Source organism: Rhea pennata, chromosome 1 (genome assembly GCF_028389875.1).
Source record: "Rhea pennata isolate bPtePen1 chromosome 1, bPtePen1.pri, whole genome shotgun sequence".
NCBI classification, from domain to species: Eukaryota; Metazoa; Chordata; class Aves; order Rheiformes; family Rheidae; genus Rhea; species Rhea pennata.
This window is the reverse complement of record NC_084663.1, coordinates 71,755,466-72,280,661: the sequence shown is the minus strand read 5'-3', so window position 1 is coordinate 72,280,661 and position 525,196 is coordinate 71,755,466. Positions and strand designations below refer to the sequence as shown.

Below are 525,196 nucleotides of genomic sequence, written 5' to 3'. Positions count from 1 at the left end.
TACCAATACTGCAGCTAGAGCAGAGAATAATTAAAGAAAAATCCTAAATCCATAAATCCCAAGAATTTTACTCTAGGAAAGTTAAGGTGTCTTTCTCCACCTTCTGACAATGTTATTACTGCCAAAAATACTGGCAGTTCTAGAAATCTGATCTGCACGAGGTATATAGGAAGAGATCTAGGCAGGTGACATATTAATATCATCTCCTTTTTACTTCTGTTGTTTAGATATTTCTATATGTTCATTTTTATATAATACACTTTTTAATGAGAGCATCTTTTGCATCTAATTGCTTGAGTTTCCCAATAGGTAATATTTTATCAAGGGTTTTTCAGTAATTGATATAAGACTGGAACTGAGGTTCTGATCAGATCTGATGATTGATGTCCAAATATTTACCCCACTTGCAACTTGATGTAGCAAACTTTTTCAAATAAATATGATAACATAATTCTTCATAACAATCATAAAATCAGTAATAGCACAAACACTAGCATGGGTAGTATTAGAAAGAAAGAAGATAGTTTTGAAGCTGTTAAGAAGAATGTACAATTGATATTTGTCATTCAAATGTAGTAGCTTTTACCAGTGCTTCTTCAGATTCACATAGCAGAGAAGCAGGAATGTGCCAGTTAAAGTGTGTGACAGAAACATTAACCAAAAGGCCTAACAAAGCAGAGAGAGAAATCTAGTTCCCCACAGTATCATGTAGTATCTCTGTGCCAAACTGCTAAACTCAAGTGAGGAAAACCTCATAGGAGGCAAGTGGATAAAACTGGGAAACTCTAAGCATGAGACAGCTTTGAAAAATGGTCTAGAGCAGGGATGAAGAAACAGAAAAAGGGACAGCAGCAGCAGCAATCAACAGAAGTGAAAGAAACTCCAGCTTAAACTAACTGGCAGAGATTTCAGCATCACTGGAGTGCACTGGATACTGAGCAGCAAGATTATCTTTATTGCTATGTAGAAACTACATTATAGATTAAAAAAAAATTACTAAATCCCATTATTGCAGATTCATGTTTTTAAAGCAAGCATTATTTTCTCCCTTATTCTCATCTAGAGCTTTAATTTGCTACCTAACAATTTAAGGTTGCATAGACCCTTAGAACTGGTGTGCTGGAATGCTAACAAGTGTTCTGATTTCCAGGGCGTTGCTCCAGGGCGTTTAAAGGGTAGTGTACTGGTTTCTGTAGTCACTTGCTCCATCCTCAGATTCATCCCGTCACTGAATAAGACTGTTTGACCCACATCTTGACAGAGTGGGCACCCCCTTCACAGCAGTTTCTGTTGGTTTATTCCTGCTTTCATAGTCTACAAAAATATCTCAAAGTTGCACTTTCTAGTGTAAAAGAACTTTCTATTCTTTATTAATCTCTTAGATCTGTTTCCATTTTTGAATGATGCCAGGTGTCATTGCCTGAAATGGTACCAATTTCAGACTGATTTGCTCAACTGCACAAGGGTAGTGGTTATACAGTGGTTACAAAGATTGCACTTTCTGGAGATGACCCAATAAAAACACTTAACACGTAAACATATGAATAATCCCGTTCAATTTACTCTAGCCTTTCCAATAGGATCATAGCAACAAAAGCCGGTTAGCTTCCTGGTTTAGCACTTGTTGTCACTTGCTGTAAGCCTCAGCCTTGAACTGAACATTTCATGGCTTAAACACCTTAAATGGTTTTATGGAAAATTCAGCACACAAAGCAAGGAACTTCATCACCCATTCAATAGGAAATGCTAAGGAAATGGGCAGGGCTGAAGTTTGCTTTTTGAAGTTTAGCTTTTAGAGTATGACCCCCTTTGAACATGTCCAAGATGTTTGAAGGAGGTGTTACAGACATGACCATTAGCTGCTGAAGGTCTCAAAGCTGGGTGGACATGCCGTTGAGGAGCTGTGGTCTGGCTCCTCTCCTTGCAGCAGAGTGCCCTTTAGCATCTCACATGGTGAAGCTGCATGTTGTCAGATGTGGTTTCCTTCCATATATGTCTCTTCTGAGTCAGTGACTTAGCTAAAGACCAGTTGGTGGCTGTACAAGTTAATCTCTTTGCTGATATGTTCTTCTTGCTGTCTCTGGGAGAAAGAGGAACCGGCTATATTTTAAAGTTTAACCGGAGGACTTGTTAAAAAGGAAAGCTATAAGACATCTTTATATTTTCAACTACACCAAGACAAACATACGTGAGGGTAACTTGAGATCACAAACCAGGCAGTTTAGGGATCATTGCTGACATTATGGTGGACCAAAGCTGCAGATGATTTAAATTGTAATAGTTCCACCCAAATCAACAAGGAAATGGCTGAACTGCTGGGTTTTTTTTTTTTTTTTCATATTGTAGAGGGTTTAAGGACATGACTTTTGTGTTTACCAGCTGTGAGTCTATCATATAGGCCCTTTACTGGTGTTATAAAAATCCTTCTGTGAGAATAATTATATAAGACAGAACTCTATTTGGGAGTTGTTATTTGGCATTTGCTGACTTTTAAATATATAATCAAGCAGACATAATGACCTATGACTACCTGTTTTTATGATATGTTCTAGTTGTTTATCACAGAGGAAAAAAAAAACCCTAGCAGTCCTAAACCCAGAGTTTTCTGTATGCATTAGGATCATGAATCCTACAGAGATGCAGCCTTCCTACAAGTTTTATGTCCCCATTTTCAGCAAATCTTGTCTATCCTGGCACAAAAATAAATTGGGAATGGAATAGTAGCTGTCATTGAATTAACAGAAAATATTTCAGACTGTCAAATTTAAATTTAAAAGGGCATTTCATACATTTTAACAAAAATAGCAGAAAGGCAACATTAGACTAGATTTAGTCTACTAGTTTTTCGCTGTGGAATATATTGTCATTTTACCTACTTCTGGTCTGGAATATGGCTGTAGCTCTTTCTAAATGAAGTTGTTACTAAGAGGTCTGACTCACAGAGGTTTGCACTGCAGCCTAGATGGGTCCTTCAGCCTGATTTCCTGCCTCATTTGCCAGCAATGTGCCACAGGGTGCAGAGGCTCTCAGCTCAGGTCCGGAAACCCTATGGTGGTCTCTGGTTAAGAGACCCAAGACATGATTCCTCCCTCGTGAAGGCAGGACTGTTTTACGGATCAAGCAAAACCCAGGCAGAGCACCTCCTTGCAGTCATTGGCGTGAAACCATCATGCACACTGGGAGGCTGCTCTGGGCCGAGCCCTAGCTCAAGCTCATGCCAAAAATGCTTTTTATGTGTCTCTGGCAAGTAGCCAGAACTGGAAGTAGAAAGCCTGCAGTTTATTTCTTACGGGACCAAAGTGGTGTTTTTTCACTGAACTCTTCTATTGATGCTGCAATGTGATTACTGTATTTAGTGAAGAACTAAGTAATAATCACTAAAGACTCCAAGGAAACAACAGGTCAGCAGATTTTGGTAAATCAATAGAATAAACTGAGAGAGAGAATATATGCAAATTATTATAAGAGAAATGCAGCTGGAGACAGACTATTCTAATGGCATCCTAAAGATTTGCTCAGAATAAAACATGATGCAAGAAATCTGACTCTGAAAAGTGTTCCTAAAACTATTGTTATAGATTTGCATCTTAAACCAGAGATATTCTGAGTCAGTGACTGTCATACCTAAGTAATTCATCTCCTCAGCTGAGTTACACTATGAGGTTATTAATATGAAAAGGTAGTGTTTTCTTCTCCACTAAAATCATCATGTGAGAAATCATCGGAAGAGCTTTATGTTTCTCAGTAGGACATACTGCTCCATAGATGAACAAGCGCTCTTTGTATTACATGCGAAATAATAAATGACTTCATCTCATTTGAAAGTATGTTAATTTTATTATCATCTCATCAATGGGACACTGATGCTACTATTAGCTCGTTTACGTACCATGTTTTATTCATATTTCTCTAAAATCAGTATTATGGTAACACCTAAATGTGGACTTCTTGTACATCTACTGAGTTCTGCTGCCACTCCCACAGCTCAGACTGTTTTTTTCTGTTGTTGTTCTTATGAGTTGTCTCTAGCTTTGTTGTTTTAGGAAGCATTTCTATAGCAAATGTCTCTACCATTCCAGTGGTAGCAACTGCTTGTTTTAGCTGTTGCAGACATGGTGAAATGGACAAACCCAGTGAGATGCTGAGAGAAACATAACAACTGTGTGAGTGTGAGCAACATACTCGATTTTAGCTCTGGTTGCTATGACCAGATGGGATTTCCACAGCAGAGGGATTAATGAAGCCTCCGTCAAGGCCAGAATGTGCCCACCAAGGCTGACCTGCTTTTAGGTGCCTTGACGTACTGTCAGGTGTGCTGTGCAGAGGGCTTGTGTGCAGCCACATGGGAGACTCCACTGCTTGTCCCCAGAGATCCCTGGTTGCCTGACTCCTTGTGTCCCTCAGGATGTTTCCCTGATAACAAAAAGCCTGGGTGTTATTTTTGCTCACTTAAGCAAGGACATTGCTGCCTGATGTGATGCTGCGAGGTGGAATGATGTGCTCTGCTGATTCGTATCGATAACCAGGAGAGTGCAGCTCTGTCTGGCCTGCTGCAGTCCGTGCTGGTGGTGGCGGCTCCTTATCCTTCCCCCCGGTTCCCCACGGGCAGAGCTGCAGGAGGAAAAAGTCATCTCCCAGATGCAACAAATAGACATCTATATAGAATTTTATTCTGCATATCCAGCAGAAGATATGAATCATGAAGGATTACAATGAGCAATTATAATACTACATTAGCTGGAGGTAGCTCTTTGGAATACCTAGCTTGGAAAGAGGAACATGTCAGTACATGAGTAAAACAGCAAGTGAGGTGATGAAATGATTCAGAATGCCAGCCTTTGGGAAACTGAAAAGTTTCCTATCAATGCCTAAAAATACTGGTCTGCATGTTCAAATAGACACTAGTGAGTTTAGAGTTTAGAGGCAGAGTTCCATTTTTGGATGTCGTATATTAAGTAATTTAAATAATTTTGAGTTTAAAAGCATTAGTACTCAGCATTTTCTAAAAATGCTAGCCCCCCTGAATAATGCATTTCTCTCTAAAATAATAATAATAATAATAATAAAAAAAGTCAGGACAGATCAAAAACATTTGAACTGTATTTTTTTAGGATTTTTTTAAGTGTCCTTTTGGTGCCAGTGCATAAATAGGTTCAATCCATCTGAAAACAGTGGATGTTTATCAAGCCTGGGCTGGCCTTAGGCTGCAAATATATGACGTTATTTTGGTCAGTAAAGTGGTTACTGAACATATTGTTTCCCCACTGTCACCCCCCAGCAGTGGTAGAAGACTTTTTTGCACAGGTTTCCATGTGGGCTATGCAAACCCACTACAGTTTCTGGCAAGGTGTTTTGGCTGGCAACCTATAATGAAAGCTGAAAGGCTAAGATGTGCCCATAATTGCTGTTCAGGACCAAATGGATTAGAAGCCGAACCTCCGGTGGCAAAGCTGATATCCCCAGGCAAAAAATATTCTTGGAGCAAGAAATGCAAACTTGGGGACTATAGAAAGAAAATTCATGTTTTCAAAACACTGAATAACTTACAAGTTACAATTTCTTTTCCAGTCTTTCAATGATAGAGCAACTCAATAATGACCTGGCAGAGGAACTAATAATGAGGAACATAACCTTCTAGTTTTTGTGGCCACATGTTCTCAAAATAGGCAATCTCTCCTAAAGCACTTTCTTATATGTATATTATGATCTAGAAGAGTCATTGAGATGAAATTCCTCAAAATGCTTATATGGCAGAAGTCCTTTTTCATTTCTGAAAGTGAAGTAGGCTTTTTGGAGACTGCTTTTCTAAAGCACTCTGAAAGATAAGATTTTGACTCACAAAGTATTCAGTACTTTGGAAAATGCCATTTTGTTGATAGTTCCCAAGCTTGCTTTTTTTCACCCCCAAAGTCTGTGATGGAACAGTGTACTGAATGCAGATATCCCATATCCCAAGGCAGCTTGCTCAGTTTCAAGGTAGCAAAAAATAGCTACCTTGATTTTGGTGTGCAAGCATAACAGCTATTTCTTCTACTGAAGTTTTGGAAGATAAAGGCATTCCTTCTCGTATCAGATCATTCCAATGCTTATCTGTAATATAACAATTACTTTCAGCTCCGTTTTTCTCCATTCTGTATTGACTATACAGCGTTAAAGAAGATTGATTTAAGAGCTGCAGAGGTTAATGGAAACTGTAGTGGAAATACAGGAATTTCTATTGGTTTCTGCTGAGAGCTGGGAGGTCACCATCTGAGAGAAAAATTGGAGAGCAGAAAAGGAGCAAAATTACCTAATGCTGGTCATTGATTTCTCAATGTAAAAGATATTTTACAGCCACTTTGTAAGAAGGGTAATTGCATGTGAGAAAGCAACTCCTTTAACACGTGATTTTCTCCTCCTTTTCAACTAGAAATTGCACAGTTCGGTAATTTGCTGCTGTGCCACACAAATGATTGCCATCCTACAGGCAAAGCCTACTGAGAGCTTGCCGTTTTGGATCAACTGGCCTGAATTGTTTGCAGATTTTCTTTGAAATTGTCAAAAATTGGCTCTGATAATTTAGTCTGGCTATTGTAATAGATCGTTTTTCCTTGTATTCCCATCTATTTTCTCTTTTCCACCTAATTCAAATTTTAAAAAGAACAGTTTACAGCTGCTGACTTGCAAAGGCTTCTCAGCTCTACTCTCTGCACTATAGAAAGATAACTGCACCAAATGCAGCTGTTCTAGGGTATAATATAATCTAGGTAGTACACTGATTTGAATTTAACAATTCAAACAAATTGAATTTAACAGTGTACTACCTAAATTGTATTATTTGTTAAAATCACATTCTGGTATTGAATTTTTGCCCATCCACCCATTCTTTTTTAAAAATATTTTACTTTGATGAAACCTTCTCAGAGTGAGACTTTTTAGGAATGACAGGAATCTACTTGTTCTATGTGTTCACTGCTGTTCTTTCCAACGAAATGTATGTTGTCCTTTATATAACCAGTTCTGGCATTTTATTACAAGTCCAATTTGATTGCAAGCTAGCAAAGTGCATCTCTCATTGAGCAGTGTTATTAACAGAAAGATATAATCACATTTCACCCAATACCAGGTCTTTTAGACCTCTAAATGTCTGGAGAATATTAAGAACATGATGAAATGTGATGGTGCCATCATCAAATCATCTGTATTGAGGGACAGATGTTGAACTTCTTACAGCAGTGGGGGAATTGTTACGCAGGGCTGGAAAAATGATAGTTGTGAGACCTGGACTGCAAAAGCATTTCTTACGTTCCACACTGTTTCTAATCCAACTCAAAGCCTTCATAAAGTCTATGAAAACAACAAACAGCTTTAAATCCTATGCATTAAAATGAGGATTAAAATACGACTAGTGGGTTGAAATTAATTATGATTCAGAAATGAGTCAGCTATTGAACTTTCTTTCAAAATCTGTTTTGAAGAAGAAAAAAATAAAAAAATAGGATGAATAGTTGGAGACTAGGAGCTTTTGCAAGTGAATATCAGCAAATACTTAGTGTATGGAAGTAAAGAATTCCACAAAACATGAAAAGGAAGGTACACTAAGAAAACTAGTGCTACTACTGACCACTATTACGTATCTTTGAAAAGTAACTGATAACTGCTCAGATGCCAGCTGAATGTAGCAAGTTGAACTGAATAGCCACTTTTGGAAAGCGTCAAGAGAGAGCCTGCTAAATTTGAGATGTTTGCCCTTGGGGTAGGTAGAGCACATCACAGGTATATCTTTTGTCAGGATGATGACCCTAATCCAACCGGGCGCTCGCTGCAGTCATGACTATTCCCACAGCCTGTCTCTGGGCTTTTCACATTTAGCCAGAATACTTCACACTGCCGCATACAATTAATGGATTTGTTAAAAGTTCAATAATTTTATTAGAGAAGAAAATTTATATACTTTGGATTAAAGTCACCTTCTGATAGTATGCTGCTATGGATAAAATATGTGACAGATGGTCACTTTGCCAAGAAACATGTTTTACGAATCTTTAAAAAAAAAGAAGGAAAAGGACTAATCTGTAACACTTTCAATGGAGCGCTAACAGTGTTTCAGCGGTGCACTAATGAGCCCATTTGTCGACTTGGACAGATCATCGAAGAAGTCATTTACAATGCACCGATTTGCACCAGCTGATAATCTGTCACCAGATAAAATTGACAGATTAAGTCGTTGTCTTTGTTTTGTGCCATGTGTCTCTGCAGTGCATCTTGTTGCTTGTGGATCTAATTCAGGGTAAGAAAGACTAGGATTACCTCCATGAGGTAGTATACACCCCATAAAAGCTGCGTGTGCCTTTCTCATTTTGTATTGGTTTTGTGTTGGTTCAGTCATAAGTTCATGTCACCTCAGACAGCTTTGGACAAATCACTTGTTTTATGGGGTTTTAGCTGTGCCTTAAAATGTAGATGCACACCTAAAAGCATCTTAATCAAAGCATGCACAGCTCTAGAAGTATTTTTTTCTTTCCTTTCCTTTCCTTTCCTTTCCTTTCCTTTCCTTTCCTTTCCTTTCCTTTCCTTTCCTTTCCTTTCCTTTCCTTTCCTTTCCTTTTTTTGGAAATCAACTTTTTTTTATTAAGTGGGAGAGATACAATCTAGCTTCTTTCCTGTGCAGTAATAGGAAAGACAAACCCTGTTTTCCCACACTATTTTCAGAGAAAACCCAACCCAACCCAACCCAAACCAACAACAAAATCCCCAAACAAACAAATGAAACAATCAAACAATTACGGCAACAGCTCTCAGCTTTGTTAATCCTAAAGGACCCCTCTGGATTTAGAGGCGTTGCTGCTAACTTCAAAACTTCAGTGCCTACAGGAAGGCACCTGAATAAAACTGCCCTGCCTCTCCCAAGAGATAAGTAAGGGAACTCTGTGTACATTTACAGTGATGAACACAAGAGTAGACCTGGGTATTTCATTTCACATCCTCAATGTGTAAAAGCGGTGGCTGCTGTGATAGACTGCTACTGAAATGCATTCACGCACATCTTCTCTCAGAGTAATTCCTCTCCTCTCAAAAGCAGCAGAGAGAAAAGCTCCAGGCTTTCCTCCTAGAACTGCAAAGATGCTCAAAAATAATCTCTAACCTGCAAAACCCTCTTGAGCATACTGAGCAGCAGGTGATATCATTTCTTGCAGGGTTCCTGCTTCGCCCTGCCTCTCTTGCGCTAGACCACAGCTGCAAGCTCCTTGGAGCAGAGGTTGTTGTTTTGCGTGCACACGTGTATGGGTTTGCAGTGCTCCTCGTGTGCCGAGTGCTCTCAGGGCACAGCACAGAAATTAATTTCAGAGTTGCAGTGTGAGACAAAATACAACCAGAGTGTCCTGTATGCTCTGCCTCCACCATGATCTCCACAAGCCCTACCAGTGCAGTTTCTAATGACAGATGGAAGAATACTATTTTTTTCAAAGCTAGTACCGATTCAAAGTGTTACTCTGTACTGTAGCTGCTAAACTGCTACAGCACCCAAAGCTGGTTTTGCACTCTGACTCCAACTGGAACAATTTTTCCACAAAAAAGGGGAAAAGCCCATAAACGGGTTATGACCTTCTTGTACCAATCTGCCTGTCTGTACCCAAAGAGGCCCATTTATTTATACTTTGTTGACCTCATGAGCCTGGAGAAATAGCTTCCTAAATCTGCTGCAGGCAGATAACCTTTTCTTTTAGTGGCATTGATTCCTCATGCATAATTTGCATAATTTCTCATCCAGAATTTGCTCTTGTTTTTGGTTAAAACTGGTATATTTTGACATGTAAAATATGTGTTTTCAAAGGTTGCAGATCTTAGGTTCAAGTACCTCACCCAAACTCCTGCTTTGGAGTCACCATAGGAAATCATATATGCACCCAGGCATATGAATAAAGCGTCATCTGGACAAAGTGGAGGACATCACGCAGAACTAAACAGCTGCATTTTCTTTTTCTACCAAAACTCATTCCAGGGTCTGATAACTAGGTGAGGTGGTTCGTTCATTCAGGCCATTCCTAGGGCTCTATCTGGGTATGTCAAAAGGTTTGCAAGTGCAAGTCTTAGATAATCCCATGCAAAAACTCATAGCAGTCTTGATAAATAGAGACACACTGCCTCCAGTAAGCATCACTTCACTTAGAAAAAGGTCTCACTCTTTTCCTTTTAGCTGTTGTAGTCACTACTATATGAACTACTATGATGACCCACACTGTTATTTCGTAACAGCTCAGCTTAGCATTTTGTTCAATGTGCTTTTGTGTATTATCTATTTTCCATATCCCACTGTAGCTTGAGCATCGGTTTTGAGGTATCAACCAGAGAACTCAGTTACTGCTGTGAAATGATACTCAAGTATATATCTTTTTATTTAAAGTAGTAACAGTTGTCCAGGGCTAATTGCTACAAACATATTGAACTCAAACCAACAAATATACAAAGCGACTCTAAAAATACGAACTAAAGGCTTGAGCTAAAAGTTTTAAGGTGCAAGACAACCCAGATGAATGCTGTTAATAAAGGGAGGGACCTTGTGTATGACAAGTATTTCAAACCTTTGCAGTTGCTGAAAAGGTAATACTATTCTTTGAGTGTCCTCTGCTGGTTACTACATGGCATAGCAATAAAAGCCACTTTGGATAAAGTGCCGTTCACTGGATAGATTTTCCTTAGAAAATAATTTCACTACAAAATTCAGAATATTTCTTACGTTTTATAGTCACAACTAAAAAAATTAACTTTCAATACAATGCTACAACTTTGAGACTTTTAAAACAATTATTTCATTTATAGCAACCTATTTGTGGTTATAGCTACACATAATGTTTTCAGCTGAACTAAGATAAAATGTTGTCTGGGAAAATATTGCTTTTGCCAAATTTTGCCAATTTTGCAATGGAAAATAGTTGAGATACTTTATTTCACTGAGGTTGGAATGCTTCACTTACAGGTTTTGCTTTTATTTTGAGTTCTGCGTTGAATTTAAAGAAATCGAGCCCTGCAGCTGGACGCCAGTCTGCCGCTCCCCGGTGGGACTCTGGCCACAGGATCCAAGCGGCAGGTTTTGTGGGGCCATGGGGAGGTGGCTGTTCCACCAGCAGGCATCTCCAACACCCTTAACTGCAGATCGGCTCTATCAGTCATACTAGGTGGGATTTCCCTTCCTTGTCAACCGAGAACTTGACTCTGCTCATGTAACTTGTTATACCTGTTATTGGTAACCTGGAACATATACTCATACTTGAAAGAGAAACGTGCCTGTGTGCAAGCTTTTCTTGCTGTTGATTACAAGTCTTTTACCGCTTTCACTTTCCAAAGAAGTATTATCCTATATTGTTTAGTTACTCATGGCATTGTGAGAGCTGTTTCTAGAAGCAGGTGCCCTGATTCAAGTGACATTGGTTTAAATGGCCCCTTAAATACAGGATTCTTTTTCTGCTTCAGGAGAACCTGTCAGAGGTTCATTGCTCTTGAAATTATCTTCTTTATTCATAGGAGCATCTTCTCTTCCTCCATTTTCTGTGGATCTGGATTTCTTAGCTTGATAGTGCTTCTTTAACTGTATGAAGAAAAGGATTGCTAACAAGTAGGAAGGAGCTCTTAGCAACGCTGATAAGCCAAGGTAGGAATATCTGTGAAGAGCATAAAAGACAGTGCTAGTCTTTAATTTCTAAAAAAAAAAAAAAAAAAAACAGCAGCTTAGGAAAAAAAAATCTAAAACTCACTTTCTCTGAATAGTGCCATAAACTGCTATTACAAACACCTGCTAAAAAATTTATACAATGAAAACAGTTGGAGAGTGAAACTTCCATCCTGTTCTCTTTGCTCTTAAAGATTTTGAGATCAATTTAAGGTCTGAGATTTTTTTCAGGGCTAGAAATAGATGGAGAGCCCCATGTTGGGCTATTTTATATAAAAATAAAAAACACATCACAAGCAGTCAAGGGTTGAGTGAAAAAGAAGAAACCTAGAGAATGTTCCTCCTGGAGACAGTTTTTGTTTGTATTTAACCAATGCTCTCAGTTGCCTAATGTGATTTTTTTTTCATTTGTTTTTCTTTCAAGTGTGGCCATACACAAAGTTACCATTCTTGCCAGCATGAACAAACTACCTGCAAATAAAGTAAATTTGGGTATCTATCTTTCCTCTCTTACTGGCAAATCATACAACCCTAGATCTTTTAAAACAACTCAAGGGATATTTTACACATATGTGTGTGTATATATATATATATATGTATTTCATTCCATAAAGGTCTTGTCATTGACATGCCTTGTCATCCTAAGACTTCTCAATTTTGGAGTTCTGTGTTGATGTAAATCTAAGTCCAGCGTTAGCATTTGGCTAGTGTTTAATCAGTGGTGCCATATGTTATAATATAATAAAACAAGAAGTGTCTATCATCTGCAGTGAGGATAGGCATGGGACTCACTCTTTGTGCTCTAATTTACCTTACCTGTAAGCATTGGAGTCATATATTCTGCAAGCCCCTTGCTGCCCACAGCTTTTGCTTCCCCATTTCAAGCACGTCCTGTCAATCAATGCACCAAAGTAAACTGGAGCCGGAATCCCAGCTGCAATGAAACAAACAGAAATGTCTCAAGACACTCAAGACACCTTTTTTTTTCTTTTTCTTTTTCTTTTCTTTTTTTTTTTTTTCCGGCAGGTCCCATCGTGAACCCTAATAGCGGCATCGGTGGAGGATGAGACTGTGTGGAGATGTTCCTTTCCTTTATAAGTACTTCGTGCGGACGTTCAGAATAACTGGGACACCCTCTCTATGCCATGTGAATTGTCAGTTCCTGGGAAACTGCTCTCAGGGTGGAGGTTTGGCCAGGCTTGTAATCTCACACATTGCTTGCTCCAGCACACTGGTTTCTCCAACACAGTGCTTGGAGCCGCTGCTGGCTTTCAGGACAAATGTTAAGCTCTTACAGGAGAGAGCTGGTCTGTCTGTGTATGTAGCACTGAACCGACAGTGCGTTCTACTCACAGCCTAAACTAACCCTATATTTCTATCCAAAAGCAGTTGATATGAAGAGGCAGATCCAAGTATACATATTGGAATCGTATTTTATGTTAACTTTCTTCCTACACAGACACCCTGCATTCTTACATAGGGAATGATTTATTTTGTAAAACCAGGCTTATAATCTTGCACATTGCTTCATGCACAGGGTTCTTGTGAGTGTGAACTCAATAATCTGTCTATAGAGGTCTATGTGATGATCATGATGTCCTGCAGCCAGGGCATAAGAGGAATGTTCATTTTGGATGTCCCCAGAGAGGGATAGGGGAGTACAGAAGATTTGCACTCCAAGGCACCAGAAATTTTCACAAATTGATGGCCGTGACTTCTACAAGGAAAGCCGCTTGCTGTCCTGGTATGCTCAAGCAGAAGTCTGTAAGAGGGGCTAGGTCTTTTTTCATAAGACTTTTTTCCCCTTCCCATGGCCAGCAAAGCTCCAATGCCAATGGGATTCCATTGGCATAGTGTCAGAAAATTTTCTGGGTCAGATAATCTGCCCCGCTTATTGTGTGACAAGGAGAATACAAGAGGACAAAATGTAGGTACAACTTTCGGTCTCAAAATGTCTCATCTAAATCCCCAGTACTGACTACAGCCCTAATCAACCTCTGACTGTAGACATTTGTAAGCTGCTGGTGACATCTTAGGCTTCACAGCAAATCCATCTGGCTTGACTCTTCACACTTACGTTTCTCGACATTTCTAAAATGCTGGTTTTCCTATTCCATTGACAAAGAAAACATAAAAGGAATCAAACAGATAAATGATTTCCTGTCTGTCTAGGCATCTTAATTAACCATCTCATTAGCAATGCATCTCATTAGCAATCCTTAGATTAAAAGGAAAAAAGCACATTGCAGCATGCTAAAAAGGAAAGAGAATCTAAGCACTTGTGTATCATGAAACCAAAGTTTCAGCAGGGACAGCACTTTCTGCTGTGAGATCTCTTATTTTGTCGAATAAAGTCCTATTACAGCTTTTCCCTTTATTCTTAGTTGCAGCAGTATGCCTCAGTGAGAAAAGCTATCAGTTGAGTGGTAATTAAGATAATATTTTAGTTTTGCTTAGAAACTCATTTCCATTTTGGAACACAGTGCTCCCAAGTGCAACAATATTTAATAAGCAGACCAAAACATTTCAAAATTGTGTCAGTTGTTTTCACAGTGAACTCTCGATGGTATGTTGGACTTCAGGAATAACTCAGGATTTAAAAGCAATTTCAAGCATATATATGGTTTACAAATGGTGGCTGCACTGGTGTCATTTAAAGCTAGAGAAGCAAACATCTTAATTAGAGTAATTTCTCTTACCTAGCATTCTCACAATGAGTGTGTACAGACCAACTGCAAGAGATTTCAGCTCTGGTTGGACACATCTGAAAGAAAGAGGGATAAATAAGATGTATTTGCCTACTTAGTGCTTAGATATGCCTGTTAAACTGATGCTGTTTCCCCTGGATTTAACACTCCTAATCATAGAACGCTGAGCTGAAGCTCTCAGGAGGAGAGTGCTTCTGACATCTGCTGAAAGAGATGAATGGTGAATCAATTTATTGTTTTCCATCACATATCTCTTAGAAAGTCCATTTACTAATCATTCACTGAAGTGATGAAATTTTAAAGGCATAATTACACTCTCTGTCCTAGGGTTACTGAAATATGGCCCCCAGCTATCTTAAGTCACCGGCACAAATTTTCTCACTTGATGAGAAGTATTTTACTTGTGTGATGGAAAATATCTTACTGCTCTGAGGCAGAAGTGCTACATATAGATGCATTATTGCAGCATCGTTTTATTCTCAAATGACATTTGTCAAAGCAGACTGTTCAACTGCCACATCTTGAACTACGTCAAACTGTCTGGCAGTATGTCCATCAGTTTCGTGGGGAACCACATTCCAAGCATCTGAATTGAGCACTGATCTTGAATCCATTATACATCCAGTCTGTCATCTTACAAATATTAACATGGACAACATTCAAAAAGTTGTCTTGCAATGAGTAGGAAGGAGGGAGGGGGGAGTTTGCATTCTGATTTCCACACTCATTTAGGATGACATAGTGCCTTTGGGGCTCTCATTAAATTTTCCACTAATGTATTTTTCTACATTAAATAGAAAAGTAAGCTCTCTGAGAGAGCTTACTCTTCAGTTTACTGATAAGTATATGCTAGTTTATGTATGTTTTCTGATTGCATCCTGGTATCCCTGAACCTGTATACCACAAAAGGTATGTGCATAGGTGCCTCATATGTCCTGAATTTACAGACAGCCAGTGAGCATGATCTGTTAGGTCTACTCCACATCCAGGAATCTTGACAAATGTACAGTGTTTTCAAAATCCATGTGACCAAAATATCCAAACAGAGAAAGAAGACATGTTCTGGAAAACCTAGGAGTATGATACCTATAAGAGACACCATTATGGACGAGTTGGAAGCAACACACTTAAACAGCAGCAAAGTAAGGTTTAATACTACCAGCTGCAAACAAGTAGGAAATGAGAAAACTCATTAAAGAAAATATATTATACTGCGAGAGAGTTTTTGTTTCTAAAAAAAAAAAAAAAAAAAAAAAAAATGAGTCCTCCTGCTGGAAGGACTCTACCATTGGTGTATACTCACTTTTTTACTTACCTAAACATCAGCATGTAAGCTGGGATGCCTCCCAAGGCATAACAAAAGCCGCTTATGACTTGTATTACTGTATAATAAATAAAGTTCCTTGAACAGGTATCACTTTTTGGACATTGCCCCAAAGTGGCAGAGTTATTTCCCCACTGTGATCTGCTGGCTTCCAGGCAGCTACAGTTATGGAAGAGCTGAAAGACACAAGAGGGATTTGGTGGGACATTGCCAGTGTGGTGACACATCCCACCACCTGGCACAGGCGGAGGCTGCAGCCTCTAAGCGCCCTGCTTTTATCGCGTTTACATTAGAGGAGCAGCAGCAGCTTCTTTTCTTTCCTACAAACAGTGCTCAGAGGAGGAAGGGATGTTCCCTGGCACTGTGCTTTTATCAATGGACTTACCACCACTTTTTGGGAGGTGCTTGGAGCACCTGCAGGGCTGGCCTCAGCCTTTGCATCCCTGTAGGGGAGTCGAAAACGAACAGCAGGCTCAGGAATCGGTGTCTTTTGCAGCTGGGTTACACTACCTATTAGCAGACTTATCTCTGTGAAAAGCGCCCAAGTCATAGGTTTCTCCTGCTAAAGCTGGTGCATCAGCTACAGAGGTACCTTGCAGCTGTAAGCATCAGCTACCTGCCAAGTCATAGCTCATGCAGTGCTCTGAGGTCAGCAGCAGTTGTATTGAGAGTTTGAGAGCAACAACCCCCCTTTTAATCAGGAACTGAGAGGCATGGAGGTCTGCTGAGGTGAGGGGAGCTGTGCACCATGAACCTCAGTCTCTACAGACACAGGCTGGCTTCTGTGAGAGGCAACAGTCCCAGTCTCACAGATCCTGCTGAGCCCTACTTCTGTCCCTCCTTCAACTTGTAAGAGTTTAAGCAGAGAATCTCTTGGAAAAGATCACTGTAGGCACCAATAATAATCTATCTGGAAACAAAAAATCATTTGGAGAAAAAAATATCTCTGAATGGAAGAGAATGCCCTAGACCATGTATTTTCTAGGATGATCATCTGGCATCAGAAGACACGAGAATTACAGTGCGATGAAGCCGTATATCCATGCACTGGAACTGTTTTGCTCTCTGCCAAGCAGAGCTCAGCCATCTGGGAAAATAAGCCATATCCCACCGTGCCAGACAGAGTCTCACATAGAAACAAGCTGCCTCCCCTCAAATCATTGTTCATATTTATGCAAAAGTTACATTAATGCTCTGTACCAGGGAAGAGGGCAGCTATGTTAGTATACTTCCACTCTTGGCTGAAAACCTCAGAGCAGCCAAGATCAGGTCTATGAAAGCCAAATTATGGGCAACGGACGCAGACAAGATATAAGCACTTTGAATTATTTTTTTTCCATCTCTATGTTCAGTCCACAGAAGATGAAAGTTAGCATCTACAACAAAGGGCTTGTTTTTTTTAGCCTAATGTGTAATAACTCAGGGAAATATCTATGGCCTCCATGACATTTGTGGCCAGAGATCATAAACGTTTTACTTACTGTTCCTCAGTACCTTCGGTTTCCTCTAAATGTATGACACTACTAAATCTCTGATGTTATATAGAAAGTAAGCTAGTAAAAAATGCCCACAAACTGGAGGAAGTTCTTACCATGTTCTTTCCATGTCCCTCTGAAGTCGTGCACCCAGCAAGACATGCTGAAACATATGTAATTCCATTGTCTCCACACACGGGATCCCACACGTTGGTGGCACATTTGCAGTCAGAGTTGCAGGTAGAAAATAAGGCATTTTCATGGTGCTGAATGGGTTTGCTTAGAAGTTAAGTTTAGACAGGTGTAAGAACAACTTTCAATTCAATGCTAAGGTCAGTTTAATCCCTTTGACTTTCCCTTCTATCTGACAGTGTCAGTACTCTGATATTCAGGTCACATGCCAAGGACACAGGTTTTAATAATAGAGTTTCTACAGTATCAATCTCTTTGCTTGAGATTCTATCTGACTTCCACTGATATTAAGATTACTACATTATAAAGAATTTTACAATAAATAATGCTCCTACTGATTTTATCTTCCAGGTACAGATAGAAAAGAGTAAGAAAATAAAGCTGAAAGGCATTGACAGGTTAGCTAAGCTATCCCTTAATCGTAGATATGGCTAGCAACAGTTAAGAGAGCCTTGTCAAATGTTTGTTTAACTGTTGGTAAAAAGCATCGACAATGGAAACTATATTTCCTGGTCTTCACCATTAGAAATATTCCCCTCTTATAGTTTAGCCTAACTCCTCCTGGAGGACTGGAGTATTCCCTTTTACTTTCAGCCATCTTTTGGGTAGTGAGATCTGTAACACAGGTGTCTTCCTTCATCTCCTGCCTTCTGGAGTAAGGTTCATACTGAGTATGGCTCATATGTTTGCCACCTCTTTCATTTTAGGGCTTACTGAGTATATTCCATGTTCCACCATTTGCGTTCTTAGTGAAGACACTGTTAGGTACAGGGCACGTGGCAGACAGTTCATCCTCAGCTTCCAACAAATGTCAAAATTCCTTGCATCCTGCATATCTGGTTCCACATTTTATGCTTTGAACCAGTATGGTTTGATAAATGAGTTGTGGTGACAGATTATTCAGTTGAGGGTAAACCTTCAGGAAGCTGCCCACAAATTCATATCAGCTATGAGGGAATCTGAGCTGGCTGGACATGAGGCAGTGCTAACCCAGAAGTTGTACAGCCATGCTAGAGTGCCTCTGGGCCCCTCTGAGAGCCTTATCCTAGGACACATTCCCTGGATTGATGGCTTTATTCTCCCACCCCCCCCCCAAAAAAAAAAAAAAAAAAAAAAAAAAAAGCAGCCAGTAACTTCTGAATCCAGGTTCTAGTGAACATCATTAGTGGGCACAAAAGCTTCATTTTGCATTATAGCAGACTGAGAATCTAGCATATCCCAATCTTTCCATCTCTGTGCAAGATATGCTATGAATGTTCTCTGTTACATGTATTTCACCTTTTTACCAAGTTTTGACACACTTTGCTAGAAAATCCTTTCTGGTATAAAGTACGAGAAATAGCCAAACAACCCCTGTAGCAGCCAGATGACCTACATTGGTAACAATGTACTTTCACTAATATGTTTGTAATTGAACTTTTGCCAGTGCTGTACTCTGGCAAGCTCACACTCCTCTCTTTGATAAAACTACAACAATAACACTTGGTGGAGTTCACTTCCTCTAAGCAATGCAAAAGTGCTTTCCTATTTTAGCCTTGATACCATAATGTATAATTTGGACTATTTCCTTACTCCTATTAAGAAAAATGTGTTGTCTATTTTACACTCACCCATCATAGGACACTGTCAGTCCTGCCACTACATGGTTTTCACAACCCACAAAGAAGTGCAACTGTGTAAGCAGGAAGCCCAAAAATGACATGGTAAATGCAAACTTGGCTGCTCCAATGATGTTCATTTTATACTTCTTCATTATGAACCCTCCTAGGAAAATCCCAATACCTATAGGAGGTAAAGATGTCAAACCTGAAAGAGATTATAGAAGAGGAACGTTAAAATAAGAGACTTGCACCATAATAAAGGGCCGATTTTTGTCCTTGGGGCAATGTCCAAGACAGCTGTATGTTGTATCTGATGACTCTAAGTGGCTGCCTGCTCAGCCTGTTCCCTATATCTGGCATGATATTTTGAAGTGTCTAATTCTTTTAAATCTACTGCACACCCAGCTACCTCATACAGGCTTTGGCTCCCACTTCCACCCCAAGCACCCACCGTCAGACATTGCAACATTTGAAACTCCCACACCGCATCCATTCCACATTTTGAGTGCAGGGACACTCTTCCTTTATTCTGGTCCCACAGACACCAAAGGGGTAGTTTGTACGCTGCCTTCATACAATTCAGCTTCAGGAGAGACATCAGTCTATTCTACAAGGAATTCAGTCCCAGAAAAAGCGTGCCTGAACTCCTCCCCATGCACACACAGAGTCATTGCGCAGTGTCACTCACCTATGAGAAAGTTAGATTTAGATGTAGATTGTCCATACTGCTGTTCCATGTACTTTGGTTTGTAAGTCAAGAAACCGATAAAGCTACTGAACTGTAACAGTGAGCTGCACAAGAGCGTAAAGTACAATCGATTACTCAAGACTTTTTTCAGGGAAGTATAAAAATCTGAAAGGAAGGGATACATGAGTTGGCTTTGAAAGATGCATGCCATAATTGCTAGTGAGTAATCAATGAAATTTAGGGAAATTTTTTTTCCTCAGATGTCCAAGTGCAAAGCATACGGATCTTCATTTGCATAATATCTAAAAGCAACATCTGGTTCTCAAATGAAATACCAGAGATCAAGATAAGAGAAGAGAATCCCACAAAATGGCAAACTTAAAAGCAGACAGAACTGCTGATTAAGGCCTCGGTCCTGTAGTGAGATCCACACATGACACGAGTTTTCACACAGCAAAGAGTTAAGTTCACATGAATATCATCACAGGTTCAAGGCTAAGGGTTGAGATGCCCAATGGCATGTTTTCCAGTGAGATCTGAGCAAAGACAGAAGAATTTTCTTGATGACACAAAACCATCTCTTCCTTATACTCTATGTCTGCACTTTCCTAGCCTAAGGACTGCTCAGCCAGCACTGAAATTCAAACCTGCTGTATTTTCTTCAAAAAGCAAGGTGCTTCAGAGTCTCTGTGAGCTCTGTGATGATCAAAAAATAATCTGGCTTTCCTTATTGCCAAAGGAACCTTCTTATGTTTTCTTTAGGTTCTAATAAAAAAAAAATTCCCACAATCCTAATCTATTTTAGTGCAAAATTTTAGAGGTAGTTGTCATTCATGCAATGAATGCATGATCCTCACAGTTCTGAAGGTGCTCTTTGTCTTCAATTGCTAGCAGACACGTCCTTTCTTCAGAATAGCTACCTGGTTTAGTTTGAAGTGCTGGGGAGGCAAAGTATTTGGCAGAACACATTCCTGGTGTACACTGTACCAATTGTTTTCCATATTTATACAACGTGTAAAACACTTGCCTTTCAATATTGCTGTCCACTTTTTTGTCTTAGGTTTTACAGAAGTATGTGTCTTCCTCATAGCTCCCATCCCTTCCAGGAGACCAGATGAAGTTTTGTCATTATTGGCTTCCTCTGGCTTTTCCAGACTCTTTGGCAGGAAGCAGAAAGGAATAGCAGCTAGGAGACTGATTGTTCCAGCTATTATAAAACCAAGCCACCACGCACCCACCCAGCGGGAATCCTGTGGGGTTATAGTGATGCTTTCTAGAATTGAGTAAGACAGAAATGAGTTACTTAAAAGAATAAATTGAAAGTATCCACTCTTTACTTGCAAACATAACTACATTTGACAGTGTCTGGCTCTCAATGCTAAAGATAGTCATCTAATAAGAGACATTTCATTCAATGAAGGCATCAGGAATCACACCCTGGGTGGTGTTATGGTTCAGCTGCCTTCCTCTGGCACATGCTGACTGCTGTTTTGACTGGTATAAAGTCCAAGACAGAAGTCCTTAATACTTAAGAATACTTAATACTTAAGAATCCAAAATGGGTGGCAGACAAGCCCCAAACATTGGATCCTTTTTTTAAGATGTGACATTTCTAATGAAACTGTCCTTTGCTTACCCGAATTGTGTAGGTCAGTATTAAGTAAGTAGATTCTTTTTGACTTCAGTGAGATTAGCCATGAAATTACACTTGATTATGTATTACAAGAAAGATGAGAGTAGTTTGTTGTATTTTTGACTGTTATGTGCCTTCAGGCTTGTTGGTGGACCAACATTATAAGAATTTTCACTGTGTGATCAGAACTGGCTCAATGTCCTTATGCTTAGGTAAAATATAATGTTGGCTTAACACAGGACAGACATAAAATAATCCATCTATCCAAGTATAGGATCCTGAAGAGCTCACGTTCTTCCTCCTACCAGTAAAATGGGATCACCTGCTGCTGGTGATTGGATGCATTAGCTCCTGAAAATTTTCTGCTCGTCCACCCTGCCCAATCATCCCTGGCTTGCCAGGTGAAATGGAAGATGGACTGGCCAGGAAATATGGTCTCATGAATTGTTCCTGCCTCTCCCAAGTGTAAGTGTAAGTGTAAGAACAGGATAAGGGGCCATGATCACTACTTGTGGAGGTTGCGCTGCCTTCTCTGGCATTTTGCAGAAGTGATCGCATGCATTTTCTTCTCATTCAAGCAAGAAAGAAATATAAATATATTGCAAACATTAAAAGAATTCTAAATATTGTAAAATGCCCAGCTGAAAGGGGAGGTAGTTCACCAAAACTGAAAAGTATCTATGCCAACAAAACCCTTTCATTAAGACCTGCATTTAGTAAAACATCTTTGTTTAGTGAGAGTTCTTGTTACTAATATTTGAAATTAAGCATGTATTTAATCCTTTAATCCTAAAGCAGATAACTAAAATACATCCCCTGTCTAATTACATCTTTCTTCTCAAAACAAACTTCCAACAATATCTTGGAATATAGTAAAAACTTGCACAGATATATAGAGGAATCTGTTACCAACGGTGGTGCAAATTGATTATTATGTACTAGCTTACTTTACCTCTGATTTGCTTACCTAAATCCACAAATCCAATATCCACGTACAATTTTGCACATAGTGATCCCAACAGGAAACCAAATATTGGGCCGAACATGGCTATTGTGTGCAAACTTGCTGAAAACATATGAAGCAAATGCAAGTATGCTTTAATAGCTGAACAATTTCTTCTGCAGAAGATCATTTATCTCTTATGCCAAGAACCTCTCAGGTTGTTTTATGTTGAGATTACCTATATATACAGGTGCATTTTCTTCCTTAGCGAAATCATCAAGGTAAGAAATGCCCAGTGGTGTTATTGGTGTCTCGCCAATTCCTCGTAGCATGTTTCCCAGTAAGATATATATCCATATATATGATGAAGTTTCCTTTTCACAGCCTGCACATAATGAGGGTTATATCTTCAAAACAGAATAGTTGAACGGGAAATGGTGACAAATCTCATGAAATTAAACACATAAAGTGATTATCATTATGTAAGGAATTAACAACATTCTCCTTAGGGAATATTAAGACAAGGCTGTCAATCCCATTATATCTTTTAGTAACACTTACCTTAACCTTCATCATGTTTGATTTCTAAAGATAGAGGTATCATCCCCCCCCCCCCCCACCTCCAAAAAACCCCCCCAATTAAAAAACAATGCCAGATTGATATTGTCCTAAATATATTATCTGGCATATAACTTACATCTTTAAGTTGAGAAGCTAGAGATCATCACTGGCGCAGAACTTAGCAAAGCAAAATGAATGGCAGCTATACTCCATATTTATAAGTGAAATCATAGAAACCTCTATTCATTTATGGTTAATGCTGTGCAGCTTCAGCTCCCTTCATGCCATTCTTTTTGTTTTGCTTTGTTTTTGTTTGTTTTTTCCCTGGGTCTTGAGTCCCTAAATCTCTTTGGAGGTTAATTCTCTTTGCATGCATTTCCAGCAGTCCTTTGTACTTACACTTCCTTACCTGGTTGTGAGACTTCCAACAAAGTTTTGTTGGCATCTTGTTGTAGTAAACAAGGATTTACATCTGAAGTTAAGTTGACAGAAGATGTTGTACGTGGTGCCCTCTCATACTTATAACTGGAAACACACAACAGCACATTTAGAAGCAGTGTTTACTACGGAAATATTAGTAAAGTATGTAGCAATCACCTGACTGCTATTTATGTAAAGGGATTTTCTTTTTTTTAATATCAGACCAAAGTGTTAATGAAAGAGTAAAAGAAAGGGTTATTTTTAAAATATGGAAAACTGAAGTACTAAAATAAAGAGCAAACCAGAGTTAGAAGACATCTAAACAACCATCTAGAAGACACAGCTGTTTAAACTGGAAATTTCAAGAGGGATTTTGAAAATAGTTGAGATGATAGGATTGAACTTTTGGTGTCAAAATATAGGGTCTTGCCCAAGCCAGCTCCCTACACTGACCCCACAGACAAGGAGCAAAGGAGAACCTCTGGAGTGAGAGTCCCCCTTTTTATCTTAGATACTAGTCTTGGGGAGTGGGAAAGGGAGAAATCATCCTCCGGAGGTACCTGTTGGCCTGTTAACTGGCATTGGCCTTAGAAGGAGCCATTGTATAGCAGAGGGTGGATTAAGTTAATCTCCAAAAGGCACTGTTTGAGTGTATTTACAAGGTGCAGGTAATGCTATGGGGAGATGGCTGAGCTGCTCAGGTGCTAGAAGCAGTCCAGTTGTTTTAGCACAGTGATCTTCCCACATACTAGCCCTTGAGGTGCAAAGTACAGTTAGTTCAGGCAAAGCAATATGATAAAATATACTTTCTACCTCTAGAAACTAGACTGCTAGACCATGCAGTCTTATTTTCAGGTCGAAACAAAGAGTGTTCATCTCAGGAGATACTACACACCAATTTCCTCAGAAAAATTCAGTCCCTAGCTCATGAGAAACTTCATGAGTTCCCCAGTTTAGACAACACACACAGCTTGACTTAAGCAGTGGGAAACTAAAAATCTAATGGTGCACAATCCACCACTGTGATGAAATGTACCCTTTAGTTTTCTTTTTATAAAAGTACACCTAAAACTGATATACTACACCTAATAAAGCAACAGAAATATGTCTCACTGTATAGTTCCACTGTATCAGAGCTATGGCTAGAAACATTATTATATATAAGCAGAACACAGTAATTCTCTGAATCTGGAGAAGAAGCACAAAAATTATTTTAACCGAACACAGAAAATCAGTTTAACCAGCCATGACCATGTGGAACAGGAAAGAAAACCTGGGACCAGCTCTATGAGCATTGGTTCGTCTGTAAACTCTCGCTGAAGCTGAAAGGCTTCTTTGTGTGAGGGACTGCTATTTGCCCTGGGAGAGCACAGAACTGGTTTCATAAATAGGCTGCCCGAGGCTGCAACCAGGCTCTGGGTGCCTCTTTCAGGGAGCTGGATTTCTTCTAATGAGCACCTTTGTAGGTTGTTTTCTTCAATGATTTAGCTCTGAAGCCATGGTTTTGCATGAGAGTTGCCTGTTACTATAAATAAACTCATATCTCAGGTAGGGTTGTCACCCAGTACGAAGCTACCAGCTCAAAGCTTTGAGATCCTATTCAGAACAGCACCAATTGCAACTTAGTCTGGAAATCATGTAGGTGGGTTATATAGTAGGTGTATCTTAATACTTTTACTGTGATTGATAATGGTTTACTTTCCTGCCCACATAAACCTGACATCTTTATCAATACTTAGTGATACAACATTCCTAGACTACCACTGATTTTCCCCAATAAGGTGTTTGCAGAGTAAGCCATTCAGGATGATTATATAATTTTTTAAAGCAATAGCACTAGTATGGTAGGATGGCTGAAGACTTTCAAAGAAAGAACAGTATTTTTTTGTTTGAAAGTTGATTTTTCCAAAGATTTTCATCAGGATCTGTTTCCTGCCATATATATATGTGTGTGTGTGTGTGTGTGTGTGTGTGTGTATGCGTGTATATATATCTATATATATGTATATGCATATATGCATATATTGCATATATATATATATTCTGCATATATATATTTATATATATTATATAAATATTATTTTTATATATTGTAATATTTATTATATTATATTATAACATTTATTATTATAATATAATATTATATTATATTGTGTTATATTATATATAAATAGTATATAAAATGTATATATGTGTGTGTATATATATAATGATTTCCTAAAATAATTTCCTTTTCTGTCTCTACTCCAGAACAAATCTGACTGAAAATTAAAGCATTTTGATTTTCATATTTTTGCCTAAAGTTGAATTTTTACCTTGGAGGAACCTTATTTTTCCAACTAGATACAAAAAGTACAGTAATATATGTGTCACATGATTAATTATGTTTTCATTTGATGTATGTTGAGATAGCTGGGTCTTATTCAAGATGGGATTCCATAGATCTTTGGAAATCTAGGACTTAATATATACCAGCTTTTGCTCAAAAACCAGAAAGCAGTATCTAACTCCAAAATTCTGTTACCCAAATTAATCTTGTTTAGTACTTACTATCCCATGAAGAAATGAGGCATCGCTGTTAAAAGACATCCCAAAGCCATAATAAAGCATCCTAAGGCTATTACTTTAGGCCTATGAAATTTAGCTCCAAAGTAACTTACGAATGCTATCACGAGCAAATTACCTAAAAAAGAAAGAACAAAAATTAGTATCAGATGCTGTGTCTCGTATTGCTCTGAAAATTTTGCTCTGTGTAATGGGATATCCATTACCCATCTCAAAACTTCCATCAACGAGACCAACTGTAGAAGACGTAAGGTCAAACCTTCTTTCAATCTGAGTGATGGAACTTTTCATGACTGTACCAGACAACGTTTTACAGAAGTAGCTGAACGACAAAGCAGCGAGAAACACCTGAGGAAAGATGAAGATGGAAAATGAGAGGTAAGAATAGGGAAGCAGATCATAGAGAGATGAAATAAGTTTAAACTTGAGCGGAACAATTATTACAGTATATATTTTACTCGGGTTGACTTTGTTAATCCAATGCCAGCGACAACATTATGTGTGAATTTTCACATGTTTTAATGCCACGGAGAGTCCTGACAGTCTTTCAGTAAGGTTTGCTCCCGGCTCTGGTTTCCCCTGCTGAGGAGGGCTGACCTTAGGCTGAGAGCAGCCACCTGCTTTACCTGTGTTCAGGGTTGCCCTGGCCATCCTGATGGCCAGAAAGCTTGATCTTTCCTGAGTTGTTGGTCAAAGGTTTTCCAAGGCAGAAATCCTATGGACTGTGGAACTAAAATGTGGCAAACAACTCCCTGGGGACTGCTTACCTTGCTGATGTTCAGTGATGAAGTTTGTTAGAGTGCTGAGGCCCAGGGTTGGGTAGCTGAAATGGTGGGATTTCTAGATGTCACAGAAATGTTAAATGTGCCCCTGCTAAAATTCCCCATCAACAGGGATTTACTGAAATTAATCTAATCTCACACGAACCTTAGCCACAACTACCTTCTGCGCTGGCCATGTGTTACGTACTTTAGGCTTGTTCGTTCGGATGTATGTCTGTTTAGATATATTTTAAATATATACATCATAGCTATGTTGCTTGTGTACTGCATGCCTCATAAAGGAAAGCTTAATATTCTTTGTAATTTCAAAGTTGCTTCCACTAACACATATTGTGGCTTTTGCAAATAGATATATTTGATAACAAGTTAAACTAAGTCTGTTTAAATATTATCCAACTATTTCAACAGCGACTAAAAACAAATAGACTTATTGCTCCCTGGGTAAAAGTTACAATACAATACAACATTGAGTAAGGAAAAGAAATACATGTTTAGACCTTAGACTGTAAGAAATAATGCCAATCCTGACAGTAAATGCTTGAAAATAGTTATATTTATTCTCTTTTGGTCTAGGAATGAAGGGAAAAAAATTGCAAGTACAGGTCTTGGTCCTGATATGTGTTATATTTGCTGAGTCAGCCTGGCAGAAAAGACAGTGAGAACCACCTTTCTTGCCTGGTTCCAGCAAGGATCTCTCTCGAGTTCTGGCTGAAATCACAAACTGCAGATAAGCATGAAAACACAAACAGAAATGACCTAGGTGTTTTGGGTTTGAAAACACAGTGCCAATGTAAACCATAAAACCCTTTGATAGGAAGGTGAAGTAGAAAGGAATTTACCTTTTTTACCCTTAAAGATACTGTGTCTATTAAACTCCAATTCTATAAAGGGAGTCTCAGGACACGCAGTTACAGGTTCACTGCCTTGCAGCATTGCCTGTGTGCGTGGTGATAAAGTTAGTCCCACAATTCTCCCAGAGAGATCAGATTCTACTTTTGCAGGTGTATATGGATAGCAAAAGTGAGTCATAAAATAGAAAATGTGACAACCTTTGCCCAGTACCATAGCTAAACAATGCCGAATGTTTGAGCAATTTACAATTTCCTATTTTTTCTGTTAATCTTTCTTTTGCAGACTGCGTCCTCGCTTACAGCTCCACTGAGCCTACAGAATTAACCTGAGATGAAGCTGGCTCAGGAACTAGCCAAGATGCAGACCCAAACACATCACTGTCACAGGAATCCTGCCCTTGTAGTATTTACAGCTCAGCCAGAAACGATAAATCCTAAGGCTCTAATATGAAAGCAAAATTCTCATTAGTCTACCAGCTTTGTTCAGTCAATGAATTAAACTCTTCCGGTGTGTTTCTGAAAGCTCAGGTACTCATGTGAATCAGTGGACTGCTTGGCCTAAAGACCTTAGTATTTGCTAAAAACCCTGGAATAGGAGTCGTGTCACCCCATTTTGGCCCTACAAAAAAGGGGGGACAATTGCAGCCTCCAGACATCAATGTGTCTTTGCCACCTATTTTAGGATGGATGAAATCTTCCACTGGAGATTGCTACCTCTCTTGAGTGACTAAGGAGGAGGCTTAAGTATGGCTAACCTGAGAGTAAATATGTTAGCTCAGGAATTTCTATTTTCTTTAGGACAAAGTTTGATAAGATCCAACCCTTCTCCAGTGTGTGCTCATTTTCAGAAAAGATTGGGGGAACAAGAATGAAGTAATCTGCCACATCATATCTTGAACAACATTTCTAAACATATGACAGCAGTAATTTGTGGTGATATTGATAAGGCACCAAACCTTCAGGCCTGTACAACAAGAAGTCTTCTTTTTGACTGGCAGTTGTTTATTTGCTTCATCATCCAAAAGCTGGGCAGGTTCTGCTTCCTTGTTTGAGTCATCAGCATGGTTGGATTCAGTTTCCACTGTCATGGTTGATTTCTTTAATGAATTATCTAAACCCAAGAGAAAACGATAATAAATGCAGGAACACATATGTCAAGGTAAAGTTGGGTAAGAATCTGTCTGATGAAACAGCAGTTATGGGAAAATGATGAGATGTTGAAATTGAATCTTTTCATTGGAAAGGATTTGGTTCAATGACTTGGGTGTTTCAAAGTGTATATTTGCTTAAGTTCTGAAGTATCTTGTTTTGACTTCTCTTTTTTTTAAATAAAATAGTTCTTCCCCCTTCTCTCTCCATTTTTTTTGTGTTTGTGTTTTTAAGAGAGAGCACTTCTGTCCAAAAACAACTTAAAGAGAGATCAGTGCTGAAGAACAGGGAGTCTGAGGGAAGTTTTGCATTCTTTGGCCGAGTAGATTAGGGGTCAGTCAGCACTGTGGGAGGATCTGTGATGCCACCATGCCATCTATGTTCATCCTGCTTATTCTTTTGCACTGTCTGGCACAAACAATTCTTAACGACAAAAAGAAGTAATTAATTCAGCTACCTAAGGTCCTGTAAGGAGCTCAGAGGTTCTTTCTTCTTGCAATGGCATGCAAGGTATCCTTAGTATCTTTCTGTCTGCAGAATGCAATCTATATCTATATCTATGCATGAGACCCACTACTATTCAGCAGTTCAGTAGAATTGCTCCAGTTCCCCTGTGAAGAGCACATACTGCAGCCACAGAAGACTAATCTTTTCCCTCTTTCAAAATAACAGAACTTTTTATTGTTGAAAGATTAGTTGCATGATTAAGTCGAATTTGATTTTATTGCAACAAAAATTGCAAACTTCACATTTGTCTTTACTGACTGTTTAGAATTCTATACTGGAGGGATGGATAAGTAATCTAAAAGGAGACTACTTCTGTGAAATGCTGTAAGGGAAGTTTACGTATCTAATTGCAAAGTTTATTTAAAGAATGAAAACACTTGCCCGTTTGTGCAACTCCAACTACAAACAGAACAGATTTCTGAAGGAAGATCCAAAAGCCACTGCAGAGCCCCTCTGGGAAAATAGATCACTTGAAACAAACCATTCTTCAGATCTGCAGATCTTGACACACAGAGGAAATGAGAATATTGGAACTAATGAACCCAAGTCAGAGCCCAGGAATCAGAGCTCACAGGAACTGATTTATTTCACCTTTCACAGTAGTCTCTTCCTTTGAGAAAAGAGCAAGGAAGAAGTAGAGAGAGGAAAAAAGCATACAAAGAGATGTTTTCCATGGTTGAATGGAGCTGAAAAAAAGTTGGACCAACTTTTCCAATGCTGGAAGAAGTCCAGCTGCATTTGCAAATTGCTCTGCTACAGGTCATATGGCAGAGTAACATTTTTCAGAGCAGTTGAAGGGCAGGCATTGCTCTAATACACAGTGGGGAAGAACAATTTTGTTTACTCAAATGGGGCAAGCCTCAATGTTGTTAAAACAAATAAGCAATGATTTAAACAGTTTAAAAGTTTCTGAGGCTTAAGTTCACCAGCCTGTCCTTAGGTGCTATTGCTGCCATAAATAACTCATTTCCTTTCCCACTGCTCATATCTGCTTCCCACACTCTTCACTCAAGCAAGTGCCACTCTTTCTGTGACTGTACTGTAAGTCTGGGTCAAAAATTGATCTAAATGAAAAATAATTCCCCCCCCCAACACACACACCCTGATTCCCCAGACAGATGGGAACAAGAAATAGAGGAAGGATTAGCTCAAGCCTGCGTGGCTACTAAAAGAAATGTTCACAAAATAAGATTCTCTGTGTGTCTGACTCAGGCAGTGAGTACTCAAAATACCTCTGAGCATCTGGTCCTCTGAAACCTGGGCACACCCACCTAATCTGGAGATTAGTTTCTCCCTCTTATAAGGATACATTAAGGGCTTCAGTAAGATGCTGGGTTAGCAGGTCATCACTAGTGACAGGGCTTTAGAAGTAGCTTTTTTTAGAGAGTTTGAAGATACCACAAAACTTTGACACTAGTTGTAATGAAAGAAAGAGTGAATGCAGAAAAACATGAAGATAGAAATGAGAAGTAGAAGAGAGAAAACATAAAGGCAGTTAAGTATCCATAACTAACACAGGAAGTTAAGATACTAACAGGCCATGGAGGAAAATGTTTTGGAGAGGGACTGTGAAGGCATAAGAAGGGGGGACAGTCCTTGAGAGTGACAGCAGTATGAAACAACAGGCTAAGAAGAAAGTGGCAAACAGCGAAACAAGTGTTGACAGGCAGAGGTTAGGGTGTCAGGCAAAACAAAGGATGAAAAAGAAGAAAAATGGAGTAAAATTCATCTTCTGGGGGCAAAAACTGCCTGATGCAGACAGAAAAGTGTGAAGCCAGCCAGCAGGTGGTAGCCTGCTGGCTCAGGAGTATTGCTCTTCCAGCGATCCATGGGAAGGACTCCCAGTGGAGGGCAAAATGACTAGCTCCTGCCAGGGGTGAATAGCACATGTACTGTCGTGGCTTTGCACAGGTGTTACTGGAGGGACTGTTGCTGGGGAAAGAGAAGAGACAAGAGAAAAAGTCATGCAACCACTTCGGGAGAAATGTTAGAGTGGGCTATATGTAAGGACCAACAGCTGAAGTTGTTGGCAGCCTCTCCTGCTGCCCTATGCTGCCCCTGACCTACATGGAGATCTTTCAGAGAAAGGAAAAGATCAGAGTTAGGGAGCTGTCATGCCACAAGAAAATTAGGAAAAAAGGTAAATTTATAATAATTATTAACCTATATTAACTGTTGACCCTGATCATCTCAAGGCTAAAAATTATTGATGAAGTTGCTGTTTTAGAACTATTGCACTAGAATTTGTTTCTATCTTTCATAAATAAAGGATCTAGGTATCAGCAAAGGAAAAGAATGAAGTTCTCCGCAGCACATTTGTCCATTCAGTCATACTCCTTCTTTCCAACTATTACTCTTTGCTGGTACAAGTCATTCTGCTATAGTAGTGACCTAAATCATTGCATTTGCAGAAAGAAGAGATCTACCGGGTAACTTAGTGGAATGTGCAAACACATAGTTGAGCATATAACATGCCTGTTCATGTAATTACTTAGCCTAAACAGAAAAATATCACCCTGTCTCATTTCCCAGGAAAAATAAACAATTCTTCCCCCCAAAAGCAAGCATAAGGAAAAAAAGGCCCAAAGCCCGCCGTAATGTGAGAATGGAAGTTAACACTCTTTCATGTTGTTCCTCCTTCTAGCTCACTTTCCCATGATACCCAGGGAACATCTGACAAATACCTACTATACTTGTGATGGTAGTAAGTTGGCATAGAAGAGGAAACAAGGTACTGAGTTTATTCTTGTGTCAATACAGTATCTTCAGAGAAATGCTTAGGGTGAGAGGAAATCAAGGTTCTTAATTAGTAATCAGTGTGGATCATTTATTCTAGTGGGAGCTGAGAGCTTTCACAACATCACAGGAAGCACAAAGCGCCTTGCAAGTCTCTTGCAAAGACCAGCAGCTTACCTTGCACAGTCCAGCCACGGGCTTATTCAGTGCTTCAGAGTAGGTGACCTTACAGGGGCCACTACATTTGGGGTGCAAAATGCTAATCTATCCCTTACTGAACATTTAAAAAAATTCCAGCTTGGTTTCCCACTCCCTAAATCTATACAAATTTTAACAAGTACACAGCATGAATAACAGGTAACCAGTTTACAAAGGTGAAGACTTTTTTTTGCTGCAGATTGTACAGAATGGTATGAAAGAAAATACGATTCAGGAGTTTTCAGAATCCAGCAAGGAAACTGTAAATCGCTTGGCTGTTTCTCACTGCAGTTGCATTCTGGAAAGCTGTATCACCATCGAATAGACCGCAGTATCACAAGTCAAGAGCCAGATTTCTTCCAGGAATTTATGTAACTATCTTGACTCTCACCAACTGCAGTGCTAATCCAAGAATCTTATTGATCTCTAGAAACATTAAGGAATCATAATAAGACCTCTTAAATTAATCTGAGAAATTAATATCACAAGGAGCCGTGCAGGCCTAAACGCCACTTGCATTGTTCATGAGATATGATGTTTACTGTTCAGAGAGACCTACACAATTGTAGGATGCCATCATTGCAACAGGAACATTATCACTATTACTGGTCACAGGAGATGTGACTAGTACTACATCGGTAATGCTCATTAACTGTAAACACTAAATGTTAACATTTTAAAGTTAAGATAAATAAATAGAATATTAAAAAAGTGCCTACCTAGGTTTTGTATCCGCAACAACACCAGTTATACTACCACTCAAGTAATTAAAAGACAGAGTAGTCTTTCCTTAAGCAAGGCAGCGCTGGTACTTGGTAGAAGAATCATTAACTTCTACCATAAGCAAATATAAACTATGGTTGAGGCAGTTTTAATCTTGTCTCCTCCCAGTTCTGCCCTCTGTTAAAGGTCCCCCAAATACATGTTTATCTACAGGGGTCAAAAACTAATGAGGCAGCAAATGTGCAAGTGGGCTTCATTTGCACACTCTTTTATGGAACATATGTTCTCTTGAGCTTGTCAAGTTTATAATTTCATATAGTTCATACCTTCCTTGCTCTTAAAAACTCGATGACCCAACTTTAGAAGTGTTCCTGATCTTGGTATGATGTTTTATTTTCTTAATCTATGGCTAAAATCTATTCAGATTAAAACTTGTTAGACCCAGCCAGGGATTTGTAGGAAGAGAAAATACAATGCACTGGGCATATTGAACAACCTGCATGTTCAAGAAATATTCATGCTTAGAATAATGATGGTATTTATATTCAGTGCTATTAACAGCATAGGCAAACTCAACAGGAAAATATACTGGGGCTATATGTACTTTGGAACAGGTCTTTATCTACTTACAGCTCTAATTCAAGGAAAACTGAACTGGTTTCCTGAGAGGTATTTTATTTAATTGCTCTCATTGTATACGTGAGTGCTAAGAGTAATTTTAGTTAAAACAGAAATTGGTTTTAGAGCATGTAAACTATGACTACAGTCTGCCTAGATTTTTCACCAAAATGTGCTGTTCTGTGTAATTTATGCAACCCTAAATATGGTCACCATACCTATTCTTCTACCTAGTACGAACAATTACAGCCTACTCAACAATGTTCACCTCTGCATTATCTTAATTATTCAGCCTTCAATGCTATTATGAGATAAGCAGTGATATCTGCTACAGCTCATGGCTTTTATTTCTGACACTCAACAAGACAGCTCCCTTTAGCTTCCACAGAACAAAAGACACCATCATCATCATCATCATTAAGAAGAGGATAGTCATCCCAAAGTTGTATATCAGGGCAATTCAAATGCAAGCATTAATAAAATTAGAAATTAAAAATGCAGGCAGAATCCCAGATCACAAATCCCGTTGGCAATCTCAAAAACCATCTTTTGTGATATGGAAAAGCCCTACCCTGAAATGAGTAAGAATTAGGTCTGCCTCCTGCCTCCCACCTGCTTGTAAGGATACTGCAAAACATCACTCCTATAATGCCTAGTAATTTGCTTTTGATTGCCAGCCTATGAGAATTCATGATCAAGTACGTTCTGGTTTTGCACAGATATGGCCCTTCAGCTTAAAAAGCTCTTCCTTTCAAATTGATACTTAGCACTTGACCCTGATCGTAAATGAAGAGAGCAATCACACTTTTTAGTCTGTTTTGCTAGATAAGCAACCCAGTTGTGTTTAATCACCTCTTGAAAAACAGACTCTCTTGACTTTGCAGCTCATCTTCAGAGCCCTTGGCTACAGTGCTCTCCAACTGGATTCATATTTCCACAAAGAACATGGCTAAAAATGTATACAATATAGCAGGTGTAATCTCACTAGCACCACATCTTGAAATATTAACTATTCCTTATCTCTAGCCTTGTCTGATATATTCCAAAATTCCACATAGCATCTCTGTCAGGATGATGCATAATTATTTGCAGTTAAGAAGACTCAGGATCTGCAGGTACACTGAGGATCTTCTCACACATTTGCAGCTAAGGATGGAAAACCTTAGCTGTTCTATTGTTCTTTAGAGTGGAAATTCTTGCCATTGGCCTTCAACTGCACAACCTTTTATTTTACAATGTAATCCAGTCCTATTTTGCCATTCTCATAATCATTCCTCTTTTTTCCCCCCTCTGTGATATCCAGACCATCCCCTGTTTAACAGCACCATCCACCTTTGTGTCTTTACTGTTATTTCAAAAATGAAGCTGGAATGTTGCACATAATGTATTTATAAATCTGATAGCAGTAAAGAAAATTAAAGAGATTGTCTGGTGCCTAGCTTAGAAACCTATAATAGATGAGTTGATGAGTCTTAACTGCTTGCCTCATCAATGTTTTTGATGTCTCAAAGCAGGGCTAACCTCAAAGTGCTGTACAGTTTCCTGGATCTTCTCAAGTCAATTTTTGGATGAAACTCTTCAAAAATGGAAGTTCCACTGCTTCTCTTGGCACCTGGGCTAGTGTTTGACCTTCCTCGCAATGAATAACTTTATGTGGAGAAGGTAATGTTACTTCACATATATAATGTGCATATATACACATACACACATATGTGCATGTATGTAGAACTGGAATATCCCTTTATGTAGCCTGTGACTATTGCCTCTCATCATTTTGCTGTGCACCTCTGAGGAAATCTAGTGCTATCATCTTCTCTATAAATATTCATTTAGGTAGTTATAGGAAACAATAAGATTCCCCCTCCACCCCAGTGAGCCTTTACTTCTCCCAGCTGAACAAACCCAGCTCCCTCAGCCTGACAATCTTGGTGCCCCTCCATTCAGCTTGATTCAGTTTGTCAGTGTCTTTCCTGTGCTGGAGTGCCCCAAACCAGACACAGTACTCCAAATACAGACTGATTAGTGCTGAACAGAAGGAAAGAATCACTTTTCCAGACCTTCTGATCTTTCACAAATGTAGCCCAACATGCAGTTAACCTAGCAGCATCAAAGGTGCACTGCTGCCTCTTGCTTGGCTTACTGTCTACCAGGACAAATAAATCATTTTCTGCAAAGCTGCTTTTTATCTAATTGTCTTCCTCAGCATATTATACTATGTAGGCTCATTTTATCTGAAGTGCAGGTCTATTTTCGTTTGTTGAAGTTCATGAGGTTTCTTTCAGCCCATTTCTCTAGGCTCAGTGAGGGCCCTCTTGATAGCAGTCCTGCTCTCTAACATAAACCTCTGAGAGTGCTTTCAGCCCTGTTGTCTGAATGTTTAATGAAGATGTTAAACAGTATTAGCACTAGTATTGAACCCTGAGGAACATCACTAGCAACAGGCCAGCAGCTGGACTTTGAACTGCTGATCACAACTTTGAGTCTTCCAGTTTGCCTCCCACCTTATAGTACTTTTTTTCCAGTTCACATTTCATCAGTTTGGCTACTAGGATGCTAAGGACAGTTATATCAAATGTCTTAGTAAACAAAATCCATGATATCCCCTTGTCCACTCATTGTAGAAGGCAACCAGGTTGGTCAGGAATGATTTGCCATAAAACAGTGAGCATATATCCATGCTCACTGTTTTCTGTCACTGTTTCATTGTGCACTTGATGATGGCTTCAAGAGGAACTTGTTCTGTAATATTGTATAATCTTCTCTTGGTATTTTGTTGGTTTCTTTTGCTTGTAGCTTTTTGTGCAAAGCTATAACTGGTTTTCCATGAGTAGTGATCAGTAACAGTAAAGGGAGGGTTCTGTTCACTGTTGCAGAGGAAAAGCATAGTGTTATTATGACTGTATCTATCAGATTTGGGTCTGAATTAAGAAAAAAAATAGGCCATTTTATTGAAAAAAAGAGTAGAGCATATCTTCCTGGTCAACTGATCATGTGCTTAGAATTAACTATATGCGAGAAGTCCAAATTCATGGCTCTTCTGCAGAAGTCCTACAACAGATATGGGCCTCTTTTCTTCTCAGAGGTAGTGATTCTTTACATTTTGTTGTGAGATAAAGCATCAGCCCTCCTCTGCTAACAGTTTTCTCACAACGTTGTTGATGTTTTCAGCAAGTCTACAAGATAGGCTGCCTTGGCACTAGTTTACTGTTATTTATTACAGGATGGTATACCATACTTGTGCTTCTCAGTGCAGTTACTGGTGTTTTGTGTAGGGCACATGCACACACAAAAAGCTGTCTCCTTCTTCTTCTTCTTCTTCTTCTTCTTCTTCTTCTTCTTCTTCGATGTGTCACAAGCTCCATTATTATGCTATATTATTATTAATATTATTATTATTATTATTATTATATTATTATTATTATTATTATTATTATATATATTATTATTATGTCAGGATAAGCATTGCCTCTTGTTTTACGATATTCCATAATGAAAAGAATCTTGCCTTTCCCATGGTTTCATTGTCAGGTTGCATTCAGATGTATTGAAAGACCTACCCAAGATATTTTTGTCTTATGGCTCTAAATCCAAAAAAAGCTAAATGCACTCTGTAGAAAAAAGTGATAATTTTTCATATGGCAAAAAGGGAAAACAATATCTCTTTGGCTTCCTTATTCTAGTACATGAATACACAGCAATTTCTCCCCAGTTTTTTTCTAGTTGCCTATATATCATAAATCTATAACTTGTTTTGGAGTGAAAATATCTTTTATCTTTAGGTTCTATACAGCTGAAAATTTTTCATTATTCAAACTGCTATTGCCCAAGCCATGCGTGGAAGCATTCACACTCAAAGTAGCCTTCATGAACCAGAGCATTTGATGTTGACCAAAAGAACTAGAATGGGAAATAGGAAAGTCTTGCAGTCAAACGAAAGACCATGATATCAAAACTGAGAAAAAAAGACATCTCATTCTTTTTTTTTGTTTTTCCTCATCAAACTCCTTCCATATGACTCTAATTTACACTCAAGGGAAATAACTGGATTATGAGAGCAAGATCCTCATAACAATAATAAAAAATTACTGACATCTCTGAGATATCAGTAATTGCTGATTACTCTTGAGAATAAAAACAATTCTTACAAAAGCCACACGGAGCGACACCTTTACAGCAGGAGATGGTTGCAGACTCCTCCAAGCAGAGGGTGGCAGCAGACTCCCACTAGAAGACTTCCAAGGCACTAGTTTGCAAGGGGTGAGCAGCAGTAGCTGTTGGCCAGGCAGAGGCCAAGTGCAGTGAGCAGCTTTGATTAGAGCTCTTTTATTCTTGGCTACTTATCCCTAAATAAAGGAAATCAATGGAGTTTAGAATTTAACTCTTGGTTAACAAACTAAGAAAAAGAAGAGAGATGCTAAAACTGAGACTGAAAACCTTCAAAGTATGTTTATAGCTACTTCAAGAGAAGGAAAAATTTCTGCTATTGCTCTTTCAGCACATCTAACATCAGTTTGTTGCTGTAGAGCTACAAAGAAAGAAAAGCATACTTACAAGCTGATTTGGTGTCCCCCAAAACTGTTACCATCTTAGCTATTGTCTTGGACCCATTCCTTCCGCTGCTCAGTGGAGCTTTTGTCATTCATAACAACCCACTAATAATTTTGCTATTGATTTGTATAATGTACCTAATCTAGGAAGAAAAAAGAAGGAGGCATGCTGTTTTAATGGCATTTATATTTTTTTCCATTAAAAATACAAGTAGCTTGTAATGACGATTGTCCAGCTTCTCCCTACATCAAATATTAATCAGCAGCCTGATTCAAGGCTGTTATCATAGATGTAGAGCTGAGGGTATGCAAGTCATTGGGAGGTGAGAGTACTTAGACCTCTGTAGGAACTAGACCAAACGTGTGCTCTCTGTGTGTATGTGTCCAGGGCCAAAATCCCCACCACCTTCAAATGGTCCAGAATATTATCCTGAGAGTTAAGGCCTGGAAAAACTATTAAGCCCAACTAATTGAATGCCTGGCATAATACACAACAGAACTTCACTAAGCTGTTCCTCTACCTTGTTGCACTACAGCAGATCTTTTACAAGAAGGGTCAAATCTTGGTTTAAAGACTGCAAATGAAGGAAAAATTGGTAAGATCCCAAACAAAGATGTTCTTGGGGAAAAATGTATGTTATTTCTAAGCCAATTCTATCGTGTTCAAGTTCCAGGTGCTGGAATGTATTCTACCTTTGTCTGCAAGATTAAATAGCCCTCTCCAGTCAGAAATCTTCCCACATGTAAAGGTGATTTGAACATGATCCATATTTTCTCTACATGCTCTCAGTCTCTTACTCCATGACAGATTTTTCCTGAGTGAATAGCATTTCCACAGCTTTTTTTTTTTTTTTTTCTAAGCCAAATCCCATTTCTCCACATCTTTGTTAGACACATCAACAGCACAGGATCAAGGAGAGGATTCTAGTAACATCCCATGTACAACAACCATTCAGTCAAACTTACCCTGCTTCACCGCCACGAGAGCAAGTTTCCTGACCTAGTCACTGTCATGCTGTGAGAACACGCTCCATTTGCTCTCCACTAAATCCTTTCCTCATATATTCCTTTTCAGGATTCAATGAACTGTCTTAATCTCCAATGAGCTATTGGTTAACCAACCTCCTGGTAATATTAACCACATATTGCTTAAGTGAGGTCATTTTAACAAGCATTTTTTAAATGGCCTCCACCTTCATAATTACTCTCTCATAATTTTTTATCGCAGCTATGAGTTTGCTTTCTTCTGGAGGTTGATTAGCACCAGGTGAAGATCTGCTTCATGCCTAACTCCATTAGAGGTGCTCCAGGGAGTAAAAACGATCATTAGATGGAGTCAGATCTACCGTCCCTCTAGCCCTATGGGCTACCCTACAAGTGGGGATGAGCCAGGGGGTGAGGCAACCCCAGTGTGTGCCATGCCCTCACCAACAGGATGCAGCCCCCAGCACCCAATGAGGGTGAGCAGAGACAGAGTAGTCAGAGCTGCAGGTCCCAGCAGCAGTCTAGTGAACATCAGCCAAAGGCAGGCCCAAGTACAACCCAGGAAATCCAAGCAGAAATTCAGAAACAGTCCAGGCTAAGCACAGGACACCTTCAACATGGCTCAGCCAGGAGCAAGTGCTCAGGGCTGAGCTGGAATGGGACACCCAAGCCTCAGGGCAAAGGTGGGGGTCCGAGGTGAGGCTAGTCAGGACCATTAAGGTCCATTAGTGCCATAATGGCCAATAACCAAGGGAAGATGCTTAGGGAGAGTAAGGGTCAGCAAGTGTATCATACGCACTTGCATATGATACACTTCTATTATTCTCCCACAATTCAATTAGTTTCAAAATAAAAGGGAACTCTTGGGCAGCACCAGTAGGAGAAGGCAGGCACATAGTGATCCACACAAAGTTTTCTTTTGTGTAAGTACCATATTTCTGTTTGAACTCTTGTATACCACATTTTTTGCATGATTTCGCAAGTCTTAAATCTACTGTGTGAAAAGCTAACTCCATTTGTTTGTTCTGAACCTTTCTCCTATGATCCTTCTTGCTCCCTAGTACTAGTAATGGAAGAGATGGTGAGCAGCTAATCCCTGGCCACACTCTCCTTCCACTTACAATTTGTTAGACTTCTTTTTTCTTCTTCTTTATATTGTCTTTTTTTTTCCAAACTGAATAGGCATAATCTCTGTTGTGATTGGCCATCCTTATAGCAATGTATATAATCATGCTTTCTCATATGTTCTTTCAGCCTCCAGGGATATATATATATATATTTTTTTGCTTTTGCTTGAGACTTTCAGAGATGGCCTCTACGCTTTTTAAAGAGCCTTCCAAAAATTTTTGTCCCTTTCATCTAGTCACTCTTTAAACCCATATAAACTTCTACCACCACAATTCTACTATTCATCAGCTGACGCAGTACCTCTGTTCATTTATCCTGAACTTGCCAGTTGTTAATGGTGTCCTCAGACGCTCTTCTTATATTATACAATGAAAATGTTCTCTGTTCTTCATGTCACTCAGGATTCTCCCTGACTCTATTTACAAATACTTTTTAACCAGCCTTGTGAATTAGCTACTTGTGATTCTATGTACTATACACTTTATAGCTTCTATACGTGATTTTCTTAATTTTAATGTAATGCAGAATTAAATAGCATATCTTAGAAAAGTTAAACTGTACTGTGTCGTCAACAGTCAAACAAATCAAAATGGTAAAAACACAAAAATGGTCAAAGTTTTCTCTCAGATGAAAATAACCATACTGACATTTTAAAATATTTCACTAATTGTTTCATACATCAACTCTATTCATTATTTTGAGCATATCAAGGGAGTAAACTATCATTACTCATCTTATATATTGTTTGATATTTTCACAACATTTACCTTCTGTCTTCTGGAAATTCCCTTATATTCTAGAATTTGATGTTGCAATTTAATAATGGCACAAGGACAGAGTAGCTGTTCTACCGCCTATCGAGCTGAAGACGCTTCATTTTGTATTGTTGCTTTTTTGCACTCAAATGCTGGGCAGACAAGATCTGTAGTTAAATGCATTGATCTCACACTACTTTGATTCCCACATTTTGCCTCCTTCATTTGTTAGAGTTGTTTTATTATCCCTGCTGGCCTGACCAGGAATGACTGGCTTTAAAGGAGGCTGTTTTATGCCGTGGGAAAGGTACATTTTGCTTTTGGTGGAAGAGAAACCTTGTAGACTCACATGCCCCAGACATGGTTGCACTTCCTGACATGTGATATGGCCTGGCACCCACACACTAACTAATGTGTGCCAATTCAGGCACTTGTTACAGAATGAAGATGCATGTATATTATTTTTTACATGACATACAACGCATGGATACTTCTTGACAACACTGCATGTCCCAGTCAACCTCAAGTGCTGACATGCATGGTCTGGAAATCTCCTCAGCCAATTCTTTTAAAAGCCTCACCTTTGAAAAAGAAAACTGTGTGTTGTTCTGCAGTCTCTCAATTACTGTTTAATATCTGTAATATTAAAAAGGAAAAAATCTACATTTATTACCCTTTGGGTTACACTGCCAGTAGCAGATTTAGTTTGAGATATGTTTAGTTTAAGAGAAAGAATTCTGATAGGAAGAACTTGATGGGTCCAAATTCTTTAGTATTGTGTCCATTTGGTCATTTATTATAACCAGTCCAGGGCTTGTATCTCTAGTCAGACACCCATCCATGCATCCACTTGAATACCTGTAGTAATAAAATACAGCAGTAGACCTGAGAATATTTCAAAATGAAAAAGGAATGTATCTGCTTGGTAGCTTAAAGCGTTAATCATTGCTGAAAGGTGAGAGGAAAAGACTGCTCCTTTTTGAACCATAATGAAAATATGCCTTGCTAAAGCAGACTCTTTTATAGTATTTCTCTTCTTTTCATATGTATTGGAAACAAGGCATGGAAGTAAAAGCCATGCTTTAAAAGAAATATCCACAAAGTACAGGCATGTGTACAGAGGTTTAGGTAATAACCTGAAAAAAAAATTCATGTTTCTTTCTGATATAGAAGAACAGGAGATATTTCTCTTAGTTTCTCTTTTGTCCTGTTCAATAGAATTTGAGTTTTTCAATTTTTTTTTGTTGTTGTTGTTTTTCTCTTAACTTCTGGGAATATTCTATTTTCTCTTTGGCATGAAATTATGTAAGTCTCTGACATGAGCCAAAGCTTACGTTGCCTGAGACTGAGAATAAACAGAGATTAAGTCTGGAATATCTTGAGACCTGTTGATGTCAAAGCCAGTAATCTGCAACAGACCGTAGGTTTGCAGAACCTGGCAATTTAACTTGATTCAGTTTGACTGTAGTGGTCACCACTGTAGTGGTTTGACTGTACTTTTTTTTTTCCTAGCTTCTGTTAATACTTAGACTTTAGCTTGTTGGTGTAAAACATAGATCTACAACAGCTGCAACAGTAAATGAGTAAATTTTCCCTGGCATCTTGCTGCAAGGCATGTGCAGATGTTCACATGTTCACAATTCAGCATTGCTGAGTAGCAGTGTCCCTGCCCTAAACCTCAACTTGTGATTGAGTCACAAATTAGGAAACGTCCCCATTTATCTGACATACATACAAGGTCAGGCATTGAGTGAAGCCTCTTTTAAACTAGCATGTCCTTAATTAAGCTCCTTCTTTTTCTCACATGGTAGGAGAGCTCACGTCTACCAAAAGCGTGCTCCCAAGCAGGCTGTGGAAGGCTCTAACCAGCTCCCATTCCTGGATGCTGATGTTGTTTGGCATTTTTTTGTTATTTTTATGGCAATACAGTATGAATGGGACCCGAGACTGGACCGCTAGCTTTTGTGATCACCCTAACCAGAATGCCTTAGCCAGTCTCATTTCACAAACTTCTTGAATTTTCAATATTTCATTTGTTTAGTTCTATACCCAGCTATGTAAGGCAGAATTAAGAGAATGGACACCAGCCTCTGGTATCCATCACCTATTGCCTCTGACAGTCACCTGGGAGGACAAAGGGCAAGGACAGGGGTCTGGGTCTCCCATGTTCCCAGTGACTGTCTAAACACAGAATCACAGAATGGTTGAGGTTGGAAGGGACCTCTGGAGATCATCTAGGCCAGACCCCCTTCTAAGTACAGTCACCTAGAACACATTGCATAGGATCGTGCCCAGGCAGGTTTTGAATATCTCCAGAGAACTCCACAACCTATATTCCAGGACAACCTGTTCCAGTGCTCTGTCACCCTCACAGTAAAGAAGTTTTTCCTCATATTCAGGTAGAACTTCCTGTGGTTCAGTTTGTGCCTGTTGCCTCTTGTCCTGTCACTTGGCACCACTGAAAAGAGTTCAGCCCCATCTTCTTGACACTCTTTGTTAAGATACTTGTAGACATTGGTAAGATCCCCTCTCAGTCTTCTCTTCTCCAGGCTAAACAGGACCTGTTCTCACAGTCATTCCTCATAGGGGAGATGGGATTCAGGGAGTCCCCCTGAATCATCTTCATAGCCCTATGCTGCACTCTCTCCAGTAGCTCCATGTCTCTCTTGTACTGGGGAGCCCAGAACTGGACACAGTACTCAAGATGAGGCCTCATCAGGGATGAGCAGAAGGGCAGGATCACCTTCCTCTGCCTGCTGGCAACACTCTTCCTAATGCACCCCAGGATACCATTGGCCTTCTTGGCCACTAGGGCACCTTAGTGGCTCCTTCCTGGTTAACTTGTTGTCCACCAGGTCCTTCTCTGCAGAGTTGCTTTCCAGTAGGTCAGCCCCTGGCCTGTACTGGTACATAGGGTTATTCCTCCCTAGATGCAGGACCTTTCACCTGCCTTTACTGAAATTGATGAGGATCCTCTCCACCCAAATCTCCATCATCTCTATATCACTCTGAATGGCAGCAGAGCCCTCAGGTGTATCAGCCACTCCTCCCAGCTTGGTAGCATCAGCAAACTTGCTGAGGAGGCACTCTGTCCCTTTGTCCAGGTCATTGATGAATAAGTTGAACAGGATGGGACTCAGTACTGAACCCTGGGGGACTTCACCAGTCACAGGCCTCCACCTAGACTCTGTGCCACTGATAACAACCCTATGAGCTCTGCCATTCAGCTAGTTCTCAATGGACCTCACAGTCCACTCATCTAACCCACACTTCCTGACCTTACCTATGAGAACGTTATGGGAGACAGTGTCAAAAGCCTTGATGAAGTCCAGGTAGACAGTATCCACTGCTCTGCCCTCATCTACCCAGCCAGTCATTGCATCCTAGAAGGCTATCAGATTGGTTAAGCAGGATTTCCCCTTGGTGAATCCATGCTGACTACTCCTGATCACCTTCTTATCCTACACATACTTAGAGATGATGTACCAGATGAGCTGCTCCATCACCTTTGCAGGGGTGGAGGTGAGGCTGTCTGACCTGCAGTTTCCTGGGCCTTCCTTCTTGCCCTTTTTGAAGACTGGAGAGACATGGGATTTCCTTCAGTCTCAGACCCCTCTCCTGTTCTTCAAGACCTTTCAGAGATGATGGAGAGTGGCCTAGCAGATGGAGAGTGGCCTTGCAACTCGCCTATGTGATGAGCTGTGGAGACAATTAGCCCTTCCTCAGAGAACTGCATTTTGTTTAAATCCTTCCCTTCTGCAGGGTTTTGGTGCTTAAGCAGCATCCCTGTCCTTGAGGAGGAACCTGTTCTACTGAATAGATTAGGTAGTTCCCTAGTGATCCACTGTAATCATTTACCATTGATAAAGCTCAGTAAACCCTATTCTTACATGTCTATCCCTTCCTATGCGTCCCACAGGAGTGACTTGGCATCTAGGCTCAGTCTACAAGATCAAGTAGGCAACAGGGAACCTACAGTCACTTCTAAGATTCAAGCGATGTGGTATGAGGTTTTTTTGCCAATATTATGAGGAATGGTGAAACTTGCCTCTCATCAGACACTCTGCAATACTAATTGCTTTATAGGATGTTATCTGTACTGGTACTATCTTTGTCTCAGCATAAGCATCCTTGTCCCATGCTAAGCACTTCTCTGTTGAACTCCTGTCCCTCAAATTCATCAAACACCAAGTATTACTGAACTGCAAAAATTACCTGTAGAAGCATGCTATCATACAGTCTTTGTTCCAACTAATTAAATAATACAAATTAAAATAAATGTCCCAAATCATTCAGTCTTTGAATTTATTTTATTATTCCAAGAAGCCTTGTCATAGCTTTTTTAAAAATAAATCATGTGTATTTTGTATCATAGTGTTATTACACTGCATAAAATGCATGGAATTATTCGGTACACTGAGTGTTAGCAAGTAGGAAGAAACTACTGGAAGCCTAAAAAAGCTCTATTTTTCATTCCATTTTTCTTTCGAAGATATTCTCATGGAATCTTTGACTGTTGTAATGATAACTTTCGTTAATGTTGTGCTGTAACAGAGCTGGAGTATACTTGAAAAGAAATCCCGAACCACATTTGATGGCCCAAGTGTTATGGGTAGAACAGATGGGATGCCCAACGCCTGCAGCTGGTTTGTCATTCCACCTTTCTCCCACCCCATGCTGGGCTGCTTGCAAGGGGGAGTTTTGTGTGAAAATCAGTGCAGAATATTCTCCACTCCTTTCATTTACAAGGTAGTTTTTGTGCACTAGCTGCCTGTAGGGCTGATGTTAGTAAGGCTGAGAGCACTATAGCTAGGTTCTGCAGCCTGTGCACCACTTCTCATGTGCAGAAGGGAAGGGGCAGCAGTGGTTGTTGTGGCTAGACCTGGAGAAATGGAGCTGAGGGGCAGCCATAAAACCTGTTTTTCAGCAAGGGAGCAAGCTGCCCCCCTTAGCCCCAGCAAATTCCCTCTGTCGAGTTTCACTTACTTGGTAGGACAAATGCTGAGCAGTGTTTTCAGAGCTATACATATTCTAAAATGTTTGTCCTTTGTTTTTTGCATTTACAATAAAAATTACATAAATATGAACATTTTCAGAGAGGATACTAAACTCACTTCAAGATCTTCAATGATGATAAATTTTTGCCTGGAACACCACTCACTAGATAAAGTCACTGTCAAAATCTCAATCTTCTTAAAGTCTAGTCTCCTTTTCTGGCCAGTAAGTTGTCTGAATTAAATGGTCACTATTGACAAAGTTATCTTTCCTCTTCTTTGTTAAACCAGCGCCTCTCCTGTTGGCTGGCACAGTCTCATCTTGTGGAGCAGACCTTTTCCTTAGGACCCAAAGGACTGCGATGCTGAAGAAAATGGACATGGTGCCCAACACCAAAGTCAGTCCCAGATATACGTATCTGTGAGAGAAAAGATCTATCAGACCTGTCTTGAAGGAAATGTGCAATTAGAAGGAAGCCTGGCAGTAAGGACACATTTATATTTCTGTGAGGTGAAGCTGAGTGAGGAAGGAGTTCAAGCAAGATAGCAAGGTGATGAAGCTGGCAGCAAGAGATGCACAGTTCATTCAGGTCAAGTATTGTGTGGACAGTGGCAAAGAAAGTATGTCAGCCATTGACTGTCGTCTTCCACTCCAATGTACTCGGTGAGAAAAATGCTAATATTTCTAGGGCGATGATTAATTTATTTTTGGTTGCCTCATCAGCAGTAGCAGCGATACCAATGGCATTTTTGATTTGCAGGCAGATAATAATGGTGACAATAACAACAACAACAATAATAGTATCTCATTATGCTTTATTAGTAATGGGTCTGAAATGACGAAATTTTCAAAAGAAACTGTATCTCTCTTCTCATGTTTTATTTTTGTGGGGGAGGAGGGGAAGAGGTGACAACTTACCAGCAGCCCTGTTCTCTTATTTTCCTTTTACCATTGTTACTGTGTTCTCCATGGCAGGGTAATGCCATTCATGAATACAGTTCATGTAATTACTCTTCTCTAGCAATGAATCAATAAAGACAGCACAGAGTTTAAGCCTTTCGATAAGCCAGGCGTGTTTCAGGGCATCTTCCCTTTCTTCTTGTGATCCAGCTCCAATAAGGAACAATGACGGCACACAACAGCTCCCTCCAACCCTCCCCCTAGCAGAGCTGCTGAGAAAATGGGAGGAGTTTTAGTAGAAAATTGAGGGTTAAATTGAATTTTTGGGGGCTAAAAATGAAAATCTGTAAATATTTTCAAATTGAAATAACATCCACCAGAAAAGACTAAACAAAAAGAACACTCTAAAAACTGATTATTATTATTATTATTATCATCATCATCATCATCATTATAATTGCTTTTCAGACCTTTCATTCAAGGTGAAATTTTTCACCCAACTTACTTGATGCAAATTCTCCTATGAATGCTAGTTCATTGTGTGTAGATGTATTTAAGGAATGAATTGACAAGAGTTGTTACCTGAGTGCCCTGGAATCATACAGTCTACATGCTCCTCTTCCTCCACATCTTTTGCTTCCCCATTTCAGGCAAGTGGTGTCTATTGCCACTCCAAAATACACTGGGGCTGGAATTCCAGCTGGATGTATTTAACAAAGAAATGAAATAGAGGCAATAACATTACTTTCCAGCATAATCAGTTCTGATTAAGAGTCATGCTAACATACACTATAAAATAATAATTACACTTCCACCCTATTGGCTGACTTATGAAGTTGCATCTTGCATCCCCCCCCACACCTTTATGCCCTGTGTGAAATTAGGATGAGGCATCAAATGCAGAAGAACATCAAAATGCCTATTGAAGCTTACCATGGCTTGGTTGCTTTGCTTTGTAGGAACTCTGTGGAAAAGGGGGAGATATTTCTCCTTCCATAAGCACAATGGAGCCTGTTCATCTTGGGGTGGTGGTGGTTGTGTCTTGCGTGCTTGCATGGATGAGTTGCGAAGGGAGAGAGACACTGGGGCTGGGAGCCTGCAACATGGGTGTAAGTATACTAATAGGAGCAGGGTCCTCCTGCAGCAGGGGCATGGCTATGCTTATCAGTGATGGAAAGGAAAAGCGTTTGCTGGGGTGTGAAAGGACAAAATGTGGACCCTGTGCAACCTAGGGAGCCACTGATGGTTGCTGCAAAAGCAAGTAAGCCTGGAGGAAAGAGCCTAGCTAGCAAAGATGTTGTAAGAAAACAACTGACACCTTATTTTGTTTTCTTTCCATCTGCCTCACCCAGCTCATCTAAATTTTCTCTATTTAAATAAGTGCCCTGCTTCATGCTGATTGTTTTCTTTTCTAATCAGACCTAGAAGATTTCAGAGCTCTCAGTTCATTGGCCCCCTTGCTTTAAGAGAAAGCTTGCACATAGCTTTACCACAGGGCTGCAGTCAACTCTGACCTCAGGAATTCCCCTAAAACTTAAAGAAAACGTGCCTGAATAATGATCACAAAATATTCTAGTCCTGACCATTAGGCTTGTTATTGGATAAGAGGAAGCAAAAGGTAATTTTGATGTTAGCTTCATAGTACTAAGCCAGATCCCTTATCACCTCTAGATACTTTGTCAGTCTACATTTTTATTATGATACAGCTATAGGGTTTACAAAGTATACAATTGCTCTCCTTTTCCCAAGTCTTTTCCTTTTTTTATTTTTTAGTCATATAATACTGACCTGACAGCTAGAAATAATTCTTTTCAACAGTTGAAGGTTAAATCTGGGATAAGTGACTAATAAAGATTAAACTGGACTAAATTAAAGTATACCCAAACAGACTTACCAAGCACTCTTATTGCCAGGGTATAGATCCCAAGTGCAAATGATTTCAAATGTGGTTTAATGCATCTAAAAATAAAGAAATTAGTGTTAAGTATCGACTAAGAATTGACTGTGCATAATTTGAACACAAATAGAAAGCATGAGGGAGGAAAAAGATATTACTTTTCCCTCCTTAATGCAGCTGACTTTAGTAGAATTATAGAAATATGTAAATAATGTGATAAAATTAAAATTGCATCTAAGAGTTATGAATATCTGCACTGAATACCAAATTTTAAGATGGTGATGCATTTTCAGATAAGAACAGAATATAGGAGTTAGGAACAGATGACAAGAATAGGCTCATGAAATCAAACAATCATCTCATTCAATTAAGCACTTGATAAAATTGTGGATAATGACCTAGATTAATACACGGCATTTAGGCACACTATGTTAATTTCCCTGTATCTGGGACCAGGATCACACCCCCTGTGAAGAAAAATCTCTGGCAGAACAGATCGTTTGCATTTGAACTCCCTGTGTGAGCTCCTGAACACAAACCTAAGCCCTTCTGGCTCAAGTTAAATTTAAACATGTGAGTAGTCCCAGTCACACGGTTAAGCTGGGACATGCTTGATACATGTTGAGACTAGTGCATGTATTTCATTATGGTAATGTATAAAGCTCCCTGTTGTGTTAGTCCTTCTATTCAATATAAAAAAAATAGGCTGATATTCAGTTACTATCAATTAAAAACAGTGTTTTGGAAGTGCACTCTACGTGCTCTGAACTGGGATGGACTCAGCTTGCACAAAAATTCATGTAACTGGAAATACTTTTTACAAATTTATTAAGACATTTCAGAACTAGCTATTTGGTTCCCCAACAGACCTGATTTATTATTTTCCAATGTATCTGCCAGGATAGCATTAAGTGCTTATTCTGAACATTCAGATCATCTTCCCTTGATTTAGTGAAAATGTAAAAGGACACAAAGGGCATGTATGGAAAACAATACCAAAGTACTGACACAGTCAAAAAAATCTTTGTATGCATATCATTTTGAAATCTGAGGGCTTCATTCGCTAATGAAGATCATGGATTTTTGCCATAAAATCTGTTATAATTGTGGCTTACCCAGACATTGTCATCTCTGCAAAAATGGATGTAATACAATAGCAAGCCAGAAGAACAATGTTTTACTGTTCCTATAGGATCCATACTACACAAGCGTCTGCCTGGAAATTAGTTTAACCAAATGTGAGGACATAGAAAGCAAAGAGTGGAAAATAAAACCAAAAACTCGATATGTATTATCTGTTCTGTAAAGTTTATATCCTGCTAAGATTTCTTCATATATAATATAACAGAGACATCTTCTCTTTCAGATAGAAAAGAAATTGTTTGAACATTTGTGTTATCTTTCCACAAAAACTTCAAGACCCTAAAAAGCTAAACCTTTTTTGGGAGACCTGAGACTTCCTTTTCACTACCTGCTGACCTCCTGTTAATTGCTTATTCTTAAACAAGAGCAATCCAAATTGCAATTTTTTCCTCATGAACTTCAGGACTTCTCCAAGTTCCTCAGCATTTGTCAGTAGCCTAAAACCACTGAAAGATATTTCAGCAAATGACTCAGTCACTAGCTTTAAACATACTTCAATGATTTAACCCTTGTAAACCCTTGAAATGTCACTAAATCTTCTAGGCTTTGGGAGATTTGGCTCTATTCATGCCCCACAGCAGATGCAAGGATATCCCATACTCATCCCAAAACAGTGTACCCGAATCTTTTCAGAGCTGGCTGAACACTGTCAATGTTTTAAAAAAAGGTAAGGGCAAAAAGATACTTAAAAGAAGTCTGAAATTTGGCTTTGGGAGTACTTGTTTACTTGTTGAGCATTTTTTCCCTTCTGGGAAAAAAAGCATACTTTCTGTTCAGACAGATTTTCAGGGAAAGTCAGTTGCTGATGGAGTTCAGAAAAATAAGTATGAGCTTAAAATGGAATTGTGCCCTCAAGTCATTTACAAAGAAAAAAAAAGAATTTAACATATTGAAACATGTCTGTGGAACAGATTCTGATGCCTTTATTCCAGCTGAGGAACACGTAACTTCTCAATTTCAGTTAGACCACTCTCAAAGTAAAGTGATTTTCAACGGGAATGAAAGATACTGGAACCGAATCAATAAAGCCATCTCTCCAGTTTCATGTAACAAAATGCTTTAGGATCTTTACTGAAAACCTCTCTAATATTCTCCAAATAAATCTGTTAAGCAGCAAGGCTCTCAAGAGCAAGCATTCTCCAGGGAAGCTCCATATGATTTAAGCGTTTAGGTGTCCAGCTAAGAGTGTCTCCTCCCAAACATTTCTCCGGTGGAGACAGGACGGATAACAAGTAGTTGAGCACAGCAGCAGGGTGCCCGTGTAGTACCAGACGTGTGCATTTCCTACCCCATGTTTTGTGGACAAAAAAGGGCATAACACGGAAGTAAAACAGGAGATTGCAGCCCAGCCTAGCCTTAAGCCCATTTTGATACAGCAGAAAAACCTGTGGCAGAAGCAACCTCAGCAGGTAATCTGACAGAAATGTTAATGGCTTTGCTATGGTGCAAGCTCTCAGCTTGTGAATCATCCTCCTCTTGGTGTATGGGCAGTTTCATGGTGAATGGTTTCACCTTTCAGTGAAAAGTGGTCTTAAATGGGTTAGAGTATGATTGGTCTTCCTGCAGTTACTCCTTGGAGAAAAAGACACTGCATCTTTTCGCAGTTCTTGATGATAACACTGCCAAGGCTATAGTGTGGGTCGGTAAAGTGATACAGCTCACATGGTTTAAGGCATGTATTTTGCTGGCAGTGTTTGTGGATGGCAACGAGGAAGGATCATTACCCCAACCGTTTTTATAAGTCTCTACGAACATTATTTCTGATTCAAGGATTGGGCTGGAACCACAGCTGGAGTTACATTTTTTAATTTAGGTTTTTCCATATAGCACATATTCAGCAGTTCTAGCACTGGCTTTTTCTGTGTAGTATAAGGACACTGGCAATGAGACAGAGCCTGTTCCAGAGAATTTCATTCGAAAGCAAAGAGAATTTTAGGGTAAAAAAACACAGCAATAATAAAGCTTAATTACATGTTTGCTATTGTTTCATTTGAGAAGCAGCATGTACCCATGCGGAAATAATTTGGAAAAAGGTACTGAAAAAGAAAGCTTTTCAAGACAGAGTGGAGCAGCACTTAGAACCCAAAAGTTGACAAAAGTCCAAGTTATGCACTGCAAGTATTATATTCTACTTGTATTTTCTAAAACTATCTTAAAAGCTTACACTTGGTGGTGGACAAATACTTCCAGCAGTTAAATAAGTAATGGAACAATCATGTGGGACACACAGGATAAACTCACAATTGTTATGATAACAAAAACCGTCTCATGACAAATCTATCCATAGTTTGAAGAGAGAAATCTTTAAAGTAGCAAAAGAATATAAAAATATAATGGACCGAAGAAGAAGAGCTGAGCTGAGCTGAGGAGAGCTGGGTTTGTGTTAGGTCACCTGCATATTGGTATCCACCGCAAGTGAGGAGAACTACAAGTACATACATGTGCACTCAGGCACATGTAGGGCTAATTTCCATTCACATGAAGGCCATTTCACATCATTCTGGTAAGGTAAAATGGATTAAGGTGAGTGGGATTTGATATAAATGATAATCAGGCCTGCTATATTATGTTTACAGCCAGAAACATATGGAAGGTAGGATAATCAGAAGCATGTGTTTCAGGGGTAAGAAAACTCATTGCCAAATTCTGAGGATGTCTTTTAGTACTGACAGAGTATTTTAAAATCCTCCTTGCATAGTTGAAAATACATCACAGACTATTAGGAATGGAGGAAGACCTGGTTACAGGTGTCAAAGTACCTTGAAAACATTTGGCAATGGTAAAAGAAATGATTGCTTACCTTAGAAGTAGTATGTATCCAGGTGTGCCACCTATTGACAAAGTATATGAAGTGATAACTGATATTACCAGAAAATACAGAAACATTTTTGGACATTCATTTCCTTTTTGGCATGGTCCCACCACGGCTGAGAGGCTTCTTGAAGGAGATTCTAAAATTCCCACGCAGCTGCAGTTATAAAATACCTGAAAGACAGTAGGTGAAAGAATATGATAACCAGAACAGAAGGGAAAGGAAGTTCATAGTCATTCCTCATCATGTTTTTCTGGGTAGACAGAAATTTAATTCTAAAATGGAAGAGCTTTTACAGCAGGAAAAAGTCTTTTTCTTGTTGAAGAAGAATTAGCTAAAAGAAATATCTACTTTTGATGACAGTAATTTGTGTGTGTGTGTGTGTGCGTGTGTGTTTGTGTCTTTAGTTGTATTGGTAGCCAACAGCTAAAAAAAATCTACAATTTTCATTTGGGATTTCTACTGGAAGCAGCACTTGAGAAAGTTTTAAACGTGGGTGGCAGATTGCTATAAGCTTCAGGAGTTTATGGTTGGGGAGGATTTACGTTACTCAATTTTAATTCAGTTACTCTGACAGAACTAGTTATATTAGGAAAACTACAGCATCATATACAGAAATAGAAGACTCTCTTACAATGTTTTTTCCACTTCCATTGGATGCCTGACAGCCAGCAAGACAAGCAGAAATGTAGGTAATTCCATTTTCCCCACATATAGGATCCCAGTCGTTTTTGGAACATAAGCAGCCTGAGTTACACTCTGAAAACAGAGCTTGCTCATAATGAGTTATCTGTTTGGTTCTGTAGAAAAAGAGAAACTGGAATGATGCTTTCTAGCAGATGTGAAAGAAATCATTATCAAATCATGGGTTATCTTTTCTGCCAGATGCACCTGAGGTTGGCCTTTGTATTTTTAGTCCATTAAGGTGTTGTCTCTTTTCACTTTCACACAGGAGTGTTAATTCTTTTTTCTCTTTTATCAGAAGCATTTTACTATTTCATAAGCTTACTATGAGATAGCAGTTACTTTCTTCAGCGGGACAGCTAGCAATTTCTGCTCATGCATTTTCTAAGATTTTAATTATTGGAAGCTTGGTACAGTTAAATCAAACCTGGACAAAAGTTTGATTACTCCAGTTGCAAAGAGGGGAGTGAGCTACTTGTGGGAAATCATTGCTGGAGAAGTTGGTAGGGAAATGACCAGAATGAGATTCACCCAAACTGAAAGGCCACTAACTGCATCCTGTCTGCTGGCTCCTGCTGAAGTCGACACCTGAGCTACTCCTGAGGCTGCTGTGCAATCAGAGAGGCAGAAGGTCCTTCCATAGAAAGAGCTTTGTAGAGTAATAGTAGGGGCAAAAATGACCCAAAAGTGCCAGTGTACCTCTGTGCTCATGGTTAAATGGTTAATCTTTGCTTCGTTAAGTTTTGGATTCAGAAGCTGTTACATGCCATGGATTGTTTAGCAGCACACAGGGGCAAGGAGCAATTAATTGAATATTACCCCCCTACTGAGCTCCTCAGATTTCCAGGAATTTGTAGGTTCAAAGGATGGGTCCCATGGCAATAGTAATTAAAAAGTAATCAGAAAAATAATCTGCACTTGTGGCATAAAGCCCTCAGAGCTGAAGACAATCACAAAAGGATTTTGACACAATGCCCACTGGAATAAATGGAATGGTTTCGACTGCTTTGAATCAAATTTATGAGAAGTATATTTAGGTCAGTAATTCTCCATTCAAAAATATATTCCTTGTGGAATACAATGAGGAAGGAGTTTGCTTTGAAATAGAAGTTTATGCTGAAGTTTGCACTTCCCAACATACCCATGATAAGACACGGTCAGCCCGGCCACATCTGAGTTCTCACAGCCCATAGCGAATAATGAAAGAAGCAAAAGGTAACCAAAGAAAGATGATCCCAGGGAAAGTTTTGCAGCTCCTAAGACATTGATTCTGAATTTTTTCATGATCAGCCCCCCTGAGAATATGCCAAAGGCCACAGCAGGAATGTTGATAAGACCTGAAATCAAACAGAGAAATCTGTATCAATGAAAACTTCAGTTCAATGAATTATTCTCTACAGTCACAAAAACAGCAGCAGCATTAGCATGAAGTAGCAAAATATGAATATCTTCAGTCTGGAGATTTTATTTGTCCAGATTTCGAATATTTCTATGATGGTGGTAAGACTGTTTTCGAAAATCTATTTCTAGAGAAAAATGTCACCACTAGTTCTTTGACAGATGCATAACTATCAGTGAGATTGTATAGAGGGTCTAGATAGTGATCAGCCAATTTTTTAAGCTTTGTGGTTTTTTCCACTATTAGTTTGTTGGTGAAGAGATTGTTCAAATTCCATTATTGTTGTGATATTCTGCAGTCGTAGTCATAATGTCACAGTAGTGCTCGTGAGAACTGCCATGGGCACAGAGAAGTGGGCCGTCATCTAGCGCATCATACTGCTGAGGGTAGCCGAGAGGGCCACAGTCCTGCTGCACAGTTTGGCACTCTGGGTTTTTGGTACAGACACTGCCACTGCCCCATTTCTGTCCTGCACCCATATAACGGCAGCGGGAGCAGCACAGGCCACTCTCTGGGGCTGTGCTACTCTGCCAGCTTCTCTCCTTCCCCTTTCTGCTGGCAGGAGTAGCCTGAACTACTCATTCCTAGAGGGCAAATCCAGTTTTGGCCTACAAGGTTAAGAAATCTCAGGTGAGACCTGCTGCTTCTTCTGTTTCGATACAGTCAGGAACCACTGGCTGAATGATCCTCCTGATGACCCCCTAGGGAAGTCTGCAGTGAGGACAGAGCTAGCTATACGCCATTGCCTCCGCACACAGAAGTATGAGGGCATAACAGGAAGATCTCTGGTTCTGGCTGCTGAAATGCTCCCTCAGGTGAGTGTTTGGAGAGATGTATACCCCAAAGGCCACTCTTCTCTACCAGGCTCAAAGAGCAGTGAAGACAGCACATAAGGTTGGGTGACTAGTAATCCTGACCTGAACGGCTCTGCTCAAAGCAACGTCCGTATTGATAGACACGGACATCGAGACCAAAAAAAAATCCTGTTCAATACAAGCAAAAAAGATGTAAAGAGAGACCACTGTAAAAGATACTGCATAAGCAAGCATGGTGCTCTTTGCTGGATCTCAGTGAGACTGCAAATGATTTTCCCAGCTTTACCATCAGGTTCTAGTATATGAAATTCCCCATTTTTACAGGACTATGCATTCTGCAGCTTTTAATTAATGCTGACACCTAGTGGTACTGAGCTGGGTGTATAAAACAAAAGCAAGTACAAAAGCATATATACGTTCAGATAATAGATGATATTTAGGAACTTTATTCAGGAGTGTGGTGATATTAGAATATGATCTCAAATTACTTAATTTCAAATGTGAGTTCACAACATTGGAATTTAATCTTCCTGCTGAGAAATAAACCCTTAAGGGTTCCCTTAAACTGAGTCAAAGTGTATCCACCTCTATGTAGGAAAGAGAGTAGTGATTATATGAGATGACAGAAGGTATTTATTTTTTAAAAAAATAGCCTTATTCCATCCAGTAGAAACAGAGTGAAATGTATTTTTCAGGAAATATTTTATAAAAATCCAGATTACGCAGAGGTTTTCTGTATAGACACAGACCAGTGCCTTCACCTTCATTTCAATACCATACCTTGCTTAAATGAATGCTAACTTAAGGATTGCCATGAGATACTTCATTTACATTTGTCTATTACTTTCTATGATTAGGAGGCTCTATAGCAAGTAATTTGTTTGAGAAGAAACATGTAATGACAAAACTATAAAGCATAGCTTATTCTGAGCAAAACAGTGTAAAACAAGATAATCTAATTTTTGCCACCAGTACATCAAGGGAGAGTTTATTAAACGCAGTTGTAACTGCCTAGTCCTGTTACTGCTGGGGTGGCATTTGGTCATCCTAAGCACACGTGAATACCACACTTCAGGGGATTTCAGAAGCAGTATCCAAAATGCAGCACGTGTAAGCAGAGAGGCCTTACACAATCTCCTGTGAGTGCCCTGCTCAAACACTTTCAACTTGCACATTTGCCTGTTTTCTTCTGCCTGTCAGATGAGCCTGGAGTAGAAACTGCGAGCTGTGGGATACCCCAGTGCCGCTTACCCATTCATAAGTACTTCTGTGGCTCATCTGTACTTCTCTTACAGCTATCTTTAGTACTTGACACTGGCGTTGTAGGAAAATATATTCTATGTATATTTAAAATAAAGTCCATACAAACACAGCAGCAACCATTTCCTTTCTTGTATATTCCTGGCTTGTGACTACAAAAAATACCCTTTTACAGGCTCAGCTGTTTTTGGTTACAGTGCTTCAAATTGCCCTGACAATTCTGATATCTATCAAAGAGATTGAGACAGACTGTTAAAAAAAAAAAAGAAGAAGAAAAAGGAGAAAGGAAAGGGAGACAGATGTTGTTAGTTCTGCTGAGCCCTCAGTTTCTTAGTGGAGAAAAGGAGACAGCAGATTGAGAGAGAAAGGAAAGGCACAAAGGGAAACCCCTTACTGCAGGGATGGCTGCTCAGCCAGAGTCCTTTCATAGCCCTACCATCACACACCCTCTCTTGAATACAGTTGCCTTCTCAAATCAGATGGATCTTAATCCTCCATCAGTTCACACATATCTGAAAGCTTAGCTCCAGAAAATCTGTGAATACAATGAAAAGTACTGTACTGAACGTGGGGATTATTTTCTGGACTTTCCTTGGTCATCGACTGCAGTTGAAGATTTCTCCTTTCTTAAAGGAGTTTCGTGCCAGGAAATTCCAGCCTCTATCTTTAAGGAATTAACATAGCACAATGGATCACTACAGCTTTTCTGCACCTATATACCTCTGTTGCTGCGCAACTAATGCTGTCTTGAGAGCTGTAAAACAAGGCAGCTCCCTCTGTATTACACAGACATAAACCTCTTTTTGCTGTCTAATGCTATTGAATCACTGGACCTCAAAAACTGAATTCAAGTCTCTCGTTTCAATAGCTGGGCAGCGAAGTTCACCATCCCGACGATGTCTCCAAAAATGACCGCCTCCACAGCTTCGGATTTTAGGTGCGGGAAGAGAGGAGGCCAGACTCCCAAAGCTGTCCCTGCGATTAGTAGAGAAAGACAGTTTCTCCCTCTGGGCCTGGAAGAGGAGAAGCTCAGTAGCAGCGGCAAAAGAAGCCTCTTTATTGTGTTATACCTGGGGCTAGGGAGACTAACTAACTTCATAACTGAGAAAAGCTCTTAAGTAAGGGGCAGAGCTAAGGCCAAAATACCTGATTTTCTCTGTGTGTATTATACAATCACTGATATGCCTTTGACTTCCTTTTATTTAACACCAACTTCTTCAAGAAAAGTAAGAAATCACTGGCAATATCACACCTAATTTATGGTCAGTCCTCTAGCGCTCGCTTAGATGGTATCCTTTGTTGAAATAAATGGGAAGACAGCAAGGGAATAGATCTGTCTGACGACAATTTATGTAAAGTATTTTAAATTTAATTCTCTTTTCAATTATTCTCTTGTGATGTACATACACTGTTTTTCAAATTCCCAGTAGAACTGGAAATAAGGCATCAAACTGTGCAACCTTTTGCAGTATCATCTGCATAGATAAACTCAGAAGTGACTACTGCTAAAGCCAAAATGAAATAACTTACCTTCTACAAGATACTATTTTAAAGCCATGCAAAGAAGGAGAAGAAATAAGCAGAGCCTAAGAAACAATTTTCCTCAGAGGTATATGCCACTCCTAAAACACCCATTTATAAGGTATCAAGAAGCAGATATAGCATTACCTATAACAAAATTAGTTTTTGAAGATGTTTGCCCATACTGTTGTTCAATATATTTTGGCTTATATGTCACCATGCCAATTAAAGAATTGAACTGAATGATACTTGCACACAAATACAGAAAGTAAACTGGATTTCCAAAAAGATTCTTCAGTGATGGCAAGAAATCTGCAAAACAAAATAGTGGAAACGACAACCAGGTCAGAGAGAATAACTTCTGTGAATAATGTTTTTTAATATGATTGCCTGTTCCAAAGGAAAACTGCAGCATACCTCAGAAGGAATAAATGAAGTCTCAAGATGCTCTTAGGAGCTGCATTTCTGGATGGGGTAATGGTGAAACAAATTACTAAGCAACAATTTTCTAGAAGAGACATCTTGTTTTAGGTACCTTTCTTTGATCGTAAAACAGATCTGAGTTGGTTTCTGTGTGTCCTCAACAGCCACAGCTCCTTTTAACTGTATTGGGAATTGGAGGGTGCTCAGCATTGCTGAAGGTAAGCCACAAGCATGTTGAGTTGCAGACTCAAATTTTGAGGAAAAAAAATCCACCTGAATATGAGGAGGAATTTCTTTACTGTGAGAGTGACAGAGCACTGGACCAGGCTGCCCAGAGAGATTGTGGAGTCTCCTTCTCTGGATATCTTCAAAACCCACCTGGATGCAACCCTGTCTAACGTGCGCTAGGTGACCCTGCCTGAGCAGGGAGGTTGGACTAGGTGATCTCCAGAGGTCCTTTCCAACCTTACCCATTCTGTGAAAAACACTTTTGGCAAGGTAGAGCCAAGGAAACTGGATTGTGCAAAACAGATGGTGTTGAAATCCAGATAGCTAGTTAACATACTGTATGTGGTCTGTGCCCATCGTTATTCTGGTCAGCTTTTGTATGTATTTTATTAATGGGTGGCCTTAAAGGAAAAAGAAGCTTAGAGCACACAAAGAAGAGGTTTGGAAACTGCCATCACAGCTTATCACTATTTGACTTCCACTCCTGCAACAGCCAAGACCTGCAAAGGAAACAGTTTTGCAGAGTTTCATGATACTTTTGGGGCCACTAGCATAATTTTACAAATCTCAGATGAAGAAATTTTACCTACAAGAGCAGGTCTAGGGAAAAATGAAGTTGTTGCCTAGAATTGCACATACTAGCTAGCTGGAAAATTACATTGAAGGAAAAAAAAAAGGAGGCTATAAAATGGTATAAGAGCTTGTGAGAGAGGGACTCAACAGTGAGGAAACAAACTAGTGACTTGCCTTTTGCCATCTCAGCAATCTTCACGTGCTGCTGATAAGATTTCTGTCGCTCCTTGTTATCTTCAGTGATGAACTTTGACTGCTCAGAAGAGGTACTGGAGTCCTTTCGGCTTTCGGGTTTTGGTAGGTGCTTGGGCAGGAACCAAAACGGGATGCCAGCCAGAACACTAATCACACCTGCTATTAAGTAACCCAGCCACCAAGCTCCCACCCACTGCACATCCTTGTGAGTTATTGCTATGCTGTCTGGAGAAAGTCAAAAAGGAGACACAAACAAATGCTTTTAGGGAATGTTTGCTGATAACAACATAGGTGATTTTTGCAGGGACTTTCTCCAGGAGAGTCCTCCCACACCCCAGGTTTGTCTGTGCCATATGTCTCTCTACTGGTGTTACAAGAGTGACTCAGGGGAGGTGATAAGGGCTTGTTGACCCCTGGGGAAAGCAGTGGCCTTTCCCTAACACCTCGGGGGCCCACAGCATGCTGTGTGCACATCCCCAGACAAGGTGTAACCAAGGGCGTTACTGCAGATGGTCACAGCTTGCTCCCAGCTGGGCTGTTCTGCACAGAAGCTGTGGAGCCAGCAAGAAACAAGGGCAGAAGATGTTTTCCAGAGAAGAAGGAAACCAGGAGCTCTGCTACAAGCTTCAGGACTGATTTTCTATCCAATGGCAGTGTAATCCAAAATTCACATGTTTGGCTCTTATCAGGATCCTGCGCCTTGGGTCTACCTCCTCCTGGTACCTGCTGCCTCCCTAGTGATCTCCTGCAAGGCAGGATCTGCTTGGACTGAGGAAGGGTCAAGCCTCTTACTTCCTCCAGAGGTGTTCTTGTTGTTAGGCTTTTTCGCATGAGGCGCTGCATTGCTGTCATCATTTTATCGCCTAAGGTGCCAGCTCTGCTCTGTTAGCCCCTTATTCTTAGAAGAGATACTAGAAATATAAAGTTCTTGCCCTAAAATACATGTCTAGAACAGGCATATTAGAGCCTGACTAAATTTTTAAACCTGAGTTTTCTGACTTACCCAGATCTACAAAGCCAATGTCAACATAAAGCTTGGCGCACAGGGATCCTAGAAGAAAGCCAAATATTGGGCCTATAATTGCAACTGTCTGTACGCAGCCTGCAACAGAAAACAGGCGACTGTTATGTTTCTAAGTGAAAATAAGCATTGGTTCTTGCTATACATAAGAACAAAGTATGACACTGGGTAGGTAACAAGTGATACAGTCTTAAAATACTGAGTCAACCTTTGTTCTCTGACACATTAGTTACTCAAGTTAGCACTTCTACAAGAAGAAACCAACAATAAAATTTGGCCCAGTACATCAATACTTCTTTTTTTTCAGTTATCATAAAATTAAAAAATGAAATTCAGCCTAGAAAAAAGAAATTCAAAGAACTTAATGGCCTAAGCTCAATAATAACACCACTCTATAATTGATATAAACTGTTTAACTGACTAGATTAAAGTAACTGGAGAACACATATCAATTACTGAAATTGTTTCAGTAATTTAAATTATAGTGGATCTCAAATAGGCTGAAAAATCACTGTGATATGGTACCCAATATTTACTTCAGTAGACTCTAAGTCAAACTTTCTCCATATTTTGAGTTTTCAGAATTGTTCTGAAAAATCTGGCAAGAAAAGTTTTTTACACAGGGAATCAGTTTTTTGCCAGGCTGAAAACACAGGAAGAAAAGATGCTGACAGGGCAGGACTTTTTGTAGTATTTCAGATGAATGTGCAGAGCTCTTCACACAATGAACACAAGAAAACAGTGATCCCCGCTTTTCAAACCTCTGCACTATTTGTTACAATTCTACATGAATCTGGAGTTTTGTTTCCTGAAATTCTATTTTAAGTGTTTAAAAAATATACATGTTTTTATAATTTTCCAGAGAGCTGATGGTGCACAGAGGCTCAGTAGTCCACATCGAAAAGATTTAGGAAGATTAAGGTAACAGCAGGAACCTAAGGTCAAATTTTGTTCTCAAATTAAGATAGTGGAACTGGACTGGTATAATTAAAGGGGAACTTGGTCCTTGGAGTGTACATGATTGTTAAATAAAATTTTAGTATTGGAAATGATGCAAACAAAACAGTCAGGGCAGGTTAGTTCAATAACACTCATTCTGTTATTCAGAATGACTCAGGTTCCACCAGGGAAAAATCCGTTAGGAGAAAATAAGTTATTTATTTTACCAATATATAACGCAGCATTCTCTTCAATGGCGTAATCATCAATGTATGTAATGCCCAAAGGCTGGATAGGGGTTTCACCTATTCCACGCAAGAGATTTCCCAGTAAAATATAGATCCACATGGATGAGCCAGCTTCTTTTTCACATCCTGCATACATCAGAACAGAGACAGCAACATGTTTTTCATAACATTTTGCTACTAAATGCACAGGACTAAAAGAAGGTGAATAAAGTACTTTTGAAGTGAATAAGTAGTGTACCCTGAACTGTGAAAAAAAGATTAGGTGGGGATGAGAGTGGAAATTTTAACCCAATCAGCTTGAGGCAGACACATTTAGTGTGACAAGGTTCAGCCAAAGATATTAAATGTTGACTAAATTTATGAATTTGCTGCTATCTCCAGATAGAAACTGCTTTCACTTGCTTCTAGCCAAAATTGGGATCTCCTACTGGAAAGATTTGGGAAACACATTTCCCAGCAGAAGGAAGACAGTGACTATCCAAGGTCCTAGGGGAGACCACCTGGCTTTTCTGCAAGCCATGCAGCTGCAGAAAGCATATATAGGATACAGCAAGGCTGGTGGAAAGGTCCCAACCTGAGAAGACATATTGGCAGTTTGCAGAAGGGCTTTCAAATCTTTCTTGATAAATCTGTCTCACCCAGTAGATTTGGCTTTTCTCTTGGAAAGATTTACCTGATTCCCAATTATTGTTTTAACATCCAAATAAAATAGTGCAGTAGAGTTTGGGAGCCTTTTGATGTATTTTAGTGTGCTTATCACGGCATTTAAAAGGGATTGTTCTTACCTGCATTTATTTTGGCTTGAGATTTTTCCAAGGCTGAGTGTGGAATTTGGCTTTTTTCCTGCAGACATGGGGAGAGCCTACCAGTTGAATTCATGGTGGAAGGAAATCTTTCATACCTATATCTGTTTAAAAACAAAATTTTCTTTACTCTTCCAAATAAAAAAAAAGAAAAGAAAAGTAAAAGAATGGAAGACATGCCCATAGCACTAAAATGCAGATTTCAACTGCATCCCATTATAATGTTGTCAGTGATCTGTGCAGTTTGCAGGAATAAATGAAGCTCAGTTTATACTGTGATGCTACATGAAAATGGTTCCCTCAGATCTCTCCGTGTCCCAGTGATGCAATTCCATTTAACAAGCATTTTCCTTTTCTACAATACATAAATCTACATGAGCGTACGTTGATTATCAGACAGCCAGTGTACCCTCTAGGTTGTGCTTTAAACTCAGATTGTCTTCCTTGCTCTGTTCATCACTTCACCGCTGAGGCTTTTATGATGCTTCAACCATGTCAAAAAGTCGCTGATCAAGATCACAGATTAATGAGTTGATAAGCTGATTACAACTGTGAATGGGGTATATGTTAAATTACTTGCTTTCCTGTAATAAAAGAAGCCCTTTCATAATAAATACTAAGTTGAGTAACCACATCAACATATGCCCATTTCTACTGGCCCAGTCACAGTCAATGCCTAAATATTTTAATGAGCTAACACCCGGTGTGCCCAGCCCAGCTGGAGAACGTCGACCACTGTGCGCTTACCGTCCCATGAAGAACTGGGGCATCGCAATTAGGAATGTTCCAGCTGACATAATTAAGCAGCCTGCACCAATTATCCTTGGCCTGTGAAGCTTTGCTCCAAAATAGCTCACAAGAATTATGATTAGGAGGTTCCCTTTGAAAGTACAAAAAGAAAACTGAGATTTACGACATGGTGATAAGAGACCTAGGCTCTAAAATTAAAATCCCTAGCATGGAGTATGCACAGCAGTTTCAGGAGGAGATGATTGATCACATGGGGTTGGTTCTTTTCCCCATTTCCAGGCATTCTTAGGGGAGCCCAATACCTTCTCTGATAAGAAAAACTTAAGCTTTTAGAAAAGCAGTAGAAAAGAGGAGAAGGACTATGCCGGATGATAGCCAGTAGCAGAAGTTGAGAAATATCCAGGAAAGTGAGAAAAGAAGGAATCAAACAAAGCTTTATGTACTTAAACCAAGATTTCATTCCCATGAATATCACTGTCCACTGAACACCTAAGAGAAAAATTCAGTAATTTGAAATAGCCAGAGGTGATGTCACGCTGGAAAGCTTAGTGTAAGAGAGACCTGGATGGACTGGAAAATGGAGAGGGATTATAATTAGAGATTTGTACTCTTGCTGCTTACCAAAGCATGAAAATACATTGGTGGGATTGGACAAATACTTATGGATGAAAAGGACTGCTAACAAAAGGAGAGAAAAGTCTGAAATCTGTCCAGCTAAATTGTCATTCTAAAGGTAAAATTTGCATTATTAAACTTCATGACATGAAGTTCTGGTTGGGCTAGCCAACAGCTGAGCTTATCAAAACATGTAGTTACCTGAATGGGTGAAATGACCCTTCACTCCACATCGTATGTTAAAATTTTTACTTATTGGGGAGTAAAACGGGAATAATGTATTCTGTGGCCATTACTGTTTTTGTAGTGGAATTTCTGTCTTTACAGGTTCTGAGAATCAATGCGAACCAGAACCATACATAAATGTGTTGGCCACTACTATCATCTTTATCATAATATATTTAGGAATATGTTGAATTGTTTGTGTTAGCAGCCCAATCTTAGCCAGTATAAATACATTAAGTCATGGTGACCACTGCTCGGTGAATCTCACTCAGTGTTAACGGGCTAGAGGGATATAGTTTTCAAAACAAATTACATCACTTTTTTTTCTGAAAACAAAAATGAGTTTCCACAGCACGTACCAATTTCAAAACTGCCATCAATAACGCCAACCAAAGAGGAAGGGATATCAAATCTTCTTTCTATTTGTGTGATAGTACTTTTTAGATAACTTCCTGACAGTGCTTTTGCAAAATAAACAAAAGATAATGCACCAAGAAATATCTGTGAAAGAAAATGATAGTGATTATAATCAAGCAATACAGAGAGCTTTACTCTTAACTATTTTAAAATAATTCTTACATTCTCATCTCTTCTTTTCCCAAATAATCATGTAATATTTCTCCTACTCTTTGTGAAATACACTAGTTTGTCAATGTGTGCATTTCCTATGAGCAATAACAATCCAAACTGAATTTACTAGTGGCCAGTACAGCTGCTAATTTCTTGTAGATGCCAAGTCAATTGATGACTTGAAGAACGGAGAAATACAGCAGCCTCCTGATCCCTCTGTGGAGAGCATCTTACAACGACAGTATGGATAAATTTTAAGTGTTAGTAGAGGAGTATTTTTTTAACATAGACTTCTGCCTCGTAAGAACCTGACTAAAAACATGTATTTACACCCATTTTACCAGGGCATCTAAGAAACAGCTGGATTTTAGAGTCTTGCTCTAGAGGATGTTCTCTTGAAGCCCAGGGTGGTAGTAAGGTGTCCATACAGCAGTATCTTCAGCTGCATGAACTTCAGAGTAGAATTGGTTGTTAAACAACGAGGAGGTAGATGTAGCTCTTCGTAACTACCCTCTTCCCACCAAAGCTCTTTTCAGCTATAACAACATCTGCATTTTCTTATGAGTACCTAGTGCATCTCGCAGGTGGGAAACCTTCTCATGTCCTTCTGTTTTGCAGAGGCGGTTATCTTCACAGAGGTATTTTCACGTTGTCTTTTGTGTGTTAGGCTGAATCAGGAGTGTGCTTTGGAAGTGAAATTCCTGTCTTCTTCACTGCTCTTTGGTTCACATTACAAACGTGCACACTGCAGATCTTGCAAATGAAATTAAACTGGAAGACGTGCTGCAGAAGGGCAGCTAAGTCACTTTAACAGATAACGGAGGTTCAGTCTCTGGGGCAAGGCTAGAGCTAGTGTGAAGTAACACCTTGCCCTGAGATGCGTAAAGACTGACTGCTGGGTCCTCAGCACCAACTGTTTCACTCCTACAGAGCTATTTCCTAATGTAAATGCAGTCTTACTGTGTTTACTAACTGCAGAAATGCTCAGACACACTGCAATCTGTATTAGGAACCACAACACTGCTTTCTATTTTCAAGTACAGGCTGTGTTTACTGAATATATATTGCTCTTTATGAAAAATGTAAAAAGACAAAACAACAACAACAAAAAAAAGCACCTAACAAATAACCAAAACCAGAAATAAAAAGACACAGTAACATTTGGTACACGAAGAGGTCTAGACCTCTGCCCTACCCTTCAGGACTGCTCTCTAGGCAATCATGCTTGCAACAAGCAGGTGCTCTGAACAGTCTGCTCCATGTCCAAGCACAACATCCTTAAAACATCACATTTGACAAGGCATATTGGTACCAAAAATCAATGTTTACCAAAAATTAATGTTTAATACAATCAATGTTTAATGCAAATTCCTATGCCAAGCTTCAAAAATGTCTGTGTCACATTCAACATACTTTTCTTTTTTAGTACTGTTGTTAAGAAATATCTCTTTCACAAATGCTCGTAGGTAAATAAACAATACCTCATTCTGTTTTCCCACTATGAGGTTTCTCAAAAAGCTCTCTGGTTAAAAGGTTGATATAATCTTTTGCATTTGCTATGTGTTTATGCCTTTGAGTTTTAAACAGTAATGGTAAAACAGGTATTTTTTTCCACAAGAAAATTATAGAGTGAAACTAGAACTTCAGACGTCTCTTACTTTGGCACTGATTTTTACTCTTGATTTGGAACTATCCCAGGAGGGAGATGGAGACCATATACTGTGATGGAAGAAATGTTCCTGATTTATAGCTGTGGCAGAAAAGTGCACATGATTTCATATTCTTCCGTGATTTGTCACGGCCTGTACATATGCAAGTATTTCACCATATCTTTTTGGTCAATAAAGGCAATTTTAATGCATGGGAAGGCTGATAATTAATGAAAAAACAACCCACCAAATCTCTCCTTTTTTTTTTTTTTTTTTTTTGGGGGGGGTATTCTAAAGGTTAATCTTGTCAGTCCTAGTTTCCAGAAGCCACAGTTTTCTTGAACCCAAAAAACTGTGCTGTAATATTATTGTTCTTCTATTTTTGGAGCTATTAAGCTGATTCCTGACTGGCTAATCTGTGACTGAAGTTTTATTCAATGAGGGAATCTGATTATTGTTGAGGCAAACGGAGGAACAAAGATAGAATTGCTATTATATTATGAATTTAATTAATACAACTCATTTTTTGGTTCAAAACAGGACTCTGATTCTTGACCTTTGCAGAGCAAAACCACAGAGAATATTCAGCAATCCAAAACTTTTTACCACAGTTATCTTACTCAATCCAAGAAGATCTTAACTGCTCTGCATAATTTATAGAGTTCGGTTCTACTACCACTGAAATCAATGACTTTATTGGGCTCTATGTCTGAAAGGGATCTGTCTTCTGAAAGATTTGTTTGATTTTGGTTTGGAAAACTAACAGAAATAAAGAATGTGCAAGATGAAAAGAATCTTTGGCAAGACCAAAGATTCAATTTCCATATGCCTCAGATGAACACAGCTCACATTTGCCTGGGGATTTATTGAGCCCTTTTGCAAGAGCCACATCTGTAGAACACTGATAGAGGCTGTAGGTAAAGCACCGTGCTGGTGTCCATCCCGCTGTGTCCCTGAAAAGCTTTCCCAGAAGGATTGCTCCTCCCAGGCACGATGCTCCTACCATCAGACAGGTAAAGCCTCCGGTAGGAGGCTCGAAGCAGAGTGCTTCCTCTGCTCAGAGGAATTTTTTTACCGTTTTTTTCACCTCTGCTCAGATTTTTTTTTTTTTTTTTTTTGCAATTTAGAAACATCTTGAATAATTTCATACTGCCTCAACAACACAAAACTAGAACTGAAAAAGGTTAGCTCACCAAGAAAGAGGTCTTCTAAGTGCCTAGCAGAATATTCAAAACTCTTACTATACCTTTATGCCTCCACAACATGATTGTTTTTCCTTGGAAGCAGAAGATTCAGATTTGAAGGAAGATCGGTCAACTGGCAGGACTATGTTGTTCGAGAAAAACTGCGTATTTTCTTTTGACGAAATCTCCATGATATCCCCTGCCTCTAAACCAGAAAACATGAAGAATATTTTAAAAGGGCATCCTATTAGCTCAGCCTGAAAAGCTCGTCATGTGACAACAACACCCTGCTGTACAGCTTTCCCTACAACAGCAATTATCAAACTTTACAGCAGAATCTGAACAGTGCATTGCATGTTTAATTATGGAAATTTGCAATCCAGTTGCCTATCATAATGGAGATAAACATCAGTAAGCAGTCTTCATCTTCATTCTCTAGCTATCGTCAACATGATTTCATTGAATATTTGACCAAGCATTACCAGCTGACTAAATGAGGCTTGTTAATGTTAAATAATGTTTCTGGAGTTTATATGTAAGTTCATGTTTCTAGACGTGACTGTGTCTGCAGAGATTTCTCAGAGCTGATCTCTGAATTTCCCATATATCTGGGACATCAAGTAATTAGATCAAAGGAAATCTAGCCCTGTTAATGAGGGACTTGAATTGTTTTATGTTGAAACATTAGCTCTAATCGTCTGATGCTAGTTAATGAGTTACACAAGAATAAAGAGGTTTAGTTCCTTTTACCATTTTAGATAGGGCCTTAGGGCTCAATGGTTTTGTCAATTGTTACAGGAAAATGTTAATTTGCTTCTTTGCAGGTAAATACAAAGAAGTAAAGAAAAACCTAAATACTGAAGTTTAAAAACAAAAAATATCAGTAATTCTTAAATCTCTACTTATATGCTACAGTACCTTGTTCTTAATTTCAATCTCTAAATCAGATCTGGAAATATTTATTAAATAAGCTTTTGTGTTCACTTTTAAGCAGCACTACAGAACTTCTGACTGAAACCAGAAATAGGTGAAGTTCTTATTCTTTTATAAGTATGTATAAAGACACAGGCCTCATACAAATAAAAGATATATTTGTGTGCATGTTCATAAATATATATGTGCATGAATGTATGCATATCTCTACATATCTATGTGTTCATGGGTTGCCAAGGGTTTGTGCAGTAGGTACTTGTGTTTCCAGAATGTAAAATGTGATGTAATCCATTAAATTTAACAAAAGTTTATCTAGATGTTCATGCAAATACTTGCCTAGCCCCTGTTCAGAATGGACAAAGTAAAAAGAGAAAAATATTTGCATACAACACTGCTGTGTCAGGAACGATAATGAATTTCCATACTAGCGCTATTGAGTGTAAAGATGTTTGCAAGAATGGTAACAATGAAAGAAGGATGGCTTGTGCATGCTGCAGAAAACTTATAACCTATTCCTACCCTGCAGATGACTTTTTGTAATCTTGAGAAAAGCCATCTCATCTCTCTATGCTCTCCACTTCCGAATCTGCTCAGTGGAGAACGGCAGCATGTGGCTCCGAGAGCAGAGTGAGGTTAAATTCATTCAAATTTGAGCGCATGGACATGAAGCTCATATAAGGTATGATGATATGTAAACACATGAGATGATAGCCTTTAGCTTAAAGTTTGAAATGCTGAGCGTATTTTTACTATACGAATTTAAGGCTGAAAAAAAATCCAAACGGATAATGAAAATTTTGCAACAAAAACAGCCTGACCCTGCCTGTGGTGCGTTGTCCTTATGTCTGCGTAACCAACACTCAACTTGGGAAAGTCCAGCAGGGGAGCAGAGGGGCTGCGCAGTCTTTTCCTCTGCACCTCACACAGAGGTTTGACACCAACCCCCTCCAAAATGCCACAGAGACATGGAGCCGGAGTATGCAACACCAGGACCAGAGAGCGACACATAAATCCATGCCACACGAAGCTTGGGCAGTTCTCATACAGACAGAGAATGGGTAGCAGTGTTCAAACAAGTCTTATACTCTACAAGCTAAACATAGTGTAGGAAATAATACCATTTAAAATCCAATTCCAGATGTCAAACAGAGGCAAGAGGTGATCCCCCGGTATGGCTATGCAAAGGACACAGGTTTTCCAGCCCAGAGCAACCTGAAGCCATGTATCTCTGGGCCTCAGTTCAGTTGCCCCAATAACGCCTCAGCAGGAAACTCAGCCCAAGCCAGAGGGCAGAGAAGTGCGCTTGGTGGTATCACAGGCCGATGCAGCACTAGCTCTAATCTCTCCTCTTTTGTGCAATGAGTGTTGTGCTTTGATCACAAACATGCCCAATGCCTCTCAAGCACTTTTTGGTGCCATTGGCATTATTTTGGGAGTATTCGTAATATGCTCCCAATGGCTCAAGGAGCTCAGAGAGCTCTGCTGTGACACTGGGAGATACCTGACTGTCACAGATGGCCTGTTACTGACTTCACTACAGAGACAGCCTCAGCTTTTTGCCATATCTTGGATATCGCATTTCTCCAGCATGCTGCGAAACATGCGGCCGGGAATCTAGGGTTGCCTCTTCCTCCCCAGGTGTGGCGGGAACACTGAAGAAACATGAGGTTAACTACTGGCATAAACATCATTTCACAGAGATCAGGTTACTGGTCCAATCTGGCCAACAAGAGCAAAGAATCAGAGGTCGGTGTGCAGCGCTCCGCACGTTTGAGAAAGATCCATGTTACAGTGTTAAATTCAAGCCTTCCATATCTAGCCCTCGTTACGCATTTCTCCCTCAGTATACATATGTGCACACACACGCACCCCGCTGAAATGCTTATAGTCATGAAATCTTTATGTAATTTGTTAACACGTGCATGACTGCAGCAATGGCTATGCATGGATACTTACACACACACACACACTTAAGCTAAATCCATGAAAAGACACATGCCTGATTGAAAGATTGTAATCATACGGATTTAGTGCATTCTGCCTACTCACGAAGAGTTTGAAAATAATATCTGTGCAGCAGTTATCTCTGCACAAACTTTAAATGTACTTGTTATTTTATGTGTATATCTTTATCATATATTATTTGTATAATAAAAATATACTAACTGGTTTTATCAGTCTTTATTATTAAACCAGCACATGATCTCCAAGATCATCCAAAATGCAAGTTTTGTGGCAGAAGAAATATTCAGCTCTTATACAAGCAGATAATGATGTGGTGAGAATAAAACCTAGTATAACAAGGCAGAAACAATAAAACTTGAAGGCACAAACACTGTTTTCCCTTCTTGCAACCATACACTATCTAAACAGTGCTTCCTAGTTACAAGTAGCATCTTCTGAAGCTCATATAGCACTTTGAAATCTTCAAAGATCTCTGAGGATATTGGGTTGCCAGTGGAGTGCCATGGATTTAGTTGTTCTAAATCCATTTGGTAACTTTTACTAGGAATTAAGAGAGTAAGGCATTCAAGAAAGCTTGGGTAAGGTTTTTTGCTCTTTTAGGAAAACCTTTTCTTGTTGATAGTTGCACCACTCCATAATATTCATGGGAAATGTAGGTATATAATTGAAAATAGAGTCTAATTCTGTTAGTGTAACCTATACTAGCAATTTTCTTTACAGTAGTAGTGATTCTCTCAGGTAGGGTTAAAGCAAGAACCACCAAAAATGGAGACATTTTAACCTCTGCAAAGATAAGGGACAGAAAAACACTGTGTTTTACCACACTTACGAAGAATCAGATCACACCAACTGAATTCCTTCTTAAAACCGCCTTTAGTGGGAGTACTGAAATAAATAAATAAAATGGGTAGAATTTGGCCACTGATTATTCTGACAGAAAAACAAGATACTAAACTCAATACCCCAAAGTGAGGGGATTCTTACAAACTTTGTCACACTCGCTGCAAATGCTTAAATCCAGGCTGCAGATGTGCTGGCTGCCGGCCGGCAGCACACCTCCCACCCCCCTTCATCCCCACGCCGGGGTGCGCTGGCCCCCTCCTTGCACGTCTGCATCCACCAAAAGCCTCGGCCGTGCCACAGCTCCTGTGTCATCTTCACAGCGCTGGTGGGGGTGCAGGGCTGCAGCTCAGAGTCTGGTCTGGAGAAGGTCTCCGAGCACGCGAGAGGCAAACAGGCAATTCCCTAAGTGCCCCTAAACTCGTGCAAGCTCCAGACATTGAGAAAAGTCCTTCCAGCCGCTGGAAGCAGGTCTGTTTCGCAATAAGCCTCCTTAGAGGTGCCTTTACCGTGTGTCAGCCTGCAGACACAGAGCAGCATTTGCTAGGTGGGGGGAGGGGGGAGAACCGGGAGGCCCGTACAGAGAAAGTGGACCAGATGAGCTAAAGCATATCATCTCCAAAAGGGCCATCAAGAAAGAGAAGAAGAAAAACTGAGTCTTACCTGGCAGCTGCAATCCCCAGGGATGGTGCTTACCAATTTGCGTGGGTAAGCTCCCTCTACCGCTTATACCCATACATGCCTGCACGCGCAGTGGTCCCAACTTAGCGGTGGGAAAAGCTAGAGGGGGAAAACCACCTCTTAGAAAATACTCAGTCTAGGAAGGCACATCTTATACCGGAGGCAGAGAAAGAAACACAGGGGTGGGAGAATCGCTGTCTCCTGTTTCGCCTCAGCGCTCTGCGCTTGTGCCCCCCCATCCTCCTCCTCCACTTCGTCACTTTTTCCCTTCCTTTCTCCCCTCCTCTAGATTGCGGGACACTGGGCACACGGGCAAAGCAAAGACACCTGGTGCTGAACTTTGAAACCCTGAAGAGTAGCTAAACCCCCTCCCCTCCACCCTCACTCCCACTCTGGGGATATTTTTCTTTGCAACTTGCTGCAAGTTTCATTGGGCACGTGACAAAGATTTGTAAAGAAAAAAAACATATATAATCCTCATCTTCTTAAATGCTCATTCTCAGGAAATAAAAGAGTGGACCAAAAGAAAAAAGACAAAGACAAAAAAAAAAAAAAAAAAAAGAAAAAAAAAGAAAGAAAGAAAAAAAAAGAGGAAGAAGAAGAGTTGTGGGGAGAGGGAAGAGGCTAGGATGTAGAGAGAGCAAGTTATTCACAAAGCTTTCCCACCCAGATGCAAGTATTTCCTAGTATTCCCAGTGCAGCCTGTTCCCCAGAGGCCCCAAAGCAAAGTCCCTGTCAACACGGTGCAAAGCCAGACTGAAAAGGTCTGTTAAAGGACAGGACAGAATTGCTTTGGAGAGTCAGTCACGTTCTTGGCCAAAATGAAAGGGAAACGTTGCAAACTTCCTCTTCATTCTAGCCCAGTGTTTCTCCTGTCACGAGGTTATGGCAATTGAAAAGGCAACATTAATTTGCAGGTTCACATTATGGTAAAGCCTGTGAATAATGTGACTAGTTCTGAGTGCATTTGTTTAAAATTAGAGTGGCCAGAAATCCTGCATGGTCTGTGAACTTGGGTGATTTAATTACACAGACTGAGAAAGTATTAACTATAAATACTTCTTTTCCCCTTGCTCTCGCCTACCCTCTCCAGTAGGGTATGTTGCCATAGCAGCTAAAACTTCCCTGACACTCAAAATGTTGCGGTGACAAACACAGTGCCTTGGAGCAAGTTTCTACTTTCTGAGATTTAACACAAATTGTTATCCATTCCTCCATTATATCTCCATTTTAACTACTTAATGCAGCTGGAATTTTATTACACTGCACGCAAATCACATTTTGTGCTGCAGCGGGTCTTATATGCCTGCCTGGCAATTTAGAAATTTGGAAATCTCTTTTTCCCCCCTTTTCTAAGAGATGTCAGGGTCCCTAACAGCCCACGGGAATTAGTGTTTGCGAGAACTAAAAGTTCTTTCAGCCTCTTTCTGAGAACAGCTTCCAGCCTGTTTCCTTCAATTATTAGGGAAACTGAGTTTACACAATACAGGATCTGTACTAGTTTTGCCAGATCTTTAATCTTTGATGCTGACCTTGTCTCCTCCAACGATTTCTGACAGAAACTCCAGGTCTTTTGCCACTGGTAGCTTTCTGCACACAGTCCCTTAAAAGATCTGAGGCTTATACTCATAAAGACTTTTTATGATCCCCTTTCCTGTAATTCCTTCATTATGCCCCAAGTCCTCAGTGGTATCAAACACCAGGACAGTCTTCTACTGTTACAGAAAAAAACCCTGAAGAATGGTATTCTGCGGCGTAAGATGAAGCAGTGCTTTGAAAAATGAGGCCTGCCAGACTGAGTGCAATCTTCCCTCCTTCCCTGGGTTTTTGGTTCACTAGCAATTCTAACGGCAGCATTGTAAAACCTCAGCATCAGCTTTCTGTCACTGTTGGCCCTTTCCTGGAATTTGTTCATAGAAGCTTCTCTGTCTCCTTTGTAGGTGGATATAATATCTTCACTGGAACTCTATCAAAACCACCCTGGAGGAGATACTCTCCATCATGGAAAGTTTTCTAACAACACCTTCCAAAAGAGCATCATCCTTCCTTTATGAGTGTGTTATGGCCATTCCTCCAAAACAGCCCTATTTATGTCCACTCTGTCTCTCTTCCAGATGGCTGTATGGAGTAAATGAATGCAAGTTCCTCATTAAAACCCAGTGAGTTCATCTGCCAGAGAAGACAGTCTCATCCAGGTAGGACTTTCTCTGTCTCTCAGAGACAGACGCGCTGCAGATACTGCAGAAAAAGGTGATGGCATAACTCAGCTACTAAGGTTTACTAACTTGGGAAACAGATTTGCTGCAGCACGTGACACCTCTTGTGTCAATGCCCAACTCGATTTTTTTCTTCAGTGTCTCTCAGAGCAGAGCACTGCCCAAGCAAGACACAAAACTCACGTAGAAGCTCACAAAACAATCAATCACACAAGAAAAGGTCTTGCTTTCCCCTAATCCCCAAAGGAATTACTTACTTATATTTCAGCTATAACGGAAACAAAGCCTTTAAGGCAGCTGCAGGACAAAGAATCAGAAGCAAGTTTATTCGTCGAGGTCTGTTTCCATTTTCTTTGCATTCCTACTTTGTATTAGTTACAGGAAATTAGAAGCCAGACCACCTTCATTTCTAAAGCACAGGGTTAAATTAATTACATTTTTAAAGCCTAGTGTAGCCTTAGTGAATAGCTGTCACCAGAGTAATCACCAGAGATGTATCACTACACTAATGACACAACAGTTTTGTGGGTCAGTCTCTAAACTGTCCGACAATAACAGATCTCTGAGGCGTAGCTCCAGGGAAGCGGCTGTTCCTTCTTCAATCACGTTTAATGAGAGAATACTGAACTTGTAAACTTGTGAAGTCTCCAAAAAAGAGTGCTCAGAAGCATGAGTCTTTTCCCTTTATAAAAGACAATTTATTAAAACAGATCCTGACAGAGTTATGGAAATCACGAAGGCTTGCATGGAAAGATAAACTTAACACTGGCATCTGAATGCACACATAAAAGCCGCATAAAAGCTTTTGGTTTTATCTGGTAGAAGGAAAGATCTTGGTTAAAAAAGAAATAAATGAAAATGCATAAATGGGATTTTGATAGACTCTATTGGCTTAAAATTTGAACTTCTTGTAATTTGTATGGTCTGACAGAGAACACGTTCCCAAAGCTTGCATTGCATTGGAAAGCAAAGCTGCATAAAAACTTTCAGTGGGACAAAACCTTAGTAGAAAGAGTCAAACACTTAGACTGACACTTGGCTAAATGCTACCTTATTACTTTTTTTATGTGAGCATGTAGGTAGTCTACCTCCCAGCAACTCCCACTTGTGCCTGGAATGACTCACACCACAGGAGAAACAGTCCCCGTAGCAATTACTTGTGGCACATGGTCCTCAAGCTGCGCTGATTTCCTGACCCTCCTGAGAGCTCAGTGCGAGAGCTAACTTCAGCAGACAAGACAGAGAGCTAGCATAAAATTATTATTTACATTACAAGGAGAGGAGACCCATTGCTGAAGGTCATTGCACAAAGTCTGTGCAGAGCTGAAGTCAAATAGATCCACATCTCTTGAATCCTTGTCCAGAGAGCCGTTAGAACAAGGTCTCCCCAGCACTGGTGAGTCTGGAAATGCAGAATAAAAGCAACTTTCTTGCAATCCTAAGTACATCCTTGCCATGAATATAAACGAATAGGAAAACCACTGTCAGAACAACCCTCACACATCCATTCCACATAAAAGAAACAGAAACGAGTAATTCATGCCAGCTTTTAGAGACATGGAAATACTCAGTTTACAGTGTAAATTTCAGTCTTGAGGGTAATACTTCCTTCCCTAAGAAAGGACTTCCAGATCTAGTCTCAAAGAAAAAATCTTATTATCAAAAGATGGCAGAAGCAAGACAAAATCATCCTAATTATTTTAGTGTGTCAACTGACTTGACATTGGAATATCTACAGGTCTTTCTGAGAAGTCTCGTTATCCTGTGATGCTCATCAAATTATTCACGACATTCAGATTTAAAGCCCCTATCACAAGACTTCAGGAAGACAAATTTTCAAAGATTGCAGCTGAAGTAAATGCAGTATTTATTGCACCCCTAGGATAGGCCTTTTATAAATATGTTCTCCATGCACAGGGCCTGGGACAGTGTACAGGAGCATGCTCAATAGCTGTAAGTTATCCTGCAAGCAGCTGCAGAAGGTAACTTGTCAGGTAAAAGAGGTTTTCCCTCCCTCCTGAAGAGTAAAAAACAAGAATTATGGATCCAGGCAGGTTTTGACTAGAGTTCTCAAGAGAAGGAAGAAATAACACGTGAGAGGAAGGAAGAGGAAGGCAAGAAGGGAAGTCACATGTATATTCAAATAGCACCACACTTTGCAAAGCTCCTGATGGGCCCTGAGGAAACTAGCTCCTAGTGGGTGTAACAAGAGTGATGAATGAGACCCAGCAATACGACACAGCACTTCATGGCAAGAAGCACACTTTACCTACTGGAGCTTTGGAGAGAATTTTAATTTAGAGGACTGGACTGTAATAAGATAAACTGAAATTTGGCCAACCACTAGGGATTAAAAGCTGGTAATCTTAATAAAATCCCATAGCTCTTTCTGTAATGCAGATAAATTCTTTGAACTTGGTTTAAACCCAAGATTTTGGCTAAAAATGTAGAAAGAGAAGGTATAAAGAATTTAACAGAAGAATTTATTACACAGAAGGGGTTGAACTTGCAGAATGTGATGCTTTTGGCAAGCACAGTGATAAACAACTGCCATGTACAAAAGATCATAGAGGGAAGTAATTTAACAGCAACAACAAAAAAAGTCGCAGTAAATGCGACCATCATGCAAATCAAACAGGACCCTTCTGCTTTGTGTTTCCTGGCAGCAGATAAGCAGATGTTGCAGCAACCCTTTATGCAGCAACTCTGTAGGCATATCAAACTTCCAAACCGTTGTGACTGGGTTTGTTCCAGGTTATTTAGCAAATTTAACTACCAGTCTGGGTTAGGTGGGACATCGATCATGAAAATCTTAGGTAAAAGTTTAAGCTTGCCTGTTTTCTCTCATGGCTCAAGAACTGAGGTAATGCTAAAAAAATATCAGGCTTTGGCTGTGAAGTAGTTCAACCAAGTTGCTGTCTTTGATAGTTTTCTTCTCATCATGCTAGTTTTTTGGGATCGCACTGTGGAGTGGTTAAAAACCTCTGTACTATTTTGGACAGTGTGAGACACTTGTCTCAGAGCTACAGGTCCCATCGGTCAGCTGGCATCAGGTCCTTGACTGCCAATGTCCTTTGCCTTTCTACTCCTTGCTGATGTCCATCCAGGGAGCCTGTGGTGGCCTGAGGGACAATGTCTATTTCCGTATGATTCTGGTGAGATAACTGAGGAAAAATAAAATATTAAAGAAAGTGTTGCTAAAGAGAGTGCCATGAGTTCTCTGAGCTTTCTTTATTATTTAGTGAAATATTTTCAAGTGGTTTTAGGCAAGTGGATTTGTCCGAGCAATTGAGAGCAATTTGAACACCTGAAAAATGCGACGTTTAATTGAGCTGCTACTGACTGTGTGCCATGGTCTCATTTATTTTTTACCAGATTACTAGAAGAAGCGTGTTCATGTGTGGTCTCATTAGTAGATTGACTGCCTCAACTCTCTGTTTTATTGCTCATCTCTTCCCATGGGAACCTCTTGCTATCATCTGAAGAGCTCCACGGAGAGTTTGCGATTTTTAAAGACAAGTGCATTCTTACCTTGCTAGCCTAATCTTTGTGATGAGGAGTGCTGAATCAAAAGAGTTTTTCTTTGTTACTCTGGTTGTATGCCTTTGTTTGGGCACCTGTGAATCTCTGTGAATAATTCAATGCTATGGAGTGATTAAATGGTGGGACAGACCAGCTGGAGGCTTGTGAGCTGTTTTTCCGTTAGAATAGGTATAAACATATTTTACTTTCAAACTGGGAATAATCCCAATTAATACCTCCCTAATCACTGCCTAGTGCAAGTTTCCTTAAACTTCTGACATTCAGAATTTAAGCTAGTGGGCAGATAAACTGGTGGGACTTCAAAACCAATATTCAGATTTCATGGCTGATGTCTTTCATATTTTGAAATCTGTAATTTTTAAGTTACTGAGGAAAAGAGGATTTGAGTACACAGTTTATCCAGATAATTTGTATGCATCCGTTTCAGACAAGTTGGCTGAAGAGCTCTTCAGCCACTTTACTTACTTTCATGCAAGTAGATAATAAAACTTAAAAAAAATGGAGAAAATTGCAGAAGGTTGAAAGATACTATTTTTTGCAAGTATAAATAGCAATCAAAGAAATTACCTAGACATCAGTCCTAGCCCACATAATGAAGCAGCAAAATCTTTCAGTGAAGAATGACAGAATACTAATCAATATAATTGCAAGAAAAATGATTTCACTTACTTGATTTCCCTCTTTAACATATTACATGTGTGATTAATAAGGGAAACGCTGTTAAGGAAACACATTTAATTTGCTCTGGAAGCATTAGTCACTCTGCATTACTATGGCTAAATTGTGCCATGTAATACAGTCCATGTTCAGTCAAAGTGGTCCATTTTTAACTGGATTGAAAAATAGGCATAAGACGGATTTTGAAATATTGGTCACCATTAAGCAGGGACATTTATAATGATATCTTCCACAGACTGGTTCCAAGTCATATAGCATTTAACATGGGATTTATTATTCCTCTGAAATATATTGCAGAATACCGCCTGGTAAAACTGCGGATAATCAGGTGATCAATGAATGTAAGCATGGGCCACTAATGTATGCTAAGCAGGGTTGACAGATAAGCCAATAATCCAATAAATACCTACTTTATAGTACAGTCAAACTTTTCAGAAGAAAGAATATATGATACATACGCACCTACCCAGTGAGCCATCAGTGTCCAATCAGGAGAAAAATTACGCTGGAGAAAGGGTAAAACCTTCCTTGTGTTGGCAAGATGCACAACAGCAAAATGGGACCAGTTCTAATACTTCCTTTCTAGAATAACTGCGGATCAGCCGGGGAGACTTCAGGAGAGAGCTGCAGGAATCCTATGAGGATGGGTGACGGAAAGGCACGCACTGACCTGAGCGGAGGATAACCCGTCCACCACTGCCCGCCTGCGCGGGCTCCTCTTCCCCCTGGGCCAAGTGCCCCCTTAGCGCTCAGAGATTGGCAACGCAGGTCCTGCAAGGGGGAGGACCACACCAGGAGCATACCTGCCTCATTTTTAATGTGGATTTCTCTGCTGATTAGAGGGGGAAATGATATTTTCAGATAAACATCTTAAATTAGAAACCTTCCCGATCAATGCTAAATGCTCTATACTACAAGTAAAGTTCAGAAGAAACCCTCCTTCAGTGCCTAGTATTGCCATTTACCTTTCCAACTTTGTACTTGCATGTTTTATACACCCTCACTGACTGCTCCGAGAGGGTATTTAATACTGGACCGGATATAAAACATGTTCTTGTCCTCCCCCTGACTTCACTGGATGTGAATCAGAGATCAAAGAGGCTTCAGGTCATTTGCGGTCTGGCTCTTAAATAGAAAGCCGGGCACTGGAAAATAAAGGAAAAGGAAACGCAGCAAACAGGATACCACAGAATTATATTTATGTTGTACATTTGTCTTCACATTGCAACATCCACATTGTTCATTTTGTGACAAGTATTTCTAGTAATTTTGAATACATATTTACCATATAATACATTTTACCAAGAGGCACTTCCAGTAATTCTGGCAAAAAGGAGCTTCATTATAGTGTCTAACTTACAAAACAGTAAAAATAAATAATGTTTATCTAAAAGATTTTTTCCTGTACAGAATCTATTTTGTACAAAACATTTATCAGCCATTAACTAAATCACTTAACAAATACTTGTGAAGAGAATATATTAAGTATTGCTACATGTATTGAGTGCAAGATACAAGTGAAAGGAAAAGAATTATTCTGTTTATGAAAATCACCTAAAAATACAAGGCCTTGTTCCTGAAGTGTTTAAAAAGGAGAAGCTTGGTTACAACAATATTGACAATATATAAATATAAATTAACGTATGTTGTACTTAGTGAAAAGAACACTGTGTTAAAAATTGGCGTGTACAAATCCTGAACAACATGGCACTTCCTTGCATTGCCACTTTGGTTGGCAGTTATTTTTTAAAATATTGCTTCAAAGGAATTATAAAGCTACCCAAAAGCCTTTTCAAACGCAGCCATATAAAATTACATTGCCCCCTCGCCCAGCATTTACAAGTGAAAAAATCGAGGGGGGGATTAATTTTGACCTATCCCTGTGATTTGTGAAAACCTGGTACTAGAACTGAACCCAGACGAGCTTCTCGTCAGATAAATCTGTATGAAGCAGAGTGCCCTGAGGTCCCAGGACAGCCCTGGGAGCTGACAGGAGTCAAGCCTCATAGGATAGGATCTAAGATGACCACATTCTTCCGTATTTCCTAAAGTAAAAAAACTTTCATTGACCTTTGTGGGAATTTGAAAATACAAAATGTGTTTAATTTGGCCTCAAAATTTGGTGAGGATTTAGGGCTGCAATGGTATCAACACATCCAGAATCCTCGCTCAGGAAAGGTTCCGACCTTGCTGCATTGGTTTCTTTATTACTTTCATCAAAACGGGATTTTTTGTGTATGTGGTATACGTACTTGCATATTGTTTTCCAGATGGCAAAACCCTACTGGAAACCAATTACTTTTGAAAGATACTATTTCTCTGGAGCTGTTGAGGCAAAGGTTAAAAAATATGTTTCTGTTGGAAAATGTTGTCCTAGTTCTTCTATCAATCAAAAGCACTAAAAAAAAAAAGAACTGCCACCCATCAGTGAAAATGTTATCTGTTAAGCAAACACAACCTACAATATGAATCATGTTTTTTTAAAAAAGGTGAACTTAAATTACTTTCCATCATGCAAACATCTTATATTGATTACTCAAGAAAAAAAGACTTAGCTTTAGAAAAGTAATGACCAAATGTATGCTGACACAGTCAAAATATTAAAAATATCATCAACACCACATAGCAGGTATAAACGCTGTCTTTGATCTTTTAAGATACCATCTGCAGTACTGCATTAAGGTTCATAAACGTCTAAAATGAAAATTTTGCATTCAAATACAGATTTTCATTGTGTGTCAGAATCAGGCAGCAGTTTTGAAAAGGAGAGGAAAGATAGCTTTAACAGACAACGGGTTTTCTACCTAAAATAGTAGGTACACGCATGGCAAACTCTTAACAGTTTCTCTCTGTTCGTATTGCAGACTTTTTTTGTTGTTGTTGTTAATAAAAGCACAGAGGCAAAATGACTGAGGTCAGGGGAAAAAAAAAAACCAGCGACTTCCTTTAAATAAATATTCAAAAGCAAAGCACAACTGTTAGTTCACATTAATTGTTTGCAAGTGTTCATTGTGGTAAAGGAAGACAGTGTTGAAAAAAGGGAATATCTAATGCCATGGCCCTCAGGGCTATAAGCGAGGAAACCACCTTAAGGTTGGTCCAGACCCGGCTTGCTTAGATATTTCTCCAGCGACTTGGAGAACAGCACTCGGAAACGGGGCGTTTGTTCTCGACCTGCGCTCTCCCGCTCCGCGGCTCGTCCCTTCCCTTCGGCCGCGATCCCGGGCTGCTTGCAGCCTCCTCCGCTCGCTTGGCGCGCGCCTGCCCTGCTGCGGCCGCCCGCCGCGGGCGTTTCTGCTTACTCGATCCGAGCGCGATGCTTTTCGAACCAGGGAAGGGGACACATAGTCCACAGCTGTGGCCGAGTCCTCTTAGGCTCCTCGTCCTTCCGTCTAGACAGCAAACAGAACCCGCTCGGGTTTCCCCATCTGATTTACTGCTGCAACACAAGACTTTCCGTGCTTGCAATTGCAGCGTGCCCCCCAATGCACGCCCATCTCATATGCCGCCAGCAGTAAAACAGGTATTATCTGTTGTCCAAGTTTTTGCACCTCGGACATACCACAAACACATCTTACGAAGTGAGAAATAAATCACACAGACCTGAAAATCTCAACTGAAATAAATACTGCAATTTTTTCCTCCTCTAGCACCATGCAAAGTTTTGTTTGCTGATACATTTGGAGGATTAAAATGCTTCAGTCAAAAAAATTTCTTGGTTTACATTATATTTCAGCTTGACAGACCAAGGACAAGGCCAGTTGGTCGCAACTAAATCAATCATCTTTAAGAAGGAACAGATTTAAATGGGACATTTCTGCAATACGTCTCAAGTGACACTGGCAGGCTTTCAAACTGCACAATGCTTCTTGCTAAGTTAATTTTTATCAAAGTAGTATTATGAAGTAGCTCAAGGTTTTGCCCCCCTTCCTGGTTTGGCATTGCGAAAATGGGCCCTGCAGGAGCACCGCAGCACTGCTCTGCCTGCAGGTTCCCAAGGAGTTTCCATCACCCTAAGATTTCAAGCAGGCAGTCAAGTGGGCAATGTTTGCATCCTACCGAGGAGGTTTTTTTTTTTTTTTTTTTTAACTAGATGCTATAGTGAGGACCCACCTATGAGGAAAATCCCTCTGAATAAACCATAGCTAGGAAGTAAATGGAGGGTCCCCCTTGCACTGCTCCCTCTGACCCTGGGATTCACTGACCACAGCAGGAACTAAAACCATGTTTCGATTTACTTCCAGAGGAAAGTTGTCTTGCTAACAGAAAGCAATGAAATGCAAAGAAAGATTTATTGTCTGAAGTTATTCTCAAATGTGCTGATGCTATTTTGCTCCACTTCAATGGAAGTTTGCCTCCAATAATCAGTGTCTTTTCTAGCTCTTCCAACAGTTGCTTAAGATAGCTATCACCTTAATCTTAACTACTCCCTGGCCTCATCAACAATACTTAACATGTACATTTTCTTCAGGAGGCCTGAAATGAAGATGTGACATAGACATATTTTCTTTCCTCTTTTCTCTCAAATTTTCTGCCTCCTCCTCTTGCTATCATCAAGCACAAAAAAGTCCTTCAATTGTCAGAGGGCTTTCTTATTTGTTGAATCACTTAAAAATATAAAAGAAAGATTCCTCTGCCCTAGTTTAGGACAATTCTCTTTAATGCTGCCACCATTTTAAATAATGCTTCAACATCAAGTAGTGATTAAAAACCCCAAAACTCCATGCGTACTTCTATCCAGGGGGATTGATTACTTTTGGTTAGAAAGAAAAGAAAAACTAAGCATTTTGCATAAAGTCTGCTTCCTACTGGACACCATTTTTCTTTTTCTAAGAATTGCCAGTTTGACCCTCTCCATCTCTGTTTAAAACCTGATCAACTTGAGGACTAACTACATCCATGCTGCGCGGCCAGTGGAGCGATATCCCATTTTTAAGGCCAATGTACCAGTCTGAGACAGGAAAGAGCAAATGAGCATCAGTGCCTGACTCCAGGGGCCACATCTGTGCAGGTCTGTAGCAGAACAGGGAGAGGCACCTTCTTGGCTCTATGCCCATCCTCAGATTTCATCTTCCACCCATATGGCAGACGGATGTTCAGGAGATGACCATTTAATACTAATACTGCTCATGCCTAAACTGAAACCTTTCTGCTTTAAACACATAATGTTGGAACATCTCCACCATAACAGCACCTGAAAAAGTGATAGGAAAGATTTATACTTTTTTTTCCCCGCATCACAGGTTTTCAAAATCATTTTTCCAACAGTTAAAACAATTTATTGTCAAAAGGCTCTTCTTTTTGAGAAAGAAAAGTCACCAACTCTCGTTATCCCCCTCCTCCCACCAACCTATTGAAAAGTATTTCTCCTAGTTGGTTCATCTCTAGAACGAGCTGCCACAAAGTTCATTGCCTCTCCCACACTTTAACCAGTTGGGGCATCTCCCTGTCATATTTGCTGGCAAAGCAGCTTGTCCTTACCTGGATCCCAGCTCTAAAACACAGCCAGGTTTGCTGGGCTGCTCAGGCTGGCACTGACTAGTGCTTCTTGTGGCACCCATGGAAGTCAGTGAGATGGGAGATTCAAACCTGCACCCATGTATTTTACCAGCAAAGCCTCCACCATCACCTCAAACACAGGATCACACCACATGGACCAAGCACGGTGTACCTGGTACTAACGAGACTTTGCACAAGCACTTCGTTAACATTTGGGACAAAACACAAAACCTTTTGCTGAATTATAGAAAAAAAATCAAAAGTGCAAAAAGTTCATTTTAAAGACAGACAAAATTCTCCAAGACCCTAAGTCCCATTGAAAGACAGTGAGATGCAGGCTCCCGAGCACCAAGCCTCCTCGAGTTCACAGCTCAGTAGCATGGACACAGCACTACATGCATCTGGGTGGCCTTGAACTTTTAATAAGCTAGTAGCCTCAAATGCATCCACTGAAAAGTCCTAAGTAATTGCAGGCTTGGATTTTAACTTGCAGATGATTCAGAGTGATGTTCAAATGCTGCATCATGGTAAAAAGCTGATGAACGACTCCCCTTCCATGCTAACAAATACATTCTCAAATCGCAGACGCATTCTCAGATCTGCCCCAGGAATGATTTGCTCCCAGAACACGAGAGGCATTTGCAACGAGAGCCAGCATCTCGCACACAGCCATAAAGCAGGCTGCTGGTGACACATGGCCATTTGTCTAGGTTTCTCTAAAGAATTTCATTCAGAGAATGTAAATTTGAAATGCTGCCATGAGCACAGTACAATCCCTTTTTCCTAGTAGATTCCCACAGTTCACTTCTACTGCCCGATGCACGGCCCACAGCATCGCTGTTGAGCAAACTGGGAAAATGGCAATGTATGTAATTGCTCGATGCACTGGTAACTGTGAGCACTGTCAAAAGCTGCCTATTTAATGGAAGAGCAGAACTCTTCTAGGCTAGAAGGGAACAGGATCAGCCCACAAGTGACACTACAGTAGAGAAAAAGAAGCATCAAACCTCAAAATCATGATCTAATCCTCCCTTCTCTCTCTTTTTAAAGAATTGAACATGAAAATACACAGTATTTTTATTACTGAAGAATCTGCTTCAAAGGCTTTTGCTTTCATTACTATTTAGCAAAACTTCCTGCATACTGTACATACCAGAAACTTGTATCAACGTTTTAAATGCACTAACTGAAATCTGAACACTTTGCTGGAAGAATACAAGTCTTTTTCTTTGTTCTCTCTCCTTCCCCAAAATATTGCACAGGTTGTAGTTTATTCGGGCTTCATAACACCAAAGGACTGCCAAAAGTGGGAAGCCATCGAGGCCTACCCTCAGAAAGGCTGCTGCAGCTGCAGGCCAAAAGTTTTGCCTCCTTTGGACTGGACACCAGTATAAAAAACCCTAAACAATTACCTGCTTTATTTTCTACAAAAGCAAAAAGCAAAAAACTGTGTTCACACGTTTGATATATAATCGCTCAGGTATTTTCTCTTCTGTCATAGTCAAAACAACCTGGGAAATATTCTGAATATTCCGACCACTTTCTAGCAGAAATGAATTGCAAAGTTGCAAAATCAGGTTTATAAGGAGTGAACACAGGCTAAAATTGGATTCTATTAGCAGCTATGTGGAGTGCAAAAGGGTAGCTTCTTATCAAGCTAACCAGTCCCAGACCCTTTTGTTTCTCCACTAGTACTGCTTCCAGTTTGGATAAAGTTGAAGATCATTCTGATTTTAAGCCTGTCAGCAATTTCTTTCCTGCAAAAGACCTGAGTTTATCAACCTTACCCACAAACAGGCTGCATAACAATGCAGAAATGTGTAACAGCTGCTTTGGCACTACAGAAAGGTCAACAAATTAGAAGCAGACATTGATTTTACTTAATGGCAACCAAAAATGATGACTAAGAAACTATAATAATTCCCTTTTTTATTTTTAGGATACTGTTTTTGGTTCAACCCTGTATGCTTGCTTAGATGACTATGTGGACTTTAACTGGCTTGCAGGATTTGGCCTCTTTCTGGAATGCCTCCTCTTAACTTTACCAAGTGGGCTCCTACTAGCACTTTGTGCCATAGTTTTTTTTTTTTTTTTTTTTTTTTTTTTTTTTTTTTTTCCTTCTTTCAGCAAGGGCAATATAAAAATCAATATAAAGAATCCATTTCCAGTGATCATGCACTCAAAATCCTGCAAGAAGTGTTTGGAAATGTGGTGTTCTAAAGCATCTTTGCAAGTTTAATTTTTAAAGGGCAGAATGAGGCACATATTAAATAATTCTGGTACTGTAAGGAATGCAAGTCACTTATGCAAGAAAACCCCAATTTAAATGATTAATCAAAGTAACTGAAGAGGAGTGAAAACTGTGCAAGCTGGAATTGGTGGAATTGCTGAGATCTTGGAGAAAACTTGAGATATGTTTTTTTCCTTTGAGTGAATTCTGCTATATCCTTTTCCTTTAAAATAATAGCGCAATTGGGATCTTTTGTTGTTGCCGTTCTATTCAAAAATACCAGTAAATGTTTCCAGTGATGAGAGCACCCATGTCCATGCTCCAGGGCCATTCTGTGGAAAGGCACATGCCTTTCTCGGGGCAGGAGCAGGAAGGGACAATATCAGGGAGATGGGACCTTTAAGAAACGAAGATCTGCTTTGGAGCAAAAGTTAACTCTGTAAGAAATATGAAGCAAAGAGAAACCCTGAAGCGGTAACACATACACTAACTGGCTTCGATAGAGAACATTTTCCAACATTTCTTGGGAGGTATCAGCAGGACCACGAAATATTGCAAATGTGTTAGAATGGCAAAGAAGTGATGGACACATAAATTCAATACAGACAGGACTTCTCCTACAAACTCTTCCTTTCACAAGCACTGTTATTCACACCCTTTCTTGAGAAAGGGCTGTAGGATCAGACTATAAAATAGCATACATAATCAATTCATGCTGGAGAGAGAATGAACTTTACACAAAAAATTTTTTTCTTTTTTTGGTGGGAATAAAACAATGTAACTGGTGTGGTACTGTTTGGTGCTGCCAGTACCAGAGAGCCTTAATATGTCAAAGCCTTGATCTTGTAGATCAGTGGCTTCCCAGAAGGGTCTATACAAATTACTCAAAACCTTATGTGTTGGGCTTGGAAATGGCTACACTCTATAAAAATCTTTTTGTATTTATTTTTTAAAAAATTAGCTTTACAAAAAACTTATTCCTTTTTTTCTTTTCATTTTTTTTTCTTAAAGATATCATTATCTACAGGAACCCATAAAAATTTCTCCATATTTACATCTAGATAGCTAATCACTGACAAATATAATATTGTGAAATAAAATATTGAAAGTGAATATTCAACCTTTTAAATAGACATTTGGCTCACAGCATAAACAACAGAAAACAAACAAACAGAACAAAAAAAAAAAAAAGATCTGCTCTTTTACAAGCCCGATCTTTTCCTTTCTCTTAAAAAAAAAAAAGAAAAATGAAAAAAAGTAAGTATATCTGTGGGATCAAATATGCTGCTTCTAAGCAGAATGCCAGTAACAAACTGCTCCCATCCAGCACCTCACACTGAAAATCAAGTTCTCTGAAGCTCATGTGAGTGGTTGCTGAGACAAACGAGTGCCCGGCCAGCACAGGACTGGCACCTCTCCCCCTGCCTTTTTGCTAATGCATCATTTGCCTTTCATCCTAAGGAAGTGCATGGCCCCCAAACCCTCCTTCTTTTGCTCACTCTTTAATGATAGCTAAGTTTAGCTTCACTCTTAAATGATGTATTTGGCCACTGATGCACGGAGGCAAAAGGGCAGGCTGGAAGGACGGCAGTGTGCCTCTAGCTCCTGAGCGCGCACGCGCTCGCATTTGCTCTCTTTTCTTCCCCGCGCGAACACACGCAGCGCCCCACACGCGCGCGAGGGCGTGCAGAAGGATCTCCTTCCTTTAAAGAGGAACAGCTCGGCGTGCCCCACGCTCTCTCCCAAACCCCTCCGGAGAATAAACTTCGTGGCCCGTCCCTCTTGCCAACAGCCTGGAGGAGGAAGAGGAGGAGGAAGAGGAGCTCCTGCAGCCAGCCGGGACCCCACCAGCAGCCCACGCCACTGCGGCCCCTGCCGAAAGCCCGCTGCCTGCAGCTGGAGCGCAGACCAGGGCTCGGAGGGCTCCCGGGAACGCAGGGCTCCTCACAGAAGGCTCCGATTTCCTTGTGGGCACCGACTTTCTAAAATTCAGGCCTTCTGCTTGTCGCCGTGTATCAGGACGTGCGCTACAGCTAGTCCAAACTCAAAGCACGCTGTCGTTAGAGCACCTCCACATGCAAATACCCCCCTCCCGGCGCACGCACGCCTGTATCTTGGCAGGATGCATCAGCATTCATGTACAGCTTTGCAACTTTTATCCCTCAGTGTTAAGAGCCAAAGCTACTTAACCGGTACCTTCCCGGTAACTGCAATTTAGAAGCAGCATTTCCTTAGATAACTTCCTTCTGTAAATATCACAGTGACCGTAATATATCACTAAATGTATTTTGCTGAAGTGCGCAGCCAATAATCCCTGGCTATATATATTTATATAATTCCACCCCCCACCCTCCCCAAACTTTTTAAAGAAAGTCTGTAAAAGCCGGTGTCGCAGTGTGAAAGCTTCCTCGAGCATAGGAGTTTAAACAATGTACCTCACCATAAAAAGGAAAGAGAAACAAATCAAACAGCTGTAGGCGCATTATCCCATACTTCTACAGTGTTGTGTCTAAATGCTGTGCTGGCTTGAGAAAGAGTCTGTGCACGAGTCAATATCTGTCTTAAAATACTGCTGTGAATATTGTCATTGGTTTGGTTCTAGAGTTGTGTTTTTCTCTTCCTGTTTGGGCTTCCCTTTCTCCTCCTCCTCCTCCCTGATGGCCTGGATTTGTTCTGAAGACGGGTGCAGTGTGGTTTGCTCTGTGCCTGGCTTCTCTGTCCCAGCTAACCTTTCCTCATCTTCTATCACTTTCTTCCACATTTTGTGGTTCTGAAGCAGGTGCTGCGTGATCTGACAGTAGATTTTCCTCCTCTTGAACTTCTTCTTTCCTGGAAGATACCGTGAGAAATTAATGTACTCTTTTCTCTGAGGGAAGAAAGAAAAGGGACTGAAGGTGTGGGAAGCACAGAGGGTGCATTCGGACGTAGAGCAACTGCTCCAACAGACTTTTAAAACCACAGACTTAAACAACCTTAAAGAAAAATTCCGGAAACCACATCCCTCCAGCCTCTGGGGAAGTCGACCAGTTTCCCGCACAGTCTGACTCCCAGGTTTGTCCCATGATAGCTTGTGCGCTGCTCATGACCGCTTAGCTTACAAAGACATTGAGTGCTTGAACAGTTACACACAAAAACATGTTGCTGAGTCATTTCTGCCCTCTCTCTTGCCATCAAGTATTTAAAGACTTTGATCAGCCCACTCCATAACACACACACTAAGCCCTACCCTCAAATGGATCCTTGCTCCCTGCTCTAGAAAGCAAATTAAGTTAAAAAAAAATGCTGTTTTGTTTTCTCCACACTTCTCTGATCTGACCAGTACTGTTGGATAACAAATGAGCAGGGATTAATAAGGAGGGAACCTGTTCCTACGTCCGCTTCTCAAAGCCCAGGATTTACCACTCCACCACCACACTGGAGATGACCTTAAGGCCTTTGCATAACATTTTCCAAACAGCTGAGCTGGATAACTGCTGAAGTGAAGTCGTATAGCCAAATATGATCAGGAAGCTCGCTCGTCTCTGGTTTCAAAGCATCAGTCCCCTGCTATTACTCTAAGAAATGCTTTCGCTACTGGTCCTTCACATGGCTCCTCATGCAGCGGTGCTGTAAATGTTTTGCTCTCTGAAGTGTCTGTTTTTGCGTCTGTCTACTCTGTCCAACTCTCTATTGCTACAAAGCTTGAAAATTTTCCTTGGTCATTAAGGCACTTACAGAACTGAAATAATAACCTTTCAAAGACCACTGCCGATGTCTTTAAGAAAGAAGGTGACGTAGAGGAATGTTTTGTACTCAATAAATGTGCGTGGATTAGTATTTGCAGGTTGTCTAAAGTATGCCTGTGTCAGGATCCAAAGCGTTTAGCCCTCGAAGCTCTTGAACTGGGAACAAAGAGCTTTTCACTGAGCACAGACCAAATCCAGCTCAATCCTTCATTAGCAAGCCCTTGCTTCCCTGCAGGCACCCTTCAAGTTTAGCACTAATAAGTGACCCCCGTGCTGCCAGTCCACAGCGGGACGCTGTCTCCCGGGCTTCCTGGGCGACCTCGCACCTTGCTGTGGTGCTACACTTTGGCCAAGTCGCTCAAAACCCAGCCTGTTTAACTCTTATCTCTTCAGCAGAGCTTTGGGGAAACTACGTGCTCCTGTTTAATGGCAAATGATTATGATAAGGTTTGATCTGAAGCTACCTTGAGTGTTCTCGTGGCAGGTAATGTGATGAGATTTTCCAAATTCTGTTTTTCTAACTCTAAATTTAATCTCAGTTGCTCTAGTGAATTATGAGGATCTATGCAAAGTGCTTTCTGCAGTAACTATATTTGTATCTGCCTGAAAGGTGTTTCCACCAAGAAAAAGATCTTCACCCACATCTAGACAACTTTTAATATCTGCAGGTCTTGGAAAAAATGGATACTAACCTGCTCCAGGCGGCAGAAGATATCTTAAGCTTCTGGTTTTTTTGTGTTTTTCATGGAGAAAGTTTAGAACATCCAAAATTGGGCTGATCATAGGTATAAAATTCTAGCAAACTCGAAGACCCTTATGTTCACACAAAAGGTGCCATACCTACCTCATTCAGATCCACATACCAGTCACAGAGAATGTAGAGGGTCAAAAGAAAATGTTTTAACGTATTGGTATGATGGGCTCACACTTGAGCACACAGAGATGAACACCCCATATTGGGTAAGGAAGTTAAATTGAAGGTTTAAACCTTTTTTTGCTAAGTTTCACTAACACCAACTATAAAAAGAGAGAAGGAAAAGGAAGGAAGTAAACAAATACTCATCTTTCTTTCTCTCCAATTTAAAAATAGTACAAGTAACCCAAGGTCTTTTTACAGTTTAAGTAGAAAAGGTTTATTTGACAATTAAAAATACAGCAAATATAAAATCCCCAGATGAATGCAGCATAATGTCATGAAGGAAAATTTTGCATCTCCAGAAAATCCTTTGAGCATTTCAGAAATTTAGAAAGTAAAAAGGTACAATAGTTGAAAGAATTAGCTTGGAAGTTTCAAGACTTTTGATATAATCACTCCCAAGGTTTCGAAAAAAAATGTCTGAGAGCAATAGACTGATCAGTGAAATACTGTCATGGATTAGAAAGTGATGCAGAAAAGAGGAAGAGACTAGAAAATGGGCTGTTTTCAGAGTGGCAAAGGTTAATAGCACTCTGTGCTCTGAACTTGAGAGAAGAATTTTTTGACTTGACTGCTAGTGATACAGAAAATAACTGAATATAGAATGGGGGTGGGTGTTTATGAACAAGAAGAATGATTTCTTAAATACAAAATATATAACCCTGGATCTTACTAGAGATAAAAGAACAGCCCTGCAAATTGGGAGACCTAGTTTTTTATTCCAAGCCCTAATCTGATTTATTGCCTATGTTTAGTGCATCTTTTCACTTCTCAGCTTCCCCAACAGAAAATGGGGACGATGATACTCAGTGGGCCATGGGAAGGTGCCCATTCAGAGGAAGGAGCAAAAAAAAGAAATGGAATGGTAATACAAGGAGGATTCAACTAGTAAAAGAAACAGGCCTACAACTGCAGCCTTTTCACTTAAAAATAATTTCCAACAAGCTCCTGAGATGTCCTTGCAAGGTACAAAGTCTTCCTCTCAGCATGGCAAACACTGACACTGTTGGTCTCCTGAAGGACAGGCAAGGAGATTATCAGCTGGGATGTGGCTCACAACACACAGTACGGTGAGGCACAATACCTTCCTCTGCTCTCCCTTCCCTGAACACAAACTGGGAAAGATCTGCATTAAAATACTTCTGCTGCTAAAAAAAATGTCATTTCCCCAAGCCTAATTGTACTTCGCAGCATGCTAACTCATGGAAATGATGAGTCCTTTCCTTGAAAATTCTTCTCCCATCCTTACTTTCTTCAAATGGAAAAAAATACATTCAGTCTACGAACATCAGCGATGAAACAATCTAAAATGCTCTTATGCACAAAAAGGCAATTCACCACCAGAAACCTCAGACGAAAGTATAAATATTAGATATGCAGCACAAATGTGTATTGGTCATGAACCACAGAGCTTCTCCATTGCCAAGGTGACCAGCCACATGCCGACCTCACTGAGGACAGCACTGAGCCACCCTAATTCTGGAGAGGCCCATGTTGCACCTGATCAGTTCACAAGCTCTAATAAGATTGTTTCATTTTTCATCAGAATATGACATTTATTCTGTTGAAAAAGAGAATACAAGCAACTTACTGGATTCAGCATTTTCACAAGTTTCCATTTCTGCTGTTTCTTCCTCTTCATGCTCATCAGTGTCTCCTGATTCATCACTATCTTCTACCCATTTTCCTGGCATCAGCCCCGCTGAGTCATAGGAATTACATAGTGGTCCCACAATGTGAGTAATGAAAGATTCCTGGAGGTGTGCCAACTGAGGAGCGGAGCGATCCATGAAAGGACTGATAGGCAGACCAAGGCTAGCCTCTTCATCACCCTGGAGATGAAAAATAACAGTAATCTCTCTGAAGTAAATGAAGCAAAGCCATGTCACTAAAAGGAGTAATTACTACATCAAACCAATTAAAAACAATGTAAGGAAAATGATTTAACTATAATGCCACTTCTATAGCATGCCAGCATGACATTGCTACAGTGTCATTTCAGCCATCACATTAAATGATTAATTGAAGTTACAGCTCTTTTCTTCTAAGAGGACCCTCCACCAATATCAAGAATTTAATACAAAATGATGCCTACCTCCCTGGCCTGTGTTTTACATTGTAATTGTGGAAGTCTGAAAACAAACGTTTTCTTTTGCCATATTGTTTACAAGAGCAACTTCAGATTTAGTGACTGTTAGCTCACTCTCCTTGTAATCTGACATCTATTTGCAGAGGACAAAACAAAACTGTCCTGAGCAAGATCTATCTCACTAAAGTAGTTTTCTTATGAATTTTGTCCTGACAGTACATAATAACAAGAAGAACTCTCCTTGGCTTTGGGTCATATCTACTTATCTATTTCCTGGGAAAACTGCAATAATCCATCAAAGCAGAGGTAATTCAGAAGCAGAAAATCTTCTCACAAACCTCTTTGCTACGTTTTCTTGGAGGTATAAGGGAGGTATGGGAAGACTCTCTCTCCCTCCTCTCACGACAAAAAGAAGGTTAAGCTTTCATGCAGAATAAATTCTCATGTTCTTATTCACCCCTATCAGAGCAAAGGTCTGATGATTTCAGATGATTAGACATATAAAGACTGGATGCCCTGTTCCCCAACTAAAAAACCCAGGTCGGTTATGAAAATGAAATGTTAATGCCACATAGAGAACAGTATTTGAGAACATAGATTAGAATTTGTACAGTCATTCTCAGTTTCCATGAAGTTACAAATTGCCTGAATTTATTTCCTAGTAATCTAGATGTTCCAAAAATCATGCATAATATATCTGACTCAATATCCTGCTGATACCTACAAAGCACAAAAAAAAATGAGAGAAATTTTGAAGCATGTACCACAAGTGTTTCATTTCCTTGTGTTTTCTTATTTTTCTAGTAATCTATCCAAAAATTTATTGCTCAATCATCAAACATGAATATCAGTGTTAACAAGATACTGAAACATGCCATCCATTCTTGAGATAGCAAGCAAATTAAGAAAAGATGGCAGCTCTCTCTTCTTCACACTAACATATCTGAGGTCTCACGGTTGCGAGCTGTCAGTAGAGGGAAGAAAGTTGACTATTGAAATGTTTACAAGTTCTTTTTTCATGTTCAGTTAAAAATGATTTATTATGTGAAACATTTTGCAGTACATTTTTTGATTCTTTTAAAATTATGTTTAATAGCCTGTCTTCAAATAAGGATGCTGAGCATGTGGAGGAAAAAAGGAAACATACTGTAACAATATGTCACAGGATTTTGAATGTTAATATGCTATATGTTTTTAATAAGGAGTGTTATTTATATGGGAGTTAAATCCTTCAAAGGAATAGGTGTTTATTAAAGGAAATTCAAGAAAGATATTTTCACAGCATATACTGAACATCTATATATATGCTATTTTGATAACAAAAATTCTGGGGAAATCCATACTTCCCATAAAATTTTCCTCTTTTAGAAATGAGAAAGGAGTATCTTTCTCCACTCAGAAAATAATTCTATGATCAAAAGCATGGTGAAGATGATCTGATAAACCTCTCATAGCATTTTATATTATGGAAAAACACGATTTTCTTTTAGGTTTAATCAGTTAAGAATATAGCTTATTGTCCTTAAAGCTGGAATTCCTAGAAAGAAAATATTCTGTTTCATATCCTGCCAGTATGGCGACACATGTCACACAAAAAACAAAACAGGAAACCCATGAGGACATACTGATTCCTCAATACAGTGAACATATGTCTTGCATTGAAAGAAATCCCTAATATGTTATATTGACTACCCAATCTCACGGAAGTTGCAAGCCAAGAGTTCAAACACATTTATTCATAATTCCCATGCCAAAAGGAAATCCATAGCAAATGTAGTATTCTGAATCAGAATTTGGAGAGAAGATAAATATCAATTTTTTTTTTCTTTTTAATTACAGGATTATGAGAAAGATCATCCCCCAAAAGCTGCCCTTCACAGCAGCTTCCAATAGCATGAAAAAATTTAACAGCACACCTCTCTGACTGATGGAGAATAATGCTCCCCTCAACCAGATTCTCACTGTGGAATAGATAACACCATTATTTTCCTCTCAAGCTTGATTCAGAGTTCACTGTCAGGTACTTTGATGACATCAATGCACTGGAGCACATACTGTCCTCTGATATTAGTTATGATGGACCCAAGGACAGTCATACCATATTCCTGATTAGCAGATTTTGTCTGCATGCATTGGCACCCATATAAGCTATGACCATCATGAAAACTTACAGGGACTAGCTTGGAACTTCAAGGTAGTGTCTAGCCTTCCCAAGCAGACTGCGGGGGTTCTGGCCTAGTGATTTAGCCTGCTAACTTCCTCTTGAAAAAACAGGACATGGAGTTCAAAGACCTTTCCCACTCAAGAAACAGAGGAATAGTGTAGGAATGGCCCTGTTCCTTACACTTGGCAGTGTTAAATAGGTTCTAACGAGAAAGATTTAATTAACGGTTCCTTTATACGAGGCAAGAGAGCACCAGGGCTGGCCATATTCCCAGGTCTTTGCAAATCAATCCGTGGCTGTTCTCTTCCCTTGTGCTACCATTGTGCTACCAGCAGCTGAATCTTGCACAATTACTGCAGCCCTACTAACAAACCTTCTGAAAGCTGAAGTAGAGTCTTAAAAAGTGAAGTATAGTTAGATCAAGGAGTAAGGAAGAGATCATTTTGTGATAAACTGCGGTGCTCAGTACATAAGGGTTTTGTGTGCTAAATGGGAGCATGGCCCATAGGGAAGCTAAAACAATTCTAGCCTGCTCTAATGATCTCAAAGAGGATGTTCTGTCCAGTTTTGGAGACCACATGTCAATAAAACTGTGAGCCACCTAGGTCACTGCAGAGGGGAGCAATGAGAATTATCAGATCTCTAGAAAACATGACATACAGGAAGGATAAAAAGATTGAAGATTGAAAGGCAGACATGATAACATACCAACCAGAAAAATGAGGAGAGGAACAACCTGTTCTCCACATCCATGGTAAAGAGAGCACCAGACTGGAACACAGCCTGCAGAAGGCTGTAGGAATCACATCATGGTAGGTCTTTACAGACACATCATAAGCTTCAGTCCAACATGGCCATGGTGCAGCTGATCCAGTAAAAGGATGGACTAGCTGAACTCTAGTTCCGTTCTCTGTGATTTTCACTCATGACTAGCACTAGCACACTCAAGAATTGTTTTGCACAGGCAAGCCAGGAACCAATAAATATCACGTAGGACATATATTTATTTACCTGCTCATAAAACTCGTTGACAATGCCTTCTGTCCACTGAAGATGCAAATCTTTGCATTTTGCAGGCCCATTGATGTCAGCCAGTTTGATGCACATTTGGCAAACCAGCAAGCGATCGTTCTCGTTAGTCCAGTCAATTCCGACATCATCGTTCACCTAGCAGAAAGAAGGAGGAAAACCGTGACAGCTATCCTGGATAAAAGAATGAATCCACAGAGGAAATTCTGTCCTAGGATATCTTATGGTATATTTAAGCACTTAAAAAAAACAGAGATGTAAGCAGGTGAGCTATCTCAGCGTTGAAATTTACAATCATCTGTAAATCAATCTAGAATAAGAAAAATAAGTGAAAAACAATAAACTTTGAGGTAAATTATGAGAAATTTATATTTAGAAATACTGTACCTGTTTGAAAGCATTATCAGGAAAACAAACAAATGCAAGCTTTCTATAACATTTTCCAAGAAGTTACGACCTTATTTGTCCGAGAAGATAAATTATCAGCAAATGTCATGCTGATTTAATTACAGAGCATGAAGATGCATGTTAACAAGCTTATTTTCCCACTTAAGCACAGTATAGCTGAAAGGACTCTACTTTTTTTCCTTCTCTCTGTTCTTCCCATACTTCCCATTAGTGAAGTATGTACTCCCCCATACAGGGAGTGTCCCAGTGCTACCCGCCTCTGCTTCCTCCTGCTGCTGCTGTGTGGCTGAGGCTGAGCCAGCATGGATAATTTGTCTGATGGGAGCTTCCAGCCTCTCATCTGCTGCCAACGCACTGAACCGGCTCTGTAGGTACAGATCTACACGTGGAGCATAAGCCATCCTCCTGGTGCTAGAAGTTACAAGTTTCCAGTCTTCATCATCATGGGAGTCTCCATTCCTCAATCCCATAAGCATGGACTTTGCTGCTCCTTCTTCAGTACAGCTGGAGGTTGAGACTCCTCTTGTACTTGCAGGGTCTCTGAGAAGATCCAGTCAATCCCCTTTTCATCATCTTTGATGCTGTGCAGTCTGCTGCCCTCCTCCTGCTGCTCCTACACTTAGTGACACAGATCCTCCACCAGCACATATCTCCTGCAGGCAAGGAGGCCATCCTCCTCTGCCCCAGCATCACCGAAAGGCACCAGCCTCTCCCTACAGCCCCAGAACTGCACGGCTGTGTCCTCCCTCAGGAGCTCACTCTCGTTTGAAGCTCCTGGTGTTACAGGGACAGTTGCTCTTGTGGGTGCTGGGGATTGTGCCCTGTGGTGGGTCCACTGCCATTGCTGACCATGGGGACACTGTCATCTCTAGCCTCCCCTTGTGCCAAGTATTGCATCTGTTGGCCACCTCTATTGCTGCACTCAGCAATTATATAGGTCTATCCTTAGTACCTGCTGAAAGGGTGCTTGGCCCTCCCTAATCAGGAGTCAGCTGGAACAAAAGCTCAAAGCACCCTTTGATCAGGACTAGCTCATCAACAGAGCTCATCAGAAGCTGCCAAACTTACTAGAAGTCAAAGCCTCCTATAACTAGCCTTCCCCAGCAGCAGCAGACACCACTCTCCTCAGAGAGTTTCCAGGAGTCCTCCAACAGTCCCAGAAGATCTAGAAGTAGAGCTTATGATCTACTAAGTCCACAGATAAGCAGCAACAGGTGAACAACATCCCAGTTTTAAAAGGCCACTTTTTAAATTCTGCAATTCTTAATTTTGCAGATTGAACATTTCTACCAGGTTGCTATTGCCTTCACAGGGTAGTGCCAGGATTCAACGACTTTACTTCCAAGTGGCCAGTGATACCAGTCTTTACTGCTGTTAGTCACACTACCCATTCTCAGTCTTTTCTTCTAAACATCCCTTAGTGTAAGAGCGGCTGTCTTTCACTGTCTAATTAAGTTTTGAAATCCAAATCCCTCCTTGGACCACAGCCTTGATCATCAATTATGCAAAAGTTGAAAAAAATTGTTGTGCTATGACTAGATAAAACTTCCTTTTTTATTCCTTGGCGGTACTTTTCAGACTACAAGCTTTTCTGGTGGATGATGCTTACATGACATGTATTTGCACTGTCTGCTCTAGAGAAGGATCTCCCTGACTGTTGCCTCAATACACTGAACTACAAGTCAGCAACTCAGTCAACAACATGATCCTTTACTGCTAATTTTATCTGTGTTGCAGCACCTCCATCCAGAAACAAATGTGTTAGGTTTGCTCTCTAAGATCTCTCCAAAAGCAGTTTTGCTAAGCAAACATAAATAATTTTCTTTTAAGATGGTGATTTCACAAGGAAAGCCAGGCTCAGCAACAAACACAGGTTAATATTTTCACCTTCTCTTCTGCTTTTTATTTGGTATATGAGTATTCAAGCAATCAGGAGAGAAAAAGAAGTTAACAGCAGTCATTACAAATCTATAGTGAGCTAGGAGGATGTGATAACTCAGACTGTACTCCTAATTATTTGCAGTGTATCAGATATCACCTTGCAATGGTTACACCTACCATCTTCCAGTCTGATAGATTTAAGCCAAATTTAATTTGCAATATCCTCAATTTATGCCTAATACTTTGTATATACAACTGGTCCAGCTTGTCCATTTCCACAGTTAAGACAGTTTGTCTCTGTGACAAAGCTACAGCAACCACTGGTTTAGCTTGTCTTTTTTCATTGCTTACTAAAACTCACAGACGGGAAGGTTTTGATCAAAGCTGTCAGATCCAAAGGCTTCAAACAACCTAAATTCACTGTGTTTTACTGTGATTGTAGCCCTGATGGGTGAGAATCTGCCAATACGCTTAATGCTTTGAGAGGAAATTAGGTGGGATGAGTGGTCTCAGTGTCTCAAATTAAGACGTAAAGCAACTACTCTGACATCACCAGGGGGGGTCGGAGACACGACTAGCGGGGGTGCTCAGATCTTTACAGATCCACAGGATAATGCTCTGTCTACTCTGGACCATAATTTAAGGCCTTTCTTTACAGCTTCTTAGAGCCTGACAAAGAGAGATATGTTACAGAAAATGAAAAAAGAAACCAGTCATACATTCTGAGACTTCAAAATTTCAGGATGCAGGTCCATTCTAAGCTATACCACAGGAAAATATTTTTCTATATCACTAAAACAGCTACAAGGTCTCAGTCCAGGACTGGAAACAAACTGCGCTTGGTGTTATACAAAACCCAAGAAGGCGGTGCCAGCTCCAAACAAGGGATCATCTAGGTAACATATCTACAGCTTTGAGGGATGATTGTTTCACATTATATTGAAATGATACAAAAATTTTTCAGAATAGGCTCCCAGTGCTGTCATTTTATATTCACTGAATGGAGTGTGCAGGTAAGATATCTTCAGTGACTTTGCCCATTTGAAACCAAGTGGGACAGAAAGATCATCTTTCCATTGCATTGGAAATTTGAATTTCAAAATTTTTATGATTTCTGTGCTTTTCTAATACAACAGTAGGATTAAACTGATAAAATAAACAGTGAATAATCAGACATTATAGAAGCTTGGTAACACAGCTTCCTATGTGTGCCTGGGTGTGCCAGGTAAAAAAGGCAGCTGGCTACTAAAATCACCATGAAAGCTGCAATTTTCACACAACAGGGTTTTTAGTCTGATCACCTTCTGAAAGTACAAGCAGAGTAAATTTGTCTGTCCAGTTCCTCTTCCCAGTAACATCAGCTTTTCCCTCCTCAGTCCCTTCTGTACTGATGCTGCTGAGCTCATGGGTAGCAGGCAAGAGAAGTTCTACAGCCTGAACGATTGTGCCTGTCTGCTCCCACATCTACCTCATTTTCTGTTATCAATGGGACGACAGATCCTGTCTTAAACCATGCCTGAAAAAAAACTAAGTATATATATGTTTCACTAAGTTTAAAAAATACTTTTGGCAAAAAGAGCAACACAAACAGCTTCTTCAGTCTTTTCTCTGTGATGCTACTAAGTCCTGCAAACTTTTCTGACCGTACACCAGAAACGCAAACTGATCTTGTTACCTTGGCATTGAATCTGGCAACGAAATCAAAGTGTTTCTTCAGGTCAGTAGCCAAAATTGCCTCAATGACAAGGAAGCGGAAATGCTTGAATTCCACGTGGTCGAGGTTGACTAAGAAGTTGTACTCTGGCCGGGACATGAACAGGTTCCAGGCAGCAGCTGCATGGTGGTTCTCCAAAACAGAGCGGTCATTGTACAGCACAGCCTGCAACAACAACATATGCAATTAAAAGCTTAGAAACCTCTTAGCAAAGGAAATACTGCAACACAGAAATAAGAATGGGAATAATGGATGAGAGAGGTTCAGTAGATTTTTTTTTTTTTTTTTTTTTTAATATTCACCCAAGAAGTGATTTCGGCAGGACTAATAGCAAAAATCTGTATCATATGACTGAACTGCATTATATGACAATAAATGAATCTGTTTCTGCCTGCGAATAATGATGAATGGCTAAGACAATACAGGTGCGTTTTATGTATATGTGTAATACAATCACTACTACAAAATGTAGTACCTCACTGTTTCTTAGAACTAATCTCATTACTAACAGGGACTGTGTTATGTAACATATGCTCAACCCGACAGATTTCTCAATACTAAAATCCAAAATTGGTTAAATCTTTAACAAGCCAGGAGGAATAACTCTGATAACTCTTTCTTCTTTGACAAACTACATTAAGGAAATACTGAGAAAATGGAATATGAGGGGACAACAATAATCCATAAAATCTTTCCACACAAGCACCATTCAGTGCACTATTTGACTGATGGAAAGAAATGTTTTTGGAAATATGTTTCTATGTAAAACAGATATAAATTTCTTAAGTTTTTATACAAATATATACATAATGTTCAAGTAGTAAGACTTTCTTCATTACTTTTCTCTTCAATTAACTTTCTTTCTTTTTGATCACCCAGAGACATCAGTATTTTTTATCTCAGAGGCTAGGTTGCTGAAGCAGCTCAGGTTTACAGTTCATCTTGCCTAACTGCACAGTAAACATTTGAGATAGATATATTCTGCTACCTGGGCCCCGTTCCTGAAGGCAGGCTTTTCGTTCAGCAGCACTTTACCATTACTGAAAGCTGATACTACTTGTGGTGAAAAAGTATCAAAGAAATCAGATGCTGAAAACAAGTTTTGCAAACTTCAGGTGATAACAAATTAAAAGGAATCACAAGAAAAGTGTGAAGACTGTCCATCAATTAACTGTCAAAGTAGCTAATCACCTAACTTCTCTTGATTTTTGCAACTGCAAGGCCATAGTACTTTTTTTTCTTAAAATAGATTTAAGGACAGAATATTTCTTCTTTCTCTCTATTTACCCAGCCAGAGTATCTGGGTTCTCAATCACACAAAGATGTTGCAAGGTGTAGAAGTATTGCTATCGCTTCACAGATAGAAACTGAGGCAGAGCAAGGTCAGGTTACTTCTCCTGGAGAGAAAGGAAGTCTGGGTCCAAGCTGGGGGTGTGGGGGGGTGAATCTGGGTATTCCGCATCCCTACCCAACTTTTCCCTGTTAAACCATGTTTTTTCTTTCCTTGTACAAAGAAATGTTTTTCCATACAGTATGCTGAAGGCAGGCAGGTCAGCTATGTAAGATAAGGAAAGATGATCTCATAATTAAGCCAATAAACAGTGACTCAGAATTGCTAAATTCAACTGCCAGCATTGGCAGCAATTTCTATGTAGGTAAGCATCAGCTGTACATTTATAAAACTGAGATGATTTTTTTCCCTATGGAGGCATATGTAAAGATATATTCATAAAAGACTGCAGCTGCTCAGGAACAACAGAAAATATGTTAGGACCACGTACAAACTCATTTGCATGGTGCATTGACAACTATACAGGTGTTCTTTTTATTTTTAACTTTCTGAGCCTTGCTGGGTAGAACAATTCTTCCCTTATTTCACAAACAACTAGTTAAGGATTCCAGATCAGCCAGCAAAACATTGGTCTTTTTATTCACTGCAATATTTCATCAACATCTTTCTTAATACCTCAAATGACTGAGAATGGTGAGGGTGTGTAAGGAAACTCTTAACCAGTAATTTCCAAGTTAAGTGATTATTTTCTGTCACTTTAATATGCTACTTCACAACACTTGGTAGAACACGGCTTAGCTGTGCCTCAGGCAAGCCACAGTAAACACTGGCAATGAGAAGCTATCAAAGACCTTGCAAACTTAACAGGAACATAGCTCAAGATTTATTTACCTGAGGAGCACTTGTTGCTACTAAAAAGGCATTGGTCCTTCCTGGATGATCATAATCATGCATGGCTGCAGCAACATAAAGAGCCATCAACTCAAGGGCAGGGATGTTGCCAGCTAGGCATCCGTAGCTGTCATCTGTAGGCGTGTATGTCTTCGAAAACACATAGCCCATATGGCCATGAGTGATCCCACTGTCAGAATCTGAGCAGAGATAATTAAATAAACAGAAAAATTCCTTACCACTTTTTCAGTGACTTACCAAAGCAGGTAGGAGCAGTGAAGCAGTAGGAGGTGGGGTGAATTTACAATATACAACCAAATAGCAAACACACCTTGACCTGAATGAATGCTTTCTGATACTGTGCGCATATTCCAGTACAATACTGCATGTAACTGGAAAGAAACAACCTCAGATCCTACTGGGAATCTTCTACCCATCCAGCAGTGTTCTCAAACTACTTAAGTTTTATCAGCTACTGACAATAAGCCATGAATCAATGGCCATGCTGGAGCTTTGTGGGTCACTCAGTCTTCCCACTCCTTCACTTAATTGCTCCACCATATAGATTAGTCTTTGAGATACTAACAGTCAGCTTTATGGATTAGCATTTATTAACTCAATTGGTACAGGTACATGCTTTCCAAGCCAAAGGTCTCGGATTTGCATCTTTGCTGGTAATCCTCTTAACTGCCTCTTTTTGAATCAACTTGAACTTGCCCTTGTCAGAGGCAGACACAGAGATGTGTTGCAAGTTTAATCTGCTTGAACAGATCTTGCATGTAAGTAAACAAGCATCTTCCAAATAACATACCAAAATAAACCAAAACTCAACCTCCTTTATGCAGCCCATCTCACCTCACCTCCTGAGCTTCCAATGAACCTTGCTACGATCATTGACAAAATTTCCCAACAATAAAATCCTTTTTGCACCAAAACATCCCCAAGTGTTTCACAAATGATAAGCACATGCCACACAAACACCACTGAAAAAGCAGAAGAGAAATGTTCTCTATGGAACAAAATCCTGCTTTCAAAAGCTCCCTCAGACTGCCTACAAAATACAAATTAGAGATAGGTCCTCTAATTGCTACAGCTTACCCTTGGGGGAGTAAATAGCAAGGTACAACAAGAAGAGTTTCCTGCATGGAACAATCATAAAACAGTGGACAAGTTGGTCTATCAAACCACTTGCAAGCTGCAAGGTGATAAGCCTCTCAGTTTAGAGACAGGAAGGAATGGCAAAGGAAGTCTTCACAGCACAGCCAAGCGCCTGGATGTGCAGGTCACTCTCTGCATGTCCCAGGTGGTTTTGTAATAGTAAAACAACGCAGAGTTTGAAAATCTGAGATTCCACACTGCTTCTGGAGCAGTGTAACAAAGCACCACTAACACAGTTTCTCAGAAGAAAAGGCATAAAAAGCAAATGATAGTAAACATCAGGATCAATTCCATTCTCTTTAAAGTTATACCCTCCATTATTTGCTTTCATCCAGCAAATTTAATGACAAAAGGTTTAAAAATATAACACAGGGATTTGCACATTTAAATATACCTGAATCGCTTGCTGACCCATGATCATTAACCACAGTTGGGAGTCCTGGGATGGGCTGAGTAGTAAGGTACCAAACAGCATGTAGAACATCAGTTGCATGGATTCTGTTGTGATCTGCGGTACAAAGCAAATGACCAAACATTGAGGATATTTCTGACAGAGGGAAATCAGCACCATCTAGTGGGTGCTGCTCAAGTGACTACATGGCAGTCACTTGAGCAGCTATAAATCAAACGCCATCACAGCCATGAAAAACAGTGATATTTTCATGTTTTCTGTAAACGCTCATCTTTCCATTCGTTAATGAGATGAAAGTAAGTTCAGCAAAGAAATAAGGAATCTGATCAATCCTGCCAACTTCATTCCCTCACTCTAGTGCTTATCTTTTGCTTATTGAATGCCATGGGATAAACATCCACCGATAAACTCTGGTTTATCCACTTCAGCAGCCACATTTTACCCAACTTCTAAAAACAAGGCAGGCAACACCTGACCCTATGTGAGCAAATTTAGCTGCTGAGCTAGTGGCCCCATTGCAAAATCAAACGCAGGATATGTGCACCCTGCACAGTTAAACCAGGTTCTTTCTGGAGCCTTCTGGCCAGAGATAAAAGTTTAGATCCTGGCTGCTGTAATCTGGTTTACTATAAGCTCTCTGCAGAAATGAGAGATAAAAAACCCTTCGAGGGTCTTCCCACCAAATCCCTCAAGGCCAGACAAGTTATCCCACAATCAACACAACTGACTGGACAGGAATCCCAAACTAGTTCAGCACAAAGCATCATCCAGACATACACTGGCAAGAGCAAGCACGATGCTGAAAGAGGGACATCGCTTTGCTGCACCAGGACGGATGCTTACATCTTGGGTAAAACCACTGAAGGACACAGATTTAAGCCTGTGATTCTGGCTGATTTGGGGCAGAGCGCTAGTATCTTCTGCAGTGACTGCTGAAACAAAAGTCTGCTAATCTGAAGAGGTGGGATGCAGAAAGCAGCCGAGAGAGCCAGATTTGCACGCTTGCCACTGCATAGGGATGGGTGAGCACTGCATCTCCTGAGAACAGCCACTTGCCCCCTCTGGAGCAGTGTTGGAGATCCCTTGTTTCGAAGTCCCCCTGTCACTGTGGTAGCAGCAGCCAGCCCGGATATCCAAAGCCCTGGCACAGAGGGTCTAGGTCACCTAACTGACCCCGCAGTCTACTTCCTGTAATACTTGTTAGTGACCATTAGCTTAACGGCAGAACTACAAGCAGCATAGGAGTGGATTTTTTTTGAAAGAAGAGAGTAAAATAAGCATGGAAACTTCTCTCTCTCCCCCTTTCTCTAAGTACTGAAAACCTGCCGAGAAAGTAACCTCCTCATGCGAAACCTAGAGGATGGCTACGAATAAGGGTCTGATGCTTTTTGCTGGGGTAAGGACTGGATGAGCCTCCTATGAAATCTGTACTAATTCAGTCCAGCTGGAATAGTCACAATTAGTTTGGTGTGAAGAATTGATTTTTCAGTGCAGCAACTAGAAGACAAAACTGGTGCAGTCCCAACAATTTGTTTTGGTTATTTACCCCTTCACAGAAATGAAAAACTGGAAGGAAATTTAATTTTGTATTAGACAAAATATTCCACTTGACTGAAATGAAACATTTGTAAGAAAAGCCAAGGAAATGAAGGGCTAGATTCACAAAAATTCCTGAGACTCTATGAATAGTTAAGTGTTAAACAAAGTGGAACAGCTCTAGCAGGACAGACTGTGTGGGACATCCACCTATATCCCCTCTGGCTATAATCTGATGCTACAAACCCCTGCTCAGATTCACACACAAGGGAGGATTTGAAATTGGGTTTCTTATTTTCCCAGAAGAGAGTCCAAACCACCTGGCTGGAGGGCATTTTGAGGTAGTTTTCCTTCAATCCCATTCACTGTAGTTGTGCCAATTTGTATTTAACTATTTTCAGAGAGAAAGAAACAGAGATAATATGACTTATTATGCCAGTATTTCAGAATATTTTCTGTGAAATGGAAGACCAATGAAAGAGGGTGTCCCACATTCCTCAACATATGGATTATATGCCAGTTAAAAGGGAGAATATCCCCCTCCCTTCTCCTGAAAGAAAAAAAAAAATGAAGTCCTTCGCAGTTAAAGCAGTTTGGTAAATTTGCTTTAAATTAGTAAATACTTCTGGGATGTTTGAAACCAAGTTTTTTGGTGAATAAATGATTCACACTGAAAAATACCAGTCTAACTGCAGTCACAGAAGTCTAACAGGATGCACTCATCTCCGTGGCATTTTCATCCTGCTTTACGAAGCCTGTCTCTTTCGGAAGCACAGCACGGCTAGTGTGTACCAAATCCAAGTCTCTCAAAAGGAAAATGTTTCAACAAATCCCAGCTGGGGCACTGGGGTATACTCACATCATCAGGAATAGGTACATAATCAGGAAGCTGCCCTTTCTACCTCTAGTAGCTTTACAAGTTTCCAGGTTTGCATAGGATTTGCCCTGGATTATTATTAAACAGCATAAAACATTAAATGCAATCATAAAAAGCCATGTGAGGCTGGGATGCAACAGCAGCCTCTGACTACAGTACCATCTATGTGATGTGGAAAACACAGGAGAAATATTCTTCTCACAAAGCACAAGAAAGCATGTATAAGCATGTATGGTTTCATGCACAGAGTACAGTGAGCTATTGCTTTTGAGCATTTCAGCCACCATTTTTTGGTATTTTATTTAGACTTTGCACCACTGTCTTCTGAAACAGTTTGGCATGTTAACTGTGAGCAATGTGTCCTCAGAAGTTGAGGATATACTATTCAAGACAGAGGGTGTGTTAAGAAAAAAAAGATAGCTCTTGAAAGAGAAAGTAGCTGCTGCAACTAGAGAGAACATAAAAATGTGTGTGGATAACACCCAAACTTTGAGGCAACATCATTATCTGTTGGGAATTTTTACTTACACGGTATCTCTCGGTATCCACATTCCAAGGCATGAAAGTAGTTCATAAACTCCCTCACTGGAATTTTAAAGGTTTCAAAAAGCCCCATGTCTTCAAAAAGCCTGTATGACACCTGCAAAAAAAAAAGCAAAACCATCATCTTGGTAAACAGACCAAAAAGAATAAAGATACGAAGAATATTCTGCCAAACCATCGTGTGAAAACCTGCTTTCCTGGAAGTATTTTTCTCAAAAACATCATCTGATCCTGCAGTTGCAACAGCAATTTTCATTTCCCTGGAGATGCAGTTACACAGGGAACATACAGGCTATTAACACCAAAAAAATTATTCTCATTCCTTCATTACCCCCTTCCAGATGTTCTCTTCTTCCTTTTAGACATACAGGTCCCCCATAATTTGCAAGCACCTCATAAGCAGCACATAAAGAAAGATATCCAGAGGTCCTTAGCATCCCCTGTGGGGAAAAAACCCACAGACTTCTCCAGGGAGCATCCATGAGTCAATTCAGTTCCCATAAAAAGCCAGGAACAGGTAGAGGAAGGATGAAATAGCTTAGAAAAGGAGGAAAAACATGTGAATCCTACACATTTTCTCCTTTCGCTCCCCTCATTTTGGAAGTGAAAGCCAAAAGCTATTTTTCTGCTAGGATTTTGTAGAGCAAGTAGCTTCAGAAACAGAGCTGGTCAAAGTGTTTTTTCATGAAAAGGGGATTGTGGCTATTCAGGAGAGGGTGCATTGAAGGGAGGATGTGAAGGATTAGCGGGGGAGACATCAGGGCTCACAAATGTAGGCAGCAGCCACTGTAAAACGGAAGAAGTTGAAAACATACTTGAACATTACTACCGAAACAATGGGACACAGTAAAATTACTGTATGATCTTTTCACTTCTTTCACAAATTGAAGCCTGGAGCCTTTTAGCTTTTTTTATTCAGTTACTACTGTTTCTGTCCTTTTGACGCCAGCTATCTGGTAATGATCTGTCTGGAGCCAAACAATTTAAAGTATACTCGAAAAGAAAGTGTTATGAATTCTGTTTCTTGATTTCACACCTCAGTAAAAATCAAATGTCTATCTCGAGCCTTTTCTTGCTCTGTACTACATAGATAGACTGGCACCTGTTAGCTGCACACACATTTAATGAACTGACACTTCAAATGTCCTGCCACTGTGGATTCTTAAAGTAATTCTTAAAAGAAAAAAAAAAAAGTGAATTTTCAGCCAGAATCACCTTTGTTTTCTTCTCCCTCATGGACGTTTCTTCCAGGAAGAACATGCATGTGAACCAACTCAAGCAAAGCTCTACAACAGGCAATGACGCTGCAGACAGGTTGATTGTGGTTTCTGACAACATCCAAGATTCCCCTCAAATAATGTATCTGCCAGTTTTAACCCCACTGGTTGCCCCAGCTCAGTAAAAGTGCTGCTGGCAATGTGCTCAGAAAAATCACTGTTGATGGCACTTTCTCTTTGTGGCCACTACTGTTGGCCATAAAAGAAAAGCTCTTTATAGCAAAGGAACTATTGAATTACAGTGCTCTGAAGACATGAATCTGGAAAAAAACTATTCCAGAAAAGAAATTGATGCTGTACACATACGAACATCTGTCTTTGAGATAGAATTCGAGTAAGACAAGCTATATAATATTTTTTGAGAATAAGAGAAGTCTCTCCTTTCTATCTGTAATATGTTATTTGCAAGCTTCAAGACAGCAGAGGTGAGCTAGTGTATGCTTAGGAAGCTCTTAGTAGGCTTTCCAGCTAGCTGGTATTTTTTTTTGATGGCCATCATAAAGCTGCATAAAATACCTCTAGGTATTTAAAGCTAATTACTAGCAGGGGGTGGGACATGAAGTGGTCATGGCAACTGTTAAATTACCAGGTAATGTCAGGCTTAAACAGGACAGAAAACACCTTCCTGAAGGAGCTGGGAGGAGACACATTGTTCTTAAGTGAGACCTGACCCACCACTTCTTTTTTCCCTGCAAACTGACAATGAAAGACTGAAGAAAAGCATATGGGGTTGTTCCTAACAGGGAAAAACTTCTCACTGCCTCAAAGGTCTCTTTACCTGTTATTCTAGCTCTCTCAATTTTTGCATTCTACTGTTCTCCACTTTCTTTGCCCAACAGTCCCTCCCTAATTTTCTTCCATATATGTCTCAATTACTTCTCTTTACTTTTATTCCCCATGTTGTATTTCTTTTCTGCACAAAAAATCACTGGAGAGAAAATGGAAATGGAGAGAGAGCATCACATTTTATATGTATTACCAGGATTTTTATTTATTTATTTATTTATTTTTATGGTCAAATGACTCAGGAATATAATTTCCATTTTGCAAAGAGAACTGATGTGCAACAGGACTCTGGCACTTTTGAAAAACATACTTACAGAAAGCAAAGGACTTCACAAGAATTATAACCCTGGGAAAGAACAAAGTCATCTTTAAAACACTCAGCCACAGAGGAAAAAAAAACAAAACAAACAAACAAGCAAAAAAAAAAAAAAAAAAAACTCAAGACTCTCCTGCTCTCCATACGTCCAGAGACTCTCACTGTAACTAGTACAAGTAACCAGGTCTCCACAGAGAACAGAATTATGCTGGACCAGGAGGAGGCAGTGAAACTCTGTGTTGCACTAAAAGGGCTGAGGCCAAACCTTCGTAGCAGAAAATCCACTGCGATCGTCTTTATGCCCCACAGCAACAACTGTAGTTGAACTAGGCAGGTCGCCTGCTCAGACGGGGCCTCAGCTTTCATAAAGAGCATCCCCATGCAGAGCACATGCTCCTGTGCACTGACTGCACTGCAGAGACGCAGCCTGCAAGGCAGGAAGGAGACAATCCAAGGGAGAAACAGTGCTTGGCACTTCATAGATGGGGTGGGGGGGAAAAATGCCAGGGCCTGTGCAAGGCAAAGCTTTGCACTGTGAAAATGCCATGGGATCCTCCTGGACTGAGGCAGAGCCAAGAGACTGACTTTACGCATAATCTGGATTAGGAACTGCACAAAATTCTGTTTAACTATCTGGAACCACAGCTAAATTAAATCCTCTGGGATTCAGACTACGGTTAAAGAAAGACAAGCTATTTCACACTCTAGTCTAAGATCTCTGAATGGTAAGCTTCATATTTCTAGCAAAATGTCCCTGTAGGCAAAAACAGGCAAAAAACAGTTATTATTCTGCAGGACTCAAACTTAATGATCTACACTACCAATACCAGACAGACATTTTAAAGAATTAATATCATAAAAGCTTGTTTTTATTCCCCTTCAAATTTTCAACACATTCAGATGGGTAGGATCCACAGGAGTGGAAAAGAAGTGGACCTGACTGTGATGGAAACAAATGAAAGCTCTTCCCCATGACTTGGAGTAAAATGGCATTATTCTCCATGGCCATGAGAAAGGATAAACAGCCAAGCAAGTCATTTAGACATTTGTGTAAAGTTTTCTTTCTTTTGCTCTTTCTTAACAATGATAAGGAGGAAAGAGGTAATAGAAGGTCAGAAAAAAGAAAAAAAATGGACATTCATGTCTTCCAGGAAGCCAACTAACTGAATTCTTTGATTAAAAAAAAAAAAAGTAGTTTTGTTTTGTTTTTTTTAAAAAAGTAGTTTTGGTACTCGTTGCTTTGAATTAATCATTTTTAAATGTTGTCCTTTAAAATTCTTCTTCCTCAAACTGCATGTCTGCATGTTGCTTCACCAGCTCCTCGGCAGTATCATCCGGTGTGCTTCTGCCTGTGCTGCCTGAGCAAGGACAAATGCTCCTCCTGAATGATTTCTACGGGCAGCTTTTTAAAAAATGGGGATTGTTATTCTCATGTAACTCATCACTTGAGTATTACAGGCACACATAAATGGCTCTTTTCAGAGGACACATGCACAACAGTTTAGGTTAGTAGTTCCCAACGCATTGTTTGCAGCCGATCATCTTGCACTCCTTTTGGCTCTTGTATGTTTTTTCTACTCTGTGTGGCTTCCTCAGGCTTACTAACTCGCAGGACAAGGAAGGTTAAGGTCCAATAGCTGAATACGTCCCAGCTCTAGGCAAAATAGCTTTTCCACTTTAAAAGCATATAGTCCTCAGCCAGGCCCAGGCAACTAGGATATGAAGGAAACACTTGCGGCAGAAGATAAGGGAGACTGAACAAACAGAAAATTTGGCAAGCGTGGCAGCTTCTACAGCACTCTGTAAACATGGCCATGCTCAAATTGCATGACTTTCTGGCAATAATGAGGTCCACAGATAAGGGTCTGCCACTTAAAGTGCCCAGGTTCCACCTCTAACAAATGCCACTACTCACACGGGTCGCTGTGACTATCACAGGAATATAGTGATATAGCCCAAAGACAGTGTCCCCAGGGCTCTCTCCTTTTTCTGGGGTTTTTCTTTGCAGAAGTCAACACATGATAACAAGATGACCAAATACTCCCCTCGACACCAACCAGGGACGTGTGCACATGCACAGCTACGATGCCCTGCCTCAACGTTGCTCATGTACCAAGAGCGTAGGAGCACCATCAGCATGTGGTCCCTCTGTAAGCCCAGCAATAAAAGGCAAGATAAAAGGCCTATTCTTTTATGCTCTCATTTTTCACTGCTTCCTTTCCAAACCAAATGAGTTTCTATTTTGCAGGTTTTATTTTATAGGAGATGTAAGAATAGTACTAAAGTGCAAATGAAGACATAATCTAACTTCATGGTCTCTTGTGAAGCATCAGCCTCTGCTGGAGAGCTTTGCTGCTCCTTTCTGAAATGAGACTGATATGTAAATTCCTCTCTAGCCCCTATTATACATATTTGTTAGCGCCACATTTAGAGTGCTTTCCACTGTAGCTTGCACAAACGCTTTTATGGCTACTGACTTGTTTGAGGTCTTTTTACATGTCTAAATCAATTTAACTTTCCAAAAGGCAGAAACAGACATCTCAAACAGCTTTAAAGACACTAAACCAGCATTTGCTTTCTAAACTGAATGTTTCCCTAGAGGCACACGTCAACTCCTCTTTTTTCCACCTCATAAACTTAACCTAGCAAGGCATACATAGTTAATTCAGCTTGTTAATTTACTTATTTTTTAATGGATGAGTCCATTTAATGGCAACGGATAAATCACTAGGGCTTTAGTTTTCCTTTGTTGAGAATATCCCAGGATATAAAAATTACATAACAAAAAGACAATACTTGTGTTGAAGAAAAAGATTTATTTATTTCAGTTCTCTTACTTCTGAAAACAATTTTACTAGGAACATCTGAGTAGGTGGGGGAAAGAACTAATGGAATGATCTTTATTTTACAAACAAAGTTGAACTTGTTAACATTCTACTCTTGGGGAGTGAGGGTTATTACAAACAGCTGTTACAGAAAACCGAATTTTGATCACAAATAGTATTTAATAAAAACTCTCCATTTATTTCGTAGGTCTCATTTTGTGGCACAGCAAAATTGATAGAGGGCTCAGAATGTGTGTAAAAAACAGATGTAAGGAAACAAACTGTGGACTTTACTGCTAACTGAGGGCAGCACAGAAGAACTGTCCAGAGAGGTTTAGCATTCCATGCACCATGTAAAATGATTAAAACTTATGGAGGTATTCATGTAAAACCAGAAGAAAATTTGGGCCATCTAAAGTGTTGGTTATGCTATAGGAAACATGCCTATGTGTTACTTCCATTTCTCCTTATGTTTCATTTATGATTTTATAATGTGCTTGCTGTTAGGAACAACATGACGAAGAAGATCTAGAAGAACATTTTTATCTCATGCTCATATCTCCTGCAAAACTATCTAAATGATCATTTATATCCCTACTCGTACCCAGCAGTAATTGGTCTATTTCTCTAGAATTAATCTAGAGAGCTGGAGGACTAGGTAAACATAGATGTCACTTGCCGATCTCCAGAATGATAAAAAGACAAACCACAGAATAAATCTGAATTCATGCAGTGGTTTTCCTGGTTGACCACTGGATAATTGAATGTAGCTGAATAATGGTTAACCACCAAGGGACCAAGATTTGATATGTCATTTTCTGGAGCTTGTGGCATTGAGAACTGCCTGACAGAGAGAGGTTAGTGTAACTGTCCCACCTGATACCAATTAACATATTCACTTCTTTCCAGCACTCATCACTGCATATTGCTCTGTAAAAATCAGCCAGACTCTTGTGTGTTTTTTCCTCCCATCCCTAAATATAATTACTTGCTTTTTCTGTTTTATAGGCTTTTATTTTTCTACAAGAAAAAATGGTTGATTTGTCAGTGTGCCAGGAAGAGGGGAACAACAGAGCAGAAAGTTCAGCCAAGAAAGTGATTATGAAAGCGACATCAATCATGCCGGGTAAATAAGGGCTGTGTCAGCATCTGCATTCAACACATATGAGTGAATGAAAAGAAGGCAGCTGATAAAGAAAGAATCATAAAATTGGCAAGGTTGGAAGGGACCTCTGGAGATCATCTAGTCCAACTCTCGAGCAAGTGGCCCATACGGGGATCAAACCTGCGACCTTAGCATTAGCAGCACCAAGCTCTAACCAACTGAACTAAACCTGAACCCCATAGTTGGTTCTCACACCCCGATTGATAGTAAATTGGGTATTCCCAATCTAATACAGGTCTGAATTTACTATCAAAATGCTGCCTTTTCAAAGGTGAGGGAATGTAGAAAGGGTATTTTTTTTTCTTCCTTCCAGAAACCTTAGTTTCTTGCACAGCCTGACTGAATTGTCTAGGATAAAAAAGGACAAAATGTATTTTCTGTATCAAAATATATTTTCTCTATTTTCTGCATCAACTGAATATTTTCACCGTTTAGCCCTCATACCCATGAGAAATCCTGTCACAGTGTTTGGTAAAGGGTAACAGCAGCTCCTGCAGGAAGGGGAGAATATTTAGAAAGGTTTACCTAAACTCACTGGTGGAGATACAGAAGACCAAATAGATGTGCGTTTTCTCTCTCACATTTTTAAATAAAAAAAGAAGAAAAAGGAGTAAAGAGTTTAATGAGAAAGAGTTCACATTGCCAGTTTTGAACTGGGTGACAGGGTTCATAATTCATCAGATGACCAGTTTATGAGGACAATGAGCCTAACCTTGCTTTGTCTAAATGTGTCAATAATATATCCTGTCATCTCAGACAATACATCCTTCTTACCTGACTGAGAATTCGACCACATTTCTTTCCAATTTTTTCCACCAGATCAAAGATTGGGAAATTCCAACTGTTTAGTTGCTCCATCAGGGGGTCCAAGTTGTCCATAACCAGGGGCTCAGGAGCAAGTACAGGCTTGTCCTATGCCAGAAATCAGAATAAAGAGAAATTTTAGTTCTATGAAGCATCTCATACAAAAATTCAGGCTCTTAGAAACTCAGGCCAGATTACATTAGCTGTAAACTGATGGTAGTTTACACAGCTCAGTGGAGATGTCCCCATTTCTACCAGCCCTGAAGTTAGTCTCTCTCCTTTATAATTTGTTTCACTCGAGTGAATAGGAAATTCCGTATATGAAACATTAGTCTCTGAATTTATCCATGAGAGTCATTCATTCATGGGAATCATTCATTCACTTCCAAGGGAGGCATTCTGCTTCATTGTAAAATTTGCTGCAGTACAGAGGGGAAAATGTTCAGTTGCTGCTTCACCATCAGGAACCATTCATTATAGTTTAACATGGCTAACCAGGCATGCTCCAAGGGAAAACCTGCCCTTCTTATACAGAAACATACCTATTTTTCAAGGTCTTCAAATAAAAGATAGGGGGCATTCCCCTCTTTTCTTAAGTCTCCCTGTATACTTCTGCACATTTCATCATTACTAAGAAACAGCAATTGAATAAAATCCAAAATATCTCGAGAAAAATGACTTCTCTCATCATGTTCAACTCCAATTCAGCAGATGACAAGAAATTTTACAAGAGCATGGCAGCATAAATTTATTAGTTGTTATACAGGAGGGTGTGGAAAATTGTACAGCTTTCTTTCTACACCAGAGTCAAACCCTACAGTTGACTGCAGGAATCACAAAAAGACCAGCACGTGTCAATGTTCAACACACTGCTATGTGCTTATGTTCAAGACAGATGATGACAATGATGTCATGTGGTACCCTCTGAAAAGCGTTAATTTGTTTTAAAATATGGACCACCATATATAATAACCAAGATTACAAGGCCATTGAGAAGCTGAAGTGGTGGAACAGAAAGGCTATATATAACACTGGTAATACTTTTCCTTCCAGTCTATTCCCTTTAAAGGCAACGTTAACACAGAAGCCAAACATTTCGTAAGTGCCTAATGCCAGATCCATAAGCTTGTATTTAATCATCAAAATAGATGGTTAGTGTCTCACAAGTGGTCAGTGCTTAGCATCTCCCACATGTTTCAATGGGTCCTTTAAATTCTGCAAACTCAGACCTCCTATCATGAGGTAGCAGCCTACTTACTGGCGCTTAAAGCAGCAGGTGCTGCTTAAAACCTGGGGTGCTTATTTTTTTCTTTCTTTTTTTTCCCTGCAGTGCTTCGGTACACACAGACTGCATGGTGAGAGTAGAGCTTAAACAAGCTACCTCAGGAGGTATCAATGGGTGCAGGATGATAGTCTCAGGTGCGTATGTCCTACAGACGGATCCCTTCCGTGTCTGTTCTTTGGAGCAATCTGTCTCGTCATCGTTTTGTACAATGTCGCTGCTGTCACTATTGTTGGTCTCGTAGTCAGAAGTGGCTTGTGCAGGATCATCTACAACACAAATCACAAAGCTAGTTGTGAGAACAGCGAGGACTGCATGAAAGTCATCCTGTGACCTTCTGAGTATAGCAACAGGATCTCTGACTCATAATACATATGTGCTGCTTGGCTGGGTCAATAGCTGGACAATCTGTCCAAAGGTATTAAATTATATGTCCTGCAGAGTGTAAAAACCGGGATCAGGGATTGAAGTGTGAAAAAATTTTTGTGAACTATTATTTGACATGGCTGGGTTAGATGAGGGAGAGACCACTTTATATTTCAACTCTATTCTTCCACAGTATTTTGCATGTGTTGTAAAAGCACAAGGGAAAGGAGCCTCAAAGGCAGTTTCTGTGGTCTCATCTACATAAATTCTCCTTTTACATGGGACAGGCAAAGCTACCCTTTCAACAAATGATTACTAAATTTCAAAGAATGAAGAGATCTGTGATTAACAAAGAGTTACCTGTTCTATTCAGGGTGTGTGTGGTACCATTGCCTCTGTCTAGAGTCCCATCACTAGCTTCTATTTGGTTATAGGGTCTGCCACAGCTGAAACACAACATCAAGAAACATACACAATATAAGGACACATGCATATTAGACAGTCTTACATTAAACTATTTCCTGCTGGCAGTACAAGATTATGTCATATGATGTAAGTTATGTTGTAGTTATGCATATTCTCAAGATAAAATTACAAGAATGCGCTGAAGTTTTATCAGAAATTAGGAATATAAGAAGATAGTTTCATACCTTGGCTTAACTGTCCATCTCCATTAGGTTTGTGTTGTCAACAGTAAATCTATACCAGGTTATTTTTTTAAAAAAATATATTTAATATTTTCTAAGTTTACCAGTACAAAAGCCAAAACATCTCTGTGCAACAACTGTGCTATAAATATAAACTGAAGAAGATGAGGAAAATTTACTAGAGTGCCACAGAATCTTATCTAACTCAAGTTGAATACGGCCATGCAGTGGATTTATTCTTCTTGCCTGAATCTTGCATATGTTCCTCTTTAATAATGCAAAAAGGTAAGTTGTTGCTACTTCAGTGACAACACAGCAGCTACAGCAGAACCAACGGGGTGTTTTGGACAGAGAATGAAGTGAGTGATTTGGCATCCAGACATTTAGCAATGGAACAGTATGACAAGCAGTTTGCTTCACCATTCCCAAAACAGAAAGACATTGTGGGAAGCATAACCCCACCGAGGCCTTTCCAGATGACTGGCTCTTCCTTTCCATTACGATGCTTTATGCCTTCTGTGTGATTCCCTTTCAGCCCTGAACAGAAATTCAGTACCAGCTGGAACATCTCAAATTACAATGTCCCAACATGATTGAATCCAGGGCCTGAAGGAACAATGATATAGCATGAAAACATTAAGAGAATTTAACAATTCTGAGGCACCATTTAGCAGACTTTTAGCAAACCTTTCCATGAAAAACAGGCATTCTTAAATCTCTTACTCTGGCTGCATTCAGTATTTTGTGCCATATCTTACCTATAACAGTCCTCGCAGGGCAACTATTAGAAAATTATTTAGAGTAGTGTGACTTTATATTATGAACTTAAGAGCAATGTACGTGCACCATATAAGAACGGCTGAAATCCTGAGCTTGATGGTTGTGCAAAGGTCAGCCAAAATATATTCTGGAGTTTGGTATGCCCTGCAAAAGTAATCAATTCCTGAAAAGAATTTGAAACAAAAACACAAATCTGTATATAATGATACATGTGGTACATTTCCAAACAAACGAATCTCAAAAAAAAAAAATATCTATTAATTTCTCTCTTCCACAATCCTTGTGGTTTCCACAGTGTCGATGCTAGCACGTTAAAAAAGTAAAGGTTTTAAGAAGAGGAGAGTCTTTCACTGGTTGTGATGCTACACAGCTTTCCTGTTATTATGAACACCAGAATATATACAAATTCATACTGATTTAGTATGTTCGATACACATAAAATACCATATCTAAAAATAATTACTGAACTACCTAACAGAACACTTGATATTGACCCTCCATCAGAAGTAAACTTACCTATGCAGCTTTAAATCAATTCCCTTCATGCATTGTAATACAGTTTTTAACCACAAGACTCTGTAATATTTTTTCACAGGATCTCTGCCTCATTCATGGAGCAGAATCAATAGTGATTATTTAAAATGTATTTTAACTGTGTTGCCTGGTATATATCCTTGTTACTACACTTTCTTCAAACTCTGCTATCCCATCACATCTCACTTCGTGTGAAGATCCTGGGTGGATATGATTCAAAGCACTGAATCCATCAAAAGGTTATTCCTTTTTACTTATTTATTTATTTTTGCTTAGTTGAGGTTTGCTGACTTCGTATTTTTTCATAGCAAGGCAGCTTTTTGCCAATAAATGTAGAGGACTGCATATTATGAAGACTAGCATTCTACATAGTGAATGCCCAAGTCTGAAAGATTTATTCCCAGTGTCTGTTAATTCAATTATCTTAGTATGTCTGAGAGAATTTCATATTTCTATGTATTTCATTGTTTTTTTTATACTATGCTTATATTGGTAAAGAGGGGGGCATTATTTATGTGCTATTGGTTCAGCTTCTATGGGGGATACAATATCTCTATACATTAATGGCTAGAAATGTGATAATGCTTATGGATTTTAAGTGAGGGGTAAAGGGATGGTGGCTTTATTAGTATTAGCGGATGCCACTTCTATTAGCAGTAATTACATCATAACATTTTAAATAATGTGCTTCTTTAAAATAATCAACAACGAAGTCTATGCCAACATTGTAATTATTTGCACTGCTTACAAAATATAAGCATTTAGGAACAAGGAAATTAAGAACTTAACTATGCTATACAGCCCACATAGACCAAACAGGTAGTAGCCACATTAATGTTAATAAGCATTTAATCATAGAATCATAGAATCGGTAAGGTTGGAAGGGACCTCTGGAGATCATCTAGTCCAACCTCCCTGCTCAAGCTGGGTCACCTAGAGCATGTTAGACAGGGTTGCATCCAGGCGGGCCTTGAAGATCTCCAGAGAAGGAGACTCCACAACCTGTCTGGGCAACCTGGCCCAGTGCTCTGTCACTCTCACAGTGAAGAAATTCCCCCTCACGGTCAGGCGGAACTTCCTGTGCTTCAGTTTCTGCCCATTGCCTCTAGTCCTGTCACATGGGACAACTGGAAAGAGTTTGTCCCCGTCCCCTTGACACCCTCCCTTCAGGTACTTGTACACATCGATAAGATCCCCCCTCAGTCTTCTCTTCCCCAGGCTGAAGAGGCCCAGCTCTTGCAGCCGTTCCTCATAGGGCAGATGCTCCAGCCCTCTGATCATCTTTGTAGCCCTACGCTGGACTCTCTCCAGTAGCTCCATGTCTCTCTTGTACTGGGGAGCCCAGAACTGGACACAGGACTCGAGATGAGGCCTCCCCAGGGCTGAGTAGAGGGGCAGGATCACCTCCCTCGACCTGCTGGCAACAGTCTTCCTAATGCAACCCAGGAGACCATTGGCCTTCTTGGTCTACACATATGCAGAAAATGTTTTTCATTACTATCTACAACAACCTTAACACTGACAGGGGCTTTTTATTCGTTATTATTTTAGTCATTTTAATGTAACTGTTATATAACTACTCTCTTTTAATGTGGTACTGCCAGTGATAACTGTTAATAGCTAAAGTAATGATCAGTATTTTGTTGAAACACTAATCTACACACAGTTTAAGAGGACAGTACCACTTCTATGGTACATTTCTTATAGGTAACGCAGGTTTCATTTCAGATGAATCAGTGCAAATCTCAGTTTTGCAATATCTTTGAAAACTTTGAAAAGCATTTTATTTCTATTTAGACACCTACCCTTGGCTTTAGAAGCCTGTCAGCATCCCAACCTGAACTCATGTCAGTATGATTTTCTTAAGCAAATTTGCAGCCTCTGTTTTGAGTTTCTCACTCCCACTTCCTAATCTGCACATAGCATATGGAGCCACAGCCAAAGTCACATGACTCTGAGGCAAGAAATTAAGTACTATTTCCAAAGATAGTCAAACGTGATAGCATTAAACCCAACACATTGCCTCAGGTGACATGCTGTCCACTGGCTATGGAACAGGCTTCTAAATACTGACGTTTACCACTATCTGAACTGGACATATATTACAAGCTCCTGTAATCTAATTTAACAGCAGATGAGTCCTGTTTGAGAAGTTAAGCAGAACAGCCTTTTTTCTAAATGCTGATTTTGCAGGGTAGGTCTATATACTCTAATAACAAGACACCTCAAAATGTGCAATTAAACTGTTTTACCGTAACTTTCAGCAGCAGGAAGAACTCAAATGCAGCTGGCTTCCAAAAAGAAATCCCAATTTTACATAACCTGATTATCCTAGAGAGGACATAATCCACCCATTCTGAGACAGTGCCCACAGTAACACAACCTTCAGGTATTACTGGAACATGTTGTCAGACACTTATCAGCGGACTATAGGCCAGCAGCTTTCAAATCTTAATAATCACATTTTTGCATCAGATACTGCCCATTTTGAAAGCCCTAGCAGGTGACCTTAAAGCGACTGTTCATGTTTAGAGCATGGCTTGAGATACAGTAGGCGATAACATGAAATCAAACTCAGGGATCTGCAACTAACAGACAAAGAATTCAAGAATTAGACTATGTTTCTAACATAAGTAAAAGATGTGAATGTAGTTAACTTGTCTTGTACTTTAAAAGCACTGTGTAGCATCAAACTACACAATTACTCACACACTAAGAGCTGCTCAAATATGGTGAAATACTGATACATAATGCTGCAGCAAATTAAAGGATCTTGTATGCGGGTCAGTTGTTTGCAAGGACAATGTGAAATGATTTCAGTCCGTATCAAATTACTGTCTTACCTGCTGCAAATAACAGAGGAGCTGATAATGGGGTCTGACACGCTCGGTGCACTTTGAGTAGAAGTTAAGACTTTATGTGGCTTTAAGCCTTGCTTAGTGTCAGTATCTGTAGAGTCTGGAAATGACATGGAAGATGTTTTTCCTGTAGGACTTGCAGCAGGGGTCCCCTGAACTGGTGAATGGCATGGAGAGGTGAGAGGTGAAATATTTGGAGGGATACCTGGGAAGAGAAAAGAAGAGTCTGCTCAATTAATAGAAGTAGCATGTGGACGTATGAATTCACTGTGCAGAAATACTCCACTGGAGATGCAGAGGTAACAGCAGAGCTTCCAAACTGAAAAATAACGAAAAACTCTCCCTATAATTTGAGCCGAGCTCCTGGCTGTCACAGAGAGATGAAGCTCCATTAATATCAGTGGCTTCCACCTGCTGAAGATCTGGCTGAAAACACGAAGCGTATTCTGCCTGCTGAGAAGAATGCACAAACTGACGAGGCATGAAATCAAAGTTATGAATTAGTGGCATCACAACTGGTATCAGCATGTTCTAGGTACAGAAGCACCAAACTCCATCCAATTCCCAGTCTCACCCTCAGTTTCTCTTTGCTTGACTCTCTCCATCTGTAAACCAGGAATAAGAAAGGCTTGCCCGCTTTCCCACCAAATTTGATTTTTTACACATGAAAAGTAGCAACAAACCAAAAGCCCCAATATTTAGCAGTAGCAAGTTATAGTAAAACAAAATATTGCACTTACAATGTTGCCATTTCCACATTCCTCCTAGATGGTGCAGCTTGAGACTACTCTTAAATATCTGTTGTTCACTGTGGGGGGACTTGTGACCATTACCTGTATGGTTTGGTACTGTACACCTGAGCTAATGCATGAGAAACTACACACGTTCACACGTGCACCCAATAGCAGGGTGCAGTTCTCTCTGTCCCCACCTCTACCTGAGTACCACTACCAAGATAAAATACTGCAGCCTGTCCAGGGTTTGAGATAAAGAGTTATACACTCTTTGAATCCCCTTGAGATTTTTTTTTAGTTCTCAGACAAAAAAAAAGGTCCCATTCACAATGAAGTGCAAGGGAGTAAACACTATCTATCTTAAAAGGAAATATATGTAAATTGACATTCCTCCTGAGCTTTGTTCCAAAGTCCATAAGAGACCAGCCCTGGTTCATTTACTATGTTCATCTGCAGAGCCAAATGATATAAAGACCTCAGGAGCTTTAACTATTTCTATGTTTGAATTGTGCCCATTACCCAAATGCGTACCAGACACAGATGCAGCAATTAGCTTTGAACAAGGCAATATGTTGACCTAAGTTTATGAACTATTAACCTCACAGGATACACGCATATTGCTCCAGTGTTTTTCCTGATAACAACTTATTGCGATCTGAGGTTGAAATATGACTTACTGTTGACAATCTGAGACTTCAAAATAAATATCTGACAATTATCACACTGTTATTTTGGGATATCCAGCATCTCCAAAGTTTTGATTAGGCAAATACTTCAGCAAGCATATGGTATGTATTACTGACTTAATTCAACCACTGCAACTATGCAATCCTGAGATCAGAAACCTATGGCCTATAGAAAAATTTTAAAAAAGTCATCAGATGGCCATGACATCTGATTAAATTACATTAAAATACAGAAAGCTGTTTCATATTTACTAATCATTTGAGATACCTGCTTTCCATCCAACAAAAATATGTATTTAAAAATATTTCACAGTCTGTCATTTGCACAGACAATCTAAATCAATTTATAATCTTTCTTACCAGGTAATCTTCATGACTGTTAGAGAATACAATATATAAATTATCTTTATCAATTTCTAGCTAACCTTGGGAACTGAAACAGCAACTTTTGCAATAACATCTCTAACCATAGCTGTCTTTCTGGGTTCCTGTCCCCTGAAATGTTTTTTTAAGCGTAATTTGCCAGAGTAGGCAGCCAAAAATAAGTAAATCTACCAGAAAAGTACAAATCTACCTTCAATAATCCAATATTTAACTGTCCATCGCCAAAGTGAGAGAAAACCTCTTGCCACGGCAACCAGTTTTGAACAATCAAAGTAAGAGAAGAGGATAAATACTAGGGAAATCTTTTAATATATCCATCTGTTTTGGTACTCCAGAACTTGCACATGTGTGCAGTGTTTAAGAAATAAAACAGTTAATTGGATATTGAAATTTCATATGTGAAATTACATATGAAAACACTTGAACTTACCTTAGAGCTTTGCCAAAATAGGTGTAACTATCACTACTTTAAAATACTAATATTTTAGAGCATAATTAAAGTTGCATTCCATAGATTAACATTTATTAACATGTTTATTAACATAACCTAGATTTACAGATTTATCTAGATAAACTCTTAGCAAGAATTATTACATATTGCCAATGAAGCTAAAATATAAAAGTTTAATTGATAATAATCAGGAAAAAAAAATCTTTAGATGGAACATGAAAACAAATAATAATTAAAAATGTATGATTTTAAAAAGTCATTTTGACAGTTGTGAACTGTCAAAATATGACTCTTCTGCACAAAGACTTGAGCCAAAACATTACACAGTCCTCTGGGAACTGCTTGTGACAGACCGGAGCTCTCCATTCATCACTGGGGAGCTCACTTCTCTGTGCAGCAGAGATGACTACTTACACTTTCTGGAAGAAGAACAGACAAAAGATAAACTGACTCATTTTCCAAGTGCAAAATATTAACGCCTCCTTTTTGGGTTATTTGTTTTATCCCTGAAAATCCAATACAAGTCTAAGTTGTGTTTGTTTTATTTTAAAACAAATTCCTGGATTCTTGGCACTATATCCCATTATATTCAAGTTTAATTTTATTCATTTGCTTATGACCACTACTCTTTTAAGATGATATTATATAATTTAATCTTCACTGCAGTATAACAAAGCAGCTTTGGTACCAGAAGACATTAGACTCTCCAGATGATTGAAGAAGAGATGTGATGTGATGTGACAATGCAGAATAATTGTGCAGCCATATTAATCTCTAAATTTGGATTCTCTGACTTTTTGGATATCAGGCTTCAGGCATCTATCAAGTTCCATCTGATGTGTGGGTGGTCACTATTTCTGAATGCCATTATTGCAAATTAGTAAGAAACACGGGCTGATTAAAAAAAAAAAAAAAAAAAAAAAAAAAGTGGTCTTGTGATCATTTTCATTTGCAAGTTAAAGCATGGCTAAATATCATCGTACCCTGGATTCATATGGGGAAAAGAACCACATTACTATGGACTATGGCTGCTTCATGATGGTCTTACTGCATATTTCACTGTCAATTAGAAAGTCACCTTCTCCAATTCTTTCCCTCAGTTAAAATACAAGTCACTTCTTTAACATCCTAAATGATGAGTAAAAAAATCACAGTTTCTCATCTTTAAACATCAGTAAGAGCTACCTCTATTTTCGCAATAATGAATATGCAGAGACAAATCTATGAGTTATAACAGTTTCATCTCAGATGTGTTTGTGCAAAATAGGGTCAGTTGCTGCCTACAAGTCCAAATGGTATATGTGGGTTGTGCTTCAGGAAACTGCAGTCAGACAATATACAGAGACAGTTAATTTAACAAACGTTATAGAAAACATTTGGTTCTTAACCTTAGTGTAGTCAAGGGAATTGCATGAATATAAATCACAGCACAATTTAGTGTAGCACCCACTGCATCATTTCATGACTAACCTCCATAAAGCATAAAAGTCAAAACATTTACACTGGCATTAGCATGAGCTATAGTATTTTAAGCTACACTGTTTTTAAATAAAGGAAATAACTTTATTCATACTGATGGGAAAATGAGAAAAGATACAGATTGGACAGGGACCAAAAGCAGCTGCATGTGTTAGTCACCAAGTTTCCCAGGCAATGAGGCTAAAAGGGCTTCACAGAACCCAGGGCATCGACTCACCTTGCCGACTCTGCCTTTTGGCATTCAGGTGGTTTGTAGAAGACATGGCATAGGACGCGGAGAAGGACCTGCTTTTCGTGATTGTCATCAGAATCGAGCTGTTCCAAGAGTCAGTGCTGGAAAACGAGAGGGCAAATAACCGTGGTTCAGATCGGTGCAGACTGTGAAAGGCTGCATGGTGGAACTGAAGTTTGGAGCAACAGCAAGAATGACGTGATACCCAGATAGCACAAACTCTCTAATGAGGAAAACAGTATTTATCTGCTTGTTGAATTAATATTTGTGAAGAGCTCAGCATTGCATTCAGCAGAAATATTTACAATGCAGGCACTCCAAAGTTGGACTTCCTTCAGTGTCCAGGCCTATTCACTTTATTTATACAAAGATGTCTTCTTTATATTGTTCTGACAGTACAAAGAGGCTTAAAAGTAGACTTGAAATAAGTTACATTTATACCCTCTTTTAATGCCTCCTTACAAGAACCAGAAGTGCCAGAAGTTCTCAATGTAAATGAAAAAATCAGTCTCCTTGACTTCTCTGGTGCGACTGCCAGCACAGATACTGTTAACCCTTTTGGCCCCAAAGGAGCTCCTCAGGAGGCATGATTCGCCTCAGAAGACCCTGCTAGTGGTGTGCCTCTTCTCTGGGTAAAGCACTTCATGCTCCAGCCAGCTTAAATTCATGTTGCATCTCAAAAAAATTCCTATTGATGTGCTCTGAAGAGGACTGGCTGCTGATGTAAGAGAAACTCATTAAAGAAAAAAAAAGGTGTATGTGTGTGTGTGCGCGTTTGTGGAAAAAACAAATGGTGGTGCCTTATAACAGGATGGGTGCATAGTTTTAGCTTTCAGGCTATCACTATATATCAGATGATGCTAAACAGCTCTGTGAAGTAGGAGAACTGCATTTATCATCGTTTTCTTGAATGACAGTCATCAGACGTCAGCTCCACGCAATGATGTAGCACAGCCTTTCGTCTTGAGGCCAGTGACTTCTCCAAACAGACACACCAGGCCTCTCCGGCTCCTTATTTTTCCTCATTATCTCAAATCCACATCCCTCCTGTATCGAGTGATGAGAGGTGACACAAGGCAGAAGATAGCCTTTTAAAGCAGTGTAACTTAAAAAAAAATATTGTCCTGAAAGAAAAAATAGCATAACATTTTAACTCTACTGACACTTCATTGTTCTGGAAGAGCAAGCATTGCCTATTGAATTACAAAATTATTTGCTGGCCAGCTTCAAAGTGCAGATGCCAGAATTCCTGTTATCTATGATGAAGTAGGAAGAAGAAAGAGTTCAGCTGTTTAGGATTTTTTGTTTTGTTTTGTTTTCCAGATCACAGGAAGAATATAAAACACTAGCTCTCAGAAAAAAAAATCTTATTAAGGAAGACCCATTGTATGTAGAATTGACTGAGGACAGAATGAGGAAGCTAGTATTTTTACCAAATCATTTGAAACTATGAGCAGACCATATTTACCAGTTAAACCACAGTTACTAGTTTAGTCAAATGGAGTTGCAAGAATGCAGGATTCCTAATCTTAAACAGAGATTTAAGGGAGATATTTGCAGATCCATGACTACAGAAATCTGGAGGTGATGTCCTAGGTTGCAGGGCATATATGCTGCAGATTCTGTAATTGCAGAAACTGCCATGGGCTGAATCCACGGGCATTCCTCCTCTTCTCCCCTTTGAGCCATGAAATGCTCCTTTCTCTGTGCCCTGTGGCATGCTTGAATTTGGTGCTGGGGAAGTGGCAGGTAACAAAGGAGATTTTTTCCCTTCAATTCAGAATTCTTTTCCTTGAAAGCATATCTGTATTGATCTGCCAAAACTTTTAAGGATAGACTTACAGGTGTCATTTTTCCTCTTTCTAGAATATACATTGTTTCTCCTACTGTAAAAGAAGATCTGCGGACAGTAGGCTGGGAGGCTTGACAGAGGTATAATCATACAACTGGCGACATTAAATGTAGGAAGAATTGATAGATGGCCTGCTTAGCCGGCGCTTCATGCAGAGTTATATAACAACTGTAGGAAAGGACCAACAATAATATTTAATTGCTCCCCTTCTTCTCCCTCGGATTCCCATCTTAGGATGCTTACATACTACGTGAGAGCCTGGGATCAACAGTATAAATCAAATGCGCCCTGGGAACCACAGAGGAGCAGTGACTGAAGAGTATTTCCATTTGGTTATAGCTCCTTTATATTTACTTTTACTGTGATACATGGGACTCCTCACAAAGGGAATTTTGGCTAACCACTTATTTTTCTTGCACTAGACATTCAGTGTACTCTGTAGGCAGCCTTAAACACCTAGCCCCCCTAGACAGGCGATACCTGTATGGGAAAGTAACATATCTGTAAGAGAGACTGAAAAGTCTGACAAAAGCCAGCACTCTGGGACTATATTCACCCCAGCAACAACATGTGCTGTGGATGTTATGTTGGGCTTTCTCAAGTCCTGTCTTTTCCTCCTCTATAGGCACCAAATTTTGAATTGCAGATAAGCACACATATTTTCTGAGATCACAAGCCTAAATTCTCTGCTTGAATTTAGTGTCTTTCCTCTGCTCTTCCGTTGCCCCCAGCAAAACATGTCTCCATGCTCTTTCCTTATTCAATAGCTCTGAGATTATAGCACTTGCTCAGGTATGAAGAGGATATGAAGATTATTCTCCCAGGACAGCACTGTAAATATCCAGCTCTTCTGCTCCATTCTGACTAGAATAGAAAAATGTTCATGGAGCCAGAAAGGATGAAGGGGAGCACAGGAACTGTATACCAGTATTCAGAGTACCCTCCCTGATGAAACAGCTATGCGATATACGCGATACAACATACTTAACAGCACCAGGGACCCAAGCCTCTCTTTTCTGAGCAAGACAAACAGGTAATGTACAATTCCTCCAGATACTTTGCTGCAATCGATGTTGAGGCTTTACTAATTATCCTGCTTTGTAGCTGTGATTCTTCCAGTATCAGCCCTTGCTTACAGGATCCCTGAAAATAAGGTGCATCTTAGATATATAAATATTTAAATGCATCATAAGTAAAAGTCAACAGTCAGAACAGCTGCGTTTATTCCCTCTTAGTGGGAAATTAGGAAAATACTTTTAACTAGATGAGATGACTCGGATCAAGGATATTTTAAGCATCAGCTATTGGTGGTACTAACCACCACAAGTTTTGAAGCCCTATGCATATTGACAGAAAAACAGATTTCAGCTTTAGCTTTTGAGTTTTTTTCTGTGTCAAAGGTACAATGCAGCATCAAAATCTTAGTCTGAATCCCAGAATCTAAACTCTGCTGTTGACAGGAAGGAAATGCTCCACTGCAGTGCTTAAAACCAGGGAAATTATGGTACCTAACCTGCAGTTCAACCCTACACTGCCCATCTCATTTACACCTTGCTTTTCAAACTCTATTGGTAACTCTTCCTTTGTAATTTTACTCTAAGATAAAACTTTTTTTAAAAAAAAAACAATCATAGCAAATCTGCCTAGAAACTAAACTTTCTCCTCTCTGCTAAACCATGCTGTAGTGCTGTAGATTGTGCTGTAGGATCTTTTGATATGCCATTTGTAAGGAGGAAAAAACTACAGAATAGCTTCTTTGGGGATAGTTTATATTCTGCAAGGTAGTATCTTGAGGCTAGAGAAGTGCTTTAAGAATTTGTTTAATGAATGGAATGTATCACCAGGTGTGTTCTGAAAAGTGATGTTCAGCGGCTCAGTTACCTGTTGGAATTGTCCCTCGGCTGCGTGATACCCAGGGAAGAAACCTTTGCATATCAAGGGTGTTATCGCATAATCTTGCCTTGTTTCCAGTTTTATTGTATAATTATTCATGCTGCTAGCCTAAATTGATTTTTTCCTACTTTCTTTCCCTGTAATAGGAATAGTTCCAGCAGAATTCAGCCAATCTGCATTCCTTTGGTAACCCCGTTTAGAGAGATGTGAAAAAATCATTCTAACATGCTTTGCAGCCAGAACTTTTAAAGATGGACTTTAGTGCAGAGAACCAGAGAAATTTGCCCAGAGACACACACAAAAGAGAGAGGAGGTAATTTGCTAACCTAGATGAAGATGATTCATGTGGTTTGATGCTGGCACTGCGATCCCTTCTCACTGGGGCTGGCTCCAGCGTAGGTAATCCTGTGGCTGAAGTTGTTGTGGTCCAAGTTGAGGACACTCGTCTCAGCAGTCCTGGAGGCAAACTTCTCCGTAAGCGCTAGAGAGAAATCAATTTCTTACAGTTATACCAGCTTACAAGAGCTTTAAACAGGTAGAAGAAAAACATTATCTATTGTTTGATTAATTTTTCCTGACAACACCTGGTGAAGTACTTTTAAGTTTTGATTTTCCCAGGTATTAAGTTGCCTAACTCCCATGGAAATCAACACAGCCAGGTGCTTTAAATGTTTGGAGGATTTGGAATTTCCTCCATGTTTTGAGATGGTAAAGTTAAGAAAAAGCTATCTATCCATAGCCCAATAATCATAGACATTCAATGCTTGGCACTCTCACTGAGCCAGCATTGAGCAATTGAGAAATACTGGTCTTATGTGACTTGGTCAATGTTACTTAGCAAGTCCTTTAGAGCCACTAAGATGACTAAGAGATTGCAGTATTTGTCATACGAGAAGAGAATGAGAGAGCTGGGACTGTTTGGCCTCAAGAGGAGAAGGCTTGCGGGGCGATCCTATCAATGTACATAAATACCTGATGGTCTAAAGAAGATGGAGCCAGACTCTGCTCAATAGTGTCCAGTGATGGGCACCAATTAAAATACAAGAAATTCCATTTAAACATAAGAAAAAAACTTTTTTACTGTGAGAGTGGTCAAACACTGGAACAAGATTCCCAGAGAGGTTGTGGAGTTTCCATCGCTGAAGATATTCAAAACACCACTGGAAACAGTTCTAAGCAACCTGTTCTAGCTGGCCCTGCTTTAAGCAGGAAGATTGGAGCAGCTGGTCTCCAGAGGTCCCTTCCAACCTCAACCCTTGTATGATTCTGTGATTTAAGCTGCCCTGAGTGCTCTGTCATGAGAGGCGCAAGGCAAGAAAGGCTGGAGGAAAAATAAGGCAGGGGAAGCATCAACACATCTACCCGATTTGAAGATTTCCCACTAAAATAAAACTTCCATGCTATAAGTTATGTTGTCCTCCAAAAAGCTTAAAGAGAGAGTATGACTGTTTACAGCAGATTTTTTCTGACTACCTTGCATTTTTCTCTCTCCTCATTCTATTCCTTTTTTTCTTGCTAATAATACTGTCATTTTTCCAAAGCAGGAAGGCAGACAGAGGCAATAAGGGATGATGATATGGACAGTCTTTGTGGAGCCAGATTTGCTGTTGTAGATGCTACCATTTTGTAAGATGTTTTTCTTATCTTGTGAAGTATTTACAGTTAAGAACTACAATAAATATTTCTCTATGATGAAGAGCTTTAACCTTGCCAGGGGCTTAAGAGATAGGAGATGGAAGACACTTGTGGCTCAGAAGGATCAAGTAAATAAATAAATGTATTAATTCCTTACCCTAAATACTCAGATGCTTATGGTAACATCCCTAAATCTATATTTAGGCACGTAAATAAATGATTGTAAACGTGTTACATTTTTGTCAACCACAATGTGCTTAGGTCAGTGAATTCTTCAGTCACAAATTATTCCTCTGTAGCATTTAACTCATTTCTTTGCCCTTCCCTTCTGTTCTCCTCACTAGGTATTACACAATAGCAAACGGGTATCTGTTCACTGTGTTTGCTCATGTGATGGCAGTGTTCTTCCATATAATTTTTCCCCTCAGTACCTAAAGCCCAGTCATTATGCATGTGCACACTAAAATTAACTGGAACATACTTTTCACAACCTGTGACCACTCATTTCATTTTTTTGTATGCAGCAGCTACACAGGCTAATAGGGTATTAATAATCATCACACTAAAATAAACAAAAAAAGGATCACTAACGTTGCAATTCAGATGCCAGGAAATGCTCGAATGAATGCTGGCTGTGCAATTTGAACAGCTAAAAGTGGAAAATATTTGCCTATGCAACAGTAGTCTGCCTACATTTAATTTTATAGGGGAAATCACAGGATAGAAGTATCTTGGTTTGGTTCCAAAAGAGAAATGTACGCCTTGCAGGGCAGCTAATTAGCAATGAACCTACAATTCAAACTACTTCGAAGCTGAGTTTTTTTTTTTTTTTTTTTTTTTTTTTTTTTTTTCTGGTTGGTCATTCACTGAATGTGAATAACACTGGCCATTTCTCTATCTTTTAGAATTCTGAGCATCCATACTGCCAAGGCAGTAATATATATACACCTTGATTCTTTTTTTTTCCTCTCAAGATTGTCTCATGAGCCTACAATACTTTGTTTTGGTTTGTTTTTTTGTATGGAACATTTGCAACTTGATTCAAAGCTCCTCAAGGTTGTCAACACAGAGTTTTCCATTAACTTCTATAGGTTTTACATTTTCAGCTCAGGGAAGTAAGAAGAGACTGAAAATTTTATGGAATTTCAAGTTCCAACCTTCAAAGCAGGGAGTAAGATCCCTCACATTACCACTCCTACTGCTTATCAGCTAGGAAGGTCACTGCACATACAGCAGCTCAAATATTTTGAGTGGGAGAGGAATTGCTGTGTGAGAAGCAGCGGAGCAAATGTCTGAGTATGGACGCTGAAATGCTTTTGCTTGCTCTGCTCCCTGACGTTTCCTCATTTAAGCTCCTACCTCACCTGCCAAGAAAATGGCACTACTTCTGTGTGAATTTTTCTGGCTCAAATATCCCATTACAAAAATGCCTGGACCAAATTTAAGCTGGTCTCAAGGCCAGAAAGTGTCTTATTATGAAACCAACAGTCAAGTTTTAATATGATGGGCAGGACCATCAAGTACTCACCTTGGGAATAGCTAGTTTTTCTCCCTTTTCCTGACATTCCTCTGAGTCAGAACAGGTGTAGTTCTCACTGAAGGACACCAAAGGGTTCACCCTTGGCTTGTGAATCGCCTGGAAGGTTAATTGCGTATTAAGCAGGTTGCTCACTGTCCTCAGTGATGTGCACACATTGGGGGGCAGTGAAGGATCTGCCAGGAGGTCTGTAATGAGCCCATGTGCTTCTCCCATGACAGCGATATCCACTGTAATACTGGTACCAGAAGACTGCAGAAGACAAAAATAATATATGTAAGGCAACAGAAGTGTGCAAACCTGCTAAGCAGTATCTAAATATAGAGTGAAATTTCTTAGCAACTTTTGCTGAAGGGCTTATGTACAGAGTGGAAAAATAATACAACGAAATAATTATTTAAACAAAGAGAAATATGCTGAATAGATTGAGCATCAGACATAATGGTCACATTCCACAAAAAGTTTAAAATTTCATCTTATTGATCCATCTTATCAATTTCATCTTATCTAATTTTATAGATTTCATACCTACAGCTTACCTGCCCTATCTGAAGGAGCTGTTCAGGCTTACTATAAAAACACAGTCAATGATCAGGGCTATTTGTACAATTCATTTTGGAGACCTAGCTTAGGACAGAAAGGAGTTCCTCCTCAGAGATGCCTTTTTACTAACTACAGAAGAATCTTACATTCAGTGCTTATGCTTCAATGAATGAAGTCAATCCCAAGCACGAGATTCTTAAAATACCTCCACACTGTTGAAATTTAGCATTCTGGTGTGGTGGCAACAGCAATCTTTGACAAGCAACTGTGTATTGGGCAGCTATCCTGAAACTGAAACAGAGCAAAAATTGAATTATCCAATCCTCGTTTTATTCAGACAAAGGTGACAGGAAGAATTACTCTGCAAACTTGTATGACCAATTCAGATGGTTCTTACTTCCTGCTGGCTTTGAAATACATTCCTACTTTACGTATGTCCTTTAAAAAGGATCATTAACTAAAGTGGTGTGGAAACAGACATAACTCTGAGGAACAGTTCTTTCTATTGGCAGGTCTCACACATCCTTCCCGGTACACACATATAATCAACCTGTACATTTTGCACTACAAACCAACCGTGATGAGAGCAAACTGCCCTTATACGCACAGTCGACTCATCACATCTGCAAGGAATCTCATGCTCCAGGAACACCTTGGACTTACAGTGCCTGCACAAGACGCTTGATCTATACGTGCACCTTGAGTTTGTCCACAATTTCCAAATATCCAGCAGCTCCAACTACTACCAGTCTCAAAACACAGTAGTGCAACATATTGCCCCTGAAAGAAACAATCTATTGCCAAAATCAGGAAAGTTACCAACTCTGCGAACTGACAACTGATGAGACAACTGCAAAGGACTGAGGATCTTCAAAATCTGCTAGAAGAACAGGGAGATTGGATGTATACTGCAGCAGAATAAATAGAAAGGCAGGAAGAACACCTTTCATCACTTCTGAACTTTCAATACAGCCGTGACATTTCAGCCTCGCCAACTGACACACTATAAATCACCATAAATTCTACCAGGAATCACTAATTCAAGGTACTCCAAGACTGACCATTATTTCTTTGGTGCACTTCAGAGATGTAAGCGCAGTCCAGCTGTTAATGCTTGGGACTCTTCAGTAAGCGCAGTATGCCTGGGACACCCTCCCAGAAGAATTTGTGCTAATTTGTTTTCATATCTTTCTTAGAAAAATCTAAGATACACAGTTTTCCAAATGGAGGAATTATGCTTGTGAGAAGAGCATAAAGGTTTCTTGAAGCAGGAAGTACATAGGATGGAGAATTGGGCAGACTCTGTTTAACTGGAGAAAGACCAGAACCCTGGCTGGGAGCGACCCACCAGGAACAGCATTTAAGGGCCTCCCAGTACATCAATGAAGAGCATTCATCACCAGAGCCTGGAACTGCTTCAGCCTCACAAAAGGCTTTACTACAAGGAAGAGCAAAATAAAAGCTTTCTGAGGAAAGCGATACATTAACTAAATTTTAGCCACATGTAAGCTGAGGTAAGAAGTAAAATTGTTTTGATTAAGGCGATACATACATAGTGGGTACACACTGGTATTTCACTTTAGATCAGAGGTATGCTTTCGAAGTGAGCGTTCCTGTTGTCCTCAGATGCCATAAAGACTTCTGTCTTTAGCCCACATCGCAGAGTACTCCGGCTGCATAAAAACTGCTTTCCTTCAGATGAAACCGAACGGTGAGGTGTGCTCCAGGAGTGCATCTCATGCACTCCAACTACTAACAGGCTTTCAGCCTGAAATAACCTCTCCCCACCATGGTCCCAAACACATGGTGTGGACATCAGGTCCTTGGCAGTAGCCATTTCACTCCACTAACCCACTTTGATTGTGCCCTACATCTTGCTAATGTAGATATGAGCCTCAGGACCAGGACACAGGGCCCTCTTGCTCTCCATCCTACCATACAACCAGAAAGTCAGCCTCTTCTTTCTGCATTTCTGGTTTATTTTCTTTGGTATAAAAACAAAAGACAAGAAATTAGTTCATATACTAAAGAGCTGTCTTATCCTACTGAAAAAAACAAATGGTTGAAGTTCATTTAATGGTTCTCTTTATTGCTTAACCTCTCAGGAGTCCATGCAGAAGATTCTGGCAGATGCTAACGAAAATTCTTAAATTAAAAGACAGAGCTTGGGATGGGAGGAATTAATTATCTGTCTTAACCTCAGCCTTGAAAAACAGACCAAAGGGGAGTGAGGGAGAATACATCATTCAAAGTGCGATAGAAGCCGCATATTTTCAGCAAAACTGCATAATCTACAGTTTGAAATTCTATTAAGCCTGGAGCCTGAAGTTGTTGACTGCTGATCAGAGACAGAGATTAATACACCAATGAAGTAAACAAGTCTGACTCAGCGGGCCATACGCAGCGGCCCAGATTTTGTAGAGCAGCGCTGATGTTTTGCAAAGCAGCCAACATTGTTCTCCGTGATCAGTACCAAGCGAGGGGCAGGGGACAGGGGAGAGGGAAACAGCCCTTCTCTCTCCAACGGCACGGGTACTGCCGCGTGCTGCCTGATGTGCGGAGTGGCCTCGTCGTGGTGTGGGGAACCTTGCCTCGAGTCTGCTAGCCGGCAAATTTATCTGACCCAAACTGCGGGCTGCCCGGGGTTACGTGAGGGGCTGGTGCAGACATGTAGCCCAGGAGCAGGGACGTGGTACCACGCGCAGGGTTTGTATCCTCCCTCCTGAGCTGCACCAAGGACAGCCTGCACCCGACCCGACAAGGCAGGTACTTACCTACACAATGCCGTAACGCAGCTGAAGCTGAAGCCCACACCAGAATAAATAAGTGGGAATGAAGCACGACTTTGGAAGCATGCACTGCAACTGGGAAAGGCTCCAGAGCTAGTAATATCACAGATGATACCACCTTGCCCTGAGCATTGTAAGCTCTTGATGTAGCAAGCGGCAAGACCTTTAGGATTTTTGACCAAAAGGGTACTGCCTGCAGAGCAGAAGCTTTCAGCTGACACCTCACACCAAAGCCGTGCCGGCGCTCAGCTCACCTGGGCGAGGTGTGCCCAAGAGGTCAGTCCCACATGCGCAAGGACTCGGAGGCAAAAGCTTAGCGCCCTTCGCCAGGGCTGTGACGACTCTTATATCCTGTCAGTGTATCCTGACAGCCAAAGCAACCATTAAAACATCACCAGATTTCAATGTGTGCCGCATGACATCCTGCATTGCACAATCCTGCCAAGTGAAAACACTTTACACGGTACTTCAAAGACACCACTGCACTGTAAGAGGGAGATGTTTTAAGCAGCAGTCACCGCATGTCATAATTACAATATTGCTTAAACGGACCGTAAAGCTACATCATTCAGTCCTTAGAAATCAAGAGGGTATCTAAAATGAGAAATGATCAAGCATAAATTCAACCTGAAGAAAGAGAAGAGGGTAAACACTGCTCTAATTCACTGATTTCAGTACATTAATGGCACATTCTAAATGCACACAGTTTGCATGTTGTAATTTAATTGCATAGAACTCATATATAGGGAAATAGTTTCTTTTTTTCAAGTGGCTTGAATATTTTATCTACTTCAGGATGAATCTGGAATCCTATCAATGGTCTGACTAGATAAAAAGGCAGATATTTAAATTACTGTTTTCACAAAACAGTTGCTTACACACTGGATGGAAGAAAAAATTGAAAAGTACTGGATCTTTTAGATTCCTTAATTTAAAACAGTAATACCAGTGTCTATCTGCTTTTAAAGCCATTATTCAAATTGTAAACTAAAGTATGTTTTCTAAAAGGACAAGTAATCCTGGAATTTTTGATAACATACATATGGTAATGTGAAGTAATAAAGATTCATGCAGGACTGCAAATTCCTTAAAACTGTAGATTGATGTCATTATATATACATATTCATTCACACATATATACCAACACAACCATTTTTTAGGGTTAAAATGCATTAAAAAATCCATGCTCAAATTTTGTACATAGTTTTCTACTAATGTGAATAGCCTCTGCATGAACTGATCTGGATTCTTTCCAAACCACTTACTCGTATAAACCCAAAGGCCGGATACTTGGGAATACAGGCATGAAATAACATGTTTACAATCAACAATAACACAAACAGCTCTAACTTGATTAAAAAAGAAAAAGCCAGCTATACTAAGGTGAATTTTTGTTTTAGAGTATTCATTTACCAATCTATACTTATAACTGTGAATGCAGTTTCGCTGCATGAATTTTGGAGAAGGTTGGCTTGCTGTTCACTTTGTGACTTCACCCCCACTTGGATTTAAGCAATGTCATGCAGAGACTAGAAGTGATGTTCTAGGGCATGTGCACAAGAAACAAACAGGCTAGAAACCAAAGAAAAATCAGACCGACTAAACATGCTTTCTGATAAATAAGGTAATAAGTAAACTAAATTGCTTGCTATGTTGAAAACCAGCCAGTTTTGTGCTTTTTTTCTCTTTTAAACTGACTTTCAGATTGGTATCTTAGGCTGTGGTACCACCTGGAACTCCTGACTGGGTCTCAATGCATTTGGTGTGTGTCTGTGGGTTTCTTTTTATGTATAGAAATAGGAGAAAAAAAAATCTTTTTTGTTTTTTTTTTTGTTTTTTTTCTCCCCAAAGATCAAAAATGAAAAAAGGTGGCCAGATGATGGTAGGAAGTATTATAGACTGGGGACTGACATGCACATTTCATAGCACTAACTGTGTAATCACTTAAGTGTGATTAAACTTAGTAGGGCAGTTGCTGTGAATTTGCAAGAAAACTTTCACGTACCAAGAAGTGCATCCACTGCTGCAATCGTAGGATCAGATCACCAGGGCACAGAACTCTTATCTCCTAGGAAGATTCAAATTACAGTCTTCAATGCAATTGAAGACAATGTTCTGCTAAATTTTAATGGTCATTTGAATTTTTAGTGTTGGATAACTTGGTTTGGATTCTGTAGCATGGCTGAAACAAAATATTTCAGAATTTGTATTATCTTCTGTAGGTTTTTATATTACATTTTATAAAAATTCCATTTTATTTTATTAAGTTATATTATTCAGAAAAATCTGAGAATAGCTTTTTACTGACTAGGGGGAAAAACAGATAAAACTGTGTAGGAACAATACCTTTAAGGAAAATGAGAATAAAACATTCCTTTATCTGTAAGTCCTTCTAGGTAAATTTAGTTATGAATTTTTCCTGGTTAAGAAACAGTTGACCCACCTGGGAAGCAGATTTGGTATCCTTATACTTAACAGATGCCTTACTGCAAATAAAATTCTGCCCCCCTCCTCTGCTCAGTTGATGTTCTGCATCTGATTCTCATAAAACTAAACTCATCCAGCTTAACTAACAAATACTACTCTCTCTCCACCCAACAAGAAAAGATGATTAACATCACAAAACAGTCAAAAGTTAAGCATAATAGAAAAAGAGAAGAAAGAAAAAAAAACCCGTCATCAAATACAATACACAATTCATTTCACATGGCCCTATGTTAAAAAAAAATCTTCATTTGCTACGGCTAATACACTAAGAAGAAGCACTAAAAGCAGAGATGTTGGCCTTTCACCACATTACACTCAAGTACATTCTGCAAGCAAAAGAAAGGGGGGGTAGTAAGGGGAAAAAGGAAAAGAGCTGCATCCAGCATATCTTCAATCTTCACACAATTACGAGGAACAATAAATCACAATTTGATATAGTTTCCAAGTCACATCATGAACACTCAGGCCAAGCTGTCTGGAAACAAAATTAAAAGCAAATATAATTCTCCATTATTTTAATGTCCACAGAGCGATTTGAAGGATAAACATGAATTGGCTTCTATGGAAATAATGAATCATTTTAAAGGCGCCTCAAACTCAACTACTCCACCCTCCCCTGAATGACTAAGGAGAAAGAAAAGCGTGCACACAATTCTTTGACGTTTCACTTTCCTGCATTTAAAGCTGCAGAACTGGAGTCTTGCACAGATTTATTATTTTTTAATTTATTATTATTTGTACTAATGCAAGACTTTTAGGGTTTTCTCCCTTTCTCTAAATGAACAGGACATTTCTGAGAATCTTTGTCTTCATCTCAGTGAAGCACAGCATTTTCACTTCTCTTTAAAGGTGGACCACTTGCAGAGCTGTCCATAGTCACCCAACCGTAAGAAAAACATTGAAGCACAAAAGATAAGTCCGTAATGAGGGAATACTCAAGATGTTGAGTGAGCCATAACAACTTCGGGTTTGACTCTGGTTACATGGCATTTGGGATGGTATCAGTGTGAAAACATGTATTAACCGTAAATATATATACAGTCCTTTCTGGTAACAGTCAGGTTGAACTCCTGATCTGGGAAGGGATCTGGGCTCAGGGAACTGAAGCATGACCAGTACAAGTATGCATAAGCCGTTCTGGGAAGGCAGGAGCTAACAGAATCGGGGCTCACTGAAGAGGTGTATTCTTAGTCTACTCAGCCTTCGCTTTATTGCAACAAGCCTGTTCTGCAGCACTGACCCTGCAGGCATATGGTCAGCAGGAGCAGCTGTGCTTGGAGCTCCACGTACGCTGATGGGCTACTCTGGATAGTATTCCCACCATAATTCACGTGCTGAACAGCCCAGCATCTACTACCAAACAAGGCCACTAATTTGGATCTTCCTCTGGTACCCCATAACTGGTTGTCACAAAATTTCTAGGAAGATAGGTTATCTGAGAGGCTCCTTCCCACTGTCAAATTTGCTTGAAACTATCAGACAGCATGATCACACAAGCCTGTTCTCTAGAGGGAACCAGAATAAAAACAATACCATTTTTAAATGGCTCTAACATTTAATCTTTTCAGAGTAATCACAACTTTGTAAATATTGAATTTGGAATCTTTCAGAAAGAGGCACGGGTTTGAGGAGGAAATAATTTGTTTTTCTTATAAGATCTACGGAATGCATCACCATTTATAGCAAACTCTGCTCTGGGGCTGCAGTCGCCATCTCTGCTTCCTGTATCTCTACCTTAAGTGACACCATTCATAGAACTCACAGTTAAAGCTGACTAAACTTTTTCCATTACAGGACCTTTCAGTTCTGATAACTTTGTCAGCCAAGGAGTTCAGACTGAAGCGGCCCATGTCAGGTATTTGCCTAGGGCAAATTATTTCAGCATTTGAGAAGAATTGTTCAGACATTTAGAAGAACACTATTTTAGAGTGTTTTATTCATGGTAACAACTCTTAGCAAACTGGTATCATTTAATCTGTGGCAGGCACTGAAGTTGCAGTAAAGGGCATCTTTTGCTTTCCCTAACCTGATATGCCCAGATTTAGTTATATGGTTCCTGGGGAAAACAAAACCAAAGCTAGTCTCGCATCATTTCTGTGTTTGGCAGAAACTAGTCACCAAAATTCCTAAAGATGCTGCAGGTCCTAACTGCTCATACCTCCACACGCTCCTCTCGTGTCTTGTAAATTAAGTATGGCATCCCAAAGGTTGAGACACATCTAAAGGAATGCATTTAATCCCAAACTGCAGTTTTCAGCTGAGACTTACACCTCAGTCATTCTTCTCTCTTGCTGCATGATGATGACATGATAACTGTTAGCCCTGATAACAGGACGATTTCTCCCCTGTTCAGTGCAGAGGCTTGGGTGAGTGTCTCCCTGGGTGAACTACAGCTGCTCAGAGTTTTAACAGAGACATCTGCTTTAAATAATAATACATAGGAAAATCTTTCGCATCTCATAAGCAATAGACAAACAGACATTTCCTCAGGAAAGCATGGCTTCAAGGGTTTCACAGATAAGCATTGCGAATGCTCAGGGGAGGGGAAAAGAAAAAGAGAGAGAAAGAGAGAGAATACATTTCCATCCTAAGCAGTTTTGGTGCCATCTATAACTTGCAAGGAAAACTCTCAGTTCTTGCTTTCAGATCACATGGCAAGTTTTCCCAGGTTTGTAACATGAGGCAGAAGAAACTAACTCCACAGCTGATGTTATCCAAGCAATGAAAAAAAAATGATACACACACAAATATTCCCTAAGGAGATGGACTACTAGATTTAGTAAGATTTGCACCCAAGTGGATTTGAGTACTGAAGTTAACCCAAAGCAACAGAAGAATTTCCCAGGATTTGGTATCTGTCAGAAATCACTGGCACTGACACAAAGTAGTACCTGATTTTCCACATTGCCTCCTCCCATGGTATGGGTCAAATACCTCAGCTGCTACTGGAAAACACTGGAAAACATATGGAAAGTAGGAAGAGGGGGGTCGCCCAGAGCACATGGGTAGTACCGTTGTGGCACAAGCGCTGCACGATGCAAGCGGGAACCAGTAGTATGCTAGATTTCCCTTTGGTTCCTGGGGAAAGCCCAGGTCAAATGAAGATGCTGCAAGGAGTTTGTATTACTTTCTCCAAAAGGTATCTCAAGAGAAGGATCCTGGGAAATAACTCACAGAATGATGCAAAAGCACAGGCTAAGAGCCTCTGGCGATAGCTTGGAAATCTTGTAGAAATGCCAACACTTAGAATCATAGAATCAGTAAGGTTGGAAGGGACCTCTGGAGATCCTCTAGTCCAACCTCCCTGCTCAAGCTGGGTCACCTAGAGCACGTTAGGCAGGATTGCATCCAGGTGGGCCTTGAATATCTCCAGAGAAGGAGACTCCACAACCTCCCTGGGCAACCTGTTCCAGAGCTCCGTCACTCTCACAGGGAAGAAATCCCCCCTCTCGGTCAGGCGGAACTGCCTGTGCTTCAGTTTCTGCCCATTGCCTCCAAGGTAAACCACTTAGGTTTGATGTTCTCAGCAGTGCCTCAGGGATGCAGCCACACAGTTCCCAGGGACTTTCTATACAGTTTGGCTGTCTAGTACCCATAAACTATCAGGACTATCACAGGCTGAAGAACTATTTGATGACATACAGCAGATCGGAGTTAGTGGTACACAGTCAGGGTTTATTATTTAAAAAGGAATCATTGCTCCAGTTCAATTCAGAACTTTTAAAATAAACACTTTTCTTTAAAACACAGCAAAAAAATAAATTCTAAATAGGACTCAAATCTGCTTTGAATAACACAGGCCAAGGAATACAAATCTGTACTTCAGTGACTGTCCTCCATCATTTTCTATTGTTATTCTTCATTTTGTACATCAGATGGCCACAAACTGGTAGCTTGAAGCTGATAGTTCATGCAAAGAAAGAAGCAACAACTGTCTTCAGCCTCAACTTGCGATGCAGTAATACCAGGTGGGATGCAGCAGGAACAATATGCTGGGTGCACACATTGCTGAGGACACGCCATCTATTACTACTTGGTGATTTTACCCATTGGAGTTTTCAGCTCCAATTCCCCCAACTGCCCGCTTAGCACAGGAAGCTATTTTAATTTTACTGCATTCTAAAAAAGAGCAGCCAAATACACAGCATGAGTTAAAAAAAGATCCATTGAAAGCAATAATCACCAATCTCCCTCCTGCATTCTAACATATCGTCCCATATTTGCAAGTTGACAGTCTCAGCCACATGAGAACAAAGCCAAAAGGAGCAAAACACCCTATAATTTTCCACCTTTCAAAATATCTCATCCTCTTTTAGGATGCACCTTGAAAAGTGACATTGCACTTTGCAGGAAGTTGCAGAAATAAGCATGAAAAATCATTATCCCATCTAAAAGTTCACATTCACCGCAGTCCTTTACTATGAACTGTTTGACAGTATAGCATTATCAAATATCATCAGAAACATAATGCAAATAAATGCAGCCCCTAAATTATGATAAAAGATTATGTTCTGGATAAAGAATTGCTACAGAGAGCACCGGATGTATTTTTAAATACTAAAGGAAAATTGCCATAAGGGGAAAAAGTAGAAAAAAGCTAACTTTGTCTTCAAAACCAGAATAAAAGAAAATTAGAACCTAGGAAACAATCATTGATGAAGTCGTAGATACAACGTTTTTAAACTTCTTGCTGAAAATATGACAAGGATTTGCAAATGACAATAGGAGCCGACTCTACATCTTGGGCCGCATTTTGCATATTAAGCCAAAAGCAAGGACAAATATTCTACACTTTTTGAAAATATATAAGAGTAAATTTCATGAAAATCAACAGCCTCACTGCCACCAAACGGGTCAAATTTCAATACTTTTTCTCTCTCCACCAGACCTTGCAGTTCACTCTATTTTACTTCTCCTGAGGTAGAATGCTCTTGCTATTAACAGTTAATAATCACCCGGTGTCCTATAGATGCCTCCTCCTCTTTCTCATGACTATGTCACTAATGAACTCTTGTGTGAAATGAATTAATCATTCTTCTTTAAGACTTGATCTTGGATTCTTACTTTATGACTCATATAAGAAAAGCGACTGTAGCCCCCAGACCTTCGTCATCAGCTCTGCAGAGCTGCGGTTTCTCTGAAGTACACTTCGCTAAGCTTTACTTGAACACGTAAACCTAGGACCTGCAAGAGGTACACAAAGCATGTACTATATGTGAAAACCTGCCAGCTCTCCCTGGTCACAGATAGGCAGATACATCAGTGAAGATCAGATCACAGACAGTAATTCATGTACAAGAAAAATAAAACACTATCCTCTACGGCTCTTCTATGATGTTAAAATGATTTTTTTCACTTAGTACAGATCTAACCTGACAGACTGGTAAGCCCCGAGGACTAAAAGGCATATCCCAACCTACTTTATCCTTGACCTGCAAGGAACAACTTAAAAACACATTGAGTTCATTTGTATTATAGGCTTATTTTGTCCTTGTCACAACTGACCCAAAATATTTGCCTGCTGAGATACAAGGTATATAGCTGCTCACAGCAACATGCAGTTGAAGGCTGCACAGGACGGCCATTTTCAACCACTGTTGTTCTGGTTTGTAGTCTATGAACTGGCCAAAAAAAGGATCTGTATCTTTCTAAGCAACCTCAGCTACCACCAGCTTCTTTCATCAAGCTGGTGACTGATTCGTCATGTGCATCTTTACGGTTTTCATCTAAGACAAGTCCTACTTTCAGCGTGTGGCATAAGGTTGTGAGTAGTTCGTGACTTGCATTTCGGGGAGGCTGGGGTGGGAGGGAGGAGAATAAAGGCAGGCAATGTCCATAATTGTGATATGCTGATGAATTCTAACTAGAGATTGATCTAGTCTGTACTTCTGCATCGTGACCATCTCACAATACCAAGCAGTGTTACCTGTGTCGAGATTTGCACATTTTGTTGAGGGCCAAGCACTTCAATGCTTTGGGGAAGCTCAGATTCGAAGTCACATCTAAATTTAGCAGCTTTAACTTCTCATTTACAAGAGGCAACAGAGCCATAGAGACCAACAAACAGACACAGACCATGAAGCACTGGTGCTTACGCTGGCAATCCATCTAGACAACGATTTCTATTCCTACAGTGAATTATTTCTCTGCTTGGATGTAAGCATTAAGAAAATCAACTGTGGGTTACACGTTAAATCCTTTTGTGAACTGGAACTTCAGTGGTTCTTCTGAACCTCCTCCAGTGAGGAACGAGTGATGATGAACTCGAGAGTGCAAAAGCAGCACTGGCTACAATGAATGGAGTCAATAGGTTGATTTTAGAGGGACAACATGACCCACAATCTCCAGCATATCAGTACAAAGCCTTGATACTTTGACTCAAAAGGACATATTAATTGATGGAGATATTATTGACCTACTTGCTGATGACACTCCACTTTTAATGACACAAGTTTGCCTCACAGCCATCTTCTACAGAGAAAACAGTGTCCTCACAAACAAAACCAGACTTTCAAACTCGGCAAGGCAAGGATTTTCATTTTACTGACAATTTTAGGCAAACACCAAAAATACTTTATTCCATAACAGAAAAATGACTGTTTTGGAAATTTTTTGGCAACAGAAATAGCTTGTTTGCGCTTTGTTTCAGCAACTTGAAAGCATTTTTATTAAAAAAATAGGAATAAGATGTCATTTCAACTTTCTAAAACTTAAAATATTTCCTTTGAAAATGTGCAAAGTTACTGATTTTTTTCCGAAAAGGTTATGATTCTGGGTCCTGCAAAACCGTCTGTTGCCCACATTGGCACTTTTTGCTGCCTCAGCCTGCTGCGCAGCCTTGGCATGTCTCTTGCAGCCTGAAGTGCTCTCTGTCCGCTTAAATGTGACTGATCCATATTGGATTAGACCCCAGCGATGACTCTGATACTCAGACTTTCTAACACTGGTGACCTAGTGCAGAGTTTTTAAGCTAAAAGTCTCCCTCTATAGTCAGTGTGACTCAGGGCAACTAAAATAAAAGACCACTTTAATCAGAAAGAAGCACTTGACTTTGTACCACTGACTCTGATGAAGAATTATGCACATCTCTCTCATTGCAATGCTTTGTGTAAACACAATTGTTAACAAACTGAAAGAGACCACAAGCAAAATTATTTGCCGTGCAGTGCTCGGCCAAGTCAGCTGATGAACTACATGGATTCAGTCTTCCTACTTCTGTATTAGCTCTCTGGTCACTTCAATTTGAGTTTTACAAGTGGACCTCAACACCCTCCCTTCATCCTATTAAAGGAAGAAAAAAAAAATCTACTAACCAACAACCTCTATACACCTCTCTCCTGCTCCTAATGCATTTGGTGAGATTTTTGGCAATAGTATGAGGAAGTAAGCTTCTCCAGAAAGGAGAAATATTTCAGTTAAATTATATATATTTTTAATTACTGCAATTCCTAGCAAAATGCTAATACAGATCAGAAAATGTATACCATTCATACCCCACACTGTGCAACAGACTGGCATTTTGCCAGTAATGTGAAGACTGCTCTTAATCTGAGCAGTCACATTTATTTGGGCTCATTTCATCTCTTATGAAATGCAAGGCGAAATACCCCACCAAATTAAACATGCACAAAACTTTATTCATTTGCACCGGTTTCTTCACTGTCAGATCAAAGGAACGTGTGTGATTTCCTGCTGATAAAATCAAGGTGGCACGGGAAGGTAGCCTGACAGGATTCCACTTTGCTGTGCTTTTTAGGAAAGACGGCTTCAGTTCAGATGGGTTTTCCCTGACATGATACCAATACACCTTTGGACCATAACTAACTATATAGCGATCCAATTCTATACCGAGCCATCGTAGCACACTTCATGCTTAAACGCGCTAACAGCTCAGTTGAAACATGGGGCAGGAGAAAAATAATTGGAAAGAAGGGAATTAACATTGAGTTGGCCTTTTTTAAACAGACGAGAAAGAGAAAACTCAAAAGCTGCCTCTGAAGGCTCCCTAATCCTCCGTGCACGAAGAGACCACAGGAGCCTGCGCCAGCTAAAAACAAACAGGACCTCATATTTAACTCTGATTTGTGTGGATTTAGTTGTGCTTGGTAACCAGACAGAAAGGATAAAAACATCACCTTCAGACTCTACACACTGTTTTTGCTTTCCCAGCACCGAGCCGCCAGCTGCCCTCCTCCGCTTCGCCGCCGTCCCCGGCACGAGCCCATCCTCACCGACGGGGCCGTAACGAGCAAGGGGCCGAGCGCCCGGTGTCGTCCGGCTCCAAGGGGGTTACCCGGCCTCGCCGGGAAACGGGAGCATCCCGGGGGGTGATGGAGCCAGAAGCCCCAGCAGGTCCCTCAGCCCTTGCGTGACCGCCGCATCCCAGAGGGAGAAGGGGACGAGAGCTCCGGGGAGAAGACCCGAGGAGCAGCCGGTCCACGCGCGCGGGTCTAAGGCTGCGGCGCCGCTGCTTGCACAGACGAGCAGGCCACTCAGGCGCCTCAAAGGAGGCGGCAGCTTAGGGCGAGTCGGCGCTGGAGACGCCGCGGCAGAGGGTCCCGCAGCGGAGCAGCGGTGCCGTCGAGCGCAGCTGGTGGCGGAGCTCGTTCCGGCGCGGGCAGAGCTCCGCAGCGCGCGGTGTATCCGCCGTGGGAAAGCCTTGTCGAGGGGACGCCAGGTGGCACTCTTCCTCCTCCAAAGCGGAGCTGTAACTCCGCGGGGCGCGGAGTAACATGCTACCAGCAATTTGAAAAGGGGAAAGGAAAAAAAAAAAAAAAAAAAAAAAAAAACAACCCAAATCTGTTTTTATACATTAGCCCCATAGCTGCTCACTGCTTGCATTCCTTCAAATGATCTTGAAGATCTTAAGCAAACAAAGAAATTATTGTATCTGGGGGAGGCGGGAGGAATCTTGTAACATTTTGCACTGACCCTCAAATATTCCGTATTAGAAGGATTACGGGCATTTCGGTAGGAACACAGAACTCCCTAGTACTACCTAAGCAGTGCTTGACAACTGTATTAAGAAAGCAGAACCCTCTTATTTAAGAGAAATTAGAGAAATACTTAAGGATAACATACATATGCATCCCCCCCCCCCCCGCCGCTTTTTTGTACTATCTTCTGTCAGAGTTATTGAAGAGGTTAAACTCCATCTACAATAGTCCGGTGTCTAGTATGAAGTCATTCTCTAACTTTGAGGATTTTTTTTTTTTTTTTTTTGTAAAATAAAACTGCTGAGAGTATCCACATAAAAATAATAATGGAAGTGAGAGAATGAAGAAAGTGTTACAACAAATGCTAATAATGAAACAGCAAAACAAAGGAAAAAGCCAGTGTTTGCATGCGCATGTTGGTGTAAGCGTGGTTTATTTCAGTTTATCCCATGAGTATTACTGCTTCCAAGGGAACGTAATGGATGTGGTTTGCAAAGGATGTAAGGTATTTAGCAACATGTTTGCTATTAGGTACAGGCTACCGTGGCTGTGGAAGTGACTCTAAAACCCAGAACTAGTTTGGAATGGATGTATGGAAGGAGTACATTAAAATTAAAGTATCTCTTTCTCTTGCCCCCCCCCCCCCAATCCACCAAAGGACCCATCTCCATTTAAGATGACACAAACTATCAACTTCAGGGGCAAATTTATCTGCTGAGTGACTCCTCTACCTACAGCTGGAGTCACAGCAGAACCGAAGTTGGCCTGCTGTGCTCGAGAGCTGAATTCCCTCACAAAACATATTTTTGTTTTTCCTCTGAGCAGCTCTCCTCCCTCTCCGCTCCCTAGAAGTTGACAGGCTGCTTCCTGTTCCATGATCTGTGAATCACGATGCGAACGCCAGTCACTACTCCCCTGTGAAATTAAATTAGGTATCAGAGCACAGCGTGAGCAATAAGTTTCCCTACCAGGCCAGCCCTAAAGAAACTGTATTCTTCCTTCCCCCCAGCTGAAGAACGGAGTTATGAAAGCAGGGTCAAGTTGGTTATTACTATTTGTACTCTGCAACAGCAGCCAGTCTGCTCTGCGCCAGCTTAAAATAATTTCTTCACTTCCTAGTCATGAATATAACGGTACCAAATTTAAAGAGAGTCTAATAATTCATTATATTTATTCACGTGTTTCTCTGTAACCACTTAACACCATGTGAGTTGCAGCAATGCTTAAGATACACAGAATACCATGATAAATCACCAGAACTTAGTGCATGTCATACAGCTGGAAAATTGGTAAGACAAGGGTAAGCAATATTAACACATGGTTTATCAAGCAGGAAAGGGAAGTATGTGATGCTGCTTGTTTCATGCCTTTCAATAACACTTTGTTACGCCATAAAGTATTCACACTTGGAAAGATCATAGGGCTATGCTGCCCCATATTTTTTTTCATACAGATGGCCCTTGCTACATTACACCCGTCTCTGTCACCGCAGTGTACTCTGTGCGAGGAAGCACCAAGAACCTATTTGGAAGCTGATACCGTTATAAAATAAAATGGTAACCTATTAAAAGCTGGTTTGTGAGCAGAGATTAATTATTGCTTATGCTGGAGCATTAATGGTAATCTCACATTCGTTTAAGGGAATTTTAGCTTTAATCTGTAACGTGCGAGATGAAACCAGACTACTTAGCTCGCTTTTTGCACCATCATGGAGTCCATGCTCTCCAGCTAAGGTTTCTCAAGATTGCTTCAGGGAAAAACAGAAAGCGCTCCCACCTCTCCTTCTAAGAAAGAAATGCCTTCCTCCTCCCTTTGGCCTGAGGAACTAGTCTGTGGACCAGCTTCATCATCTCCAAGAAAGTGGTTGCAAGGCTCATCTTTCCCAAGAAAAACAGGGAGGGGAGAAGGGCTTGACATTACCTTAGGCAAAAGATTCTTAGTTGATGAATAAAAAGGGGAATTTACATTTTAAAGCCCAACATTTGTACCAGGAAGGATAACAAAAGACAGCTGTAGTAATGAATCACTTGTCTGCTCAGTGCTATTTGTTCCACAGCTCAACGTTTTGATTTCTTTCCTGTGTAGTTGAGACCCACACTGCCCTTAGCCCAGGAGGCAGCACAGCTCCTTTTCTGTTCTCCACCGCTGACCAACAGCACCACTTGGCAACTCATGCATCCAACTAGCATTCACACTGGAAACAGGTCCAAGCCTGGAAAGAGCCACTGAAGAGTCCTGGTCACAAACGCAGAGAAGAGGTGACAGGACGGCGCGTGCATCCACTGCTTCGTGCCCCGCCGAAACAACAACTGAGCAGGCTTTTCCTTCCTTCCCCATCATGAACGCGGCTTCCGGCAGTCTTTGCAAATTTATCCAAGATCATTCCTCCAAGGTCTCAGTCCACTGGAAATAAAATCACGTGCTCCTTCTCGCCTGGTTTAGCCGCCCAACTAGGACTACAGCTGGAGTCACCACATCAGTAACGGACTGCTGTAGCCTTCATGCGCTGCCGGCTTCCCTGCCCAGCTGCTGCAGTGGTGGCTCAAGCGCAGCAGAGTAAATTGGTTTAATCTTGTTCACCTGGTACTGAGTTCTCAGTCATCTGCTTAGGAGCATAAAGGGGCTAAGTTCCATTTTCACAATTTGGTTATGGCATAGTCCCACTCTAGTGTCAGAGCCCTTACTTGCTAATATTTTTCACAACATTGGACTTGCATGTTTGCTCCACAAGCTACTGAGTCACCTGGATCTGAGCAACTAAATAACCTTCTCGGAGCTAAGTCATAGGTCTGTTCATTGCCATAAGCTTTCAAAAGTATTATTTTGTCGTCAGAAGAAAGGGAGAAAAAAAATCCCTGCAAATCACAATTGCCTGGATGCTTTCAATATTTGGTAGCGAAATGAATGTGAAACAAAACCTTCATCTCTGCATGCCTCTTATCAGATCCACTTAAGGTAACAATATCCCAGAGAAGGCCCTGCGGGTCTCTGGAAGGTGCAGCACACTCACTGTCTGTACAGTTAGGAAAAGCTTTAGACCACTTCTGGGAATGCAAATGAATGGGATCCACATGACTCCCACTAATAAAAGGCTCCTGTCTCTTTGCAAAGCATTGAAATGCCATCTGGCGATTCTGTTGACGTCAGCAAGCACAGAAAAACAACAACCACCTCCCCCAAAAAAGCAAAAGCCTTGGGCAGGAGGGGGGAATGCCGCCTTTTGTGGTGCGCGTGCACTTAAGGCTGGTGCTACTGAAAACCTGCAGCAGCGCTGTCAGCCAAGAGACTTTAAATTCGGCAAGAAGCAGTGCAGGAAAACCGTTTCTCCTGCTCTTACCTCTGCAGACCCCCGCAGAACAAAGGAGTCTCTTTTGTACTCTTTAACTTACGGAAGGCTTTCAAACTAAGTCTCTCCAGCAGAAGCTGTCTCTCTTAGGGAGAGAACTGCTGTGAACACAAGGGGTAACGAACACTGTGCACCTGATCTCTGGTTTTGGCGCAGATCAGAAGTCTGTTATCTCATTGTACTCTAGCTCCATCGATACGTCCCCAAACAAGCACAGAAGTCAGCTGTAAACTCTATGCTACATCATCCAGCTGCCACACGTTCCCTTGCACACAGCTTAAAAGACTGTTGCAAAGCATTGTGAGATGCGCTACGTCTTCTTCATGATTTTGCCTTGTAACTCTATCATATTGCTGCAAGTTTGTACGCAAGGAACAAGCCTCTTCACGTAGACAGGGAAGGATACAAGACTTCCGGTAATGCACACAGGCAGAGTGTGGAAAATGAACCACTTATTTTGGCTACTTTGACTGGATTTCTTGCACATTCATCTGGAGCACAGTGAAATAAATTCTGCACTATTTTAGATCCCATACAAACATTTCACCAGGACAAGTAATAAATGACCCAAAGACACTGTACAGTGGTGTTCCCAAATCCTGCAGGATAATATTATAAGCTGCAGATACTAATTTTATATTATATTTCATATGCAAGGCACAATATCATCCCTAAGCTTTACATGTTACTGGATAAAGGAAACAACAAAATATTCATGTAAAAATGCCTTAGTGTGAACTATCTTTTCTGTGCTAAGCTAAAATAGTACTATCATCATGCTCACATGCAGACTAAACCAGGCATCTTTTTGTATTAAAAAAGATTTTGCTGTTAGCAAAGTCTTCCTATGTTATTTCTGATCTCCACTAACAATTCATTCTAAAACGCAGAGAAGGGCGAGAGTACACTGCAATAAAACAGATATCCAAATAATGGATTTGTCCCCATAAGTGGGTAGGTCTGTAGCCTATGAGAAACGGCTTTACAAACAAAAGAAAAGGTAAAAAGGGAACACGACCACCGAGTTACAGCTCTTCCTAGATTTACAACCTGCAAACCTATCCAAACATAATCATGGACAAATATTGCCATTTCATTATTTACTGTAGCTTTATCTGCAGCCTGACTATCTTCTAGATTAATGCTAGAGGAAGACAGCAACATATCTCACATATATCAGGGTTCCCAAATTGCTATGCTTGACTACCATGACAAATTAACAGTATTGATTCCCTGTGGACCCATGCCACATTTAAACCCTGAAGTGAGGAGTTTTAACAAGGGATGCACAGTTTTATAGTAGCTTTGAGAAAGAAACTCAATCCCCTCAAGACTATTTCTCAGAAACATAGGGGTCAGGAGCACCCAAGGCATGGCAGCGATGCAGAGGGGGAGATGCAGGAAGAGGTTGCCCTGCCGTCCAGGCCCACGCACTTCACACGCTCTAGGTTGTCTCAGTGAAGACGTGTTAACATTGAACATATTTCTAAGGCCTTACAGGACTGAGGTCTTGCTGAATGATACATGCAAAACTGCCTGAAGCCTTCTTTTTCTTGCTCCGGTTCACTCTCCCTTTCTCCTTCCTTGACCACATCTCTTTCTGTTACTAACGAACCTGAGAAGCTATTGCTTACAAAACCACTCTTTAAATTCTTGATCTCTGCCTTAGCATAATTTTTTAAGAGCAAGTCACAGCAGCACTATGTAAATAACTGCAACTAGGCTGCTCTGCCTGGAAACTGGAAAGTTTTCTAGCTCATATCTTAAGCTTGAAAGCTTGAACTCAGTTCAGTTAAGAAAATTTAGGGCTTTTCCACAATTTCTCTCTGAATCCTTATGCTTTCAAGCAGTCGTGCGTACTATGCACCCAACCCAGAGATTAACAAAACCTCCAACAACTGCCTGTTTCATGGCGATCACTAGGAAAGTGTGTGTTTAACTGGATTAGTCATAAATCCTGATACAGGAACATATCAGAGGATGGAGAAAAGATACAGCTTTTTCCACACTGCCATTTTAGGTACAATGACTTCCGCTTAACATTTCTTTATTGACTTAAAATATAAATAACAAAATGATCCATTCAGTTTATTTTGGCATTAAGCCTCCTCTTGAAACTGTAGGAGAATAAACTTAAATCTACAAAGGTGACAGATTTTCCAAATTCTCCTCCTATCTCTCATGTCAGTGTCACTTCATTTCTGTTTTAATCATAAAAAAATTTCAAACCACAAAATTAAATCCCAGACAGTGATTCTGCTTACAGCAATCTGCAGTAGAACTTATGATCACCAATAAATACAGAATTTTCATGCCTTTTCCAGCGGTTCCAGGATAATACTTCATTGAACTCATGAGAAATACAATCTCAGCACTTAAGTGCTTGTTCAGATGATTGCATTATCTTCAAAAGATGCAAGATGCTTCTGTATGCATCCTAATCTTCCACTCAAAAGCAGCCCAGCCTCCCTGTGTCACTATGATAAATGTGCAAATTGCACCTTTCCAAGCTCTTACAGACTCTGGAGCATCTGGCCTAAGACAAAAAATGCCTGTTCTTATGGCACTTCTGGGGAGACTCTTAGAAGCTCCCCTGTAATGAACTTTCTGCTCCTAATTAACACAGAGTTCAAATGGATAAACAAAATTCTGGATTCTGAATCTCATTTTCAAGGTTTGTGAGGATTATTCAGACATTGACATTCACTGTAACAGGCATCCATTAAATGTAGCTTATTCAAAGGGACCCCTTCATTTGGGATACAGGAAGTAGTGTGGGAGGAAATTTATGCAACTTGTAGACACTTCTCCACAAATATTTGTTTATCCTTGTATGGACAGCATTTCCTAATTTTTGTAACTTCTTGTTGGGCATTTTCAAAGTTCACTTCCCCTCTCAAACAGCTGAAGAGAAATCTACTGCTTGTAACAGAGCAGTTAGTGAGAGCACCCAAGATTTCTACTAGTTCTTACACTGCCTCGCTACAGTTTCACAAGTCATTAGAGGATGCATATATTATAAAAACAGCTCAGTTTGCTTACTGACATCTGGATGCCTAATTCCAGGTAGATAAAACTTGATGTGTTACAAGTTTGGTGCGCTGTATGGATCTATGGCATCAGCCTTAGAGGACTCTGACCGATGCAGGTAACTGCCCCAGAAGTCCTCAGCTGTCCTTCACCTGGTTACTGAACAGGCATATTGCACCGTACGGCACCAACCCAGCTGCCTTGAGAACCTCACTTTTTCAGGAGGGAGAGCAGGGAGAGGTGGGCTGAGGGGGTTGTTAAATGCTGGAAAGAAGATGAGGAAATCCAAAAATAAAAGCACGCAGTGATTACATGCCGACCTGAAACACTGACATGCTGCAGCAGTATTTTGGGTTTTCCTCATGTCTGCTGATAACCGAAGTAACTAATAGCATGTTCAGTGTTTGGGATGACAATTTTGCATCAGTAGTATTTTATAATAGGCTAGATGTAAAGAGCAGGAAAGGATACTCATTTTGGTTTAGTCCCAAAAGAGAACATTTTCAGATTCTCGGAGATATATTACGGATTTTGATAGAATCAATTTCTCTCTTTGTTTCCTTCTAGAGGATTAAGCCTATCCTAAATAATGTAAGCTATAGCCATTTGCTATTTCCTGTTCTCCAGTTTTATAGTTCTGCCTGTGAAGCGGCTCATCTCTCTTTATAATCAACTGCATATCGTCTTCCTACTAGGCACACTCGAAACTTTCTTTGGGTCAACTCAGCAGTGGCTGCGCTTCCGCAACATGCAAAAGCAGTGGTCTCCCCCTGTAATGTAAATACTCAAGCCTCAAGCCATGCATTTGTCTCCTCGCTGCTCTTCAGCAGAGATTGCTCTCCCTTTCAGAGTTCTCTGCACAAATACACTCCAGTTCGGCAAGCAGAGCTCAGCGAGTTAAAATCCACCTGGGCCTAGCCTGAGCTGGGAAGTCTCAATCCTACAATTATTGGAACAAATCCAGCACCGCCAATTGACAGGCGATCGACTCACCTGAAGGATTTCTGGAAGCTCCTAAGCCTTGCAGGAATTCATTCCTTTGTTCTTCTGATACCAGCAAGCAAAACATAGACCCAATTTTACATTAAGTGCTTTCATTACTTTGCACGTAATCCGTACTGTGAAATATTCACCTTACCCTCGATTACCACAGCTACAACAAGCTTGGCATAGCCATACACGGATGAAAAGGCAACGGGAATTAAAACGCGCAGCCTGCTGCTTTTCACAGAACGGTGAGGGCTGAGGCAGCGAGCCCTCACCCCGTGCCGCAGGTCGGCACCGCGGCAAGCCGTGAATGGCTCCCTCTGTTCTCTGCCTCCGGCTCCCAGCCAGCCTATCTCCCGGCACCTTTCCCCAGCGTTTCCTCAGCACGCCCCTAATACCTTGAGCCTGGAAGCTGAAGAGAAGGCTACAGACTTTCAGACTTCCCTTACGTAGCCTCTGCTGACTCACAAACTTCCCTTGCGGGTGAGCACTGCAGCCAAGTATCAGCCTTTCTATAGGCGCCTGGCAAGATGGGCCAGGCACCAATTTCACCTTTCTCATTCACTACCTAAGTGCTCTGGAATCAAAAAAAGTGCTGAAACAGCAGCAAACATATGCGTGTGCCGGTGGGGAATTAGTGTTTTCTTTTTTCTTTTTTTAATGACCTCCATTAATCTGATCCTTGCAAACTCAGACTCCTTTGAGATAAACTGAAACCCTTTTAAAAATATTTTTAAACTCCTGCATTTAATATTGGGTTGTTAATGAAGAAATTAATATCAAACTGAGGAAATCCAAATAGCCACGCCATTTAAGAGTATTTCTCCACTTGCATGCCAAAACATTTGCTGAGCGCTTGCCATTTCCCAGTTTACAATTGATAGTGTCATAAACACCTCTGGCAGTGCAAAGAACGCAGCCTTGACACAATCCGGGCCGCTGCCATAAAATCAGCGATAGAAAGCAAAATATGGAAATCCTGGCCTCAGGCATTGGCAGGTAAAATGCTAGCAAGTTCCGCTTTTATAACTTTCATTGAGCAGAAAACGTCATTCTTATCATGCGTATATAATAGCATCCCACAGAACCGTCACCTGCTTCCTCCAAAGGTTGTGCACACTCATCTGAAACGAGCTTCAAGGAGTTTTATAATGCTGCTATAAATCACAGTCAGAAACTCAATCAGAGATTTACGATGCAGGTGCTATGCTCCTAGTTTACAGGCCATTAGCAAACAAACTCACTAAACTTTCCCCTACACCAAAAGTGCAAAAACCTTGTTATCCTAAGAAGAAGAAAACTGGCCAAGGTTCTTCACAGACTCTTTGCATGAGGACCAACCAATTGCACCACCAATAAGACAATACAGGTCATCTGATTAAGTTACTGATACAACAACCATGCAGAAGATGTGGATCATTTAGAGACTATCAACCTACCCTCTCCAAAACCAGGCAACAGACAGGAAAAAAAAAAAATTAACAGAGGTTCCGACCCAGCAAGTTTTTTGAAGTAGGTGCTTAATTTCATTAATGAGTTTACTCTCAATGTTGTTACCAAATTTGGTTCTCACTTATGCTAAGTTCCCTTAGCACCCTTACCGCAGCCTTCAGAAAACTGAGCAAAGGTGCATAAAATAGTAATTTTTCAGGGGAACATACTTTCAGTTTGACTACTGTCACAGAACTTCAGTAAGTAAGACACTCCATTTTCACTAAGAAAGAAAGGACTTGAAATGAGAAACGACCTGCAGACTTCAGACTACAACTGTGCTTACAGTTAAAACATCATACCAAATTAGGACCACTGCAAATAAGTTTATCAGCGAGCCCAGCGTTAGCCTACGCAGAAGCGTTCTGTGCTTCTAGCTGAGTTCTGCTATTGCCATCACAACTTTCCAAGTTTAAAAAGACAAAATTATTCCAGACAAAAGGTAGATTATTCACATTTATGAGGGTGTCTTTTTGCTAACCCTGCACTCTCCACTGTGCTAGCTAATGTAGCACATATATCACTTTGAAGAGTTTTAAATTTAACTTACCACTGTGTTGAAACCCTTAGCTTAGGACAATGAGACAGATTTTACCAACACTTGTTAAAAATAAAGCCATAAATAAAATAATGCACCGTCAAAGACTGGAATGCAATGAACACATCCGCACTTAAGCAGTGGCCTAACTACGGTGCTTTATCGCACAAAAGTAGCTTGAAATACCTTTCCAGTGTATTCGACATATCCGATATTGCTTTTACAAAACCAAGACGAGAGCAAGTTTTGGAACTTCAAAGAGCAGCTATTTCCTGTCAGAGGTTTATTTTGTTGAGAACTTGACCCACTGCAGCGGTGACATTAACCAGGCTTGATGTGTCACCAGGGTGCAGGAAGTTCATCCACGCCGTAACGGCAGCGGAGTACATGTGATACGATGCCGAAAAAGTCGCAGCTGGGCACGGGGAGCGGGTGCTTCCAAAGTTTAATTTCCCAAATAATTTACGATTACAGGCTACACCCCCTTACTCAAATCTCAGTGCAGGACGAGGAGCAAAGTGAATGTTTGAATTTCTTTATGTCTAGTGTATAATAAATCTAATTCATGTAAGGCAGTTTTGGCAGCAAGCTATGTATTTGCACATTTCTGTTGGCTTAAGTCACACTTTCTGTTAGGAAAGCTCTTCAGAAAAGGTTTATTTCCTCCACTCTTATAAATTGTTGGCATAAACAACCATTCAAAAACGTAACCTCAGTTATTTGGCATTCTAGTAATTCACATCGAAGCCCTCAGGCTTGGGTTTCCTGTTAAAATCAAAGTGTGAATTTAAGTGCATTAGCCTTCAAAATATTTAAATTCAAGTTAAGAGAAAAAGTAGGCGGTGAAACACATCCAACAGCTACACCTTTCCCCTCCTTCACCGTTTCACCGGACAGTGCCATGGGATAACCCCTAGAGATGAAACCTGAACTGGCAAGAAGACAAGACAGGACGGTGTTATTGCTCTTTCTCCTTTTCAGTTTCTAGGCTCCTCTGCAAAACAGTGCTTCCTATCTCAGCTCTGTCTCGTCTCGGTGGCCTTTTACTCCATCCACTTTGGGAGGCAAGGGAGGCAGAAGGGGCAGGCCCACAAATACTGTACGCATTTAAAAAAACATGCCACTGAGCAATTTAAAACGGGAGTACCGTCAGCGGACACAAATGGTTTGGTATTAAACACTAGAGTACTTCAACGGTTGCAGAGATTCACCTGAGTCATGCCTGCAGGGTGCCGCAATACAGCTTGAAAACTGCTTTATAAATAAAACATACATTCATTCACTGATTCATACACATGCAAAGGCACACATTGTCTTTGAAATCTTCTCCTCCACTGAAATAATGCAAAATAAAAATAAAAAAAAACAATACGAGGAAAATTATTTTGTGCTTCAGAAATTCTCTTACGGATTTGTATACAAGAAAAGTATTTGTGCATGCAGCTGGAACCGAGCTTTTTGAGAAAAGTACTGATGCACTCACTGATCAAGTCCTTTGTATCCCCATTAACCTAAAGCTTGATTAGCACATTGGCAAGCACACATGGACATTTCCCAAAGAGGATTACAACACAGCTACCACTGGGAAAGGAACAGTGCTAAAACAACATCACACCTTTTGTATTTCGCTATAACTTCGGCAACTCTGGCCAGTTTACTGTGCCCTAAATGATTTTCCTGACATCTTTCCTATCCCATCTGAGACCAGTATATCAAAAGCAGTTTCCTTCCCTCTCCCATTGCTTAGTCGTGGTAAAAAGTTTGCAGTCAGCTACGGAGCCAGCGCTGGGAATAGGTCACAGGCAGGATTAAATCCAGCTCCCTCTTCCAAAGTCCTCCTGCTCTTCCAGACCAAGTGAGAACTACTTGCTGCTTGCAGGCAGGACAGCAGGAACAAGCACTTTGTGAGGAGCAGTTGCTCTTCTGATCCCAGCTGCACGTGTGGCTGGTGCTGAGGCAGGAGCTGACATCGCTGGAGAGCAGCAGAAGCGACCTGTCCAGTGCAATGTTCTGGATGGGCAGCGTAGAGATGGGGCCTTTGCTCTTACCCTGCCAAACCACGCTCTTTTTTTTGTTGTGGTGGTTTTTGTTGCCACAGTGCATTAGGAATCGGAGATGAAATTTGCTCTATCGCTCTCTGAGTTATATCCACTGCACCTGGTGACTCCATAGTATAAAAATAGTTGGGGTTAGTCATCTTTTTCCAACTACCTCAGATACAAAGAAAAAAAACCACAAACCAAGAAAGGCAAGTAAATACTTTAGCAATTACAGGTAGTCAAGGCCACTGATGATGGCTGTAAAACATAGACACTGGGTGGTTTTGGGCCAGTGCCTGCAGACCAATGGACAGAGATGCACCAATGCTACCCAGGAAAAATCTCACTTACTAGAAGCAGACAAAGTGGGTGAATTGAGAAATAGCATATATCCATGAGGATACTGGCCTGATTCGATACAAACTGTACTCGTGCTGATCCCAGAGCTCATTTAAGTATAGCTACGCATCAGCCCACTGCCAAAATCAACAATCTTCCCAAAACACGTTGCTTTTGAGGAGACAATGAGGAAACAAAGAAGACAAACCAGAAAAACGCATTCCTCTTACAACTGCTAGGCTGCCAGCTCAACTTAAAGATGTTTATTTCATATCTTCACCCCTATATACTCTTAAATCAATTCATCATGAAGATTTATACAGTTTTGAAGCCTTTAAAAAAACAAAAAAACTCAAGGAGTGAATAAGCACTCCTGTGTGTAGGCAGGCTAAGCAAACGGCAGGTGGGAAGGATCAAAATTGAGGTAGAAGAAAAGAGTTGCGTTATGAAAGAATGCATCACGCTGTACCGTGTATCTATTCTGTGTAAGTAACCTCTTCCCCTCTGACAAAAAACACCCCATACCCATCCCATAACAACAGAAAATTTCAGCTTAACCATCTGAGCACCCAGAACATTTGCGAGACTATAACTTCTATTTGAAAAATGGTTAAGAAAGATTTCACCCCAATTTCCAGTAAAAAATTTTAGATATGAAGTCTTATATTTTATCTTGGAGATCCAAATATAACTCTGAGTTCATATGGAGTTCACCACCATTAAAGCAGCACAAAAGATAGTATCTGCTTTGAAATCTGTTTTGCCAGTATGTCCACTTGCTGTGGTCATATGTGCCCTTTGTTCTTTCTAATGTTGATATAATTGTATTAATTTTATCAGAAAACACAGGGAAGAAAAGTGATCTAATTTCAGTGGAACTGTCAAAGGAAATCTGTATCTCCTGTGGCAGCAGCTAATGATTGCATGTCTGTACCAGGAAAAAATAAAAAAAAAGTGTATTCTTTCAATTCTCCTCCTACCAGGAAGCACAAAACCTGTTCTGAAAAAACTAGGAACCTGTTCCCTCATTTGTGCATTTTACACAAATGCTACTCAGTTCATTATTCATTTTACACTCAATCAGGGAAGTAACCACGACAATAATTACTGATACCTGCTAACCCACAGTTGAGGAGAACTTTCAGAGGAATTATACATTCTGTGCAAGTCAACAATCTCCAATGTACAGCAGTTGAAAAAAAAATACCTGAACAGATAAGAAATGCTGCAGTCTTAATGAAGTACTCTGGGTTGGAAATCTTATCAGTTACTTATAACAATCGAATAGATACAAAATGTCTGGCATATTACCTTCCTTTTATATACAAAGGCAGTATTTCATAGAAATAAATCTAATGTGGCTGATTTCTCTCCATCCCTCAGCAGGCTTCTACTGAAACAGCTGAAACCTTGTGGCCAGTCTCAACCAAATGTGAAATAAAAGCCAAGGCTCCTTCATGGGGCCATCAGCTTTCATGAGAGGTAACACCCCAAAAGGCTTCCCAAGCAGAAGGAGAAAGGTTTCAGCATGAGGTCAGGAGCGACCTGTTCCAGCCAGCCAGCCCCTACCTCCCTTGCCTAGCTGATTCCTAACAGATTTATGGCAGTGATAGAGATTAGGGAATTGGGGTGTATAAGGGACATGAAACATAAATCACTGATAAATCAGGCTGAATTAGATCTTCTGCATGTAGAACAACCCATCCAGGTTAAGCTGCAACTGCAAGCCATCTAAACCTAAATGATCACATTTACACCAGGAGTTACTGCCTTTTTGTTCTCCTTCATCAACTCAATGCCCCAAATGGAAACGGTTGTTTTTCCTGATACTAGTACTTTCTGCCTTGCCTTCTAACAGATAATAAAATGATAATTATTGCTGAATTTGCTAATTAGATGGTGTCGTCCATCAAAGGAAATTGAAACATTGTTAACACACACACACATACACAGATACTACTCGTCAGAAAACTCCCACAACGAGGAAAGTAGTCATGAGAGTACTAGCAGGAAATCCAGAAGACCTAGAGCTGTCAGATCTATCTCAATACCATGCTAGCTAAGCCTACTTTAAACATCTTATTTAGCTTGAGTGAAACTTTTTGATGGGATTGCCATTAGGAAACAAACAATAAATAAGAACTTGTTTTAAAAATCCTGTAGTACAGAAATGCTCCATGATCAGGAAGTAATTTCCAGAGCTACAGTTCCAGGCTCTGCACAGATGCTGCTTCTGCTTTCTTCATGCCCAGCCCTGGAACCAAACAGTCTAGGAGAACACACACAAAACCTGTAATTAGTTCTGCAGAGCAAATTTGTCTGATATATCAGCTCCAAATAATAAACAACAGAAATAACATTTTTGTAATAACAACTTGAAACATTTCTTATGTTTTAAAATCCTTTTTGTATTATATAAGATAGCTTTGCAAATGCAATGTACACGTACATCCCTCCCACACACTAATCTATATGGGTTATACATATGCCTATGGAAAGTATATTATTTAAACATTCATAAAACCTGTAAACCAGAAGAAACTTCAGCATGACAGCACAGAAGACAAAAAAGGCATTGAACCTATACAGATCTGTCCCACAACACCTGGCATCCCACATGTCTGAGAAACGGATGGTGTCAAGCCCTCTTTCTGAGATACATGAACTATATGTTATAGACTGCAACAACTTGAGGTCAACTGATGTCCCAGGCTTAAAGTGCTGCCACACTGTTGCTGAACCTCTACCAGAAATACCTTGGATAAAGTCTGCCAAAAGAAGGACTTTGCATCACCAGCTCTCAAATCAACTCACACAACTTCGTGGGAATTACTTCCTAAGTCTGATTCCTAAACTTGCCCCAGGTTACAAGGCACTATGATTATTTTTCTGCAGTCATGTTCTGTGCCATTTATCAGCTGAGAATTGAAAGTGCCCCAGTCTTCTCAGCCACCTGCATTCATTTTAAATACTAGGCAGAAAAAAAGGTGCATCTTAGCAAAACAACAAGGTTACGTTCCTGATTACAGAACTGACACCAAAGTTGTACAAACAAACAAACAAAAGACAAATAAAAACAAATAAATTTAATTCTTGATTGTATTTAAGCAGTAGATTCCTCTGGAGCTGAACTAGTATATCAGGTAATCCAGGGGACAGAAACAGAAGATGGGCAATTTAAGTCCAGCTCTTATGGCTACTATCCCTGGAGAAGACTTCTGTTTTTCCGTCACTTTGTTCAAGCTGGAATATTCCTCCTGCCTTCCTCTTTAATAATTTTTCACATAGCTAAATGAAATGCAACTTTAGAGGGGAAAAAAGGCTGTGAAAACTCAATTCTTGTTCACCAGCACTGGATTCTTCCTGCTCCCTTGTTCTCTGGAGTCAAATCACAAAACACAAACATGGCAGGCATAACATTTCTGTCTTTTGGAATGTCATCAACTTTACACCCCTGGTCTATTTGTTAATTATGATATATACAGCATCATTTCAAAAATCCTATTCTCAAAATTTTCAATAATTCCCACTCTTTACCATTTGTATATTATAAAAAAAACCCTAAATATATTTCACTAAACCTCTATCTTGCTCTTTACTCTTCATACAGACCATATATAGCACATTAATCGGTCAGTCTGGACTGAACATTTCTCTTACTAGTCCCTAGAGAACTTAACATTTATACAATTGAATGACATGCATTTCTACCACTGCAGTCCTCTAGACCGCAGAGACAAACTCAGTGTCAGAGGCCCCTCATCTTGGTCCCTGCCACCAGTGCACACACAGAGCTTTTCACAGTTGTGGTACTTCTGTTACCTGTATCAGATGGGAAACTATTTGCCTGGCTGCTGTTCATAAGGAAATTAGCGAGAAATCAGCTAATGAGGAAATGTCAGTGTGGACTGCAGAGAGATTATTCTTTGCATTTCTCAAAGGTCAGTCCTAGGAAAGATCAAATTTAATACTCTTACAGAGACCGTTCACAAGAAGTACGGTCAGCAAATGACATTTTGCTACTGACAGCATGAGAAGACATTGCCCACACAACAGAGAACTTTGACATTATGGCAGAAAAAAGAAAAATCGATGAGGGTTAGAGTGACAGAAATGGATGAAATTCAGTAATGCAGTGAGAGGTTATACACCTGGAGACTACCTAGGTGATGAATGTTTAGTCCAGAATTGGAGATTCTCCACTGCAGATGACCAAGATCTGTGTACACTGTTTAAATGCAAGGACAAATACAAGGCATTGACGCAATGCAGCTGCTACTAGAAAACATAATGCTTAGATAAATCACCAAGAGCCTTTCCAATAGCACAGCAAAGTATGATGCCATTGTAGAAGGCACAGGTAAGTCCTCGTTTGGCGTATTACATAGAGAGAGTACATACTACATTCTCTGAAGTTCAGCTGAACGCTTTGTCCTTTACAAGAGGATTAAAAAAAGATTTATACTTGATTTATCACCCTTCCTTTAAACAGGTGCCTAGATGGACTATAACTTATCTCCAGTTTATGAGAAAAGTTGATTTCTACCTAACCACGATAGATGCAGAAAAGACCTTTGCAAGGAAGAAGAAAATATCCTGTGGGTAGATGGCAAAAAGCAAACCTTATTTAATGCAGCAGAATGAAGGCTGAGAGGGGAATATGATTGCTCTTTAAAATACCTCAGAGAGGGTGTTTGGCTACACTACAGGATAATGTAGTAACTTGAACTGTCACAAGGGGTTTAACACGGACATATATGCAGGTAGAGCATTAGAAGACTATTCCTTACCACTACAGGAGAATTTGGGGAGGGGAGAAAAAGGTGAAGCAACATTAACATAGAGCTTGATTAGTTGAAGGAAAGGATTACCTAGAGCTGTCTATGCTGACAAGAGGAAGCATCGGAAGAATTCTCCTTGCTGGGAAAGTCCAATGTAAACATTGCTAATTCCTTCCTGCTTCTTCCTTCTAAACTGCATCAAACATGAAGCGCAGAAAAAATCCTGTCTGCAGCAGGGGGAAAGCTGGCCGAGAAGAAAACCAGCAGTTTTGCATGTGACCTCAAAACTTGGCCCACAGAGTCACGAACGGAGCCCCCCGAGGCACAAGCTGACGTCAAGCCCGCGCTGCTCGCTCATCGGCATCTCCGCTGGCCTTGAACGCGTAACCGAGAAGCCTTGCGACAGCTACGGAGCCCCGAAGGCAAACCTGCGCGCAGCGGCAGCGGCAGCTGAAGAAGATGATTTCACTGACACAGGATGGGGGCAGTTTTCTGCCAAGTTTCATTTTGGAAAGCGAGTACCCCGCGGGCGCTCCGGCAGAAAGCCACGAAGTGGGCCGCGGACCCTCCCCGCCTCACCACATACCAACTGCGCAAAAGAAATCTGGATGCGTTGGGTACTGACCGTATTCTAGGTGCTGGCAAAAAGCAGGGAGTCATTTTCTCGCCCTTTGGCAAAAATCTCATTTGAACTTAATATAACATACTCAAACCAACATAAAAATTAAGGCATCACCTGGATGGCAATTCTCGCTGAGCAATGTTTCCAGCTGCCAGGAATTTAGAAACTAGGTTACACCCTGCAGAGGCATCCAGAGTACATTATACACAGGGCAGCCTACTACATCCCCCTAGACATAGTCACAACCCTATCTTGGATTTTCAGAGTTTTTCACCACCTACTCCTACTTACAATGGCTTCCCCTCAGTATGTTTAAGCTGTTCATTCTTCTTCACAAATAATCACAGAATTGCAATTAAAAAAAATCCTCACAGAATTGGGACTAAAAAAACTATCAGCTGCTTAGTGATTTTTTAACAAAAAAAAGTCTAACCACATGAAACAGATAAATAATGTATTATCAACTGAAATAGCAATGCCAAATTCACTTTGTTCTCTCAGTGACAAGCCAAAAAGCATTGCAGAAAACACTAAAAACATGGTTGCATCCTCTGTCATGATGTTTCTGTGAAAGTACTGTTGCAAATAGGGGTATTTTTCTGCTACCTGAGTTTAAAAAAAGGTTATACCACCATGAGAGCCATCTATCCATACTTCCACTAAATATAGTAAGTGTTAAAGTCTAATAAAGATCATATGATTTGGCTTATCAAGTATAAGAGCAACAAAACCAAAAAAATGTTTCTCAATAGAAAAAAAATGAAGAAGGGCTGCAGAAACAAAAGTCATGAGAGTCATCTTTTGGTTTCTTGCGTTAGAGACATTCACCAACTTGGCTGCATGACGCAGTCATTTGGCACAACAGAAGGGTTAAGTTTAGATACAGAATCAAAACTCAAAGGTATAGATGGGCTCTGCTGAGAGTAAATTAAATTATCAGAATTATTAGACAGGAGTTATGAGCACTATTTTAGAATTTTGTCCTTAGCCGAAAAGGGCATCTTTAAGATCGAAGAAATAGATGTTTCAGTGATTAAAGTATGTGATACTGAGAACCCAGACCTCATTTTGTGGATGGGAAAGTTCTATATTAGAAATATTGCACAAGCAAAAAAAGGTTGGCAAGGCTCATGCAACTTAGCTTGGATTCAAGGTCCTACACAGAGCCAAAAATGATGCAAAGGAGGCCTACAAGAGATTTAGGAGGGTAGCAGGAGAAAATATTTAGATCTGCGGTCTCTAGGTTTTCAGTGAATGAGAAAGTAATGTTTAGATGCATTAGACAAAAAAAAAAAAAAAAAAAAGGAAGCTCTGAAATAGTAAAATTAAGAGTTCAGAAGAATATCAAATTTGGTGTTGAAGAAAAATTACTAAGTGCAGACATGCACTCTGGTGAGATGAAAACTTCTGTCTGGGATGCCAGTAATATACAGTTATTTTCATAAAGGACTGAACAGGCATTGGAACTGGATGGGAGAAGGGGTCAAGCTGGGGTCCCTAAAGCAGTATATGGAAAAATAACCATCCTCTATCACTGAGCTACAAACTTACACTTAAAACAGTTCCAGGGCTAGTATGTATATATGACCACACCAATGTGAGAAACATAAAGACAAGACTAAGTTAAATCCTAATTTTATGATAACAGTGTGCCAGAAAGATCCTTTGGTGTAACCCATGTTAGTCAAACATAGCATGGGACATGAGTGTGAGAGGTTCTGACTACTTAAGTTCGTACTGGGGCGGGGGGGGGGAGGAAGATCATGCAAGTGAGGTGAAAAAAACAGAAAAGCACTCTCACTCCAAATGATACCAAGTACCACAACAGGAAAAAACATAAGAATTAAAATAATACTGCTTATTTATCTCCTTGGCAAAGACAACTGAGATCACGAGACACTGATTCTAATAAAGCAGAAATAGGAGGAGCACCTCCAACTACCACCAGAAGAAAAATCTGACAAAGAAATGTTGCTACGCCTTTACATGACTGCTACCTCAAACGGCTCCTTCTGGAGTACACAAGAGAGATGTTTACAAAGGAAGGTTCATCTACCCTACTCCAACGACTCTGAAAAGCTTGCCTTGAAGAAACAACTGGAGAAGTGAGAGAAGGTTCATCTACCCTACTCCAACGACTCTGAAAAGCCTGCCTTGAAGAAACAACTGGAGAAGTGAGAGAAGAGTGCAGATTACATATCTGTTATGTAATAATACCTCTCGAGCACTGAAAGATTGAGGTGGAGTTTTCTGTGAAAGACAGCTGACCATTAGAAATTGGACTGGGACCAATTTATTTCTCTCAGATCAGCTGTTACTAACGCTGTCTGACATTTAAGCAGAGCACTTCCCTTTGGCAACAGCAAAACTATGTATGCCATATTAAAATATCTTGGATTTGTTTCTTTCTGCTCCCATGGTGAGGACTTGCTAAAAATTCCTGGACTTCAGAACTCCAGCAATAATTCCAAAACAAAATGTTGGAAGTACATTTTTTTAAATGTCTGCAGCAATAAAAATAGAACATCCCTAGGACCTTGAGCATCTCAAGAATCCACAACCCAGTTACATAAACTTCCAACTTTCTTCTTCCCAACTCTAAGACTTGGCATTGGGGCACTGAGGGGAAGGACCATAGGAGGACATGACAATCTTGAAAGAAAGGTGCTGCCTATACAGTCACAAAGCCGATGGGAAAATCCATGCCAAGAAATTATAAAATTTACTCTGGAAAACGAGCCTGGCACAGGACAAAGTAATTGCATTACTGTTTCACACCCTATTTTAAGGCATTTCAATTTTGGTTTCTACTTCTCCTCCCCTCCCATGCTCTATTTGTTCTACAGTAAACAGCTCGCACTATGTAGTGTGCCCTTTGCTGCCACAGCCTGAATGTGCCAGAGGTTCATCAGTCATCACAGCCAAGGTGCTGAAGTTCCACTGTCCATCTGCATCATGTCCTTCGATAGGACTTTGTGCTGCTTCTCCATCAACATCAAGCTACCTCCACCATTGATGCTAGTATTAATAATAGCTCAGAAAACAAAGGTAGTATTTGTTTATGAGGTAGGAGGTGGCAAATACAGACAGAAACCACTCTTACAATCATATATATATATATATATATATATATATATATATTTTTACCAATTCCTATTTGAACAAAAATGAGCAAAAATTTTCACAGGAATGCTATTCAGAGCCTCTTTATCTGATGAGAATACAACCACATTAAAATGCTGGCCTCCAATCTGAGATAGCACTTTCTCAAAGAAATTTTGATCCTTCAAGATGCCCATCATGGTCTTCAAGATGTTTATCACTTTCATTTCCCCCAGAGTTGTAAGGAATAGAAAGCACTACAGCAGCTTCTCCTGTCATCTTTCCCCTTTCTAATCTCTGCCTCTTAAAGAAGAACTAAATATTAAAAAATTCTTTGCAGGTTGTTCACTCAACTCCAACTGTTAATTAAAAAAAAAAAAAAAAAAAAAAAAAAAAAACAAGACAAGCACATAAAACCCTTTAGGAGTCCTAAAACACAGTATCTATACACAGACAGTTATTATTTTTAGATATCTATAAAATTTGTCTGTGATAATAGGACCCACACAAAGCCCATCGTTATTGCACATTTCTGTCACATCTGTCACCTAACTTCGAAGGTTTAGGTCTTCCTCTCCTATATGTCAAAACCAAAAATGTCAGATGTGTGAGGCTTCCTCAGAAGCTGAGGGCATATATTTGAGAACAGCATATGAACTTTCAAAAATGTACTTGAAAGAAAACTTCAAATTATTTTGCTGTCAGATACCAGAAGAAGAATTGAAGATAGTAATAAAAGAAATTCATGCAAGCTCATTTTTGGAGTAGTAGGCGCCCATGTTCCAGAAGCAAAGCTGTTGGAAACAGAAAGAAAGGTTATCTGGGTTTCTACCAAAATCCTATCTTTGTAGCCTGAAGAGGGATTACATGTTTTAAATCACTGTCTTGGTAGCTAGTTTTTAATAAACCTCCAGCTCTGGTCGGAAAGATTTTTTCTGGCTCCTTTTCTCCATCTACTCCCACTGTGAGCTGCAAAAAAGGATTAATAGAGGAAGCCTACATTCCCCTTCTGTCTCAGATTTTCTTAGTCTCTTTTACCAGTATCATCCAAAGGCAAGAAGGCCATTAGTTTGATGCATCATGATTTGCAAGGGTAACAGAATGATGCACTGTGGTATCATACTTTCAGCAGGGGCCTCTTTGTGATTCTGCTTACTAGAAAATATGTGAATATTAGTAGAGACAAGTATCAGGTAGGACCAAGGCTCCTCATCATGGATTTGAGCAGCTAAAGCTACTGAGCAAAAACTTCCTGTGGTTCAGGGCAAAAAAGCCTCTGCCTCATGAAATCTCACTTGCACAACCACAGGTTATACAACCACACAGTAGCTGAGGTTGGAAGGTGCCTCTGGAATTTGCCCAGCCCATCTCCCATCCTTAAAGCAGGGTCACCAAAAGGAGGTTGCTCAGGATTGTATTTAGTTAGCTTTTGAGTATCTCCAAGGTTGGATCCTTGGAGTATCTCCACAAGCTCTCTGGCCACCTGCTCTAGTGTTCAACCAACAATTAAGTAAAAAAGCTGTTTCTTACGTTAAATGGAATTTCTTGTATTTCCATTTGTGCCTGTTACATCTTGTCCTGTCACTGGATATCATCGGGCTTCTTTACATCAAGTATTTATAATACCCCTCCCTCCCCCCGCCTAAGCCTTCCCTAGGCTAAATAGTCCCAGCTCTCTCAACTTTTCTTCCAGTCCCTTAATCGTCTTTGTAGCCCTACACTGGACTCTCTCCAGCAGCTCCATCTCTCTCTTGTGCTGGGGAGCCCAGAACTGGATGCAGTACTCCAGATGTGGCCTCACCACAGCTGAACAGAGGGGAATGATCACCTCCCTCCACCTGCTGACAACATTCTGCCTCACACAGCCCAGGAAGTCATTGGCCACCTTTGCAGCAAAGGTGCGTTGCTGGCTCGAGGTCAACTTGTTGCCGACCAGGAGCCTCAGGTCTTTCTCAGTTACGCTGTTTTTCAGGCTGAACTGGTGCATGGGGTTATTCCTTCCCAGATGCAAGAATTGGCATTTTCTCCTGCTGAATTTCATAAGGGTCTTCTCAGCCCATATCTCCAGCCTCTTAGGGTCCCTCTGAATGGCAGCACAACCATCCAGTGTTTCAGCCACTCCTCCCAGTTTTTTATCATCTGTAAGCTTGCTGAGGGTCCACTCTGTTCATATCATTAATGAAGATACCTTTTTATGTTGAAAAAAATTTACTTTTTGCAATAAAATAACTGTTCTCTCTACCTCTAGAGACTTTCTGCTCACTATAACAATTAGTTTTTTTTAAGCTGTGCATAAAGCCCAATAACTCAACAATTATGAACTCTAGATTCAGGCCTGATAATCTCCAGATTTCCTTTATGGACTGCAAGAATTCATACTGCTCTTGTAACATTCAAGGTTATTCAGGAATTGAAAATTGAGCAATGCAGACCTATTACACAATGAACCTTTGATCTGTAAAATACAACCCAACATGAAATTTTCTTTTTTATGACTTGACTTTAAGATTTACTCCACTGCTGGCTTATTCAAATATCTCAGGAGGCAGCTCCAATAATTCATTTTGAAATTTTGAACACTGATCCATCAGACACAGAAAAAAATTATGGCTCACTACTAAAGTCAAGCAGAAAATGAACATCTGGTGTTGAGAATAGAGCTGATCAGCTGTGAGCTTTTCCACTGGGAAACTCATAAAATGAGCTACTACAGAGTTCAGTATGTGTTCCTGTAAGGCAGGAACAATAGAAAACACTTTCACTTATTCTTCTTTAAAATTATCCCAGAGAGCAGCAATTACTGCATAAATGTCTTCCCCAATATGGACACAAAACAGAGAAAAAAATTAAAACACTTTTAATAAAAATGCTTTTAACTCAAGTTTCCATTATAGAGTGAAGTCAGGCAGTTCATTGCTTCCTTGTTATTGAAGACATCTTCCGACAGCTAAGAGACTGCTACATTGTGGAAACTCTGTAAGGAAGGTTGGAGCAACCCACATCCTCTAGCAGTGCTATTATTAACATACCAGTGGAAACGTTCTGGCTGAAGACTGAGTATAATCACTGTTCAGAAAAGAATCAAGTACATTAATCATATTCATTCTGCAATTGGGTTCATCTCTGTAAACAGAAAGCCAGACAAATTGTAAAGACTGTGCTCAATGCTTTGCTTGGAAAGGCCACAAATACCTGAAATACATAGAAGCAGTAAGTGAAATCTAAGGTATTATTGGAAATGAACACCTTGTGGCACCTCCTTCAGCTTTTAGTAGTTGGGAGGAGCTGAAGTTTGACTTTTCATCATCTCAAAACCCACAAATCTACATAATTTTATATTATGAGTTTTGTTTAATACCAGGAAGCTCTCTGTATCACCCATTATTAAGTTGGCCATTACCTCCCTTCCTAAGACTCTGTTTTAAGTTGCTTATACTTTTTGCCAAGCTTTAAACATTTGCACTGGAGTTTCCTTGCAAGTGTTTGCCTGAATTTGGAAAATTTTATCCAGTACAGTCATTTCCAGAAGACTGAGACACTGTTTTGCTCATCATTAACTACTAACCTCTTTGAGAGGAACCATTGTGGACTCAGAACATTCTCAGTGTTGTTTTTCTTTCAGAGATTAGCATATGGATGCCCAAATTTTGGCAACTGGAAGAATTTGCTAGTCTTTGAAAATCTGCAGATTGGTTGGGCTAAAGCAGAGGACTCAGATTTCAGCAGATTAAATTCTCTGAAAATCTACATGCACTTAGCATCCCCCAGTCACAGGATTTTGCCCACAATTGCATTTCTGTAGTGCTAGGGACCAGGCCAAGACTGTGTATGGATACTTAAAGGTAGCCAGCAACCTTAGCTGTCAGATGTCAATACATTTCAAAGCTCTAAAACAAACAGGCAAATAGAAGTGATGCACCAGACAATTTTTATAACAGTTTACAAATGGAAAACTGAAAATGGGAAATCACACACAAAAAGACCCTCTTGGCCAATGCCTAATTACGATGGGTTTTAACCAGAAGATCATACCCAGTTATAGCCTCTGAACTACTTCCGAGGGATCTACAAAGAAGCAACTGAGATACACAAGCTGCTGCCTGCAAGCTTAAGCTGCATAAAAGATAGGAATCTGAAAACAAAAACATGCCAAAAAATCCCTGAATCAGAGAGATGTGTTGTGGTGATGAGGGAAATGCAGGCAGATAAAGGAATCTTCAGGAGCATCACAGAGAGAAAAAGATCCACTCTTTATGCCGCAGCTGAAGACAGTCCATAGTCTCATCCTCTCAATTTAATTGCCATAATCAATCTATATCTTCATCACAGAAGTGGATATAGGCTCTCCACTGTAAAGCAACACTTGGGGAAAAAAAAAAAAAAAAAAAAAAAAAGGAGAGACAGCCTGTCAGCTTGTCCCGCTATCTTTCGCTTTCAGAATACTGAGTCAAATGTCACACTTCTTAACTGCTTCATTTCTGAACTGCACTGAACAGCTGCATGAACTGCTGCATAGCAACAATCCTTTAAACTGCAGCCTCTGTCAAGTGGGAACATGCTTTCTTGCTCACCTTTAACCCAATAAAATAAAATACAACTTAAGTGGAGTATCATCAGCAAGCTGCTCTTCCAGAGGACTGCATTTGCTGATGGGTAGCAAGGGTCTGCCCTGCAAACACACGAGGATTAGACAGAGAGAGAGAGATTTTTCAAGAAAGGCAGTATTTACGGGAATTTGTGTTGAGCTCCTGCTTAGCTATGAAGAACACAGCCATAAGGATGCTACTGGGTCTTAAGAAGAGGTATGCCACAACTGAGCTGCCAGTCTACTTCTCCTGTCCCACTGCAGTCATTCTGGAAGGGAGAAGTTGACCACGAAAGTGATTCAGAGAGTGACTGACACCATTTGGAAGGTTCTTCTCCAAGCTACAAGCCATAGATACAGGAGGTTACAGGTTTGCTTTCATCATCCATGCCACAACTGTCAGCAAGACGTATCCTGTCCTGTTTCCAGCATCTCCCAGCTCTACATCAGCACGAACAGGAATTTCTCTGTCACACTCCAGGCTCCTGTGAATCATTATGGACATTTTAATGCCATTTGTCAGCAGGGAAGGATGTACAGTGCTGAGATTCGACCAGGCAAAAGCTATGCACTAAAACAAGTACATTTCTGGAGCTGATCCCATTGAAATCAGGTGTTCCTGTATTTCGGGTACACTGGCTCTCTGGCTTAAAGGTGCAACCACAGCCCTGACCATCTGCAGAACCTCTCTGATCATCATCAATTACCTGCTGGATGATGAAGGTGACATATCAAAAAGCAAGAGCTGTCCCTCACGTGCCAAGCTCATTACCACCCACTTCCCTTCTGCCTCTTCATTAGAGCAGCAAGGTAAAATCCTGGGGGACAAACAGAAATGGACCCACAGTGCCTGTGCCTCAACTGCTCATCTCTAAGAAAAAGCAAGAACAAATCCAAGGCGGATTATTTCTCTGAGATAGCTTTCTGCATTATATCATTCATTTGTTGCATTAGAAAGCAAGGAAGCATTTTATAGATTGCTTCTTAATCACAGTGTTAGCTTTCTGCACCTTGCCTGCTGCACAAGAGCAACTCTCCTCGCCCAGCAGCAGCTCCACCTTCCCATCACCCCACAGCCCTCCCATGAGGTCTCGTTCTCATAACATCCTAAACTCCACAAGTCTTTGCTCTGCCATAAAAGCTAATGAAAACTTGTCTGCTGAATGAAAGGAAAATGTAAGGCTTTATTGACAATGAACAGCTGTGGACAACCACAAAAACATGCTTACAGGAAACAAATGTTTTGAATTGTTTTCAGGTATGGTAAGAGGAATGGGGTTAGACATAAGGATTACTGTTGTGATGTATCCTAGCAGGAGCTCTGCTTCAGGCATGCCATCAGTGGCCTGCTATGGTATTCTCAAAAGGCATTTGGGGAAGGAAAGGGGAAGGAGAGATGAGCTGTGAATAAAAAGGCTATAAAACCCGGGTGCTTGGAGTCTCAACAAGCTGCAGCCACAAGGGGAGCTAGGGGCTTTTGCTGCACTTTGTAGTCACTTGCACGGTTATTTCTTCTGACTAGATGGACTGCTGGCATGTTCTTCTTCTAACTAGATGCAATGATATGAGGTAATGCACCCTCTCTACCTCAGCTTGTGTTGCTCCTCTGTGTGTATGTGTGTGTGCGTGCATGTGTGTGTGCGTACATGTGTATTCTTGTGTTCCCACTGCAACCTTCTGAAAGGGCCACATGCTGTGGCCATGATGGTGCCCTGGCTAGCATTCTTCCAAGCATATGGCTTTGCCTGCCTTGGAGATAGGTTGTGCAAAAGCAATAATCAGGCATAAACGACCAAGCACTTGCAAGGAGAAGATGCTTCTCAGCTCCAGCTGACCTTTTCTAGATCCTTGGGGAACCTGCGAGCCAAGGAGACCTACAGAGGCCCACATGTGCTGCTCCATGGCCTCCTCACTCATAACAATTGTTTCATCTCCTTCTCTGTGAAGAAGTTTATAAACCTTGCATAGAAAGGAGGCACATACAAAAGAATCCTCATTTAAAAAAAAAATTAAATTTTTATCTGGGTTCCAAAAGAAGACAGCAGGTACAGGAAATGCTAGTGCCCTGCCATCTGGTACTGTCCTGAGCCTGCCTGTAAGCAAACCTCAGCCATTTCTCTCTCCTAATGTAAGCACCTGTACTGATGCATTTGTATACACTGTCATTTCTTGGGCTCCCAAAAAGTGCTGCCTTGCAGAGGTACAGGACATCTCCCCAGCTTCAGCTGGGATCCCAACAAATGGTGCTCCAGGCACTTCCTCAGCACAAGTTTCCTGGTGAAGCTGGTTCTGGCCCAAGACAATCAGCAGTGCCATGCTACTGCTGACCTGCCAGACGTAGAGGCAGTTGGACAGAAAGCAAAGAAAGGTCTAAATCTAACAGGCATCTGAGCAAAAGATAACATACAGGGGCTCCAGCCTTCTCATAACCATAGTGTATATGATATATCCATCCCCAGGGATGCCTATAGCTTATGAGTGAGGGACATTCAGAGCAAAATGGGGGCAAGACACGGCTAGCAAAAAGGTCTTTGGCTGAGTGAGCTATTAATCCTACAGCAAAGTGAATATATAGTTCCCAATACAGACAAAATGAACCTCTTCCATTTTCTTTTAAAACAGCTTTTATCTAGCAGAATGACTTCATACATGTCATCACGTAGCCACCACATCTCCAATCTCGTATCAAGCACATTCTCTTTCTCTCTCATTCTCTCTCTCTCACAAATAAAATAACTGTGAAAAAACTTATCACTTCATGGAGTTATGATCCAAGTCATATTCAGATCAATTCATATGCTGTTTAACACTCTGTATGGGTTGTAGGTTATGGGAATTTCTCCTGTCTACCGGATCAGTGGTAAGAACTGGATATTAAGCCTTACATGCAAACTGCCTTAGGCATAACTGTGCTGTAAATCACTGGCAGTCAAGAGCCAGGCTTCACTTCCTGGGATTTATACAAATCAGTCAAAATCTAAACCGTGACTTAAGAGTACAGAAAGTATTACTATTATTTATATTGCTGTAAGCATGCATTTTATAGTGCAGTTCAGTGTATCACTGATGGTGTTGCTTACCTGCACAGTAGATTCCTTTGAACTATTTACCGCTATATAAACCTATATATCAATTACTGGTTTCATAGTGCCATGCAAACTCAGTTTCTGCTTTTAAATTCATACAACAATGACAGACAATTTCATTAAAAGTTTACATCATGGGCTAATGTGTGAAGAATTCCTGTTCTTCTCTTCTTAGGACAGGTATATAATCCAGCTTTTGCTCAAAGATTATGGCTCACAAAGTCTACAGGGAATTTCAGGGAGGGGGAAATACTCAACTTCCTTACAGCAAATATTTAACACCTCATCACCTTTGGCTCATTCTGTTACCACAGCATTTTAAATGCATATCCGTTCAGTGAAATCATTCTGTGTTGCAGTTAGCAGGAATAAAAAAATTAAGATTGATCCAAAAAACAAGATCCTCAGACACATACACCAAATAAAACCGTCAGAACATTTCTCCCAAAACCCTTACTGAAACTTCAAGCGTAGCAGCTTTTAGAATTATTTTCCAATGCCGAAAACTTTCAGGCAATCCTAACTGCTGGATAGGCAAGAAATAAAAAACATTCCTAAGTTCTTTCCTTAGCTCTATAAAGGTAGTTCCCTACTGAAATTAATGAGAGATGTACAGTTAGGCAAGATTCAAGTGCTAAGAGATGCTACTATTGTTTGTTGAACAAAGTCTAATGCATAAAAAATAATTCATCATAATTTTGCTTAAATTTACCCATGAAAAATGCCCACAAGATCAGGTTGTCCCACATATAAAAATGTATAGCTAAGTATGACATTTCTCATCAGCTGAAACTCCAAAAGTCTAATTCAGGGTTCCAACTCAAACCCACTTTCTTCATGCTTACGCACAAAAAAAACACCAAAACAACCAACCAAAAATTCATTTGAATATCAGACCCTGAAAACCACAGAAACTTCTGTGATGCAATATCTATAGCATCTTAAAAGGTATGCAAAAAAATCAATCAAAAAAAATACTCCCCCCTCCCCCAAACCCAGTATTGTCTACATTTGCCACAACTATTCATGGCTTTTCTCTTACTCCTCAGCCTGCTCATTCTTGCCTTTCCTAAATGGTTCTGGGTTTCATTTGATTTGATGTAAGATATATAGGATGAAGAATAAAAATCACTGGATGCCTTTTAGAAGATAACCAGTATATTCAAATACGACATCAGACTTCTCAGTGAAGTTATGGGCCCCATATCTTTAAAAGTCAGACATGCCATACTATTTTAAACTGGAAATGAGAGCAAGCCAGAAAATACATTTTCAGAATTCTGTCTATATTTTCCTCCCTTGTTCTTTTACAAAAAGTGATAATACAGGTAGACCATTTGGGAGGGTTTTTGGTATCAGTTAATATAAATATCTCTTATCTCATCTGAACAGAGAAAAAATCTACAATGTTATTAGCTACTTACCTATCAAAATATATCTTCATTTCTTCAAGCTTAGCCTAGACCATAATAATAATAAGCTAGTGCATCCCTCTAAGGACCGGATAATTAATTTGCCTGAAAAGGCAGAGCTATTATTTTTGTATGATGAAGTTGCCTCTCCCTTCACAGTCCTGACCTTGTGCAGTAATTACATTTTCCTACAGCCAAAGCCCTGCTGACCAAGGGGAGGCTCCTGCCCTGCATGAGAACAAGCCCCCTTCAAACTCTACCACCCAGCCATACATACGGAGTGACAAGAACTGCCAGAAACACCGGCGGATTTGAAGCTGAACATCATCTTCCTCCTTCAGGATACCTTCAGTAAATCTTTACAGATATACACACTACACTCAAGCCAACACCATCAAGGGGCATCATTTACCCAGTCTCACTTGCCCCAGAGTGGTAGGTGAGTCATGGAAATTTCCCGTTCTCTTTTAACACTGTTCAAGGGTTGAGACAACAGGACGATGGAAAGGACACGTACACAGCTCAGTGAGATCACACACACCTCACATCTCGGTAGAGGATATTAATTTTTTCCAGATACAACATACCAGAGCATAGTATGATGCAATGCAAGTATCAGGGTTGGAGTAATTAAAAGAAAAAAGCAACACAGGAAAAGTGAAATGGTTAACAATCAAAATATAATGCGATGGATCACTTGCTGGTCAAATATTTGTTTGCAATGAGTAGAGAATCTGCATTTGTGTCAGAGTAAGAAGGAAGCCACGAGGTTGAAATGACACTTGCCTCCCTACATCTTAGCAGAAACAAAACGACAGATGACTCATTCAATAACAGAGCATTTATTTACCCCTCTTCTACCATGAGATTTGATAATGCCTGATCGAACTGGATCAATTAAAATCCAAAATGATGTCTTATTATTTTTATTCTGCATTACCAGAAACATCGATTCCTTTGTAATCTTTGTAGTTTAGTACTTCAGATAGTTCAAGTGATAGCAAAGCAGAAGCATAATCGAGGTGTCTGTGCAGCCAAAAAAAAAAAAACAAAAAAACAAAAAAACCACACACCCTCAGAGGAGGTGTTTAAAATCTGGCATTCAAAGATAGAGCAAATTGTATCTAGATTAGGCAAAGTCAAAGAAGAAAAGAAGAAGGCATTATATTAAAAAGAGAGAATGATTAACAGCTGGAACAACTTTTCCAGAGCATATGGTAGACTATCAATCACTTGAAGCCTTTAAATTAGGACTGGATATATTTCTAAAAGCAGTATCCTTATTTAATCAAAAAACACAGGTCTGCTGCAGAGATTACAGCATGACTAGTGTTATGTCTGAGAGCTCTAGATGACCACAGTGGTCCAATTTGGCTTTAAAATCTACAGCTGTATAGACTAGGGCATGTAATTTGCCAACAATATTTCCTCCTCCCTCCCCCCCCCCCCCCAAAAAAAAGGGTACAGGAGGACCATGAACCCTGTACTACATCTTTCTTTGTTCTTAAGAAACAGAATTTTCTCACAAATTGCTGGCTTTCCATTGTAAAGACGTCCCAAGATGTACTTCATAGTCAGCCTCTCAATAGATACAAAACTGAGTTGGAACATGTAACAAGCTACTACCTCCACCTCCTTCTCTACAGTTCTTTCTTGTACTGTCTTTACATCCTGAGCAAGATAATGAAAAAATTTCAGAGAATCTTGGAGTGTCTGGAACAAGGAATGTACTAACTGTATTCCCATTCATGACATTTTAGTCTGACTTACTTACAGTGACAATACTTGCTCCGAACAGCATGCCATAATTTTTACATTACATCTGGTCTGCATTGCTTAGGTTTGCTGTACTCTTTTCCTTGTTAACGTACTTGAAATGAAGCATCAACCAAGATGAAGCTGAAAAAGCTGAGGTTCTGCCAAAGCTATTTGTAATCAGTGATTTCATACATACGACAGACAAAATGCAACAAAGACATGCACTGAGGAATCCATCAGCCGACTACTTTTCCTTAGCTGATCAGTTTAAAATACACCTAATATTCATCTATCTTGTAAGCAAGCCTTTAACAAAAGTCTCATTTCTGACAGAAACAGATTCTGTCTGTTGCTTAACTCTACCTTAAAGGACTGCAATGGTACCTCCACACTCATAAGCACATGCTCTTGCCAAATCACCTTCACATGCATTTTTGGCACTATTCTTCATGGAAACTACAGGTCATGGTCAACTGGCTTTCACTGTATTAAAAGAATCCAAGCAATCACAATTAAATCACTGCAAACGTGTTCACCATGGCATCGCAGTTACACAACAGCTTCACCAGAGCACCGTACCTGGTCAGTAACGGGAATTGACTCCCATCTACGCTTCAGCAAGTAAAGAGATTTCCGGCTCATGGTTTTGAATCTGCTCGAGAGGCTTCTCCCGCTCAAGCAAAAGGGTCTGTTTTTGTATTTTTCCTCCCCAAACCAGTGACAAGAGCCTTATTTCTGATTCTTTTGTTTCATTGCTGGAAACAGCAGAGCTCCCAGGCGTACGGAAGTTTTGCACGCTGCAAGGTTGAGGCCGGTCTTGCCCAAGCTCCTTTGGCTATGTGAAAGCGTCCGTCTCCTCAGAGTGCCACGGCAGGTGGAGCCGGGAGAGACGGCGAAAAGCCTGGCGTTCGCTGACGAATTACCTCCCAGAAGCACGAAGTAGGTAGACAACACCAGACGCACTCACTCTGAAAATAGCTGTTGCTTAGGAACTGGAGGGGTAAAGCGCAGCACCTCAGATACATATATAATTGAAAGCTTTTATATTCAAAGAGAATTAAGAGCATCGGACTCATCTGTTTCTCTCCCGACTATCATCGTTTTGTAACGTTGAAAGATCGCTCGATTCCACAGCATCCTGGTGTTACGCCTACATCTTCAACAAGCCAAACAAGGCTTGATGACAGCAGCAGGGTCAGAGCAGCAAATAATTCCCACGCATTCAATGTGCCCCGTAAAAATGCGTGCACATAAAGAGTATTGTGGCTCTCACCTGAAATACTTCAGCAGTAACAAGTATTATGCTTTCTTAGAATAATTAAAATAGTTTGCATATTTTGGATAATATGTCAGGGGTTAATTCTACCAGTCACATTGTCTTACAATATATTAGAAGTAAGTATGGCTATTTTCCTCTCATGTGAGTGAGATAATGTTGTCTAATGGACTGCAGGTGTGCATCTGAGAGAGTGATTTCTCTAGGTCGGTTAAACATCCAGGAATTTCTTGAACTTAGAACCCTAATTTTGAAGTTTCATGCCTAAAATCTTAATTTGTATTAACTTGAAATGTTAGGCATGGAACACAACAAAATCCAGTTCATGCTCTCTGCATGATATCCAAACCAGAGAGTAAGTTCTGGGCACTAACACTTTCAGCAGAAAGATTATCTTCAGAGATCAAAAAAAAAAATATATATATATATGTAAAAAATCAAGACATAGGTAGCCAGGAACCCATCTATTTTTTTCAAGGCAACTTAGGGTTCCCTTTAATTACAGCATCTTTAATAGTAAAATTATTCTAAAGGAAGAGGAATTCTAAAAAATATATACACACATACATATATATGTGTGTGTGTATTCCCACAAGGCGAGGTGTATTTTATTTGACATCCAGCACTACCTGTAACTACTTCAGCTTGCAATTAGCTCCCACAAGTAGAAAAGGAACACATTTTCCAAGTAGGTCATTAAGAAGTATGACATGCACAATAATAGTCTCCTCTCCTGTTTCAAACATGAACCATAGAAAATCTACCAATTCTTTAAAGAAATCTGGCAGAATTAGTGTGTTGTTTAATAAGACTCAGTAAAATAATTTTACGAGTTTAAATGTGGATTTTAGTTTTAAATCATGGCAAGCCAGTGGTTCCACTTCCTTTGCTTTCAAATGACATTGCTAAGATTCACATACAGGTGCAGAAAGGTGACTTCCTAAAATCCAACTTCACATTTTTTTTTCTTTTTATTCCATAAGAATTAAAAGACCACAGAAGATTAATAAGTCTTCTCGAGAAAACAAACACTCTAAACCCCATTATTCTATCTTGCTACGTGCCTGAGCAGCGCAAGCCACCACTGGCCAGGAGATACTTCTCTATCCACCTCCCCGTTCCTCTCCTGGAGAAAAACCCCACAGGCCCAGGGAAATACCTTAAACAACAGCATGGCAGAGCCCACAGGCATTGGCCAGTACATCTCTGAACTACTGCTACATCATATTTGAAGGAGCGATGTATCTAAGAAATTACTCTTTGCTGTTCTTCGATAATCTTTATTATCTAATAACCTTTATATTAAACGTGATTTTGTAATAAAGGGTACATTCATTAAGGACACAAACTGGTGATAACACAACTGAATAAGGATAAAATCTTTCTTTTGTATTATATGCCAAAATAGGATCCTTCCAAACCTCTTCTAACCTTTCAAATGAATAGTGAAGTTAGGTTTAACACCCTTCCTATTAAAAGGCGATTCTCATGGCCACGTAGAAGAGAGTCTGAGGACTCAGTCCTTTGCCAGGCTACACTGGGATAGGCCAGGCCTGTTCTCTTACCCCATATGAGACTTGTCTTCCTTGTTTCTTGTGACTGGGCACTAGGATAGCCCAAAGTACTCTGAGAGTTTGTGTCATTTTCTTTTCTGACCCTATTCAAGATCCCTTAACATTTCTGTGGTATACACTGATTGTTAATTTTACAAGGGTCTTCCAAAATTTATGTTTTACTTCCTAGAAGCTGTGCAGAGCATCTAACACATGGTATAAATGAAATAGAGGAGTGCCCAGAGGATGATCTTGATTGAAGCTATACAACCTTCTTTTAGATGGATTCAGGAGGAAACACCATAGTGCTCTATCAAGGAGACCATTCTATGTATGCAGGTTTTCTCCTGTTTTGATGGAATGGACTCAATAAACTGAACACTTCCCTCACGCTGGGGGTGAAGCACTATTGCTTACCTTTGTTAAAATAAAAATAAAATAAAATAAAAAGAGAGTCTGCCTAAGGAAAAAAAAAATTATCAGCAGCAGTTTTCTACCTGAAAATCTGATACAGTGTTATCTAGAGTAATGCCTGTAAAAATACATTATTCTTCAGGAACAGTTCATAAAAACTACTACAGGTGATCTGCAGAGATTTCTAAAGAACCTCATGCTTTATCCACTTGCCCCCTCCTTTTTTATTTTTTAACAAAAAGAGGTGGAGGAGTATTTATCACAGAGAATAGGAACAAAGCTGTTTTCAACATGAAAGGGGAAATTTTCAAACTTACACAAAACTTTCTGCTGATAAATATCTTCTTTTTCATCCCCACTGAAACCTAGAGAATTCCATCTATATTTGCTTAGCAACCATTTATCTCATTTTTCCTCCGTACAGCATTCCCTAATAGTACTCAACAGATGATTTCACTTGGACTCCATATAGATGGCATTTGCAGGAACTGACTGAATGCCCAGGTGACCTCTTCTTTTGAAATTATGCCATGCCATACAAATCCTCTTTATTCTCAGTACTGTGCCAAAGAGAGAACCTAGGCAATATAGTAAGTTCTTTAGACTCCTCTTTGGAAGAAACCATAGCCTCAATAGAAACAAAATATTAAAAGATTCTTCGGCAACAGTTTCATCCTGCACATTCATCCCTCACTTTTTCAGAGAACTCAAAAGGGATCTACTAAACAGCACAACTCCAATTTCCTGCAGCAAGATATCTTTTTTTCATAGTCGACCCACTTTACCTTTAAATTTAAAATCTATTTGGATGAGATTCATACTGCTTAAGTTACACCTAAATCTCTTTCTCTAATGTTTCTTATTGGCTGGCTCTAAACCTTCAAATGTACCTAGCCAACAAGAAAACCCCTTGAAGCATGGAGGCATACAGCCAACAGGAAGCATTAGGCATGAGGACCTAGGCCTCAGTCTCTGATGCAACACCACTGCAGAAATTCATATGCACTCAACTGATCAAGCTCTAAATACTTCTCTGCCATAGGCAAAGCATTAGGACTGTGGGGCATGGTTCACAGCACACAAAAACATACCTATATTTTCATATTCATACAAAAATCAGATGAAGATTTGCAGTAATGTTAGCATGATTTTTAAAATTTAGTCACCTGGAGAGTCACTGAAGTGACTACTTCTCCTCAACAGTAGTAGTAGTTTGGAGGAGTTCAATTTACCTGCCACACTTCAGACCAGAAGAACATAATGCAATCAATCATTGCATCAGATGAGAAGAGATTACGCATTAAGCAATTCTCACTGATTTCTGAAATTCTTCAGTTTTCATCAAAAACTAGCTTCCTTTCTCTCTCTCATTTTTTTGAAAACACAGATACTGTCACCTGAAAAATCAGACCTGCAACCAAAGGGATTTTAAAATAAGATGCAAGCAAAAGCTTGGAAAACTTTGAAAAATTTGTAGAATTCTGCAATGATAAGGACAAAGAAGCAATCAAAAAGGACAACTTAGAAAACCGGTCCAGATTAAAATTAATGAATCTTAGATATACAAACTAGCAGCCTTCTGTTTAACATATGCTATTTTCTCATTTAAAAGGCTGATATTCCAGTGATTTTGCAGATGGAGTATGAAAGATAGGCTAAGAACACTACATCACTTACCTCGCTTAAACCAGATAGCAGAAGAACCTGTTTGCTACCAGGTTAGATTTAGTTGCTCATATTTGTACAAAAATCCTTTTTAGCTGAAGGAGACATAAATCTAAAATACAAGGGCCCTAGTAATTTATTCATATAATTTCAACACCTGATGGGAGAGACTGCTTTACCCAAGCAAGAAAATTTCTGAGCATCACATTCGTAGCAATGTCTCCTTAGCAGCAACTCAAGTTCTACAGACACATTTTAAAACCATCAGCATGATGGCATTAATACCTTAATACGGGTGTAACTTCTTTCCAGCAATAAGTCAAGAGCAAACCAATAGCTACATATAGTTTCCCTCAACTCCCCGTACATACAATTCTATCACCACTGATCCCTTTATTATTGAAAAAGATGTGAGGGTCGGTTTTTGTACATTTACAAAGTTTTGAAAAAGCATATACATATTGTTTGAAATGACAGTCTTTTGATATTCTGATGGAGACAGCAGAGGTAAGAAATGTTTTCTTAGTACGTCTTATCCATCTTTATGCTAATGAAATTTCAATTGTTTGGGTTATAGCTCAAAAAATTATATTAACCAAAGTTGTCATCGCTTTCTGCTGTTTCCCTTTGGTTCTAGCCCACATATAGAAGAACAATTTTGACATCTTCAAATGGGATGCTTGCTTGAATACCACAAACTTATGAAGAGCCAGAAAGAAAGAAAAATTCAGAGCGACTGACCTGTGATCCCCTGGGTCCTCGCTTGTGGTCCCATTCAGAATGCCCCATGAGCTGAGAAAAAAAAGAAAAAAGCAAAAGTAAGTGATAAATTGCATTGACTAGCTTTAAATGAAAGACGAACGCTGGTTTAAATGCATTACAGGTTTTCTTTGAGAAACCAAGTTTGCTTTTACACATTTTTTCACACATTTTTTTTAGCTTTAGAATGAGGGGCAGAAGACTTTGGGATTATTACTTCCATTTTTTTACCTCTACAGTCAGAGTCAAATCATACCTATCATTCCAATGAGTGTAACACTGTGCTCATGCCAATAAAATTCCCATTGCCGTAGATTCAAGTTTAGCCAAATGTTTAAAGCTGATCCGGCAAAAGGAGAGCTGATAGATCTACAAGGCGATTACCAAAACCAGTGATCACTTGATTAAATGGCCATACACAGTTTTACACCAGACATGAAAGCTAGTGACTGCCTTAATTCTGTTGCACCACTGAATTATTCTAGAACAACTCAAAGTAATATAAAAGTAGATGTATATTTTCTAAAAGAAAACAGGTAAAGGTTTAGATTACAGGTGGTACAGAGGAAAATCGATAGTTTAGAGATGGTGAATTCTAGTGGAAATTAAGATTTGCGATGGCATACAGCTCCATCAAGCTAAACAGAAGTTAAGCATTAATTACAGCCCAAGTTGAAGTTTCAAATGCTCTACAAAACTCTTCAGGAGGCTGTGTTGTAAGGACAGCGATCAGACGTGTGTGGGATTATGAAAAATCCCCCAAAAGCCCTTTCCCCATCTTTTTTTTTCCACTGCACTTCATAGCTGTATGCTAACAGTTTGAACAGGCGCTCACTTTCCTTCCGTAAGCAACACACAGCAGTTTCCACCTATGTTACGGTGGAGAAAAAATAAAGAGGCGAGATAATACCCAGTAGGTTTCATCACTGCTTTATGTACGTGCAGATCATGGGCAAAGGTGAACTGCTGACGCTGAAGCTGCTCTCAGACCTGCCCGGCACGCTGCCAAACCCCCCGGAAAACGGCACCGAGGCCCTGGGCACGGCCAGAGCAGGGCGGGAGCCGCGCCGTACGCAGGGCTGGGGCTGCAATCCGGCCTCCGGATTGCTGACACGTGCTCCCCTCTAGGAGTTAATGTTTGTACAGCTTCTCAGGGATTCTCTGCTGCGTAATGCTTTTTCTTATTCATACAAGCACAGATTAATGCAAATGTAAGAATTTGATACTGAAACATGGGAGGATGAGTATGACATGTAATGACTTACAGTCATAATCATCTTTTTTCCTTCTTTTCGTCAGTGTTCTTTCCTTGAGGAAATGCCTTCTCCCAGGTCGGAGGCAGGCAAGGAGATTTACAATTCAGCCTTATTGTGGTTATTGGGGCATCGCTCTAGAAACTCATTCCAGGACAAAACAGATGAAAGCTACTTCGGAAAAGAAGCAGCAAAGCCACACACATCTCATACGAAATCTTATCTTCTCCATCAGCTCTTCCTACACATCCCTTTCTTCTCTACGAGGCCCTTCATTTCTATAAGTTATTACTTACACGTTACTTGCACTTCCCCCACAAATGGAGACGAATTGCGCATGTAGATCAGTACTCCAATATCAGAAATGTCACCTAGTGACATTTAGTGTTTACCTAGTGTTTACCGCTACTTTTACTGAAGTTATTTTTCCTTTCCAGATACTGCTAGTGGAAATACTGGCTGTGCCCGGCTTCCCCACTTGTTTCTCCATACTGCATTGCTCGTTACTATATTAAACGGAGCTTTGATGTTTATCAAAGCTGGTCTTTCAGTAAATAAAAAAGCTACAAAGAGATACGTCCACCACAGGCTGTGCGCTTCACATAACTGTGGCCAAAAGCCTTACGTCTCTGCCTTCTCCTCATGTCCTGCAACTCTGCACTAAGAAAACTTTAATTTTACCTCCCCAGCGTGGACCACGCGTGGGAGGCAGTGCCCACTTTCTTAATGTGCTTGGTTGAAGAAAAAATAATTTAGCACGAGCCCCACCACCTGTCATTCCCAGCATGATCAAGGGTATCTATCCCTCCCAGCCAGGAGGGACACCCTGCTCACCCGTACTGTTCCCACTTCGCCCCTGCTTGCCCGGTGCTTCGCACCTCCTCTCCAAGCTTTCCGTCCTCGGGAGCTTTCTCCGCAGGTGCCGAGTCTCGTGGCCGGCTCTGCTCCCGTGCCGGGGGCCGACACAGCTGGGACGGCACAGCGCACAGGAGAGCCCAAAGCTATAATAACTAGTCCTTTCTCCACCTCTCGGTATTTAACTATTACGATCGCGTGCTGAGGACGGGCCAAAGTCACCGGTGAAGCAAGCAGTCATAAACGCATCGAGACCGACGGAGTAACCCTTGCTTATTCTGGCAGTGAATCTGGCACAGTTTTACGAGCAAACTGCTAGCTCCTCATAGCGAATTACACAATCCGCATTTCATTTAATCTCTCTACAAACATGCCCTTGTGGAATCGGACGTGTTTGCATTTTTGCTGCCAGATCCCTTGCCCCTAGTGTAGAACAATTTCACCAACATATTGGTCGTTCTTTGTGCCATACCTGTAGGCTCTACTGAACTAACCCTCTGGTTGTTACCTGCCAAAATGGTGAATGAAAGAAGGCAAAAGAAGAGTGCTAGGACAAAAAGAGACCTTGTAAATTCTAGCCAGTTTTCAAGCATTGCGATAAAATGCCCTACCTGTAATGGTGCACAGTAAGAAAGGGGGGCAGGAGAAGAAATAAATAAAATAAATCATATTTGTACAAGGGCATCAAGCTTTAAGACACAAACCAACACTACTATACAAATAGGGCAGTTGTAGCAAATACTCTGCCAGGGCAACAGCAGCAGGACAGGGAACAGCAGAGGGATGATTACCTCCATAGGACGTTGTTTACGTGAACAAGCCATGCTGTGCAAGGTAACTTCTGAACTGGGGAAAGATCTTCTCTGAACAGAGAAGTGCTGGACTACAACATGCAGGAAAGAAGCAAAGCAAGTATGCCTGATCATCTGACTACTCAGAAATCACAACACCCACAAGTCTTAGAGAAATCAAGAGATGAAGACAGTATTTTTTAAAAAGGATCAGAAGCGTACAGAATCTGCGTGAATCTACTCCCAACCTTCTGAAAGCATTACAATGGAAAGAAATATTATTTAGTTGACACACGTGTGCAAACGGAGATACAGACACAAGAATGCACTTGAAAGTACATGGATTTATGTTTATTGCTAATAGAAGGGTTTGTTCCAGACCCCAGCACTCCTCCTAAAAACTACTAGGAATTGATTTGGTCCAGAGTCCTTTGAAAAGGCTACATACCATCCAATTACTTCTTGTTTTTACTCTCATTGGTGAGAGTGCTGGGGCTAAGTGTATGAACAACAGAAAAGGAGGGATAAAAACAAACCCATGCTCCCATATAACTTGCATGCATAGAGTCTATCTTGCTCAGAAGGAAAGGATCTACTTCACATGTCATCTAAAGCTGTCCTGGAAATGCAGCTCTGACAGTTTCAACACTTACAGATGAAGGCAGCTTTCAGCAACCAGAACAACTCTTGCACGTTCAAGAATGCATAAAAACACTGGCCTTGCTGACGCCAACTGGCTCGCTCTCCCCTACAAATTGACTAAGAGGTCTCGAGGGAAAGCAGCCTCTCTTCCTCCCCTGGCCCTGCCAAATATGAAGTGGGGGGCGGAGAGCACGGAGAAGACCCTGACACCAAAAACACCGTCTCCTTCTGAGCAAGCGCTGATTAGGGCAGCTTAAACATCTTCCCCAAACCAAACAACGAAGCAGGGAGTGTAGAAGAGGAGGTAATTTAAAAGGGGAGACAAAAAAGTGAAGTGAAACAGAGCTAGCTCACACTCGACATGTAGGGTGGTATCTTGTGCTTTAAAACTCAAGCTTTCACTATAAACACTATAAAGTCCCAAGGCCTCACGGTTGTAAAAACCACATCTGAAATGTAAACCAGATGTACACTAATGCAATGATACCTGCTAACATCCGCAAAGCAATAAGGAACATTATTAGGGACTGTCTACATTCATCTAAAATACCACGCTAAAGTAGAACAAAGACATTTAAAAATTAGTGTCTTCAGTTCTCACCACTCTAAATGCAGTTCTTCCCCTATCTGGTGATTCAATTAAAGCCATGGGATATGATTACACAAAAATCTCAACTTTCATCAACCTTCATGAATCATAATTTTAAGCCTTCTTAGTATTAGAGAACTGCAGGAAAATGTGGCCCACTCATACTGTAAAAACTCTAAATAAGTAAGAGGACAGAAAGCAAAGAAGGAGAATTCAAACTTTTTTTTTTTTAATGACTTATTTTTCTCTTAGGTAATCTTTTCTGGCTTAGGTTTTGATTTCTGAACTCTTGAATTGGCAATACTACTAATTATGCCATGGTTGCTTAAACCCCCCCCCAAAAAACACACACAAATAAAAAAGACATTTTCTTATTATGAAGATCTACACAATTCGGCAAAATTGATAAAAAGCACTCACACTATGAGCAGTGACACATTTATTCTTAGGAAGAGGAAGGAGTCCTAAGTGACAGAATGCAATAGCATTTTGAAACCATTTTTTTTAAAAAGCAAATATAACACCACAGAGTTTTATTAGAGGGAATGAGCAAATCCTTTCATGATAAGTACTTCTGAGGACCAATAAAATAGTGATATTTAATTTTATTAAAAGTCTTTAAACCCATTTGCACATATTTTAGTTCTATTCAGATTACAGAGTCTGCAACTCTAGATTTTTATTTAGTTATATATTTACATATACACAATGTATATAGAAATATATTTCTATGTTTATAACACAGGTTACAAAAATAATTAGACAGTGATGACAAGGTGAGCTAAGTCAACCATAACTCACCAAAACTAGCAAAAGGATGCCAGTCTATTTAATGGGATTTAAATAAAGGTCAAAAAGCACAAGGAGAACAAGTGGGACCAAGCAATCTAAATGCATCTGTCGGGACCTTCCCCGCAATGCACCAGCTTCTTCCCTTGGACTTTGAAGATTTTAGATTGCAGTTGGAGTACTGAGTTTCCATTACAGAGAACATTAGACAGAGCCCTGCTCTGCCCTAGTGAATAAATGAAAATTAAGGACAAAGAAAAACACAGGAGCACTAGAGAAAAAGTTCCTCTGCACTCTCTGTGATGGGGAGCCAAATACTCGGTATCCGATATTCTCTCGTGAACTGGCTGCAATACATGAATAAGATGTCCTGAGCTCCCCAAACCAACTGAGAACCTTCAAAAAAAGCCTTTTTACCACTCCTGCAAGGAATCAGAGCACTTAGTAGTAGCAAAATTAATTACCAACGAGGTTCTTAAAGAGTTTTGGCTGGGTGACAGCCAGCAGTTTTAAGTTGCTCACACTTTGGGAATCAGTGTCCAGTAAAGCTAGATAGAAGCATCCAATCATTTTCCTGTAAAGAAGCTGGTGTTGACCTTTGCCAAATAACATAGCCTGTATGTAAACATGAGCATAACATCTTCTCTCTTACGAAGAGATTTTGTTGAATGAACACGTTGAAGATGTGAAACAGTGTCTCACTGTCGAGTTCCCTGACACTGCCTCCTCACAGCTTGCCCTGAATGGTGCACAGTATGATGCATATTCTTTGACTGAATGGGTATTAACTATGCTTCAGTCTGGATCATATTTCCACTGGTAAAAAGAAACTGCTTGTTACCACCGTGTAGGCACAAAATGTCCCTGATAAATTTCTTTTTCGGCAACAAAAAAGTACAAATTATTTCCTTGATTACACTCAAGAAGAAACATTTATTTTTACAAATATGCAAAAGTCAGGTCACACAGAAACTAGCAGTATATTTTGTACATGCTATTTTGAGTAGGATTCCTTCTATTTGATGCACTGCTCCCTGCACTTTCCTAGTAATCGAGACAAATGAGGTGATTTACTGACTTGACTAACTTTGGGAATGCTCTTTTGGGGTGGACACCATCGGCAGAGGGAAGCTAAGCGGGTAATAGCTGCTGAGATCCAGCGTTGCCGGATCCTGATAACATGGTGGGAGAACAACTGCCTGGCTGTGCGGACCACCTCCTCCATCAAACAGCACAGCCGTAGCTCGCCCTGCGGCTACTCAAAGTGAGGAGGCTTCTTCCCAGCCGCGTGGTGAGCACGACCGTACCGTGATCACGTGTAGGCATGTGCAGGCTATAATGCACAGACAGTGAAATGCTCCAGTATTTGGAAAAACAATCCCTTTTCCACAGCCACTCGCCAACTCCCAGGGTCAGCGTAAAGCATGAGACGCCAGACCTGTGCTGCTCAGCCAGATGCGTGAGCTGCACGCTTGCCTGCTCATGTCCTTCAGCTGTGGAGTTCGGGGGAAGGCAACCCTCCACCCGGCCTCTCCTGATGCTTTGGAGACCTGCGAAACAGCAAGGTCAGCCTCTGTTCGGAGGGTGATCACCAAAGGTGGGGGGGAGGAGGGAGGAGAAGAAAACAAAAAAAGGAAAAAACTCCAAAGCCTCAACAACAAAACCACACACACACAAGCTCCCTGAAAAAAATAAATAGATAGAAGTGCTTTTAGCGGCTTCCTAGTCAAGTAGGTTGTGTCAAAGTTTTGAGGGCTGCTGGAGAACAGCTGGAAGCAGAGAGGTGATTTTAAACCTGAGGCGCAGCCAGCCAAAGGAGGGCTAAACCCTCGTTTGGACACTTGGCGTTGTTCTGCGCTGGAGGCAGGGGCAGCGAGGTAAAAGGATGGGTCTGGAGCACAGCTACGGGGAACAGCGTCCCCGCGGCAGCAGCCCAGCGCGGAGATGGAGTTAAGCACTCTGAAGCTGGTGACACTGGCAGCCACTGAGCCAGCTGTGTCCTCGCCTCTCGCAGCCTGGCAGAGCAAGCAAGGAATCACAGCACCACGAGAGACTGCACCAAACGGAGGAAAAACGTACGTATACTGGACAGATAGATGGGACCATGGCACTGAGCCGCGGGGCTGGAAGGGCACAGGGACAGTAAAGCGCTCGGTGAGGATGGGAGGTGGCTGGTCCTGCAGTACAGGGCCTGAGCGGGGACAGGAACAACCATCCTGCAGGCACGATGCAGAAACTGTCCCCAGCGCTCAACCGCAGACTCGGCTCCAAAGGAATAACAGGCATGAGATCATATCTGGCACTGGGAGAGACAGCAAGAGAGAGACTACATTTTTGAGGACTTTTCTCATGGCAGCGTATGACCTTTGAGAATATTTCCAGACAATAAACTGCATCTGACTTCTTCAGGAATCCTAGCGTCATTACGCGGGGTAGGAGGCACGGAGACGCGTGATGCGGCAAACTGGAACTGGCAGCAGCGTCGTTTATGGTCGACTGATGTGCTCGCCACTCCGCGGAGTTTCTTAAAATGAGCAGGTCTAACTGTCTGTAGTGTGGAGGTACTGTTAAATAAAATGTGTAGGTGGGAAGAAGAAAAGGAAGGGGAATAGCCACCTCCACACCCTATATCTGGGTTTATATAAATTTTTGTCAACCACTTAAACAGACGACAGCAGTGAAAGAAAACCCTACATATTGCTATTATTTTCAGTCGTATCATTGAATTTCTCAAGTCCCTATTAATCTTTCATATATGAGATGGGATTTTAAAACAAGGTTTTTTTGGCAAAGCTGTAGTAACATACAGAAGAGGAACTGCATTCTTTTTTTTAATAAAGAAAAGCAACTCTTACTCCTCTGTGACCCCCAATGATACAAATGAATGTCACAAAAAGAGCTACATGCAGACGTAGAACAGATTTCTTGTAGTAAAAGCTTCCTAAGTTAAGCTTATCATCTTTATATGATAGTAAAAATATTTCATCAACAAATGAACAAAACAAGTAAAATCATCATAAATGGATTTCCAAAATCCTTAAATTGTTCAATTGTTCTGGTGGATACTAGGATAGTGGGATATGTAGGATTAGTGTATGTTCTGATGGAGTTTAGGCATGTTGATCTGGTGGAGAAGTACTTAACAAGTCAAAGTGTTTACCCAATTTTCCATAAACTCACTTTCCCATTTTGGGCATGTCCATGAAAATCAACACCCTAAAAATATATATATATATATATATCCATGCTAGTAAGATAAAAACTGAGGGCACAGATTCTCTCCTTTCCCCACATTTGGCCATAATTCATTGGCAGCAATCCCCAGAGAAGACTCCTATGCAGCGGGGGGGGGGGGGGGGGGGGGGCAGGGCAACACAGCAATATCAAGACTCCTACATAACAACAAGCTGGCAAAAAGAGCAAAAAAAAAAAAAAAAAGAGAGAATATTAGAAATAAGAAAATTGCTCACTATTCAAAGTAGACACATTAAGTCAATGGATTTTAAAGCTACACAGTCAAGTCCATTCGGGTGTAATTATGTTCCTAGAAAAAGTCAGCAAGCTTATGTGCTCTTTTTCCATTGGGAATCATTAACTATGTATTAAGAACCCCAGTCACAATAGCAAACCTGGCACCGGCTTGATAAAACTAGCTATCTATTGTAGCAAAGTTAGCATACAGCCTGAAAGCATTTTTTTAAGGTATCTAATGCCTATTAATTATTTTTGAAAGGAATCTAAATACTTTTATTATACAAGAACTCAGCTCTGTATTTTATGTTGCAAATGTTGTTCTTTCTGCAGTGCATAGTTTTTCTCTCCCTACCCATCTCTGTAGAGATCCCAGCGTAACACACAGAGTTTCCTTGGTCTTTTTAACACAGGCCTCAAAAATGACACACTTTTTTCAGCTGGTTATCAGCACACAGGAGGGTTTCCATTTCCAAAGAAATCAGTTCCTTGAAGATACAGGGGATGTCTTTTTGCATTGCAATTGAAAACCTGCTGAAACAGCAGGAAGGCTTTTAAGGTATTTTCAGTCAAGCTCTGACAATTTTAGGTAAATCACCCACAATACTAAAGATGGAAGGCCACACTGAAGGCAACTTAGCCTCGATTAGGTTAATAAGTGTATTAAACTAACAGCTGAGCACTCTGGCAGCCTGTACAAACAAAAATGGGAATTTCCCAATTCGACTCCCAGTGGGTAAGTGTATACCACTCCAAGTCATCCTTGTCTCAACCCCATCCCCTAAAATGGAAATCCTACAAGGAACACGATTCAGGTGAAAAACAAAAAAGCCAAAAACGTCATTTCTTGCAGTTTCAACAGACAGCTTTCCTGAAATGCATAAACATAAACGTCAGCAAAGCTTTAATAATGAAATTTGAAGGTAGAGAGAGTTTGACCTCTCCCAAGCCACCGCGCTGCGGCGATGGCCCAGAAGCGCCGTCTCCCACTGCGCCTGCTTGGGGGAAGCCTCGGCTCCCGGGGCTGGCCCGGGAAGGAGAGCGCTTCCCCTCGCCAAAGCCCACTGCAGCACAACACCCAGACAAACAAGCTAATGCTTTTGCCAGCACCCCGCTTTCCTAGCTTTGAGGTTTCGCCACACAGAAGAACAAGCCTTGACATTTCAACAGCTAGGTCTCAGCTAACAAATGTCCTAAAATCACGCTGTACAGCCTGCTAGCTCACCAAAAAAACTCAATGTCAAAACTCAAAGCACATTCAGTTTAAACACACCCCTGGGGGGATTTTATACTAACTACTTTCTATTTCAGACCATTCACTTTAAGCTCGACCAGCAACACTTCATCACTCATCCAGGGAAACTTCCCTCTCTGCCACCCAATCTCAATCAATCTGCCAAATTAATTATCACCCAGCATTTGTCTATTGCTAGGAGGGAGGGGGGGAAAAGCCAATAGATAAATGTAGCGGTGACCCGAGCAAAAATGGATCCTCTGAAACAGAACTAATTAAATCAGTTCAGTGAGATCTTCCAGCACGACACGTGTCCCCCAGCCCTTGCCCAAGCAGCCCAGTTCCTGCATCTCCTCCAACGGTGCTAGGAAGGGCGCTTGCGTCAGGCTCGGATGCCCGTCCAGCAGCAAACTGGGGAGCTTGGCTAGTCGTCCTTGCAAATGCATGCTTCAGAGGCATGGAGGCAGGGCTCTGAGCAATCCCCAGGTAGGCAGGCGTCTGCGCTGGCAAGCGCTCGCTGCTCGCGCCCTCCTGCTGCTCCGGATCGCGCGCGCCCGCTGCTGTGCACATCTCCCCCCCCCCCCCCCAAGTGGAAAAAGAAAAGAAAAAAAAAATCTACCCTGGTTGCCATATCTCCACGATTTTAAATCCTGCCTTTCCCCACCAAGTATGACTCTCTAGAAGCTTTATTTCCAAGATTTTATTTTTAAAGTAATAGCCCCACGCTTATCGTCTTAGAGGGATACCCTAAAACACCTTCCCCTGCCTGCCAGTATTCTGGTCCGCGTTGCCCCCTGAGCGGTATTTCCATAGCGTCGCAGCACCAGCAATAACAGCAAAGCCAGAACCTGGGAGCAGCACAGTCTCTGTCACAGTCTCCGTGCACGGGACACACGGGGCACGCGCTGCTGGCGGGGTGTCACGGCGCGAATGAATATCCCGGGCAGCACTGGGGAGCGAGTGTGAAGAGGATCGGGTTGGATGGCATCAGCTCTAGCAGGGCTGAGTTTGACGGTGGAAGATAGGAGTGGGTTTGAGAGGCTCGTGGCTGCTCCATCCCCCGCTTCTTGGAAGCCCGATTTTAGGTCTGCTGAACCGAGTCACACAAAAGCTGCCGCAATATTCTTAGTTGGAAGAATTTTCAATGGAAAAGGCCATTTCAACAAAACTATCTTTCGGGAAACTGGCTTCCACAAAATTAAACAGCACGCTTGTGGCTAAACATTCGTGTGACCAAAAGGCCCGTCTCTTCAATATGGAAAGTTAGCCTTCCTTTTCTAAGTGCCTTGCTCTGGAATTTGCTTTCGTTTATATGAGCAGCTACTCTCTTTCTACCACCGGCCTTTTTTCCAGAATTTTATTTCTCACATAACCTAATTTTGAGTGTTGCTGAACTGTACTTCTTAAACAAATTTGATCAACCCTCCCTCCCCCCCGCCCCTAAAAAAAAGTATTTCCTCTTTCTATGACAAGCTCTTCAGCACTCAGTCAGAAATAGTCTTCCTTACTATTAAATCCCATTACAATGTCTTCAGCCTCATCCTTTTCTGCTGAAAAAGTAATTTAAGCCTCTTCTTCCTGTGTCACAAATATCTTTCTTTCATCTTCTTACATCCGGCTTGTGTAAAAATGTTATTTTTCTTCAGTGGAAGCGTTATTTCAGTAGACACTACGATACATTACTTTGCTCTAACTACGACAGCCCAGATGGAAAGGTATTTATATTTCTAACTACCAAAAAAAAAACAAACAAAAAAAACCAACGCCATTAAGTGCTAAACAGCTGTACACACCTCATCCTATGACTAAGAGATATCCAGATCTTCATTGATTAATGATATAATCCTGATCCACTAATGCAAATATCTATATTTTCATCAATTCACTGTGGCCTGGATGTTGTTCTTTGCTTTTCCTCCTATGTATGGGAGCCAGATGGATCTTCTGGGAGACTGAGTTAAACACAATTAGTCTGACTCTCTCTAAGACAGCTTTGAGTCTCTCCCTCCTGAAAAACACTGAAAATCAGAGAAATCTTAGTAGCAACCACTTCTAAAACACTTATTTCCATAGCACTGTACAAACATGTTAAATCATACAGGACCTTCATGAGAAAAATTTTGATTTATCTCTATTTCACAAATGGAGAATCAAGGCATTTATCCAGCAGAATCCTGCAAAACTAGGAATAGAAACGAAATATTTTAAGTTCATGGGATCAGACCATAGGATTATTTTTGATCAACTATTTATATATCCAAGTTCTTTTTTGGGGGAGTCAGGAGCATTCACCAGGGAACAGAATTATTCTCGTTTTCAGCTGCTAGGAGATCTTATCAGTCTTTCTGAAAATTTACTGTTCAGCCTTCTAAATATCAAAAAGAGGACAGGCTCCAAATATCAACAGCCTGCCGTTTTAAGACAGCACTAAAGCGATACAAGAGAGGTGGAAAACTTAAAGGACCTTCACAGTCAACAAAAACAATGGAAGTTTCTCTCCACTACCTGTGGATGAACATCAAGGCATCCTGCAATCCTCTATACTCAATTAGAAGGACTTTAGTTAGAGAAAACTACTTGGAAAAGGTAAAAATCCAGTTGCTATACCCCAGATCCAAACTGAACCTTCCTCAACACTTAAAGCCATTCAGCCCATTTCCGCTCTGAACCAGGAGACAGCGATGAAAAGTGAACAGAAGGGAAGAAGAGCCAAAATGCCAGAAGAAAAAAAGTGTTCTCATGAAGCTTCCGGGTTATTCACCAAAAGCAAATGATTGAGGTGCGTGAGTCATCTCTGTCATGAAAATGTTTACTGCAACAGCTCCATAAATTGCACAGTATTTTCTTCTCCTAATTTTCTGCAAAATTCCATTTTCTAAAAGAAAAATCTTAGATAATTTCAGTTCACTTAGTTGAGCAGTATCAATATACCCATATTCCATAAATATGTTGTCAGGTGATACACAGTGGGTTAACAAGCTATATGCTTGGTGCTCGTGCTGGTCTGTCTTTGGCAAGTTCAATGGGTCCTTTATTGGAACAAAGCCTCCTTGAAGAGGAACCAGGGCCACCAACAACCTCAGTTTAGGTAACAGCGACAGAGGCTGAGAAACTGATGCTTTATGAGCTTGAGAGAACTGCAGGAGCTAAAAAAAATAACTTCCCTTCTCATATCTAAATATAGAACGTAAATAAGAATGTATATATCCTAAATATTTTTCCTAACCTAATGCTTTTCTTCCCACATATCCGTGTGCCCCACCACACACATGCTCTGTGATCCTGGAACTGATGTTTTCATTTGTTTTCAGTGAAAGACAGTTCATGCTAAAACACCAACACTGGTTAAAGAGAAATTCATGAAGGTCAGTGTGGATTGGGAAGCTGCCTACATGAAGCAAGTTTGATGGGAGGAAATTCAGTTCTCACCATCTAACTATAGAACAGTCTGTCACAGTGGACAGAAAACTCCTTTCTCACTGGCAAACTGGAGTGCAAAATCAAGGAAGAGATGGTCACAGGCATCAATGTCACAGCTCATACTCTTGGCTTTATGACTAAAAAGTGGCGTTCTGTCTCCATAGGTGTAACACTACCAGCACTTTCCACAATTTTAAGTATACAGGTCAAGAAATAAGGGATTGAATACATAAGTAGTGGCCACACATGTAAAAGAAGATAAGCTCAAAGTATTTTGAACGTGTTAAGATGGTATTACTAAGTACTGTTATTGTAATCTTAAGATGATATTACTAAGTACTGTTATTGCAAGTTATGGAGGTGAACACGCATCCGTTTTCTGCAATTGCACAGATGGTACCTGCAGTGACAACACTCTCACAGCATTTCAAGTTTTCTTAGAAATTTCAGTTCCTGGAATCTGAATTGCAGGAAAAAAGGGGAAAAAAAAAAAAGAAAGAAAGAAAAGAATAAAACTTGCTCTAAGACAGAAAGGAAGGTTTTTTTTAACCCCCAGACTGCAAAGGGGGAAAAAAAATAAATACTAGGATCAAAAACTGAGGATTTTTAACTGATGTGTGACCTCCAGAAGGCTGAGGGTTGCCAATACACTGGTGGGAAAGCCTCTGAAGGGCTAACCTCAGCTCTGCCTAGTATCAAAAGCCAGGACAGCAGATACGGTAAAACATAATAAACAAGCTACATCCCTTCACTTTAGCAGGAGGATGGGCAGGACAGAACAAAATGCCAGAACTAAAGGAAGAGAACACTAAAAATAACGGTATCTCTCTTCATTTATCTCAAGGGCCAAATTATCTCAGTTGCTACTTGAGAAGACTGGGCAATGCCAGCATCAGAAAGGTCAGAAAGCATGTGAAAATTTACCCAGTAGCTTACCCACTGCCTAGATATCTGCTCTTGCAACAGTACAGATCGGCATGAGAATTCCTCTCACTTCACTTACTGCCTTGTTGCACAAATATATGTTAAGTGTTTATTTTGAGAGCATGAGAGAGAGTTAAAAATGCACTACACAGACACCATTGCTCATAAAACCTTCACACGCTTACACACGTGAAGTCTTCTTGTTTTGTTTTGTTCATGAAACAGACTTCTGAGGAATTATAATCAACAACAAAAGCGGTTTCAGGCAGATGCGAAGCAGCTCGTAGAGAAGCCATAACCAGCATGCAAAGAGCACCTGCATATAAGCCAAAAACACAACTGGTAGAGTTGACTAGAGGAATTAAAAACAGGTTTCTTCAAAACTGAATTCGCTAAGGATTTTGTTTTGGATGCAAAGACTGGGAGTTAGAAAGAAGGCATTTCTAAGACACCACAACATCCTGATTCAATATCTAGGGACAACAGCATTTCATTTTTGTTTCACTGCATCATTTTGGAATTAAAAATCTGGAAAAAAAAATTTAAAGTCTTTAACCTCTAAAGGGTTTACTGACCCAAATCAAGTTTGCTGCCGTTGCAGTAAAAGAAATTTCATTTACTGAGCATTTCCAAATATTCAGGCGGCTTCTGCTTGGGGAAAAAAAAAAAAAAAAAAAAAAAAAAAAGCGCGAGCTGCATTTGGAAAAATCTTTCCTGAAATGCCTCCACAGCCCTCCTTGCAACTCCTTGCAGTTGTGGGAGTAGCTCTCGATGCAGAAAATGCGGCCAAATTTTCCTGACCTTACGGACCGTCGATCTTCCTAAGGTCGAGAGCCGCAAGACGCACGCGCGGGGGAGCAGCGGGCGACGGAGGGAGGGAGGGAGGGAGGGAGCGAGCGCCGGCAGCGTTTCGCCCGCGAGGGCTGACGGCGGTTCCCGGGGCAGCCTCACCTCCGCGGGGAGCAGCCTGCACCGAGCCTCCAGGAAACCTCCTCTAAAGGTCTGGAGAGCCCACAGGCCCTCAGTTAGGGTCGCAGGGACGGGGCAGGGATGCGGCAGAGGCCCTGCCGCCGGAGCGCCCCCAGCTCCTCGGCGTCGCCGCCAACGCACAGCCGAGCGGCCCGTCACGCGCAGAGGGGCGGGAGGCTCGGGAAGAGCGAAGCCGCGAGGACGGAGGGCCCAGCGGGCTTCGCGGGAGGCCGACGTCGGAGAGCAAAGACGGAACGAGGGCAGCGGCCTGGTCTCCAGCCCGGGGGCACAGCGAGCCCCGTCCAGGCCAACCGCTCGCTCTGCTCTCGCTGCTCCGCGGGAGGCGAGGGGAGAAGGGGGGAGCATCCTTGGAGCTCGTACAGCAGAGCAGCAAGGTATACGCTGGAAAGCGGGCTAGGTCTGGGCTACAAACTTCAGCTAGGCGGTCGCTTCAGCTAGCTAGCTGGCGCTGCCTGTCGCGTAGCAACCGAGCGGCGCACAACGCCTCTGGGATCCCGGCTGCATCGCCTCCTGTTTGCGGTTCACACCTCGCCAGCCATCTCCCGCCAGCGCCGGCTCAGCCGCGCGCCTGCCCGGGGGCTGACTCACCGCGGCCGGCCCGTTATCGTCCCCACGGCTGGGACCAGACGCAGCACAGCAGCAGCCATTCCTGGAGGGACCTTTTTAATTGCAATTACCATCTAGAGTTAATTTTGTAAGAGGAGGAAGAGGTTGGGAGCGGGATGTCAACTTTCTTGGAAGAAGGGGGGGGGGGAAACAAAAAACAAAAAAATAAACCCCAATGAACCCAACAAACCCCAAACAGAAATGTACTAAGAACATGGCAAGCAGATGGCTGTTTTTGTTTTGCTGCATGTGGGGGAGTCAGAGGTCTAGGATTTCATAGCAGGGAGGAATTTCACTTGTACAGATATCAGCAAAATGCTGCTCACACACTGACTTGGAGCCAAACATACCCTGTGCACATCGCAGCGATGGCCGTGCTGCTCACCGGTTGCCCACCCGGTTTAGCTGCTTGCTCTTTGCCTGGCTGGACGCATTAGCAGCTCCGAACTAACATAAACAGGCTGGCAAGAGCACGTAGGAGGCAAAAAAAATAAAGATAAATAAATAAAAGAGGGGGGGGAGAGGCTTGGCTACTAGAAAGGCACTACCCCCCCCCCCAATGATTAGGTAGGCAGGAGGGATGAAGCCTTTGGATAGGGAGGTTGACCTACCAGGGAGAAAACACATTTCCTGCCCAATTCTTAAACAAGAGAGTGGTATTAAAGTCTTTTGAGTCTCAAACTATTACTTTAATATATTATATCTTATAAATACCAGCCTGCATTTAACCACAACGGATGGCACCTCTGCAGAAAGAAAATTTTACTGAATAATAGCCATGGAAAGTCTCAGGACCACCTGAATTATCACAACCTACCAGAGACAACCTGAGTGCGCTAGGCCATGAGTGGCCTTTTGTTTTTACTCCAAAGAAGTCAGAAAAAGACAAGGAGAGACAGGGCATATGGCTCGCCCTTTTGTCCAGTTGATATACCCAACTGCTCTGTGAAGAGCAAAATGTTCTCTGGTTTATTTAAGAGGCAATGCTGCAACCTAGGGCGTGCAAAATCCATCCTTAAATTAAGCAAGCTAGCAAGAGACAAAGATTACTTGGCCAGTTTATGTGCTTTATTCTTCTTCATAAATCTCCTCCTGTTGCCACCAAGTCCCAGTGAAAACAGGAGTAAGCAGTAGCTTTGCTTTATAGAAGGACAGACCCACAGGACTAGCTACATCAGGGTGAAGTTAATTCATGATTTTTGTCAGCTCCTGGTTGACACCCATAGAAAAAGCCTGTCCCACAGACATGGTAGAAACTAACTTGAAAACAGTAATGGCTCCTTACTTAGCTAGATAAAAATGCCTGTAAATAGCCCAAGGAGCAATGATTCAGTTTTACAGAGGATCCCTCCTGGTTCATGAGGTGTATGAAACATATCCTATGCTTTGCAAACCTAGCTCTTCTGGCTTTTGCTTTGGGTTCTCCATTCTTGTGTGGACTATTAGCCAAGATTTTATAGAAATAAAGACAAAAAGCAATCTGCACCAGGATTTGAAATAGTACCCCCAATAACCCAGGAATCTCATCAGCAAGTACAGAGGAACCAAGGGGTTTTAATGCATCTTGAAAACTGTTTAGCCCTTTATCACTATGCAGACTGTTTCCACCACAGGGAAGATAAAGCTAAGGAAACTGAAACATGATAATTCAAAACCCAGTATTTTGCTGCCAAGGATTTTTCAGAATACAGATATTTTGTGCATGTATTTCAGATAGCTGTAGATTTAATTAAAGGAAATTTAGTGCCAACCCAAAATATGGAGGAAGTAAAGAAGAAGAGGCTAATTTGTATCCCAAAAAGAGTCAGTAAAGAAAGAAAGAAAGAGCTCAGATTTCTTTTTAGCTCTTACTGCTTTTTCTTAATCTGTGAGTATTTATTTTCAGGTTCTTCCTCACACAGTGCATTATCCATCAAACTGGCTGCTACAGATTTGCACCAAAGTGAGTATTACATGCTGTTAGAGAATTTTGATAGCTCTAAGAGGACACAGTCTCTACAGCACTAACAGCTCGGCCTTGAGCAGCCAAAGAGCTGCCTCAGCGCAGTTGCAAAAAGCCATAAAAACTGCTCACTTCATTTTGGACTATGGAGCTCTGCATGGGAAGACTGTACTCCTATAGCTGCACTTCTATACTCTGCATATCATATAGGAAGGGGGCTTTGCTGAACCAGTTCAATTTGAAACTTGCCTCAAAGTTAAGACTGTTTGGTTGCACGTTCCTCGGGGCAGCAGAAAGCATCCTTCGCTTCTGCTTTTATGCAGCTTTGAGAACAGCAGGTCCCAACCTACAACTGGGACCTTAAGGGCTGTCCCTTGTTACGTACTGTCCCATACATAACAAAACCCCAAAGCAGCAGATACACTAGACTAAAAATCTCTCTGGCTACTAATGTAAATATGGATTTAACTAATCAATCAGTCTGAATCACTGCTAAAGGTCAAGTAGGACCATTTAAAATACCAGTTAGCCATGTTACTCATAGAAGATCAGTGTGATTGTGCAGGTCGTAAACCAGAGCCCAGATGCCTAGGCCTAGGAAAAGTTTAAACTGACTGTTAGTGAGATTTTTGGGTTGCAAGTAAAAGAGGTTTTAAAAATACACTCAAATAGTAGTCCTCCTTGAAAACAACCATGACTATACTACCCTGTAATAATAAACTAACATTGAGAAAAATAAGCAAGCAATCATGCCTGAATATCTTTAAAAAATCCAGGTGACATTTTGCCTTTTTTGAGAAAGTTCTCAAAAATAAAACTTCCTTCTCATAACAGAAACAATTGTTCCTGACAAACTGATTTCATTTATATATGAAATGTATCTGAATGTAGGCAGTTATAACAGGATAATTCCAGTGTGAGAAATCTAAGAAAAAAATAATATAGATATCAAGTTTCTGCTTCTCAGACTCCTCAACCTAAGAGCTGATTAGGTTTAAAAAAAGTTAAACAACAATATGATGAAAAAAGAGGCCATGCCCCTGGCATACACTATTATAAACACAGGAAAGTGCCAGTATAAACCTTTATCGGGAGACTGGGTTCTTTGTCAAGCAGTGCCGTTCTTCCAAAACATCCTTGCTGCCATATGTCTGCATCCAGCCAGCTGCAGCCCTAATAAGAGAGTTCTTATTCATGCTGTATAATGTTTTACAGGTTTGCCACGGGGGTCACTTGCTGTGAGTCATTTACGTCACAGCCCGAACAGACTCGTAGCTGAACGGAGCCAAGAAATGTAGGTTGGCTGAGGGGAGAGGAGGGGGGCAAAAGGAAACAGCGCATCAGGCTCTGCTGTTTCTTCTCCTTACCATCGCTCGAAAAGCTGGGCTATTTAACTCGCTTCTCTGCTTGCAAAGGCCTTTTTGCTGCTTTTACACTTGGGAGAAGGAGAATATACTTATTTACATGAAGACCACCAAGTATTTGCTTTCCTCAGTCTGGTTCTCTACCTAATTACTAGCAGTAATTCTGCAATTCTAACAGGCCAATCATCAGTTTTTGCAAGGCAATGTCTTTTGAGTGTTTCATGCACTGTTTACAAAATGGAAAGGAAATGCACACTATGCATGCAATACAGTGGGTGTAAGCATTTATCGGAGTAGAAATGGAACTAGCTGTCTGATGAAGTCAGTTTTTTAAAAGGAAAATGGTTACCGCACCCTCACAATTTACCATCCCAATCTGGCTTTGTACAGTGTTTTTGTTTGTTTATTTGTTTTAATTTGTATCCACTAATTGTGAGGAAAATGGCTTCTCAAATCTGTGTGCTGTTGCAGTGCTGGAATCACAGAGAAGGCAGAAACACTCGTGACAGTGACATCTTAAATGGTCCAGGATCAAATTTGGAGCTGTAACTGGAATGACCAGCACATCTCCTCCATCTGCCTGAGAGTTTGGAGGCAAGGAGAAGTTTGCCTGTCCTCCTTACTCCCTCACCCATAATCACAGAATGACAGAGATGGGAGGGAAAATGAGGGTAAGGTAGAAATTCACTCTGTGAGCTACTGGAGTAATCTGCTAATTTAACGGCCAATTGAGTGAGCTTTGAACAACCAATTCCTGCACATTCAGTTTAGCTCTGCTCTACAGACAGAACAGCTACTATATACAACCTCCCAAGAAAGAATGAACAGCAAAGAGCTAGATCTTTGTTCATTTTCAGGTAAGTCAATATTTCAAGGATTTTTCAGTGTAGATTTTCTGTAAAAGAACTGTAAAACTGAAAGGGGAGGAGGCACCCTTGAAACATTTTCAATTCTTCCTCCACTTGATGAAATTGGGGCTTTTTCTTTTCTGTCTTTTTGGGGAGTAGGAGGGGAATAAGATGATTTTTTTGCTTCAGCATTACCCTATCTTTTTAAAGGATTCAAACTGCGTAGAAGTGTGAAGTCCACAGGAAGGGGAACCTTGCTCAGATGCTCACTGATTTCTTTGTTTTAGATGCTAGTAAGTCACTAACACGGCACACATTTTATTTAGCAAGGAAGCAGCTGTAATGGAAAGTGACTTGGAAAATAGCAGGCAGGTATTTCCATGGAAAATGTAATAGCTACCAGAGTTAGTCTGTTAAAATTTTGAGCATTTAATTTTTTTTCCCCCAGATAAAAGACAACAAGTTTCTATGCTCCTATCTCTCACAGGATCCCTGCAGCAATGATTTGAAAAGTACCAGTACTTTAAGAACACCAGCTCTTGGAGTCATACAGTTATACAAGGATTTCAATTTACGCTTTTGAAACACTAGCCATCCAGTCTAAGTATGTACCGTCAAAGCAAACAAAACTCAGAAAACCAGTACAGAAAGCAGGTCATGACAAAAGCCAAAAAAGTGAGAAATTCAGAAAGACTCTTTTTAATCCTTTTCTTTGAAATTATGTGAGTCTAAAATGTGCAACACGAGGCTTGCAGGTTGGAGGCGCACTATCTGAATAAGTGTGCAACCAAACCTTGTGCTGCTCCCCTCAGTCTCCAGCTTCTGTAGAAGGGGATAGGGGGGACAGAGTAAAGCCCTCTCAGCAAACCTAGAAATTAATTCAAAAAAGTCTCTCATTAAAGAAATACAGATCTTTCATGACAGTAATCCCTAAGAAGGTTACACCTTCAGAACTGTGACACATTTTGTAACAGCATGCTAAAATTGGTATTATGATCACTCAAGCTACAATAGCTCTGCCCCGGGTCCTGTTAATGAGTGTACAGGAAGTGTAGTACTAAAGTACTGTGGCACATACACATGTACACACTCCTGTCAGCTAACCTATAAACATTATGCACACTAAATCCAAAGTCACGGTCCTGGTCTATTTTTTGCCATTCTTCCCATAAGAGAAACTAAAAATAGGCTCATGAGAACCATGCATGCAACTCTACTTTTCAAATGTTTAACTCTTACAGTAAAAGTTGCCTAGCAATGGTTTTGAAGAGATTCTTCAAGAGGTTTACTTACTTTACATACATACACATGGAAAAAATGACATCCATGAGAAACTGTGGGTGCCCGCCATTGACTACTTGCATACATTGCCAAAGTATATTTACATATTATTTATCAAGATAAAAATAGACACAATGAAAGATAGGGGCATGAATCCATGCACCTCTGAACTGCTACTCAGATGCACAGGAAGAAGAAACTCTCTGAAGAATCACTGCTAGGAAGTCAAGTGAGGTTTTATACCAGAGGTCAGAGCATCTTCCTTATGCATTGCAAAAAGAAAGAAGTATAAAATTTAGAATAAAATATCTACCAGTAAGAAAAAAAAATCATCCTGCATACACAGCACCTGCTGTCTCCACAGCAAGGTCTTTCTCATGCAGTAACTGCAGCAGCCAAATTGCAGGAAGACTACCTTCACACACTACAAATGGCAAACATGTATAGGAGTGTGCAAGAACTGGCAAACCTCCACTTTCCTCCCCACTCCTCCAAAGAAATTTTATTCTGATATTAAGACTGATAATCTTCCTATTGGTATGCATAACTCCATGGAAAGGGCATCGACAGTTTCTGGCTGTGGCAAGCAGAAGGAAACATATGGCAGCTTACACAGATGGCAGCACGCATCGGCTCTGCAGAGCTCAGAACACACAGTACTGAGTTTCACAATGAAGAAAACAAATGTTGGGAGACATCAAATCGAGCCTGAATTGCCTTCCCCTGTGATCATTCTTAAGGGCCAACACTGCAAAGAAAAGCATTGCTAGATTTCTGGAGTAATGTTCTGCCCTAAAACAACCTGAAAGCCTCCCTGCACCGTTGTGGAAGACTGCTTGAGTGTTGGCTCTAGCCCACCACTATTAACTCCATTTCGGTTTTATCCCCTTCTGTTCATTAACAGCAGTACTTACTGCTTACGGACCACAGAACTGCTCCTTCACAAATTTGAAAATACCATTGAGAAGGTGACTAAACACCTTATCTCCTCATTAAAATAAGGAAATCGAGGCGGGGGGAAAAATGCCAATTGTCTTCTCTTCCTGACAGCCAAGCCACTGCTGATGCGCCAGGGTAACCCAACTCCAAAGTCATGCTACGTCTGCTGTGAGCCTGGGGACGTGGTAGGGAAATGGGGAACTGGAGGCACAGGGGGGAGGATCTAGAGGAAGAAATTGGTAGTATCAAAGGACAGAGGGAAGGGGGAGTCTGAAATCCATGGCGGGACTTCACAAGGAGCTGGGATTAGCCACGCTGGGGTGGGAACCATGGAGTGACAGAGACTAGGGGGAGCATGACGGGCTAGGGTGCGTCGTGCACACCAGGACCTCCGAAAAAACACATTACGGATGAGATCCCTAACAATGAGAACAGGCCTGGGACCACCACCAAGGAAGAAAAAACTGAGCTGGGGAAAAGACTGGCAAGACGTGTCAGGAGCAGGGAGGCTTGGGAAAAAACACGCTGAAGCAGTGCTGCCATCCAGCAGAGCTCATGCCGTTTTCAAACTTGGCCTGGGAAATATGGATTTCTCACGGCTGGAAGACAGGCAGAAATTTCATCCCTCTGAGTTACAGCTTCACCTACATAACAAAAACCTTAAGAACCAAAAAAATAAGGAGCTGCAAAATGAAGGAAAATCCACAAGGAAATTTTTACCTCGCAAGTCCACCTTTACTTCACCATTTCTTCACTTGCACAGCATAGGGCTTAATGAAGTGAGCGCACAGTATTTCACTGCAGGGTCCTTTCTCCTTTAGCACATACAATAGGCGCCACTTAGAAATGCTTTTGAATGAGCAGCTGCACAGCATTTTGTTCAGGATGTACAATACCAAAACTTCTGAACTCCAAGCTATTGAAATTCTCCTATCTATTCTTTTCTTTGTGAGCTTTTAACATTAATCACCACAGTATCTGAAAGCTATGGAAATATGTATTTGAATAAAACTTCCTTAAGGAAGAGAGCAAGACAAAGAGCGTAGAGTCAAATACATCTACTAATTTGAAAGGTACAGTATGAGAAAACTAAGACGTATTTCTGAGAATTTTTCGTATTATATAATAGTTTCTGTATTCAAAACACAGTTCCCATTCATCTCTGGAAGCATTCAGTAAATAAGATAAGGAGCCAGGCAGCCATAAAAACAGGAACTCACTTATAAGAAGCCTGGACTGTAAATGCACTGCCCAGTACTGCGCAAAAAGTCAGTACTCTAGGGCATCATTCACCTATCTTAACCCTGAATTTTTCCTTCTGCAATCTCCTGACTCATTCTCTAAACACATTCTGACATCCTCAAAAATGTGATCCAAGGAAATACCACTTCCCTCAGTAGAGTACACAGATTTACACCCAACAAAGAATTATTCTGTGCAACAGTAGATCAAGGAACCTATAGGAAAATAGTAGCAGACACACATACGAGATACACGCAGTGTAAAAGCTTATGATATGGGAGAACATGAAGGCGATAATGGGACATAGGACTGGTTAACGATCATAAGGGCTGCTGTAATACTAGCCTTCTCCTAATTTCTGCGAGCTCAATAAATCCCTTTATAATGTTTTTTCAGTGTAGCTTTACGAGGTATACAGTCGGAAAAATGAGACCAGTCCTTGTTTCTGGTTCAAGTTTCGTGAATGTTTAAAAGAAGCAGCAAGTGAAACCATCCAATGCGAATGGACTCAGAAACTGTGTCTGGTTAAAATATTACTAAAAATCATTTTAGGCTCAGATTTTTTTTTCAGTTACACAAGAAGAGCTTCCATTTACCCGATTTAGTAGAAATATTAGTCTCTTGACTGAAGGAAGAAATCATAAGCTTTTTGTGGCTACCTTTAAGAAGAAAAAGAGGTTAAACACCTCTCCTAGCTTCTAAATGTATTACTTCGTTTGAGACCAATATTGTTTTGCTAACAATCTAGTCTCCTGGGACCTTGTTCTTTAAGCTAATAATTTGTAAACTTCAGCTTTCAAGAGTGTTCTCCCAGAGGGTTTTCTGACACGCACTGTTATTTTGTTATTGGTACTTCTATGTAATTTACTTCACCTTGGAGGAAGAAAAAAAATGTGAGAAACATAATGTTACAATGAAGCCTGGCTACGGGTGAATAGGCACTTTTATTTCAGCCTGCTTTTTTATCAGATGTCTAATTTAATGGACTATGTTGATGTTTGCACTCAGCTCAGGAGAAACGAGAGGGAGAGAATGAAGACTGGAGTGTGCAATAGGCACCAGTAAGCTGAGCTTTAAAGGACTGTAAAAGCATGAAAAGGGTTTTCAAAGATTTAAAATTCCATTTGCTTTTTTTTAAGCCTGCAATCAACTTTTTCCCTTCTTATGCACAGAATTAAGATATTTATGGTTTTTACAGCTCATCTTACACAGGGTGTGCTAAAGTCACTGCTTCCCAGTCTGCCAAAGTTGGCAGGTCCAGAAAAGTCAGGAGTGGACAAAACTTCAAGTAATATCAACAGTTAGAGAGGCCAGATTTAAAATCAGAAAATGCATATGAGAAAGACAGCTGTAATCACAAAAACAATCATTGCTTTTTGGATCACAAGGCAACATATCACACTCACGGTTCTGTAATAATAATCACCTGTATGTACAGAAATATTTGTTTAAGGGAGACTTAAAAAGGCCAAAACATCATAGCCTTCTTTTATGTGTATGAAGGATCTATGTTTAAACCGCACTTCTTCTTCCACTTCTTTTCTCCCAGAGAAATAAAGAAAAGAGGAGAAAAGTCAGAGCTGGAAGGAAGACAGTTTCTATGGAGTCCCTCTCTCTATGAGGAGCCATCTAGCAAGAAGCAAAGAATCAGAGCAGCCAATGAACATATCAGGATTTGCTACAACATTATTTGTAATTTGCGTTTTCCCTGCTTTGGACAGTTTGAAGTAGTAAAAATAAATTAAATAGTATCTTTTGATTACCACCATAGGCCTAGTGATGCCGCAGAAGTCGCATCTGGGTTGCCACAGTCAGCTTGCACATGTTAACGTAAGTTGCTGAAGATTCTCTAATTGGCTCAGGAGAGGCCACCCAAAATTATTTCCTTATATGGTGCAATGACAAGACTACCTAAAGGTACAAAAGGACAGGTCTCCTGATATTTAAGAGTTGTCTGGAGAAACATGGAAATTCTTAAGACAAGGGAGCCTCTCCACCTGCAAACAACTCCTCTTCAACAAAATGCTGTTTTTTTGCCACAGCCACTCCACAACTTTCACGGTGAAGACAATGAACGTTTTATTTCCCTGCATCAGGCCCAAAGTAAAGGCTTTAGTAGGTAGGTATATAACGCAAGGCTGTTACTGTAGTAAACTTTTAAAAAGAAAACTGTTCTAAGTTTTTCCCAATAAATTGCCTTGTGCTGGTGGGGAAAGAAAATGAAAAAACAGAAAAGAATCTAAAGCAGCCAACCATGCATCAGTACCTCTCCTATGAGGAGACACTATAGTTTCCAAAGTCAACATTTTCCTTCCCTCTCTCTGGTTTAGGGGAGCAAGAGAATTTATCAAGAGGGTACAAAACAAACCAAGATAAGACTGAATGCTTTGGCTTTCATCTATGCATTGACAAATACGGGCTATAAGCAGTCCTTCATATCTTTTGTCCAAGACTGGAACAGGTCAAGAGTGAGCTTTGAAAGACGCCACTTCCACATTTTTTTCATTACATCACTAAATTCGACTCTACAAGCTAAGGAGGCTACATGATGCAAGCTAAACCTCTTTGGAGGGGAAGATTGTTTCTGTTGGACTTCCTTACAAGTTTCTGTGGCCAATAGGTTTAAACAGCACCATTGAAATTCATGTGTTGGAAAATCCAAACAGGGCATTTTCTTATTCAAATGCTCTATCTAGTGCACCAGTCCCCTGAGGGGCAGTGCAAAGAAAGACTTCTCCCAGCCCTCTCTTGTGGTCATTTTTTCTTTTCTTTCATTTTTTTTTCCTCCTCAAAAGAACAGGAGAAATCTCCTGCCTTTGCTCCTTTTTTGTGGGAAGGGATTGGGAAATAGGAACCTGAAGCAGTTTCCCCATCCCTGCTAAACATGTGGGTAGCCTGTTAACTTCTCCAGCTCTCTAGCTGGCTCTTTTCCACAATGAGCTCAGAAAACACAGAGCCATCCCCAAGTATTACAAGCACCAGACTGTTCTGCTTCTGCAGACTCCATCAGTGAAAATGATGAAGCAAGACAGGAAAATATCCCTCCTTCCCCTACCTTTCATTTATAATTGACCTCTTTGATCCTCTCCCTGGAAGGGTCTGAGTTTTTCCTTGAGGTAGGCCAGGGCTAATGACAGGAAACACAAAAACTCGATATTCATTTCAAGAAATGTCAGTGGCAAAAGAATGAAGGCCCTGAGAAAGAGTGAAGGGGAGCAGGTAGGTCTCCTGCACTCCTAAAGAGGACAAATCCATGACAAAGTTGTATTTCCCTTTCTTGCAAGCAAACAAGTATCTCTGCATATTTCAAGATAATTCAAATAGTGTTTCTTAATTCTACCTGCTAAGGAAGCAAGTAACAAGAGCAACAAAAACACAAAGAAATGCATGAAAATTTTTGGCTCCTGTTTCTTTTTAATGGTTTGTCTATATTTTTGTCAGAAGAAACAAGATGAAGCATCCATGTAGTACTTACTCGTATAACTATGCTACAAGGAGCTTGAAACATTTTATAATAAATACATTTTATCTGTATTATTGCCATAACAAAAAACCCTAGAGACAAAGAGATATTTCCTTGCTATGCTGGCCTTCCAGAGAGCACATCTTCGCCACTGCAAAAAAGCTACAGTCACAAAGGCCATATTACTAGCTATAAATTTGAGGTTACCACACATGACAACAAGGACAAAAAGAGAAGCTGGTGCGTGACCATCCCAGTCTAGCACAGAAGATACACAGTTACAAAAGAACAAAAGATTTAGTGTTCAATCACACTCCAAAGACAAAAACATAAACCTACATGATTCGCCCTTCTGGAATCTCACTTCCAACAAATTAAATCTATAGTTCCTATGAATACAAAGAAAAATCCTGCCCTCCAGCACTAGAGAAGGCATCAAACTCAGTAAGCTTTGAGTTCTTTCAGAAGCCATTAAAATTAAAACATTATGACAAAATCTCAATTTGGATGAATTAGCAAGCTACTACACCCTGATTGAGCAATCTACTTACACATGTAATTTATTGAATCACAAATAATTTAGGTTGAAAGGGATCACTGGAGGTCAGCTAGCCCAAGTCCCTGCTCAAAGCAGGGATCATTTCAGTGTTAGATAAAGTTGCCCATGGTGTCATCCAGATGTCTTTTTCTGTATCTCCAAGGCAGAACATTATAGCCTCTCTGGCTACTCATTCCCATATTCTTACCATGAAAAAATTCTTCTATCTAATCAGATTCTCTCTTGCTCTCACTGATGCCCCCAGACTTTGCAATGTGCATCTCCAAGGTAAAACTGCCTCCGTCTTCCCTATAATCCCCTTTTAGGTAGGCTGAAGTCAGCAATAAGCTCTCTCTGAGTCCTTTCTTCTGCTGGCTGAACACACCCAGCTCCCTCAGCTTCTCCTCGCCACTTCACTCCAGCCTTGGTGGCCCTCCACTGGACATGCTCCTTTCTGGCAAGGTTTCTCATACACACAGCTCTCCACGTGCAACCCTACGAGCCCTGGATAGATGGGAATCATCACCTCCCTTGGTCTGCTGGCTATGCTCTTGCAAAGGCAGCGGGTTCACCCCCTTGGCAGCGCAGGCGCCCTGACTCATGGTCTGGAGCCGACTCACTGCTGACTCACTTCCCTGGAACTATCGGTGTGTTTCAAGCCAATCAGTCAAAAGTGCTAATGGGCTGCTGAAAAGGGTAAGTTGCTACTTTTGTCCTCATTAATGTATCATGATTAACGGTATTCTCCCTACTGCTAATACCAGAGTACTTTGACTGAGTGCACCATAACTGACCGATGCCTTATTTGCAACAATTGCCAAAGAATATATTTTCTTAAAAGAGGGAAAAAAGAAAAAAAAGTTGTCAGTAGTGGACATAACAACGTCACATACACAACAACAAAAACTTTGGATAGGAGATCAGGGAGCCATCAGGCTGACTATTAGTGTCTACGGCAGTTAACTAATACCATAGTCCTATGGAAATGTGTCCTTTTTAATTAAAGGGTCCGTTAGTGCTATAAAGAAAACCAGCACCCCAGAACTAATCTCCTTCCACTCTCCCCTCAATATGCAACAGAAGGAAAAAAAAAGAAAATGAGGCTCTTCATCAAACAAAACATTTGGTTCATATGTATCTCCTGCCTTCAGCTCCACACTCACACTTCTAATTTGTCATACCGTGAATCAGGAGGAAACGCTTTAATTTTAAAGGCGAACACAATTCTAGTCGAAAAATAAAGCAAGTGCTCAATCTGCTGGCTTCACAGCTCCATCTACCTTCCTGCCATACCAGCATGACCAGCTTGCTTAGAAAACTCTCACATATTTATGCTCCCAGATGTTTCCTCCTAGACTGCAGCCATGCTGCTCCTTGCAACATCCCAGGCAAATACCATTTTGCACTATGTAAAGAATGCACACCTAAAGCTACAACATTGCCTCAAAGAATGTCTCTCAAGACAGGTACAGTATAACACTATCTTAATTGTTTGAGTCCTTCTCTCCAGCATGCCAAAAATCTTTTGAGGTTCTGCCAAGAATATTTAACTAAACACTCCCTTATAAAGGAGGTAAAGGAAAAAACAGAAGGTTTTTCCTTTTTTCCTTCTTTTATGTTTATATAAATCTCTGTCTGACACAGGAAAAAAAGAATGCCACCTAAGAGGAGAAGTGCTGATTTTCTTTATCAGCAAAGACTTGAAAGAAAATCCATTGCTCGTGCCTTTTGCCATATGGTTTTCTATGCAGAGAGGATTTGTAGGATGAAAATAGTCTACTATTTCCTTTTTGATACAATCCAGGTAAAGCTTTCTTTATGTTTTCAAATTACTGTCAGTATCTTCCACTGAGGAAATCTACTCCAGTTCCATTTCATCCAGCATTTCATCTCTCATAGTAGCTGAGATCCACTGTGGGTAATACATGCTTCAAGTTCAACTTACCAGTAGGAATAAAAAAATCTCCCTGTATCCCTCATTCACAAAGCCCAGGCCAAGCGACTACTGGTGGCTCTCTCAGCACAGACTACCTTCCAAGACTCAATCAGATGGATAAAATAAGAGTTAATAAAACCACTAGCCAATCATGAAATAAGATATTAAACTACAGAAAGTTTACATGGGATTTTGCAGACAGATACAAGGTCACTTTACCTCATACCTCAAGGCAAACACAAGTGCAGTTTCTCTTAGTGTAATGTCAAACTCAGGCTAAAAAGATGTCTTCCTTTGCCTTAAAATGAAATAGGAGCTCTCTGACACTCAGTGTCTCAGATGAGGGAGAAATAAGGAACAGTTGAGTGCTGGGAACTTTTTAAACTGATACTACTGATTTTTGAATTAATATATCCCAACCTTAAAAAAAACCCTCTGAATAGCTCACCACATTTGGTGTTCAGGTTAGTAAAGAAGAGTACACAGTGGACATCACTGAACTGCATGCTTTTGTTGCAAAGCAGCTTCTCAAAACTGTGGAAATCACATGGGTCCGATTCAACTTGATTAACTTTGAGACTTCCTAGAGTTAAGTATGCAGCCTATTAGTCTGATGGATTTCTTCTGCAAGAGACAGACGAAGCTGGGCACCCAGCAACAACTCAAGAAGTGCATACATCTCCAAGATGACATGGTTCTTCCTCAGAAGATGACCTTTCTCTTTCCATAGACTACAACAGGAGAGTAATCCCATCCTTGAATTTTTATTGGAACATTCAAAGTGTTCTTCTAAACTATGCTTAACTTTTATGATAGAAATGATATTTTTGATCTGAACTGTAACAAAAACTCACAGATGTAAAAGCCAGAATATTATTATTCCCTAGACTTTCTCCATAAAACTGTCAACATCCTTCATTTTACCCAGAAAAATGTCTGGCTGAATCTTAAAATCAAGAGTTGATGATCTTTTTAAAATAGCAATGGCAATACAGGAGAGAACCTATTATGTCCTCTGAACCATGTTGGATCAACATTTATTTCTTTTACACTTTATCCCTAAGCTCAAATTCCACATACTAGATCCTATTTTTTTCTCCCTGAATCTTCCACACAGAACAGCCATTTTTATGTGTGATGTAGCAATAGAACCTAACAAATTCTTCTTTTCTCAATGCAGAACAAAATGGATCTTCTGAAGTCTCTCACATGCCTGTAACTAAAAACTTCAAGTAATGCTTAAAAATGTTTTATTTTTTCCCGTCATACCACTCTAGTTTTTAAATCCAATGCTTGACACTAGAGGAGTGGTATATACATTGTTTTATTATAGTTTTTTTTTGTATTATATATATAAATTGCATACATCTCAACACATTGAAAATAGCATGGACAATGTAGTAGACTCTCCACTTCAGGCAAAGGAGAGCGATATCACTGATACAACCATCTAGAAATTTATTTTACTGCCAGTCTTTATGCCAGGAGAAACTTGTTCTCAGGCAGAGGTTCACAATACCTTTGGTGCAGAAAGATTCAAGGGGCCAGCAGTGACTCTCAGCTCAGAATCTGGGGTATTTTAGGCACTCTGAGCCCAACTGGTTATCATGTCAGTCACTCCTCCAGAGAAGGCTTTAGTCTTTTCAGCGCATTATTTAGATGGCTGCTACCATCCCTTCCTTACAGCATCCAAAACTGACAGGTTGATATACATAACAGAAGTAACCAGGTAGTTACTGTATGGCTATTAAAACAGTAGGTCTATTGTTCTGAATAGCATATAGTTCTTAAGTGACAAGGTAAAGATTGTTCTGTAAATGATGGGGCCACTTTAGACATCTAACACGCAGCTGCAGAAAGCTCTATCTTACAGACAGTAATAAGGACTCAGCATCTTTGACTTCCAGGATTGACGTTTTAGCAAGTACAGAAATTCTTCTAAACGAAATAAGGCCAATAAAGAAACCAACTTTTTTTCAAGTCTGGCCTTTAAGGGGGGATGGGGAAGCCTCCAGAAAAATGAGTAATTTTTTAATCTGACTGGATGACACTTTATTACTGGTCTGTGGTGCCAACAAACTGGAGCATCTAAGATCTGCTGGATGAATAAAGTGTATTACATCACAGAGAAAATAAAGAAGTGTTTAAACAAAATAGTCCATCAGGATTTTACTGATCTTCTTGTACACAGCTAGATGATTAGAGGGCTCAAACTGTGTGTGCACATTCATGGACAAGCACATACCAACTAGCAGAGGCTTAGGAACAGACAAGCACTCATACCTATATATGGCTCTGTTATATGGTACTGCAAATAAGTGCAAAAACAAATATATGGAAGGACTCATAAACTGAGCAACATAAAAAGCACAGACAAATTGGAACTTTTCCCACTAAAATAGAATTTGCTCCTGAGGTATTCATTTCAATGGAAATATGCTTTTTCTCTTACTGAATTTAATAAGGAGATCTGCCAGTTATTACAAATGCAGAAGAAACAGTTACCATGAAATACCAAACCAGGCAAGAACATTAAAGCCGACGAGTCTCAGAAGGTTCGTCACTTTTAATAAAGGGCTCAGACACCGTCTCGGCAATCAAAGCACTCCGTAACGACCCTTACATCAAAGAACGCTCATTCGCAGCTAGCGATCCCCACCGGCCCCACGCGGGGAGGGCTCCAGACCGCTAAAAGCCGTCGCTGCGCTCGCGCTGCCTCGAATCGGCGGCCCGGACGCGAGCAGAGATGCCGAGGCGGGGAGCGGATGGGAGTCCAACCCGAAACGCTTCCCAGAAGCGCCCTCCGCGCAAGCCCAAGCTGAACAGGTTCGCTCCGACTGCCCCGATCTCAGAGCAAGCGGGTCTCTGCGGCTATCGAACCAGCCCTTTCACGGTGCCAAGATGTTCTCCGAGACCCGGTCCTGCTAACTTTCGCCCTGGAAGTTTTAGAGGATGTTACTATTCAGCTTTATGTCATAACAGAAAGGAAATAGTTGGTGATATTCTGGATATTCAGGAGTGCCGCAGGAACTTTCAATTAACGTAGGCATTGCAATACCCACAGGAGAAAAACAGTGCATCAATTTAGCAGCAGAGCCATTAAGAAACCAAACATTTTGGTAGCTATTGGTAGCAGAGCGCTCTGGCTATCCTCCACTCTAGCCGATTTATTATATGCTAGTTTCCACGGCAAATAGCAATTTTCTCTCTACTATCTGCTGGTAAAGCAAATGCAGTAATGAATACAGTACTAACCATTTCAAGCAACGAGCCCTAAAAACTGCAGAAGTGCAGAAACAATTGCTTGCTCTACTGAGCTGTGAAGTAAAGCAACAGATGACAACCTTCTGCCTCAGTGTCTTGTGGCACTTTTCTTAATAGCAAGCATCAAGAAGCAACTCAAAGAGATTTCAAAAGACAACTAGAGCAAGAGTTAAGGCAGGTGATATAATTTTTGCTTAATAATAGAAACAATTTCAGTGTTTCAAAATTTCAGCCTAAAATCGATACATATTGTAGCCATATTTTAATAATTGCTCTGTAAGAGAAATTTACAAATATTTAAAGATGTACTATGATTTTAATGTATTGAGCTATCATTTTAAACCCGTATTATGGCTTCTAGACCCAACTAAATAACCAGTCTTCACATTCAGTTTCAGAATTTTAGCTAAATTAAAATGCACTTGCAGTTAATTGTCAATGTGATTAAAATAAAGCAGCTAAAGGCAGCACACATACAAAAAAAGAATGACCAGTTTGGTAGTGACTACTGTTTTAGAAGTTTTAATCAAAAATCTTAGTTATATTTTCTCCTTCCAATATTCCTACATTATTTTTCTCTATTTGTTTCTTGAACAGCTGCTCCTAAAGTTTTACCTGCTTTTTGAACAGCTTGCATTCTTCTTCACGGTTAAAAACACTGCAGAAACAATGTTTCCTGCATCAAATTCTAATTAAAATGGGACCACTGATCTCTGAAAGAAACTAATCTTGAGGTCAGAATAATGTACTTCAAGGAACTGCTATGGCAAGCTTCATCCTAAAGAAAACTTCAGAGAGTCAAACTACAAATAATTCACAAAGATGCAGTCAAAACAAAGGACAAAAAGTAATGAAACATTGTCATGAATTTAATGAGTTGCATGTGTGCATATGAATCTATTCTTCTCGGGGTCAGTAATGGGTCCAGTCTTCTTCAACTTATTCATCAATGACCTGGATGAGGGGACAGAGTGCCTCCTCAGCAAGTTTGCTGATGCTACCAAGCTGGGAGGAGTGGCTGACACACCTGAGGGCTGTGCTGCCATTCAGAGAGACCTGGACAGGCTGGAGAGTTGGACAGAGAGGAACCTCATGAGGGTCAACAAGGGCAAGTGCAGAGTCCTGCACCTAGGGAGAACTAATCCCACACACCAGTGCAGGCTGGGGGCTGACCTGCCAGAAAGCAGCTGTGCAGAGAAGGATCTGGGGCTCCTGGTGGACAAGTTGACCATGCACCAGCAATGTGCTCTTGTGGCCAGGAAGGCCACAAGGCCTGGGGTGCATTAGGAAGAGTGTTGCCAGCAGGTTGAGAGAGGTGATCCTGCCCCTCTATTCAGTCCTGGTGAGGCCTCATCTCGAGTATTGTGTCCAGTTCTGCCTCTCTCCCCTCTCTCCCCTCCCCCCCCCCCCCCCCGCCACAGTACAAGAGAGACATGGAGCTACTGGAAAGAGTCCTGCGTAGGTCTATGAAGATGATTCAGGAGGACTAGAGCATTCGCTATGAAGATGATCCAGGGGGACGAGAGCATTCGCCCTAGGAGGAACGGCTGTGAGAACTCGGCTGGGAACTGTTTAGCCTGGAGAAGAGAAGACTGAGAGGGGATCTTATCAATGTCTACAAATATCTTAAGGGAGGGTGCCAAGAGCATGGAGTCAGACTCTTTTCAGTGGTGCCCAGTGATAGAATGAGAGGCAATGGGCACAAACTGAAACACAGGAAATTCCATCTGAATGAGGTGACTCTGCTTGAGCAGGGAGATTGAACTAGATGATCTCCAAAGGTGCCTTCCAACCTCAAGCATTCTATAATTCCTAAATCAGCTTTGATCTGGCTAGCAAAATCCCAGTATAAATGAATTTAGAGATTGGTCAACAACACATTAGGCTGTGTAATTGTTGCAAGGGATGAAAATAAGCTACAAAATGCCAGTCTACATACAAGTGGAGAGCAGCAGGTTCATCTCCAACACAAGGCTGTGACCGTTCTTTTCTCAAACCTCCCTCCCCAGCTATCCTCTGTAACAAAACTTAAGATGAACTTGAATTGAGAAGAGAAAAAACAAACCACAATCTATAGTCTGGCATCAGACTCAGCAGTCATGATTGCCAAAAGGCTTGTTATTATGCTGGTGGTCAAAATATGGTCACTACTGAACCAAGCGAAGACTGGAGAGAATCTCTTAAGACACCTAATGCCATACCCCTGCCCTGAATCACCATTGCTTATAGTAGTGGCATCCCTGACAGCTATCCCATACCCTTGCTTGGCAGCATTCTGTGATTGAAGTTCGTGGCTGCTGCAAGGAAGCAGTCTTGTACTCTGCTAATCTACTCTAATAGAAAACCTTTTCTGACGCACAGGCTGAACCTTCCTCCTTGTTGCCCATCACTTTTTGATCTATTTGAATGGACCTAGAGAAGAGTTTACTACCTCTTCATGTGAGCCTTTAAAGTTACTCCTCTAGCTTTTTGACACAACTCAAATTTTGTCACTCTTTCCTCACAGGTCTTGTTTTCTACACCTGCAGTCATTTTAAGCACCCTCATCTGGATTTGGGTTTATATCTTCCCTGAAATATGGGGCCCAAAATTAGACATTGCCCATTTGAAGCCAGAGAATTCCCAAGTAAAGCAGAAAGGCTATTCCATTTGTTTTACTGACACAAGAGTTTAGTTTAGGTATTATGGCACTAACCCTTTTCACAACCATGTAACACTGTTTTTCCAAATGCAGACTGAGGTCCACAACAACCTTAAATCCTTTTCTACATAGCTGTTCTGAGCAAGTTGTTCCCTGTCCTCATTACTGTTTTCTAGCTGCAGTAACTTGCATTTATCCAACTGAACTGCAGTTTATTTTCTGTGCAGTAACTCCAATTTGTCCAGATCAATCTTGAAATTGTAACCTATTCTGCAATGCAGCGACAGTCGCTCTTAGCTCCATGTTGTCTTCAGACTTAATAAACATTCCCTCTAGTCCATCACCCAGATTGTTAGTGAAAATAATGAACATTAACATCAACTGTTACTCTCTTCCTTCTGTTCTTCTAGATACTTACAAGTAATCTGTTTGTTGTATATTTTTGAGAATTGAAGGTCTAAAATTCCCCAGCTCATCTACTTTCCATCTTTCCAAAAAGAGAGTCAAACCCTAAGCTACAGGTATCTATCTCACCAGTGCTCTCAAATCTAGTAACTAAAAGCCCTAAGATGCTAAACACCAGCTCTTTATATATCCTATTATGAAACTCATTAGATCAAGGTTATTTCAAAATATCTGAATGCCTTCCTTATTATGCTGTCTACCCTTTATCACATTAATTGTGTTAACCATCCTCCAAACAACCCATCTTTTTCATACAGACAGTTGCTAGAAAATAAGAAAAAAATTCAGACATCTCAGTAGCATCTATCATCAACTTTCCCATTCCACCAAGAATGGGATTGACCCTTTATTCTCTTTTTGAACACTTACATATGATAGTGCCTTGTTATCTGAGGTGTATCTTGCTAGTTTCCTCTTACCTTTTGGCTTAGTTTTTCTACTTTTGTCCATATATACTTGTAGCACATTTCCCTATTTGTTCTTACCATCTTGACTTAGTTTCCAAGTCCTGTATATGTGCATACATTATATATATGTACATATGTATGTGTACATATGCAATCAAATATATTTAATTTGCTAGCATTCCTTCTACTCTTGTTTCTTTCCCACTTGGATGTTCTCAACCAATTTCTTCCTGTTGGTTAGAGTCAAATCTGGGAAAGCTTCCCTCCTAATTTTGTTCTCTAGCTCCCAAAACAAAAGTGCCTTCAACCACTTGTGTGTCACCTCATGTGCCCAGGTAGAACATAGCTGTATTTTACCAAAGGAGTCAGCTAGTTTTTCACAAAAATCTAATCCATTCGATCCTTTTGGCAGTGGTCAGTAACAGACATTCATCATAACACAATCTGTATTCTTTTCTTCTTTAATTGTTACATAAAGACTTCAGGTAAAGTTTCTCTGCCTATATATGAGATACCAGAATAAGTATGTACTTCTTGACATACAAGGAAATAACCTTCATCCTCACCTGCCTCTCCTTCTTGAGCAAAATTGAGCACTTTAATATAAAGATTCTGTTGCAATACTAGGTTTCTATCACCAATTCAGTACAATTTGGGCCATGCATTAAGGCTACCAGCGTCTCTTGCTCATTTTTCCTACTGCTTGCAAATATCTGTTGGAGCATTTAAGCTGCTCTGTAGATGACCTTTCCTCCCTGTCTCTCCACTTTCCCCCTAATGTTAATATTTTCAGGTGCTTGTCCAGGGCAACAATACTTTTACTTACCCATGGCTTCTCTTATGCTATCCCCTCTCACCAGGAAATACCATCAGAGGCATCCTCTCATTAATAGGTTCATGCACAAAGGAGCCTCTTTTGTCGTTATTTTAATACTGAAAGATGGAAAGATGCACTCCATCTTTGCCTAACAGCTCACAGATTGCTTGAGAGCTTTGGTTAAAGTCATTCCCTTTCCCTGTTTTTATGAGAAAATTGTTCCTTTATAATGATCAGTGTGTACCACTTGCACTGTTACCATACCAATTATTTCAAAATTATAAAGGAACCGTTGGGTGTCACAGGCAGTGTGCAGTGGAGAACTAAATTCATGAGGCTATAAAGAATGAGGCAATGACAGAAGAGAAGAACAAGCCAGGTGAGAAGTCAGGCACTCAGACAAACGTTCATCACAGTACTGACGCTCTTGTTCTATTCTCCATGGCAATGAGAAGCACTCCTTACATTGTCAATAGGATTACAAACCAAATGTCCAATCTGATAACTGCAGCAGTGCAGTAAGGCCTGATATCACACCTTTGAGACTTCACTGCAATGTGTCACTTTTGAAAAGGCCAATTTAAGTTGGGAACAATTGAATCTTCTGAATTATCCATGTTAACCATTTTTCTCAATATATCACTTATGACTGTTCTTCCCATAGTATCTAGTTTGTATTACATCATACTACATCAAAGCCTGCAAGAAACACTAGGCAAAATGGAGTGTAATTTAAATCACCACATAGATATCAGCACAGTGTCTATGACCTGAAAGATAATTCCAAACCGAGAAAGTATCATCATTTGCTGTTAGGTCCCAAACATGGATGTAATATGTAGCTTTGCTCCTGAGATATTACACTGCAAATGGTCCCTTTTCTGCAGTACAAGTCAGGCAGCAGTCCCATGCCATCAGAATAATTAGCCATAGCTTTTTGTTCTTTGATGAAGACATACAGGCTAACAGCTTGATTTTAATTCCCCACTGAGGCAAGTAACTAATTACAACCTCCATTAAAAGTTAGCAGTGATAATTTAATAGGGTAATTTTAGAGATCCGACAGACCTCCAAATTGTGTGTAAATAGATTGTTATGAATGCTTGAGAAATTAGATTATAAATTTTAAAACCTCCCTACAGAGCAAGATGAAGACCTACTATGTACACAACTCCCTTATCACAGAAATTTCGGAGATCCCTATCACTGAGTTCAATAACGCTAATGGTTCCGTGTACCTTCCAGTCCAAATAAATCAGCAGCTGTTCAGATACAAATGACACTCTTGAATGGAAGAGTGTTACTCAAGAAAAAAGAATTAGAAGAATAGGAAATGCAGCTCTTAAAGTCTCAGGGAAAAAGAAAAATTAATAAGGCATTAGTTTCTTTTACCAATAGACCTTTTTCCTACTGGGAGTGGGAAGATTAAGAATCTTCAGGTTTTGTACCAGAAAGCTGATGGCCAGCTAACATAACAAATATCAGATGAGTTGCATGGACTGGTTGCATCTGAAATTTATCAGTACTATTGCTTAAAAGAAATAAAGGTGCAAACAGTGCCTGTTCTTTGGTGGCCCCTTTCCAGGTCTTTCAGCCTCTTTTCCTAGAGGGTAAGCAGTGAATATCACAAAAGGTGAGTAGAAAGGAGAGGCAGATCCTCTTATTTAATATTATTTTGAGCAAGAAAATTGGGGGGTGTTATCTGGAGAATCTGTGAGAGTAAATACATAACCTGCAAACTTCCTGGCTCAGCAGAAACTATCTTATTTTAGTTAACATCAGTCACACTATCATACACATAGTTAACACATAGTCACTTAATCATACATAGTGAACTTATCAAAGTTGACAGAATAATAAAAATCACTTCAGAATTCAGCCTGAAGATGCAAGAAGGCTTTGTGATCACAAGTGCTTGAGAACACTGTCCACAAAATGCAAAAAATGAGTTGCAGGTCAATTTTGAGCTCCTAAGATCCTTAAACATGGTTCTCCTTTCAAGTATGTGGTTACATGACAGCAGCATGGTCAAGGCAATATTGCTGTGCTTTTCCTCTAAACTCAAGGGATAAATTTTTATTTTGCCAAGTGAAATGTAGAGAATATGTCATATTGCCTCAATTTTACCCCAGAAACCGTTCTATTTCTTTTCAGTCTTCTTTTTTGCACTTCTCTTTCGCACCTTTTGAACATAGTTTTCCCAACCTCAATATTTCAAAGACTATTGTGTAAGCTGTGGAGGATGCATTTGAGAATTCTTGGGTCCCAAAGGCACAGCTACTACAAGTCATTCTTTTAAACAGCTGAGCAAATAGCATTTACTGGACTCTAAGGATTCCCTAACTGTGATCCTGACGATCCTAATTCCGATGAAGAATAGCCTAGGATTCCTCTGTCATTATCAAAAGGTAAAGGCCAATTAATCAGCTTGAACAACTTAATCCAAGAGTGGCAAAATTAACAGCATCACACAATAAATTCAATATCATAAAGGGCACTGACACGGCTACTTTATCACCACATAAGACTGCTAACATTATAGGTATTTATTTTATAGCACTGGCATTATTAGCTGTTCACACATTCAGTACTTCTTCACAGCAGAACATAATCTGAAATAACAGACTATCAGTTATTTCCATGATGTGATCCTGTCATGGTTAGGTTTTTCCCCTGTACTGTTTGCCTAAAGTATACATTCCTAAACAGAGCATCTTTTCATTTGTGGCAGAATAATCCTACTCTCTTAAGCCCCAAATATCAATTTGAAAATCCAGTGACATATGTTATAATACAGTTGGATAATATACATTTTAGACAACATAACTCCAATGTGAACAAATACTTAAAGGAAAAATAAGAAACAAACTGAAGTGAAGCAAAAAAAAAAAAAATCACTCTCAGTGCCCCTAGCACTGAGCAATTCAGGAGTGGTCCACTTCCTTAAAGCTTTCCCATACTGTAATACTTGCACGTTCACATGCACCGAGTAGGGATATTTAAAACTACTTTTGTGAAGAGCTACAGGGATTTGGTGAATATAGCTTAAAAAGGCAAGCAACCTTCCCAAAGAGTGTTTTCTTGGTCCACAGAAAACTAGAAAAAGACATAAAAGTATTTGAAAAACATCACACATTAGACAATATAATTCTCTCACAGAGTTCAATTATGGTAACTCATACCTAAATCAAACCAAATTTGCGTCAAAAGGAACTGTAACACCCGTTCCCACCCAGGCAAAAAACATGAAACAAAGGCTCTGGAGAAGGCAACCATGCTTTCTCCTATCCCCAAGCCAGAGGCTGGCAGCTGGTACCAGGCAGTCAGAGCACAACTTGCTTGTGGAAGATGCTTTAAAGAAACTCAAAATGGCTTTGGACAGTACAAGTCAAGGAAACTCATTTAAAATGATTCCTGACCAAGTATAAAGTTAACAAATCTACAGGGAGAAGGAAGCTGCTGCCCATACGCTGGCCTTTATCTCCTACGCACGTGAACTCTTCTGCTGCAGAAAGGCTTTACACAACCTTATATGAGGAGGACAAGCTTTGCATAAGATATATACCCAGACAAAACCTTCTGTTCTCAAACTCAATTTTTCTAGATATTGGGCTTAAACTATAAGGCAGTCTGGTTATGATAACCATCACTGGTCGCAGACTCCCTAGAAGGCTACAACTAGAAATACTAAACTCCATTGGACTTACTGGTGTAAGTCCACACATGGTAAGGTTATCTGTGCTTCTCCTGATACTACTGCCAAAACCAAAGAACCCAACACCTGAAACATGACAAATGTGTTCCTGACACTACAGAAGTATCAGAAACCTGGTTTCTTTTGTAACTGTTGAAAAGTTGCATTCTAAAAATTAGGTATAAATTATCTTCCTTCATCAAAATTACAGTTAGAAACTAGAATTTAGAAACTGTTCAAAAACATAGCTCAAGGCTGATTGCAAGACCTATGATTGAAAAAAAGAAATTTCAAGTTTCTTTCAACTTCTTGAAAAGATTTTAAGAATCCTTAGATTATTTAGAAGACAATGGATTTCTCAAAATTTCACCCTAGAGCTCTCTTTTCTGCTCAGAAATCAGTTTTTAATCAAAAACTGTATGATTAGATTGAAACAGATTACTTTGTTCAAAAAAAATCCGTATTTAATTAAGTGTATTATCTGATTCATGAGAAAAAAAATTTGTTCCCTGAAGAGACAGCTCTCATTGAGGCCTAAGTTATCAGCTTTTAGCCAGGAGTTATTGAGCCATACACTTATTTCATTCCATGTGTTTTTCTGTCTCAGTGGCTGTTGCTGAATTGTCAAAACATATCATGACACATGATGTATCACAGTTTCTGTATCTTTGTACGTCAGCTCCTTCACTCTTTCCAGGACACATGTAGATGTGGACTCCATATACAGTAAAATCAATGAGACTGTTCTCCCAAAGTTTCAGTCTTCATTTTTCACACATCAAAGCATCCTTCTATGCTGTGGTCTTGCATGTTCTAGTTTTGGGATCAGTCTCATAATCTACAGGAAATTCCCTTTTTGCATGGTTTCACCTCATACACATAACAGCTAACAGTGGCAGAAGTTATTCCCTTTAGGATTTATGACTCAAGTAATCCCAACAGAATGTGGAAGAGGCAGATGTACCTACCACCAGAGCATTCTCAGCAGAGTTAGGAAATCGGTGCTGGCCATTCCAGTAACTTCCCAACAAAAGGGCCCATGGAAATCCCCACAGATCATGAATTTGTCTCCAGTTTTGCTTTTCCAAGCTGAAAGGTACCTTTGTTCAATTTTGCTGGAATGCAGTTATTCCAGGATATCTTGCCTCACTCATATGCAGGCCAAGTCATCCACTGTCATCCCAGACTCAGATAGCAGACTCCAAACAAATTCCACCTTATCACTTTCCCAAGCTCAAGTTACTTTTTGAATTATTTTTAATTCTTTAATTCAAATTGAAAAAAATACCCTTTGGAAGGTTTTTAGCATTGGTCTCTAGAGAGGCAGCTTCCTTACGTGTGGTTTCCCTTTGCTGTCTCTTTCTATTTGCACGAAGCAAACCTTAACCCTCAAACTCTGCTTCTTCCAAGTGGTGACCTTGGCATGCTCAAGCAACCTAAATGAAAGGAGAAAGCTTTTCCTTCAGATATGCAAAAAGCTGCTGCATAAAAGAAGGGCTAAAAAAGGTACTTTTCCTGCAATCAGTAACACTAAAGAGATAAGGACATCGTCAGACCGAATCCACATACTGCAACCGATAAACCAAATATCCACTGTAGTTATCAGATACTACATGAATTCAGTCTTTTAGCCTCTGAGGAAAATATGCAGACTCTACTTGCCAGATTTAACACACTCCAGAAACTGTTCAGTCTTATGTTTCTTTATAAATACCTGAAAGACCACCAAATTTTGGACAATAATTTGCTACCATTAGGTTATCAGCAAATGCTCTGCCATCGTTCTTTTTTCAAGATGACTGTTAAAGTCTCTGTAGCCCCGTATTTTTGAGCAGGTTATACATGAAATATGTATTGTCCCTGAAGGAATAAAACCATCAACAGATTAGTATATCCATTAATACCGATCGACTACGATCATCATCCAACTCAGCAGATAGAAAACTCCTGGGAAGGAACTACTAATAAGTAGCAATATAATATTTTATTTTATCAAAACCATAAACTATCCCATCAAACATCTAATAATAATACCGTTCGCAAGAGACCTGTGACATGAAACCATATTCACTGAATTAAAGTATAATATCAAGCTCTGAGATAATTCAGGAAAATACGTTTGTTTCATCACTGTCTGCATGGCCATTAACATTCCTGTGTGAGGAATTTTTTTTAATGAAGTTTTGTCTTGCCTTCTTCAGTTTCCCTGTAACTAATGTTTTTGAAAAAAACAGTTGAAACACATGTACCTCAACTTTAGCCTCCATCCCCTAAACTGAGCCTGTAACCCACTCACAAACTCGCCTGTCTCAGCCCATCCTTTCACATCACCCCCCTCTCCCAGCAAAAGGAACTCAACTAGTTGACCACAAAAATCATAATGAAAAAACTTTCAACCCATAGAAAAAAAAATGCTAAGCACCATTAAGCCCATTTGGTCAGGGCTAAATTATAACATCAAGCACAATCCTGTCTACGACGTTAAGGCAAAAAAGCTTAGTGCAGAGGGGGAAGCTTAACACAAAACTCTAGTTCAGTCATGCTTTTCTTTCTCAAGTTGACAGGAGTTTGCTTTGATTTGCCCTGACGAAGGAGCCCCCACACCTTACTCATGAGTTTCAGGAATAGAACTGATTCACCCCCAATCCCCACCCCATCCCACACCCTGCTCGCTTGCTGGAGGGCAAACCAAAGGCAAAGGGGGTCAGTTGAGCAATTTGCTACACACGAGCCCTAGGACTTGGTGCTTTTCATACACTGCGTGAGGCGGAAGTTTCTGTATTCGCAAATAAGCCTGTGGTCAGTTCACAGATTATAGCAAAGACCTCATGTCAATGGCCAAAAAGGGAACAAAAAGCATACCATTAAAATAAAAGCTGAGACCCACAAGTAGCTTCCACTTCTTGAGCTTGCTCCAGGTATCTTACAGCACCAAAACCACACTCAGGCTCCAGTGTCTTCTAAGGCTGCATCTCTCACCTCTGCTGCAGGTCAAGGGCACAGTTAATGCCACGCTTTCTGTCTTGCCTCGGAAATAAATTAAAAAAGAAAAAAAAGCCTCGAGAACAGCAATAAAAAACAGCCTAGTGCACAAAAGCTCCTGGCGCTGCTTTCACCACACTGAGCCGTACCAACAGTAAGTAGCAGGAGGTCTGCTGAAAGGCCACTGTGTGCAGAAAGCTGAGGAACAGAAATAGTATCACGAGAACCCAAGCTCAGGTTGGTTCAAAGGACGGTGAAAGAAAGTGATTCACAGAGCTGGGCTTCAAGCATTTGCACATTTCAAGCCAAGCACGTAACCACTTACTGGTGCAGGTCTCTTCATCAACATAAACAAAATCACGTATCACACACGCACATATGGAATAGTTTGTGTGTTTAAGATAATTTTTGGTTTCTCTTTAAGGGAATTCAATCACAGCTGCCGCTTCAGAAGTGCAAGTAGGTGACCTTACATAGCATTTACGTTGCAATGGCTAGATGTGTTGCTAGGGTGAGCTAAGGATAGGATTTAAGCCTCAGCTCTGAATTTCCTGGCTTTCTTCAAGTCATGTCAGCCCTTATTGTTATTTCCACATAGGCAGAGGAAGGTGTTATTACGCGAAAGAATACTGTTGCTCTGTTTGGCTATTTCTTGGCAGTTAGTGGATTTTGCTAAAACCTTGTCAGAATAAATCCCTTTCTTGTTTCCGTGGCATGTAGAGGCAGTATTTGCACCCATAGACAAAGATAAGCAGTTGCTGAATAATTCCCCACCCCAAAATTACAGGTAACTTCGCTATCAGCACATGCTGGATCCCTGTAACCTGCACATGGGAAAGGAAGACAGGATTTGAATCTCTCTGAAGCAGTCCTTAAGTTCGAGTCCACTGTGGGAAACAAAAGCTATCGCCCTCGGGATGACAGGCAATTCACTGCTACCTTGGCTGCTACCTCCTTTTGCCTACCCTGGAAACACAACCTCCCCAGGAATTTTTTCTTCTTTCTCTCTTCTCAAAAGTACAGCTTATACTTACTCAACTTTATATGTAGTCATCCCCTCCAAAACAAAGAGAGTTAAAGATGCCTGAGGAACAATTTAAACATCTACAGATGACACTTGTTATTCCCAGCAGACAATAAGGAAGGCCAATCATTAAACACTGTCCACTATCCGCTCTTAAAAAGTGCCAGTTATTGATAAATACGTCCCCACTTGAAGCGCACGCTTGGAGCTGTGGCTGCTGAGAAGCCTGGACTACCGGTCCAATAGCTTCTTAGGCCAGCGCACGAAACAGCGAGAGCACCGACTGAGAGGGTGACGTCACCGGGCTGATTTATGAAAGGCGCTGCTGATGTTTAGATTAGCAAAATTTACTCGAGGTGGCCAAAGTAAACTTCATGGCCTTTGTTTTGGATACTTCAGTTTATGAAGCCGCCATTTAAAAGAGCCATTAGAAATAAACAGATACGTGCTGATATAATCTATTGTGGAGGCCGGGCTGGGGGCTGATATTGTTTTGGTTTTAACCTCCCCCCGCCCCAACGCAAGTGCCACAGCTGCGCTTCCTCCAGGATCCCGCTCTCATCCCCTCAAAAGCGAAATTTTTAAAATACAGCTTTCGACTTAAAACACCATTCGTGTATATAGCATGTATGCATTACATAGCAACAGAGCGTATGTTGCTTACGATATGGGTCCATTTTGTGTCTTTAAGTACTAAAAAGCAGGGAATATTCTATACTGCACATGGGGAGAATATTTTCAGACTATTTCTAAGTTACAAATATTCCCTAACCCATATAGCATAGGTACATTCCACAGATTTCAAGCTTACCAGCAGCTAAAACAATTTGTAACCAGACTAATGAATTAAAACATTTGTGATGCTTGCAATTATTATTGATTTAGACAACGTAATAACAAGTTGCTCTTCGTAGCAATTTTATTTTTTGATTATTAAATATATTTGACATTTACTACGTTGGCTTGGCTTGCAGGTAGACAACAAGAACCTTTTAAGGCATCTTGCCCCCAAAACCTTGGAGGCTTCTTTGTGCCCTGCTGCGACAGCAATGCACCTGCCGCCCTCCCCATACTGCAAAACAGACTGCACCGGATCGGCGCCAAGAACAGAAGCAACCAAAGCATAGAAACCTTTGTCGCTGCAAGAAAGCACAGAAATCAATCTGGCATCTAAATGCCAGACAGTGGTGTGCAAATATGAAGACTGACGCAATGAACTGCAATCTTTCCGCATTTACACAGATTAACCAGTTCACACGCGTACACAGAGCTGCGGTGCAGAAACTGGTGACCAACTGAATGGAAGGTGCTATAATCTACAGGTAAATTGTCTCTACTGTAAGATGTGATGTCAATAGATCAAAAAATACTGTAAAGAACAGACAAGGTATCAGGTTTGGCTGTCTAATACAAAGCAAGAGTAACAAACATTAAAAAGCTGCCTGACTGCTCACACTGAGCACTCACTTCAGGTTTTATCATCTCTGAAGATGAGATGGGAAATAATTACACAAAGTTTGGAGGAGACTAGGCCAAAAGAAGAAATACTGAGAAGCACAAATTTAAGTTTAAACAGAAAATGGCAAATACCACAGTGGCTCTGTGATTAAAGAAAGGAGGAAAAAAAAAGGGCAGCTGAAGAAGGACATACGTTTCAGTCATTTCACAGGGTAGCAGAAAGAGAAATGATCTAAATACTGTTTTGGGACCCAGAAACTGTTGCACACTGTGAGATCCAAGACCCCTGGAGTCACGGCCAAAGTAACAAGGATAGGAACCAGAAATCTGGTAAGAATTACATTTTAATCAGGCTAGAATAATCTATAAGTACTACAATGATGAAACCAAAGCATTGCTCCAAAAGGTTGGTTTTTATAAAATAATCATGTTACATACTACTCCATTGGGTTAAGGAAGAGTTTCAGATCTACTAAACTTCCTCCCTGCCTAAAAATATTAGATATATACTGATTTTAAGAGATCCCTAATATCCAGAGGACTATAAACCAATAAATGTTGTACAGCTGCTTCCCTCTGTATTTTCTACAATAAGATTGCCACAGCAGCAGGCATGAGCTCTATTTATGCTACCGAAATGTCTGTGTCCGTAGGCTATACATTTACATGTGTATCTCAACACTGCAGTAGCCTGAAGTGGAAGTCTAGGTTGTATTCATTCATTTACCCACACTGTTGTGCATTGCCAATATGCTGAATATTCCACCTCAAGATGTTATAGGGATCTTCCCAGTTTAAATAAGGTTAGGGAAAAAAAAAAGAAAGAAAAAGGACTTAATGTAAACACCAACAACCTACAGTCACACAGGGATGTATGTTCATGCAAGTGTGAAGAGTACACACCCTTGATAGGCACCGCAAATCATTTTAAAGGCTCTGCCTTCCAGATGTTGCACTTCACTTTAAAGTACCATGAAACAGCGTCATTCATGAGGCATATTTATAGATTCACTGTTGGTCACAAAAACATTGAGTATTTTTGGAAATTGGTTGCTAAAGAAGTCTTTTGGAAAGCCTTCACCTGTCACTGGAGCACAGAGGGATCTCTCCAGGCGTGAAGGAGAAAGAGGACTTGTGTCTCCTGCAAGAACAGGAGGGGGAGCAGGAAAGGAGAAAGGAAACTCAAGTAGCTGGCCTTGCAATGACAGCAGACACGTACCAAATACACTGCAAAAAGCTCTGCATATACTGCTCTGTGCTAGCCGCAACAGCAAAAAAGGAAATGTTTCCACCTTGTTATACATGAACAAAAGCAAACAGACCTCAATATTTCCATCCTCAGGAGAATTTAAATTACCGAACAAGTAATTCCTGGGAATTTCAGATAAGTTAAGCCTTAAATGCTGAAAGGCAGATAGCCTCTTCTGGAGAGGTGTGCTGTGTTTTCTACCCAGTGAACCATAGTGGTGTGGACGCTCTTTTGGAAGAAATGAAAGTAATTCCACTTGACTTCAGAAGTTTACTCTGGGACTAAATCTGTATCACACATCCGTCCATATTAACTGATCAGTGAACAGCTTGCCAAGTTCTAGTACAGTACAGAGCAATTTCATATATCTTATTCCAAATAGGAATTAAATAAAAGGAAAAAATTTAAAGGTGAATGATACATACATATACATATATATATATACACATATACATATACATATACATATATATATATATATAAAAGGCAAGCTTCCCAAAGAGAGGCCAGAAAGAACTGTGAGAAATGATGGAATGATGGAAAACTTCAAGAATCAGTCAGCAGGAGATGAAATACTCTGAATGCTCGCTTTTTCTTTTTTTTCAGTACTAATATCTGTGAGGCTTGGATGGTAAATGTTACCAGACCCAAGATGATCTGTCACTACTGCAAGCACTGGCCAGGTTATTCCTCTGGTAGTTGCTATGCAGTGAGATCTCAAAAGTGTCTCTCAGGGCCACAACAGACTCCAGCGATAGCCTGTTTTGGCATCTGTGAGTAAGCAACAGTACCGACAACAAACCCAGGGCGCAGTTAAATTTTCTCCTTTAAGAATATTTACTGTAGTCAAAATCTGCGAGAATGAATACAGTAAGGAAGTCTAGGATTTGCTTCACACTTTCACTTAGCACAGAGTCAAAAACCTAAATCTAACCTATACTGAAGTTGGACACAAGCCCAATAGCAAACAAACAAAAAAAACAAAAACAAACCGAGCAGCTGTAGCATATCCTGAACTCTTATGATTAAAGCAACATGTCAAAGCACCTGAGAAACTCAGAATGACAGAACGGTCAAAGTTGAAGGGACCTCTGGAGATCATCTAGTCCAAGACCCTTGCTCAAGCAGGCTCCCCACAACTCAATTCTGTTGTAAAATTATTGGCTCAGATACATATATATACACACACACACATATATACATACACACACACATACCTCTCTCTCTCTTTCTTTTTTTTAAGAGAAAGTCTGATGTATCACTAAGCGCATTCCCTACTAAGTCAGATATGGGAGGCAAGCGGCAGCTTTTGGGGCACAAGGTAGGTGAGCTCGGATGCCCAGAGCAGCAACCTAAGCACTTACTGAACTTCTCCAAATGCGGCTGTTTAAAATGCTGCTTACCTATGGACTCTCTGCTGTCTAATCCTCTCCCAATGCATATTTTTGTCCACTTTCTGAATGTGTATTTCCACTCCTCATGAACCTGTAAAACTTACAGAACTTTAAGAGCATTCCCACTTTCTCAGTAGCTATTAAAATTGCCTGAGAGATTAAAAGACAGGCTTTTGGTTGCTTTCTGAATGTGTCAAGGGAAAATATTTGGACATCTCTATCTAAGGAAGATGGTGCAATGCTGTGGCTTTATTTGAAGGGGTGTGACATGCATTATTTACTGAGAAAATTAGAGTTTTAAAAATAGCACACAAAATAACCAACGTGCAAAATTAGAAAAGTTACTTATCTATTAGAGTTTGTAGCTATTTGTTAAAAAAAAAAAAGCAACAAAGCCGTCCCCCAACCAAAAAAAATCCAGATATTTCACCTGAAATCTGACAGAAATTGCGTAGCAGCAACATCTTCCTGAATTTATAAAAATTAGGATTTAAAGCTCCAGTATTAACCTACAAAAAATTACGCTGAAATATCTTAGCAATTTTTTAGATGTTTTGTAGATGTTAAATAATTTATCTTTACAATGGGAAGGCAGAATGGCTTTTCCAAGGCTATTCAGCAAATCACTAGCAAAGCCAAGATTAAAACCTTCTTTGTCTTAATGTTGGGAATTTAGGAAATTCAATTTTAGGATGGGATAGTTAAAAACAAATCTCCTTCCATACATATCTGCACACTCATTCCTGTCAAAAAGTGCTAAACAGCATTCCATTAAACTCTCCAAAAACCCTTTTCGAAGTGAGAACAAGAAAAAAAATTCAACTCCAAATTGCCTGTAAGTTAGCAGCTCCTGTTTTCACATACTTTTAACAAAAAAAAAAAAAAAAAAAAAAGCCCTTTGTTACGTAACCACAGTATTGTTTTTGCCATCGGAAATCTTTCAGAGTGCTTCCACGTTGCACGGGCAGGTCGTGCCCTCACTGGAATAAACACCGACAGCTCCAGCCAGTCTGTCCCCGTTAACGGCGCACACCACTGTCTACCTCCGTATCCCTCAAAAGCTTCAGAGCGACGTCCCAGATACGCCACTGTCGCGCCTGCGCCAGCGTAACGAACCTCCGCCCTCTCTTTCACACGATTTGCCTCTAGGAAGAGACGTTCTACTTGGTCGACTACGCTTGCACCCTGCAACCAACACACTCAATCATTAAGCAACTGGTGGCAACGGACCCTTTGGTACAGCTGCAGCCATTTAAAAGAACAGCTGTTCAAGACAGAAAAGAACATTCTTTTCATCAAGCCACAAAACTTATAGAAACATGAGTGACAAATCTGACTAAATTGATATTTATTAACAGCACTAAGGGCTCCTCCTTAGATTCCCCGCGTTCTGTTCCAGGCCCAAATCTTCTCTAAGCATAAAATTGCTCATTTTTGTGACTGCCCCAGCTCCCATGAGTAGCTGCTTTTGCCAAATGTTAATAATAATTATTTGTATTCTGGTACCATTCATCCCACACGAAATACTGACCATATATCAGCAAAGTACATGTGAATTTGCAATATATGGTCCCTATATGGCAGCTGTCCTTACGTCAACACCGAGCCCACCTAACCCGGGCCTGCAACGACACAGTTTGAAAGCACAGCTTTCATGCAAGCATCTGGGTTTGTGGCAAACGAGGAGCTCTTACTTTTTCCCATGGCCTCTGTGTCATATCCTGTCTCTCAGAGTCCTCCCAATTTCCTAAACATGACTTATCTCTCTAGCACTTCTCTTTCTCAGACTCCGAGCTGACTCTTGTGCTTCACGGCGATGCAGCGCGAAAGCCAGTTTTGCATGTAATTAGATAAAGACTTCAAACATGCTCCGCTGTTTCCTGGCGAGTTGCTCTAGATTCGAACAAATAAAAACTTGAGGGACTGAGGTTTGTAGAGTGCTTTGCTATCGTAAGATAGAAAGCGTTATGCAGAAGTACTGTTTATGTTTATTTGTTGTAATATAACTTAGGCCAAATAAACCTTGTAAGTGATGGAAGTGAAAAAGTATTTGTTTGGAAGACTACACACTCTAAAATGATTAAAATATGTGTTGCCAGATTGAAAGTTAGAGATGCACAAGCAAAAGCCAAGGCCAAATTCTGCTATCCTTAGCCAGGCAAACTGACACTAAAGCAACAGCAAGTCTAAAGAGGCTTGCAAGAGGAAGAAACTGAGCTTTGCCATGGCAGGGAGTCATTTCTAAGCAGTCACTCCATATAAAGGTAATTACATATGAGTCTGAGAACAGATGCTAAGTACTAAACAGTACTAAAGTTGGGGTGAGATTTGGTGGGTTTTGTTTTTTTTTTTTTTGGTTTTGGTGGTTTCTTTTCTCTCCTGGAAACAATCCAGGGACAGCATATGGAAAATAGAACAGAGATTACAAAAAGGAAGAATTGTTCCTGAGAAAAACAGTATTCTCAACAGAGCTATGCATGGCTCAGGAAATGGACAACTGACCTCTGCTCAGGAAAGATTTTATCAATGAATAGCTTTTTGGTTTTATAATCAACATTATTGCAGAAGAGTGGAGGAAAGCTATGCAGATTATGGTATCTGCTGCATTATTTCTCAACTTTACACAAGAGATTTAAAATATCACTATCTAAATGTTGACCATTAGTATGCAAAAAGATTTTAAACAGGAACACCGAGCAGGGGTGAGTATCTGCTAAGCAGTTCCATCTGCTGAAGCCAGTGGTCCAAGCAGCCTCTGTGTAATCTGAATCCTTTTCCAAACACACACTTTGCCCTGCTAGCCAAAAATAAATACAAGATGTGCTCACATTTGGATTCAAATTAAAGAATAGAAATTATTTAGAATTATGAGGAATAGCAGTAAATAGAATCCTTTTTTTTTTTAATAATCCTCCCCCAAACACCTTCCAGGGGAAAAAGCTGAGAGCAGAAAATGCCTCTGTGTTTACTCAGAACCATGAAAAAAAAATGTATATAAACCAATCAAGAGTAGATGATCAAGTAGTCCCAGAAGAGGGGAACCCAAGAGCACCACTGGGTGCTTGTAAGGAGAGAGAAGATGAAGGAGAAAAGCATGCGACTAAAATCAGGGCTTGCTTCCAAGCCTGAGCTCAATTCTGTTCTCCAGTATGTAGGCACACATCATTACTCTGCAAGATGGACTACTGCATTTACCCATCAGAGCAACAGTAGCTGACTTCAGAAGACTCATTAATAATACGCCAGAAGTTAAATTCAAATTCAGTGTTACATGAAGTCCTTTCTGGACTCAAGGATGAAGCGAACCACTAAAGGCTCACATTATTGGGCTCAATTCAAATATTCCCCTGGTTCAATCCAGAGCTCATTTTTCTCTTCCTTATTTTTGACACAGCAGCCAAGTCAGACATGCAAATGCAGAAACTAGTTAACTTCTTAAAGGATACTTCATATGGATAATGTATCACAAATGGTTTGGAAACCACTATGTTTCCAAAACATAGCATTATCAAGTTTTATAAGTGTACTGTTTCCACAGCGGTTCAGCTACAGAGATAGGAGACATTGTACACTTTAATTGGATAATCTGATGTGGAAAAGGGAGGTGTTAAGGAAAAAAAAAAAAACACAAAAAAGACACACAAGTCTTTTCACATCCTTAGATTACCACATCTCCAATCACTTTGGGATCTCTTTCAACTCACAAATCCACTCCAAGCACACTTGCTATCCTTTGCAAATTCCGGGAAGAAGCTAAAAGCAACAATATACAATGGAAATGCTGAGAATGGAGAATGGATAAATACATGGATAACATGTACACTCTGGACAAACTGCTCATACGATCAGTAAGTCCAGCCTTCAGAGGGAATGTGAGTTTGTTCAAGGACAAAAAACAGAAGCCTATCAGTTAAATTGCAACTCTCCATATACTACAGAAAACAGACATTTCAGTGGAATTGTGAGAAAAGAACTGAAGTTTTCAAACACTGATGAAATTCCCTTTGTGAAGAAATATGAAGAAATGGTATGAAGAAATAGTCTCTGCTTTGAAGAGGGATCTGAAAGGAATCTAAAACCAGGCAGAACTGACGACACAGTTAGGTAGTGAGCAGTGAGAGGTTTATTATGTCCAACCGTACCCGTCTGAGCCACTGAACAGACGCAAACCATTACTGGCACCTTACATGTGAATTTTTTTGTCATCTTTGTCTATGAACTCTAGGAGAAAATACCCTCTTAAACACATTCCCCATTTAAAAACGCATGTTTCTCCACTGCAGCCCCACACAACCAGAAGCATTCCCGGTAGGGCACAAGGGCTGTGAACCTGAATCCTCAGCTGGTAGCTATCCAGCACGTGCATGCTTCACAGGCAGTGGCAGCGATCCCCAAAAGTCTAAAATTCCCAATCCTAAAAAAACTGCATCAGTAGCACATTCGGACCAGCACATGAGCCACCTGAAAACTCCGTGGGAAGATTTTCAAGCCCTCTAACATTTAATGGGTTGGTGTTGGTTAAATGCAGGGCTGCGCAGGGGTTGCTGCTGCGAAGTGCCGCCAGCGGCTCGGCTCGAGAGCCGTGGAGGAGAGCACTTGCGTCGTCTGGGGAGAGGCGGGCTGCCAAAACGCACCGGCCCCGTCGCGCGATTGCAGGGCAACCTGGTCAGCTTCCATTTTTTGGTTGTCATTTTAGAACGGCACTGACCTTTTCACAGTTCTACCAAAATAAAAGCAAAAAGCTGTTAGTCGTGTTTGAGACCACCAGTGTCACACACTGAGGATTTGTGCTCTGTTATTTCTGCTATTTGACATGTTTTCCCTTTGGCCTGAGACATTCTTTCCATTGAATTTGCAATGGAATGAACATAAAATAGATTTTTTTTTAAGCTAATTACTCTGAAATAATAACAAACGGACAAATACATAGTGATTTAAGTTGGCATAATACAAATTAGTGAAATTTAGCACATAGCCTGGTAAGTACTTCCCACCAGAGAATTAACCATATACAGACGAAAAGATAAGGACTAACAATAGCCAGACAAAAATGATTATTGAAGTTAAAAAAAAAATTCAAGGAAAGTCTCAAAGCTGACAGTAAAAGCATTGCAATGCCTTCTGAATTCCACATTTTTTTCAGTAGGGCAAGAATTAGAAACTTGTTTGGTTTATGAAGGGGAATGCGTAACATGCTTTGACCATGATAGGGAAGAATTGGAACAGATCATGCCATATGTCCTTTCCAGACCTATGATTTTATGATGACTGGATATGAAAAGCAAGACGATCCAGATGGCTATTTGTTAGCCCACAGTCCAGTCCTAGTGAGTCCTCTTTTCCTTCCCAATTTAATGCATTTCCTCCCACTTTCTATCGTTTTCTCCATCTTAAACAAAACATGGTCTCAGGAAACAGTACAGTATTACAGAGCTCTATAAGGTCAGTATAATTTGTTGGTGGAACAGGATAATATTTTTAATGATCAATTAATCTGCTTAGCATTCTGAAATATCTAATTATGCAGTTAACATAAGCATATTAAGAGCTTGAAAGTAGAGCTAAATGCGTAATCGAATTCAATGGCTTGGCAGCTGAGTAAAAAGGAAGAAAGGAAGGGGGAGCAGAGATTACATTAGGTCAAACCAAAACTACTGCAAAAAGGGCAAGGCATATCAAGAAACATCAACTTTTCAAACTAACCCAAGGAGCACGTTCAACTCAGAAATAAGTTCTTTGCATCATTTCCATTAGTATAATTTTGTTTTGTTTTGTTTTTTTTATCAATCTTAGCTTTTTATTATTATTATCAAAAAGTGAAGCCTAATTTACCATTTTGGCATATCAAATTTTGCTCCAAAATAAGAAATAATAAATTCTTGAACTAGCATTCTTTGATATTTCTCAAATTCCTTCCATCATCAACTTTTTTTTTTTTTTTTTTTTTTGGCTGAAACTGTTTCAATCATGAAAGAATGATTCAAGAATTAAGAATCAAGAAAGTCCTCTGACCCTTCCTGAATCTTTGCACATACATTAAGTGGGTGCTTTCATAATGAACCTGCCACTTTTTGATAACGAGTGCTTCTGTTTCACAAGACTATGATACAAAATACTGAACTTAGCCATGCTGAAGCAAGATTTAGTAAATTTCTGTGAATTTACTACTTCGAGTTACAAATACATTTTACGGGACAAACAAATGGCTGAGGGGGGCAGAAGGGACATGCTCCTCCACTGACCATATTTTCCGTGGCACAAGTCAGCAAACACTACTAAGATGTCACAGGAGCTTCATTCCCAGATCGGTGCACACACAACAGATGATGGCGATATACAAAAACAAGGGGAACACGAAAAGATATCTTTTCTTGTGTTCCAAAATGGTTTGGTGTAAAAATGTTGCATGAAGAAACTAAAGAGAGGGAAGCTCAAAAGACAACAAGAACCTATTATTAAAACATTTTTGAATCACAGAGTAACTTAGGCTAGAAGGGACCTCTGGAGTCATCTGGTCCAATTTCACTGAAAGCAGAGCCAACCTCATAACTTCATGTTTTTCTGATACCTTTCTTTCAAAGAGAAAACAAGAGCAAGTACAATTATTTACACAGGGACATCAGAAGTGTTCCCGACGCACATAACATAGCGGGCAAACCAGCCAAAAATCAAACCAGAGTAAAACTTAACCCCTTTGAAGTACCTTAGAAGCCACTTGTTATTAATTTAATACTCTCCCTTTACAAAACACCTTTACAGTCTAAGAGGAATCAGGAATGCAGCCAGGAATATTCTTAATCAACAACATGGTAGCAGGTGTACCTCAATTTTAACTTCATTACCTTTCTCTTTTTTTCTTTCAAACTCATTTGCTACCCAAAAGGTATATATTTTATCCCATCCTTCAGCAACTGATAAAGTAAATTAGAAAAAGGAACATCCATAAATGCTAACTGTCCCACGCTGGGAGCTCCTGAAAGCCACGCTGCTGGCATGGGCAAGACAGGGAATAGCTTATTGCCGGTTCGACATTCCACTAGCCCAGTGTCTCCCATGTAGCCAGTATCAGGCATTCAGAAGGACGGTGTAAGAACTCCCCGACAGGCAGTTATGGGAATCTCTAGCCTCTAGGAAGGTCTTTTCCTAACTTTTCCTTTCTTAGAGTTTGGATATTGTTCTCAAGAATGCTGTTTTGTGCTCTTTTCAAAATCTGTCTCTTTTTTTTCCTTTTCTGTTTTTTTTTCCCTTTATTTTTAAACTAAACACTGTTTTTTTCTGTTAAACTCATACCACCAGAGTTGCGAGCAGCCAGGAAGCTCGCACATAACACAATAAATTTATTTGCATGCCATAGGGTCAGCAAAGGTACACATAGTCCAAGATAGGTGCACCTAGGCTTTCGGTGAACATTGTGCCAAGGGAAAAACAAAGACCTCTCCTGTATGACCTTTAACAGGAAACTCAGGTGGGATCCTTTTGTACCAGGTTAGCTCACTGAGCATCAGGCATTAGATTAAGCCAAACAACCAGGACTCTTCTATAACCAGTGGAGAAAGTCAGTAAACTCCAGAAAGTAATTCCCTGTAGTGTAAAATACAGAGAGAAATGAGAGTAGCCCTAAAGCATTGTAAGGCTAGATCTCAAGAACTGCTGTTTCTGAAAAACTCCCTCTGCCATATGTAGGCCTTATATTTTTTATTAAAAACAAACAAACACCCACTGTGTAATTACATATTCTGGATCATTTCAGACCGCATTGTTGCACAGTTTTTTCCAGGGTAATTAATTTTAGATAGCCCATAACACAAAACAGTATTGGAACATGAATGGCAGCAGGATATAGTTTAAACTATTCCTCTTTTTCAAACATATCTTCACACTTCACTTAAAAATGTAGAATGGGAGCATAATACCTCATTCATTGCTAACAGCACCATGAATGAAAGGCCCTCAGAACATCTGTTCAACAATATTCAATGCATGGTCTAATAAGAACTGGCATTTCCCTCTCACAGATTTGTAGGAATTACATATGGGCTACAATTCTGTTGACAGATCCTCGCTCTTCTGGAAAGACTCTCTGCCCAGTCCTCAAGGCTTTAGTTTAATTCTCTATGGACATTAACATATGCTTGCAACTCCTCTGGCTAGTTATGCTAAGCCAGACTTGATCACAGCACTGGATACACACTGTCTAAATACCATACGGCATCAAAAGCCATTTCCCAACTAAGTTTTTGCTAGGAGAAAAAGGAAGGTCAGAGAAACAGAGGAATGGGACATAAAATACAATGAACCAGTCCAATTTTGTCAAAGGAATCAGGAACAGTGGGGTTTCCTCACAGAGCAAGCATTCACGAGCCATTATCACAGAATTTATCTACTCATGTTCACAGCCTCCTCAAGGCTAAATTTCCTTTAACTCATAGCTGAGTTAAAGCAGCTGTTAGAGACAAACAGCAAGGAAATTCTGAAATCACTTTCCTAAGCCTCATCCTACAGGAGAGTATAATGAGGATCTTGATTTCACACAGCTGCACGCTTTGTTGTGCACAGGAAAGCATGCTCAGAAATCCAGTAGGTGAAGTGGGTTTTACGTTCAAGGGTTAGGGGCAGTTGGAAGAACAAGCAATAGACAAAGCTTTTTGACTTTCCTTCCTCGCGTTGGAGCATGCGCAGAGATGGAAAGAAGATCAGAAATTTGTGTGGTATTAGCCACACTGAAGAGATCCGAGATAATGATCCAGTGCAAGAGCTAACACAACATCTGCGTGGAACGAAACCTGACCCTGCATAAGCAATATCTCTCTCAGTTTGTAAAGCTCCCTATGGACTTCATCCAACATACTTTGCAGATCTGCTCTTTCTATCCCCCTGCTTCAGGCTTGCACTCCTCTCGAGCTGTCTCCCTTCTGCGCTCCCCACATAAGCTCACCGCTCCTGGTGCGTAAGCCAACTCCTCTGCCGTTCTTGCTATCGGGAATAATCTCCTTGTGTATCTACACCTGAACAGCTCTCCTCCTCTCCCCTCCACCCCCTCTCCAATTATTCAGCTTCATGAACAGTATTATACAGTCTTGTCAAGTAGTTTTGAAACACAATTCATACTAAGAAGAAAGAAAACCCCCAATGAAAATAAAACCTTTGGAAACAATGTGGTATTATGCAGCACACACAGCTGTACACAGAAATGACTGAATGGGAAAAAAACAAGGATGAAAGCGTGAGTGCGTGCAACTTTCAGAATGAGCAAAAGCCGACAAGAGAGCCAGCTGAAAGGCCTTGCCAGATGCAGAGGCTGCGGCGTTAATCCTCACTGTTCAATGCTTGTTATCCTGCTGGGCCCTGCATATCGTTTTCTGAAAACACCCTTAGAAACCTTCACTGGACAGACACGCGGTTCAAATACCAACAATCTCTTCTGTATGCTTAGCACAGGAGATTTTTGGTGGTGCCAGGCTGCCTGGACAGCCCGATACGTGACCATCTTGTTTTCTTTCTCAGGTCGGCAAACGATTCGGCTGTCACCCCACGCGCACGCCACTCGTAATTACTCCCTCCTCTCTGCCCAAAATTACACGTCTTCTCATTGACCAAATCTCACTGGCCACTTAAAGGAGGAAAAAGCGCTGGGAACTACATGGCAACGGACAGCACCCTGCTCTCTGAGCAATAGTCGCACTCTGGTTAGATAAGTTTGAAACACAGGTGAAACTTTTGCACTTCCTCTCATTCAGATCTAAGATTTTACTTGGTATCGCTTATCATTGTTTCATTCTTACCAATTTCTTGTGAAGTAGGAGAACATATTTTAGTACTGTCTAGCAAAGCTGTTCCCAAACTACCTAGTTATTGAGAGCAGTGAGATTTCTCTATATTTTCAGGGAATTCAAGATAAGCCTTTTTTTTTTTTAATTAAAGGCAGTGATTTTTTAATTAAAAATCTTAGGAGAATGCTAAGGTTGTGCAATTAAACATTAAAAAAATCTGTAGATGATATCCTTAATTACAGCCCTCAGAACCAGGCTGGTGCTTCTGTAAATATCACATACCATTCCTCCAATGATTCAGTATTGTGCATTTTTCCTATATGATCTTGTACACCTGTGCATTTGCTAAATGAAGAGATCCCACAGAAATGACGCATTGAGAAGCACACGGTAACTACTACTTCGGACAATGGCCCAGTGCCTTCCCTCCAGTCAGACCTTCCTACATTTGACACACAAATATTCATCTTGATTTATAAAGGAAAATTATAAGATATTATATTTTGTAAGAATCAAAGTATACTAGAATTTCTTTGCATTTCTAATGCTGACCATTTCAATTAACTAACTTCACATTCTATCCATCTAACACAACTCTGGAAGAAAACTGTATGTACTTTATTTTAAAATGTGTCCCAAGAGCCTTATTTCTTCTTCTTCTTCAAAAAAAGATTTAACTATCTCATTCCATGGGTACTTTTGTGGTTACAAAGAAAAGAAACCTACAATGGTGATCTGACAGTGGGGAAGCAGCAGTGAAAGTGAGGCACACAACCAGCTCAGCAGAGACCCCAGGAATCGGATGGAGGTGCCAAACCTCGCAAGCACAGCAAAAAGGAAAAGCAATGGAAGAGGACGACAAGCACTCCCTCCAGTTCTGCCTACCTGGAACAACCCTGCTCCCCTGTTGGTGAGATGCATTTCACCCGCCAGAAAAAACATGCTTTTCACAAACACCTAGATTCTGTAGCACTTCAGAGAGAGAATGGTGGATTTTTATGTATCAACTTCGAATTCTCAAAAGACACCTCAAAACGTTAAATTGCATTCTCTGGTTTATGCCAAATCACCATGTGTGAAACAGCCAAACCTTTAAATATCCAGTCATCAGGACCTGCAAATTTGGTAAGCAGCAAGGATTTCCATAAGCCTATTAACTTCTTGACAAAAGGATCATTTATAGCATGTAGGAAGCCTTTCCAATCCATTTTTTTAATTAATTTAAAAACAACCAATGAAAAATGAAAAAAAAGGAAAAATACATGATGCAGTAGTCTTTTTCCTTTACACTTAATAGTCACATGGTGATCAGGAGATAATAAAACGTGTTTTGCTTTCACAGAGGTTGAGCAACTGGATGGCTCACAGGGACAGGTAAAACATCAAGACATTCATCTCTAAAAGGGCAAAATAAATTCCACAGTTGCAGTACTAAATCTGAGAAATGGAAAAATACAAACCCTTGCTGAACATTTTGTAAAAAGGAGATGGGAAAAAAAGTATTCACATGAAAACATATTCTGAAAAGTGGATGATTATGTACAGCAGTCAAAGTACTTGATTAAATATTTTAATGTTATTCAGTCTACTCCGATTGCTATTATCATATTGAAAGATTTTTTAAAACAGCCTACAACTTCATCACAGCTAAAATGAAGTGAAACGAATTCCCTCAGTCAGCATTACAACCGACACCTCACCAGACTCTGATCCTCCCTGCAGCATGAACACACCACAAAGACCTTGATCTTGCAAGAACCTATAAACATCCTGAAGCCATAAGCTTAAGTAAATATTCCCATGATAGCCTAGAGCACTGAAGCTAACTCAATAAAGCAGATACACTGTTCTTATTACTTTGCTAGTGGGAAGCTGCTTGCATCATTCCAGTTCACGTGACTTTCGTCTCCAAAGACAATTTTTTTGCACGTGTCAGGACCCAAAGTCATGAATAAAGGAGAGAGAAATCATAACCTTCCTAAAGCCAAAGTCATGATTCTGTTAGAAAGGCAAAAGTAATTGAGAAGGTGAAGCAAAAATACCAGTTCAATGGGGAATGAGAATATGAAAGGGCCTAGCGAGGCATCAGTTAGGTTTAAACAATATTTAAATCACTGGAAAACTATAGAAACGAGTGGCATGCAAGGAGGTAGTATTCTCAAATAGAGCAGATGGAATCTCTCTCTCACTACCAGGATTAAAGACATGAATGTTACCCTGAAAACATGTAGCCCCTCACAGAAGCAGAGGGGCCACTGGCAATTTGGACTACTAAAGCAGCCTATGATGCAGCTACTGTGTGCCTTGTACCTGCTGAGGCACCTCTCCAGGATCACCATCAGCTGTTACTGACCCAACTATTGTTATTTTATAGTCATAAATCACCTATTGCAACCTAACGTGAGGAGCAGGAGAGGAGGGATGGGGGAAAAGATGCTCAGTGACAGTAAGCAGAGTGCCTACAAATTTAAGTAACTCTCAGAAATGTTCTTATCTACTGAATAAACATTCCAGTGTTTTAATTAAGTCAAACAGGCAGAGATCAGATGAACATGTATACAGCAATTTAGGAGCAACTCACAGCCGTGTCAGATGCACTTCTGTTCCTGAGGCCAAGCTGAGACTTCAAGTCTTTTTTCCCCCTTAAATTAGGGTACACGGAGGGAAAAAAAAAAAAAAAAAAAAAAAAAGGAAAGCACGCACGCTCCGTAGAGGCTCTTTAAGCTACTTTGTTACTTACAATAAAATTAATTGTTCTCAACATTTATTAGAGTAAATACATGAATAGTAGTATCACTATTATTTAAAAATAAGCTGCTAGGTAAAACAGAGCTTTCAGTAAAATATCTCTCAAAGATCTGGCTAGAATTAGCAACAACTGATCAAAATGAAGCGTCAATACACAGGAACTGAGGTCTACTCACATTGCTTCTCTCCATTACAGCGAGAGGCTGGAGACCCAGCTGAACTGCAGTGGCCTCCCCGACACGGCTCTGCACAACCACAAATTTCACAATGTCTTTGAACATGCATCATTGGGCTCTGGCAGGAAGGAGCCGCACCGATCTGTTTGCTCAGCATCTGCCACAGCTACTCATCCAGCACCAGAATTAAGGGTGGGTGCGCAGTGAAGGACTTGCATGGGCCAGCGAGTGGCTATACCAGTCAGTCTGTCCCTACAGTACGGGCAGAAGCAACGAGATCGCTCTGAAGTTTAGACCTTCTTCCCCTCAATGCCTGCGCACTTAACTAAAGACCAAGCAGTGCGGCTATAAGAGAGAGTGGGCGTAAGCTCTAGGAGAGGTGTGACAGTAAAACACAGCTCAGGCATCCCCATGCATGCTCAGCTGCTGCATGGTTGGTTGCCTGACTAGAACATGACATAGAGGGCAGGAATACCTCTTTCCGAGATAGGAGGCAAAAACCCATGAATTTGGGTCTCTTGGACTTCATTCCCAACTATACTTCCGCCTCGTGGACCAGACACTTAAACTGCACGACAATAACCCACAAGTAAATGCAACAGTCCTTGACTGCCGGAGTATTCCTAAATATTTTTGATCTTCTTCATGAATTCACTGTCTTTGGAGCTTTTATTTCTACTGACTTTTCTAAAGGAGAAAGGAGTTATTTTTAGAGAACACAGAGTAATGCACCACCAGAGCTGCAACCTGCCACAACACACAAATTCTCAAGCGAAACCGAGCTAGCTTGTACTCCTAAAGATAAGTGTGTGTTGGTGGGTGTGTCTTATAGCTACTATTTCTCCATGTTAAGGAAAAACAAATTAACAGGTGTTCTGAAACACTGACAAAGAGCTGAGCATGCAAAGTGCTTGTAACAAGCTCATGGTCACAGAGAATGGAGCAAAGTCCTCCAATGACAAAATAAGGATATGATGGAATAAGCCCAGTTACAGAAATATTTTTTGGAGCTGTTTTCAAAGTGACTTATGTAGAGGAATGGAAGAACTTATCACCTCAAAGGTTTACATCAATATACATCAGAAACTGAACTTGGCAAGAAACTAGAACAGGATAAAAAAATAAGTTATTTCTTCTATTATTTAATGGCACAGTTCCTTCAGTCCACTAAAGACTTTTGCACGACTGTTCTACTATATCACAAAACTGTTGCAGAATACTCCATTTCTTAAAAAATTGTCTGCTCACCCACATCAGCATAAGTTAAGTTGAAAACAATGGAGACAACCCATAACCAGTAAATTTATGTCTTACAGCTGTTTTTGTCTTATAGTCACATTATAATCATATAGCTATCTAGGACTCTTATTTCAAATTTTAAATACTTCACTGAAGGTCACGCACTATTTTTCTAAGAGCTCAGCAGTTGGAGTTACATGATTACATATCCCCTGTTCTTGAGAACTGAAGAAAAAAAGAGCATGAAAATAAATATTACAAGCCCTCAAAGTTACCCACATGATGTGTTCTCAAAGAACAGCCCCAAGAGATCATCTTTTAATGCTTGAAATTGAAAAGTATGTATCAGTCACGTTCCTAGTAAGTATTTAGTATTATCTTTTTAAGTAATTTGCATGTTTAACTAAAAAGAGATTGGGCAAATGAAAACAGCAGAAAAGGTCTATTTAACATCTTTAAGTGTGTAAACTTTACACACTAAACCTTCATGATGGTTTGTCTTTTGACTAGACCTGTCTGCAGTTTTAGCCTCTCATCTCTCAATCATTATCATTACAAGACAGGTTGCTACTGGGAAAAGAGTTTAATGGATGAGAACTTCAGTAGGATCCCTGCAGAAGAAAGGAGAGATCCAGGAAGAAAGAAAGCATGAAGATAAACTTGAGTGGGACAATTTTCAGAAAGTCAGAAAGAGGCAGTAGGAGAAGGACAGAAACTATTGGTAGAGCAGTTGGTAGGGGTAGAGAAAGAGGAAGGAAGCACAGCCTCCACTCCTAAGGAAAAGATAAGAGGAAGAAGATGAGGATTTCCAAGATCGAGGGTTAAGACAGCCAGCTTACAAGAAGCATGTAGAAAGTCAGAAAATAGCTACAGGAAAAAAACAGCGGCACCTGCTGCAGCAGTTCACTCTGTGTAACTCTCCAAAAGAGCGTATTAAGTGCAAAAGCATAAGTCACAAAATGACTTCAGGGAGTCCAACAGGTTCCAGTCTTCCACATTCAAAGCAGGAATTTATTGTGGAGAACAAATTTAACTATGGACAAAATACGGAGAAAATCACAAAAATCTACGATGGTGCTGAATACCTCAGCGCTGAAGAATTAGAGGCCACATCTCATCCTTAATGCCTCGCCCACCATCACACCAAGTTCTTGCCAGGACTGAAAACAAACCAGATTTCTCAGTCTCAGTTGTGTCCTCCAGAAACTAGAAGTTAAGAAACATGCCTCTCCCTGTCTCCTTCTTCCTCATCTCAGTTATCTCTCTGGGAGTGTTTACTTGTTTAAACAAATAATTTTATTCCAGAAAAATTAAAGAGCTACCACCTGTAAAAGACAGAGACCCTGGGAAAAAAGAAAGTACAGGCATTGCTGTTTTTGTAAAGGTAACACATTGCTTAAAAATCATTATGAATATTAAACTCCACAGCAAGCTTGCAATCATGCCGTAACTTTCCCCAGTTACTTCAGTCTTGATGTGGTTTTGCCTGGTCTCTCTGAAGGATGAGATGATCCAGTCCCAGGCAAACCAAACCACGATGAGCCAGAAACTCCCAATTCCTGTGCTAATCATATGTAATGATTTTATAATGTGAACTCCTAGGGTTAGAGCTCAAACTGAAACAGTTCATTTTAGAGTCCCAAGGTTAAGATGCCAGTGTATTTTCTTCCCCCAACACGCCCCTAATTCTACTGTCTTCTGATCGATATTATGTATTTTCTTTCTTAAATACACACAGCAGGACTGTAATGTGTAATGGGCAAAACACTGCTGAGGCAGGAATAACACATGCACTCTCAGTCAGAGGTAAAAATTGTCTTTTAAGTTGTTCTCATACTGATTTATCCACTACTCACAATCCAAACACCTTTATCTGGATAAATGGACCTCCAAAACTTTAAATATGAGCCACAACACCACCTTTAGATGAGGGTACAGTTCTTACCAAGTTAAAAGGCTTCTCAGACACATAATGGAAACCTACGTTACTTCACATTACGAAACGGCACTTCCTCACGCACCTTCCATTTAGCATATTTCAACTTAAAGATACTGCATCTGAAAAGGATGGAGAATCTAAAAATGAAGTCTCCATCACTTCTGGAATTTAGCTGATCAAATAAGGAAAGTGCTGCAAAGGAGAGAAAACAGTATGATTCTGTACAGAAGAGGTCAACTCAGCTCTTCAGGGGAGAGGTGCATAGGAGCTAAATAAACTGCCTTACTACAAGAAGTTCTGTAGTGAGTTGGAAGTAGAACGTAATTTCTGCGAGAGTCTCCGAGATGATCACTTCTTTCACTTCTGCTTTGGGCTGACTTTAGGCTTCCACCCAAACAAGGCTCTGGCCAAATAAATTAATTGCTGATTGTTAGGAGAGGAGACCACTAACATTCATCTGGTTTTATAGAGTAGGGGTGTTGTGGTCTTTGTTTTTACGATGTTAACTGCTGCATGCTGGTAGTTACTAACTAGCATTTCCAAATGCAATACCACTGTTGGTTCGCATTAACATTAATATGATGTGAGATGGATCACTCAATGCTTCCTAGATGTTGTACACAAATATAACAGTACAAAGTAAGAGATATTATTGACTGCTGTCAAATTTTCTCAGCTCAGATACCCAAAACAGCACAGCAACATCACTACAGCATTCACCTTGGCTAATTGATGCTGAGCAGACATAGACAAATAAGCTGTAATATCTAACTTCATATGGCATCACTGGAAACAGTAATATAAAAGTGAGAAGAGCCTTGCTTGTACCCTCCACCAAACTCAGTCAGATCATTTCCTCTTTCCTGGCTTGTGCTTTTCTTTCCTTCAGCTGTCAAATGACACTGTGGCGAAGTAGTTGGGGGGGGGCAAATAAAGGCTAAATTTAATCTTCCATGTAGGAAAAATATCATTGCACCTGTTTCACGATGCCTACCAGATTGATCATGGAAGTCTTTAATTGTCTGGGGCACCACTGACGCTCCCATATTTCTGAGCCAGAAGGTGGCTCCAGTTGGTTCATTTGGCAGGAGAAAGCAAAGTTCTGGCTGCAGAAGCCAGCAATAGCTCCCTGCTCTGGATATAAAAGGGAGTCTTCGAGGTTCACTCCATCCTTTCTTAGAGTCTCACCAAAAGGTGCTTCTCTTCCTTCCGACCCTCCCCTTACCTTCTCCCCACTGCCCATTCCCTACTGAGAATTAAATAGTTTATTCTTCCTCGGAAAAAGTAATCTCCCACTTGCACGTGGACTTGGGCTTCCCCTCATACTTGCGGTTGTGGATTCAGAGATGGGTTACAGTAGAAGCAGCCAATATACGCTGCATACATTCAGTTCCATATCTTCTACTGCTCAGCTGCACAAGGTCACTCACCAGTCCACTAGGCTCATTGCTTACCAGGAACTACCGTGCTTTGCGTTTGCTACAAGCAAAGAGAAGGTGAACAAGTCCGTTGGCACCAGGCCATTCAGCAATGGCACCTGTTCTTTAGCCTCACATTATACTTGCCAATTTCCTAGAAGTTCGGGCTCAGAAAGGAGATCTTACCCGTGCTTTCCCAACCGAAAACAAAAAAGCCAACAACAACAAGCCCCTTCACATGAATCCCCCGCGCAGCAGGCAGTTTCCAGAGGAGCCGCTTCACGAACAGCAGTAGCGCCGCGAGAAGCAGCGTCGCCCTGGCCATCGCCGTGGGCGCCTGCGAGGAGCGGCACGCCGGCCGTTTGCACCAGGTGCCTTGTGTTACCAGTGCCGGGCTCAGCGGTGTTATCCAGTCTAAACCAGAACAACTTACTGATTGCTTTTTTTTGTTGTTTGTTTGTTTTTCTCTCCCCTGAAGAGGAAGAATCTGGGACGTTAATTAGAGGTGTTACTACACTGGCTGTCCTCAAAAGGAACATCCCTTTAGATGCATCCCAGGAAGGGCCATTACAAATACATAAGCCACCAAAACCATCAGTCCTATGCAGAGAAGGGGAAAAGGGAACTTCAGCGGGTTTCCTTCTCTGTTGCAGAGTGCTGGTATTTTTCAGGCTTATGAGACCAGTCTGTGTCATCTTGAGACCTGAACACCTACATCCAATATACATTTTTCTGCTAAGCTAAACTTCAAGTTGGAGAGAAAGAGGGCATAAAGTGAGGCCACACAAGAGAGTAAAAGAGCTTTATGGTTACATTGGGAGAAAGGACATATTTTTCTCCTCCCTTCCCAACATAACCTTCATCAAGTTTTAGCCATGCTTTGTTTTTATATTACACCTTCTTCTTCCATTTTTGCTGGTATCTTTCCTTTAGATTAAAGCAACTATATGCTAGTGAGCATAAAACCAACTCTTTGTAACTTTTCTTAAAGCAAAAATTGGATTTTGAATGAAAACTCACTTTTCACAACAGTGTCTACTTTCAATTTTTCATCAAAACCACCGTACTGCCCTTCCTGTCACCCCCACAGAATACTTTTCTGATCTCTAGGCAAAGCTTGTCAATCTCCTGTTACCACCGAAGTAGAGGAACATTAGGATGGTCCCCTTCAGACAAAACAAAAAACAATAAGAAAACAGAAAGATGGCATATCTGTAAATGAAAATGATTTAAAGAAAAAAAAGGCACTTTTGAAAAATATCTTTTGTGAACAGTATGTTTTTACTTTTAGATAAGCATCTAATCCTCTGTGCCTCATCCGGAGGAAACACTACTTGTCAAAGGAAGTTATTGTTCCTAGTTAATTAATGACTATAATGCGCCTTGGGATCTTGGAATGTAACATATCATTGCTATTACACAATGCTGAGGCCTTTTCAATCAGTTAAGCATTTCTATTAACATGTATAACCCAAGTGTGCTGCACAGTTTTGAGCATATTCTTCCTAAGCAATTTCACAATCTTCCCCCAATCCTGCAAAAGTTTGCCATATCTACAGATAGCTACAAAGTTATCAACCCTTCCTGATCCCCAAATAAGATGCACGTCCTACACGTCTATTAAAAATGGCACTACTGCCTCCAGCCCTTCCACTAAAAGTGGTATTATCCGACGGCATCGAAGCACACAGCGTTTTGCAGCTGGAAAACGCTTTTGGTGATTCTCCATCCCAAGCATCGTCTGCTCCAGCTCCCAGACATGCTTTTATTTTCAGAAGATCATATATGAAAGGTACAAAGACTTCATTTCCTGCTCAGCGCTGGACAGGAACTAGCATCCTGTGTAACAGCAGTCAGTTTTGCATCACTTGTTTGATCTGACACAAAGCCAAGTACAGATTCACCCTCACCCTTCACTTCTGAAAATGAACTAAAAAACTAAACCCCAAAAGTTAATTAGCCAGAAATACCTACAAAGTTGACCCTTATTTATCCATATTACTACCCAAGGTCATGCAGCAAGACAGCAGAAAGATTAAGAACAGAGCTCAGCAGTGTCGTGTCCCATAGGTTTCCTCTGACCAACAGAGGGTCATACTCCAACCCAGGCAACTTGCTCTGAATACAAACTTTTAAAAACCTATTTTTACTTCCACCTCCAAGTTCAGAAATAGATTTTACCCCTTCCTGATATTTAGAATAAACCAAACTTTGCTTCTCTTGCAACTCCTGACTCAAGGTATGGTAAACTCAGAGAGATGTGTGGGGTGATTTCCTTTCTGTTCTACAAGAACTAGTGCACCTGCACACCTCTCCTTGCTGCAAGCAGTCCTGCTGACTTCAGTGTACCAACTTGCTGCATGTGAGTGTAGAAACCTTCGCAGATTTGGGACCTAAAAGGATCTCAGTCACTAAGCCAGCAAGAGTTCATTCTATCAAAAGAGATGTAGGGAAGTTCAAGTTCTACTTGAGATCAAAGGAAAATATTATGGTAGATATGTTATTTTCTGATTTGCTATGTGGACAGGACAGGAAAGGAATATGTAGTATATGCTGCAATTTAATAACTTTCCCAAATAACATGAATATACAAACAACCTTTATTTCATGGACAGGTTTGTATGACTTTGCCTTTAAAAACATAGGTAGCTTAAAGCAACAACAAAAAAGTTTTATTATTGCCAGATGATGCTAAACGTGCAAAACTGTCATAGAAAACTGTAAAAAGATCAAATGAGTCAACAAAACACAGAGTGCAAATTTGACAGATTTCAAGTCAGGAGATACGGCAAACCATCCTATAAATTTAAGAGTTAAAGAAAACAAAATACTTTTATTCATAGATACAGAAAATAATTTCTCTTGTGCCTTAAGCATTTTCCAACAAAACAAACTGAAACTGGATTGCTAGCACCACATGGCAATAAAGAACATCCCAGTCAGAACAAGCATAAAACCACAAATAAAAAATCAACACAGCGTGCCAAAAGCCTTTTGAAACTGAAGGATAGTAAAGCTTTTTATTTACGAAAAATGAAAACAGAAAAGATGTGCATGGTTGCCCGAGATGAACATGTTTCTCAGCCGCCGAGCTGTGCAAGGGCAGAGCTGCCCTTCAGGCCTGCAGAGCCCCCGGCACACAGCCTCAGCGCCGCGTCGCGGGCCTGCGCGGGAGCATCGCGTCCTGGCTTTATGGTCAGAAAATCCTGGGGTCCAAGAAAAAAAGCTGTTCTCTCCTCCACGCTTCATGATTACGGAATACAAAATGGTCACCAAGTTTAACTGCACTAGAAGTTAAGTTCAGAGATTATTTTAACTCTTGGAAGCAGCGAGTCTCTTCTGGTCCTGCAGATGCAGCCAAGTGCAGCCCAACATTGGTGGGCTTGAGGAGCTAGATGCAAACCTTATCTCTGCTAAGTCAGGAAAACTGGCAGGTAAATGGGTGCTGCTGAACACTAAGATTCATTTATGGGGTCACATACAAAGAAATCAGCATTTAGTCACCTTGCCTCTTTGCTTAATCTGCAGAGCAGAGAGCCTCATGAAAACTGCTTGGCCAACACGTGCTGCTGATGATCTGATGGGATCTCCTCGTTCAAGTTAGGAAAGCAGCTGCCAAACTGCATTTCTCATGCAGGGGCTAGAGGCTGAGAAAGAAAATAGTGAGAAGAGAGCACATTTTGAGAAAATACACTGCAGCTACAACTGTTTTCTTTTTTTTTTTTTTTTTTTTTTTTTTTTTCCTGTAACAAACCTGCAATATGCAAAGAGCAGTATTAGGACAATAGCAAAGATCTCTGCAGCCTTGCTGCAACCCAACAGGGCAAGAGTGCAGAATAGCTAAAGGTGTCACAACGCACCATCCACATTGAATGGTTCAGAAAATCATACTACTCTTGGAGGTCAACACAGTTTATGTGTTGTTTCAAAGAGCCATATATAACTAAAGTATATGTAACAATAGTACGTTTATATAAACTAATAAAAAAAATCAGCAACAGGCTAATGAGGATGGGAATGTCCAAAAGCAATGCAATAAATGTGTAATAGGCTACCATGTGTTACCAAACCCTTACTGCCTGACATAAGAGAACAACACGTTTTAAACAGATAATCCAAGCATGTATTTAACCTTCTGAAAAATACAAACTTTAGCACTGTGTTTATCTATTCCATCTAATAGTTTGTCTCTTAAATGGTTGAATTATCAGAAATATAGTATTCTGACAGTTATATATGTGTACACAAATTTTATGAATGAGCTGTAAATATTCTGTCTATATTTTATATATGTATGTATTAATACATAGTATTCAAGAATCAGCACTGAAAGAGCCATCTTATTCACTTTAATGAAGAAAATCATGGTAAAGCTCAGATGAATTCATTTATTGCTTATGGGCATAAAAATTGAGTTCTTTTAAATACCTTAAAACAAATATGCCTGTGAAAATATGAGCAAACAGGAATAACTTTAAAATATCACCCCAAAAATCTAGTTAAATTAACCTTTCTGAAGTATCATTTAGTTACACAATGAAAGATTCTTACGTAGAGGTTTTCCTTAAGGTAATATGTTACGGAAAAGTCTGTATAGTTATCAGGTATTGGCTTAAAAAAAGTTCCATCTTTTGTGGTAAAGACATAAAATGAAGTATTGAACTTTTGACCGTTAAAAACTTGTATTTTATCTGGGCTAATAAACCAAAAGATTAAACAAAGGTGTGCTGACTCCTGCTTCTCTATGTTTTTTAATATTTTTGATCTGTTCTAACACAAAATTCTTAAAAATATCCTCACCTGCCGAAAGGAACATAAAAGTATACTGTAATATTCTTTCTTATATAACGTTGTTTTAGGACACATGACCGAAGTGTGTAGCCATAAGCACGTCACTTAACGGCTACAGATATGGATCCTTCTGAAAAACAGACCCACTCACTCATCCAAATATTTTCCTAATCTGATTTCCACACAATAATGCTCAAGAGCATAAGTCACTTTTTTGATGCAATATGGAATTATTTTCCATTCCTCAGGGCAGGAAAAAAAATAGGAAAAAAATACAAAGTAGGCATGCAATATTGAAATCTGGTAAATCACAGCTCACCAAAAAATAGAACAGGTTCTAGCAAAAGCCTGCATTTCTTGGCCTTTTTGGCATAACAATCACAAAGAAGAAAATTCTACCTTGCTTAGGTATGCAGAATTTTGAAAATTAAAATTTTTTTTTTCATATAAACACATCCATCAAGCCACAGCTTAAAACAATCACAGACCCTTGATCACTGGTAAACTTAAAGCTGGCAGACTCAGATAAAAAATTCCGCTGCGGTAAATGTCTAGTCAAGCCCAAGCCAAAATAAACTTTGTTGTGTTTTATTGTGCACTTTTGTTGGTTTCATTGTTGCTACTACACCAAATACGCTGATAAAATACAAACACGGGCACCGAGTCAGATTACGGTGGCTCTCCGTTATCAAAGTTCTTCCAGGCAAACCAGAGCTCACCTCAAACTTTTCAAGTTTGTTTCTCATGAGCAAACGCTATTCTACTTTCATTTCTACATATAAATGTAGAGAATAGAATTAGCATAATTTAAAAAAATCCATAAACTAGCAGACAGGGTCTGGCAATTTAACAGATGTTGACACAGTTGACAGTGGGCCCCAGCTGTCAACACCTGTAACAGCTTTTAGCCACATTAGTTGGCTCTCCTGGTTCTCTTTAGCTGCAATGCTTAAGCTGCCATGCAAGGAGTAACCACGAAAAGGAGAGCACGTTCCCACTGAGAAGAACGTTTCCTGTTGCTCTCTGTTTCCTTCTTCTCATTTGAATGTTGCTAAATCTTGCTTGGCCATCCGCCTAGAGCTCCAGATGAGCTGCAGGTATATTTAATCACAAAATCATGACTGGCATTAATTTCCTGAGGGTCTTGCTGACAGACTGATGCTCTGAGTTCTGCTATAAATTACTTCCTGTGTCAATGTAAACATTTAGCTACCATAAAAGATGGATACTTTTTCTTTAAGCTGTGTCTTTCAGAGCATAGTAGAAGGTAAATCTGCTCATGACTGAAAGAAAATTCAGCAACGAATCTGGATGCACTGACCTACTTCAGAAGAAAAAATGAATTAAAATTAAGCAGGAAGAAGTTCCTCTATATTTGGCCCTAATTGCTGGATAAAATATTAAGTTTCACTGTTTTGAGCAAAAGATTCCATGAAGGACATTCATTGATTCTATAAAGGTTTATTTTTATTGTTTTTCCTTAAAACATTACTGTATTTTCTCAGCAAACTTCTGTTACAACAACAATCAGTGAAAGATCACACATTTGAAACTACAGTATCTTGAGCAGGCAAGAATTCATCATTGATACCCATGAGCTCCTAAATAATAGATTTTTTCCAAACCTTGCTGTAATTCATGTTATTCCACACAGTAAGGTGTGGAAAAGAAACTCGATAACATGGACAAAAGTGGAAGATGGCCTTTTTTCTTCATCTCCATCAAGAATACATCTTGTTTCACTGCCAAAATGTTAAAAAGGATGTGAAGGAGGCATTACATTTTCTTAATGAAACTGCTGCAGCCCCTTTCCCACTGCAGGCAGCATTTAAGAAAGCAAGAAGAATCCTCTGTCACGGTCAGCTCATGAATTTTTGTTGGACAATTTGCAATTTCTGATCAAACTTAGGAGAATCATGTCATCTGCATCCTGGGAAGATACACTAGTGAAGAAAAAAGTCATATAGAGGCAGACTGAGGTGGCACATTGCAGTTGCGGCTTCAGAAAGCAGAAAATGGAGCTGCTCTTCTCAGGATCACAAAAGGGGAGACTGAAGGCCACATCCTGTTTCATGTCTGCCTTTTTTCTTTACAACTTAACCTCACCTGGGTTGCATTTCAGTATCACAGAGGCTGGAAAGATTTTAGTGAAAAGCATCATCATTTGTGGGTCCGACCAGGAAAGACAGGCAGAATCTTCTGTCCCACTGAAAGGGGGAGAGTGCACAGTGCAAGCTGAGGGACAGTCATTTATGCCCCACCCTTTGCTTACTTATGAAGCCTCTTTACATTTTCAGGGAGGAATAAAAGTCATTTCCTTCCAGTAAGATGGCTGTTTCAGGGGAAAAGCTGTCTGAAGAAACAGATTTTTTTTCCCCCCTTCCCTTAAAGAAACAGAAATGGCTTGCTATTTTTTCTTGCTCCACATTAATCTGTATGGGCAGAAACTGTGGTGGGAACTCCTAAGAGCTGAGTGACTGGCAGAAGTGGCTGATCGAACGGGGCTTATTCGATGAGCACAGCTGCTCCTCTTGCTCTTTCGGCTCGGCACAGGGCTCTCCCCGGGCTGCCGACGTGGAGCCCGTGGCTCTGCCGGGAAGCCCTGCCGAAGCCGCTGCTTCCCTGGGGCAGGATTATGTTTATAATATTTATAATCCAGCCCTGGCGCGGGATTCTAAATATTCTGTACTACTAGCAAACTGGCCCAGCGAAAGTTCATCTTCCACTGGCGGCCTGTTTCTAAATGCAGCAGTGACATCTCGACGGCTCGCGGGGCCTTGCTAAAATAGAAACAAACAGGACAGGACTTCCTGCAGCCACCGGGCCAAGGTCCAGCCCAGCGACCGGCTTGCGACGTGACCGATCGGGCCTGAATGCATCAGCTCTCAAGTGCTCTCTTTAGTACAGTAAACAGAGGGGCAAAAACCATCTCATCTGTCATTGCTTAATTCACGCGCTCTCATGCCCTTTCTTAGTGTCTCTCTTGGCTATGTAGAATTCTTTGGGAGTTTCCAAGATGAAGTCTCTGCAAAACCTCTATAAAATATCATGATTGCAAGGAGTGTAGAAAACAGCCAGAGGGGACAGAAGGACATCAGGCTTGATTCAGCAACAAGCCAGACCAGTAATTCTAACCATGCTTTCCCACACTGTTCACGGTGCTACCCTCATGCTGCTTACTTTCATTTCAAACACTCCACCTGAAATTCCAGGTTCATGCAAGATTAAAACAATCATGTTGACTATGATGCTGAGGAAGTGGTAGGTTTGGAAATCTAAACATAAGCCTTTATGTGGCACTACTTGTACCAGCAGGATGTAGGATTTTACATACATACATACATACATATATATTCATTTCAGTCACAAACAAGGGTTTCACTCAAAGAAAAAAGAAATTAAAAAGAATGAGTATAAATAAATCTGGGACACTCTGAGATTCAAACATGAAACCTACAGGCTCCAGTATGACCTCTATTTGTCTAGCTCCTCTGAATGCCTGCAGTCATTGGTTAGAGAAACAAGAATGCATCACACAGCATCCAAACTCTGACCTGTTGCACATCATAGCCAAGTTTCGTTTGAGTGTCAGCAAGCCAGTTCTCATGCACGGTGAGCTCCAGTAATACAAACAAGGAAGGTGAAGAAACCAATGATGAGCACAGCCCCTTCCTCCCTCTTAGCACCAGGTGCACCAAGAGCGTGACACTTATTTTCTTCCTCTATGAAAACTTCAAGGAAGACAGGAATTACACAAAACCCAGGGCAGGAACAACACTTGAACATGAGAAACCCAGGGAGAGTCCGTGGCCTGGCACCACTGAACAACCTCGCAGTTGCCTGTGCATCACAGGCAGAGCTTGCTGAACACACCATAGTGGTAACACATCCCAAGCAAACAGAGGTGCTGTCTCATGCGTTTATAAAACCAATTAAATTTCAGAATGGTGACAAAGATCAGACTGACAAAGAAAAAAAAAATGTTTTCAGCAGGATCATTTCCAGACAGCTTACTGGGCTGATTCAATGGTAATGTTATTACAAAAGGGAGAAAGATAGGGAGGAAGCAGTACTCCACCATCAACAGCCACGTGAACATAGATTAGCTTGAAGTACCCATGAAACCACAGTCAGAGCTCACAACACTGAAAACTGTGGTTTCAATCTTTATGAAACCTCCAGGCTCAGAGAGTTTCTCTGTATTTTATCCAAGAGAGTTGCAGTGTGATTGAAGGGGGGAGGGAACAAAACAAAACAAAACAAAAAAAACCCCTCCCACCAACTAGCGAGGCAATGAGTCAGCAAGTTATAATCTTCATCTAGGAAAGAAACACATTTATCTCTATTTTGTTACAAATAATAACGCCTCACATTTCTACATAAACACAGTATCAGCTGCAAAGTTGATTCGTCTTCCCTGCCTTGCAGCATTTTATTTAATTACTCATGCTGCTTTCAAAATTATTTTCACCCTCCAGAATGAAAAGTCATACAACTTCTCCATTGCTTGTAAAAATTAAAACTTGATTAAGTAATGAAGCAGACATGCTTGTTTTTACTACGATGCTGACAAAATAATTTTATAGCTGGGTTAAGATGAACCTCTCTGCAATGTGTTCTCCAAATTGCGTTGCTTTTTTGATAATGTACTCAATGCATTAGGAAAGAATATACTTGAACATCTGGAAAATGTATCCTGTGACTGTGAAATCCAGTTTGCCAAGCAAAGAAATCCCTCTACTGGGAGAGAAAAGAAAATGGACAGCCAAAGCACTTCCAAAGGAGGCAGTAGATGGGATTTTTGCCTGTATTCATACTCGGCATGGATGAATAATAGCAGTTAAATAATCCTTCTTTGTAGTACACCTCATAAGAAAAACAAGAAAACTCCAGGACCAGGACCTCTGCTCAGTGAAAGGCAGGCCCACTTGTGTATTCCTGACAACCTGCTTTTTCCTAGATTAACAGAGGTGTGCAGAAAGATCCAGAAGTAAAATAAGACTCAATATTGAACTATGCTAGTGCTCAAGAGGAAGCACAAAACATCAGCAACCACATCTAAAAGTCAAGTGCTGCTTTTCCTAGTTTCACAGGACTCGCTGTAGCTCTCAGGCATTCCACCTCCAGCTGACCCAGAGCAACTCCATCCATGGCTTTTATCACAGCTAGAAGCAGCCACATGTGCGAACCCCCCAAAACACAGTTCCTACAAGCACTTCTGCATAGCTCACCCAGTCCAGCAAAGCCATTTGGAAAGCATCTCAAATTAGGCAGTAAGGGTCAGCCTTACTGGCTGACATGGGATATATATTTGGATATCTGCTTTGAACAAGATATTATATCACTGCAGGACAAAGCCTCAGCTTTGGATCAAGAAGATTATAAGTGATGATAAAAGAAGTAATTTAATCATTTTAAAAACAGTAGAGAGAAGACAAAAAAAAAAAAAAAAAAAATGGAAGCTGCAGCCTGAGAATCTCCACAAATGCCACTAGTATTCAAGTCCACAGAGATTAAGTAGAAAAGGAACATATTTGACCTGTGGATTTCCCAGGGAAGACAGATAGCCAAGGACCAGATAAAGATCCAGTAGACTAAAAAATATCTGCAGAAAGCAGCTTCTAACATAGACCAACACGAATGCTCAATTTGCATGCATGAAGCAGTCCAAGTGAAGTGGCTGTAGCATCACGGAAAGGAAAAAAAGGCATCCACCGTTGGTATCAGCAAATCACAGGAACTGCCTGGCTTGTGGTTTCCTTTGGGTTAGCACGAATCATAAAAGTCCTTTACTGATTGCCTTAGAGTCAGTATTTGCCAACAAATTACCACAATGGTTTCCCCTTAAGAATAAAGCATGCACTCACATCATGACCCAACACCATTGAAGTCAGAGTTTTGTTATCAACTTTAATGGTTATTGGAAAAAAACAAAAACAACCCCACCCCACTCTCCCCAAAAAAATCCTTCAAATTTTGTATCTTTTGGGCAAAGCCTTAGCAGAAGTAAAAAGGTGCACAGAGCTTTGCAGCATCGAGCTAAAGGAAGTGAAGTGTGGTAAATTTTGGCAAATGCTATCATTAAAAACAGTGACCATAGTAACAAGCAGGGTCTTTTTTTCCTCCAGACTCTGGGGAATAAATACATGCACATTTTCTCTGTGTGTACATATATTAGTCTTTGTACGTCACTGCAATATTTGTGTGTCAAGACCTTGCTTTAGAACAGCTGCTCTCTTATTCAGCCTAATGTATATTCACATTGAATTTGTGCTAAAAAAGGAAACAAGAGACATGCTCAATCTCTTCACTGCACTGGTTGCCCAAAATGGCACACCTCTAAAAGGAGATCTGAAGAAGTTTTCAGCTGACAGATGAAGGGCAGAGGAGAAAAGATGATGCTACCTTTAACTAATAAGCACATAACAAAATAGCAGCTGCCTTTTGATGTGTTATTTCTGGCTACATTTTTTTCCAAGTGTATATCTGTTTAGAAACCACAATTAAATTACTTTCCCCTGCAGCTAGCATGGGAAAAAAAGTCCAGTTACTAAAAACACCAACAGCTAGTAAATAAAAATGGCTTCTTTGGGAAAGTGAAAGATAACCTGGTAACTTCATTTATGCATTTTCAAAGAAATTGCAACTCCACAAGTACTTATTGAGTTGTAAATCACCTTTCAGGTATACTGTGGCACAGGAAAAAGGTCCATGCTGAAAAGTAGTGTCTAGATCACATATTAAAATGGTACCAGAAGCAAGACTTCCCCCTGCAAACTGATGCCTTTGAAAATTCACCCTGCTTCAATCTCCTTTCAGCTGATGGAGCAGACCAGACTGGCTCTGAGCTGGCTCTGACCTGTGAGATAAAAATGAATTCCTGTTTAGCTTCATTGGAGATGTGGCCCAAATGAATGAATATAGCTTTTACGCTTGGAGCACAGGTTTGTGCATTATTATACTTTGTGCACATATACTTAAGCAATACGTAGTGCTCCCATCCTATTTGGGTATCACTAGCTTGTCTATACAGAAGAATCACAGAATAGTTTTGGTTGGAAGGGACCACCTGAGGTCACCCAGACCAACCCCCTGCTTTAAGAAGCAGCAGATCTCAATATGAAATGCAGGAGGAAGCCTTTATACAGAAACAACTCTGTTAAGAAGTATTCAAGAAAAGAGGTCTCATACTGGTTTAAACTCTCAAAAAAAATGACAATAGATTTCACTAGAAACCTAACCATTTCCACTGGACACAAAGTGTCCAGTGCACAGGAAGGCCCAAGAAATCTGAGACCTGATTTTTGGTCAATAGGAAGATCCACTATAATACAGACAATTGGGAGGTATTACTCAGCAGATCCAGTTCTCAGCTAGATCAACTAGATCTCAGGTCAGTAGGTCCATCAATTGCACTGGAAATACATCATCAGGTTTGTCTTTTGATCATATAAAATGAACGTTAATATCATGATTTCCTCATGAAAATCCACTTTGAAGATGACTCTATAATATACATATTCTTCCTGTTTAATACTTATTACACCCTCCAGCACAACCTCATAATGAAAAGAACAGAAAACAAAATAAAACAGCACCCTCAAACTGAAAATCATCTGTCTGTGAGACATCTCTACCAAGAAATGTATTTTTACTGAAATTAGGATATCCTACAGTTCTGAATCAAATTCATGTTTTTGTGATTTTGTGCCCTGCTGCCATTCCACAGAGAGGCGCTGCTTTCAGAAGCAGAGTTCTGTGTTCTTCCTGAGCCCTGTCACTGTCCTTAACAAAAAAAAAGTGGGAGGGAAAAAAAAGAAAAAAGAAGTAAGAAAAAAGCTTTGTGACCTAGAAAAGAGATGCACCGCATGAATGATGCACGGAGCCTGGAGAGAAAGACGTCACTATTCTATTTATACCTATAGGCAGAGGAAAAAAAGGGTCCGTTAAAATGATGTTATATTTCTTGTACTGTTAGAAGTTTTATTTATATGAACAGATTAAAAAATCATGAAAAAGGCACTTCTGCCCTTGTGGTACAAAGAATAAATAATCAAATGTTGATCAGATCTCACAGTCTTGGCCAATTTATTCTCTTGAGATTGCCAGGTCTCCAAATGCTTAATATGAAGCAACAATACTTCAAGTCTATGATTTACAAGTATACTATCAAGAACATTGCTAGAAACAGTTGAACAAAATTTGTCAATATCTCATCACATACCTTAAAATATAGCTTTTTTCTTTTTATATCTTTTCTTCGACACTTATTTGCTTCCCTCTCCTATTGCAGCATACTTAAATGGGCTCATAAGCAAGAGACACTAGGACAGGTGAGATGCATTGGCTATTCTAAGTCCAGAAGGTACCTTACAAGGAACCTAAACTTGAATCGTGCTTATTTGAACACCTTACACCATTACACTGGAGTCACTAGAAAAGAAAAACAGTTTTAGAAGTTACAGCAAGCAATACAGATTTCACACCCCTGCTTTTATTTCAATGCAAAATAGACACAGGGCAAGGAGGCACGACAGGATGCCAAGAAGAGAACCCGTCACTCGCATGAAAGCAAAAGGTAGGACAGTTTTAGCACCCTTAATTCCTCCTGTTCCCTGCTAGGTGCTCTTCCTGCTGTGTTCCCCTTACCAAGCTCATCAAACGGAGTGTCAATACTCGGTGGAGGAAAAAGCCGTCAGAATTTATTTCTAGCATCCCTGGAGTCCATTTATAAGAAGTAACCACCACGATAACAAGTATCTCCCTCTTACCCTTGTTAGTCATTTAAGCCTTAATTCACACAATTGCCTCTCCTATTTTCCTAATACTCTGCACGATCACTAGCAAGTACAAAACTGCTCAGGGACCGATTCAAATACATTTAACCTACGTACAAGGAGCTAAGGGAGCTCTTTCAGGCCTGATTTCCAACAAAAATAAAAACACATGCAAAATCAATTACCAGTTCTGCCTTTCTGAGCCTCTTGATCTAATGGATGTAGCTTACAGATTCCCTTGTATCATATGTTTACACAATAGCCCTATGAATACCTATTTTACTCAAGGAAAAAACAAAACTGTAACTGCTGTCTCACTCATCATCAAAACAACTAAAACTTCACTTGCTTTCATTCTGCTTTCCCTTCCTTGCATGCACCACCACAAAGCAGTAACACTTGCAATATAGAGGAGGTGCTAACACAGAAAGCACACAGCTTTTGCATTTTTCACCCTAATGATAAATGCCAGTAAATGTTCCTATTTCCCTTTTCAAACAACCATCAAAAAGTCTTCTTAACATCTGCAAAGGTTTTATAGCTTCAAACACAGGTAATCAAAATTTCATAAGATCATATGGCAATTCAGGCTGGATGTCCTCAGGAGGACATCCAGTCCAACTTCCTAACATGTAATCATTGTAAAAAAAAAAAAAACAATCAATTAACATTCCCCAAAATAAAAATCTCCACCAGACTCATTGATCATACAGAAGCCGACTATAATCCTAAATCACGTTATATAATGAACATCATCACTCCACAATCAAATGAAGGAAGAGAAGCCTGACCAAAGGAGTTAAACACGCAATTTCATAAGCTTCCAACAGCAACAAAATCTGTTCTTCATCTCTTTTTCTCACCTTTGGTTTGCCCGTATTTTTCAGTGGAAACTATTGTTTGCCTTGCATGCCAACAGAGTCGCAACTAGAGACTGCCAGCACTGCACCCGGCCACGTGTTATGTTCAACATGTTGAAAAATGTTTGATACAGTCAGACCCATGAGTGCCAACTCATGGTTACGGAAAAATATCAAACACTTACTGAGGAGACATCTTAGATAAATTACCAATTGTTCACAAAGTGATTTAGTCTTCTTTCCCCATTTTTGTTTAGCATCTCCGTCTTATGTTTCTTATACCAATTTTTATAAATTATATATATATATATATACACACACACATGCACAGAGAAATACAGGCAGCATGATGTTCATGATGGGTTTTACTTTATGCAGGCAATGAAGTTAACAAGGCCAACTTTATTTCTTTTTTTTCAATCCATCAGGCTTTAAAGACAAATAACTTCATTTACTAAGCAGCATAGGACTACACTTAAACAGCAGCATGAAAATAGGTCAGATTTTCACAGGTCAATGAGTTATCTCACAGAAAATCTATGAGGAAATTGGAGATTTTCGGGGAAACTAAGCCACACCATATTTCCATCCTATAACTAATAATATAATTATGAAAACAGGGATGAGGTTTTAGACTGCAGCCGACTGTATTTGTTTCTTTGTCTCCCACTAAGTTTCAGTTCCTCTGGGTACTTTTGAGCCTATTTATTCCTAGAATAAGAAACTCTGTACTTCATTTTTTTAATTCATATGCACAGTGATACAAATGATGTGCTATTACAGCAAGCCATCAGACAAACGCACTATGGAAAGCCAAGTTATTTCTTTTCAATGAGCCAATTAGTACACATTATGGCAAAATAATTTATCTTTGAAGGAAAAATAAGTGGCAAAACCTGAAAGTTCCACGTCTATGTTTATAAGCAGAGAAAGCAAACATATAGTAGGCATAAGCTCACACAGAACAGGGTTGCTATCCAGAAAGATCTGGGAATGAGTAACTCCAAGCCAAGCTGCACACACAGAAACATCCCCTGACCTATGAGAAGAACTTGTTACAAAACATCTGGCGCACCTTCATTCTTCGCGGAGCTGCACAGAAGCATATCTAGGAACAAGTCTCGTCTGCAAAAACCAAACTGTTTTGCCACCCCCCCAAACTGATTTATTTGAACAAGGACATGGGGACAGTGAGGAGTCCACTTAGGATGTGCATAACAAAGCAGAGCCAAATGTCAAAAGGCAAACTGAACTAAGAGCACTTGGGCTGAGGAGAGCTTGCAGTTTCCCATCCTTCCCCACGGGCTCTACCCAAGAGGCGTCATGCTCCACAAACCATGCAAGCAGGTGCTTTACCGTAAGCACAGAAACAGACCTCACTGAAATCATTGCATTTCTTCATTTTTATACTTCTGGGCTTTACACTCAAGTTTAAGAGATTTTTCTAGTGCAAGGCCCAAGTATCCAGTGTTTTACTGAGCCATGTTTTACTTGATCATACTCATAAAAAGAAAGACCTCCCTTTGCTGAGAATGCCATGCTTTTCAGAAGCACGGCATACACACATTTTCACGTGACTTCCCCAAGCTGAGGACTCTGTGAGGACCTCAACAGGGACTGCCACAGGCTCTACAGATTTAAAGACTCAACAAGTGCCTAAAGACTGGCTCATAAAGAAATGTCAGTGGTTACACTTCTTCTGTGGCTGCTATTTACTGGAAGACCTTTAATTTACTTCGGGTTTTTTAGACTTTTCTCATGTTTATGAACCTTTTTCAGTTTGAGTAAAGCAGGATATGATTTGTTCTAAATCCCTCAATTTTCTAATCTGTTGTCATTCAAAACCAGGCAGCTTCCAACTAACACGAATACAGTCAGGTCTTGTGAAGACCTAATCCATTCCTCAGAATCGCCACCACTTCCGTGAAACTTAGGTCTGCAAATCTTTTAGTTCCAAAGGGCAACCTGACATTTTTTTAAACTTTCAAGGCTTCTACTTTTACAGCAAGTGTTCTGATAGCTGAGGTTCACTTTCAAAAATCCCCATCAATCTCATAGCTATTTTAAGATCTTCCCTTTCATTTAGAAAAAAAAAAAGAAATCGCTAGCACCGAGCCCCATGAGGAATATACATGAAGAGAGCTTAAAAAACAAACCCTGAAAATCTTTTGTTTTGTAAATACACTTATTTACTAAATAACTCCAGAATATATATTATCCCAGGATTTTTAAATTCCTCTCCCAAGTTTTCAGACACAATATATGCCTAGAGATTTTTGAGTTTTAATGTAGTTTTGCACAGTGGACTTCAGGCTTGATACATGCCTGTTTTATAGGAATATTCATGTATGAAAAGTGAAATTAATCTAACTTGCTTCCATTAGTAGCTGTTACACCAGTAGAGGGAGCATATCAAGTATGGAAGGCAAGGGCATCCTTTCCATGAACTTCCATAAACTTCCATGAGCTTTAATTGCAGGGGCAATAAATGGCAGAGTGCCAACTCACATTAACTGAAATAATAAACCAGTACAGTGATTTCGCCAGAATTTCTGTCACAAGTTTATCTCAGGTAAATGACTTATAGTTCCAGATGCTGTCAAAGCTGCTTCTCATGGAGTCAGGCCATAGACCGTGTTAATCTTTTCTTGTATAGGATGAAGCCTGTCTTATGATATTGCCACCAAAGCTATTTCTCCAAAATAAACTATGTAATTTGCACAAGCTGTCTAACAGCTTAACATGTTTATGTACATTTTCCCTTAATGATTTCTTTGCCTATAGAAACTCAGAGCAGTAAAAAACAAAACAAAACAAAACAACAAAAAAACCCTACATTATACTTGGCTATCCTCTTCTCCCCCTGCTCACTGCAGGAGTAAGGAAAGCTCAATTTCAGAGCAGAAGTAAGAGAGGTTAGGAGACGTGCCCATGCTCGTGCAGAAAGCCATTGTAAAAAGTAGCGTGAGAATCTGGATCTGAATACTGCCGCCCCCACTAATTAAAACATTCAAGTGCCTCCACTTCTCCCCCCACCCTTAATGTTCCTCGTCATTGACACTATATGTGAAGCTGCATTTAATAGCCCTTGTGGGTGGGCATAGGTCATTTTCTGCTTCTGCATGTTCTATTTTCCCCCAGAGACACTTATGCAATATCCTGATGTTCAAACAATATTGGAGTCACGGAAAATGCACCCTTGCATGAAAACTCGAGCAGGGGGATGGGAGCAGAGGGAGAGTTGTCTCATTATCCTCAAAAGTTTCAATTTAAAACAGCTGTGCCATAAATAACTTCCTGCACTTTGTGACAAACATACTGAAATGACACACTCTAAAATGCAACGTTTTGGTGTCAAATGGGTATATCATCTGTTGTCCAAAATCTGGGTTCTGTTACTTGGTGTGCAAAGCAACCAATTTTGGACAACATATCCACTCTAAGGATAACACCATGAGTGCTTCCTGCAAACTCAGCAGCAGCCATATCACCCTTAGCAGAACTTCTTCCTGAATGCCCTTCTGCTTCAGAATCAGGCCCCACTTTTCCACTTCTCATCATGCAGCTTCAACATGGATAAGCAGTCTTTCTCAAAGCTAAGAGAATATGATCTCCCATGCAAACTTGCCTGCTCTGGCCCAAGCGTTTCCCCGTGATTAGGCTACTCGTACATCTCTGGAGGACAGGTCAAAACACATATTTATATGAAGACTAAAGAAAGAGGACTTTGTGATTGTAAGAAACTCTGCCACAAATAAAGATGTCATGTCACTCGATATCATAAAGTTAACATGTTTTGGCGTACAAAGAAAGCAACCGCCAATATTTACTAGCGTGCATACATTCAAATGCATACAAATTACCTCAATTTTCTATTTATTGTCAGATCATTTAAATAGTTAGAAATAAGCACTAAATCTGCCTATTTTCTTAGATAATGAAAGTAGGATGGTTTAGGCACTGTAGTTCAGCGTGGAGCCATTCAGAGTATGACATTCACAGTCTTATCACAAGTCTCATGATACTTGCTGGTTTTCCTATAGAAGTTCCAGTGCTGCTGCAAGGTAGTTATGGGGAAGTATCTACTTTCATTTTAGAAGAAAGTGTCCAGTGACAGTAGTTCAGAAAGACCTTGAGAAATGTACATGGATTAACCAAAAAATTAAAAATCCCAATACACAGAGACGCACACTGAATACTAAAAGGGTTTGTCTCTGCCACGGCTCATTCAAGTTAATACCACACCTAATTCATAATATGCTTGTTTGGAACACTGGATACATTTCTTTTCTGTCTAAACTTTTGTATTTGAGATTTGCTGTCCAATCTTGCCAGCTGAGGATGCTGGAAAAGGCGTCTGATGAAACCACTATGCAGAATATGTGTTCCATACCTAACCTGAATCTATCTGTCAAGTCTTTGGGTTTTCAACAACTTGACCTGTGAGAGACTTATTTATTCTCAAAATCTTTTGCAACTGCTGAAGGCTTTTATAGTGCACTTACATAGAGCATCAAAGCATGAAGCTGGTCATGCCAGGGCAAATCAAAAGTCTTCAAGCAGAACATCCTGTTGTCCATAGGAGCTAGAAGCAATCAGGCATGTATGATCTCTAACAACCTGGAACAGCTTTACCTCTGACACTATTCCCTTTGGACCTCCTACCTTAATCCAAAAAACATGGCAATTTGCTGCTGATCGGGGCAGCTCAGCTGTTCAAGGCATCACGGTGGAGAAATGTACCACTAAATTGCTTTCCCTTGCACAGATTATAGGTCATGCTAGTTCATAGTGGGCTGGAAAAATAGGAGGCTTTTTATTCCTTGTAACTTATGTGCAAACAGTTTGTGAGAGTATAAGGCCAGTGCCGTATGATGGTAAGAGTGCAATGATGTTAAAATAAAAGTATCAATCCTTGCTTGCTGTCACCCACTCTGTGACCATGGAACTTCATCGCATAATAAGCCTACCTGTGAACTGAGAGGTATTTAAATCAGTTGCCCAGTATTTTTATCTTATGGAATTACAGGGGAAAAGAAATCTAGCTTCTCTTCATGCTACATGTTTGCACTGATTATCAGTGCATTTACTCTGCTTTAAAATCCAGCATATAAACCATCTTCTCAAAGGAATAAATCATGTACCATCCTGTGATCTTCCCATACAGGGAAGATCCTGCCATTATGTTTTTTTAAAAAATCCTCCACAAAATGGAAAATATGAGCAACAGCAGCTGCAGAACTTGTCCGCATGAAGAACGGAACTGTTTTAACATTACATGGTTTTTAGTAACCTAACATATGTCAACCTCTGCCCTCTAACTCAGCTCTTGTGTTCCAAAGTCACCAGACATTTGCTGCAACTTCTTTATCCTTTTTTATTTTCTTTTGAACATTCACCTCTCTCGCACTGTCATAACGATAACAGATATTGGAGACTTCCCTGTTAATTCATTCATAACTAAAACCCATCAGTTAAGACCATTTGAAATGATAAAATAAACTCCATTTGTTTTTATCAATTATCTCAGCATCCCAGCTTGGCACTTCCCTCCTGTATACAGACAGTTTATCTTTTTCTGTTCCATTAGGAGCAAAAAACAGAAATAGAAAAAAGGCTCCTGTCAGTGTGGCAGAGACTCAGGGAACAAAGACACAGAAGTCCTGGGGTTTGACTGTATATTGAAATGCAGGATCCTCAAGCCCTAGAAATAGATTTTATTGTTATATTTTCATTTTTTAATATTATTTATTTTATAATGAAGAGATGGGGTCACCTGCAAGGGATTTTGCAGGAATCAGGAATTTATCAAGAAAAAAATGGGGTCATCTCTGGTCAAGGGTCAAGGCTTGTCCCTGCCTTAGCCTCAACTTCCCAACCTTTGCTAGCACCCGAGCGCTTCTGGCCTCAGTTGTCAGCACAAGCGCACTGCCTGTACACGCAATGCTGCTTTGCTGGCTTCTCCCTGCAGCCTGCTTTTTCCATCTGAGGGAAAATTTCTAGTAGTGGAGCCATTAAAACATTAACATTTACTTAGCCTGATGAAATCCTGATGGCAAAACTGACCAGACTTGCTGGCAAAGCATGAGAAGAGAAATAGATGTAAAATAAATAGTGCTTTTCATTCCCATTTGATAAAGTTTGAAAAAAATCAACATATCGAATACTCAGCACAGCAAACACATCTGCACACAACCAGGAGGAGGAACACATGTGGCTTTTTACAGAATTTACCTTAGAGCATTGCAACAGAAGTCAAAAATATGAACAGGAATCATTTCAAAACTGGAAAGAAAAGATGATGCATACAACGTGTTGGAAATAAAAACACAATAAAAAGTTAATCCATCAAGTTTAGTATTCCCATACTTTTTAAATAGACTCTCTTGACATTTTTCCCCATTCACAGTTACAAACAACATCTTTAAAAAAGGTTCTAGTTTGAAGTTTACTTTATATATCCTTCCCTCCTGCAACTAAACGCTGGGGTCAAGTAGAAAGAGATGGTGGTTATTAATTCACTACCCCCGCACACAATAAGAAAGAAAGATCATCATCTTTGGATTGGAAGACATCACAAACACAGACATACATATGTATATATTAAATATATAGTAACAACTGGTTTTTCATTGTAAAAAGTACTTGTTTTGAGATTGGAACATTCTGATCCTAGCAAAATGACGCAACTTACTAGTGGCATGAAGTGACTCAGCGCCTTGCACTATTTTAGAAAGCCAGATGAGACAATCATTAACTCTGCTACTTCTCATTCGCACACACTTCCAAATGCAAACTTTATTATGGGAAAAAGGAGGAAAAAATAGAAGTACAACGGAAAAAAACCCTTCAAAATAAACCCATAACAAAGTGCAAGGAAGGCTACACTGCTTTTAACTTGTTCCTCATAAAAGGTGACCCAGAATGACAAAATACAAGTACCTGAGCAGCCATAACTGATTAGATCTTTGTTTTTAAAAAGATTGCCAGATGTCAAAAAGAAAGCGCAGAAGTTACTGAAGACCTCCAGGCTTGCTCCAGCTGTAGCTCCTCTAATAACAACAATTGAACGCAACTTTATGTCATAAATACAATAACGTATCTTTCCCAGACGTCCCATCTCAGCACTAATTCTAGCGCACAAGAGCGAACCACTGAATGTTCCAACTGCTACAGTAGGTCTGCAAAAACAAAAAGACGTGAAGCTTCACCTGGTCTTTAGTTCACTTTATTGTCAATCCTACTATTCCCTGTTAGCTACCCCAGAACAGCAATAGCTTCAGAGAGGAAGCCTTTTATGTAATAGGCATGCACATATTTATATATATATATGTGTGTGTGTGTGCGCGTGCGCACATGTGCGCGCATGTGTATATGAAAGCATATATATGTATATAAATGTGATCATGGCATTAGATAAAGTTAAGAGACCCGGCCTCTATTCTGAGCAACCCCATTTGCTTACACTGAAATGCAAATACATTACCTCCTGTCTCTAAGTTTCAGTCCATGCTTCCATGAAGTGGAACTCCCTCTATTTACCCTTTTGAAAACCGGGCTTGCACGTACTAGGAAAGCTCGAGTGGGATCTGACACTCCAACTGTACCAGCAAAACCTCCTGGTGCTGCTTTGAGGCACCAGATGACAGGTTTTCTTCATGCAGTTTACAACCGGTTTGTGCGGTGAAACAGGCTATGTTAAATAAAAGCAGTGTTAGCTGCAACAGCTCTAACATATGCAAAGCCTTGTAACCATTAATAAAAGAGAAAATAAGATTCCCTAACTCCAGAAGTTTGTAGCACTGATTTGAACTAAAATCTATTAAAACTTCATGCGTCTTGCTTATCCAACAACAAACTACCTAGACTTAAAGGATGACATTTATTGGAGAATATAATAATGTTATATAAAGACATCATATTGAGTCTGTGTGGGCTTCCCCCTTGCTCATACACATATGCTGGCATAACATGCAAAGACAGACATAAGAAACTCCCATGCACATGAACCTTTCCAATAATGATTCAAAAAGTGAGCAAAGCAATTCTTTGACAGCTGTTTTGAAAATTGCCACTGCTATGTGGATTTTAGAATCCTGTATGGAGATGGCTTGTATTTTTAAGCCAGATTAGGCTTTATAACCCTCTAATTGCATACGGCACAGCTTTTAAGAGCTCGTAATTGCGTCAGAGTTGTGTGTAAACTGTCCAACACCAGAGTTGCTAGTAATCATGTTTGATAACTGCGAACAGATATAAACCAAAGTGTACCTGGACAGCAAGAAAGATTAGGGTAGAGAGAAGAAGAGAGAGACAGAAAAAAAACACAGTTTGAAAAACAGAGGGAGGATAAAATGACTTGAGCAAGACTTTACTGTACTGGAAGGAGATTGCCATCAGAAATCTGCCCACTTACTCAACAAATTCGCCTGACTTTCAAAAGCATCCTCTAGCAGATGTGCACCATGAAGTAATCATTGCACCCGTTACACAAAAAGCCATTTATCACAAGATGCAGGATCAGACTCAATCAAAGAAATAAAACTGATTCACTATAAAAAAAAAACTTAATTAAAAATAGGCAATGTATTATTTCAGACAACAATAATTTAAACCTGAAGTATCATAAAGTATGAAATGCTGAGATTAATTTAAATTCAAAGACTGTAATTCAGGGATATTTACTCCAAAATCTTCTGGTTTAAGCAGGATAAAATTTAACAAAAACTGACACAGTCCCTAGAAGGGACTTGGAGCATGCTTTATTCTCCCTTCATTGCTTTATGCAGTAACACTGTACTGGGAATAAACACACAAATGTGTTACACACCGCAGAAATTTAATTTCTCAGCAGCCAGAGAGGAAGAGGAGTTTGCTCTCCAGATCTGCGGTCAGCTTTGGCACCCCCTTCGGCTCCTCAGATCTCCCCAGGGAAGGTCAAATGCCGCAGGCTGCTCAGGCCCTTCAACTGCACTCGGCGAGCCACAGTCATGTACGTACCCTGGAGCAGAATCGAACAACAGCAGGGATGAGTCTGAAATGTGAGCACAGACTCTATAAAATAAAGTTGTGGCCCATATCCAGCCTATGGACCGTAAATTCTTCTCTCCAGCTTCGCTGGACTGTAACCAGAAACAACGCTTCCTAGAAATTACCACTTACTCCTGTATTGCTCCTGTTTGCTAACAAACCTCCAGATTTGCTAGCTTGAATGCAGAATCACGCATTTGAGGGCAAAAGTTACTGTTGTTCAGTATTAAAATAGGAAAGCTTCTCATCTCATGCTCTAAAGCTCTGCTTCAGGTCATGCTCCAAAACCATCCTCCCGAAACAGGCAGGAGGATGCCTCACTTTGGGCCGATCCTGGTGCTTGGGTGTTTTAAGGCATTTAGCCTTCTGTTGCCACCTTCTTCCCTGCTCTCCAGCCCAGCAGGATATCCTGTCTTTAATCCCTAAATCTGATCGGGGGACTGAGAAGTCAACACATTGGGACCGTAGAAGTTCCCACTGTTACAGAAGAAGAAGAAAAAAACACCCACCAGGGACACATTCTCAACTGTAGCATCCCAATCCATTGCTCACCACTGCTGACTAATGGTTAAAACAAACGTCTGAAGCTGCCCCTCTCTCCCATTTCCAGTTGGGGCATCGATTCAGTGCCCAGCCCTGACCAGGTCATTTAACCACTTCAGCAGTTGTAACAAAAGGATAAAGATCTCTTCAGGTCTGAAAAAGCTTATTTAAAGCTAGAAGATGCCTTGAAAAACAAGAAAGCAGCAGGAATAGTACAAAGAATAAATGTCTGGTAACGAAGCAGCCAGTATATAATAAAATATTTATCTTGAAGAACAAGATAAGATTAGGAACCAGGTTTTCTACAGGACAGGAGAAGTAGTTTATTCAGATACTACCATGTTGTATTACATTGCTGAGATTCTCTGAAAATAAAATGCCAGAGAGTTTAAATCACAGAATCATAGAATCAGTAAGGTTGGAAGGGACCTCTGGAGATCATCTAGTCCAACCTCCCTGCTCAGCAGGGTCACCTAGACCACGTTAGAAAGGATTGCATCCAGGCGGGCCTTGAATATCTCCAGAGAAGGAGACTCAGTGCTCTGTTACTCTCACAGTGAAAATTTCCCCCTCACGTTCAGGCGGAAATTCCTGTGCTTCAATTTCTGCCCATTGCCTCTTGTCCTGTCACATGGGACAACTGAAAAGAGTTTGTCCCCGTCCCCTTGACACCCTCCCCTCAGGTACTTATACACATTGATAAGATCCCCCCTCAGTCTTCTCTTCCCCAGGCTGAAGAGGCCCAGCTCTCGCAGCCGTTCCTCATGTGGTAGATGCTCCAGCCCTCTGATCATCTTTGTAGCCCTACTCTGGACTCTCTCCAGTAGCTCCATGTCTCTCTCGTACTGGGGAGCCCAGAACTGGACTAAGTACTCCAGATGAGGCCTCCCCAGGGCTGAGTAGAGGGGCAGGATCACCTCCCTCCACCTGCTGGCAACACTCTTCCCAATGCACCCCAGGAGACCATTGGCCTTCCTGGCCACCAGGGCACATTGCTGGCTCGTGGTCAATCTGTCATCCACCAGCACTCCCAGGTTCTTCTCTGCAGAGCTGCTCTCCAGAAGGTCAGCCCCCCGCTAGTACTGGTGCCTAGGGTTATTCTTCCCTTGGTGTAGGACTCTGCACTTACCCTTGTTGAACCTCAGGAGGTTCCTCTCCGCCCAGCTCTCCAGCCTGTCCACGTCTCTCTGAATGGCAGCACAGCCCTCAGTGTGTATCAGCCACTCCGCCCAGCTTGGTAGCATCAGCAAACTTGCTGAGGAGGCACTCTGTCCCCTCATCCAGGTCATTGATGAATAAGTTGAACAGGATGGGACCCAGTACTGAGCCCTGGGGGACACCACTAGCCACCAGCCTCCATCATTCAGGAGTGCAAATTTTTATAATTTGCATTTATAAAAGTGTTTAGATCTTCTAGATTCATTCAGGTTCTAATTCTAGCTTCTTTAATACATATACTTTTCTGGTAATTTCTATTCATTCCTTGTGACTATTTGCTCAAGCATTCAGTAAATATAAGTACTCAGCATGGGAACCTCTGTACCACACAAACATGCCCTAAAAATCCCAAAAGCAAATGCATAAAACTATGAAATATGAAGCTTTTGTACATTTTACCTCATTTTGAAATAGACACCCCCTTTTTCCAGCTCGTTTCTGCTCATTTACATGAACAACACCCTGCCCTCCCAGTTTTTAGCTCTTCTGTTTAAAGAACAAAAACTAGTCATTCTCTGCTCCATCAATTCCTCCCTCCTGCTTTTTTGGAGCAGTATTCTTGAACGGAAAGATGAGTTTCAATGGGTGATTTATGCCACACTGTCATTTTGGCACTTCTAAATGCATTAAGGAACAGAGCTGTGGTTGTAGGAGCTACCATATGATTAGCCTTTTCATGAATTTCATGAAAGATAGATGGAAGAAAAGTACCTGTACTCCCTTTGTTTTATTCTTTGCACTGCTGTCTTTTTTTGTGATTTATAACACTGGTCATTCAATCAAACACAACAGACTTTCCAAGAACATTCAGCTTCTGAAATAAAGCATGAAACATCTCTATTTATTTTATTAAATCTATTATATTAAACACAACTGGAAGCATGAGAAAGCCTGCAGAAATGCAGCTAACAGCACTTTATTGTCAATTCTGAGATTAATTCATTCCAAAATTCACTAAATCCAGAGCGTATCTCAGTAATCAACACTACTCTGTAGGTGCTACAACGTGCTTGCCTGAAAGCCCTGTTTGCTAGTATTTTGCTTACTCACATATGTATTGCACCAGAATCCGTTGTATTTAAAGCATACACATCGCAGCCTGACCCAGCCAGGGAAAGGTCTTTCACCCTATACCAGCTCCATTTTGAATGCTTCAGTTTTTCAATGCCAGTTAAGGAGTCCTGAGATTGCATTCTCCCAAGGGTTTTCTTGGGTTGGCCTCTGCAACCAAATGCCCGAAGTATCACGTGACACTGTTAAAATTATTATGGCCCTTCCACCCCCATCCCCAGTCTGTACCTCCCTCCTCACACTGAAGCAGCAACCAGTCTGGACAGCAGCCCTTCCAATTTCTTTGCACCAAGCCCCTTCTCAAGGAAGAGCTAGATTTTACTATTTTTTTTTCTTTTCTTTTTTTTTTTTTTTTTTTTTTTTTTTGTCATTGACTCATTTCACAGTGCTCGTTAGCTGCCAGGCCCATGTTTCAAGCAGGCAGCTCTGGTGTTTAACCACATTCACAATCAGCTGGCCCTCTTAGCATTTATCTCGGAGGCAGGCACGGAAATTTCCGAGCGTGCGGCATCTGCGGTGCCCATTACAAGGAGCAGCGAGGCACATCAGTCTTGGCGACATCTGGTCTCACCTGCACCCCACTGAGACAGAACATCAACGGCCTCAGGGCCCTGGTGGGGAACACACAACTCCTGAAGCCATCTCGCTCCAACTCTCCACCAGTTTATCACTGCATTACAAAAAACACGTGTATTCGCTCACTTCTGCTAACTGTCAATTCAAAGGTGGCCAGCATGCAACTATGACAGGGACGGTCAATAAAACCGCCAGTGTGCCCCAGAGCTTTTTCCACGTTGACCGCTTTGTTATGTTCCAAGTGTTTGTGTTGGGTGGAAATCATCAGAAAAATAGCTGCAACCCTAACTGTGTCCTCGTCTCTCTCTCTCCCCACCCACAAGCACACATTTGGGAGCAAACATTACAGCAACTTTATTGAAGGCAATGATAACGGAAAGGCAAGCAAAGTACCTCTCATTTGGCTTTTAATGCTCTAAGTGTCCTCTTGGAAACGTTTCTTAACATTGCAAATGAAAAGAGATGCAGATGCAAGCAGAGGAACTGGTAAATAATTGGCTGTCTGGTTACAGTTGTCTGTTTGGGTGCGGAACTCGTTCAATAATTAGGAGAAACTGCAAATAAGCCATATACCTTTGTATAAACGAATTTAAATTCAACTCATGGGGGTGGGGGACAAGAAAGGTGGCTCACATTTTCCGCACCATTCCTCCTTTCTGTCAGCCCTCTTTTTTTTGAGCACAATAAGGACACTCAAGTCAGAGATGAACATTTGGCTGCTGCATTTAAGAAATGGGAAAATCTTGCAGAAATATTGTAACATGCCTCATATAAGATAGTCACTTATCAACAGTTCTTGCATGTCTTCTTTATCTTAACCTACATCTTTATAAGACCAACTTCTGCTCTTAATCATGTCCTTTCTGCCACATAGAAAGAGAAGCAGTACAACTCGTGTGGGAAGATGGCATGCGTCCAGCTGCAAAATTACTTAAAACAAGCATTTGATACCATCCCTATACAAGAAAAGTCTCCTTTGTTACTAGCAACAACTGACAGTGGTAAAGAGAAAACAAATAATTGAGGAGGAAAAGAAGTTTGGAAGGCAGAAGTTTAGGAGGTTCCTATGCTCATAAAACAGTCAATTTTCTCTCTCTTTAGAGATATGGAGCCTCATACAAAAGCCCTTTGCAGCCACACTCCTAAATATCTTCTACTGGAGTTAACAGAAATCAAATCTGGGGGCAGATCAAGGTCCCCCACATAGGTGAAAGATTGCTTAAACCTTTCTATACTTTGTCCTGAATCTTCCAAAGTAACGAAGCCCTGGCAAAGCCTCCCTGCTTTTACAAAGCTGAACCTAAAGAAATATAGAGTACTAAAGGCCTGGATTTGGGAAATGCTATGCAAATGCCCAAGATGCATGCAAGCAGTCATTTGTGCTAGCTAATATAACTTGCATTTCCAAAGAGCAACTCCTTTTCCTGCAAGTTGCAAAGATTGTCTCAATCCCCATTAAAATTAGCAGGCATTTAAGGTAAGCAGACAAAAAGATACCAACATGACACAAGAGGTATTATTTGGAGTATAAGATGTACACTTTGCTGAGTTATCACATGTAACTGTGGGCAAAAAATGCATTCAACACCCTAAACAAATCAATAATTCAGTCTGGAAAGACATTTTCTTTTCTACCAATATTTCACTGCTAACTTTTCCTAAGTTTTGTAAGTGCAGGAGGATTATAAGGACCAAGGCACAAGGAGACAGGATGCCTTGAGCAAGGTGACCCAGGCTAAGGTAGGCTAAGGGCAAAGCCGAGATAAGATTATTAAAAAGGTAACTGCTAGGTAATTGGTGGGCTGCAAGAGTGTTTCAAATAGCTTTTTCTTTTCCTCCTGCTGTTGCCACATCTACTAGAGGAGGGAATCTTACAACAAGCTCATGTTACTTTGCAATGTTCAACACCGTCACCAGACACGTCACAGAGCTGTATCTGACCACAACCTCACTGTCAAAAGGTAACATCGTCAATAATCATCCCTATATCTTCCTATATAGTCATCCCTATATTCAGTGATGTTACACTGTTAGAAGAGAAACAAGCCAAGTCTTGGCTTCCTTTTCTTTGAAATCCATAGGGAAAAGTTTTCATGTGGTTCTTCTTTAGAGGCAATGTGCACAGCAGAGAACTTGTGAGAAGAGGAAGAAGTAAGAGGGAGGCGGGAAGAAGACAGAGGAAACTTTTAGTTTCAGTAGGCCACTGGAATTTATTAAAGCCCTCATAAAATTAACACAGATCTCATTATGCATTTAAACGCATGATGTCTCAAAAAATAAAATTAAAATGTCTTTTTGTATTTGCTTAGAGCAAGCCTGAGATGCAAGCATGAGAACGTTCCCTCTACAAATCTAAAGACCTCACCTTCTCCAATAATTGACCCAGGGGATCAGATTACAGTGTTATAATCTGGATGTAGATCAAATATTTTCACAACTAGAGAACAAACTCTGATTTGTTCAAGGTTCTACTCATGTTTAGGAAAAGGCTTTGGGGCAGCATTTCGAAGTAAGTTATTTAGAAGATAAAGACCTAACTCCGAAGAGCGGCTATATCACTTAGAAAAATGTATTCCTACTGAAAATGTAGGTACACAGGTCTGCAGAACAAGGATTTCTTCCCTAAATATTGTTGCAAGACTACATGCAGAAAAAAATATTTATTCTTTGAACTCTAATAAAATGGAGATGACTTAAGCCCGTAAAGCTAAATACAAAGTAGGAGGACTAGAAATGTCTTTGGCTAGAGAACTTAGAGAAGCACTGAAGTCTCCAAAGCTTTTACTATATCTGATTTTTCCCCTAGCAAACATTTCTGGAGGTCTTAAACAGGGTTAATCCATTAATTTTATCAAGGAGCTTTACTGGTAATTTCCAAGAGCACCGCTCAGCAGATGGAAGGCTCCAGTCCAGCTGCAGTAGGCCAGCTGGGTGCTGAGGTACACCTGGTCTGCGCAGCTAGTAACTGTAGCTTTGCACTTTAGCTGCACTCCAGACACCCCAGACACAGGTAAAAAAAAAAAAACAGGGAGATCTCCCAAAAGACAAGGTGCAGATACTGATAAAAATTTATTTGTGTAGCCCTCATTTAGAATATCACACAGATGAAGCTGGAAGCTGCAAACGGGCAGTGTTACCAGAAAAACATGCAACTGTGATGGACACAGTAATAATCCAATACCCGTTCAACAAATAAAAAGCATGTATCTTGTCAAAATTCCACATTCAGTTGTGTTTAACAATGCTGACCTCAAAAAATATAACCTTAACCAGTAAGTTTGTCTGCTGACCAGTCAGTACCAACACTATGGGAAATAATACAAATAGTGGCAAGGTCTTTTTGCTGTAATTAATATATCTGTAGCTGAGAGGAATCCAGTTCAAGGGTGACTAGAAGAAGGAACTAATAAGGAAGGAGTGTCAGCATTGGACTTGGTCGGAAGCTTTAACACCTGATTACCATAACTAGAAACAGCAGAAAAAGTTGTAAAATTTATTGAAATCGGAGTAGTGATGCATGTACTCAATCTAGCAAATCTTTCCACGAAACACTCTGGCATATCAACTGCCTTAAATAAATGACTAATAAGTTTTAATATTGCCTTTGAGGCTCATATTAAAGCACTTTACAGCAGGAGTTATTAGGCTTGTTATTCATTCACCATAATAAGGTTAATGAGTATTCATTACTGTAAAGATTCAAAGACAGCAAAACTGATGAGAAACAAAGATTGGAAAACATCATTAATAAATACTTAGTGTACAGTAGATTTTGAAGCTCCATCTTCCCCTCATGAAGGAGGGTAAAGTCCTAAAAATGTTTTAACTCTAATGCTAACTCCACTTATCATCATGGTTACAAGTGAATCAAGTAGGAAGACATATTCATCCTAAACTATATCTAAGTGTAAAAATTATGCAGAAAGATAAGACTCACAGAAATGTTTTAGTATTGCAACACATCGAGCTGAGCAGCCACATACCAAAATGGGAACCTGCAGAATTCAGAAAGCCTTTTTGCGTCAGCCTGAAGAAGAGCACATTTACAGAGATGGGATCCCACAGGTAAAGATTTATGAAGCCTTAGGACTGAAGAACTGTACAAGCGTAGCTGGGTCATTTGTGGGTTACCAAGTAACATTCAGATGTCTGAAAAGCTCATAAATATTTTTGTGGATCTTGCCCCAAGTACCACTATAAAGCATTCATACTCCCCTAGCCTCCAGTCATGACAATCGAGATATAAAACCAGTTCCTAGTGAAGGAGTCAACTGGCCTCTTTATTACCAATAAAATTATTAGTAGCAAACCTATAAACACATTTCTAAACTATTTCCTTGTTTTAGGTCAAGTGCTGCAAACCAGTTAGACTGATGGTAATTGTTTAGTCCTACAACCTGTTTTTGCCTTGGCTGAAAAAATAAATAAATAAAACTGGAGCTAAAAAAAAAAAAGAAAGAAACCCTTACATCCCAGCCTTGAAGTAAATGGGTATTTTTTTCATTCTAGCACGTGGGTTTTGCTGATGCAAGTACCACCAGAAGAAGTCTTTGCTCAACTCTGTACTTGACCCGTCAGCAACTGTAGTATAGATAGGGCTAGCAGCAGCAGCTCTAAAGTGGCCCAACGCTTTCCAAGCTACAGCTTATTTTGCGTTCCTTCTGCAACAGTTGATCTTTCATTAGTTGGCCTGAGATTATGTGTACAGGTGGCTGAACGCTCACCGTGAATGCTGACAGAGAAACCCACTGTCTCACTTGCCTTAAAGAACAGAATCACACTTCCTCTTAAGTTTTGTTTTAGGTCAGGGATTCTTCAGAGGAGAAAGCAATAAGGAGGCTGCAGTTGAGGACATCCAAATTCTGTCCTCTGCTGGGCAGGTGACCTCAGACACTTCGCACCACCCTTTGCACCTCTGTTTCCTTACGGCTTCCTCCTGTAAGCCTACGGCTTCCTCTCCTGTGGAGAGTATTTTGAGGGCTATGTAAGAAAAAAAGAGCACCAGGACACTGCATGGGCTCATGTAATGCATCCAAGGACTCAAAACACATCTGAACAAGGCAGCTAAACCAGAAAGTGCCAGAATCAAAGGTTGAAGTCACTATGTAAAAATTAATCATGCTTATAAATGGATTAACTATAATATATATTTGATTGCACACAGACAGCAACTGCTGTGCCTGTCAGAAAACCTTTGAATGACAGAAAATTTACAGTCCTACATATTTTTCTTTTGCTAACTGATTATTTCTTCTGGCATTCAGGGAGTTTTATTTCCCCGTGTACTGAACATGAGGCACCTGTGTATCTCCAGTCATTTGTAATATTCAGATCCTGCTTTTGAACTTTCCTTTGCCCTAGTTTCTTGTCATCACTGCTCGGTTATCAGCACGGGGAAGCAAGCAAGCCGCTTTCTCTTTTCCCTCAGGCAATACCATTGCTGCGCTTTGATTTGCGTCACAGAGACGAAAAAAGTAGAACAGCTGCAGCCCTTAATTGCAGAAACCACGTATGCGAGGCTGCCGCTCTCTTTCACTGTCGCTCTTCTAGCTAGAGAAATTATTAAAGGCCCAGTCTTGCTTTCCCCCCTAAAATGTTTCCTGGGCCATATGCTACAACTGTATACTGCTTTCCAAGCCAGTGAAATATGGTAAAAATTAAAAGCAGCAATAGTTTTAAATAGAACAAAGGCAATTTTAATTTTATACCACGTTCATCACCTGAGCACCCCCCACAAGCGTGTTAAGGCAGAGTAACTATCATCGCTTGTTCTTGTTCTCCCGCCGTGTCCACACAGAGAGTAAGTGGGCACAGGCAATTTATTTTGTTTGGTAAAGTGGGTGACTGTAGGGTGGGAAGGGCCACGTGCCTCAGCTGTTGATTTGGTGCAGTTAACACATTTATGTTTAAAAAGGCAAGATCAAAGAAACACGTCTAGCATTTGCACCGAGACCAAAAATAGCAGGGCTGGTAATACTCCAGCTTGTTTTAATTGAGTTTGTCATGGGAAGTTTGGACAGACATGGAGGACATTTTCCACCTACGGTGAAATTTTCTGAAATTCAAGTTGCCTAGTGGTTAACTTTCCCTTTTCTGTAAATATGCATATAGCCTGCCTTTTGTTTTTGACTTGGATAATATTTGAATACATTTTTAGAGGCAACCAGTGACTAGACCAAACACTCTCCCTTTCCTCAAATAGCAGTTCTACTTACTTTATGGTCTCTGAAGCATTCTTATTTTCCTTGCTTTCTATCCTCAAAACATATCTCAGTTCTGCTGCTCTGTGGTCAGACGTCTTCCCCGTGCTCTCAGGGAAGCTTACTCCAACTGCACACCACTCCTCTCAGCCTCTGACAGCCAAGGCAATATTTTAGTATCATCTAGACACTCTACTTGCTGGTCTTACCTGGACAGCAGAGAAAATGTATGAGGATAAATCTATTCATTACAGACTTAATGGCAAGAGAGTCAGTCCCAGACCAATGAGACAATATCCAAAGGGTTTGGTTATCTACTAGCAAGGAAAGAAATGAAACAGGACAAGTTCATTCCTCCATTGGCAATGAAAAATCTCACACCAGGGATGAACCTGACTATGAAGAGGGCTGCCTGAATTACATTTCTATCTTTCCTTTCAGATGAGTACCTAATGTACCTTGATTTCATTCAAGTCTAGCAAAAGCATCATAGAGGAACAAGGCGTGCATGCTGGAAAGGTACCAAAAGGTGACATGTTTGTACTGCTGTCTGCCTAGAACAATACAGCATTTATCAAAAGTTAAACATTTACTCAAAATAGGGCTTCTGAACATTTTCTGTTGCAGTGCAAATTACTGCAATACAGCATGAAGTTCCATACAAAGGAGCACGCACAATGGAAGTGGTAAAACAATCCCACCAACTTGACCCAACCTTTTACTTTTTGTTTTCTATTTTCTTTTTTTTCTTTTTCTTTTTTTCTTTTCTTTCTTGTTTTGTTTTTTCTTTTTTTTTTTCCCTTTTTTTTTTTTTTTTTTTGAGTGAGAGGAGAGAGTGAGACAGGACTCTTCCACGTTTGCCTTGGAGAAAATAATAAATTACGACTGCATCTTTTTGTTTTCACCTTGATCTAACTTAAGTAAGGGGAAAAAAAGAACAAAGGCTGACACACAACAAAGAAACTAATTGACTTAGGCTTTGTTAACCCTCTGGCTTTGCTCCAGTTTCAGCCCTTGTGTCTAGCTGCCTAAACAGAAAGGAAGAGCCAGAAAAAAAAAATTACACAATCAAAACAATCATTTGTACAGCACGTATCAGTACAGTTTCGACCAAATCATCCCACTCCTGGATAACAAGGAGTTTGCTCTAGGGTAGGAAACTGTGACTTAGCCACCAACAACTTAAGGTCCTAGTGCAAAAATCAGTTTACTCCAACTTCTCCGCTTAGAAGGTCAACAGGTTGTCCCAAGAGAGGTTGTCAGGCAGTTCTGCCATACAAAATGCTGCTTTTTTTCCAGCATACAAATTTTTAAGACTGGTAAGTACTTCTGTATTTTTAGTTTTCTGATGCTGATTTTTGAGAGTGTAAGCACTCAAGGAGTTTATTCTTAGCTTTGTCTGAGCTCAGTCTTGACACACACAAGTTCCCAGCATCCAGATGTGAGTTGTTGGACTGAAATCCCTGAAGAAAACACTGTGACTTGCATACTCCTGTTGACCACCACTGTTCTGATGTTTATATATTTATATACAAAAACAATATACATGGGCTATTCATCTTAGACTTGTGCAGTGAGAAAACGCCTCCCCCAGCCACCCAAATGCTATAACTTGGCAGAGGGACAGTTGTAACCGAGACGAGCATAGAGCTGAGAAGTTTTTCCAAATGTACTGGCTGTCCTGCCCTACTACCAATTGTGCATTTCTCCCTTTTAATTGTCATCTGATGAAGACTAGCACGAATTAGCTCATCCATCGAACTCAAACCACACAGAAATGCATTTAGGCAGGCGCCATGGAGGCATTTACATAATTACCTAATGTGCAAGGTCACAACGTGCTGTACTCAATCTTTCACATATTGTAAACAGCCAATTTCTGCAGGACAAAAGCATGGACAACATTGTTTTGTTCATCTATTATAGTGGCCTCGTCAAGAGCATCATCACCAGAACACAGTATGTGTTTAAGAGAGGGGGGAAAAAAGAAAAAAAGAAGAATGAACAAATCAATTCTCCTCTGCCATAACTGGAGGCACATTAGTCGTCCTGTTCTTGATTAAATTTGACAGATCTGTGGCAGCTTTGGTCAAAGTTTCTGCCATAACTGCCCGTTTGCAGAAAATTTTGGAAAATACGGAGCTCTCCTTTCCGGCAGGATTCAGGACGCCCTGCTGTCTCTGCCCTCGTACAGGCCACCAGCTCTCCATCCCTCATCCCCTCTCCCTGTGAGCACCGTGGTTTCTTTTACATCGCGCTTGTGTTTCGCCCATCTGCCCACCATATTGATGGTAAAGTCTGAACGAGCCCCGAACAAAGCAGAGCCTGTCTCTCTCCGGCAGCCAACGCGAAGCCCATATTGGCACCCAGCAGGCAGCCTCTACATCAACAACCAGCCAGCAGCCTGTGGAGGCTTAAAAACAGCAAAAGATCTTCTGAGGTAAGAATTTAAACACTGAGTTGAGACTACACCAAGGGCTGGAAAAGGGCCAACTGAAAAATGCCCTCATCAACTACATCTGCGATAAACCCAAGGCAAAAAAAAAAAAAAAAAAAAAAAAAAATAAAAAAAAATCAAGACGATGTCTAGCAACCAAAGATCTATTCACTCCACTTCTGTGAAGCTCCCTGGCTTGCAGCTACTCTAGAAGCCTAACTCCAGGTATGGGCTGGATATCTGTGCTAATCATGGTGCTGGCACCACCCCACAAAGTAGGCCAAATATTTACTGATGCCCATCCACAGGGGTTTGTTGCTGCACGTGCGTCTGAATCTGCTACAGCCGATTTGAGGCAGCAACCCCCGGTTCAGAGCATAGCAGCCTGCCCTGGGAAAGCGTGAGTGCCCCCGTCACGCAGTCAGGGGCTGCAGCCTTGTCGCCTCCTGGTAAATGCGCCGTCTGATGGACTGCTGCTTCCTGGGTGCACATCTGCATCATGAAAATGCTAACGGCATCACAGTGGAAGTTTGGTCACACTCATACTTTCCTGTTACATAAGGCAGGAAGAAAAGGCAGCTACCAGGAGGAAACTGTAATTAAAAAAGGAAAAAAAAAAAAAAAAACACGCATACAAACACACACACACACACACAAATGCATTTATGTGCAGTGAGTTAACTCAGACAGAAAACTACGTAAGAGGAGGACACTGAACTTGAACATGTTTGAAAGCTTTCCCAGAACGGAAATTATTTGCTGGGGGTTTATGGGAGGGAAAGTCACACAGGCAACCTAGTATCTCCAGTTCAGTTTTAGACTGTGCAGGCAATTAGGACTGAAGATACCAGTTTCAGTTAGTCAAGTCAGTTGCTTCACACTACAGGCAGATACTGCAGTAACAATAGTTGAAGTCTGTGGTATTAGTATAAAATAAGAATCTTTGAACAGACTAGGAAATTTCCAAAACTAGACCTCATGTAAAAGAAAAACAAAAACACCACAGAGTGCTCAGTCACTCTCTCAGCTTGGAGTCTACCTTCTTCTTCCAATGAGGAGGGCCATAAAGCAATATATGTATATATAAAAAAAACAAAAAAATCTGATCCCACACTGAACTGAGCATTTCTGGATAAGTGCTAAAAATCTGGAGATGAGCCCCAGTCAGATGTTTAGTAAACAGCTGCTGGAATAAAAATCATATGCGACACTAACCAACCAGAATAACCACTTTGATCTTTGCATCTCAAGGGTATTCTCTGACTACTGCATCGCACATCTCCTTTATCAATTATCGCGGAGAGCAAAAGGAACGCTGAAGGGAGACTGGAAAGAGTTAATAGCTACAAATAAGCAAATACGAAATATTAAGAGAAGCAATGAATTGGAGAACTGAAACAAATCTTGTAATTTTCAGATTAAAACAAATTAGCAGGGTCTGAAAATTAAAAACATCCCCGATTAAAAGCTCAAGTCAGCCACACCATTAGTACATTCCTCCCAGACCAAGTGGTCTGAGGAATTTATACATTTGGCATCGTATAAAATGTGCTATTCCTGGCAGGACTTCGAAACAGGGGAAGTGAAAGGGCCAGCAGGACACGCAGAGCAACAGGGCCTGCCTCAGAGGAGGTGGGGGAAGGAGCCCTCAGGCTGCCGCGCCAGATTTTAATCACAGGCCAGCCGTTGTCTTGCACCACTAAGACCAAGTTAAAGCATGTTATGCTTAAACGCAGCATTCACTTCTCCAAGCCTTAGCCCCCTTGCTGCTCACCAGCTCCTCTGTCCTGCGAAAACCAGCCACTAAGCTTTCAGTTATTTTTAACGTGTTCATTAAGGACCCCATGACATGATGCTCAGGAGCACAGGTGCTAATAAGCTACCTGCACCGCGCAGCCCTCTGCGACACGTGCTGGCTGCAACCTCCCCTTCGGCCATCTGCTCTTGGGCAAGCCGGGCCGACAGCTGCCTGAGAGCGCGGAGCACAGCTACGGGCTCTCTGCCGGCGACACAGTTTTATTTCCCAAACCCAGGGCATCAAAGAAGGTTGACAAGATGTGCTAATCAGCCTGCCCTTTGATTAACCTACAACACGGATACGTGTTGCAATTCGTAAGAAATCCACCGCAAGTTTGATCACGTAATGTTTCCTGGTGCCTTCATAACGACTTTTCTTGTGTGTTTCATTAAAAAGTACAAAAGCCGTGAATAGGTAGAGATATTCCTAACTGGTATGGGACAAGTCATTTCCTTTTATGATACTCGATGCGGAGCTATTCTGAATTACAGAATACTAATCTTTTCCTTTTTCCATGTTAAGGCAATACTTCTGAAAAATAAAAACATTTAAAAAATTCTTTTCCCACAAGGAAAAGAAGTCTTATGTATGAGATTATCTCCCGTAGAATAAATTGTTGGTCCTCTCAGAGGGGTGGAAAGACTTGGGAGGTGCCGGTCACACAAGCTGGCAAAAAGGTAGAGGGCAAAGAGAAACTGAAAGAAACCAGAAGTAAAAGAAATCTCAGAAGGATGATGACAGACTGACAGAAGGACCCTTGCAAAGGACGGTTTCCTCCCAGAGCTTCAGGATCGATACGGGCGATGCAAAGCATTTCTTGATACAACTTGACTTTTTTGATGTCCTGAGCGTTCATTGCAAGCACACTGTTCCGCCCAGTTTTTAGGCAGAACTAAGTGAAGTCCCATAGCTTACAAAGCTAGGCAACTCACGCCCAGTGTACAAAACAGGCCCTTATTGAATTCCCAGGTAAAAGTTAAAGACAGACTGTGAAATTACTGGCATTTGTTCAAACAAGCTTCACAATAGGGGGATATTAAATGGTGCAACTGTATCGTGCAACTCCAGTAATTCAATTTATTGTCAAAGATCAATCCCTCACCAACCCAGGTGCTTAAGCCAGCTGGCATGAATTACAGCTAGGTGTCGATCTGTACCTCTGTGACAGAAAGTCATTAGATCTGTCCTCACCAAAAACCGAACAACTAAGTTTGACTCCATTTGCAATCATTCACACCAGCAAAAAAGGGAGAAGTGATCTACTGTGTTTGAACACAAATCATAAGATCAAGATTGATTTGCCGAAGACGTCATCTTTACAGAGAAAAGATCCTGTAGGTTTAGAGGCTAGGGGATTTTAGCAACAATCTTCTGTTTCCAAAAATAATGCAAGGGAAATGCAACTTTTTGAATCGGAGGTGCAATATTGCAGTAAAAGCAAAGATGCTAACGACAAGAAACAGAATGATAACAGCCAGAGGAAGAATTTCTCCATACTCCACATATCTTAATACTAACTTGATACTTACTGCTTAATATTAAACACTATGTACTCCACACAGCTTAATATTGCCCATTTACTTTACTCCCTTAATTGATTTTTTTGTCTATCTGTGAATAAACATGTGCAATGAGAACACGACCTTGCATTTCCATGAGATTACACGTTTCAGTACAAGCTTCATGTTTTGCTTAAAGCTCCAGCTGCTGGAATTATAAGACTCCATGAGAATCCAAGGGTCTCAGTTGCTGGATTTGAGGTTTGTTTGTCTGTTTGTTTGTTTTAAAGATATTTCAAGCTCTCATTGTTGGGGGTGGAGGAAAAGCTTAAAAACATGACTTGCAGGTTCCTTAAAGACTCAGAAACGGTACAGGGGGAAAAAAAAAAACTTTCAATTTTTTAAAAGCCTCATGATTCTTTAAGCTAGTTTCCATGGGTTAATTTAGACCATAGTGATGAGGAGGAGAGACAGATGGATCTGCTATCACAAGATGTTTTAGAGAAAAGAGAAGAAGGTACCCAAATGTTTGCATCACCTCAGAACACAAGGGACCAGGCCAAATTCCATCTTCAGATTGTGTGTCTAATGCCTAATCAATGTTAATGACAAATAAACACCTGAGCAGGCACAGAATTAAGCTACTTCACTCTTCATGGGCATCTCTGTGAAAATTCACTAAAATGCCTTACCCACAATACCAACACCATTAATTTCAATTAAAAAAAAAATGCCTTAGGAGCTGCTTTTTTGTTACTTTTTAACAGAGATTTTACATTCTTTCCCGACCATGCTTTACATGTTATCACCTGGCTTTATTTGGCATGGAAATGCACTTTAGAATTACAGTAGCAGCTTAAAGACGTATGTTAATGGGTAGCACTACATAGAGGCATTGCAACGATCCAGCAGCGTGCCAGCAAGGGAGCCAGTTGGATCCCCTCCACCAGAACAGTGACATTTGTTGTCAGAACTCATTTTCTCCTAGGCTGTTATGAAAGAAATTGCCATATGCTTTGTCCAGCTCTAACATGTTTATGTTTTCATTGAGAAAAAATAAAATTTTTTAACAGTTTCCAGCTTCAGGAGTCTCCAGTTACAGAATTTAAGCCAATAAGCAACACAGGATGATCAGCAAACAGAGAGAGAGAGAAAGAGAAAGAGAGAGTTAGTTATTATATTAAGCTACGCATAAGAACAGCTTGGCCAAATTAAATTTTCAGTTACACTCCCACTACTGCAACACAGATTACATGCAGTTAATTAAAAAAGTACCTTTTAATGAAGCTTGCTGAGTAAAGTACACTACATCTATAGAATAGTAACAGAAACATTCACCAAACTCGCATAGACCACTGTGCTAGCTAAATAGGTTAAATATTAGAAAAGGGAGTGGACTGGTGTACTGCCATCTCACAAGTATGCTGTGATCCCAGAAAGCCTAATTGGTTAAAGCAGATCTACCCAGTTCACAGAGCTACTTCAGAAAAAGATCTCACCTTTTTCAAACGTGCTAATGGGTATACTGTCCTCCCTCCAGTCTCTTTCCATAGATTGCAATATCACAGCATAATGCAAGAATCAATCTCCCTCTACATAAATATTTTTTAAAAAGTACGTACACACTGTTGAAGCATCCTCATTTTTTGCATGTGTCTAAGGAGTTAATAAGCAATTGCTTTCATCTTCAGGGCAGTAACTTCTTGGACCAACACAGGAAGGAAAGGAAGAACTGTTTCATTTGGCATTCTCTGGTATCAGAATATTTACCAAATGGCTTTTACGTAGAGCTTGTCATGGTGATTCATTTTATTGCATCCAAGCCCCTCACACTGCCCCAGTAGGTATTCCAGCTACAGATGAGTCATGAAGCCCCTGAACGTGGTGTTGCTTAGGGAAAAATGAATTATCCGCTGAAGAACTTTTATAGGAAAAAAGGGGGGGGGGGGAATTATATGCCACCATTATTGGGGGGGAGGGGAAACCAATCCGTTCAAGAATGAATAATGTGGAAGTAAATAAAGTCTTTGCCATGTTAAGCACAGCTGTTCTGAAACATTCATGAAATCTCTAGTTACATAGTTAGGGCCATTTCTCCAAGGAAAGAAATGCAGAGTATCGCACAAGAATATGCATCAACTTATTAGTTCCCCCTCAGGAAAAAAAAAAAAAAAAAAAAAAAAAAAGAAAAGAAAAGAAAGAAAGAAAGAAAGAAAGAAAAGAAAAAGCAGCAATCTAACACAATCCTAACAACCAACCTGATGCTGCTGCGGGGTTTGCACCGAGATGATCGCACCAGAGTCAGGATTCTCACAATGCCCACGCTCACCTTACCATGTCGGACACCTGCCTGTGCACAACGATTTTTACCTCTCTGAAGCGGTTATGTGGATTAGAGAACAAACTATCACAGCCCGCAGATAGCGAGTAAATCGTTGCCTTTGCTCAATTCTAAAATAGAGAACAAGCTGTTCTGCTTCGCTCTGGACTTCTCATCCATTTGCAGTATGTACATTGACTTCACATATGTGCAATCTGTTGACCTATTCATTCCTGGACATAGATACGAAGACAAAAAGTTAAACAACAGTTGCACTAGCATTAAAAGATGCTCGACAAAGCAAATATGTAGGAAAGGCATGAGGTGCAGCATACAGATGGAACAAAGCCATAACATGGCCATAGGGTTGTTCAGTTTAAACTACAGTAAGTCACGGAGCATAATTTTCCATTGAACTCAGTACAACCCATATGCAGTGCAGCCTTCTCTTTTCTCAGGGCAGCAAGAAACAACCAAAATAGCAGCAAACTAGGCGGGAAGTCCTCTTTTCTGGCAAGCATGAAGAGCTTTTAGCATCCATTTTCTACCTTCGAAAACAGGCATACGCTCACACACAGCTAAAGACAAAATCTTGTAATACCCGATTACCTCCCCTTGATGCCCTCCTCGGCTTGATGCCGTGCAGTACAGAGCTAGTTCAAATCCCTGAAACAACAAAGCTAGACTTGTGAGACACGGTTTGTCTGCTCAGCCAGACAGAAGTCACATTGCTTCCAGCACAGAAACCAGTGTAGGTAGTTGTTTATAGTGTTTATACAGTACTAAAGAAATGTATGTGTATTTTTTTTTATATATCTATCTATATCTATATACAAACACATATACATACATATGTATACACACATGCATTTTATATATATTTAATTTATAATATATATCATACATAACAATATAAATATATATATGTATAATAAATATACACACACAATTGCACACACACACACACCCCAAGATATGGGTAGCTCTTACTACTGTGTTTGGTTCCTTCAGATTTATTCACGTGAATCATCCTGTCTGTTGCAAGATCAGGTTTTCTGCTTAAAATTCACAGCTGATCAAGGAGTGACAATTTTATTTTTAAAGTGAGAAATACATCCTTTCCTATTCAAGAAAGCAAACTATTTGTCAGAGCAATCTCCTGGAGGTGAGAAACAGCTGATTGGGTTTTTACTCCACCCAATTCAAAGGTCAGAGAGTAGTTTTCCATCCCACATTACTCCATCCCACATGGACCAGGAAGCTGAACCAAGTCTTCCAAATCTCAAGCCAGCCCCCTAACTGCCTACCACGCTTTGCACATCTGCCTGCTCATGTGCACATACAGTCTATGTTTCTTCAGAATGCTCTCTTCCAAACATATTCCCCCCACAAAAAACATTATCAAAATTGATAAATCTTGCAAAACACTTTGGCTCCGAAAGAGAAAAGCATTTCAGCAAAATTTCAAATCCAAGTTTCTGAGTAACGCTAGCATCATCGATAATTGCCAAGATAATATCGAAGTGCACTGGCAGAGTAATACTAATAACGCAAGTTCACGAGTTAATTAGGACAGAAAATAAAATTCTGTAGTTACCATATGAATTAAAAACAAACAGACAGACAAAGAAGAAAAACAAACCTTCCTGGCTGGTTCAGTTAAGCAGAAATCTAATAAAGTATGGTATTAAGTTCATACTATTCAGTGCTTGTGAGGTTTCAGATGGCGTTGAATAGACTGTTACAGTAGCATGCATCTTGGGTCAATGCTATGGATCAATAACGTTACTCTAATATTTGCAGGAGGGCAATCAGAAGTAAATCAGCATGAGACAAAATACATTTTAATATAGTATTTTTTTTAATTGTTGAAAGAAAATCACTTCAGAAAGCATTCTGTTCAGAGGGCAATTCTACTCCCCTTGACAAGGAGAGGGAGAAAGGAAAAAACAATCAGAAGCCACATTCCTACTCCTTTGCCTTCTTGAATGAATCCATTATGAGGCTGCAAAAAGAGATTTAATTAAATCAGTTCCACTTACCAACCAAACCCTACCTGTTTCTTTGCCAGAGACACCATTCCTCCTTCTTGTACCCAAATGGGTGTTGAAAGAGGGAGAGAAGAGGAGCAAAATTGGAGTTTAAAAGCAGGAAAGCAGAGGGTGCTTTTGCTCTCTGCTACCCAACGAAAAAAACAGAAAAAAAAAAAAAAAAAAAAAAAAAAACACAGTGATACAAAGCATTCATTAGTGCCAAGGCACCACTGCTAAGACTCTTCTCGTGAGGATGCAGGATACCACATGCAGAACTCTTGGATACTAAAAATAAATAAATATTCCAAAAGGGCTTCTGCTGAATTGTACTTTCACAGCAAAGCTGGACAGGTTCCAAGGAGAATCATGAAACTGAGGCTTTCTGTATATTGCAGCCACTAAAATATGCAGTGTGTTAAACAACTGCAAGGAAATCCAGTGCTGTGGTAGCCCCTGCTAAACCTCATAACCATCTCTTTCTCCTCAACTGCTGTGTGAGGGGATAAAAATTATTACCCATTGAAAATTCAGAATCATCTTCTCTAAACAGATGAGTCTGCAGTTGTAAACTTGAGCAAAGCTAACTCTCTCCAAGCTACTGACATCAGCGCACGCGTAGAGAGACCACCTAGGAATTACTGCAGTAAATTACCGTACTTCAAATGGGGAACAGAGCAGAAAGACCTCGGTGATGGTCGCTGTTGTTTTACCATCCAAGTAAATGAGCGGGCACCTCAACCCCCTCAATTTATCCCATCCTCAATTTGGACCTCTGCAGAGGACTACAACGGCGCTCGAGCCGATCGATAGAACGAGTGGGAAGAAAACAAACCCGCAGGAGCAACGCTCTCAACATCCTCGCCGCAGACGCCCCGTTAGAGAGCAGACGGCCGCACCGTTTCCCCACGTCGCCGAAGGAAAAAAATACCGTTGTCAAAAGAACCGGAGATAAAGCACCTGGGGCGCAAACCACGGTTAACTGCATGGTTAATGACACGTGCCGTGCCAAGAGAGCGGAGCGCTGCGCGAGCCCGCGCGGGCCCCCCACCGCTGCACAGCCCCGCGCAGCGCGGCGGCACCCCAAGCTTCGCTTCAGCAGGAGCGGAGGGAAACCCGAGGTCACCCCTCTGCGAAGCTCTGCGGGCTGCCTGAACGTCACGAGAGCTCAAGGGTCGCCCAGGCCGATCGTAAATCCCGCTGCCGTCTCTGCCCCGGCGCTGCGACGCAGGTTCGCGTTCGCTCCTGGACACGTAGCGCACCGCAGCGGGATGCCAATCGTCCTGGACAAAAGATCCAGCTAGTTAAACTGCAAAATAAATCTCATCTGCTAATAGGAGAGAAGTTAATTTTCAGTCTAAACAGTTGCAATATTTCTTAAGAGTTTCTGGGTTAAGGTTAAACCAATTCAGACCTACAAGTGTCTTCTTAGGCCAAGCCATCCACGGTCAGTTTAGGTGTTTGACTTGCTAATAACAGACTGTGCGTTTTGCAGTCTACCTAGGGGTCTATATGGATAGTATCTCGCTATGGCAATGCCTATAGCTTTAACAAGTTCCCTGGAGAGCAAAAGCTTAGTACCACCTTACAGACATAGAAAACAATGTTTATAATATGGCCAATAATACAGATAAACTCATAAAAGATGTCAACAAACTGTCTTGCTTTTTCTTCTATTTCTCTAAATAAAGAAGAGAAAAAGTAGATGAAGGCGCTGCTCACTATCTGCTTTGTAGATTAAGGTGACGCTGACAAATGAGCAGTCAATTTGCCAAAAATTCAAAGAATTAACTTTGTAAAAGGAAACAGAGGTCCTAAACGTATTACAGCTTGTCTCTGAGTTTATAACGCAGAGCACTATATGTTTAACCCTGAAAATCAGAAAAGCAATCTAACCTGAAAACAGATCAACCTAGACTTTATGGCAGATGATAAAAGGAGAAAGTTTTTTATATATATGTACATATGCACACATATATACAAAATATATATAAAATATATAAAAATATATATGTACACACACACACATATCTATATTATAGTGTGTGTGTGTGTCCATGCATGTATGTATTTAAGTATGTTGTAATGGACAAGTGGGGTTTTCCTACCTGACAAACCGACTCTATGCCTTTTGATATTTATGGCTTTTATGGCAAATTTAATCACTTTCATGATGAGCATTCAGTGCCTCCCGAGTAATTTTGTAGCCAGTTTACATTTGCAGTGCCTGGGCAACACACACATTAACTGCCTGACATAAAAGCTCATCTCTGTAGTCAAATAGATCACAAATTAGAGCATGACTATTTAAGTATATAAGCAAAAGGAATCATCAGAAGATTCAGCCTATATGCTCATATTTCCTTAACAAACATCCTTTAAAACAACTTCAAGCTCTTTGGTATTTTAGGTTAGGCCAGTCATATGGGAATCTGCAAATGGAATAAAAAATGAGTAGTAAGGCAGGACTTGGCTGCACTGGCAGAGCTATGTAGACAGACTTACACTGCATTTACTTGCAGGTCACATTAACAAATGCAGTTAATCCTTTTAACTTTTCAGAAAATAAGTATGTATTAGCTTCCTCAAAATCACAGTAAACTGATAAAGTCAAATTTAAGAATAGTAGCTTCAATTTTTACTAGTATATAAAACCCTAGTCCAGTTTTTCTCGAGGTATTTTTACATACTGTCCTCCCAGGGGATTAAAAAGGGTAGTAAAACACAAAATTACCTAACCTGACTTAAAATAGAGAACCTCTGTTAGGATTTAAAAGATAGGGAGTGTTTTTAAAATGTTGCAGGCCACCACGATAGATAATCAGAGGAGCGAGGAGATCCACACTGAGTATCGGTGTCGCTTCGCGGCTGTCACACCGCATACCGCAGAGATAAACACTGCAAAGTAATTGTCAGTTACTTGAGGCTGTCAAACATTTCACTGGAACATTGTCATCTTCGCGGCAGACAGGCAAAATAACTGTCTTTATTCACGTCCACGCTCATCCGAAAGGCACCTCGTGAAATCCCAGGCTCTCAGGATGGAAAGCACCCTCCGCGTGTCCTTACCGCACGCTGAAGGTTCACGACAAAGCCCTTAACGCTGCCTTTTAGACTCACCTCCCTAACACCTGCCTAACGCTGCTAAATTAATACAAATCCCTAAGACACCGTTATGTAACGCGGCCGTGTCTTAAAAGCCTTGCTATTTCTGCTGGCAAAGACGAACCGAAACACAGAAAAATAGTGGTGTGTGCAGGGCCTCACCACCACGAGCGGCCCAGGCTGGTTTCACCTTATGGGAAGGAAACTGCTCAAAGCCTACCACAGAAATGGAGCTGGTGTCAGCACAGCAGTGCTTTGCAGCTAGGACAGATGACAGCTTGGACACCCGAATGGGTTTCTAGCACTCTGGGGATGTCAGCTGATGGCATCCCCAAGAGCAACCGTGCGGATGCACCTGCGTGTTTGGTGCCAGCTCGAGGAGCTGTTCTCGCTGCTGAGGAACATGAGCTGTCCCTTCTTGATACCCCCCTTGCCACCTCACCGAACAGAGGAGCGTGGGCTAGAGGACACCCTTACCTTTCTACCCAGGGCTGCAGGAAACTTAGCTCTGGGGCTCCATCAGGCTCAGCAGGAGCTGGCAAATGCATGACGCTGCCACAGAAAGATCAGACTTGTGAGCTCCTTCCCTGATACGCAGAGAAAGCAAGGACTCAAATTTCACCTTGCCACAACCAGCCATGGCAGCCCAGCCTCCCCCAACACCCACTTTGGTGGTAGCTTTGGCTGTAGGTTGGAGACTGTGTATCCTTAGAGAGAAAAAGGCATGTGGGCCTTAAATATTTCCCATAGAGGTAAAATTTTCCTCTTGAAAGAGTTAAATCATGACAAACACATACAGATGCATTCCCCTGGTATGAAAAGATGCTTACCACAAATACACTTCAGTCATTTTGCACAAGAAAAACAGCTTTGCTAGCACTGATATGACTGTACTCACGGTGTGTAAAGATGTTTGTAAGAGGGAAGGTGTCATTTTTTATCTATACAGGGAGAACTAAAGTGAAACAACATGTATGCATGGTCTTTATCTAAGCCCCTTCTCTATCTCCTTGCATCCTCTATGTTGTTTGTTTTCTTTCCTCCTTTTTTCATTTGCCTCTGCCTCACCCAAGGAAAAAACTTTTATTTAAAAAGTTTTAGAAAAAAGACAGAAATATCTTCCCTTCCTGCTTTACACAACATGCCCAGGCCTGGTCATCATACCGCTTCCGTGCACGTGCAGTGTCCAATACAAAATGTTGAGGCAGGGAAACCATGAAACCAGGAGATGCATTTTCCCAGAGGACAGATGCCCAGGTAAGCGGCACCTACCCAGACCGTGCAACACACGGGATGTAAGTATTGGCCCTTCTTGCATGGGCCTTGAATTGCCAAAATAAAGTTACCTAATTTTAGCTAGATACTCTCCCGTGAAAAATTGTAACTTAATAAAAAACTAATTTTGTTTGAGCAGCAATGGTAGAACTGTGGGGCCAATAAACTCTGACTTGAATATTCTCGCAGTCATTTCAGTTCCTTCTATCTAAGTCAAACCCTTCAGGCCTTTTATGAGGATCTAACTTTGAATTTGATCTCTATCAGAGATCATATAAATAATGGGAAAATTGGTCTTCCCTACACCAAAAGTACAATACAAAATAGCACACGCTATCCACAGAACTGCAGCACATAAACCTTTCCTGCTTATCATCTTTTGCTGCTGCACCACATAGTCAAGGACAAACCACCATCTCATGCGGTGCCAAAAAGCAGTGAAACAACCTACACTTAAATAGCACTATCCTTGCAAGCAACTTTCACAAGGCTTTGCAGACTCAACGAGCTGACTCAAAGAGCCCAGAAAACTCTGCAAACGCTAGAGCAACACGTTAGGGAAGACAGGGCCCAAGGAGCGACATGGCAACAAACTTCCTACAGGTTAGAAGGGGGGAATAAACAACTCTGCCTGTCCACTGGAAATTTTCAAGTAGGGAGATTTTAGTCGAACATGAGGAACACCTTTGTACAGGGAGCACCCTGCCACCTTGGAGCAGACTCCACAGCTTCCCCTGGCACTATCCATCGCTGGAGCTTCCCAAATGCGACTTAGACAACCATTGCTTAGGGACATTTCAGATGCAGTCGATCCTATTGCAGGAAAGATGATAAACAAAGCAAAATTTTAGAAGTACCTTCCAGAACTATTTTCTATGTTGAGGAAAATACTGTATTTTACTAAAAACTGCAAGGTAAAGCTTTATATTGAGAAGAATCACTCCATCAGGTACTACAGCGCAACATGGTAAAGCACAGCAAGCACAAATTAAAAATTCATAACCACTATCTAAGACCCAAAATAACAAGAAGATCCTACTCAATCTTGGTTACAGACTTTGAACACTGCTTAGAGTGGCAGATTTTGCTACAGACTTCCAAAATTAGGGATTCAAAAACCTTCAAATCTGACCTGGGATGGGGGAAAAGGGCAGGCTGCAGAGCTGGAAGTCTGTTACATGACACAGAAGCACTAATTCAGGCTAACACAGGAAGCAAAATGCACTGCACCTCCTTCAGTAAATCAATGCCTGAATTTCCTCTGATTTAAGTATCAGCAAGTCACCTGTTCGCACTATACTAGAATACATCCGTCTCTAAGAGGACATTATTTCTTCTTTCCCACCACCAGCTTATAGGAACCTGGAACAGTCCTCAAAGCAGGGAGTACCTATCAGTACAGGTCGAGCAAATCCCAACAGATATGGTCTTGACCTGAGCTGGTACCTCCAGATACTGTCTTTGTGATTGTATCAGTATCTTGTCATCTAACAAAGCGCAGCAGTACAAATAGGTTAGGAAAGATTTGATAAACACTCTACGCCACAGAAACCGAGAAGGAAATCTGAGGTTGACAGCAATGAGATCAGTCAAATGAAGGCTTTTGGAAGGGCTCACTTGTTCCAGGAAAGCTAGATTTGCAACATGACCGCAAATGGCCGAGAAATGCCTCCTCCTGATACTTGACATCTAAACCACTTGCTCTATTTAAAAAGAAATAATTTTGTGAACTAGAACACGGAAAACAAAATTATTTATGTAAAAAAATAAGTTAATCTCTGTGTGTCTGCAGGCCTGATATTCATTAATGTAATATTTCTGTTAACAGCCTTCTCTACATAAGGCATCTGTAGAAAGTTTCTATTGTTAACTTAATAGTGAAAATCTAATACAGATTCTATTTGAATTTTCCTATTAAACTGACGTCAATGACAGTCCGAGAATCAGATTGTTACAACCCAGACTAAGAAACAAACATTCAAGTCAGATGCTACAAATGCAGCTATTGCACACTGCTAAGTGTGTTTTAACATTTTTAATCAGGTCTCTGGGTAAAGCCAAGATACCCTTGGCATAGAAAAGAGAGGAAAATTTTAAAAATGTACATATTTTTACTTAGAAAGTTAATTATAATTGATTTCCAGGAAGACTGAAAAATTTTGGAACCCATACACAGAGCTGCACTTGTGCAAGCACATATACAAATACTGGAACACGGCCAGATCACCATGGTTTGATGTTTTAATCTGCATTTGTCACATAACAGTCAGAAGATGACATGTCATCTCCCCTGTAAGATTATCCCTCAGGAAAGTATGTGTGCAGCAGGGAACCTAAAAAGGAAGAAGGAAAGAGGAGATCCCACTGCAATCTTAAGAGTAGCTCAAAGGACAACATGCTGGTAAGGTACAGAAATAAGGAAAGGAAGGAGAATGTGTAGCAAGTGGAGATTTTCACTGAAGATCTAAAAAGCTGCCTGAGAACAAGATTACAAGAATCTGAAAATTCCACATGGGATTTCCATCAAAAGGAATTGGGGCTTTACACCCAATCAACCCCCCTCATTCTCTCTGGAAAAATATCACCCTGCCCAACACTTCAGATTTTTATAAGGAGACTGGAAGAAATGCAGATAAAATAAATGAACTATGAAATCATAAAGAAGAGAAATGGGCAGACAGCCTGCTCAGCTGCTGCCATTTCAGGTCTCCACATTTCTGAAGGAAATGCAATTCCTTGCACCAGAGCAACAAGTGCATTGCAAATTTTCCCACCAAAGCAGGCATGGAGTGGGTCATCAAAAATTGCAGCATTCTAGTACGTGCTGATTGCTTTTTTTGCCAGAAGCCACGATACAATCAAAGAGAGATTGGAAGAGTAAACAAAAAGTCACCACACACGTACACACAGCTGTAGTCTTTGCAACTGTTTATTGCTACCAAACAGCGCCTCAACCCTTATCAGATTTCTAACCTTTTAGATATGTGTGAAAGAAGGATGAATCAAACTAGAAAACCTCAGTTTTATGTTATTTTTCCTGTAACTGGGTATTATCCAGTTGCATTTTCAACTAAAACAAATGAAAAGAAACATTGGAGTTTTGTGTTAATTATGAAATTACTTCGAATAGGACCTAAATCAATGATTCTTCTATTCACTAGAAAATCACTTGGGCAAAGTCTTCTCCTTTTCCAAGCAACAATGTACTTGCAAGGCCTGCAGTAAAGATGTTTCAAACTGAGGAAATTTTCGAAAATTTAAAAAAAAAAAAAAAAAAGAAAGAAAGAAAAAGAAAGATAAATTTCAGTTCACCGCACTTCAGGCTATTTCTTATCTGATGCTAAAGAAACAGCATGTTACACATGGTCATTGGTAAGTTCAGTTCTGTTCTCATAAATATTTTCAAATCTCTTATCAATTCTAGATAGCTTGGGCTTTGATTTAAGACTGGGGAGAGGTGTTGCACTGAAAGTGAAGGATGAAGGTGCTGAAGTCCCCTTCACTTCTCTCTCCTATAAATCCACATCTGTAAAATGCAAAGTTCCCACATTCAAAGAAAAATTAGTTTATTGATGCAAAAACATAAATATCCAACCTCCTTCCAAGCAATGACAAGCTGAGATGCTTCAGGCACTGAACACATTACCTGTCACAGCACACCGAATTGCAGTCTTGTTCTGATTATGCCTATAGACGTTTGCTTGGTGCAGAGTACCAGGGACAGGTTTCCTGTGCAAGGCTGGAATGATCCCAAGCATGATTTATGGTATATTGTTACACCATGGTCTAGACATGACTAGCTAGCTCAGGAACCGATAACAGCAAATCCATGACAATACAAGCTCAATATAAGCTAAAATAGCCTGCCAATGCTGCAGAGTAAGCATCTCTCTCTGGAACAAAACTGCTCTTAGATTTAGGTACCTCAGCAAACTAGTCTCCTATTTCTGACCCACTCTGGGCAATGGATATGCGAAATGGAGTTTGGAAGTTGTGACAGCTTCCACAAGCTTTGCTAGAGCAAGGATGGGGATTTTGAAGCCCCTTTATGACTTTCTTTTGTCAAGTGCTGTAAGGAAAGGTTGGTTAAGTTATGGCTCCAGCTAGCAAATTATTAACAAAATAGTCCAGACTAGCGCTTGTTCTGGTACCATGTCACCACGCACTGGGGAAGCACTTGGTGTCTGCTTCAGGGTGTTGGAAAGGATTTGATGGTATACTCTCGCCATACTGGTAAACACCATTTCCTAGCCAAGACACAGCTTACATTGGCAAAAGAGCCTACAGAAGGACTAGCTACAGCATCAAAAGGACTTCCATGCTTGGAGTAACTGTTGCTACACCTGGGCTTCTGCTGGCAGAAGCACACTGGTAGTAGCGGAGAGGGGGGAAATTACTTACTGAACAACTTAAGCATGCCAACAAAATTGGTAAGCAAAGGGTCAGGCTTTAGAAGAAAGCACACCACATTTGCTGGCACTGGTTGTTATAGTGGAAATTTCAATCACAATAACCTGCAGTAATTAAATGGACCACGGAAGGACTTCTGCCCTCAGGGAAGGGATAAAAAGAATAATATTTCCTTCAACAAGCTGGAGTACATCCAGCTCTAGCACAACTGTGTAGCACTGGGCGTAGTGGTATCAACATCTCACGCGACAGCCACTGGCAAGGAAACCAGATACTGAAGTGTGGGAAATCTGAGCACTTTTTATTTTCATTTCAGTCACGTAGCTTTTCCTCGATGTCTGGAGCTCCTAATGCAAAATAAAGAAAACAAAAAAGTGCAGTTTAATTGGAAGGCAGCCTGTGTGCGCTGCTGCATGGAGAGCTAGGTGTGAAGTCAGACTACGAATTTGGAGTGCTCCTGGAGGAGCACTTTTCGATCCTTTCTTCCTCAAACTCACTTAAAACTTCACTTCTTCAACAGCAGGTCCTGGAACAAATCTGCTTAGTGAGGATGGTTCTCAGGAGGAAATGAAGGAGGAAAATGTAAGGCCTGAATAAAGAGGACAAGCTAAGTCTCCAGAAGATTCCCATCAACTTTTGCAGTCCATAGGACATGCAGCAAGCATACAACATTGTAAAAGAAGATCTTCCAGGCTTTAAGATACTAATGACCGAAGCTGCCTTCTCTGTCATTGTTTCTTCACTTTGCAGGCAGCAAGGCTGCTAGCAGCCAGATCTCCAGTGCATCCCAAAGACGTGGGGAAGCGAACGGAGCACCCTGGATGTGCAACCTCCACAGCCTGGCTGAGTGCGCAAACAGCTGGCGCACGGCACCCCCAAGCCACAGCCAGGACTCTGGCTCAGCATCAAGACGTGCATTAAGAGGGAGACAGGAACGAGATGCGTTAAATCTCATACGCTCACCTTCTACATATGGACAGATTCACCTCAGGAACACTGCACAGCCATCTAAAGCTCTGTATTTTAAATCAGTCTTTATTTTGGGCAAATGAAAATGGCTTCATCATTCAGCCTTGCACAACATCCAATTTTCAACCTGAGCCACTTATTCAACATGCAGGCTCCTAAGGCTGACAAGATGTATCGTTTTTCTGTTCTATGATTACACAGACTCTTATTGAAATTGTGTATCTAAAGTCATACTGACTAATTCTCCTTATGATATTATCCACCATATTATCTGTCGTTCACTTGCAGTCTCATTTAAAGATGTGATTTTGCATTTCATTTTCTGCTTTCTTTTTGACGTAGTAAATCTTCTCCAAATCAAATGTTAGCCACTATATAACGTCTAAAACTTAATGCTTAGTAACATCCAGTATTATAAACTCCATGGTATTCCTGTGAGTCAATTTGTCTAAATTCCTGCCTGTTAAATGTTATAAAACTCTTTCCTTTGATCAGTTGGCACTAATGTTACTATGGCTAATTTTGTGGCTCTACTCATGTATTTAGGAGGTCTACTTCACTTGTAGCCATGGTTTTTAAGTAGTTTAAAATTTAACAGAAATAAAGCTGCCACACACATTTTGTTTATTAAAGTATCATGTGCCTTTTACAATAAATTCAGCTCATTCATTTTGTAGATGTATTAAATTTCTTGTCTAATGCATTTGCAAAATTTTTTCAGAAAAACCTCATTTGTAAAACAAATCTTTTTCTTTTCTTTCTTTCTTTCCTTTTTTTTTTTTTTTTTTTTATCAGCAGTGGTTCTTTTTTCTGGACAGTAAAATTGCAATTACTTTAAATCTTGCCTCACATTAGACAGACTCGTAAAAAAAAAAGAGAGAGAGAGATCAACCCCTAGTTATAAGTTCATAAATGGAATCCAAAACACAGGATTACAAATGGAGTCAGCAGTGTTAGAAATTAGAGCTACACAGAAACCTCAAGGATGGCCAAAATGTAAGTACACGTTATATTCTTTTGCCACTTTGAACTAGTATCAAAGTCTTCTCTTTTCATTGGCAATAGGAGATGAGAAAAGTATTGTTTTAAACTAGCAAGAACTATGAGAGCTCACTGTTCTGCTAAACTGCTCACTGCATTTAAACGCACATAAAACTGGTGTCATGTAGACAAATACATAATATGGACTGCTTTATGTCTCACTATCTTAGCAGGAACATATCTGGGAACCCGCTGGTCTTCTTTGCCATCACACTTTTTCTGCCAGTACGGTTTTAACACTTCAGTGGCCTTCTTGTTTCTCAAGAGCATGGCAAGTCAGAGTCCACAGGTCAGACAGTAAAATAAAGAGTAAAAAGCAAACAAAAAGACATCTATTTACTACTTCGAATTGTATGATGAACTCATTTATTCCTCATTTCACATTTGATCAGCTACCATATGTGTGTGGGAAACTGCTCTAAAAACAGTAATTTGGCACAGGCAATAAAAATGCGCAGCCAGTACATTTGCTGAACAGAAATACGTGAAAACTCTGTGAGAGTTTGGGGGGGGTGGTTAACAAAAAGGCAGTGTGGGCAATTTTCTAAATAGCAGAAGCAGCAGCATAAACCTGCAGTAAGCAACGTAGCTAATCAATACCACATTGTCTCTTCCACCTAGCAATTCACAACATACCTTTCCTCTATGGCAGAGAGGCAGAAATAAAGACAAATCTCTCCAAGCAGCAGAAAGTTACTCTATTGCTTATTCTTCCTGTTGGCTGAAAGTTTCAAAATACATTTGACAATTTGTACTTGGGCAGCCAGAGAGAGCAGGGCCTTTCACAGAGCTAAGCCAGTAGATAAACAAGAGGCTTTAGTGTATTTAAAGTGTACTAACCAACAGCTGAAATTCATAATTGATGCAAGGACCTGCAACGCTGTTGACATCAAGGGAGTATGACCACTACCGCAGGCTTGCCTATGACCACGAGTTTTTCCTCCCATAGGACAACCTGCAGCAGCACAAACAAAAGTGAGAGGGACCCACACAGAAACCTGACAAAATGGGTACCAAAACCTTTCACCACTGTTTCCTTGGCCACTTGGGAACTCTGCGTGCCCACCAGTGTCACAGCCACAGATGCCTTATGATATATGGGTGTGCGAAATGGGATCTCTGAAGATTTCCTCCAGTGCTAGGGCATATACTCTTCCCTTTCTGCTCACAGACTTCTTTGGGGACAGTTCCTAAAACTACCCAACTATTCTTTGAAGGGCACATGCAAAGATCTCAATGTTTCATTTCAGACTCACAATAGCAATAAATCTAAGTTTCGTTCCAATTGAAATGCTGATTGTGACACAGAAACCAAAGTTGTAGGTCTGACCTTGGTTCTCCTATGGCCTCAGTAAAGCCTTCCCTTCCCACCTCCTCCAGGAGAAAGTAAAGCAATAATTTGTACTTTAGAAGAGAACATCACAGTACCAACAGCAAGGTTAACTTCCAGAAACCCAAACTTTTATCACCAAGATACATTAAATGCAACCTTAAGAAAGTATCAGTGAGCGCAAGTCCTACTGAACTGCAAAACTAAACACGATCTCCTGCAAATGTGTGTTTGACAAGGATATAAATGTCATTCACATTTACAGTACCTCTGACTCTCTTTGAGGAACTAATGTACTGGTTCAGCATGTTTAAGTCTCTCAGTTTCAACCAACCTAGTTCTCAGGACAAAAAATAAATAAAAAAAAAAAATCAGATTTTCATCAGCACTTTTTCTCTGTCTCAAGAAAAATCCTGCAAGTGTAGAACCCTACATTATAACGTTCAGACCAGAAATAAGAAGTTAGTGCTTTTCACTTAATCATGTCCTATATCACATATATCAAAAGATCGGTAGGAAGAACAGAAGAAAGTAACATTTGGTGGCCTGCATTTGAGTCCTCGTGCCCATCCCAGTTTTTACATATTAACATATTAAAATGATCCTAGATTTTTAGGAGGTGCTCAATTCCCATCCTATGGCATTTAAGGTCTTTTGAAAGGACAACAAGGAGAAAAGGTATCCAACTATCATTACAGAAATAAAGATTCAGAAGCACAGCATAATTAAATGGATTTACTGTTACCCCAGAGAATTTTTCTTTTCACTGCAGGTAGGAAGGTCAAGATGTTCACAGAACTAAAACCTCAAGTCTGCACTGATATGCAGGTGGATAGCAAGATAAAAATTAATACTTCAACAAAAAGAAATGCTAACAATAGGTTAACCATCGTACTGATGCATAGAGACATAGAGGCAGCACAAGGCAAAATACAACAGGCCACATCAGTTGTTGGTGCAAACAGTTGTGGCTTCAGAAGCGCATGAGCACGGCCCCCGGGCATGCAGCCCCTACAGATCGTACCAACGTCCACTCCCAGTCTGCGTCGGCAGGAACAGAGAAGATGAGACATTCGTAAATAATACCACAAACAGAGAAGGTTTATAAGAAAAATAATATGAAAAAAAATGCATATGACCTCAGATAAGAAGGCAACTGAACACACAGCAGCAAGTTAAAGCTGAAATCACTTTAACAGTCTACAACTACTACTAAATAGGAAAGCCTGCGCCATTTCTCTCAGCAAGGGTCACTAGAAAGGACACTGGTGACAGCGACTGCCATTAGCAGGCACTGCTGTCACTCCCAGTACAGTGCTGCTGGCTTTAGTCATCTGCAGACATTCAACAGCACCAGGGCAGAAGCAGCAAAAGAAGAGAGGGATACATTTCTTTTCACAATATACAACATACTCGATCCCCCCCGCCAACCACAGCTGCCTGTATTACAAGTATGCTTATCTCTAGGTTAGACAGTAAAGGCAATAGTGGTGTTGGCAAGTTTGACTTTGCTCATTATATCACTGTTTATTTATACTATAAAAAAAATCAGATTAGGGTACCATCTCTTCAGTATGTGTATATACACCACCAGGTACAAGGTGATCTTGATCTGCTTGGGGCCTCTAAATATTACTGTAACACCACAAACACTTAAGAAATGTTTGACTCTTGACCTGTATAGAGTTTCTTCAGAGAACAAAGTGGTAGTTAAAAAATAAATATAAAAATACCATATTCTTAATTGCAGGGATAAGCTTCTAAGGCCATAAAAACAAAGAAAACCCGTGAACTCTGCTCCCATCCAGGTAATATATTTACATACTAGCATCTTCCACTTACAGAATTAAATTTGCCGCTGGTTAAAAACAACAACAGGCAAACCACCAACCTGCTTCAAAGTCCAGGCTGCTCAGTGCATTAATGTAAGCACCTACAAATGTCCCACGAAATGGTAACAAAGATAAATACACTTGATTCACACTCAGCACTTTCATCAAAAACCTGTTTCACTGGTCAAAAATTTCCACTGGGGACAAGAAGAGGACACCTGGAAATGCCTAAGTTATCGTTCTAGAGTCATCATTTCTTGTTTTACAGAGGATAAATCCATCCTCCCAGCACAATATGGCACGTGCAAATGAAGCAACTTCAGTGTGTTCTGTCCCTCAAGTTTCTTGACCTTCTTGGACTGCTAAATCAAACTCAAGCAAAGTGAGAAAGAAGGTACCCAAATATCTAAGTACGCAAGTCTTATGCCTGGATGTACAGCTATGCAGAAGAATATTACTATACATATGGTATGAAATACACATGCATGTGCAGCACACATAGTACATCTTATGTGGGCACACATCTAAAAATTAGAAGTATTTCCAACTTTGTGTGCTTTTACATTTCATATCGCCTGTATCTTCTACACTTACAAGAAAAGCATCACAACACTCCTTCCCCCAAGGAAGGAGGAGGAAAAAAAGCCCCCTACACAGAAGTTACAGAAAACATTGTTTAGAAGGTGAAAAACTGTTTATGAAATGAGTTACTAGAATCCAAATGCCACAGTCGCGTGTATACTTGTGTTTCATGCAAAGTTTATCTGTCTTCATTTCAAAGCTTATCTATCTTGACTGAAACTCTTGCAAGGACCAAAATTAGCTTGCAATCACATAGCACTTTTGGGCAGATGTTCAAAATGTCATGTAAGATGATTGCACACAACAAACCTCAAAAGGAAAAATGAGCCCAAAGGCTACAGAATTATTTTCATGCTGATGTATGTGTAGCTTGCAGAAAGCTGTGGACAAGAATGGCAGAAACAGTCCTGCACGCATGACCCCTTCAAGCCATTTGCTCTTGCAATCAAATTTAAAACTTAGTACATCAAACTTACCAAAGCATTCAAAAGCTTTCACATATGCATTTAATTTAGATTTTTTTTTCCACTGAGAATCATTAGGGATACACATCCCACTTCTATTAACATAGATACTTCATTACACTCAACACTATGGAAAGATCATAAAACAAGAGGCCTTAGTTTTGAGTAACAGACCATCACACCATCACAATTTAAACTTTTATAACTGATGAGGTTTTTTTAAGATAAAAAGATCAGAGTCCCTTAAAACCAGTTAGCGCACGTTTTCATGGAAAAAAAGTAACTTTTTCCAGCTGTGAAGCAACCCTAAAGGCCTGAAATCCCAGGGCCAGATTTGACTTGAGAGTCTTTTCAGGATTAAAAAAAAAAAGGTGTGGGGGGGAAATGAATACAATACGCGGGAAATACAAACACTAGTCACATTAAAGAAAGCAATCCTTTCTGACAGTGGTAGCTATGACAGCGTGCTTCCCACTGCGAGCGCGCAGAGCCCTTTCGTGGCACCCCTACAGACCACCACGCTTCAGCCAAGCGGGAGGTGAAACAGCGCAACTGCAAAAATCACCCTGGGCCACGGAAAAGCGGTTCTGCTTGCCCAACATCACACAAAGCGTTTGCTTTCGCAAGTATTTCTGGCCCGTTTTTTTCAGCTCCCTCTGTTTCACAAAGCCTCTGCATCTAGCCCGGTGGGAAAAGGTGAAAACGAGAGCAGGAAGGGTGGAGCGCGGGCAGACCAAAGAAGCAGCACTGTTCCCGTGTGCAGGTAAAAGAAAGACAAGACTAAAAGATTTCCACCGAAAAAACTGACAAGTCAGTTATCTAACTCAGGGATTAAAAAAAAAAAAAAAAAAAAAAAAAAAAAAAAAAAAAGTGTTAAAAAGACATTCTTGGGACCCTGCCTCAGTCCCCAGGAGCTGTACCGCTGTGACCTCTGCCAGGTCCTGGCCTGAGCCACCAAGCCACCTTTGACTTCAGCTGCAAACCCATAAGCGAGGGGCTGCAGCTGAGTCACACTATTTGCACAACAAGCTTCTGGAAAACAGCGCAGCTGAAAGAGAGCAGCAGCCCCGCAGGGCTCTCTCCTCCCTACCGGGGACCTGGGGGCAACCCCCAGCGCAAGGGGACGGAAAAGTCAGGAATAAAGAGATCAGAGGCAGTGGTAAAACCAGCATTTATGGCCACAGCAGGCAAAAACGTTTCTTTTTTCTTTTTTCTTTGCAAAAGCAAATTTATTTATCTTTTTTGCAAAAGCAAACTGAGCAGATTTACGGCCGGCCCTTCGCATGCTGCCCTCTCTGCGGTGGTTGTTACTGCTCCTGATCACAAAGCAGCGCGAGAAACATGGCCCGTCCCCGCCACACACAGGGACTCAGACCCGTGGGAAATGAGAGTGCAGGGAAATGCAAAGCTGCCGGATCAGTATCTGGTGAAAACTGGGCAGAGGTGCTGTTTTGTACATTGCCATTTTGGTTTTCAGGGTTAAATCACAAAAATTATTATTTACGGCTTCTTCTCTTTTCAGTGGGGGCTGTCAAACTAGGATGGCTCAGTAACTGGCTTTAAAATGTGGAGAATTTGAGCCTTGCATACAACAAAACCCAGCTTTCCGCTACTACAGAGAATTTCTTTATTCTTACCAAAATTTTGACCAAATTGTCAATCTGTGCATGGCCAATTTGTTTTCCTTGATAGTGAACAACATCCTAATTGCACAATAAATCACCGCTCTACACAGCAGCACTCCCCATCATGAGAACATGTGTCATTCTTTTAAAAAACCTGGTTGTAAAGAAATACCCCCAAGCCCCACTTCCCCTGCCCAAAACACAACATCAGCATTATAAAACCAAGCAGTGACAGTTAATTAATTAATTAAAGAATTAATATTGTTCACATAAACAACATAGGCATCAGCAGCTTTATTTCAACAGCGCAAAAGAGACCGATTATACAAGACGGTGTCTGAGATAACCGGAGTTTTGTGATAACCTTATTCAGTGTATTTGAGTTCCTAGAAACAACCTGACACCCTGAGAACTATGCACATGTTGCTTCTGAGTCATTTTCTGGCAGTCATCACGTCTGCTCCTGTTGAAAAGTGTACTTTTTGTCCTCTGCATGACCATTTTGCAATGTCTAGTCTTGATAAAGTATCTTTTTCTTCTTCCTCTGATTTTTAAGTAGATGGAAAGACCAAAGATGATGAATCTCTAATGGGAGGTAAAGAAGCAGTTAGCAGTTTCTTGCGATCTCCCAGCAAAGAAGCTGCTTGGTTTTTGCATCTCAAAGAAATGAAATTAAATAAGTACTGTCCAAATTCCTATACCCACGCATTACACATCACTTGTTCTTTGAGCAACATGGTATCAGGGAATTGCTGCAAAAGCCTACAAAAACCTAGAAAAGGGTTGGTTTTATTGGGGGAGGGGGGAAAAAAGGGCAGAGGAGGACAAGTTGCTTGGACTTAAAATATTCATGATGGTTTTAGTGTATTCAAAATTGTTAAAGGCCACAAATGCTGCTATTGCTGTTACTTGGGAAGGAAATATGGGATCTAGTATAAACTTAAAGACTATAAAAAGGTTCAAAAAGTAAAAAGCTGCATAAATCTTAAGAGGCAGCGTAGGTGTGCTTGATTTCAGAATGTATTATTGCACAAGTTCCTATAGTCATTTCACTAGTTTCCTGCATTACAATTTTGTACCATTGCACAAAACAAAAAGCAGGAGGCTGCATAAAATTTATGGTATAGTGAAGGAATGAGAAAACTTTACCCCTGCCTCTAACATTCAGCTCTGCCAGTAAAAACTGACTTCCTCTGTAATTTCATGCATCGATCTTTTGGTGGCTGAAAGCTTAGGAAAAAAAAAATAAATCATGATATTTAATATGAAGGAAAGAGATGTAGAACACATTTCGTAGCAAAGGAAATCATCCCTGCTAAGCCAACAGTGCTTATCACTAAGGAAGAAAACTTAGACCCTAGGGGAGGATTGGGTCCCTCAACCAAAATCAATATTTGAATGATATCGTTACATCAGTAGGAGCAGAAGTTGGCTTGCCTGACCTCTGTCACTGTTTTCTGTAGTACCTTCTCACACTTCAGCTCTTCAAATGGACAGCAAAGGACTTCTTGCACATACAAATCTATGCCCTGGGGGTAGTAACTGGCCAATTCTTCATTCTTCGGTCATGAAGATTTAGCAAGTAAAGTGCTGACTCACTTTGCCAGTCTCCACAGTGCCCTCAGCTCTACCACAAAGTGATAACAGAACGACAAGCATGACAAAAAAAAAAAAAAAAAAAAAAAAAAAAAAATCACTAATAGCTAGGAAAAAAAGAAAAAAAACCACACACTAAACTGGAAAGTACATGTGAGCTCCATAACTTCAGGCCTTATAAAATTGAGCTACATACGTTACTACTTATTCTTTCCTACTCCTAGGCAAAGCAGTTGAAGCCCAAAGCTGCATCTCTTACCATGCAGAAGAGCTGATCTCACCTACCTCAATTGTTTCTCACTGAGAAGGATGTCAGTCAAGCCCAGATTCTTCAGAGATATTTGGCACTTGCCTGTCACAGATTCAAAGGGAGACCTAGCATACTTAAAAATCTGATCCATATTCCCTAAGTAAGCTCATCACGCCATTTTCATTGCTCATGTCAAAAGAAAAACATAGAAAGAATTTCTTTTTCTTCAGGTAATATGGGAATTTTTAGTAGCTGGAGTTCAGAAACAGGTGTTTTATTTTGAATGAAAGTCACCAAGAATCTCCACATTCTGCCTCAAAGTTCCCAAAAGAGGTCCTTTAAATACTTGTTAGGCTACATCTCCCATCTGAGCTAAGAGTGACTCTTGGCATCAGCTAAAACCATTATTCTCCATGTAGACAACCTACTTTCCCCCAACTAGAGCTGCTCCTAGATTTCTCCTCTTCTTTATCCTACATTTCAACTTTAGAAAAATCAAGTACTGTGCTTATAAAGTATTATTGAAATACATCATTTCTATCAAGCAGAATAAAATTTTACTAGCATTTACCCCAAAACAAACATTCCAAATAAATTTCAATTTTGGTCAAAAAGCTATTCATAGTTACTGTGGTTAAGTGTCATTTTTATAAATACAGACGCAATTCAAAAAATATGGAAAATAAAACACTTCTTTGTATGCAACATTTTGAGTACAAGTCCATTAGAAGCACGAGGTCAACTTGATGAAATTACAGAATGGTTAAGGTTGGAAGGGACCTCTGGAGATCATCCAGTCCAACCCCCCTACTCAAGCAAGGTCCGCTGGAGCATATTGCACAGAACTGCATCCAGGTGGGTTTTGAATATCTCCAGAAAAGACTCCACAGCCTCTCTGGACGACCTGTTCCAGTGCTCTGTCACTCTCACAGTAAAGAAGGTTTTCCTCATATTCAGGTGGAACTTCCTGTGTTTCAGTTTGTGCCTGCTGCTTCTCATCCTGCCGCTTGGCACCACTGAAAAGAGCCCAGCCCCACCTTCTTGACACTCTCCCTTAAGGTATTTGTATACATGGATAAGATCCCCTCTCAGTCTTCTGCTCTCCAGGATACACAGGCCCAGCTCTCACAGCCTTTTCTCATAGGACAGAGACTCTAGTCCCCTAATCATCTTTGTAGACATGCTTAGAGATGCCATCCAGGATGAGCTGTTCCATCACCTTTCCAGGGATGGAGGTGACGCTGACTGGCCTGTAGTTTCTCGGGTCCTCTTTCTCACCCCTTTTTGAAGACTGGAGTGACAATGACTTTCTTCGAGTTCTCAGGCATCTCTCCTGTTCTCCATGACCTGTCAAAGATGATGGAGAATGGCCTAGGAACAACATCACCAGCTCCTTCAGTACTCATGAGTGCATCCCATCAGGGTCCATGGATTTGTGGGTGTCAAGCCTGCCTAAATGATCTCTAACCCCATCCTACTCCACCAAGGGAAAGTATGCCTTTCTCCAGACTTTCTCTTTCATCTCCAGGCTCTGGGATTCCCAATGGCCGTCCTTAGCAGCAAAGGCTGAAGCAAAGGCAGCATTCAGTAACTCCGCCTTCTCCGTACCCTTCATCACCAGGGTCCCCACCCCATTCAGCAGCAGACCCACATTCTCCCCAGTCTTCCCTTCGCTACTCATGAATTTGAAGAAGTCCCGCTTGTTGTCCTTGACATCTCCTGACAGATTTAATTCCAAATGGGCCTTAGCCTTCCTCATTGCATCCCTGCATACTCTGACAGCATTTCTATATTCCTCCCAAGTGGCCTGACCCTTCTTCCACACTTTGCATATTTCCTTCTTCTGTTTGAGTTTTGCCAGGAGCTTCTTGATCATCCATGCAGGTCTCCTGCCCCTTTTGTCTGACTTCTTACTCATAGGAACACACCGATCTTGAGTTTGGACAAAGTGATGCTTGATTATTAACCAGCTCTCTTGGACCCCTCCTTCCTTCTAGGGCCCTAACCCATAGGATTCCTCCAAGTAGGTCCCTGAAGAGGCCAAAGTTTACTCTCCTGAAGTCCAGGGCTGCGATCCTACTTATTGCCCTGCTTCCTCCATGCAGGATCCTGAATCCCACCTCATGGTCACTGCAGCCAAGGCTGCTCCCGGCCTTCACATCCCCAACCAGTCCTCCTTTGTCAGTACAAAGCCCAGCAGCACACCTCCCCTCATCGGCTCCTCCAGCACCTGTATCAAAAAGTTATCATCAGTGCTCTGCAGGAGCCTCCTGGACTGTTTGAGCCTAGCTGTGTTGTCTTTCCAGTAGCTATCAGGATGGTTGAAGTCCCCCACGAGAACTCAGGATCTGTGATTGTGAGGCTACTTCCAGCTGTCTGTAGCAGGCCTCATCGACTTGTTCTTCCTGATCAGGTGGCCTGTAGTAAACACCTACAGCAGTGCCCCCCATGTTAGCCTGCCCTTTAATCCTTACCCACAAGCTCTCTACTTGTTCTTCATCCATCCCTAGGCAGAGCTCACTGCACTCCAGTTGCACTCTCACATAAAGAGCAGCTCCACCACCCCTCCTTCCTGGCCTGTCTTTCCTAAAAAGCACGTAGCCATCCATGACAGCATTCCAGTCATGTGAGCTATCCCACCACGTCTCTGTAATTGCAATGAGAGTCCAGATGGGGGTCTCCAAGTTCTTGGCCAGCAGAGAACGCCTGGAGGGAACAGCCAATCTTACGCTCTCAGCTTCCTCACAAGGAGATCCAGCCCACCCCCCATGCTGGGCAAAGACAGGCTAGGGGTATAACTGATCTAGGTGTTACCTCTGAATAGCTGATCAACAGTTAACCACTGGTGTGCAAAGCCTTATTTTTACCCATACCAGAGGATAAGAGCATCTACATGGATAGCCATGCTGCTAATACCTTCAGGAGCAATTTGAATATTGCTAGTGTCACGCAGTTTAGGAAACGGTGATGTAAGTTGCACTGTAACAGCCCTGAATACCTCTGCAGCACCACCACCTTGAGAAATCACACAAGCATTTCCATCATGTAGGAAACTGCAGGAGTATAAACAGTATGATGCCTCCACCATCATAAAGGAAAAAAGTTATGTAATTAGTGTGATGCAGTAAGAGAAGTAACACAGTATCATAAGGTTTTAAGTTTAAATCGGAAAATGAAGCACCATGGAACACATACCAGTATACCAACAGTCAAATAAACAACACTCAGCAACTACAGCAACTACAATTAATATTCAGCAGGCTGTTCCTTCAGCCTCAAGAAAGCCAGCAGCATCAAGCAACTGGTAGGTGACTTAAAAATTGCCCCATATCACTCACCACTAAGGCATTCAACTGCAGCATCTCTGGGAGCAGAAGGGAGTATCCACTACTCAAGAAACATAATTAAGAGCTATAAGCTACTAGGAAAAAAAAAAAAAGGTGTGTGTGGAGGGGAGAAAAAAAAAGAACAGATTTAAAGGTCAGCTGCAAGATTACTGCTTGGGCCTCCAGCCCCTCCAAGCAATTCTAATACCTTTATCTGTGGTGATAAATACTGAAAGCTGTATGGTGGCTTTGCTGCTGTTTAAAAAACAAGCAAAGAGAATTTTAACCACCACCTGAGAGAAGTAGGCTAGAGCAGAAGAGCATCACATCAACATTATCTTCAGGAAGGATGCTGCCTGCAGGCAACACATGAAGTAGGGCAAGCTCCTTCCTCTTGAAGGTGCATTAGGTATGCATGCCAGCCTCAACTGCCAATATCCTGGAGGTGCTGATGGATGTTGGTTTCACCCCACTGACACTGTACAGCACAATTTGCATTTTCCCCAAGTTACTAATATTTGAGTACAACAGGATTGAAGAACCAGGATTCTGGCTGTTCTTTGCAACAATGCTTGACATTGCAGAAGAAAAAGACCTCTTTCAATCTTCACTCAGAAAATACATCCCCAAACCCCCACAATGCTGCAGCTGGTTTCTTGAAGAAATGTTTTCTCCATAGTGAAGTACCAGGATTACATTTTTATAGCACTGATGGTAGTCTATAAAGGCAGTTAATAATTCTTTTTGTCTTATCTGTAAAAAAACAGGGTACTAACAAAAAGTCACTTAACTCTAGGACATACTAGTTTCTTACTCAATAAAACACTCTTCTGTGCCTTAATTGCAGCTTCTCCAGTTACAGCACAGAAAGAGTACCAGGCAGGGGTTACCAAGGTCATTCAGAGAAAATCTCCTTCAGCTGAAGTTTCTTGACTTCTTTAAGAAGCATCAGTACTTTTTGGTTTGATCGAGTTACAAACTGCCTGCGAGACCAGAGACCCCCATGGTAACCATCATCTCATGCATACAGAGCCCCCACCAAAGAGTCTCTTGAACTACGATAGATTTAAGATCTAAATTGACAACGCAAAGTATGGCAAAAATGACACGTTGATTCCATTTATAATGGAAAGCACAGACACGTAAACTACCCAAAGCAAGTGAGGAAGAGACAAGAGCTGTTGTCAAATCGAGCTCTCAAATAAAGCTCAACCCTGAGACCATGCAGGATGCTGAATAAACGCACCCTATGATTGGTTCCCAGAAGCTCTTCCATCTCCAGCTGCAATCTCCTGACCTGTTTCCACATCAAGAATAATTCCCTTTCCCTTCACTGAGTTCTTGTCTCCATTCATCTTCCTTCCACAGTGCCTCAGTAAACAACATGCTCCAAAAAGACCGGTTTCACAGTATTTTCACTAGACTTTGCCCACACGGCAAAACCCACGGCTCACCAACTACGCAAAGCACTGTGTTGCTGTAAAGAGGGTGTGCAGTATACAGGAGGAAAAGTTAGGGACACAATACTCCCACTCCCAGTTCAGCACAGGTTTCATTAGCAGGGAAAGCCCAAAGAAACGTCCTGGACTCCCAGTGAGATCAGATCACCTGCAAGGCAGCCGAAAATGCCTGTTAATGACAGACTCCCTCAGAGATCCCTTACTCCTTTGCATACTGAATCCAAAATTGTTTCAACACTGCAACAAGTTGTCCCTCATTCTTTCCCTTCTCCCCACAACTATCTTTTACAATGTATTTACAAGATAATTTGACTTTGAAAACATCAATCTCAGTATTAAAAAATAAGATGATCAAAGGTGAGAAAAAGACTCAAACATAGAAAACCCTCCAATTTGAAGCAAAGTCACTTGATTAGTCCGAATCTCTTAAAATGTACATTCTCTCATTCTAGGCTAGAAAGGAGCTTAAGGTTATGCTTCTTGCAAACGTTATTCTGACTTGCACATCAATCACTACGTTATCTACGATTTCATTCAGAAACAGAACTTGAGCAGTTTTGCAAGGGGAAGAATTTTTTAATCAAGTCTTTCCCCCCAAACACAAGTTATTCCTCAGGCCACAGATGATAGTAACCAGATTTGTTTTTATTTCTAGTCATTCTTCAAATTACTAATAGTATTCCCTGCAGATAAATGGTGTTTTTGTGTCTTGCTATACATATTAAAAGAGAAGGCCTATTAGGACAAGGCATTCAAAGGAAGCAGCAGAAACTATAGCACACCCTTCTGCAGTATTTTCCAGGATAGTTTTTTTGTTTGGTCGATTTTGTTTTCCCTTTTCACTTGTACAGGCCTTTGGGGGGCTTTCCCATACTTATTTTTGCCAGATAATTGAAACAGGAATATCATAAGGAGAGTTAGAAAAATCCTTTCTAATAGCAAAGATAATAATTGAATGTAAGAAAGAGTTAAGGACCAACAGGGTCCTAAGTAAAGTGTCTCTTTTAATTTAGCAGAAGACATCAAGATGAATCAGGAATATTTTAAGTACTAGATTCAATCTCTTGTTCTATCACACGTCTTCAGGGAGATTTTGGTCACGTCACTTATTTCCATTTCTCTGGCTATGTACCTTACCTGATAATTTTTTTCTCTGATCAGTGTTGTAAGTTAAGGTGTAAGAAACAGTTGTGATTATAAAGCGTAGAGGAAAGTTACTTTTCCCCCCTCCTTGAATCAACTGCACAAAAATCAGTGCTGTCTCCAAACAGCTGCAGCAGAGTCAAAATCAGAAGCAACTCAACAAAACTGATTGTAACATGCACCATCTCCTCCACCACTAAATGCAGCATACCAGACAAACATACCAAGTTTGCGCAGTCTAATGTTCTTAAGTGTAGGCAATATTGGAAAAAGGCTGGCAGAACATACTGAAAAAGCAGCTTGTCATCCAGACATACAAAAGCCCATAACAGCATGTGTCTCTTTCCTTCAATTTTATTACATTTTACAGTTAAATGCTGAAACAAATCCTCTTTCCTTCTCCCACCCCCTGCCCCCAGCTGAACTTTTCTAGATGCAGTTTTATACACCAGGTCAAAAATCAGTTCAGAAGCATTTAACTAGAGAAAAGAAAAATAACTCAAGCCAAAAAACATATCAACTCAGATGGGAGAGGGAAAAAAAATCGTTATTTAAAAATGACCCTTTTCCATGGGAGGGAGGGGGAAATGTCTGTCTGATTTTCTTTGGATATAGCTGGGCAGGAAATCGTTGAGGTGGGTTAAAATACCTTTCTTGTACAAGCCTTACAAAGAATTTCCTCTGATTACTAGAATAATATTTGTTTTCATGTCAATCTTGATAAATTACAGCTGTGGTGCTTTATTTCCTCTCTCCCCTCTCCTTATTTTCATCTATTAATAGACCTGCATGCACCCACACATCAATTGAAAAAAAAAAGAAACACTTGTTTTTTCTATATATAAACACTTCCATTTTTGCAATCAAATTCCACATGCAACGCAGTCCTGATCCTGAAACGTGTTATTCGCACTTGTATCGCTGAGTCCTCGGCACACTGCCTGCCCTCCCCGTTGTGAGCCCGTTGTGGTCCCCGGGACACTGTGGACAGCACAGAGCAGAGCCCCTTTTGTAGAGGGGAACCAGAGGTGCTGAGGAGGAAATTCAATTAATAGCTCTGTAATCACTTCAGTCCGCAAGTGAAAATTGCCAGAACAAGAGAATCATCATAAGCCAGAGAGACGCTACTTGTCTGGGTATTTTCTTCCTCTTCCCCAGCCCATGAGGAGGAAGGTGCAAGAGAGACAAGGGAGTGGAACTTCTCGATTTTGCCGTCTCAAAAGCTATCTGCAAGTAGTTTTAATCAGAGGCTTTAAGCCACCAATGCTCTCAGCGTAACTCTCCTAATGACATTCTCCAGTATTTCCACTACTGAATTTTGGGGTCTACGTATGAAGGTAGTAGTTTACATTTAATGTTTAATAAACTAAGAACCCATCCTCCTTTTTTTCCACTTGATTTATAGAAAAATTATGAAAAAAATGCATTCTTGTCACAGCTTATATTCCCCAACGTGTCACCTCCCCACCTAAAAATACAGCCCTGAGCTCTTTCTCAGGCCCAAGCTCAACCTTCTTTCCAAACTCAGAAGAGAAGCTGAGCCCGTTAATGCTGGACTACACTGGCGTAACCACTGAGTTTAATCAAGGGATCAAGCTGAGAAACTCTTTCTAATTTGAGTTTTTCCTTAAAACTTCCCACAGTCACAATGGCTGCTCTATTTCTATGCTAAGCAGCTGCATTAGCTAGAGAGTTATTTGTTTTCTTTAATAGGATTTAACACAAATTTAAAAGACGACTTTCATTACAGGTCCTGCTAACCAGTTACTCAGTTCCTAACAAAGCAAGTAGATGCAGCTTTGGGAACAAGTCACTGTTCCCAGAAAGTTACCTGAAGGCATCTAGTCTATTCCTAATGACAGTAAAGTATTCAAAACTCTCATCAGGGAAACATTATCTCCTGAAGTTGATGAGGCAATTCTACAGTTGGCATGCTGAGATTTTAACAGCCATTTAAGAAATATTCAGTTAGCTCAGACTGAAGTGACTTCTAAAAAAGAAAAAAAAAGAAAAGGGGGAAAAGAAAATAAAGGAAACCCACCAATAACTGAAGAGTACATTAAAAAACAAACAAACAAGAACTGCTGGGTTGGGTGGAAGGGTGTAATGCACAGAATGTGCTGTACTTCATATAAACACATCCCAGGGCCCTTCCTCATGTGAGAGCTTTCTCCGAACTCTGACACTGCTAACTCACGTGAGCAAGGATTGAAAGATCTGGCCCTTTGGTGCCGTGTCGTGTCCTACAAACTACTGTCTCTTATCTGGCTGCTAAGAAACCACCCTACACACAAATCGTAACAACTCCTGGCCACTTCATCTTAGTTATACCATGTAGCACTCTTTGGCAGCCCTAAAAAAAAGAAAAAAAAATCACGAAGCTAACAAGTAGATTTGATAAATCAACTTGCAGCTCAATCAAAAGGAAAAACAATTAGGAGACTACGGGACTCAAACCCATTAAAGGAGAGAGAAAAAAAATTACAAATCACCTTGATAATGTAAACCAAGCAGTGTAGCCCTTCAGAATTAGAGGAGAACAGCAGAAGAAGCTCAAGAAACCTGATCTGTTCTTCAGTGATAAGGGGCAGGGATCCAGATTGCAAGCTCACAACTACATAATAACATTAGCAGCATAAATTAGGCACTGAAAGGAACAAACTGGGCTTATTAGCTGGTCTCTACGCCAGTGACAGTGAAAGGAGGTAGCACTGTATGCAAATACAGCACCAGCAGCTAGAGAAAGAGCCCGCAAAGCACAGGTCCAAGCAGATGCATGCAGGAGGTGGGAACACTGGCAGCAGCAACTATGCTTACCTAAGACAAGACAGAGATCTAGACCAGCTTGGAAAAACATCTAAATGGCTATTTTAAAGGAGCCTTCCATACATACACACATAAAAATCTCCCCAGATTTCTTGTAGTGCTTTGCTGCTGTTACAGCTAGAAACATTTTCCTAATATCTCAAACAATTCTCCTTTGCTATAAAATAAGTGGGACTAAATCAGCTAAGAGCAGACACCAAGAACACCATTATTTCATAGTATCTTCCGTCACACCAGAAAAGTTATGTTTTTTTTGTTCACAGCCCTTTCTGCCCTCTCTAGCCTTCCTGAAAGTTGTTGTTAAGGGAGGAGCTGTGAAGCACGAGAAGAATTCAGAGGGAGCTCTGGACTTCCAGTCCTCATCCAGCACAGACCAGATGCAAGGCGCTTCACCTCCAAAGCAAACAATAGGAGATTAAGAAGCATCTTTCCTTCCAGTCCAATTTTTATCAAAACACCTCTGCCACATCATTTTGGACTAGCTGAACCTACCCAAGCTCAGATAAATCATAGAGCTGGAAGAAGGAAGGCTAGGTGAGACAGAGGAAATATATGAAGCTAATTCTTTACTTCATTCAGTTTAGTACTGGGATTGTCTCATGTAAGGCAAACGAGATTTAGTCCACTGAGCAGGAAGAGCTCTCAGGCTTTTCCTCACTCTCAGCTTCCTTGTAGCTTTACAGAGATGCACTGGAAGCCTTTTACTTGGAAGATAGAAGCTCATAGAAGCACACTGTTAAAACAGAACTGGAAATCTTAATATCCATCTTCTACCTATGTCCCTAGGACAGCAAGAGCTAATGCCAGTTTCCAAAGCTTTTCAGTAACAACAACTTATAACATGGAATTAACTTATAACATGGAATTAACTTATAACATGGAATACAGCATTAATCTGTCAACATACTCAGTTGATTTGTGCCAGATGCCCTTACTGCCCACTGATTTACACAGAAGTTGCATACATGAGGCACCTGAATGTCAGGCCAGAAGTCTGCAGGGTGTTCACAAGGAAAGGAGAACAAGATAAATGCCAAGTAAAATCAGCAGAGAGGCCACCAATTTGCCAATTGATATTCAAACATCAAAAGGATAACACATTTTAATACTTGCAACTCTATTTGGAAGCATCTGGCAAAGCAATTTAATAAAAATTACTGGCCTGAGGAAATGGGTTTTCTTGAAGCACTCCTGCTCTCCAAAACGACACACAAATGTAAGAACAGCAGTAGAGGATGGATGATGACAGCAGTCCTGAAATCTTACCAGGAGTTAACAAAAGACCTATGCTGTCTTAGGGATTGGAAGAGCGCAGCAAGTGCTACCATCACAAAAGTGCAGCTCAGGATTTCAAATCTGAGGTAACTCCACTTCCTGGCCAACGAGCCGTTCACAGAACATCACTCCCACCTTAAACTGCACAACGCAGGACATCTCATCCTGTTAGGCAAAGGGGCCAAAGATCAGCCTAGGGGAGCTGCTTCTCCACGTCCATAAGCAGCTGTTCACAGTGAAAGTTTTTGTCCTAGCAAATGTTGAAAGATATAAACGATTTCTTCACCCAGATAAAGATTCCTATTTTCGTCTTGTTTTTGTTGTTCTGTTTTTTTGAAAGGGTTACAATCGCAAAGCATCCTACTGCTAGTGCTCATAGCAGGACTAGAAACTACACACATTCAAGAAGAAGAAGTAAATGAATAAAGAATTACATCTTGCTCGTAAGCTAGCCCTAAAATCCACTTCATTGCTTTCTGCTTCAAATCAGTATGTCAGGAGTGAGCTTGGCATCTCCCTACTCACTAGAAAAACAGCACTTCTTCCAAATGTGTATAAGATGCTCACTGGTACAGGGATTGGTTAAAGATTTAAAATACAATGTCTCATCTACCTAGATGTCTAGCTTATTATAGTACCAATTTAAAGGAAAATAGGAGTTGTTTCAATTAGGCATTTAACGGGAACAAGGAAGAAGCAGAGCTCAGAATATTAGAGACCATTTCCACAAGAAAAAGCCCTGCCCATATGCAAAGAACACATGTAGGTATTTCATTTATAAAAGATTTTTACATGCAAACACTACACATTTTAGCAAAACAAAATATGCAAAAACCTTATTGCAGCACAGAACTGCAGTTGCACAAATAAGCACATGTGCCTTAGCGTGCACCAGGTGTCACTGGCACCTCTTCACAGGCCAATATCAAAACTGCCAGAAGAACGTTTCATCAGACTACTGGCAAGTCTTTCCTGATAGGCACTGAGCTCTCTCTCCTCTTGTTGCACTTGCATTTCTATGTTCACTACCTCTTGCGTTGAACTGAACCAAGACTCAAGGAAGTTCTCCTTCCAGCCATATGATAGAGGCACCTGCTGCCAACAGCCAATGTGAAATAAATGTGCTGGGAGTGCTAAGCAGAGCACTGCTCTTGGGAGCACTGGCATCAATGCAAAGGGATTCATCAGAGCTACAGACAGGGTAAAATTTATAAATAAATAAACAAATACACACACAGAAAGGACAAAATAAACACACTGATGCTCAATTAGTTGCAAACTTTCTGTTTCCATCAAAAAGTGACTAAACCAGAATCACTTACCATATGATTTAGAGACATAAAAAAAAGTTATGTACAGATGGACCTCTGCTCTCAATTCTTACAAAATCCTGGCAGTTTTAGATCCAAGTACCAAAAAGTTGAATTACATCTTCTTCATCTCTGATATAATAATTTCTTTCCAGTTGCCACTACAGTTGAAAAAAAAATTCCCCTTCCTTGTAAATGGCTTTGATGATGAGCACCATATAACATCTAGGGACATTTGGTGGCAGTGAAAGATCTCACAGCAAGGCTACCATTAAATCTTTGTTGAGAAGCAATGCAAGACATCTGTTTCATACTGTGTTTGAATTAATTATCTGATTTGGGCATTACCAAAGTGAAAATTAGTTTTATTCTACTGTGAGAAAGTTGGGGGAAAGTGGAAGTCTTTAGTAATCGTTAAAAAAGAAAGAAAAAAACCCCTCAAGATTAGGCCAGACAAAAGAGCCAGTTCCCACAAAAGGCATGGTGGAGCTGTGCCAAATGCTTCTAAGAACAGAGCATTTTTTGGTTGTTTATTTGGAGCCAAATTTCTTATGCCTTCATTCTCTCTTTTATGGGTATTAATAAAATTTCCACATAAATCTGTCTCTACTTAGTCATCCTCACCACTGTCAGACTTCACAGCCTTTCATTAGGAAGGGCTGCCAACAGCAATGGCTGCAATGCCACAAGAGCCACGCTATCGCGCCAGGCGTCCCACGGAGCAGGCAGCTGAGGAACGGGAAAGGCCACTATCGCACATCGAAAGCAGAGGATTAAAACGTATGTTGTTAAAATGAAAAGACTCCAAGAAGCGAGGAAGAGATGAAAGAAGGATGGTAATCAACAACATGCATTTTTGATTTGGTGTTAACAAAGGAAAAACAAACAAGTCTCTTCTCCAATTAATACAAATTTTTAAGACAAATTTCACATCCTAATTAGGAATTTTACCTGAATTTTTATCTGAAACTTCCATTCTTTGAGGGTGTTCTTCTCTGTTTACTTACAAGCCTTCATATCACATATCGCAGCCAGAGCATATCTGTCACTGATGCAGGCAAATTTCCTCCAAGGTGTCAAGGACTTGTTGCATTCAAACTTTTGAACTGGGAGCCAGGTAACTCTCTTGTCCCTTAGAGTCTGACTTAGCATTTCCTTAGATTTAGACTCAGATCTCTCTCTCTGACTCCAAATCAGACAAAAACCCCACCTCCCCTTCCCTAAACAACAAAAACAACAACAAAGAACTGGTGCTCTGGCATCTAGTTGAAGGGAAAGAAGGTGAAAAGAGTATGAGCAGAATGAAATGAAAATCAGAATGAAAGAGAGAGAGAGGCAACGTGAAATGGCTTGGCAGGAACATTAGTTCAATGAAGCACGCTCACTATGAATGAAACCAAAATTTCTGACAGGCTCCTATGAAAGACAGGAGTTTTGCCTCTGTCACTGCTTGCTTTCCTCTATGACCATCTTTACTTTCTGTTATTTTCCTTCTGCAGCAAGACTCCATGCTTGACATATTCATCTCGGTCAGTTCTCTAGTGGTTTTTCCCCAGCACTCTCTCTGTATAGGGTCTGAGGCAAAAAAATACCCTTGGAGCACTTTGATCAAATACTCAGGAGACAAGCTGAGGAAAAAAGTTGGCATCACGAGGCCAAATGGAAGCATTTCTTGGGTGTCACTGAGAGGAGGCTGAAACAAATCTAACCCACCTTTCTTGCACTTGGAGGCAGAATCAAATGTACAAAGACCATCCTTAACTTTCATGGCCTAGCTTTAACAAGAGAGGAAAGGAGTTTCATATTTCCTGAGCTAAATGATGGGGTATAAGTAGCTGACCAGAGGATCAACTCATAAAGCAATTATTCATAGGTCAAAAACCGAACATTTAGCCATCCATTGCAATCTTAGAAGAGTGACATTGACTAAGTAAACTGTTAACTCAAAGCATGCAGCTATCAATATGATGACATTTCAGATAAGTTTGCTTTTTATTAAATAAACACTTGAACTCCCCCACACACTCTGATCTATGAAGTTACATATAAAAAAGTCATTAAAAACATCTGAGCTTGTCAACTGAAGAATTCAAAATATAGCATATGACATAATTATTTTCAAGAACACTAACTTACTGTTTTAGATACCAATCCATTAAGTTAAATGATCGCAGGAAAAATGGAAAGCAACATCCTGGGCTATCAAGCTTCTGACTAAACTTCTCATCTCTTCAACCTGCTATTAAATGATTAAGATGAGCTGCTCACTACTTTTATCTCAGTTCTAAAAATCTTACCCAAATAAAAGACTCAAGAGTGTTTAGGCCAAGTTCTCAGAAGTAAATTGAATAAATATAAAGGAAGTTGTCTTGTCACAGTTCCCACTAGCTAAAGATTTGGGCTGTTTTTATAAGTACATTATGTTTTTTCTTTTAATACACTGAATTCAGTTGAGAATCTTTTTTTTTCCCTTCCTCATGCCTCCATACTCAGTTGAGAATCTTTTTTTTTCTACATCATGCCTCCACACTCAGTTGAGAACAGACAATTCATAGAGAAAACCAGAACATGAAATAAGCACGTATTTTCCAAGTTACACATTCCCTTCCATTAAGGAGCTGTACTAATTCATGGCCCAGATTTTTATCACTTTTGATCACAGATTTACTGCAGATCCCAAAAGAATGATAAAATCTGAAGATTTAAGCAAGATAGCATTTCCAGATACAAAAACAACTTAAAATTCTGGGTTTCCACAAAAGTCTGCACTAGTATCAGATCACAGCCCTAGCTCAGGAAATCTTAAGGTATCAGATCACCTCCATTGTCCATGTATAATATAAAAGCAAGAGAAAATTTTAGCTCCAAAGAGCCCAACAGATAAAATACAGAAATAAAAAAATGTTGAATCTATGTCTTGCAGGCTATTTACAAGTATATACCATCTATCAACCCAAAATAAAACCATCATACATTTTAGGGGCAGATAACACACAGTATAAGAGAAAGATGAAAAAAATGGATAGATTTAAGAGGAAGGAGCTAAACAATCTATCTTTATTGTTTCACTTATAAAATGTTCAAGAGTTCTCCAAGAAACATTCGGTTTTGCCATCTTCCTCTCTCACCACACACACCCAAAAAGCTCGGTTCAGATGTCCCGTTAAGCCCTAGTGCCCAGTGTTTCCTGTTAGCTGGCTCCAATTCCAAAGGTGCCCTGCCAAAAGGAAAAAATAGACTTGGATCCTTGAGTGGAATTTAAGTTGAATACACACTGAAGTGCTGGCACCCAGTTCATCGAACTGCTGCACCGTTACAATATGCCAAGGTATTACTCCACTTGATAGGAACATAGCAAATTTAACAAGAATTAACATTTTGTGTTCTACACCACAGACATCAGTTTTCAGTATCAGCATGGCACAGACGATGCTTCTGTTTGCCACTAAATAATTTCTCCGCTTGTGCACAGCCAGCACTACCTGATGGAAGAGTTATCGAATTATATGCACCTATTTCTGTACCAGCCTGCTTATGAGCAGTACTAACCTCTTTGCTTCTGCACCGGTCAGAAAAAATTAAAATGCCCAGCAATTCTGAGCAAAAATGTTTCCCTGTAGAGTTACCCCTTCTCCATCCCTTTTAGTTTCCAGATCCCTGGTTGACTCCTCCTCGACGTTCAGTTCCTCACAGACACAAGGGATGTATAGCATTAAATCCTTTAATAGAAAATGTTTATTCATTCGTAGTTACACATAATCAATAGACATTTAAGAATGCATTTAAGAATGCATTTAAGAATGGTGCTTGCCTATAAATTAAGCTTGTCTTAAAAGTAGCATATGAGTTATGTTGCAATATTTCATCTCCTACAGAACTTACAATCAACAGAAATGCAGTGAATCTGAGACTACAAAATCCACCCAGGTAGCATTTCTGCAACTCATTTTCAGAAGTGTCTTAATAACAAATACTAATGAGTCTGCAGCTTCCTTGAGAACAAGCACCTCACAGCAGTAAAGTATTTATAACAGTAAGCTTTACCAATTGAAGTTCATCATTTATGTCTGTAAAATTTTCAGTCACCCATTTATTTCAGCTAGTCTCATCACACTCCTAACCAGGCAAAACTCCATGCCAAAAAGCCCCGATAGCTCTCCTGATTCACATTGGTATTGTTTGTATTTTATGCCCACGAGAACAACGCTGGTTCAAACTGTGCAGGAAACCGATCAGCTCCCCGTGTCCAGCCCGCTCCGAGGTCCACGGCCTACTTAAAATTAGCAGCAAGTCCGTCTAGGTACCTGAGATACTGTGCAAAGCATCTATAAAGCTTTACATCTCCAGATCACAGTTGTAGCACCAAGCTATAGTTTTCATACTGGAATGGATGTGCTTTGAAGACATAAGCATATAGTTGTTGACCAAAATCATTACTTGAGTATGTTAGAAGAGGAAAATTTCAGCAAAATTTGACATGCATTTGCAAGTCAAAAAAAAAAAAAAAAAAAAAGGAAAAATTAAAAATGCCAAGCAATGGTTACAGGGGCTGACAACAAAAAAGAGGTCTGCCTACAGAAACTTCAACAAATAATAACAATATTGAGTTCTGCATAACCCAGAGAGTGGACTTGTACTTTTGGCATCAAACTAAGAGTCCTGTCCATCTAAGCTACCTTTCCAATTGCTGCTGGGAGACACCAGGGTGGGAAGAGATCTCTGAGTTTTTTAATTTATGCACACACACACAAAGATATGATACAAGGTCTCGGGTAACTACATGAGCAATGCAGCCAACATTAACTCTGAATTACTACTGTTAAAATAATAGAGGTCTGTCAGCTTTTCAAAAAAGCTATCTGCAGATTTGCGCATAGGAACACACCCTCCTCCTGCACTGATGATGCAACTGGAAAGATCAGCCTGTTATCCTGGGAGGTACTGGGCAATCTCAATTCCCATTTAAGTCAGTGGAGGCAGGAAGAAGATTATCAGTAACCACTAAAAACAGAAAATAAGAACATAATATTTTTAACAAACATTGGCTTGCATAATCTAAATTTTAAAATATTACTGGTGTCCATGAAAATTTAAAGGGATTCCTTGCCTCTCAAGCATAACATACACAACGACATCTTAGCACAAGTATTCATGTAATAACTCCATTTGCAGACTCAGATGAAAACTCAAGACATGTAAATATCTTACAGGTCATCTAGCAATTACAAATGCACTCAAACACACATATTCCTTATTAATGCATATATAGCAATCAGGCCATTTCTGTAACAACCTGTGGTTAAAATCACCAGTAAAACTGAATAAAAGGGCATCTTATAATTTCAACAACTGATGTTTTTTGCCTCTCACCAGGTAAGCATCAGGGCAAGGACTTTGGTATCAAAAATACAGGAATAGCACTGTCTGCATTTGGGACAGAGGAAGAAGCAGTTGAGTCCGCCGTCCAAGAGAAATCAGGTTAGACTGGCTAGAGCTTGTGAGCTCTACCAGGTTACAGTAATAAAAATAAATGAATAAATAAACAAACAAACTCATATGGAAAACCATCTCTGCAAAAATGGGAGGGAGAGTAGCACACACAACAGGATTGTGCAGCCCTTTCTGATCTGCACTTATAAATAGACCTCTGCACTTTTCTACAGCTGCCATTGCAATTGAGATTTAATAGATGAACACAAACCTTTAGGTTTCACAAGTTATATTCTGCAGGCAACTAAAAGCGTGGGCGAGGAAATCTAGATCGCTGCTCACAGATGTGAAGAAAATAACACTCATATGTAGCTTCTCAACCCCTAAATCACCCTTTCCGAGTGCCTCCTTTTATTGCTGGTCAGATTTGTGAACCAAGGTTGCTCAAGGTCCCTCTGCAGACAACCCCTCAAGCGACGTCACTGTCACCACAGGGCAAAGAGCCTGTTGCTCTGGTCTTCTCAATTGCCTCCCATTCACAATTTAAGGTAAATCTGGGGTATAGATGTGTTTCAAGGATCAACATTTGTATGTAACATAGGTAACAAAACATTAATGCTCTGCCTATACTCCATGACACTAAACACAAACAAAGGCTGGACTACTTAAAACCATATAACAAAAACAAGCACAAGGGATGAGTGGAAGTATCTGTGCCTCAAGTTGAGGAACAACTTTGGTTACTGCTGGTACCACGTTGGTTAACTCCAGTGTACATGGATACCAGCGAAGAATCATCAACTTGCTGCAACTCTGAAGGGCAATAATTTAAAAATTAGTTAACCCTTTGGCATTCAGACTCTCAAATCTTTCCTTTCCCTTTTTGGAACTCATTTCACAAAGGCAGGTATAGACAAAGATAGCCAAACATCAGTTTAGAGGGACACTGCTCAGAGTAAGTAGCATTCAGTTTTGAAGTTGAATAATAACATTCCCCTAAAACAGTACCATTTACACAAAGAAAACCTGAAGTCTCTTTCTAAAAGATCAAGTAGCTTCTTTAAAAAAAGAATAAAATAAAATAAAATAAATCCAACAGTCACCAGTGATTTGATCCTCAAAATACAGCAATACACCTTACCAACAGACATCATCATATTCTTATTTTACACGGCTCTTAACAAAGCTGGGATATATTTCTAACAAGATAAACCATTCTAAGAGGAACGATTTCTTTTTAAACTATCACTAGGGCCTGTCTCGGGAGTTCAGCAACCATCAGCAGGCATCCTCTGCATGCCTGAAAGGCCTCGCTCTAAGAGTTAGACACACACAAGTTCTGTAAAGAATTTTAATAACGCACAGGACGATGTTACTTTATTTTAAAATTCATACCAAAACATGAATTTTAAGCATAAAAGAAAGCCAAACACAGGTAACCAACAAAGTAAGAGTATGCAAGTGAGTCATTTTAATCCAGACCATTTCACTGACGGGTTTGGGGCATTAGTCAAGGAGGCCTCAGCTATAGCCTGAGCTACTTCTGATATATGAAAGTTTCATATTTTTTCAGCCATACAGAGGTTGAGAAATTGAGAGAGAGAGAGAGAGAGAGAGAGAGAGAGAGAGAGAGAGAGAGAGAGAGAGAGAGAATCACCTTTAATTATACTGATGCTCATGAAGATCTTTTCCCTAACACTTTTCAATACTTAACTGTAGTAGAGACTGGAACAGAGTCCCAGTGAACTGCAGTGCTGGCCTGCAGCGGTAGGGCTGCCCAGCAGCTCATACTGGAAGCATCGGGGAAAAACAGTAAGTACACCGAAGCGTACACTAACACAGCAACTGTCAAAAGGGCGATTTGCTTCCTAACTAGCATCAGCTTAAAAAATAAAGTCAGATTTTTGAATTCTCAACCTGCTTGGCACAAGAAACCTATAGACTTTAATAAATAATAAGCACAAGTGTCTAATGCTTTTAGAAGTGACTTCATTCATAACTTGTGGCAAAATTACTCCACACTGATTGTGGAGTATCACTATCAACACATACACACTCGGACATCTTTCTACCAGTTTAGAGTTACAGATTTCTTTTCCAAATCCCCTTTTATTCTTCCAGTGTGAGGAAGACACCATTCCATGCTCCTCAGCCAGATCTGTTCCTACTCATCTTTCCAGTCTCTTCTTAGCCCAAACCTCTGATCGTGTCATCATCATCTCTCTGTGGACCCCAACCCCGTCATTTTGGCTAACCAGAACTCAGCGCAGCACTCCAAACCAGGATTTAGCTCATCTAATCTCATCATAATACTTCACGCACACATTTTTGGTGACCATCACTGCCAGCTGAGTTGGTCAAACTGACACAAAGTGTTTTCCCTGGCAGGCTCAAAAATTATTGACGTAATTTCTCCAACCCAGCTCTTACAATCAGTCTCTTTCCTCTACTATATATTTTACCTTTTGTTCAGCCACACTAGCAGGGCCATTAGGAAACCGTGCAGCCGCCTCCTGCACCTAGCAGTAACGAACGCCCTAACCAACAATTCTGTCTCATCAGCACAATCTGCTATTTCACGCTTGATGTTGGGTCTCAGGCTCTGTTTATAAACACGACACCTCTGAGTAGAGAATCACGAGATGCCACAATACACTCAGTGACAGTGGTTTAGTCCATTTTTCTGGATTCTTGACCGATCTGGGAGCAATTTCTTCTTCTTGCCATAATTGCTGATTAACCCCGTGGCTTGTAATGGTATTTCAAAGGCCAAAAAACACTAGCGCTCTTCTTCCAATCGTTATTTTCTTAGCACATCCAAAGAACGCTACCCAACTAGAGAAGTATGATTTTATTTTACAACAGTTTTATTGATTTGTCCCTGCCATACGAAGCTTGTGCAGGTGTTTAGCTAAAGGCAAAGCATTCAAGCTGATGGTCTTCAACCACACGTGGAACTTCACCGTTGACAAACACAAGTGAAAGGTTACGAAAAGCAAAAACGTGACTATAATCACCGCGGATATTTAGGAAAACGAAACAACAACAGAAAAACAACTCAGTTAAGTACCACGGACAGATTTTGTTTATTAGGTTTTTAACTTTTTTGGCACACTTACTCGTTTAAAAGGCGAGTGCAAATGTAGAACAGGGTCTCTCATGCCCTCTAGGGGTCCAGCCCTGTAAACACGTGCACCGGTAGCTGCACCCGGGAGCGGTTCCAGCGGGGCCACTTCGGCTCGAGCAAGCGCTTGCAGGGGAGGCGTAGAGATGCACAACGTTATTAAATACAGGCTCACAACAGTTATATCCACCTACATGCAGAGGGAAGAGGATGAACTCAAGCTGTAAGGGTCAAGCTTGATTAAGGGGTATAACGATTCTTCCTCTTACACTCTCGTTTAATTCTCCAAAGACAGCTCAGCAAGGGAAACATCAATATTCCCCAAAAGTTAATGCAAACTTGGACAGATATACTTTTTTTTTCTATTTCTCAAATCATTACTCTGATCCAGAGCTCCTTATCTAGCACTGTATTTGGAACACGGCTTAAAAAACAAAACAAACAAGAACACCTGAAACTACATAGTCCGAACTAGAAGCATTTATTCCTGAATGACACCCTGACTAACACAGAACAGACCCCAATAAACTTTTTCAAATCCAAATAGAGTGGAGAAAAGAAAAAAGAAACAGCACCCAAAGAAAAATCCAACTTCCACTTTGTTATCTGCATCTTAACATCTATTTCCTTATCCATCAAGTAGTATGATACATCCTGCGCATCTCCAGTTAGATTAGCAAAGTAATTCGTAGCAACTAGCTCAAAACTTTAATTCCAGCAGCGTTCTTATTATTTTTTAACCACTTAGGACACAGTCAGCTTATGCCCATTTCAAGTCTTGTGGTCTGCAGGCATCAGAACTCAGTAACATTTCCAGGTCGAGGGTGGAATTTGTTGTTTTGTTTTTAAAGAAAAAAGCCCAAGTGATATTCCTTCAGCTTCCAAAATACAGCTGTATCTCAGGCCCTTGTAAAAAAGAGTTGCAACGCAAGTACAGTAGCAGCAGATCAGGACAAATACACACAAATGTCGCAGTTAACGTCCAAAACATCGCGTGTCACTGTTTTTCCCCTCCACCCCCCCCAACAAGCTTCTCAAAACACATTTCATACACAGAGTCACTGTTCTGACTGTTTATTTAATTAACATGACAACCCAGCATACACAGGATTTCTTTCAGGCCCACAGCTTTGCATTTTCACACTTCATACTCAGCGCAGAAAGAGCAGAAAGTCACTACTGTATTTTATTCTTTTGCCAATATGCCGTAATATTAATTTCTTGACTTAACAGATTGACAAAAACAGACTCTAAACCAATCATGACAGTTTTCTCAGGAGCATCTAGATTTTTGTGAGAATAAAGAAGAAAAACAACTCAGTAGCTTTAGTTTGTGTAAATGAAGCCATGTGCAAACATATACATATATACACGTGTGTGTGTGTGTGTGTGTGTGTGTGTGTATATATAAAAAAAATGTGGAATCCATGCATAATTTTTCTGGAGCCTTACTTAAAATATTTTACACGTTTGTGTTTTAGCAACTCAGCAGATGACATAACTCCTCAGTATTGCTCAGTTTCTAGTAACCAGAATGGTAATGCTAGTAAATCTTCTCAGAGTAATTACAGTTCAAGAATGCTTATTAGCATAATTAGGCGTATGGTGTAACACCACATGTCTAACAGAAGACTACGCAAGAAAATGTTCAATATCTAAATTTATTTGCCTAAATATTAATGTCATCTACCTCCTCCTCCCTCAAATTTAAAAAGTCTGCATGTTGTACTTAGGCTGCTCTTGTTTTCTGGGCAGACGGCAGGACACTTAGCGTTAAAAACTGGTTACGGGATAAAGGTACATTTATCCTTCCTTTTAAGTACAACATGCTGGAGAACCAGAAAACAAACACACACACAAAACTCAATGTGTTCCTAGCAGTTGCAAAGCTCTCACTCTTAAACAATGAGACGAACAGATAAAGCCCTCATTTTACCTTAAACAACAACATTTATTTTTCTAATCCGTTTCATGGATCTTATCGCTGAGGAGATATCCTTGACATGTGAACTGATGCAGCACTGTCTTTGCCACTCCGCAGACAGGCGGTGATGACGACTGTCCCAGCTCACAACTTTCCCATGCAACAGCCTAGGAATGGGCAAAGTAGCTCTCCAGGATCCCAAAAACAACAGGCAGGAATCCCTCAGCTGCCACTGGCAAGACAGCGGGGTCTGGCACCACAGTTACTTATCTGAAGAAAAATGACTTTTGAAAAGGAGAAACGAGGAAAGACGTGCCAGCACTGAACAGCCACTAAGTCTCAAACCGATTAAAATAACTGAGATGGACTCTCAGATGTGCCTCAGCAAGGCAATTAGCTTTCCTCTTCTCCATGTGCCTAGAAGCAGGTAGAGAGAAAGAAAAGATGCAAATGGCTAAGAAACCTCTCAGCCCCAAAAGGCAGAGGATGGTGGACAGGAGCTACTCATGCAGCAGCTGGAAATGCTAGAGCCGCAGGAGAAACCTCCTCGTCCTGGTGTTACCCACCAGCAAAACGGGGGATCTCAGCTTTTCAGCTTGGCAAGACTCAACATCTCACTTACGCCTTCTCCTCACGTACTGCTGTGTCACCCGCTGGTGAGCAGGCTGTTTCTGGAACTAGAAAGCATTTCCAATAGGGATGCTGTACCTGTGTTAGTCTTCTGACTGGGACTATAAAATATATATATATATATATATATATATAAAGGATAAGCAAATTGAACTTCTTAAAGCGGCTGTTCTAGCTCGCTTAACTTGCAGCTTGTAATAAATCCAAGTTTGCTGCAAGCTCCCTAACAAAGCAAAAAAGAACAGGCCAGGCTTAGGACCTACATCAGGAGGCTTCGGCATGGATTAAAGTTGCCCAATGACTACCTTCTGTGGGGCAGTTTAAACACGAAGACCACGTTGTCACTTTGGATCCTCGTATGTCCCAATTAACACACCCACGCATTCCTAGTCGCACAGATCTGAGAAACAGCCTCAAAATACACAGGCCACATAATAACTCAATGGGAAACACCAAGTAACAAAAGACATTTCTTTCCTCTCCCCCTCCTCCCCCCCAAAAAACTTCCTGTCCTCTGTTTTAGGAAAGCGTGAAGACGCTTTGCAAAGATGTGAAGAGGAAACATCAAAAGCTATCATCCTGGTGGTAAACATGCATCTGCAGCAGGAAGGGAAAAAAAAAAAAAAGTATTTGTTCATTCATTCGTTGCCACTTTCATCCATCCATTCACAATTTCTCTCCGCAGCCTCTTTCAAAACTGGGTGAGCGAGCCCTCAAGGAGCAGAGCATCCTCAGCTGGCATTGAGGAAATCACAGAAAGACAACACTCCGCTCTGAGCAGGATCAGGCTGCGACGCAGCCCGCATTTCTCAATGAGGATGACATACGTGCCAAGTTCGAAGCTTTTAAGCCAAAGAATTTGCTGAAGTTGAGACAGAGAGAGATGAAATATACACAAAAATTACCCCCCTCCCAAAACAGAGGTAATGTAAATTAAAGTAAAAACTAGTAAAGAACACTTTTAGGAATAAAAGAAGTTTATATCTGGATATATTTTTTAATAAAACAGACTTTCTTTGGGAATTCTTCTGGGAACTGATTACTAACCAAGATGAGACATTTCTACAGAAGGCCTAAGTTAGTGGTATGCACATTTTTAGCTATTCCCACTAGTAGTGTAAAGCAGAAGTATTCTTTTAATTTTAAATATGTTAATACTTCTGTTTGTGACATTATGTTACAATTCCTGATAGAGCTACAAGTCCTTTAGATCACAAGGCCAAATACATTCAATTTCTTAATTTTGTATTCTAGTAGGAATAAAAAGCAGATTATAACAGATAAGTGTGCTTAATTAAAAAAAAAGAGAGAGAAATTCCAACTTTTGTAGAATCTCATATTAATAAAAATAGATAAGAAGGGAGTCATGCTCTGGAAAAAAAAGAAAGCTGAATTGCTGACTGTTCAGAAATAGGAAAGATTACATGAGAGGCAATAGGAAATGTCTTTAAGAACTTCTAATGTTATTCACCAATTGAGAGCATATACTTCAAAGCAATAAAATAAATCCATCTCTCAAAGAAAAGTATTGGAAGCTCTCAGATATACTAAAAGGCTATCTTTTGGACCAGGAACATTCAGAGTGGGGGTTTTTTTTGTTTTTTTTTTTTTTGTTTTTTTTTGGTTTTTTTTTAATACAGAGTGAGAGAAGGATTGGTTGTATTTATAAAGTCCTCTTCTCTATATTTAACATGTTATATTTAAAAACCATCCAAAAGAGAAACATTTACCTATGGCTCCTTTATGTCTACAGGGAGGTGATTTTTGCTATAAACACAAACTTTGTTTGCTGTCAGGTAAGAGAGTCCCACTTTTCCTAGCATTTCTCCCAGGCCTTTACAGGGCTTTGTTTCAGATTTTCTGCTTTTCTTTGTTGCCAACATTTATTCGAAAGGACAGCTTGTAGCAAGGCAAGGCAGGGAAGTTCACATGCACACAGCCACGATTTGCTAAAAAGCAGACTAGAAAAATCTCCCCGAGCTAGAAAGTCATCATCCATTTCTAATCACACGGAGACGCAAGCAATACAAGATCTCGCTATTGATTAATATTAAATGAGAACAAAGGAAAGAGAATTTTGCCAAAATCCTGTAGCTGGTAAACTGAACAGTCGCCAATTCACTCTAATCCAGATCTACAGTTCGGAAGCAGGAACTGCTCAGGGCAAACAGAACCACTGTCCCTAAATAAAAGATTGGTGTGAGTGTGTGAGTGTGTGTGTGTGTGTGTGTGTGTGGGGGGGTGTTCTACCTTTTTATCCATCACCAAATAATTAATATCCCAGTATATATAGACATTTGAATTGTCTTCACAAGAAAAGAGAAGGAAGCGATTGCAAACCAGCGAGCACTACCTCCGAACAATTACATTTAAACTTGTTAACTGGAAAACTGCTTTTATTTGAAGTGCCAGAGCAAGTGGAAAAAAAGTTTAAAATGTTACAAATGATTATTGTGAGAAACCACCAGAAATGTCTAGCGTCATCAAGTAAGTATAAACAGCTTTAATTTCTTGCCTTAGATATTGTGTTTACAAATTATTCTTACACCCTTCTCAGTCTGTAGTAAAGTCAGAACTGAGTCAGCTTTCTATTTTTTCACACTGTATTTGCCTGGACACTATGGTAAATATTTATTTTATCTAAACAAAAATGTTAAATAAATAAGTGCATTTGTTGTAAAGTAAGCCTCGAGTATATAAGGTTGTCAGGCCCTCTTCTAGAAAATGTCATAACCAACCACAAAGGGATGTAATCAAACCATTTCCAGAAACAAACTAGCCACCCACACCATATGGTTAGATGCCATTACTTAGAAAATACTTAACTGCTTATCCAGCAAGTGACTTGAAAGAAAACCTTTGGTGTACTGCAATACGCTTCAGCTGACCACAGTTCACAGAGCCATTTTTAACACTAATTGAAAAAGGAAATTTAACACTCTTTGCCATTTATTTGCCCCCAGGTTTCCCTTTCCACCACTAAGCAAGTGCTGCGCGGACTTTCAGTGCTCAGTTACACGCGATCCATCAAATAACTCTTTCGTGGGGCAATCTTAAATCTCAGAAAACTCGGAGAACAACTTCAGGCGTTGCACTAAACTCCCCGGTTGGACTCCACGCAGGCAGGCAGGCAGGGAAGACAGTAATGCTTGCTTGCGTCGTTTTTCTTAGGTGCGCATTTGAAAGAAGGCAGCCCTGGTAACAAAGTAAGTTTTCACTCATCCATCGCAATCACGGCCTCTTAAAGGAAACAAAGTGGAGATAAAGCGCCTGTACCTAGTATCAACTCCCACACCAGCAGCAACGTGCAAGCTTATTGATTACACCCGCAGAAACGGCCCTGCGGAGGCAAAGTGCAAAGATGAGCGCGGCTCCGCTCCGGGCCGGCTCAGAGGACACGCTATCGCGCTGATAAGAGACTTCTCCCACCGGGGACGAGCTGCTAGGCTCCCCTCCCAAAACGCACACCTTTAAAGGAAGTTTAACAGGGTCGAGACACCTTTCCGGAAAACTACACGTTAAAACCCCAAAACAAAAGACACAGAAAACAAAAACAAACAAACAAAAAAAGCAATCAAACAAACAAACAACCCCATCAAGGCTTGCCAGCGATGCTGGGAAATCTGGAGCCTGTGCCTTGCAGGCGCGCTCCCCACCAGCTCCGCGAACCGGGCGCGCACCCTCCAACACCTCAACTTTCCGCCAGGCTTCAGAAATGCAAACCTCAGAGATGAGTATTTAAAAAGGGGGAAAAAAAAAAAAGAAAAGGAAAGAAAGGAAAAGAAAGAAGGAAAGAAACCTCGGGGGAGGTTGCCCCGCGGCGTGCACCCGGGCACCTTACGCTCGGCCGGCAGCGCGGCCGCCGCCGCCGGGGCTCCCCGCGCCGCGGGAGGCGCCCCCGGCCGGCCCGGCTCCGCGGCGGCGGGCAGCGCTGCGGCCGCCGGGGCGCCCCGTCCGCGCCCTCGGGGCGGCAAAGTTTTGGCGGCGGCGTTCGCCGTCGCCGGGCCCCTTCCTTCCCTTCCCTGCCCTCCCCACCCCCCGCTCCCGCTGCCTCCCCGCCCCGGCGGGCCCGCGCCCTACCTGCTCGCGAGGTATGCAGGGCAGCGAGGTGCGGCGGTGGCTCTTGCTGCCGCAGCCCGACATCTCGGCGGCGACCACGGAGCTGGACCGCCGCCGCCTCCTCCTCAGCGCCGGGGCTGCGTCGGCGGCCGGGGGCGCGGCGGGGGGCGCGGCGGGCGGGGCGGCCCCGCGCGGCGGCCAGAGCCCGTGGGCGCAGCCGGCCAGCAGGATGCCCAGCAGCGCCAGCAGGTACGCCAGGTAGGGCCGCCACGACGCCCGCACCCGCTCGAAGGAGACGAGCGACGTGGTCCTCACGGCGCTAGTCACGGCGATCATGAGGACGCCCTGCCTCAGCTTCAGCACCAGCCATGCCGCGGCGGCCAGGCAGCTCAGCACCACCCCCGTGGCGCTGAAGGAGAGCAAGTGATCCTCCCCCGCCGCCAGCGCCGTCTGCGCCACCGCTTCCCCCCCGCAGCAGGCGGCCAGCAGCAGCGCCGCCGTCCGCGGCCGCACGCCGCCGCGCACCAGGTAGCGGCCCATGGCGAAGAAGGCGCCGGCCAGCCCCAGCCCCAGCGGCACGGCGCCGGGGGGCAGCCAGGCCCGCAGCCCCGCGCCGGGGGGCGGCCCGCCCCGCCGCCCCGCCGCCTCGCCGCCGCCGCCGCCGCCCTCGGCCGCCAGCTCGCCGCCCGGCTCCCCCCGCACCGGCCGCACCGCCAGCAGCAGCAGCAGCAGCAGCAGCCGCCACAGCGAGCCGCCGCGCAGGGCCCGGAAAACTTTCCGGCAGCGCCAGCTTGCCCGCAGCGGCGGCGGCGGCGCGGCCCGGGAGGCCGCCCCCGGCCCCGGCGGCCGCGCCGCCCCGCCGCGCCCGGCCATGGCCCCGGCGCCCCCCCCGCCCCCCAAACCCCTCCCCGGGACGGCGCGGCGCGGCGTGGCCGGGGGCGCTCAGCCCCGAGGGCAGCGGCGGGCCGGGGGCGCTCGCCGCCGCCGCCGCGCCGGCATCGCCCCGACAGCTCCGCGCCGCGCACGGAGCGCCGCGGAGCTCCTCTGCCCCTGCTCCGCTGGGCTCGAGGGGCGAAGGGGATGGGGGATGGAGAGGAAAAAAAAAAAAAAAAAAAAAAAGGAGGGGGGGGGGGGATCCTAAACAGTGTGAAGCCGGGCTGGGAGAGGCAGATGTACCAACTCTGAAGTGCTGCTTAATTTCTAGGCCATCATTTCCCTCCGAGGCGCTGCCGGCGGCGGGCTGGGGGAGCGGGCGGCGCTGCCGCCGGAGCAGCCGCGGGGGTCCCCGCCCGCCCCCCGGCCAGGGAGTAAATGACAGAACTAGAAAAACTGAGAGTAAAAGGCCAGCGGAGCCGCGGGAGAAGTTGCTACGGGGAGAGGGGGAAGACAGGATCCGCGGGAGCGACTGGAGGGAGACTACTTGGGAAGCAGGGGAGGGAAGGAAAATAAAAAAGAAGGAAGAAAGAGAGGGAAAGCGTTTCCCTTCTGAACGTTGCTGGAAGAGTCCCCGCGTTTTACACGGAAAATTCAAGTGATGCGAGTTCTCCCCCCACATACACACACACACACTGGGGAGAGGAGGCTGCGGAAAGCCCAGAAGCAAACCCAAACCCGAACAAAACAACAAACCCGAAAAGAGCGCGGCGGGGGAAGGAGCGTGTGTGTGTGTGTGTTTGGGGGGGGGGGGGGAAATAGGAGGCGATAATTAAACAAGCCGGAGGCAGCCGCGGCGAAGGGAGCGCGGCGGGGAGGAGGGGGCAAGATCTGCAAAGCGGCCGGGGCAAAGCTGCCGCGGCTCTGGCCACCCCCGGCGCAGCGCGGAGCCGGCGCCCCGCTCCGCGCCCCGCGGCGGGGCCGCGGCCGGTCGCGCCGCGTCTTCTCCCCCCCATAACCCCCCCTCGCTGCCGCCTCGCAGGAGCCGGCGGAGCCGCCGGCTACGGGGCGCTGGCGGCCAAGACATAAATCTGCCGGGGGGGGGGGGGCAATTACGAGGCCCTAAAAAAGTCAGAAAGATGAATGTTTACCCACAGCTATGACTATTTTTGTTGTTGGTCTTTAATGGGGAGCCCAAACTGGAATCACCGGAGCCAGGGCTGCAGCCTGCCTGCGCTTTGGGGAAAGCCGGTGCTCGAGGTCCCTGTTTCACTCCTGGGGTCCTGGTCCATTGCTAGGCTGTGGCTCCATCCAAACCCCACTCTTTCCTCCTTTTAAATCTGCCTCACCCTCGCACCCGGGAGTTCCTCCGGGAGGGATGCGCAGAGCGCTAGGGGCTGCCACAGTTGGGCCTGCATCCCTGGGTTGCATAAAATTACTATTTGCACGAGTAAAATCAGGTGCAGATTAAAAGCCTGTGCAAGATCAGAGTCTGAGTTCTTAAAGCCTCCCATCCTGGTGAAGGGCATAGAGTAATGTATTTAGCACATAATAACACAAACCACAGAAAAATATAATCACCAGCTGTGAAGTTACGGAACATTAAGAGTCCGGAAATGAACAGATTAGAAAACAAGAGTTTCCCTACTCTCTTCCCCCCCAACCCCCTGCACATACACAAATCACTAATTTAAGACAGATTTATAGTCTCTACATATTTATGGTGTATCTATCTGGATATCATGCCTATCATCCAGTATCTGAGCATCTGAAATGGTAGCATGAGTGAAATATGTTTTGGATTTTTAATAGAAATGGGTCATAAAAACTGAGTGTGTTTTCAAATAAGTTTTCCAGACGGGTTATTATGGAATATAGATTTATTAGTCATTTTTATGTTTGAAACTTGGTTTGAAAACAACCTAGATATTGTTAGCAAGGTTTGGCTCTGAGGAATGGAAAGCCTCTGTGTTTTTTAAAAGGTTAAGGGTCCAGATTAAGAGCAGCTGGAGAGGTTTAGAGTTTATTCTGGTGAGACAGCAATCAGCAGGTTGCCATATACACCTAGGAAAACATAGCTGGGTTCCATCCAGCCCAAGCATCAACATCTCAAAGGCAGAATTGGGATCTAGATAGCAGTAATCATAGGATTTCTAATTCCCTTCTAGCTTTTTATAAATAAGAGATGTCTTTCAGATATTTGTAATTGTAGATGCATCAAAACAGAATGCAAATAAATTGGTATTGGAATACTGCATGACAGCACATGCAACAGTTGTGGTTTAGATATGTCGGACCTTTGACCTAATCCTTTGTGCTAAAACCTAATTTATCCCCTCTTTGTTACTTTACAGTCAGATTTACTGACATCAGACACTTTTAATACAGTCATAAAAAAGCACTAGTAGAGAAATTAATGTTACCTACCTTTATTTTTTGCTGCATATCCCCTTTAAATGTCTATCACCTAGATAGGCCAAAGTAGATATCCCTTTATTTCCTTCAGCTAAAACATGGATTATTCACCTTAAATTGCAAGCAGCAGTACTTTTTAGTTGGACACATTTTGGCTTACAGTTTAAAGGAACTTGCACTCTTTATAGTAGCCATTATGATAGAAGATTTGTTTCCAGAGTGTTTTAAACATTGTGATTGCTTGAAACACATTTCTGAGCTCTGTCTGCCTGGGACTCCAATGTTACTGTGAGCCCAGTTGGCAAATTGGGATTTATGAGCATGAGGCCACCTGAGGATCAGAGCTTGAGCCATCAGTGGCTGATCTTCCGTGATCCTGGAAGCTCGAAGCCAAAGACAGCATCTTTCCAGCCTTTCATGGAATGACCTAGATCCCAAATCACCTGTTTTCTTCACTGAAGTTTGCAGAAGACAAAGGCAAATTTTGATTACTTTTTTCTGATACCTTAACTTCCACACCTTTCAGATGAAAGTCAAGGCTCACAAGAACAACCTAAACAACTATGATGAAAGTGATAATTTCTAGATTTCCTAGAAGCACAGCTCAGAATCCTACTTATTTATTCTTCCACTGTACCAAGGTTGTATGTTGAGCAGTACATCTGCAGCTGAACTTTGCTATGCTCTGTGCTATGTAGGAGTGAAAAGTACTTCATTTGTTTCTGGTTTAGGCAAAGTAACTCTCTTTTCTATGTACTGGTTATCCAAAGGTGTTTTAATCATCTCGTTTTTGACTATCTTTGACTGAAAGGCAGCAGTAATAGTGATGAGACAACTAGTCTGGGCAACAAAGAACAAGAGGGATGTAAGTACATTTTGGACTGGCAACAATTCCCCAAGTCATAATTGTCTGTCTCAGAATCACTTCCCCCTTATCAAATCATGAACTATCCTGTCATTTCTTGATAAAAACAAGCCATCTTTTCTCCAAAGTTAAATGGTAAGTTAGTGGAGAAGATGAAATGTCATTTATCCTTAACTACATGTCCAGCCTGTTGTACTCGCATCTAATCAACCCAAGAGACAGTTTCATGAAGCACCAGTGCAGAACACGTGATTCTCCGAGTAAATGGGGGAAAATAGCTTCCCTGAACCAATTCTTAAGGAAAATAGGGAAGATTTCATAACATAACTGTTTAGCTCACCTTCATGCTTCTCCCCATCAGGTGGCCACATTTATTTCTTTTGTTCACCTATCCCTAAGGGCTCTGTTGTTCTCAGACCACTGCCGGTTTGCTCCATCACAGTTAAAGGCCTGCAGCGGGTCTGGAGGACCCCAATGAACATGCACAGCACCATACCCAATGGCAGGTAACATTAGCAAAACATTAGCTCCCAAAAGCAATACAACAAAATGAAAGGCTCAAATCACAGAGAAGATTAAGCTGAAATAATAAAGGACTTTACTGAGAGTAGAGGAGCAATAGAGGAGACCAAATAAATTCAACATATATTACATTGAAGGGAAGGAATTTATCCCACTTCCATGGGAGGAAAAAACATAGAAAAAGCCTTTATGACTTGTTATTCCAATTGCATCTATAACACTCTTGGTCTATATTTGAGAAGATTACTCACAGCTTTTGATTTTTTTTTTTCTCTTCTTTCCTTGTTGTAATTAAAGTTTTCTCACCTTCTTATGACACTGTACATTACATGGATAATTCTATTTGTATTTTTATAATTCAACTGGGTGAACTGAATAAAGTTAAGTTTGCCTAACTTTGTGAAACACTGTGATTAAAAACTATAAAATTTGATAACATTCTAGACTTTAGTGACACTGTTCTGTGTTAGGATCTCAAATCATTTTACAAACATGATTTATGCCACCTTTATTTTAGTCATCTAAATCCTCAGAAGTTTCAGTGATGACCGGTGTCATTTGTATGACAAATTTATAGATATCCCAGTCTATTGGAGCACTTAAAAATATGCTTATTTGTAAACAGGAGTATTTTTCTTACTTCAGTGGCCCTTCACAAAGAATATCACATGAAATTCAATTTAAAGTTTTGAAAATGATAAATTTGTCATGCAACTCAGTAAGCATCAAGATCGTGAGGTAGCAAAACATTTTATCATGTGAACTGTCACTGATTCAATGATGTTGATAGTGAATGTGGCACTGAAATGTAGTTACTCTATGCATTTGATTATTTTTTATACTATTTTCAGCAAGGAAACAGTTAATGATAGTTTTGGGGAAGGGGGAAGTTTTGTGCAGGCTTACAACACCTGCACTACCTCTGCTTATTGTAATTCACATTTGCAAGGTTTTCTTCCTAATAGTGATGACTGAGGTACGTAATGAACATAAATGAAGCCTGAATTGTGGAGAGCATCAATTTCATGACAAATACCTTCATCAAATTTATTCATTCATGAAAATTTCCATCAGTTTTCATTGTTACGTAGCTAGAAAGAATTATGCTTACTATATTAGGAAAACAATTAAAATATTAATGCATTTTTAAAAGTGGGCCATGATTCATATTTCAGTGACAGCTAAAAGTGAGCTTTTCAGTCTCCGCGACTCCATGACACTTTTGTAAGAGGCATTGAAGAAAGTACAGACTGTATATTTCAAAACAGGTATTATTCAGAAAGCAATAGGTTTGCTTTTAGGTTACTGGAACAGTCATTTTATAATTTAAAAGTAAGATCCTAAGTTTGGGGAGGAAAGGGTATGACTGAGTCGAACAAGGGAAACACATACATGGAATATCGTGCTCAGGGGGAACCCCAGTGATGCTAAGGCAGACCTGGCCCCAGGAGCTGCTTACAAGGTTGGGAGTGCTATATTCAGGGATTTATTCCCTATTTTAAATACAAATCTCTATCTAGTTTTAACTGCAGTGTAGTCACAGGATATTCATAGCTAACTGTAATTTTAAGAGCAATGTGGAATACAATGCATTCAGTGATGCCTATGAAGGGAAATGAGTTCTCAGAGGGCAATACCATTTTATCACAACTGACAGTTCATGTTTTGCATAGGATTTTACACTGATATTGAACATGGTGCTAGTCTACAGAAAATTAATCCCTTGTGCTTATGTGTATGTGTATAAACAGTACCTTAGAAACATATTCTTCTGGAACAAGACATATTTTATGTTTACCTTTGATGTACAAACAAATCATAGAGCGAGGAAAGCTATGAGAAAATGAGGTATACAGCACTGGATCAGGCAGAATTCCTTCAAAAACCCCGATCTCACTGTCAGGACCCTGTGTGCACCTCATACCCAAGGGCTTGGCTGCCTGCGCTCAAGGCCAGTGCTGACACAGTGCAGCTGTGACCTGGGATCCGGCTGTTGGGAGAAGAGCTGGGTAAGAAGGAGCTGCAGGAAGCCCAGCTGGGTCTCCCCTGGCTCATGCTGAAGCTTAGGCCTTCACCCTGGTCCTTGCCTGAGCTATAATAATAATAGTGCTACCTGCAGATATCCATTATTTTAAGTCAACAAACTGCTCATTCAACAAAATGAAATGAATATGCAAATATTCGCAGTATGGGGCACTGGTTCCCATAGGCTTTCATTTCACTGAATAGTATCCAACTACTTGGCCTCTGAAGTCCTAGTATTCACTTGGACTTTCTCCTCATCTGTTCTCTTTCTGATGCTTAAAAATGCTGTACATGAAGTATAAGAAGGTCACAAGTTCATCAAACAGGAATTTCAAAGCTGATGCTCAGCTTACCTCTTTAACATAACCTGTTTTGTGACAGTCCTGGGAGATGACCCTGAAAAAATCATATGACTTTTACTGACATGTGGTACCATACTCCTGCCAGTTCCATTCGATTTTATGCCCTGAAGCTCACAATACCAAAAATATTAGCAATATAAATGATTGTTTTAAATAGTTGTGTATGTACACCAGGTTTTATAATTTGTTCTCTAGCTATATGATTTATAAGTGTGTATGTAACTTCTTAACAAGGCATCCTAGGAAATGGGACAGATTTTTTTCAAAGTATCTTTTCCTAGTAAGACAAACAAAATACGTCTCTGGTTAATTAGTTGAGAAACAGAAATACAGGCTGAAAGTAGCAGTTTTAATTAGTGTATTTCAAGCTAAATGACTAAGCCTCTCAGAGTAAAGGGATGCCAAGAATGAATATCAGTCCTACTGATTAGACAGAAAAGTAACTCATTTCATTGAAATAATTCTCACTTGACATGTAATGCATACAGTCTAAGTTACAGACTCATTAATGACTTACTAATGACAGTCTCCCTCTGAGTCATGTTAGGAAACTGCTTTCAGAATGAAAACAAAATGTAAGGGCAAAGTCTTAAAATAACACACAAGAAGCACATTCAGTTCATTGCAGATCAAACTGTCGCAGTTATTTAGGTATCCATAGATCTAAATATTACTTAGTAGGATTTTCCAAACAATCATTGATTTTAAGGTCTCTGCATCCAAAACCCCAGTCTTCAGCTACCCATATCATCCTGGAGATGCCTAATGTCTATCAGTCTTCTGCTTTCACCATTAAACCAGCTGCCTAATGTTTAAATTCTGGGCACGTTTAGGCAATGGGCACTTCTGTAACACATTTGCAGAGTTAGCAGGACTGAGTGTTCAGTGTCTAACTGATGCCTGGCAGGATCCACAAGCACCTTCCTTCGCTTGTATCACCTGAAGGACTAAGTGCCAGAGGCGTGTAGTAACCACATCTAGCGGACTCCCATATCACTAGTAACCAAACATGAGGTACCGGGGGTTGTGTGTCAAGTTCTTCTCTTCTAACTTTTCAAGACAGTGGGCTATTTTGGTCACCTTTCAAACTTTACTTTTGAAACTATTTCACTTTTTAAACAATTAAAAATTAACTGTGCTAAAAAGACAGAAGGAATGGGTATGAGTACGCCTCTGCAGCCTTGCGGGAGGAATGTTCACCAAGGGGCAGAGACATCTGGCTCCCTGTCCTTGTTCCAGGGTTTATATATTTTAAGATTTATAATGTAAATGTTAAATATAAGAGAAGAACACATTTAAAATACATAAACCAACCATTGAATCAGGGACTGGGAACCAGGTGTCTCTAGTCCTTAAGAGTACCCTGCCTTTTTACATTTACCAGCTTCCTTGCCTCTATGAGCTGCATACCAAAACCTCCATACGACTGAAAGCCACCATACATGTCACGTGTTGGATGTTGAGGCGAGCAGGAGCTCTTGGTGGGGTTCACAGGCAGGAGATCATTGTGGCTCCTAGGAGTCCCATCCATTCATTCCTGGGTGCAACTGGATTAGCCAGGATGCAGTCAAGCCTTAAGTCAATGCATTATCACCTGGGCTTTCTGCCACAGATGGAAATTCAGGTTACTCCACAACCCGCTGCACCAGCTCACAGCGTCACTACTAGCCGCACAACAAATGTGCAGCATACAAACCGTCCTCAACCTGCTCGAGAGCCATATGTGGTCCAAGACTTCGTAAACCTCATCTCAGAGGAAGGGATCTCTTTTATTTTCTCTTGATATAGAATGGAATTTCCAGCCACATATCAAAGATTAAGGCAATAGAGGTTTTCAGTATACACATAGAGTATACACTAGAGTTTTATAGTATACACATCAGTGCTTTACAGGTGAGTCATGCTGTTTCTCAAAATCAAAGAATCCTTAATTATTTATTTCTTGTAAATTGGCCCCATTTTATGTGAGGGGGAGAGGTGAAGAGTCCCCTTCACAGCTTTTCCTAAAGGCTGGTGATTAAAGCAGGACCTCTGAAGGTGCAGGACAGGCCAGGAGCAGGAAGAGGAATTGAACCAAGGCCCCTGCTTCCTTCCTTCCCTGAGTCTTCCTGGAAAAAGATTGTCTCCTTTCTGCTCCCAAAGTTAGGCATGACTTTTATTCTGTGACTCTTTGAGGCAAAATGCATAAGCAGACCCCTGCAGGAAGGGTGAGACCCCAAGACATGCTTTCCCCCCTTTCCCTGCTCCCAGGCATGTTGTCTCCTTACTGGGCAGCTGCAGGGCTGTACTCTTCCTTGGTTGTTGTCTCTCAGGCTTTGTGCGTCCCTCGTGCTGTAGCTCCCTCTTGGAGATTTGGTCCCCAGTAACTAAACTGACAGATTAAGAGATCGACAATATCTGTGAAATAATTCTGGCCTTTAGGTATTTAGGACACTAAGCCTCACTGAAAGCTCTACCTTATTATGATAATTATAAGGCTTGTAAGCCATACAGGACCCTTTTCAGAATATTTTCCTAAATCCTGAAGTCTTCGTATTTTTAATTAGTTCCCTTTAAGCACAATGAACGTATACCTAAATCTAAGACAAAAATCATAAGCAGCTCCTTTCAGGCTTCAGATCTAAACGGACCTGTTTCTATATCATGTTATTTCATATGACTAAACATTATCCCTCCCAGAAGAAGCAAGTGACTTTATCAGTTCCTAAGACCATATACTCCTGCATAGTAACACATTTTAGCAGAACATTCACAGAAATAACATCAGTGCTGCAAAGTCTCACACCTGTCAGTGAGGTGATTTTAATGGAAAATCAAGAAACTCACAGGTGTTCTCAAGTGACTTGCAGGATCACCCACCACAGAGGGAAATTCAGACGCAATGCAGGTGGGTGTAACTCTGTGAAAAATCAAGGGAGCTGCAGATTCCTGCCTTGGAGCTGAATTGATGCACGCAGCTGTTCCTCTCAGCACAATAACACAAGATTTTTTTTAACAGTAACTTTGTGGAGCTTAATGAAATTCATTTCCTATTCACTCTACCTCCTTTAGTGTGTTTCCAGGATTATCCTGTGAGGTGGATGCAAGAACCGGTCAGGTGGTGAGGAAGATGTGGTAGATGAAGATAAAAAAGCCACTGAGAAATGAAAGCCTATGTTGAGACAAGAGATAAAAAGTGAATGAGGAGTGATATAGAGGTAGACGGTAAAGGGTCTGCAGCAGCATAAAATGCTGAAACACAGAAACGTGATTGAAATACAATGCTTTATATTTTTTAAGAGTTGAAGATTTTGCTCTTGGTTTCACAACCTTCTAATGTAATATTATTCCAATGGACATTTTATCAATAAGACACTTTTGCAGCATAAATTATAGAAATATTAAGGTACATTAAATCATACGGCAAGCATTTACAAAAGATTTATAGATAAACTTGTCTACTGTAGTCCTGTGTTCTCTGGGAACCTGCACTGCACCTGCAGTGAGCTGGGAACAGGAGGATAATTACGAGTATTGAGAGTCGAAGCCAGATGTTCCAGGAATGGAGAAATTTCATCTTTGGCTGGTTGGCCTCTACAGGCAGGAAAACAGAAAAAAGGAAGTGTCCGTGTTTGAGCTGGCATGTGCCATGCAATCCTTGTCTGGTAAGGGCCAGGCCTCTGCTGCTGGAAGCCGGCAGCAGTTGTGCAGTTTGCCTGGGGTTATTACCACAGAGCAGGCAAGTGCAAAGCCAAATACAAAATGTACAGGGAAGGCTGAAGTGTTAAAGGAAACATGAGTACAAAAAAGGAGTATGTGGAAGTCAAGGTAGTTCAAGCTTTATACGATATACTAACCTAATGCATTCCACAATGAGTTGCTTCAAAAAGATTAGGTGTCGTTTCCATGCCTGGATCATTTAGATTATGCATTTAGCTTTTTACCAAAAAAAAAGTGCATGTATAAGAAAATCTCCAGCAAGTATGTTTACATTTTATATCTTTGTATTTCTTATTACAGATGATTCATATTTTTCTTTTTAAGCAAAAGGAACTAAATAAAAAAGTAGTTCCTATTTATTAAATGACCAACTTACTTTAGACTTATTTTTTTCTCAGTGTTGGAAACATGCATCCCTTTTCATTTCCTCTCAGCACATTAAGCAATGCCAGCAAGACAGTCCTAGTTATGATTTAGAACAAGAATTTCTACCTCAAGACAGCAGCCTTACTTCTTAAAATTATGTATAGTATATCGAAGAATTGAATATATTTTTAATCATACATTTCAAACACCTTCTTCACTTAATTTTCCTTTCAGAATAAAATCTTGGATACATGATCAGTTTAATAATAACAAATAAATCTTTGCTAGCCCCTTCCAACTCCTTTCTCATTAATTCATGCAAAACTGTCAACATGTCAGTAGATTGCGGTGCCTGATTTCAGAAAGGTCTGAAAAAGGAACAAAAGCATTATGGCAAATGTATTATTGAAAACAGAAATCTCTCTGAACTGCATTGCACTAAGCAGCATTTTAAGGTTAGAATAAGAAATGCACCTCGGAACAGACGAGAAAGCCCAGATGAGGTAGCAATGACAGGCACAGAAATGGGACCGTTATGAAATTAATACCTGATTTGAATGTGTTCTGATAGATTTCACACTTTTCACTGTTATATGAAGAGCTCAGCCTTCTTTATTTCTATTCTCATGTGATGAAACATATTCGAAGGATAACAGTGCGAGTTCTGTCCTATATAAATATCCTGCCTTGGTGTGGAAAAAGGCTCCTTCCATCCCTGGTATGGACCTTGCCTATGGGACATCTGGTGCTGTAGCTATGTCCAGCACCTCCACAACACTGTAACCCTCTCCAGTTCTGGGACATAGCCCCCATGCCACACATTTGAAGGAAGGTTTAGAGGATAGCCTTATACCTGTTGACAGTTGTGTCTCCACCAGATTGTTCTTCCTCTGTTCAACACGGAGGCCGAGGAGCCACTTTGCAGAACTTGAGCCATTCACCAAGAGCAAGTGCCATGGCCAGCAGCTTGGCTCCCGGCGCACCAGTGCGGCTGCTATGCCCAGAAGGGAAGTCGAAGGGAACAGGCCCATGCATAACCATTGATTCATGGATAAGGAGGGAAAAAGACTGAATGACAGATTAAGAGTAGGCTTCTTTGAGATAAGAAAAAGACGGAGATGCACCATGGACTTAGGTTCTTTCTCTCAGGATCTTGTTTCATTACTTGGCACTGCTTTAATATCTTGTTTTCAACACAAATGCAGGGGGTGACCTACTTTTACTTAAAAAACTGAAAATTACCTAGATAGCTTTCCTTAAGTTTGCTTTATTACAAGCTCATCACCTCTGCAGGAGATTTCCATAAGACATCGATAGCAGTGATTACTCTGTTTCAGTTGCACATATGCAGTCTTACAGGTGAGCAGTTTTACCCAACTAGAAGCTGTTTCTCAAGAGCCCGGAATCTGGGTGGCTTTCCAAGTCTGAACAGCAAGTGCCTTGGACACAATGCAGTTAATTAGACAACGTTACATGTTTTATCTGCTACCTGGCGCCTGTGCACACGGACCAGGCTGGCTGATCGGCTGATAGTTCTTGTATGGTGACTAAGCACAAGAGTCCTTGTGGGTTGTGGTCTGCTGCTGCTGTCCCGAGCTAGCATCCTCACGGGGCAGAGGCCAGAGCAGCAGTAGCAGGAGCAACACTCCCGTGCAGACCTCGTCAGCAGGAGAAATGCTGAACTGCTCCAGTGATGCATACATCTAAACGCACCGCATGATGTTTTTGCAGACTGTAGATTTTTATGTGCAACTAAAGTGAATGCAAAATGACAGGCTCAGATTTGGGATTTAGTCTGACACATTTTTAAAAAATTTCTATGAAATTCAGAGGCTGCTGAACATTCTTAAAGCCATGTGGAAGTGCCCAGAACCAAGCAAACCAGAGCCTTGACTGTTAAAAACTCAGAACCTGAGCCAGATTTGCCAAGTTTCCCAGAGTGTTTTTCTGTTTGTTGTTTTTTTCAAATCAACATTGGCTCTTCCATATTTCTAAAAGTTTTAGTTACAGCTCCTCTAACTAGCAAAATCTCAGGCTAAGACAGAGGAAGCAATGTTTTTTTTCCCCCCATAATAACCTTTTAAAATTTTCTATATTATTTTTCTTGGTTTACTACAACTTGAGCAGCAGCTCCATGAACATTTGAGCCTTCATGCTCGGGTGAGTTTTGGAGTGAAGCCATCCCCACTCATCCTACACCTTCAGGAAAGCCCTATGTATCTTGCTAGTCTAGAAGGAAGGAAGGAGCTGGAATGCTTCTGGAGTGCTGAAGAGTGCAGAGGAGAACCAGAAGAGACAGAATTAGTCCCCATATTAAGAAATTCAAACCACAGAGAGATAAGAGAGATGAGTTTAAAATGCCTGGTTCCCTCAGGGGGAAGGCACACTAGTAGGAGAACGAGGCAGAAGAATTAGAACTTAAATCAAAGGACAACTGCTCATTCCTAAGAGAAAAAATAACAACAAAATAAAGTAACAAGATATGGCACCCATGTTTGGTGGCCATCAAAACAGATGATGCACAATATATTCTTTGTAAAATATTCAAATAATTTAGTTAATTTCTGTCTTTACAAAATAACATCAATTCTGTTAAGATTGCTAGTGAGGAATGGGTGGATTTCCTTTTCCCATATTCTTTTCATAGAAAAGTCATTTTTAGATAAAACTTTAGTCAATATCTGGCCATTTGCATTTTTTAGAATTTTTGTGAGCTTTTTTGACTGGTTAGGAAGTGTGAATTCCCATGTCACAGCAGTCAAATGCTGTCCAGCCAAAAGCTTCTTCAGTATGATATGCTTTGCAACTTCATTTTTCCACTTGTTTCTGGGACCGAGTGACCTTCGTTTATATTTTAAGTTTGTAAAATAAGTTGAGAAGCTTCAGTACGAGAGGCTCTGTAAGTTTAGTTATCACTACTGCATAAAGCTTATTCATAACGGGAGTTAAACACTGCTACTCCAAATTAAATCTGAGTGAAACACAGCCTATTCTGTAGCGCATGTGCACTTCCAAAAGCAAGCCACAGTAAAAAAAAAAAAAAAAAAAAATCTAAACTTCAGTATTTTAAACAATCATCAGACTTGCTCAGCTCTGGGCAAAAGTAAAATAGAAGAGAAGATCCATGCAAGGGCAACACAGCCAATGTCAGGAGACTGAGACCAGAGGACCCTCTCCACTACTCCACAAATTTCCTTTTCCTTCTCATAACCATAATGCAAGTACCTGAAGATGTTTCAGCCACGAGACTGAAGCTCTTAGCGCTACAGTTCCAGCATCTAGCCCAAGTACCCAAGCTGGGCACTGGCTATGCACCTATTTCAGAGATCTGAAACGTAGACCAGACAGTCTCATTTGATTTTTAAAAGTATGCTTTTAAAAATTGACAGTATGCTTAATAATATACTTTTCACATAAGTATTCACCTTTGCATCTTAAATTTCCCAGGCTAACCACAAATCTTTGTATTAACTAAAATAGAAACAGTAGAACTTGTTAAGAACCTGTATAGCTAAAAACCCTCAAGCGGACACCTTGCTTCTGCCTCTTGGAGTTTACAGGTAAAAATTCTTTCTGAAAGGAATCAGATTCTGGAGAATAAAGAGTATATCCTGTACTTCCATACTTCTTGAACTTTAAATAAGTGTGTTGGCACAAGCCAAGAACATCACCAGTACAAAAGCCTGTGGAATTATTTGCATGTTGCATCCTTTTAGAAAGTAAAAATGAAATATATCTTAGGAAAAAAAAAATCATATTTTACCTATTACTTAAAAAGAAAAATAACAGATTGCATTCTGAGTCAGAGAAAAAAAATAGCCACAATTTATTTTGCAATGAAATCTGCTTTATGCAGCTATACATTGAATGAAAGAAATTTGGATTACTCTTAAGGGAAGTGAAACAAGCGCGAAGTTGGTTCATAGAGGCTGATGCGATATAGGCTGTCTGGGATTACGTTAGCACATGACCTGGGCATTTCTGTTCCCCTCTTCCGTTTTCTCTGCATTTAGTTGTATTAGACTGTGACGTCTTTATGATGGCTACATGAATCTGTGTTCCTTTTATAGCACTGGCTACAATGATGTTCTTATTTGAAGAGAATGTTTTGACAGTACAATAATACTATGGTAATTATAAAAGAATTTATTACTTAAAACAGGGTTCTGTATAGGAGGAAGGTAACATTTTCTGCGGTATTGCTAAAAATAATAACTATGCTCCCGTGATGCATACGTCCAAAAGAAGTGAATGAATCTAACCACTTCAGCACTGAGAGTTCAGGCCTTCCTATTTGGGCACTGAATTTAAGCTTAAAGCCAAACAAACTTGTGAGATGTGTGGTGGTTTTTATTTCGTGCTATAGTCAGCAGCTGGCTCTGAAGCATAATCGTCCCAGTCTACCAGAGATGTTTTAAGACAATCTCTCGAGTTAATCTGGATCATTTCAAATTCATAATGAAATCTCAAACCAAACAAGTTTCATACAACAGCTGGCACTGGTCTAAGCAAACTAATGAAGAAACAATAGGTATTTCAATCTCAAAAGTGACAGAACTGTTACCTGCAAAGCAAGAAACATCCCGAAGGGACGCATCAGGCTAGGGCACTTATTAGCTAGTCACAGGACGTATGGCTGAGCAAGCTGAATTTGGCATCTATTGCCACATGATCATCACCTTTATTTTGAGTTTAATGTACAAAGGAAAACTGTGAAGAGATTACTGTGGATAGAAGGCCATCTTAGGTACCGCGAAGGACATGAGCAAAGGAAACACAGGCATATACTTACACTCTAGATATTATTAATATTGCATTACCTTGCTGATTGCCTGAGTAGACTTTGCTAGAGCACTCTCTGAGTGAAATTAGGTGCCATTTTACCCCTAAGTGAATATGCTTTACTGAGGGATGAAAAATGTTCTCCAGTAAAGAGTAATTCGTTCGCGTTCCCAAGCATGCTTGCAGGTATGTGTAATGGGACACAGGCTGTTAAGGCTGCAATTGCAGCAGGTGTTAATGCTGTGTTTACATCACAAAAATCTAAAATACCCCCCCCCCCCAAATCTTTTAAAGAATAACATTTGTAAAGCTAGTGAATTAATATGCTGACTGAGACTTGCTTCTGACAGGTCCAGCACGCTGGATTCAGATATGCTGGCATGATTAAGTCTGTCAGGAGTCTAAATGTCTCTGAGAACGCTCACAATGACATTTGGGAGAACAGAGAGGAATTTGGGCCAGACCTTTCATAGGCCCGTTTGCTGCTCTGTATTTTTGGCTCCAAATATGTGCCAAGATCAAATTCCCAGACTTTCTCAGTGCCCGAGCAAATATTGTTAAACCCAGATTTGGAACATTTAGAAAACTCAGACCCAGCACATTGCTGTACATATCTGTTGTCAAACAAATACGGTCAGGCAGTGGGGTCACGAACCACGTACGGCACACTCAGCTCTACACGGTTTTGAAGTGTCGTATATCATGAACAGGGAGATTGCATCTCATCGATGACATATTGTGAGATCTACGCAAAGGATAACTTTATCCTAGTGAGATTTATCTGCAGTTCCTCCTGCGAGCCTTGGGGAGGGCAAGACAGAGGCTCCTCTGGGCAGCAGATTAGTGACTAAATCAGATGCCTGCCCTGAGTCTCCTTCGAGGGGAACCTCCCTCCCTCAGGTTAAGATAGAGGAAGCCTACAAAGCTGAGCTGGGCTCAGTTAGCAAAGCTTGGCAAAAAAGCTAAGCAAAAATGAGCATTTTTAATTGCTGTTTCCTTCTTCTCCCCGTCCCTACTTGAAGCTGACTTGATCCAAGTTATTTTAGCTTATAGATGATATCGGATAAAAGAAGCTGTTGCAAGCTGTTCATAGAATCACAGAATGGCAAGGTGGGAAGGGACCTCTGGAGATCATCTAGTCCAACTCTCAGCGTAGCCCATACGGGGACTGAGCCTGTGACCTTGGCATTAGCAGCATCACGCTCTAACCTACTGAGCTAAACCTACCCCCATGTTCTTGCAATCAAGGCTAAAAATTATCTTTGAATCAAAAGAGGCACAGCTCATCTCACTACTACCTTTTCTGAAAGGAATTCAGACAAAATGTATAAATGTTTAAGGTGCCTTCTGCTATGTTGGCACCTAAGCCTCATTATCTTTCACAAGAAAGATAACTGCTAACTTCCTTTATGATGAGCACTCATATATAATTTTAAACATTCAGAGATACTACTTTCTTTCAAGGTTCATTTTCAGTCTAGTTTGATAGGGGTTCTTCTTCCACAACAAATGTGCTAATGCCTGCACTGCTCTTCAGTACACAAAATCTGGAAGCGTAAAGGTAAAAGAACATGCATGACTATTGCTCTGATGAAAAATGAAATTGAGTTCATGACTGCTGATTGCAAAAAGACAGAAAAAGTTCTACCTCACAGAGTGCTTTATATAAATCTAAAAATATTTCCATTGCCAATGCCAGCATCAGGAGAGAAAGCACAGAAGTTCTCAGGGCTCTTTATTTTCTGTTTCCTCCTATCTCTGCTAAAGGCTTGGTTCCTACTGCTAAAATTACTTGGTCCTCCTGTCTGCTTTGGTGCCTCAAAGCAAAAACTAAGTTTTACAGCACTTCATTAACTTAAGGTGAGGTCACAGGAAGTCAAAATAGAGTGGGAAAAAAAAGAGAATCTGAGTATTCACATGATGGAGAGTACTAATAAGGACACACCCATGTAAGTTCCCAGCCAATACTTAAATGTCATGGTTTGTGGACTAAAATATAGATATTCCTAGAGACCAGTAACAACTATGATAATATCCCTGCTTCTCTCCCCCCCCCCCCCCGCCTTTCAAATGCAAAAGGAAAAAAAAAAAAGAAAACTTTACAAAGCTATAAATGGATCAATAGAGGTCCAGGTTCTCCAGCAGCACTTCTTTTAGAAAAAGCTGAAGCTATACTACTGAAAAGAAGAACAAATGGGGGGGGGAACAACCCTTGTCATTTAAACTGTCAAAAATTTACTGTCAGGGTGAAAGTTGCCTTTCAAGATATAAAGGAACAAAAAAACTATAGCCATAATTGTTAATGCCAACTTTAATAAAGTCTTGTTCAGCTCATCCCTGAACAAGAAAGCTTATGTAAAGTGTCTGGAGAATGAGTCCACCTGTAAATCGAAATACTGATCAGGACGAGGAAGGGTGGCATACTAGTCCTCTGCAGCCCCATTTGCTTTTGGAGTTGTCTGTAACACATCTTGATATTCAGAAGGATTCGAATATGTCTTCCTATCTTATTTAAATAACTTGCAGAATTTGTGCGTGCATGCACCCGCAGGAGTGAGATTTTCTTCCAAATGAGTTAAAATCTATTCAGGAAATAAAAACAATTCTCACATCACAGCACATCGTGAAATATTTCTGAACTTCCCTATGACACTACATATCAACAACTCAAAAGGAAAACAAGACTTTGCCACATCCTGTATATGTGCTCAGCGGGACAGTTACCTTGTTCCATAAGAATCTCTTACTTTTGGGCTATGTCTGCAAAGGAATATTCAAAATTAGGATAAATCAGCTAAAGATATGAAGTCAACTACTCTCCTATAGACAAAACTCGAAATCTGATAGTTGTAACTGAGCAAACGCATCAATTTCTTCAATTTTCATACAGAAAAGGTTCCTAAGCACAGTATTTGGAGCATACATCCCTTACAGATGATTTCATCAAGCTAGTTACAATGCTTACCTTGCTAAATAGAGGGAAGGAGTTTTCATCCGTTGTTTGAAAGTCTTTCCCTGAATTAAAATGAGAGTTATGATCTAAAATTGCTTGATGCAGAGGAAAAATTGTCTTATTCAGGGCAAATATATCCATTTGAAAAAAGAAAACAAGCTGCATCGTGCTTTCATCATGTTGATACTGACTGCAGCAACAGATCATATATGATCAGCTATTTTTAAGTTCTGCTATTATCATTCACTGGGAAATGAAGTACAATATTAGAGCATTACTTATTTTTCATATTTAGTCAGTAACCTACTCTAAAAATAAATGCATAAGTGTCATGGACGTGATATATGAAGTATGCCTTCAACAAGCTGTTTTCAGAGCCGGTAGGTGATGGGAGACAGCAAGTCTTGTGTAGGCAAACTCCCCCATTTCGAGTAAAGATTAAGGGTGCATGCACCCAAAAAGGTAATACCTTGGTCATGGCAATAGAGAGTTGACCACCAGGACCCCTTAAACCCCCAGACTCATTCTGAGAACTTTGTGAATGACGCAGTACACCTGCTCAAACTTTCAGACAAAACTCCACCTGATGGGAGGGTCTCGGAAAAAGAGAAACTATGAAAGGTGCAAGATAAGGCAGGTAATGGCTGGCCACCATCCAGGGACCTCAGGTCAGGGACAACCTGGGACAAGATGTTGCTGGAACCTAGGGTGGTGATCTCTCTCTTTCCTATTGTCTCTCTTTCTCTTCCTTTCCTTTTCCCCTTTTCTTCAACCTTTTCCAACTCACTGATAATGTACTGTAGAGAAAGTTCCATTTTTGCTTGTGTAGTATAACATACAGTATAAAATAGTTAGGATTACACTCCTGACTGCTTAGTCATTCCTCTTGTGTAGTCAATAAACAGGTTTAATTGGATTTATCAGTCACTTTGTGTTGACTTCACCTTTATTTGTCTGTGGGGTACCACAAAACCTAGCACAATTCTTTTTGAAATCCAGGGCTGGAGATTCAGATTGTGACAACAAGAATTCATATTAATGACAACAGTAAAAAATGAGTTTATATACAACAGCAATATAAAATTGTATCTTCACTTTATAACACTTTTGACAATAGCTACTAATTATTTTGAGAAGCAGCTTTGAAAATGAAATGAGAGGAAGAAAAGTGAGAGAAGATATCCCTCCTGGCTACTTGAAGTAAAACAAGCTTTTCAGACACATGCCCAGTGTGTCATTTTGCCTCTTAATATTTTATATAATGCAGATGCTTCTTCAGGTCCTGGCCATAATCCAACCAAGTATATAGGCCATTCAATTGTTCACATATTCTTTCAACATCTAGTTCCCTGTCTTGCAAATACATGTACTGAACTTTTGTGTACAGACAGGGTCACTGAACTGCACTCGTGGCTGAGTCAAGCTAAATAGATAGATACACACACACACACGTACATACATACATATATATATATATATATACACACGCACACACATATATATAATGTCTTTGCAGATCAGATACAGAAGTCCATTGCAACAGCCCCAAGGCTAATAACTTATTCTAAATTTCAGCAAGGGTAAACTGAGTGAAAATGGAGTGGCAAGGACATCTAGTCTTTTCTACAAACAAACCAAATCACATTGATGGCCTGCATTATTGGAAATTCAGATTTAGAAACCCAGTTTTATTAGGATGAGTGAGGTAATGAATTTATGACTCCAGTGTGGCAGGCATGGCTATACCATATCTTACGCATTATTAAGGACACAGGATTGCTGTTTTCACAGTTGGCTGTATTTAACTGACTGACTGATTAGCATTAGCGTTCATTACAGTTCATGCATATTTGGAGTCTGTGAATAGATTTAGAATTGAATTGCTGCTTTTAAAAGTTTAATAAGTTGGCCGGTTGTTTTCTTCTATATTAAAACAGATTTATCCTGGGAAGTTGTCAAACTCTGCTCCTGTTTACACGTATTCAAGATGAGTAACTTGTTCGTTTAAGGTGAAATGCAAGTTGAATTCTGACTGTGAAAACTTACCTTGTGGGAAGTTGTCAAAGACCATTCTGAGATTCATCTCTTAGATCAAGAAAGATCATTTTAATTAAACTTTTTGTCCCCATGCCTACCATTTGTAATAGCTCCATATGGGAGTATGAGATCCTTTCAGCACCAACCAGAAATTCCACTATTGATTTTTAAACAATTTAGCGTTAATGTTTAAGCTTTCAGTACAGAAGGGAAGGACTATTTAATAAAAAAACACATGTAAATTCAGGGTGTTTGTAATTATTCCCAGAGAATGGACAAAAATTAAAGATAAAAGCAAGTAGGCATATAATAATTAAAAGAGCTAGGAAAGTGGTACTGTTAGTTTTATGTTTTAAAAATAAAAAGTACATACACTTACAATGAGACAGAGATATGTTAAAAACCAGACTGTCAAAAATACTTAGGCCTGCCAGATTTACTTAAGTCTTCTCTCTTCTAGACAGGTATGTACATGATTATAAAACATTTAGTTAATATGAGAATTAAACACATGAAAAAAAATGATTTTCTGGGCAGGAATAGTGCTATTAGTGTCCTTAAACTGACACATATTACATATAATTGGGACCTTACATAAGAACATTAAGAAGTATAAGAAAAAAATAATAAAAAAAATGAGCAAATGACCTAAACAAAGGAAAAGAGGAACTCTGAATCACATTTAAATGTATTTACTGAAATAATACTTCACCTTTTTAAAACTACTTATGGTAGCTGTGTCTGCTATTCTCCCTAAAGGAGGTGCAGATTTTTCCTATTATGACTCAAAGACAATTTGAACCTCTATCTTGCAATATCATTTACTGAAAAACATTAATGAACATCAAAGTAAGAGTTATTAAAAGAGAATATATACATCAAATAGAATAAGTGGCATACGAGAAAACAAGTGTTTTGCCTATATGTGATATTACCTTAAAACACTGGAAGCAGAAATGACTACTGTCTTCTACGAACTACCTGGGTGTTAGACAATGTGTCTACAGATTAGAGAGACTTTTTTTTGCTGACATATGTTTGTATGCATGTGTATATATATATAAAATACATACACACACACACACACACACATACATATATATACATATACATATGTGCACACACATACATACCTAAAGACAGAATAAAGATCTTAATCTGAAAATAGCTCCTAGATTTTATTTCTCCTGTTAACCTCCAAATATTAGTCCACACTTACAAAATGGCATTTGTTGAAGAAGCCTCAGAAGCTTTCCTAACTTCAAAAATTAAGATGCCTCCAAGGAAGGCGGAATTTGGAACAGGTTTCCTGAATTTCATGAGGGTGTCCCAGTTAAGCATGTGTAATTCTTAATGAAGTCAATAAAAGTTTCATTCATCTGCCCTGTGGCTCGATTGTGTTTTCTCCTGTTCCTAATTAGCAGCATAGAATTAAGAAATCATGAAGAACAACGATGTGTTTCCAAAAGTGAGCAAAGCTATTGTATAATTGCTAGTAAACAAACCAGCAAAGTTACAGAAATACGTCAGTCAAAGGCCAAGTTCGCTCCTGTGTGTAAATGTTAGAACACTGTTAAAATGTTAGGCCTTGTCTAAATAAAGTTCTAACTTTAATGTTCATTGGAAAGCCCTGTCACAGGCATAAGCCCTGCAAGACATCCTTTTTAAGAAATAAAGTCCATTTTGAACTTTACTGCCTTCTTTCCATCCTCCAAATGACAAAATCATTAGTCATTATAATTTTAAAGGAGGGTAGCTCTTAACAGACATATAAACAGATATTTCAATCTTATTTACTGATGACAGAGATAAGTAGCAAAAGTTTTGCTCACAGAGGCACACTTTTTTTTTTTTTTTTTTCTTTCAACATACACATTTTTAGTCTCTTTAGTTAGGCAATTGCAGAATGCATCATTAGAGAACTGGGCAGAAGATATCTAAATTTAGATCATACTTTAAAAACATTAATTTATTTATACTATTTATTACCTTTCTGATGAAAATAGTAGTTAAAATAATCCTGAAATTTAAATTACTTTGGAGCTGTTCAGAAAATAACCTTTTTCCCATGGAAATGTTTAATGAATATTAGCATTCCGGATTTCCATCATTCTTCTGATAATACTGGGGGAAGAGAAAGAGAGGAAGTTTTCAGTAAGGGAAAGCAATTAACAGAAAATGATTTTTAGCTGAAACCTAGTTTTTACCAAAAAGTTTTCTCAACAGAAAAATGATGTATCTGCTCTAATGCTAAGAAAATAGCACTAATCTTACATGAACTATCAAAAGAGAATGAAGACTAAGCTAATTACTATAAATCACCTATAAAGTGCCAAGAAGCTTCCAATCATTTAGAAATAGTTCTTACTCACATTTGGGGTTAGCATGTCCCAACTGTAATTTACCATTGAAATGATGTGCAGAGGCCAGTAATTCTAGGATTAGGCACAGCCTCTGAAGAACAACAACAGGGAATAGAATTTATTATTGCATTTGATAGCCAAAGTTTGAAAGGATTAAGGAAAAAAAATACTGGCAGTTATAGCTTCTTTAATTTAGGATATTCCCTGTGGTTGGACCATCCCTGGGAAACTCAGTAATTGCTCATTTTATATAACTATTATAATCCTTCTGCTGACAGAAACCCACTGGGCCACCTAATTCAACAAGATTGCAGCAACATTCAAGAAAACTTACCAGATGTGGTGATGAATGTGGTATACAGCTCTTCTACAGTCTCATCAAGCCCCTACTACTGGCCAACAAATTATATATTTGATATCACAGTCCCCTCGGTAAGCAAATGCAAGCCGAACGGCATCATCAAAATGACGATACTGAAGTCAGTTAGGGCCAGGGTAGAACAGGAAAGGGGACTGTGCTATGATTTTGGTTTCAAATAAACCATGGGACAAACAATAGTGAATATTTCCCCATCTTTCCTGCCCTGGTAGGACAAGGAAAGTTACATGAGTACATGACCATATCTGATCAGGAGATGATCTAGAACTCATTTGGGAATTCAGCCCAATCGCTAGGTCAAAAATAACCTAAGAAACGAAGCAGAAGGCAGCAACATTATTCCATCAGTAAGCTCCTTGCTGCAGAACTGTCTAGGCAAAGAAAAAGCTGTTAGACCTCTTCCTCTGGTGCGTTCCAGGAATTAGGGTCAATCCTTCATTTAGCAATAACAGTAACTGTACTACAAGACTATTATATATTTATATTATATATATTATATAGAGAAATATAATATGAACTGCATTATAAAATATACTTCATTTTATGTATAAATATATACACAAATGTACACAAATTTATGAAGTCTATTATAACATCTCTTGTAAGATAACTGAGTGTTTTGAAGATAGGTTGTATCATACGGAAGGAGGAAGAGAAAGCAGAGTGTCATATTTTGTGTGTTCAAACATATTTGTTTTACATTTTGATTTCCCTGCTGGCCGAGAACTCGAGCTTTGTTTCACTTCTCTTTAAAATAATCTTACTTTCTACTATTACATATGCCCTTTGTCTTTCATATAGCTGTAAAGCATTTATTTTCAATAAGTGAGCGGCATTTGAGCTAGCAGGTGTCCTGACATGGTTCCTGTCAGCGCTAACTGTGAAGGTCGTAATTATACACAGGCTCCATTTGAGCCTCTTAAAACAGGATTAGAGGCTAGAAGTCGTCTTCAGTTGTCTGGGAGGATAAAGTGGGTGAAAAGTGATTTTTTTACAGCCCTATCAGAAGGTATTTTATCTGTTAGCAGCACAGGCTCACAGGCTGCATTTACCACTTCTAAAAGCACTACATAATGCAATTTTTATTTGTTTTTAATGCTAATAACTGTCTTGGAGTCATTAGCGGGGCAAAGAGAAAGCTGCAACAGGAGTGGAAGGTAAGGCAAAGCAGGTAAACACACTCCTCCCACAAGGAAACAGTGCCAAGACACAGGGTAGGAGGAGAAAGTGCCGGAGAGGTGCAGGACAGGGCAGGGCAGAAGCAGAAGAGTAGCAGTGGGCAGCAGTGGTCTCTAAGGAGGATTAGGCCATAAGAAATTTGGGCTCAGCTACCGCAAAGTTTCCCTGCAAACAAAGTGATTGTCATCAGGAGGGATGCTATTTTTCTTATATTTTGTTTCTAGAAAACATTACCCAAATCCACATTTCCAAACAACTAGAGATGTTCCACTTCGGGTTCTTTTTGTCCAGAAATGTCGTTATGTTTTGAATGTTTGAACTAGAATTCCCAAAGTTACAGGATTTTCAAACCTGGAATTTAATTTTCATAACCATAACAATTATATTTAAGATTTGGCTTAACTGTTTGGAAGTTGCAACTCCTGCAACATGTATATTTAATATCAGACTTTGCTCCTTGGCTTTGAAAAAGGGCAGTTTGAAGAATGATTTCTTTAGAAAATAGCTGTTCTCTTGCATCATTGCCAATTGCCAAACAGACAGCCTCTGGTACCCGTTGAGTTTTGGCTATCATCAAAGTAAACAAGCAACAGGTTTGATTTGATAGAACAGTTTCCATGCCTCTGAAATGTCATCAGATTTCAATTCATCCCAGCAACCTGCCCCTCAACAATCAGGTCCCCATGATTTTAGCTTTTCACAAAGATCACCCCGTACAGATACTCACAAACACCTGATTGTTGGAATTAACGTAGCTCTGATGCCTATTGCAGTTTGCTTCTATCGTTATTCAGCAAGAGAATTTGTGCTTTTTTGTAGTTTTGGTAATAACTACTTACCCCTGGAGGCAGGCAGCTGCGTGCTGGCACTCGGAGCCCGCGTCACTCCAGCTCCTCGCTGGTGTTAGCGCACAATGTGTCAGGGTCACGGTACAAAGAGAAGTTGCCTCATTAGCATCTCTTGACTGAAAAGGGATAAAACTTAAAATGAATCCATCTGTTTTCAGGCCTGCTTTGTTTATACTTTCTAATGCTGGATTTTGGCAGTCCCAGGCACTATTTATTCATCACTGTTGTCACTTATCCATTCATCTAGCCACAGAATTTTGAATAGGAGCGTTCACTTACTTCAGCAAAGTTTTCTCTGCATATTTGCTTCTCTTCTTGGATACAAGTCCCAAATATTTTTCTGAAAGTAAAACCCTGAACAGGCAGTCATGTTGAAGAGAGGAGATTGGGAGGGAAAAGGAATTAGGTATGTGTGATGGCACTCAAACCATAATTTCTGTCAACAGATCCCAGTATTTTTCCTGTATAATGATCTTTGCATTACTGGGAACCTCTCCCTTATGGTGGAAAAGATCAAGACACCTTGGCACCTGCACACAGTTTGCTCATTTGGCAGTGCTCTTTATTCTGAGATATATATGCAAGTCTTTCCTACAAGTCTGCAAGAAGGGATCCTTTTGAGACCCAAATCAAGGAAGAAGAGAATGTCAAGGTGGATGATGACACAAAAAAATAGTGGAAGAAACATTGGAAGCATAAAAGAACTGTACATTGTGAAAGGGCAACCAAAGAGGTAGTAACTGCGATATGTACATTGCATAATCTCTCAAGGACAAAAAATAGTAGTAGCAGGAAGCATTTGCTGAAAAAAATGGACTTCCTGGGGTTACAGAGAAATTACTGAATCCATTCTCAGGGCTTGAGTGACTTCTCAGTCAGGGTACAGATGATGAACAACCATAGATGTTGGGGTAAGTGTTAGAGAAAACACAATTATCTAACAAAATTAGCCTTAATTATCTAACAAAAAGTGTTCCAACATATGATGGAACTACTGAGATGACAGCCAGAAGTTCTTCAGTGACCAACTGTATGAAGAACATTTCTTCATAAATTACTAGTCATAGAATTCAGAAGGTACAAACTAATGAGAGAAAAATGAAAATTAAATTAAAAAGTCTGTAGCTTTTAACAGTCACAATGTCCTCATGAGATGTTGTTTGATTAGAAGTCTGAAGTGTCTGAGCCTAAATATTTATTTATTTGGATATACCTGGCACTTCTTGTCAGCTCCTGGAAATTTGCTTATTTGTGTGAATACTTTAATAACTGTGGTCCAAAAATTCACTAGGACTCTAGTCCCTGTTTTTTTACTCTATTAACCCCTTAAATCTGTTTCACTGCTTATTATGGTAAATCCATTGATCATATCTACAACATATTTAGGCAAGAATCACACAAAGGAGGCTATCATTAGTAATAATTCACAGCACATTCACCAGTGGTGGTGGGAAATTTGAATGGATGAGAGAAGCCTAAAAGCCCACTTAGAAGCCTATGATAATGTCTACTTTTGTCTTTCTTCAAGAGAAGACACCTGAAAGTATCACTTCCCCTACATCTGCTCAACCCTTTTCTCAAAGTAAAGCTTTTGGTGTATTTAATTAGAAGTTCTAGAGGGCCATTTAATTCAATATTACAAAGTGTTGTGCCTGTTTTCCCAGTAGCATCTCTCCGTAGTTGCCTTTTGCTTTCTAGTCATATTAATGTCTCCGTGTATATAAAAGAACAATAATGTAATATTAAGATTGCAGTTGAACAACTCTGACAAAAGCATAGAAAAAAACAATAACCAATCCAAAAGAAAGAAAGTGCTGCTCTTCAAATTTCACCTAGGCCATTTGAGAGATTTCACATGTTCCACTGTAAATGTTAGGAAGAAAAAGCACATAGAAAAATAGTTTCTTTAGCCTGAGTGACTAGTCAAAATTTACAGCTTTGAGAGAGAGACTCTTTTTATTAAATGGGAAAGCTAGTGATTATGATACCCTTGGCAAAACGGACCCAACATTTTCTCGTAGCTTTGAGGTAGTAGCAGATAGCTAGGCCGTCCATAAGGCATGGCGACCTACCATGTAGATGACTGCCTTTGGCGCTAGATCCATCTCCCCAGCACTTTTTGTTACATCAAGGGTCCTTGGTCATCCCTCCAGTTAAGCTGTGAATGTACATTGTCCACGATTTGGCTTTCAGGCAAACACTAGTTCTCTGTGGGTCTGTTTTGCCTGTTGTCAGCCATTTCCCCATTCAGTACAGGAGTGCCGCACGTCGGTAGTCTGGCTCTTTTCAGTTACTGCTCATTTAACAGACTTTCAAAACATCTATGTTACTACAGTGATACAAATCAAAATTGTATAGAAAATGGGCGATTTAGATCTCAGCAGCATTTTATTAATGAGGGCATTCATTAATTTCGGTCTTACACTGTTAATCTATTTTCTTTTTTAAAAAGCCATTAAATTGCATCAACAAATAACTATAATGAACAATTAGATTTAGAAGTTACCCAATTCTTCATTTGCTACCCCATAAAAGTACCAAATTTCACCTTGGAAAAGGTAACCCACATGCTTGCTAGATCCCTGCAATTGTTACAGACTTTCAGATACTTAGATTCTCAGTTATTATTAGATAGCATAGGAGGAATGTATTTCAAGAGAATTTAAATCTAATCAATGTTTTTTTTTCTGCTTGTTTGTTTTTTTTTTTTTTTTTTTTTTTGAGAGGACCAACATCTTTCTTTCAGTGGCTTGGATGCCTCGGATGCCTCTATGAGGACCTACACAACTAAGTGTAAATGACGTTTAAGACCTTCTCACTCTGAGAAGAATTCTCTTCCCAGCCACCATCTTCCCCAACTTGTTTGGTCACTTTATTAAATCTTTCAAACTTAAATTAAGGAAAAACATATTTTTTTCTGCCTTAAATACTTATGCTTGCTTGTGGCATAGCTGGAGGGATTTTTTTTTTTCAAATCATATCTAGAGATGATCGCGTGAAGGATCAGTGGTCCTTTCATTCTGCCAGCATCATTTTGGCTGCACAAACAAAATTGGAAGAACACCAGCTTAAACAGGCAAAGCAGCCCTGCTTGCAAATGTATTTTTCTTTTGAGGGAAGGGAGTAGTGCACAGGCATTACAGTAAGTTTCTGCATGCTAATGTGCTCTCACTTTCACTCTTCCACATACTTTTCACACAGTCAGTTCATGTTTCTGCATAGCACCTAAAAGTCACAGAAACATCTGTGCAAGCTAATTTGTAAGGGGGGTGGGCTTAAGAAGTCGTGTCAGAAAACAGACTTCATGTCCTGCCAAATTTCTAGGTCTGCTTCCAGAGAGAGCGCAGGAGTCAGTGTTGATATTTCTTGGTATATATAATGGCTGGCAATACAAAGGATTAATCAAAAGTTATGCAGAGCTGCTCTGTGAGGGGCATGAATCAGGAGCGAAAGGTGACCCTGGCACAGGCTATGCCCTCACTGAAAGGGCACAATCCCTAGCATCTGAGCAAGGCCAGGATGGTGATGGAGACAGGTCCCATCACCCACACTGGGCAAGGCAAGGGCCTGGAGTCCACCCAGGAGGCAGATGTACCTCTGACAGAAGCCTGAGGCCTTCCCAGGAGATAGGGCCAGGCACTAGCTGCCTACCAGGACCTTGAGCCTACAACATAGGCTCAAGGTCCATCCTCAAAGTCTTACCAGTAAATCAGGGCAGTAAGAAGCAGGGCTAAGCACTGACATCCCTGCAAGGTAGCATAGTGGCAGAGGCCCAAGCTGAAATAGAGATATTGGACAGAGGTGTAGTGAGGGCATCTCAGGTGAGGCTGGTCAGAGCAATTGAGATCTATTAATGCCCTCTGAGCTCTGAGGCTATGTAACGTATGCTATGTACTTCACTGTCACAGCATCCTCTGACATAGGACAGCATCATTTTATAGTAATCTGACATACAGAGCTTATTTGGCTTATATCCAGATAAGGACTCCAGCAAATAAATAGGATTTAGACATGATTTTGACATCATTTTGGGGACTAAAGTTTTTACAACATCTGCAGTATCCTTCAAGACAGCAGATCAAACTTTTTGAGTCAAGAAACTATTATCAGCCCTCAAATCCTCTCCATTATGACTGTACCTCTCTCTAAGTTTTTTAGTCACCCTTCTTTTTTTAATCAGAAATAGTATTATGAATAATAATATGAAGAAATGAAATCTGAGTCCTAAATATATTGGTTGAGTTGCAGCCTACGTTGTGTGGGCCACAGATTACATATTAGGAATGATGCTTTAAGTGCTCGAAGGTCTGTAGATATGTGAGTTTTCACTGATTCTTAGCAGCTAGAGTTGGGCTACTGTGCCTACCAGGACTTCGTCTGTATTGGGAGGTCTCAACAGCACTTGTCCAGACAGTATGCAGCCTTGTCTCCAGCTGTGTCTCCAGCCCCATCTCCTGCTGCTCCTAGTGGGACCCCCTGGCTGGACTCTGGCCATATACTGTCCTCAGCACTGTCAACGGACCCTGCTGCCAGCACCCAGCTCTGTGTATTGGCAAGGGCATGGTCTGTGCTGGGGCCACCATTGGCTCCCAGGTCCTCACCCCGTGGTGAAGCAGTCCCACTCCTGCTGTTCCCTGACGACAAGTTAGGCATCAGCTCCAGTGAGAGTTTCAGCCCATTAAGTCCCTGGTTTACATGCACTTCAAAGCAGACTTGGGGTGGTATTACACTCCCCAGAAGAATGAGATTCACAAGGTGCCCTTTTGCTTGATACTTTCTGTTTCCTAGCTCAGACAACACTTGTTTCAAGGTACTGGTGGTTATGAATCACATGCTGTAGGAACTAGCTCCCCATACACAGTATAAGGAGATAAGTGGCTTAATTCAGGACTCTAGGTTCCCTCTGGAGGTGGGTGTCTTCCCAGGTCTAGCCTGGAGTGAGTTGCTTGGACCATGCACATCTGAGAGAGTAAAGTCTATCCACCTAAACCCCACCTTACTGAGTATAACTTGTTGCTCTATGCGTAGTGTACTTACAGATCTATCCCTTCTGGAGAAGGGCTTGAAAACAATTCTCAAAATGCTCTCAGAAAACTAAAATCTCATGTATACATTAATGTATTAGAAAAAGAAATCCAAAACACAAGTGCTCTGTATGGTGAAGAGGCCATCAGAAAGACAAAACTTTCTTGCTCTTTTTCTTCAGCATACTGTGTTTCTTGCACCTTTTGCCAACACTGAAAATGATCTCATCCCTATGTTTACCTCAAAGGTACAGAGAATTCATAGATTTTGCCCAGTTATTCTGATGCTAAGTTTAGCTGCTCAAATAGCTCGAGGATTTTGATCAGTGTAACCTGATCCAGCATCATTGATCTACTTTGTTTTTTTCACCTATTTTGATCTCTAAACTAAGTGCCAGTGACATTATTTTTCTCTACATGGGCTCAAGCGGTTATAGCTGGTCTCCAGATTCTTTCCATGTGAGTATATATTCTGACTCTGTTTGCTTTTTATATGGTACGACAGCTTTATCTTGTGGGATAAGTCTTACTCAGTTAGCTCATGGGGGAAGTCCCACTTTGAAGTCAGTGGAACTAATTGTGTGTGTAAAGTAAGTGGGATGCAATATGCATAATCCAAAGGTACTTAATGTGCAGTAAGATGTTCTACTTTTTGGTAGAATTGTCCTACTTTTCAGTAAGGGATTTTGCTTTCTTTCTTCCTTAAAATAAATTGGCCAAATATCCTACTTTTTGACAATACATCTTACCTTTCTCTTCTAAGAGGAAAATAAGAAAGAGAAAGCATACAGAGAATGTACAGTTATTTTTTTCAGGATTTTGTGTAGTGTTCCTTCTGTATTTCAAAATTTTCAGTTTGGTCAACATTCATCTCAGCACTGGAAAGTATAAAAATTAAGAGTTGACTTTACTCATGCCTATGCATTTAAATAAATTGACCAAAGCAGTTTATGGAAATTAATTAAGCCTAATTAAGCTCAGCACAGGTAGAGATATATGTAAGCTTGGTTTGATAGGGAACAGAAAAGGTTAAATGGCTTTCTTATGGTCATGAGTGGTAAAAATTAAAAGCCCAGAACAAAATTCCTGTGCTGCTCCAGAGTGCTTGCTCTAGCCACTTCTGTCTCATGAGTTTTCCTATGAAAAGCTTGAATAATGTGGTGGAACTTGTACTATGATTTCTATTGTGGTTTTGTCCATATATTTGAAGAGCAGACTTTTGTAAGTAATTATTAAAGAGAAATGAGTCAGACCATAAACAGGAAAAATTATTAGCTGATCACAGTTAACCACAAACATAGTTTAACCATCAGTAATGTTTTTTTCTATTCAAGACTAAATATGCACATACCAAGGACTAATTAAATAAATGACTCAAATTACTCGTAATTGTGATGAAAATGAGGTGTTGACAAAGTCAGCATGATCATATCATCAGGACTGAACATTTCTATAACTTCTCCATTCTCCCTGATACTCCACCCTCTACTCCTTTAATTCTGGATTACCAAAGTTTAGATTTGTTTCCAACAATAACCTTCTCTTTTAACATATCCACAAAGTTGATTTTAAAATCCATTCAACCTGGGAATTTCTTAAAAAAAATGCGTACCCACTGAGAGTGGCCTCAAATGACCTTTTAGCTGGCCAAGCCAGGCTTTCATCATTCCCTCCACTTGTATACACATATTTTCCTCCTTCTGATTCTCTCATTCCAGGAAACAGTCCTCCTTGGGTTCTTCTTCCACTCCTGTCTGAGAGACATACTGGTAACCTGCTAACCATTCAACCATATGGCCTGTCCAAAATACTGTCTTTGTTGACATCATTGATACAGAGAGAGGGCTGAATTCGTGGTAAAATTATACAAAAATTTTGCCCATGTTTGCAGCGAGCATTTTTCCTGAAATCACATCCATAACAAATGTGACCCATTGAATTCAAAGGATTCAAATGAAACTAAGGGCCATTTTGGCCCCTGTTGTTTGATATGCACAATAAATTATTGTCTCATTTCTCATCTGCATAAGGAAATTTCATCATTCCTCTGTTTCGTTATGAGATGTGTGAGGGTTCTCTTTACTGACTATTATGAACAAAGGAGAACATGTACGTGAGGGCTCACACACACACACACAGATGCTTCCCTTTAAAGTCCAGAACTGTGGATGCTGAAGTTAAAGACTTAATCATCATACTTTTACGCAATGATATCTCCTCCCAGGTCAGTATCTCCTCACATTACAAAAAGTTGCTACAAATGGAGGGAGAAAGGAGCCTGTGACATATAACAGGATGCAAAGACACAAAATGAACAATGTTTACTGAATTCTGACACTAACCTCATACAAAACCATACTGCTATGAATATAATTGTCTTAAATGTATACAACAGATTTATGAAGACAAATGAAGGTATTGAAAAATTTCAACAAAAGAACAAAAACAATGAGAGCTGGGAAATAGCTGGTTGGGATGATGCCCCCTCTCTAATTTATTTGCCTAAAAATTTACTAAGTGCCAACCTTTTTTTTTCCAGCTTTACTAAGTTACTTTTAATTCTTGAGATAGGTGCTAGATTGATATCTATTGTTTTTACAGTTTGTTTACTGTCTCTTTCTTAGAAATGAACAACAGCCAGGGACAGTGCTTTCCCATCCTAGTCTAGCACTGTATTGTAACTCTGGGAAGAAGGCTCTTTTTAAGAGATAAGTATGTGAATTCTTTTGAAAGCTGTCTTTCTTTGTAGAGGCTTATTTTGAGCAGGAACTTTAAGCAATCAGCTCTTTTCCTTCTTTGTGGGATATGCTGTTTATTACAGAATGGTTGAAACCTGGTCACATCTACAACAAAACAGGCTATCAAACCTGTTTCATAAAGGTCCAAAGCCATCATCAGACTATGGCTAACAAAACAGTGGGTTGGATGTGAACCACCGACCTGTATCACACTTTTCATGGCTTTTTCTTGTATTGCCAATTCCATTAGCCAGCCAACTTTCTGACATGCTTTCTAAGCAACTTGACTGAGTTATTTGCTGCTTAGGAGACCTCTGTCAAGATGCTTCATCAAAACTGTATCAAGCGAACTATGACCTTTCATCCATGAGCTACATTCTTTATCTTTGATAACCACTAAACTTTACACATGCATTGGAAGAACACTTCTAGAAATGTTTTAAAAATCTGAAGGCAAAAGAATAGAATAGCCTTTCGCCCTTTGTTTTGCTGTCCAGGGCCATGGACCTGCTTGTAGGTGCTATCACCTACAGGAACAGTCTTCCTCACAGAGTCTTTCCCTCCGCTGTCTTCATTTTGTTGTTCACACACCAGCTGCTGAGAGCTCATCAGCCCTCTCTGTGTGGCACCTTGTGGAAGCATTCATGCCAATTCACTGGAATCCCTGTTTCTCAACAGGACTTTATGTAGAAATTCAGCACGAAGTTCAGAACAAGGTTACATGCAGAGATGTTAATCAATTATTCACTTATGAATAATCAGCCTACTTCTTCAATAAAGAGTGAAATATATTCTAACAATGCTCTGGTCCTGTTAATTAGACTTTAGCCCTCACTGTATTCTCGGTGAATCCCATTAGAGACATTAGGTGTGTGACCAGACATGAATTAACATAGTGCCCTCTACTGCACGTGTTTACAGAAAAGGGCTACTGCAGTCAGCAGCTGGGGAGCTCAAGGCCAGCTTTTCCATTTATGTCTACAGACAGGACTTTGTTCACCACCCTGAACCCATCTAATCCATCTCCAGCCACCCACGTTTTGAGCTCAGCCCCCTCTCATCCACAGGCACATCTCATCCAGTAAAAACTCTGCTTGCAAAATGAGTTGTGAGAGCTACCCATAGCAAACACTCCTGAGGGGCCAGGTCCGTGATGGGTAGACCTAGAAGGGTTCATTCTAAAGAGATTCTGCTCCACGAATGCCAGCATTTAAGGGTGCCTAGCACAAACAGCACGACTGTGCTGTAACCTGAAAAGCGTCTGCAACAGCGCTGTCTCCCTGACACAGCAGGCCTGATTACTGTTACACCTTCTTGCATTTAGCAGAGCCCCTGCCATACATTTATCTTGACAGCGCCTATCAAATAATTGCTACATCTGAAGAAAAACACTGTAAGTGAGCCATTCTGATTCACAAAAGTGACAGCACAAGCTTGCCAAATGCTTTCAGTCCCACTAGACATTTATTTTCTATTTTGTCAGTAATCTGAGCAAGGAGGTGAGTCATGCAGGCAGCTTGCAAAATTTGACCAGCACCTTGGAGTTCTGGCACCATGTTTAAAAGAATTTATCTAGGAATGGATAACTAAAAGGAGCCAGAATAAATGTAAGTGGAAGTAGCTGCTTTTACAGACAGACTCCCTCCTTAGTCTCATGGAAGACGCACACATTCAGGCCACCAAACAGAAATCCTGCTGCACTGCCTGCTGCTTTCCCACAGATTTAGGGGATGCTATAAATGTTCCACATCTAACACCCAGAATTGAGTAGTATGGGCAATAACAGCAAAACTGACAGTTTTGTGGCAGAGTTTGTTTTTCCTCACACCTCCCAAACTTGGCTTCTAGATCAGCAGTTAAGGTCCTGTTTCCCTACCATGAGCATTTCGATAGCTGAACAGGAATCCCACAACTGATAGTTGGCATCCCACTTCTTCATGTTACACCTGATCTCAGCTAAATTTTGGGTTTGGCTAAGATCTAAATTAAAGCTTTCTTGAGCTCATTAACAGACTATGACATTTGTGGCAACATTAAGATAGTTCCTGATTTTTTGCCGCAGCTCCATGTCCACTGCTGCTTTCCTTTACTCTTCTGGTTTGGGTGACTAATCTTCTTTGCTTCCTAATGAAGGCTCCTGCCTAGCAATGCATACACTATTAAGCTACAGAGGTAGCTTACACGGTCAGCGCATATTACAAATTTGCAGCACCTCCTGAGGGTATCAAAGATTAAATGCTACTGCAGAATATACCAGGAAGTATGGTTATAGAGATACATGTCTTCCTGCCATTCGCACACTTTTAAGGCAGAAGAAATCCTGCAGGAGGTGTTAGTAAAGACCAAAAGAAGGTATGGTCCAAAAGTCAGTCCAAATCTTTCTACATACACAAAGCTCTTGGAACAGAGTTGCTTCTAGAGAGTGGGGCTAGCATATTCACTGGAAAAAGAAAAGAAATCTGCCTCCAGATTGTCTGACTATCTCTAACCATCTCTGTTTGTAGCCTAGTCAACATACTATATACTCAGATTCTGTAATTTTACCTTCTCCTTCAGCAGAAAGCCAGCTTTTAAAATCAGTTACCATTTTTAAGAGAAAACTCCAGATTTCTAAAGTACCCTGGGATCCTTGGATGAAAAAAACAAGGCACCTTATATAGGCCTTAGTGAATGCTGCAGCCTTGTATCATGCACTCAGCAGAGTTGTGTCTTTCGTGATCATGAAGTGATGAAAGCTGACTGCGAGCCTCATTCTTCCAGAAGGCCGAGAGCCAGATGCCACAGCCCACAAAGTGGTCAGAGTTGGCTGGGGAGATGGTCTCATGCAGCACATCTCTTGAACATCCCCTATCTAGAAGCACTCTAAGGGAGGCCTGGCAGCAATTTGAAACTGTTCCCCCCATGAGATCTTGAGAAACATTGCAGTGGTACTTCTGCTTGTGATTTCCTTGTTAGTGCAGTGGAAACCAGCTTGCACCCTTTGTGCAAGCCCTCTCTGAATCCAAATTGGCTAAGGTGAACACTTCCTCCGTTGTTTAACTTTTCCTTCCTCTGTCAAAACGTTAACACTAAACACGTACGACCTGTGTATCAAGCATTTGTTAGTAACGTGCTTGGAGAGACAGACCGCTATTCTTATGCTTTCAGTAGGCAATACTGTACTCTGACATCAGTGAGACTACTTGCGGATTACAAACCACTCTCCAACTGTGTTTAAGCATCTAACTACCCTTGACAGCACTATTACCTGACTGCCCTTGAAGGCCTAATTTCTGGGAATATTGGCATATAAATGTATCAGAATGTTGCTGAACAAGGGCTCCATTCTGCCATAGTTTCTCCTGTTTAATGCCTGCAAGAGCAGGCAGCCTTTTATTTCCTCATGCCCTAAATTTCATGTGGACCAGGCTTGTAGGCCATATACAAAGACCTGTGAGATAGGGAAAATCTGTTATTATGTATTTGTATAGACTCAGCTAACTAGTGATGAAACAATAAAAAGACTGCAATTAAAGAGTTGGCTTCTGCAAAAGTTATCAGTCATGCAGTGATTGATAACCACAGTTAACACCTTCTTCCCTCTACAGAAAAATGACTGTAGTATGTTTCCACAGATACCATATTTTCAATAATAAGAGATGCTTGTAGCTATTTTTACCTGCTTTTTTGCACAAGCTTCATCAAAAGCTATATTTATTTCTTGAAAGTATTTTATCCAGCTGACAAAAATAAAGTAAAATATAATAAAAATAAACCAGGACTACATTCAGGCAGCACTTTTTGAAACTGTGTAAACTATCCATCTTTTCGAAGTGTTACTGGAGCAAGGAGAGAAAAAAGATTGTGATTCACTTTGGCATATAAAGAGTACATGTTTATAACTTTGAAAATGGTTGCGTAAGTTAAATGAGAGTTAAGATAACAACACAGTAAAAATGCACCAAAAATAGCCACCAATCTATCATTTTGAACATGTGTTTAAGTAGACAAGGTAGATAATGTGATACTTTTTATTGGAACAAGAATAATTTAGAACATTCAGGCTTGAAGGTCCAACGGTTCCTCCTCTGGATGTATTATTATATAAAGATTAGATGAATTATTCTTGGTTCAATAAAAGATACCATGTTATCTGTACCGTCTTAAGTTGACAATTCTTGCTCTTTAACCAAGACAGCTACAAATATCTTTTGCATTACTGACAGTTTTTCAAACTTTCCATTATTTTGACTAAATCTCACAGTATTTAAAACACCTCTTCAAACAAACAGTGGTGAAGTATTCCTAAAACACAATTTTAAACAAAGAGGCAAGGTTGACTCTGAGTCAGTCAGTTCCATAGCAAGCAAAACACCCTACTAACATCCAAGAGAAATGAAGATCTCCGTTTGCTTTGTCAGAACCACAGAATACAGAGCAATCCATTTTCTAAACCTGTCCTTTGTTTTTCTTTTCAAAGTCAAGCTCCTTCTTTATTATTGAAAAAAATCAGGCCAGAAGGAGGGGAAAAACAAGTGCAACAAAAATTTTAGAGGTTATGAGAATGCCATGTGCCAAACTGAGGTTTTGGTTTTGATACACAAGCCTTGGAAATCTTTGAGGTTATCAGTCTACTGCTAAAACTACTCAGTAGACTACCATCTACTGCTACTGTGCTCTTAATGACCAGGTCCTGGTCTGACAATACAGGAGCTCTGGACTTTCCTGTGCAGCTTTGCTGTGGAATTCACTTCCTCTCTGGCCCCAGGACTTCATGGGCTCAAGGAAATAATTGAATCCTCATACTCTGAAGATTAAAGTGCCTGACTAACACCTACCTCAAAGGTTTTATTCAATGTAAAGGGAGAGCAAATGACTTCTTTAAAAATTCAGTCCAGCTAATTAAAAGCCTGCCAATGTTAGCAGTAGAAGAATTAGGCCATAAGAATTTGATAAGTACATTGATTTCAATGATAATCTGGCTGAAAAATCTGTGAGCTAAGACATCAGTAAGAATTATAAAATTAACTTTATGACTTTTGCTTAAAGGTAGCACTGGAAGAAGAGGCTTTCCTGTTGTATTTTGTGGCCATATTTTCGCTCAACTTTGCTCATACTAGGTTGAGTTGCACTAGGTTGTTTTATCTCTTTGTATAAATAAGTAACAACTGTACAGAATTATGTTGAATATTTCAATAAAATCCATCAATGAGGCTGCATTCAGTTCTTTACGAAGACAAAAATTACAGCTCCAGCTCTGTTGTGATGCTTCTTGCAAAGGGTTGCCTAAGTCTAGCCACGTGGCAATAAGGGATTTCTTTTTCCAAGTATGCTCTTATGAGAAATGTATGGTATGGTGTTGAAAAGTTTGACAGCATAAACACATCAAGACTCTTTCCTGACTACCCAAACCACAGAGTAATTTAGCTGTGAAGGAAGGCCAGACGCATTATGATAATGGGGTCTTAAAAGGAACACAGCCAAGCCACACTTGATTTTGATTCAGCTAAGCTAATCGAGAACTTCCTCAGTATCCCTAGCACCATGGTATAAAAGACAGCAAAATCTGAAAGGAGGGATAGGAAGGAAAAATAAAACTTCAGTCCAGAGGCACTTGGAATGATGTTTAGAAACCATTTAAGAAGACAGTAATTTCTTCTGTAATTGCTTTAAATTGACCTTATAAATCTGCATTTTGTTCTAAGTAACAGACAAAAGTAACCCAAGAGGAACTTCTGTGTGTACACACATTCACGTAATGTTTGCCTTTTGCTGGTAGATCGGGCCCTTTCAGCTGTCCTGGACAGATCTTAGTGGCAATGTGTCCACCTGCAGTAACAAATATCATCAAGCCAAGGAGGAAAAGGAGGAGGATGGTGTTCCCCAAGGTGTGAATAGAAGTCTTTAATGTCATGATAAATGAGATGTTTTTACAGATTCTTTGTATTTTCCAAATCAGAACAATGGCAGCAACCAAGCCAATAGGGAAGAGATGTGAATGGAAACTTTTAACTGTAACCTTTATTCATTTCAAAATATTCTAAAAACAATTATGTTCTGTAAGTAGTGGGAAAGTTTTATCATTGTCTTGTTTTAGCTCCAGGGGATGGATTAGAGCCTTAACCTTTGGGTTTGGAGAATATCAAGACTCCTCCCTGGAACTAGGAATCCATCTCTCACCAAAGTCAACTCAAATTCTCATTCTTAAGAATAAATGGGAAAGGTAACATGCCTGCAGGCACAAGGAAATCAGTTAACATTACTGTGCAAGTATCAGAGCAGCTGTGCCTGAAAAAGGTTGGGACTTAACTTGTTTTCCCAGTTTTTATACGCTCGACTTAGACGGATTTTCAAGTCCCTTCCACATGTAATATTCTAGGGTAGAAACGAGGAAATTGCACCCTGGGCCATTAGCTAGGCTGAATGTGTTGAACTCACTGCATCAGGCTTGTGCCAACAAAAGAGGAATGCTTCAGGGACTGATTGCAGTCCTTGCTCAGGAGAGGAGCATCCCTAGGAGGAACATGTCCCTACCACGCTCCTAAGCTGAGGGCTGCCCAGAGTGTCACTGTGCATCCTGGTTCTCTCTGGGGCTGCTGCCCTCTTTTTGGCAGTTCCGTTCTCTTCATCTGTCTGGATGGTCACTGCTAGTCAAGTTTCTCATCCTAGCCCCGTTTTCAGTGGTGACTAGGAGAGCAGGAAGTGTCCAGGAACTAGAGGAATAGCCATACTGCCAGTATCTCTAACTCTTACAACAGTGTGTATATCAGAGAGTTTCAGGTTGCACACTGAAGAATGACAAAAACACCATCGTTTTTAGAGCTAGATAGGTGGCTCTACTCAATTTAGGAGACTACAAAGAAGAGAACAAGCAGACTCTCAGTTTTTCCTCACACTCAGTATCCAATAAAATGATCCAATACCATGAGTCATTTATTAAGAACTTTTACACTACTGAACTTCTCTTAACTTCTGTGAAATTTGCACTAACACGGAAAAGTCTTCAGTCCTTCGCAGCATTGTTTTACTGGAGCTAAAAGTAGTATCAGAAATGGCTAAAAGAAGAGATGAAATTTATGTACTGGCTATAGCTTCAGGTTGATTTTATTTCTTTTTTTTTCAAATTTGAAGTTCACTGTCCTGCTTTTATCATGCTGCTTTATCAATAGGACACTGCCTTTTTCTGTGAATCTTCACAAACACACACACAAGGGTGAATTTTAACACACTTCTACTCTTTATATTCTTTGCTTCTATTAGCTTCTCTGACACTGAATTCTTGTGTTTACTGTCCTTTTGAGAAGTAGATCTTTCCCTCAAGTCCTAGCTTTTTAGCTTTTCACTTAGTCTTTATAGCATTCAGATCCATCAGTGGTGTCGAGAAAAAACATGAAAATACTCAAAGGGAAAAGGGAATTGTCCCTCCATCCCTTTCATTAATCTTTTGGGCTTCAGTTGCTCTTCTTTCTTTGGCTGGTACTCTCACTGAGGTGAAGTACACAAATAAAAAGGCATAGGAATGAAAATTTCAGAATAGTAAAAAATTTGTTTTCAACTTCTTTCAGATTTCATAACCCTTTCATAGAAACTGATTTCAAACAGTATTAATTTTGTCCCACAGATCTATGTTTCTCTATAATGATCAAGCTGTATTCAGTCTGGAGTTCTACTGCCAAGAATATGTTATTTTGAAATCCAGTATTTCAGTAGTTGGTTTTGATCTTGTATGTGACGATCAGTAGGAACACCAGCTCATTTCACTTTTGGGTACATTTCAAGTCACAGACTCTTATCAAGAGTACAGTGCTTACTGACATAGAGCCTTTTATTACAAGCCTTCCAGATGAACCAGCTGTCAAAGGTTGCTTCACTGCTATTCAAATTGTGATCATGCTAAAGTAGAAGATCGTAAAGTAGATAATTGAAGCACACTGTCATATAAAAGGATTTCTTTTTATATTTCTGCAAGTTTAATAAAAATGTAGCTGATCAAAAAGATTTCTAAACCACAGGTTCTTTGACGAGGCAAGTAATCAGAAAACATATGATGCCTGCTTATAATAAATAATATAGATGAAGACTCATTTATTAATTAATAACACCTACAATATTGCATAGTTAACAGTCTTCAACATAAAATGCAGTGAAACGTTATTTGATGCTCAATGATGCTCAAATGTAAATCACTCATTATGTGTGGAACTACTCCACTGGAAAAGGGTGTGAATCTTGCTTAAGTAATAACTGATATGCTGGATTTCTAATTGAATATCATTATTCCTCCTTTTGGCGAATACTTTCACGAAGGGACCCTCTAGCCATAGCATCAAATTTACTTTTAGTTATTGTGGATATTTAATGGATTTTTGTTTTATCACCAGAAAGGTGCTGACTGGAAGCCTACAGAAAGGGCTCAGGTCACTCACTTCTTCAGCTGTGACATCCCTTTCTCATGATCAGGGGCTGATCTTGCTGTCCACTGTGCTGTGTGGCTCCACACTATAGGTATATCTGGCATGTAAAAGTTTGCAAAAGATTTATCTCAGTAGAAATGTAGTTCTAAATATGGCAAATGGCCTGCAAAAGCAGGATGGTGCACTACATTGTTCCTTCCCAGATCATCATGAGGAGGGAAGACAAGGTCACCGACAAGGGATGGTTATTCTCCCTGCCCCACTTCAGCTTCTCATCTGCTCCAAGCAGAGGTTTTCAAGTGCATAGGAGCTGAGTAGCAGTCCTTCAAAGTCACGAGCCCTCTGGTTTTGCACTTTTTTCTGTTTCAAGAATTGCTAAAACTGTTAATTCATCAGGGCACCGGTCATCAGATTTTGAGTAGCTAGAAACAGAGCAAAGTTTTGAGATATCATCCACTGTCACATCCTCACTGTCCTGTATTACAAAATGCTGATGTTTGGTGAGCTGTAGCAGCCACTCTTACTGATCCTCAGCTCAGGAACATACACCAGTTTGTGGTGCCCTTCTACTCCAACCTTGCTACACCTCTCAGCAGGGTTATTTAGACCTGTAGGGATTCTTCTATAGTAAGTTTCTCAGGTACAAAAAGAGGATATCTTGTCTGCCCTGTCCAGCCTAGGGCCCAAGAAATATATTTGATAAGACTTCATGATGCTGCGATCCCACAGGCCACAGACAGACACAGGATTAACCTCGTTAATCTGATGAGTTAAGTAATTTTTGATGTCCCTAGATCTGATGCCTGAAAGTGCCCTCCATGATTTCCACATGCCATCACCCAGGGAGTGCCCAAGGTGCTGACCCATCATCTCTCATTCAGCCTCGTGACTCCCATCTCTTTTGTTTGCCTTTCTGATGATAACACAAATCTTTAGATGGACTTTAACCTTTTGAATTCCCTTTTGAGCAAGAGTACAGGATCCACCAGTTATATCCAAGCAATCCCTTTGATTTCAGAAAGGGCTACCCCAGTTTATGGGAAAAGACTCCTAAATTTGACCTTTAATCCAATCAGCATTGTAGAATAGCTTAATCTGAAAAGGCACAATTTAAAATACATTTGATAGTAAATTGGTAACAGTTGCTACCAGCAGGAAAAGGAGACTTTATCCTGAAAGGTAGATCTAACTACCTGCTATCAGACAAAGCACAATTCACAGTTCCTCATCACCATAACACTGTAAAGCATATCAGAGCATTAGCCTGGCATTCTTTATAGGAAGATCTGGCAGCAGTGGCAGATCTACATTATAATCAATACATGCTGCCACAATTGCTTTTTGCTAAATACATTTGCAAAGTCACAGTAAAAGTTAATGTTCAGTGAAAGTCCATTAGCCACCATTGGTTCAGCATAGGTGTCTACAGCAGGGGATTTTTTTTGTTATTTCGCAAATACGCACACTGACAAAAACACAAGATGGCTAATGGCTGCCCTGTGCTATTGCACATTTTAATCTAGGCCACCACTGTATGGTAGATGCAGCTTACTGCCTTGTTGCAATTCACCAGCAAGAAATTACAATTATCAGTCACATATAAACATTACAATGTGTGCACTGAAGCCTTTCCAGATGTGTGTCAACCTGCTGATACAGCAGCAGGGGTTGCAGCATGACAGCACCTTGCTGTGAAGTGAGTCAACTGGTGTCCCCAAGCCCAGATGCACGGGAGGGCAGTGCACCAAAAACACTGTGCACCTGGCACGACAAGCAAGTGTCACCGCAAAAGGTGCCCTCAGGTTTTGAGTGCTGAATGGGCACTCTGGATTTCCAAAGCTGAGAGCAATGATTGCTCTGAGTTGTGCTGGTTCAGCTGAACGAGCTCAGTGCCAGCTAGAACGACTTCTATGTCCATTCATTTTATGTGAGGCTATCATAGCGCTAAGAAGCTCCAAAATGTATAAAAGGCATTTGTTGGCATTTGAATGGCACAACAGATGTGTAAATAACTGTCTCCAGTAAAGAGGCTAGTGCAACTCCCACAGACTCAGCTAGAGGGAGGCTTGCTCCTTAATTACTGCTGACACAGAGCTCAGACCGCAGCTCCGTACCACTTGCTCTGTGAAGGAAGTGAGGGCATTCGCAGCCTTCAAAGTGTGACCACTTCCTCCTAGAAGGGAGGATACAGCTTTCTGCAGGCTGGAAAACAGTTTGGACTCTCTTGAGAAGCATCTTTTAACATCTTTTACCTCTTTTTTACCTGATCTCAGTTTTTCAGACACTGCCATAGAGCTCTCCATAATCAAGAGCCATGGTGCAGTGCCTGGACCTCCCCCCTTTTAACACAAGACAATCTGTCTCGTGTTAAAAATCTGTTTTCTGTTAGAAAAGCACCGGTGAGCCGCAGATTTGTCACAGACATAAACTGCAAGATGGGACATGGATTTGAGATGCAGCCATGCCTTTAGTTCAGTTGTTGCTAGGGCTCCAAAATGTTCCATGTGGTTAACCCTAAATGGAAGAAGCCACTTGAGACGAGCATTTTCTTTTTGATCTCTCTCACCAGGTCCTGCCTGTGGCTGGCTGTATATTTTCTTCCACTGAAAGACTGAATCTGTTCTGGAGGCCCTTTGCTTGCACCTTGGCTACCACAGTTCCCAGCAGTCCTGATTTTAATGCTTGCTTTCTGTACAGAAATCAATTTCATTCTGGGAAAAATATCAAGATCCATCACAGATAACTTTAAAAAAATAGAATTTAAAAATGTTTTTTTACCTCTGTCATCACATAACTTATGACCCTTCAATACACAAAGCTGAAAGGTAAAAACCTTTCCTCCACTTATTTTTTTTTCCAGAAAAATAATCTTATTCCCCTTCACACAATTCATTTTCCATTATTTAAACTTAATTTTCTAATTACTAATGAAAGAAAGATTATATCTAATTATATCCAAACTGAAAAATATTTTACTTTCTAATGCAGACAATAAACTCTTCGAATTACCATGTACGTCAATGCTACCTAGAAAGAAACAGTGATGAGGACGACTGACTCATCTTGTGGTTTGTAAAGCTTCCATGGCAATATAGTTCAGCAGCAGTAATATATGCAGAGCGTTTGCCAGAACTATGAAAAATAAATCTATGCATAACTCAATTTTATATCCTTCTAGAAATTTAAAACTCAGACCAGGTTTAAGCAAAGTAAAGATGATTTTAAATACTGTACACAGACTCCAGGTATGCTGCACCTGAAGTGAAGTTCAATTCTAGAAATGAAAGCTTTGCAATTCAGGCTCTAATTCTGAAAATCTTTGGATATAAATATTACTAACTCTTGTCAAAACCTAGTGGTATTGCATGACAATAACTAATCCTGCGCTCCATGCAGGGTAGGATGTAAGGAAACATCTTAACATAAAAAGTTTCTTCCATTTTATAGAGATTCACTCAAATGAACTTTGAAATGGTTCAAAGTAAAGAACATATAGACCAACACAGGACACTTGATGCTGTAAATTATAATTAATCGACAGCTGCACCAAAAGGTCTCATGCTCTCAATGCTTAGTTCTGACAAGTAATAAGCATGCACAACTCTGATTTCCTTGGAAGCAGAGGATGTTCAGCACCACTCAGAAATAGGCCAAGAAGCTTAAAATTAAAAGAATAATCTGTCTATTATTATGGAAGAAATTGCAACACTAGAAAAGGAATTATACAATTTATATTCACTTTAATCCCTGAAATCTGTCATCATCTAGAAGGAAGTAATATTGCAAAATGTTATTCTACATTGGTTAGGTGTTCCATCACCTTGTGATAAAAATGCTATTTTTTTTTGCAACATTAGCTTCTTTTTTTTTCTTTTCTTTTTTTTTTTTTTTTTTTTTTTTTTTGATTCATAAGCAATGGATTTCAGGACCTAACTGTGAAAAATAGACATGCCTCAACTGTCTTCCAACATATGGGAGATGTCAGCAAAACCCTCACTGCAAAATATGGCCTAAGTCAAAAAGAAAAAGCTCAGAATAAATATGTAGTAATACTAGATTTCCAGTACTACAAACAGTACACTGCAAAGATTTCATTATTGTTTATAAACTCTAAACCTCTGCAACACTTACTTGTTTGCTATGCAATGAGACATGTTATTGTGAATGTAATACTTCGCCCTCTAGACTTCAGATACTTTAACACATCTGGTAAACAACAGCGCTATCCACATTTTATAAGTGAGAGAACTGAGAAGGAAGATACCTGCCTTGATGTTCTACACTAAATCAGTGGCAGAGCCTGAAACTAAGTTCAGATCTCCTGATTTTCAGAGATGCCTCACTGACCTTGACACTTAGGAAAACAGGACAGGTTCCTGAAAATGAATTTAGAAAGCTCAGCATGTGTTAACATAATAAATTAACTGAAAAATGCCAGCCATATGAAAGTTGCCCAGAGTTGCCTTGAATGCTTTGCTTACAGCAGGCATGTCAATGGGTAGTCCCATAATATCAGTACTATACAGAAGATGAAGAAAAAAGGAAATGGTATGATGACCCTTGGGAATACTGGAAAACAAGAGAGCAAAACTGAGCAGCTGAGACAAATCATCAGCCTACAGTGTTTGGAGCTTAAACCATATTTTTTCTGATAGCTTCACAGGAGACTGAGAGTCTGCTTTTACTGATTCTCCAAATGAATAGTTTTTAAAGACTTCAGTACAGGATATGCTTCATAACCTGTCCATGCTGGAAGGAAAGACTGTGGGTGCTTAAACCAAGTTGGCTAACTCAGTTTTAAACAGAATGAAATCTGTATTTTTAAGTGAGTTTGCAGTAAGAATTCAAGCCTTTTTGAGATCTGAAGTTGAATTCAGCTGTTTATTTAGTTAAAACCCAGTAAACCTGTCTCACTGCTATTTTGATCCAGATTAGCCGTTCCATCGTTTATCTGTAGGACAAATACACAACTACTATTAAGATAAGTAAACACTTATTGGGTACCACAATACATATCCATGAGATCAAATCAGCATCAGCTTGAACTATGTGATAATAACGTCAAGATAAAAATCAGCCCCTGCTACTGCTGGCTCAGCCATGGCTTCTGTTTTTCAATTTTAATATCTGAGCCTGAGGCTGTTTTAGCTGATTCATAAACTTGTTTCAGAAGACAAAATTCATCTCAAGAGCTCCTTTATTTGAGAATTCCAGTTACACTTAAAAAAAAAGAAAATAAAAGATAGATACTGATGCCCATAGATCATAAAATCTATAGATTATACCACTGAATAATTCACAGTACTCACAAGGGCCATTTTATACTACCAGCACAAAGCTGTCTCATCAAGCTGAAAAATCTCTCTGGTACATTCATCTTTGTTAACGTCAAGTTTACAGAGACCATCATTTAAGAGAAAGGGAGCATGTGTAAAGGTGGAGAAAGAAAACTAAGTATCTAAAACTTGCTTTTATTATATGTAATCCATTATTATTTGGGGAAAATTGCAGAAAAGAAACAGGAGAAGTTTAAAGAAGCAAAGCTTAATATGAGGTTTTTATGAAATGCTGGAAGGCCAGCAGTAAGTCACAGAAAACTCATTTTTAATAACCATGATATACCTAGGAATTTCAGTTATGCTGACTGCTTTGTTGTGAACAGATTGGTAACAGTCTATTATTAAAGTTGCATAACACTTCCGATTTATAAGGGTTTGTTTGAAGTCCAGGAAAGTCATAATGAACTGAAGCCACTGAAACCAAAGTTTCCCAGCTGAGGGTATGCCTCAGGCTGAATTTATTTGTAAATTTTTTAAGAACATTTTTTTAAGAACAAAGTTAGGGAGTTACTTGACCTCCCAAACAGCTGATTAAAAAAAAAAAAAAAAAAAAAAATCAAGTGATACTGTCTTAGGTCACAGCATTAATCACATTTGAAAACATTAAACTTAACGTTTCAGAGGAAGGGGTCTTACAGCCAGACAGCACGTAGTCTCCCACCCCCCCCCCCCCCCCGAACGAAGCTCCAATTCAGACACTTCACCAGCACTTCAAAAACCAGTTTGCACGTGCTCGGCAGAGTTTTCTTCAAACGTACATGGAAATGGGCAGCCGAATGGCAAGCGTGAAGTTTCCCTCCTGCGCACTCCACAGGCCTTCTTCCAGCCCCGCGGGCGAGCGGCCGTCCAGGCGAGTGCAACACAGGCAAGAGTTTACGGGGCAGAAAAAGAGGCACCCGCGAAGGGACCAAAACAAGCGAATGCAAGGGGAAAAAAGACACTGGGGCTAGCTGAGTAGACCATGTTTTCTATGTGATTGGGTAGACCACGGAGGAGAAGGAATTTCTGGTGTTTCAACAATCCCTCCGTTTTGCTTCAGCCTGTCAGAGAGAGAGCCAAGAAACGAGCAGAGTATAATTTGCTTCTGAAACACTGAGCTGTTTGTGCTGTGGAAACAGTCTCTGCTTTCTGAAATGAAATATTACTGCATTTTGGATGGGCAAAAGATTTGGCTGTTGGGTGCAGGGGGAAAAGGTGGAGGGAAGATGTGTCAGCTTGGATTTGAATGAAAAAATTCCTGAAAGCTCAAGAAAATATTCATACATCTGGAGCACTATTTCCTGGCTAGGTCCAGTATTAAAGAGTTCTAGAGGACGAAAAGGAAATATCCCTTTCTTGTGGCAGGTGAAAACTGACCAGAAAACTGATCTTAAGTCTGTCTCTGTCAAAGGCTGAGGAATCATTAAAAATATGTAGTTGTTAATACTATTGCTTTGGTTTTACGGATGCCAAACTTAAGATTCTGGGAGAATATTTGCAGAAACCCTAGCTGCAAGTCATACTGAGAAGCAAGGCACTGAAAATATAAAACCCTAATACAACAGTCAGGAAGCTGAAAAAAATGCAGGCTTCTCATATTAAGTATCAAAAATTAGTGTATAATTTCAACTTTAGACTGCTGGGCTTCATTTTTTTTTCCAGTAAGATCAACTCTCACCTCATAGCTTTTCTATACAGATAAAAGAAAGCCTACGCAGTGCTCAGACATTCAATGATGGGCACTGCTAAAAAGCCGAAGGAGAAATAATTAATTCTCTCTTCAGACAAGGTTTTGCTAATGGGGTACAAGAAGCCTTGCACCAAACAATGAAGTTAATGCAAGATTATTAAATGAGAACCATCTATCTTGTGCATCATATGAAGCAGGGGTCCTGTCAGAAAAATGGTATGGGATCATAGCTAAAACTGGTCTTATATTAAATGTGCCAAAAGACTGAATTAAAACTATGTAGGCAGGAATATGAAGGTATGGAATTGCTCCACAGATACTTCATTTTGTCGGCTTAATAAGGTCTTTTTTTTTTTTTTTCAACCTCAGTTATTGCTTGTATTTAACAATCTAGTGTGAAGGACTGGGTAATTTCTACATGCATAGATACAGCCTCTTTCACTTGACTTAGCTCTTCTTTTAATTGACTACGTAGAGTCAAAGCTAGGTCATGCTGTGATAATGAGCACAGACTTGCACAGAATGCGTATTCCCAATTGTATACAACCTACTTACATCTATTATAGATCACTCCAAAACGACTGCCTCTCCACTGATACTTTCGTAAGGTCTATAGTCAGCTCCTCCTACTTCAGTAATGCTCTTTACTTCCATAGTTTTACTAACAAAAAAATGTCAAAGCAATTCATGTTTATTAAATCAAACTTGCCACTCTCCTTTGAAGGCCATTTTTTCAGAGATGAAAGACACAACTGACTGAAGGATGTTTACATCTTTCCCAAAAGGATGTTGAGTTTTATCACAAATACTTATGAACTACTTTAAGGTTTTCTGGGTAAAAAGCACCTCTTACAGAGCACTCACAGGAATTTACTTCACCTGTGTTGTAAATACATCCACCTCTAGTTCTGAAGAAAGCAGCTGTTTAACATTTCATATAAACATTGCAGTGAGAAACAGGGCTGAAAGAAAAGGAAATGACTGTGTCTAACTGCAGACAATTGGGAGACAGAGCACAATCAGCTCGGCTGGAATTTTCCCTGCACCCAAAGACTGCCACACCTAAAAAAAAAAAAAAAAAAAAAAAACAAAGAAGAGTGCCCAGAGATGCTTACATGTCCAAAAGCAGGCAGGACTTCAGGTTTTTCCTATCATCCAAAATATTGCAAGTCTAGCAAGAAAGTTTTCTGAGACACAAATTCAGTATGAACTTTAGAACAGCTTCTATTACAGATGCAAGAAGGAAATAACTTGTATTTTTGCTTTGACAGATTTGTTAGATCTAATCCAAGAAAGTGAGTAATAGAACACATTCCCTACTGTTTGAGAAAGCCAGAATTTTAACCAGGACCTTAACCAGACTTCAATGAATCCATTTTTCATTGTTCACCTCTCTCTAAACTAGACATATGGAGGGTTTCTGACTTCTCCTGTTCTAAAAGCAAACTTCCACTACTAAAAAAATCCTCCCTGAAGCACAAAAACAAACAGAAACCCAAACAAATAAATCTGATAATATTCACTTTCTTCCTAGAGGGAAAACAACAGCCTTTTACATTGTCTTATTTCAATCTGGTTATTAGAGACTAAATAAATATCGTGAAGTTCAAAAGATGCACATAACCCAAATAAAGACAGAGCTCATAAGCTGTTCAGTATTGAAGTGACGTGAGCTCAGCACATAACCATAGCAAGTGGCAGATTTACAGCTGCCGAGGTTGCAGGGGATGCTCTGAGCCCACCTGTTCCTCCGAAAGTATTTCGGTGTTGTGTGATTGGTAATGTGATAGCACTTTCAGAGAACATAGCTATTTATTACATCTTCATAACAGTAAGTGACATATTTATTCATTCATGTCCATTTCCTCCCAGCTGTATGTATGAAGAATTTAGAAGTGACACATGTAGTTTTCAACAGCCTTTTCAACAGTTTTCCTTAATCAGAAAAGAAGACAGGCAAAACGTTGGCCCTCTGTCTGTCGGGAAGAGCAGAGCAGCAGCAGGAGGAACTTGTTTATAAGTTGTTCAAATCTCCAATTTTCAAATACTTTCCAGCTTTTGGGCATTTTGTTGAAATACTCACAGAAGTTTTACATTCCTGTCTTGGTGGGGGGGGGGGGGGGGGAGAAAGAGGCAGGCAGAATACTCCACATCTGATGGAAAATTGAACGTGAGTTTCAGTTTTTCTTAGTTGGCCCTTTAGCACAAAATAAATCAAGCTAAAGTAATACGTAACTTTTAAAAATGATACCTTCTATATAATCAGAGCTGAACGCAACATGTTTGGATATTGCTACACCAGATTAAACTAAGGACTAATCTCTTTCAAAATGTATCTCCCAATTTAGGCTAGAAAAAGGCAACTCAGAAATAGCTACATCAAAGATGATAAAGAACACTATGAATTTACAGAATAACTGCCTTGTAAATCAATTTTTCTTCACCCTGGATTTCATAATTGGTTTCAGCTCTGCTCATCTCCTGGTTTCAATTGCACATTATGGAGGAGTACTTCATTTCTTCTTGTTTGTTCTACAGAAATGGCCTTTCTTTTACCAAAATTTAAAATTTTCTTTGTCCTCACCTTGCACTAACCTGATCCTAATAAAAGAAAGGGTGAACAGGAGCTTCAGGTTACCAGCTCCTTCCTCAGTATCACTCATTTCATGTACCTCTGTCATTTCCATGTTAGATGTTTTTTATTCAAAGATACCTAGTCCTGAGAGCAGATTTATAAGGTTATTTCATCACCCAAAGATGCTGCTAGGATTTACAGAATGGCCAGTACCTACAACTTTACTGGAAATTCTAAGTATTTGAGGTGATTAAGTACTTCTATAAATCCCCACAGGCTCCTATTTGCTTCTAAGCATCTTCCTTGATGATCTGCCACTTCTCTTAAATCTCCTCCTACAGAGGTCATTCCATATCTCTAATCAACAAACCAGACAGCATACAACAAATCCTATTAGAAGACAAAACGAATCAGAAGGATGTTCATCTTCAGACATGCTTCAGGATCATTCTTCTCTTTTAGTAGAAGTTTGAGGAAGTCATTAAGTGGCAAACCCTTGGCTGAGGACAGCTGGTTAACAGCTTGGAGGAGTCAGTTTATCTGAATTTGAGGTTTTTCTCTCAGAAGTTCTTATGTGATCAAAGCAGTAAAAAGCAGCTTCAGCTGCTTAGTGTTCAGCTAAGTATGTGACAAAGTAGGAAATGTGAGGAAGCCCTGTTAGGAAGCCATGTAGTCAATATTTGAGTCAGCTGCTGCTCTTCCTTCAGAAGATGGGCATATTTGGAAGAACACAGCTGGACACAAAATTCTGCTCTTCAGGACAACTGAAGCTGGGGAAAGTTGCCTTAATGAGCATCACTGACCCCAGACATTCCTACTTGCTGCATTCTAAGCAAGATACTTAAAGTATCTCTAGAGTAGTCTAGAGTTCATTAAAGTTCAAGAAGTTGTTCAGAAATATTTGTGTGTAATATCACTCTCTTTCGGTGTGATAACCTGTTTCATAAGCAATGAAGGGAAATTTGTCAAAGGTCAATGGCAATTAGTTTTACCACCTTTTGTTCTATATTAACTTATCAATTCCTCCCTTTTAACACGCACTGCACACCTGAAATTTCATTAAACAAGGTTGAATATGAAATGTTGGAAATTTACAGATTTTTTTCAATGCTATTCTAACATACATATGTACTTGCGTGGATTCCAGGAATAGCAAGAAAGAAAATGCTGCTCTAATTCATTTGAAGCTCTACAATCTCAAACTCTTTTTAAGACTAGACTTAATCTTTGAAAAATTGACAGAAAAAACATCCATGATGCAGAATAGACTATGGAGCAGGCCATTCTGGAGCTATTTGAAATAGTTTAGTCACCTGAATAGAATTTCGGACTAACATCTCTACTGTTTTTTTTTTTTTTTTCCACACCATTATCATACTCCAGCATATATGGCAATATGGAAGAAACCTGTCTAGAAATTAAATAATATTTTAGTGCTTGGTTTCAAGAGAAGAGGGTAGATTTTGTATACCTTAGGTAGATTATATACCACATAAGAAGTTAAAGAACATAGCTTCAGATACTTTCAGGGTATGGTATCTGGAAAGTAAAGCAATAACCGCGTTATGGACCCCACTACAAGGGCTTGTCCGTTTGCAAGCTGTAGCTCTTCAGAAGTTAATAGGCCTATCCACGTGAAGGAAATTTGTAAGACTGAACCTTTAGACCCTCAAATCTGGTAACATTTACAGCTCCGAATGACTTTACTCATGGGAATGGTCCTCTTGATCTCATGTGAAAGTTCTCAGCAGACTGCACAGGAAAATGTCTAGTGGAGTGATCCTTGAAGTCATTCAAGCACATAAGTGTATTCAAGATGAAAGTCTTGATTTGCAATTTGGGAAATGTCATCAGCTGACCTTCTATACAAACTTCCTAGGAGCTTCAATATCCCTTTGTTTATGCAATTAATCTACTAATATGCAGAATTTCTGTATTTTATGCAAGAGTAATTCCCACTGTACAGTCCCAGATGTTTGCCTGGATATAATTTTAACATTGTGTATCTTATTCCATGCTTTTGATTAAATTTGTAATGCATTTAAAATATCAGTGTGTCCAATCAAGTGTAAAGAGACATGTGAAAATGAAGTGATTTATGCGATGGGAATTAAATCTATCACTGACTTGTCACCTATACTTTTAGGGATGGTTTCATTTACAGCTTGAGCAAATACGTGCTTCTGACACACATTGCCAGCAGCTCAAACAGACTAGAAAACACACATTGTACACTCATTAAACGTAGATTTGGTTTGCAGAAATCTTATAATAAATAATTCTGAACAAATATCTTAAGTTCTGTGTTTAGAGCGTAACCATTCTTTTCTTCTTGACAAGTCCGGAAATGCATAAAACTTTGCTCCAAAGATTTTGTAGAAATACCACAATTAAAACCTGCAAAACTCCTTTATGGTGAGGATTAATTTGGCAGTAGACTAAACAATATCTCTCAGAAGTCTTTCTTTCTGAAATGTCTTGATATCAACATTCTTAGATGAATTTTAAAAAAGGAAAATCCTTTGCTAAATTCATGGCTGGGCAAATACAAAGAGTGGGCCAAATCTTAATCTGCTATAAGTTAGCAGCAACAGAACAAGGGTGATATCAGTGAAACAGTGTTAAGGTATACCAGCTAAGCACATAATTCAACACCTAAGGAAAACGAACTGGAATGACATGGACAGGAATTGTTAGAACAGCTTCCCACTGCACTCTTTGTGCTTTATTTCCCTTTCCTTTCCATCAGTGTCCCTAATTCAGTGACAAAAAAATTATTGTATTTCACTTTGTTTCTTAAGGCAGTGTGCTTGCTTTATATACACAAAAGAATTATAGTAGAATAAAACCTATTGATATTAACACCTAGCCCTCTGGTGTGACAGCAGCCTCCCTCTAAAAAAATGCATCTGAAGTTGAGCCAAAGGATGGAGGAAGGCTAGGTTGCTTTAGGGGCTGTCATGACCGTGTGCACGTTCTGCACTGTTGGACACCTGGCCTGGGTTATTCACTTCCTTTACACCACTGTTGTAGGAATGGTCAAGAAAAAAACCCACTTACTAGAGAGCTGCCAGATGAATAGCCCAATAAGCTTCAGCGTTAGCTTCTGAAATTGCTTCTCGTGCTATACGTCCCCCCGCGGCCACCGAAGGACAGCCCTGAGTCTGATCACTTCACTGGACTGGGCTTCTCTTCTGAGACCAGTAAGGAAGACTCAGACAGTGGATATGGTGGTCAAGTGATCCGGCAGCTAGGATGGCATAATCTGTCCTCTCTCTGCAGGCAAGTAATATGCAGTAATATCTCTTTCACTTTGCAGAGAAAAGAAGGGAGAATAAAGAACTGCAATGAAAGACCAGCTGGTTGATTAAGTTAAATTAATGCCGACATATGCATGCTGTCCCAGGCTCCCTCCCTTCTCAGGTTTATTTGCATTTGCCATCTTCATCACAGGTAGCATAATGGAAAGTAACACAATACTGAGCATCATAAAAGGCCTGAAAATAAACAATCAAACATCTATAAATCATCTATTTGAAATGCTAGGTTGGAGAGATGGAGCCTTTAAAATGACCCTTGCAAGTTATCTTTGATGCTACTAGTAAGATAAACTAGTAACAAGAACAACTTTAAATTACTAAAAATGCAGCACACATTTTGTATATCTTTTGAGGCTGATGGGAACTCACTTCACAAATAATTCTCATACTTTTCATCTTTCAAGGAACAGACATATTGATAATTCTCAGAAATGCCTTCTCTGACATCTGTTTCACAGAAATCCTAGATTGCACAATTCCTTTTGTACAAGCCTGTTCATTTGAACAATTTACTAAGTAAAAATCGAACACAAAGTCTACCTGAGTTTGCTAATTCTGGATTTGAGTTAAGTTTAATTATGCATTCTATCCTGAAATAAAGAGGTGGCGTTGGGCAGGCAGGGAGAAGCGAGACTCCAGAAATAATTACGTTGACAGTAACTTTCTGCTTTCCTTTGTTATTCCTGTGTCTGTATTTGCTTGATCACGAGTTTTACTCTTCTGAAACCCAAGTTGTCTTCATCTTAATAGGGTCATAAGTACATGTTTACAACCTCAGAGTCTAATGTCTTGGAAATGTTTACGTGGATCGTTGTCTCTCTTTTTTTTGTTGTTGCTCTTTAAGCAACAAACCTGTTACAAAAAAGTGCAGGGGCAGCAGAGCCCAAAGAACTATATTTACTAAATGTACACAGCAAATGGAAGATCTTTACCTTTGGAAGACTCCAAACAGACCACCAGTACTACATTCATGAGCTCTTTGAGAGGATATTATCTCATTCTTTAAACTTAGCAGGTTTAGGTAACCATTTTACGTAAGGGTAGGAATTATTCCCCGTGCCCGTGTTGCAGACTGCAGAGGGAACCCGGGAACTAGCGGACTCCATACGCTCACACCCTGCTGCTTTGTTCTGCTGCCTCATCTCTGCAGGCCTGAAAGCAGAGAAGTGACTGGGGAGTTAGGTCAGGTCATAATACAGCTGCCCTAAGGTGAATATACCGGAGCTTTGCTCTCTCTCCACCCAACACTAACAGATGTCATGTTAAAATCACCAAAAGCAAATTTAGGAAAAAAAAAATTATCGGCCCTCAAGCTATCGTGCCTGCCCATGTGTTTCTGTACAGCTTTTTTCACTGTGTTGCTAGCTTTCAGGATTTATTGTGTTATACATGACATTTGTTTTGTCTTAAAGCCTGAGCAGCTGGAATCTAGAGGACCGATGTTTCACCTTTGTACTTTTTAAGAAGTGTCTATTACTCCTTATCATAAGACAAAAAACTGGAAAAGATAGGTGTATGAGAATGACTCAAACTGGAAGGAAAAAAAAGACAAAGAAAAGGAAAAGGATCATGCCATTTATTTATTTTTTGGGGCCAATTTCAGAGTTCGAATAGGAAGGGAGATTGGAAGTCAGGCTTCAACTTGAGATGTTTTAATTCAGGGGCAAGCAAGATGCTTCTCTGCTACCATTCAGAAGAGAAACAGCTGTTCTTGCTGTTAGTAAACCTTTACAGTGAAATTCTGCCCCCAGACTTACTGCAAATTTGGGAAGTGAAGACATGCATATGTGATATTCATGTACATCACAAAAAAAGAAAGGTTAGATCTGCATGCTGGAACACTTTATGCAACTTTCAGATATTGCCCGCATATGAAAGTCATATTCAGATGGGCAAATTTACACATTTCTTTGAATGAATAATAATTTCAGACAAGTGTAAGTGAAAATTAAGTACTATAAACTGTGACTGCTGTCAAAAAGAATCTGCAATTTTTCTTTGCCTATACTGTTATAAATAATAGCTTCAGAATTCACCTAGATATAATTACTTCAATAGCTTCTGGATTAAAGAAGCAGCAAATTCATTTCTGAGGGTTATGGCTCACGTCCTCAGAAAACATGTGGCACATACTTCTGCAGTTCCACCTACCAAGGGGATACATTCAAAACTAGATGATAATGGAAGAATCATGTAGGAAAAAAACTTAACCTGGGGAAAGCGGAGGTCAAAGGAGAATAATTGGAGTAGAATTGCAACAAGTTATACTGGAAGAAAAAAAAATAATAAATACACTAATAAATACAGACAGTTAGCACACTGGCCTCTGAGAACAGCTGCTGAGACAGAGAGACACTGTGCCCTTTCTCATGTCCTAAGCAGATAAAAATATACATCACTATTTTACAGTACCGCTACCCCTATCTCAATTGGGGGTGATGGAATAAAGAAATAGAATAAAAAGCATGTGCTTAGAGTAGCCTGAGGCACTTTTGTATACAGATTTATTTATTTATTTATTTATTTTTAAATGCTGGGAGTGGTAAGGCCCCATGGTCCATACTCAAAGGAGCCCGAAAGGTACTGAAATCTGCAAGGCAGTGAAAGATGGAGGTATCGGTTACGGACTACTAAGTGTAAATGAAGTTTCCAGCCAGCCTTGAGCCTGGATCTTTTGTGATGAGACAAATGTGAAGTTCAAAAACCTCCTGAAAACGGCATCATTCACTGAAAACAGGCAGTCTACCTTGAGGAACATTAGAGCCTCAGACACCTTGGAACACGATGGTGGAGAGCTAAGCAATTATTTCTAATGCTACTTATTTTGTTGAAGCAGTTAGTTTAACTGCTGATATTAATTACCTCTGGCTCACAGCAGCTTCTTGCTTGTGCTGAGGGATGTATAAACATAGCTTCTTGTCCAGCTTGAAAGATCCCAGGCAATCTGGAGCTAGAAGAGCTCTCCTGGGGTGTACTGAAAATTTCACTCACTAGACCTACAGCAACTTATATCCTATACTTTCCTAATGCACAGGGACCAGAGTCACCCATTCTTGAAATGGAGCTCATGAACCTGGCTAGAATTAGACTAGATTCAAGAAGAGGATCAAGAGTTAATTTTGTAGATATATTCATCAGTGTACAGCCAAGAGACGATTTTCAAATATGTACTGCTAGAGCATATAAATTCACATTTTTCTCCTTAAGGAAAGAATCCATTTAACAAAGCTCAGTGAACTTAGAGAAAACTAATTATACTCCTGTTCCCGATAGTACTGGATATTTTGGACTAGGAAAGTTTAACAGAGTTGAACATAAAATGTACCAAGCAGGTGGTTTTTATTAAGATTGCTGATGTCATGTGTTACTTGGAAGCCGCACAAAGCATGCAGGGAACATTGTGAAATGAAGTTAACCAGAGGGTCACACACTCTAGCTTCTGTAAGCCGAGCTTGCAGCGCACTGCAGAGGTTTCTTGCATTCCTCCCAAGTGTCTCCTCCACACTCCCCATCTTTCATTAGCTCTGTCAGCTCAAATCGCCTTTGTCGCAAAGCCTCCCCCTTCCCCGAGGTGCTCTGTGCCCCCCACATCCTTGGGTCACCTCAGTGCTCCAGCTGGGAGGTCAAGTTTTCCCCATTCCCTGGTGCTGTCCTGCTCCACAGAGGCAAATCCCCAGGGTGCAGCACAGCTCCTCTGCATCTCCTGCGGAGCAGCGTCCTGCAAGTGTACCTGATGTGGACTCCCAGCTGGCAGAGTCACTCCCACACCTCCTTATGACTTCTTCCCTGGCCTTGGATTCTCCCATATCTTCCTTCCTTCATGGAGTCAAATGACCACATTTCTCTGCTTCACACGGGGCTTTTGTGTGGCGCATTTGTCTCAGGTAATGGGAGTTTTTCTCCCCTTGGCTCTGAACTCTCCACTCCCATTTCTCATTCTTCTTGTGCTGGTGTTTTAGCTTCTCTCTCTGTCTGTGCTGGGGTATTCTGATTCTCCTCAAACTACTTTTCTACCCCTACTGGCATCTCCCATTCTCCTCTCCATCCCCCACCATCAATACTTGCCTAGTAGGGAGTCAATCAGAGCAGCAACACCTTAAATTGCTCTGAGGAAGAGACGGCACTTCTACTCTCCTATGCCGGAACCAGTAACCGAATTTTTGATTTAATAAGACAAATGGTGACTGTGCTTGAGAGAGAGCAGAAGCTCCATATGTCTCCCATTTTCTCTTATTGCTTTACTGTTAAATCAGTAAAGCTCTGGCTATTGAAGCCTGTAACTTTCCCTGAGATTTTGAAAACAATCAGATGCGGTGATCGGAAGCTACTGTGTTACAGACGGAGAAATGCCATTGAATTGAGTCTGAGGCCTCTTGAGCTAAGCCAAGGAAACAGAATAGAGGTCCTCCTGAAATAATTCCACTCCAGCTGCAAAGTAAAATAGGACCCTACTCAGTTCCAAAACTCAGTCAGTGTGGTTCCTGAAAGCACACTTACAAAAGACTTTAAGGGGGGAGAAGAAATGTTGTTCTCTATCCCACAGTCAAACCTGACAATTAAGCCCCACTGCCTTCTGCATGCAGCTGATTTCGTGGATCCCGTTGCAGGACTTCATATTTACAACTCTGCGTAAGTCAGATCCAGACCTAGACCCAATCATCTCCTCTCAAAGCCTGGGGTGAGAGTTACGTTTAGGATTCTTTACTATCCTGTTATGTAGGGGGAGGCCAACTGCAAACTTCAAATCAGACACTGATCTCAACTCAGAAATTCTGAGATTTCCATCTCAAACTATATCTGTCTGCTTATTTTATTTGACAACACAAAGTTCATTACTGTTTTTTTCTTTTTTTTTAAATAGAAAAAAAATTATGGTATCATTTAGAATTTTGTTTCTGAACTGACAAACAAAAAGAAAAAAAAAAAAAAAAAGATGAAGTTGTGTGCTTCAAAGACACTTCGCTCCACACAGACTTTTCCAGTCTGTTCTTTATAAAGCAAAGACTGTCAAAAGCAGCAAAGTGCTGTTCTTTGAAAAGCAAAGAGGACTTATGAGATTCTATATCCTACACTGCTGAACTCAAAGACATCTATATATACTTTGTGATAGCTATATTGACTATACTCCACAATGAAGAAGAGGCTGCTGCACAGATGAGTGCTAAACACAGTTTCATTCTGTTAAACTGTGCTCCAAGAAGCATTTTAAAGCATGCTTTCAGCTGTGTGCTTTCATTCACCATTATTTATTTCTGTTTGTTGGGTTCAAGAGAACAGGCACACGTGTCTATGCTGTGCTCTGGACACATTTGACATTGCTTTTAACCCGCAGCTCCAGCAGCAAATAGGCCCCTCACATATTGCTGGTAATATGGTAAGTGAAAAAAGCCCATAAGACCAGAAGAAATTTTCTGAAGTCCACAGATGCTCATAGGCCCTCTTATGTTAAAGGAATTCCAACTTTAACATTTCTACAGAGAGCTCGTTCACAGAGCATTAGTCAATTATCAAATTATATAGGAGCTTTGAGAACAAAACCAACATCTCAGGGTCCACTCAAAATCTCAGAGTTAGCAAATCTAATGACATAATGACTGCGAAAGACTTCAGCTGATAACTAACCATCTGCTTCCAAATCCGTGCAAGACACAGACCCAAGCAGAAAGGCCTGGAATAGTCAGATTTTCAGAGGAGATAGCCATGATTCAGAACTGGAGAACTGGCAGCCACAAATAAAGGCCACGTGCCAACTCCAGCCATATTCAAATAAAAGAGAGCTGTCCTGGCCTCTGCTCAATCATTGTCACCCAAGGGCAGCTGCAAACATCGTTACATTACTGAGCTGCAGGCACATGCAAGGAAACACTCCTGATCGGAAAGGCAAAAATTTGATTTTGCTCTAATTTTCAGCCCACCAAGAACAGACAGACATTCCCTGAGAGCATGGGATGTAAACATCTGTGAGAAAGAGAGAAAGCAATAGATGAACCCTCCACAGGTGAAAAATATCTCAACTCCTTGTTCTTCATTAGCATTCTTACCAGCCTTAGCACCATCCCAGCGTGTAAATAAAAGGGAGGACAAAATGAACCCTTGGTAAAGGATCTGGTTAGACACACATAAGCAATAAAATTAAAAAAGAAAACCTCTTGAACGCTGTTCTCTAAAATCTCCCTGACAATGCACAAAGAATGAAAGCACTTCAAGCTGGCTGTTTATTCTTTCCAAAGCTGAGAGAGAAATTAATGTTCTCTCAGGGTCAGAGGTAAGAAAAATGACAGCTCTAATAATCCTATCAGGATTTTAAGAGCATATATTAAAAGAGCACTGTCTGGGTGGCACCCAGACTGCTATCCTGATTACCCAGGCCAGGAAACCAGGTAACATCCAGGCAATAGGAGGACTCAGCCGAAGCCTGTTCATGAGCTTACCCCGCAGGGAAGAGAGGCGTAAAATGGCACCTGACCTGACTGTCATCATCAGGTAACTGCTTTGTAGACACACAGCTTTATCTGTGCTCCCAGCAGAAAAGTCTGGCTTCACAAAAGGAGGAAGAAGAGGTGGCTGCTAATCACAGAATCACAGAATCAGTAAGGTTGGAAAGGACCTCTGGAGATCATCTAGTCCAACCTCCCCGCTCAGCAGGGTCACCTGGAGCATGTTAGACAGGGTTGCATCCAGGCGGGCCTTGAAGATCTCCAGAGAAGGAGACTCCACAACCTCTCTGGGTAACCTGGTCCAGTGCTCCGTCACTTAATCCATATGGCAAGTTTTTCCTATTCTCCTGTTAAAAGAGGATGCATCACACTTGAAGATCCAGAGTTTGGATCACACTCTGAGGCTCATAACTAAGCCATCCTCATCTACCTTGTATTAAACACAGCTGGCTGGTCAAATTTAACTTAAAAAAACCCTAAGTGCTCCTTCTGCCACCTTCCTAAAAAGAATAAGGTAGTGGCAAACTGGAAGGGAGGGAGTGAAGGAGAAAACAAAAACACTTCTCTCCAGAAAACATATTCAGCAACAAGACATTAATGCGTTTCACTTTTCCCTCTTGTAACTGATTTAATTCCTTTCCATATGCACCTCTCAGCCCGAGCAGCAGGAACAATCAACTGACCTGGGCTTCTTCATCTTCCCCAGTTAACTGCTAAAGCCACATCAGTGATGAAAGTCACTGGCTGCTTGAACATGTGAAAGTCAGTGCAGTGTACTGAGATGACAGACAGCAGTGTCTAAAGCTATTTTGTACATTTAGCTATCATTTACTGTTGTCTGAAATTGCTTGCCTTGCAATACATTTCTTTGCGAAAGATGTTTAGCTTTCAGACGGCACAGCTTACTCAACTGACTTAACTGCCAGTGTTTTATCTTCTGTGCGCATGCGTTATCTTTCGTGTATTTATACTCTGATAAACACCATATATGTATCATAAAATACTCTGACGATGCACCTTGCAACTGGGCTTTAGCCACATGTTCTACTGAAACCTATAAGCCTGTCACTGGGAAACAAGTTACTGTCTCCAGCAAAGTACGTGTTCAGGTTTCAGAAATAACCTAAGATGTTCCTCAAGACATGAGCATATCCGTTTAGGTTTACCTCATGGCTGAAGGTCTCATTTAATATCAACATTTATATGGATCCTAGTAGCTACTCTGGTAGTTAAAACAGTACGAGAATAGTTTTTTTTTTTTTTTTTTTTTTTTTTTTTTTTTTCTCAAGGACAGAAGTAGCTGTTCTCAGTGAAATCAAGCTTAGTCAGCCAAGGCTTGTAGTCTATATGCAAAAACATTTAAATCCACATCTGTCATACAAAGGAAAGACAGACAATAGAACACCTAATCACCCTCCCATTCCATCACGATTTGCTAGCAGATTGTAAGCCTGAAATAATGTTGGATTTGTCACATATGAAATTCACATTAGATTAAATTTGTAGAAATTGTCATTCTTGTTAGGACACATGCACCACATGAATACTATCAACTAGCTATGCTAAGACATGTCGCTAGACCTCTCACTTACCAGAGACAGAATTAATTGTCGAGTTGAATATCATTTACAGAGCTGACAGAAATATTCTGCTGAATAGCTCCTTTGACAAAAAAAAAAAAAGTTGTATCCCCAAAATTGAAATTTTCTGCAGCAAAATTGATTTCTAAAAGATCAATTTTCAGGAAAACAAAGAGGAAACTTTTTCAAACCAAAAATGAACATTATTGTTTTATTCAGTTGACCTGAAATGTTTTCTTCAGGTGCCTTTGCTCTGTGGCACCTTTAAAGCTGATTTTTGCACCTGGCTACCTTCTCCTATGCTTCTAAGAGACAACATCTACCAGAAATCGCTCCAGATGTAGCGGACCAAGTTACAAGGTGCATTAACCAGATTCACGGCATGGAGTTTATCTTGAGAGATGAAGCCTAGCCAACAACTATGCTAATACCATTGGTATTTGATTTATTCTCTCACTGTTCCTGTGGGGTTGCTCAGTCTTTAGTGTGACTGAGCAAGTTTCCTCCATACCTTGCTTCTGTCTTATACAACAATGACAAAAATGTATTTTTATTATAAATGTTTTACTGTGTTATCTTTACTATTAAAAGGGAGGGGGAGACTTACTTGGATAAAAGCAAGGATGCTAGGATTTTTGGAGATTTTATTTGAAGTATTTATTTCCCTCAAACCACGTTTGAATATTTAAAAAATGCTGGTTATGTAATTAGTTTAGCTACACATTAAGTTACATAAGCATGTAAGGTTCTTGAAGACTAGACTGTATAGAGAGAAATACATTTTTATGAAGAGAGTACTAATTTGCTGTTTTAAAGTTTTATAAACCACTATTTAAAAATCCATAGTTCTTAATAAACACCATATAAAAAGCATCTGTCCTTAGAAAGAAACAATTCCATCTGTTAGTAATGTAATTTCTATTTCTCAAAATTATGCCATGACTGTACAATTAATGAAGTGCAGCAGCAGACAGCAACACAAGGAAGAGTCCAGTCATTATCTGGGTCTCTGCTTCTCCTAGAAACTGAGCCATATATTTCCCCTAATAATCATCTTGGGATATGCTCTTAATGGCACAGCAAAATCCTTTCTCAAGCTGAGCTGAGGTGTAAAACAAGTCAGGTTTAATATTTCTTATTTCTTCTGTGTGCACCAGTGCCCTTTGCCTTTGGAATTCTGCTCTTAAGTTTTCCAAAGCTGGGTGAAAAAGGTCATATTTTCTAGGTCACATTATACAGGATCTAATTTACGAATGACCTACTCAACAATTAGTTAGTGCTCCGTTTGCTATCAGGTTGCTGACGTCTTGAATCTGTATCACGAATCCCAGATGAAATTAGCAGTCATTCCTTATTCTTAATGTTTTTCTCTATGTTTAGTTTGAGTTTCTTAATATGCACAAGGCTCATAAAAGTGGTACTGCATATCAGAATTATTGCGTATGCTATTTCATGGCGTTGTTGTCGCTTTAGTTTCAATTTATTTTAGCTGCTTAGCAACAATAAAAATATCCTGTGCTGTAGATGACAACTCCAATGGGCAATGGATACACAGCAGTCCTGCTGGCTGTACCAGATCATTGAATTACTCTGCTTCTGTCTGCTCTATGAGACAGATCCTTCAAGTAGCCTTTTAAGAAAGTGATCCCACTCAAAGAGCTTGTTGTCATGCTTCAAAAAGTGTGAGCTATAATATGCTTAGTATAGTTTTGCCATGGTGTCTTTGGATGCTATTATCTTAGTACTGTTTCTTTCCTGTTTGAACTCTAGATCATGTCTTTTCCTATACTCTATCTTACTGCCTGGTTTTCATGTCTTTAATTTCAGTACCATTAATTTAGGTTTCCAGATTATATTCCTCTGAACAAGGGTGGGGGGGAGAGAAAACATCATTAAAATTTGCTTCCTTTTGGAGTACTCTAGAAGACAGGATATCCAGCTATGCCTGTTATCCCCAGGCTATAAAAACAGAAACCTAAATTGTGTTCTGAAGTCTTTGTCATAGTGTAATTGTATTACTGTAATTCTGAAGTCTCTGGAATACTGTTGCTGCTAAGACTGTAAAGGTACTATCATATTTTGCTTGATTTAATGTTTTGTAAAGGATTCTTTAAGATTCTTGATGCCAGTATAGCCCAACACCTGCTACAGTAATCTTCACTGCATTTCACTTTGAGCATATCTTCTTTTATAAAATCACATGTCTCTGAATACATATTTAGAGTCTTCTAATGTGCCCTGACTTACCAACTCATTTCTGAAATTGCACCTGAATTCTTCCATTAAGGTTTTGGACCCCAAGGATCAGTCTTAACTCAGTTATTTGTAGGCTCATGGAGCATGAGTTTGCTGGTTTGTGTTAACAACAAGTAACATCCTAAGCAATGTCAGCTGAAGCTCTCACAAAAGCAGGGCATTTCACAAGACTCTCCTGCAGAACCACTCAGCTCACCCATGCGCTGAACCTGGGCCAGTGATGCAAGTGGACAGACGTCAGACTTGCCCAAGGTGGTAACTATTCATGCAAACAGGCTCTAGATCTTAACTCTGTGTGGTGTTTCAGACATATTCTAACATCTGTTGCAATTTAATTTTAACAGATGCCATGAAGCTTAGCGATGTCACCAGCCCAAAGCATGCAGCTGAACAGCTAAGTGGTTAAGGATTAAAATTTAACAGGCAGGAACTGAACGGCAGTGCCCTGTGCTTAAGCACTTTGATACCAAGTATGGTGCAAAAACGCCATGGGCAGATTTGTTTTCACTTCACGAAATTTGAAATAAGAAAATAAAACCAAAGGGGACATGTGATAAAAATCCTGCTCATAAAAGGTAAAGTTACAAGAACTCTGATTTTTTTTTCCAAATAAGAAGCATTTTTCTGTGAAACATTATTACATAAAAATAATATTAATTTAACAAAACAATAATTCAACTAACTGTAGTCAAATATGTCTCCAGAGAAATTTTACTGGAAAGAGTCTGTTGCAAAGTTTCTGATTGATTCTTTTAGTTATATTTTTTTTTTTTTGGCTTCCTTCTCTCTGTAGGCGGTCACCTCATTTTCTTAAGCATGAACTGGTTATTTATTTATTTTTTTTTAATTTTTCCCCAGTAAGCAATGCTGATAATAGATTAAGATATCTGTGTTCTCCATTGTACACTATGCTACTCTATACTGCCAGAAAGCTGAGCTGGAAGCCTTCCATTTGCAGAAAAATGACTCACCTGTTAAAGAAATGAGAACATCCATCTGTTCTACACCATTCTTCTGTTGCTATTTACTAACATCTTGAGATGGTAACTAAACATTTCAATCTCATATTTACCTGGTCCAATCACTTGGAAAAATTACACAGTCAGTTATATCAGCTTAAACAAAAAAAAAAAAAAAAAAAAAAAAAAAAATCAAATCTCAAGTGATGGTAAAGCTGAAGTGTATGTCTGAGACTTCCTGGCATGCACTTAAGTATAACACTACAGTTGCTGTCATCATTAGAGAGAACCTTCATTAAAGATGGACTATCTTACTGACAGTACTTAGCTAGTCATTACTATCTCCAAGCTGTAATGCACATAGGACACATTTGATTTTAAGCATTTTCAGTGCTGTAAGGATATAAACACTTTGGTTTTAAAGTTCAAGTTTGTAAAAGCACATTCTTTTAAGATCAAAAAGCTAAAGGACAGATGTTATATAAAAATGAAAGCTATTTTCTGTGAAGAGACTGAGTGCAGACTGTGCCCTGTATGTATCAGATGACATGGAAGATGCACAAGTCCTGGGATAGAGAGGGTTAAATCGCTATATACTGTTAGCATGAACAAAAGGCTGATTCACATGCCCTCCTCTTTCTTGACGTGAATGAGATAAAGAAACGTAAGTAAAATGTAGCAAAAGCTATTGTGAAACAAGCTTTTCACGACAAGCTGTGAAATACTGCTCTTCCCTGGAAAGTAACTATGTGGGGATTCATTTCTAAAGGAACTGTAAAACTGGAAGGTAAATCAAAAGGTAACCATAATCTGAACTCCACTAGGAATTACTGCAGCTCCCAGCTTGGTGCTGACCATGTCCCACGATACATGGCCTCTGTACAAAACCACAAGGTATTTCTAATCCCTAAGCAAAATCCTCAGTAGTGTCTTTTCTTGGAAAAGTTGTTCTACTCCCCCATTCTGGAAAACACATACTCTCAGTTGCGAGTTATGCTCTTGGAATTTGGCAATCACATCTGGTAAATGAAATCAGAGCCCATTAGAATAACTTATTTTACCCATTACTCATTTGGTTTTGTAATAAACATAACTGACTATTGAGTGCTGACTATTGATAATCAAATGCAACTAACATATTAAGTACCTTCAACACATGAAATTATTATTGACAACTTGTTTTACTCCATAACATTCTTCCTCATCAGTGGTTTTAAGTGAAACATTGAAATAGTGATGCTGAGCTGAGGAACATTATAAACTGGTATAATCAAATCAGAAGTATTTACTAGGATAATGTTTCTTTAATCACTGTGTAGATAATCCTACTGCTGACTATCTGAAAGTTTTGCTTACGCAGGAAGCTTGGTTCATTTGTCTTCAGTCTCACACGGTTGTTCACAGCAGTGAAACAAAAGCTGTGCTGTATAATTCGGATGAAGTTTTTAGTACAATCAGTAGTTTTCCGGTACCACCCTCACACCTCAATAAAGATCTGGTCTGCATCATGTCAAGTCCTACAGATATACGGAGTGAGATGTTGCTGGCTGAAAGACTAGAGTTTAAAGGAGAATCATGTCTTGGTAGCTCATACTGGGCCAAACTTTGCAGGCCGCCTCCCTTACTCTTAAAGTAAGGACACTATAAATTGGGTCTCAGTTCCTCCCTCAACAACACAAATGAGCAAAGGAAACCAGGGGAACATAAAGAAGGATGGGAGGACCATAAGACCATACCAGCATTAATCTGACCCTTGCTTACACAGAAGGAGGTCTCTGGTCTTTGAAGTGCTGGAAGTTGATTTTCCACAGGCCTTCAGAGTGGCTGATGTACAGGAAGAAAAGGTATATAGGACAAGACAAGAAATATTTTCCAGCAGGCTCTCCTTTTAGTTGTGCAGATGATCAAAACTCATTGATTCCCACCCCAAATTTGATCACACATCAGGGAAGAGAGCTATGTGCAAAGGGAAAGGAATCAGTAAGAGTCAGGCTGACTAAATGAGTGAAAGATGCTTAAATATTACTCTTTCCCATAAACATGTATAGACTTTGCATGTTTTTGAAGGCATATCTACTCTCAGACACATGGCTATTCACGCAAATGAAAGACAGGATGATTTTCAGCCTAGCATTTAGAAAGAAAGTTGAAACTCAAGCTCATCTTAACAAAATAGTTGATAATATATTCTTATGGTTTATATCAATGCCTGCAAGTTTTCCTAGAGTGAACTAGTTTGTTGTTTTTGGCTGCACTCTTTAACCATTAAGAAGGTAGTTATTACAGCAGTTTTGGCAATGATTTAGTAAGAGGTAGTTACTTTAAAATCTAATTTTAAGCGGTTAAAACAGTGAGATAGGCACAGGAATGTACTTCTTGCAAGTGGAAAAACGTTGCAGGAGCATCGTGTCTGTAGCTGCTAAGGCAATTGCTAATGCATAGATCTTTGTTTACAGCTCTTGCAATTTCTGACAAATGCATAGGAATATGATTATAAATAAAGGTTGAAAAGCAGGAATTACAGATTTTAAATAAGTCTCAGTAGGGTTACTGAAAATAACTTATAACTGATGTCCCACATAATTTCTAAGTACATAGAAGGAGTATTCAAAATCACTAAATAGAATAGCATCTCATCAAGCTAAATGCTATATAAATATATAGGCAAACAAGATGTGCATACATGCACTTGCTCTCTCTACATTCTATCTTTAACTCTGCATTCTATCTTTAAATACAGCTTTCAAAACACCTTTGATTTGAATGCGCACATTGAAATATAAAATGATGAAGAAATTTTCTGGAAAGCGCTAAATATTTTTTTCCACTGGCAGATTTTGGGTTGTGGCTCTGGAATAGGTGAATTATAAGAAAATGTACGCACTATAAACACTTCCATGACATTTATAGCCAAGGCTCTGAAATCACTTTAAATCAGTCAAAAATGTTGCTGTAAGATACTATGGCGATTCTTTTACACACGCACACATAAAAAAAAGGTTAAAGGAATTGTCGAGATTCCAAAATAAAGCACTCAAAAAAGACTGGTATTAAAGATCTGGAGACTTCACTAGCTGCAACTGCAGCGACAGACTTGCTCGAAAGGCTTGGATTTTATTGAGAAACCTCTGGGGAATGCAGCTGCCAAAAATCAAAGGAGTTTCAACTGAACATAGTAGCAAAAGGGTGAACACGGAAAATGTGAGCCCATTGCTAAAGGGAGTGGGTGATTTAGTGACAGGAAATACAGATAAGGCTGAGGTACTTGCTGCACTCTTTGCCACATTATCAAGCAGGTCTCCCAGGTCTCTGTGCCTACAGTTAGGGTTCAGGGAGAAGAGGGCTGAATCAGGGATTATTTGCAAGAACTTCACCCATACAGGTCCATGGGGCCAGATGGCTGCATCCAAGGATGTTGAGGGAGCTGGTCAATGACATAGCGAGGCCACTTTCTATCATTTTTGAAAGTCAGTGGAGACCAGGGGAGGTCCTGATGACTGGAGGAAAGCAAACCTTGCATCCATCTTCAAAAAAGTCCAAAAGGATGATCCAATGAATGATGGGTCAGTCAGCCTCACCTCACTCCCTGTAAAAATCATAGAATAAGTCTTCTTGGTAGTGATTTCTGGACACATGAAGGAGAGGAAGATAACTGGGAACAGTCAGCATGGATTTACAAGGGTAAATCATGCCTGACTGCCTGCTATAACAAAATGACTGGATCTGTGGGATGAGGGGAGAGCAGTGGATGTCATTTATCCAGATTTTAGCAAGGCTTTTGACACTATCTCCCACAATATTCTTGTATTGAAGTTAGGATTCTACAGTCCGTACACATTGACAACCAGATGAGTAAAAAATTGGGCTGCATGACTGGAATCAGAAAGTTGTGGCTAATGGGTTGTGCACTATCTGGATGCTACTATAAAATGAAGTACTGTTTAATGTCTTTGTTCATGTCTTGGAGGAGGTGATGAAATGCATCAAGTTTGTAGATGACATCAGTTTGGGAGGGGGAGGGGAATGATTTGATACATTCAAGGGCACGGATTACCATTCAGAGGGACCTAGAGAGGCCAGAGGAAAGAGTCAACCAGAAATCAATGAAATTCAGCAAGGATGAGCACAGAGCCCTGACTGTGGAAAGGAAGAGCCTCTGCAATTTTACAGGCTGGGGAGCAGCTCTGCAGAAAAGCCCTGAGGGGGCCATGGTGGGCAGTGAACTGAGCATAAGCCAGCAGTGGCCCTGGCAGCAGAGACAGCCAACAGCCTCCTGGGCTGTTTGAGCAGGGAGGGGCACACACAGTAGGTCACAGGAAGGGATCATCCCCCTCTGCTCAGCACTCGTTAGATCACCTCTGGAATACTGTGTCCTGTTTTGTTGCCACCTCAACATCCCCAATACAAGAAAGTCATTGATGGACTGACATGAGTTCAACAGAAGGCCACCAAGAGGATGAAGAGCTGGATCACTTGCCCTGTGAGCAGAGGCAGCTTCAGGGTGACCATCTTCATGGTAGTGCAAGGAGGGAGGATGAAAGACAATGGACAAAACTTGAAACAAGAGAGGTTGGTGTCGGTTGTTTTTCCTCTATGAAGGACAGCTGGGCAGTGGAGCAGGTGGAGCATCCAAGAGGATGTGTGGTGTCCACCCATGGAGGGTCTTATTTCTCGTCCAACCGGATAAAGCCCTGAGCAGCCTCGTCCAATCTTATCTCCTTCTTTGGGCTGAAGGTTGGACAAGATGGCCTCCTATAGTCGCTTATTCTCTGATGCTATATCTGTGCTATAATTCACGAAGACTAACATACTGATCAAACGTGTGTAGGTTTTCATAAAATCAGCAAAAGTTTCACCCAGATGTAAAGGACAGCTTCCTGCCAAACTGTGTCTGGTACAGAGCAGAATTCCAAACGGGTAAAACTACAAAACCTCTTTCCTGGACATCAGTAAGATAAAAAAATAAATAAATACATAAAAAAATAAACAACTCACCACCACCAACAGCACAGACCTCTGACACAGAAAAATTTTGACATTAGCATATTGTAAAACTGAGCACAACTGAAATACAGGTCTTTAGAAAGAGGAGCTGGGCAACGTAGTAATAGGTGGTGTTACATACATGCAGGTGTGTATGGTTTTTGCCATGCAGGCTAGAGCCAAGCACTGAAAACTCACTTCCCACATACAAGTTCTTGCTTCAGATGTCTATCAACATTTCAAAAACAAACAAAAAGACACCAAAGAAGGACTTTCTGGTAGTTATCCATTAATTATTGATTGAGAGGAGTCCAGATTGTGTCACTGAAGTTAATAGGTCCCTCTGATTTGCACTCAGCATACGAAGACTTTGCTACCTGTCTGAGCCCTCCACATTCATGACGCCTAATATAGCAAAGAAGTGACCCAAGCCAGTTTGTCAGGGCACTTTGTGTGGGCAAGGGGCTGGACCTGGCACCACTGAGATATTACGGGGCAGTACCAACGGCCCTGGGCTGGACTGGAGAGGGGGGGGGTTGGCCCGGGGGCTGCATTCATCATGCTGAACCTCCTTCTCAAATAGCACGCAACTCGTTTACAAATTTCCTAGCTGTCAGAAACTCAGAGAGCAATAAAACAAACCAGAACTGAAAAAAGACACAAAATAAATGGAATATAGAAAGCAGCAGTACAGATTGTTCCCATCTTAAGAGGGCAGTAAAATTACAATATAGGTATAACGCTGGTGACGGAAGTTTCTCAGTCTGAATCAGCTGCTCACTAGAGCAACACGCAGCGCCTACTTCGTTCTCACAGCTTCCCAAGCTTTCAACCTGATTCCACAAGTAACAAAAGCCAAACTACTTCACATTTTATATTTTTGTCAAAACACCATAAAATCAGCTCTCTGCTTTTGACAAAATGCAAATTGCTGCTTGCACCTAACCTCAGCTGCTGCGAGCTGCCCAGAGAGACAGAGGCCTCTTACTTGTCCGCCCGCTTGGCCATCTCGTCTCAGGAGAGGAGAAAGGAGTGGGAGTTCTCAGCACTAAAACCGAGCAGCTCATTCACTCATTGGCAGGGAATTCGTGTGTGGGAGCTACTCAACAGGCACTCAGGCTTTCAGCAGGTTGTATATTACATGCAGAACTGATATTAAATAACACTAAGGACGCAATGTCAAACACTTAAGAGTTAGAAAACACACCAGAGTTGGTATGATTGCCTTGGAGCAAGTTTGTCCTGATGTAATCCTTAGAAATACATATATATATAAAGGAAGTACCATTAAAAAAAACAAAACAAAAAATCTCAATGTTTTCCAGTTGCTTTTCATCTTTGGTAGCTGAGGTATTTGAGGGGGAAAGTACCATTTTCTAGGAGAAAGTATGATAAATTAGTGTTGACGAAGAATATGAATATGTATGTGTGGGGGAGGTGGTACTTAAAAATTTCTATCAGTTCAGCAAATTAGAGTGGTTTAAAATGATTCTATTCTGTGCTCATGGATAGTATTTTTCAGATCATTTTAAATAAAAAATTAACAGAAAATACATTTCAATTATATCTATTTTATGTCTATTACATAGATAAGTTGCACACACAGCAGTCTAAAATTTAGATTATACACTTTCCACCCTGTCTATTGCCTTGTTTCTTTCTAATAGGAAAGAATTTGTGGAAGAAACTCTGCTCTCCAGCAGAGAGAGAGAGAGAGAGAGAGAGAGGTAAAAGGAGAGAAAGTTCTGTTGAAAGGCTGAACGATGGGGAAAAACACTATACAAAGATCCATATCAATCACAACAAATTTTAGAAACCTGCAGTGGGATTCATCTGCACAAATCTATACGTCTGCATTTGAGATACTCTTTCCCTTAAAACATCCTGTGGAGACTGTTAGAGAGGTTTGTCCAGATCTGCACTTCTTCAGCTATCAGATACAACCACCTCCTATGAAATGCTAGGCAGCAAACAAGTGCTACCTCTTTATTTGCCCAAGTGAACATCACTATCAACTTCTTCTAAAAACTCCAGCAATCCTAGAAGGATCCACTGGGTGCCTCATCCCGCAGCTGGGAGCAAGTCTTTCCTTAGGCTTACAAGGCCAAGAACAGAAATCAGCATAGGCATGTTCAACATGCAGGGGATGCAGACTTGCCATCCCACTCTTTTTCAAGCAGTAGCAATGGCTGCTTCCACTTGCCAACCCCTCAGAATTATCAAGGGCACGATGATCAGCCCAGCACTTGAAAAGTACAAAAGATTTATTGCATCATCTGTGAGCCAACTCAAACACTCAGAAGCAATAGCCCAGAGTCCCAAGATACCTTTCAGGTTTTTCAAAATAGATTGAGCTCCATTAGCATTGCTAAATTTTGGTCTGCTTTGCATAGTTAATACATTCTCCCAGGACTAAAATCCAGAGTCCAGGATGATAATAAACCTGCAGTGTGCTTACACAGAAATTCCATTTGGAGGCTATCAAAGCTTTCTAAACTGACAAAATATTCTTATTATTTAGAAGTTGAAAAATGGAAATAAGGAAAAACAAGTAATTCTCAAAGTTGTACAGCAAGTGAAGGCTGGACCTAACATCTTCTGGCTCAAGTATCTTAGCCTACTGCTGAATAAATACTCAGATTCTCATTCCAGTGCTGAACAAATAACATTAGGCCCAGCTCACCAGAACTGAACCTGATTCTGCTGTCATGTCCAAACTAAGTTGCCGGATAGAAACGAAACCGCCATAGCCTCCAGTGAATCAGTTCAGGAAAGCCTCAGCTGAGATGTTAAGGTTGGAATTGTCATTACTTAGAACCAAGGTCACACCTCTCAGTACCAGATTTACTCCCAAGCAAGCCAGTATACTAAGAAAAAAAGGTGAGTATCCATTGATTAACATTGCCTCAGCTTAGAGTTTTGATTACTGTTTTTTTCCCCTAAAAAAAAAAAAAAAAAAAAAAAAAAAGAAAAGAAAAAAGTCAAGCCATTTGATTCTGCAGATGGGACACAGTCTTCAAAAGTGCCTTAGTCTAGCATGAAATTTAATCATCATCTTCCTAGGGGCTTAAATGAGCCTATGAGTTAGGCGGCAGGACCATAGTTAAACAGAGCCTTGAGATTACCTGCCTTTACCTTCTTCAGAAGCAAACTCCCTGCAGACAACCAAGAAGCTGTTAATGTAAAAAAGCCATGTTTTGCAAAGAAAAATCCTTCCATAGATAACTTCCAAACAGACAATCGAAGCGACTTGGTAAGGTGGGCCTGACATAAGAGCTGTATGAACAGCTCTTCATCCTGCCCGCTGCTTTCTAGCTGGCAGAGCCTCTGCAGGGCTCTGATTTTAGTCCCTCTGTGACTTTGGTTTGCAGCAAACACAACCCAATTTCTTGTGACCTTTAGGAAGTTCTTTTCCACCACCTCTGAGGCCTGGACATCAGGCAGTCTCACTGCTTGAGCCTCCCTGGTCTCCTACACACCTGCTACCCCTGGGAGCAGCTCCCTCTTAAGGAAGCTCAGTGGCTCCCTAGGGGAGAAACCTTCTCCCTCACCAAAGGGAAGGAGCCTCCTGCAGCGGACTATGTCTCACAGTCATCTTAAAAGAGCAAAACAGCTTGTTGTGAGCAAAAGTAAAAACAAACAAAGCATCAACCACAAGAAGTTTACCTGCAGACACAGACTATCACATCTGGATCACATCTCCAAGCCTAGAGATCAGACACTACTACATCATGAACATCTCTCTCAGGCCCAGTGGGAAAGGATGACACTTGGCATTTCTAAGGAGGCATCAGCATACCACAGAGTCAGGCCCAAAGCCCAGAATTCCTGCTCATTTTTTTTTTATCAAGACAACGATGTAACTAGCCCTGGTGTCCTGGGTGCCAAGTGTCTTGTGGATTCCTGCTGGCTTCAGATCCTAATGAACTATGTGAAAGTGCCTTATGTTTCTGACTAGTCAGGTTCACCACATCTTTTCCTCCTGAAGATGGGGCCAAAAAGCCTCCAAAAACAGCAAAACAAAAATCTATTTGAATCTGGCTTGTCTTCTTTGATTTTACGCGAAGTTTTTATTAGTTTTTTTAAAAAAACACAGCTGAACTACCCAGCAGATCATGCCCACTTTGCAACACACTATTCTGAGACAGCACAATGTTTGTCATGTTCACACTTCACGTGAGCTTTCACATGAGAAAGATTTCAAATCACAAAAATTTGCAGAAGGCAGATCAGTGAGGGGAGGAAGGGGAAGACAGGAGTGGTGTGAGACGGAGTGTTAGATATGAAAATGTAATGCAATGGTGTGTTAAATTAAAAAGATACAGCTTTTCTGAGTTATTGCTCAAAAGCATCTTGTTACAATCATAGGAAGAGAATATTCCTTTGGGAACAATGATGCTCTCCTCTTCTACTGAGGCAGCAAAATTGTTTTAGGTTAAATATCAGGCAAAATATCCTAGTAAGAGGTAAACAAAAAAAAAAAAAATATCTGCTCAGGGAAAATAGTGACGATTTCCAAGTGAGAAACTGAAACAATTTAAGAAGGAACAGGAAGCCCAAAACAAGGCATCTAGACCTATACTAAGAAATCTGAATAGGCATCAGAATTTTCAGAGATGTGGAGTGTCGGTGCCTCTTTGTCATGAGTGGACATATGGGATTTTAAATCCCCTCCTCCCACAGGCTGATCATTCTTATTAGCCCTGACATTGTCATATATTTACTCCACCAACCTAGAGGCACCTGCTGGAGGTAAGCTAGCTCCTATCCCAAGGTGCGGCAGTGATGTGCATGGGCTGAAAACTATACTGTCCTATACTATGACACCAGCTTAACTACATATCTCCTGGACCTGGCTTGTACACTTATAGCTCAAATTATGGGTGAAATGGATGTATGACTTTTTCTTCTCAGTACACTCTTGTTATGAAGATCTCATGCCTCGCATCCTTTTCCAGCCATGAGGTCCTACAGCATACATACCTTGAATCCCCAAACAGACGAATCCAATCCTCAACAGCCTTCCAGTCGCTCAGGTATAGACCCTTAAAGACAGACAGGCAGTGGCCTGGGACTGTAAGGCTCTGGTTTCCAGTTAGAACTTTGAAGGACAATATAACAGCTAGACAAAAAGCCTGGCAGGCCTGGCAGAGGAACTTCTTAATCAGAGATGGTTCATTCTCAAAAATCTCTAGAGAACGGCAGCACCACCAAAGCTGGCAAATTCCTGCACAAAACTTGTTCTTCCTCTGCCATGACACTTCCCATCATCCCTGTGCTTGGTTATCATATATATATATATATGATATATATATATATATATTTATATATTTTTTCCCTGCAATATTCTTTTTTTTCCTTGGTTTGCATTTAACAAGACTCCTTACTGTCATCCAAAAATTGTTGAAGCTCACTAGAAAAACTAAAAACGTAACAAGCAGCACAAAAGGTTGTAAACACTCACCATGCACAAGAATCAGTCACATACAACCAGTCCCAGGCTAGATCACTGTGCAAAAGCTACAAGTGCAGGCAATTGCCATGTGTTCAGATCCCTTCCCTATCTTCCTCCAAAGAGTTACAGTATGAGCTGTGCCTCAAGGTCTACCAGGGAAGCTGTCTACCACAGTCAAAATTTAATCAGATTCTAAGAGATCGTATAAGTTTGTAATGGGATCTTCCCCTCTCCCTTCTGTTTTGAAGGAAGCATGAAATTAGCAGGCCCTGGCCGTGGTTAGAGTGGGAGATCATCACAACAAGTTGAAAAGAGTCAAAACACCTGGAAGTACTGCTGTGACTCCTGGTACATTTTGCTTAGCAGGACACATACTAGGGCCTGAACTTGAACAAGTATTCAGAAATTTAGCATTGCTCAACACCAGCAGCAGTCTATAGATGAATATTTTTGCTAACCGCAAAACTTCATTCCTGGTAGCAAAAGTATGCTATACCCTCTATAAAGCGTGATACTTTTACATTATGTAAAATTCCAGTATTTACAGGGTTCCTATGCAGTATGGGGCTGTATAAATGATTCCTTGTTTTGCTAAGGATATTATTTCACTGTGTACACAGCACAGTAGGGCTGAAGCTAGTTCAAAACTACCGTGTATGGGGTTCTTTTTCCTTCTTAACTTAAAAATCTATACTGATTTCACATTTTTACTGAAAAAATTGCCTGAAAATGGTTTTCTAACATTCTTAGAAGGATAACTAATTACCTATTTTTTCCAGGAAAAAGATATTTGTTGTCTATTGTTTCTTTGCTTGTTTTGGAATTCACTCTCTCACAATGATCTAAGGCATAATATTTGTTCAGGTTAGTTGTGGAGTAAGGCAGTCCAAGCTGCTAACCAAAATAAAAAGCAAAGGGGTTGTCTAGTTTTCAGCCTGAAATGGGCAAAGGAAAGTATTTTCTTATTGATTTGTCCAGAGCTATTTTTTGGAAGGACAGGGAGTGAGAGGTAGAATGTAATTCTTTTAAAACAGTGCATTTCTTAGAGTATTTTTTTCAAGTTACAGCTTTATTCTTTTCAATATCTCACATGCAGAGTTTCAAGGCCAAAGCCCAGGAGGAAAAGCAGCTGGAAAGCTATTTTTGTGGAGCACTTTCCTAGTGCAAGCCCCCTTCATAGCAAAGGCATCTTAAAGCCTAGTGTCTCTACGGTGTCAAGCCAAGATGAAAAAGCATATATTTTTGCAGCAAAATAACTCACATGCAGTGGCTCTAAAAAGCACATTGGATACAACTTTATTTTACTTGATGGTGAACAAGGCCAGTTATGCTCACCTTTTCTAGATACTTAGAGGAACTTGCTGAGAGTCACACCTATACTTTGGATTTAATAGCAAGATATCTGTTAGGGGTAAGCTGTTTTACTGTGGCTAAAAGATGAATATAGAGAAGGCAAGCTGACTGCCATTATCACTTGAAATACTGGATGACAGAAAGGGGATTTAGACATGTTCTTTCCTTTGCAAACATATGTCTTGGACCTACTGGCCTCCCATTTCTTGTGTTTTTTTCTGTGTCCTTGTGTTAATATACACAATATCCTAGACAGTACTCACACAAAAAAAAAAAAAAAAAAAGTCTAAAAAGAAGAGTTAGTTGCTATTCCAATGAGCTCATAAAGGCAAAAGAAAGGAAACAAATAGGTGAGAAATAGCACTCATGACAGGAACTGTCTTTCAGGAATGATAGGCATTCCCATAGAATATTCTATTTAAAATACATTCTTCCAGTTGCTGGGATAACTGCACCAGGCAGCATTGTATGAAGCAATTTATTTTATTTTATCTTATTTTTTAAGAGAAGCAAGTTGTAGAAGGGGAGGAAAATATACTTACACACTTTACCTCCCTTAATCACCATACCATCACTGTTATAGAAACACTAGATTTAAGTGAAACATTAGTGTGTTAAAATATTTAATGAAGTCATTATAAATTTTTGGAATGGAACACTGACACTTTTACATGACAACCAGACAATTCTTCCTCAAAAATTGAATGAAAAATATGGCATTCCAGACTCCTGGAATAGATAACAAAGAATCGGCTCAGAATTGCCAGGAAATAATGAGACAAGAATGAGATTTTAGAGGGAAACTCCTGGCTTCTGAAAAATCATCTGTGGAAATAAAGAAGAAAAAAATCCCACAAGGTCATAAAACTTGCATCAGCTTTTCTGAATGACTAATGGACTGCAAGTTAGCTAACATAAAAGTTCATAAAAGCCAGGTGAAGGCCAGGTTGTGTTGAGAGAAAAGAAATCTGTCTGAAAGATAAGTCTTTCATATTTCAGCTGCACATAATCTCAAAATATCTGCTAGATTAGATGGACTGGGTACTGGTCTAAAGAAAGTCTGGTAAATAACACTCAAATAAACATCCTGAGGGTTTATTTCTTATTAAGCTGTGGTTTATTCCTTATTAAGGCTGATGGATGGAGATAGAGATACATACATGCATGCATACACACATATATGCATATATAAATATATATATGTATCACATACATGTGTGCACATATATAAAAATTATATATACATGTATATATATACAAATATAGCTTGAACCCTGCTTCTTTCTACACCCTTCCTGAATTTTGATCTTGTACTGAATTCTTTCTGATTTGTTGTAAAGGAAGATTCAGCTCCTCCAGTGATAGTGTAGTGGACCTGGTTCATCAACTAACACCGACAGCAACACCTCTAGGGAAGAGCATAAAAAGTTCACTTTGTCCTGGGTACCCTCTGCCCCAGTCCCAGGGAACAGAGGTCTCCATCTCCATCGTGGTGGGCCCCCAGCCCTCATCTCTTCATCTCTTCCATCCCTGGCACTTGCAGCACTGAAACTATGTGTTTGGCTATGACCAACATTTTCCTTTAAGGAAGGTCTTCCATTGCTGCTGCTCTTTCAGGAAGTTTTTTTCCTCTTTTTTCTTCTAGTTTGGAGCTAGATAGTAGCCTCCAGTGACATCTCCACACAGCCTGCCCCTGACAGTCAGCTGCAATTTTCAGTGAAATTCACTGAAATTCAGTGCCCTTGAGTGGGCTCAGGGCCCATTGATGTCTCTTCCTTTTCCATTTGGTTAGAGTAATATGGGGGGAATTTTACCACCCAGCAGTTTTGTACATCATAACTCAGGGATCATGTCAGGTACCAGTTTGTCAAGGCAGTATATGGAGCCTTTCATCTAATTCCTTCCCCCTTGCACCCTCTATCCCAGACAAATCAAGTAAATCTTTCCTACTAATACCACGAATTATCATGTACACCTCAGTTAAGTTATACATTGTCTGCAAGGCACTTACTCTTATGTAGTATCCGATATGAACAAAGAAACAGAATAAAAAAAATCTAACACCTGACATCTAGACCCCCCAAGGTTAGTTCTCTAAGCTGCAGCAGTTCTTTGGGAACAACTACAACATAGCTTAGGCAGCTATTTCCACTTCATTGTGTCAATCCCTCCTTTAGATGTTTTCATCTCTGGTAATACGGTCTTTTGCTGCATTCATGAACTGGGTCATCATTTTACTGTTCATTTTTATAACTGTTTCATTTTGATTTTCCTTACAACTCATAACAATGTTAAAATTAGATGCTTTACACTCAAAACCTTTGCCTCACCACAAACCAGATGAGGCAGACGCAAACACAGCGGAAGGTACACTACTGTTATGGTGGTTCTCACCTGCCCTAACCCCACTTGAGAGGATACTAGAGAGGAGAGTATACATTCAAGATTTATGGCTTTTTTTATGGGCTTTTGGTCTCTTTACTGAGTTTGAAAACAGTGACTAGCAGCCTCATCTCATTTTTGCACAGACAGTGCACCTAATACAGTTTAATGATACATTTTTGTTTCAACTGGTATTATGAACTCCTTAAATCATACAGGAAACGAATGAATAATTCTCTCCTTGGATCAACATCTCTAAATGTAGATATGTGCCAAGGCCCTTCCTTAGCCATAGCCATCTCCCTCAGTTAACTGAGGCATAAAACACAATTTTACTGTGTCGGTTTTTAGTAGTCCATGAAGGGGGAGCCATGACTCAGTTTTCAACATTTTATATACAGCTCCCATCCTTCCTTTTATCTCTTGTCATCAAACACCGAATTGCATATGCCAATATTAAACATCAGACAGAATTTCGTGCAATTTCCATCCCAAAAGCAGATAAGAAGGGCCAGTGTAAAGTGGACAGTGAGATTGCTATCTACAACCATATAGTAGTTGTAGGACCCTCATGCTTTGTTCATCAGATAAACTAATGATGTTCACCCTAGCACCTCTTCAACATTGTGTTTTCCTCTTCTTAGTGATGTGTTGAAGTGTTCTTTTAATAAATGCATTTTCAACCCTAGTGACATTAACTATGTAAGCCTAACATACTCCCCTTCCATACAGACTCCTCCAACATCAACCAAGCCCCTTTTAATTTTTCATCTTCTATGTTGCAACTACCATATTGTCAATAACCATAGCAGTAAACATCTGAGCCAAAGTCCATTACAGTCTATTGAGTTTTTACATCAATCAGACTTTGAACTGCATGCTTCACTTCTCTGTACTTGACAATTAAGAAGTTAATTAAATTATTCTAAACACAAACAAAAGCTATATCCCAGCAACATATGAATTGACATTAGTTAGTACCTCCCACACATTACTTGTAAAATGTGCTCTTTATTTGTCAACTACAGGGCAATTAGTTAGCATGTCTGAGAATGCCAGATGATAGTTTAGTAATCTGAGACTGAGAGCCTGAGAAAGGAAATTGGTGGCTAACCAAATAACCGTCATCCTGTTTTTTAATACGCTATGATAAAGTTCTATTTAGGTCTCTCAACAGAAATTGTCTTGTTGAGCTTTACAACAGACATAAAGCCGGAAATTAAAACAAAGGACATAAGAACACAACCTGAAATAAAGGTTTTATCTTACCCTTAAAAGTGAGAATGGAGCTAATGCCACATCACGGTATATTCTACAGAAAAAGTCAACAACAAGAAGAAAAGAATTTAACCTTATAGGACATCTGTCTTCCTGCCTCTCTAGGGTTTCTGAAGCTCATCACTCTGGTATGTGACTACAGCTGGAACAAAATGCATTCCCTGTTTTAAAGATCATAAAAGCCTTGACGGACTACACACAATGAGTAATTCCAGGTTCTTATTAAAAACAGCATAATAAAAAGAAAGAAGACAAATTACAACAATTTCAATTTCTTATTTTCTCTCTCATTCCTCATGAGAAGACACCTTTCTTTACCATTTCCTCCAAAAGAAATTATAACTTTTTTTTGGAGGGGGGGATTTTAGTGCTATTGAACAACATTGTTCAACATTGTTTTCAGTGCTACCATCTTGTTAGGCATCCAGTTTGAAAGGCAATCATGGAAACCTATGTCATATCAGAAGAAAATCTTAAGTAACTAATGCCTTAAGAATGAGGGTGCCAAACTAAATACACTTATTCCTACATCTTGGCCACATACTGGCAACATCCTGAGAACTATCTTTATACTATGTTCACGAGAAAACTGAAGGCTCCTGACTAATGCGTTTATGGGATGTACTATGGAGAAAAGCAAAAAAATTGACAAAAGCAGGCAGCAGGCAAAGACAATTTAAAGCACCATAAATCTTCTCCCCAAGAGGTCCAGCAAGTCGGAAGATGCAGAGGAGTAGCGGAGAAGTGGACAGCAGCCAGAAGGGAGATGGAAGATAAGAAGTGGTATTTCAGCTAATATTATCACCCAGCCAAAACAGAACGATTATGTACAGAGCTGAGGCGAAAGAGCTGTTTTAAAAATGCCATCAGATTGTATAAAAGAAAAAAGATGGAAAAAAATGGCCTCCCAGTGGCCCTGCTCCCAGTAAATGTTTTTACTATGCAATACTAAAGGTTTTTTTGGGCATCTTCACATATATCTTTAGCAGTTAATCTGTAAGAGCACAGAATTGTATCTGCTTTGTAATATTTCCTATTTCATTCACACATTTCAATCTCTGTTAAACAAAAGATAATGAGTTGACAATAACTTACAGGAATGAAATCTGTATCAGTCTGTATCTTAAACTTCTCAGCTGATGTCCAAAGCAGATAGTGAGTGCAGTCTCTTAATCAGTACTGAGTTAGCTTCAGATGGCATATAAAATGAACATTAAACTCTTGGTACTCAGCATTTAGGTGCAGTTGTCAGAAACTGAAATTCTAAACATATGCCGAGAGAAGTACTGCTTTAAGTACAACTGATACTTACAGGATGATTGCAATTCTCATGCCTGCCCACACATTGCCACAATCCATTTTTTTATGCACATTAAATTAGGGGTAAAAGAAAACCACACTAAAAATATAAAAATATGATGAACTATCGAATAACTTAACTACTAGTGTCAAAATTATTGGACTATTTGAAAACTATGAATATGAGAAAAACACAGCACAAACTGAAGAGCAATCAACTTTTCATGAAAAGTTGACCCAAATTTCCTTGAAATAAAAGATAGTAGTTGGCAGAATTTCCTCCTCTCTCTCTATCTTTTTTATTTTTCCTTTTATCTGAGTTGGTGGCAGAGAAAGAGGTGGAAAATGATACTTGGGAGGCTTTAGCTAAGTTCCACAAACTAATCTGTGAAGCATGTCAAGTAATCCCTTACAACCTCAGTTCAAGTTTAGTTATTTGACCAGGAACACAGACGTTTTGCTTTTGGGGGGCTGGAGGACGGAATCCCTCTGAAGCTCTATTTTGCAGGCCCATAAAGAGGGCTCTAGGTACACTTGCAGTAAAAATGAACTAGCTCAAGCCTAAAATCCTGTTTTGGCAACTTACGGCAATATTAAGTGGAGTGCTGACCCAACTTAATCTACTTTGCTGCGGTGTATACAAAGCCATACTAACGTAGCTATGGACTTTCCGGAGCAAACTTCACATTTTCCTTACATACAGTCAGTTCAAAGTATAAAAAGAGAGAAATAATCTGTTCCTACCCAGATAAATATGTTCTTCTTTGATTCACCTGGCTTAGCCAACGGTCAGTAATCATGACTCATCCCTTTATTCAGGCAAATACAGATTTAAGTCATCCTTAGTCCATATCTAAGGCAGTCCTTCTGCTGCAGCCCTCTCATTGAGTGCAGTATGTGTCTGGTGGTTTCCAGGTTAGATGTGAAACCAACCTGCAATTGCGAGATTCAAATGTAAGACCATTTGGATCCATCTTACTATTTTTAACCTTTCTCTACCAAATTATTTCTTTCTACAAAGGTCAGCTTCTCTGGCTATAGAATATTCAGCATTTCAACATTGGCAAAGTAATTTTAATTCCTTAATTCCTCTTATATTACCAATTTCCATATCTCTAGTTATGCCTGAGGAGATGAAATTAAGTGTACTAAATTAGTTTTAAAGTTATCATCAAGTTCTTACTTCTTTAGGAAGCTCTGCTCCCAGTTTCTCCTTTACATTTTGAGCGCTGTAGAGACTTGAAGGATTATCTCTATGAAAGAGGCTGCACTAAAATCAGTTTTCCAAATGACTTAAAGTATCTCTTACATCAACAGGCCCTTAAATGTCAGGTGAGTTAGACAGGGAGTATGGCACATTAAATATATGGGCAGCCCACTTGCCCAAGTTTTAAGACATCTAGAAATAGCCAGTTTGTTTGCACTGTGCTCATGCACCAGATCAAAACCTATGCTCATGTTACAATATGCCCTACTTTGTTGCTGTATATGTTTACAAAATTTGGAGTGTGTTTCTAGTAATAGCTTTTTTTAAAAAAAAAAAAATATTGCAATACCAGAGTGATGAGAGACTTCCATCTCGCCTCTAGTGATACTAGGAAATGAAGCTTTTGCAATCCCTCCTCCTCCATCTGCACTAGATAGGGAACCTGTGAGCTGCAGTCACCCAAAGTTCCAGCCTACAGTATTTTCCAAATCTGTGGGTGCTATATCCAAAGTTTATAATACTCGGTCCTGATATCATAACTTAGCTTGAAGGAAATAATGATAATTTCCACTAGCCTAGGCTTTTCCTGCATAGTTCTCATCTGCCTCCATTTTCTGCAGCAGTCACTTGTTCTCCAGTGGGGATATTTTCTTACTATTTTTTTGCCCTTTTCTATAGTATTTTTTTTGCATTATTTTCCTTTACCATATTGAATGTTAAATTTACAGCTCAAACCTCAGTCACTTCAGGGATGAATTGCTTTCCCTAGTTTATTCAATCAGTTTAGTTTCACTACAGAGAAAAGTCATGGACAAAGAAAGAGTGGCTCAGTCTTCACTGCAAGCTAAGTGTTAACCTTACAATTTTAGCTTTATGCTAATAAAAAACAAGAACAAATTTGTTAAACCTTTCAGGTTTGCAGTGTGGAAACGTTAATGTTTGATATGGAAATTGGAGCTTTTTACTGGAAATTAATTACACTTGAAGAATGTAAGACATCTCTGATTTAGTAAAAATAACCCTCTTAGAAAGGAGACAACAGACTTTCAAATTAGCAAAATAATAAACACTTGAACAAACAAAAAGACTTAAGAAGGAAAATAAAGTATAAAATTTCCTATTATCCTAATTTTAAAGCAGAAGCCAGTAAGCATCATTTTGTCATCGATTTCAGCACAAGCAGGATCCTACATCTGAGTTTTTGAAGTTGCTTGCCTCCTTCCCTTTGGATAGCTTTACATGCATGTTTCTGTGTGTTTGTTTCTTAGTTTTACAAATGACTGTTCCGGATTTGGTGAAGTCTGGCTCCTGGCGAAGCCGATTCATCAGCAGCATTCTGTTAGGACGACAACGGCTCTTTGCTCTATGTACTATAAAAAGAATCAAGTAACCTGCAGGTATGCTCCTTTGCCTTTGCTGACAGTTCCTCTAAATGACACTTGCAGGACTGCACATCTTAACCAACCTGTGCCCATGGGGCTGCTGAATCCCATAGGACCTAAACCAAACTGCGCTCTCAGCCTTTGAGATCGAGCCCGAGACACTTTGCAAGCATTTCCTACCACTGCAACAGGTTTCCACCATCACTGATGCACAAATTTAGCGCTGGGAAGGTTTTCAAGCACTTCAATGATTTAAGATCCTATGTAGCATTCTGAAAAATGTTTCAGGCACTAGGGAACTCGTCTCATTGGAAAGCAGCAGGGCATGAACTCTTAGATCACCAAGGGCATGTTTTATTCACTTTATGAACTCACCTAGGTAAAACAGGGAGGATTCTACAAAGAGGGAGGTCAGCTTCCAGGTTAGTCACCACAGCACAGAAAGTCCACTGTTTCTGCCACTGCTTTTCCTGTGATGGCTTTACTATCCACACTGCTGTCACATTAACAGGGGAAAATATTTAGTTCCATTTTTATTTTTACTTGTGTTAACAATTACTCCACCCTAACAAAGATCTCTTGCCTTTTGTCCATAGCTTGCATTCATACCCTAGAGGCATATAGTGCCCATCAGTGGGAAAGCGGCTGGTGCATTATACAGGGTGGACTGGGTTAAGGCTCTGTATTCCCTTGGAAGCATACCAAGTCAAAACTTAAAACGATGTGACTTCTGCAGAGGTTCACAGGAGCACACACATTTTTGCAGGCTCCGTGGTAGGCAGTGGGGAGCCTTCTGCAGTCCTGTACATTCCTGGGAACATTTGCTTTTTTTAAAGCATGGTAGAGTCTTAGTCCTTCCTTCCAAGTCTCTGACTGGGGCTCCCAGACCAGACATGCCTGGCCTTCACATGAGTGTGCCGATTAAAATTCAAGAAATGTTTCCAGTCATTAGAGGACAGCATGAAAGACCATATAAAATTGCAAGCTTAGTGCTCTCAGAAGCACACAAAGAGGTAAGGAGCTGGCAGGGAGAAGGGAGGGAGGGAAGGAAATGCGCATACACACAGATGTGGTGCATGAGAAAACATCGCCAAGGCCAGCAGGGCAAACGTCCCCTGTGTGCTGAAAGCATCCAGTGCTGTGCTCTCCTCCCGACCTTCTTGGCTACGTGCTCTGTCTATTCCAGTAAATGGGACGAGGTCAGGACACACACTGAGGGCTGGGCCATAATAATCTGCGCCCCCTCGCTGTGAGTGTGTATCCCCGGCGTGGCTATGGCTCATTTGAAGGTGCACTCACCCCACCAGTGCCTGGGCTTGGGTCAGCCTCTGCCTCTGCTAGCCTCACAGCTGGCAGCCTGCATGTGGTCACTCCGTCGGGGTGACATACACCTCCTCTCCGTGCAAGGAGCTCCCCAATGGGCTCTGCAGAGGCTTCTGCCTCACCTAGCTCCAAGGCTGGTCAGGACAGTCTTCAGATATTGCAAACCTTGGACCCGGACACCAGGATGCGATTACAAAGTGCGGGAAAGCTTTTCCAAAGGACTTTCCTCTTCTCTAATACCTCAAGAGCCTATCCTGTGGTATGTGCCATGCACCCCTGTGAAGTTGCATGGCATCTCAGCAAAGGCTCCAGAAAACAAAACGCTTCTTTTACATAAGGATGTGCAAATAGCCTGTAGACAGGAAAGCGACAGAAGGATTATCTTCTAGCCTTCATTTTCCCTTGTAGGTCATACTGTATTGTGCTCTGAGTATTTCCTTGTTAACCTGCAGGGCTTTGAAAGCCTAGCAAGAAGGGTTTACTGTGAAATTTATACCTTTATTAGGAGGATTACTAAGTGGTGGTGGGTTGACTGAAATCTCACCATGCTGCTGTACACTGCTATTTAGAACAGCAATCTCAGCACAAATTTTGCTTGGGATTTTGCGCAGACCTTTTTCTTTTGCATGTTTGTTTTTGCAAGGTGCCTCACCTGACTTGCAGATCCAAAACACACTTCCTACTCATCACTTTCCTTGCAGCAGCGTTGTTCAGCTAGCAAATTAATAAGGCTGCCCTGGAAAACAATACTCTGTTGAAGCTGCCTATAGGCCTTCTAAGGAGAGCTCATGCTTTGAAATCTATGTTTTATTTATAGACTGTCCCTTCAAAATCAGGCCAGGAAGTTGCAGCTGCTGGAAAGTTAGATGTTCTGTTTAATTTTTAAACAAAATTCTAAACAATGTATTCTAGTATAAAGCAGGCTTTTATGAATCATGACTCATTTTCTGTTGATGGAAATATGATTGGTATCTCATATAACTTATTACTTCCCTGTCTTGCCCCCACTCTTTCCTATTAAAAGTATCCAGCGATCTAGCTTTTCTATTTATACACACCTAAATAGACTGATAACCAAATAAAGACTGCTTTCAAAGTTACTGTTTGGAAAGTCTTTCTAACACTGCTTAATTCCTCATTACCTGTAACATTCCATGGTCTTAAACTGCAAGAGAAGTTAAGTAGCGCTGTGGTGAAGCATACATGTTATTTTTCAAGTTTTGGAAAGCCAAATATATATGGGTTATTTCCTAAAAGGCCAGGTTTTCTTTCCCACACACTATATGTTCAAATAGTTATGTTATTATTTAAATCATTTAAATAACTTGTTACACTGCAAAAACAGATGTTTAATCTCAACAGAACCAAATTTTTCTGTTGAGCCATAGCATCAGATTGACCTAACAGGTATCTATTTTTCGCTCTTTTCTGTAAAGGCTTCTTTGCTTAGCTCGAGACAGTTCATTTTCTCAGGCCTCTAATAAATATATTTCATAAGGAAGTCCATTCCATGCAGACGCAGCACTCAGCCCATGTCCAGAGCAGCTCCATAACCACACAGCACAATCTGAGAGAACTGTATGAGTCAGAATAACCCAGAAAATATGCTGTTACTGTCCAGGTTACAGTCATTATGAAATGACATAAAAGTCAAATTTCAATACATTAAAAATGAGCCTGGTAGCAATATAGCAAAAATGAGCTTTTATAACTGCAAGGTGCAAGTGACTTGGCCAGCAGGCCCAGCACAGCCCCACTCTAATTCCACTGCCTCGACTGGATCTTGCTTAAGTACAGCCAGTGGCAGGTGGGCCAGGTGCACTCGGGGCCATATGCACATGTCTCTACAGATACATCCTCTGTCTATAGTGAAGGAGCTTTTGGCTTTTTGCATAAATGATAATTAATCATCTTACCACAGCAAGTGAGAGAGAGAAACTAGCTCTGTGTCCTAATAAAGATAATGCTCATCCGTGACTTGCATGCAGGAACTAATCTTAAATAGGTACTTCTTACACAGCGCTTTTCTTTTAGTAGCTTAATATCTAAAGCAGTAACAAATTTTGTAACTAATGTTACTGGTATGTTTTATCAGCAACCTCTTCCTCTGGCTGTACCAAACCTACAGGCTATTCCAATTTATATGCAACACAGAACTAGAGACCAGCGAAGGAAAAGTAAGGTGTAGAGCACATTAGCAAACAAATATGACCACATATAGACCCTAAAATGAGTGGGAGAGAACCATCAGCATTATACTCCTTCTGGTGAAGGATCTGAGATGCTTATGACTTGCTAAAACCCATACCCTTGCTAGACTGAAGCCTTCAACCTTAGGACCCAGAGGGGCAATGGAAGGAAGAGTAGGCATAACACCAGAGAAAGAGATAGATGCTAGAGGATTTGTACATTAACTTTAATTGCATATAATTGCAACTATAAATATTAACATTATAACTCAACTAATAAAAAAAGCTTTGATTAGACCATTAAGAATTTAATTAGACCAGCAATATACTCTTGGTTTTGCATACAAGGTGCATTTCCTCTGCCCTGAGCAAGACATAGAGCATAATGAAGTGGTTGGGTTTAAAGCACCTGTGACTTGAATATAACAGACCAGCAGTACACACACAAGAGAAGGGAAGAGGCCTAAGAGCATGGGTCTTCAAGCAAGTAAATCCCTGCAGAAAAACTTGGATGTGCCTCCTTGCCCCCCCCTCCCCTTTTTTTTTTTTTTTTTTTTTTTTTTTTTGAAGTGGTGTTTTAAGGAAAAGGAGTTGATTGCTATAAGACAGAAACACAACTGCTTTGAAATGGAGAGCAAACCCTGCAGAAGCTGCAATATGCTGCTGCTGGGATTGTGAAGAGACCTGTTAATTGATGAGTTAGCCCAGCATCCTGTGATTTGCCAAAGCTATAAGAGTAAACAGATTTCAAAGCCATGACTGAATGCCTTTATTAGAGGAGCTCTGCTACCAGCAAATGCAGAGGCGTTTTGTCAGTGCACACAAAACCAGGGACGTGTTGTAGAGTGTGAGCAGCAGCAGAGAGGGCAGAGGGCTGTGCTCAGGGGAGAAGATTCAGCATCCATATATGGGAAATCGATCAAGAAGGGAGCATGTGAAAAGTAAGGAAAAGAGGAGAGCAGAAGGAAGACAGGTTATTACAGCTTTGCAGAAAGGATCAGTTCTTCCCTTCTGACAATGTTCCTTGAAGGGTAGCTCTCAGGTCTCAGTTTGGGAGCGCAAGCTTACTGCACTCAACCCAAACAAGGCTGCCCCAGTCACTGTGCAAGTTTTCCTCTGCCCTAGAAAATGAAAAGCAGAATTGTAATAATTCATCAGCAGGGCTCCCCAGCTACAGGGATATAATATCTCAGCAACAAAGGAAACAAGCAAATATTTTTTTTAAAAAATGTCCTTTTTCTTGCCCATTAGGAGAGGAAAAGAAGCAGGAGAGATTGACTTGATTGTATTTTTCCTTTTGTTACTAGATTTTAAAGTGGCTCTTGGCAACGTAGTGTATCCCTTCTGTGAGTTAGTACTCTTTAGCCAACAGAAGGCAGCTGAGTTCTTGCAAATTCCTGCAAACTAAGTATGATTGGAGTACACAGGATGTTTTGGCACCCAAAAAACTTTCCACTCCTCCATCCAAATTTTTACTTCTCCCCCAAGCTCCCACCAGCTGCTCTAGCTCCTTTCTTGAGACAATTGGTCAGTTAGGTATATCCATCTCTATTTGACATCCATCTTTGAAGGGCACTCAAAGTAGATGAGTGCCCTTACTCTATCCTTGCTCTCCCACCTCTGTATTTACTCATATTAGCAACAATTCTCAACTTTGTGGATTTTCCTTTCAAACTAGACCTGAATTTAATGAAGTCTAACATCAGTGCAGTGCCAAATGTTATGCAAGTCCACATAGGTTTGACTTCTCTTCCAGACAGGCCAAAAGAATTACTGAGTCACACTGAATTGAAACCATAGTCTTATGTACCAAAGTATGTGTTGTTTTGGAAAAATTTAGATTAAAGGAGGATACAAGTGGGTTTACATAGACTTTTCAAAGGACTGTCAGACAGCTCATGGACAGATGCTTTTGTTCCCTCATTTTTTTGGAAGAAGTGGGATCAGTACAGAAAGTCTTTATAAAAAGAATAAAAAGAAAAAGAGAAAGAAAAGAAAATAAGGGGTTAGAGTTCCTGATGAATTTCACTGTTTAATTGAAAGACTGGACCTTCTGATAAGAGATCATATGCTGTATTATTACCTGTGTTAGATCTTCTTGTTTCTACAGCCTGCTTAATAATAAAAATAATGGGTTTGAAAGGGAATGGAATGCCTCATTTTTTTATTTTTTTCTAAAAAAACAAAAACAAAAAACATCAAGCAAACAAAAAGACCCAGAACAGCCACAACACTCAAAAGTTTGTGAGCAAATCGGCAAGAAATAAAAATAACCTACCTTCTGCCAGCAAAAATATCACTACTTAATTAATAAACTAGTGGAAAAGCCCTTCTTTATTTCAAAATGTTGTATAATCAAAATCAAGTATCTAAAAGCTGAAGTAAAAGTGAGACACACTTGAGTCTTTTCAGTCTACAGACAAAAGCCTTTTAATATCATGTAGAGACTACAAATACCCTTCAAAAGGCTGGCTAAGTAAAAGCATTCAAAATATTTACATAATGTGGATGGAAACAACCGAAAACTAGAGGAGATACAAGTTGCAGACTCTCCAAATATTATTTTCCTTGTTGACATATGAGAAGCTTTTCCTGGGATTACTAACCCGTTGCTCCAAAGTTAAAATGTTAATAAACTAAATAATGATGTTGTTTTTATTAAATAACAATTTCTGTGAAGATGGCAAAATTCTACTCAATTAAAAAGGGTACTGTGTATTTTTGTTTTCCTAAATAGACTGTCCAGTGTACATCTGTAGGCTCTGAACTAAAACCAGGCTGGGTCAGTTGGATGCATGGAGGGAGCTGAGGATATACAAAGGAACAGAAAAGACTTCAGTTGTCTTCTGTCATCTTTGCTCAGCAATTTAATGGATAAATGCATTGTACCATATTTCATGGTGATTTTCTCCATTGTGTGTGATAATAAATACCTCACAGGGCAAAAGTAAATATGTTCTAAGGCGTCTGCATTGGAATTTCTTAAGGAGAAAAGTGTATATCCTGATTTATCATTACCAAGTTCTTAATTCCTTCATTTCTCTTACATACCAGCATCCACCAACAGTGTGCATTTTCTCATTATGATTCCCCAGATATGAGCCAGACCCCGTCCTTATTTTTGCACCTTTACTGAAGACAAAGCCTAGTTAAAACCAGCCTCAGCACAATATTAGACCCATTATGTCAATATTTCCATTTTATTTCAGTTCTAAGAAGTACTTTAATTAGACACATATAACTTTTATATTAGAAAGCCAAGGTAGGAAATTGCCACTAAAATTTGTTTATTTTAGACTTGCTGCTGCTTGCCAAGGATGCTGATGGGTATAGCACTCCTAGTGCACAAAGAAAGGCAAGTATCATGCTTTCAGTCAATGGACTATTTCCTTCAATACAAGCATGTGAAGTTCACTGGCATTTGGCTGCGTTTGTCTCCTTCCTTATCTTCTCCAAATATTAACATCTATCTTTACATGAAAATCAAGTGCATAAAACATACAATTCAATTAATATGCAATTTGTGGATCTTATTTGGATAAAACTAAAATCAATGCTTTTTAAAGTTTTTTAAATCTGGAGCATCTCCCTTAGTGCCAGTGCAACTCCTCTGCTGTGCAGGCAGGTGCAGGCGTTCCTGGAACCCAGCAGTTCTGCTCATGACACCTCTCCTGCAAGCAGGATATACGCTTCTTAAAAAATCCCTAGATTTGAACCTTTTGTGCAGCCATGAAGTCTATTGGCAAAAGGGAACCCAGGTAATAATAAAAAAAATAAGAAAATATAACAATAATTAAAAAAGTAGCGCTCCCATTGTAAATTGTAGGACTGGGAAGCCATATAATCTTTGAAAGACATCTTTAGTCTACCAGGCTAAAAGGACATACACATATAGACTGACATTACTAAATTGCATTTCAATTCCTATTTTGTTGAGCTTTTGAATCAATTTAATTGTGATATGCTCCTGAATTCCTGCACAAAGCAGGAACTATATAAATGTAAAATAAAAAAAAAATCAAATAATATTAGTAATGGTTAAACTGTGCACAGATTAACTAGAATAAGAAAAAAAATACATTAAGTGCCTTAAGAATCTCTGTCTCATTGTAAATTGTAGAACATGAGATCCTGCTGAATTGCAGATTTTAATATGATTTATAGACTGTAGGATAATATTTTCCAAAGACCCTAATGACCATTTTTTGGATCCTGTGTAGTAAGAAACCTAATGGAAATGAAGTTTTAAAACTTTGGGATGTATTAGCTTCATGTATGGGAAAGAGAAGAATGATAAGCTTGATTTAAATATTTTTATTTCTGAACAAATAAAACCTTAGCTCAGATGCAGACTAACCTCTAAGCACTACTGGATACAATCAAAAACCTTTTATTCATGAAGATTTGGCCAGCAACTTCAAATAAAAACTCAGAAATACAGATTTGGCATTAGAACTAAAACTGAACGTGAAACTCATCTTACAGCTTTCCAGTTCATATCCAATTGCTAAAGACATTTGTGCCAGCATCTGATTAGATCTCATGAACATCTCATTAAATGTTTGAATTCAAAAGACTCATCCATTTAAGTAAGAAAACTAATTTAATTACCTTTTGAAAAATTATCTTGTTCAATTTGCAGGATAAGTATTGAGGTATTGAAAACACAGGGATGTCCATTGATATGGAAAAGCTGGTAAATACCTTAAATGCTTTTATTTTCAGTGAAAAAAATCAATGGACCTCTAGAGTAACTGATATACTAGATTATGTATTTGTGATGAGCTGGACTCAAATCTACCATTATAATAATTTGGTCTAAAGAGTTCAATTGTTATTTCTTGGAATTTTGTTCTATATTTTTAATCAAGAAGAGAACTTGTAGCTCAGCCTCCCATAACTGACCAATCCTCCAAAACTGAACTACATACTTGTGCTTCCAGGTGTTCCTCCCTTCACTCACCCCAGCTGTCTGGTTCATGCCTCAAGCAATCCCTTACTTCTTCAATTTCATCAAATTCTTCTAAGAAAGTGTTGAAAGACACTGTTATCTCATCACTCCCACCTTTCTCTCTTCTATCACATTTTTATTCATTTGTATTTTAAGAATCTATAATAATAAAGGACAGAAGTTTCTGAAATAAATGAAGACCAATCCTCACGTAAATCACAGGGCTCTTGGAGTAAACTTTGAAAATACAATTGGACTGATGATAAATAGTGGAAGTAGCAACATTAGAAAGACAAAGTATGTTTTGGAGTCCTGCAAGACATTGGATTATATTCAGTAAGTCATTATAGGAACTCTGCAGACTAAGATATTGGAAAGCTCCTATTCATCAGTGTATTTTGGGATATATGACACATAGGCCACCTTATAAATCATTTTGATAGTCTTAACTCAGAGGAAACATTTATTGAATCTGGTTCTCTTTCTCCTGTAAAATAGTGTGCCTATAGCCTACAGCTTTCTAAAAAGGAAGTGGCAGGTCTGCAAAGAGGGAGAAAGATATGAAGTTGAAGTTACAAAGGGTCTTGAGAGATTGTGAAGAACATTACATTAAAGCAGAAGTATTTTAACTGATTGGCTTGTAAGGGAAATATACTTCATGAATAAAGAATGCTGCACATTGGGATCCCTGCTCTGTCATACAGTGGTTGAGAGATACCCTAGACAAGAGATAGCTAAAATATATCACTGACTCAGTTTTTGGCAGATACACTATTTATTGAGTATAAAACCAGAAATATGTAGAGGTTAAAAGTGTTAGAATGTGGTGTGCTGACTGGTCTATAGATTTTAATGATCTTAGAGTTAGTCTTGCTTTTCATTTATCTTTCCTCCACAGAATCATGCAGGTTGGAAAGGACCTCTGGAGAGTACTTAATCCAGCTGCTGCTCATAGTTACAGCAGGTTGCTCAAGGCCTTGTTCTGTCGTATTGTGGCTGTCTCCAAGGATGGGGAGCCCACAACCTCACCAGGCCACTGTATGTTTTTCCTTATGCAGAGTTGGAGCTTCCCATGCTCCAACCTCGTGCCCTTTGCCTCTTATCCTTCCTCCGTGCACCTCTGAGAAGACTCTGCTTCACCTTCTTCTTAGTATCCCATTAGGTAGCTGTAGGGAGCACTGAGTCCCCTTAGCCCGCTCTTAAGGCTGAAGCCCAGTTCTCTCAGCTTCTCCTCATATATTGTGTGCCTCAGCCCTCAACCACCTTAGTGGTCATTCACTGGACTTACTCCAGTATGTCACAGTCTTTCCTTTAGTGGGGAGCCCTATATGAGACACAGTACTCCAAATGTGGTCCTACAGATGCCAAATAAGGGGAAGAAACCACTTCCCCTGACCTACTGGCTACTCTTTTACACATAAAGCACCATATGCTTTTAGTCTTCTTTGCTGCAACAGCGCTCTGTTGACTCATGTTCAGCTTGTTGTCCAGCAGGACTCACAGGTCCTTTTGTGCAAAGCCAGTCTGCCCTCAGCCTTTTACTTCACTTCAGGTGCAGCAACCCGCATTTGTCCATGTTTGCCTTCAGGTGGACCCCAACAGCTCACTCCTCCAGCCTGTCTAGGTCTCTTTGAATAGCAGCCCAGCCTCCCCATGTTTCATCCCTTCCCTCCCAACTCGGTATCGTATGGCAGACTTGACAAGAGCACACTCTGTTCCATCACCCAAGTTGTTAGAAAGCTGTTATACAATATCTGTTCTTGAAGGATGTCACTGGTAGCCAGCCACCAGTTGAACTTTGTACCACTGATCACCACCCTTTGAGCCCAACAGTCCAAACAAGTTTCCAGCCAAATTATCATCCACTTATCCAGCCCACAGCTCACCAAACTGACTATAAGGATGCTGTAGGAGACCACACTTGACAAGCCCATTTGGTGTGCTTCAGCCTGTACCACTTGTCTGTTGAGGCATGCCTCAAGAACCCGAGCGTAGCAGAGCTCTGATCCTAAGAGAGTCTTCTGCTGCCTCTTGAACAAAATGAATAGTAAGAGTCATGAGACAAATCACATGCCAAGTATTTTGGTTATCCTGCAGTGATCCACCTCAAGACAGAAATCCTTCTGAGCTTTTATAGCTGCAGAAATGACATGGCAAAATCTTGCTGGCCAGAGATAGATGAGGAGTATAACAATAGTATCTTAAACTTCAGCAATACTAAAATTATTCTTTCTAATTCTCCTTCACTCATAAAATCCCCTCATAAACAGTGAAGCAAAGCTAATTTGCATGGGCTCCCTAGCCCAACTAACTAGCACAGACCTCACAGGTTTATTTCTGTAGAAGACAAAGGTCTCTGTCATCTTCAATAGACCAAGATTTTGCCCAGTCTCCATATCAATATACAAATTCTCAAAAACTTAATTATTCGGGCCTCTTGAATTATGTAAATTTCATAAAATTTGTTTTCATTGTGTATTACTCAGACAAGCATCATGCAGAAATATTGTATAAACTATGTGATCATATCTTTGAAATTTATAATTAAATCCAAATGTCAATAAGATTTATTTTTGAAATATCTCTCAACCACCATATTAGGAAAGAACACAGTCCTACAAAATACAGCATAGAACAACAACAAAGAAAGTAATAAATCCTTAAAAGCTGTAGAGTACTGATATACTATTTCACCTGAAAGATAACACCAGATTCAATAAACTTTCCTTTTGAAGACTATCGAAGTGATTTATAAATATGAAAATGACATCATCTGCGTCTATTCCTTTCTATATGCCCTCCTAAAGGTATCTAGAACTTAATCTCTGAGTTTCTAACATTCACAAACACTCACAAGAGCACAGTGACGAAAAAGATTCTTTCATTTTACGTAAGTATTCACAATGCTTCAGAAAATTGGCTCTGACAGTATTCCCTTCTTAGATATACACTCCATTAATTTCTACACTGTCTTTGCTCTGGCAACTAATCTCAACATTTAAAGGTAGGATAAAATAAACCAACCTTATAGTCCTTTAAATATCTAGCTAACCTTTAACTTTTATTAAGTCAAGTTTTCAAAAGCCTTGTCTTCATTTTGTGTAAACCAAACCACAATCAAATACCCTGTACAAAGAAGCATTTAGGCCTTGGCAGCTCAAAGACTTGGAGGCTTCATGTCTTTATGTCTGTCCAAGCCCAGCATGAGCACCTCTCACTTCAGAACCTGAGCCTGGGCATTTCATGGCCAGAGAAAGGCAGGCAAACACTTATACATGAGAGGGTTTGGGTTTTTTGGTGTTCCCCCCACCACCCCCAAGAAAGCCTCAAGGAGCATATTAGGGTCTGCATGTCTGTTAAATTACAATTTGCTTTGCTGATGGAGTTGCTTCCTATATACATCTTTCTATTTGACATCCACTTTAAAATTCCTAATTGTGCTGTCCTGATAGAGATGGGCCAGGTACCTCTGACTTCTTTCTTCCCCCCCACCCCTCCCCATTGCCTGTTGTCTTCCCCAGTGAGCATTGCTTGCTTTGCACCTGCTCCACATCTACCTGTTCCAAAAAGCTTGTGAATTTGTTGAATGAAGACTATCCATTCGTGCTGTCATAATTTAGAGCACACACAGTAGATAAAAGGATTGTAATGCCTCTGAGCAGTAGTACCTATTGGCAACATAGCATAAGAAGGTGAAATCCCTGCCTAGAGCTGTGCCAGTATTTGGTGTCCATAAACATATGTTCACAAACAATGCAAAATCTTCCTCAGGAAATGAGAGGTGGCTCAAAGCACAAAATGCAGATAAAGTATTTTAGAACCCTGTAAAAATGCTCAAATGTTTCAAACTGTTCATTTATGAAGATAGAAAGTATTTGCAAGATTTGCAGCTCTCTGGATGCAACACTTGGCTGTAAGCCCATATTTAAACAATACAGATATCTGGTTTCACAGAAAATCCAGGCTGAGAGATGAAACATTCAAAATCAATGATTCCTGCAGTTAGTTTGGGCATATTGCACATAAATATTAGATGTTCCTATTTTGTCACATGGTCATATTTATGCAAATTCTATTATATCCTTCAATTGAGCACGTGAATAATGACAATTATTTTAACAAACCACTTCTTTGGCAGGCTTAATCTTTTTACTCACCTTAAGGATTCTTAAAGTAATTGACAAAACTAAGAACAGTATTTTCTTTTCCTGGGGCTCTGATAATCTTAACAACAGTTTCATTGTTGTATTTACTTTTTTGCTAGCTTGTATGTCAGTTAAGACTACCTGATTGCATAACAAGCCTCTGCTTAACTAACAAAAGGTAGCGTAGTTAATCCAGAGTCTTCTATTAGACAAACAATTTGAGAGAGAGAGATGCAAGCCTAGAGCTTGAAGCATAGATTGTTTGCCCAAAGGCGTCTGCTAGTGTAAACTGTATGTAAGGTCCCATGAAACATACCTTATTGTCACTGCCGGACATCAGAATTCGTTACAATTTATGCTAGCATATCTCAATGCAGAACCAGGTCCTGCAGTTGCACAAGAATTTTTCTTCCTCCAAGACTAACAATGTCCGTCATCTAACAAATGACATTTTCAGGAAATGGCCACAACTGTTGATCAATATTGTACTTTACTGACTCTCAGTCTAAGTAGTTTTGATAAGTCAGCCAGAAGCTGCTCTTAAGATTTCTTAGCATGGCTCTCCAAGAAGTCTTTTCATAAATGGATCAGTGGTATATTTTTTAATAATTCTGGAGTCCGCCCTTAATCTTTAGAAGGGGTATGAAATAGACAGCAGAAGGTTGCTTAACTGAACAAATTAAAAAAAAAAAAGAAGAGTCAAGGGTACACTTAAACATAAAGCATTTATCTGCTAGCTTGCTTGTACTTCTGTTCCTACAGAGGAAAAAACAAAACAACACATCAAAAAAAAAAGAAGAAAATGAAAGAAGAACAGGCTCTAAAGCACTCTGCGGTACCATTCAATTTCACCAGCACTGGAAAAAACTTCTACATTTAAAGTTACATCTAAAGACCTTTATCAACATTTTTTAATTTAAAGCTCTCAAAAGTGTCTGCAAAGTTTTAGACACAGGTCTTTCACCAATGTCCTATTCCTCCTGAACTGGAGCATGAGCAGCCACTTTAAATCACCAAAGGCACAAAGACACTTACTACAAAAAATTATAAGACCATGCAATTAGTTCTAGTTCCTAGCTGAGAAAAGATGAGGTTCAGTACTAGCTCTCTTGTACTAGGAAAATCTCAGAAGGTGCTAAAAACAGCCCAGTTCACTGCAGCATGCTCCATGTTCCTCACAGTTTGAATGAGTAGCTTTTACTCATTCAGATACATTCATTGACTGAAGTACATTCAAACTACAGGAACAGGTTGTACCCAGACACCACATACTGCGGGCCAGGTACCCACTCCATTGCTACTCCTTGCATTTCTTTACAGTGACTACATCTGTAGGTGCAAATTCATCACAGTGAAAGCGGGCTCCCAACACATAACAAATATGGTTTTTTAACCCTTTGGAAACAGAAAAGTTTTTTACTGAGCAGAGGAAATTAAAATGGACAGAACACCTCCAAAAATCTCTAAGGCACAATAGCAGCTCTCCAAACAGCTACAGCTTGTGGAGAAATTGGTACAGTAGTACCAAGAAGCAAAGTCAGAAAAGGTAGGAAAAATATCTACAAAGTAGATATTTACCCTCCCCTTCCCCTAAAAGGGCAAACAGCCCACTCTCAAGTACAACTCTTCTATTTCTAGGGCATCCTGTCTTATTTCTCCCTTTGAGGTGTTAACACTAACAGGCCTCAGATGATGGTGCTTATGTAGAAGCTACCTCTGCATTATACAAAAACCCTTCAATTTAGCATGTCACTCTGTTGTGTACCTTCTGAATTATCTATGGATGTTTTTGAAGATACTACATTCACTTTCGCTAGGTCTACAAAGTCAAACAAGTGCAAGCAAGCTAAGCTTTGTCTCTTCTTGTCTACTGATACCTTTTTTAGCTAAGCATAATCAAGTCATCTATTTAAAAGCCATGAAGTAGCACAGGTGTAACCAAGAGTAAATTTGCTGGCAAGGGCAAAGCATCATTACTGATAAATGTACAGAAGAGTATTGCTAAGACTGCTAGCTGAACACACAGGGCTGGCACAAAAAAGCTTGTCTATTTTTTATGTTTGTAAATAGATTTTTTTTAATGCTTTAAAGGCTGTTTAAGCACAACTCACAGATCTCTAGACTGCCTTCTCTTCCTCCTCTAAGACACCATTGAGAGGTCGGTAACAAGCAGATGTCTGTTATTTTGAAAGTGCTGATTATCACAACTCTGTTTCTCTGCTCTTACTTTGAGCTTCCCATATATTCGCTTTGCCTCCTGGTGTTCCTTTTGTTTCCTTTAGACTGTAAACTCACAACAGTAAGGTACATCTCCTTGGGCACAAATACTACCAGTGACCACTAATATCAATCGTTGCATATCTGTGCAGCAAATGAGAACTGCTTTTTCAGCACATGGAGCCAGAAATCTTAATACAAGCAATCCCAAAACAAACTAATAAATTTCACATAAAGTTTTAATGCCTCCAGTTTAGCAAAGGGAATGCAGACGAAGCTGAGGGCTCAGCAGCCTAAGCCCAGCACTGGGCAGTTTTTGCTCTGAGCGTTATCTGTGGGTGCTTGTTTCACTCCTGGAGCATAACAGAGAACTGAATCGCATGTTGTACAGCAAGCTGGTAAAAGGGAGCACATTAAGCATGATTTTTTAATTATTAGTGTATTAAACCCTAGCTCCTCAGGGCCTACTCAGACAAAGTTGACATTAATAGGGCTTTGGCTAAGTGAAAAACGCAAGACTTTCCTCCGCCTGTGACTGAATAAACTAAAGCTGAAACATAAAGCTTTTGTATTAAGGCCATTGATGCACGTTCATTTATCAGGGAAGATAGGAAAGGACCTGGCCTAGGAGTAATATTTATTTCATCCACAAAGTTTCTGTTCTTATAATAAATTCATCATCTGATTTTCACATCCCCAGTGCTGAGGTCTGAAGAAGCTAGTTTGCTTGCTTTTTCTGCCTACTGTTTGGCTCAGAGTCTGTATGAACTGAGCCGGGCTGTAAATGCCATGATCGCAAATCTAGCATCGAGTTGGCACTAGTGAGAGAAAAGCTTCTATTTATAACCACTCTAGGCAGCATTAGTCAGTGAACATATTGCTGCTCTGATCACCCTTAAGATGACCTTCACAGGAATACACCTCTCACGCTGTAATCGGCTATGACATTATAAGGACTTAAGGTTTGTCATGTTGTTTCTCTATTTGCCCTCCCTTCTTACCTTCTATTGGAATCACTTGAAAGTTTAAAAAAGCAAAAGGCATTAGAAGCAGCTACATCTTCTGAATGAAAATCTGACAGATTTGAAGCAGAGGAAGATGCATGCAAGTACGAGTAAGCATGGTGAAAACATTGAAACCTAGCAAATTCTTTTGGATGCTACAAGCTTTTACAATACCTTCCCCCCCCCCCCTCTATTTTCTTTAACTTCTGTTCAACTATATTACAAGTAAGCATTTTTTTCTCTCAAAAAATGAGGTGGAAAGCAGCTTAAGTAGCTTACAGGGAAGCTCTAATGTACTTGCAGACATTCATGCAGGGATTTCCAGGTGACATTTCTGACAGTTTCACATAATCAACCTACTTTTTTGGCTTTATTTTCTATTCTACATGGAAGCAACAAGGAAAAAAGGAAGATTCCACTTGGGCTTTCTGATTTGTAGGTCCAAAGCCTCAGCCTGCTTCAAAAAGTGGAAGAGAAGAATAAGGAACAGGTACCTCATTTGTGGGAGGATGGATGATCTGCAGGAAACAGAAAGATATGTCAGAGATCTTATTCCCCTCAAAGCTGGCACAGAACTTGGATAAATGTGGGGAGCAGCAGCTCCTGGCATGAGATGAAATAGATGGATGGATGTGCATGCCTGATCATGACACACTCATCATTGCAAATGTATACCTCTCTATTGCCTGTTGAATTTTACTACCTTAAAAGTCTCCTTTTAAATACGAGGTGCAGGAACTGCATACACAGTGATAGATGGAGCACTGAGAATCACAAGAAATATTGGTATGGTTCTCTGGATATGAATTCCTCAACCAATATTTTTGTAACTTGGCCATCGTCAGGTCTGAAACCCCTTCGTATGCGATACGACTTGTTCTTGGAGTGGTCAAATCCCAGTGGGGATTAAGAAGTAGATATTAAAGTACTGTGAAATTCCCCAGCAAATCCAAGAATTGCTAATTATTCCAGATAGAGATTGATTCAGTGCATGCTACAATGTCTGTGGACATGCCGGACTTAGATTGGAATACGCATTTTCTTTGAGAACTACTAAAAAAAAAAAAAAATCTGAGTTTTATCCTAACGCATTAACTCTGTGCTGATGGATGAATAAATTATGACTTCTTGCCAAGACACCCTTGTAAATGCAGCTGTTGAAATCAAGTGGCTCTTTCCTGCCTATTTTTAAGATTTAAATAAACAATGTTTTATCAACAAAATAGTCTCACTTGTGTGTTTTACACCAAGATGCAACAAATGGAAGACAAAAGTCCTGAATGCTTTAAGATGGCTTTCGGCGTGAGTAGATAAGTGCATACCCAACCCTCACTCTCTGTTTACTAAGTTCAATGCTATTTACAAAGGCAGTATTCTAATCACAAATCCATTTAAACACTGGCTAATAATTATACTTTGCACTAATTCAGGGCCTTTCATCTGATCATCTCAGAGCTCTCTGCACAAATACAAGTTTACTTTCACAAGATCATAGCAGCAGCTAAACGATTACTGAAGATATCAGATCTGTGGAGCAAAAATGACCCCTCTGTTCTGCATACCAAGCCAATATTTAACATCCTTCTAGATGTAAGGGAGGATTTAATAACACTACTGTAAACTATAGTAATCTGTGGCATTTTTAGCTTTTAGATGTACCAGAGTGTTTATGTTCAAGGTAGCATTGTGACAACTAAGCTATATTTCCCTTGTGTTATATTCATAACAAATAGATATTTGTTTCTAATTAGTAAAAAACAGACTCTTCAGATAGTGACACAAGAGCATCCCACACAGCAAACCACAGACCAGAAAAAAGTCTGAAGCACAAACATTAGGAAGGCTGGTCAGCTATTTCAATCTGATAAATTGTTTTTGGCAACAAATTAATAAAACAGTTGTTTCATGTTTGTGGGGAGTTTTTAATGGCTTGTTCTTGCATTTTAAAATACAGTCTCAAGATTTCAGGTCTATGAGAAGAAATTAAATTGTTTTTTTTTTCCCTTTAAGCTTTTGTATAACCCTCCCCTCCTCACCCCCCCCCGTAACAATGATGCAGTGACAACTGCAAAAATAGCTGTTGTCCTCATTGGAATCAATGAAGAAAAGACCCAAGATGTTTATCTAGCATAAAACAAGTTCCATATCAAACCATTATGTGGATAGCAACATGAAACGTCTCCAAGCAATCGGTATGGCTAGCAGATGGCACAGGCTCAACTTCATTAAAAGCAGCAAGAAACCAGATCCCAGATTAAGATTTCCACTTGACTATTTCTCTGGAGGTCTCCAAAAACAGTATAAAAATATCAAGTAACTTCTCCAAACATTCATGCACATATTAATACAGGCACAGACTACCTACTAATTGAAACAATATCAATGCCAAAAGACACATCTAGCTTTCATGTTGCAATAGCCAGAGTTTTAATAAAAGAGTTATGGAAACCAACACTGAAGTATGAAACACAGTGGAAAATAGAACTGTTCTCTAACAGTCGGATGCACACAGCTTCCTTTCCTTTCCTTTTCCAGAGTAAACCAAACAAACTAAGGTCTTTAGTTGCGATGAGGATTACAAAAGTGAATTTAAGCTTCGTTTTGTGTTCCTGATGTTAAGATCATTATTCCCCTTTCTTTGCTTCCCTTCCTGTGCCTTCTCCAGCCTTTATTTTACTACTAAAATGACCTTCTTCCTTCTTTACTGAGCACCACCTATTTCAAATTCAAGCAAATGAAATAAACCAAATCAAAAACTGCTGGCCCTCTGTGATGTTAATCCTGCTTATTTTATTATAACCTATTTCTCTGCTCTCTGGCTGTCTTTTATACTTAAACTGTGAAATCTTCAGCCACCCAAAGTCTTACCCTGTTTATACAGCACCTATAGCAACAGAACCGTGTTCCTAAATGGCATCAGGCTCTTACTGTAATAGAGATAACCACTAGCATTAAGACTAATTAATAGCACTAACACTTAAACTGTGGGCTATATGTCTAGGCAGATGGAAACAAAAACAAAACAAAGTAGCCCACAATCGCTCACAGCAATTAATGCAAAGTATACTTTAAAAGTCAGCAGTCTTAATAATAATAAAAAAATATTATTAAAGTAAGTTCCTTTCTCAGAAACTTCCCATTCAAAACATTATAAATTATGCCTGCTTTGAGCTGAAGTTCCAAGAAGTTCGAATCAGTTTTACATCTTCCAGCAGCTAATGAAGACTGGATATGTGTAGACAAAACATTCTGCTGTAATCTCAGTAGACAGAAAAAACAAACAGAATATTTTATAGCCTAAAATAATTTCCCCACAAAACATTTTTAAAATCATATGACCATGTTAAGAAAATATGTCAAGTTATTTTGTCATTTTTGCTGGAAATATATGGTGGCTCTTCTGCCATCTATCAAAATCCTAAACTAATTTTTCATGAGTCATACAACCAGCTGGGTATGTACACTGCTAAACACCATGATGTATGTGCTCTTTTAGAAAAGTAATTTAACAGTAAAAGAATGTCTCTTTAGTATGGCATCAGTGTTTTAACCACATACAAGGAGGGCGTACAAGGAAGAGGTTTGACCACAATGGCGGAGATGAGGACTTTGTGCTTCAGCTGCAGATTTTGGTCAGGTAAACCAATAACTAAAAATAATAATGCTGCGTTTTGGGAGGAACGTGTATTACATATCCCTGGAGCCAGCAGGGCTCCCAGGCTCTGCAGAGCCAAGCGTGGCGCTGGCTCCCTGCAGCACTCACTGCCTCTGGGGGTGCAATGCCTGAGCACCGTCTACTTCTAGGACTGCCACAAATCACAGTACTGTCTTACTCTCTTTAAAAGGTTGTTTTCTCCTGTGCATGTATTTATTCTCACAGGAAGTCTCTGAAGTAGCTGAAGCAGCTCAAACATGCAGGCACATCATTAGTTATGAGGCAGAAATTAATAGCTCAGACATCCAGCACACTAGTGTGGCTGTTATGTTTGCAGGGCTTCAGCTGGTACTTCCACATGGCACAGCACAATGCTGTGTAGACAGCACTTTTTCTGGAGTCTCTTCATGCACTCTATTGCATGGTATATGTAGACGTTTTAGCTTGATGAGCCAAGTATTCAGGTGCTAAACATTCTGCTTATCCAGTGAGGATACGTGTGCTTTTTTATTCTATTCTATGCATTACAGAATGGATCCATCCAATATAGTTATTTCCAAGTCAAATGAACACAGGATGTGCTGTTATCACTTAGAGTCATACCAAATCAAATGGGAAACAAGGGCTGGGAAGTCTACAGTAAGACATTAATATCAAGCCAGTAAGTAGCTGATTCAGAAAGAAAGAAACATTTTTCAGAGAATCAAAAGGAATCAAATCAATTAAATGGGGGTGGGGGGGGGGAAGAGGAGAAGGAAAGAAAGAAAGAAAAAGAAAAAATCTCTCCATTTTGTCTTTAAACACCACACAGCTCCCTTTGAAGATTTTTCTAGTTGCATTTATTTCTAAAAGACAGTCTTTTTGCCCTCTCCAGAGGTATCCATTCTCCACTGTTACCAACATACTTCAAGTTTGTCTGCCTCCTACTGCCCCTGAAACAGATCCTCCTACCCTTTAACTTACTTAAGTCCACTCTGAGATAAGGAAGGGCCTTTTGTCTTTATTCTACAGAGAGAGAAGTGAGAGACAGGAGGTAAACAGCTTGCTTGCAGTCAAAAGAATGAATTTGCATGAAACAGGGAGCTGACGAAAGGTTAGGGAGCCCCTGCCCCAGTCAGCACAGCAGCCTTTCCCTTGGTTGCTGACTCCTAAAGCCACCCTTTATTTTTCCCATCCAGGTAAAGAGCAGGCAGGTGCCGCTGAAGGCATTCAGAGACATTGATGGTTCATGAACAAGCATCTGCACTAACTGCCGTGGCCATCTCATGCTGTTCATGTCGCTGTCTCCATGGGGTGCTCCATGACAGGGACTTGCTTTGCAAAGACTAAGACCTCACTGGCTTTTTGCTCACTGCTCTTCCCATGAACTCCACAGTACACACTGCTCACTTTCTCTATCCTCTAATCTTTTCTTTCTAGTTCCAGTTTGGCAGTATGGTGGATTGGCATTTCATGGGGTGTGAAAGGGAACTTGTGCCAGGTAAGCGAGTAAACTGATTGACTGCTAGATTAACCCTATCTGAGGTACAAGCAGAATAGCAGATCTCATGTGCAAACATGGGGGTGTTGCCCAACCACTTCCCACCAAGTGCTATGGAACAGCAACTTTGGAAACAGATCCATAACCACTCTGTATCTTGGCTTTGTTTCACACTGGAGACTTTATTCCTTTTACTTTCAGAGAAGACTTGAAAGCCGTGTACAATTTTTCAGGCTGCCATTTTGAGCAGCAGAAACTTCTGGTATTTTTCGGTCTCAATATTTCAAAGCACAGGATATATACAAGGCAGTCAAAATGACCTGTGGATCTAATTGTTTTGCAATATTTATTCTTTGTTGTAAACGTGATTCAATTGCTTTGGTGATTTCATCTATTCCTTTACATAACAAATGCTTTCAAGGCTTTAATCTACTCATTCCACTTACTTCCTCTTACAGTCAACTAATAAGATTATTCTCAGTGCGAACCAAAGGAAGAAACCCTTCTGGTAAATCTGTGCAAGGGCCAAACACCCAAACCATGCCTTTTGGGATACTGAATGCTGCTCAAGCTCAACCCCTATCTTGTGTTTGAGGCATGGGATGTATTCTACAAAATTGTTGGCTTTATGGCTTCACAACAGACAAAAGCCTATGACTGTACACTAAATGTTGTGTGGGACATAGCATTCCCTGGGAAGATCGTGTCTCTGGTTAGGAAACAGAGCTATAATTTTTCCATCGGCAGTGGCTGATAGTTGAGCAATGTTCCCTCATGCCACTCGGCGTGTATGCAGCAGATGCAATGAACATTGCATTGGAGGCTGGAAGCATACCAGTAATAATATTCACTGTTGTTTTATAAATAAGCAACATCTGCTTTCTGCAGCACATCTGCTTTCCCCAGCACCATCTGCTGGACACCAGCAGGTGCTGGAGACCATCACAGAAAAGCTCTCTAACAAAAAGCCCATCTTTTCTGTAAGCTTTTAAGCCATTCTCTGAAGTCTGAAAGGATACTTCTCCTACAATCTCTCTCTCTCTGGAATGATAATTTCTTATAAAATCTTACAACAACAAAACTGTAGCACCTTAGAAATCTCAGAACAACTTCATTTCCTGTTCCTATCTCTTCTATAAGACTTTTCCCACAAAGAGGTAAGCACGCTGTGAATCCAATCCCAATGTAGCTGACCATACTCTCTTGGGATGGAAGACCTTCACTACACATGCTGCTAACCCAGAGAGTTTTTAGGAAGTGTTAGCTGAATAGATACATGAAAAGAGGGGGAAGATGAAAAGACGCTCCATACAGAGCCCCTGCACAGCATCAAGCCTGCAGTTCACACTGTGAACATGCAAAGGGGTAAAGAAAAATGTTAAACAGAACCTATGGCCAGAATGCAACTTTGCAATCATCTGACTTGCTGAATAACACAGACTTGTAACCCAGCTATTTCAGAATCCACTATGTCCAAAAAAACATTTGCACCAAGGATTGCAGAACTACATGGAGACAAATGAGCAAACATTAAAGGGATATTTAGGCCTGAAATGTTGCCTTCACATTTCTTGTTACAGCTGTTTCACAGAGAGCAGGGCATGTTTAATTTGATTTGGGGACCATAAGGAGCACACAGCAATATGCATTCCCTCCTTTTGTACCAAGGTGCTCTGGGATGCAGCATACCAACTACAGCTTGGTCAAGGGTTTTCTAATGAAAAGTTTCCTTTTGTCAGAAACTACTGACTAATAGAAAGCAAAACTTTTTATGGAACAGTACCCAGCACAAAACATGTTTCAATAAGAAAGATGGAATTTCTAGTTAAAATCAGAGTTAGAATCAGAGGCACAGAGAAGAAAAACAATAGCAAAAAAGTCGAACGAGTAAGGTGCATCCATAACACGAGCAAGATTCAGGTTCTCCTTTGCCTAGTCACAGCTGATTGCACTGAGGAAGGCACTTTAATGTCTGTCTTCCAGGTGGTGACCTTCCCAGCTGGCTACTAGCAAGCTGATCTCAGTTTCTCCTAGTATAGCTCTTTTACTTTGTATAAACAGTTAACATCCACTGGGCCTCAGTGTGAAACTCTCTACAGCCCAGTTGCTATAGAGTATCCTTTTACCTTGGACATTGGATCCAGCGAGGCATAAACCCTCTTCTCCAATGATATTTATACAAGATGGAAGTGTTTCAAAAGGGGAGATTTTTAAAAAGATACCAGAGGCGCCAATAGCACAGTTGATCTTGGCACTTGCCCTGGACAAGGGAAAGTGAGGCTAAAATCTTTATTCCAGAGCTCTTGTTCCTTCTCTGCTCTCCTTTCTCCCCTCATTACACACTTTTATATGCATACACACACAAAACATTAATGTGCTTGGTTTTCTGTCAGTATGGAATTAGAATTTTTTTCACTCCCTTGGATTAGTAAAGCATTTTTGTGCCAATCCTTGTTTTCTGTACTTTTATTTAGGTAGAGCAATATTACATTGGCTACACTTGCTACAGGTCCTTAGATTAGAGCTACAGCAAAACTCTTAACAGACAAATTCTGATATGGGGTTCAAGGGTCACCAAATACTGATTTTACACCTAGAATTTCAAAGAGAACCCAGCTGTAAACTGAAGACTCAGGCTTGTATTATACACATTCCCCCTGAGCCCAGGTGCTCATTCCTATATTTAACGGATTTTAGAAGTTTGGAACACCTTTTCTTCAAGCAATCTCTGTTGGGTTGGGCAGGAGAGGGAACTCCACATATATGATACGGGGCAGGGGGGAACATCTTCATCTCTAATTCATGCTTTGGATAAAGCAAATTAAATTATTTAGAGCTGGGATTTCAATACTCTGTATTGGAGATTGTGTGTGTGTGTTGAAGCAGAAGACATTTGTTTTTCTGTGGATGCTTATCTTGTTTAAAAACACTGGATTTTTTTTTTTTTTAAAAAAAAAAGTCAGCTGCAATGGCTGCTAGATTTGTTTTCTGCCTTTAACTGATTCCTGTCTAACTTTTGCAGACTTAATTATGATTAACTACGTGATTTATGCCTCTTGAAGTGCATAACTCTCTTCTGATCAGCTGCAGGGTCAAGGAAGAATCTCATTTGTTGGCTTATTACAAGTAAGACAAACCATGAAGAGTCTAAAGGTCTTATCAACAGTGGGAGCCAACTTCCGCTAAGCAGCGATTAAAAAAATAAAATAAAAAGGTGGTTTCCTAAGGTGGTAGCTTTTTGTTTTGTTTTTCAAAATGAGGATTGATGAGGAAAATGAAAAACATAATGAGTAGCAGATTGACCATGTTTTGGTTTTGTTTCCAGTGCAAGTAAGGGGTGATTCTTGAAAATCAATTATTTGGAGAGCAACAATGGAAAAAAAAAATACTATCTTTCATACTTTATTGTACAGTACATCATATCAGATAGGGAGCACACAGACATTAACTGAAGTACACTCCTCTGAAAAGCTAGTCCCATAAGATTCAGAACACAATGCTGCATTAAAAAAATGCAAAAGAAAACATCTTGTGACTAGGGAACTATGCTGGAAACCTAGATGAGGCCTCATCTGCTTTTTTTTTTTGGTCACATTTTTCATGAAGGGTAAGCCACTGGAACCCAGATTCCATAAAGCATAAAAGCCCATGCCTAAAGCTCAAGCAATGTGTGAGGCAGCCCAATTTGTACAGGGCTACTCAGTCTGTTTTGCTTATTCGGTCCTCTTTGCTTACACTTCAGGATGGTATAGCAGAATTGGTATGATGTACAGAGTTTGTGGGCATCCAAAAAGGCAAAATTTGTATGTCTTCCCTTCCCTCTCAAGCTGCTGTTTTTATTGCTGCCAAGCTTACCTGGCTTTACATTAAAGACCTGTCTCACAAGCTTCAATAACACCAAAGTGGGAAGAAATGAATCCACAGATGAAGCAGATTCTAGAAGCACAAGAGAGAAGGAAGAAATATGCTTGAAATTGATATTGCTCCTGGTAATGCAGGTGTTTTGGGATAGACAGCAATACCCTGCCCGATAGCTTCGCAACCAGAAGGGAACAGTGCTGAGAATGACAATCATGTAGCAGCTTGGTAGAAGAGTAAGCCCAACCTACTGCAGTCATTCTGCTCCAGGGAATAAGAATATTATTTAATGATCTGGTGATTAATGGCCAGATTCCACCAAGACTGGTAGTCCACAGTGACTTATCTGAAGTTTGGGCTGGTCCCCTAGCCCAGTGCCTGCCCCATTTTATCCTTTATCCAAGACAAATTATATCCAAGGAGATACCTTAACATAGACCATAGTCAAGTTCAGTCTTTAAGGAGAACTTTTTTTGTTGCAACTTTAGACAGCTCCATAGCTGTGTCTCACTTCTGCTACAGTGAAATATAGTTACATATCTTGCCTCAAAAGGTAAGAAAGGCAGATGGATTATCTCCAGGCAAGAATTAATTTGTCATGTAAAACTGAATCTAGTAAGTGATATTCTGTGCCCAGGAAGATAATGTGGCTGTCTGTACTGTTGGTCTCTTCTGCCTTAGAGTCTATAAATAGTTACTGCAAAAACTTAGACATGCAAAAGCAGTAAATACATGAAAGAAGCCAAAATGAAACTAATTTGGCACAAATGATGTTTTCTATATAGAGTAATTAAATGCTATAACTGTTTTAGTCTAAGCTGTTCTGGGTGGGCTTTTCGTTTTTCTTAGATGTGTGTTACTGCTACTGTGGCAATTCATATTATGTCTGTTGCTTTTTTTTAAAAAAAAAAAAAAGCAAAAGCAAAAAAAGGTTCTTAGCATCTTAAGATTTATATCACTTTCCCCTGGGTGATATTAAATTAACCTTTTGAAATCAAATAGCATGTAAGGCAGTGAGTAGCTACTACTTCAGCTAAAAATTTTTAAGTGCAACTTTTATTCCAAAAAGATGCTTTTAGATTATTTTGTATGTTATTACCTGTAATTAGATTATTATTAGAAAAGTGATCCAACAGGCAGACACCATTGGTATAAATCCTTTGAATAACACAAGAGCTTATCTGAGCACAGGAGCCTGAAGATCTCCAAGTACAGCTATGCAAGACTCTTGCCTTTTGTTATTTGTGTACAAGAAAATATTTTCTCTTTATATTCACCATGGTAAAGCACACAGCCTATGAACAGTTGGAGCCTGTTCAGAGCATCATTTTCCAAACTGGAAACCTTTGATGCTGACACCCACATTCCTAATTGGTCCTAATTTACATTCAAAAATTCATTTCTATGAGGTGTGATTAATGTCAACAGTTAATTAAGATTTGTAATCGGAAGTTTATGGATAATGAGACCACCCTACACTGAAATGGATGTATATGTTATAGTGAAATTTAAATGCATATTACAGAGCTTCTTACCACTTTCTCTTGATCAACTGATACAGTTTTCAGGGTTAGGATACAGTAGACTCTTGAATTTCTCTGGAACAGCAGTCCAGGTAGTTAAGATAATTATTTGCAGCATCTGGGGGCTGACCTGCTGGAAAGCAGCTCTGCAGAGAAGGACCTGGGAGTCATGGTGGACAACAGGTTGACCATGAGCCAGCAATGCCCTCACAGCAAAGGCAACCAATGGTATCCTGGGGGTGCATTAGGAAGAGCATTTCCAGCAGGTCAAGGGAGGTGATCTTCCCCCTCTACTTAGCTCTGGGGAGGCCACATCTGAAATACTGTGTCCATTTCTGGGCTTCTCAATACCAGAGAGACATGGAGGTATGGGGGTGAGTCCAGCAAAGGACCACAAAGATGGTTAAGGGGCTAGAGCATCTCATATAAGGAAAGGCTGCGAGAGCTGGGCCTTTTTAGCCTGGAGAAGACAGAGGCAGGATCCTATCAATGTGTATAAGTATTTTAAGGGAAGGTGTAAAGAGAATGAGGCCAGACTGTTCTCAGTGGTGCCCAGCAATAGGACTAGAGGCAACAGCCACAAACTGACACAGAGGAAGTTCCATCTGAACATGAGGAAAAACATTGTTACTGTGAGGGCTTGCCTCTGAGCACTAGAACAGGTTGCCCAGAGAGGCTGGAGATATTCAAAAGCCTTCTGGACACAACCCTAGGCAACCTGCTCTAGGTGATTTTTTTTTGAGCAGGAGGGTTGGAAGGGACCTCTCCCAACAGGGAAAGGTCCCTTCCAACCCCAACCATTCTGTGATTTTGGGCTGTTTTTGCATGACAGCATTGTTTCAAGTTTTTAACATGTTTACCACCACCTTTTGGCAAATCCTGTTCAACTTACTCATCAATGACCTTAATGAAGGGACACAGTGCCTCCTCAGCAAGTCTGCTGCGGCTACCAAGCTGGGAGGAGGCTGACACCTGAGGGCTGTGCTGCCACTCAGAGAGACCTGGACAGGCTGGAGAGTTGGGCAGAGAGGAACCTCATGAGGTTCAACAAGAGCAAGTGCAGAGTCCTGCACCTAGGGACAAATAACCCTAGGCACCAGTACAGGCTGGGGGCTGACCTTCTGGAGAGCAGCTCTGCAGAAAAGGACCTGGGAGTGCTGGTGGATGACAAGCTGACCATGAGCCACCAACGTGCCCCTGTGGCCAGGAAGGCCAATGGTCTCCTGGGCTGGATTAGGAAGAGTGTTGCCAGCAGGTCGAGGGAGGTGATCCTGCCCTTCTACTCAGCCCTGGTGAGGCCTCATCTGGAGTACTTAGTCCAGTTCTGGGCTCCCCAGTACAAGAGAGACATGGAGCTACTGGAGAGAGTCCAGCATAGGGCTACAAAGATGATCAGAGGGCTGGAGCATCTGCCCTATGAGGAACAGCTGCGAGAGCTGGGCCTGTTTAGGCCTGGAGAAGAAAAGACAGAAGGAGGGGATCTTACCAATGTGTACAAGTACCTGAAGGGAGGGTGTCAAAGGGACACGGCCAGACTCTTTTCAGTTGCCTCATGTGACAGGACAAGAGGCAATGGGCAGAAATTGAAGCACAGGAAGTTCCACCTGACCGTGAGGGGGAATTTTTTCCCTGTGAGATTGACGGAGCACTGGGCCAGGTTGCCCAGACAGCTGTGTTTTAGGACAGAACACCTTGTATTGACTAAGTGACATGGTTGAAAGATGTGTCTGCATTAAACTACAAAATTGTTAGATATTGCAAGCTCTCTTGACAGGTTTGCATCAGACTGCATCCATTTGCAAGCGTCAACATCCTCTTCCCTGAGGTCATGGTAAAACTAAGAGAATAACTAACCCTACGGCAAATCTTTAAGCTTTAGTAATAGTCCAGTCAAGAGAAGATGCTTTGGACGCAGAGCCCGAAGGCCACTATCAGTTTCAAAAGCATGAACTCACCCTGAGCTTGTGCAGAACTGCCTATGGACTGTCCCAGAATCTGTTCAGCTGAGGCAGCTGATCAAAGTCACCTGGCAATTGGAATAGGGAAGAAGGACTGCTTCATCATTTCAGAGACAGGAATGGGAAGTAGGAGATTGACTACAGGAATAAGAGGACTTCCAGCAGAGAAATAAATACTATGGCCTTATTCTGTTTAGTGCTCTATCTTTGTCATAAAGTGTCATTGCACTAGAAACTTGCAAAATCTGTATGTTGTATCTCTGCTGTACCATGTCTGTGGCAGACTACCGTAACACTCAAAAGCTGGAAGTCTTCAGAAGCCTGCATGCTAGGCAAGAAAACGCCATGAAGTCAATTCACCTTTAAAGGGGTAACAAATTGGCCATACTCATAACTTTCTAACTGATACTGCTGGAGCTGCTCTAGCATAAGGAAAGCTTAAAAGTAAATAGTTCAAGAGAAAGTGTGGTGAGGAATGACCTACAAGAGCAAGGAGTGAAGTTGGCTTTATTGTGTTCAAGATACTAATTATCAGTAATATGAGAATTTATAAATATGTTTATATACACACACTTTTAAGTCCGAAAGGAATAATTTCTTCAATTCCTTGACTATAAAGAAGTACTTACTGCATAAGAGTGGCCACATTATTCTAAGTGCTTCCATTTAACAAAGAAACCTTCTACCAAAACACAACAGAGGAAGAAAAAAAACTTTAAGCAGTTGTTAATGAATGTCAAACTGGGAGAAATTCTAGTAGATCAGCTGTATAAAGCTAGAAGTATTAACACACCATAGGCTCCCACCCTGGAACACTGTTAAGTAGAGCTGTCTTGGGAAAATTAAATACATATAGGGCAACTTGGTCTTTTGATAAAGAGATTTTTCAGGCAAAATCTCATTGTTGCACATTATTTCTCACCTTATTCACTTGGCAAAGTTTAAGAACTCAAAAGCCAGTCATGCTGATCAGAACATAAATTGTCTTGTTTTTTGTAGGGGATAAGAAAAAACTGACACTATTCTGGTGTTGGTTATGGGAAAGGTGCTGCTGTACAGATTTCCACACATTTCCCCTCTAGCTCCAAAGCAATTTCTTTGCTGTAATCAGCATGATACAGACAGCACTTGATATTCTTATTTCGGAGAAATCAACTGAGACCTAAAAAAAATGATGAAACAAGTACTTGGACAAAGATGAAAAAAACTAGAGAAAAAATTCCTTGCAAACCTTTGACTAATACATGATTAAAATACATTGAGATATTTTATATAAAAATAACACTGAGAGCAGACAATCCCCACAAAGTGGACAGCCTTGTATCAATACTTCTGTTAGAACTTGCAACAGACAATATTTCCCACAATGTTGAAGTAAATACAGAAGACATCTTCTAAGGGAGTCTAAGGAAAGCACTAAGAATGGGATAAATAACTCCTGTCCTCTTTATTATGTACAGGAGCATAAACCTTACAAGGATGAGATTTAACAGTACCAAGATTAAAATATACACAAAGAGATGGATTTTTGGAAGTGGATATCTGTTCTCCTAGGGTAAGAGTCTTTTTTTTTTTTGAGCGGTTGATAGTTGTTGCAGATTGTAACTCAAACAGTGTCAAAATGAGAATTTATATGATCAGAAAAACTGAAAACAAGCAGTTTAGAAGCTCTACAGAGCAAAAAGCATACCAAAAATAGTGTTATTGGGAAAGGGAGCTGCAGCCATTAATTAAATTCAATAGACTAATGATAGATGAGCTCTGTGCCTAGGAGGCTCCAAAATATTCAGAATTCAGTTAGTTTATGTGAAAGGTTCCACAATGAAGACAAATTAGCTTTCTTACAGGCATCTTTGATGGATGAATACTCTTTGCTGGAAGCGGAGACATTACAGGCAGCCAAGTAAGTCAAACAATGCTGCCATGGACAGACATTTTCATACATCTGAAGACTACAGTAAAGATCAGGTAACCTACAGACAGTATTGTTATTCTCCCCTCCCCACCCCCAAAAATTTAGGTTATACTACTTTTTTCAAACATGTTACCATGTAAAGATAAAACATTGAAAATATTTATGAATGCTCAAAACCTGAGGTTATTATGGTCAATACTTCTTGGTACCGAAATACTGAAATTGAAACACTTCAGTGGCTAATACATCTGAACATAAGTTTTATTATGAGAATTATGGTGATTTTTATTTCATATTGTACATGGTTCTTTTGTCATTTTTGCCATATTGACTCAAATGTTGCTTGCTAAAATATTAAGTTATCAGAAGTGTAATTGGTAATATACAGCATAAATGACCAAAAAATTTTTATGGCGGGGGAGGTGAGTTGATTCTTTCAACACTTAATGATATATAAAATCCTCCCTGACAGTTTGCTTGCAGAATGTAGAAGAACAGTTAGAGCAATGGAAACTTACACTACACTAGTGTTAAGTAGTTGTGGTACATACCCTTCTATACCAAGAAAAATACTTGCAAGTAAAATTCATAATACTGCGTTGGATAAGAGGACAAAAAGACCTTTGATTTATTCTTTCCAGTAGTCTGAACCACCATGAATCATCTTTCAAGCAAGATGTGTGGTATATCATTATACCAGCAATCATTATTATAATTTGCATTCCTTTAATATCTTTCTTGTCGAAAGATAAGTGCCTGTAACTTACATGCAGGCTGTATATTCCTTTTACACTCAGAGGCATGACAAAAAAAAAAAAAAAAAAAAAAAAAAAAAAAGAGAGAGAGAAGGAGAAATGTCAACCCTGAGAATATAATAGCACAGAAAAAAGTAAGTTCTAGAAGAGTATCTTAGTGTGGGACTGGATTCCATAGGTGTTAGCAACTGCATTCCCCTGTTGACTTAGAAGTGACCTGATGTTTAAGTCAGCCTGAGTTATTTTGAGTTAAAGATGCCTGAAAACAACAGTTAGGGAGTGCCTCTACCTCATCGAGGCAAAGAGAGTGAGAAGAAGCAGATAAACTAAGGAACAGCTTTGCTAGCCTTTGCTACTGCTTTGAAAACAGGTGTACGGTCTGTTTACTGCTCCAGAGCTGGATATATCAGTAAAGTTCAGAAACTTGGTAAGAGCAAGTAGTTGGCTAAGTGTAGTATATTCCAATAAAGCAGATTTTTAGAGAAGTAAACAGTATGGAAATATTTAGTTACTTATTAATTTCACCAACATAATTTAAGATAATGTTAAGATAACTGCTGAATGCATCTTGTTTTGAGGATTCTTCCATGTGGATTTAACAGTTTAATATTTCAAGTTACTGACCAATCTTGGAATAAAGGGGATATTTTTAAAAGAAATTAGGATCAAGAGCAAGCAGTCCTTTAGTCTGATCATGAACACAGCACCCTGAAGAAAAGTTTGAATAGGGAATGAACGGAAGCAAAGAAAATCTATAGGATATTATATCTGAATATTGCCCAGGTAAAGAAAAGTACGCTTAAAGTATAGGATAAGCCAGAGTTTTTTGGGGGAGGGGGAAAAAGGAAAGGGAGAGAGGAAATACAAGAACTTCAAGATTGGTAAAATCACTTGAGCAGCTTTTCCTCTATTTGAAGGTCAAAGCTCTTCATTACATTGTTCAAATATCCTCAACTCAGATGGAGTAATATCTTTTTCTTCTAGTATGATGAATTTACAAAAAACAAAGTGTCATGTGTTCCACTATCATAAGTTGGACTTTAAAACTATGTGCCTATAAGACACATACAGATACAGTAGTAAAGGCAAAAATTGAAAATCCATGAGAAATTCTATAGCTCTTTGGTTCACCATGACTGAGTTACAGGACATAATAAAACTGTGCTCAAACAGAGCCCCTTGAACTAATATTAATCCAGAAGTGAACAATGAAATACTTGGCTCACAGAAAAAAAAAAAAAATGTTGTTCTTTCTCCCCTCCCCCTCACTTATTTTCCACACATGTTACAATAGACAAGAAATGATCCCAGTTTGGAAAAGCAGAACCAAATCCTGATGAACTTTAGGGACATCTTGGTTTATGTTTCCATCCCTTTTCCATTACAGGTCAGGATAAAAACTTGCAAATACCACTAGACTATCAGACCTACTAAATTTTGATCAGAACATGTATTTAAACTTTCCATTACATAGAGCATGTCTGGGAGAAATGAATAATTATCTTGATCTCAAGAAATAAAACCTACTGATTTTAAACACCATAACAGGAATTTGCCAGAAGTCTGCCAATCTGTTAGTTTGATTTCCCCTTCATCCAGGAAGGCTCTTGACTGTCTTAGGGTATGGGCCATATTTCATCACACTCCTTTTCACGCAAGCAAATTTTCAGGTTAATCATTTCAGAACGTGCCTCCCTGGAAAATTTCATGATACCAAGCCAGACACGAGTAAAGAGCTTCCAAGAAGTATGGCAGCTTATCCAACTTTCAGAAGCCTGAAGTTTCTCTATTCCTTGCTTGGAAAGCAATTGCAAAATAAGTGTTTAAGTGTTCAATTTTAGTTCTTACTCTATCTAAACAATTTCATTCTTCTCTAACTAAAATATATATGTATATGTGTGTAGACACATATAGGAGAGGGAGACTGCTTTTCCCAGCAGCTCAGTGCTCTCATCACCAAGACGCAAGATCAGTACATAATAGGCATAGCCGCTATTTTGCAGGTTCCAAATCCAAAATGCCTCTAATTCCATTACTTTTGTTAGCACAAATTTGAAAAAATGTTAGCCCAAAGGAACTCCTCTTACTGATGTTCAGTGCTAATTAAAACTGCTTCAAAGCTCTAGGTAGGGCTTGATGTCCACCTGCTGCTATGAGCAAGTGGCTGGGTCATTGCCACCCTCCAGCAGTCCTTGGCCCCATATGCCAACTAGCTTCACACAGCCCTGTAGTAGACAGGGCTGGCATTACTTAAAAGGCATCAAAACAGCCATGCACAGCAGGAGCACAACATGGCAACAGCTGCCTGGAGGAGAGGAAATAAAATCCTCACTTTGTGGAAGCAAGAGAAAACTAATTTTTGAAATCTTCAAAACAGGTACATATAATAGAACTTTGAATGTTTTTACCTTTTCCTTTATGCAATTGTCACTAAAAATGTTTTCAAGATGAGCTTTCTTCTACACACCCCCCCAAAATTGTTTTCAGAGAAAGGAATTGTGATCACTTAGTGTTTAAAATGTATACATATATCTTAAGAATACAGGAAGAAAGCTCCAACAGAACCTCTCAGAAGTGCCAGTAATGTCAATGAACTTTCACAGATTTTGTTTAAAAGAAATGCTTCTGTACAGTTATATTAAAACTAACCTCAAGCTGTTCAGCACTGAATCATTACTTTGTAATTGACTTAGTTTGGGTTGTCTCTCTATATCATATTATTTATTCAACCTGGAAGACAGATTTAAAACTTATTTTGGATTCAGCACTATTTAAAACCACTTATTCATTTATGTCATTAATAACCAGAAAATGATATGATGAAGACAACTAGCCTAACAAGCCCAATAAGTGTTCAATTTTAGAACACAGTGATGATCCTCAGGCTTTCTAGTTTCTTAACCTTCTTGAAATCAGTTATTTTTATTTTTTTGAAAGGACCGAAGCAATAAGCTTATGCTGTTGAACATCTTTGTTCAGAGTCCACCAATATTGACAGAAGAACAACTTTTTCCAATCAGCTGTAATACTTACTAGGGTTTAAAAAACATACAGGCTTTCATTCATATATTCTAACATCTTTTGTGAATATAAATCTTTGGAGACATATGTGTAAGTGGTAATTTTATCGCACTCAGTATTCAGACAAATAAACTGAGAAAGAGGAGGACTGTGTCTGCTTAAGTAGCAGCAGCACAAAAACAAGGAATCCCAATTCTTCCGGCACAGCTATTGGACCCAACTATATCTCAAGGGTGTCAGTGGACCGCCAGGACATGAACACTACTATTGACAGTTATTTAGCGTATGTTTGTAGAAGCACTGGGGCAGTATTTTGTAGAATCACAGACTTATGCAAATTTACAAAGACTGTGCTTCACGATGTATTTTGGTTCCCAGAAAAGAAAAAAAATCTCTTTTTAAAAGACCTATCATACTTGTTAGTATTTGTATAAGTTACAAATACTTGCACAGGTTTTAACTTTAATGTATTGACAATACATTACCACAGGTTTACTGTTTTAGTGTCTTTAACCTGTAAAAAGGTCACTGTCCATGCTATATATCCAAACCATAGATAAGACAATACTCAAATACTGATTTTATAGGTCTAGTTCTGTGCAGCTGAGATTTGAATAATCATTTGAAACAGACAACTACTAACTAATAAGAAGGAAGCTTATAGCAGTCTAATCATCATGACTGGCAGAGAACAGTTTACAATTTGACAAATATCTGCCAAGATTCAAGTCCTAATAGTCATTGTAAAGACTGATAAAGACACTTCCCAGTCAGGTGAATATACCGATTCTTTATTGCAGAGAAGTGACAGTTTGTATCGGTGGAGTAATTGCTCTGAGATTCTGGGCTCCAAAACGTGGATTCAGGTCACAGGAAAAGCTCAGGATGCATCTGAGTGATGATTTACTACCTAAGATGAACCCTCTTCTGATTACTAAACTTCTCTTGCCTTTTACTATGCTATCTAGAGATCCTGCTATACTAGCTCTCAGCTTTCCTCATTACTTTCTGTATCCCTCAGCAGCTTTCTACAGTACGTTTAGAGCCAGAGCAGCGCACCCTGTATCAGCGTACCACACTCCTTCCCTGCTTTGCTGAAAACCAAGCAGAACTCTCAGAACCCATTTAAATCTCAAAGTATAATCAGTTAAATGAGAAACAGGCAAGAAGTTTGGATCTATAACAAGCTGAACACTCTCAAGATTCAAACATTGTAAAGTACAAAGAGAGGGAGAGAGGAAGAGAAAAGGTGGCAGAGGGTGAGAAGCAGCACCCATTTTTACCTTTTTTTTTTTTTTTTTTTTGGAGGAGAGGGGGAGGTAATATAGTGCAATAGCCCATAGAAAGTTTTTCTGGATAAGAAGAAAATTGTTCTTATTAAGTATTTACCCCAAACTTGAAGGGAGGGGGGGGGAAGAGGGGAAGAAAAAAATCCAAGCTCAGCTCTACAGGGAAAGAAAAGGTAATTTGACAAAAGTCACTTCAGTAAAACAAACCAGAAAGTATAATAGTTTTGTTTTGTTTTTTTAAACCTAGCTCCCCATGGTCCTTATCTTTTTCAGAATATAGAGTAATGGAAAATTTGCTTTTAGTTTAGGCCACCTGGAGGGAATTTCTGCTGAATTGTGTTTATAACAATTGACATCTATATCTTTGAGCATGAAGATTTGTTTTTAAAGTAAATCTGACAAAAGCAAGTTTGATACTTACTATAGCAGTTCTGACTCTCCTCATGACAAACATGAAACCCTCATTATTACAGCTCAGCAAAGCCTAGATTCTTTCACGTTATTAGAGGATTTAAACATTTTCCTGCTCTAAACTGTGATTAGCATCAATCTGAAATTTTCCAAGCTGAGAATTTAAATAGAGATACATTGAATCAGAACGGTATATTGTGATGGTTTCAGAACATTCACTTTGACTTTTGCTAAAAGGTCATAAATTAAAAATTCAGCAAGAGTCAAGTGAAATTAAGCTAAAAATAGTGTAAGGAAAAAAAAAAAACTTCAAGTGTCAAGTATAAGCTCCTAGTCTTCATTTCTAAGATGCTTCATGGCATATCTGTTCCCTATCAATTATTGTGAGCTATGTAAGACTGTCAGCTCCTAATCTTTGTCTCACTAGTAGATATATTATGACTGCTCATTTGTCACCTACTTGTGTTACTACACAGGAGACTGTGCAATCCATATACCATGAGAACTATCTTCATTCAGATTGTATCTTCAACCCCACATACACCAGGCTGCCTACCAAGCACTTGATATGAGTTGAAAGAGGCGACAGCACAGGGTAATCTCACTTTGTTGTTTGTCACATTCACCTTTTATCTTTTGTATTGCACTTAGCTTGTGAGTTCTTCTTGGCTGCGATTGCTTTTTTTCCCCCATCTGCATCAGAGCTTACCTAATGGGGCTCCAGTATTTGGACTCTGCTTCAATTCATATCACAATTATGAGAAATATAATCAAGTCTCATTTAAACTCATACTGTTGTAGCAAACCCAATGAGCAAGTTCACCTCAGAACAAGGAATAGACCCCAGGAAAACACGTAACAGAAGTATTAAGTGCATGGCAGATCAGAAGAAAACTGTTCTGCCTGGAGCCACCTTGTCTCCAGAACATCTGCCTGAATGTGAACAGGTCAGCAATCAGAGGAAAAGCATATGGAAGCTCTCAACTACACATGTGTCAAGACAACACACATAATCACACAGCCTCATAGCTTTCCTGAAGAAATACTAGAAGTGAGTAGACAAAAAAGGCATGAGGGGTGGGCAGGGGAAGGAGGACCAAGATGACTGACCACAGCTTAACCTTTCCTCCTTCCTCTTCAGGATTGAAGTATCACTAGATATCTCCACATAACACTCTTGTTACATGTTCTTTAAAGAAAAAAAAAAATCCTGTGTTCAGGAAAAACCATCAAGAAAGGAAATGCCTCCATCAGCTTGGCACAACTAAAGTGCAGATCAACTCCGATGTCTCCAAAGGGTGTTTTTATGACTAGATTTAAGGGTGTTTTTATGACTAGATTTAAGGGTGTTTTTATGACTAGATTTAGCCATAAAAACATAATTCAGTTACAAAGATTTGAATAATTCTTCCCAACAGACACTAACAGTCTTTTCATTCTACTTCTCTCACCTGGAAATCCTCCTCCCAATTCCCCTCCATTTTTATTTTTAAGTGCATATTGCAGTAACTACTGCTCTTCCTAAAGATGGAGAGCCTGAAATGCTCAGAATACGTCAATCTGACTTTATAACTGTCAAGTGGCAATGCCAAGATTATACTCACAATAGCCTGAACTTTTCAAAACCTAAATCAGAGACTTCAGAGAGTTCCCTATAGCTGTTCTCTCAAGCTTTCTTTTTATGTGGCTTGGAACACCTCCTAACCAATTATCAAGTTATATTGTCAACTCCTGATCTGTAGAACTCCAGACTTCAGTGTAAATTCAAGTTACTTTCAGGCAGTATGTTTCAATCCACCTTCCTCCAGGCTAAGTGAAGGTTCAAACCTGTACTTAGAGAATTAACCTTTTGTAAACCAAACATTTAAATTAGTAAGCTAATACTGAAAATGTCCACATACATTTAACACAAAGCAGAAGAACTCTTAAGTGTTTGTCTTTTAATTTAAAAAGAAAAAAGAAAACAAAAAAAGCCACCACAATACCACCACTACCACACACAGGTGTGTAAATCCCACACAGACCCAGAATGCCTTTCAAGAAGTCTTCTTGTCCACATCACCCTAAGAATACCTAGGTCTCTTCCAATACAATTGCACTGAAACTATTACTGAGATAGTATTACCATTAAATACAGAATACTGGTATTTCTGATAAGTATGCTCAAATCTGCACTTGAAAATAGGGTAAATGTAAGAATATTGGCACAATGATGTTTTCCATTTTGGTCTCTCTTGCTTTCCTAATAACATCTAGTATTTGGTTAGATCTCCCTCCTTAAAAGTACAGGTCAGATCAGAGCCCTTAGTTTTCTTTGCATGCAAGTGAGTTGACATAATAAAGGTAGATATAGGCAATTTTAATAGATAATTCTCTGTTCTACAGTGCTTTACTTTCTCTAGAAAGCAAGACTGAGAAAATAAAGTCACATAAAATGAAATTTCTTTACACTACCACACAGCAGCCCAAGTGACAATACCATGCTGGACAAAACACTGTACAACTGTCAGATGCCATATCTACGTCAGAAAATTTGAAAGGGTACATCTACAGGAAGGGCCGTGAATAGTCATGAGTTTACTCCACCCATGTTCAGAAACACTGCAATGTGAATAACCTTCTCACAGCAGAGCTTACAAGCTCTGAGCAAGCCCATGCTAACGTATCCAAGGGGTTCTGCTGCTGCCAGCCCCGATCACAGGTAGTAGTAGCTTCCCAAGGCTGCACCAGATGGTTTGACAACCACAATATACCTAGATAACAGCAACACAAAGCAAGAGGAAAAGCAAAGGTCTGAAGAAGGAAAAGCGCATATGAAACAGAATAGATGTGGACACGGCTCCTTGCTTATAGGTTAGTGCTCTAAGCCCTAAAGCAAGGTTCCCTTGACATACCTGTGTGTGCTGTGTGTGTGGGGGGGTGTTTTTCATACATTAATTATTAAAAAAAAGTAATAATAATAATAATGAGACCTCTTTCCTAAAGAAAATTTAAATCTTGAATTCCTTCAGATGAACATGATACTTTTCATTGCTATTAAAAATGCATGCTTTTGGATCAGGGTGGTTTTTTGGAGAACAGTACTCTTCGTAGTAGACAGGCTGATTTCCCAGGAGCTCAAAGAATGTTCTTAGAGGTCAGTTAGGACTTTTTTCTGGTTGAACTAAATATACTTGCAGATCCTTACAAAAGACATATGGGCAGGGACATTTTTGTGATCTCAGATTCCTCAGTCTCTGCAGGATGTGTTTGGATCTCTTGAGTTAGAGAATTTTTATATAAGTATTCAACAATTCATTTTAAAAACTGGTGAAACAGTTAGACAGAGCCTTCTCATGCCATCCATTAGTCCCTGGCACAGAGCAAACAGGAGTGTGCATCTCACAGTGAATAACATTCATTATATTTATGGGAATAGCTGTCAGCCGACTATTTCAGGATCATATACCAAAGAGCCATGTTAATAAACACCATTATGTCAACCGAATTTGAAGTTTCACAGTGGCTAAAGGGAACTAGCACAGCATCTGCCTGTTGTCTCAAAGTAAGGAACAAACTAATATTCATCACTAAAACTGTAAATACGAAATACACAGTGCCCCACTAGCTAGCAAAGGAGCCTATAACTAGTAGAGCATCACTTTCATGGATCCCAAACAATAGTTTATGTTTACTTACAGAGGCCAATTTTAAATCAAAAGAAATCCAAGTCAGGCACACTATCATACAGAATTGGAATGATAAAAAAAAAAAAAAAAAAAAAAAAAAAAAAACAGCTGTCAGCAGTATTTAAAATTCTGCCAACAGTCAAAGAGACAAATGGTAAGATCAGTAAGCATATGAGTTACTACAAACTCATTTAAAGGACAATTCTAGCTCTAGAAACATTTTAAGAAACATGAGGGAGGGTAAGATTTACATATTGAAAGCTATTTAAGGTAAGGCAGATGGAATCAAAAGACTAAATTATTGTACCCTTCACAGAGAAGGCATAGCAGATCCAGGAATAGAAGCCAAAAATCTTCTTTTTCACAGGCTTGTGCTTTATTGGGATGCCATATCCCATTGTGATAGCTTTTACTGTCATCACCTGTACAAATACTTGAACTGGAAGACCTTGAAAACTATGTGTACCTATTATTTCCAATGATTCTAAGTATGTTTCTTCATTAGTGTATACCTATAAAGTATTAAAATAGTAAAAACTTCAGCTCATCATATGAAAAGGAACAACAACAAACACAAAAACACCCTCAACCCTTTCCTCTCAATACCCATGTATACACACATACTCCACACTAAAATTCTCATTATATGTGAGATAGCTAGGTAACTACCTATAAAGTTAACTGAACACTTTACCATTACATCACCACTAAACTAAATGTTTTAGTTGAAAGCTTCCAAGTAAATTTCCTGCCTTAGGCTGATTTTTTTATCTTAGTTAAATAGGAGGGGAGATGCAAGGTCTCAGCCAAAACAGTCCAAATGTTTCTTAAAAACTAGAGCAAAAAGAAAAAAAAAATTGTATTACTCATTTTAGAAAAAGTCTACTTACTTTTTTCCTAAGAACACAGAAATCTTCTCATGTTTGGAAGCAGCAATACCTACTCTGGAAAAGAACAGCTATTTATGTGGATCATTTACTCATCCTGTCAAAATTCATCACATTTAGGCAGATTATAACCATCTGAAAACTCACATAAGCTCAAAAGAGACTTTTTTCAATTTACTGAATCAGCTTCCTTAAGACTCACTCTCCACTAGATATTCAGCTGGGGGCTCCTCAGGTGCTGCTGTTGGTGGCTAATCTTTATCTGTCTCACCTGAAAGCTCTGTATCTTTGGCAACCAATTTGTTGGGCCTCAGCAGATGGATTTGATTGCTCAGATAAGTCTGATACAACTAGGAGGAAATGAAAACTGAAGCAAAGCTGTTCGGCCAAGGTTTGAGAGTAACGTGGAAAACACTTTTATACTTTATCTAAACACTTTCATACTCTATCCACTCTATCCAAACTATAGTTGGATATTAGGATGTGAATTTGGAACCTAATTGACCCAGGAATGGCTTAATAAGGAAACTATGACTGAGAAGGAGATGGCTGGGAATAGTAGTCGTGGAAGAAAATGAAATGAGTTTGAGATTAGATGAAGGGAATTTGGAATTTACTAAATAAACAAGCTAAGTCATAGTAGTAATGCCCATGTGTGTGTGGTCATCTACCTTCAGTAAGTATTAATTCAAACTGTAACAGGTACAGATAGAGTCCTTCAGAATGATCAAAGAAATGGAAAGTCTATTTTAAGAGAAAATAACAAAATCTTGAATTGTTTAGGCTAGCAATATGTTCTTTTAATGGATACATCTGTAAAGGCATTGCTATAGCTACTAACCTAAAAGACAATTTGGAATGCAAGTATATAACTCCAAATAAATGTAGGCTATAGATTTTTTTCTATTAAATGTTAGAAAGATCCTAGAACAACCTTTCAAGTGGAGTAAAGAGGATGAAAAAGCAAAGAACATTTAAAATGAAGCTTTGATAACTGGAGATTGACATAAGTGATTCTGCAAGGCTTTTCATCGTCTAAGGAAAAAAATGTGCAGCTTATCTGAAAGCATAGGAATAAGGCAGAAGAAGAGGGAACAGGTAGGGTTGGAGTGGACAGTGAGTTTGTCTAGCAAGGAGCTTGTGGTACAGTCAACTGTATGCTACTAATTCCAGTTTGACAAGGTATACTCACTTTATGAAGTCCAGAGAGTGATGATGGGAGTCAGCCAAGAGCAAGATGAAGGATCATAAACTCTAGGGAATTTTTAAGTTTGTATGCTGACAAGTGTTAGTGTTGTTTAACATGCTCTAGGTGACCCTGCTTGTGCAGGGGGGATGGACTAGATGATCTCCAGAGGTCCCTTCCAGCCTCAACCATTCTGTGATTCTGTGAAGTGAAAGTTTGGACTTTTGAGCTGGTGGTCCTTCTCCAGAAGCAACACATGAAGGCAAAGTAGAAAGGAAAATAGGACAGTAATTGCACATGATATTACAGAGGTAATGCAACTCCTTCAGAAGTTTTCTAGAAAACTTCTAGGGGAAAGATAAGAAAGTGGCATTTAATATAAATCCATGGCAACCCAACTAGAAAGCAAAACAGTAACTTTAGCTGCTAAAACAGACTCTGAGTCTGTTGGATATGACTGCCCCTCTCAAAATCCAAATTGTAGCACTGAGTTCAAGTACAGTGAAAAGATAAATGTGAAGTAGTATAAGTGTAAATATAAATAAAAGTTTAAATTTTCAAAATGTCTCAGAAATCAAGCATTCTTTGTCAAGGTAGATACAGGTTCATTTTGAATTAGCTGGTGAACAGACAGCATCCTCCAGAAAGATTAGTACTTTCAGTAGATGACAAAATTCATTCTAAAATAAAATTTACTTGTTACAGTTCAGGCTTTCATATTATGCCTCTAGTCTTACTCCAGTGCATATGAGTGACTAGTGTGTGTGTGCCTTTGAGTACATGTATGTACGTATATTTGTTTTACCATGAAAAACTAGTAATGACTGCAATTTGAAACAAACCAAATCGGTTTTGTTTCAGAACTATGACAGGACACATCTTAAGCCTAGCAGCTATTGATTTAGATTGCAACTTTATCTATCTCCTGAATGGATAGAGGAAATGGGAGTGGTTAAAAAATGAGTGACTGTGAACTCTGTCCTGAAATCTCCAAATTATACTCTTCCAGCTTTGCATTGTCACAAAGCCCTCAAGCTTAACTCAGCTTAACTCTTTCTGCCTTTCAGAATATCTATGTTCAGCAGAGTTCAAAGAATCCAACAGCACACAACAGCTTACCATATTTTACCTCAGTACTTTTTGCTGTGTATCATATATTACAGCTGCAGAGCTGAGAATGTAGGTGGTATTTTTCAATGCATAAAAAAACACAGAGTAGGCTCCTCTATCGAGCGCTTACAATCTATCCTGGGCAAATAGGATCATTTCACTTACAGAAAGATCTCAGTGATCAAAGTATAGACATTGTAGAAGGGGACTGGCTTAAGACGCTTTGAAGATGGAGGCAGGGTCATTGCACAAGAAGCAGGAGGCAACATGAAACTGCAAAACAGCTGGGAAAAAGGCAACTATGACAAACAAGCTAAAGTAGTAGAGGTGTCTAAGAAATCAAAGACAAAAGTTAGGATAGGACAGCAGAGATGTAGGCAAAGAAATAACTGTAGAGCCTTCATGGTAGGGACAAGAAATTCATGTGCAGTGAAAAACCATAGATGCAACCAGTGAAGGGCTGCAAGTGAGCAGTGGAAAGAGGCCACAACAAAAGATTGGTAAAATGTAAACCATTTCTGCCAATGGCACTTGGCAGGAAAAAGCTCAGATTTACATACCTATGTTTCCTTCTCAAATTACCAACACTGTCCCAGCCTACAGGAAATGCTAAACACCTCTCCTTGAGTGTCTAAACAGAGCTCAGAAGCTCTGCTTGTATAACTACAGTTTTATGAAGACAAAAAGGATCACAGCATCAATTTGGGAAAATACATCTACAGATCAACTAAAACATTCCATCTTTTCAGTTGTTATCCATTGCCCAAGCCCCCTTGCTAGCCAGCCTGGTAAGCTTGTCCAAATACAACCATTCCTTGCATAAGCCTCTATACAGCCTTCCCCTCTGATGCACCCCCTTCATGGTCTGCCAACAGGTGCTAGCAGAGTCCCATATTTGGACATCTATGTCCACCTGCAGCTCTTGAGGACTGTGCTCTCTGGTCTACATTTAAGCTGTTACATGGCACTCAGATGCCATTTCTCAAACACTGTCAAACCTAGCAGGTAGCAAACCTGCTACCTCTGTGACCCTCTGGTTCAGTCCTAGTGCAATGCCACTTACTTCAGGTATTATCTCAGCTGGACGATGGATAACACCAGTGTTTAAAGTATGCTGCACTTGGCTGCTTTTTCCACTGCAACAGGAGGCAAGAGAAAGGTTTATTGGAAAATTAAAATGCATTTAGCACAACACAGCATCATGCCTGTGGCAGTGGCTGCCTTTTCAGGTCCTGGGGACCACATGGAGTTTATGACCTAGAACACTTCAAATGATGCTTCTGTTTCTATTCTTGTTTTTCACGGAACAGCAGCACCCTAGCTGGCTTCCTAAGCCCTAAAAAGAGAGAAGCAGCTTCTAGGATATTTTCTCTGAAGGAACTTGCTCAGATCCTTTCTCAGAAAACTTTCTCAGTATAGATTCTGGAAAAAAAATGTTTCTTCTTCTTTTGTTTCATTTTTGGAAGCCTTTTTCAGGAGGAATTTCTGTATCAAAGATTGTTTTTTTTTGCAGTAGAGGCAGGATGTCTCATAATATGAATTAAAGCCTAGGCTGCAGAGCCTTGAATATTTTTAAAAACATTAGAAATGAAAAACAATTAAACAAACTAAAAAGCCATGTACCTCTTTATCAACATGACTAAAAGTCCTGCAGTCTCACAGCTGTGTTTTGGTCATTAGATCACATGCAGTATTAGGTGCAGAAGAAAAAGATAAAATAATAAATTTCTTAATCCACACAAATCCTGAAGGACAGTACTAATCTTCTGCCAAATGCTGGACTCCCAACCAAATGAGGAATCAGAGATGAGGGGAAAGGCCATCATGGTGGTTCATACATGCTTATACTTTGAAAACAGCTGCTTTCTATCTTTGCTGCATACACTGCTTAAACTTACTCTTAGGTGTCGGGGTGGTTAGGAACTGTGATAGTTCACATCTTACCTAATCATTAATGCCTTTCTGCAGGTACAGCAAATGCTTAGACTGTACCTTGCCTGAAAACCTCTTTTTTGTCTCCTTGTGTTTTCAGTCATCAAGTCATGAGCAGTAAATATTCTGATTCATTTTTCATCAAATATGTGGTTGGGAATAAATTATATCCTGAGTTTTTTGTGTATACATTTCTTTGATTCATATTGTCCCTCATAACCCATTGGTAGCTCTTCAGCAGTATTATTTATGTACACGGTGCTGCTCTGAGTAGTGCCTTCAATGGATCTTCATGGATCTTGCATGAAAATTGGCTGGAGACCCATACAGCAGGCAGAAGATGTTTGGATCTGAACACAGCTCATGTGGGTGGCCAAGTTTTTAAGGAAAGCCAAGTTTAAATCCGAGAACTGCACAAGCCTGAACTTAAGGAAATGTCAGATTTGGCCTTTGCGCAGTTCCCCAGAATCAGTAAGAAAGGATGCTAAGTTTTGCACTCTGGAAAGATTTCTCAGAATGTGAACACCAGATATAAATGTACCCTAAAGAAGCACAAGCAAAGAGAACCTGCAAGTGTAGCTACAGAGACCTCCAGTGTGAAAGCTGAATTTACAATCTGTAATAATGAATAGCTGCTTAATAAACAGCTTGTGGAAGAAATCAGATAGAGACAACCCAGAACTACTCTGACTATTGGCAAGTTCACAGAGCACTAAATGTTAAGTCAAAGGAAACACAACAATGTTATCTAAAACACACAAAGGGCATGAACTGATATGGAAAATAGCAAACAGACTATGTAAATAATCTTAAGAAGATGTTATTAAAAGCCAGTGCTTTTGCCCAGCCAATGAAACATGAGACACAGTGCTGTCTGCCATTCTCTTTCAACTGGACTATAATGGAAATCACTTATTTCCTCACTCCTTCCTTCAACATCAATAGCAAAAAAGTGTCACTAGAACAGAGTAGCTAATAAATGATGCTGGTAGTCACAGTGTGCTCCTCATTGCTTAGCTGAACCCACACATTTGAGAAATGTCAGAAAACTTAACAAGCTCTTTCTGCCCCAGAACTCAACAAGAAAATACATCAAGAAAAATTGAGCAGAAAGCTGCATGACACTTCCACACGTAGCTGCTAAAAGGAATAATATTTTGTGCTGAGCTTTTCCTGGGTGCTCTACTCCTAAATGCTTCAAAAAGAAGTACTCTGATACACAGAGATCTTACTTCTCTTCACTCTTGTCTTCTTGCCATTAGAAAAATTCTTAGTATCTCTCCCCTCAGTATTTGTCCCCAAGGAGAAATATAAATGTTCAGGGAGCCAGCTGGAGTCTGTGTCCAACTGTGTTCGATGTTGTAAAAAGGAAAAACGAGACATTTTTCTTTTTCCAAAGACTCTGCAGAATTTAATAACTTTTCCTCCAATAGCCAAAGCAAGAGATTCAACCCTTGCCACCACTTCTGGAAAACAGCAATGAAGCAAGACAACTGTTACCCATGTTTTCAGTCTTTTACATCCATTCTATGAAACTTGGCTCTCACAGAATCACAGAATCAGTAAGATTGGAAGGGACCTCTGGAGATCATCTAGTCCAAGCGCCCTGCTCAGCAGGATCACCTAGAGCATGGTAGACAGGGTTGCATCCAGGCAGGCCTTGAATATCTCCAGAGAAGGAGACTCCAGAACCACTCTGGGCAACCTGGTCCAGTGCTCTGTCACTCTCACAGGAAAGAAATTCCTCCTCATATTCAGGTGGAACTTCCTGTGGTTCAGTTTCTGCCCATTGCCTCTTGTCCTGTCACATGGGAGAACTGAAAAGAGTCTGGCCCTGTCCCCTTGACACCTTCCTTTCAGATACATATACACATTGATAAGATCCCCTCTCAGTCTTCTGTTCTCCAGGCTAAACAGGCCCAGCTCTTGCAGCTGTTCCTCATAGGGCAGATGCTCCAGCCCTCTGATCATCTTTGTAGCCCTATGCTGGACTCTCTCCAGTAGCTCCATGTCTCTCTCCATGTACTCTCCATGTACAAACTGGGGAGCCCAGAACTGGACTAAGTACTCCAGATGAGGCCTCACCAGGGCTGAGTAGAAGGGCAGGATCACCTCCCTCGACCTGCTGGCAACACTCTTCCTAATCCAGCCCAGGATACCATTGGCCTTCCTAGCCACAAGGGCACATTGCTGGCTCATGGTCAGCTTGTCATCCACCAGCACTCCCAGGTCCTTCTCTGCACAGCTGCTTTCCAGAAGGTCAGCCCCCAGCCTGTACTGGTGCCTAGGGTTATTTCTCCCTAGGTGCAGGACTCTGCACTTGCTCTTGTTGAACCTCATGAGGTTCCTCTCTGCCCAACTCTCCAGCCTGTCCAGGTCTCTCTGTATGGCAGCAGAGCCCTCAGGTGTATCAGCCACTCCTCCCAGCTTGGTAGCATCAGCAAATTTTCTGAGGAGGCACTCTGTTCCCTCGTCCAGGTCATTGATAAAAAAAATAAAAAATGAAGAGGATGGGACCCAGTACTGAGCCCTGGGGAACTCCACTAGCCACAGGCCTCCAACTAGACTCCATGCCACTGATGACAACCCTCTGAGCTCTGCCTTTCAGCCACTTCTCAAACCACCTCACTGTCTACCCATCTAACCCACACTTCCTGAACTTATCTAGGAGGATGTTATGGGAGACAGTGTCAAAAGCCTTGCTGAAGTCAAGGTAGACAACATCCACTGCTCTCTCCTCATCTACCGAGCCAGTCATACCATCACAGAAGGCTATCAGGCTGATTAAGCACAAATTCCCCTTAGTGAATCCATACTGACTACTCCTGATCACCTTCTTTTCCTCCATATGCTTGGAGATGACATCCAGCAGGAGCTGTTCCATCACCCTTCCAGGGATGGAGGTGAGGCTGACCAACCTGTAGTTGCCTGGGTCCTCCTTCTTGCCCTTTTTGAAGACTGCAGTGACACTGGCTTTCTTCCAGTCCTCAGGCACCTCTCCAGTTCTCCATGGCCTTTCAAAGATGATGGAGAGCAGCCTGGTAGTAACATCTGCCAGCTCCCTCAGTACCCGTGGGTGCATCCCATCAGGGCCCATGGATTTGTGGATGTCAAGTTTGCCCAGAAGATCTCTAATCCTACCCTCCTCAACCAAAGGAAAGTCTTCCTTTCTCCAGACTTTCTCCTTCGTCTCCAGGTCGTGGGATTCATGATGGCTGACCTTAGCAGTGAAGACTGAAGCAAAGAAGGCATTCAGTAATTCTGCCTTCTCTGTATCCCTTGTCACCAGGACCCCCACCACATTCAGTAGTGGGCCCACATTTTCCCCAGTCTTCCTCTTGCTACTGATGTACTTGAAGAAGCCCTTCTTGTTGTCCTTGACATTCCTTGCCAGATTAAATTCCAAATGGGCCTCAGCATTCCTCATCGTGTCTCTCCATACTCTGACTACATTCTTATAATCCTCCAAGGTAGCCTGTCCCCCTTCCACATTTTGTGTACTTTCCTCTTCTGTTGGAGTTTTGCCAGGAGCTCCTTGCTCATCCAGGTAGGTCTCCTGCCCCCTTTGCTGGACTTCTTTCTCCCTGGGATGCACTGCTCTTGAGCTTGGAGGAAGTGATGCTTGAATACTAGCCAGCTCTTCTGGACCCTCCTTCCTTTTAGGGCCTTAACCCATGGGATTCCTCCAAGTAGGTCTTCCTCTGAAGAGGCCAAAGCCTGGTCTCCTAAGTCCAGGATTGCAGTCCTGCTTACTGCCTCTCCGGGGTTCAGGTCACATTTATTTAAGATATAAAAACCTGGCAGTAATCACCATTTCATAAGTAAGTCTCAGTACCATTTACCGGCCAGAAATGGATGTACAAATCCCAAGAGAAAAGACAATGTCTTTCAGGAATTGGAAACAATTCTCATTCAAAGCCCTAGGTTCTTACTGTCCTTCATCTCTAGTGTAGATTACAATGAGCATTACTCTTTTCTTACAAGTACGAATTCACTGACATTACTGGAGCTACCTCTGGTATAAGATTAAAATGAAAACCAGTCTATGTTCTTGAAATATAATAAAATCCTCCTTGAGTTAGAACAGGGCATAGCTACAGCATATCAGTTATCTGTGGCACGTGTGATTTCTAGTGATGATTATTTAAATAAATGCAATTCTCTCACCCATTTTCTGACTGGCACACAGCAAAAATACAGCTAACAGCAAGAGATTCCTTTTCTCTCCTCTCCCCCGGAAGTAAATTGCTACAGGAAAAAACAATACTATATATAAGAGTAGCTTGCAGAGAAGAAAAATATATATTTTTTTAAAACAAGCTAAGACAAAATGCATCTGCTTTTTGTTCCACAGATTTTTATTAATAGATTGCTGCTGCTGGCACCTTGTTTCTGTTGTTGAGATGAGCCCTTCCAGCTTCCAGCTGTGCTGGTGTTTTCTCTTGGGAAGGGATATGGTCTACAATAGTTCCATTAGCCTAAAAGAGAAACAGCTGCTTGCAGTATGGAGCAATCTATTGGCTGAGCTTAGCAGTAGGTTAACGGCAGCTGGTCAACTCTGCCCTATCTTGCATGCGTCATGGAGGCCAAAATGAATTAACATGTACTGTTTTTTAGTGGGTTCTTAAAATGAGATATGATTCAGATTAAAAAGATGATTGTGTTGGCCATTTTCCTTTCATGTAACATTGAGTTTCAGGAGTACATTTTCCAGAAAGACAATACTGTTGAGCTATGAAGAAGAAACAGAAACAGGCAAATTACTTTCTTTTACTAGACATGGAATTCTAAGTAACTGAATCCAAAACCAGGCTAGAAAATTACCAGGGTGGGACTACTTGAATGTTGTTTTGGCTCTGAAGTATCCTGGTGGCCACTAGTTGTATCATTAAAACAAACAAACAAACAAACAAAAAAAAACCCATTGCCAGTAAATCAAGAAAATTCTGTTCACGTAATTTGGATTTGCCTCCACATCATGAGGTATTTAATGGTTTTGTTCCACATAAAAAACCTATGGCACAGGCTCTGCTATGAAATATTAGTCAGACTTAACTTTTTTTATTCAAGAAGATTCTTTTAAGTTAATGGTAAAGGTAGCCATTAAAGTGCAAGTTCCTTAGATCCACAATTTTTAATTCCATAATTTGTAATTCACAAATGTGTTACTCAATTTTATAGAGGCAAAACTCCCTAAAAAACAGCTGTGTAAAAATAAATGTCTCAATTCACTTCTCTGTTCTTCTGATTTAACTCCATCAGTTACACCAATTTGTATAACCCAGACTGGTAAATCTAATATTATCTGCATAACTTAGGCTGTTTACAGAACTAACTCGGAAATCTTAACAGCTTTGATGATGTAGGTTATTTTAATAAAGATAAAAAAGTGCGGAGAGACACAAAATTCTTCTTTCTGGGTGTTTGCTGTGCACTGGTTATCTGTGTGGCTTATGCTGCAACCCATATAGAGGTGTATTTGTTTTGCTATGTATGTATGGTTTTATAGGGTGTTTTGGGATCCACTGGTACGGAAGAAACTATTACTACCTACATGGCCTTTTTCCAAAACTTACTGGAGTAAGAAATTACTTCTGGAGAGCATATGGAATTTCCATATACTGCCATCAAAATCCTAATTTTGTTTATATAGAGCTCCAAGGATTTTCTCACTGCTTCTTCCCATTGGTTATAATAGCAGCATGTTATCTCAGGCCTGCCTTGCACAGCTTTCACACCAAAATCAGTCTTCCTTAATAGCATGTCAAACAACACAAAGAGTATGGTACTAAAAACAAGTTCCCTCTTCTTTTCACCCTGTAAACATTACAAGCCCACTAAGAACTGCAACAGGAGTATAATAAACTAGGAATGTAAATAGACACATATTTTGCAGAAGGAAGTTTTATATGCAGGAAAAGCAATCAAAATAACCTGTTACAAAAAGATACTTTGTGTATCAATCTGGTAGAGACAAGCAAAGCTTTCTATTTCCCTAAAATGGTGGATGGAAAGATCGGCACATGTACTTAAGATTTTCTTTTGCTAGTGGTATTAGGAAGGAGGAGTATCAGTTTAACATTTTTTTAAAGATTAATTAGTCTATTTCAGCTTTCTTAAATGTTACATCTAACAGGTAGCAAGTTATAACACCCACACAATCTACTCTACCCTCAGGCAACAGTTGGGTAGCTTGGTGCCAGACCCTCAAATAGGTAGCAATTTGTATGGCAGAGCAGAAGACATTACTGTCTTGAATTTCAGAGCCTCAGTTAAAGCTGTTTTGGATTATATTTCAGGTTCCAATGCATTTGTTCAGGCTCTTCAACATAATATTACATGTGAATAGGCACGAAAACTCTGGTTCTTAACTAAGTCATTAGTCATTTTAGAATAACTGATAAAGGCAGATTGGACCTAAGTTTAGGGATGCAGAGATGGCTCTCAAGTTATCCAGAAGTCTAAATGTGTGAGACTTGATCTCATCTGGTTCCAAATCTTACTAAAAACTTTTTTATTTAAAGATGCAATAGTTTCAATTAATATGTAATACAAAATATCCTTTAAAAACCCAGGATACTGCATTTTAGGACTTTGCTAACAAACCTATTTAATCACTATGAGCACCCTATCAATCCCCTATCATTCTCAAAACTTCAAGTCATGCCATAGTGGTACGGGATGATAACCAATTTTGCATTCCTTCAGAATTTATGATTTACTAAGAGCAAACTTCAGGAGATAGGTCATGATCCTGACCTTTTATCTATATCAGAAACCTGGTATTCATTCTAAAAATGAGAACTGTAAGCTATTACTGAAAGAAGAACCACAGTAGCACTAGCATGTCTAAGTAAAGAAAGAATTTTTGTTAGTATTATCTTAGTGTAAGAAGACATTTCATACTATACCAGAGCAAATTGGAAGAAGCACCTGCTGTTATATTCTCTAAGAAGGGTAACCCTGAGAACACTGAAAACATCTGGAAGTAAATTTCCACTGAATTATGTGGTATTTCATTTTGGATTTTGGTTGTCTCTTGATGTACAGTCCCATCAAACCATCTACTCCAGTGGATGTCAGAAAGGAGACTCTCACAGACTGCAACAAGAAATGGCTTACCCCTCTACTGACACCAGCAGTAATAGCCTAACAGTTTTCACCTAGCATGTACCTAAGCAAATCCACCTAACAATTAAAACATTGTCCAAGTGAAAAGTGATTGAAAGATTCTTCCTAATTAAGTTTGGCTTCTCTTTTACTCTGGAGTATCACAGACAGGACACCAAAAACTACTCTGTAAGATTCTCAATAACGCTTCAAAATTTTGGTCAGAAATAATATCTTTCACTTCTACAAGACTTTCCATTTGTACTTTCCACTGTGTATTTATAGACATTATTATCCCCATTTTAATCAGAAAAAAACTAAGGTGGAGTGCTGTGAAGCCATTTGCCCAAGTCCTTACAGAAAATTATCTTCAGGACTGAGAACACAGGTAGTATAAAACTCAACATTTCTCCAAGGAACATTTCTCGGCTGGTAATAAAATTTTGAAAATTGGCATCATGCACCAGTCTTGATCTCATTTCCTGTTGGAAAAACACTGGCAAATCATGCTACTAGCAAAAGTTCTTGGAAAATTAATAAAACCATAAATCAAATAAACTCCTCAAAAAAAAAGGAAGAAAAATCCTGGGAAGAATAAAGAAGCAGTTTTCAGGGGAAAAGTTCTGAGAAGAGTAGGTACTTTTTGATTTCATTTCAATCTGTTTATATAACCAGAAATGGAACTACTGTTGAACATAGACTATTATTATTGGGCAGGATGCTGTGCCCATACTTATCAAATGGCATGCTCTGCCAGTCAGGTCTGCCTGCCAGGCCAGCCAGGCAGCATCAGTGCAGCATAGATGCTAGCAAACCTGAGCACTAGCAGTAGTGTGGCAGAGCCGGCCAAGAACTCCTGGGGATGTGTGCCACCTAATCTGGAGCGCAAACCCTAACACTCTTGTTATGTAAAGCATCCACATCCAAACAAGCTTGGGAACACTGCTGCATGCTGCAGTCCCCTTGACTGCGTAGTATTATAACAGGTAAGAGGGCCATGGGAGTCAGTTGGACGCCAATGAGTTGGAGCACCTGGGAAGTGGAATAACAGGGCACATTTAGGAGCCCATACTGAAGCAGGCTATTTGTGAAAAATGTAAGGTGCATTTCACTTGAGACAATGTTAAGAGGGTGTTTGGCATTCCATACTGACTTTTTCATATCTGACATTGCATTAAATTTGTTTATAAACATCAAGATTAGGCAATAAGTATCTTGAAAAATAGGTTTAAATGTAGATGGGCACTCATATTTCCAGTACTAAAGAGAATCAAGTTGCATTTCTGTGAGAGTAGAATCTGGCACCTGGAAATTCCATGCCTATCGGGAAAATAAAATCTCTGACCTCTCAAGTTCAAAATTTTCTCTTGCCAAGATACTCAAGCTTTAAGAAAAAATATCATTTTTAAGAGGTACATTAAATCAAACACAAACATTTAAATGATTATCTTTGTATCAAAAGGCCTGAATACTTCTACTATATTCCAGGACTCTAAATTTTATGCATCTTTTTGCAATAACATAGGATTTCTTTCTGAGGTAAAACTGCTTAAATTTTAAGGAAATACACTTTTTCATCTTCAACTAAAATTCCACTGGTAAATAAATAAATATCATAAAAATGTATAATGCATACACACAATTAGGCAGGATATTCCTGAAATAAAACTGTTACTTCCCTGATCACATAATAACACCTAATTCAAAGTGTACATGTAAATTGTGGACTACAAGGTGGTACTGGCAGCATTCATAGCAGATTCTGCACTCTCATCTATATTAATTACCATTTTGATCCTATAAGTGGTGTCAGGATTTGAATTCGGCTAGATTATTCATGAGACAAATATATTCATGCAGCTTGTGCTGACAGTATTTGACCCCAAGGATATGAGGCAAGGATACTGAAGCAGTGGAAAGATTCCAGTTGACTTTAATGGGCCTTGTGTGAGGCAAGTTCACTGACGTCAGCCAGCTTTGGTTAAATTTGTAAAGACTCCTTGCCTTTGGAAGCGTTATAGACCTAGATCTATAAACCATTTCTCATTAACATAAAAGACGAAGACCTTATTGAAATGTATGCCAAAAAAAGGCATATGAAGCACTTATGCAAACAAACCACAAGTGATGACATTTTAAGTCTTTAACTACCCAGTGTTTCAGGAAACCAGCAAGGCTCAGGAGTGATAACTGCTATCAAACAGCCCAATAAATATTTTTTACTCTGACAATTCTCTTTGATGCATGAACTCTTTCTTTTAAGAGGTGTCCTCTGAAGATCAAGCGGTTCTTTGATGTTTATTGACAGTCTGTCCAGCTTCCAAATGAAAATATTGTTGTTAGGATTAATAAATTTACTTTGCCTCCAGATAGGTGGGAGAAGGAACTGGCAAACAAACACTGAAAAGGTGTAAAAATTCCAGATAGTTGAAACAGATACATCACTTACCTCTGGACTCATAGCATCGACATTTCAGAGTAACAGTCATTGTGTTGCAGCTGTTAATATTTAGCACAAAAATGAAGTTTCAGTTTTCCTATGTTGTAGCAACAGGTCTGTGATAATTCATCTCCAGAAAGGAGCAGTTTTCATTTCTTTAGCCTTTGTTATTGCCTTCTCTTCTAAAACACCAAGAAATAATTCAGTTGTGCAGATTAGATATCAGCATATGACAAAAATACAAAAATACTGAAGTGCCCAATCAAGAGAAAATGTACAGTAAATTTTATTGGAAGGGAAACGATACTAGGATCAGTTCTAGCTCAATGCAGATCTTTGTAAGCATGCAATTAAAAGCTTGCTATGCTATTTTATGAGGAAATCTATAGGTTGCTATGTTCCACTACAATTTTATTTGAGAGAGGGCTCACATCCCAGACAGACAAAAATGAGTGATATTACTGGGTACTATATTCAGATATGCTGAAAAGGCCTAAAACTGAGAAACTAGATTTAAGCTGTCTCAGTCTGGGAACTTCAATAACTGAGGCTCTCAAGATCACTGCATGAGGCTGAACTGGTTGAAGTTAAATCTCTTGCTGGTATACCAGTTCCTCATGAGTTCCTGCTTTCAAATATATTGTAAGCTTTTCTTGTCCCAGCCTGCTCTTGGCAGTTTTGGACTCTTAGTATCACATATAGCTTTTTCTTCTTAATAGCGTCATGATTAGTTTGTCAATGGATTTGATCAAGTAATGATCTTATAAATGTCTACTGAACTTTTCTCCTCTCATGTACGTGTCTTTATCGTCAGAGACCATACAGACTGCAGCTGAGCTTTCAATCCAAGGCATATAAACTATTCCAGTGACACTGTTTTTCTCTATTTCCTGCTCATAGCATAAACACCTCCTTCTTCCCTTTTTTCATTACCAGTTTACCGTTATATTATAGACACCTTTATTTCATCAGCCCAGCATACCTTTATGAGTTATAAATGCTCATCTTTCTTCCATCATTGTTTTGGGGCTGAGTTAATCACAGAATTCATGAGTTAATCACAGAATCAGCAAGGTTGGAAGGGACCTCTGCAGATCATCTAGTCCAGCCTCCCAAAGATTTCCTAGTGCTGGTTCCACTGGGGCTTGAACCCAGGACCTTAGCACGTAAAGCAGATGTGATAACCACTACACTAGGTTCAATGACATTGTTTTGTAACCAAGAGTAAATGTACCACTAACTAAAGTTACTATTATTGTCTTCTTTTAGAAGTTTACTTCTGTGCTGGAAATTAATTAAGTCATTCAGCCACTGTAATAAAAATATTATTAATAGACAGCAAACATAAAAAGGCACCAGGAAAATGTAAATTCATTAGCTATGGTCTGTTCTTCCACAAACTGGAGGCAGCTGTTAATACATTTTCCGGATTCCATAGAAAGTATCTGTAGCCATTGGATAAAGTACGCTTCCCTCTTGCCGGGGCCAGAGCTTTTCTACTAAAGCACCCTCCCTCAGTCACTCCTTCCCCACTCTTTTGTGATTCTGCTTCTAGAGGCCATTTGGCAGCATCGTTCACTGCCCTCTCCCCAGGATGGTCTTCAGTCTAGGAGCTCCCACATACGCTGTTTTAGGCCTGCAAACAGGGAGCAGAGCACACACTGCATTGTGTGAAGATGCTTCGGAAAAACCCAGAGAGTCAGTGGATTGCAAGAATGGCATGAGGTGAGAAAAGAGAGAGGAGATAAAATTTACAGGAAGTGAAATCTTCAGAAAAAAGAGCTCCAAGACGTGGTAAGAACCCAGCGGAATACAGATGAAACGAATGAAGGGAGGAAATCACTGCTCAGATAACTCAGAGAAAAAGAGATGTAAAGGACTAGGGTTCTGAAGTATGTTTTTAATATATACATTGCTGCACACACACTTGCTATGGTACAAGAAAAGAGTTGAAAGGAGTTCAGTTCACACTGAACTTAATGTAAAATGTCATCCAATAATCAAGCAAAAAACATCCCTAAGTAATCGGAGTGTTTGCCTCCTCCACTGTCTCTCCTTCGCTTCCACTTCCTAGAACAATAAAATAGATAAAATGAAGAATATACACAAACTGCATGAGAAACAAATGGGACATTCCTACTCTCTAATTGAGGCATCTAAAGGGGCATTTCAGAGTACTCACGGTGAGAAGCAAAAGTTTCCTAGTAGTAAAAAGAGAAACATAGGCTTAGAAAGCAAACCAGAGACCCAGGCAGGCTGGATGCCTAAACATAGAGAAAAAACGTGAGAACCACTGAATTACAAGATTTCTGTTTTGTGATGGAAAGAAAGAGAGGACATGTGACAAGGTAGAAAAGCAGGATTATGAATGGGAAATTAAATCTTAAAAAAAAAAAAAAAAAAACATAAACTAGAAATAATGAGAAGCCAGAGGATTTGCATGTGTAAGGTCTCACAGTGCATTTTAAAGCTCATACTTTTTTGATAGAATTCTTCTGAGTTTCCTTTTTGTTTTGCCTCTGAACAATATTGCTCAACTTTTTGTGTAAATCAACATTCATTCTACCACGCAAAGAAAAATAATAGACCACAAAGGTCAAGCTTCTCTTTGTCATTCATGTCTGTCATGGTTCTATCATACACAAATCCATTTTTGCAGTTACACAGTTAAAGGATAAAACATGTATCTTGGTATCTTCTCAAAAATCAGATCAGAAAGCAAATCAAACACCTAAGCTGAAAGAGAGCAATTACTGAGTTCTCTAGCTTTGGCTGTACACCATTTACTTAGGTGCCTTAGCTGGCCACGTCTGAGTCTCCCACAACATTAATGTAGTCTTTCAATGATTCTGCTTGGGAGTAATCCCATCTTCAAAGTAAAAAAGCTATCCAAGGAACAGCAAATTGCTCACCTTGTGTCCAGATAGCACATTGAGCACAGTTCTCCCAACCCCAGATGTGGTGCCTATATGATTCTCCATTATGACCCTTTCTCTCAAACACACACCTTTCCTCAGCTCAAAATGAAGGATTTTTCAACTTTCAATAAAAAATAAAATAAAAATAAACAGCTACCCTAAACAAGTTGAGAAAATCTTTCTGCCTTGTCCCTGAGTGGTAAGTTCTGCTGTAGAACTAAAAGTAATATTAGCAAGTGATCATTATGTCTTTTTTCTTCCTCAGTGCTATGTTCTGCCTCTTCTATTTAGGGCTGCCTTTCCCCTCTCCTTCCCTTCCTTCGCTTCTGAAGTTAAAAAAATCCAAAATGAAATAGCTCGTTCAAGAGCTATTGAAATATGCATCTCAGATTCAGTTAAGACCCAGAAGTAACAAACAAACAAGGTTATTAGTGAATTCAGGCCTTAACTCTAGCATCAGGCTGAGGTTTGACATTAACATCAGCATTTGGAGAGTTTTTGATATGCCTCCTTTGCCATGCCTTTTATTCTATTGAACTTGTCTCTGTTCTAGATCTGGAATCTAGAAATTTGAGAAATTTGTTCTTTTGAATTCTAGTAGCAATATCTGCTGACCTGGGATATTACAAAATTGTCATTCCATGTACAAATTAAAATTTAAATCCCACTTTGGGATTTAAAGGAGAACAGAGGTAGGACCTAGCATTTATCTACAGATAAACTCCTAAACCATTAGTATTTTTAATGCAGTTCTACGCTGCTCTACCTTATTGGAATTCCTCAGCAGTGTTCAGCCTAAGAAGCGACCAGTTCAACAGTGAGAAACAGAACTCACAATATACTTTATTTAACCTTTTGTTTGTTTATTATTTATAATATAAGTTTCTTAAGATTTGAATTTCCACAACCTGGGAAAAGCTGAATCTCATTAGCTATATTTTTTCTCAAGCCTATTACAATAAAATATCACTTGAAACCCTTTCTGTTGATATGAAGTCTTTAACCATGTCTCTGAGTGTGCTGAACTAATGAACCATGTACGCCGCTCAGAGCAATCTGGTAATCTATTCCTGAGCATTCTCAGAGCTGCCAATTTAATTCTTGGCCTTTCCAGAGAGCAAACAGGCAAAAGAATTCAAATCAGTAATGTAGTGGGACACACAGACCAGCAGCATCCGATCAGCAGACTCTACTCTCATTAAGGACAATATCCACTTTGACTTTTGGAATACTAGAGGCACAGCCCTCAGTGAGAGGTGTAACTCTTTGCAGTTATTACATTTCTCCTAAGAAGACATAAGCAAAAGCAATAAATATACCTGTAGTCAGAGAAAACAGTGATGATGAGAAATAGCAATATTCAGAGCTACTCAATCTCCTGACCCACTTCCTGTTTTCCAGAGCTGGACTTTTCAGTCCAGCTGATACTTAGAAGTATCAGCCTAATGATGCTATGCTAGCTCTGCACTTACCTTTTGGCACAGCCAGAAGGTCTTGCTATTATTTCAACTACAAGTAGCATAGCTTTGGGAGGAATAACCCACCTAAAACTGCATAAAGTCTAAATTAATCTTCTTGAGCAATTGACAGGGACAGACAGGGAAATGAATCTCATCCCTAAAACATATGTTTAAGAAAATCTGGGAAGAGTACCCTGTGGTCGTCCTCAGTTTAAGCTAGTTGTCCATGCTTCCAACATTATCAAGAAGTCAGAGACAGAGGAAACAAAATCTAATTTTCTGATGGCTAAAATTAGGAATGGTGAAGCTTGTTCAGGACCTCTGTATTTTGGAATTGCAGAATTTTAATTAGAAAAATTAGAATCAAATTCAGATCTTAAAACTTCTAAGTTTTAGTGATATTTGTATTAGGCCTTAAGTGCAGGATTTAGGCCATTTCAAAGTATGTGAAGAAGGGAGGAATGAATAACATGGCTGTGTTCATGGCACAGTATTTTATGGACATAACTAGGTTAAATTAAGACTAGGTAAAATCTTACATTTTTCTTTTGTCAGTTAAAAATGATACAGCTAGGACACATTACTAAAACTGACCTCCTGTAAATCATCAAGAAGGAATGGGCTCTTTTGTATCCTGTCAGAATAAAATCACCATGTGTTCAAAGGTGACAGGAAGAATGTGAGTTTATTAATAGCAACCCTATTTTGTTGAAGACCTTGATTCACCTTATCCAGTTTCCATTTCCATGACTGTTTGTCAGTACATCTTATCAGATAATGGTGTCACTCTGTTAGCAATTTAGGTGCTAAAACTGTTCAGCAAATAAGTTATAGAATGTGAAGGAGAAATCACTTATCAGATAAGATGTACCTGTAACTATTTTAAGATTAATTAATTGTAAATCTTCATGTCTTCCTGTGTTACTTTGAAAACAACCACTCCATATAAAACACCAATATCAGAATGCAATATCTGGTTCTCCCACTCCCATTTTCTTGGGAGATTTTTGCTTTCTGAGAATACAGAACAAACCATCTGCCATCTTCTTATTATTTTAAAATTAAAATATAATTATGTTCTCTAAAAAGCCTGTGACTGACAGGCTTGAAATTTAATTTTAGAGTTAGTTTTGGCCTAGTGATGACAATTCTAAGTTAACAGAGACTCACTGTACCACATTTTTTCCAAATATTAATTTTATATTTTTAATGACACCAAATTGTATTTATTAAGCTATAAAATTTCAAAATATATAAACCATGAATTCTTAACTATCTGTCATACCAAAGAAACAAGAAGAGAATGCAGTGTGTGCTAGTGCACCTTTAATCATACCTTTCAAGGGTTTCACAAATTTTCCCGCTACAAGAGTATGCTGCAGGGTATTCAAGTCAGAAATAAACAGCCAGAAAAGAGAATATGGATAATTTCTATAGTCATGAAGAGCATCCTAGGTCTTTTAGGATTCCTGTGTTGATAGATCCTGTGCCTTTCACATTAGCACTTTGTCACAACCTATTCCCTGTGGTTGGGCTTTGATACATTGCAAGATGTGACTAAAACTAAGAATGTAAATGCATGAGAATGCTCAAAAATTAGATGTTATGACTTAGCTGCCATTCAGGCAACTAATTCAAGGCATTTTTTGAAAGCGTGAGTTTACAGCTGCTAATACAACAAAGTTAAGAAGGAAACAGTTTTATTGCTCCACCACACCTTCAGTTCAAATGCTGTCCCCCATTTGGCAGCAAGATGAAGACAGGAATTTAGGAGGCTTTTTAAAAACTGGAATGAGCCTGCTAGGGTATCAGGTTGCCCCCCTCTGCAATTATTGGCAACTACATGTATAATCCTTTCAGAAACAGATTAAGGTCTATGTTAACTAAATTAGGATTTGTGCCATATCAAATTAAGATTTTTGCTATTCCTGTTGGAAAGCTCTTCAATTACCTTAATCTTCTCATTGTTACACAGTCTTTTAATTTCTAGTTAAAGTATAATTATGGGCCACACACATCCACTTGTTCCAGTTAACGTTATTGAAAGCAAGAGAGAAATAAATATTTATCACAGATTAGCTAACGTGCTCGTTCAGGGTATTCATGCTGGATTCAGTTCAGGAGTATAAGTAGCCTCTGGGCTAGCAGCTGTTCTAGGACAGGCATCCCCAGCTACCAGTCCCAGTTCTTTTCCCACTAAATTTTGCTCTTGGTCTCCAAACATCCATCTTGAAGAAATTTTTATTGAATCTGGAATATTTCAGGAAAGAAGTTGTGGTTCTGATGAAGTGACACTTCCAGTATAGAAATAAATCATTTCAATGAATGATTCTCAACCACACTTATTATGTAATTAAACTTTTAAAAATACCTCAGAGAATAAGTGAAATGAAATCCAGTTATATTTTTTCCGAAAGGTCTCCTAGCTTCTTGATATGTTGTAGTTATATTTCCAGCTAGTATGTGGGCTATGACTTGAGCAACTGAATGCAGTTTTGTCTACACTGTTATTTTTAACTAAGCCGATACAAGCAAGTTCAAACTTTGTTGCCATTGTTTAACTGAAGCAGACTTTGCTCCCCGCAGGGCAGAGGAACATTGGGGCCATAACTGACAAATACATGAATTAGGTCAATGAATGACATTTATGCAAAGAAGTGAAGAAATCTCTTTTTAATAAGGAACAGCCATAGGATGGTAAAGACCATATTAATTTTAGGCATTAGTTCTAACTAGATAGGGGGCTGGGTACGGTGCAGAATGCTCCTCACACTATCTTGAGGGAACAAGAGAATGAAAAATTATGGGGAGTATCTGGGAGAATGGGTTGGATACCTGGAGAGAAAAAAATCAGCCCCTTTTCCAGAACTACTCAGTTAATTTTCTCAGGAATAAGAGGGGAGTATGGGAAGCACTGCGACCCTCTGAAGTTACAGCTAAATGCCAAAAGCATAGTCCAACCCCAAAACACCTGGCGAATTAACACAGAAAAGTCAATTAATTTCTGCAGAATCTTCTAACTCTTAAAGGGCTGAAGATTATTTCCCTGTTACCAAAGGTCAGCTTCTACACAGCCTATGAACAACATCAGCTGCATCGACTGACGTGAGCAGGCATAGCACAAGTACATTACAAGAGCAAACGGAAGCAGGTACTCAGAGTGAGAGATTTACCGAGGCAGCAAACAACTTTCAACCAATTACAAAGGTCTTATGCAGTAATAGCCCTTTAAACCAATTTATGCCATGAACAGGGAATGTCAAATTTGGGAGGAAGTTTGTTTTTGCAAGCTGTTGAATGCGATACGATTTTTTTTTTATCATAAATCTACTGACTTTTGTGGAAGCATTTGGAAACCACGAAACATGCAATTGTTTCGGTGAGGGGTTTGCTGAAAAATGCCCGATGCTTATCTTTAAATGATTAATTTGACTAAACAAGTGAATTTGAATAGCTAGTGGATAAATACTTTGCAGGGAAAATATCTATTGCATCTGCATCAACTGTTTTGCGATTCTTTTCAAAACACTGTGAAAGCCTGCTCTGGGCCTCATTGAACTAGTCAGATAAGGCAAAGGACTTAAATGCAGTAAAAATGTTAGTGTGATGAACCTCTGCAAGTGTAGAGTTAAAATAGGTTTGCTAGACCCTTGCCTAGTCCAAAGCCCATGCAGTAAGTGACAGCTTGGACTCATAACAGCGACACAGCAGTTTAGTGCTTCCCTCTGACTTCCAGCATCCCATAAAGGGTGAGAGCAAAAACATGAGAATCTAGTGTTTGTCTTATTTAATGGCAGCGTTATATAAAGGCAAGGTGCATTCCGATTCGGCCAGAAAGGGATAAAAGGTTTAAAGGGCAGGTGAGACATAGCAGTGTTTTCCTGTATATAAAAAGTTTTCACTTCAATCTTACTTTCAGGACAATTGTGTCCTCAAGGATAAAGGTCACCTCAGAGGAGAGAGCTAGAGAACAGAACCAATGCAGTTTCTCAAATCTATACAAGTACAAAGGGATAAATTTTTATCTTCTCTTTCAATTATTCTTATAATCAATTAATCCAAATGAATAACTATCACTAACCTGCCCTCACTCAGCATTAACATTTCTGAGGGCTGATCTGCTGGAAAGCAGCTCTGCAGAGAAGGGCGCGGGAGTCCTGGTGGACAACAAGTTGACTATGAGCCAGCAGTGTACCTTTGTGGCTAGGAAGGCCAATGGTCTCCTGGGCTGCATTAGGAAGAGTGTTGCCAGCAGGTCGAGGGAGGTGATCCTGCCCCTCTACTCAGCCCTGGTGAGGCCTCTTCTCAAGTACTGTGTCCAGTTCTGGGCTCCCCAGTACGAGAGACATGGAGCTACTGGAGAGAGTCCAGCAAAGGACCACAAAGATGATTAAGGGACTAGAGGAAAGGCTGTGAGAGCTGGGCCTCTTCAGCCTGGGGAAGAGAAGACTGAGGCAGGATCCTATCAAAGTCTGTAAGTATTTGAAGGGAGGATGTAAAGAGGATAGGGCGACAGGAGGTAAAGAGGATGGGGCCAGACTCTTCTCAGCGGTGCCCAGCAATAGAACAACAGGCAACAGGCACAAACTGACACAGAGGAAGTTCCATCTGAAGATGAGGAAAAATGCTTTTACTGTGAAGGCTTGACTCTGAGCATTGGAAGAGCTTTCCCAGAGAGGCTGTAGTCTCTCCTTCCTTGGAAATATTCAAAAGCCATCTGGACACAATCCTTGGCAATGAGCTCCAGGTGACCCTGCTTGAGTAGGGGGGTTGGACTAGCTGATCTCCAAATGGCCTTTCCAACCTCAACCTTTCTGTGATTCTATGATTAATGTTTAATGAACTCAGTTGCCTTACAAGCATCAGTTTTGCCTCACAGATGTAAAACAGTCAAGTATTTTTATGCTCCTTTTACTGACAGAGAAGCTATAGCAAAAACAAAATTGAGCAACTTGTTGACAATTACCCAAAACTCATGTTAGGATACCATTATTCTTTTCTTTCGGTGAAGACTAATCATTTTTTTTTTGTCCTGACAGAAAAATGAGTAGAAACATAACAAATTTCAGTTCAGAGTTTCTCTCTCTGTACAGATCAAAATGATTCTTAGATATATTGAAGATTAATCGTAACATATGAGAAGAGAAAACTCATTAAGATAAGCATGTCAATGCCTATTTCTATAGCAAAGGTCATGTAAGGGACCATATTACTATTATCATGTCTAATCAGCTTCAAGCCTCGAGCAGGGTCATATGAGGAGGCTCTCAGTATCAGTCCAGGATAAGACTTGAATGAATGCCTCAGGATTTGAAGTGACAGGATCTTAACTCTTTGGTCATCACACCCAGAGCATTCAGTTACATATAAAAAAGATGGAGGAAAAAAACTGCTTAAGACAAATGATCTGTTATTTCTTAACATCTACTATTGCCTGTTATAAACTGAATGAAATAAATATTTCTAGCTATTTTCTAATGCTATTTCCAAATGCTTTTTTGTGAACTTTGGTAAAAACTCTATTATCTTCAGTGTAAGCTGGCAATGAATTCAAATTAAACGTATAATCAATAAATCATTTTATAATGTGACCAAAACAATATATTGGAGTTAGTCAAACTAGTTCCTACGACCTAAAACAGGATTTATAGCTTCTGTAAATTGGTAACGGTGTGAGTCAGATGAGAAATATGAAACAATTGAATCTTTTTGTTAAAAACATTTAACACTATATTTTTCATTTCTTTTAAACAATCATGGCTATAAATTTTGTGCAGGAGACATCATTTCCCACACAGTACAGAAATTACCTCTGGGACTTCATTTTGCTCTAGACAAAGCATGAATTATTTTGCAGTGTATGTGAATATCTGTGTATGAGTGCTGCTTCTAGTGCAATAGGTTATTTAGCCTCCTGTAGTTTACAAATAATAGACGGAAGTTCTCTTTGCTTCCCTACAATGGCAGCTTTCTGGAGCAGAGGAGTAAACCTATTTACAATTTGAAGTAGAGGGGCAGCATTTCATCAATCACTTTTGTCAGATTGATACCAGAAATATTTGTGGGAAAAAGGTCCTATATTATGTAGATGTCAGTTATCCCAGCAGTGTCTCCCATATAAAATGACCTTCTGTTAAAATATCCGGAATACCCTTTGAACAGCCAAGAGACATAGGGAAGAACAGATTAGAAAGGTACAATGAAATTCTCTGTAAATATGGAAAATTTGTCCTACCTTTTCTTGATCACCATTTCAGAACCCAAAAGATCACCCAAAAACCTGGGTCAATGATGATCATCATAAAAATAAATAAATAAATAATAATAAAAAAGGGATCAAATTCCCAGGGAAAAAATACAACTAAAATTTTAAAAAGTGCCAATTTTAATTGTTTTTAAATAGACAAAATGTTTAAACAAAATGTTACAGATTCATGTGTTTTATTATCACTATTCAGACAGCTTTCTCTCTGTTCAACTCTTTGTTTCAGTTGCAACATTTTGATTCTCTGTGCTGCCTCATTATTAAATAATTTTATATTATGTACAATGCTATGTTTGGATAATGAATCACAGTGAAATGTGCAAATGCTCAGATTTTTTTTTCAAGTGAAAAATATCTAAATGTTTGCATTTACATATAACCAGAAATTCTGTTTAATGACCAAGGTTCTAGCCAAAATATTTGGGTCCAGAAAGTCATAATGAACTGTTTTAGAACTGAGAAAAGATTAACCTCTTGCTGCAGGAAAATGAATCTTTAAACAAAGTAATTTATAAACAAAGAGGAGAGATATTGGCTCTCATCTGAAATGGCCCAAATGGCAAATTGCAGTTGAAAGCCTGAATTACACACTGGTAAGCTGAGAATGAGTGCCTTTGACCAGAAAGTGTTATTATATCAGTAGGGACATTTTTATAATGTTTGTGCACAAAGAAATGTGGGCATATAAATGCATTGGGATATAAATGATTTTTCTGAATTGTTTTTATATGACAGGGAATACTGCTTTTTGTAATTGGCGTGAGCTGTAGGTTCATTCAAAGAATTCTCCTATTTGGGCTTGTATAGTTGGCCTTAGCCTATACATTTCTTTTCTGTATAGATTTACCTGTGCTAAGACAGTTGTTTACCTTAAGATCTTTTTAAAAATCTCTTTTTAATTAGATCACCTTTTGCAGAAAGCCTTTAACAGGCTATTTCTCCTGCTCCGGAGCCAATCCCATCGGTGCATATGAAGAGACCAAGAGGCCGAGTGCTCTGGAGCCAAAGGGCGTTTTCCAAGTCTGTTCACGCTCTCTGCTCCAAACAGATAGCGTTTGTGACTCACAAACAGCCACTACATTATTCACATTTCTTCAGTAGTAAGAACAAATTTTCTCTCTAAAATACCCTTGTTGACATGTATCTCTTTCTAACTGCATTATTCTTGATCTGGCCTCTGAGAGAAAGCAAATACTAGTTAACTGAAGAGCACAGCAGATAGCATGAGGATTGCCTACATACAGAGGGAAGATTCTGCACCGGTGCAATCAACACCCATTCACAGATGTTATTTCACCTGAAATCTGACTATTAGAAGATCTGAGCTGTGCGGAAAGCATTTTAGTGTGCCAGGAGACAGTGCTTCTCCTGATCAAAAATGGAGCTTACATATAGAGGAGTAACTAGCAATATCTTTTGCATTATGTGGTAAACTTCTGAGAATGCAATGGTCTATTACTTAACATAAATTATGATCCTGGTTAGTACTGGGAAAAACCTTTCCAAACTTCAGCTTTACAATAATTTTCTTTTTGTCATACTGTCCCTTTCTTGGGTGTTTCACTGATTCTTTCTGTTAAAAGGCCAGTGTGTACATTTTAAGATAGTTTGAGAATGTCCTTCCATGTGAAGCTTCTTGGTAAACAGAGCCCATAGGTGGCATGGAGGGAAAACAATAGCTTGCAAAACCTGCTAGTTGCACATTTAACATCACAATTTTTTCACATCAGCGTGGCCACTGTGTTATCACCTCCTGTAGTCAGATAAAAACTTTCCCAGGACATTGCTGCAATAAAGAATTACAGAAATGATGAAGGCACAGTCATAAATTCAGACAGGCAGCACCAATACGCCTCCTTCTTACTGGCTATCAGAATCAACTGTTGAAACAAATGTAATGTAAACTGCAGCTCTGTCACACATACTTTTAAGATGTGCTGTCCTGGTCAAAGAAGGATACAACCTTGTTTATTTTAAAAAAAGAGACCAGAACACTGACCTTAAAGATCAGATCAAGTATAAAGTGGCCTAAAATAACAAACAAAATGTCTGTCATATCTATAAGACATTTCTCAAGTTTACAGATGAAATCCATGAGCAATTCTGGAAAGTTTGATCCTACAAAATGGTATGGAGAATCCAGATATCAAGGAACTGCTAGAGAAACAGAGGATGCTCAGTATCTTCCAGAATCATTTTTATGAGGGAAAAAAATTAAAAATGTGACATCAGATTAAATCAAGAGGCTTAATCATAATGGCTGTATGCTGCTTTATCTCTGTTGATTTTAATGGACTTAATTAGCTTGAAAATAACAAATTCAGTCTCAAAATTCTCTTCTAAAAAGCAGATTATAGAGGACAGTAATAAAATACATGACAATACTAAATTTTTTGTGAGATCCAAGTAAGTAATATATCAGTATTTCCCATAAGTATGTGCTTAAATTGAATATATACTTTTTCCAGCCATCTTGATGACATTTCCAAATTCAGATTCTAAGTACAATTGTGTATCTGAATTTTATTAGTGAAAACGTTAACCTCACATTTAAATACTAATGGAAAACAAATTTTAAATCTTGCTTCCACAAGCCATTTCTCTAGAAACCTAGGATCAGAATTATGTTTGCATAGCCAGGGATATATGAAGTCTTACAGGTTGTGAGTGGATGTAATCCATAAACAAAACTTGAATTCCATCCATTTAACATTAAAAAAGCTGCCATAGAGGAAATAAAATTTATCCATAGTAGACATGGCTTTTTGCGACCTTAGGAGAGAGTGCCACAGGAGCTGCTTTTGTACATTAGATATACCTTATAAAGCAACAGAGGCATTAAATAATTAATATCCGCTGCCATACTGGGCAAAAAGAAAGTATTCTTATGCATACAATCTTATGGTCTTCATGCTTATAAAAATTAAGTGACTCACACCTGGCTGTGCACAACACAATGGCAAATTGGGTATGGAGACCCAGGAATACAACCTGGGCTTCTAGTCTAGTAAGTCATGTCTGTATCTTTTGAATCGCGGTGTGATCACTGAATAGTAAAAGCTGAACTGTAATATCCGTACCTGCATTGTTCTCTACTTCTTACCTATAACCAAAGTCCAAAGACCTTTACAAACAGCCACACTTACTACAAGATATACTCTGAGTTAGGCAAAATTTATCCCCATAAACATAAAAACCCTATTTTCAAGATTTATGAGGCACTTATGCAGTGATAAGATTTGTACTAACCCACTGTGCAGGAGTGTATTTGACCCTCTGAACTCAAGGGTGTGTGTTATTCTTCAGAAGTTCCAAGACTGTGGTGGATTCAATAAAAGTCCTTATCTCTTTTGAAACCAAAGGTAGCAAAGAGAAATTTACATGGGCTTTTTTTCCTTTTTAACAACATACATTATTTAGAGAAAAAAATCACTTCTAATCACATGTTTTAGAAATTGAAGAGAAGATAAATGAAACCTTTTTCATTGGAAGTTCCTTGATACAATTTTCCTGAACGGTGCGACAGAGAGACTTGGGCATACGAAAGAAAAGAGTCAATAGCAAGTTACTGAGACTATTAGACGAAGGAGTTGCAAGCTCTACCTCAGTCACTCCATAACCTCTGTTTTGAGTGATACTGAAACCAGCTGTATGTTATATATCTGCTTCACACTTCACATACTATACAAATTCAGGGCACAGGAAACAAGATCCACAATCAGAGAATTGAATGAAGTGTTCAGGAATTTCATTAGTTTTATGGTGATTTGATTTACATAAGGCAATATAAAACCAAATGTACTGCTCAACAGTTCGCAAAAGAATTAGGCACTAAACCTGAGCCACTGCTTTGTCAAAGGTAGAAAAAACTGACACAAGGGCACAGTGGTTTCCCAAGATAAAACATTTGGCATGGAGATAGTAGTTCTTCAGATATCTTATTTGTTTGCATTAGGTAATTCAGTGTTAGTGTATCAGCAGCCCAAAAGTATTGGATCACATGAGGCATTTTGGAGGGGCACTGCCCTTCCAAATAATCACTATATTAAAAGATAAATACTTTTCAAGTAATTCTGTCACTTTCAGAGAAGATTCTCTATGAAGGAATAAGATGAAAACAAAGACCATAATAGTTTCTAAGTTTTTTAGATAAAGAAAGTGAGCTTGTAGCATTGAATCAGTCAGAATAATCAGTGCAGAAATTCTTACTAAGACCAGTCTGGCAAACTGGTGTGTTGCCAACATACTTGTTCTATTCATTCCCCAAAAGCACAGGATCTGCCTAGTGATATAACACTCTAAAATGATCAAGTTTTCAAATGTAGTCTCTAATTCACTTACCACATTTTTCATTAAAATTAGGAAAGTGTACATGATCACTTGGTCTATTTTGCGTAACTGAATATTCAGGCTGATATATTACACAGCAAAACAAATCAGGAATTGGTTATAGCTATTAATCTTTACACAGAAAGAAATTGTTAATCAGTATGGTTTATCTTGGTCAAGAGAACAGTTAACTGTACACTTAGCTCTAAACCAGTACAAACCTCCATTGTGTTCAACTACAACAAAGTGTGTAAAACCACACCACAAAGCTCAGGCAACAACATCAGCAGAACTGCAGAGGTGTTATATTGAACAGAACTGAAAGCTTCGAGGCTGGGGGTGGAGAGCAGGACCTCCTTACAAAAGGCATGAACTTGTACTGAAGGCACACTGTATCCAGAGACCTTAATATAGCACAGTTTTTAGAGGGCATAGCAGCACAGCTGGTCAGATATAATACAAAGCTCAGTGAAATTTGAAAAAAAAATACAGAAATCTGATATTTCCCAATCCTCAGCCAGCTCTTTTTGTAAGACAATATTCTGAATATGTCAGTATGTTGCTTCAAAAAGGAAGCAAATGACAGCACAGGAAACATGAAAAAAAATTCTTTTTTTTTTTGTAGGTATCAGTATACAATGTGCATTTCATATCTTATAGAATTGTAAATTTTAGGACTATACGAGTAAGACACAGTTTGTTCCACCACTGAGTTTTGGCAAGTCTTGACGTTAGTTCTTCTTGCTTTATCAAGTAAATGACTTTTACTTAATTTATAACATACTTTTACCTTTTACTCTGAAAGATGTCTGTGTGTCTCTAATAATGAAGCTTCACAACATCTCTTAGAAGAGAATAGGTAAGTATCCCCATTTTACAGATCTGTAAGTTTAACTACAGTAAAGACATGGCCATGCAACAAACAAGAAGCAGAGACTGAATCCTGCAGAAATCAAAATTCTCAAGAAGGAAGCCTCTCAGTCCGAGTTTGATATTCAATCCTAGAAGTCTGCAGTCTATTTTTAAGGAACACAGAATAGTTTCAATTACAGAATATGATGCCCATAGGTCTAAATTCAGCACATATAGGGTTCTAGCTCCATCATCAAACTAAGTTTTGAAAGTCCACTAGTTGAAGAATGTTGAAAAACATTTAGCTCCTTTTGACCTTGAAACTTCTTGTGTTTCTGATTTTAAATTGTTGATATTTATCTTCATAGAAAAGCTGAAGCAACTTAGTTGAGCTATTTGAGTTATGGGACTTGCAGCTGCAATCTGCTTCCAGCTTTTACAAAAAGAAAAGTTTTCCTTTTTAGAGTAGAAGTAAAGCCAGAGATAAATCTTAGGTATGTAAAGATCTTTAAAACACATAAGGGTATAGCCTTCAGAATGACTAATTGGATTGACTAGGGAAGAGGGATGAACACATTTTTAGGCTGAGTCCTGGCCAGTCTGTGAAAAAGAGATTCATATTGTGTACATTATTTTGTGTAACCACCTGTGACTGGAACAAACTGGACTGAAGGATTCATGATTTTTTTTTCTTTTTAATCAGATGAGCAGAGGCAAGAAAATCAAGTGGTACTTAACGGTAAAGAGAGAGGAAAAGGTTGCAGCTCATTATCCACTGTGATCTGTGATCACAGTCTTGAAGACTTGTGGTTATCTAAGCTTACACATGGTTGCACAATGTACTTACAAGTAGGAAACTATTTTTACAATATTAAGTTAAGAAGTCTTAAACTTTGATCATTTACTCCTGCTTCTGTATTGTATAGGTCCATAAAAATGCAACATGCATCCCATTCAGGATTCCTTTGAGCCACCAAGCTAGGATGGAGAGGACTAGAGGAAGAATCAGGCCCCAAATGTTAGTGCAGATTCCCATAAACCTTTAACTCATTAAGATTATTTTACCCTTCAGGAAAGGTGCGAATATCTCACAAGAATACTCCCAAACTGAGTTTAAACTAGCTAATTCTAGTGCCCATAACAATGTAGCCCTGGCAGCATAGAGCCCTGTTTCTTCAGCAGGTTACATAGCCCAAGCAGAGCTCAAGACCATCAGTCCCAAGGTAGCTGGTTTAAAGACAGATAAATCTAAATGAGGTGCATTTACATCTCACTCTATTGCAGACATGCTTTAACAGCATAGAGGAGAAACATAACCCGTACAATTCAGCACATTCAAAAAAGCTAACTCCAAGGATATGTACAATGGGGGCCTTTTCCATGGCTGGAGTGATGGTGCTCTCACATAGGACAGGAGTTTTTAAAAGAAAGCACACAGGTTAAAGGTCAGAAAAAGATCTCTGCCCATGTTAGCCTGAATGATAAATCCTCTAACTCAAGGTCTCTCTGAAAAAATGCATAAATTAGAATTTTAGATTGATATTACTGTTGGACATGGTGGTAAATTATTGTCCATCTTCCAGTGGATTTTTCCAGTGAAATTGGTATTTCCACAAGAGAGATGTTAGAAATGTACATTATGTACTTTAAATGCTGTTGAAACTGATGCCAAGAAAAACAGTTGTGCCCGGCTGATATCGGAGATGATCTGGTAAATTACTGAAAAGTTTTACTGTACACCCCAATGTATTGCTGTGTATAGAAAGCTATCCTATGAGCCAAAAGGTATGGTAGACTATAACAAGTTTGTGTTTTGTGCAGAATAATAAAAAAAAAAAAGGTGACAAGGAAGCAGAACATTTTTTAGTATTAGAGTGTATGATGAGAAAGTATTTTCTACCACAGTACAACTGTTGGAATGCTTTTGTGGTAGAGAACTTTTTGTTTTGGTAAGTTTTAAAGCCTGTAGGTCATCTGGAGACTGTTTCCAGCTCAGGAAGTTTTTGAGCATGTGGTTAGACCACGAAGTGATCTAAAACGCCTTAAGAAAATGTGGTTCCTTTTCCTCCTGTATTTCTTTATGTCACATTTGTCAACAAACATTATCAGCACACAAATGCCATGTGATCTCACAGAAAACTGCTCTTAGGAGTTGAGACTCAGCCTGCCAAGCTCATCTAAGACTCTCCTAAAACACCTACTATTCTTGATGGCCAAACGCTCCCTTATCATGAAGCTACGTAAAAGCTTCATTACTGCATTGTTCAGAAGTAATGTAATAACGCTAACAGATCATGATGCAGAGAGACTGCAGTGGCTTCATGCCACTCAAAATCAGTGGGAAACTCCTTAACTCTTCTGCCAGCAGTGAGAAAATCAGGACTGTTTCATGAATACAAGGACAAGTAGTATATTTCATACTGAAGTCAGTCAGAGCGTTTTTTTCTGACCAAAATAGCTGCATTGTTCCAGGAAAGATGGTCAGTATGTACAACACTTTATGGAACAGAGAGCAAGATAGCCTTTCCTATGTTTTCAAAATAACTTGGACTTCAGACACCTTCTGTAGTCACTACCCCAGCTGAAAATCCACTTTGCTAACCTCAGCTGTTCCAAAATTATGAGTGGAGCTTCAAAAAATTATGGGATTTAAAAAACGGTAAGACTGTAAGAAAAACATCATTGAATACTGAGGTCATGGAAGTTGGCATCACTAGTGTTGATGTATTGCTTCCAGTCTGAGGGCAGGCAGAGTGAGGGAGAACATATCCATATTGGTCTGATCATCATTTGGTTCAGACAGCTTCTGAGATGAACTCTTCTTTTCATTTAGCTCCTCTAATTTTAAAAATTTTGAAAAAAGTTGAAATTGAACCATATCACAAATACTAATGATGCCAAACCTCTATTCATCTGTTATTGGAAACAAATTTTATTTATACTTAGACTAATGTTAATTGCATTTGTATATCAACCTATCCCTATGAGCAGTTACATTATCTATTGTTTTCCATAGTGAATCAAATTAATGATTATAAAATGTTACTTAAGTCTCCCCATAATAAAAATTTGCTTAAAGTGATGTAAGTTGCAAATTAAGCTTTCTGTACAATCCAAACATTGAGTATTAAAATTCTGCTTACTTTTAATTTGAAAGAGAGAGACATATAATAAAACACCAATAGTTCATGGAAACAGAAAATGCAGGCACAGAGTGCACAAACTTATTTTATATCTAATGAGCTGTATAATAATTTGACTGATCAAAGAAGCTGCAGAAGAACAAAGCAAGAGCATAACTATGTAACTTACTTGAAGTAGATATATATTATTTAAATTTATACCTGTAATAATAACGTGACGGACAGTGTGTGAGTTTCAGACTGGGCTTACTATATACAGCAAGAACCATAGCCCTGTCTGTAAGCTTCCTAACTGGTCAAAAATGAAAGGTACTATAATACTTACTGTGAGAAAGTAAGGCTTTACCAGACAGCCTACAATAGAAAACCCACCTTTATTCTTCTAAAATATATCAGTTATAGAGTCCTGAAGGAGGAGCTGAACTGCATTCACCCAGGACACTCTGAGAACTTCCACGGCACAATCTTCACATCAGAGCTATGTAAACAAATAAAATCCATAAACTACTTCCAACTTGACAGAGCTATATGCCACAGCAAAAAGTATGAGGAAGGATGATCAAAGATTCATTTGCTTTAAAGGTCTCAGCAAGCAGAGATAAGGATTGGCATGGTAAACAGGAGATTATGGAGAGTGGCAATGGGGAAGAAGCACAGTCAGACTTGTGAGAAGAGAAAGGCTCCAGATTCTCTCAAGATAACAAAACTCAGAGATATAAACCATTTCTTTGCCATCTTCTCTGGCCACAGCATGAAAAGTAACTACAGAGAGGCCAGATTTTTCTAGCATTTTATGTTTAAATAAAATCATTTGTGCAGCAATCTGTTTGTCTGAGGAATGCCCTGCCATCTGTAAAGTCCAGCAGCTACTTCGGGAAAAGGAAAGAGAGTAAGAGATTTTGTGACATACATCCCTCCAAACTCTACAGCTTTATTTTTTAAACTGCTCAAAACTAAAAGACAGATGGATAAGAGAAATATTGTTAAGTCTGTTTTACCTTTCCTTTCACACAGTTACAAAAATGAGTGCCCTTTCCTCTTTAACCTAGTCATTTTATCAACCTAATAATATAATATAAATAATATAATAAATATATAATAAATAAATAAATAAATAAATAAATAATATAATTTCACAGTAAAGCATGTCTCACAGTAATAGCATGTCTCAGTTATGACTCCACCAAGGGAACAATGTGCTTTTAGCTGGAATGTCAAGCAGATACCTATGGAACAGTCATTTCCTTAAGTGCAGATCACAGAGGTTCTCAAACCAGCTTCAACCCATTGCATCTTATTTGGCAGTGGGGGAGTTACAGGAATCATTATTCCCAGCTGTCTACTTCCTTTTCTGCCAGAGTTTACCATCATCCCAACCAGGATGAGGCTGTATGGGACATGTGTAGTACCACTGGAGGCTAGAGCTTATTAACTGAAACTAGTAAATTACGCTGGTAAATCAAAATGCAAATTGCAGCGACTCAGGGGCTGATACACCTCGCATGCACATTTTCTGCCCCAAAGAGTATCTGTCAGAAAGGCCAGAGACAATTGCTGGTAGAAACCACTGGAACTATTCCTGGCACCCTGAAAACCAGCAGCTCAGGGAGTGCTCTTCACGGAGCTGAAGAGACGCAGAACTCAAACACTGGCTTTGAGCCCACCTGAGGAGCAGTGTAAGTATCCAAGCAGCTGGCCCACACCAAGCTCTCTGCTGCCACCAGTACACTGCTGGCACTACTGGTTTTAGCTAATTTAAAACAGCACTGAATACAGGAACATACATTCTGAGAGCTAGAAAAATTAAAAACACAGAGGACGCACAAAGAGTAGCTCATTCGAAAAAAAGGAGGGCAGAGATACCACTCTATCACCTGGGAAACCTTTTTTTGTAGACCAGAAAGTTCAAGCAATCCAAAAAACTCTCCCAGCCACTTGTGATCCTCTCTAACAGAAGATGGAAAGAACAAAGGTGTTCCTTGGGAAGCTACCACTTACTGCTCAAGCATCAACTGTAACTGATGTGCAAAACTCTGCACATCTCCCCTTTCAGAAGGGGTTTCAAAACCTCTCACTAACTTCTATGTACCTTCCCATGAGCTGATGAAACTATGAGTTATGAATAAAAAAAGAAAAAGGGGGAAATGCAGAAATGAAAATGTGGGGAACTTTTAAAAATAAATTCAACTATAAAAATTAAAAACATACGGAAACGCCAGCGATCATTACTCATCATTACTGCATTTTCTGGTTTACAGGAGCTGCTAAAAAGTCTCTAGGTACTTACAGAATCCAGTTCAGAAGATGCAATCTATAACAGGCACATACGAGCTACAGTACATACCAGTGTGTGTATGCATATACTCCTAATAGAATCTGGCTAAGAATTTAGGTCAAAATTGCTACAGAAAAATACAGAATTTGTTCTATAATCTAGGGCTCTGTGGTTCATCTATTTTTCACATTTGTCATTTTAATTGCAAAATCTGTATCAACTATTCTTTTCACAGTTAATTACTACGGTTATTACTTCACCTTGTTCCAGTAAGTACTCTGAAGCACAGTCAGACAAAGACTATAGTCTTTATATTTTAAAAGCAAACTTCACTAGCCCTAAACCCACCTGTAGACTGCACTCTGAGGCTGTCATAAGTGACTCTGCCATGAGGACCCAGACCTTATTCACTGTGGTCATGACGTCAGCAGGATTACACATATCTGTTATTTTATACACTTGGTTAAGTCTTTTGTAGAATATGCACATCTAACATTAAACCTTCCATGAGAAATTAAAAAGACCTCTTCTCAGGTGAAAAAGATAAAATATATGAGTTACCTAAAAGGATTAGTGGCAATCTATAGTATATCCTTCTAACCTAGTTTAAGCATTTATTCATATTACTTTATTTCAGAAAAAAAAAAAAAACTCTTTCCAATAATGATTAATTTCAACGCTAAGTATAAAGTCTTCAGTGGAGAGGAAAATATTCGCATATCATGCTCCACTTTTACTGGAATTCTAGCCATGAAATATAAGGCCCACTTTAATTCAGGCAGTGCACAGACACTAACTTTACAGAGAATGATTAAACGGCCAGTTTAAGAATACAGTGTGAGGCTTTGACAGGTTTCTTTATATCGTGGCATTTAGCTCAGTTCCGCATATATATTGTTTTAAGGAATTTTATTGTTGCAGGGCTGGATCTAGGATATAAGGCAGTGGTGGCTTTTATGAGCCTGTCTGGACTATCCAAACAAAAAAATCCTTGTAGTAGGCAAATTTAAGGCACTATTACTTATGTATTTTAATGAATAGGCCAGCATGCATATGTAATACAGCCATGTGTTGAATGGACTCGTAAGTGTTTTAATGTGTTACCACTGGCTAAATTCTGAGGAAAGACGGAGTAGTTGAGACATGTGCTTTAGATCACAAGGATGTGCATTTTCTTCTCACATCTAAAGTAGCTTGTTCTGGACACGGTATTGTGCACAGAATACAGAGGACTCGGAAACCAAGATGGCCAAAAATCTAACTACATCTAGATACTGTATTTCACAGTCACTTTTGCCTCATTTTAAGAGTCCGGGAAAAAAAACTAATTGAGCAAGATGTTTAAAAATGAATTTTAAAAATATGTTTTAAAGGTTTCCCTTCTGGGAGCTCTGCAATATAACTAGTGAAAAAATTTTCTTTAGGTGCTGTAGCCAAATGAACTCAAATGAAAATTAGCTTCCATACACCTCAGGTTCTATTCATTTATACTTTTCAAAAGCCAGGTCATCTCTTGTTCTTTGAAATTCTTTCAAACAGTAAAGCTCCAGCAAATCAGATCAGTGATATCCCATTATTTGTTTTGAGATTTTTTTGGAAGTCCTTGAGGAAATATTTCTAGCATCTACCAAAATCCATGTGATTCAGTACTTAAATGCTAATATATAAATCTGCATATGTGCACACACATGTATGCACACACTTTCCTTATTCAGAAAGGAATGATTTTCTTTATACGAACAAGCCTGAGAATATTAAGTGTCTCTCAGAACTGACTCTGTGTCCTGACAGTTGTAGCTTTTAGAACATAGAAACCAGCCAAACTCAGGAATCATATAGTAATTTTAAGATGCTAATGCTTTTTTCTCCTTGTCTGTGGCTGATGTTCTTCTGAGCTACAGAAAATGCTGTATGTAGGTAAATCCAAGAATAAAATAGGTCAAGTGCCAATTCTTGTTAAAGCACTAGGAAAGCACTTTGTCTGTTTTCATAAAAAAAAATCCAAACATATAAAAAAACCTTGGACTGTTTTTGTTTGGATTTCTCTGATTCTAATCGCATAGGAAAACATGCAAACTCTGCTGTATTTCCCTTTGATCTGGGCCAATCCTATTGCAAGAATACATTTAACTCAGCCCATGCAGACTCCAGTCTCACAGTCCAATTAATCCGAACTGTCAGTTCTGGTTCCAGTGCATACACTTGTCTTTAGAGATAAATGAACAATCAGGAAATAGACTGCTGATTGATGACTGGGATTTAGGAATTCTGCATGATGGTACTACTTTTTGGAAATTTTTAGGCCTTGAGCTAAAGTGCCTAGGACACATATGACCTCTGCAGTAAATAATTCCCTCTTCAGTCACCTCTCTATTCATTGCAACATCTCTCTTCTCTAAGGGGGCCAGCTACTACTACTGCTAAATCAGATGCTGTCTATGAGGAGTTTAAGCATGGTTCTTCCATGACCAAAATCCGGGCATTTTTGGCAATCCAAATCCCCAGCTATGAGGGGAAGTGGGTCAGAAGAAAATGCCAAAGCAGACATTGCCAGCTTGCTGTGGGGCTCAGCTGTGAACCAAATGCAGTCTCATGATACAATGATGGGACATCTCAGGAACTAACCTCACCTCTTGCTTGTGAAATGTTCCCATGGATCATCACTCTCATAGCTCAAGAAATATATGTCCTTGGCTCTTGGTCTTAATAAGATTTGGGTATGCAGTTCAGAAGGCCTGGAAAGTTGGCCATTCCTGTTCACATCCAGTGAAGGTATGCCAAAAGCCTAGAAATGGGCATGGAGTTCCCAGAACTAGCTTCTAGTAAGGTACCTTGGGTGTGGGTAGCAGTCCAGTTGCAAGAGCACACAGCTCAACATGAATTTGTTTATCCTTTTAAGTCAATTCCTCTTATGCAGTTTCATCTCATCATTTACTAGTTGAGATTGCAAATCTTCTTCCAGCTACATTTTCCTCTGAAAGCAAGGTCAGATACATATTGAATAAGTAGCTTATGCTTGCATAACCATAGAAGCAAGCTGTCATGATAGGAATCTGAGTAAGTTAGGCTGAATATCATTGGTGAAGGGATAGGAGAAAGGATGCATACCTTAGTAAGCTACACATTGAGCACAGATTCAGGCTTACTAAGCTTGTCTTCTGTTGTTGTTTTAAATCATACCCCCCAGGGAGACTCTACTCCACTTAACTGTAGTGTGATAAGACACTTGTTAGATGATATTCGGAGAGTGGTAGAATCCAGAGCAGCAAGCAAAGCACTCTTCCCTTTCCTTCCTAATATGAGATTTGCGATGCCTGTGACCTTCACTAAAGATGCATGTTTTGTAGGCAACAAAGGAAAAAGAATTGAGACACAGCAAGTGTCTTTGAACAGCAGAATAAGATGAGCTCTGGCACCACTGAGAGTTAAACAGTAAATTTTACTGAAAGCTAGGTGGTTATGGCAGAGGAAAAGAAATCTCTGTGGCAAGCACTAGTCCTTCCTCATATGAACTTTCTAGAAGGGCAGCTAAGTGATGCAGTCCAAACAACTAGAGAACATGACTCTGTTCTTCTGGAAAATGAGCACTTGTTCATGAGCAGTGGGGTAATGTCCAACCTCTGCAACCATTTGTAACAGTAGTAAACTTGAAGCCATTTCTGTGTGAATGATTTTCTGGAGCTCAGATTAGTTCTATTCATGTTCCTTGAGACTACATCATTGGAAGCTGGGCTATAGCTCCATTACAGATTACAGCTTCTGTTAATGACAGCAAGTAATACCACAGAGAAGCTGGGAAAAAATTGTTCAGTATTTTACATATACATATATATATTTATATATACATACATACATATAAGTGAATGAACTGAATACAGAATAAAGTAGCTCTGGTCTGTCGAGTAATATAGCTACTTTCCTCCTAATGCCCCTAATGCACAGTCAGACTTTTATTTGTAAAGAACATTTTCACAACTGTAGTGAAATTAATGATGCATGAAATTACTGACAGAAAAGGTTTTTTTAGAAAAAACTGAACAGACACCCAGACTCAAGGGGTGGGAGAAGAGGGGAATGAAAAGTGTTTTTAATTCCTTTATCTCCAGGACAGTGCATATCAGACCCAACTTAGGCTAGAACAGCAGCTTCAGATATATAGCAAGGTTTCTGACAGTGAACCTGCCACTAAAAGGGACTCTAAAGCATTATGAAGGTATTATAGAAAATGATGTCAAGAAGGAGGTGATACCAATACCATGATATCAACCAGCTCTTATGTAAGTGCCAAGAGTGGATTATGAGTGTGAATACTGACAATCCAACATGACAAATAATGAGATCATCTCCATCTGACATCTGTTGACATTGGGGGAACAGTGGCAGGCTTCCAAAAATGAAAGATGCTGAGGAAGAGCCTTGGCAAAACATGCACAACTCACACAAGGACAGCCAAGATGCAGATCCTGTGCCACCTGTGAATTTCTGAGCCAATTAGGATGTCCCTTTGTGCTAAAGAAAGGAAACAGGACATGACAGAGATGCCTATTGATGTGAGAACAGATATTAGAAAGAGTTGGAGGTAAGGGGAAGAAAGGTAGGTACCTGTCACAAGGGAGTCACATTTGTGCTTTCAGATAGGCATGCAGTGAGATGACTTGGATTATCATGAGGAAGCCACTGCTGAGCTCACTAAAGAACCATATGTAGACGCAGTCCTACATGAGGGTAAGCTATGTGTGGCAGCTGAGATATTTCCTTTAAAAGAACAGTTACAGCAGAGTAAAGGGTTGGCATAGGATATGATAATGGTGGTATGCTTGTGCAGACAGTAAGCCTATCTGCTGGCCAGTTTTGAAAATCTAGTAGAAGAAATGGAAACAGAGCAAAAGCCATGACTGAAAACAAAAAGAGTATTTCCAACACAGGAAATCCCAATCTGGCCTTTTTAAAAAGAATCAGGACCAATTTTTCTACTTTCAGCTCCAGAAACTGCCTGTGTCAACAGGAATTTACTAGCCCAGTTTCAGGACATTCAGAAATGAACTGACATTAGGAAAAAGAAGGCAAATTTTTGCAGCGTACCTGGCATGCTATACTGAAAAAGTGGGCTGGAAGCAGATCTCAAAGAATCAGTGACAAATGAGAGGGTGCCTACTAGATGCCTTCCCTAAAACAGGGAAATTAGTAGACCAGTGAATATTGTCTCTGCTGAGGAGTACTCTGCTGACAAGCCAGTTGCAGAAAGAGCAAAAAAGACATCTAGTGAAACAAGAAACTTGACTAGCATAAAGAATCCAAAAGCCAATACAACTACTTCCAGGTCATTGACTAACTACAAATACATAAAGGAATCACAAAGGGCAATGGAACAAGCAGCAGTGGTTTATGTATACCTCATGCTGGTCAGCCAGAGACACACAACAGCAGTGAAGACAAAATCAAGAACAGCTACAAAGCAGTGGTTACACAAATATCCAACAGAATGGAGGTAGCAGCTGCAAGGTGAAAACAAGATGTCACTGTTACAATATCTGAGATGAACCAAATCTCTTCAAGTTACAAGTTTAGTTTTTGAACAGTAGACACAACAAACCTGTATCAATTTATCCCATGTTCCTGAATAGGTTTAGTTATAGAAGCAGCCTCAAGCAGGCAGTATCTGGTTGCATAGGTTAACTGAACTTTTCAGAGGCTATGGTATGCAATCCAATCCATATGCCTCCTTAAACTAACTCAGATATTCTTTCTACCCTGCTGAACATTCAGCATGTACTGAATTTAAGTTCAGCAATAAATCAAGACAATTAAAAATAGTTAACAGTCGCGTTTACATGAGAACAAGAATTTTGAGATAATTACTCTGAAAGTTGGAAGTGGAATGAAGCAATCTGTCTAATTAGCTTTAAATGTACTCCTGTTTTTTGGAATCAGATTGGTAAGGATTTGAGGGATTTGAATTTCAGAAAGTGTTGCTCAAATATTTAAGCTTTAGCACTAGTCTGAAAGTTCAACATGTGTCACAAACCACTGCAATAATAATGATGGTGATAATAAAACTTTGATAGCAGCCATCTGCCCATTCCAGAGAGTTGAATCATTTCCAGTGCTCCCTGAGAGCCAACACTGACATGGATTTTTATACAGTATATCATAGACAGTATATGCAGGGTCTGCAGTCAAGACCTTTCTGTAATGACGTCAAAGAGGTTGTGCAGCCAGCTTTTAAAATTGCTGCAGGCTTGTCCTAATGACATTAGGATATAACAAATGAAGAAAGGAAGATATGTATATCAATGTTACAATAACAAGCAAGGACAGCACACTTAGCTCTGGAGGCAGCACTTAGGTTATCCTCCATGGAGCTGCTTTCCAAAGTTTGCGTCAGTGGAGGAGGTGGAGTGTGAATTCCATGACGAAGGAGCATAACTCAGATGGATGACTTTTCTGTGTGAAGTTTGGAGAAAAAGTAAAGAAAAGGCATTGAAATTGTTAAGATATAATTTAAAGAAGAAACTACACAAAGAAGAGACCTTAGCAAGACATATATTTCAGTTGTGCACTTGCTCATAGAGATAAGAGTCACATATACTTTTGAACAGTCTACAGGACACAGCTAACAAGTTTTCCAAAAATAAAATAAAAACCTGAACTAAAATAATCTAACAAAATATTCAAAGGGCACTGAATGCTGGTAGTGATTTGCAATGAGTTGGTTTGTCTTGGCCTTGGTGTTGACCTACATACAACCACACCTATGGGTGACCACATTTCAACTGGAGCATCACTCTTATATAGAAGACAGGCATAGAAGGTAGTATTTTTCCAAAGAGGCCCTAGAAACCTAAAATGTGCATCTTTTCTCTGATGTAGCTTGGTCTGCTAGACCTCTGGATAAGCTGAGAAGCTCAAATCAGGTATTTATACAAAGGGGTGCAGCAAGACTTATTTCTTAGAAGAGGACAGAAAAAGAGTAGAATATGAGTCCAGCTGCAGATTTTGTAGGTGTTGTTAATTTAAGCACTTGATTTCAACCAGGATAGTTTTCAGGAGGCTTTAACAGACATATTTTTCTTTTTCAGTCTAAACTGATAAATGATTGACTAGGACAGATTTCTGACAATGGGCATATCTGTATGCTGCGGCAGGTGGAAAAAAAACAGACAAATAGACTGGATGATTACCAGTACTTGTGAAATAAGGTGTAAATGAGTTTTTAATGCAAGCTGGTGTTCCTTCCATGTCATGAAATGTAACTCCTGGAATGCTGCCCTTGTTATTTACTCTCAGTAAATACTCCTATCTATGTAAATGGGAATACTACTATTTATATAAAATGTTTTAATAAATCTATATAATTTTCTTTATCTCTAAATTACCCTGTGGTTTAGCTGGTTGAGCTAATAATACAATTGGAATAGACAGAGATTCTTTATGCCCTTATTTATTTTTTCCTTTATATTTATATTTTTTCTTTCTTTGCTCTGCTTAGTGTAGCAGTTGCAGCACTCCAAATTTATTGCTCAGAATACATACAGAGTTTGGTATAATTACATTTATCTATAACTGTAAAATTTTTAAAAATCCAGTTTTAGTTCCTACACTTTTACTTTTATCCTTTTTCCCCCCAGAAACCATTAAAAAGACCACCATACAAGAAACACTATCTAGGAGTTAAAAGTTTTGTGATGTTGTCAATCCTTGCTGGAACTACATCTAACTGCATCACCAAAACACATTATTAAAAATATTTTAACTTACTGTGCATTGTCCCTCTTGACAGGAGCATTCTGGGGGCATTTAAGAGCCGAGAAATGAAGAACAAAAGCAATATTACATTTGAAAGTATCAAGCGTCTCCAGGTACTACATGATACTGTAAGACAAGGGAGTTTCAGAGATATACAAAACTGCAAATTCCTGCTAAGTTTGAGTAAGAGCCCCAAAATCTATCTTTTGCAGAAATCATAACAGCGTATATTGGAAGGGTGCAGTGCAGGTTGGGTGCTCCTTGGGGCTGGGGGCTGGGCAGGGGCTCCTAGTGGGGCAGGGCTGAGCCTGTCCACCTGCCCCAACAGCACAGGGCACGAGGGGCAGCTAAGGCAGCCCCAGCCTCGGGTTGGGGGGTGGGGGGCACTGGGAATCACTGTTGGGTGAGGTCTAGCCGAGATAGGACTGGGCAGGTGCCTGTGGGTCAGGATCGGGGGTCCCACAGCTGGGCAAGGGCAGAGGCAGGGCTGTGGCGAGGCTGGAGCTGGCATCACTGCAGCATCACAGGACAGGGACTGCTGGCCCCAGGCTGGGCTGAGATAAGGGATGGGGCTGGGGGAGGCCCAGGAGCGGGCAGGGACAGGGAAGGGCTGGGGGACCCACAGGGACCTGACTTAAATTCTCTTTCACAGCTTTGATTTTATGGCAACCAGACTTGAGACTGGTTTTATGTTGCAGAGATAATATTCCACCCAAGAATGCAATATATGCTAAATAAAACATGGGTCTTTTAAAACACCATACAAGTACTTAACCTGAAACATACCTTAGTGCGGTGTGTCAGTCTTCATGAAACTTGTACAGATTGTTCACATGCCATTTCTGTGGCTTAATCTGTATTTCTCTGTTTTGATGCATCTTCGGGATTCTTGTGCGCTTCTCCTGTAAACTTTTCATTTTTTTGTATTCTTTTTCCCAAAATAATCAAGGTTACATTCATTACTTCTCATCAAGTACTGTGATCTCCTATGATTCATTAAGTGATAACAACTACATTACCTGATGGAAAGGAGAGTAAAAAGAACGGTAAAAATTTGAAAACTAATAAATAAAACCTAAAAGCACAACCCTCCCAGCATCAAACTTCTCCAAGTGTTTTTCTGTCTCCCTCTGGTTCAGTTATTGGCAGCTGGTGTTCTCCTAGAAACTGATCTCATTCAAATGCTTAGCCATACTAGTGGCACTGTTACATTGTAGAAGAAATGCAGAAAAATGTCCACTTTTCTTTTTCCTTTCCTTTTTTTTTTTTTTTTTTTTAACCCCAGCTTTTCGTCATATGATACACTAAGACAAACAACTTAGGAAAGCCGTAAGCCCTCAAGACCTGTAATTTTTTGTCAGACAGTAAACTTGAGAGATTTCTGAGATAAACTAGAACAATGGCTATTTTTTATGGTAAGTGACAGTGTTGATGGAAAATAATTCAACAAATTAGGTAAAGATACAGAAGGAGAGAGAGAGATTGAGAGAAAAAACTAGACACACACAGACTAAAAATATCTCAGTGAAATGAAGATTTGAACTGCTTTTAGCTGTGGTGAAAGGTTATGCCAGCATAAGAAATACTCCCATATGTGTGTGGAGCAAACTATCAAGTTGTCCTAGTAAAAGACCAAGCTGGATTCTTATATACAAGAGGCAAAACAATATTGATAAATTCAATACAAAACTCTATGCCTCTGTAACATGTTGAAACAAAAGGCATAGAAAAAAAGAACAAAAATAATTGTACCTGTGATGTACCATATTTTCATTTGATTTCAATTTTGGATAAAATAACTCTAGGATGCCTTTATTCATATATTTCATTCAGATACATACCTTAAAAATGGTTCAGAGCTCAGTATTATTGTCTGTGTGTTTGGAAAAATGTAGGCATTTGGCACCTGGCACATCCCTAAAGGAAGTTTCTAACATATTCTCCTTTTCTAGTGAGCAAAGAGCAGACAGAAAATTTAAGCCTTCATTTATTTAGTGTTATTGGAAGAAAACAGAAATATAACAGTGCGGTGAGGAGACAAGAACGATTAGGTTGGCCCGGGAGCCTATAGCTGGAGGTCCTCCCATGAAACATATAGAAGGAGAGGATGGCTGCATGGGTGTACATAAGCATATTGATTGTTTGTGGCAAGTTGAGCTTATGTACCAACTTTCTTAGATTGTTTATTCTTTTACTAGGTTCCTGCTTGGCCATCTCCTGCTAAATGTCCAATGAACAGGAGAACCTGGCTGCTTGGAATGCATCCTCAGGTGGCAAAATACATGCTGTTAATATTCATGGCAAATAGAGAACAGACAGAACACCCTCTTGTGGGTAAGGGAGAAGGCACAAGGCAAGGGAAAAGGGAGAGAAGTAGGAATAAAAGAAAATGCAGTGAGTGAAAGCAATACTGCCTCACACAAATCTGGAGTCCTGAAGCAGCTAGAGCTTCCTGCAGTGCATGTCCCAAACGACAGGATCAGTGAGGCACCACATAAGAAGCACCAAACATACAGCATCCTTATTGCCACAGTGGCATCAGACCAGGACATAGAATCACAACAATGAAAATGTTAACTATGACAAATGTTTGGCTTTATCTGACAACTGAGGAGTAAGATTTTGGTCATATTATTGGTTCATATTAGTGCCTGGCATAACTGCAGTATACTGAAGAAACGAGAAAGATTTCTGCAGTGTACAGTGGCTGAGGATCAACAAATGTACAATATACTCAGCACCACAACTATGGCAGGTCTGGAGACAAGATCACAGCTGGGCATAACATGGAATAGTTAGTCTCCTCTCACAGCGTTCATTCTGAATCTCTCACGACCATTTACTGAACTCCATAAAGTGGCAGAAATGTTTAACAAATGTTTCAGTGATGACACTTCTACCATTTTTCTTAGAAAAAGACTCACTTTATATTGGTCTCCAAGGACAGAGATAACCCAGCAATTTCAGTGCAAATGACTTAGCAAATGACTGAAACTTGACTGCTGAACTCAACATTTTATTGTCAAGTTTCCCAGATGTTCAGAGAGTATGGTTGATAGCAGAGTTGCTAACCCAACTGCCACATTATTTTCTCATAGAAAAGAGGGAAAGGAACTGAAGGAATTAGGAATTCTGAACATGGGACATATCAGAATAGGAATATAAATACAGAAGGGGAATGATGATTTTGCTGATCTAAGAAACACACAGAAAATCAATATTGCAAGTTTCAACATTGTGTTAACATTACATTTCTACACTCAGCTTGCTCACATGAAATATCCTTGATGCATTTTCAAAAAACCAATGGCTGGCCCATGGGATGTAACAGACTAGAAACAGAGGGAAAACAGAGGGAAAATTTGTTTCAAAATTCCCAGATAAAAAAAGATTCCAAAAACCATATGGTCTTTGGGACACTTTTACCCCCCAAAGTTAACATTACAAGTCTTATGCATACTAAAGGTCAATTTTTCAAGCTAGAGAGAATGATTTGGGCATTTGACTACTCAGATCTTTGAATACTCACTCTACAAACAATCCATATGGACCAGCAGCGGACTTAAAATACAGTGAATCTAAAGCTTACTAAAAGTGGAAAAGTGGCTGCAGACTTTCAACTTTACAGCACTGAACTGGTCTGTTCAGTGTTAACTCCATGATACCTTGAGAAACATCTATAAATTTTTAGTATGTTTGAATTAAGAGGTAATTCTTGTAGCTAAAAGCTGTCTCTAATCAGAATTTTCATAAATATTCATGTGATCAGTGTTCTTTTATTATTCTGCCCATTTAAGATTATGATTTCTCTACTGGGATTCATTACCTGCTAGGATGAATTCCATAAAAAAAAAGTATTTTAAAAATGTGCATAATGAATATGAAAGAGACTGCTAAGACCACCTTATTCAGTGTATGTCAATAGAAGATAAGCTGATATTTTTAGGCTCACATTTTTACCACGTCCAGAAAAGTATATTTTTATAAGTAAGTCCTGATGAAAATCATAGCTTATTGCCCAATTTCAGAAACTCATTTCTCATCTTTCACTATCCAGGAAAACAATAAATATTAAAAACTAAACTCCTATCAGATAGAGTAATGACTGTTCTTAGACAATCATTTATTTAGGAACTTATATTGCTCTCTTAACATGTCAGAACATTTCTCAGTGCAAAACAACAGTCAACCTTCTCTTCTTCCTCACATATTTTCAATAAACTCTTTTTTCAACTCAGTAACAAAACCACATAACAGGTACAGCGTAGTCTGTATGCTGAACTTGAATATTAGGCAAAATGCATAGCAGCAGAAATGATTCAAGTCTCATTATTTCTCCTTTCTTCATTTCTCACTTTCTTACCACTCCCCCATCCCTCCACAACTTAATGCTACTTTATTTTATTATTTCCTCCAAAAGTCATTGATTTAAAAGATAGCATATCAGCTATAAAAAGAGATTATCTCAGACCAAAGTACCTTCTGGCATACAAAATGCAGGACAGATTTCAATATGAGGCAAACACAAACATGATTCTCAAATCTTAATTGCTCTGGAGTAATCTTGTTCTGGTGGGCTGAAGAATCTTACAATGACAGAAGACAACAAAGACAACAAATCCTACTCCAACTTCTAAAGCTATATCATGTTGTACCATTAGCTGGACACAAATTATTGAAAAGCAGAATACATGAGCTGTTTATTTGACCAGGAGGCTCTTCCATTCATTGCTGTTTCATGGAACATTTCCAAAAGCAACTTTGTGTGCCTAAAGGTATCGCATGTATGCTTTCCTTCCTTCATAATTTACCCTCACACTTCTAAACTAAGTAGTCCATTCAAAAGCATCACTTAGGCTTTAAATATTCTCATGAAACAAGTAAAGTTATCCAACTTTACAGACAAATAAGCTCAGGGGTAAGCCCACATCCATCCCAGCTGATGTTAACAGTCCAAATCTTAGTCATCTAGGTCCCCTCAGTGCTGAGTGAAATATAACAAACTTGCCCAGGGAACGATTCCTTCCAAAGATCAATGGCTGAGAAAGACTGTTGAATTACTCTCTGGAGGGTCCCCTGGCTACAGTGCGATTTCAGACAAGTAGCTTCAGCCAGACACATTGAACTCTTCAGAGGCTGAAGCTAGATGAGATAATTTACATCCACAGAGATTGTTGAAGCATAGAGGAAAGATACCATAAGATCTGATTTTAGGCATCTAAGCTGAAGGTACTCTAACAGTCAGTGGAGCTTCCGATCTGCTTAGTTTTCTGAATTAGCACTGGAAGCTCCATGGACTATGTAGGTGTGACTAAACTCAGACAGCATGTTACGCAATTGTTACCATACTTCTGTTACTATTCACTTCACTATCTTGAGGGTAGTGCCTATAGGCTGGAGGACAGGACAGTTCAGAATGACAAAACGAAGAAATGGAAGTCCAGAAAAATAGGACAACATTTTGCGCGAGTAACCACATGCTTCTAATCTTGTTCTGAAAATGTGAACAGCAGGGAGGAAACACAGGCTAAATAGAAGTTCTGCAGAGAAAAAAGAGTGGTTGTTCATGGCTTTCAAGTTGAATACGTGCCGATGGTGTCACACTGCTGTGAAAAAGGCACGGATTGTAGTGGGATATACAATCACAGTAAACACACAAGGATAATCTCTCCAGGCTATTCAGATCCAGCAGTAGTTGTACAGTGCTGGCCACCACGCTTCAAGAAAAAGGTGGGCCAAGTGAAGAGAGTTTGGGGAGAAAAACAAATTCAGTCAGAAGTGAAGAAAACATACATAACAGAAGGCTGAACAAAATGGGGTTGTTTTGTCTAAAATAGAAAAAAAAAATAAGAGGAGATGTGACCAAAATCTTAAGTTACGTGAAAAGCTATAAAGAGGAAGAGGATATTGTTTTTCTTTATGGCTCTAGCAGATAGGTTTGAAAAATATAAAAAAAAAAAATCTAGTAAAAACTGTGAAATATCATAAGAAACTGTTTGGAGACACCCCATCTGTGGAGGTGTTTAAAGAACAGATTAGACAAGCTTGTCATGAATGACATAGAAGTTTCTCTGAAAGACAGAGAGATTGATTAGATGATCTCTTTAGGTCCATTAGATCTTTAGGTCCCTTTCCTTTTATGATTTTATATCTGATAGGAATATCTGAACTACTGAACTGAACTATCTGAACATAGTAGCAGAGGAAGTACTAGTAGTCACAGGATTTCTCCCAACTCTTTCTGAGGCTTCCCATCAACCTGGGCAGCCCCACAAAATGAGTTTCTTAGCCTCCTTTAAGCACTGGTTTGGAGCTCTCAGCATGCAGCTGACTGAATGAAACTGAAGCACTCAGGCCCTATCAGGTAGGACTATTTTCCAGTGTTAGAGTACTGGAATAAATATATTCCATGAGAAGAATTCATTTTATCTTATCAAAGTCAATCTTTCTTTAACTCCTCTTTATCTCTTCACCAGATATATATAAATAGGTGGTTCTGGGAGTGCTTCCAAACACATTGAACACATTGCTCCCACATTGTGATAAAATCCAGATGCATACCAGCCACTTCTCAATGCCTTGATTCTTGCAGAAAGAAGACAGACCAGAATGGATTTAGAGCATGCTCTAGCCAGCTATGAATCATCAAGGACCCCAGGGCATACAGTAAGCACACCTGAGCTTCAGAAGGATATATGTGTAATACATCAGATGAATGGCATATTTAGCATTTACAGTGATGTTTCTGAAATCCTACTCCTGTTATCACATCAGTTGAGTCAGTGGCAAAAATGTGCATGCCTTCATTGAATTTTTCTTACACAAAACTCACTTGAGGTACATAAGGACTCTACCTCTGGAGATTATTTTTATGTTTTCTTTAACATTATTCATGTCAGTTTGTTTCTAACATAACTCAACTGGAAATCATTGGAAACTAAACAGAGAAAACAGAGAAAATATTGTATTACCAGCTACTGGAAAAACTTTAATTATAGCATATGACTTACTATAGACAAAAACTTGCACAGAATCATAGTGAATATTGGATCACACATATCAAAATGAAAAGGGGAAAAAGCTAGTTATAACTACTTTCAGTTTCTCTAGTAAAGACCAAAGGTTTCAGGGGTTTTCTCTCCTAGAGAGCTTTCTGCTGTTATTATTCTTTTCTTGATTTCATGTGGTCCTAATCCTATAGTTTTTACCCAAGCAAAACCACTAGCTTATAATTAGAATCAAAAAGATTAATACCTAGGCCCTATGCTGGCAAAGGCAATAGGGATCTTCTAATGTTTTCTGGGGATTTGGAGGTATATTATGAGGAGGCTACATAAAACAGACTTCCAGTATGACATTGCTCAGATGAACAAAGTATGTATCAATTCTCAAAACACTTTAGAGATGCAGTTTTGTCAAAAGAAAATTATAATTAAGAGCTTGTTATCTGAATACTGTGTTTCCTGAAAGACTACACAGGCCTTAGAGATATTTTTTATCCCATCATAAGAAATCACTGATATGAAATATCCCTTTTTAAAAGCACAAAATTAAATCAGAAATCATTTTAAGTAGCTACATCCTCTGATTTTGATTAAGGTGCACTGATGCAATAAAGATAAATTACTAATTTCTGGGGCCAAATTATCAAGATTGAAACTGAAGGGATTTACCTTCTAAGAGGTAACATTAATTGTTGGCAGTTAATGGCAGAATTATAGTTAATTTTCTTTTTATATAAAACTTTATTGAATGAATTGAACCATATGCTCTGTCTCACAATGAGAAACATCAATAAACTCTTACAGCAATTTCATTTCATTTCTGTGTTGTAAGAGTTCATGTTATTCAGCTTAGATACAGCTGCACAGCATTTGGTCATTTTGCCTGGTCATTTAATTTGGTCATTTAATCTTATGTCAGGGAAAGAAGACCATTTTTCATTCACATTTTATAGAATGTTTGTAGTTTGAATATTCTATGTCAAAACTAATTTATCAAACTAAGTTCAGAGGTAGGAGAAGGTTAGTTCATTCTAGGAACTGAGGTTAACAGCTAGAAAGCCTCAGAAGTCACGACAGGGCCAGTGACAGCAGATGGGGAATTTTCAGAACTACCAAAATCTTCTTATTAGCCCATAGCCCCAAAGTACTACAGTTCCCCTTTCCTCCTTCCTCTAACCTCTAGCTCCATTAGGAGCCTAAATCAAGTATACCTGAGAAGGGAAGATACATTAGCAAGGGGGCTGCATGGCTGGAGAAAATCAGAGTGGCAGGTTTCTGAATGATTTCTGTAGAGTGTTTTCAGCAGCCTTGAGCAGAAGCATTCTGCCCTTGCACAAAGCAGCCACACAGCAATCTATTACAGTTGTGCTCTCACCATGTCTACCCTTTCCAGGGGACACCAGAAGCCTAGTAAAATAGCAATGAATCTGCACAGCCTAATTACTTCCTTTGTTCAACAGTAAAAGACAAAAGATCTTTCATCTTAATCTCATGTTACTGTTTTTCACACTTTCCTGGCCCCAGGTTCTCAACACAGTGACAAGCTAATTCTATTCTTCCAGATCTTTTTTTCCTATGTCTTTCTTTCTGTTAATCACATTCTCCATTAAACCTACTGAAGAGATTAAATAATAATAACTGAACTAATACAATGTTTTCAGATCAATACCCTGCTTGTTTTGTGTTCTGTGTCTTTCCCTATTGTGCTTGAGAAGCATGACACAAACTGAAGCAGCCAAAGCAAGTGAACATGATCTCTGTAATATCATCAACATGAAGACCTGAAAACCATGAAAAAGGTCCTCCTCTATCTGCAGGTTGCTGCTGTATGAGTAGAGAGTGAAAGAAACAAAATAATTCATGCATCTTTTTCGCACCAAGAGAAAACACTCCTGAGCTTACCACACAGCATCACAAATGGCCACTTGTCCCATGATCTCCCCTTGTGCATACGTAAAACGGCCATAACCATCTGTCAGCAGGCACTCCATTCTGCTGTGATCTCTATACATACTTCTTTACGCTTTGGAAACAATGACTCAGAAGAGCTCCTGCCATTTAAAGACTCTAATGAGCTTAGACAAGGTTTTATGAATAAATGTTGAAGGAACTTGCTTTGGTCCATCTTCACAGTTTCTTGCAGTTTTGAATTCTCCTACTCTGCCAATACAATTAAAGTATAGCTAATGACAAAGATAAATCCACAGTTTGCTCTTAGTTGTATCACAGTTTTCTGACAGAACAAGGCTGAGACAACTGTGGCGTGACTTGACCTATCCAATGTTTAGCTCATCTGGGCTGACGTAGTTGGACAAGAGTAAATATTCCAACGAAGGAGGAATGAGCCTATTAATAATCCCTCTTAAGCATCTCTGACTGACTGAGCCACTTGGTCTGACTATTTCCTTCGAAAAGGAATGATGCAGTAGTATTAGTTCTTTTGGGAAAATCCTTGACCTTACATAACTGAAGGTAGTTCTGATGTCAAATACAATATATTCAGTAATTCTAATTTTTTCTCAGTTGAGAAACAGCAGAGCCCATTGCAGTGGATGCTCATGATGAGACTAAAAACTACCTCAAGTTATTTTGCATAACAACCAGCAGTCACACTCAGGAAATTCTTTCTGAAGAAAAGGCCAATAAATTTGAAATTTGACCATGTTTTCTTGGATACCTCCCAGGAAAATACTGTGGTTGTTGCTGACTGACACGTTCAACTCTAACTTCTGTAGAACTGATTGTCAGATGCAACTTCAGGTCAATGCTTTTAGGTGTACAGTATTTGAATTTGATGGACAATGTGGCTAAAACATTTCAGCTACCATTGATTTCTTGTATGAATGACAAAATAAAACTTCTTCATCAACAGACAGATCAGACTGCTGGGTTAAAAATTATTTCAACTCCATGCAGTCACTTTGTTGCCAACCTCCTCCTCCCCACCCAGCCAAGGACCCATGTCAAGCTATGGATAGATCCTTGGCAGCCATTTTCATGACATGGTTGGCTTAAGCAGGCATAGGAGGCATTCCAGCACTGAAAATTTAGCTGCAGGTGGAGAAATGCAATCTGTTATATGCAGTGGCAGTCATCTCCACACATTGACTTTTATTATAATAATTTTTTCTGGCTCACAAAAAATGTATGATCATAAGCACTTAGTGTAAATCTATTGCTGCATATAGTATCTCCATCAGTGCATACACAGCAATATGACTGAAACTGTTGGTTTGTCTTTCTAGAAAATCTTTAGAAGTGGCAAGCCATTTATGAATTCTTACTTTGTTCAGTGGATGTAAGCATTCCTAAATAGCAAGGAAAAGGTGCTTCACTTCCATCTCTTAATGAATGGGTGAGGATGCCTCAAAGACCACAGAAAGATGTATAGTTAGTAACCAGCAACAATCTCTGTTCGTTGTAATGGATGAGTGTAGACTTGGCCAGCAGTTGCCTGATTTTTTGAAGGCCTCTAAATGCTGGCAAATCATTTTCTAAGGATCTTCTTTGTTTAACAGGCAGTAAGGCATTTTAATGATTGCTGATTTTACAAAACGAAGTTGTTTCTGTATTGATCAGAGTAATTCAAAAACACTTGAATTTCTATTTGGATTTTGGCTCAGAGTCACTGTTAATTGCCCTTTATAAAATCATGCAGATTGGAAGGGACCTCCAAAGATCATCTAGTTCAGTCTTCCACTCAGAGAAGGTCTAAGTTGCCTAGTCTCATCAAATTTTGAATAAGCCCAAGGATGGAGATTCTACAAGTGCTCTACGCTCCTGTTTGACCACCTCATGATAACATTTTTCTTACACTGTGTCAGAATTTCTAATTTGTGCCCATTGTCTCTTGTCCTTCCACCATGCACCTCTGAGAAGAGTCTAGCTCCATCTTCTCTTCACTCTCCCATTAGGCATCAGCAGAGAATAATTAGATCTTCTCTTTGCCTTCTTTTTTAAGGCACATAAAGTGCTCTCAGCTTCTCTTAATATATCCTGTGCTCCGGTCCTCTAATTTTCCTGTGGCCTGCACTGAACTAATTCCAATATTTCAATACTTTTCTTTCTTGTGCTAGGAGGCAAAGGTGGACATTGTACTCCAGCTGCAGTCTCACAAATGATGAATAGAGGGAAAGGATCTTTTCCCTGGACCTGCTGCCTACACTCTTGCTAATAGAGGCTAGTACGTGGTTGGCTCTTTTTCCCTTCAAGTGTGTACTGCTGATTCATGTTTCATTTGTTCTCCACCAGGAAGCACGAACCTTTTCTTACAAAGCTGCTTTCTAGCCAGCTGGACTCTAGCCTGTACAGTTACATGGAGTTTTTCCATCAAGATGCAGGACTTTTCATTTGTCTTTGCTGAACTTATCTTCCCTACCTAATCTTCCGTCAGATTCATTTTTTCCATATATTTTTGTGCCATAGCAGAAGAAAGTGACACTGATCATTCAGTTGCAAATTTTTCCTTCTTAATTCAGACACCTGATTTCCCAAACTGGCCTAGAGCTTTTTGAGTCACTTAGCAAGTTCAGACTCAGCTGAATCTACAATCAGCACACAGCTGAAGTATGCTACCATGCAATAGCTGAAATGTGCTACCATGCTATATTCAAATGCAACTTTCCATAGAAGGTACCTGCAAAACTTTCCTTTCATAACTGATTACGATGTGGCTATCCTAACCCCTGTAGTGTCAAAGACTGTGTAAGAGACTCAATATCTTCAAAAAGTAGTGAGAAAAATATTGATGGAATATATTTTCACTGATACTGGTCATCCTAGAACATGAATTATCTTCTATTTATCACTTGTGCAGAAACACCCATCATTTCAAACATTTCAGAGCCTATTAGCTCTTACTTTCAGTATTCTGAAATTTCTAAAGCCTCCTCACCTCTTTATCAAAGGAAACGTCTGTTTGACAGCTGCAGGCAAGAATCTTTGCCAAGTTTTTTTTTTGTTTTTTTTTTGTTTTTTTTTTTTTTTGTTTTGTTTTTTTTTTTTTTTTTTGCTTCAGTCCACTGGTCTTTAACTGGCAGACTGACTGGCAGGCTAAGGATTTTTCCTCTTTCAGATAGAGAAGTCAGTATTTTTGAACGTATATACAGAATGATGATCCTTTTCTGCTTGTCTTTTATGTCCAAGAGCATGATGTGGATAATTCCTAATGATCTGGTATGGTTGTTGTTGAAGATCATACTTCCAGGTTTGACCATCAGTATACACATTTCTTCAGCATAAATCCTCTTCCTACTTTTTTCCTCTGCAATCATAAACATCAGAGACTGACTTAGCAAAGATATGACACTGAAATCCTTTGTCTTGATCTCAGCCTCAAAATATTTAAACTAAAATTCTTAGCAACAAAGCATGGCTCAGCATAAAGACAATGATGCTTCCTTATTTTTATTTGTGAAATTGAAATCTCTGGACAATGACAAGGTTTGCAGGCAATAAATCAGCTTTCAGCAAGACTATGATTCTGGTTTTAAGAACAGCAGGCCTGCAGTGACCATATAACGGCAAATATCTTCACCATACAGCTATTTTTGTCTGAGATGCCCTGTCTTGTTTGCTTCAGGATAACCTGAAGGCCTGTTTGAGTATGATTGCCACAAAACAGGTTGACTTAAATCACACTCTGCAGAGTATTCTTAGCAATGTTATATCAAGAATGAATAAAGATGATAAAACAAGATGATATATCAAGATGAAAAGTAATTCAGAACCCCCATAATGTCTTTTTCTCTTGGAAACCTTATCAGCTATAGTCAAGGCAATGGTTTCCTGTTTCTGGAGTGGCTCCACAGATGTCCCACAGCCTGGAAACCCGGGGCTAAGCATGTCCAGCCAGCAGCAAACAAGCTTGCTTATTTATTTATTTATTTATTCATTTATTTATTCATTTATTTATTTATTTATTATCATCGGCAATGTGACCGACAGCACAGAGCTCTAGCAACTTTTTGGCTGCTGCAGTATAGGAATGGAGAGAGGGAGTAACTGGGGATGTCCTGGGCTCTTTCTGCACAGCATCCTGCAGGCACAAGGCTGCCTCCCCAATTAGCCCTCCTGACATGCAGACCAAAGCTGCCCTCTTGTGCACACAGAAAGCTCCCCAAGCCTTTTGCTCCTCTTTATTGAGGTTGTGAGTTAGCTAGCTTTTTTGCAGGAACAGCAGTACTTCTGTTTCATGTCTATCTGGAATGAAAATCAACAAAATAAATTAATTGCTCCCCAAAGGAGAAAAAAAGTTTTAAGAAGAGCAAAACGATCAAACCTAAACAAAATTCTGGAAAGGTTGAAGAGGGTCAGGAAACTCTGAGTTTGTGGCAACTCACCAATGAAGCCCAGGAATTCAGCTGTCATAGAAGTTCGTGAAGCACTTCAGGCCAAAGTGACTGGGTAGATGACGGTCTAAAACCAGAAATTAAGCCTTCTTCATGAAGGTTTGTCAAAACAGAAGCCTGCAGTGAGGAAATGACTTGTCAAGTCACTTCTAGCCATCTTTAACATTAAGATAGTTGAGACAGAAATCATCAGCTACTCTGGGGCTCTATCCTTGATTAGTCCCTAAATACTACCATAACAATAACAGTATAAGCTTTCAGTAAAGAAAAAGAAGTACTTGAGTTTATGTCTAGAAAAACAGAAGCAGAAAAATAAAGGTTTGCTTTTGGTTATTTTGCTCCCTAAGGAGAAAAACTAAAAGTTTTTGTTCAGATTTTAAGAGGAGTGAAAGGTATTGTTTTCTTTTCATTTTAGAAACAGCAAGAAGGTAAAATCTGGTCTTATCTGGACTCTGGCAATTGACTATAAAGCTTACCATGACTGCTTCCTCATTAACAGGAGAATTAATAAAGGATCTACATCTTTCATAACTAATGCTAATCATTACTGAAATTAAATTGGTCTTCACAAAAAATGAACAATTTTAAAATCTTACCAGCATCTCAGTCCTTAAAAATTATTTCAAAAAAGAACTTGAATGATACTACCAAGCTGGGAGGCGTGGCTGATACACCTGAGGGCTGTGCTGCCATTCAGAGAGACCTGGACAGGCTGGAGAGCTGGGTAGAGAGAAACCCCATGTGGTTCAACAAGGGCAAGTGCAGAGTCCTGCACCTAGGAAGGAATAACCCCAGGCACCAGTACAGGCTGGGGGCTGACCTGCTGGAAAGCAGCTGTGCAGAGAAGGACCTGGGAGTGCTGGTGGATGACAAGCTGACCACGAGCCACCAACGTGCCCCTGTGGCCAGGAAGGCCAATGGTCTCCTGGGGTGCATTAGGAAGAGTGTTGCCAGCAGGTCGAGGGAGGTGATCCTGCCCCTCTACTCAGCCCTGGTGAGGCTGCATCTCGAGTACTGTGTCCAGTTCTGGGCTCCCCAGGACAAGAGAGACATGGAGCTACTGGAGAGAGTCCAGTGTAGGCCTATGAAGATGATCAGAGGGATGGAGCATATGCCCTTTGAGGAAAGGCTGTGAGAGCTGGGCCTGTTTAGGCCTGGAGAAGAAAAGACAGAGGGGGGATCTTATCAATGTGTACAAGTATCATAAGGGAGGGTTTCAAGCGGATGGGGACAAACTCTTTTCAGTTGCCCCGTGCGACAGGACAAGAGGCAACAGGCACAAATTGAACCACAGGAAGTTCCGCCTGACCGTGAGTGGGAATTTCTTCCCTGTGAGAGTGACGGAGCACTAGACCAGGTTGCCCAGACAGGTTGTGGAGTCTCTTTCTCTGGAGATATTCAAAACCTGCCTGGATGCAACCCTGTCTAATATGCTCTAGGTGACCCTGCTTGAGCAGGGAGTTGGGACTAGATGATCTCCAGGGGTCCCTTCCAACCTCAACCATTCTGTGATTTAGAATCAAAATTAAAATAAAGTAATGGGGTGTGAAAGTTTTCAAGGTGATTTTCACTGATATCGGACACTAAACGGTAATGGCAGACTGAAGTACAACACACAGGAACTAGTTCTTGACTGCTAAAGAGTTAGTAGCTTTACAGCAGCTAAAATCTTATTTTACTTGTTTGCCATGGACTATGACCTTGGCTCTTTCATTACAACCTCTTATCCTGGTCTACTAGTGATAAAAATGAAACATGTACCCTGTCTTCCTAGGACTATGAAATAGGGGCCAAGGGACAGGCAGCAGAGGAGACGACACAGAACTTTACTTCCTTTTCTCCAGTCTGGGTCATATATATTTTAATTCCTGGTAAATTATACTGTTCAAACACCTCATCAATATATAAGAAATAAAAACAAGAAAACAAGTGGGCCAAAATCAGAACTTCAAATATGAATTCCTCCAGATTATTCAGCCTGCAGTCCTTGAATCATAAACCACACTTATTATTTTGGCCCTGAACAATATGTAAACAGTGTAGAGGCCCCCTTTCCAACAAGGTTCAACTATTGCCAAAACCTTGAAGGATGAGTCTTTCACTCCCCTGGGACTTAGATGAGTGAAGAAACTTTCACAAAGGAGCAACAGACCCACATTGATCAAGATGAGGACTGTCCCAGACAATCAAAAAGGGGATGGAATTCCCAGTTTGATGGGAAATCTTGTTAAGTTTTCTAAGTTCTTTAATTTACATAAATCAGAACCTGAGCCTTGGTCCTGACTTGGCCACCGAATCCATATTCTGTCCTATTTCTAATCAGCAGGCACTGGTGAGACCTGGAATCTACTTCTATGAATCTAGACATTTATAATTTCTGGTAAAGACTGTGGGAACACAAGCTGTGCTTTTACCTCTTTTATACACAAAGTAACAAACGAGGAGAATGGGAAGAGTGAGAAATCTGGTTATATATAGAATTCCTTAATTGCTTAACCTGCTTCAATTAATCCATTATCCAATTACAGTTGTCACTTCTTCACTCTGAAGAATCTTTCTTAACTGCTACTCCAGAATTATGATTTAAACCATGTAGCATTAAGAATTTCCATGTGCAGCAAAACACAACCAATTATAATCAACACTAGCAAATTCTAATTTGGCATTAGACATAATTAACTACATGAGAAATTACCCTTATAATAATATTCAGTAGGAAGCAATGGCATCTTCAGTAACTCATGCTCTGTATTATCTGTAGTCATAAAAAAATCCTGTTAGCTATATGATTAAGTACCTAACACAAACCTAGCTCCCAGACCACAGAGGCCTAGAATTTTGGGGGTAGTGCAAGTATCTGTGCTACTAAGTAGATGCAGGAGAAAGACTCTTTCTCTGCCATCTCCTACTCCCACAGAGCATGAGACAATTCAGAAGGAGCAGCCAAATCCTACAGTCAGACTGAGGCCAGCTTATGGCACAAGATGGACCTTTGATTCTGGTCTCCTCGCTAAGTGCTCGGTATGAGAGAAAGAGAGTTAATTCAGATATGCTTTTGAAGTTTTGATAGCCTTTCACCTCAACATCAGGAAGGGATTTTTCTTTTTCATTTTGAAAAAAAATCTTCTCCAATTTTAAGGCCATTTTCTACCTTGCTCCATTTCTGAAATAATGGTTTAATCTCTTCTCCCTCTAGCCGAGGATATGGTCACTCAAAGGTATCTTGTTATAGGAGTTTAATGAAAGTCAGTTTCTCAGTTTAGTTTAGTAAACAAAGAAGTTGGTTTTCAGGGACAAATAGGTACTTCTATATCTGGGTCTTCCTCTTGTAATCTTAATTGCCCTTGCTATTATCCACAGCAGATCAGAGCGCTGATTTTGTCTGACAGATGAAGTAGAAATTGTGGTCAGCTTGCTAAACTTCGAAAGCCTAGAAAGCCCTAATCAAAGCTAATGGATATTTTTATAGTTTTTGAGAGCTTTTTTTTAACAAAAACAGAACAAGATGAACAATTACGTTAGATCAGGCGATTGAGAGTGAAGGAGCAGGCGTAAAAGTGGCAGTATTGAAACCTGATATGCAGCATTTCACAGTTGTCATTGTTTCAAAGACTTGAATGACAGAGAAAATTAGTTCCATGTGGGAAAATCTGGTGACAGTCCAAAGACACAGAAAAAACTCTTAATTTCATAAAATATACTGTAGTTATTAGTATGCTCTATTTTTGTGTGTCATTGATGGTAGTACTCCTTTAAACCTGCATTTTATGGCTTGAAGAAGCTTACCAGAAATCTTCCAAATGAAATCCTAGCCTCACTAAGGCAACTAAAGCTAGCCATTCAGTTCAAAAGACCCAGAGTTCGTATTTATAATCTTCTCATTTTCTTTTATTGTGCATTCCGTTTCAAATTTTCCTTTTCTATTCTGAAAGTACTCTTAGAAGAACAAAGCAAACATGCAGCAAATATAGGAACCTAATAAAGACAGACCCTCTTTTCTAAAAGCAATCCAAACCACTGATTTTTTCATTAACTGGTATTTCTTAGAAAGCTACTGATTAGCCTTCCAGCTGTTTCACACACTTCAGTCTGAAACAGCCTGAAACTAAAAAAATCATCATTTCATAATTTTTAAAAACTAATGGCTCATAGCTCATTGCTTTTATTCAGGCCAAGCTGACCAGAGAAATAAACTGAGCAGAAAGTCAGCAAGGAAAGTAAAGACAAGTTACATGAGGAACCACTTCAGAAAGCACAGACAAGAAAAAATAAGACAAAATTATAAATTGTTGTAAAACTGTGGCAATCTGTTCTTAACAAAGAATGTTCTTCACTGGTAGGCCTAATTATGTTAATGTTAAAATATTGTCATGTAGCACCATACATATATGTGCCTATGATATCATCAGTTTTGCTACTGCAGATGAAAGATAACTTCCAATCCAAAAGCCACATTATATTCAGGATAATTATCAAATAAGCAGACATGTGTTTTTGTGAAAGGAAATGTAGTAAAGGAAAACACAGCAACAGAACCTGTAAGATGAATGTGTGACATCATAGCACTTCTATAAAATTACATCTCTATATTAACTTTGCTCTCAACAGTATTAATATTTTATATCTGGGCCTACGACAAAAATGCATCACAAATCTGATCAATCTCTGTCCAAATGTAAGGCCCATCTCCCTGACCTTGCCTTCACTAATAAATACATAGCAACATGCATATTTAAAATAACAAATTAACAGGACACTTCACTGCACACATTTACATCCCTGGGGAGAAGATGAGAGAACAAACAACATGTGACAGATGTTAATCACATAGCTTAATGCACTATTGGAACTGGGTCAAGGAGAGCAATGAAGAGCACCCCAGTAGAACTGTAATAGGATGGAATAGAAATAGAATAAATTATAAAGACCTATAATAGAATTGAAATATGAATAATTAATCTGTTTTGTTTCGGTTATATGAGAAAGTGAGTTTTGAACCTGGATATCCTGGAGAAGATAACCTCTTTTAGCTCGCAAGCTAATGTCAGAATCAATATTTAGCTTTGGAGATAGCGATTAATTAGATGTATTAGATAGAGAGAAATGGTTAAAATCAATCAGACAGGGAAAGTGAATAAGACCTTAACTGATCTTAATTGCATTTTTTATACAAATGTCCTTTGGTCATTTTCATACAAACATAGGCCAAAATCAGGCAGTACCTTTTCATTGGATGAGGAAACTTGGCAGAGATGCATCTAACTTTTTTGTTATAATTTAGATTTAGTTTGCTTCTTACCTCTGTTCAGTATACGTACCAGATGCAGCATTATGAAACAAGTATGAAGTTGCAAGATCTCAGAGCTCACCCTAATGACTGTTCTTGAATAAGAAAGAGCGGTAATCTAGTTGATAAATCTTTGAATTGGGTTTCAGAGACAGTTAATCCATTTCTTCTCACTACAGAAGGCTTCCTGAGCAAAACTGAAACGTCTTGCTATGGTATTGAAAACAACGGATAGTACAGAGAAGGAAGAGAAGGTTTTTATTTCAAGCAATTTAGGTCAAAGCAGAACTCTAGGCACAACATCTATGCTTACCAATCTCATCTCCACCACCTCAGCTACTTCCTCTGAGGTAACTATTGTTTTTCTTTTAATTCACTAGGATTTTAATTTCAGGTAGCAATCTTGATTCAGGAACACTTTTCAAATAACCTTTCTGCAGTGAAGATAAACTTCAAGCTGCCTGCCAAAGAATGGATAATACATTTTATTTCCTTTCTCCTATTTTGATTGCCTCCTTTAAATGCAGGTTAACTGGGCAAGAACGGTTTCTATGTATTAAACTAATGCCTAGAATAACATGGCCATGAGCTTGACTGGAACCTCAGAAAACTGTAGTAAAAATAAAAAACAATGATGATAAATCCTTTGGAGAAGCCCTTCCTTTTGTAATCAGTCTTAAATGAAAGAGATGATTGTGACTTTTAGAGTAATATTTTTATCTACATTTCTGTAGAAATAAAAGAAAATATATAATACTTACTTACAGAACTAATTAAACTTTTAAACTAATTTCAGTTTGGATGCAGTTTCTCACAGAGCCTACAACACTAACAATGTAAGTCATAGAGGTAAATAAATTCATGCAAAATTTGACCAAATCAAATCACAACTATTCCAAACTTCTTTAAACAAATAACAGAAAAGATTTAACCAAGTCTAATTGCAAGATGACAGTCAAAAATGGCAATAAAAAGAGAAGAGTGCATAACTTAGGAAATTAGGAATGCATTTTAGAAATTTTCACAATCTAAGAAAACTGAGAGAAACACTTCTGAGAAGAGTTTGGCTCCATCTTCTCTCTCATTCCTGTACTTTTTGTTTGCTAAAGGGGCAGCTAGATCACTCTTAACCTTCTCTTCTCCAGACTAAATAAACTCAGCTCCCTCAGCCATCCTTTACATGCTAGCCCTGTAATCATCTCAATGGAGTTCTGGTAGACTTGCTCCAGTTTATCAATCTCTCTCTTATGCTGTGGGTCCAAAACTGGACAGGGCCCCTCAGATGTGGCTGCACAAGTGTGAAGCAGACAATTTGTTGTCCAACAGGACCCCTTCATCCTTTTCAGCAGAGCTGCTCCCTAGCCCGTCTGCTGCATGTGTTCTTACCCTCCCAGGTGCAAGGCTGTGCATTTGTCATTGAATTTCATGAGGTCCTTGTTGG

At 40.0% G+C, this 525,196-nt stretch overlaps 3 protein-coding genes and 1 long non-coding RNA gene across 8 annotated transcripts; all 4 read right to left on the bottom strand.

Annotated features, from left to right (window-relative positions):
• Positions 1-11,422: 11,422 nt before the first annotated feature.
• LOC134137473 (solute carrier organic anion transporter family member 1C1-like) lies at positions 11,423-28,478 on the bottom strand. The gene is made up of 14 exons (XM_062570487.1): positions 28,347-28,478; positions 25,964-26,105; positions 25,743-25,875; positions 23,182-23,297; positions 22,450-22,596; positions 22,236-22,334; positions 20,663-20,908; positions 19,636-19,800; positions 18,957-19,152; positions 17,271-17,433; positions 15,671-15,855; positions 14,347-14,411; positions 12,464-12,581; positions 11,423-11,639 (listed from the first exon to the last, which is right to left on the bottom strand). The coding sequence occupies exons 1-14, from the start codon at positions 28,476-28,478 to the stop codon at positions 11,423-11,425; spliced, it is 2,124 nt and encodes a 707-aa protein (XP_062426471.1).
• A 17,040-nt stretch (positions 28,479-45,518) lies between these two features.
• SLCO1C1 (solute carrier organic anion transporter family member 1C1) lies at positions 45,519-67,789 on the bottom strand. Of its 2 annotated transcripts, XM_062570473.1 has the most exons (14): positions 67,647-67,789; positions 64,541-64,682; positions 63,339-63,471; positions 62,574-62,695; positions 61,768-61,914; positions 60,584-60,682; positions 59,560-59,805; positions 58,309-58,473; positions 54,308-54,503; positions 53,117-53,282; positions 52,471-52,655; positions 48,525-48,589; positions 47,213-47,330; positions 45,519-46,148 (listed from the first exon to the last, which is right to left on the bottom strand). In XM_062570473.1, the coding sequence occupies exons 1-14, from the start codon at positions 67,773-67,775 to the stop codon at positions 45,929-45,931; spliced, it is 2,133 nt and encodes a 710-aa protein (XP_062426457.1). In that variant the 5' UTR covers positions 67,776-67,789; the 3' UTR covers positions 45,519-45,928. The 2 variants fall into 2 exon arrangements, with proteins under 2 accessions (XP_062426457.1, XP_062426447.1); XM_062570463.1 differs by lacking the exon at positions 61,768-61,914 and having other exon boundaries at positions 67,647-67,775.
• An 11,828-nt stretch (positions 67,790-79,617) lies between these two features.
• On the bottom strand, positions 79,618-337,365 carry PDE3A (phosphodiesterase 3A). Of its 4 annotated transcripts, none has more exons than XM_062591408.1 (17): positions 336,824-336,899; positions 271,925-272,095; positions 182,847-182,897; positions 131,318-131,578; positions 128,481-128,635; positions 124,395-124,510; positions 120,429-120,648; positions 115,985-116,070; positions 115,358-115,527; positions 113,947-114,084; positions 106,789-106,900; positions 103,830-103,943; positions 102,278-102,477; positions 100,057-100,260; positions 96,075-96,230; positions 92,402-92,642; positions 79,618-88,998 (listed from the first exon to the last, which is right to left on the bottom strand). In XM_062591408.1, the coding sequence occupies exons 3-17, from the start codon at positions 182,892-182,894 to the stop codon at positions 88,754-88,756; spliced, it is 2,466 nt and encodes an 821-aa protein (XP_062447392.1). In that variant the 5' UTR covers positions 182,895-182,897; positions 271,925-272,095; positions 336,824-336,899; the 3' UTR covers positions 79,618-88,753. The 4 variants fall into 4 exon arrangements, with proteins under 4 accessions (XP_062447392.1, XP_062447402.1, XP_062447384.1 ...); XM_062591418.1 differs by lacking the exon at positions 336,824-336,899 and adding an exon at positions 313,634-313,651; XM_062591400.1 differs by lacking the exon at positions 271,925-272,095 and having other exon boundaries at positions 336,824-337,365.
• On the bottom strand, positions 331,248-336,615 carry LOC134148874 (uncharacterized). The gene is made up of 2 exons (XR_009960295.1): positions 336,543-336,615; positions 331,248-335,983 (listed from the first exon to the last, which is right to left on the bottom strand). It is a non-coding gene; the product is annotated as an uncharacterized LOC134148874 (long non-coding RNA).
• Positions 337,366-525,196: the final 187,831 nt, after the last annotated feature.

Coding starts and splice junctions, on each gene's coding strand:
- SLCO1C1 (XM_062570473.1), bottom strand. CDS start 67,775: ATGGAGATTTCGTCAAAAGAAAATACGCAGTTTTTCTCGAACAACATA. Junction 52,656..53,116: donor ATGGAAGTGGAAAAAACATT/GTAAGAGAGTCT, acceptor ACTGTCTTTCAG/GTATTTTATAACTGCAGCTG. Junction 48,590..52,470: donor GGATACATACTACTTCTAAG/GTAAGCAATCAT, acceptor CTTTATTTTTAG/ATGCATTAAACCACATTTGA.
- LOC134137473 (XM_062570487.1), bottom strand. CDS start 28,478: ATGACAGTGGAAACTGAATCCAACCATGCTGATGACTCAAACAAGGAA. Junction 23,298..25,742: donor CCTCATTTCTTCATGGGATA/GTAAGTACTAAA, acceptor GTGTGTTTCCAG/TTATAAGTATGAGAGGGCAC. Junction 20,909..22,235: donor TATTGGATTTGTGGATTTAG/GTAAGCAAATCA, acceptor ACTCAATTCTAG/AAAGCATCACTATAACCCCA.
- PDE3A (XM_062591400.1), bottom strand. CDS start 337,342: ATGGGCCGCTACCTGGTGCGCGGCGGCGTGCGGCCGCGGACGGCGGCG. Junction 128,636..131,317: donor AAAAACTAGCTATTCCCAAG/GTGAGTACTTGA, acceptor ATTTCTCTCTAG/CGCTTACGGAGAAGTTTGCC. Junction 103,944..106,788: donor TGGATACCGAGAGATACCGT/GTAAGTAAAAAT, acceptor TTTGTACCGCAG/ATCACAACAGAATCCATGCA.